General features: G+C 52.0%; 6 protein-coding genes, 7 long non-coding RNA genes and 2 other non-coding genes across 23 annotated transcripts; 9 read left to right on the top strand and 6 right to left on the bottom strand.

Moving 5' to 3' along the window:
- Window positions 1–107: 107 nt before the first annotated feature.
- Window positions 108–47,988, bottom strand: GPD2 (glycerol-3-phosphate dehydrogenase 2). Of its 2 annotated transcripts, none has more exons than XM_064435367.1 (17): window positions 47,761–47,988; window positions 38,653–38,760; window positions 33,820–33,988; window positions 32,245–32,369; window positions 30,416–30,513; window positions 29,359–29,522; window positions 16,499–16,651; window positions 15,519–15,663; window positions 11,325–11,518; window positions 9,408–9,542; window positions 8,990–9,165; window positions 8,409–8,540; window positions 7,943–8,101; window positions 7,086–7,198; window positions 6,938–7,016; window positions 6,742–6,840; window positions 108–3,281 (listed from the first exon to the last, which is right to left on the bottom strand). In XM_064435367.1, exons 2-17 carry the CDS (start codon window positions 38,752–38,754, stop codon window positions 3,156–3,158), a joined length of 2,169 nt encoding a protein of 722 aa, XP_064291437.1. In that variant the 5' UTR covers window positions 38,755–38,760; window positions 47,761–47,988; the 3' UTR covers window positions 108–3,155. The 2 variants fall into 2 exon arrangements, with proteins under 2 accessions (XP_064291437.1, XP_064291438.1); XM_064435368.1 differs by lacking the exon at window positions 47,761–47,988 and adding an exon at window positions 39,249–39,375.
- A 1,078-nt stretch (window positions 47,989–49,066) lies between these two features.
- Window positions 49,067–52,882, bottom strand: LOC135309289 (uncharacterized). Its single transcript, XR_010369600.1, has 4 exons — window positions 52,459–52,882; window positions 51,079–51,510; window positions 49,419–50,349; window positions 49,067–49,221 (listed from the first exon to the last, which is right to left on the bottom strand). It is a non-coding gene; the product is annotated as an uncharacterized LOC135309289 (long non-coding RNA).
- On the top strand, window positions 52,595–59,851 carry LOC135309288 (uncharacterized). Of its 4 annotated transcripts, XR_010369599.1 has the most exons (7): window positions 52,595–52,871; window positions 53,704–53,844; window positions 54,093–54,347; window positions 54,691–54,745; window positions 55,991–56,488; window positions 57,006–57,382; window positions 57,830–59,850. It is a non-coding gene; the product is annotated as an uncharacterized LOC135309288 (long non-coding RNA). The 4 variants fall into 4 exon arrangements; XR_010369597.1 differs by lacking the exon at window positions 54,093–54,347 and having other exon boundaries at window positions 52,601–52,871; window positions 55,995–56,488; window positions 57,830–59,851; XR_010369596.1 differs by lacking the exon at window positions 54,093–54,347 and having other exon boundaries at window positions 52,602–52,871; window positions 57,830–59,851.
- Window positions 54,824–54,894, top strand: TRNAG-GCC (transfer RNA glycine (anticodon GCC)). The gene has a single exon. It is a non-coding gene; the product is annotated as a tRNA-Gly (tRNA).
- TRNAA-CGC (transfer RNA alanine (anticodon CGC)) lies at window positions 55,107–55,178 on the bottom strand. The gene has a single exon. It is a non-coding gene; the product is annotated as a tRNA-Ala (tRNA).
- A 4,271-nt stretch (window positions 59,852–64,122) lies between the features above and the next one.
- LOC135309286 (uncharacterized) lies at window positions 64,123–67,773 on the top strand. Its single transcript, XR_010369595.1, has 3 exons — window positions 64,123–64,353; window positions 64,756–66,070; window positions 66,261–67,773. It is a non-coding gene; the product is annotated as an uncharacterized LOC135309286 (long non-coding RNA).
- Window positions 67,774–69,894: 2,121 nt separating this feature from the next.
- Window positions 69,895–76,031, top strand: NR4A2 (nuclear receptor subfamily 4 group A member 2). 4 transcript variants are annotated; one of them, XM_064435366.1, is made up of 8 exons: window positions 69,895–70,049; window positions 71,072–71,193; window positions 71,306–72,154; window positions 72,930–73,059; window positions 73,141–73,304; window positions 73,636–73,838; window positions 74,230–74,408; window positions 74,487–76,031. In XM_064435366.1, the coding sequence occupies exons 3-8, from the start codon at window positions 71,420–71,422 to the stop codon at window positions 74,741–74,743; spliced, it is 1,668 nt and encodes a 555-aa protein (XP_064291436.1). In that variant the 5' UTR covers window positions 69,895–70,049; window positions 71,072–71,193; window positions 71,306–71,419; the 3' UTR covers window positions 74,744–76,031. The 4 variants fall into 4 exon arrangements, with proteins under 4 accessions (XP_064291436.1, XP_064291434.1, XP_064291435.1 ...); XM_064435365.1 differs by having other exon boundaries at window positions 70,032–70,049; window positions 71,289–72,154; window positions 73,141–73,229; XM_064435363.1 differs by having other exon boundaries at window positions 70,032–70,049; window positions 71,289–72,154.
- A 23,381-nt stretch (window positions 76,032–99,412) lies between these two features.
- GALNT13 (polypeptide N-acetylgalactosaminyltransferase 13) lies at window positions 99,413–407,810 on the bottom strand. Of its 2 annotated transcripts, none has more exons than XM_064435361.1 (13): window positions 406,743–407,810; window positions 399,343–399,442; window positions 398,424–398,642; window positions 397,295–397,463; window positions 393,229–393,395; window positions 391,820–392,027; window positions 390,365–390,535; window positions 385,745–385,862; window positions 379,618–379,798; window positions 376,394–376,533; window positions 374,160–374,258; window positions 372,313–372,515; window positions 99,413–99,533 (listed from the first exon to the last, which is right to left on the bottom strand). In XM_064435361.1, exons 3-12 carry the CDS (start codon window positions 398,563–398,565, stop codon window positions 372,333–372,335), a joined length of 1,578 nt encoding a protein of 525 aa, XP_064291431.1. In that variant the 5' UTR covers window positions 398,566–398,642; window positions 399,343–399,442; window positions 406,743–407,810; the 3' UTR covers window positions 99,413–99,533; window positions 372,313–372,332. The 2 variants fall into 2 exon arrangements, with proteins under 2 accessions (XP_064291431.1, XP_064291430.1); XM_064435360.1 differs by lacking the exon at window positions 99,413–99,533 and adding an exon at window positions 364,110–365,682 and having other exon boundaries at window positions 372,381–372,515; window positions 406,743–407,082.
- LOC135308402 (uncharacterized) lies at window positions 122,659–128,733 on the top strand. The gene is made up of 3 exons (XR_010368837.1): window positions 122,659–122,829; window positions 126,978–127,760; window positions 128,693–128,733. It is a non-coding gene; the product is annotated as an uncharacterized LOC135308402 (long non-coding RNA).
- On the top strand, window positions 207,188–208,918 carry LOC135308401 (uncharacterized). Its single transcript, XR_010368836.1, has 3 exons — window positions 207,188–207,711; window positions 207,923–208,100; window positions 208,680–208,918. It is a non-coding gene; the product is annotated as an uncharacterized LOC135308401 (long non-coding RNA).
- LOC135308400 (uncharacterized) lies at window positions 257,876–261,004 on the bottom strand. The gene is made up of 3 exons (XR_010368835.1): window positions 260,761–261,004; window positions 259,788–259,881; window positions 257,876–258,483 (listed from the first exon to the last, which is right to left on the bottom strand). It is a non-coding gene; the product is annotated as an uncharacterized LOC135308400 (long non-coding RNA).
- On the top strand, window positions 291,341–296,517 carry LOC135309474 (BCL-6 corepressor-like protein 1). The gene is made up of 2 exons (XM_064435574.1): window positions 291,341–293,072; window positions 294,929–296,517. Exon 2 carries the CDS (start codon window positions 295,195–295,197, stop codon window positions 296,515–296,517), a length of 1,323 nt encoding a protein of 440 aa, XP_064291644.1. The 5' UTR covers window positions 291,341–293,072; window positions 294,929–295,194.
- On the bottom strand, window positions 331,215–360,788 carry KCNJ3 (potassium inwardly rectifying channel subfamily J member 3). Its single transcript, XM_064435359.1, has 3 exons — window positions 359,756–360,788; window positions 355,418–355,634; window positions 331,215–333,849 (listed from the first exon to the last, which is right to left on the bottom strand). Exons 1-3 carry the CDS (start codon window positions 360,431–360,433, stop codon window positions 333,263–333,265), a joined length of 1,482 nt encoding a protein of 493 aa, XP_064291429.1. The 5' UTR covers window positions 360,434–360,788; the 3' UTR covers window positions 331,215–333,262.
- LOC135309283 (uncharacterized) lies at window positions 344,026–349,852 on the top strand. The gene is made up of 3 exons (XR_010369594.1): window positions 344,026–344,198; window positions 345,460–345,713; window positions 349,606–349,852. It is a non-coding gene; the product is annotated as an uncharacterized LOC135309283 (long non-coding RNA).
- Window positions 407,811–415,518: 7,708 nt separating the features above from the next.
- RPRM (reprimo, TP53 dependent G2 arrest mediator homolog) lies at window positions 415,519–416,379 on the top strand. The gene has a single exon (XM_064433318.1). It carries the CDS (start codon window positions 415,788–415,790, stop codon window positions 416,196–416,198), a length of 411 nt encoding a protein of 136 aa, XP_064289388.1. The 5' UTR covers window positions 415,519–415,787; the 3' UTR covers window positions 416,199–416,379.
- Window positions 416,380–417,571: the final 1,192 nt, after the last annotated feature.

Here is a 417,571-nt window from a genome sequence, read left to right as displayed (position 1 = left end):
TTCTGCTCCCCCAGCCCACCCATCCCCACCTCCTCCTTCCCACAGAAACTTCCCCAGGGTGACTCCGAGGGACTTTTGCAATTGCCACACAAACTGCAAGAGAAAGGAACTTTTTTAGCCACTTTTATTGGTTCATGCTTTCAGTCCTTACTCAGTTAAAAACAAGGCACATTAAATACATCCTCTTATTGCTCATTAAACGCATGCGGCTCATTCCAGATATCAAAGGTAATAAATAATGGCAGGAAAACACCAAGACAGTTATAAAAATGACAACCCAGCTTCAAACACAGCAGTGAACTGCCCAGGCTGCAACAGGAACCTGACAACAGACCTAAGTGCCACGTGGAGACCTGCAGTGTGTCTGTACACGTATTTATACACACCCAGACACTGCACGGGCCCCCTCCCCACAGGGGCAGTTATTTACAACACCAAACTCCCACAGAAAACCAGAAATCTTCACACACACAATCCCAGCTCAGCAGGGCAAGGCAGTGGCATCACGCAGCTGTGCCCACAGTACGGGCACACAGAAAGCCCACAGAGCACAGCCAGCCCTCTGCAGACACCAGGGGACACGTAACACGTGGGAGCGTGCCATGGGTGCTGGGCAACACGTCAGCTGTCCCTGTCACTGCAGCCTGGCTGTGCCACGCAGGGAGCAGGAGGTGGCACAAAGCAAATCCATGTCCAGGACACATGCAGCCAGGAGAACCCACAGCCACATTCCAGATGCAGGATTAGCAAAACAAGAGAACAAAGAGCATACTTTGGCTACAACACAGAAACCCTGCTTTCCAGGTAAATTCAGGTTATTATTTTAACAATGCCAGCTAGAGAGGAGTGGAGAATTGCTCTTTAAACTGTACAAAAGCTGTTCAATAGTGAAAATATTTTTTCTGTACAAAAAACCTGTTCATCATTGGAAATATTTTTTTTCTTCACATGGCCTGGAGAAGATCTCATGACTTTTACTTTGTTTTATTTCGCCTTACACTTTTGTTAACAGCAGAATCCTGAAGCCCTTCCCTCTCCCACTGAGCCAAAATGACTGTGTGTTATACATTCATTTCCCTCCATTCTGCAGGACCTGTGAGATCTGTTACTGTGCGCTTGGAACACAAACATTCCATCCTTCACCTGAACATTCTGGAACACAGCTCAAAAGGAAAAGCCTTCAGGAGCACAGGGACAAACCCCTTTGTTCACTGGAAGGTCCTTGTGGTGTCAGATGTGCCAACTCCCCCTTCCTCAGCCCCTGCTCGAAGCACAAAGCCAGAACCTGAACAACATCTGCATCAAAAAACAAACTGAACATGCAAAAACCACCCGAACCGTTTTAGGTGAGTCTTACCCTTTTCTTTTGTATCTGCTGTTTTTCAACACCCAAATGTTTAATGTTTTTTTTTAAGGGCTCTGCTTCTGCAGCCAAAGACAGCATGTGCACTCGCTGTGCTACATCCACCACTCCCCAGCAGCTCCATTTGTGTCTGGAGCCATTTTCCCTGTTAAAATAGCCAAGGAATCCTTGCTGCTCACTCCTGCCCTGTTGGGCATCCCTGATGGATGTTATTTTCCATCAGTGGACATGGTGATACCAGTTAAATACATCAGATTTTACTTCAGCAGAAATTCTGACCCCTGGGAAGTGAAGCTTGGTTTGAGGTGGAAATTGCTGTACTCAGGGAACAGAGCAGATGCCAAATCCAGCAGAAAGCCAGGTCTCCCTGCCTTGTTCTACATCAGGCAGCAATCTCCCAGCTGATCTCAGCCCAGCCCAGCAGCAGCAGGACAACAGGCAGGTACAGCAGTGCTGGAAACAGCTCCAGTGAGGGCTCCATGCTTTGGTTGCTCATTTAGCCTGCTGAAAAACAGCCTTGTTTTTCTGGAAAAGTTAGTAGGATGCAAGACACACACTTTGTTTTTTTCACCGTGTTTGAGCATTTTAAAATTAACATTTAAGAATGTTGTGCTACCAAAACCTGCCCCATACTACACAGCATCAGGGTTTGCCCCACACTTGAAGCTCTTTTTAGCATAAAACACCTTTTGCCTTTATTTCACTGCACAAAGCACCACCTGCAGACAATGCCATTTATTAGAGGCAGTTTATTTGTGTTAACAGTGGAGAAGGGAAGCTCTGCCCAGCTTCCAGCTACGTTATTACCTCAGGTGATTAATCCAGGTGTCTTGTTTTCCAGCTGCAATTTCTGAGTGGCCAAGTACTGGCACCGCTGGAATAACAGGACAAACCCACCACCCACAGCAGCCTCGGGACAGGTCTCCAGCACCCCTGCCAGAAGCTGGGTTTGCTCTTTTGGAATGGTATCTCCACTCCAGGACACAGCTTTCCCTCTCCTGCTCCTTGGTGAAGAGGCAGAAGCAGCTTAGAGGTTTTGTGTTTGCAGAACTCAGTGCGTTTAAGGGCAGGACTCGCTCTGAGCACTCTGCTCCAAAGGAGAAGGAGATGCAAACGTTAATGGCTGGGGCAGGACTCACTGTGAGCAAGGTGTGCTCCAAAGGAGAAGGAGATGCAAACGTTAATGGCTGGGGCAGGATTCACTCTGAGCAGGGCTGCGCTTCAAAGGTGATACAAATATTAATGGCAGGGCAGGATTCACTTGGAGCATGGTGTGCTCCAAAGGTGATACAAATATTAATGGCTGGGGCAGGATTCACTCTGAACACTCTGCTCTGAAGGTGATATAAACATTAATGGTTGGGGCAGGACTCAATCTGAGCACCCTGCTTCAAGGTGATACAAACATTAATGGTTGGGGCAGGACTCACTCTGAGCAGGGATGTGCTTCGAAGGTGATGCAAACGTTAATGGCTGGGCCAGGATTCGCTCTGAGCACCCTGCTTCAAGGTGATAGAAACGTTAAGAGCTGGGGCAGGAGTCACTCTGAGCAAGGCGTGCTCCAAAGGTGATGCAAACATTAATGGCAGGGCAGGAGTCACTCCGAGCACCTGCTCCGAAGGAGAAGGCGATGCAAACCGCAGTGGCCGGGGCAGGACGCGCTGTGTGCCCCCGAGCCCTGCAGCCCGCAGTGCCAGCCGCAGCCGCACGCCCGGCCGGCCCCAGCAGCAGGGAATGACGGGGCCAGGCACACGGAGCGCGGCGCTCAGAGAGCTGCCCGGCACGCCGGGGCTCAGAGCCCGCCGCCGCTGCGGTCCACGGGGATGGCCTGGCGCCGCCGCAGGTTCTCCTCGGCGCTCTTCATCAGCACGGCCAGCCTGCTGCCCGACACACGGCCCTTCTGGATGGCACTCATCAGCTGGGGACACGGCACAGCGTCACTGCGCTGCCCACAGCCACCCCGCAGCACAAACCCCAGCTGCGGCCGGGCCCGGCTCCCACCCCGAACACCCCAGGACACTGCTCGGGGGCTGCGGGAGGGCAGCGCCGAGCAGGAGCCACCTGGCAGCAGCGCAGACAGCCATCGCCGCTGCGGGCTCCTCCACGACATTCAGAATGTGGGAGACCCAGCGCTGCACAGGCTGCCTGTGGTTATTTGTGATATTGATGCAGCTCACGGAAAATTCAGGATTTCTTTCCATTTAGGAAGACATTGTTCCCTATGAGGATGTCACAGGGTGCCCAGAGCAGCTGTGGCTGCCCCTGGATCCCTGGCAGTGCCAGGCCAGGCTGGAACAAGCTGATCTAGTGGAAGGTGTCCCTGGCCCTGGCTTGGAGATGAGCTTTAGGGTCCCTCCCAACCCACATCATGCAGGGATTTCATGATTCCTGATCCCAAACCTGCCCTTTCCACCCACATGCCTTTCTCTGGAGAGACACTGTACTTGACTCCCACAATTCTTTCAAATCCAAATTCCTTTATAGACTTTTAAAACTAATTTGCCTTTAAGTCCTGGCAGCTGGACTCTGCTCTCTCTCAGTGCTAGCTCACTACTGCTAAGATTTTAGTTAATTCTTTTTTATCCCATGGATAAAGCCAGCATTAGAGCTGAAATTACCTGCAGCCAGCTCTGCAGAGAGCGCTGGGGAAGCAATTGGCACTTGCCAAATGCAATTTCTTGCTCCCACTGACTGCAGGAATCCCTGAGATTCCTTCCTCCCATAGGAAAAGCTGCTCATTACACCTGCAGCTGGACCTGTGCAAACGTGGCGTGGCCTTCTCCCTGGCCTCCCTCCCAGTTCCAGAGCCACGGGGAGGAGGCCAGGGCTGTGCACAGACAGGGATCTCCCAGCAGCAGAGGCACGGCCTCCTGCCCAGCCACCAGCCTGCCAGGGCCTGGGGCGATGGGCTTTGGAGGAGTGGGATGGGCTGTAAGGCTCCCTCCCACTCAAACCACTCTGGCATTCCATGATCCCTCCTGACTCAACATGGGGCAGTTGCTTTTACGTCCCACCAGCAGTTCCAGGGCTCCCTGTCCCTCCTGGAGCACCCCTGGCTCTGCAGGAACCCTGTGCCCTGGGCTCTGTGCCAGCTGTGCTGCCCGCCTCGGGCAGCCCTGTGTGCCCCACCAGCCCATGGGCACCGAGCACTGGGGCTGCCAGGCCGCTCTCTGCCCGCCCTCTGAGGCCCCTCAGCCCCTGCTCTGCTCCCAGCTGCAGGCCAGCAGCCCCCAGGCACAACCTGCTCTATTTTCCAACACAAACCTCCACAAATATTTGCCCAGGGCTTGCACAAGTTCTGCGCTGAAACGCAATTACTTGAAAGTTTTCAGAAAGCAAACACTCAAGTATTGGGCACTGACTTAACAGATCCATTAAAAAATTAAACAAACATTTAATGCATTTTGCTCCTTCCATGGCAACCCCAGTTCATTTCAGTGGCACCTTCGTGCTTAGCACTGAGTGCTTCCCTGGAGGGGAAGGCACAGGAGAGGGCTCAGCCCTGCAGTGCCATCAGGTTCAGCTTTTCCATGTTTCAGGCTCTGTGCTGCTTTAGTGTGCAGTTCTGAGCTTCACATGAAGGGTTGCTGAGCTCTGTGCACAGAGCAGGGACACAAAACAATTCCTGCTCCAGCTGGGCACCAAGGACAAATGATCCCAATCCCAGCCCAGGAGCACAAAGCCCGTGGGCTGCAGAGAGAAAAACAAGCAGGGTGGGACTGCAGGGGCTGCAGTGGGGTTGGCCACTGAACTGCAATGTGCACATGGAGCAGAGCTGAGCCCAGGGAGAGACCCCGGCAGCGCTCGTGCATTTTGGGGCCATTTGGGTTCATCCTGGGGGCAGCCCTGGCTGGGCTCTGCTGCTGCCCGAGGTGCATCCATGGAGGAGATCCTTGAATCAATCCCTGCTTTATTCTGGAACTCTGCCCAGCCTCTGCTCCCTTCTCAAGGCATCCCCATTGCTGCTGCTCCACAGCCAGGCTGCTCTGGGAGATGTGCAGGAGCCACAGAGTGACACAGGTTTGCACAAACAACCCTGAAACACTCCTAAGCACGGCCTGGCCTTTGCATTCTGTGGAATGATGTAGGGCTGGCCATCCCTGGTGAGCCTGGTCAGCCTAGCAAAAACACCCCAGGAGGCCCCCAAACCCCACACAACAACAATTACTGATTGTTTCAGCTCCCCAGCCAGTGCACCCAACCTAACCAAACTGCAGCTAGCTCAGCCTGCAGAAAGGGCTGGGCTGCCCCACTGAAAGGCTTCCAGCGGGGGGACCAGGGTGTCCCTTTCCAGCAGCCAGAACCCAGCTGGGCTGCTCTCTCCCATTTGAACAGATCAGCATAAACTCCCAAAGCCATTGCTTCTCCTTCCCCCTGGCTTGCTTGGTTTGGTTTTTCCCCTTCCCCCAAATTCAGTACAGCCCCTCAGCTCAATTGCTGCATTTTAGGCAAATAAATACTCCTTTTTGCTAATGCTGGACACAACCTGTGAGAATTTTCTGCATTTAGATTCAACAATGGTGCTCTTATCCCCAGCTCATCTCCAGAGAGACAATTACCATTTCCTTTGCCTTGATCTTGTTTGTTTAACTTGACACAGTGAAGAAAGGGCTGACATTGACCAAAATCCCCAGCATTAATTTCTCTCCTGTTTGGCATTCATCATTGCCACTGGGCAGGGGAGACACGGCAGGCTCTGAAATACCACCCCAAAAAAGACCCCTCCAACACCAACCCAGCTGACAAACTGCATCTGCAAAGGGAGCACCCTTGGGTTTGCTTGAGAGCTCCCCAAAAAGCAGATGCATGTCATTTTTTTCAGAGAGACTGGGGCAATTTAGCCAATCTGGAAATCAAAATGGGTTATAGGTTCTGGGATGGGCCCTAACTACAAGCTCATTCTTTGTAATATTTGGCTTATTATTTAGTGTATTATCATTACAGTTATACCAATATTTAGCATTATAAATATTTGGTTATTTAGCTGTTTATTATTCCGTTTCTTAGTTTACTAATTTTTATAACAACCCTTCACAGCTGTGGATAATGTCAGTGTGCACACCTGTGCCACGCACTTTCCAGTGGACACCTGTATCATTTTAAATATGTTTAAACAGCATTTCTGGGCTTAAAATGCCAAATTCATGTCTGGACCGGGGCATACTTTGTAAATTGGACCCGTTCTTTGAGTCTGACTGGGAAAAAAAGACCCCTGACTTTCCAAGCTGCTTGAGGATGGCTCTGTGTGCCCCCTGTACCACCACCACCACAGGAACACTCCCCTGGTCTCCAACCCAGCCCTACAAGGGTGAAAGTTCCCTAGGTGTGTCTTTGCTGCTCACAAACCAGCCTCTCCTGGGAGCAGACGAGGCACGTACCTGCAGGAACTCGTTGAGCTCCACCTGCCCGTTTTTGTTGAGGTCCACCTCGTTGAGGATCTCGTGGAGGGTGTTCTCGTCCATCTGCACGCTGATGCTCTGCGTGAACGAGCACGGGAGCAGGGGCTCAGCAGCCTGGGCCTCACCTGGGACTCGGGCTGCTGCCAGAGGCAGCCAGGAGCACGGGGCAGCTCACCTGCAGCACGCGCTGCACGTCCAGGATGGTTATGAAGCCCTTCTTGTCCTTGTCAAACATGCGGAACCGCTTCTTGTACCTGCGAGGGAGGGGTTGGCACGTCAGGGCTGCAGGGCACAGCAGCACGGGCAGCCCCTGCCCCACTCACCTCTCAATGTCCGCAGGCACCAGGCTGATCTCAGAGCTGTCTGTTAATTGATCTGTTTTCACCTTGTAGCCCATTTCATAGTACAGGAATGTTTTAGCTGTTTCAAGCTCTTCCTACAATGAAAACACAAAACCTGAGTATCTCAGCAATAGCAAGTTGTCTTACAAGTATTTATTTTTTATATTTTACTATTAGATCTTCCACTTTACCAGTGCTTTTCTAAGGTCCCAAAATAAGGCAGACGGCAGCTGGGAAGTATCAAAAAGTTAAACTTAGGCACTTTTTACTCTTGGAAAAAGGTATCTGTGCTAGTAAAGACTTCTAATTTCTGTAAATGCTTTCAGGAGCGTCCACACCTTCAGTCACACACAGTCTGTCTGCCCCTTTCAGGAAGAAATGGCCTTTTTAGGCTAGGCCTACAACTTGTCATTTCTCTCCCACTTGATATCTTAGTGTGATGATTCACTCATCTGTCTAAAATCAGAAAAAAACCAGGGAGCTCAACACGAGGCAGGTTCTTTATGGTTACAGGACCTTCCTCTGCTGAGGCAGATCTGTTGAAAAGTGTCAGTAAAGCAAAATAACTGACAGGAACAGGACAGCAATGCCAAGCCTGCTTTCATTTCTAAGGCTGGGGAGCAACAGGATACAGATCTTCCCCTTCCCTGCCACCCCCTGGCCAATCCCAACCCATTTCACAGCCATTTGATAAAGCCTTCAGAATGAAATGCACCAAGTGACTCATTCTGCCGGGAATAAAACATCACTTGCAGTTCTCCATTCAACCAACCGGGACCCTTAGCGGGAAACTCCTCAAGCAAAACAAAGCAGCTGGAGCTGAAAGGGGCTCTTTGTACCTTCTTCTTCTGCTCACACCAGTTGAGCTCCTTGGCCATGATGTCCACGATGCGGGGCAGGGCCTCGTCGGCAGCCTGCACGTTGAGGAAGGCCAGGCGGGTGCGGCGCGAGATGATGTCCACGGCGGTGCGGGCGTACTCCTTCACCCCGTACACCACCTGGGGACAGGCACAGCAGGGCTGGCACCAGAGCACGCCGGGACAGCCCCTTCCCTGCGACCCTTCACAGAACCCACCTGGATCCAGCGTTTGTACGTGACGTACAAAACAGGCGCTGTATAAATATTTAATTGTGCATAAATATATGAATATGTATATATATAGATACATAAAGTGTGCGTCAGGTACAGGCACAGAAAACATCTTGGCCTCCCCAAAGGAAAGGGCTCAAGGAGATGTTTCAGAGCCACTGGCCTGCTCGTCCCAAGGACACAATCACAGAAGGTGACACGGTTTCCCCACATACCTCAGCTTCAATGTAAGGAAATTCAGATACCAGACGTTTCCCAACAATAGGCCACCTCTTCCCTGTCACCTGGGCTATTTTGGCCACCTCAAAAGCCTTGTCTCCATAGGTGGAAGCCAGGTGCTGAGCCACCTGTGGAGTGGAAAACAAATCCAGCATACTTTGAAACCACATGGAAGACACATTTTCCTTGCCATTCCCTCATCCCCAATAACAAACAGGCTGCCAAGGCTGTTGGAGTGTGACAGTGTGGGAGGAAGCTCTGTGCTGTGGGAGGCTGGACCAGCACTGCCCCGCCGTGTCTGTGCCACTGGGTCTGACAGCCCAGCTCTCCTGCCACACGGTGATCACGCTGCTGCACAGCTTGGGGGGCTCCAGGAACCACAGACCCCAGCAAGTCAGAGAGTTTTTAGCAGGAAACAGTCAAGATGAGGAGGAAGGAAAGAGGGGAAGATGATCAACAATTACTATATTTCTGTTAGAACTATCTCTGATCGGGCTCACCAGACCCTTGCCCAAGTTATGCTGGTGCCTGATTTAGGGAAAGACAAACCCCTGCAAGGCAGGAAGGCAGGACTCACCTCACTTTCCAGCCCGTAGTCCTGCACCAGTCTGATGTAGAGCGTGGGGCTCCAGTCGTGGGCCCCCTCCAGCTGCAGCCCCATGGTTCTGCAGGAGCCTGCCTGCAGCTTGTGCTCGCGCACGGCCGCGTCGATGGTGTCCCGTGCCATGGCACGGTACGTTGTCCACTTCCCACCTGGGGGAACAGTGCTCACCTCATCATTTGGGGAAAGCAGCAGGAATACAAGCTGTTACCCCCTACAGACAATCTATGTATTCCACAGATCACATGGCTGCTGCCAGGCCTGCTCCAAGCCGGTCCCGCTGCCACTGACAGAGCAGTTTGGTTATAGGAGCAGAAGAATTCCCGTGGAAGATTTTTGCATGAAATACCCCGGGGAAGCCCAGCAGAGCTGCAGTTGAAGGAACCCCCAGTACCTGCAATGGTGACGAGGCCGCTGTCGCTGATGGTCACCACGTGGTTCCGGGACAGGGACTGGGTGTCCTTGGAGTCGGGGTTGGTCACCAGGGGCCGGATGCCACTCCAGGCTGCCAGCACATCTCCTCTTCTCACTGTGCAGAGCCACACTGAGGCACGGCCAGCCCGAGCCCAGGGCTGCCCACTGGGCACTGCCAAGGGCTGCTCCACACCCTGCTCGGCCCTGGGCAACCCCCAGAGCTGGGAGAGCCCACTGAGCCAGGGGAGAAGCTGGGCTATGGAATCCCAGAACCACTGATGTTGGAAAAGCCCTCCCAGGCCACCGAGTCCAGCTGGTACCAATGCCCACCCTGTCACCAGCCCAGAGCACTGAGTGCCACATCCAGGTGTTCCCTGGACAGCTCCAGGGATGGGGACTCCAAACCTGCCTGGGCAGCTCCAGCCTGACCCCCCCTTTCCATGACAATTCTTCCCAATGAATCTGAACAGTCCTTACATTACATTTTATAAACCAAAATAAAGTTTGTTACATGAGTGTAACATCTGCTTTCAGATCTTCCAAGCTTTTCCTCTAGCTTGAAGGCTATTATTCCAAGATTTCCTCTTGACAAGCCATCTTTATCCACAGCCTTCACCCTAAGTGCAGCTACTAATTTGCTTTATACCAAAGTCTTTGGAACATGTTTTTAATACAACTTTCAAATGACCAATAATTGAAAAATCACTAAAAGGGTGTAAAAAACATCCCCCAAAGAACACGGAATAGATTTCCGAAATCAATGTGCTCTGCCAGCATGTTCAACCTGCCAAAATGAAGTGTTAATCACAGACACAAGACCCTGTATTAGGTTTATAAACTAATGAAACTACAGAAAGCAGCACGCGTGACGCTGTAATTAAGCAGCTGGAAGGTGTCCAAGCCTGTGGAAGTTGATAACCCTGGCACTGGCTCTGGCAGCAGAGGCAGGGCTGTCGAGGGGTGATATGGGCAGTGCCGTTGTTATTTCAGCTCCAGCCATCTATAAACAGTAATTGCACGGGAAAACCAGCACAGGCCCAGCTGGGCTGAGCCAGAGGGACTGAACACTTCCGAATGTGCTGCTGGAAAATACGTGGGAAACCAGGGAATGGCTGGGCTTGGGACAGACCTTACAGCCCATCCCATGGCAGGGACATCTTCCCCTGTCCCAGGCTGCTCCAAGCCCCATCCAGCCTGGCCTCGGGCACTGCCAAGGATCCAGGGGCAGCCACAGCTGCTCTAGGCACCCTGTGCCAGGGCCTCACATTCCCCCCAGGGGAGAATTTCTTCCCAATATCCCATCTAATCTCTGTCCTATTCACATTCCCATCTCCCTCTCTGGTCTCCTGCACTTCCAACACAACTGCTGCTCCAGACACTCAACAGGAGCTTCCCTGGACACTTCAGAACTTCATACAACATTAAGACATCAAGTCTCCACTTCAGGAAACAAGGAATTGAGCATTTCCCATCTCCAGACAGCAGGTCTTCCTATACCTAGGTATGTTACAGTGTTCTTGCCTGAGTGCTTTTCAGACTTTTTTTAATGCTGCAGCAGAAACGCAGCAGTACAAATGCTCTAGCAGAATAAATTAAATAAACCAAACCCCCGCTCTGGAGGGAAGACGGCTGCCCAGGGCAGTGGTGGCGTCACCCTCCCCGGAGGTGCCCAAAACCCAAGTGGATGTGGCACCTGGGAGATGTGTTAGTGGTGACAGTGGCAGTGGCTGCTGGGGACTGGCTGGTCTGGAGCACTGCACAGCTCATGCTGACACCTCAGCCCACTGGTTTCACACAGCCAGATCCCAGGAGCCACAGCTTCAGGCAGCAGCACGTTCTCCCCCAGGCTGGAATGCCCCCCCAGCCCAGCCCCTCCAGGAGGGGCTCCCGGGGTTACCTTCCACGTCCGGGCCCAGGTAGTTGCGCACTTCGCTCAGGATGAAGTTGATGTCCTCCTCCGTGGGGATGGGGTGGGAGGTGACATCCGTGGGGCTGTCCGTGGTCCCTGCGATGGTCATCTTCTCCCAGGGCAGGAAGAAGATCACTCTGCCGTCGCTGGTGGCCGGGTCCAGCAGCCCCATGTTGTCAGGGCTGGAAGAGAGGAGGGGCCTGGCTCAGACCAGAACAGGGGGTGGCACCTGGGGGCTGCCCCTGCACCCCCACTGCCCAGGCAAGGACTGGCACACCACACCTGTTCCCAGGTAAAGGGGTTAATAAATCAACAAATAATGGATTTCACGTGTGGCCAAGACATGGCTTTACACATAGATCCCAGAAGTTTGGAGAAAGAAGGCCCGTGGATGTTTTTAAGCCATAAAATCATAGTGATTCCTCCAATCTGCTTCCACAATAAAGGTCGAGCGGGAGGGGTGAAGGGTGGTGACTGAGAAGAAAAGGAGAACAAAGAAAAGAAATGAAGACATTTAAGGAATATCCTTGCAGTGACACTAAGCCTGAGTTTGTCACCACCTGCCACTTCAGCAGGAAGGAACACCCACAGACTCCCGAGGGATTTGGAGAAAGGAACGTGCTCTGAGTGCTTCCAGCTCTGTTCCTGAATGGGGAACTGTGCTTTGAGGAAAAAAAGCAAAAGGGACACTCAGTGGATGCTGCTACTCAGGCATTTTTCATTACTTCTGCCAGTGCCACAACAGAATGATTCAGTGCAAGGATGAAAAACCGTAGTGCTTTGGATAGATTTTAATTCATGTATCAGATTTTTCTGGTGTAATGTAAGAAAGATACCCACAGTATAAATCCACTACCTCCTCATGGCTTATTAAAAAGCTCTGCTTGTATTTCAGAAGACAAAAGGCTTTTATAAACACTTCAAAGTAAACAGCTTTTATGTAGGAAAACATTGAACTGCCCCATTTTTCGATCATTTTTGCTTCAAGGACTGATGCTGACTTTCATTTAAGGTGCTGCAACTCCCTTTACAAACATGTGCAGTGAGGTCAGGGCTCTTCACCCTGCTCCTGAGGTACAGGGGGCACATGGAAGGAGGGCAGGAGGTGCAGATTTAGGTGGCAGTTATGGACTTCAGGGGGGAATTATTCAGTGGACTCAAATCCTAAGGCAGGCAAAGACCTGCTTGGGTGGGATTTACCTATTCAAGCTGAATATTGCATTTTTAGGAAGTCTGAAGTGATTACTGAAGGGAAGTTGGCAATATCTGGCAAGGTTGGGAGAGAGGCTGAGAATTTCATAGCTAGCATGTATATTAGACCCATTTTAGCTGATATTTATAGACAGCTTAGGCACACGGTGGCAGAGGTACAATCTAATAGGGGAAGTCAACACAGGTTTGGGAAAGGTAAATCACCTCAGACAAATGATTACTTTTTAAAATGAAAAAGCTGTTGATTTAGAGACAGAGGAAATCAGAGGTTTAATATACAGTATCAGAATTCAGAAACTTCATAGACATTTTCTTCAAAGTATGAAATTTTTTTGATGTGATTTCATAAAACCTGTTAAAAACAAGCAAGAGAAACAAACAAAGACTTCCAACTAAGTTTCCCCACAGCACCTCTGGACTGAAGTGTTTTAGATTGCACAGCAAGTGCTGAGAAAGGCTGGAACAGTTTTTCATATGCCAATTATTTACTGAACCACTGATACCAGCTATCCTGGGAAGCTCTCTCTCCATGCCCTTTGCCATGCTTGTTCCAGCTTATTTAAATAACTAAAGAACCACCCAAACAAATGCAAAATAAGGTGTTTTGCATCAGAAAGAAGCATCTTAACACCCAAATACTGGCCTTCCTGAGGCCTCAGGAGTCATGCTGCTGCACACCAGGAATACCTCCGAAACAACACGATTTTATGAGGCAAGAATTCCTACAACTCCACCATGGATGGGAGAAGGAGGTAAGAGCCATGTAGCCGTGGTGAGATTTCTCTTTAAAGATGGCTAAAATGGGCAAATTGAGGATTGGAAACTCCTACATGAAGCATAAAGCAATGCCTTTACAGAGAAATGTAGAGGCTAAAGTCTGGGAGATTCATGGAAGGTCTTGGATCCACGGAAGATCTCCAGCTGAAGAAGCATTTGACCAAAGCACCACAAACGCAATTAAAGAATGATAAAAAGTGACTTTCCATAGAGAAGAAGGGAGGTGCAACAGGCAAATTTACCTGGAATGTGGAATGGAGAGCAGAGAGGAAAATTCCAGAAAGACAGAAACATCTGAAATTGGTCAGAAGGGAGAGGAAAAAGCCTTGCCTTCACAGACACATTCCAGGCAGGAAGCCTAATTAATGAGGGGAGGAATTCTGGGACTATTAATGAAGGACATCAATGAGTAAGAAACCCATGGGGAGTGAATGCATTAGGTTAACATTAGTTTTACAAAATCTTGACTATATTTATAACTAAAACCCTCTAGATGTTAAAAAAGAATAATAATTTGTGTGACTGTGGGCCAAAATCCTGTAACACATTCACAGGGCACACGTGGACACGGTGAAATGCCAACCTTCCTGTGCGGAGCAGTGTTCCTTGGCACCACGAGAAGGAAGGCCTGATACCACCAAGATTAAATCCCACGAGTGTTTTCTATTTAGCAGACAGTTCCCTGCTTTCAGCTATCCCACTCCAAGGAAATTCAGTGCAGTGCTATCTTATCAGCTGTGCTCTGGAGGCAGTGTGTGGGCAGATACTATTTTCCAAGGAAAGTAATGCCCACATGCTGACATACACCGGGGAACACGGAGAACAAGACTTCTCCACATTTCCAATTAAAATTATTGGGTTATTACAGAATAAATAAATCAGAGCTCTCAAGCGTATCCAGCCATCTTCTACTTTGAATTTACCAAGTGAGTCCAGGTTCTAAAGCTTTCCATGTTTTTGTGTAGGTCCATAAAGCTAATCACACACATCCTTCTCCTGGCATATGAGGAAACTGGGATTACAGCCCATTTCTCCACATTTTTAGTACTTTAAAGCAGCTATCAGGTCATTTTACCATTTTTCATGGAGAAAGATACAAAAATGAAAAAAAAAAAAACCCAGAAGAGAATGAGAGAATGCAGGGGTGATTTTACACCAGGCCAAAAATGCCTCAATTTTACAGTGTGTGGTGGTGTCCTGTTGGGACAGCTCTGGCAGAAGCACCCCGTGGTGCACGGGAAGGCTGAATTCCCATTCTGAGACGGGCTGTGGAAGGCATTACTGCAAGGGCACTGTATCAACACAACTGGGCTAAGTCCATAAAGGGGAATTTCCATTAGGATGCTAATGACTTCAGGAAGCAAAGGTAATATTTGAGCTCCGACTGACAAGGCTGGCTCGGGAGAAGGGGATTTGGCTTTGCACAGCAAACAGGGAGAGGAGCAGGAGACTGCAGGGAGCAGAGTGCCACGGGAACCTCTCCTGGAACACGGAGGGCACGTCCTGGCCACCAAAACCCCCACGGGTGGGCTTGGGGCCACAGCAAATGTGGTGGTGCTAGTCTGAGCTACTTCTATTGCCTGTGACAGTAATTATTATAACTGATTACCCTGCCCATCCTATCACTTATTCTGTGCTTCTGCACTCCTGTTTTCTCTGAGCAGAGCCACATCCCAGCAGAATCACTGCACAAGGAGTTTCATATGTGAAGTCAGGCAGTGGAACAAGATGATCTCTAAAGTCCCTTCCAACCCAGACCACTCTGTGATTCCATGATTTAACAGGACAAGAGATTCTGTAAGAAGGTGCAACCTCTCTGGAAGGTTTTACATGCTCCCTGTGTCCCTGAGGGGGTGACCAAGCAGCAGCACACTCAGCTCAAAGGCATCACTGAAACAGGTGCTTTCACACCTGGGGATGTGCTGCCTAAACGCCTTCTGCTTCAGCAGGAGCCGTGCCTTGGGGAGCTCTAACTAAAATCTACACGGCTTCAGTCTGTTCTGAATAGATGAAATTGTTCTCCTCACCGGCACAGCGCCAGGATCCTCTTTGAAAAACACAAACAAAAATCAGACTCAAACTGTGCGCTGCGAACTGCCGCAGAGCCAGCGGTGCGCCTCTCCCAGCTGATTTATTCGGCAGCAGCAGAGACTGCAAATGGTGTCACAGGGCAGCAGGCTCCCTGTGCCTCACCTGTAATAACCAGGCATCACGATATGCACGCCTGCGCTGGGCTGACAGATGTTGGGCACCTCCTGATCATCCATTTTGCGGACTGAGTCTGTGAAAGGTCCCGTGGCATTGATAACACACTTGGCTCTGACATCGAACTCCTTCCCTGTGAAAGAAAACAGTATCAATCACAGACACCATTTGCTTCCTGCTCACTGATGCTCTTGGTTATTCATCTCTCTATGAACTCAACCTACTGTAAAGTGTACCCTGCGTGTCTGAACACAACAGCTGGGACGGCTTCTAAAAATTAACTAAGTGTTCACTCAACACGAGATTTGAGAGAATTGTTTTAGAGCGGAATCCCAGCTTATCTGTAAGGGCAGAAGAGAGGCAGGCGGGGTGGGAGTTGCTCAGCTGAAATCTGCCTCTCAAGAAGAGAGATTTCAGTCTCAGCCCGCAGACTCGGTAAATGGCATTACTACTGTACAGCACGGAGCCTTTTACAATGTCATCTTTGCTTGACAGAAGGGCTGGGATGCAAAGCTCAGTCCGGCCTGCCAAAACACTGGGGTTTGAGTGAGAAATGTGACACAAGTGGAAGCTGAGTGACACTAACGGCATGGCCCAGAAAGATGGCTCCTGTGCTGGTTCAGGGCTGTTTGCAATGGCCCTGCTCCTCCCTCCTGTGTCACTGTCCCCTGCAGTGCACCCTGCACATCCTACACACCTGTGAGCACATCCCTGCAGTGCACCCTGCACACCCCACTCACCGGTGAGCACATCCCTGCAGTGGGACCCTGCATACCCCACACACACACCCTAAACCCCATACACACCCCAAACCCCAGACTCACTCGTGAGCACCTCTCTGAAGCGCACACCCCACATACCCCACAGACCCCACAGGCCCCAGACACCCCACTCACCGGTGATCACGTCCCTGCAGAGCACACCCCACACACCCCACAGACCCCACAGGCCCCAGACACGCCACTCACCGGTGAGCACGTCCCTGCAGCGCACGCCGCAGACGCGGCCCGTGTCCGTGCTCTTGAGCAGGTGCCGCACCTCGGTGTAATTGGCGGTGGCAGCGCCGTAGCGCGCGGCGGTCAGGGCGATGGCCAGGTTCATGCGCGCGTCGTTGTGCTGTCCTGCAGGGAAGGACAGCCGTCACCCGCAGCACGGCCGGCGCCACGGCAGCGTGTCAGCACGGATCTGTCACAGCTGTCCCTGTCACATCGCGTACCGCTGACGGCCACTCGCTGCCGGGCTCTGCGCGCAGCGCCGGGCCGGGCCGTGAGGGCAGCGCCGCGTCCAGCGCGCCCCGCGGGCTGGGCCTGACCCACGGGCTGGGACTGACCCACGGGCTGGGCCTGACCCATGGGCTGTGTGTGACCCATGGGCTGTCAGCCCCACACGGGCTGGGCCTGACCCACACGGGCTGTGCGTGACCCACAGGCTGGGCCTGACCCACAGGCTCTGCCTGTCCCACGGGCTGTGTCAGCCACACGTGGGCTGTGCCTGCCCCACGGGTTGTGCCTGCCCCACGGGCTCTGTCAGCCCCACACGGGCTGGGCCTGCCCCACGGGCTTGGCCTGCCCCATGGAGCTCTGCCTGCCCCACAGGCTCTGCCCATCCCACGGGCTGTGTCAGCCACACACAGGCTGTGCCTGCCCCATGGGCTGTGCCTGCCCCACAGACTGTGTGTGACCCACAGGCTATGCCAGCCCCACACGGGCTGTGCCTGCCCCATGGAGCTCTGCCTGCCCCACAGGCTCTGCCCATCCCACGGGCTGTGTCAGTCACACATGGGCTGTGCCTGCCCCATGGGCTGTGCCTGCCCCACGGGCTGTGTGTGACCCACAGGCTATGCCAGCCCCACACGGGCTGTGCCTGCCCCACACACACCGAGCTTCTCGCTGAGGGTCTGCACCGCTGCACTGAGCAGCACACAAACCAGCCTTCCCTTTCCTTTATCATCCTGCTCTAACTCGGTACCCATATCCAGGATTTTGACAATACAACTGGTATTAACCAACAAGTCTGATCACCAAGTGAACGAACACATGACACTCGACATCCAAAACATCCTTTTAGAGACTCTGCTACATTTAACGGGGGTTTTTTTGGTATATTCCTTTTAACTTCCCAACATACAAGATAAAAGCAACCAAAAAAGAGAAATAAGTGGACAAGAATTAATGAAGGATTCTTAACACATATCATTAAAGATTTATTACTGAAATTCCCTCGTTAAAGAAAACCAAGAGAGAGGTGGAAGGACTGTGAGGGGAAGATGATTAATTACTCTGAAATACTGGCTTCACCTGAGACTTCTCCTATTTATTATTGCACTGAAGTTGGAGGTCTGGATGCTGGCTGGAAAGAATTACTATACATTGAAGGGGCCAGGCTCTGTGTGTCCTGAATAATTAATTTCCGAGCAGGCTAAACTTCCTGAGGTTCACTTCCCCACCTGCTTGGACCACTCCTATCGCAGACCATACTGATAAAGTGATAAATTTGTAATAGATACTGTAGGTGATTTATGTTGCCAGCATTCCCAGCATTTAGTATAAATGGTTTATGTAAAGTTTGGTCCTTCGGATTCTGCCTGCGCAAATCTCCAACCCCCGTGCAAATCATCTGTTCCCAGCTAAAAGGGCAAAGTTATAAAGATGGGATCAATGGCCTCGCAAGCACCACCTCCCCTCCCCAAACCCCTCATTCCAACCCAGCCCAGGCTGTGCAGTGCCATCCGTCTTCAGCTATGAGAAAAAAAGTTACACAAAGTGTACAGAAACGGCAGCATGATAAAGCACCGATGAAGAAACAAACAGTAACTCCAATTCCACTCAGCAAACAATGCCCAGAATCAGCCGCAACAACGGAAGAACAGCAAAACAACTGAGCAAGATGTCAGGAAAAGTTGGGGATGCTCCATCACACGAGATGCACGAGAGGGAACAACCATCGGTCAGAGCTGGCAGGCCAAGCTCTCAGTAAATGCACGGGCCCTGCTGCTGCTGCCGTAGCAGGGAGGGATAAATGACCTTATGAGGTTCACCTCCAAGCTGCCCACTTCCAGGCAGGGTTGAGAGAAGGTACAGCTCGTGTACAGAGGGAGCACTGGGTGAAAAAGGGACAAAGGACAGAGACAAGCTGCGGTGCAGCAGCTGCTTAGCTGCTTCCACATAACAACAGGGATTCCAGAAGAGCCCAGGGCTCAGGGAAGGACTGGATGTGGCACTCGGTGCTCTGGGCTGGCTGATGAGGTGAGGTCACAGCTTGGACTCGATGCTCTTGGACGGCTTTTCCAAATAAATGCTTCAGTGATTCTGTAACCAGGAAACGCTCCCCTAGCCTGTGGCCAGGGGCTCTCAGGAGCTCATTGCTCTGGAAATATCCCCTTTACCTGGGGCTGAACTGGGGCCAGCCCGAGCCATGGCACCGCAGGACTTGGCTGTCCCAGGCTACGCAGCAGCACCCCTGAGGCAGGGCCCCCAAAACCCAAACCCTGCCGTGCCATCGGCACAGGGGGATCTGCTCCCCCCTTGCCGCAGGACCCTGGGGCCAGGGGCGTTCAGACCCCCCAGTCTGCTCCTGCCAGCAGTGCCCCAGGTGGCACCGACACAAACCCCACCCTCCTGTGTGCCCTGGTGTGGGGATTCATCACACCCAGCACGACCCCACTTCAGCCAATATTAGCTTTGGTCTATGGAGCCCTGACTGTTTAAATTTGGCGAGTTTGCCTCTTCCCAGATTTGTCACTTATTTGTCCAGAGCAAAAGCAATCCAGAGAAGCCAATCAGCAGAATAAATAATGTGGAAATGGGTAGCTTCTATAAAACCAAACTTCAAAGTAATTGTTTAGCAAGCCCCAAATCCAAAGGCTGCTCGGCGTTTTGTTGAGCCTCCCAATGCTCCTTAAGTCAGAGTGAGCTCAGGACACTCTCAGCACATGCCAGGATTTGGACCACTGTGCTCAAAACAACATTTTCCTCCTTTCTCTGAACCTCTCATCCATTTTCCCCTCATCATTATTCTGACGCAAGAACCCCTGTGCTATTACTCACTCCTCAGCTGTCCAAAAGCAACTGAGTGCCCATGGAATGCATTTGGAGGCAGAGGACTGGGAAATAACCAGTTCCTGATTAACTGCACGGCTAGAAAACCACACTGGCTTCAGATTGATGTGACCTACAGTGTGGAGTCCTTGAGTATTTCACGGCATGAACAGCAGAGATCTGGAGAGGTCTGGGTTTGAAAGGAGTAAAGAGTGACTTCCCACCTTGGGAATTTATCATCTGTGGAGAACAACAGCGCGGTTTAGGGAGATGGGGTCACAGGATAGTGGCTCTGTACTCAGCAACAGCTGCGGTTTGCCTTTTCTTTTAAGGCCTGCCAACTGGCATGTGTGTATTCTCCCCTAGACAATGACAGTAAAATCCTGTACTTGAACAGAGAATCAGAATATCCTGGACTGGGAGGGAGGCACAGGGATCACAACTCCCTGCCCTGCACAGGCACCCCAACAATCCCACCCTGTCCCTGGGAGCAGTGTCCAAACGCTCCTGGAGCTCTGGCAGCCTCGGGGCTGTGCCCATTCCCTGGGGAGCCTGGGCAGTTCCCAGCACCCTTCACCCACAGGGGAAGCACCTTTTCCTGGCCTCCAGCCTAAACCTCTCCTGACACAGCTGCAGCCCTTCCCTCAGGTCCTGTCCCTGGTCCCAGAGAGCAGCGATGGGAGCTGCTCCTTGGGAGGGAGCTCCAGACTGCAATGGTGATCTTTAACACTCTAGAGAGAAAGGGAAGGACACAGCAAAGCCAAGGTTTGGCATCTCAGCCTTTCCGACCTTGCAATCAGCTGCCATTCTCCCCAGACACAGAGATCCCCAACACCAGAGAACAGCACCCCCAAGCTTTAGCTCCTCCAGCCCAGACGTGTAAAGCTCTCTTGACACGAGCATCGTGGCACCTTCCCAGGGTGCTTGTTCCATGATTCCACACCAAGAAACCCGGGGGTGTGATCAAAGCAAGGAACCCCAAATCCCAGGGAGGCCCTGGATTACCCACCACAGCCATCCTTGTCCTGCACAGCAGCCACTGGGGCTCCAAAGACAAACAGGACAGTGATCCCCCTCCTTGCTGCCACAGGTGCCCCTCAGTGATCCTCTGGGGTTTTCCAAATACTTCAGCCAAAATGTTATTTTCTAACAACAGAAGGGCTAAGCCAAATTAATTTGGCATCCTTCTCCACAGGTATGCCCCTGAAGATCCCCTGCATCTCCTAAGTGTAGGCAACACGGTGAAATGGTACCTGTGGCATTGCCCAAGAAGAGATGCTCAGCAGTGCCCCGCCTGGAGAGGACTCTGCTGCTCCAGGGCTGGGTTTGAGCACTTGTTCCTTGCATGGTGGCAGATGTCACCTGCTGCATCCTGACAGAAGGCAGCCACAGCTCAGCACACTGGGAGAAGCCTCCCTGAGCCAACTGATGGAACATGCTCAGCTCTCTGCAGCTCCTGTGTAGTGCCTCTTGGAAATAGCACGGAAAACTGAAACAATCATCCCTCCCTTATTTGTTGTTTTCACCTGCTGTAATATGGTGACAATGAAGAGATACTTTCATTTTTACTAAGGGTAGTCAACCAAGCTTTTCCCAAAACACTGGCCTAAGTGCTTTCACCAAATTAACACTGAACCCTCTAAGAAACCCCCTCAATCCTGGAAGCCACACTGCTGAGGACATTTAGTGTGCAAAGACAGTTTGAGTAAGTCTGTCCCACACCATGTTAAGCCCAACAGTGATGCCATTTGGTTTATAATTTCTTATTTTTGTGTAATTTGGGAGAATTCTATTTTCACTCCTTAGTAGCAAATGCAGTATTTCTTCACATCCGAACAGATAGTGTTTCCGTTGGCACTCACAGGATCCTCCCCCAGAGTGCACACCGTGTACATTCAATTTTATTTTTATCAGAGCTGAGCCCCAGCCAGCAGGGAGTGGTAGCAAAGCCCACAGACCGGACAGATTTGTTTGGGACTGGTTCAGGAGTGTTGTGTGAAAACCAGAGTGTGAATGAGGCACGCTGGCAGTTCTGGCATGTTCTGTCCTGTGTCACTCAGACAACTACCCCATCACACCAATTCACAGAGCCCCAGCCAGGCTGGGATGAGAGGGACCTTAAAGCTCACCTGCCTACAGGTGTATTCCTTACTGCAGCCCTGCACCAGTAACTGCAGGCACACAACAAAGCAACACAGGAAACCAAACCCTTTCCTGTTCAGGGTTTTCTCAGTGTGTTCACACAAACCTTACCCCAACCTCACCACACTGAAGGCTGGTGAGTGATGACACAATTATACATGTGCATTAGATATACACAACTACACTTCACTAAGCCACCAAGACTGTCCCTCTCCTATAATTTTAAGGAAGTGCTTAATTGCATGAGCAGTTTTATTACAAGCATTAAGCAGGAGCCCAGGAGCTGTTGTGCATATGGAAAGGGTTAGATCCCAGTTAGGCACGATGAATCAGCTGGAGTGACTCAAAACCGTTCCAGACTTCTCTGAGCGAGAGCTCAGCGAGTTCTCCTCCCCAGACAAGCAGAGTAAGCTCAGGGGGAATGTCCCCTTTGACTCGTGAGTCACAAGTCAGAACAATGCCCTCAGACCTGAACTCTCACAAGAAACTGAAGTGGAATTTGCTGCAAACTCCCAGACTTGCTAGGCTGTGCAGCACTCATGTCCTTGCTCCTGTCCTGCTCCAGGGGGACGGTTCTGACTGGGCTCCATCAGCTCCATCCCCAGCAGCACAGTGACAGCACTCCTGGCTGTGCCTGCAGCCCTGCTGTGCCCTGGGCCACCCGTGCTGCTGGAGTAAGGCCCAAGCAGGTGGGAAGGATGGTGGGCAACTGAACATGCACTGGAAATAACCACACCCCACATTTCAGCCCTTTAACACCCGCCCCAAGGTGTGAGCTTTCATGGCAGGGAAAGCCTCGAGCCTTCTCACAGGTAAACTGATCCCCACAGATTCAAACTCAGGTTTGACACATCCACTTTAAATAACCCAGTAGGAGTCACTCTAATTTCTGACCTCCTCCATTTAGCACCAGCTCAGATCACAAGAGCTAAACCTCCCTATTCCTGGAATCACAGGATGGTTTGGGTTGGAAGGGACCTTAAAGCTCATCCCATTCCACCCCTCTACCAGGGACCTTTTCCACTATCCCAGCCAGCCTGGCTTGGGCACTTCCAGGGGCAGCCACAGCTTCTCTGGGCACCTGTGCCAGGACCTTACCATCCTTACAGGGAGGATTTTGCCCTGATCTCCCACCTACCCCTGCCTTCTGTCCGTTTAAAACCAATGCCTCTGTTCTACTGCGATTTATTCCAAATTCTGTAGTTATAAACTGAGCAGTATCACAAGCAATAGGCAGAAAACCCATAAAATATTTTTACAGAATAAATCCCAATATCCTTCAAATGTCTGTCTGATCGAGTCTGCTGCCAAGTTACAGCACAGGAGCTGAAACTCCTACTGAAACTAAGATCCCAGAAAGCAAAAATAAGCCACAACATCCACCACATCCAGTGACAGACAAAATTTGGAATTCTGGCTCTGTGTGACTGCTTTATAATTATGTTGTTTCCCACTTCTTTTGTATCAGCCTTCAACTTGTCACTACACTGCGACTGGCGTGTCAGTGGCAGGAAAAGCACCGTGTTAAAATGGAACTAAACATTGTCACTGTCAGTTTACGGAAGCGGCGCTGAAATGTCACCGTGAGCGCCCGTCACGGCGCGGCTGCTGTGGCCGTGCCACCGCGCCAGCCAGCGCCCCGCGATGCCACCGCAGCTCCGCCGCTGCCACCAAGGGCTTCCAGGGGAAACCCATCAGGGTGCGCTCCCATCGGGGCAGCCTGGGCTGGCTTTTAGCTCCCCACAAAGCGGTGATGGCTGTGTCAGTCACCTTGTGCTGAGCTTGGCCAGCTGCTGCTGTGCCATGCAGGAGAGCCCACCCGGGAGCCACGCGTGGCCAGAGGGAGGGAGTGCCTGGAGGGACAGTGCCCTGCCCAGGGAGAGAGCAGCCCTGCTCCACAGATCACAGAACCCACAGCAGCAAGGCTGGAACAGGCCTTCCACACCACCCAGCAGCACCATAATCTCCCCACAACCATGTCCCGAGTGCCACATCCAGATGGCTCCTGCACGCTGCCAGGGATGGAGATTCCACCACCTCCACAGACAACTTACTACAGTGCCTGACCACTCCTCCAGTGAGAAGTTGTTTCTAACATCATCCTGACGCTCCCCTGCGCAGCTCGGGCCAGTTCCTCTGCTCCTGTCCCTTGTTCCCTGGGAGCAGTGAGACGGCAGGGATCCCATCACACACTTCCCCTCCCAAGGATGTGTCCCACAGGGAGCAGTGCACCTGGCACCTGTGACCCACTGCAGCTCCCACAAACAGCCCCTGGCTCACAGGGAGCTCCATCCCTTGCCCTGAAAGCCAGGACACACCGGGGACCACGCAGATGTTTGTGCCACAATGAACAAGTAGTATTGCCTTGTTCAGGAATAATCTTAAATCTTTTTGGTAACACAATCTGAAGAATTATTCCCCGTTCACTTCTTAAGGGACACAAACCCCATCCTCTGCTTATACAAGCATTAAAAAAAGAAAAGAGAGAGGTCCTGAATTCACCGGAATATTCATCATTTCCAACCTTAAACCCAGAGCGTACAAACAGACGAATCCGGCAAGTCAGAAAGCAAAGCCAATTTAATCTGTGGCTCCCCTGAGGTAAATGTAGTTCACAGTCCTGCCCCCACCCCAACCTCAGCCATAATCCTTGCTTCCTGGAGGTAAGAAAGCACTGGAGTGAGGAAAATTCTGCAGCAGGATATAATGATCCAAAATGACAGGGACAATAATGACAATGAATTTCATGTCTCCCAGTCATGAGCTGGGGATGCTTGACTGGGCTGACTCACACGATTAAATTGTTACAGGTACAGCAGGAGATGCAGTTATCATCCGGTGCTTTTGGGAAGGCGCCCGGGGCAGCGGGCAGGCAGCGCGGATGCACGGCCCTTCTGTGGGGAGCAAAGGGCTCCTCCTGCAGCCACGCGGCTGCGCCCGCACCTCCGACAGAGGCAAATCTGGGTTAAACATGCAGCTGGTGCAGGCCACTGATTTTATCCCTTCTGAAAATGATAAAAGCGCCCTGGCGGGGAAAGCGCGGCGGCACCGGAGCGGCGAGGCACGGCGTGTGCCCCAGGGAGCTGGGCAGCCCTGGGAGCTGGGCCTGCCTGTCTGTGCCGGCACCAGCACCAGAACGGTCCAGAGCTCTGTGCTGGGCACCCCAGGGAGCTGGGCAGCCCTGGGAGCTGGGCCTGCCTGTCCATGCCAGCATCAGCACCACAACAGTCCAGAGCTCTGTGCTGGGCAGCCCTGGGAGCTGGGCCTGCCTGTCCATGCCATTCCCAGCTCCAGAACGGTCCAGAGCTCTGTGCTGGGCACCCCAGGGAGCTGGGCAGCCCTGGGAGCTGGGCCTGCCTGTCTGTGCCAGCCCCAGCTCCAGAGTGCTCCAGAGCTCTGTGCTGGGCAGCCCTGGGAGCTGGGCATCCCATGGAGCTGGGCCTGCCTGTCCGTGCCAGCTCCAGAGTGCTCCAGAGCTCTGTGCTGGGCAGCCCTGGGAGCTGGGCATCCCATGGAGCTGGGCCTGCCTGTCCGTGCCAGCTCCAGAGTGCTCCAGAGCTCTGTGCTGGGCAGCCCTGGGAGCTGGTCCTGCCTGTCCATGCCATTCCCAGCTCCAGAGCTCTGTGCTGGGCAGCCCTGGGAGCTGGGCCTGCCTGTCCATGCCATTCCCAGCTCCAGAACGGTCCAGAGCTCTGTGCTGGGCTCTCTGCCCCTGCATCCCCAGGAGCTGGTCCTGCCTGTCCATGCCAGCTCCAGCTCCAGAGCTCTGTGCTGGGCTCTCTGCCCCTGCATCCCCAGGAGCTGGTCCTGCCTGTCCGTGCCAGCCCCAGCTCCAGAGTGCTCCAGAGCTCTGTGCTGGGCTCTCTGCCCCTGCATCCCCAGGAGCTGGTCCTGCCTGTCCGTGCCAGCTCCAGCTCCAGAGCTCTGTGCTGGGCTCTCTGGCCCCTCCAGCCCCACAGCCTGCAGGATTTCACAGGCAGCTCTGCGATGCAGAACGCCCTGGCACACAACAGGACACGGACACACCCCGAGTGTTCCCCAGCTACACCATGGTCAGTGTGCCTGCAAGGCTTCCCTCACCCAGCCAGCCTCAGGCTGGAAACACCAGGACACACGAGCAGCTGCGTGTTTAAATTCACCTATGGAAAGTCTGTTCAGTGACAGACTGTCAGAGTTTTTATATCCAGGGAAGGAAAACAGCCACAGAGTTGTCTGTAATACCCCTATTGCAGCTCAACATCTCCAAATATCCATTTGTCAAACATGAATTATAAAGCTATAACATTTCATAATTCAGGACACACTCAAATCCTAGGAAAAATAGCTACAAGAGCCCAAATGAAAAAAAGCATTTATTCCATTTTTGACAGCTTAATGAATGCCCTACTCTTTTGCATTGATTTTTGTGTGTGTGTCTGTGTGTGCACATGTGCCTGGGAAGGATTTCTCAGGGGGTTTGCTGTAAACAGGGAAAGCGAAATCCTCTGCCAAGGCTTTTTCTACTTTTAAATAACCTCCATATTAAAATATTTCAGCAGAGAATGTATGCAAAACTACTGAGAATACAAAAAAAAAAACCACCCAAAAAAACCAACTACTTACATCCCAGTAAACATACTGGAGATTTGTAGAACAAGACATTAAACAATCCAATACCTCGATGTGGCATGAGAGTCCCCGACACAGCATATGTTAATTTCTTCTTTCAGGAAATAACAGCAAATTCAGAAAGCACGGTCAGCAGAGCCCTAGAATCTTAAATTCAGGATTGATTCCAGAACACAGATTTTCCTTACACACCTAAGGGCTCATCTTGCAAGGCAAAATATGTTAAAGAAGCCTGCAAGCACCTAGAGACAGAAAAATAACGTATCACGAAGAGAACCGTGCCACTTGGAATTGCTAAACACTTTACATTGACACACTCTGGCCAGCTGGATCCCTGCTTTAATGGTTTTCCCAGTTCTTATCATAATGAACTCTATATAATTTAAATGGAGATTAATTCTTCCATTTAAAGTGCTTTGGAACAATCCTGCCCGAGATGCTGAGCTCAGCCCAGCCTCTCCCTGTTCCTTGTGCCTCCTCTGCAGTTCTCCCGCAGCCCCTAAGTGGATCTGACAGATCCCTGCTCAGATAGCAGCCGCCTTCTCCCCCCAAAATGTTGCCTTTTTGCTATTCAGGAGTATCCTAATACCAACAAATGCTAAATGCAGTCTGACATGTCCCCCTAAGAAACAAACTTGTAAGTTGTGGCTTCAAAGCAAACCTTGAATAAATAGGACACGTTGTGTACACCCCGGCTAACATCCAACATATGCTTTGGCTTCCCGATGCTCAGGCAGAGCAAGAATAGCCTCTGGACAAGGCTGTGATTTGCTCTTGCTGGTACTTGCACCGCCGATGATGTACCATTTCTCTGTGCCTGTATAAACAGTTTAAAGGCTGTAATGAAGACGACCCGGCGGGGTGGGGAACGCAGCGTCCCCATGAATTATGGATGGCTGGAGGTGCCAGCGGCCCCACCACGGGCCACACAAACACAGGCACCCCGGGCAGGGCTGCAGCACACAAAAACCAGCCTGGGCACGCCCTGCTTGCACCCCTTCCCCTCGCTGTGGGCATCCACAGGTAACAGCTCTGCTTTCAACAGTTACAGGGACAGGGAATAAAGGAAAGTGAGGAAATGGGATAAAACTGCATTTGACTGCACTTACAGTTAAGACACTCCATCCTTAAAAGGCCAATTTATCGATTCATTCTTTGGGGGAGAGAGAAGGATGGACAGAGAAGAGAAGGCTATCACCTACTTTAAGACTTGTATTTCGTTTTGCTATTATTTAATACTCCATTTTATGACTAATCCTTCCGAAAGGACTAAAACAAGTTTAATTTCATCACCCCCTCCTCTACTTTCAGTTCCATTCCCTCTCCCTTTGTGCTCCATCCCTCTGGATTCAGGGTGTGACAGTACCTCATTAAAATTCAAGTACAATAATTTGCAAGACCTAAGGGGAGCTTGCTGAAATGTTGTGACTTACAGCCCATTTCCCGTGGCCAGAACACAGGTTAATTGATCAGGACAAAGCAGTTCACGTGCCCCAGCCCCACGGGAGCCCAGCTGCCCCACGGGCCAGCCCGCAGCAGCGTGGCACAGACACAGCGAGCTGAAACCCGGCCTGGTCACAACGGAATTAACGCTCCAGCTGGGCAGTCCTCACTCTGCACTAGTGCAGCCTCAACACACCCAGATGTGTATTATCGACTCACAGATTCATCCCTGAGTCCTCCAAACCCATCTTACTCTTCAGGGAAACTGAGGTTTGGTGGAGCTTGGACAGCTTTTGAAATTTCAATTTAAAACAGCATTTCTTTACATTCTGCCTAAAACCGAGGACAACTAAGCTGTACCTTATAGAGAAAGCAAAATAAAGACAGATTTTTTTTTTCCTTTCTTTTTCTATTTTACTCTTCCTTCCCAATACTGAGTGTGGGTTTGTTTCCCTCTGTCGGGATGGCACTAAACCTCCACAGACATCTCTCAGTCACTCGGAGCCCTGCCCTGCCCATGTTTGCCATCAAAGCCCACCTGGCATCTTGATGCTGAATCTTTAGATTTACAGCACTGTTTAAAACAATTATTCATGGAAGAAACATGAAGACCAATTGAAGGCTACCCTGAAAGGTGTATCTTTGGAATGCTGGAGTAGTAAATAGCCACGATACAGCCAAATTATTTATTTAATCAGAAAAAACTTCACTAGATTATAAATAGATTTCAAGCTATAGTGCTCTTATGAGAAGTGTAATTACAGTTAAGAGAACCACTTCGTTCTTCTGGCAGGCTCCTGGGATCCCTTAAAACAAGCTAGGGACTAGCTCAGGATATGGAAAAAATAAATCTGAATTCCCTCTCTATGTGCTGTGTATGGCAGGTCCTGGGTACAAAAACTGCCACATAATGCCACAACAAATTTTGCTACATTTGCAAATTTTGCTCTCATTTCCTTCAGACCTTAAAAATATAAAAATTACATAATATTTATAATATATAATATAATATAAAAAAATAAAAGCTTCTATCAGTAGTAAAATCAAGTAAACACTAAATCCATCCTTTAAATCCAACCCTCCTCCCAAACAAGAATCTGCACATACATATCCCCACACACATATATGAATTTTTAATTGGTTTTCCATGCTGTTGGGCTCTGTCTGAGACACCTGCAATTAACAACACAAGCTTTAGCCAGAAGCCTCATAAACCCCACTGGAGTCCAGTGTGTCTCCAGAGTTCTTCCCAGTCCAGAACCCCTTTGATGAGCTGATGAATGCAGTTCTACAAAGGGAAAAGAATTCCCTTTATAATCCACCTTGTGTGAAGACCTTTCTGCTGCCAGGTCAGAACCACATCTCCACCAGAGCACTTTCACACTGCTCTACACCCACTAGCCAAGAAAAGCCACTGCATTTTCTCCTACATCCAGTGAGTTGCTGTTTGAACATGACTTATCTCCCAAACGAACAATTAGGAGGCAGCTGAATCCTGCCAGCTGCAGAGAGCCAGGGTGCAATCTCCGGGCTCACAGCTGTGTCTGAAGCCCAGACCCAAAGCCCAGGGGCACCGAGCAGGCAGAGAGGCCACGCACCGTCGTAGTAGACAATGGCTCCCACCAGCTTGTCCCTGCGCAGCATGGGGAACAGCTCCAGGGCCCGGGCCTTGGTCAGGACGTAGCTGCTCTTCAGGCACTGGCTGCCCGCCACCAGGTCGTACAGCTTGATCCCGATCCAGTAGTACGGCAGCTGCCACCACCTGAGGGGAAACAGCACCGAGAGGGAAAAATACAGATGAAGCTTTCAGAAGTGCGTGCGCACTCTGTTATTGCAATACAGAACACGCTGAGCAACACACAATGTTCTTACAGCACTTCCACCTTGTTCAGCATTACAAGCTCGTGGTAACAAGACAATGTAAATACTCCAGACTTAGGTGTTGTTTGCCACTGTTTTCAACTGAGCTCCTCCCTGCAGTGAGGCAAGGATTTATTTGCTCTGAAATCAGGATCTAAACGGGGCTGTTGAGCCTCTGTGAGATACTGGAGCTGTGTGTGCAAGCTGAGAGGATTCCCCCAAGGCAGGGTCTAAGGCCTCCTGCACAAACAGGACCACAATAAATGTAGGCAGCCACTGACTTACACAAGCTCCAGCTCTTACAAGCCCCTCACACTAAGACAGAAATAATAAAAACAGGAATACTCCTAATAAAATTAAGTTCCTTTAGCAAAACCTCCCCACTCTAAGAAGCTTGTTCCAGTGAGTAATTGCTCTTACAGACTGAAAACCCAACCCAAAGCACTGAGTGTCTTCCTCAGAGGAGGAAGAATCTGTTCTGTGCATACCCAACTGCCCTGTGCCCACAGGGACTGAGCAGCACCTTGCTGGGAACACTGGGGGGACAAGGGGGCACTGAAAGAATAGCAAATACATGCTGGGAATGAGAGCTCTCTGCAGCTGTCCCTGTTGGGGAGCTGGAAGGGCTGCACCCCAGGATGTGCCTCCCAAAGCAGCGCTCTCTGGCTGGGCACAAGTGAGCTTAGTGCTTCTGCAGCCCAGCAACTTCCCCTGGGACAGCTGCAACAATCCCCTGCCAGGCCAGGTTTTGCTTGTGAAAGGCAAGGTAAAGGAGAGAAGGCAAGCAGAGCTTACTTGTAGATGGGGAGCATGATGGGCAGTGCACCTGAGAGGTGGGGCGCGCTCTGCAGCAGGTGGGCACGCTCCTCCAGGGCCTCCTTCACCATCCTGTACTGCAAAACACCAGCCAGGGTCAGTGACAGAGCACCCACCCTCCCTCACCATCCTGTACTGCAAAACACCAGCCAGGGTCAGTGACAGAGCACCCACCCTCCTGCAGAGCCCCTTCACCATCCTGTACTGCCAAACACCAGCCAGGGTCAGTGACAGAGCACCCACCCTCCCTCACCATCCTGTACTGCAAAACACCAGCCAGGGTCAGTGACAGAGCACCCACCCTCCTGCAGAGCCCCTTCACCATCCTGTACTGCCAAACACCAGCCAGGGTCAGTGACAGAGCACCCACCCTCCCTCACCATCCTGTACTGCAAAACACCAGCCAGGGTCAGTGACACAGCACCCACCCTCCTGCAGAGCCCCTTCACCATCCTGTACTGCCAAACACCAGCCAGGGTCAGTGACACAGCACCCACCCTCCTGCAGAGCCCCTTCACCATCCTGTACTGCCAAACACCAGCCAGGGTCAGTGACAGAGCACCCACCCTCCTGCAGAGCCCCTTCACCATCCTGTACTGCCAAACACCAGCCAGGGTCAGTGACAGAGCACCCACCCTCCCTCACCATCCTGTACTGCCAAACACCAGCCAGGGTCAGTGACAGAGCACCCACCCTCCTGCAGAGCCCCCTCACCATCCTGTACTGCAAAACACCAGCCACAGTCAGAGCCACAGCACCCACCCTCCTCCAGAGCCCCCTCACCATCCTGTTCCCAGCCCTGGCACCAGGGCAAACACTCAAAACCAGACTTTATACAAGTATCAACACCTCCCACCACTGTCACTGGGCTTTCTCGCTGTGATCTGCTGAGAAACCCAAGGGTTAAGGAAAAGGATCCCCAATAAAAAAAAGTTTTGGTAGTTTCATCTTGGTGTCTGGCAGCACAGCTGCATAATTTTTCATTTCAACATAAAGCTCAACAAGCCACATTGCTCTAACAAGGGGAAGGAGGCACTTCAGGAGCTCCATGGCAATTCCCACAGCTCAACCCCATCCCAACTCCAAGCTGCAAATGCAAAAGGGCTCTTCTCCAAACCAATCAATGTCCATCAACATGGAGCTGTTCTTTGGCAGAACAAGTGGGTTTCTCTATGTGGATAACTGCAGGGTTAGATATTTCCCCCTGAGAAGTCACCATTCCTGCAGCAGCATTTCAACCACTAAAACACACTTTGAGAGGCTCCAATGTTAAGACAATGTGATTCCTCAAAACACGAATATCTGGCTTCCACCCACACAAGAATGCACAAAAACGTTTATAAACTATCACTCATTTACTGTATTTTCTTTCCCCATGCCAAAATAAATCACTCATTTACCACCTTTTTTTCCCTTATTCCAAAATAAGTCGCTCATTCACAATATTTTTCCCCCCATTCCAAATTAAATCACTCATTTACCATCTTTTCTCTCCCCATTCCAGAACAGGTCAGCCCCTCACTCCCCCCAGTTCATGACATTACCTGTCTCTTTTAATTTTATTTTATTTCAAGCTCTTTTTGTTCTGAGATCTGCCCTGTCTCTGCCTGCCTTTCCCAAAGCCCACAGCCTGCGAGGCATGGCAGTGACACTGCCATCAAAGCACTGGAAAGCTCCCCCAGAGAAGTCACTTCCCGTGCACAGTGGCTGTGGAACAAAAAAAAAAGCTCAAAAGGACACTCAGCTCTAACTGGGACAGTGAAGTGTCCACCAGCAATTCTTGCTGAACAACCAGCACAAAAAATTACCTGCTCGAAATCCAGCTTCATGATGGCCTTCTGGAGGTACCTCACCCCACCATGGATCAATTTAGTGCTCCTGCTGCTGGTCCCCGATGAGAAATCATCTCTTTCTAGAAGGGCTGTTTTTAGTCCTGTGTTACCAGAAAACCAAATTAACTTCTTAAATTACACAATTTGTATGTAATTCATTAAAGACACTTCTCTAGGGTAGAGACAATCACAAGAAAAATTACTCTGTACATGGATAAATTTGTATTCAAAGTGTAGTGCACTGTCTATATTGTAATGAAAAATTTTAGCCTTCTTCCTGAGGGAAAAGTCAAAGCAGAACTTAAACAGCAGCACATTAAAAGCTGGGTATTTCACAATGGAAGGGCATTACTGCACATTACGGGGCCACGCTCCCCTGGGAAATGGCAGCTTGGATGCATGGCAGGAACAGAGGGGCTCCACGGACACTTTTAACCCTTTGCAGCAGGGACTCTAAACCTCTTCTCCAACCATTTAAGTGGCATTCCAGAGAGGGACACAACTGGCAGCTCTGCTTACTTGGAGTTTGCCTCAGAGGTGCCCAAACGCAGGGGAGAGCCACAGAGCATGGGGCGCGCCTGGAATTCTGACACACACAGGAAACAGCCTGATCAGCCTCAACCACTGAATCCCTGGGGCTGGAAAGACCTCCAGGATCCCTGAGTCCAACCACGCTCCAGCCCCTCAATGTCCTCCTGTCATGAGGGACCCAGAATTGGACACAGCACTCGAGGGGCCTCGGCAGTGCCAACACTGAGATTTTAACATCTACTGGTCTCCCAAAACTTTTATGTCTTTAAAAAAATCTAATTATTACTGGTAACTTGCAAAGATCAGAGCAATTTATTTTTGTTGAATGTGACTGAAGATTAATGGACACAATCAGAAATAATTTGGTGAAGATTTATCAAACACACGAAAAGCAAAATTTGTTGTTAAGCGAAGCAAACACGATAAAAGAGCAAGTTCCATGAATGAACAGCAACGAGACACAACTCATTAACCAAATGCCCGTGAATATTTCACACCTCAGAGACCTACTGATATAACCAGTATACCCAAGAAAAGGATAAACAGAGATTAACTGTAATAATTCCTGTCTGCTTTACAACTGCATTTTCTGCCAAAGCACAGCAGAGGCAGAAGTGAGAAGATCTTTGTCCCGTGTTATTAAATATAACAACCAGGCTGGAGTTTGGACTTATCTGCCTGTGGTCAGTCCCTACTGCTTTATCTATTTTATATAACACCGGCTGGGCAGGTGTTTCCCAGCTCAAAAGGCTCTCCTGGGGCTTTGCCTCTGTTCCTGAGGACATGTCCAGGTTACAGAGCCTGAGAGCTTCAGGGCTCCCTGCTCTGGCCAGTTCCCCAAGGTGGGGCAACAGGAGCACGGATCTGCTGCGTGACCTTCCTCAGGCTCCTTCTGCCTTCTGAGAACAGGTCTCCCAGCCAGGATAACCAGCCCTCTGCCTCTGAGAACTTCAGAAAAGCCCGTCTGAGGAGCTGGCTGCAGGCCAGGCGCCCCAAAGGGAGCGTGCAGGTGAGCCTCACCTCGGGTGGCTGCATCCAGGGCACAGCCACAGCCCGTGGCTCCCCCGCCGATGACGAGCACATCGAACTCCGCGCCGCTCTGCAGGGCCGCCAGCTGCTGCTCTCTGCTGGGGAGGTGCTCCTTCCTCACTGGAACACCTTCTTCAGCCTGAACCTGCACCAAGGCGCCCTGCAAAGGTGGAGCACAGCCCGTGAGGCCCTGGCTTTGTTCTGCGCACACACATGGGGACAGAGCGCCCAAACACAGCCTCTTCTAGAACCACAAAGGTTATTAACCACTTATTCCCAGCCACTTCCCCCACTTTTAACAATCACATCGTGTCAAACACTGAGGAGCAAACAGCACTAAATCCATGAAGGGCTACCACACCTTTCCTTCACCTTGCCCACCTCAATGTAGCACTGCACTCAAGTGTTACCACCTGTATTCATCACTTTAGGAACTCTCCAATGTTACATGATGCTGTTATTATTTTAATAAACACTACAATTAAGCATTTTAATAAACAGACACAGGGCTGGGCTCTGGACTCTCTACCAAAAAATTCACCACAGCAAAGGACGCAGAGCTGAGTGTACATTTCACATCTCATGCAGTGGCATTAATCCAAGCTCAAGTTTATGAGGTTCAGCAGTGATGTGATTGTCAAACGTAGTGCCCTGAAACACCCAAGAAACTCTGATTTCACCTCTTTTTGAGAGATTTCTAAGCAATGCAGTTTATGTCCTACAGCACGTTAAAATACAACGTTTAAGCGACAAAGCTTAACAATGTGGCAGTTTGCAGACACGTTCCATTTTCCTGGAATGGCCCTGGGGATCTCTTTGGGCTGATATTCCCAGAGCCAATGCTGCTGTCTGTGCAGTGACTGTGGAGAGAAGGGCTGATGCTCAGCCACCTACCAGGGACCATGGCTCAAGCAGGGAGGGTTTGAGCAGTCTCTGCAGGCTCTCTGCTGTTAACGTCAACTTAAACTGAATTCTAAATGTTTCCAGACTTTCTTGGAAATTATAAACACTGAACACCAGAAAAACCTGTTTAACCCTAATTTAATACCTAATTTAGGCCAGTCTCCAGGCCAAATGGCAAACTTAACTATGCAGAATAGCTTCTGCCCAGATCTCCCAGACAGGAAAGAGCAGACTAATAAAAATTCAAGTGACAAACCACAGAAACTCCTTTCCAGCCAAGCACAAAAAGCCTCAGTTCAGATTATATGGTGCATGCAGCCTAAATATTTTTGTTCAGAATTATTTGCTCATTCCTCAGCAGTATCATGATTTAAATGCATTAGTTCTGTGTCCCTCTCTCTACTATAGAGCTGAAAATAAAATCGAAAAGCTAGTAGCCATGACTCAAGGAAGTGCATATTCCAAAGATAATGAATGGGCAGGCTCCTCCTGCAATCAGGGGTGATACTGACTATAATGCAAGCAGCTCATGAGAATCCCTTAGGACAGCAGCAGCCACTGTCACTGCTGGTGTGGCACAATGCAACCATGGGGAAAGTGGGGCTGGAGACAGAGTCCTCCACCTCACACTGAGGATCTAATCCTGGAGCTGCTCCAGGGCTGCACCCCTCTGCTCTGGAGCCAGGCTGGCAGAGCTGGGAATGTTCCCCTGGAGAAGGGAAGGCTCCAGGCAGAGCTCAGAGCCCCTGGCAGGGCCTGAAGGGGCTCCAGGAGAGCTGCAGAGGGACTGGGGACGAGAAAGAAAAGAGTTATAAGAAATCCTCCCAAGCATGGTGATCCTGTGGGATCAGCCCTGTCCCCCAGCCCATGGAGCTGCAGTGCCCAGCTGTGCCCAGCTGTGCCCCAGCTGCAAAGGCAGCAGTCTCTGCTCAGTGCCCGGTGCTCACAGGCACAGCAGCCCTCACACAGAGCCCTCAAACACAGCCTCAGCTCCCCGGGCACTCCTGGGGAATCATCAGCACTCATCAGGGTGACCCCTGATGAGCCTGCTGTTGGCACACTAACGTGTGCCTGCTGGCACAGACCACCAGAGCAGGGACGAAGTTTGGGAGCCCCAAGGAAACTCAGCTGCCTCGTTATTCTTCTGGCCACAGAATTGTGCCCATCCCCACGTGCTCCTGCCTCTTGCCCTGCTCTCTCACTGGCTCTGTCAGCTCCAGCACTGCTATAAAACTTTTATATCCCCAAAGTACAATAAAAACATATATAACAGAATCCCAGGAGGGTTTGGGCTGGAAGGGACCTTAAAGGCCACCCTGCCACTGCCAGACAGCAGTGACAAGCAGGAATCTGGGAACACTAAAAACACCCTATCTTGCATGTGTTTGGTTTGGCTGATCAAGCTCAGTGACATGGGATCAACTTCCACCAGCTCTGCAGAAGGAAAATCCCCACCTCCTAATTTAGTCTGCACTACATTTCCTGAGAAATTTCCTAGCATACTGCTTAACTCCAGGAAAATAACAGAACACCAGAAAAGACAGGTTTGGAGTTCAAGAAATACTGGCATCAGGTGGGTTTGACTCCATGTCTAGGTTTGCTTTTAAACCCATTATTTACAACAGATGGCTCCTAGCAGAGCCCAGAGCAGAGTCCCCAGGATCCAGCCCCTGGTATAGCCAGAGTGTGCAGATTAGCCCTGGAATATAAGCAGAGTGATTAGTACCAGGAATTGATATAGATATGATGCATCTTGCTGTCAATTAAATGGGGGAGTGAAGAAAAGCTGCACACAGGGATTCCATCTGCAGTAACGTGATTAGTTTGGCAGTGAACAAGTGTGTTTACTGAAATAAGCAATTGCTGTTTATATCTACAATTTCTCAGGCAAGAGTTCCCTGAATGGTTTTGATTACACTCTTAGTGAGAGGAATTTAGTTTGGCAGTTTGAATTTAATCATCAAGTTATAAAGTGATCTAGTAATCCATAATCCAGTGCTCTCGTTAATTTGCTACTGTAAATCTCCAGGTAGGTTTGCAGAGTCAAATTCATCATCCTTATTCATTTAAACAAAAAAAATACAGTAATTAGAACTCCCCAAAGCAGGCCCTGATGCATTATCATGTTATCACACTATTGGATTCACCTTGCTGAGCAATTCCTACTGACCAACAATGCACTCACACACCAGGAAGAGCAGGACTGGGAAAGGACAGCAGAATCCTACAACTCCAAACCAAAGCACTGCCTTTCCCCTTAGTGATCATGAGGGGAGAGGGGAGGGGAAAGCCCCCAGTGGTCTCCAGTTCCACCTGGCATGTCCAAGAACAACCCATCTCACTCCTGGCACCAGCCTGCTGAGGTGGATTATTATTTATTATTATTTATTATTTATTATTTAATGAGATGCATTAAATAAAGCCCAGAACCAGAATGCACCTATGCAGTCAGGGAGCAGGAGGATCTGGTACTTCCAGCTCTGTGTCCCCATCAGTGCTGGCAGTGCTGGGCCATGCAGGTGTCTGAGTGTTCCAGGCCAAATCACAGAATTCCAGAATGCTTTGGGTGGGAAGGGACCTTAAAGATGCTCTGGTGCCACCCCAGCCACGGCAGGGACACCTTCCACTGTCCCAGGCTGCTCCAAGCCCTGCCCAGCCTGGGGATCCAGGGGCAGGGCTGGAATGACATGAGCTTTAAGGCTCCTTCCAGTCCACACTGCTCTGGGATTCAATGACTCAATTCCAGTTGCATAAATGGGACCCAAAATGCCAGCAGATGTGTGTGCACAGAAAAATTAGTTGGGATAAAAGCACAAGTGGTTCTGTGATTTTGACTCCATGATCATGCTCTGTAAAACCCTGGGGATTAATCTGTCTCTGGAAGTTCATAGAGGCCATCCATCCCCAAAAAAGAGGAATTCCCTGAATTCTGGAGTGCTGCAGACAATATGCAACAAGTGAGCTCTCCAGGTGACTTTTCCCTTCCACCCCCTCTTATTTAGCAGTCCTAAAAGCTGCAGCTGCCATTTCTGTCAGTAATGAAGGCAGGCTGTAAAACCCTGGGATAAAGACTCTGGAGAGAACATTACCAGCTTGGAGCAAGGCAGGCAGCCCGATGGGGAGCTCACTTGAAATGCTGGGGTTTATTTTCTGCAACAGTATCTGAAGCCATAAGAATCTTGCCTTATCCACTTCCCAGCTTGGCTCCCCAGACATGACTCATCTCATTCCCAGCTGCTCCTCCTCCCCACAGAAACAGCCAGAAAAGGGATTGAAACACTGATGTGGATGTGGGGACATGGGTCATGGTGGCTGTGGCAGTGCTGGGGGAATGGCTGCAGTCTTGGAGGAATCTGCCAACCCTAACAAGTCCATGGTGCAATGATGAAGAAGGGAGCTCAAGAGCACAGGCACTCCAGCCCTGCTGGGAGGAGCAGACACCCAGGGAAATCTGTTTTCTCCAGCACACAGACTGACACGGGATGTGCTGCTTTCCTGGGACAGGGCTCCAGCACCAGCCTGCCCTGCTGGGGGAACTGACTGTGTCCATGGCCCCTCACCTGGGGCACAGCCCTGCAGGGACCCGGCCCACGGGGCTGGGCTGTGCCCACCAGAGGCACCAGCAGCCTGCCCTACGCCTGCCTGGCACACGTCCTGTCCCCTGCCCCGGGAACCCAACACTGTGCTGAGGCTGGGATGTTCAGAGGTAATGCTGGTGGTTTCAATTCCAGCTTCTCAGCTTGAAAACGCTGCGCACACAGCGCTTTTACTTCAGTCAGGTCTTTCCACTCCTCCTGCAACTAAGTAAAGCCCCCAGTGGCAGCCAAAGGTCATTTTTTAAAAACTATTTGTACAAGCCTGACATATGCTGTGACAGATTTTAAGTTTCCTATTTTATCAAAAATCGTAATTAATACTTACGTGTTTGTTTCTATGCTGAGAAAATTGAGAGAGGCCAAAAACTGTTGCTATGGCACCTCCTCCAATGAGAGCAGTTCCTTTCACTGCCTTCTGAAATGCCATTTTTTACTGGAAGAAAAGAAGATAAAAATTAATTGGCAGTTTTACCATGTCAGGATCTGGTACACACAGAATAAACCATTTGGAGAAACTAATGACAACGTTGTGACAAGTTGAAATTTAGGGTAGCAATGTCTTAATTAGAGATTTTCACTGCAATATTAGTAACTTCTAAACAAAGTCTAGACAGAGGTGAGCCACAGTGCTCTGGTGTTTGCTGAGAAAGCTGACGGATGAAAGAGTATTTAGATCAGAGTAGGCATGCACACCCCACAGTGACCCTGAGTGTGACAGCTACTGCCAGTCCCACGGACAGGCAGACCAGGAACAGCCTGTCCCCAGCCACAGTGCCACCAAACCCTCATCCCAACACCACAGCAGATCTGATCCTCCTCCCCACCTCCGGCAGCGCCCTGCCCGTCCCACGAGAGCCCTGCTGCAGTGCCTGCAGCCTGGCAGGAGGCAGCAGGAGCTGCCCAGAGCCCAGCCCGTCCTACCCCGGCTGCAGCAGGAGCAGGGCCCGCAGCGAAGCAGCAGCGCGCACAGGGACAGCACTCCGTGGCACTTCACACCCAGCTCCACAGGGCTTGCAACCAGCCCTATGTGGGTCAGGCAAATTCCTAACAGACCCAGTGTTCGGATCCTGAATGCCAAATGTGCACGGGACTGACCTGAATGTTAAGCAGGCCCAGCCTGCTCCGTGCTCCCCAGCGCGGGGCTGGAGCTGTCAGGGACAGCATCCCTCCCACCCGGGACCCCCGGGACACCCCGTCCTGGCCACACTCCCCAGCAGTCCCCAGACAGTGATTTAGCACCAACGAGGCTTAAAGCAGGGGCAGAGTGTGTGTGTGCAGCCCTGTGCCAATATTGCAGCACCAGCTCTTACCAGGCGTGGGGAGCAGCCCCGGGTCAGCAGCAGGGAGCCAGCTCCCCATGCCAGGCTGGGCATGGAAACATGTTCCCAGGCTGGAATGCCTCAAAGGAAGGAATTCCTGGTTGTCAGGGTGGGCAGGCCCTGGCACAGTGTGCCCAGAGCAGCTGTGGCTGCCCCGGGATCCCTGCCACTGTCCCAGGCCAGGTGGGACACGGGGGCTTGGAGCAGCCTGGGACAGTGGGAGGTGTCCCTGCCATGGAACGAGATGAATTTTGAAGTCCCTCCCAATCCAAACCTTGACCTCATTCCCTGAGCACTTTGCCTGCAGAACACCCAGCGTGGGGGAAATCCCCCACGCAATTTCTGGTGCAGGCATTCGATGCAGAGCTGCTGTGTGTACAAACTGTGTAAGGGATCGTGGACAGAAGGCCAAGCTTGCAGCTTGCCTTGGACCTGTCCTGAGACTTCACTTCGGACACCAGGGACACACCTGCCAGTTACAGCATTCCTTTCCATTGAATTCGAGCACAAGGTACACAAACCACTGACCAAGAAGCTCAGTGATTGTCACCTATACCCAGGGGGATACAGCTGTTCCAGCTGAAGGGACATTAGACATGCCACAGGGCACAGCTTTGCCACTTTCCTCCTGCAGGTAGCATCTCTAACACCCAGAAAGGGACTCGGTGGCCCTCCCTCGGTGCCTCAGGGCTCCCCACTCCTTGCCTGGCCCCGGGGCGTGTTGCATTAGCTCTCCTCGGAGCTGAGAGCCGATTACAGGCAATTCTCCCGAGAAAGCAACTCTCCCAGCAGACCAGCTGCTCAAATTGCCACATCAATCTTGCTCACCATCCCTAAGAGAAGCTTATTCAGGACAGAAAGGAAAATAGGGCTTAGCATAAGCCACTCTAGCACAGAGCCAGACAGGCATTCCAAGCAGACTGTGCTTTTACACCTGGAACAGCTCAATTGCATCCCGGGAACGTGAGCCCGCATGTCTGAGGATGTGTTTGGATGAGGCTGGGTGAGCTCAGGACACTGCAGGGGGGCAGAGTCTGGGCACTGCTGGCACCAGGCTGCCCCAGGCTCTGCCAGGGCACGGCACAGCTCTGGTTCTTCCTGAAAGGAATGGCTCTGCAGGCAGCAAGTGGCACACGAGGTCTCCTCTGGAAAGGACGACCTGAACACTGCCTGGTGGCCACAAGCCACAGGGAAAGGAGAAGGAGAAAGGAGAGGCTCTGAGCACACACTGGTGGGTTTTCCCCCAGCTCTGTCCCAGACGGCTGAGGAAGGCTGCTGCCAGCTCTGAGCAGGATACACCCGAGGGCAGGTGACAGGGAAGGAATGCAGTCCATGTGGTTCCACGGAGGCTGTACCAGGGAAGAGCCCACGCTCACAAACCCCTCCTCTTCTGGGAGCAGATACTGAGACCTGCCTCTCTTCCAAGCTGAGATCAATAGCTTGTGACAGAAACGGGATTTTATTTTAATGAAAATTATAATAGCAACCAGCATGAGAAGCACTACAGTCAGAATGACATCTTTCCATCACGCAAATATTCTGAATCACCTTTAAAAGCGGCTCAGAGTGTTTCGGCGCTGTCAGTGCCATCTGACACAGTAAATCTGCATGTTAAGCCTTACCCTTGATTTCAATAGAAGCCATAAATGGCACCTTTGGACCCACGGCCTCACCTGGAGGGTGGGCTGAGGTCCCTGACAGGCTCTAGAACAAGCTGTGGCAGGAGCAGGAGCCCTTGGCTGGCGTGGGAAGAGCCAGGAGCACGTCACAAGCAGTAGCTACTGCATAGAGTGATCTGTCCAAGGAGTTCAATATCCCCAGGGAACAGTTCCCAGGAACAGCTGAGCACTGGTGAAGATTCAGAGGGACATTAGCTCAAGCCGCTATTAAAGGATTCATGATAAGAAGAAATAGGCTTTAAACTTGAAAGGACACAAAGGGGCGGGGAGAGCAGTCTACACAAAATGGAAACTACACAAAAGATTTATCAGCACAAGTTCCTGCTTTCAATTTCCAAAAGTTAATACAAACCCTGGTCACAGTAGGAAGTCCTTGGTGCATTCCTTAACCATCAGTCACACTCACTTGGACTATAGCAACATGGAACAGCCACTTCCAGAGGAATCTCCCACTCCAGACCAGGCTGGTGACCTGCTCCCTACCTCGGCGAGGTCCCCAGGTGACCCTCCCCAGGTGTCAGGCCCTGGACCTGCTGTGTCAAAGGCAAGGGCTCCACTTCAGCAGTTAATGCACTCCTTACACTGCTTTGCTTCCAACCCCAAAACCCTGTAAGGCACCACTTACACCCCGGTTTTTGAAGAAGGGATTTGGACAGCCACCCCCAGCAGATGCCTCCGCACAGCGCATCCCACATGGCACACCTCTGCCACCCGCAGCCCTCACCAGGCTGGCACTGCTCCTGGGAGTGACTTGCCTTCCTTACTTCCTGTAATGCCCGGCCCAGCCAGCTGCCAGACTGCTGTCTGGATGCTCTTGAGATTGTGCAACCCACTCCCACCCGGGCAGCAGCTGGCTGAAAGGGAAACACCGCTATCGCCAGCGCTTCTCTACTCGGGTACCTCCTAATTACAGAGACATGGGGCTGGAGCTGAGCAAGCCATGGCCAAAGCTGGGGAAAGAATGCAAGGAACGAGGGAAGGGGAACGGTGGGGAGCGCAGCCCCAGAGCCATGAGGAGGGCGAGGCAGGATGCTATTGCAGCAGAAGTGGAGGGACAGATGGATGGAGGCTGCAGGGCTGTGCCGCAGCAGCGTGAGCCGCCCCGCGCTGCCATCAGACGCGGCTCCCAGACGCACAACCCGAAAATTGGGAGGAGAAACCCAATCTGTTATGCTGGATACCCGTGTGCCTTACGAGGCCATTGCCATGGAATCCGGGCGCTTCGCATTCCATTGCAAACGAACACGTCTAATAAAGTGAGTCACTCCATGCAAGGCTTAAAAATAGAAAACTTATAATCACCTCCACTACGGTTTGCATAACCTGCCATTGGCGCAGGAGCATTGTCTAATTCCTTCCTTCCCAAAGCTGCTCAGGTAAGTTTGACGATGAGAGGCCCAGACTGGTGTTCCTCCACGCTGAGCTGAGTCCTGCACTGCTCCTGCCTCTCCAAGGAGCTGCAGTCCTACCCTCAGCTCCCTCCAACCCAGCTCTCATCCCTGTCCAGGACCACTCAAGGTGGCCACGGTGACAGCAGCAGCAAGGCCAGCAAGTTAAGCTCTGACTGGGGTACTTTCAGCCTTTGAAGCTGTACTGGTCTGTTACCGGCAGTACCAGGGTGTGTCAATGCAGGAAGTGGCCAACTAACAAGAAAAGGGGATGTAATCAGAAAATAGCCCAATTAGCATACTCTTAAGCAGGTCATCTAGCAAGCTGTCTCGGTGCCTTGGAGTGCTGGGAGTGGTTAATGTTGCACGGGATGACAGGCCCGTGCAACTGAAGCAGCTGGAAAGGAACTGAATAAAGCTAAACCAACCCAAGCTGGAGATGCTTCCCCTCAAGGCAGGTCTCTGGTGAGGATCTCTGGTGAGGATCTCTGCCAAGGAAGGGCTCCAGAGGATCCCACCACAGCACAGACACATCCACCCTCCAGAGCCTCCCCTGCAGCCTCCCTGGTCATCCTGGGCTCTCAAACACAAGGCAGGGTGTTGCCATTGAAGTCATTATCCAAGACCACCTCTCCAGCCAAGCACAGGAACACAGCCTGCGATATCCTTTCAGCTCACAGGGTCACCCCACAGCTATGTAACACCCTGCATGCAGGACTTGAACTCCCAATCCCCCCAGGCCACCCTGTGCCGGGAAGTGGAAGCCAAGCAGCACCTCACCATATGGGGAAAGTCCTTCCCACGCTCCAGCATAGGCAACCAGCTCGGCTCCCATGCCCAAAAGTGGTTGTAGCACTTGTCAGGCACAGAAATAAAGGAGAAACAAAGCAGAAAATAGGTATCTTATCCTCATTCCTCCTCTTGGTCCTACTGCTTCCAACTGCTTCATCTGCCTTCAGTACTCAGACACCAAGATACTCCCACCCTGCTTTAGATGGCAGGACAACTGCTGTGAACTCTGTCCCACAAGGAACAAACTTTTTTAGCTTCTCTTTTGAATGTCTAGTGTTTCAATTTTAGCCTAACCACTTCTTTTTCTTCTGCTTCACCACCCTCCCACTTAGAGATGATGAGGGGAAAAGTCCTCTGTGCAAATCCCTCTTGGAATTTCAATAGCAATAGTCTTGCCACAGACAGTAGCATATCTCTGGGGATGAGGCCACACTGCAGACAGGGATGGCTGTAATCACAAGAACTGTATCTAAGGACTACAAAAAGAACTCCAATGTCAACAGGTACTTTGAGCTTTCCCAGCATACAAACATTACAATATATTTATCAAGTTCTAGATGAAAATATTTCAATTCCCTCCTGTCCTGGTCTCCAGCCTGATCACTGACTAATGCGTGCAGGATGATTTCCATACTTTTGTGTTCTTGTGCCAATGCTGTTTTAACTTAAACTTCTCAAATAGTCACTCTTGCTTTCACTGCTGGTGGGGGTTAATATCAGCCATCAACACACACACAATACAATGACTGTAAGCCAATTACTGCCACTAGAAAGAAATGCTCTTGTCAGACACAGTTAATTTATAGCTGTTTCCCCCTTTTTTTAAAATATATTCTTCATTCCCCTCATTTTTAATGAGGATATTGGAATAGACAGTCTGCCAGTTCAACTTGATCCCAACACTGGCACTTTATCCATGCTCTTGCTTCCACTGCCTAGCCAAAGACACAAGGAGCAGGGGCTAGAAAACAAGGTGTTTGCTTTTTACAAGACTGGACATATACCTGCACACACAAACAGGAACCTGCTCAAAAAATAGCTACAAACTAGGCGGATACTTAGGTGTGGCAAGGAAGTAGCCTAGTTTTATATCCTGGGATACAGATTGAGACCTGATAGCACATGCAAATCTAACCCTGGAGGAGGGGCCTGCGTTCAGAATCACTCTGAAATCAGAATCAACGCTTCGCTTCAGAAGCTTTGCAAAGCAAATAAAAACAATCCAGGCCAAGACTTTGGACTCCATCCACAGGATCTGGCTGTGGTTCGGGGTGAGTTCACCTGGAAACCCCTGGAGACAGAGCTACACGCTCGCTCGGGAGCCTGGCCCAGAGAGAGCCATTTAGGGAGATGGAATGTTTCCAAAATCAATACCGTGATGTTGTGGAAGAGCTCTGATTACAAACTGTCGGTTCCTTACGTAACAAAAGCTATTTCCTAAAGTGAAGCTTTTTGGAAGAAATAGGCTGCATCTCCATTACCAAGAGCTAATTAGTGGAGCCCTAGAGCCCAACAGCTGCTGCTGCAAACAGCTCTGTGGTCTCTGCTCTGCAAGGTTTACCCCAAGTGGCCCCAGTGATCCACAAGCACCCACGGAGCAGTGGAAGTGCAGGAATCCTTCCTTAAAGGGTGATCTACTTCTGCCCCACTTACTTCAGCTTTCTTTTTCCACCCTTTAATTTTCATGTCACAGAATCCCCAGAAATACTGAGGTTGGGAAAGCCCTCCCAGCCCATGGAGTCCCAGCTGTTCCTGATGCCCATCCTGTCCCCAGCCAGAGCCCCGAGTGCCACCTCCAGGAGTTCCTGGGACACCTCCAGGGATGGGCACTCCAACCCTCCCTGGGCAGTTCCAATCCCTGAGCCCCTTTCCATGGGGAAATTCCTGCTGTGCCCACCCTGGCCAGCCTGAGGCCGTTCCCTCTGCTCCTGTCCCTGCTCCCTGGGAGCAGATCCCAGCCTGCTCCCGTTTCCCACCTTGGCTGTGGTGTCCCTCTCCCAGCGGGTCCCAGGAGGGTGGCAGGGGCAGGATCAGCACCCTGCTGCTGACATCCTGTGCTCCCAGTGGCTGCAGGAGCACACCCACCATGACACAGCTAATCCCTGCAAAGCCCAGGTGCCAACTACAGCCACGAGGCCAAGAACAGAGAGTGGCTTAGTTAATCTGTACAGCCAGGCTGGCAGAGCTCTGGTTGGGACTGAGGGTACCCAGCCCAAAGAAAGGCAGAATAACTCCCCAGGTCCCACTTGCCAGCACACAAACAAGCACCAGCACAAGGAAGATATTGCCTAACTGAGCTACTTGCAAATGCCAAGCCCTGTTTTGAAACCATCAGCTACGAGTGGAAGGTGAAAGTCACAACTGCAGACTGACAGCAGAAACCCCACATTTCTTTCAAATGTTTGCTAAAGCTTGCAGAGACTTGTGTGGAGGCAAAGCAGGCAGCAGCAAGGAACCTGCAGGAGCTGTCCTTTGGAAAACTGCTCTGCATGAATGGCCTCTGCACTGACCACATCCTGCCAGCTTCCTAAATTCCTGTCAGGGACAGCCAGCAGGTAGAAATGGATCCCTAGAGAAAATACTACATTATGCAGCAAGGTCTAGTGCACAACATTGTTATTATTACTGTGCTCCTGTGCACACACATAATTAAGCAAAACAAAGTGTAAATCCATATATATACACAACCAAAGTAATGCTACCAATTAGATACAAGGGGTGTGAATCATTTTTTATGCACGCTTGTGCCAACTCAAAACTTCCATCCAACTTCAGACTAAGTAAACTGCTAATGCCTAATGTTAATATGAATAATATTCTGGTTATTGCTGTTGAAGGGGCAATACTGGACTTTGCTTTACATATTAACACAGAAATACTGAACTACCAGACCAAGTCTTTACTGGCTAACCAGCCACTGCTCATCACTGAAAATTCCTGAAGAACTGTAACCAAGAACAAGAAAGAAAAGAAAAGGGTGGAAAGGAGCAGGGAGGAGAAGAAAATGCAGCTCTTTTGGAGGGGAGGAGAGCCCCTGCCTGCCGGCAGCAGGTGAAGGAGCTGCTCTCAGCACACCTGTACTACCTGTTCACAGTAGCACCAGAGGAAGTCAGGGAGGGACTAAATCTGGCTGCTTTTGAACCCAAGCTCTCCACACACACATTTACATCTTTTCCTGTAGAATCAGGCTTACAAGCATTTACTGACTGCTTAACAGAGGCAAGAACTCCGAGGAGCCCAGGACACCAAGCAATGGTCCCACGAGTACGTTCAGCGGAAGTAATAACTTACTTTCATTTTACAAAGTTCAGTGTAACTACAGCTGCGCTATTTTTTACCAGTAATTCTGGGTTTTTTTTTTTTATAATGAGAGATATTATTTATACCAGCTCCATCCAAGAAAAAAAAATATAGTTAATGAGCTCTGCAACCTCCTTATTTATTATATATAGATACCTACAGGCACCCAGCAGCTGTCCTGGACAGGGAGACCCTGAGGCTGTGGGATACTCTCAGGGAGCAGAGGGATGACCCGCACACAGGACAGCTGCCAGGGGCTCTGCACCGCTTCTGTAAAACTGCCACACTCTCCTTTTTTTTGGTATTTTATTCCCCATCCAAAAGCTGGGATGGAGGAATAAATAAAATGGGGAGGAGGCTGAGAGCACTTGGTAGTGAAAGCTGCTGTATAAGATCATAGAATCATGGAATGGTTTAGGTTGGAAGGCAGCTTTAAAGCCCATCCAGTGCCATCCCTGCCATGGCAGGGACATCTCCCACTGTCCCAGGCTGCTCCCACTCCCAGTGCCCAGCCTGGCCCTGGGCACTGCCAGGGATCCAGGGGCAGCCACAGCTGCTCTGGGCACCTGTGCCAGGGCCTGCCCAGCCTCACAGGAAGGATTTATTCCCAATATCCCATCTACCCGTGCTGCTCTTGAGCCTTCCACATGGAATGATAAAATCCCAGAACGGTTCGGCTGGGAGAGACCTTAAAGATGCTCCGGTGCCACCCTGCCATGGCAGGGACGCCTCCCGCTGTGCCAGGCTGCTCCAGCCCCAGTGCCCAGCCCGGCCCGGAGCGCTGCCAGGGATCCAGGGCAGGATGTGCAGGAGCGGCAGGCAGGATGCGTTCGCTATGCTTTTATAATAAAAGGCAGCAGCGTGCTGAACGCGCGGTGCGCCCGCGAGTGCGGGCCGGCCCCGCTCCCTCCGTGCCGCCCCGAACCCGCTCCCACAGCCCGCGAACGGCACTTACTGCGGGAGCGCCGGGAGCCCGCGTCCCTCTGCGGGCTGCTCGCCGGCCGCCGCCAGCAGAAGAGGCGAGGGAGGGCGGCTCTCTCCCCGCCCGCCCTCCGCCTGCAGCAGCCAGCCCGGCTCCCCCGAGCCCCGCCTCGCACACCGCCGGCGCCTCCCCGCCCTGCTGCCCGCCCGGGGCCGCGCTGCCCCGCCGAGCCCGCGGGAGCGCCGCCGCTGCGGCCTGCGCCCGCGGGGAGGGGCCCGCCGCGGCCTGCTCATCCCCGGCCTTGCGTGGTGGGGGCCGCCGCCCATGGCCGCCCCTCCCCGGGGCCGCGCCCGTGCGGTGCCGGAGGCGGTACCGGGGCCTCCGGCCCGCGCGTGGGGCCCGGTCTGCCGCCCGCGGGGCTGATCGTGGTCTTCAGCTGTCTAGGTGTCATTTCAAGCCAGTAAACAAGTGCGAGGATTGGATTTCATGAGTTCTGCAAAGTCAGTGATATTCAGTCATTGGTGATGGGAGCAGTGTTTACCCCAGGAACATCAGTGCTCTTAAAAGGGACTGAGATCTCGAGTGGCAGCTGGAATTAGTAGATACTCCCGGCTTGGAAGCTGTCAATTGAAGAGAAAGAATTGAAAATAAAAGGGAAAGGAACAGACAATGATTCATAGTTTTCTAAGGATATGGTTTTAGGGTGTGTGGATTTTGGAGCACAAAGGAAGAATAATTGGGATACACACACACAAAAAAAAAATTAAATACTTTTTTTTTTGAAAATTATTTCAGCATGATCCAACACACAAGTTCTGGATGTGAATGCCTACCCATATATGTGTTCCAACATGGCACTAGATGTTGTTTCATCCACCTCGAACAAATATTTATTAGAGCTAGGAGAATCCCCTTTCCCCCACCCCTCAAAGTGGTTGTCTACCCACATGTAGCTGCACTGTCAGTGTTCATGCATGACAAATTTTGAATTTTGATACAGGGCAGTTTAGGAGCACAAAATGTACCTATAGCCGGTTTCCAAGTGAACATTTTCTGCACCCCAGCACTGCTGTGTCTCATCAGCTTTTTCCAGCTTACAAAATCTTGAGTGGGGTAGAAATTGAGAGCGTTCTACTACTCTCCTCATAAAGGGAAAGTGAAAACTTCGTACATTTCCCAAGCAATTTCACTTTCCAGGGGATGTTCTCCCCACCTTCACAGTGCAGCTACCAATAAACAGGGATAGGCTGCTCTCTCCCCTACTTCAGGCTTCTGTTCAACTACTACAGTCTTTTTATCTTAGTTACTGATTGTTTAGGGTTGGGCTTCATAAGTTTGAAGAGTGAAAGAGTTTTACAAGGTTAAGTAAAAAAATGAGATGCCTGAAAGTGTTGCAAAATTCATCCCTCTCAAGTCTGTTTTTTATTTAATGCCTGGATGAAAATATTACCTCCAGAGTAAGTGTCCGTGCGTGTGGCTTGGTCCCCGGGACACCTGCCAAGACAGGAATTTCAGATGCCCGAAATCATGTGCTCAGCAGGTGTAAATTGTGTGCAGGGAGAGTTCACCTTTTGTCCTCAACCCCAGAGGCAGTTTCTCTTCATTAGCAAGGGAAGATGGGGAAAAAGATCACCGTCGTTTCCTGACTGCGTGCCAAAGTTATGTATCATAAGAAGAAAATCTGTTCATACCTTCACAAATATGTTTCCTGCCAATCTGTCTTCGGGAAAATGTCTTTGTGAGGAGCAAGGGTGGCGACAGCCGCAGGAGAGCTGCGACAAAGGGCCGGACACAGATGCAGAATTCCTCTGCTGGGGTTTTCCAGCAGGATGCAGGGCAGGCAGGTGCTCGGCGGTGGCTGTGCTGGGGCACTTCCATCGCTGCCAACCTGGGCTGTGGTGTCAGGTATCCCTGCAGGAACAGCCCAGGCTTTCCCCGTGCCCAGCTTACCGAGCAGGAGCTGCTGCTGGTCAGCTATTTCCCCTGCCCTGCAGCAGATAAATCCAGCGCCGTGTGGCCGAGGGAGGGAACGGGGCTGGTTTTTCTGTTACGGTGTGTTATCACTGCAATTATGTCTGATTGTTTGCTGTCCCATCGAGATCCGAGCCGCAGAAACAAATGCAAAAATTGCAGTTTTGAAAGCATAAGGTCATGGGCCGCGTTATTTGTGGCAGAACAAACACCATAATTAATTGGCCTCTCCCTGCAGTGGCAGCACAGGAGGGAATGGAAGGAAGGGATGGGGAGCATCGTGTTTTTCTGGGGCAAATGGCCCAGCTAGGTCTGATGGACAACGTGAATTCCTTTGGCAAGGAAAAGAATAAGAACAGTATCTTTCAGAAAGCAAGACTGCTTGGATGGTCAAGAGTAGTTATTTTCTCTTTAAACGTTTAAAACGCCTTGTTGTGGCAGGAAATATGAAAAAAAACCTATTAAATTTATTTTCTGTACACGTGCTGGAGTGACAAACTGTATTCAGCAAAAGCAAGGCTCTTCAGAATTGTGCTGTATTATTTTTTTCTCTCAGACAATGACAGATGAAAACCAGCCCTGGTGAGTGTACATGTCTGCTGTTTATCCAGGTATTTTCTCCATTGAATTGATTAGGAAAGCTTAGAAAACCTGTTCAAAGACATAAACAACAACTTGAAAACTCCCAGCCAGTATCCCATAATGAATAAATCCAGGATTTGAGTCTCCTGTTTGCTTCCAATGCCCATTTCCCTGGTATTGCCTGCGTGATAGCTTCCTTTCGGGGCACTTTAGGCAGGATCTGGGACGAACAGTTTCAGGGTGTCCATGAATTTATAAGGCACTTACAGATTGCCAGCAGCATCATCAATAATTGTGCCGGGAAGAGTTATTCTAAATAACCACATGTATCATTGTCAATTTGGTTTCAGTGACCTTTTGTGATCCAGAACTATTCCATTGAAAAAGAAGGGATGTTGGAAAATCCCTGGGAGGCTGGTCTCTGGAGCAGTCAGCATTCCTGGGTGGGAGTGGCTGCTCTCCGTGTCCCGTGGCAGGGATACCTCGCCCCGTTTTCCCTCAGCACCATTCTGACCACGCCAGCCATCCTGTACCTCCCCGCAATTCCACATTGTGCCTTTTCATCCACTGAAATATTTCTCCCTGCAGATTTAAATAATTAATTGGGACGTGCCTAGTGGGTCTGGAGCTAAACTTCAGAGAGGCAGCAGATATGTGTGACCAAGTGACCTTTTGCTGTCCTGCTCGTCCCCGCGCGCTCGCTGTGCTCAGAGGGACGCTGTCAAAATTGCTAGGCCTTAAAACTTTAACCCGCACTGACAACTTGTTCTACATTATAAGTCTTCCCTAAAAGATTACCAGGATTGTTTTGTTTGTTTTGTTCCAACCATCTTTGCTGAGGGCTCCACAGTACGGATTCATTTGTCCTTTTGGGTAGGTGGATATTTTTAAATGCCCAGCTTATTCCGTGACCTGTTAAAATCGAGTTGATGTGCGTGTGCTCCACTCAGCAGAGAACTCACTGGGGATGGAGCAATTTCTCTGCACTCTGCAAGAGGAGACAGGAGCACACTTGGGAAACCTTTATGGAGAGGCTTTGAGAAGCCATTTTGCAAGGCCTCTTGTTATCTTCAGTGCTTTGGAAGTCTTGACTGGGCTTGCCTGCTGTGCGAGTTAGTGAAACACCAGCTGGTTCTTACACAGACGTTTGCTGTCTTTCATGGTGCTCTGGTTTGCTCACTGGGCTTTATTTCTAAGATCTCCATTTACAGAATCACAGAATCCCTGAGGCTGGAAAAAGCCTTCAAGACCATGGAGTCCCAGCTGTGCCCATCCCCACCCTGTCCCCAGCCAGAGCCCCGAGTGCCACCTCCAGGAATTCCTGGGACACCTCCAGGGATGGGCACTGCAACCCTCCCTGGGCAGTTCCAGTCCCTGAGCCCCTTTCCATGGGGAAATTCCTGCTGTGCCCACCCTGAGCTGCCCTGGGCCAGCCTGAGGCCGTTCCCTCTGCTCCTGTCCCTGTTCCCTGGGAGCAGAGCCCGACCCCCGGCTGTGCCCTCCTGGCAGGGAATTCCAGAGAGGGAAAAGATCCCTGGGGATCCTCCTGTGCTCCAGGCTGAGCCCCTTCCCAGCTCCCTCAGCTGCTCCTTCAGGATGTACATGGTTTAATGCAGCTCCACGTGAGGAGGTGGACCAGAGCCAGGCACAGGTACAGCTGTGCCATCACACTTCCCATTTTCATGGGCAGGACAAAGATCAATGCAGCACCCATTTTATATGGGGTGACTGCACAGTCCCTCCACAAGACATGGGAGCACGTGTCCAAGCCAGCAGGCAGGAGGAAGCAATGATACCCACTGCCACACCCCAGGTAAGCCACACCTGCACTTTTGAGCTTGATTTGAGTGGATTTACCACTGCCTATCAACCCAACCTTGTTCCTGTCACAGTGCACCAGCTGAACTTGGGGAGAGAGGCTGTGGGTGGCCCTGAGCTGCAGCATCCTCCTCAGAGGGGCACAGCAGAGTCAGCAGAAACACCTGAACCTCCTGGGCTCTGCCCTGTCAGGCCTCAGCCAGAAGCAGGGACACTGCCACTGCCCCAGGGTGCTCCAGCCCCAGTGTCCAGCCTGGCCTTGGGCACTGCCAGGGATCCAGGGGCAGCCACAGCTGCTCTGGGCACCTGTGCCAGGGCCTGCCCACCCTCACAGGGAAGGATTTATTCCACATATCCAACCTAGATTTCCCTTCTGTCAGTTGAAGCCATTCCCTGTTGCCCTCTCCCTGCAGCTCCTGGTGAAGGGTCCCTCTCTGACACTGGAAGGGGCTGTGAGGTGTCCCCAGAGCCTGCTCCCCTCCAGGCTGAACAGGCCCCCTTTCTCAGGCTCACAGGGGAGCTCCAGTCCCCTCACCCCCTCTGTAACCTGCTCTGGGCTTGCTGCAGCAGTGCTGTGTCCATTGGGGCACAGGGAACAGATCCTGTGCACTGCAGCTTGGCAGGGAACGTTCTCCCAGCCATTGTGACGCCTAAGGCAAGGAGCCCCCTAGAACTGCTTGCTTTGTTGGAGTAGGATTCTGGTTCCTACTCAGCTGAACTGATCCTGTGAGATTGTCACCAGTTCTGAGGCCCTGGATCACCATTTCTAAGAGGTATCTTGATTTCTGCCCCGTTCAGCACCCTCCTACTCACAGTCAGTTCTGAGGGAAGCCAAGCGTGAGCCTGGCTCACACAGCTTGGGAACGGGCTCCCAGAGCATGTTCTGGGGTGACACTGGGGCCCTGGGAGGCCTGGGAGTCACCAAACTCCTGCTGGTGACAGAATTCCCTGCAGGACGTCAGCCAACACTCCCAGATGTTCTGAGCATTTGCAAAACAGTCCCAGGGACAAGTGAAACTGTTCCCTGAGCTGTTCACCATGAGTGCAAGGACAGGTCCCATTTCTGCTCTGGGAGCAGGTAGTACAAAGTCTGTCACTGCGGGGACCCTCTGTGCAATAATTCTCCAGGCCGCGGCACAAGCAGAACGTTCTGCTCTGCCTGCCCCACAGAGCAGAGGGGCACCTGGGGACAGGGGTCAGGGGTGGCCCTGCCAGCGCTGAGTGACCCCTTGGACCCGCTGATCTCACAGGGCTTCTCCAGCCTCAGCCAGCCCGCCGTTCTTTGGCTCCATGCCCCTCTCGAGGACACGCTGCTGGTCCCAGGTGGCTGTGCACAGATGCTGCCAGATGTCCCTGCCTGGCAGAGCCTAGCAGCAAGGAGAGGAGGTGCAGAACAAAAATAGGGGGAAGCCTCTGCGTGGCTGGCTCCCAGACAAAACAGGGAGTTAGGGCTTCTCAACAGGAATATCTTTTCCCTGAGTGCTTGTGGGGTTTTGGTCCTGGGCTTGTCTGAGAAAACAGTTCTGCTAGCTGACTAATCCAACTGTAAGCCACAGCCTGATAACAATTATTACTTACAGTTTTTATTGTGTTGCCTTCTGGCAGCGGAAGCTGAGAAGGAAAGGGAGCAGTGCTGGGCTGTTCCATTGTGGTGTTCACGCACATCCCAACACAGAACACTGGATCGTGACCTGCAGTGCCAGAAGGTTGAACCAGAAACCCCTGCTTGTTCTGACCCGTGCCGAGGTGGGTGGTTGTAGCTGTTCCTCCTGCCCGGGCCCTGTTCTCCAGCACTGTCGTACGTAAATCTCGATGTTCCCTGGACGTGAGGCACTCGTTGCAGCTTTTCCTTGGACTCTGGCTCACGTGTGGCTGTTTGTGGGAGCGCGTCCAAGGCAAACTGATCGTCAGGAGTGTGCGCCGCTTATTTTGGGACACAGCATGGCCATGTCACAGCACAAGCCAGGACTCACTGTTGACATCACCCCTCACAGGCACAGTGTGCTGAGATGTCATCACCTGGCAAGTCACAGAGACCATCGTGAGCACACTGATGACTCCTTTGTGGGTCAGCTGAGCCCCTGAGGCCTTAACCATCGGCCTCCCCTGGCAAAGTCCTTCCAGGATGGAAAAGGAACAAAAATAGGCATCTGTGACTTGGTTTGAAAGCTTTTAAATGTAAAGAATGATCATAGAACCGTTTAGGCTGGAGAAGACCTTTAAGATTGACTCCAACCATAGTGCAAGGGGTAAAGACCTTCACCTGTAATCTCCTGAAGTTCTTTCATTAAATCACTCCTTGCTTGTTAGTTTGTCTCTGATATAAACAGAATGCTTAGAAACTAAAGAAGTTTTCAAAGAATGTGCTGAGAATAAAAAAAAAAAAGTTTTTCAAATGATCACTGAAGTAACGATTAGTGATCTGTGAGAGAAGAACAAGACCAAAACCAACAGTCAGGCCAGACTCTGTGGCGTGTGGTGGATGCATTATACACTTTCCCAGGGTTTTTTTTAATCATTTAGAGGAAGAATCTTTAACAGCACCACTTTAAAAGGTAGTGATGACTTTTAAAAACTTTGTTCCGCTGGCAGTGATGTCTGAGAGGAGCTGCGTGAGTGCGTGGGGCAGAGAAACAGAACGGAGCAGGTGGGTGCGGTGCCATCGGTGCCATCGGGGCCGTGGCTGCGCTGGTTCAGCCAGGGGCGGGGGGATGTTGCCAAGGGAGCATTGGTGGTTCAGTGGTAGAATTCTCGCCTGCCACGCGGGAGGCCCGGGTTCGATTCCCGGCCAATGCAACTCCAATTTTTTTTGCCGGCGGAGGAGCCGCCGCGCTTTGATTTTTCTGGCGGGGCTCCCGGGCGGAAGCGGAACCGGGTCAGCCGGGCCGGGCCGGGCCGGGCTATGCTGTGCCGGAGGCGCGGTGCTGACCTGGCCCGGCGGAACCCGCGGCCGCGCGGGGAGATGGAAAGAAAAAAAAAAAGAGATTAAAAATAAAAAAAGAAGCGCCTGGAGATGCCGGGGATTGAACCCGGGACCTCACACATGCGAAGCGCGCGCTCTACCACTGAGCTACATCCCCGGCTGGGAGCGCCTCGCGCCGGGCGCCCCCAAATGGGGGGCGGGCCGCGGCCTGTGCCGGCCCTGTCCCGTCCCGTGCCCGCACAACTCCCTCTGCCGGCACCGCGCTCGGCCCGCAGCGGGACACGGCCACGGAGCCCCGGCAGGGAACCGGGACACGGCCACGGAGCCCCGGGACACGGAGCCCGGGGGCGGCACCGGCCCGTCCGTGTGCGGGGAGCCGCAGGCAGAGCCCCGGGCCTGGGGCAGCCGCGGCGCTGATCCCCCGGGGCCCCCCCGGGACAGCACCCGGCGGCTTTGGAGCCTGGTGCTGACGGAGAGGAGCCCAAACGCGTTCTGCCCGTGCAGAGACCCAGCAAAAGCAGCGCCGAGCATCGGCTGTAGCGGAGCTGTGCGGTGTGAGGGCCCAGGCGCCATGGCCAGGGCAGCGCTGGAGCCCGGTGTGTGGCACAGCCACCCCTCAGCTTTAAACCCTAAATCCCATCCCATCCCAGCCCTGCCAGGGCAGGGACACCTGCCACTGCCCCCCGTGCTCCCAGCCCAGTGTCCAGCCTGCCCTGGGCACTGCCAGGGATCCCGGGCAGCCACAGCTGCGCTGGGCCAGGGCCTGCCCACCCTCACAGGGGAGAATGCTGGATACTAATTTATTTAATTTATTAAATAAATGAATTTAATTTGGTCTCCCACAAGCAGCCATACGGATCCCCCAGAGCCCTTCTGCACTCAGCCATTCCCATTTTGACATGTAATCTTGGCCATTCAGGTTTTTCCATCCTGTCAGGAAACAGCACTTACAGTTTCACTTTCTTCCAGCCAGATTTTAAGAAGCTGCTTTCTGGGAGTTACTGGATCTGTTTTTTCCAATCAACACCCAGACTCCGCTTTGTGTGTAACCTAGGGTGCAGAGTGTCCATGGCTCCCCACCAGGCTGAGCCAAGGGTGCTAATACCAACCTTGCAATAAAAACACAAAGCCATTTAAATCTTTCTCTTCAGTTTCTTCCCCTTTTGTTGACTTTGCTGTAGAGTTCAGAATAGCCAGACAATGAGTAGTACAGACGTCGCTGTGCTGTGGTGGGTTTGTCAGCTGTGATGGACAGTCACCCAGTTGTGACGCTTCCCCCGTGGGGGCGGATGGAGGCAGAGCACATTCTGCCTGCTCAGAAGAGCACTCCACATCCAAAGCCCATGGCAAGCATTAGTCCTGTCCCTGTGGCAGCAATGAACTGCTGCCTGGATTGAAGTGAAAGGCTTCTCTTCCAGCCTGCTCCAAATATCCTCCAGACCTCATCACCCACCAACACGGAATAAGGTCAGTTGTTCAGGCAAGACACAGCATGGGGATGCCACGGGAGAAAATAAGCTGGTTTACAGTGACCGTAAAGGAAAATGAAATGGCCAGGGAGGGATGTGCATGAGAGCTGCGTGTTCCCGAACAGCAGGGAGCAGGATGGCCCTGTCCTGAATCCTGAATCCCTGTCCCTTCCCACCACGGCACATCCCAGCCCCTGCTTCCAGGAAACACTTTGTCATCTTGTTTCAATGCGCCTGGGTGCCGGCACAAGCTCCACATTCAGCTGCCTCCGAGGACTACATTCACCTCTTTGTGTTTGGGTTTCTGTGCTGACATCAGGGAAAAACAATGTCACTCTGTTATCTGGCAGCTCCTCGGCATTCCTTGGTGGGATTAACTCATTGCTGGTGCCTCGGGAGCCTCACGCCTTCCAGGGAACCCTGGGGATGGGCTTTTCTTTGATCTACTCGAGTTTCTGCTGTTTTCGTCAGTCCTCGTCAGATACACGCATAAACTCACTCGCTGTTTTCCACAGCATCTCTGGTGCAGCCTGCAAGAGCTCCGCTCCAAAGTCGCAGGCTGCATGGGAACAGGGGTCACAGCAGGCCCTGAGGACACAGATGGCCAGGCCGTGTTTCCTTCCAGCACACGGCACTTGTTCCCAGGATCCAATGTTTACGCTCAAAGTTCCCTCTGGAAACCAGCGCTGTAGAATGCAGCAGCAAAGCCCAGCGGTGTAAAGCAAACAGGTGAGGAGGATTGATGTGGTGGATCCAGCCCTGGAGCAACACCAGAGCTGCAGGTCTCTGCTCCCAGCTGTGTCTGACACCTCCGTGTAACACCTGCCATTTACACTTAGATACACCAGATTCTTTTTCTTTCATCACATGGCCATATCATCCTTTGTTTGAGGTATCCAAATGAGGGGGTGCAGAATTCCAACCTGAATTCCAGCCTCTTTGCCTGGAGAAAAGGGGGATCGGGGGCACCCTGTGGCTCTGCACAGCTCCTGCCAGGAGGGCACAGCCGGGGGGTCGGGCTGTGCTCCAGGGAACAGGGACAGGAGCAGAGGGAACGGCCTCCGGCTGGCCCAGGGCAGCTCAGGGTGGGCACAGCAGGAATTTCCCCATGGAAAGGGGCTCAGGGACTGGAACTGCCCAGGGAGGGTTGCAGTGCCCATCCCTGGAGGTGTCCCAGGAATTCCTGGAGGTGGCACTCGGGGCTCTGGGCTGGGGATGGGCACAGCTGGGACTCCATGGGCTGGGAGGGCTTTTCCAGCCTCAGGGATCCCGGCATTCTGTGTGATTATGTATATTTTATTGAGCATTCCTGTTCTCCTTCACAAAACATTCCCATTAGACAAGAATTCCCAGGAAAACTGTGAAGTGACAAACATCAGAGTTGGTGTGTTGGAACGACACCTAAGTACTTAACACTACAGGAATGTGCCACTTACTGCAGTATTTTATGTAATAAATGTATTAGAAAACCAAAAAATGAATACAGACTTGTGGTTTGCAAAGTTAAACAAGTGAAAAACCTGCCAATGTTACATTTCAATGACTCAAAGCATCGTTAAGGTTGGAAAAGAGCTTTCAAATAATCGAGTCCAAACATCAACCCTCCAACGGTGTCCTCAGGTGTCATTGCCCCATTTTTTGAAACCTATTTCCCACTGGCACTAATCAGGGAACAGAGTGCTGGGAATGACCTTTGGGAAGTTCTGCACACAGGTTACTCCAGCTGGAATGAACTTACCACCTTAACCCCTCCAAATACAAATGGCTTTTTCTCCTGGATTTTTGCATCTTGGATTTTTATTGACTCGGCTCTCTTGCTCGTTGGAATTGAAGAATAAAGCAAGGAAGGCTTTCAGCAGCTCTCTGCCATGAAGGAGAGCTAAAGAGTCCACATGCTCGGCTGCCTTTTGTTGTGAGAACAAACACAGCCCCAAAATACAGGTGACAGATGAGCCCATAGTAAACAATTAGGAAAGTTGGAGTTAAAAAAGGAGATAAAAAGGCAGAAAACATGATTAAAGTACTGAGCTGGGAGATTCATTAGTGTTGCAGACAGATAAGTAAATTAGAGCCCTGCAGAAATTATTTGACTGGCAAATTAATTACACAATATTACAATGGCTTTGCCAGCCGAATTTAGCCCTCGGGAAGCAGGTAGGAGTCTGCCTGACTTAATAAAAGGAGCCTCGACTGGTCTGCAGCTTAATCAGAGATGAAAATTAACATTTCAGGATTTGAGGCAAAAGGAGGAGGCCAGGCTCTAGCACAATTACAGGTTACACTGGCAAGGAAGCTGTCCAGGCAGCGGGGTGCTCCTGCCTCCTCACAGGCCTTTAATTCACTGTCCTGCCTGGGAGAGCAGGGCAGGAGCTGCTTTGGGAACCCACGCGGAGCCTCGTTAGGCAGGTCACTCAACGGGACACTTTGCACTTGCTTAGAGAATGCCTGATCAAAATATTTGACCCTAACCCTTAAAAAGTACATTAATATTATTATTATTATTATTATTATTATTGCTAATATTGTTACTATTCCTGTTAATGTTATTATCATATTTCCTTCAATATTGACTTATTCTCTGAGCCTCATTCTCCATTTGCAGCTCTCACTCTGTCCCCAGCGAGCAGAAACGCTTTAGGTAAGAAATATTTGTTTTTCAGTTTGTTTGCTTAGTATCACATTTTCCAGGTATGGATATTAGGAACTCTGTCCTGGACCCATTTATTTTTTCTTTTCCTGGAGCAGCTTTGGCAATACATATTTATATCCCTGGACCACGCCTCCTTCCATGACAAGCAGCAGGGAGCCCTCATTATCCAGGCTGACCCACAGCATCACTTCGAGCAGGAAGACCTCAGTATCACTGCAGATATTTAAAAAAGCCTTTCCTGGGCTTTCCTGCCCCCGGACGTGGCAGTGGCTGTGTGGCCACCCCAGCCTGGCAGCACCCAGTGGAGGGGCTGCAGTAAATCCATTTTCCTTTCTCTGCTGTGTGCTGTAGGGGCCAGGCCTGTGGGGTTCCCTGCTGGAAGTGTGGCCTCATTTAATCAGGATCTGACTGATATCAAAATTGACTCGGTTTTCCAATGATATCTTGTAGTGGAATGTTGTGAGCTGGAAACTAATATATTTCTTCTTGCTTGTCACATCAATATGGGCTAATTTTGTTGGCTTTTGTATTGAACAATCTGGTGAATGTACAATCCGCTTTTGATTTCTCTCTTTATGATGCCTCTTGTTATTAAAGCTCCCTCAACCAAAAAATAATGTATTTTTATTTACTGGTAATATTAATGGGATTCAATTTTTGGCCTCAGTTTTAATCTAGTTTTTCCATATTGAAGAACCAGATCCCATTTAATTAAAATTGAATAAAACCCAGTTTTTCCTCCATTCAGTGTGCAGGCTGAGCTTCATTTTGCATAGTTTTATTTAATACCACTTTTCTCAAATCAGTGGTTTTTTACTCACTGTGCTTCAGGTGTTGCAAAAAAGACTAAATTATTTACTGTGCATGATTAATTGCCTGTTTCTCCATGATCATTCCATTGTCAGGAAAGGGTGAGTGTACATTTTGTACCACTGGGTGTGTGCCCATCCTACACTTGTGTGAATTCCAGCCAGCTTGGCTGGGAGCAAAGAAGTGCTGAGAGAAGGAAAGGGGGCCTGGAGCGTGGAGACCCTCGTGCTTGTAGGAGCAGGGAATCCCAAAGTGGGCTGGGCTGGAGGGGACCTTAGAGCCCATCCCATCCCATTATCCTATCCCATTATCCCATCCCATTATCCCATCCCATTATCCTATCCCATTATCCCATCCCATTATCCCATCCCTTTATCCCATCCCATCCCATCCCTTTATCCCATCCCATCCCATCCCTTTATCCCATCCCATCCCATCCCATCCCATCCCATCCCATCCCATCCCATCCCATCCCATCCCAATCCACCCATTCCATGGGCAGGGACACCTTCCCCTGTCCCAGGCTGCTCCCAGCCCCATCCAGCCTGGCCTGGGACACTCCAGGGATCCAGGGCAGCCCCAGCTGCTCTGGCAATCCCAGCCCAGCCAGGAATTCCCAGTTCCCAATCTCCCACCCATCCCTGCCCTCTGGCAGTGGGAGCCATTCCCTGGCTCCTGTCCCTCCATCCTTGTCCCCAGTCCCTCTGCAGCTCTCCTGGAGCCCCTTCAGGCCCTGCCAGGGGCTCTGAGCTCTGCCTGGAGCCTTCCCTTCTCCAGGGGAGCATTCCCAGCTCTGCCAGCCCGGCTCCAGAGGGTTCCAGCCCTGCAGCAGCTCCAGGTCCCTGTGATGTGGGAGCCCGGGGCTGGGGCAGCTCTGCAGGTGGGGTCTCACCTGAGCACGGGGGCAGAGGGGCAGAATTCCCTGGGGAACAGCTCCAGGGCTTCAGCTCGGGGCTGTCGCACTGTGCCCGTGGTCACCGGGACCTTCAGCAGTGAGGGAAGCTCCAGCAGCCTCCCACCCGGAGGGGATTGTGCTTTATAACCCGGGCTCGGGATCACAGAGCCGCAGGATGGTTTGGGATGGGAGGGACCGCGCAGCTCGTTGTGTCCCACCCTGCCGTGGCAGGGACACCTCCCAATGTCCCACCTGGCTGGGACACTGCCGGGGCCGCAGTTCAGAGCCTGAACTCGTGCTGCGTCCCCTCCAGAAACTAATCTCGTGGTTTGCAAAGCAGGCTGTCCCCGGGGCTGCTGAGGGACCAGAGAGACGCAAACCCTCCATCCCTGGAGCAGCCCCTTGCCTGGCACATGTCCTGTGAGGGGGACACGGCCTCCGACAGGCACCGTGTGACCCAGGGTGCCAGGACAGCCCGGGACAGCCCGGGACAGCCCGGGACAGCCGGGGGCTCCGCTTGAGCCGCGATCCCAGCCCAGCTCCGCTGCAGGGAGGAGGAGGAGGAGGCTGGGCTGGCACACTGGGAGATCTGCGTGCATGCATCTCCCACTCACCAGTCATGAGCACAGCAGTGTTCAGAGAGGCTGTGGAAAATACTCAAAATAGCTCTGCTCCGGGAGGCCTCGGTGGAGGATGGCTTTGTTAAACTGTGGGCGAAGGGCAAGGACGGGCCCCTCCAGCCCCGCGGCAGGGCGGGCCGGGCTCTCTGGGGATGCCGCGGTCCCCGCAGGCTCTGTGTGCCTGTTCCCAGCCCTGTGCCCCCGGGCCGGGCTCTCTGGGGGTGCCGCGGTCCCCGCAGGCTCTGTGTGCCTGTTCCGAGCCCTGTGCCCCCGGGCCGGGCTCTGCCTGCCTTCGAGCCAAAATCCCACAGAAAATGGTGTGCGAGGACTTCAGCTGGTTTGGGGCCGGGCTTGCAGCACAGCCTGGGGTGGCAGCAGACACTCCTCAGCTCCTGTGCTTGCTGCAGAGCGGGATGGGCGATAGCGCTGCCCTGGTGTCCCCAGGAACCCCTCTCTGCACGGGTGGCTTTGGCACCGGGGATGGGCTCCTGATACGAGCCCCAGAGACCTCACACAGGCCCGTGTGATGAGAAATGTAAGAGAAACACCTTGGAGGATGAGCACTGGGCTCTGTGTCCAGCGTCTCCCCTGGCTTGTGCTCCCAGCAGACCCAGGGGCACTTTTGGAGCTCGTCACTGACCCCTGGGTGTGGGCAAGGAGCTCTGGGCAGCCCTGTCCCTCTGGAGCTGGGGCCAGCAGCACCTCCCTCTGTGACCGTCCCTGCTACCCTGCCCCTCTTCCCAGACTCTCTGGGTGCTTGTTGTCCTGCCTGGCAGTGTCTTCCAGGGAATGTGCCTCTGATCCCAGAGATGTTGAGCAAATCCTTCCCAAACCGAGGAAGGATTTCACTCAAAACAACAAAACACATTTCACTTAACGAAAGCAGTTAATTATTCCAGATTTCTGTGTCTTGTGTCAGTGATTCCCAAAATACAGGGAAAACAATGGGCAATTATGCTATTTTTGACTGCTTGTGGCACAAATACATCACTCAAGGGCTGTGTTTTGGGAGTTCCCAGAGCTGGCAGAACAGCCTGGGGCTGAGACAGTCCCTGAGACCGTTCCCAAGGCAGCAGGGATGGCCAGGGCAGACCCTGGACACCTCCCCAGGACCGTGGCCAGTGCAGACCCTGGACAGGTCCCCAGCACGGTGGCCAGAGCTGGCCCTGGACAGGTCCCCAGCACCGTGGCCAGAGCTGGCCCTGGACAGGTCCCCAGCACGGTGGCCAGAGCTGGCCCTGGACACCCCTCCGGCTGCTCCTGCGGGGCTCGGTGTCCCCAGGACATGCCCGGGCAGCTCCGTGGCCCTCCACGTGCATTCCGGAGGGGACAGCGCGGCTGTGTCCCTGTCCCTGCCGGAGGAGTGGCACTGGGCAGCTCTGCCGGCTGTCCCTGCGGGGCTGGGCTGTCCGTCCTTCCCAGCCCGCCTGCCGCCGGGGCTCTGCCCGTTCCTGGGACAGTCCTGCGGCTGTTTGTCCCTTCTTGCAGCCCGGCCGGCATCCTGCCAGCGAGCAGGAGCTCCGAGCTGCACAGCGTGAGGAGCTGGAGCACACTCGGCAGCGTAGTTACTACTTTTGGCGTTCCCAGCCTTGCAGGAAGGCGCTGCCGAGTGAAAAGCCCGGCCGACGCCTGTGTTTGAGCGTGTGTGCGTGGGGGGCGAGTCTGGAGAGGCTTTATGTAAGAAATCTTCAGCAGGCACTCCAAATAGTCTGTGTGCTGGGATCGGTTGCACAGAGGACGCGTGTCTGACATCAAACCCAGCCGTGAGCTCCTCGCCACGGGGGAGCAGCTGCACCCGGGGCAGGGCTGGGCCCGTTTGATCCTAAATCACAGAATTGTTTGGGTTGGAAAAGCTCTCTGAGACCATGGAGTGCAGCCGTTCCCCAGGCACCGCTGAGGTCACCGCTGACCCCGTCCCCAGGGGCCACATCCACACAGGTTCTAAATCCATTCAAGGACGGGGATTTTAAATCCAGTCAAGGATGGGGATTTTAAATCCAGTCAAGGATGGGGACTCCACCACTGCCCCGGGCAGCTGTGCCAGGGCTGGACAGCACTTTTAGGGAAGAAATTTTCCACAATATCCGAAAGGAACTTGCCCTGGGCCAGCCTGAGGCCGTTCCCTCTGCTCCTGTCCCTGTTCCCTGGAGCACAGCCCGACCCCCGGCTGTGCCCTCCTGGCAGGAGCTGTGCAGAGCCACAAGGGCCCCTGAGCCTCCTTGGCTCCGGGCTGAGCCCCCAGAGGCAGGGCTGGAGCCGGTCCCACACTTCCAGCAGGAATGCTCCCTGGACCAGCGTGGTGGTGGAACATCAGGGGGTGCGTGGTGGAAAACCAAACTGAGCCCAAATCAACCAACCAAAAAAAAAAAAAAGAAAAAAAGAAAAAAAAACCCCAAAACAATAAACCACCAAACCAATCAGTCCTCGGCTATGCGGGAATGCTGAGTGGCAGTGGGGGCGAGCCCGGGGGGACAGGGGGACAGCCCTGGGGGGATCGGGGCAGCCCGGGGGGGTCGGGAGAGCCCGGGAGGGGTCGGGCAGCCTGGGGGGGGTCGGGCAGCCCGGGGGGATCGGGGCAGCTCGGGAGGGGTCGGGGCAGCCCGGGGCCGGCGCGGGGGGCTGGCGGCGGGCGGGGGCGGCCCCGGGCCGCTCCCCCGGCGCTGCCGTCAGCCGCCGCCGCTGACGGGCCGTGACGGGCGCTGACGCGCGGCGGCAGCTGCGAGGGGGCGCGGCGGCCCCCGGCTCCGGGCTCCGCTCCCGGCTCCGGGCTCCGCTCCCGGCTCCGGGCTCCGCTCCCGGCTCCAGGCTCCGCTCCCGGCTCCGGGCTCCGCTCCCGGCTCCGGGCTCCGCTCCCGGCTCCCGCCGCTCCGCGCCCGCGGCGGAGGAAGGTACAGCGGGCGGGAGGGGACGGGACGGGACAGGACGGAACGGGGACGGGGACCGGGACGGCTCCGGGGACGGGGACGGGGATGGGGATGGGGATGGGGATGGGGATGGGGACGGGGACGGGTATGGGAATAGGAATGGGAATGTGATGGGGATGTGATGGGGATGGGGATGGGGATGGGGATGGGGATGGGGATGGGGATGGGGATGGGGATGGGAGTGGAAATGGGAATGGGGATGGGGACGGGCATGGAGACGATGGGGGTGGGGACGGGGATAGGATAGGACAGAGGGTCCCGGGACTCGGCCCCGCAGGCAGGCGGGCGCGGGGCGGCGCGGCTCCGCCCGCGGTGCCCGCACAGCTGGCTGCGGGCGGGCAGATGTTGAGATGTTGCTGGCGGCAGGAGCAGATGGGCTGCGGCGAGCGCCATATGGGCCGTTTAGCCTTTCACCTCGCCGAGATCAATCACAGCCGGCCCGGCAGCGGCAGCGGCGGCAGCGGGACGAGGGACGCGGCAGCGGAGCCGCACAAAAGCACCGAGAGCATCTCTGCGTGCGGGACCCCGGCCCGGCAGGGACACGGGACAGCGCGGCTCCGTGGGACCACCGCGTGCTGACAGGGGCTCGGTGGAAGTGGGCATTGCTGCAATAAATGCCTCGTGCTGCAATAAATGCCTCGTGTAGCTGGCACTACCTGCACGGCTGAGCTTCAGGAGCAGACCAGGAGCGGGAAGGAAGGGACAATAACACTCCATTTGAAGTTTCTGGGAAATCTGAGGGGAATAAGGGCGTGCTTGTGAGATGGCCCGCTCACATCCAAGCCTGGCACTGAGACCCCCACGCTCTGACTTCACAGCAGGACATCTGGCTTCACTGGGCCTCCAGCCGGCCACGGACACGCAGCCTCGCTGTGCCAGAGCTGCTCGTGTGTGCCAGTGTGCCCTGGCAGCCCTGGTGGTCTGGGGGAACACGCTGTGTGCTCTGGGACTGAGTGCCCAGGCTGGAGCTGCTGCTGCAGCCCCGGGACACCAGTGCTCATCTGGGGCTGGCTCTGCCCAGGGGTGCACACCAGCTCCAGGCTGGTGCCTCCTTCTCCTCTGGGGACTTCACACCTTGTGTGACATTGGACAGAAGGCTCCAGCCCTCCTTCCCTCTGGAGTGACACTGCTCTCTCGGGTCTCGGCGATGGCACCAGTGCCACTGTCCCTGTGCAGCCTGTGTCCCTGTGGGGACAGCTGGTGGCTGTGGGGGGCTGGCACTGCCCCCTGCACCCCTGGGCCCAGGCAGGGGACCCAGCCCCTGACACACAACGTGTCCTGTGTATCAGCACCTCCCTGCTGGTCTGAAACTTCGGTCTGTTGAAGAGGCAACAAATCCCTTCCCTCCCAAAACTGTGTGCTGAAATGAGCAGGTTGGACAGGGGCTGTGAGCAGTGGGAGTGTGTCCGTGCAGGGAAGGGCTGGATGCAGGAGCTGCACGGGTGCTGCAGGAGCCTCTTGAAGATGCCCCACGAGCTCAGCCCTGCCGTGCCCACCGAGCCCTGCCAGGAGGGTGTTTGAGGGAGCTGCTGGCCAGGGCACAGCACTGACCCTGCCTGGCCATGCTGGCTGCTGCCCTCGGCACTGCCCACCACGCTGCCAGGGCCCCCCAGTGCTCCCAGTGCCTGCCAGTACCCCCCACTGCTGCCAGTGCCCCCTGAGTGCTCCCAGTGCCCCCCAAGTGATGCCAGGGCTCCCAGTGCTCCCCAGTTTCCCCCAGTGCCTCCCCCCAGTGCTCCCAGTGACCCCCCCCTCAGTGTTCCCAGTATTGCCAGGGCCCCCAGTGCTCCCACGGCCCTCCAGTGCACGCCAAGTGCTGCCAGGGCCCTCCAGTGCTCCCCAGTGCTCCCAGTGCCCCCAGTGCCCCCCAGTGCCCCCAGTGCTGCAGGGCAGTGCCCCAGTGCTCCCAGTGCCCCCAGGGCTGCAGGGCCCCCGTGGGGTGCTGACCCGTGTCACCCCTCCTGCTGGAGAGGAGCAGCCCCAGCACCGCTCGTGGCTCCTGGGCTTCCCCATCCCAGCCAAGGCCTGGCCTCCCTTCCTGGGGTGTTTGCTGTGCTGACGGCCAGGGCTGGCCTGGGTTTGGGGTTTTTATGGGAAATGGCAGCACCAGCGCACTTCCACTCACGGTGGGCTGCAGAATACGGCCCGTGCCACCAGCTGGGCTGGGGGAACACGCTGGAAACCTCACCATGGCACCCGGGCCTGCCAGGGAGGGGGGCTTGCACTTCAGGGAGCCTGGGCAGGGATGCTGCTCCCTCCTGGGCAGGGATGCTGCTCCCTCCTGGGCAGGGATGCTGCTCCTGCCTGGGCAGGGATGCTGCCCCAGCCTGGGCAGGGATGCTGCTCCCGCCTGGGCAGGGATGCTGCTCCCTCCTGGGCAGGGATGCTGCTCCCTCCTGGGCAGGGATGCTGCTCCCTCCTGGGCAGGGATGCTGCTCCCGCCTGGGCAGGGATGCTGCTCCTGTCTGGGCAGGGATGCTGCTCCAGCCTGGGCAGGGATGCTGCTCCAGCCTGGGCAGGGATGCTGCTCCAGCCTGGGCAGGGATGCTGCTCCCGCCTGGGCAGGGATGCTGCTCCCGCCTGGGCAGGGATGCTGCTCCCTCCTGGGCAGGGATGCTGCTCCCTCCTGGGCAGGGATGCTGCTCCAGCCTGGGCAGGGATGCTGCTCCAGCCTGGGCAGGGATGCTGCTCCCTCCTGGGCAGGGATGCTGCTCCCGCCTGGGCAGGGATGCTGCTCCAGCCTGGGCAGCCCAGAAGGGCTCATGCCCCACTCTGGCCAGTCCTGTGCCCCTCTCCTGGAGTCTGGGGCTGCCCAGAGCTGCGGCTGCAGGTGCTGCTGTCCCCCAGGAGCCCCTCCAGGAGCGAGGGCCATCCCCAGCTGGCAGGGAGCAGACACAGAGCCCCCAACAACGGCACCGGGGGGAGAGCAGAGCGGCGCTGTCTGTAACTGAACGTGTTCTTTGTGCTCCCAAAGCCAGCCTTTCCCCACACGCCTGCAATTGTGTTCGCACTTATTCAATTTGGAGTTCTTCTTAAAAAGCATGGAGTCTGGAATGTTTGTTCTCCGCTTTTTTTCACATCATTACTCTGATACTGCTTGATTAGCTCCCTCCCCAGTCATGATTGGTAATTAAAATAGGCATTAAAATTAGTCACTTAGCAATTTTGCTGTTCAATTGGCAATTAAATTACTTAATTGCAATTAAAGTCCTAATTTTAATTGGCAAAATGATAGATGTAGATTTAAGATAATATGTATAAATACTTTAATAAGTGTCTATATAAGGATTACTTAATTACTCAACTTCAAGTTTATGCTGTTAACTTTAGAACTTTTAAGTGAGTAATGAAATTTATATTACATCTATTCTAAGGATATGGTAATTAGGTGTATCACTCAGCCCTGTAAGGGCCGTGGCTGGAAGTTGGGCTGGAGTGGAGCTGGGGCTGGACGAGCTGCTGGGGTGGGGCAGGGACGGCTCCTGGGGCTGCAGCTGAGGGAAGCTGGCCAGCTCCTGCTGGGAACTGCGTGGGGAGAACCCAGAAATGCCACTCTGGCCAGCCTGGGGTGTCACAGCCCTGGGGTGTCCCTTTAGTGCCCCCAGAAATGCCACTCTGGCCAGCCTAGGGTGTCACAGCCCTGGGGCTCGCTCCCCTCCCACACCCCTGGCCCAGCCCCCAGCAGCTCTGTAGGGTCAGTGTGGGTTTCTGGGGTGGGAGCAGCTTTGGGTTTCTCTGGTGTTTGTGGGGTGACTCCAGTGGGAGGAGCGGGTTGGGAAGGAGCCATTTCCTTGGTTTCCCAGGAAATCTTGGTATCCCGGGCTGGGTTGGGGGATTTATCCTGAGCTGGGCTGGGGGTTTTACCCTGCACTGGGCTAGGGGGATCTACCCTTGGCTGGGCTATGGGGATTTATCCTGCACTGGGCTGGGGGATTTATCCTGGCTGGGCTATGGGGATTTATCCCAGCTGGGCTGGGGAATTTACCCTGCACTGGGCTATGGGGATTTATCCCGGGCTGGGCTGGGCTGGGGGTTTTATCCTGGCTGGGCCAGGGGATTTATCCCGGCTGGGCCAGGGGATTTATCCCAGGGTATGGGGATTTATCCCAGGCTGGGCTATGAGATTTATCCCGGGATGGGCCAGGGGATTTACCCTTGGCTGGACTGGGGGATTTATCCCGGGCCAGGAGCAGGTTCTGGCCCCGGGCTGAGGGGGACTGGGCTCCCTTCACCCCGATGCCATCCTGTCCCTTCTCCAGGGCGGAACACGGGGTGGGAAATGCAGGGCTAGGAGCCACCCTCCTGGGCCAGTGCCGAAGGCGGCTGCAGCCGGGATAAATCCCCACAGCCGGGATGCGGAGCAGCTCCAGAAACACAGCCCCTGCCCTGCCCTGCCCCTGCCCTGCCTGCCACACCCTCCTGTGCTGGGACTGCGGGAGGTGGGAAATGGGGGGCTCTGGGACAGGCGAAATCAAATAAAATAATAATTAAAAAAACCTGTGTGCATTTCAATAAATAAACATCACCCGTTTAAATGAATGAAAATTTAAAAAAAAGTTTAATAAAATAAATAAAACAAAAAAAGCCAAATAAAATAAAAAATAAATAATAACGAATTAATAATGAATTAAATTAAGAAATGAAATAAATTGAAATTTTAAAAATGAAAGAGAAAATAATAATAATACGAGAAATAAAAAGAATAAACAGAAACAATTAAAGTGAAAAATACTACAATAAATAAATCCAAAAGAAAAAGAAAATTAAATCAATACAACATATAAAAGAAAGATAATAATTAAAATTAAAATAAAGTTAATAATAAAATAAAATACTAATAAAATAGACTAAGTTCCAGGTGGGCAGTGGAAGCAGGGGTGCATTGTGCTCTTTTTGTGGCCTCGGCCTGGCTCTGTCCCATTCCCGGCCCTGTCCCATTCCCATTCCCTGTCCCATCCCTGCTCTGTCCCTGTCCCTGCCCTGTCCCATTCCCTGTCCCATCCCATTCCCATTCCCTGCCCTGTCCCATTCCCGTTCCCATTCCCTGTCCCATTCCCTGTCCCGTTCCCGTTCCCATTCCCTGCCCCGTTCCCATTTCTCTGTTGTGTCCCGTTCCCATTCCCATTCCCATTCCCATTCCCATTCCCATTCCCATTCCCTGTCCCGTTCCCATTCCCGTTCCCTGTTGTGTCCCGTTCCCTGTCCCTGTCCCGTTCCCTGTCCCATTCCCATTCCCTGTCCCATTCCCGTTCCCTGTCCCCGTCCCGGGGTCGCGCGCGCTATTCCCGGGTTCGCGTCACGGTGACGCGCGCGGGGGGCGGGGGCGGCGCCGCCCTCTATGCAAACGAGGCCACGCCCCCGCCCCGCGCGTGGCTGGGGCGCGCCCCTCCGCGTGACGTCACCGCTCGGAAACTTACCAAAAGGGCGCGCCGGCGCGCGGGGGGGGGCGTGTCCGGGGCGGGCCCGCGGCGGCGCCCATTGGCGGGCGGCGCTGACGCGCGGTGACGCGCGGGGGCTCGCGGCGCACGTTGGTCGGCGGCGGCCGCGGCCACATAAACAAAGGCACATTGCGGGCGGGCACAGTCCGGCCGCCCGCGCCGCCGCCGCCGCTCCGCCCGCCGCCGCCGCTCTTGGATGCGCGCCCCGCGCTCCGCTCCCCGGTGAGTGCCCGGCCCGGCCCGGCCCGCGCGCGAGCCGCGGGCTGCCCCCGTCCCGCCCCGCTCGGGTCCCGCACCCGCGCGTGTCACCCGCGCAGCTGTCACCCGCGCCGCGCCCCAGCCCGCCCGCTCTCCCGAGGGACGCGCCGCGCCTTCCCGGCGGCGAGGAGAGCGGAGCCGGGAGCCGGTGCCAGCCCGCCCGCGGGAGCCTGCCGCCCGCGCACCGAGCGAGCAGCCCCAGCCCGAAGCCTGCGGGGAGCCCTGCCCCGCCGCGGCTCCCGCAGCCCGCGGGCTCCGAGCGGCGCTCCCCCGAGCCGGCGGCTCCGCGCGTCCGTCCCCGCTCACGGGCTCCGTGTGTCCGTCCCCGCTCACGGGCTCCGTGTGTCCGTCCCCGCTCAGGCGGCTCCGTGTGTCCGTCCCCGCTCAGGGGGCTCCGTCTGTCTGTCCCCGCTCGTGGGCTCTGTCTGTCTGTCCCCGCTCGTGGGGCTCCGTGTGTCTGTCCCTCCACCGGCGCGTCCGTGTGTCAGTTCCCCGCCGGGGCTGCCTGACCGGCGGGTCCGTGCGCCTGTTCCCCGCCCCGGGTCCGTGTGTCTGTCCCCGCTCAGGCGGCTCCGTGTGTCTGTCCCTCCACCGGCGCGTCCGTGTGTCAGGTCCCCGCCGGGGCTGCGTGACCGGCGGGTCCTGTTGCCGCCCCGGGTCCGTCTGTCTGTCCCTGCACCTGCGGGTTTGTGTGTCAGTCCCACGCCCCTGCTGCCCGATCGGCGGGTCCGTGTGTCCGTCCGCTCGCCGGCGGCTCCGCAGGTCGGTCCGTGTGTGGGTCCGCGTGTCCGTGCGCTCACCGGCAGGTCCGTGTGTCCGTGCGCTCACCGGCCGTTGCGTGTGTCGGTCCGTGTGTCGGTCCGTGTGTCCGTGCGCTCACCGGCCGCTCCGTGTGTCGGTCCGTGTGTCCGTGTGCTCACCGGCCGTTCCGTGTGTCGGTCCGTGTGTCGGTCCGTGCGCTCACGGCCGCCCCGTGTCTCCCGCAGCCGTCGCTCCGGGCAGGCTGGAGCCGCCGCCGCGCTCTGAACCCGCGGACTGCTCGCTGCCCGCCGCGCTCCGACGCTGTCCGCCCTCGGCTGCCCCGAGCGCGCCGCTCCCCCGGCTGCAGGTTGGTGCTCTGTGCCGCGGCCCCGGCGGGCGGGGGGCTCCCGGCGCTCGGCGGCGGGCGCGGGCCGAGTCTACCTGCCGCTGTTTCGTTTGCAGCCATGCCCTGTGTTCAGGCTCAGTATGGGTCCTCGCCGCAAGGAGCCAGCCCGGCCTCGCAGAGCTACAGCTACCACTCCTCGGGAGAGTACAGCTCCGACTTCCTAACTCCGGAGTTTGTCAAGTTTAGCATGGACCTCACCAACACCGAGATCACCGCCACCACCTCTCTGCCCAGCTTCAGCACCTTTATGGACAACTACAACACGAGCTACGACGTGAAGCCCCCCTGCTTGTACCAAATGCCCCTGTCCGGACAGCAGTCCTCCATTAAGGTGGAAGACATTCAGATGCACGGCTACCAGCAGCACGGCCACCTGCCCCCGCAGTCCGAGGAGATGATGTCCCACTCGGGCTCCGTCTACTACAAGCCCTCGTCGCCCCCGACGCCCTCCACGCCCGGCTTCCAGGTGCAGCACGGCCCCGTGTGGGACGAGCCCGGCTCCCTGCACAACTTCCACCCCAACTACGTGGCCACCACGCACATGCTGGAGCAGCGCAAAACGCCCGTGTCCCGCCTGTCCCTGTTCTCCTTCAAGCAGTCGCCGCCGGGCACGCCCGTGTCCAGCTGCCAGATGCGCTTCGAGGGCCCGCTGCACGTCCCCATGGGCGCCGAGCCCGCGGGGCCGCACCACGGCGGGGACGGGCAGCCCTTCGCCGTGCCGGGCTCGCTGCGCAAGCAGCCCCCCATGGCCTTCCCCGGGCTGCCGCTGGGCCACCCGCCGCAGCTGCTGGACAGCCAGGTGCCCTCGCCGCCCTCCCGGGGCTCGCCGTCCAACGAGGGGCTGTGCGCCGTGTGCGGCGACAACGCGGCCTGCCAGCACTACGGCGTGCGCACCTGCGAGGGCTGCAAGGGCTTCTTCAAGGTGAGCGGGGCCGCGCCGCGCCGGGCGGGGGGCGGCCGGGCAGCCCGCGGATGGAAATGGGGTAGGACAGAGAGCCGCGCCTGGGCTAACCGTGTGGAACGGAATTCCCCGCGGTAAAATTAAGTGATCTCTTTATTTCGCCATCCTGATTGAATAATCTTATCATTTTAAATAGAGGAGGTCTCCAAGGGATGTAAATAATATGAATGCCCACGGATTTGTATTTACCGAGCGTCTCTTTCCCTCCTCTTGGCATATAAAACACGGCCAGGAGCTGCGGGGTTAGCTTGGATGTTAACGCTGTCAATTTTCTCCTGTTAAATGCCCTGGGAAAAAAAAAAAAAAAAGGAAGGGGTGGGGGGAAGGAAAAGGAAATAAAAGGGAAACTAAATAAAGAGGGAAATGAAATAAAAATAAAGAGGGAAAAGGAAATAAATATATAGAGGGAAAGGAAATAAAGGAAAAGGAAAATAAATGTTAAAAGGAAGAAGAAGAAAAGGAAATAATAGGAAAAATTTAAAAGGGAGAAGATAATAAAAGGGGAAAAGGGGAAGGGATATAAAGAAAAAAAGAGAAGTAGAGATAAAAAAAGGAAAAGAAAATAAAGGGGAATAAAATGAAAGCGGGAACAGAAAACGAAGGGGAAAGGGAAGGAAACAAAGCGGAAAAACGGAAAGGAAAATAAAGCGGGGGGGAAGGCAAAGCAAAGCGGGGGGAGGCGGCGGAGGGAGCTGGCGGGGCGGGCGCTGAGCCGCTGCCCCCGGCCGGCCCGCAGCGCACGGTGCAGAAGAACGCCAAGTACGTGTGCCTGGCCAACAAGAACTGCCCGGTGGACAAGCGCCGCCGCAACCGCTGCCAGTACTGCCGCTTCCAGAAGTGCCTGGCCGTCGGCATGGTCAAGGAGGGTGAGTGTCCGTGTGTCCCCGTGTGTCGGTGTGTCCCCTGTCCATGTGTCCCCGTGCCGGGCTGACCCCCGTCTCTTGCAGTGGTGCGCACAGACAGCCTAAAAGGCCGGCGGGGCCGCTTGCCGTCCAAACCGAAGAGCCCCCAGGAGCCTTCTCCCCCCTCTCCCCCGGTGAGTCTGATCAGTGCGCTGGTGAGAGCCCATGTCGACTCCAACCCGGCTATGACCAGCCTGGACTATTCCCGGGTAAGCGGCACCGAGCTCGCGGAGGGGCCCCGCCGCCGCCGCCGGGGAGGGGGGACGGGCGAGGCCGCCCGGGGCCCGGCCCGGCCCGGCCCGGCTCGGCTCGGCCCGGCCCGGCCCCGCCGGGATCGCGCCCCCCGCGCACGGAGAGCGGCGGCCTCGGAGCGCCGTTCCTAATCGAATTAATTGCCCCGGAACATCTAATTTCCTCGCCGGTCAGAGAGAGCTTTAATTGTTATCCCAGCCCGCTCCCCGGCCAGGGACGGGGTGAGCAATTTCACGGGTTATAGACTTTAGAGAACCTCATTAAGTGCTTTTTAAAATGAATTTCCAGTTCCAGGCTAACCCCGACTACCAGCTGAGCGGCGACGACACCCAGCACATCCAGCAGTTCTACGATCTCCTCACGGGCTCCATGGAGATCATCCGAGGGTGGGCGGAGAAGATCCCCGGCTTCACCGACCTCCCCAAAACGGACCAGGACCTGCTCTTCGAGTCCGCCTTCCTGGAGCTGTTCGTGCTGCGGCTGGCGTACAGGTGAGCGGGGCGGGCAGGGAACCAGAGCCTTTCAAGGTCCACTGCTCTGCATTTTATTAACTCCTCGGTAATTAGGTGCCTCTTAAATCCTTCATTTATTGCTCCTCAAGTAATTAGTTGTTTAGATTTTCTCCCCCCTCATCTCCTTTCTTATTTTTTTTATTTCTTTCCTGTTCTCTGTTGGTCTTTTTTCTCTTTCATTCCAATCTCTTCTCTATTTTATCTTTCTGTCCCTGTCTTTCTTCCTTTGGCTCATTCTCTCTTTCTTTACTTTTATGTTTTGTCCTTCTCTTATCTTTTGTCTTTTCCTTCCCTCTGCTCTTTCTGTCTAATTTTCCTCCCTGTCTCATCCATCCATCAGTTCATTCTGGGGTTGTCCCCTTCCTTCCAGGTCCAACCCCGTGGAGGGGAAGCTGATCTTCTGCAACGGCGTGGTCCTGCACCGGTTGCAGTGCATCCGCGGCTTCGGCGAGTGGATCGATTCCATCGTGGAGTTTTCCTCCAACCTGCAGAACATGAACATCGACATCTCCGCCTTCTCCTGCATCGCTGCCCTGGCCATGGTGACAGGTCAGTGTCCCCCCTCGTGCTCCCCGCCCGCCCTCCTCGGCGCCAGGCCCGTAACGTCCCGCGCCCTTCTCTTTGCAGAGAGGCACGGCCTCAAGGAACCCAAGAGGGTGGAAGAGCTTCAGAACAAGATTGTAAATTGTCTCAAGGACCACGTGACTTTCAACAACGGGGGGCTGAATCGCCCCAACTATTTGTCCAAACTCTTGGGGAAGCTCCCCGAACTCCGCACGCTTTGCACGCAGGGGCTGCAGCGCATTTTCTACCTGAAACTGGAGGATTTGGTGCCACCGCCAGCAATAATTGACAAACTCTTTCTGGACACTTTACCTTTCTAAGACTCTTCCCGCACGCTTCCGCTGACCCGAGGAGAAGCTCCAGCTGCCTGAAGGGGAGCGGGGCTGGGCCCAGAGCAGCACCCCTGGGTGCCAGCTCCCACCCAGCCAGAGCTGCCACTCCTGCAGGCAGAACGCGATGGGCATTTTGGCTCTGGGGCACCGTGGACGCAGCTCACGGACCACACAAATACCATGGTATAAACTTTTTATTATCGGCTTCTAAATGAGTTTATTATTCAGGACTTTGGTGCGAAAGGCAAGCGGTGACAGACCGAGCGTTGAGGCGGCCCACGAGCCTCACCCTCCTAAAGACTAAAGTTTTCTGCAGCAAAAGAAAGCTGTAACATACCCAAACCCCAAACGTGGCGTGGGTGGCGTGGCATTAATGAAGGCGAAGGCTTGTAAATTTATCAGATGTTTGGCTTTTTAAAAAAAAAAAAAAAATTCTTCTGTGCCTATTTATGATGAAACATGGAAAATAATTCTAAAAAAATAAATTATTCAAAAATAAAAGCTAGATGTGTTTGGGAAAAAAAAATAATTTAAAAAGAGGAGAATTTAACAAAGAAAAAGAAAACCCAATCTGTCCATACCAGGGAAGCATGACGATTCCAGGGTGACAATGTTATAGGCACTTGCTATTTCAGTAATGTCTATATTCTATAAATAGTATTTCAGACACTATGTAGTCTGGTAGCTTTTATAAAGACTGGTAGTTATCTAAGCTTCAAACATTTTCTCAATTGTAAAATAGGTGGGCACAAGTGTTACCCCCGGAACCCCCCCAAAGGGACACATAGTGTTTGTAAACACCGCCCGACACCCCTTGTTTGTAAGTGTTGTATGTACTGTTGATGTTGATTAAAGAAGAAGTTTATATCTTGATTATTTTGTTGTCTGAAGCTAAACAGATCTTGCATGCAGCAGCTTTTGACTGTTTCCAGAGTGCTTATACTATACATAACTCCCTGGAAATTACTGAGCACTTTGAATTCTTGGTTTGTTTTGTTCCATTTGTTTTTTTATGTCTAAAAATTGTCGGTTAATATATTATTTTATGTTCGAGTAATATTTTTAATATTGCCATATTCTGTAGTATTTTTCTTTGTATACCCCGGTTTGGCACACGGGAAAGTCGCTGCCTTTTTTTAATATGGTGTACGACAGTTAGAAACGCGGATTATTATTATTATTATAATTATTATTATTATTATTATTTTTTCTCCCGAGAACTCTTTCTTTGAGAAAGACAATTTTAATGTTTACAACAATAAAACATGTAAACGAATCGAATTTCGTCTCCTTTCTGCCGAAGTGCGAAGCTCCTCGGCCAGCCCCCGCCGCACCCAGGGGACAAAAGCCTCTGTCCGTGCGGCGACCCCGCAGCGGCGACGGCCGCGGCCGCTCCCGTTCGCTGCCGCCGGCTCCGGCGAGGAAGAGGAGGAAGAGCCGCGGCTCGGAGGTTGGTCCTGCCCCGGGATTTACCACGCTCGGTCCGCGCCGCGCCAGGACCCGCGTCCTGCGCCACCCATCCCTCTGTCCCGCTCCCGCGCCCGCGTTTGCTCAGGCGCGTCCCTTCCTCGGGGGGGCCGATTCCTCAGGAAAACTCCTTTCAGGGCGGAATTTAATTCCCAAAGCCCCGCCGGGCTCCTGCCCAGCCTTGGGGCGGGGGCGGCTCTCGGAGCCCCGGGGAGCGGCACCGCGCCCGGGGCACCGCGGGTCCGGGACCGGGACGCGCTCACGGGGGTCCCGCGCGTGGGGAGGGAGGAGGAGGAACCCAAACGCCGCTGGTTCGTCCGGGGGCGCGCAACTTCAGCCTCTCGCCTCGGGAGACAGGGCCGGGATCGATTTTGCTCCTCTGTGCCACGCGTCCCGCGGTGCCCAAAACCCCACGGACACGGGCGAGGGGCAGCATCCCGGAGCCGCATCCCCGTCCCGGAGCCGCATCCCTGTCCGGTGCTGTGCCCCCGTCCCTGTACCGCATTCCCCTCCCGGAGCCGCATCCCGGAGCCGCATCCCTGTCCGGTGCTGTGCCCCATCCCGGTGCCGCATCCCCGTGCCGGGCATCTGCGATCCGCGGCTCTGCCGCCCCCGGCGCGGGCGAGCCCCTCATACCCGGTGTGCCGGGAAGGGGCTTCGCGGCTCGGTCAGGCGAGAAATTCCAGAATAAAGAGTTGCAAGGAGGGATAAAAGCCGGTGCCGCGGCCGGCGCGGGCTGGGGCAGGGGCGGGTGCTGCCCCATCCATCCCGAGCGGGGTCTTGGGCTCGGGATCGCCACGGGCACGGGGCTGGAGCAGCTGTGGCTTTAACCTCGACAGTGCACACGGAACATAGATATGCCCTAAATATATAGAGAGAATGCAGACATTCTTTAAATATGTGTAAATAAATATGGAAGTGTAAATGTCTACGCTCTGGAAGGGGTTTAAAATGCAAAAAAAAGGACGACAGCCTGTTTATAGAAAGAATTTAACAACTCGATCCCCCTCTAAACATCCCCCAGCTGCTCCCAATTCCTCCCAGAAACCAGCTGCTTCAATCAGCGCCCTTTGCCGCAACTTTTCTAACAGCTTTAACCTTCTGCACCTGGGCACAGCAGAATTTATCCTTCCCGGGCGGCCATCTCACACCTGCTGGGCTTTTCCCCGGCCCCGGGTGCCCGGTTGCCCTCCCGTCCCGGCGGCAGCGAGCGGAGGAGCCGAGCCCGGAGCGCCCGGCCGGCACGGGCACCCAGGTGGGCACGGGGGCAGCGCTGCCAGGGGCTGGGCTGGGCTGGAGGGGGAGCGCAGCCCCTGCGCCTTCCTGCCCGCCGCAGGCTCCGGCGAGGCAGGAAAGCCAGGAGGAAACGCTGAGCACTGCGTGGAGACGCTGGGAAAAGCGCTCGGAGCGGGAGCTCGAGGCAGAGTGAGGAGCGGAAGGAATGGTTTTTAACCGGTGGTATCAATGGGAGGATTTATGAGAAGGTCTCACTTCTCCGGGCTTGCAATATTCCAGATCAATAGCTATCTTAATTATTTTAGCCGTGTGCTGCTGCTGGAATCTGTTACTGCTCGTTGCGCTGGGCTCCCGCGAGGAGCAGCCAGACCCACCCTGGTTTGCTCCCTCGGAATTCCAGGTTTTGTGGCTCGTTACCGAGCGCTGGGCTGCCTGGAGCCCAACTTTCCGCTTTGCCCCCGCCACTGCAGTGTTTCCTGGGCAGTCACTCCCGCGCTGCCCCGCGGTGTAAGAGGGAGCGTGCTCGCTTTGCCGGGAGGTCACGCTGGGCTCCCCGAGCAGGGAGGGTCCCGGAGGGTCCCTGCTGCTCCCCAGAGCCGGGCACCTGCCGCTCCTGCTGGGGGTGGGCGAGGGGGTGACACCGAGGCACGGCTGTCCCAAAGGAGCCGAGATTCCCAAATCGCCCCAGCGCGGCTCCGGAGGCTCCGCACGAGGCGGTGATGCCCTGGGTGCGTGGAGCTCCCCGAGCCGCCCTGGGCTGACAGGACTGGCAGCTGGTGGCTCGGGAGGTGCCGAGCTGCTCCTGCCGAGGAGCTGCCAGCTCCTGCTTTGGGAATGCAGCCGCAGCAGTTCCCTCGCCTGGTTATCCCCGTCCGTGTGCCCCGCACCCTGAGCAGCCGCAGGAACTCGCGCCTGGGGTGCTCCGAGCTCGGACATTCGGGTTTTATGGGATTTCACCCTCCCGGCTTTTCTTTGGTGGGAGAAATCCCCGGACTGGCTGCGTGCAAAAGCACCTTGGATGCACATGTAGCTGATTTTTCATGTATAAGTAAACCCCTGCACTGCATAATCTGCACTTGCTGAAACGTTAGCCCTGAGTAACCTCTGCAGCTGGGGATGGTGCAGAGGGAGATGTTGGTATTCATGAATGTTTTGACATATTTGACATTTCCTATGTGGTGTGCTTTCTCTGTTTTCCTGATTTCCTCCTGTCTCTGCTCCCCTGCTTGAGCAGGGAAGAGTTTCCCTCTCTGGTGCTGTGGCACACGCAGAGAAGCTCGAGCTTTGTGGGTTTGTTTGTTTTTTTAATTTATCTTATTTCAAAGTACGTGTCTACCAAAGCAGTGCCATTATTGCGTTTTGATGGGATTGTTGCACGTTACCGGGTGCAGGGGTGGCCAGGAGAGCTGGTTTAACACAAGAGGTGATTTGTGCTCTGCTCCCAGCAGCCCGGCCGGCCTGCAGCTCCCGAGGGATGCCTGCACAGCTGCAGCTGCCACAGGAGCAGTTTGCTGGGGTGGGACCGAGCAGGGAGGAGGGCTGGGCTGGCTGCAGCTCCTGCCTGCCCGTCGCTGCACCAGGGAAGGTGCCAGGCTGAGGCACTCGGGAGAATCTGCTTTTGGAGCAGTGTGAGCAGCACCTTTCCTTGAACAGGCCTCTCGTCTAGTCAGAGAATTTCTAATTTTTATTCAGATCTTTGTAATTCTCTGTCAGAAACCAAATCTCACTTGTAATTTTGGGACCACCATTAGGATGAGAATTTCTACAGCAAACCTCAGGTGTTTTGGTCACTTCAGCCTTCCCTCCTCAGCTCTCACTCACAGCTGAGCTCCTCTGGTGAGGTGGAGGAGCTGAATTCAGATGAATGTTCCTCTTGAGGAGAAGTGGTGTTTGACCAGGGTTTGGGTGTGGGCACTCAGCTTTTCTGTGTAGCCCCTCGGGGCTGGAGCCTGGTGCCCTGCCTGGCTCTGGGGGTCACTGGGGTGGCTTTTGGCAGCCCTGGCTGCTGCTGTGTGTGCTGGGCTGGTGCTCCGGCTGAATTCACGGCTTTAATGGGATGGCTCTGCCCTGCAGCACTGGCAAACCCAGCTTTTTGTGCCTGTTGTGTGCTTTACGGAAGGCACAGGGATTTACATGTGTGAATAAACACCAAACAACATTACTTAGCTTACTTTTCTTGACTAATTTGGTTTGCTACAAAGAAAGCTCCAAAGTTTTAATTATTATCTCATTTTGATGTTCCATACGAGTGCCACAGTGAGCTGCAGCAGCCCAGCCAGAGCTGCTGTGCCACAGGGACAGAACACACAGCAGGAATTCTTTCCTGTGTGCTCCCACCTGCAGAGCAGCTCGTGGCGTGGCTGGGCAGGGCCAGGCTGCTGGGCAGGGATGCTGCACCCCAGAAACCTCCTGAGCCCCCCCGGTGCCCAGAGTGACCCCCTGAGCTGCCCAGGGCACCTCCTCTGCTCAGGTGTTTGTGCTGCAGGGCACAGCCCTGCCCTCCTGAACGCGGGCACGGCGCTCCTGCAGGACTGCTCCGAGCCCCCAGAGCTCCCAAATGTCCATTTTGCCTCTGCTCCCTCCCTGCCAGCCCGCAGAGGAGCTGCCCCGTCCCTGGCAGGGCTCAGGCCAGGCTGGGCACGGCTTGGGGCAATCCGGGAAGGTGGAATGGGGCAAGGTCCCCTCCAGCCCCAGCCACTCCGGGATTTTGTGATTCCGTGATGCCCAAAGCTCCTCCTGCAGGAGCTGTGGCCCGTTCCATAGCTGGGGGATTCCTCCAGAGCCATCTCAGAAGTTTGGGATCCCCACTGTGGTGTTCCCCCTTGCTGTGTTGGAGATGGCAAAGCCAGGGTGGAGAGCAGGGACCTGCAGGGTCAGGGCTGGCTGCTGCTGCCTCGGGGCCTCTTGGGCTTTGTCTCTGCCCTTGGGGAAGGCTCAGGACTCTGTTTTCAGAACACAGCCTTTCCCTAAGGCTGCCATTAAGTGACTCTCATTGTACGTTTATTTCCATTTTTCTGTGAAATTGGGTATTTCCCTGGAAGTGATTTTTGAGTGATGTGACTTCCAGAATCTGGTTGTGAATTTTGCAGCCATAGGCATGTGAGGATATGGCATCAAAAAACTGCTGAAACCCAGGGCTGGTCAGCACAGCATCACAACATTTTATAGAAATATTCGTAAAATATAAATGATGGAGGGCCCCAAAGAACAGCACCCCAAATTCATGATATTTATGTCATGAATAGTCTCCTGTGTAACAGAGAGCACAAAGAAGGGCAATAAAACACTCTTGGACCTATTACAAATTAATTTCAAGTCACATGCTGAGGTCTTTTCTCCTGAAAACCTCGGTAAGTGATCCTTTGTGCTAATTCCTGAAGATGAAACTTATAAAAATGTAACAATTCTTTCCGTTCTTCATTGCATTTCCTGAAACAAACAAATACAGTTCATGTGGTCACAATGCTTTCCTCATCTGTAACTGAGCAGCAGGGCCACGATGAGAAATGCATATTCCACAAAATACATTTGGGTTAGTGTTGTATTTTTAACAGATTTGCAAACAAAATATGATTTTGTTTGCAAAAAACACCAGGAGGAAATCCCTGCTATTGGTGAGGTGGTGCTAAAATGAATTCCAAACCTCTGCTGTCTGCCTCTGGAGACATCTTGGGGAGAAAGCTGCAGGTTCAGTGAAGCAGGGGCTGGAGAGAAACCCTTGGCTCTGTAATGCCAGCAGTGCCTGTGCCATGGAGAGCTGGAGCAGCTTCATTTTCTGCAGGGATCAGAGGCTCTGCAAGCCCTGGGAGCACTCCCACGTGTTGTGCTGGACTCTGTGCTTCCAGCAAGGAATCCTGGCTTTATGCAGCTGGCCCCAGCTCCTTCCCAAGTTTATTAATAACGTTTAATTGGGATTAATACTGTGGAGATCTTCCTTTAGGGAAAGGTAAACCAGGAGCTGCTTCTCTTGGTGCAGAAGGTGCCATGTCATGTGTGCTCCAGGCTGAATTACAGCCCAGAGCTGGGAATGCAGATGGGAACGTGCTGCAATTCCAAGGCAGTGTCCCACCAATCCTCTTGGAAAGAGGAACCAAACAGGGGCAGGCTGGGGGCACTTCTCCAGCTCTGAGAGTCCTTTGCAGCCCCGCTGACTGCACGCAGTGAGAGGTGGGGATGTGCTCTGGTGAGGGGGTGGCTGCAGAGCCAGGGCTGGGACAGAGGCCATGCTGGCTCTCCTGGTGAGCCCCACTGGCTCTCCTGGCCGTGCAGGGCCATTCCTGCCTGCCTGCCCACGCCAGGGGCTCTGGAGTGCAGCGAGGGTGGCCCTGCCCTGCTGAACTCCAGTGGACTTTGCCACGTGCTTTTCCATGGATTCTGCTTGGCCAGCAGCTCTTTGTGTGGATACTCCTCAGGATCTGGTTGTAGCGGGCAGTGCAGCTCAGGTGTGGGCCCTCCCAGCTCACGGGGAGCACCTGCTGCCAGCTCCTGAGCCCTTGTGGAGCTGGTTTTCCAGCGGGAGCCTTGACGCGGCTCCGAGTGCGCCGTGGCAGAAATGTACAATTTTACTCACTGCCGTTTGCAAAGACCCATTTCCAAACCAAGCTGCAAACAGAAGTGATCTTGAGAGCCCTCCTAATCCCTCCCGGACAGCCCTGTGCTCCATAAACCCCAGTCAGCCCTGTGTGCTGCCCGGCTCGGCAGCTGTGCTGCAAGGCTGCTGCGAGGTGCAGGCACAGCTGGGAGAGCTGCTGCAGCAGTGCAGCCACGGCTGCGCTCAGCCCGGCTCCTGGGCAGCAGCAGGGCGGGCACGGCTAAGGGATGAGTGCCTCTCTTTGTGCGCGAGGAGAGGAGCCTGCAGAGCTGCCTCTAACGAGAGTGTTCTGCATAAACAGCCGTGTTGGGAGTAAGGGGGACAAGGAGCAGTTGGTGGTGTGAAAGCTCCCTGCTTCCCCAGGTGAGCTCCTCGCAAGATGTGACTTTGCTTGGCAGGAGTGGCCCCGGGCTGCGGGACAGGCTGGGCTGGGCAGAGGCAGCAGATGAGGAAAATATCCCAAATGAGCCCCAGTCCCGTCCCTCCTGCAGGGACAAACCAGCACCTGCTGTGCTGCCCAAAGTCCTTCCTCTAGAGACACGGGGAGAGGAAAAAAAGCCTTTCCTGTGACTTACTGAGTTCTGCTTCCCGATTTAAACTGAGTGACTCAACACCTGGGTAAAGGGAATGCTCTCCCTTCAATTGTCTGTGTTTTAATTTTAGTTTTCCTTGCCATGGCAGGAGTTAGGCTCACATGTCAGAGGCTGTTTCCACAATTATGGTTTGCCTAATGGTCCTTTTGTTATAATTCATAGGCTAATAGAAGTCAGAGATGGAAAAGACCTGTTAGATTATGGAGTCAATGCCCTGCAAATGCAGGATATAATCTCCAGGATAGAGGACGTATCGGGTATTATTAAACAGATTTTACACTTGATCTTAGCTAAATTATGGTTAGGAGTCATTGGATTCCTGAATGGTGGAATAACAATGGCTTAATTTCGGGTGTTGGGAGAGCACATCTGTATTTAAGTTTACCATGTGGCATTTCTCTGCCTCGCCTCTAGACGTGCCTGATTTCCAAAGGGGAAAGCAGAGATTCCCACCAGAGAGTGGTGTGGGGGAAAAATAAAATCTGCCAAATAGTTCCAGAAAAACCCTTAAATTTTCCTGAGTTAGAGCAGTCCACAATACCAACTTTTTAGGGGAAATAAAGCTGTAGAGGGAGAAAATCCTCATCAACATAAGTGTTGGCAGTGAGTGTTTATGAAACCCAGCTGCTTTGGCTTTGGGGCTGAGCTGAGCTCACAATGCCTCTGGATTTGGGCACAAGTGAACTCAAATTGTTAAAGGAGACTAAATTTAAAAACAAACAAAATCCCCAAAATACAGCTGCTCTGGCAATCCCAGCCCAGCCAGGAATTCCCAGTTCCCAATGTCCCACCCATCCCTGCCCTCTGGCAGTGGGAGCCATTCCCTGGCTCCTGTCCCTCCATCCTTGTCCCCAGTCCCTCTGCAGCTCTCCTGGAGCCCCTGCAGGCCCTGCCAGGGGCTCTGAGCTCTGCCTGGAGCCTTCCCTTCTCCAGGGGAGCATTCCCAGCTCTCCCAGCCTGGCTCCAGAGGGCTCCAGCCCTGCAGCAGCTCGTGGCTCCTCTGGGCTCTCTCCAGCAGGTGATTTTCCTGTTTTTAGTTCCATGTCCGTGTGTCTGGAGGGGTCAGCAGGGCTCCTGAGCAGGTGGCCCTGCCCTGCCTGCAGCTCCTGCCGTGTCCCTCCCGAGCAGCACTGGGGCTCTCCAGCAGCATCTCCCAGCTCTGGGCTGGCAGGGGCTTCACCCCAAAGCTCACCCCACAGTCTGGGAGCTGTCTGGGGAGAGCAGAGCTGGGGCAGGAAGGGCTCCTTGAGCTGACAGGCTGCAGTTCAGGGGTGGGCTGTGCTGTGGTTACAAGGTGGGCAAGGTTTCCTCCAGGGCAAATGCAGCTCCTCAGCTCTGAAACACTCTGCTCCTTGAGGAGCAAGGCCACTGGAGGCTCCTGCCCTGCCAGTGGGCACGGGAGCAGTGCCTGGGGCTGGGCTCCCCTTGGAAGGGGATCCAGGTTTTGGGGTGTCCAGCCTGATTACGTAAAGTGAATACACGGCATAAGTCTGACCCCGAGTTATTTTCAGTGCTGCTCTCATCTGCTTTTCCTATAATTAATTCCTTGTGTAATTGCTCTGTAAGGGAGTCTGGCCGCTCTGCTGGCGAAAACAGTCGTCATCAAATATGTGGGAAAAATTGGAACACAAACACGAGCCTTGCAAAGGCCGAGCAGCAACTTCTGGGATTTTCAGATGGAACTGGAGAAGCAGAAATCATTGCAGCGATAGTTTTTTTGCACTTTCCAACCCCGTGCATCCTGAAATAGATGCCTGTAACGTACTATTTACAGCATTTTTCTTCCTGGGAGTGTGCCTGCAGGAGCCCTGCTGAGCCCGTGGCATTGTCTGCTGGGGAATGGCCTCGTGGCGTTGTCTGAGGGTTCTGTTAAGTACAAAGCCCATTAGACAGATCAAAATGCAACTTTTAAAGCCAGCTGATGCAACCTTTCCTTTCAGAAGTGGGCAGAGGCTGTCGGTGCCTGGGCTCTGGGAAGATGCACCTGCTCAGGGCAGGCTCTGGGACAGAAGAGCTCTGTGGTCCCTCCAGCCCAAACCTCTCTGGCACACCGAGCCCTCTGCCTGAAGGCACTCTGCAGTTTCATGCAGAATTATGCTTGTGGTCTGTTAAAAAGTAAACTTTTCCCCCCGACTGGGTCAATGCAGAACCAGAAGGAGCGTTGCCACATTTCTCTTCACAGAGGAAGGCAGGGCACAATTCTTCCCAAGAATATTTCTGGGATTCACATTCTCTGAACCCCAGAGAAAGGGAAAACACAATCCTTATCACTTGCTGTGCCAAAGTAGAATGCAATGTGGAGGTTGTTTACCCAGAGTGAGGATGTTTTGTTCCCTTGGCCTTCAGGACCAAGGGTGTGTTGGACTGCCAGGACAGTCACGGGAGAATCAGAGGGGAGAGCAGTTCTGAGCAGAGAGAGTGCAAGGCAGATTCACTTTAGATATAATATAGTATATAATATAGTATAATAGAGTAATTAATTAGCCTTCTGATGGTGGAGTCAGACCCATCATTCTCTCCCCTCGTCGGAGTCACCCCTGCTTGGATGAAGGCGTTTTTAAGATGTCCCCATGACCTGGGCTGTGCTGTAGCTGCTGCGAGGTGCTTGGGTTGGATGCAGAGGGGTTTTCAGGAGCTCACTGTCCCCACTGCAGGCAGTGTGAGGTTGGATGCAGAGGGGTTTTCAGGAGCTCACTGTCCCCACTGCAGGCAGTGTGAGGTTGGATGCAGAGGGGTTTTCAGGAGCTCACTGTCCCCACTGCAGGCAGTGTGAGGTTGGATGCAGAGGGGTTTTCAGGAGCTCACTGTCCCCGCTGCAGGCAGTGTGAGGTTGGATGCAGAGGGGTTTTCAGGAGCTCACTGTCCCTGCTGCAGGCAGTGTGAGGTTGGATGCAGAGGGGTTTTAAAGCACTCCATGTCCCCACTGCAGGCAGTGTGAGGTTGGATGCAGAGGGGTTTTAAAGCACTCGCTGTCCCCACTGCAGGCAGTGTGAGGTTGGATGCAGAGGGGTTTTCAGGCACTCCATGTCCCCACTGCAGGCAGTGTGAGGTTGGATGCAGAGGGGTTTTAAAGCACTCCATGTCCCTGCTGCAGGCAGTGTGAGGTTGGATGCAGAGGGGTTTTAAAGCACTCCATGTCCCCGCTGCAGGCAGTGTGAGGTTGGATGCAGAGGGGTTTTAAAGCACTCCGTGTCCCCGCTGCAGGCAGTGTGAGGTTGGATGCAGAGGGGTTTTAAAGCACTCCGTGTCCCCACTGCAGGCAGTGTGAGGTTGGATGCAGAGGGGTTTTAAAGCACTCCATGTCCCTGCTGCAGGCAGTGTGAGGTTGGATGCAGAGGGGTTTTAAAGCACTCCATGTCCCCGCTGCAGGCAGTGTGAGGTTGGATGCAGAGGGGTTTTCAGGCGCTCCATGTCCCCACTGCAGGCAGTGTGAGGTTGGATGCAGAGGGGTTTTCAGGCGCTCCATGTCCCCGCTGCAGGCAGTGTGAGGTTGGATGCAGAGGGGTTTTCAGGCGCTCACTGTCCCCACTGCAGGCAGTGTGAGGTTGGATGCAGAGGGGTTTTAAAGCACTCCATGTCCCCGCTGCAGGCAGTGTGAGGTTGGATGCAGAGGGGTTTTCAGGCGCTCACTGTCCCCACTGCAGGCAGTGTGAGGTTGGATGCAGAGGGGTTTTCAGGCGCTCCATGTCCCCGCTGCAGGCAGTGTGAGGTTGGATGCAGAGGGGTTTTAAAGCACTCCATGTCCCTGCTGCAGGCAGTGTGAGGTTGGATGCAGAGGGGTTTTAAAGCACTCCATGTCCCTGCTGCAGGCAGTGTGAGGTTGGATGCAGAGGGGTTTTCAGGAGCTCCATGTCCCCACTGCAGGCAGTGTGAGGTGCCCGGAGAGGGCAGGGCAGCTTGGCCCCGCCGTCCCCGGGAGCGTGTCCGCTCGGAGCCGGCACGGAAAGGGTGGGTGAGCGCATCCCTCTCTCTGCCCTGCAGCGGGGCTCGGGAGCCGCTCGGTGCCCTTTACCTGTCAGAGCAGATCGGATCCCAGCTGCCTCCCGCCTCCCCGGGCTCCGGGCAGCTCTGCGAGCCCCGAGCATTCCCGGGGAGCGGCTGGGCGCGGGGCTGGGGCACGCCGAGCACAGCCCCGGCTCTGCCTCCCCCTCCGGCCGGAGACACCCCAGCTCACAGCCCAAGGGCAGCCAGAGTCTCTGCTCGTGGCCTGTTTGGTGCTCGGAGTGGCACCCCCAGGGATGTGTGTGGGGCAAAGCACACGGGGGGTGGGATCTGTGGGGTCTCAGACACCTCCAGGAGGATGGAGCCTCGTCCTGGAGCTGTTTTTGGAGGGGAAAAAACCAGATCAGGAAGAACTAAGAGCCAGAATGAACATTCTAGCTTGCAGTTTTATTGCGTTTCTTAATAGGAATAGGGGCTCATTTTTTAATTTTTTTTTTTTTTAATGTAAACTTGAGGCCAAAAATCTGAGGAAAAAATGTCTAAAAAAGTTAGTTTTTTAGTTAGTGTTTTCCTCGCACACGTACAAGTTTTGGGAGTAAAAGGCAGGATGAGTGCTCAGCGTGGGATATTTCCAATTTCTCTGCTCCTTGCACATGGAGAGCAGTCAGGGCTGATCACAAAAGTCCCCAGGACACTCTTGCTGCAGGTGCAGCACTGCTCTCCAGCCCTGTGTGCTGTGCTCGTGATAAAAACCCTCCTTTTTTGATGCCATACGTGAAATCCATGTCCTTTTCCCACTGTTCATAAACAATTTTACAGCAGCAGTTGCTGCTCCCTGCAGAAGGCAGAAAAATCTGACTAATGAGAGATTCCAGTTCCAGGTTTCCAAAGGGCAGCTGCTGGAAACATCCATGAGTCAAAGGCAGCAAAATGCAAATCACAAAAGCCACTTGTGAGGAGCTGGGTTTTGGGGCTGGGGAGGCAGGAGAGGCTCCCTGCACAGGGTTTGGAGGGCAGAGCCTGGTGGAACATTCCCGTGGTGGAACGGAGGGAGCAGGGAGGTGAAATATTCCTGCACTGCTTGGACTAGCACAGGGATGGCCTGGCCACCTCCTTCCCCTCAGTAGAAAAGGACACATTTAAAAATGAGGTTATTTATTGTTTTTGTGGGTTTTTTTGTTGGTTTGTTTGTTGGTTTTTGTGGCAGGGATACCTTCCAGTGTCCCAGGGTGCTCCAAGCCCTGTCCAGCCCAGCCTGGGCACCTGCAGGGCTCCAGGGCAGCCCGCTGGGACCCTGTCTGTGTGTCTGTCCCGCAGGGTTTGGAGCCCAGGCGGGTGGCAGAGAGCTGCCGCTCCCAAAAGGTCCCTGGCCACTGCTCCCAGCATGTGCTGATTTATTCCCAGTGCCTAACTGGAGCAGGAGTAGGAGTGCTCTGGCTCCTTGGCCTCTTGGAACAGATTCTCTGCAGTGCCCAGGGGAACTGAACACTAGTGCCTGGCTTGGCAAGGCAGGTCTGAGCTTCATTATACACCAGGTGCTCTCCCAGCCCAGCCCAGCCCGTGGCAGACCCGCTCACCCCTCTGGGTGCCCACAGGGCAGCCCCTGCTGCTCTGGGGGTTTGGGAGGGGGCTCAGGGAGCTGGCCGTGCCCCCGTGGGTCCCCCTGGGATGCCCAGGCTGCCTGGGAGCACAGAGCTGCTGTTCTGGCTCTGGGATGGGTGCAGGCACCCCAGGAGCGGCTCCATCTCCGCTCTGGGGCAGAGCACCTCACTGCCAGAACACATTTAATGCTTGTGCTCCATAAAAGATCATTTCTTTCCAGGCAGCGTTAACGCGCGCGGGATGGGAGCGGTCCATATGTATCACCCATGCACGGTTATTCCTACAACTGCAAGGAGGGGAGCGATAATTACCATGGCAATTTGCTTCTTTATGGATGAGATTTCTTCAAATAGATGCAGGAATATCTCCTCTCTGTCTCTGTGTCCTTATGTTTAGCTGTTCTCCGGGATAAAGGTTCCGCGGCAAACGTTTTAAGGAAATTGGAGGTGCTTACTGGAAAGCCTCCTCTTCAAAAATGTTATAGCATTTCTCACTAGTCATGGAACCAGCCAAATAAAAAATTGTCCTTAAGAGCCCTCACACCCTGTTTCATGGCCAAGGGGCTCTAGGGGGGTAACCAGACCAGGGGAAAGCTCCAAATGCATCGTTGTCCCCTGGGCTGCTTGGAGGGGCTCTTCCAGGGGTCATGCCCTGTTCCCTGGGCTTGCTGGGCTCCCAGGGGTCATTCCCTGGGGCTGCCCATCTCCTGGGCTCGGCTGGAACCTCCTCCTGGCTCCCTTCCCCCGGGAACAGCTGGGTCCATCAGTGCCAGGGGCTCTCCAGTGGCTCCTCTGGGCTTGCCTCCTGACCCAGCCACCTTCTCTCCTGGCCCCAAAGAACATCGATGCCAGGAGGAGAAATCAGTTCTGCCCACACAGAGGTCAATGGGATGTAGAAGTGCTTATTTACCAGAAGAATTGATTCATCAAGTGAATTATTCAGCAAAGATGGCGAAATTAATTGAATCACATGTTTTAACAAATGGAATCTGACTGGTTTTATTGTGTGTGCTCAGAGACCAGCAGTGGCTCTGCCTTCTGATCCAGCTTCCTCTGCTCAGTTCCTTGGCAAGAGAAATTTGGGTTTTTAGGATTTTACTCCTTGTCTTAACTTTGTAGAGATCAGCATTACATTCTTCACTTAACAGCAATCCTGAAATTGAGATATTTCAGCTGCAGGTAAATTTGACTTAGGGTGTGATTCAACCATTTTGGGGTGAGGCTCATTTGGGGTTTTTATATTGAGGGATTTAATCAAATCAGTTTAATGTTGTGCCAATTCAGAGCCATTTCTTCAGGGCAATGTGGGAAAATGCTTTTTGAAATGCATTTTTGAGGCCAGCCTGAAGTTCTTTGCTTTTGTTCCTGTGGATGAGGAAGGAGTCCTCTCCTCAAGCCGAATCAATGCAATTTTTGTGTTTTGAGCTGGATTTCTCAGCCTCCCCTGCAGCGTTCAGGCCAGTGCTGCTGTTTTCCAGGAGTGCTGCTGGCTGCCTTTGGGTGTCCCATCCCAAGGGATCGTTGGAGGCTCCCGAGCAACGCATTCCAATCTGAACCATTCCCTGCCTGCAGCGTTCCTGATTGGTAGGAGTTGCTTTCTCTAGGCCTGCTTTATATTTAAAAAGTGATTTTTCCTCTTTGTTGTTTGAATCCAGCTCTGATTTCCTTAAAGATTTTCAGTGGATTGTATCACCAGAAAGACAAATCTGTTAGGTCAACTTTGATTACATTGGGGAGACATATTCCATTATATAATTCACTGGGGCCTGCACTACTCTTAAAGGAAAATATAAAGCTCCCTCAAATGTCAGGGTTTGATAGATTCAGAATGCAGCCCCTCCAAACTCCATTAGGGCTCCCAATCTCTGCATCTCCTCGTGTTCCTCCCACCCAGAGCTCTGCTCCTCCTTGGGGCCCTTCTCCCAGCAAACACGGGGCAATTCCACCCTGCTTCCATGGGAGGGATGCTGCCCTGTGCTCCAGGGAGGGGAACTCACAGGGACATGGGAGTGGCTCCTTGCTTTTCTCTCGTGTAAAGATAACCCAATGTTTTATATATAAAAATATATAAATATTTATTTTATATATGTATTTATATATGTATAACGCAAAGCGCAAAGCACAAACCACAAAGTGGTGAGTGCAGAGCAGTGAGGACCGAGGGCAGATGTGACTGAGAAGGTGTCAGCACAGAGGAGTTTTCCAGCACGAGGCTCCTGGCAAACGGATCAGACGGAATTGCAGGAACACTGGGAATGCTTACAAAGTTGTAAACGACTCCTGTGGGGACATTAACGGCCTGGATAGCAAAACAAGGGGAAAGCGTGCACAAAAGGAGCATTTGAAGCTGGGAGGAGGGAGATTCTGTGAATTTAATTTGTAGTTTTGACAAGATGTGACTTCTGCCAAAACAGCGAAGCAGCGGCTGCTGCCTGCACGCAGAGCAGAGCTCCCTGTGGCTCCCGGGGGGTTTGGGTCTGGCACAGGAGCTGCTGTGCCCCCCTTGCTGGAAGTGCCCCGTGCCCTTCAGGTGCAGCGGGAGCCCCAGGGCTGCTGTGCCCAGCTGTGGGAATTGTCCTGGCAGTGCCCGGACAGGGCTGGAGCAGCCTGGAATAGTGGAAGTGTCCCTGCCAAGGCAGGGTGGCACTGGAGGGGCCCTGAGGCCCTTCCCAGTCTGGGGTTCTGCGGGTGTGTGGGGTCAGAAGTGGGGCCTCCCAAACCCAGAGTGAGCCAGTTAATAAATATTAAATAATTAGAGGGAACTGTGTAGCCAGCATCAAAAGGGATCTTGAGGTGAAGCTGTGAGTAAGTTTGGGCAGAACAGGGAAAATGTTTGTCGGAGAGCTGAGCTCTAGCTCTGATTTAGGGGCAGACTGATGAAAGGTGAGCTGAGCCTGGGCTGCAGTGTGGGTGTGCTCTGTTTATTCCACTGAGGGTTGGAATCCGTGTTCACAGTTGTGTTTGACAGAGAGGGAAAGTTTCCTGTAGTTTGTCGTGGCTGTGCTTTGCTTTTCCTGCCCTGAGGAGCAGAATCCCAGCGTGTTTGGGGGTGGGATGGAGCTCAGAGCCCCTCCATGCCATTGCTGTGTGTGTTTGGGGGTGCACAGGAGCTCAGAGCCCCTCCATGCCATTGCTGTGTGTGTTTGGGGGTGCACAGGAGCTCAGAGCCCCTCCATGCCATCGCTGTGTGTGTTTGGGGGTGCAGGGGGCTCAGAGCCCCTCCATGCCATCGCTGTGTGTGTTTGGGGGTGCAGGGGGCTCAGAGCCCCTCCATGCCATTGCTGTGTGTGTTTGGGGGTGCACAGGAGCTCAGAGCCCCTCCATGCCATTGCTGTGTGTGTTTGGGGGTGCACAGGAGCTCAGAGCCCCTCCATGCCATCGCTGTGTGTGTTTGGGGGTGCAGGGGGCTCAGAGCCCCTCCATGCCATCGCTGTGTGTGTTTGGGGGTGCAGGGGGCTCAGAGCCCCTCCATGCCATCGCTGTGTGTGTTTGGGGGTGCAGGGGGCTCAGAGCCCCTCCATGCCATCGCTGTGTGTGTTTGGGGGTGCACAGGAGCTCAGAGCCCCTCCGTGCCATTGCTGTGTGTGTCTGGGGGTGCAGGGGGCTCAGAGCCCCTCCATGCCATCGCTGTGTGTGTTTGGGGGTGCACAGGAGCTCAGAGCCCCTCCGTGCCATTGCTGTGTGTGTTTGGGGGTGCACAGGAGCTCAGAGCCCCTCCATGCCATCGCTGTGTGTGTTTGGGGGTGCAGGGGGCTCAGAGCCCCTCCATGCCATCGCTGTGTGTGTTTGGGGGTGCACAGGAGCTCAGAGCCCCTCCATGCCATTGCTGTGTGTGTTTGGGGGTGCACAGGAGCTCAGAGCCCCTCCATGCCATCGCTGTGTGTGTTTGGGGGTGCAGGGGGCTCAGAGCCCCTCCATGCCATTGCTGTGTGTGTTTGGGGGTGCACAGGAGCTCAGAGCCCCTCCATGCCATTGCTGTGTGTGTTTGGGGGTGCACAGGAGCTCAGAGCCCCTCCATGCCATTGCTGTGTGTGTTTGGGGGTGCAGGGGGCTCAGAGCCCCTCCATGCCATTGCTGTGTGTGTTTGGGGGTGCACAGGAGCTCAGAGCCCCTCCATGCCATTGCTGTGTGTGTTTGGGGGTGCACAGGAGCTCAGAGCCCCTCCGTGCCATTGCTGTGTGTGTTTGGGGGTGCACAGGAGCTCAGAGCCCCTCCATGCCATCGCTGTGTGTGTTTGGGGGTGCAGGGGGCTCAGAGCCCCTCCATGCCATCGCTGTGTGTGTTTGGGGGTGCACAGGAGCTCAGAGCCCCTCCATGCCATTGCTGTGTGTGTTTGGGGGTGCACAGGAGCTCAGAGCCCCTCCATGCCATCGCTGTGTGTGTTTGGGGGTGCAGGGGGCTCAGAGCCCCTCCATGCCATTGCTGTGTGTGTTTGGGGGTGCACAGGAGCTCAGAGCCCCTCCATGCCATTGCTGTGTGTGTTTGGGGGTGCAGGGGGCTCAGAGCCCCTCCATGCCATTGCTGTGTGTGTTTGGGGGTGCACAGGAGCTCAGAGCCCCTCCATGCCATTGCTGTGTGTGTTTGGGGGTGCAGGGGGCTCAGAGCCCGTCCGTGCCATTGCTGTGTGTGTTTGGGGGTGCAGGGGGCTCAGAGCCCCTCCGTGCCATTGCTGTGTGTGTTTGGGGGTGCACAGGAGCTCAGAGCCCCTCCATGCCATTGCTGTGTGTGTTTGGGGGTGCAGGGGGCTCAGAGCCCCTCCATGCCATCGCTGTGTGTGTTTGGGGGTGCACAGGAGCTCAGAGCCCCTCCGTGCCATTGCTGTGTGTGTTTGGGGGTGGGATGGAGCTCAGAGCCCCTCCATGCCATTGCTGTGTGTGTCTGGGGGTGCAGGGGGCTCAGAGCCCCTCCATGCCATTGCTGTGTGTGTTTGGGGGTGCACAGGAGCTCAGAGCCCCTCCATGCCATTGCTGTGTGTGTTTGGGGGTGCACAGGGGGCTCAGAGCCCCTCCGTGCCATTCCAGGGCCGTGGCAGGGACACTTTCCCTCTGTGCCTGCAGCCCTGGCGGGTGGCGCGGCTCTGCTGCTGAACTTTGGGAACAGGAGCGTTTTGTCAGCAGCTAAATCTGTTCTGCGTGTGCAGTGCCAGCTCCTCGTGCTGTGTAATTACCGGGTGCAGAATGAACTGGGGAGCTGAGAGCTCAGAACAGCTTGAGCCCCTCTTCTGGTGCACGCAACTTGTGCTCGGCTCCGCGGCGCTCGCCGCAATTCCTCCTCTGCTCCCACTGAGACCTTTCCCCGCTGCTCCCGGCCTCCCTGGGCACTGCCGGGGCTCCCTGGCACCCCCAGGCACTGGGGCTCTCCCTGTGCCCGTGCCCCAGCAGAGGCTGTCCCCTGCCAGTGTTTTTTGGATGCCAGGAAAGGGCTCGTGGAGCCGCTGCCCCTGGCGCTGTGAGCACACAGCCTGGTGCTGGGGGTCTTTTCTGGTGGAAGCTGACTTTAAATTGCAGGAAAAAGACAATTTTTCTCTTTAAAGGAGCTTGAGGCAGGCTCTTGTGCTGGGTAATGATGAAGGAAAGGTTTGGTTTAGCTGCCCTGGTTTCAAGCCCTGTCTAAATGTCACAGAAGCAGAATCCCAGGCTGGCCGGGGTTGAAGGACCTTAAACCTCCTTCAGTTCCAGCCCCTGCCACGGGCAAGGGCACTTTGCAGCAGAGCAGGAGCCTTGTGCTGCGTGAGGAGTATCTGCTGAGATTCGTGTGGAGAGTGATGCTAAAGCTGTCCTTTGTTCTCTTTCACCCTCCTGGTATTTCATTAGTGGCATTTTCCTTTCCGTGACAAACTGTGACAGGCCGTGCTGCACAGTTCTGGGGACGTCCTGGACACTTTTGGTTTGAGCTGCAGGTGAACCTCTCTGCCCAGGGAGGGTTGGAGTGCCCATCCCTGGAGGTATCCCAGGAATTCCTGGAGGTGGCACTCAGGGCTCTGGGCTGGGGATGGGCACAGCTGGGGCTCCATGGGCTGGGAGGGCTTTTCCAGCCTCAGGGATCCTGGGAAAAGAGCTGTGTGCCGACAGAGAACAGCCTCTTCTTTTTCCTTCTGATCACCAGCCTCCTGCTCCTTCTTTACCCCTTTCTGCCTCCCCTTCAGAGCCTCCCCCCACCTGGAAAAGGAGCCGGAAGGAGGAGGAGGCACTTCCAGGAGGCGAGTGCTCCAAAGGCTTTTTGCTCTGGGCTCTGAAGTCTGTCAGATCGTGGAGAGGTTGTGAAAAGGTGCCTGGCTGTGTAAACTCCATCCTGGAGGCTTCAGGTGGACCTGAGCCTTGTTTGAGCTCTGTGCCCAGGAGTGAATTCCATCCTGGAAGTTATTAAAAGTTTCCGTCCTTAACTGTGGCGTGGCTCGCGGCAAACGATCGCCTAAATCTCCAAAGTAATAAAGAGAGAGGAGTTACAGTAATGGGGAAATCTCTGCTCCTGCAGAAAAGCCCACGCCAGCCCCCATTATATTTGCATTGCATCTGACCCACAAACACTCCCTCAAAACGGAGATGGAATTTAGTGTTAATTAAACCATTCCGGGGAATTGGAGCCAGGAACGATGGTGCTTGAGTAAAACCACAAAAATATCACAAAGGGTAGGAGCACGTGGCATTTGTTCCGTCTGAAATCCTGGTGGTTTCTGAGCTGGGAGCTGGAAATGGCTGTTATCACCCTTTCCAGGAGTTCTGTACCACTGGGGTACGTGGCTGAGAGGCAGCTGCTGATAGGCAGGGCATAAAAGGTTGATAAATCACAAAAAAGACATACTTTTATGTGGAAAAAAATGCATTCAGCATTTTTTCCCGGGTAAAGTATGCAGAAAACCTGCTTAAATGGAGCATATAATTTTTAATGAATCAGACCCTTTCTCCTAGGAAATGAAGCAAGTATGATAAATATGATGGAAAGTGATGAATATCAAGGGTCTGGTAATCAGATCAGATTGGAAACCCACCTGAGGTTTGTGTGAAAGGTAGTAGCTCAGAAGGATTAGTCTTTAGGCCAGCAGACTTTGAGGGATGTGGGATCAATTGAAGGAATTTGATTGTAATCAATTAAGGAAAAATACTGCTGGAAGTGGGGGGGCATGGGGGGCACAGTCGCAGGGCTGTGAGTGATTCACGGAATCAACAGCCCCCTGCCCCCGGGATTTACTGTGCACAACCCAGGCGTTGCTTTCCTGGGAATGCCCACCCTGCAGTGGCACTCCCTGGCTGGACTGCCTTTCCTGGATTGCCAGAGTTCTGCTGTTGGCCCAGCACGACGAGTGCTGAAGGCCCTGGGGAGAGGGGATTCCCAGTCTGGGGGCCCTGGGGAGAGGGAATTCCCAATTTGGGGGCCCTGGGGAGAGGGAATTCCCAGTTTGGGGGCCCTGGGGAGAGGGAATTCCCAATTTGGGGGCCCTGGGGAGAGGGAATTCCCAGTTTGGGGGCCCTGGGGAGAGGGAATTCCCAGTTTGGGGGCCCTGGGGAGAGGGAATTCCCAGTTTGGGGGCCCTGGGGAGAAGGAATTCCCAGTTTGGGGGCCCTGGGGAGAGAGAATTCCCAGTTTGGGGGCCCTGGGGAGAAGGAATTCCCAGTTTGGGGGCCCCGGGGGGCTCTGCAGGTGGCTGTCCCAGCCCGGGGGCCGTGGGCAGGGAGGGTTTGGGGCGGCAGGTGTCAGCTCTGAGCTCCAGGACGCGGATGTTTGATGTGCCCGTGTTCCCAAACGCCCTGCCCAGGAGCTGTGCCCCAGACCCTGCAGGGGCAGCAGCCAAGGGTGCCAGGGCTGAGCTTACCCTGGAGCACAGTTCCTCCAGTTCCAGCACCCAAGTGCTCCAGAGCTCCCAAACAATGGCACTGCTGTCCTGGAGCAGGGGGGATGCATCCACACACCCTCCCTGCTTACTTAAGGGGAATATTTCCCTCAAACTTTAATAATTTGCCACTCACCATTTTCCCTCGGTGTGTATTTATTGCGTTTCTCTTTGGCATTTTTATAAATCCTGCGCTCTGTGGAAGCCCTTTGGGTTGTGTGGCTCTCACTGGATGATTATTTCCCTTTCCAAGGCGAAGTGCTCGGATGGGAGCAGGGAAGGGTGAGGCACCCCCCTGTCCTGGTGAGCCCCTGGTGGCAGGGCAGGGCTGGCAGTGCTCGTTTCAGCCTCTCCCTCATGCAGTTTAATGAGCTGCTCTCCTGGCAAAGGGCTCTTTCCTGGGAGGGTTTGGCTGTGGAAAGGTTATTAAAGAATGAAGATGGTTTTAAAAGCCTGTTCCTGAGGCCTGGCCATATCTGATCCAGATGTGGCACAGGGTGGGGGATTTATGTCAGATCTAAGGTGGGTGGACGTGGCAGATGTTTAATTTTTGCTATCTCTCTCTCTCTCACAACCTGCATCTCTTCCAAACTTTGCTCTGCAGTCTTTGTGATGTCATTGAGTGTTCTTGAAGTGGCAAACAGTGTGCTTGTCTGTTATGAGACAATCAGGCTGTCTTGGGACCAACCACTGGTGTTGCTTCAGGAGAATTTACAGGTGTTCAGCCATAAATCCTGAGCCTGAGGTGTCTGAATTCCATGGGTTTGCATGGCCTTGGGCTCGGTTTCCTTATTTAAAGGCCAAGGTGTGCACTGGTGCAGGATGGAGGGGGCATTGGGGTGCTCTGCCCAGGCAGGTGAGCTCTGCCAGGGACCAAGGGACACCAGCAGGTGCCAGGGGCTCCTGCCAGGCTGTCCCTCCCTGGTACATTTGCAGAGATTTGTCTGTGGTGGTTCTTGTTTGCAAGGTCATGGAATCAGAGAGGCACAGAATGGTTTGGGGGGAAGGAACTTAAAACCCCATCCAGTGCCACTCTAGTGGAAGGGACCCCTCCCACTGTCCCAGGGGGGTCCAGCCTGGCCTTGGACACTCCAGGGATCCAGGGCAGCCCCAGCTGCTCTGGCAATCCCAGCCCAGCCAGGAATTCCCAGTTCCCAATGTCCCACCCATCCCTGCCCTCTGGCAGTGGGAGCCATTCCCTGGCTCCTGTCCCTCCATCCTTGTCCCCAGTCCCCCTGCAGCTCTCCTGGAGCCCCGGTCCCGTCCCGGTCCCGTCCCGGTCCTCTGTCCCGGTCCTCTGTCCCGGTCCTCTGTCCCGGTCCTCTGTCCCGGTCCTCTGTCCCGGTCTGTCCCGGTCCTCTGTCCCGGTCCTCTGTCCCGGTCCTCTGTCCCGGTCCTCTGTCCCGGTCCTCTGTCCCGGTCCTCTGTCCCGGTCCTCTGTCCCGGTCCCGTCCCGGTCCCGTCCCGGTCTGTCCCGGTCTGTCCCGGTCTGTCCCGGTCCTGTCCCGGTCCCGTCCCGGTCCCGTCCCGGTCTGTCCCGGTCCTGTCCCGGTCTGTCCCGGTCCCGTCCCGGTCCCGTCCCGGTCTGTCCCGGTCCTGTCCCGGTCCTGTCCCGGTCTGTCCCGGTCCCGTCCCGGTCCCGTCCCGGTCCTGTCCCGGTCCTGTCCCGGTCTGTCCCGGTCTGTCCCGGTCTGTCCCGGTCCGTCCCGGTCCGTCCCGGTCCCGTCCCGGTCCCGTCCCGGTCTGTCCCGGTCCTGTCCCGGTCTGTCCCGGTCTGTCCCGGTCTGTCCCGGTCCTGTCCCGGTCTGTCCCGGTCCTGTCCCGGACTGTCCCGGTCTGTCCCGGTCCTGTCCCCGCTGCGGGCGGGCGCCGCCTCTGCCGCCCTCTGCCGGGCACGGCCGGGACCGACCCGCGCCTTTATCCGCTCATTTATCCACTTATTTATCCGTTTATTTATTAATTAATTTATCCATTTATTTATCCATTTGTTTATCCGTTTATTTATCCGTTTGTTTATTCCTTTATCTGCGCCCTCCGGCAGCCTCCCTGCTCCGTCTCCTTGAGCAGCTCCCCTAGAGGCCGGGGCAGCTCGACTGCCCTGGGGAAATGTTTTTTGTTTTTTTTTTTTCCCTCAAGTATAAAGGCGGTGCAAATGGAAGCCCCAGAGGGCAGCGGCTGCGGGGCTCGGCCTGGCTGCTGCTCGGGGGCAGCTGGGGTGGGCCGTGCCCTGCAGCCGGGCAGTCTGTGCCCCAGCGGGGTCTGGGGCTCCCCTGGGTGCTGCCCGGGCTGGGGCAGGGTCCCTGTGCCCCCCGTGCCCACCAGGTCCCGGTGGGGATGAGGATGAGGATGGTCCTCAACAGAGGGGAGGGGGTGACCTGACCCCAGCATGGGGGGACGTGGGAGCACTGGAGAGAGCCAGGAGCTGCTGCAGGGCTGGAGCCCTCTGGAGCCAGGCTGGGAGAGCTGGGAATGCTCCCCTGGAGAAGGGAAGGCTCCAGGCAGAGCTCAGAGCCCCTGGCAGGGCCTGAAGGGGCTCCAGGAGAGCTGCAGAGGGACTGGGGACAAGGATGGAGGGACAGGAGCCAGGGAATGGCTCCCACTGCCGGAGGGCAGGGATGGGTGGGACATTGGGAATGACATCCTGCTGTCAGTGAACACTTCTAACCTCAGGTGTGACCGGTGCTGGGGCAGCTGGGGTGTGCTGCTGGCCCTGGCTGTGAGCTGGGCTGCAGGGTGCTCAGGGAGCGCCCCGAGCTTCCCGCAGTGCTGGGCTGCACCCGGGCTGCAGCACCCGCCCGTCTGGAGCGGAATTGATCCCAGATTTAACTCGCAGATCGATCACAACAGCTGAGGTTATGCTGCCAATCCTCCTTTAGTGGATTGCTATCAATGGGCACCTGAAATGTTCGTGCAGGGTGCTCTTAGTGCCTGCCTGCCACAGCTCCCCGTGCCTCCAGGTACTGTGTGGGTGCCAGGGCAGCTCAGGGTGGGCACAGCAGGAATTTCCCCATGGAAAGGGGCTCAGGGACTGGAACTGCCCAGGGAGGGTTGCAGTGCCCATCCCTGGAGGTGTCCCAGGAATTCCTGGAGGTGGCACTCGGGGCTCTGGCTGGGGACAGGGTGGGGATGGGCACAGCTGGGATTTTGGAACCTTGGAGCTCTTTTCCAGCCTCATTTCTGGGATCCTGAGCACCAGAATCCCCAGGCTTTTCCCAGAAGGGAATATCCACCAATCCAACCCAGCAGCAGAGGTGTCCCTGCCCAGCCCCTCTGGCAGGGAACACTTTGTGTTCCCACAGCCCCAAACTCTTCACACCAACAACAGAAAAGGAGCCCTGGAAGTCCTTAAAGCCCCATTTTTGTATATTGGGGGAAAATCCTTCCTGGCAAGGGGGCTCAGGGATTGGAACTGCCCAGGGAGGGTTGCAGTGCCCATCCCTGGAGGTGTCCCAGGAATTCCTGGAGGTGGCACTCGGGGCTCTGGCTGGGGACAGGGTGGGCACAGCTGGGACTCCATGACCTTGGAGTGCTTCTCCAACCTAATTTCTGGGATTCTGGTGTTTTTTGTTTTTGTTTTTTTTTGTGTTTAATTGCAGTCACATTCTTTGCACTACCCTGCTCTCCACTCTCTGATCAGTTGTACCAAGGTTTCAGGCTGTCAGTGTTCCAGGGATAAAATCTGTACTTACAAAGGCAAAATTAAGGGATTTGACTCTCTTTTTTCCCTTCCATTCATTTTTTTTTTCTCATTTACCCATTGGTAGCACAGGTGGGGGGGTTAAAGGCTTTGCCTGAGATGATTTTTTATGGAGCCTAAGGAGCATGGGAAGAGGATATTTGGTGGAAATGAGGTCTGTAAATTCCTCCAGGAGAAGTTTCCTTCCCCATCTCCTTGGCTGTAGCTGTGTGTGAGCTCCTGGCCCAGGGCTGTGTGCACAGGGGTGAGGCTGCTGGGGTGATGATGATGATGATGATGATGAGCACAGCTGATAAATGAGGGTAATTACAAATACAATAGCAGGTGTGAGCAGGCGTTACCGAGTGTGCCTGGCCCTGTGCACTGCCTGGGCTCCCAGAGGGGTGAGGGGGCATTCCCTGGGACCTGCAGTGGGCAGAGCCTGCCCAGACCCCCCTGGTCCCTGAGATCTCACTGAGCTCAGCAGCGTGGGTGCCCTGCCCCTGGCACACGATTTTTACAGATTTTTGCCATGCTTAGCTTGCCTTTTTTCCTCCCTAAAGGCAAATACCCAGCCAGGTAGAGTCTGCCTTGCTGGCACCACCAGCCTTGCGCCTCAAGACTGAGACAGGGAATTAAAAAAAAATAAAAATCAGACATCTCTTTTAAAATGAAAATTAAAAACTGAGCCACAAAACACTCCACCCCCAGCTTTCTGGTGTGTTTTAGCTTATGGTTATTCATCATTGCTGCAGCGGGGTGGTTTGGAAAGCCCGTTTTTATAGCTCAAGGTAGTCAGCATCACACAGTTTAGGATGCCTGCAGTTATGGGATGCATTCGGGCACCAGTGAGGACTGGAGAGCATTTTCCTGTCGGGATACGAGCTCCTCACACCAACTGCCACATGAAAAGCAGAGCTGTGGAGGAGACATCAAAGCAGAGCTGCTCCAAAGGCAGGGGATGATTCTGCAGCAGCCACAAAGGAAATATTGAACCAGATCAGAGCCCAGCTGGGCACTGGCACCTGGGGAGGCTCAGCCAGGGCAGCCCAGGTGGGAGCTGGGCCATCCCCAGGGGAGGGACACGCTGGCCTTGGGAGCACTCCAATAACTGGTGCCTTCCCTCCAGCTCTGTGCATCCCTGTGCAATTAGGAATTGCTCTTCCTGATAAAACACTGAGTTTTGGGGCTTCACAAAACCTGCTGTGCTGCTGTACGTGCAGTGACGAGCAGTTTGTGGTGGGTGTGCTCTCCTTTCCAGTGTCCATGCAGCTGCTGGTGAGTTTTAGCTTCCAGTTTCTGCAGTTATTGGGTGACTTCTGTCCTTCACTCTGCCTTCACAGGCTGTGCTGCAGCCGGGTGAGGTGGGGCTGGGCCCTCTCCTGGGGCACAGGGGAGCTGGGTCCCCTCCAGGAGAGCTGGGTCCTCCCCTGCAGGCAGGCGAGATGGGCACAGGGCACTGTGTCCTCCCCTGCAGGCAGGTGAGATGGGCACAGGGCACTGTGTCCTCCCCTGCAGGCAGGGGAGATGGGCACAGGGCACTGTGTCCTCCCCTGCAGGCAGGGGAGATGGGCACAGGGCACTGTGTCCTCCCCTGCAGGCAGGGGAGATGGGCACAGGGCACTGTGTCCTCCCCTGCAGCCAGGTGAGATGGGCACAGGGCACTGTGTCCTCCCCTGCAGGCAGGGGAGATGGGCACAGGGCACTGTGTCCTCCCCTGCAGGCAGGTGAGATGGGCACAGGGCACTGTGTCCTCCCCTCCAGGCAGGTGCCCGTGGTGAAGGAGCTGGCCCAGGAGCGTGTTTGGTGCCTGCCTGTGCTGCTCCGAGCAGGCTGTGCTTCCTGGGGCCAGTCCCCCTGCCATGGGCACGCAGCCTGGGGTGTTTGTCTGTCCTGCTGCAGTGCAGGGAAGGTGCCACCTGTGTTGGCACAGAAACCAGCGGGCCAGCGTGGTTTTGGTCGGAAGAAACTTGAATTCCACCATGAATCCAGCTGCCAGTGGTGGAATCCTGAAGCTGATCAGGTGCTTTGGGTTTTTCTTTGCTGTTGAGAACTTTGGTTGTGCTATTCAGAAGTGATGAAGGAATTCTTCAGGAAGGAATTCCTGTCTGTGAGGGAGGTGAGGCCCTGGCACAGGTGCCCAGAGCAGCTGGGGCTGCCCCTGGATCCCTGGCAGTGCCCAAGGCCAGGCTGGACAGGGCTGGGAGCACCTGGGACAGTGGAAATGTCCCTGCCGTGGCACTGAAGTTCTTTTCCGTGTGTTTTGGGGTAGCAGCAGCTGCACTGCCACGTTCTGCAGGTGCTGCTGACACAGGGAGCCTCCAATCCTGCTTCCCTCCAACTTCCCGTGCCAAAGAAGGCACTTGGAAGAGCACTTCAAGATCTCAGCTGAGAATCAAATCAGAAAAGGTTCTTCTTGTGAGCGGCTGATCAGCCTTGGCTGCAATGTGATTTAAGAGTACTTAGCACCTTGCATTAATTGGCTCTAAATGGGCAAAAGGCATTAAAATGAAATTCTTTTAATTAAGTGACAATAAGCATTCCGTGCTCCAGCACTCAGCTCAGTGAATTGTTTGGGAAGCCCAGGGGTGGATCCTGGTGCCAGGGCAGAGCTGCTGCCCCAGGAGAGGCTTTCCTTGGGGAGCCCTGGCTCTGCTGGTGGTCCCCTGGGTTTGCTGGTGTCCCCTGGCTCTGCTGGTGTCCCCTGGCTCTGCTGGTGTCCCCTGGCTCTGCTGGTGTCCCCTGGCTCTGCTGGTGTCCCCTGGGTTTGCTGGTGTCCCCTGGCTCTGCTGGAGGTTCCTGGTGCTTTTATTCGTGGACAGGGGCAGCAATGCTGGGACCCTTCAGCAGGTGCCCAGGGCGGTGCATTTCAGCCAGTGTGGGCTGTTTGGGGTGCCCAGGGCCGGGGCTGTCGCTGCCATTTGGGGGTGCCAGGGACAGCTTTGGGCAGGGACATGAGAACCCTGCGGGCAGCCCTGCTGAGGAGCTGCTGTGGGAAAGGGTCCCTCCCTCAGGGTGAGACACCGGGCTGCTGTCCTGCTGTCCAGCTGTGCTTCCCAAACACGGCGTGGCACCGGGCTCCTGGCCCTGTTCCCATTTCCCATCCCCATTCCTGTCCTGTTCCCATTTCCCATTCCCGTCCCTGTTCCCAATCCCTGTTCCCATTCCCATTCCTGTCCCCATTCCCGTTCCCAGTCCCATCCTTGTTCCCATCCCCATTCCCGTCCCTGTCCCCGTTCCCATCCCCATTCCCGTCCCGGTCCCTGTTCCCATTTCCCATTCCCATCCTCATGCCCATTTCCCATTCCCATCCCTGTCCCTGTTCCCATTCCCCATTCCCATTCCCCATTCCCATTCCCCATTCCTGTCCCATTTCCCATTCCCCTTCCCCATCCCCATTCCCCATCCCCATTCCCCGTTCCCATTCCCATTTCCCATTCCCATCCCCATTCCTGTCTCTGTTCCTGGTCCCATTTCCCATCCCCATCCCTATTGCTGTTCCCATTTCCCATTCCCTGTCCCGTCCCTGTTCCTGGTCCCATTTCCCATTCCCTGTCCCATTCCTGTCCCCATTCCCATTCCATTTCCCATTCCCTGTCCCCATTCCCGTCCCTGTTCCTGTCCCATTTCCCATTCCCTGTCCCATTCCCGTCCCTGTTCCTGGTCTCTGTTCCCATTCCCTGTCCCCATTCCTGTCCCCATTCCCATCCCATTTCCCATTCCCTGTCCCATTCCCGTCCCCATTCCCATCCCATTTCCCATTCCCTGTCCCATTCCCGTCCCTGTTCCTGGTCCCATTTCCCATTCCCTGTCCCATTCCCGTCCCTGTTCCTGTCCCATTTCCCATTCCCTGTCCCATTCCCGTCCCTGTTCCTGGTCCCATTTCCCATTCCCTGTCCCATTCCCGTTCCTGTCCCATTTCCCATTCCCTGTCCCATTCCCGTCCCTGTCCCATTTCCCATTCCCTGTCCCATTCCCGTCCCTGTTCCTGGTCCCTGTTCCCATTCCCTGTCCCCATTCCTGTCCCCATTCCCATCCCATTTCCCATTCCCTGTCCCCATTCCCATCCCATTTCCCATTCCCTGTCCCACTCCCGTCCCTGTCCTGCTGTCCCCTCTCCCGCCGCGCTGCCCCTCTCCGTTGAGCCGGGTTTGTCCGTGTTGGAGCAGTGCGGGGGCAGGAAGGAGCCATCCTGCAGCGCAGCCTGGGCTGTGCCTGCCCTGCCCGTCCCGTCTGGATGCGATGGCTCCTCGGGCCGCGCTCCCCTCCCTGACTGTAAATCTCATTAGAGCCCTCTTGGTTCCCTGCCCGCCGCTCCGCCGTGAATCCGATCGCTGTCATTATTTCTGCCTGTGTCACTTTTATTTTCTCTTACCTTTTCCCCCTCGGTTTTATGTAAATAATGTTTGGATAATGGAGTGAAATGGTTTCCATGGTGCTGAACAAATACAGGTCATGGTGTGTGGGACTCCTCTGCACCTGAACATAAAGGTGAACATGTATATAATTTTTAATTATTCTCTTTCTTACAACTAAGAAATAAGTTTTGTGTCTCTCTTAGCATAATTTTTGCTGACGAGAAAAATTAGTTCATTATGAATTCTGCCAAAAATAGTTCTGCCTTTCAAATGGTAATTTTTTCACTGTATTCACCCATTTTTTTCCCTTTTAAATGACACTATCATGCATTACACCATCTGATTAAGAAATCTGCTGGAATAATATTTACACTGAACATCTGTCATTGGCAGCTGTAAGTATGTTCTGTATTTATCTACAAGAAGTCGAGCTCGGAGCCCCTTGCAGGCAGCAGAACTCGCAGAGGAGGGAAGGACTCTGGGTGCCAGGCTCCGGGGGCTGTGCCCCCTCCTGGGCTGCCCTGAGCAGCAGGGTTGTTTCTTGGGAAACCCAGCTGGGGTCACCAGGGCTGGGCAGTGCCAGGGCACAGGCAGGGTGGGTGCTGCACTGGGGATGTGCTGGGAGCCCAGGGCAGTGCCAGGGCACAGGGCTGGGCAGTGCCAGGGCACAGGGAGGGTGGGTGCTGCACTGGGGATGTGCTGGGAGCCCAGGGCAGTGCCAGGGCACAGGCAGGGTGGGTGCTGTGTTTGGGATGTGCTGGGAGCCCAGGGCAGTGCCAGGGCACAGGGAGGTGGCAGTGCCAGGGCACAGGGAGGGTGGGTGCTGCACTGGGGATGTGCTGGGAGCCCAGGGCAGTGCCAGGGCACAGGGAGGTGAGGGTGCTGCATTTGGGATGTGCTGGGAGCCCAGGGCAGTGCCAGGGCACAGGGAGGTGAGGGTGCTGCATTTGGGATGTGCTGGGAGCCCAGGGCAGTGCCAGGGCACAGGGAGGTGAGGGTGCTGCATTTGGGATGTGCTGGGAGCCCAGGGCAGTGCCAGGGCACAGGGAGGTGGCAGTGCCAGGGCACAGGGAGGTGGCAGTGCCAGGGCACAGGCAGGGTGGGTGCTGTGTTTGGGGCTGTGCTGGGAGCCCAGGGCAGTGCCAGGGCACAGGGAGGTGGCAGTGCCAGGGCACAGGCAGGGTGGGTGCTGTGTTTGGGATGTGCTGGGAGCCCAGGGCAGTGGCAGGGCACAGGCAGGGTGGGTGCTGCATTTGGGATGTGCTGGGAGCCCAGGGCAGTGCCAGGGCACAGGCAGGGTGGGTGCTGCTGCCCCTCAGAGCCCAGTGCCGTGCTGGCCCTGGCAGCCCCGGGCTCTGCAGGAGCTGAGAACAGCTGGATGAAGTCGGCAGGGCAGGGCAGTGCCCTCCCATCCCAGCCTCTGAGCACTCTGCCTCGCTCTCTGAGGCTTTCTCACGCTCTGCAAACAAGGAAAGAGGATTTCGCTCATCCTCAAAGAGAGGATGATAAAACGGAGTTTATGAGCTTTATCTCATTGTCTGAGGTGCCATCTAAATAGAATTTACGTTGTCTGGCCCCGCTCAGGTCCTGCCTTTCCCGTGAGCTCTGCCGAGGGGCTGAGCTGGGGTTTGGAGCTGCCCCTCCCGCTCAGGGCTCTGCCGGTGTGACCCCAGAGTGCCAGGGGTGCAGGGCCCTGCTCGGGGCTGCTGCTGTGACACGGGCACCCACCCACAGGGAGCAGGGTGACACTGCATCCCAGAGGGCGTGCTAAAGAACTTGTCTTTGGACATTTAGTTTATATTAAGATTTAATGTCAGTTTAACAAGTAGCAGTTGTTTTGCTGTTCACAACCTTGCCCTTCTTAGCAAAACTTGGGGTGAGCCATGGAGTGAAGGGAGGAGTGACCTGAAATAATGAAATCCTCACCAAGTGAGAACCTTAATGGGCAGCTGAAAGCACATTCTCAGCTCTGCACTGTGGGAAAACTTGCAGACATGAAGCTGTGCCTCGCTCTGAAACTCAGCCTGGGCTGGATAGTCAAGGCAAAAAAAAAAAAAATCCAGACATAAAGTTCTTTAATTGAGAATTCCCTGCCACAGTTTTAAAGCATTTGCATCTGGGCTGAGTTCTCAGCTGGGGACAGGAGCCTTGGAGTTGCAGGGGGCTGCGAGGACCAGAGACAGCAGCGTGTGGCTGAAGTGACTAATCAGACAGAAAAAGAAGTGCTGGAGCCAACAGACTCGAGAACAGTCCGTGGGCAATCTGTGGTTATCCCTGATATTGAAAACGAGCTGCTGAATGGATCAGAGCAACTCATAAATGAAAGTGCTAAATTAGCATCAACAGAAGTTTGTGTAGGAAAAGGAACTCGGTGTTTATCACAAAAACTTCCACTGCAAAGGGTTCATCTGTTACTCTGAGCACCGCCCTGGGCTGGCCCTGCTGCCAGGGGAGGGATTGTTCTGCTCTCAGGATGTGCTGTCCCCAGCTGGTGGCATTAAACACCATGGCACACGGTGGCCTGGCCAGTGCCACCCCCTGCCCCTGCCTGGAGGTGACACAGCCCCGGTGAGCCCTGCAGGGACCTGAGCTGGCCTCAAGGTCTGGCAGCTGTGCTCTTCCCCAGCTTTGGGCAGCAGCAGGGGACACGGGGGCTCTGCACGTGCCCTGGGTGATGTGCTGGGGTGCTGGGTGGGGACAGGCTGCCTTCACCCTCACACCCCGTTAGGAGATCTGAGCTAGGAGGAAAGTGTTTACTGGAGGGGATGTGAAATGCGAGGTTGCACGGTTAATTGAGACCATACCGGTTCTGTTTCTGATTCAGGTCCCACAGATTCTGTTCCTAGAGCAGGCTCTCCGTAACAAAGCACTCTGTGCCAATGAGGAGTCCTTTGGCTGCACCCCCGGGGAATCTCTTGCCCATGTACAGGGTGCCCTGTCCCTCTGGGGTGGTTTAGAGGGTTCTGTGTGCAGGGTTTGGTTAATGCTGTGTTTAGACAACGCTTCAGCTCACCAGTTTCAAAACACACAAACAAACGTGGGATTTGTATCGGTTGGACAGTCAGACCTACCCTCCTAATCTGGATGATTCGAAGGAGCAATTGTGTCTGTTCTTAGAGAATCCAGGATCCCTGAGGCTGGAAAAGCCCTCCCAGCCCATGGGGTCCCAGCTGTGCCCATCCCCACCCTGTCCCCAGAGCCCCGAGTGCCACCTCCAGGAGTTCCTGGGACACCTCCAGGGATGGGCACTCCACCATTCCCTGGGCAATTCCCATCCCTGAGCCCCTTTCCATGGGGAAATTCCCGCTGCTGTGGTTCTCCCTCCCCTGTGGCCTGGCACCAGAGGTTTCCAGCAGTCCCATGTGAGCCCTGCAATGAAGCCAGCTGCCTCCATTCCTGCTGCGTCACGTTACGGGGCAGGGAGACCAGGCTGGTAACAACAGTCCTTAGGAGATATTCATAAACATGATTTTCCCTGAAGTTTTGACATGGAAAAGTTTGCGAGGAGAATTATGGCTCTTATTATCAGCAATATGTTAAGGGCTAAATTTAGTTACTGATGTGGCAGGAAACTATGGGAGCAGTTTTGGTTTAGGCTGAGGCTGAACCAAAGCAGCCCACCCTCCTCAGGAATTAATGGAGGCTTTCATTCTTCCTGGCAGAGCTACTTTATCATTCATATGACTAAACAGACAATCAATTTAACAGCAACGTATGGGAATGGAGGGAATGAACAAATAAGCTATGAATGATGAGAATAGAAAAATCAAGCCCCCCTCCCTTATTCCCTTTTAATGGCTAATACCAACAGGGACAAGACCAGTAAAAAGAGGTTAATGAATTGCAAAGATCCTTTAGAAAGTGATTGACTGGTATTGAAGCTCAGTCAAATCAGTCATAAATATTTACTTTTATTAGCAACAGTGGGTTGCCTGTTATTTTCAATTGATTTTTAAAGCTGTCAGAAATCTACCACTGTGACTATTATCAAGTGTTTTATTTCATCGATATTTTCGAGCTGCAAGGAGCTGGAGCTGCCCCTGTCCTGAGCCCCTGTCCTGGGCTGCCTGGGGAGTGCTGCTCCCAAAGGGTTAGCAGAGGGAAGTCGAGGTTCTCCCACCGGGAATCTCCCTGTGACATTTAACCCCTGGGACGTCACCCTGTGTCCTCTCAGGGTTTCTGTGGCACCCTCAGCAGGTGCCCAGGCCTGGGGCTGTGCTGGGGTTTGGGCAGGAGCTGGTGGTCCCTGGCAGCCCTGGGAGGGAGCTGGTGGTCTCTGTAAAAGAGCCGGTGGTCCCTGGGAGGGAGCCTGGTGTTCCCTGGCAGTCCTGGGCAGGAGCTGGTGGTCCCTGGGCAGGAGCTGGTTGTCCCTGGCAGCTCTGGGATGGAGCTGGTGGTCCCTGGGATGGAGCTGGTGGTCTCTGTGAAGGAGCCTGGTGGTCCCTGGGCAGGAGCTGGTGGTCCCTGGGAGGGAGCTGGTGGTCCCTGGGCAGGAGCTGGTTTTCCCTGGCAGCTCTGGGATGGAGCTGGTGGTCCCTGGGAGGGAGCTGGTGGTCCCTGGGCAGGAGCTGGTTGTCCCTGGCAGCTCTGGGATGGAGCTGGTGGTCCCTGGGATGGAGCTGGTGGTCCCTGGGATGGAGGTGGTGGTCTCTGTGAAGGAGCCTGGTGGTCCCTGGCAGTCCTGGGATGGAGCTGGTGGTCCCTGGCAGCTCTGGGCAGGAGCTGGTGGTCCCTGGGCAGGAGCTGGTGGTCCCTGGCAGTCCTGGGCAGGAGCTGGTGGTCCCTGGGATGGAGGTGGTGGTCTCTGTGAAGGAGCCTGGTGGTCCCTGGGCAGGAGCTGGTGGTCCCTGGCAGCCCCTCTGGCTGGGCAGGGGGAGCCTCAGGCACCCCCCGAGATGTCCCCAGGGTCCCCCAGGGGACAGAGCCCCCCCAAAGGTGCTGCCCGGCCAGGCAGGAGGGAGAGCCTTGCCGAGGTGCTGTTTGCTGTTCGTTGCAGCCCAAGCACATGATTCAGAGGGAAATAACAAAAGGAATTTCCCGGAGATAGCAACAAAGAGTTAACATTTCCCAGGGCAGACAAGTTTCCAATTCAATTAGTTTTAATGAACCTTCTGCTCACTGGTTACTGAACTAGAAAGAACAGCAATAAATGCCCAGAGGAAAGAGAGAGAGGATATTAAAGGAGGGTTAGTGTATAGTATATAAATTTCCAAGTTGACTAAAACAGTAGCCTTGATATAGTTTTAGGAACCAAACCTGCGATATCATCTCTGCTTTCCTTTCCCAGCTGTCACCCACACTGTTTAAACCTTCCCCTGTTCTGATCCTGCCAAATTATTGACCCTCTATTGTCTCTGGAAACACTGGGAAAAATGACAAATTGGTTTTTTGGTCATTTTTTAATCAACTGTACAGCTTTTTTTTTTTTTTCTTTAAGGAAAAAAAATAGTTGCAGTATTAGTATTTCATAAGTCAAGTGCAGAGAAAACAGGAATTAATAAGAAAACAAAAAAGCAAATATAAATTCTGTAGTGAGAGCCCTATATTTAATGTATTTTAATATGAAATGCTCAGTAATCTTTTAAAAAAGGAAGCTTCGAGGCTGATGTTCAGCCCATTATTAGCAGCATTCCCATGCATGTTTGCCTTAAGTTTAAATATGAATTTTGGCCACTGGAATTGTGCTGCGTGGAATTTTCCTCTGGTGCTTGCAGAGGCCAGCAGAACGTGTCAGGGCCCAGTTAACACGCAGCCACCCCGGTGCCTGTGTTTGCACACCCCTGCTGGCCCAGTGTTTGACAGAAATAACAGATTTTAATAAGTGCTGCATGTTGCATTATTGTTTCAAAGAGCATTTTGCTGTTGTATGAGGCTTCCTCCCCCCCCCCCACTCTCTGAATTTCCTTGGAATTAGCGACATGCTCTTAAAATAGTTCACTGCCTGCCTTCTTCTGTCAGCAGTGGAACGCGCTGGGAAAATCCTGCCGTTCCAAGCATGGCACTTATCATTCATCTCCAGTCCAATGTGGATTTGGAGCAGAAATCTGAGTTTGCCTTCTCGTACTGGGAGAAGTTAAAGGCAGAATTCTGCACCGAGCGCAGTGCTGGGGCAGCAGCAGCTTTTCAGCCCTGTCCAGTCCTGCTCAGCAAAGCCAGGCTCACTAAAGCCCCACGGCCTCCCTGGGTCCCCGTGCAGCACAGCCACACCTTGGGGAAGGAAACAATCCTACAGCCACCTCTGAACACCCAAAATGCACCTCCTGAAGTGGGGCTTTGCCATTGTCAGAGTCTGAAGTAACAGATCCCACCTCCTTTCCTTGCTGCTTGCTTTGCAAGATCAGCACCAAAAGAAGCAGGGCTCTTAGGCTGGGTTTCTGTTTTAATTTCATTTTGTATACAGTAGCTGGAACAAGTTTTTTTCTTCTTATTTTTTTTTCTCTAATCCAGTAAGTAACCACAAATAGAGAGGTGTTTTGTTGTTTTCTTTTCTTGAAGTACTACCATAGGCTGGCTGTATTTCCCATTTAGACCAGTTTTATTTTCCCAGCAAAGCACAGCCAAGAACACCCTTCCCCACTGCAGTCAAACTGGATTTTTGCTCTACAAGGCACTAAACTCTTCCTTTGATTTTAAATTTTTTTTTTTTATTCTCCCATGTTTGTAACATGATAGCAAAATTATGACAGTAATTTTACAGGCTGTTTGCAAAGGAACAAATGGAGCAGCTGAGGGGAAGTTCTTCCGGAAGGGAAATATCTGTGTTTGTGGAAAGAGTTTTGGGGCAGGGCTGGGTGCTGAGGGGCAGGGATGGGGTTGGGATGGGTGCTGGGGGTCCAGAAGTGATGCTGAGGGTTCAGAGTTGGTGCTGAGGGACAGGAATGGGTTTGGGATGGGTGCTGGGGGTTCAGAGTTGATGCTGAGGGTTCAGAGTTAATGATAAGGGACAGGAATGGGTGCTCAGGGTTCAGAGTTGATGCTCACAGGCAGGGATGGGTGCTGAGGGTTCAGAGCTGATGCTGAGGGTTCAGAGCTGATGCTCACAGGCAGGGATGGGTGCTGAGGGTTCAGAGCTGATGCTCACAGGCAGGGATGGGTGCTGAGGGTTCAGAGCTGATGCTCACAGGCAGGGATGGGTGCTGAGGGTTCAGAGCTGATGCTGAGGGTTCAGAGCTGATGCTCACAGGCAGGGATGGGTGCTGAGCAGTGGCACAGCTCCAGTCCTGCATGATTGAACCACACCACCTCCTGCCCTGGGGTCCAGCCCCCGTCCTGGTGCAGGGGACCTGGGGATGAGGAGATGCCTGCAATCAGCACTGGGTCTCTCATTGCTGCCCTCTGGATTTGTTGTGTCCTTGGCTGAATCCTGCCCCTGTTGGCACTGGGAATATTCGTTCCTCACAGCGCCAGGGTCAGAGGTGAGCCCCACACCCATTTTTAGGGGCAGGGCCCACCCCAGCAGCTGGTCCTGAGCAGATGCTGAGGCTGGAGCAGGCTGGCAGCTCCTCCCCAGCCCACTGAACCCCAGCAAAGGCGCTGCAGAATGCTGGGAAGGCGAACAAGAACAATGGGGGAGATAAAATAACCCTGCCTTCCAGTCCCTGAAATAGCAGCTCCAAGTCTAGAACTTGCCTCTAAGATATTACAAGAACTTTGCCAAGTAGCACATGAGAAAATAGAGCCCACAGCCATATAGTAAGCAAAAAAATTCTGTTTGAGTATTGACATGACAGTTTTTGAAAGTTCAAGCAGAAAACCAATTATAATGAGCACTGAAAAGCCCGAAGCCCTGCTGTTCAATAAATAAAAAAGTACAACAAACTATTTTCCAAAAAGGTTCTAGAGAGTTTCTTCTTGTCCCACTACTTACAATATGATTACATAAATAGTCTCTATTTGCTGTTGAATTGCCAGGCAGCTGTATTAAAGTACAAATCAAATCAAGTCAGGATTAGAAAGTAAAAGAGCATGGTTTAAAGTAATCTATCCCCCAGGAACTGTGCTCAGATTCATCAAACAGAGCTTAAAGTACAGTATATCTTATACCCTTGTGTTTCCATGCTGCACTGCTGCACAACCAGTTATTATTTTTGATATCCAGAGAATGTTGCTCGTAGCTTTGGAAGGCTCACTTGCTTATTTAAAGTACCAGAAACCTTCTCTGTCACTTATTATTATTTCTCTTGGTTAAGATTCATGAGGAGGCCGTGAGTGTGGAAGGCACGGAGCTGCTTTATTGATCGCATCGTATTTGCCTCCCCTGAATTACTCGAAATCTGCGCCGTGGATAAAGGAATGATGTGTTTTCCCCCGCTCCTGCTGATCTGCAGGTGCAATATTTTTAAAAGCTTAAGCCCTGTGCGTGGTTCTGCCTCATCAGCAGAGCTCCCCTCCCGGGCTGGAGGGGCCCTGGGCCCCGGAGCCAGGTCAGTGATCTTTAGGTGAGCAGAGCTCTGACACCAGGGTCCCTGATCACACGGATTCCTGCTGCTTCAGGGGCATAACTGGCTCCCAGAACGACTTCAGTCACACAGCGAGCATGGCTTGATAAAGCTTTCCTGTGTCCTGCTTTGAGCCTCGGGAGTGTGAGATCCCCCTTGTGCAGAGCCTGTGCAGGGAAGAGGATCCCGGAGGGGCAGAGCCTGGGCTGGTCCTGTGCCATTGTCCCACGAGCCTGGGACTCGGGCAGAGCATCCTGGCGTGGCAGAGAAAGGGCAGAAGCCTGTCCTGTGCCATTGTCCCACGAGCCTGGGACTCGGGCAGAGCATCCCAGAGTGGCAGAGAAAGGGCAGAAGCCTGTCCTGTGCCATTGTCCCACGAGCCTGGGACCTGGGCAGAGCATCCTGGAGTGGCAGAGCCATGGCCTGTCCTGTGCCATTGTCCCACGAGCCTGGGACCTGGGCAGAGCAGCCCCAGCCTGGGTCACTCCTGATGGCCCAAAGGCAAGGTGCAGCAATGACAATTCCTGGGGATGGATCGGAGTTAAAGAATAGCCTGGCTGGATGCTCAGCAGCTCATGGGTAACAGTAGTTCCATAATTCTTCCTGAGGACACCACGGGGTCTGGGTGCACCAGGGGTCCCTGGTGACAGCTCTTGGGGCTCAGAAGGGGGCCTGGGGCAGGGCTGGCTCTGGGCTGGGCTGGCTGCAGGCTCCTCCTGGCTCGTCCTGTGGCTCAGCACTGCTGGATCAGCTGGAGGAGGAGCTGGGGCACTCCAGACCTGACTCCTGACAGGGAATTCCTGCCTGACCCGGTGGATCAGGGAGGCTCTTCCTGCCTGCCCTCCTCAGCACAGAGCAGGAGCACTGCCAGCGCTGTGAGGAAAAGGCTCTGAGCAGAGCCAGGGCAGCTGGAGGTTGGATATTAGGAGGTATTTCCTCATGGAAAGGGCTGTCAAGCATTGGGCAGGATGCCCGGGGCAGTGGTGGAGTCACCATCTCTGGGAGTGCCCAAAACCTGTGACTGTGGCACTCGAGGACAGGCTGCTGGTGGACACACACCAGTGCTGGTGCTGGCTGGTGCTTGGACTTGGTGATCTTAAAGGACTTTTCCAACCTTCCCAATTCCCTGGTTCCATGGTTTTTGCCACTCTGCTGGGGAAGGTGATCTTCATTCAGCACAGGGCAGTGCTGTGACTGCACAGGGAGCCCCCATCCAAGGGGCTCAAACAGAGCCATCAAAATTAAATGTATTGCTCGTTTCTGGCTGCTGTGCCCTGGGCTGGGGACGAAGGGGAAGGGGTGACAGTGAGCACTTGTTGCAGCACTTCCCTTGAAGTTCTGTCCTGGGAGCGCCTCCCTTTCTTCTGTCATTTGTGGGTTTTGCTTTGGCTCCCCAGGGAGCAGGGAGAGAACGGGGCCCTTCCCCTCCTTTTGCCCTTCCCCTCCTTTTGCCCTTCCCCTCCTTTTGCCCTTCCCCTCCTTTTGCCCTCCTCACAATCCCACAAATTGCACGTCTTTATCCCTGCTCCTGCAGAAGCTGGCCCTGGACAGCACAGCCCTGCGTGGTTATATAAATGTTAGTGGGTTACAGATGAGCCTCTCCCTCATTCCCTCTCCTCTGCTGAAATTGCTCTGAACAATTTTGGGGGAATCTTTTAATGAAGTATTGATTTTTATCAAGCACATCAAACTAAAGGTAAATGTACCACCGTGTCATGTTTAAGATAAACAATACAAAAAACCCTGAGCCCCAGTATATTACAGATAAACTAAGATAAATGACTTAAGTGCTCAGTTTGTGGAGTAAATTGAAACCATACATCACAGGCTTTCATTATTTTATATTATAAATACTGTAAAGAGTAGGAAAGATGATTGAACAGTAATACAAAATTAGTACTAATTGTCATGACTCCCTTGATGAGGAAATGTGCTTTTAATACAAATAATGCGGAGTAATCATTATAACAAAAGTTAATTTTTTATCGCCCGTGATTGCGGGGTGATAATCAGAGGACTCTGACATCCATTAAATTGCCCTTCCCCGATCCCGCATGAAGAAATGAAGGGATCTGTGTTAATTTTCAGGCTCCCTTTGATTGGGTGAACCTGTCTCCGTGTTGTGTGACACTCCTGCCACAGGTCATTGCCTGGTGCAGTGTACCATGAAACAAACAAATAGAAAAAGGCACCTTCTGGCACTTTAAGTTTCGCTGCCATCTGACTGCAGCCCCGGTGGGTTGAAATGATGAAAAGCACAGCCTTGGAAAAATCTTCCTATGGTTAGATTGGGAAAAATGAGTATGATTATCACATGTGCTGGGAAGGGCAGGATAGACAGCTGAAGTCATCTCAAAACTCCAGAGAGAGGAGGAAGACAAGAGGTCACAATTATATTCTGGTATCACACTCCCTTTCACGGAGATCTGATCTATTCGGTTTGTTCTTGGAGGGTGCTTAGGGAAGTTCTAATTAAGGGAAGAAAGAATTTTGACACATGTGAAGCAGAGATCAATATTTAGCACCATAATCAGCAATTCCTGATGGTTTGACAATGTCACCATCCGCACTGTAACTATCCATTATTCCCGGCGAAGGGAGCCAGGCGGAGGCTAACAGGCTTACTGCGGGCTCTCATGAATCACGGCCAGCAGCGCCTCATTCACTTCTATTTGTCTTCCTTTTCATCTTCATTCATCCTTATAAAGCAGCCTGTGCTGCCACCAGCCTGGAGAGCCACCGCGGCTCCGCGCCGGGCGCGGGATCGGGGCCATTCCTGTGGGATCGGGGTGTTTCCCATGGGATCGGGGTGATTCCTGTGGGATTGAGGTGATTCCTGTGGGATCGGGGTGATTTCCATGGGATTGGGGTGATTCCTGTGGGATTGGGGTGATTCCTGTGGGATCGGGGTGATTCCTGTGGGATCGGGGTGATTCCTGTGGGATCGGGGTGATTCATGTGGGATTGAGGTGATTCCTGTGGGATCAGGGTGATTTCCATGGGATTGGGGTGATTCCCGTGGGATCGGGGTGATTCCCGTGGGATCGGGGTGATTCCCATGGGATTGGGGCGATTCCTGTGGGATTGGGGCGATTCCTCTGGGATCGGGGTGATTCCTGTGAGATTGGGGCAATTTCTGTGGGATTGGGGCGATTCCTGTGGGATCGAGGTTGTTTCCATGGGATCGGAGTGATTCCCGTGGGATTGGGGCGATTCCCGTGGGATCGGGGTGATTCCTGTGGGATTGGGGTGATTCCTGTGGGATTGGGGTGATTCCCGTGGGATTGGGGTGATTCCTCTGGGATCGGGGTGATTCCCGTGGGATTGGGGCGATTCCTGTGGGATCGAGGTGATTCCCGTGGGATCGGTGTGATTCCTGTGGGATCGGGGTGATTCCTGTGGGATGAGGAGCAAATCCTGGGGGATCAGGGGAGCTTTGTGCCCGCTCCACCTGTGTCCTGCCCTGTGACATTGGTGGCTGGTGCACAGGAGTTTCCACAGCTGGTGGGCAGAGATGGGGATGGGTGAGGAGCACCTCACACAGGAGCCCGGTTCCCCGGCTCCTCCAACAAGAAATGGAGAGATCAGGAGAGTTATTTTTAGGGTATGATCCTGTACCTGCTTAAATTGATGGCATCCAGCTCTAATGGTGCAGCAGCAAAAGAAAAATGGAGCAGGAGAAGGAGCTGAATCTCCAGTTTTTCCTACTTGAGCATGGAAGACCATCAATCATGCTGTTTACTGGCTGAACTCTGAGCAGAGCTGCTGGAGCATTAGAGAGAAGGATGACACACACACCAAGCCCCCATTTGTTTTCGTTTGTTCTCTCGGGATCGTGGCTTTAATTGTTCAAGGGAGGAGATCTGAGAGGTGCTCATGGATCTCATCGCTTCACCCAATTTCCCCCCCAAAATATGAATTCTGCACCTCCCCAGGCATTTGTAGCTGCTTCCCTTTAAAAACTGGATCCCTCCAATTTGGGAGCAGAACTGACTCAGGTGACTGCTGCTCATGTCTGAGCACACCATGAGCACTGACCCTTCAAAGCAAAATAATTTGGAAGAAATTCTGAGCTGAAAATGCTCTGCCTTGCCCAGGTTTCCTCACTGATTATGGAGACATTACCTGATGTCACTCTCAGTTTATGAATCTTTCATAAACAATGACAAGTTTGCACTGGAAAATGCTGTCACCCCCACTTTGTGTCTAGCGTTGATCACAACCAAATGAAAGCACAGTTTGTTGGGGTAGGAACGTGGGAGTGATGCTTAGGGTATGACATGATGTGAATAACCAGCTGACATCCCCACCTGATTTAAAGCGAAAGGCAAGTTGTTCAAATGGTGAAAATCCAGCTGTGAAATTTGGGATGCCTTCACATGGTTCCTTGGGCACATCTCCAGGCGCAAGGCAATGTAAAGGAGGTACAATTCTGCTGCTTTTCCCTAGAATGGGTTATAGCCTGTGGAACAGTCTGTTAATCCCCATGAAAATGCTAAGTTTTAATATCACTCCTGGTTCTTTTTGAATAAGAAACCAGGATTTTATATTCAAATATCTGAATAACAGCATTTGGAATTCCATGCTGAGTTTTTAAGGAACTGAAGAGTGACTTTGATATTTGCCTGTTTGTTCTTACCTCTCTGGCACCGTTTAGGCAGAGCCGATGACCCTGCATGGTTCAAGCTTAAAGAAATAAATACTTTGTGTAATGGGATAGAATAATTTGAGGCCACTTCACACCAAGTACATAATTTCCTGTTTCTCCTCGCAGCGCCAGTCCCCCAGCTCCGTGTTCCTGGGGGTGGCAATGAGAGACCCAGCGCTGCTTTTGCCGTTTCCCGCTGGCTCTGGGCGCTCCCTGCCCGCTGCCAGGGCTGGGACTGGGGCTGGGCTGAGCCCCTCCTGCCCAGCCCGCCCTGCCCGGGGCTCGGGCAGCACCCAGGGCACCCCCGGCTGGCATCTGAGTGAGATGCTGACACAGCTCTCGTCCTGACTATCCCGAGCAGCACTAATTAAGGGCTGTCCAACTGTGCTTGCTGTTGAGCCGCTTGCTCCGGTGGGTGACAGGGAACAGCCTGGGATCTGTCTGCAGAATGACATAACAAAGAAGGGGGGGAAAAAACCGGCCCTCAGAGGGGGTGGGCTGGGATAGAAAGCCCTGAACCAGGCTCGAATTGCATATTTTGTTGTTATAAATATGTAATCTCAGATTAAGCACCACAGCGTGCTATGTTTTTGCTTTCATTATATATTTATTAGTGCTCCAGTGGTTGCTCTAAGTGATAATTATAGAGGAGCATAAATTAATAAGGAACTTGGGGAATGATCTTCCCTTTGTTAGAAAGGTTATCAATAAATCTTCCTTTTTTTTTTTTTAAAGAGCATGATGGTCAGCACTGCTGATCTGCAAGTTTTGGATGGGGCTGGGGAGGGGAAGGACCCTCCAGGTGTCGGGGCTGCTCCACGAGAGGCTTGGAAAAAGAGACTGGGCAGCTCAGCTTGGAGACCAAGCAGCCCAAAGCTGACTTTTCTATGCAGGGAATTTCCCCAGGACGATCCCAGGCAGGGCCAGTCCAGGACCCCCTTTGGGTGCCCCCCAGGCAGCGCTGCCCCCAGAAGAGCAGGAAGCGTTCCCGGGGTGCCTCCTGTCCCCGTTGTCACCCCGAGGTGACGGCAGGGCAGGGGCAGGGCCAGGCCGGGCTGAGGGGGACCCCTGAGTGGCAGTGACAGTGACACCTGCCGTGGGCAGCTGCCCCCAGCCGTGGCCGTGCCCCCACGCCGCTGTCCTTTCCCGGCGCTCGCCTGCGCTGCAAACCAAAGAGCAAAGGTCTTTAACTCTTTAACCAAATTCCAATGTCTGCCAAATTCAATCGCTGTCATTCCCTCAGAAAAAGACACTGTAATATGTGCGTCCTGATCCAATTTTATAGAAAAAGACAGAATTTACATACTGTTTATTTAGTTAAGTCTCTAAAATCAATACCTTTGTCTGTAGCTCTTTTATTTAAAATACATCATGACATTGCAAACTGCTGTATAAATGAATTTTTCCAAACCACACATGTTGTTAATGTTTTTCTATTGCACATTTTTTTTAAAGTTTGAATCGTAGCATTTAATAGATCAACTTAAATGTATTTTAATATTGGATTACTAAAGAATGTTAAGTTTTACATTTCTAAAATTATAAATATTATTTCAAAAGGTCAGTCATTTGCCCAAGACTTATCTGTCCAATGGAGAACATATTTCAAACCATCCAGACACAGAAACTGATCATGTTAAATACTAAGAAAAAATGAAATCTCTTAATAATATATCTTTTTTTCAGTAGTGGAGAGAGAGGAAAGAGCAGCCTTGGACTGATGAATACTTGTGTAGGCTGCCAGCAATGCTTCAGGAAAAGAGAACTGTCTGGTTTTGGGGAAGACCTGGAATTTATTCATATAGGTTAAAGTGTGTTTAGGAGCCTGTAAGCAGGTGTAGAAAAAAGTTAGTTTAAAGAAAATGTGGGCAGAGCTGATTCTCTGAATCACTTCAGCACTAACTGAGGTATTCCAATTTCACTGGATTTCCTTTTGCAAGATATGGATCTTTGCACAGGAAAGAGGTTTTAAACCCTGGCAAACATCACTGGAACTGTGTGCTGCAAGCTCCCAGTTTGTGCTGTAGTTTCCTCATGAGCAAAGGGCCTTGGCTCCAGCATGGGAGCTTGGGAAGGATCAAAACCTCCATTCCGTGATGCTCAGCTCTGTGTGCGATGGGATGTCAGCCCTCAGGTGGTGACCTGGGCAGGGAAAGATGCTGGAAGCGTTCCAGGAAAGGCTGCAAGGTCTTGGAGCAACCTGGGATAGTGGGAGGTGTCCCTGTCCACGGCAGGGGTGGAATGAAATGGGTTTTGAGGTCCCTTCCAACCCAAACCAATCTGCTGTTCCATGACTCTGCAGTTATCCTCCTGTGAAACTTGTCTTGTGGGAGATGGGAGAAAAGATCCATGAATTTAAAGATCCAGTGTGGTTGCTGTGGAATTCTGTCACTTATCACTGCCAGGATGACCTGGAAGAAAGTGCAAAATCGTTCCTGGAGACCTCTGCAGGTGATACCAGGATGATTGTGTCATCTTTGGGTTTGGAAGTTTTTAGTGTTCATAGTAGTGGAAATAAGAACCAGGCCTCAAATGTCACTTCTTTAGTTTCAGGATTTGAGTCCTTGCCCTGCATTTCTTAGAAAGTGGATTTATTCTTTTGTGATTGCTCATTTAAAAATGCAAACAAAACCTTTTTATTGATTTGTGTGTATTGGCAGAATTACTGTAATTGCATCAAATGACATAATTGGTGTAAATAGGTATAATGATGTCATTAGCATGTATGATTGTGACATTTAACAGTGTAATTAAAATGTATAATGACATGGTAAAAGTCCTTATTAAAGAATGCCAGAAAAGCTCTGCAGGTGGACAGAGCAGGATTTTAAAAATTCAATATTGCTGTCACTCTTTCATGTTCTTTTCAAAGCAGCAAAAGCCATTAGGTCACATCAAAACTGATTTTTAAATCCACAGGTCTGTTCCTGGGAAGGCTTTTTCCCCTGGGAAGGTTCCAGCAGCACCTTGGTGGCTTCAGAGTTCCTGTTCAGGGTGGGAAAATCTGCTCACCCAGCTGTGCTCCCTGGGTTCAGCCTTTCTGCGGGACATTGCTCCCACAGCACCACATTCCCTGTTTTCATGGGCACGGGGAGTCCAGAAGGACAGCTTGGCTGGGAAGGAATCCCACAGACACCACCATGCTCAGAGCAGCACTGGCTGTGAGGTTGCAGCTCCAAAGGGCTGGAAGCAGTTTGAAATCCCCAGGGATGAAGGGATGCACCAGGCACAGAGGGATTTCATTACGTTCACCTGAACCCCCCTGCCAGGGGAAGGTGGCTCCATTCCCAGGGGATGATCCTGCTGTTGTTCACTTCTTTGTCTTGGGTTTGCCGTGACGTTTGTGGGCTGTGCCCAAATGGCAGAGGATGTGCCAAAGTGTTATAAAATCATGGAATACCAGACTGGTCGGTGTTGGGAGGGACCTTAAATCCCATCCCATTCCACCCCTGCCATGGGCAGGGACACCTCCCACTACCCAGGGTGCTCCAGGCTTGTTCAACCTAAAGTAAATTGAGGAGAAGTTAAAAGGAGTCCCAGAATCCCAGAATATCTTGGGTTGGATTGGACCTTGATAGAACCAATGATCAGTGTGGGATCCTTGGAATATCATAATGTAGCACTGTATTTATTTGTGCTGAATCTAAACTTTGCTTGGAAATCTGTCCCTTGTCCAAAATCTGGCCACTCTGGTGATGAGGAGCTGAACAGGGGGCTCTTGTGCCCCTCATGCTAAGGAATGCTGAGTTAATTCAGCTCTGGGAGTATTGGAGTATTTACTGTTCATAAATGATGAGACAAAGTCCAACCAAATGTGAATTATGTTCTCACTAATTTAATAACACAAAACGTTTTTTCTCACCTAATGTGTTAATAACAGCCTGTGTTGACATCACAGGGATAATCTCATTCCCAGAGCAGTTTCTGCAAGGAGCTCCTGTGAAACTCTCGTGGGGTTCCCTGGGAGCAGGGATTGCCACCCCTCATGGGCACAACTGAACACAAGTTCTGACCAGAAATAAATATTTTTCAGGTGAAACTTACTATTTCTTTTTTCAGCAGGTTGTACTTGGTCTATGACAGCACTGGTAAAAGCAACAGAATGAGTAAATATTCCTCCCCAGCAGGGAAGGTTTGAGTAGGCACTGAGTTACTGTGGATTATCAAAGGGCAAGGCCAAGAAACCATGTTTGAGCGTTTGCTCTCACACTCGACAGGTTGCCTTATTCCATTACAGTCGTGCTGAGGGTGGATTGCCCACATCTGCAGGTGTGAGATGTGCAGATGTGGCAGGGTGGGAGCTGCTTTGCCACCTCCAGATAAACAGAAGGCACCAGCTGCTGGATGGAAAGGATGGCTCTTCATGGAATTATAGAATGATCTGGTTTGGAAGGGACCTTAAACTTCATCCATCCCCATCCCTGCCATGGCAGGGACACCTTTTGCTATCCCAGGCTGCTCCAAGCCCCAGTGTCCAACCTGGCCTGGGACACTCCCTGGGCTGGGGAATTCCCAGTTTCTTTGGCCAGCCTGTTCTCTCGGTTGTGCACAACACGTGTGGAATGGTTTCTGCTGAGCTGTGTTCCCTGTCTCTGAGTTTTTCCCAAGCAAAGCCCTTGTAGGCAGCTGCACCAGCTGCAGACTGCTGGGGCAGAGAGCCCAGCACTGGCCCAGCCCTGCAAGCGCTGATGCCTTGCTGTGCCGCTGGGCCTCACTTCGCCGCTGGGCCTCACTTCGCTGCTGGGCCTCACCGCACTGCTGGGCCTCACTGCGCCACTGGGCCTCACCGCACTGCTGGGCCTCACTGCACCGCTAGGCCTCACTGCGCTGCTGGGCCTCACTGCGCTGCTGGGCCTCGCTGCGCTGCTGGGCCTCGCTGCGCTGCTGGGCCTCGCCGCGCTGCTGGGCCTCGCCGCGCTGCTGGGCCTCGCCGCGCTGCTGGGCCTCGCCGCACTGCTGGGCCTCACTGCGCCGCTGGGCCTCACTGCACTGCTGGGCCTCACTGTGCCGCTGGGCCTCACTGCACTGCTGGGCATCACTGCGCCGCTGGGCCTCACTGCATGCTGGGCCTCACGGCGCTGCTGGGCCTCACGGCGCTGCTGGGCCTCACTGCACTGCTGGGCCTCACGGCGCTGCTGGGCCTCACTGCACTGCTGGGCCTTGCCGCGCCACTGGGCCTCACTGCACTTCTGGGCCTTGCCGCACCGCTGGGCCTCACTGCGCTGCTGGGCCTCGCTGCGCTGCTGGGCCTCGCTGCGCTGCTGGGCCTCACTGCGCCGCTGGGCCTCGCTGCGCCGCTGGGCCTCGCTGCGCTGCTGGGCCTCGCTGCGCTGCTGCTTCACGTGGGGCCGCAGACACTTGGAACTCATTCCCTGCCAAACAAATGGAGGCTGCCAGCAGGGACGGCTCTCGCCAGGCCCCTCTGACCGAACTGTGTGTGGGGACACCTTTCACCCCGCGCCTCCCTCGCCCTGACACCGCCCGCTCTGCCCAGATGCTTTTCTGATGCTGCCCCTTCCATCAGCACCTGCCACAACCTCGGGGGTCTCGTCACACAGGGCAATCAGTCACACTTTGACAGAGTGTCTGTCACCGTGTTAACACAGGCACATGGCGACACACTTCATGGGCACGTGTTCAGAGACGGACAGAAAGGATTGGCCTTTAGGCCCTAGCAAGAGCAGCATTTCAGCGCTGTGAGTAGACGTGTAATTTGAAATAATAGTGTGCCAATAGCGCTTATAGGGAATGGGTGTAGAATGGGAGCTTCAAAATCAGCCTTCAGCCAGGCAGGAGGGCTGAGGAGCTTCCTGCAACGGGGCCCTCATCCGAGTGTGGCTCCAAAAACATTTGTGGTGGTTCTGTTTGTGCAGATGGGAGCACTGCTCAGCAGCGGGCTGAGTCCTGACTGCATTCCCTGGAAATGCCCTGTAGCGACTGTGACTGAGGGAAGGGCTGTTCCAGGTCAGCTGGGACAGCTCACGCTTGTGATTTTGTCCACACACCCAGGACTGAACTGGCATGGCGCTTTTATCAGGAGCTGTGTCTGCATATGGATTATGGATGTAGCTTTAAGTGACTCTGCTTCTTAATTCACAGATTACCCACTGCTACCACAAACTGTTCATCTGTCCAGACTAGAGGAGGTCACTGTTAACAAAGCAAATAATTTAAAGTGCTGAATGCTGGAAAGGGGTTTGGGGCCACTGGACATCACGCTGTAATTGCTCATTTAACTAATTTAGCAAATCCCAAAGCAGCTGGACAGTTTTATTTATTTATGGATTCTATATTATTTAAAGATCTTTTATGCATGTGATTTTGAACTGATTCACTTAAACCTCTACACATAGGAGAACCAGGTCTCATTGTGATTTACTCTTTTTCTTCTCCTGGTACCATTTGCTGTTTGTGGGAAGTTCATATTTCAGCTCAAAGAGGAGAATTTTATTACTCTAATTATTATCTATAAACTATAATTATGTTTGCTAAATTATAGAGTTTAAATGGTGACTAAATAGTTCTTGTATCATCTCCAAGTTAGAATGGCCGGTAATGCTGTGAGTGAAAGGGATAATTTCAGATGGATATAAGGGTGTATCAAGCAAGGCAGTTAATTTAGGAGTTTGCCTAATTTCCTAACAGCTTCTATTTCCCTAATACATTTATACTATAATGTGCTCTAAACATATTAAAATGCGTTATCAGTCGCTTAGCAAACCTCCCTAAAGATGTTTGTATTCATGAGGCAAGTGTAAGCAGAAGAAACACAGCTTTATTTCACTTACTCCGCTGCTTTGTTCATTAAGCTAATTACTGTATTCTACATCCTTCTTTTTCATCTCACTTGTTTCTGGAGCTTGATCCTTTCCCAACCCTGAATCGACTGTTACTGAACAGTTGAAGCTGAACAGGAAGGAATTGCAGGTGTCAACTCACAGTTTACAAATATGACATCTCCTCTGGCATAGCTGGAAATATGAAATATTGATTTATGTGCAGTAAAAGGTCTTATAAAAATGATCACATACACATGAGAGATTAATGCGCTGGAGATCAATAGAAATTTCATTCTTGACGCTAGACTGTCACCTATGGTGAAATGCTAAAATACAGAAATCAATATTATCTATGAAATGTCAAATTTATTATAATTATGAGGATGAAAGCTGGCCAAGTGGCTCCCAGGAGAGAAGGAAGGATAGGTTACTGTGCTGAAGCATCCTTCATGTCCCTTGTTCACTTGCTGCCAATTTGAGAGCAATATTGGTGCAGGGGGTTTTCAGGCATTATGTATCACCGTGCAGGAACAAATTCCTCCTGGAATATTTAACTCTTGAATCTGACAATAACACAGGCGTCTCCGCAGCCAAACGGCTCAGGGGGCTTGGGGAATACAGAGCCTGGGGGCTGTGGGAAATGTGCCAAATGCAGAGACATTTCTGTGTGGGTGGAGGGCTGAGCCCAGCCTGCTGAGGGAGCTGAGCAGGGACGGGGGGGTGAAATCCCTGGAACTGGGGGTGCTCCTGTTTGTCTGTGTGCTGGGAGATTTATCTGATTGCAGGATTTACATTTTGTGTAGTCTCAGCTATCAGCTTGGTTCTTAAAATACGGCCCTTGCTCTGTTACTTCTTGTCAGTGTTCAGAGAAATAACACTGCTCCACATCCAGTGCAGGAGAAGGTTGTGTATTGTCCCACCACCTGTGAGGGGTACAGATCCTGAAGGGATTTGACAGTGTGTGCCAGGGATTCCTGCAGGGATTTGTACAAGTGTGTGCCAGGGATTCCTGCAGGGATTTGTACAAGTGTGTGCCAGGGATTCCTGCAGGGACATGTACAAGTGTGTGCCAGGGATGCCTGCAGGGATTTGTACAAGTGTGTGCCAGGGATTCCTGCAGGGACATGTACAAGTGTGTGCCAGGGATGCCTGCAGGGATTTGTACAAGTGTGTGCCAGGGATTCCTGCAGGGATTTGTACAAGTGTGTGCCAGGGATGCCTGCAGGGATTTGTACAAGTGTGTGTCAGTGATTCCAGCAGGGATTTGTACAAGTGTGTGCCAGGGATTCCTGCAGGGATTTGTACAAGTGTGTGCCAGGGATGCCTGCAGGGATTTGTACAAGTGTGTGCCAGGGATGCCTGCAGGGATTTGTACAAGTGTGTGTCAGGGATTCCTGAAGGGATTTGTACAAGTGTGTGCCAGGGATTCCTGAAGGGATTTGTACAAGTGTGTGCCAGGGATTCCTGCAGGGATTTGTACAAGTGTGTGCCAGGGATGCCTGCAGGGATTTGTATAAGTGTGTGCCAGGGATTCCTGAAGGGATTTGTACAAGTGTGTCACTGATTCCTGCAGGGATTTGTACAAGTGTGTGCCAGGGATTCCTGCAGGGATTTGTACAAATGTGTGCCAGGGATTCCTGCAGGGATTTGTACAAGTGTGTGCCAGTGATTCACTCACTGAAGGGATTTGTACAAGTGTGTGCCAGGGATTCCTGCAGGGATTTGTACAAGTGTGTGCCAGTGATTCCTGAAGGGATATGTACAAGTGTGTGCCAGTGATTCCTGAAGGGATTTGTACAAGTGTGTGCCAGGGATTCACTCACTGAGGGGATTTGTACCAGTTTGTGGCAGCCAACTCACTTCATATATTGAGTTTACATTCTCCCCAAAACTAATCCAAGAAGGTTGTGAGCTGGCAAGACAAGAGTAACAGATCATGGGTTCTTCATAGTTTTTTCTTTGTGGTAGACCTTGGTTATAAGTGGGAATTTGTAATTAGTAAAAGCCTTCTGATATCTGGGGATGCTGTTAAATATCTGATGCCATGGCAAAGGGTTTGACTTCTTGCAGGTGAATTGTATCTTCTCTGGTGCCTTATATTTCTGTTGCATAGGAAATTTCATTTCAGTTATACAGTGTTAGCCATGTAAAAAAATTCCCTTTATGGTTCCCTTGAATTCCCTTTTGTACCCTGTACCTCTTTGGTGCTTTGATTCTGTTCTGCTTTTACTGCTGACCAGCAAAAATATCCTCCTGTCTTTATTTCCCACTCTGTGAGTGGCCCTTCTGCCCCTGAGGAACCACAGGTGCCTTCATCTAACCCCTTTGAAGTGCTGTTATGTGTCATTTTACCTTCATTTTCAAGGCCTTTGCTTTACTTTTCTGATTTCAGTAACGTCCCCCAGAGAGGAAGGTGAGGAATACTCTCCCTCACTATGGGATTATTGCTGCTGCCCTTGTCTTTGAATGGAAAAATGCCTTTTGGCTTATCAATATTTCCTTTTCCTAAGCTGCCCAACACAGTCCTGGGCTTGTCTGCCTTGCCTGTGGCTTTTTTGGGGCAGCAAACTGGAATCTTTATAAACCAGTGGCAGAACACACCTGCAGCTGCAGGAGTGGGGATGCATTTGGGTCACGGCGAGACCTGGACTCACCTGAGCTCTGTGAATGGGCAAAAAGCCTTTGAAAAGTCAATTTACTATTATTTATTTCTTGTTCATGTTCAGGGAAATAACACTACTCCACATCCAGTGCAGGTGTATTGTCCCACCACCTGCGAGTGACACCTGCAGTCCAGGAGGCAGAAGGGCAAGTCCTGCTTTTCCTCTGCTTTTCCATGCTGCCAAGTCATTGGCACAAAGATATTGCCTGGTCCTCCTGAGAAACTGGCTTTGGGCTAGAAGAAGCAGTTCATGCCTTGTTTAGTTTTGCTTTAAAAAGGAAGTGAAGGAATTAATGAGGAATTTGTGGATCCCAGGTTTTTGTCAGGGCACCACAGTTTGGGACTAGTGCTGGTCCAGAGGTTTTAAGCTGACATTGGAATTTTTTTTTGCCTCATTTTACAGAGGATAAAATTGCTGTACCGGGAGATTTGTGCCAACATCTTCAAATATATCCTGAGCTTAGATGTTCAGTTTGGAGAATCACAGAATCACTGAGGCTGCAAGAGACCTGCAGGGCCATCAAGCCCAACCTTCAGCTGAATCCCCCCGAACCACACTGGGAAACAACCTGTCCACTCATTTTCCCAGCAGTTCCAGGGATGGTGACTCCAGCAGTGCCCTGGGCAGCTGTGCCAGTGCTTAACCACTCCTCCAGGGATGGAATCTTCCCTGCTGTCCAACCTGGGCCTCCCTCAGCATGGCCTGAGCCGTTTCCTCTCGTCCTGCCCCTTGTTCCTGGGGAGAAGAGACTGACCCTCGCCTGGCTGCCCCCTCCTGCCAGGGACACGAGGAGAGCTCCTTCAGGCAGTTTGAGAGCAGTTTTCCAGGGAGGTTGCTTGCCAGCAAAATGGGGAAAAACACAAACCCAAATCAGGTTTTGGGTTTCAGACACCAACAGGGAGTGGAACACTTCTGCTCTTGGGGCTGTTGCTGAATGCAGAGCACGTCTGTGGGGAAGGAGTAAGTGCAGAGTGGAGCAGCAAGAGAGAACCTGCATCTTCCACGCTGTCTTGGCTCTGCCAGACTCCACACTCTTCGCTCAGAGTCGTTCTGGGAGGGATGCTTAAAAAAAACACAGATATTCCCCATCAAAGTGTGTCTGTGGCAATCCACACCCGCCCAGCTCCTCCATGAGGAGATTCAGCTGCTGCTCTTGACAACTGAATGGACTGAACAGATCATTCGGTGAGAAAAGAATTCTTTACCACCTTTAATTGTGAAATAATTTCTTATTCATACACATTCATTTCCTAGCGCTTTCCTTTTCCAGGCCCTTTGCATTTTAATGCATTTCCAGTTAAGCAAACAAGTAGATGGAGTTGATTTCTGTCTGCAATACACACTTTCCTTTTCTATTTTTCCTTTTATTTGTAAGGAAGAGGCAGAGAAGGAAGAACAAGATTTATTTTTTTATTACACTGTAGCATTTACACAGTTTTTCTAAATAGAGATTTGGGGAGATTTTTTTTTTTCACCCTTTTCCCTGCTTCTTAAGGTTTTTCTGTACCTCAAGTAGCCAAAGCAGTTCAAGTTAATACTTAATGCACCACACTTTAAGAGATAGGCATTTCTTGCAGTCAGGTCTCAATTAAGAGATAAAAGACAAAAAGTGCAAAGCACTTGATAAAGCTGAGAATACAAGGAGCAGCATGGAAGTGCTTGAAGCTGTCCATAGCGATAACTGGATAGCCAGCTGGAATCTTCTTGAAATGAAGTGGGTGCTCTAACTTATCAAATTCCACATATGGGGAAATTATTGGTGCCCACAGGGGTGATTAACACGAACTCAGTGGGTCAGAAACAAGCTGGGATAAAGGTGAGGGCTGTATCTGACTATCAACACGGAATGGAGCCATTTAGAGGGAGATAGCGGCGGGTTTTTCGCCTCCCCTGTATCTGCAGCAGTGCAGGTTGTCAGGGGAGAGGCACAGGGGAAGCTGCATACCCAGAGTGTGCTGGATGATGTGCAAATTGCAGTGCACATTAAAATGTAATCTATTTTAATAAGTCATATTAAGATTACATTTTAGATAATTGTGTGTTTATCTTATACAACAAATATTTGCCCTGCTGCATATAGTCCCTGTCACTCTCTCGCTCTCTCTTTAAATTCCAAGTGCCAGCACCAAAAGAGAGAGCAGCATTTAACTGAGAGAAGGAAAGCATCAGCTGGAGCTCAGGTGAGCCAGGCTGGGAGGTGAGGAGGGGCTGGGGAGTGCCAGTGACTCTGCCAAGGGCAGTGTGGGCACGGAGCCCTGGCTCCCTCCTGCCCTGGGACAGCTCCAGGGCCCCTGGGGCTGTGCTGGGCTCACTGGGCTCAGCCAAGGGTTTGGGGTCCGAGCCAGCTGGGACTGACACTGACAACCACTGAGAGGGTTCCCTGCCCTGGGATGGGCTCCTGGGGCCCATCCAGGTGTTCCCACGGTGAGGAGGCAATGCTGGGCTGCAGCTCCCTCAGCAGCAGCCCCTGGCACCGTCCTGCTCCTGCCCGTGCTGCCCCTGGCACCCCTGCAAAGTCCAGGGAGTGGCTGCAGCCTGTGCCCTCGCTGCCCTGCTGCCAGCTCCCTCTGCCCCAGCTCTGCAGGACAGCTCCTGCAGGGGAGCCAGCTCCTGGCTGGGAGTGCCACTGCTCCAGGGCTCAGCAGCCTCGCCCTGCCCCATGCCCGGGGTCAGGCTGATGGCTCTGGGGGTCCCTGCTCTCTGCTGTAGAGTTTGTGCAGCCCTGCCACTGCTGGGAGGAGAGTACAGCAGGCAGGAGTCTTCTTACCAGGCTTCAGAGGCCTGGGTTGGGATGGTGTCTGAGGCTTCAGTGTGAAATTATTGGAGTACAGGCCTGGAACAGAATTATTTTGTGCCCATTTAAGGGTTTTGTCATTGACTCATCCCTCCTAATTTTGTGTGGTTGCTGCTGCTCTCTGTGTTGTTTCCTGAGCGCTGTGAAGCTGTTTGAGGTGTTCCTGAGCTGTACTGGAGAGCCAGAAGCTGCTTTGGAGCTGACCTCTCAGTGTTTCAAGGGTGATGGGGACGATGGAGGTGCCACAGCTGAGCCATGGCCGGGCAGTATCACAAAACAGCCAAACTCCCACGGTTTAGGTCATTAATATACATTAAAATAACAGCATTTGCTTTTTAGTTGTGGGCAGCAGAAGCTGAGTATTCAGGTAAAAAGATTCCTGGGGATCCTGGAGCGTTCAGCTGCTTGTTTGTCCTTACTAGAGCCCCCCAGATCCTGGGCTCCCCCGGCGCTGGGCTGGGCAGGCACCTCTGATTTGTGCACACACCACACAGGCTGTTTATTCAGCCCAGAGCCCATCTCCCTTATTTGCTTATTCCACGAGCAATTTTGGTTCATTTCTGATGGGTTTTTCCCTTACTTTCTCAAATACACTGCAATTTCCAGCCCAGTATTTGCTCAGCTGACAGCACTGTAATCGATGGCTGAAAATAAGGCTAAATCTCGGCATTTCTGTTAAAAGAAAGTGTTTGGGAACAATCAGATGAACAATGGTGTCGGCAATAAAACTTTGAGCGAAATTGGGCTGGCACGGGCTGACCCTGCCTCTAATCTTTGTTCTTGCCATGGGACTGAATGTCAAGAGGTGAGTCCCGGTGACATCCCTCAGCCTGCAGGATTGAGGGCACCGAGCACCTCCCTCCCTGGCCACAAACAAACTAACAACTTCAAATGCCTCTTAACCTTCATCTCCATGAGCTTCAAAGGATCAGCATGAGATGCATCTTCATCCCTCATCGCAGCAGAAATCCAGGGACAATGTGATCAGTGGGCTCGGGGGCTGTGCCTCCTCTCCTGCAAATGTCTTCTTTTATTCTGCTTCCCTTGAAGGGGAAGCAGAAGGGAAAGCAGGGAGTATTTTGGTGCAGACCCTTATTTCCTTCAGGTATTTATACCTCTGATAGAGAGAATCCAAATTAGGGAGTGAGAAGTGTCTGGGGAGACTACGATCTCACCTGGAGCATTTTTTAATTTATTGCTTATAATCATTAAGGGAGAATTTTGATACCCAGTAAATTTTTCCTCTTTTTTTTGAGTTTTTCTTCATCTTCCCTCGGTGTTTTCTCTTTTTGCTGCCTGTAAATGCCCAGCGTTAAAGCAGAGGCAGGTCTGAATAATTCAGTTTCTGAGTCAGGAGTTGGGAGGGTGAGGTGACCACCTGACACTCCTGTGGTTGATTTCTCTCCATTAACGCTGCATCATTAACTCTGCTCCCCTATTAAAGGGAGAGGCTGCCCTGCGCCAGGGGTGCTGAGAGCAGCTCTGAGTTAACCTGGAGCAGGGCAGGGGCCTGGTGCTGGCTGCTGGGAAGTGCAGCTCCACCAGGGCTGTGTTCTGCTGCTTGCTTGGTATTCCATGGAGGTGTTTCTGCTGCTTGGGCTGGTGCCTGGGGAAATACCATCCACTCCCTGGAAAAAAAATAAAGGCAGCGTCTCCAGCAGCGTGTTCTACCCTAAGCAAAGTAAACTGTGAGTAAAGGAAAGGTTAATCAAAGTGGTGTCTTGCTGAAGGGAGCTGGAAAGCTGAATTGTGCTCCTTGCCCCCGTGGCTGCAGAGATGCAGGAGCTGCCAGGGATGCTGCAGGTGTTGAAGGCACTGTGCTCCTGGCTGCTTGCTTTAGCCAGTGAGTTCAGCTTCCAGCTGCTCAGTGGGGCTTGGAGTCAGGAGATTCTGCAGTGGTTTGGGTCAGAAGGGAGCTCAGAGCTCATCCAGTGCCACCCTGCCAGGGCAGGGACACCTCCCACTGTCCCAGGTGCTCCCAGCCCTGTCCAACCTGGCCTTGGGCACTGCCAGGGATGCAGGGGCAGCCCCAGCTGCTCTGGGAATCTCTGTCAGGGCCTGCCCACCCTCACTGTGCAAGAACATCTCCCTTGAGTCTCTCTGGCATCAGCACTGCCCTGTTTCTGACCCCACCAGTGGGACAAAGGAAGGACAAAAGGGTAGGAAGCAGCTCCTGGAATGTGGGAGCTTTGGCATTCGTTGCCCTTGTGATGCAGATTTGAGATCTGGGCTGTGTTCAGAGGTCATCCCAGGCTGGGCATGCCTTTATTTCAGCTTCTGTTTCTCAGGCCAGCAGTGATTGCTGAAATCACTGAAAACAGGCACAAGGAATATTCCTGGAAAGGTGGAATATCCCTGGAAAGTGGGAAAATTTGGTGTTAATTAAACACCACCTTTTTCCAAGCAAAGGAAAGCTGTACTTTATTGCACTGCCTTAATTACCTTTATTATTTGAGGCAGTGTGGACTGGCTCTTCCCCACCACAGCTGATCTGACAGCCTGCACGGGTTTGCCTTCTCCTTTTGGAGGCACAGGGCAGGGAGGCTCCTGCTTCCAGCCCTGTTTGATAGCCTGCCACAACCTGAGCTAAGCAGGTGGCAGGGTGAAGTATAAAGGCTTCACTAAACAAAGAATTTTTATTTCCTGGACTGTGCCCGCAGGGGAGGAATTCTGAAAGCAAAGCAGGGACCTGACAGCCAGAAAGCATCCCAAATTTTTAAACAAACAGTTTGATTGTTCTTTTATAAAGCTATGCAGATGAATGACAATTAACAAATAAAAGAGGGGTTTATGATGATTTGCCACAGAAAAAAATAGCAAATTACAAAGTGAGTTATTATTCCTGGAGAAATTGGTTCCTAAGCTGTCTTTGTCCACCTGACTCCAGGCAGGGAGCTGTGAGCAGCCCCAGTGGCCACAGCCTGCTTTTCCTGGGATTTCCCTGGGACAGGTGACAGCGGGGGTGGCTTTGGGGGCACCCCCCGCTGGTGGCTCTGGTGCCACGGTCCCTGGGCTCTGCTCCCTCTCCTCTCCAACACCAAACCCCAGCCCAGCAGCCCCGTGGCCTCTGCTGCGAGCCCAGAGCGCCTGAGCAATAAACACCCCTGGCCCTGCTGGAATTAATAAAGTTAGTTTGAGCCTCAAATGGCTCTGATTTGCTTCCCTGTTTTCATAGGTGATTTCACTAAGCAGCAGCACTTGCTAATCCCACATTCACATAGATAGAAGGTCAAAGTTGGTCAGTGAGCCAAGAAATACCATATCAGGGTTTCTTTCCTCTCCAATTGAAAGAGGTATAAATTGTGGAATTAGTGTATTGATTGAAGGCTACAACTTCAAGCAATCAGTTTTTCTGGCTTGACAAGATTATTTTATCCTACTTTTCTTTTATTATTATGTGTTGTATTTGAGTCATCCTTCAGGCAGATGAAGTGACAGCTTGATTTAACTCAATAAAATCCAGCAGTTAGGAAACCTACTGAGCCGAACAAAAGCGGAGGGCGGCTGCGAGGGAAGGTGCTCGGCGGCGTGAGCAAGCAGAGTGTGCTGCAGGGACACAACATTAACGGGAATTAGGCTCCAATCAATGCATTTCTATGGAAACTCGGCACCAAGCCCTTCGTGCTGGGCCAGTGGACGAGTAATTCTGCCCTTCCTACCAACAAGTAAAATTGAAATTTCTGCCGCCCAGTCCTGAGAGCGGCGATTTCATTGGAGCTGTGCTCTGGTGGAACTGCAAAAAGTCGGATTTTGTTGCTTTCCTGATAAGTTTGAAGGGAAATGCTTAAGCAGGGGGTTGTAACTATGTGGTATTAAAATAGTAATAAAGTAAGTAAAAATAATAATAACATAAGTCTTTGGACAGGAGGTCTTTGCTTGGCTGTAGATCAGCGAACACAAATACTAAAACATATATTTTTGTCTTCACAAGGGTTTTTTCTCTTGTGTTTTCTCTTTTCTGCCTGTGTTATGTGTGGAGTAAAGAGCCCAGAAAAAGGATGGTGTTAAGGCAGCCCCTCTTCCTCCTGGATTTGCCAGAGGTCCTGATGCAACCAGCTCTGAGGATGTGCCTGAACTGGGGCCCAATAAATGAGCCCATGTCCCCTCTGTCTGTGAGGGCAGTAGGTTCAGGGCCATGCAGCGGGATTGGGATTTGTTGCAGGAAAGTGGGAACTCGCTGGAGTGGGGTGACCCCTGTTGGCTCTCGGGGTGAAGAAGGAGGTGGCCAAGGTGACAGCAACAGGCCTTGCCTCTGCACCTCAGAGGTGTCTGCTCACTGCTACTGGTTCCTCGGCAGAGGGGAATGGGAAAAACTCATTACTGATGCATGAAAAATGGTCTCAGTGTGTTCTTTACATCCCTGGAAGTGCTCCAGGCCAGGCTGGACAGGGCCTGGAGCACCCTGGGATGGTGGGATGTGCAGGGCTGGAATGGGACGGGCTCTGAGGTCACACCCAACCCAAACCGTTCTGGGATTCTGAGAGTCACTGTACTTTAATCATTATTTGATTTGGGTGATGAGCTCAAGATCCCAATTATCTATGTTAATTAGGAAATGATCTCTTGCTGAGTTATCTTGAAGAGCCACTGATTTGGCTGGTAGGTTTGGGTTGGTTTCTTTCCCACTTGGACTGTTTTTGCAGACATGCATCTGAAATGCTCATGGGTGTCAGAATCACTTTTAAAGTTGCATTTCATAATATATGAATACATTTAAAATCCACTGCTTTAAATTACCTCCTCTAGATTAAAGGAAAGAAAGAAAAAAAGGATTCCTGATGTAGAACTGGAAAAGAAGGGAGAACACCAGGTGTACTCCTGTGGTAAACAACAACATCTGTCCAACCCTGAGGCAGTCTGAGGGACTCTCTTGCAGTGAGGTCTGGATCCACACTTTTCCTGCCTGTTCCATCTCCGTTCCTGTCATCAATGGCATGTAAAAGCAGGAAAAGGACAACTCCCACTTAAGGTCTCAGGTGAAAGCCCAGGCTGCTGCCCCATTATTTTAAAAACCATGGTTTGCAACTTTCAGACCATGCATTAACATTCACTAACTTGTGTGTAATTTCTCCCACCCAACATTTCTTTACCATTTAAAGTTGTTTTCATCTTCCTGTGGAACAGCATACATTGTCATGATCTCCTTAAACTGCAGTTTGGTAAATGACTTGTTTAAATTTAAGGAAAAGAGGTTGTTGATAAGTATAGTTTTCTAATACTCTTCCTCAGCTGTCATTTACTTTGACTAAATTTATTTAAACCACCTTAACCTTTCAGAGAAAGGCCAGGAGATGTTTAAAAGAATAATATGTGTCTGACATTTTGGTTTACCAAAAGGACACCATCATAATTCTGTAGTGCCTCTGTTAAAAATAAGCTAAGAAAAGAAAACTAAAATCTCTTTTTCTTTCTGCTTAATTTTGAAAGAATGGAAGGAAATTTGATTGATCGTTGCATTAGGGAGTGACCTGCAGAGGTGATCACCAATGCATTGATCTGTCCCTGCAGCAGGGCGTGCTCATCAGCTGACATGTGCAGGTGGCCTGTCCCTGGCTGAGGAGCACCTGAGAGTTTGCCTCCCAAACCCAGGAGGTTTGCCTCCTGAATCCACAAGGTTTCCCTCCCAAAGCCACGTGGTTCACCTCCCAAACCTGCGAGGTTTTCCCCTAAACCCGAGAGGTTTCCCTCCCAAATCTCCCCCCAAACCTGTGAGGTTTCCCCCCAATCCTGAGAGGTTTCCCTCCAAATCTGGGAGGTTTCCCTCCCAAACCTCCACCCAAACCTGCGAGGTTTCCACCCCAAACCCGCGAGGTTTCCCTCTAAATCTGAGAGATTTCCCTCTAAACCAAAGAGGTTTCCATCCCAAACCTCCACCCAAACCCGAGAGGTTTCCACCCCAAACCCGAGAGGTTTCTACCCCAAACCCACGAGGTTTCCCTCCCAAACTCACGAGGTTTCCCTCCCAAACCCAGGAGGTTTGCCTCCCAAACCCGCAAGGTTTTCCCCTAAACCCGCGAGGTTTCCCTCTAAATCTGAGAGATTTCCTTCTAAACCTGAGAGGTTTCCATCCCAAACCTCAACCCAAACCCACGATGTTTCCTCCCCAAACCCACGATGTTTCCACCCCAAACCCGCGAGGTTTCCCTCCCAAACCTGTGAGGTTTTCCCCTAAACCCGAGAGGTTTCCATCCCAAACCTCCACCCAAACCCGAGAGGTTTCCACCCCAAACCCAAGAGGTTTCCCTCCCAAACTAGGGACGTTTCCACCCAAACCTGGGCTTTGGGTGCTCCTCCTGGCCCTGCCCATCCTCTGCCCTGGTGTGGCACTGTCCCAGGCTGCTCCCAGCCCCTCCAGCGTGGCCTTGGACACTCCAGGGATCCAGGGCAGCCCCAGCTGCTCTGGCAATCCCAGCCCAGCCAGGAATTCCCAGTTCCCAATGTCCCACCCATCCCTGCCCTCTGGCAGTGGGAGCCATTCCCTGGCTCCTGTCCCTCCATCCTTGTCCCCAGCCCCTCTGCAGCTCTCCTAGTCCATCCACCATGTTATCTTAAATAAGGGGATTCAAATGATCTTTAAAATGTATTAAGACGTAAATTCAAAATTAAAGAAATCAAAGTCTCCAAACTTGATAGCCAGACAGGAGTTACACTTTTGCCCTCCTGACCTTGCCCAAAGTTGTGTGAATTAAGGGCAGTGTCAGCTGTGACTCTGCATTTCCCTGCTTTTGTCAGCTTGTGTCACAACCTCAGCATTATTTAAATGAAATTTTCTTTTATCTTTTTTTTTTTAATATTTAATATTCACATTCAGGTATTCAAGCCATAATTTCTGTTAGTAAAAGTGACATTTTGTAAAGTTCATTATTTTTTTACAGAGAAAATCTCATCCACATTTAAAAATAGACATTAAATAAGGGAATGGCATCTCCAGGCTGGGAGTCATTCCTACAATTTCCCATTTTAATGCCTGTGAACCACAGCTTTGATAATACCTGGGTTATTTCACCTGACCTGGCTGCCCGACCTGTCCAGGCACACACACCCCTGGTTTTCAAATAAATTTAAAGTAATCATTTCTGTGTTTAGGAGACAGATTTGAAGGACAATTAAATATGAGGAAATGTGAAACATTCCTGATATTATCAAAACACAGAGTATATTTAGCTTATAAGTAAATGAATTAAACTTTGTTGGTGTTACTGGAGCTGATCATATTTTGATAATCTCAAACTGAATTTGGGTGGAAATGCTACATTAATACCAAATTGCCTTTCTTAAGCCATTCTGTGTTTTAAATGCTTTTAGATTTAGGCTCTATCTTAAGAACCATTTGTGGATTTTAAGAACTACAAACTTCTTTGGCTGAGATCTTTCCCCATCCCTCAGAGAGGTGTTTAGGATGCCACGAGGGTGGATTTAGGGTCAGTGAATAAAGGTGGGAAATGCCTGAACAAACAGGGATTTCTGACAGACACCACAGGAGTACACCTGGTGTTCTCCCTCTCTTTTCCAGTTCTACATCAGAAATCCTTTTTTTTTTTTTTTTTTTTTTTTTTTAAATCTAGAGGGCACAATTTAATCTATTGTCTCTATTTTTTTAAATGGGCCCCAACGACTCCTGGAAACCATTGTAATTTCTCCTGATACAACTGTTTTTATGCAAGAACATCATATTCATGTGCTGCTTGGCATTCAGAAATGTTGGTGAAAATCAAGCAAATTCTTGCTTAAAGCCATATTTCTGGGAGTAACAGCTTCAGTTCAGTCTCTCTGTGGCTCTTGGTGGCTCCTGAGGAAGCTGCAAGTTAATGAATATACATTCTGTGAGTTGTTCCCCTACCAAGGAGTGCCCAGGGCAGGATTTCACACTCTGCTGGTACTTTCTGTTCCAGTCCCCAAGCACCAATTCTAAAAGTACCACATTAATTAATGCCCTGTAACGTTGTTGTGACAATAAATATCCCACTTTTGAGAGAGAAGTCCCACAAAACCACGTGGAGGATGAATATGAATTAATTTTAAAATCTACATACTCCAAAGAAAGGTCAGATGCTGCAGAGGTGAAATGCCTGACAGAGGCAGGATTTTCCAGGAGAGCTGAGTGAAATGTCTGAGATTCAGATCAAATCTTAGACTGGTTTTCTTCAGCATTGAAAACTTTTTTTTTTTGGTGGGTTTTTTTGATTTTTTTTTTTTTGTTTTGTTTTCTTGGGTTTTTTTCCTTGGGTTTTTTTCCCGTTTTTTTTTTTTTTTTTCTTTTATGTCTTTATGAATGATTTGTTGAAATTTGTGTGTGTATCATATTTTAGATTCCATACAGAAGCACAGAGAGATGTTTTTATGTATCTTAGCAGATAAATCTTACTGAATTTTGGATTCAGTGCCCTTGGGGAGGCCCCATTTCCCAATAACACTCTTCCTGTAATTTTTGATCATCCAAACTGGATTTTTTAAAAGAAACACAAAGGCAATGGAAGGAATTTAAGTGTGGCTCTATCCCAGTGTCTCATCCTCCAAAGGGACCTCGAGGGACAGAATTCCCCCAGTTCCATGGACAGTTAATGGAGATTTTGAAGGTGTTTGGAGATCAGAAATGGCCAGGCTGCTCCTCAGAGAGGGATCCAGGACACCTGATCCTGCCAAGACAGGTTCTGCAATTTTGCTTCACCTTCAAAGAGAATCCCAGGCTCCCTGAGGCTGGAAAAGCCCTCCCAGCCCATGGAGTCCCAGCTGTGCCCATGCCCACCCTGTGTGCCCTGAGCCCCGAGTGCCACGTCCTGGTGTTCCTGGACACCTCCAGGGATGGGCACTCCAGCACAGGTCCCACACTCTGCTTCTGTGGTAAAGAAAATGAGGAAATTTGTGCACTCTGTGGGAGATTTTGCAGCCCAGGTGTGGGAGGTGTTGGGGCAGCTCTGCAGGTGAAGGACTGGAGCACCTGTGGAACGTGGCAGGCTGGTTGGGAGAGCAGCAGCGCTCCTAAATCACTCCTACACCAGGAGAGCTCACCTCAGGCTGTCCTACACCAGCCCCAGCCCCTCCAGGAGGTGCCCCCAAATGCTGAGGAGAGCAGCAGAGTGCTAGGGCTGTCGGGTGAAGGCCAGCTCAGGTGTTTGGGGTTCACCTGCAGGAGCAGCAGCTTCTCCCTGTGCCTGCCTGGGGCACGGCGGGTGCTGGTGCCTCGCCAGCCCTGCCCCAGCCCCCCAGGGCTTTGCAGAGCTGCCCACAGCTCCCACTGTGACCCATCCCACAGCTGCCCCGAGCTCTGGCCCTGTGCTCAGCCTGTCAGGGTGGCACTGGGCCATCTTTGGTGGCATTGAAGGGGAGTCCTGGGCCAGCACGGCAATGACACACGCCTTTAATGAAACGGCTGGAAATGGCAACCGAGGATATTGGACTGGGAGCGAGGAAGAGAGGGGAGCTGTTTGTCACAGGCTGCCTGGCCGCTGCCACCAGCTGGGTTTTGCAGTGTCTGGGAGGAATATTAGGAGCCTTTTAAAGGGGCAGATCCCCCTGAGCTGCGGCGAGGCTCCGTCAGGTGCCCGGTGTCACATCCCGTGTATGACAAACATTTGATGTGACACTTATGCACGCAGGTTGCTCCAGAGATATTTTTATAGGTCAGACTAAATATCACACATCCGAGCCTTCAGTCAGGTGCTGGAGCCGGCTGTGACTGCAGCTAATGGCCTTGGGAGTTGCTATGGTTCCTGTAAACAGCATCCCGGGAAGGGCAGGGACACGGCAGGGACACGGCAGGGACACGGCCAGCCCGGACACGCTGCTGGCCTGGGCTCTGGCCCGTGCTCCCTGTGCCAGCTCACCTGTGCCAGCTGTGCCCGGCTGCTCTGGGATTGCACAGCCCTCCTCCTCAAAGCTCCCAGTGTTCCCAGTGCTCCTGGTGCCCAGCCAGGGGTAGGGAATGATGGAACGGGGATGCAGGGGGCAGGAGCAGCCCTGGAGCTGCCTGCACTCTCCGTGAGGATGATGTTGGGGCAACAACAGCCTCAGCCCTTGCTGGTGTTAGGTCCAGCTTCACATGGGGCTGTAAAAACACAAAAATAACCTTCAGAACGTGGAGCATCATCTCTCACCCACAGCTGGCAGGGAGAACCCAGTTTGGGAGAGGCTGGTAACTCCAGGACTGCTCCTGTGTCTGGTTTAAGATCACATTGGCCACTTCTGGATTTGGGGGCTGGATCAGAGCAGTCCTTGGAGCTCCAGCCCAACCCAGGAACTGAGAGTCAGCTCAGGAGACTTTTCTGGAGTTGCCCATGATTGTCTAGACATGGCTGACACCAGGTTTGTTTTTTTCCTGAGGAATACCCAGGAGAATGTTTAAAATGCCGTGGTCCCCGTGCCCCTGTCCCTGGAGCCACCAGCCCTGCTGTCCCCAGTGTCCCCAGACAGCCCCTGCCACCTCCTCAGCACCGACTGCGCTCTTCATATTGACTGTATCAAGCTGCTCTTATTGACATTTTTAAGCTCAGGTGATTGATAGATTTTTCCTTAATTTCTTTAATTTCTGAATAATCCCCTGGTTTTATGTTTTATTGGGTGTGCTATGACTATTTATGGGTACCCAGGAGTGCTGCTGGGTTTCCCCTGGAGCTCAGCTCCTGCCTTGACAGGCGCTGCTCCTCACCAGTACTCCCAGTTTGCAGCGACCCCCGCTCCCTCAGGCCTTGCTGGGGCGGCAGGCAGGGGCTGGGGGCTGCTCCCCGCGGCTGGGGAGCCCTTCCCTGGCAGCAGCCGTGCCAAGGCAGCCGTGCCCAGCCGGGCTGTCAGCGGCACTGACGGCAGATTTACCCCGGCTTGTTTGAACACGGCTCGGGAGAGGAGGCGGCTGTCTCCAGACTCGCCGTCTATGCCTTTTATCCACTCCTGACATAATTTATTGGAAATGAGAGGAATTGTTTCAGAACAAGCGTCTCTGACAGCTTGGCAGATTGATAGAGAGGTTTTCTGATTTCATCTCTTTTTCCCCTCTCGTTCCCAGCCATGCCTCCCTGCCCTTGCCAGTCTCTCCCAGCAGCGCTGTGGTGGCTGAGGTGCTGAGACAGCCGGTCCTGCACGGCCACTGCAGGGCTCATTCCCTTTGCTGGGGCTGCCCCCTGCCTCCCATCCTCCCAGCACATCCCCAAGTTCTCTCAGGACACTCCCGGCATGAATTGTACTTAGCCTAGGAGAGTGTGAGCTGAGACCTGGGGCATGTGGGAGCCAGTGCTGCAAAGGGAATGGGGCAGAATTCCCACTGCATTTCCTGGGTGAATGCTGTGCTCCTGCTCCCCAGCTGCCAGGCTGGCCTTTGGCTTTCAGGAAATCCCACACTTTGCCCCGGTGAAGCTGCAAAAACAAAACTAAGGATTGTTTTGATTTCTTAGTGGTGGAATCACTGAAATAGTGTTGGGACTGTGGGCTCAGGGTGGAATATTCCCCCAGCAGAGCAGTGCAGGGTATGGCTGTCACCTTAACAACATCCCAGGAGCACAGCTGTTGATAAAGGCATCTTGAAGAATTTTACCCAATTAGTCATTTTAAAAACATTTTTTTTCTCTTCATTTAGAGGGAAAAAAATATGAATTAGGTTTCTCAAAGAATTCCCTGTAAACAGGAGAATTTCTGTTTAGCAAAGAAGCATCTTGCAGACTCTTCCTCCTGTCCCTGCCTTATCTCCAGCCTTATCTCACTTGTAGGAACAGCTGCCTGCCCTTCACCAAGCACAGATTTTGGGTACTCTGGTGAAATGCAGTGGATGCAGTCTGTGCTGTCCTTACACCCACCCACCTGCTGAGGTGGCTGATGGCAGAGTGACTCATGGTCAGTGCTCAGGAGCAGAGGGGTTAAACGGGGTTATTGACACTGCTCTTCCCAGCCCCACAGGAAACGCTTCCATTGCACATCTTGATTTTTCTGCAGAATGTCTGAATTCCATCCCGTGGTCCTGGGTGGGAATGGGGGTGGAGATGGGGATGTCCCGAGCAGCACAGGGATGGGATTTAAGGCCCCTTTCAACCCAAACCACTCTGGCATCCCACGACTGTGACAAGTCACTGCAGCAGGGTCTTTCCAGGACAGGAGCAGAGCAGAGGAGGTCGTGGTGAGGAATGTCACAACTGTAGGAATATTTGCCAAAGGAAAGGTGGTCGGAAAGAACTGAAAAGTGCCGATGTGCAGCGTGTGCAGTTGTGACCACACTGCTCCAGCCGAGCTCATGGAGCTCTCTGTTCCTCTTTTAGCTGGCAGTTTGCAAGGGAGAAGCAGTAAAAACCGTAAGTGTAAGATCTGAATTGCTGCCCTGACCAGGGTGGTTCAGAGGCAGGGCTGGCTGATATCCCTGTGGGATCCAGTGAATTCCTCCCCTGAGGGGTGCCTGAGGTTGGGCTCCTTGTTCCCCCCCAGCCCCTTTCCCCTCCCCTGAAGTGACTTTCAGGGCCGTGCCTGGTGGAATTGGGAGGTGTTTGTTGTTCTGCTGCCCGGGTTTCTCCAGGTGTTTAGCTACAGGGTAGCTCTGCTGCACAGCGCGGCGCAGCTGCCGGGGAGAAGGAAATCAGCATCTGTGCCTTGCCTGGGGAGCCGGATTTCAGTCCCTGGAATGTGCCCCCAACTCGCAAGGAGCTTTTGCATTTCAGTGAAACCGACTTCAGAGCACACCTAAGATTTATTCCTGCCTTTCAAATGAACTTCCAGATCCCGTGCTGATGGAAATTGCTGAGCCTCTCCTGAGCAGAGCTGTGTTTGCATGGGGAGGGACGCGGATCAGGGCAGAGAAAGGGGATTTGTATCAGCTCAGGTGTGGCCTGGCCCCGGGGTGCTTCACTGGCAGTAAAACATTTATTTACTTCACACAACCAAGTGTTTTATTATTGATATTTTGTAGGCTTTCCCCCCCTAGAATTATCACAAAACGCATCTTGGTGAACTTAAGAGATTACCATGCTTTTAGCATTTTAATTGAAAAAAAATGTTATTCAGAATTTTAGAGGTCTTTTAAAGTATTCTCGTTTTTTTTAAAGATGTCAGTTTTAGTTAATACATTTATTTTTAGTCTAGCAGAGTGACAGAGGAAGTCAGTAATTTTTCCCTGATGAAATGGCATTGGCACAATCACCACAGTCCCAGCTGCTCTCTGCACCCTCACGGTTACACCTGTGATGTTTAGAGGAATTCCTGCCTCCCTACGCCCTCCAAAGCTCTGCTATCATTATTCAAATATTTGGAAGATGGGTTCTGATGAGTGCTGAACGCTCTCCAAACCTTTCCCAGAATATCTCCAATAAATGAAAGAGCCTGCTCCCTAAATATTTGGTATGAAAGCAGGTGATTTGGGAGTGCAGAGCTCGGGGAATGATTTCTCCTGCCCCTGGATGCCTTGGATACCTCCCCTGAGAGCCTGGGAACACACACGGCTCTGCCCAGGAACATGGGCCCGATAGAGCCTGGGAACTGATTTAAAATCTCTTCCCTGCCCATGCCTGGGATAATCCTCTCCTCCACAGCTGTGCTGGGCTCTGGGCGGCTCCCCTGGCACCCCAAAGCCATCCCCAAGCTGTCAAGGGTCCTTAAATCCTGGGAGAAACTGGATTCCTAAAATTGTGCCCCATTTCTCAACCTGTCTGCACAATCATCACCTTTTCTTTGCTCTTTTCTCTGGCATCAGCAGCCCCTGAGCTGACCCATCCAGGAATACAAAGCTCTTTTTCCTGCCCTGCCCCACAGCCAGGAAATGGGAGCCCCTTCTCCCCTCCAAAGGCAAGGAGCCCTTTCCAGCCTCTCCTAAATAGGTATCAATACCTGGCTTTTGCAAACAGGAGGAATTAGACTTGGTAGCATTTTGCTATTTGAATGACCTACTCAGTGGAATTACAGCAGCAAACTAATCCTTTAGGAGAGATGGCTCTATCAATCTTGGGATTTTTCTAATGTGGAAGCTACTCAATTGCATCTCAGAAATCAGGGAGGTAATTACTCATGCAGACAGCACAAAATGAAAAAAAAAAAAGGCAAGTTCTGCTGAGTATCCCTTTTAGAAGAAGCAGTGGAACAAGGAAAACAGCCTCTATAATCAGTCAAATTCTTCCACTAATTTTTCAGGTGTTGAAGGCTATAGTGAGGATACATGCCATGAAAGTTAACAAAGCAAAGTGGCTTTAATAGAGAGTTTTACAAGAGAAAAATGCCTCTTATTAGGCAAACCTACTATTTTAGATGTAGTTCCCCGTGTTACAACTTCATTGTTTAAAACAGACGTGGTGGGAGATCAATGCATCCCCAGATGCCTTGGGAGGCGCTGGGCTGCGGTGACAGTCCCAGCTGTCCCCTGGTCAGCCCTGGTGGCAGTGCCACCACCCTGCAGTGAGGCTGGCAGGGACAGCTGGGCTCGTTTTCAGTGCAAGGGACACTGCAGACACAGAGGGAGCCCAGGAGAAACAGCAAGCTGGAAAGAAAGAGTGCTCTGCATCTTTGCAGATATCCTGCTCCAGGATTGCTATCCATCTTTGGGGCTGCTATGAATCCTGCCTACATTACTAGCTTTGAAATATTATTTATTATATTATTATTATTGCCAGGCTGGACAGCTCCTCCTGCAGCAGGGGCTGGGGTAAGGGAGGGGTGGCTCTGTTCAGTGAGAAGCTTCTCATCCAGGGAAACTTTGCAATGCACTATCTGATGGGAACCCCAGAAAGCTGGGGGGGTCAGGTAGGAATGGACTAAGTCCTCTAATGGGACTCCAAAACCCAGAAAAAAATATTGAGATTTATTTGAGAATCTCTCTCTCTCTTTCTTTTGCTCTGATGTGACTTTGGGCTCCTCCACCCAGGGTGAGTCCTGTGTTGAACTTCCCCATGGCGTCAGGGACTTTGGGATGCAGAAGGGAAATCACAAATTCATGGAATGGTTTGGGTTGGGAAAACTCTGTAAGACCTTGAGTGCAACCCAGAGCTGCCAAGGCCACCACTAACCCAGGTGCCAAGGTCACACAGGGCTTTCCAGTCCCTGCAGGGATTCTAAACCCCTCCAGCCCTGCCCTTGCAGCACTGAAGGTTCGAGTGCCTCAGCCTTCTCCACGTCCTTGCTCCCCTGCCCCGGTGAGCTGCAGGCTTTCCTTGGCAGTGACACAACCACAGCAGGACCAGCAGCACGGAGCTGTTCCCACTCAGCCAGTGCTGAGCCTTCCTGGCAAAGTGCTTTTCCTGCCAGCCCATCCCTCAGACCCCACTAAAGGAGCGAGCAAATCCTGGGAGAGCACTGCTGTGTCAGAGCAGGTGATGGCCACGCTCCTGGTGCTGTCAGCCTGCCGACATGGCAGAGACTCCTTCCAGAGCTCCTGGGGGAGAGGTGTTAGCTCCTGTTCCCGTTCTGAGGCTGCAGAGGGCAGGGGGAGGCAGCAGGGCTGCTCTCACCAGCGCTGTCAGCCAGCTTAAAAATCCAGGGGATGGTTTGGAACGGAGGTGAGAGCCCAGGGGGTCTCAGATGCTCCACAGCAGATGCCAGAGCAGGGCTGGAGGGATGCTCTGTGCCAGGCTGGGAATTCCTGCTGGGCTGGGCTGGGCTCAGGCAGCCCAGCCTGCTCCCCTCACGTGGGCCTCCTTTGGAGGGATGATATTTGGAGATTACTGATTAAGCAGAAATAAAGAACAGTGAGTCCCTCAGTTCTCAAAGGCTGCTTGGCTTCAGCAGAGTTGTGGTGACTCACCCTGCTCCAAAGGCAGTGGCACAGGCAGCAGCAGTGCCACAAGTTCTGGAACTGCTCTGTGTCCAGGTCACTCCATCCATGGAAACTCAGCTCTGTACAGCAGGGATTTGGGATTGTCCTGTCCCATACCCACTCCCTTTTCTTCCATAAACCAAACCCAGAACTGACCTGGAGGTTCTCCCCCAGTGCTCTGTGTGTTCCTGGGACACGTGGGCTGACCTGGGCATTCTGCTGTCAGGGAATTACTCAGTGTCCATAAAGCACCTGGAGCTCTGCAGGAAGACCCCACAGAAGTGCAAAGGCCCGGTTTTATTCCAGGTTTTGGGACAGAAGTGGCAACGCTGGACCCATGATGGGAACAGCCTGGTGGGCTGCTCTGGCTCTAGTGGGATCTGTGAACCCCAGAGTTTGTGGGGTGTCCAGGATTTCTATCCATTTGTAGCATCCTTCCAAATGCTCAGACTGAGCGGATGTTTGCCAACACTTTGATAGAAGCAAAAGGTTTTTATTTTTAAATACGTTAAGCAAATTACTCTTTTTCCAGGCTTTGTCAAACATTTGCCAAATTAGATGGGAATATTCCCCCTCCAGCATTTACAGATATTAATGAATAACTGTCACCACTCCTGTCTGCAAGTTGGCAAAATAATGGTATTGTTTGATCTAATTGTATATTTATCTGATAAAGACAATTAACAGAGAAGACAGATCACCCCTTTCAAGGTGTGCATTTATTTCTATGCAGACACAGTATTTTATGTGTTTATAGGAGTCCGTGTGTGTGCTGTAATGTATCTGTTTGGGGGTTTTATTAATTAGAGTTCACCATTTTTACAGGTTTAACTTGCATAGCATCACAGATCCTCCTCCAAAGCCAGTGCATTAATTGCTAGAAAAGAACAGGAAAACATAAACAGCCTTTCAAGGGAATAATTTTCTAAAAGTCAGAATCTGCAAAGCTTATTTCTGATATCACAAGTGCCATGGAAATATTCACCAAGGTAGGAAACTCCCGTTTCAGGGCTGAAATCCTCGCTGCTCCTTTTGGAGCAGGGAGAGATTCATGTCTTCATTATAATGATCTACAGTGTATTGAAGGGACTGCTTAGAGCCAAATTAATCTGTAATCCTGTGTTTAGTCACAATTGCAGTGTGATATCCCAGGGAAGGGGCACAATGGATGAGGCACTTGCAGGGAGGCTCAGCCTGCTGGAGCTTCCTTGCAGGAGTTTTCCCATTCCCAGCACTACCTTCACTCTGGAATTAATTTTATTTGGTGTTTTTCAAGCCCCCAAAGCTGTGAATATTTCCTTTAGCCATGCTGAGGGGTGTGCCCCTGCAGACCCTTCCATCACCCCTTTGCCCAGGCGGGCCACGGGCACCCAGGTGTTTGAGCTGGCCAGCACCTCCTGCCTTTCCTGGCCCTGCAGCTGCTCCGAGGGCTGGGCTCAGAAACCATCCCCAGGGCCAGGAGCAGGCATGTCCCCGTGCTGGGGAGGGCAGGAGAGGGCACAGGTGGGGAGCTCCAGGAGCCCCAGGTGTGCTTGGGGGTGAGGATGCCCAGGAGGGCCGAGCTGCTGCTCCTCCACCTTCCTCAGGCACCTTCCTGGGGCTGCCCCAGCCCCAGCCCGTCCCTGGGCACCGAACCAGCTCTGGGGTGGCACCTGGGCACACTGGTGGCCCTGGCAGGGCTGGGCTCCAGGCCTGGGAGGCCGTTCTGAGGTGAGCCAGGGCCCTGCTGTGTAAACACAGAACGTGTTCCCCTGCTCCCTCTGGGGCTGATCTCACCTGCCCCTGCTGCCCTCCCGGGAGCCTCGTGAGCCAGCCATCAACCCCCTGTCCCCAAAATGGGACCAGCTGTAGCCCAGCACAGCCCAGGCCATGTGCCTACCCTGCTGTAAAGGCAGGTGCCATCCTCCAGGGCCTGCCAGGGGGCTCAGGCACAGCTCTGGGGCTGAGGGACCAGAGCAGCCCACCACAGCCCCCTGCCCTGCCCTGCCTCCTGCCCCAGCCTGCACTTTTGGTGAGCCCCATGTTTTACACAGCTCACACAGCTGCCTGTGCCCTCCTGGAGCAGGAATGGCTCACCTCCTCTCTTGGGTCAGAATCCAAAGCATCCCAACACATCCTCCTCTCTGAGCAGCTCAGCATCTCTTTTTGGGGCGCTGCACTGATGAACATTTCCCACTTTGTAATTTGCAGAGAGGAATTCCAGCTGGCCTGGCCTGGCCTGGCAGTGATTTAGCAGCCGTGGCTCTCAGCAGTTACCATCACTTTGCATTTACCTTTCCTATCTTTCCCCGTGTCCGTGGCACACGGTGAGGCTCCTCGTGCCCATCCAATAACGTCTGCCCAGTTACTTCTGCCCTGAAGAAAAGTTTTTATTTATGACTGTGCCTGCCTGTCCCGGCTGCCCTTTAGCCCATGTCAATCCATTTCACGTTGCATTTCTGTCCATTCCACTTCCTTTGCTTCCCCAGACCTCAATCTGTGCACAGAGACCTTAATCTCTGATGTGGAACTCTGTCAGGAGCTGGCTGCAGCAGCAATCCCATCTCCTCCCCACACTTTTTGATTTCCAGAAGCCCCAAGGACAACTGGAGCCCTGGGCTCCTCCTGCAGCCCCTCCAAAGAGCCCATCTCTGCAGGGAGGTTCCAGCTCACGCAGCTCCCCGTGGCCTGCTGCTCTGGGGCTGCCTGGGAATATGACATTTACTCACAGAACAGCCCAGCTGACATTGATTTTCGGGAGGAACACGTTGGTCCCGTATTTGACCAAGTGTGGAAGGGGTGGCTGTGCTCCTGCCTTAAATATGCAACAGCATAATGACAGCAAAGGCTGGTGCCAGGCCAGGAGCTGCTCCAGACATGCCACCAGGCACCAAATCTGCTGAAAATATCGATTTTCAGCACTGCCATTGGGTAGCTATTTCATTTCCTAGTTCCCCTTTCCCTTGGCCCACCTTGTTCCTCCGTCTCTGCAGTCTCCCGAGGAAACACAAAGATTCACATTTCATGCAGGGTGGGTGGGGGGTCTTTGAGTGGGGAAGGCGTGCGGGGGGATTTGCTCCGTGCTTTCCAGCGCTATTAAGTGCACACCAAGTGTCATTTTCTTGAAGCCTGTTTGTAGGGAAAAGTTAAATTGAGGGCAGGAGAAGTTGTGGATTGGCTGTATGTATTTTTCTAAAATATCAGATTTAATTTGTTTAGGAAGTAAATGTTATCACATTTGTGAGGAGGAGCACTTGATGTTTGTGGCACACTGTTAGTTCTGTCCCCGCTGAAGGCTTGGGAAGTCTCCTAATCGTCCTGTGAATCAGTATTTATAAAATAGGTGATGTTTATCACTTGGGGTGAGGGGGGGTTTGCAGCCTTTGAGGGGGAGGGGTCTAGGAAGGACAGAGGATTTTGGTGCCTGCATTTTCTTGCCAGCAATTCCTGCTCCCTGACTCATCTGGGATTTAAAACAAGCCACCCCAAAACAACATCTCAAAAAATGCAATAACGGACCCCTTTTACTGGCACTGACTTCATCACACCCTGCTCCTTCCCACGTGCCAGGCTGAACAAAGGGAGAAACTGAGGAGCTGCAATTCCCAGAGCCAGCCGAGGAGCTCTGGGCTGGGAGTGGGGCTGGGTGGTGCCTTCCCCATGGATCACCAGCTCTTCCACCATGGAGCCATCTCCAGCTCCTTTCTCCCATTATTCCCCAGCTGTTCCCATTCCAGCCATCCCCAGCTCCTTTCTCCCCATCATTCCCCAGCTGTTCCCATTCCAGCCATCTCCAGCTCCTTTCTCCCCATCATTCCCCAGCTGTTCCCACTCCAGCCATCTCCAGCTCCTTTCTCCCCATCATTCCCCAGCTGTTCCCATTCCAGCCATCTCCAGCTCCTTTCTCCCCATCATTCCCCAGCTGTGCCCCACTCCAGCCATCCCCAGCTCCTTTCTCCCCATCATTCCCCAGCTGTTCCCATTCCAGCCATCTCAGCTCCTTTCTCCCCATTATTCCCCAGCTGTTCCCATTCCAGCCATCCCCAGCTCCTTTCTCCCCATGATTCCCCAGCTGTTCCCATTCCAGCCATCTCCAGCTCCTTTCTCCCCATCATTCCCCAGTTGTTCCCCACTCCAGCCATCTCCAGCTCCTTTCTCCCCATCATTCCCCAGCTCCTTTCTCCCCATCATTCCCCAGCTGTGCCCCATTCCAGCCATCTCCAGCTCCTTTCTCCCATTATTCCCCAGCTGTTCCCATTCCAGCCATCTCAGCTCCTTTCTCCCCATCATTCCCCAGCTGTGCCCCACTCCAGCCATCTCCAGCTCCTTTCTCCCATCATTCCCCAGCTGTTCCCATTCCAGCCATCTCCAGCTCCTTTCTCCCATCATTCCCCAGCTGTTCCCATTCCAGCCATCTCCAGCTCCTTTCTCCCCATCATTCCCCAGCTGTGCCCCACTCCAGCCATCTCCAGCTCCTTTCTCCCATCATTCCCCAGCTGTTCCCATTCCAGCCATCTCCAGCTCCTTTCTCCCATCATTCCCCAGCTGTTCCCATTCCAGCCATCCCCAGCTCCTTTCTCCCCATCATTCCCCAGCTGTGCCCCACTCCAGCCATCCCCAGCTCCCTTCTCTCCCACAGCTCCAGGAGCTCTCCCAGTCCCTCCCTCCCGCCGAGGTCCTGCTCATCCACAGGGAATGGATGCCTTCCCTGAAATGTGGTGCCTGCTGCCACTGGAATGTCCCCTCTGGCCCTGCTGTGAGCACAGGGATTGTTTTGTCCCTGTCCTGGGCTGCCCAGAGCTGCCAGGGCTGTGCCAGGCTCTGGTTCCCTTCTTGTCTACTCCTCTGGGACAGCAAGGAAAAGGCAGAATGGATTTGGGATGGAAAAAGAATGGATTTTGTCCCTCTCTCTGCCCTCTGTGCTTGGGAATGCCTCTTCCTTCCAAATGCTCCCTAAACCCATCTCCAGACACTGTGGAGGGCTGAGGGCTGGAGAAGGGAAGGCTCCAGGCAGAGCTCAGAGCCCCTGGCAGGGCCTGAAGGGGCTCCAGGAGAGCTGCAGGGGGACTGGGGACAAGGATGGAGGGACAGGAGCCAGGGAATGGCTGCCACTGCCAGAGGGCAGGGATGGGTGGGACATTGGGAACTGGGAATTCCTGGCTGGCAGGGTGGGGAAGTCTTTTTTCTTGTCATTATTAGCAGCCATCAGTCCTTTTTAAAGGATCTTTCCCTATTTCATGAATTTAGCCAAGTTAGCCCCAGATTTTGTGCATTGCCTTCAGTAAACTGCTAATTCCACTGATCATACACTTGGTCATTTCCCCTGGTGGAACTTTAATGCTGTGTCATCAGCAATAATACAATAGAGAAGTTAAGGAATAGTTGATTAATATTCCGCAGATTAATAAGAATTCTCCTGCCTCTCTGAGGCTGCTGCCACCACTGCTGATCCAAGCAGCCCAGTGCTCCTCTTTTGAACACACCTGTTCATTTACAGACACCTGTTTATCTCTTTAGCTTACAAACACACGGAGACACTCTGGCTCTATTGAATCAAAACGAGCTGAATCTCGGAAAACTTTAAAAATTATTTTTAATGGGTTTTGATTTAACTTGTGTCCACGGTGCATTTAAAAATAGAATTTATAAAAGGATGAAAAAAAAGCCATTTTCCTGCAGTATTTGCCTGTGCCACTACTGCTCAGTTTGGATTTAATTCAAACAGAGCCCCAGCCTGTCTCTTCCCCCGTCCTCCTGTTTTATTAGAGAAGATGCTCGCCTGCATTAGCCACTTATTAGATAAATACAGGAAAACTGCTTGTCATTTATGGGTTTATCCATTATCATCTCGCCCATCGGATAGAGTAGCCTGATTTCAAAGTGACAGCTGGTGGAACCTCTTCTTGATACATGCTAATCCAGTTTTTATTATGGAAAAATTGCCTGTGCTTTCAGGGAGTGAAAGGCAGTTACCAGACGCCGCTGCCGAGGGCGGGACCTTGTGATCTGTGCTCTAACAGCCTAAAAATGAACCATTATCTCCCAGGGAAACGGCCGGGGCGGGATGCTCAGCAAACGCAGGAGAAGGAGCCCCAGCCCCTCTGCAGCCGCTCTGGGGCTCAGGCTGCCCCTCCCTGCCTGGGGAGACGGTGGCACCTTTGGGAGGTGCCCCCGCTCTGCCCTGGGGGTGCTGGGGAGCACTGGGGCTGTGTGCCCCACCCCTGGGGCCTGGGGACCGTGTGGGTCAGGGTCCTGCAGGTTCCCGAGCCTCCCCGGGCTCTGCTGGGAGATGGACAGGGCTGGGGTGGAGCGGTGAAATTCCAGTGAATGCAGAACCTCAGAACCCGCTGGGCAAGGACCAGCTCTAAAGCAGGAGGCAATATTCCATGAGAGCAATATCTGTTATCCCAAACCCCCAAAGACCAAACCCCTTCTCCCCAAATCCCACCCAGGGCAGGTGCAGAGCCAAGGAGCAGCTCCCTGGAGCTGCCACTCCTGGGTGGCAGCTGGCAAGAGCAGCTGGCTGCTCCCCTGCCACCCAATTATTAATTTATCACTAAAGTTATTAAAAGTGGCTAGATAACAGAATCTTGGTTAATTGAGAGAATAATAGATGTTCCAAGCCTTGATTTTCCTTGCCTTTGCCTTTATCAGATCTCACTCACTCCAACAAGCGTGTTCAACCCCTGATTTAAGTCAAACACCCTGGTTTAAATTTTGAATTAGAAAAGAATTAGCACTGTGTCATCTAAGCTTGACTTGCCTTCTGAAGCTTAAATAAAAACTTTCATCAAAGCAGGGAGTCTCTGGAGGTTAAGTGCCCCTGCATGTACAGACCCTTAAAGATACTTTTCTTAGAGACACTGAAAGGAAAGAAATGGAAAAAACATCTCAAGTGGAGCCACATTTAATAATAAAAAAAAAAAAAAGGAAGAAACAAAAAAAATTTCTCTATTCTTTTGCCTTTGTACAAAATATTTGTTTTGCTGTCCACGTGCTCTGCCTGAACTCTGATTTTACTGAACTCAGCTGGGTTGAGGCAAAGCTTCAGGAATCTGTGTGCACGGATGCCTGGCTGCAAGGAGCATGTTGAGACTTTCAGCAGTAAAATTTGATACTGGTTGTGGAAGTAATGGTGAAGGACACAGGGAAATAGGGCAGCAGGGAGGAGCCTTGGCTTTGTCAGAGCTGGGCTGGTCAGTCCCCAAAAGTCAGGTATTCGTGTCCAAGGTGAGGCTGTGTTCTGCTCTCAGTACAGCTCGTCCTGGAGCTTCAACAGTTCCTCTGGTGAGGACTCCTGACCTTCCCACCACACCTGGGACAGAGATTCCCAGGATGCTGCATTTCCCTGTGGCATTTCTGAGGAAATCAGCTTTAAAATGTGTCCAGCAGGGAGGGAAGATGCAAACAAAGACACCAGGAGTCAAACAGAGCCCCAGAGTGCCTTGGGGTGCAAGGACTCTAAAGCCCATCCCCTTGCACCCCTTCCCACTGCCCCAGGCTGCCCCAAGCCCTGTCCAGCCTGGCCTGGGACACTGCCAGGGACAGCCACAGCTTTTTAGGCACAGGAAAATAAACCTGGAACATTGGTGCCTACAAAATGGATGCTTTTTCAGTACTCCAGGAGACGGCTGCTCTGCTGTGCAGGGGTGAAATGGGGCTTCCCCCTCTTCCCCTCCCTTCTGGCCCCATTTCCAACCCATCCCAACACTGCCAGGCCTTGCACTCGTTTAATTGGAACAGGTACCAGCCAGTTGGTGCAGCTTGGAAAGTTCAAACCACGAGCAGGAGAATCAATCTGACTCTGAGAAGGCAGAGTTGTGTTTTGGTGAGCTGGTGTTAATTATCTGATAAGGAAACCAAGTGGCAGCACAGACCTGGCTTTGGGTGCTGGGGAAGGAGCTGGTTTTATTTCTCTTTTTTCAAAGAGAAATGGGGGCTGTACATGGGCTGTTTGTGGGACCCAAACTCCCTGCTCTGGCTTTGGGTATGAAGCAGCCCCTGCGCAGTAATTTTGGGTGGAAAACTCCCCCTGCTCCTCTCCACGCTGCTACAGCTGCCAGGCTGACCATCAGCTGCGAGGGAAAAGCAGGGTCTGGACTGATGGAGTACATTTGGGGGTCCCTGTGCTGGGAAGGTGCCCAGAAATGGATGTGCTGGTGCTGAAACTGCTCCGTGCTCCTGCAGAGCTGACCGTGGAGAACGTGCTGAGGGCTCGGTCCTGGCTCTGCGAGTGAGAATGTTCTGTTCCCCCAGCCTGTTTCTCAGGCATGTGACATATGTTCTTCCATGCTGTGAAACACAAAATCCTGAACCTTTAGGAAAGGGATGGGGAGGATTCTGTGGGCCCAAGCACGGCCCACGGCAGCTGGGAGATGGGAACATTCCCACCACTGCTCCCAGTTGTGACTGATCTCCTACACCACGGGCTCCAAATGGTATAGGAATAGAGATAAATATAGATAAATAGGCTCATGGCTGGGCTGTGGATGGCATTTCATCCCCCATGCTGAATTTCCGGGGTTTCGTGGATTTAACTTATTTGAACACAGTTTTCTGTGATTTAATATAGAATCATTTTAGATCAGAAACTGGTAGGAAAAGAGCTGACACTCTTTTTGCTGCTGCCTCCCCCTCCCCGCCCCCCTTTTTAAGGGAAAGAGCTTTATCTTAATTAAAGTTTAATTAAGGATCACGTTTGGCAGTACTTTTCACACCGATCTACACCAGCAGATTTTCTAAGGCTTAACTTTATCGTGCAGAAAATCCTCTTTTATTACTCCCAACCTGTTGTAAAAGCTGTTGGCACAGAGCGATGGCTGCTTCATTCAGTGGCCTTGTTTGCCGCTGGAAAATTCCCAAGTCTCTGGAGATAGCACCACTGTGGTTCAATTTAATATCTGTCCTATCACTACAAGACTCAGGCTCATTATTAATGATACTATTCATTAATTTCTTGTTGGGCTGATGTTGTTATTTATTAAAATATTAAAGCAAGCTCCTGAGACACATACATAATGAGGGACACCTCCATCTCGCTGGGGCACGGGGAATGGGTTTGGTGGAGCTGTGCCCCCGCCGCAGCCTCTCCTCCCTCATTAGTCCTGCCGGCTCTGAGTGACACCGTAAATCCATTTTGTGCTCGGCCCAATCGGCGCCTCGTACAAATGGGGGGCTCTCTTTTTTTAATGAGCCATTCCTATGCAAAATGAATTGACTGCTGTCTAACTCATCTAATCTGCCCCTATTTGGGGAAAGGACTAAATTGCCTGTATTTATATAGGGAATAAATAAAAGCCGACAGATTTTTTCCCTTTCCGGTCTTACATTTGGAAAATTTCGACCCCATAAATTCTGGGCTTTAAGGACCTGCCACCTCAGCTAACTAAAGCCCAGCGTGACATTTCGAGGCTGTATTTAAAAAAGCCTCCCCCAGCAGTTTGTGCCCGCCTGGGCCGCGGGACGCCCTCGCTGCCGTGCCCAGGTACGGCCTGCACAAATTCCGAGGGCCATTGATGTATGGCTCACCCTTTTCAGCAGAGGCATCTCCCACTCGCAGCGCTCGCGCCTGCCCGCGGCCCTGCGCTCCAAATCCATCAAATCAAGCGGTAATTAATTTAGCGGTGATGTCACGCTGCCTGTTGGACCCGTGCTCGGGCTCCCTTTTTGGCTGCCTGGGACCCAGGAAATCTGCATAACAATCGGGGTGCCATCTGAAGGTGAAGTTTTAATTTGTCCTGGACGGTTGTTATTCTCACCCCGTGCAAATAATGAAGAAATACCTCCCTGTTTTCCGAGGATTAGCTGGGCATAATTGCAGCTTGGTTTGATCCCTCTTTTAATAACGGCCCCTCTCAGCCCCAGCCCCTGCAGCAGCTTTGTGTGGATCGAAGTGCTTCCATCTGCACACACCTCCGAGGCTTTGTGCTGGCCACTTGGAGCTCTTGGTGCCTGGGAGAAACATCCCTTTCCTGGGAGCAAAAAAGCCCTTTCCTGGGAGCAGGAAAACCCCTTTCCTGGGAGCAAAAAAGCCCTTTCCTGGGAGCAGAAACATCCCTTTCCTCAGAGCAAAAACACCCCTTTCCTGGGAGCAGAAATACCCCTCTCCTGGGAGCAGGAACATCCCTTTCCTGGGAGCAAAAAAGCCCTCTCCTGGGAGCAGGAAAACCCCTTTTCTGGGAGCAGGAACATCCCTTTTCTGGGAGCAGAAACATCCCTTTCCTGGGAGCAGAGACACCCCTTTCCTGGGAGCAGAAACACCCCTTTCCTGGGAGCAGAAATCCCTTTCCTGGGAGCAGAAAAAGCCCTTTCCCATGGCTGCCCCTGGATCCCTGGCAGTGCCCAAGGCCAGGTTGGACAGGGCTTGGAGCACCTGGGACAGTGGGAGTGTCCCTGCCATGGCAGGGGTGGCACTGGATGATGCTTCAGCTCCCTTCCAACCCAAAGCACTCTGGGATCCCATGAAAATGGGCATTTTTCACACCTCTAACCAGTGGCAAACACACTGGAGGTGTCTCAGCCTCAGGTGCCAAGTTCAATGAATTTTGGTTTTCCCTGCAATTTTAAACAGTATTTTACCAGACAATCTTGAATTTGATTTTTGAAAAAAACATCATAAGGAGGTTTTCCTGAAGATCTCCCCAGGGAGTGTTCTCAGGAACCTTGTTTGGGTTTTTGGGTGGGAATGGCTCCCTGCAGGAGGGTTCCCCCTGCCTGGAGAGCTCCTTGGAGCACAATCCTCCTTCTGACGATTGTTTAATTCTCTGCTCACACCTCCACAGTCTCTCTAATGTGTGAGAGACACTCTGGGTGATGTGAGGTCACCAGATGAGGCAGTTCTGCACCAGGAGAAAGCCTCTTCTGGACCTCAAAATGAGCAGGTGCCGCTGGGCAGCACGAGGGTGTCTGCAGGAGCTGTGACCTCGTGCTCGGGGCTCCGAGTCCAAGCTCAGCGTCAGGAATGAGAGTTAAAGGGACGGGGAGCTCTGGGGTTCCTGGCAGCGAGGGTGGAGCAGGTGGAGAATGAAACTGCAGGAGGAAACAGCTTCCAAATGAGTGTGCCTGGGCTCTGGGAAAACCCGGGCAAAGGGAGATCCCTGTCCCTCACACTGAGCAGGGACATCTCCGCCTCACTGGCACCTTCAGTGTTCTTCCTCTGTTAAAACTGTCAGCCTCTGGGCATGAAATCGTGAGGGGCTTTTGGGCCAAACTCAGCGGCACAATCACAGGTTTAGTTCTGTTTTCTGGGATTTTATTTTCAAGGTCATTCCCTTGTAAGGTATTTTTTGGGAGGTGGGGCTGTATTTGCACAGGCACAGAGCAGCAGCATTGCCAAGGCAGGTGTAAAACCCACCGTGGGATCACACCCACAAGTGTGCAGGACAAAATAATAATAATAATAATAATAATAATAATAATAATAATAATAATAATAATAATAGTAATAATAATAATGTTTCGTGCTCTTCTTTGAATACTCAGTTTTCACTTGAATAACACGTTTTCACATGACTAAAGCATATCATTTTGTTGTATGCTGTTAGGGGGCATTGTGGTGTTTGGTCACAGGTTGGGTTGGATGCTCCTGGAGGATTTGCCAACCTAAATATTCTGAGGTTCTCTTTTTTTCTTTGCTTCCCCAAACACCATGGATCACTTGAAGCTCCTCTGCCAAAGCTGAGCCTGGAGTTGCCCTTTCCCCATTTCTGCCCCCGAGGAGCGGGGTATTTAGGGAGAGAGGTAATTAAACAGCCCCAGCTGTTGATTGGGAGCAGCCAGGTGTGACAGCTCCTGGCGCAGCCACCTCAGCCACACCACAGCTTTATTTGAAAGGCTGGGATTTTTTTCTTCCTTTGCCTTCTTTCAAGGAACTGTGAAGGTTTTCATCTGAGTCTGGGTGTAGCTTTTACTGCAAATGTTGGAGCCCCTGGCACAGCTATTCCCTGTGATTTGTGGGAAGGGACAATTTGCTGGAGGTCTCCGAGGCTCTGCGGGGAGGGTTAATAACTCCTGGAGAGGTGGGAGAAAAGAAAGAATTTTATGTCTCCTGCAACCTGCAAGACTATGAAATGTTTCCAAGTGTAATTTTCTTGAAGTTAAAGTTGAGGTTATTAAGGTTCACTTAGCAGATAAAGTTTGCCACAATTTTCTTGGTCTCTGTGATCAGATGACAAGATTTCTAATTCATAAAAGCAGGGCAGGATGTTGGGGGCTCTGAACCATGCTCAGGGGATACAGCCAGGGCCTCCCAGCTCCTCTCCTTCCCATGCATTTTTATTTACAGGGAGATTTGAAAGCAGTGCATTGAAGTTCCCCCAGCCACCCTCGGAGCCGGTTTCAATTTGCTCGTCTTTGTAAAGCTCGGCATTAGCAGCAGCGGGGTCGGGAGCCGGGGGTCCTGCTGGCCCGGGGTGCTGCCATCCCAAACCTGTGGGATTGCTGTGCTCCTGAGCCTTTTCTGCACGGGTGTTCTGCTGCAGCTGCTGCGAACACGGGTCACCTTTGAAAGAAGGACAGGTTAACGCCAGCGCCGAGAAAACCAAAGCGGCTTTATGAGGAATTCAGAGGGAAAGAAGTGTTCTCATAAGGAATGGGGGCTGTTATTGCATTCCTGACTCTGTGACTTGCTGCAGTCATTGCCTGGCGCTTTAAAGAACACACAGGGGTGCCCTGTATGGATGTGAATTGATTTGTTCCAGGCAAAGCACAGCCAGGATTTCTGGGCTGTGGTGCAGCTGATGGACATCTCTCGAGTTTGTGATGGTATCATGATGAAAAGAACCAGGCACACGGAAATGTGAGGCTCATCCAAATCTGCCTCACCTCATTCCGTGCTCTCCCTCATGGGTTGCAGCAGAGTTCTACCAGCAAAGCTTCTGCTCCCTTATGGAAAGCAGGAGAGCCCTGGCAGTGCCCAAGGCCAGGCTGGGAGCAGCCAGGGACAGTGGAAGTGTCCCTGCCATGACAGGGGTGGCACTGGGTGGGCTCTGACCCAAGTGCCAGTCTGGGATTTTAAATTATGACCAAGCCAATTCTTCACCTTCTTTTGAATAAACTGAGCAGTCGATTCTGGGTTACTCACTGAGTTAAACCCGTGTCTCTCCCTCCGCTGCTCTGTCCGCTCCAGTCACTCCTCAGGGGCTTCCCAGGACCTTCCTGAAATTTCCAGCCTCTTGTTTTGGAATGTGGGCACCAAAGGAGGCCAGGCTGGACCACTACAGTGGTCTCAGTAACACAACATTTGTTGATAAATCCACCTTCCCGTTGCTGCTTGCTCTCCACTTCCCTGTCACTGACATATTGGATAAAGAACTAGAGAGCATGAGAAGTTATTTCTGACCTCTTGCAGTTGTATTAGTGTAGGAGAACAGCACCTTTCATATCAGTGATGTTTGTTGTATTAATGAGGCAAAAATAGCCATTAACGAGCCCTGAGCATGTACTTGAATTTCAATAAGTGCTTTCTGTGCAGAGCCAAGCAGAGATTACACATCAGACTTAGCAGCTACTGGCTATGGCCAATTTTTAAAACACAGACACTTCATTTGGAAGGTTTTCTAATGCTAAGATGGAGATCTTAAATTAAATACCCGATCATCTAAACTCATCCAGTGTTTGATTTTTAGGTCTTACTGCTTCATCCAAGCTCAAGATAAAAAGACAGGCGTTAAAATGTATAAATATGCTCAGTTCCTCAGCCAGCTCTAATTGCCTAATGCCCCTCCACACGTTACTTAAAATGGATCACGACTTAAGAAGACTTATGTACATTCCATGGATAAAATGTATTGATTTCCTGCTCGGCTCTCAGGGCAGAGGAGAGCACAAAGACACTGGTGTGTCTCACAGAGCAACTCCAGCCTGCCCCAGCGCCGTGCTTCGAGGCACAGCACAGCTCCTGGAGCTCAGCACACATCAAATGCAGAAAAACACACCCTGCCTGTGCCCTGGGAATGCACACAGGAGCTCCGGGGGCTGCTGCAGGGTGCTTCTGAGTGCTGTGGGTGCCAGTGCTGTGCTGGCACTGCCCGGCTCTGCGGGAGCCACCCAGCACCCTGTGCCTGCCGCGGGGCCAGCGCAGCCCCAGGCAGGGCCCTGGCGTGTTTGTGTCCCTGCAGAGCTGCTGGGGCTGGGCTGGGGACACCAGGGACCGTCCACAGCCAAGGCTGCTCGGGGTGGTTCAATCATCACCCACAAAAACCCTGGCCTCGTTCCTGCTGATGGCTGAGCTGCAGGCAGGGCATGAGGTCTGCTCTGGGAGAATGGTCAGCACAGGAGAATGGTCAGCACAGGAGAATGGTCAGCACAGGGAGCATGGTCAGCACAGGGAGAATGGTCAGCACAGGGAATGTGGTCAGCACAGGGAGAGTGGTCAGCACAGGGAGCATGGTCAGCACAGGGAGAGTGGTCAGCACAGGGAGTGTGGTCAGCACAGGGAGCATGGTCAGCACAGGGAGAGTGGTCAGCACAGGGAGAATGGTCAGCACAGGGAATGTGGTCAGCACAGGGAGAGTGGTCAGCACAGAGAGCGTGGTCAGCACAGGGAGAGTCGTCAGCACAGGGAGCATGGTCAGCACAGGGAACATGGTCAGCACAGGAGAATGGTCAGCACAGGGAGAGTGGTCAGCACAGGGAGAGTGGTCAGCACAGGGAGAGTGGTCAGCCCAGGGAGCATGGTCAGCACAGGGAGAGTGGTCAGGACACAGGGAGCATGGTCAGCACAGGGAGAGTGGTCAGGACACAGGGAGAATGGTCAGCACAGGGAGAATGGTCAGCACAGGGAGAATGGTCAGGACACAGGGAGAATGGTCAGCACAGGGAGAGTGGTCAGCACAGGGAGCATGGTCAGCACAGGGAATGTGGTCAGCACAGGGAATGTGGTCAGCACAGGAGAATGGTCAGCACAGGGAATGTGGTCAGCACAGGGAGAGTGGTCAGCACAGGGAGCATGGTCAGCACAGGGAATGTGGTCAGCACAGGGAGAGTGGTCAGCACAGGGAGCATGGTCAGCACAGGGAATGTGGTCAGCACAGGGAGAGTGGTCAGCACAGGGAGCATGGTCAGCACAGGGAATGTGGTCAGCACAGGGAGAGTGGTCAGCACAGGGAGCGTGGTCAGCACAGGGAGAGTGGTCAGCACAGGGAGAGTGGTCAGCACAGGGAGCATGGTCAGCACAGGGAGCATGGTCAGCACAGGGAGCATGGTCAGCACAGGGAGAATGGTCAGCACAGGGAGAGTGGTCAGGACACAGGGAGCATGGTCAGCACAGGGAGAGTGGTCAGGACACAGGGAGAATGGTCAGCCCAGGGAGAATGGTCAGCACAGGGAGAATGGTCAGGACACAGGGAGAATGGTCAGCACAGGGAGAGTGGTCAGGACACAGGGAGAATGGTCAGCCCAGGGAGAATGGTCAGCACAGGGAGAATGGTCAGGACACAGGGAGAATGGTCAGCACAGGGAGAGTGGTCAGGACACAGGGAGAATGGTCAGCACAGGGAGAGTGGTCAGGACACAGGGAGAATGGTCAGGACACAGGGAGAATGGTCAGCACAGGGAGAATGGTCAGGACACAGGGAGAATGGTCAGCACAGGGAGAGTGGTCAGCACAGGGAGAATGGTCAGCCCAGGGAGCATGGTCAGCACAGGGAGCATGGTCAGGACACAGGGAACGTGTCAGCACAGGGAACATGGTCAGCATGGGACAGGGACGTGCCCGCGTGTCCCGGCTGGGGTGTTTCCCCCACACACTCAGGGTGTTCTCCACCCACCCATCCGTCCCTGGAGTGGGATAAGTGGAGCCCCTGGGGAGCTCTGCCCTCGCTGCAGCCAGGCCAGCCCTGCCTGTGAGCCAGCAGTCACAGCCCAGCCTCAGCCCCAGCTCTGCCACCTCCCCTCAGCTCACACCAAGGTCCCAGGACTCTGGCTGTGCCAGGGCTTTGGAAATATTGCATGTCTTCTTCAGGGTTTTCTCAGCACTCCAGAACATCTGTTTAGTGGTGAGTTTTTCCTTCTTGCCATGCTCTCAACCTCTTATCTTCCTAAACCTGAAAATTATAAATCTGTGTTTCTCAAATTATACATTTGGTCAATAGGAGTTTCAGGGTATGGGTTTATGTGTCTATACCAGTCCTTCCAGGCACATTTGCCTTTGAAATACACAGAGAAAATATATAAGGAGGTACTTTTCCATCTTCGGAAAAATACATAGAGAGGTAATTTTAATTTAACAATTTATTTATTTACTTTTATTAATTACATTATTAAGAAATTCTTTATTAAACTGGAATTATTCAAAAATACATAGGAGGCCAATCTGCTATGTGTAGACTCAGAATAATAAAATCTCAGAATCCCAGAATGGTTTGGGTTGCAAGGGACCTCAAATCCCATCCAGTGCCACCCTGCCCTGGCAGGGACACCTCCCACTGTGCCAGGCTGCTCCAGCCCCAGTGTCCAGCCTGGCCTGGGACACTTTCAGGGAGGAATTTTTTCCCAGTCTCCCATCTGACCCCACGCTGTTTCAATGTGAAGCTGTTCTCCTTTTCCTGTCCCTCCAGTCCCTGTACATTTTCTCTCTCCCTCTTTCTTGTCATCCCCTTCATGTACTGGAAGGCCACAATTAGAATTGATGCCACCAGAATTTTACGCCAGCTTGAATGCAAAATTTTAAATTGAGCAACAACAATTAAAACAAATAAATGCACGAAACTTCCAGAAAGTTTCAGGAGGGAAAAAAAAACCAACCCCAAGAGCTGCCTTGCCTGTGCCAGGACATGTGTGTGTGGAATCTCTGGAATCTCTGCTTCCCCGTGAGTGGGATCTGTGCTCTCTCCGCTCGTGGGTGTCCCTGAGCTGCTGGGTGTGGGGTGGCAGGCAGGTGAGCACAGCCAGGGGAGATTGATGGAGCGAGCTGGGCTAATGCAGAGCAGGAGATGCTAAGGGCTTGTGACGCTCACATTTGCCTGTTCCATTACTGTGCTCTAAATGTTGTTTCCCCGGCGCCTCCTGGGCTGATATTTCGCTCATCTCGCCCGGCTTTATTAAAAAAAATGATTAAAGCCCCCCCAAGAAAAATGAAAACAGAAGGAGGAAATCATCTCGGCCTCATTTTGCATGGAGGCATTTTGGAGGCTCCCAGGCCGCTGTTTTTCATCTCAGATGAGAGGGGGGTGCTCACTGAGCACATCCCTGCGGGCGTGGGGCTGGCACTGCCAGGCTGGGGACAGGGAGGGGACAGGGACTCTGAGGGGCCTTGCACTGGGCAGGAAAGGGTTACTGCCCTCAGCTTAGGGTTAGAAACCCCAGCAGCTGAAAATCCACTGTCAGTGGGAGGAGTGGTTTGGGCTGGGAGGAAAATACAGGGTTTGGTCAGGAGTGAACTGGAACATGGTCAGGGTGATTGGATCAGAGATTGGGGCAGGTGTGGGACCTTAAATCCCATTTATTCCACCCCTGCCATGGCAGGGACACCTTCCCCATCCCAGGGTGTTCCAGCCTGGCCTTGGGCACTGCCAGGGATCCAGGGCACCCCCAGCTGCTCTGGCAATCCCAGCCCAGCCAGGAATTCCCAGTTCCCAATGTCCCACCCATCCCTGCCCTCTGGCAGTGGGAGCCATTCCCTGGCTCCTGTCCCTCCATCCTTGTCCCCAGTCCCTCTGCAGCTCTCCTGGAGCCCCTGCAGGCCCTGCCAGGGCTCTGAGCTCTGCCTGGAGCCTTCCCTTCTCCAGGGGAGCATTCCCAGCTCTCCCAGCCCGGCTCCAGAGGGGCTCCAGCAGTGCTGTGGAACATTCCATTCCTATTTCCTGTTAACTTTTCCCTCTCCCTGTTCCAGGGGAATGCCCTGCCCTGTCCCGTGGCACCAACCAGCACACAGCTTTCCATGTAGGAGTGGTTGGGATTCCTGCTCCTGGGAACTGCAGCCACTGCAGGAACTGGCAGAGATGCTGAGCAGCCCAGCCCAGGTGTGTGCTTTTACTGCACATCCCTAAAAACCCAACCCAAGGAGCCCACCAGTGTCACCTGCAGAGCTCAGAAATCAGCAGGGAAGTACAAAACACCTCCCAAGGAAACTGTGCCCCTTAGGACAATGTGACTTCTAGTTTAGACAGAAATAATTTGGAATTTCTTCCTAGGTTGAAGTTGAGAATTTGGCTGATTTTCTCTTGGAAAAATTGGTATTTCTGTGCACCTGGGCACAAATAGTCTCTGTATTTGGGGTGTATTTATTTGGTTTGAGATTTTTATTCGTTGTTGGGGTGTTTTTTTTTTTTTTTTGTTTGGTTGGGTTTTTTTGTTTGTTTGGTTTGTTTTTTTGTTGTTGTTTTGTTTTTTTTTTTTTAATTTACCTCTTTATTTTTAATTTTTTTTTTAAGGAGTCATCCTTTTAATGTCCTTTACACCAAACACATTTTTATTTCAAAATATTCCGTGGCCCACCATGTCTCATTTCACAGCACAGCCACCTTCTTCTCACCTTCCGGCTGCAGGGGCATGCCCAGACAAATAGTCTCAGTATTTGGGGTGGATTTCTTTGGTTTGAGATTTTTATTTGTTGCTGGGGTGGTTTTTTGGGTTGGATTTTTTTTGTGTGTGTGTGTGTTTGTTTTTTTTTTTTTAATTTACCTCTTTATTTTTATTTTTTTAAGGAGTCATACTTTTAATTTCCTTTACACTGAACACATTTATATTTCAAAATATTCCCTGCACCTTCCAGCTGCAGGGGCATGCCCAGGGCAGGGCTGTGGCAGAGCTGCCCTGTTCCCCAGCAGCCCCAGCCCTGCTCCAGGCTGGCATTCCCCGTTCCTGGTGCTGCTCAGGGAGCACTTCCAGCGCTCCTCAGGGGCTCTGCCCTGGCAGTCCCCGTGCCCTGCTCCAGGCTGGGTCTGCTGAGGCGCTTTATCCCAGAATAAAACCCCCCCCAGGCCGGGCATGGCCCTTCCCTGCCGCAGCCCTTCCCTCCGGGCTCTCTGCCACCTGCCTGGCACTCCTCATGCTCCCCTGCGCTGCTGCCATTAGAGGGAAATGATTTTTCCTCAGTTTGCTCAAAGCCAGATTTAAAGGCAGGTCCCCGAGGCAGCAGGAAAGTCGATCCCCTAAGCTACTCCCTCATTGTTTGCTTTTTTACATGTAATATCCCACTTCTGAGCCGGGCTGTAATTTAAAATACAGCACGCGCTACGTAAATACATCCCTCAGAAATGGGCTAATATGACATTTAATGGAAATTAACTGCTTTTATTGTGGTGTTTTGTTGCACCGCCACCTGAAAAATGGATAAATCCACTTCATATACATAGAAATATTGCCCAGGCTTTCCTTTTTTTGCCATTTCTTGACTTTGAATGAATGTAGCTGTGTTTATGCTGCTGAGCTCATTTAAAATATATCCAAATATATGTAATTTTAACTACAGCAGTCCACCTAAGAATTCCACCTGCATCTCTCCCCCATTACTTATGTACTTAGAGCGCTGAAAAATGCAGAGATCCGTGGGGAAATTCCAGATAAACCCTGGTATTTATTGCAGGGCTGGAGCAGCAAAGGGTTACTTGAGCCCAGGCATTGTAAGTACAAGCAACAGGACTCCATTGGCTTTAATTTGTCCATGTCTTTCATTTGATACTCCCAGTATTAATAGCTTTGCAAGGAAATTCTGCAGTCATTAATCATAATAATTAATCAGATCCAATTATATTGCATATAAATGCGAACAAATTGCTGAAAAAATAATGATCTATCACCAACATGTCACGAGGAAAAAGAGACTAAAATAGTAATTAGAAGCAGGGATTTAGTTGTGTGCAAGTACTCTGTGCCTGATTTTAGCGGTGTGATGATCTGATGATGTAATTAGTGGGAAGAAAGTCAAGCAGGCTTTTGCAGCAGACCCCTTAATGACTGTGCAACGCAGGAAAAAATATCCTTGCATTGCTGACTGCTTTTATATTTACCCTGAAACCCTCGCTGCTTTGTAGAGGTGCTTGCAAAAAGATGGCTTCTGGCATTTTCCACCCAGATTGCCTGGAGATGCTTCAAAAATATTCAGAATTCCCCCCAAAATTTGTGTGGGGCAGCAGCGCTTCCTCCCTGCACAAAGGGTGGGATCTGGGTGTAAATCTCCTGGTGATGGTAAATCTAGGAAATCTACTGGTGCTGGTAAATCTGGGAACTCTGATTCTGGTAATTCTAGGAAATCTATTTGTTTTGGTAAATCTGAGCAATCTCATTCTGGTAATTCTAGGAAATCCACTCATTCTTGTAAATCTAGGAAATCTGCTGGTTCTGGTAAATCTAGGAAATCTGATTCTGGAAAATCTAGGAAATCTACTCATTCTTGTAAATCTAAGAAATCTGATTCTGGTAAACCTAGGAAATCTACTGGTTCTGGTAAATCTAGGAAATCTACTGGTTCTGGTAAATCTAGGAAATCTGATTCTGGTAAATCTTGAAAATCCACTCATTCTGGTAAATCTAGGAAATCTGCTGGTTGTGGTAAATCTAGGAAATCTGATTCTGGAAAATCTAGGAAATTACTCATTCTTGTAAATCTAGGAAATCTGATTCTGGTAAACCTAGGAAATCTCCTGGTTCCGGTAAATCTAGCAAATCTACTGGTGCTGGTAAATCTAGGAAATCTGATTCTGGTAAATCTAGAAAATCTACTCATTCTTGTAAATCTAGGAAATCTACTGGTTCTGGTAAACCTAGGAACTCTGATTCTGGTAGATTTAAATCTGCCACACACACATTTGAATCCGTGCCTAGATTTACCCCCATTATTAGTAGATTTAACTCCAGGAGCAAATCTCCCAATGGTAATTTCCTGACTCTGGCTCTGTGGCAGGACTCTGCCCAAGGGCCCCCATTTTCCTGTCGCTGCCAATGCTGGGTGCCCAATTCCTGCTCAGAGCAGCCAGGATTTTATGTTTTATTTCCTCAGAGCACCCTGGGTGTGGCACAGGGCGCCCCAGGGCAGTGCCAGCCCCCCACACCACCCCTGTCCCTCAGAGGCAGATTTTGGGTGCCCCTGCCAGGCACACCCTGCTCAGCAGACACTAAACCAGTTTTCAGGAGCAGCAGCCCCAAGCCTTTAAACTCCCGTGCCCTGCTCCAGTGGATTACACTTGAAACAGTGACTGAAGATTGATGAGCAGGTTTATGACAGATTTTCTACTTGAAAATAAATGTGAAGTTCATCATAGTTTTCAATACTAAGCACTGCACTTTCCTGCCTTTGATCTGGGTGTTGTGACTACTACAAAGAAATAAAACCTTATCTTACCTTTTCCAGCATCTACTGCAGAAGACCTCAATAATGCATAAGAACATCTGGAAGTGCGGTAATTTCGGCTATCAGAGATAAGAATTGACACAAAACAGGTAAACCCTACAAAGTCATCATGTTGAAATGAGCTGATTAAGGTCTGGGAACATAAAACATCATGTAGAATGTTTTCATGCTTGCTCCATCTTCCCATTTTCTATATATTTATATAGAAAAGAAGGAATGCCAATTATTTCATCTCCTTTTTTTCCGGCGTGTTTAATAGGTTGATTAGCTGGAAGCCATAATATATTTTTATATAAAGAGACAGGAGTGACTGCAAATCTATTGCCATCTATTTCTGTTTGGAGTTAACTGTGAGTTCATAGAAAATACATGGGCATAGTAAACAGGGGTTTGAAATGACAATTTTTTACTGGTTGCAAGTGCTAATTGCTAGTTTCTCAAGGGTATAGAATTAATCACCTGCTAGATTTACAGTCTCTAGGTTGAGACCTGAGGATGGAGGCAATAAGAAAAGCTCTTGAGGGACATATCATATGGTGAGTCTAAATATCAGTCTCTATGCATATGTAAATTGGCAACAAAGTTTTTTCAAAGCTCAAGTATGCTAATTTCAAACAGGCAAGACTAAAGCTCGCTTTTAGCAGCTGTTTAACGTCTGCCTGTGGGTGGTAGAGAGAGCTTAAAATACAAGCAAACAGTGGTGCATAAGTAATTAAGCAACATTTTGCCGGGCATAAATAATTCTGTTTATATTGCTCTTTGAAGAGTATGGAATACAAAATAACAGCTCGAGTGCACCTTTGGTCACCAGAGGTTGGCTGTGCCTCCTCCTTACCTTTGCTGCTTCCACCTTTTCCAGGCAGGAATTAAATGGGGTCGGGGCTGCTCCTGCCATTTGTGTGCTGGAGAACTTCACTCTGCATTGCAGCAAAACAAAACAGACGCTGGAAAGTTTTTAACCTGGTGTATTTGCAGCTCGGATAATTCCCTTTTTCTTTTCCCCTCAAATAATTCCCCCTTCTCCTCAGTTCCCCAGCCTGAGGCTCCCCAGTGCTGCAGAGTGGCTCTGGGAAGGAAATTCATCTGTTTGGAGATCTCTGCACTTTCACCACATCAAAGTTGATAAAATTATGCTGCATGTGCTATTTTGCTAAATTGTAAAAATTAGTGAGTCAACTCGACTATTTTCAAGGTCATAAGGCTGTTGATAATCCATAAAACAAAACAGCCTGACTTTTGCAGTTGTTATCACTTAAATTATTGCATGCATTAAAATAATAAGATGGTTGCCTTTATGGGATTCTCCTAAACCCAGGAGTCACTGAAGTGGCTGAGCACAAAACGCTCGTGTAATTTTGATGGCTCCTCTGAACTGCCAGAATTGACTAAAAGCTGCAAAAACTAAAACAAGAGAGATTTAAAAAATATCTCATTTGACTCAGTAAAGACCTTGAAATTAATCACAGGAAAGATGAAAGATGTAACATGATTTGGGAACATCTAGTCTGGAAAAAAGGATTATAAGTACCGGCTGTGATAAGAGTCAGGATTTTAGAACTGGGGTTTGATTAAATGCTGATGGTTTAAAGAATTAGGAGTTGAAAGAAGAGGTGGTTTGTGGAGGACCCCTGTGTGCTGTGTGCTGCAGCCAGGGCTGGCACCAGTGTCCCACTGGTTTGGTGGCACTGCTGCTCCAGTTCCTGGTGCTGGAGAAGGACAAGCAGGAAGGGAGAGGAGCAGGAATGGGGGTGGCTTTGGGAATGGGGCTGGGGGTGCCCGGGGTCTCTCAGGGAATCTGACAGGAGGCTGGAGCAGCTCCTCTGTTCGTGCCATTTTCCTGTTTCCTTGGAGCCTGGGATTCGTCCTGGCTGCTGCCAGCCCTCCCCTCACCTTCCTTTGGAGCACCTCGAGGTGCTGCCTGCCAGGCTCTCTGACTGAGCCTTTTCTTTCCCTTCCCTCCCGAGCTGCTCACCTTTCTCTCCGAGTTTAATTATTCATCCCCTAATTTGCTGCCTCTCCCCGCACACTCCCCTGGCAATTTGTCACTGCGGCTGAGCAGCGCCAGCGCTCACACTGATGGGGACACGTTCCCCCAGCCACCAGCACGGCCCAGGCAAGCCCAGCCTGGCCAGGCCGGGCTTAGCCATGTCCCCTCACTGCCTCCAAGTCCCAGACAAGGAGGGCAGGTGGAATTTGGGGATTCTGCATCGGTCTCTGCTCCTCCCTGGCTCAGCACAGAGCCCAGAGCAGCTGGGGCTCCCCATCCCTGGAAATGTCCCAGGCCAGGCTGGATGGGGCTGGAGCAGCCTGGGACACTGGGAGGTGTCCCTGCCATGGCAGGGTGGCACTGCGTGGGCTTTAGGGTCCCTTCCCAGCCAGAGCAGTCTGGGATGCAGTGATCCCACCACATGAGAGCAAAGACTGGACATGCCTCGGTGGCTCCAGGTCACATCCAGGTGACGCCACGGGGAGGTGGCAGCTGCACTCTGTGGCTGAGGGCAGAAGAGAGCCCCAAGAACGGGCAGCAATGGAATGGGGCAGCCCAGGGAAATGCAGGGGAAGGTCCTGCAGGCCTCCCCCAGCCCATCTGGGTCACTCCAGATTCGTGGTGCTCCGTGGGGAGCACGGAATTGTGCAGGGAAAGCTCTGGGAGCTGAAAATGCAGGCTCTGCTGAACGGCTCTCACGGTGCCAGGACAAAGTTATTCACAGCTGCTCACCTCCTAAAAGAATATTATGTTGAAGGTCCTTGCAGCTGAAAACCTGCCTTCTTCCTGGTCTCCTCCCATTTTAAATGCCCAATTTAATTCCTGAACGAGCCCCTCTGTTTGCTGTTGTGATTACAGTTACCATTTTCTCTCCCTCTTGCTGAACTCTCTTCTTGCCTATAAAATGTGGCTCCTTCAGGCTGGTTTTGTTCTCTGAACCCCCTCCCCTTCTCCTCTTTGGGGGTGCTGGCCCTGCAGCTGCAGGAGCATTTTGGAGCCAGAGCAGGAGAGCAGAGGGTTGCACCGAGGACAAGCTAAGAAAATTAAGGAATTGAGACATTTTTGGGGTTTGTAGTGATTTGCTCGCAGGGAGAGGTGATAAATATGTTAACATTAGTTTTTTCTCATAATACAGAGCTGGTGATGGCTTTCAGCCTCCCTGCAATAAGTGAGGAGCTGGCTTCTCCCCTGGCTTAGGGGGAGGCCGTGCTCACCTGGGAAAGAGGTGTTTCTCCATCTCCTGAAGGCTCTGCCTGCTCAACCCATGGAATTTATACCCGTGGCATTTGTGCTTGCAGTTAGCAGTAAGAACCAAACTAAGACAAAAATAAAGGACAGAAAAAGAGAATTTCTAGCCGAGCAGCTGGTTACTGGAACAGGAGGATCCTTGCAGAAATAAGGAACACAACCCCATTTCTTGCCAGCTTTGTGCTCTGGGTTCCACTTCTGCAGCAGCTGGGGGAACTTTGGGGTGTTTTCCATGGATGCTGTGAAATCCAGTGGTACGGGGGGGTTTTACTGGGAAATTTTAGCTTTGTTCCCCCATTTGGGAACCCTTCCCTGCAAAGCCCATCACCATCCCCAGCCTGGGCTTCCCCACGTGGATCACTTCGGGCTCTGTGGGATTTTTACCCATGGAATAAAGGGAGAATCTCAGCTTTCCTCCCAGTGAGAGGCTCATCCGTTATTTAGGACAACAGTGCAGCTGTGGAATACTATATTTTAATAGTATATCTGGAGAACAACATCCTGTATTGATTTTTCATTTTGGTTTGTTTTTCCTCAGGGCTTTTTTATTGGTATGATTATGTGAGTTTGCTCCCACCTGCTACCAAGCACTGGCTTTCATCTTATGGGCACTCATTTGCATAAAACCTAAAAGCAAGGGATAATAATAAATATTTGGCAATTTCATGAATTTTAAAATTGTTTTCGTTATCAGGGAGAAATACTTTTGCAGGGCCTTTATTTCCTACTGAATTTTTGACTGCTGGCCTTAAAGGAAAATAAGAAAAAGGGAATTTCCTCTCTCTTTTCTTTCAGTACTACTGTGCATTTGCTTGAACATAAACGTTTCACAGTAAAAACAATCCGAGTAAAAGAAAATTACCTGCTCCCAGTGCTGTCAGCTCCCCAGTAATATTATGGGATTAAAAAAAATCATTCAGGAAGCCACGGGTCCAGGTAGTTTGTGCCAATGCACGGCAGATTCCTTCCAGCTCCGAGACACTTGCACATTTTATTAAAAAAATAGAACCCAACCCTCTTCAGCTGTCAGGTTGCTGTGGCAGAATTTAGTTCTGTTCTCAAGAGCTTCCCTGTCCCATGAGTGCAAAGACAATAGTGCACTATATGGAGAGCCAATAAATCAATTAGCTGTAACAGCCAGCGTTCAGGAAATGCATTTATTCTCTTCAATGAAAACACAGTTTTTACTTGTAGCCATACTTCATACTGTTAAGGTCAATTTTTCATGTGGAAATTAAATCCAGTGGATGAAAAACTGCTTGTATATTCCATAAAGCAGGGAAGAAGTGTTCTCACTGATGTGGGATCACAAGTTTGTTTTATTTGTAATTATCCTTCCGCAGAGTAATTGAGATTCCAAACAGTGGCTTAATGGCTCGGCGCCCTCGAATTGCCACTGCCTGTAACTTTACCTTTCCAAAAACAAGTGAGCTTTTCAATTGCAACGCGACCGCTACAGCCCGGCTCCTTTTAGAACAATTAATTGAGAGAGGTGATTAATAGCTTAATAATGGGCTGCTCTGCGAGCGCCGCGAAGGCGTGGACAGGGAATATGCAATTTTGTGTCCCTAAAACCGCTCCTAATTGGAATCCCCGCGGCTCCCCTGCCCTGCTCAGCTCCTGAGCCCGGCTCAGCCCTAAACCTGGCTCTGCCCTGAGCCTGGCCTGCCCTGAGCTCAGCTCTGCCTCCGCTTCGCTGCTGGCTGGGGGTGATATTAGCCCCCCGAGCAGCCAGCCCACTGCCTTCCTGCTGCTCTGCCCCCCCGAGATCCCCAAATCCCGGCCCCGGCTGCTCCCGAGGGAGCAGGGGGATGGACTGCCAAGGGAAAGGAGGCAGGGCTGGCTCAGCACTGCTCTTGGGTTCCTCATGTGGGAACCACCAGCTCTGGGCTGAAAACAGAAAAACAAAAACAGAAAAACAGAAAAACAAAAACCAAACTGAAAACCAAACCAAACAAACCAACCAACCAAGCAACCAAACCCAAAACCAAACCAAACTAACCACCCAAGCAACCAAACAAAATCAAAACCAAACCCAAACCAGCCTAACAAACCCAAAACAAAAACCCAAACCAAAACCAAAAACGAAACCAAACCAACCAACCAAACCCAAAAACCAAACCAAACCAACCACCCAACCAACAAAACAAACCAAAACCAAATCCAAACCAACCAACCTAACAAACAAACCCAAAACAAAAACCAAACCAACCAACCAAAACCAAAACAAGAAACCAAACCAAAACCCCACCCAAACCAACCAATCAAAAAACCCAAAACAAAAACCAAAACCAGAAACCAAACCAAAGCCACCAACCAACCGTTCCAAAAGAAACAAACAAAACCCTCCCCCAAAAAAACCCTAAAAAAACCAAACAAACAAAACAAAAACCAAACAAACAAACAAAAACACACACAAAAAACCCCCAAAAACCCAAAAACTCCCAAAACAAAACAAAACAAAAAACCACACCAGAACCAAACCACAAACCCCCAAACCCATCCCAAACCTTCGTGAACGGGATTTGCCGAGCCCTGCTGAGGAGCAGGGAGCAATGCTGAAGCTGCTGTCACCTCCTGTTTGCCTTGGGGCCTTCCTGGAGCAGAATTTCTGAGTCCTTCAGGTGGGGAAGGACCTCCAGGACCACCCAGGCCAGCCGGGCAGCCCCGGTGCTGCTGAGGGTGCTGGGTTTGGGATTTCCCCCCGGGACAGGAGGGGAGCAGAGCTGCAGCTGGAGCGGGGTCATCTCCTGAGCACTGCAGAAACAGAAATTGTGTTCAGATTTTTTTCAGCACTCCCGCCCTGGCTGGCATCTGCTGCTGTGCTTGATCTTTGTGGGGCTGAGGGCTCTGGGTTTGGGCCGTGAAAAACTCTCCTGTCCCTAAGGAGAGTGTCCATGGCAAAGAGCTTTCCCAGCCCTTGTGCCCGGCTCCTGCTGACCCCCTGCGTGTCTCACAGGTTCTGTTTCTCACCCAAATCCCTCCTGCCCTGCTGCTGCAGAGCCCCCAGCCCCTCCCAGGGGTCCCTCCCGGCGCTGGGCCCTGCTGGGTGCTGGTGGAAGCCCAGAGGCAGGGAGAGGAGCAGCAGGGAGGACAAAGGAGTCCCTTGTGTGCAGGGAGGGAGGGAGGTCAGGCCCCGCTCCTGCAGAGGCTGGGTCCCTGTGCTCACCTCAGAACCATCAGCTCCAGCAAAACATTCCTTAGGCTGGCCATAAGTTTAACCAAACTGCGGTTTAAAAGCAGCTAATGCATTCATTTACATTAATGAATGCATCCATAGCTGCGGTAATTAGTGTAATTATCATTTGGGAGTACAGGTGGAGCTGGCTGGCGGTGGGGCTGCTCCAGGGCTGCTCCTGCCTTCTCCACAGCCCAGCCACACCTGAAGGCTCTGCTGGTCTCCCGGGGAGACCTGCACACTGCAGATCCATGGGAAGAGCCTCAAAACTGCCATGGAAAGGGATTTCTGCTGCCTGGCAGAGCCTGGGGACAGCATTCCTCAGCTGGGGAGCTGCTCCGGGCAGGAGCTCCGGCTTAAAAAAGGACAGAGCCTGGCTCTGGCACAGGGTTAGTTTGGGCCAGGCCCAGGAGAGCTCGGGGACAGTGGCAGTCGCAGTGGGAATGGCAGAACTTGCTCAGGAGGAAAAGTGAGCCCGGAATTCTGGAGCTTTGGGAGTCCAGCAGCCCCACGCTGGGAGGCTGGGTGGAAGGGATTTGTAAATTGTTTTGCAGTTGGTGACCTCCCGCTGAGTTTCCTCAGACTTGGGTCAATAATGGACACATTTATTCTCTCCTTTTTGTCGAGAACTCCATCAGGGAGAGAGAATGGAGGTAAACAGAGCAGGGCTCTGAAAAGGGAGCAGAAAATAAGATTTTTATTGTAGCATTTGCATAATAGTCATCTTACAAAATTGCCTGGGAATAATGGGAGGAGGAGATGGGGATGAATAGGTTAAGGAGAAGGAAAGTCAATTTTTAGTGGTGTTGGAAGTGATAATGTTCTCTCCTCCCTTGGATACAAGAGGGGAGTGTGGCAGGGCTCTGGGGGAGGGACCTGCCTGGACAGACAGTGCCAAAATCACAGCTCGGGGCTGCTCACCCCCCTGGGGCTGCCTGGAGGTGTCTGGGAGCTCCAGGGATGGAGCTGGAGCTGCTCTCCTGCTGTCCACCCCAAACTCCCCTGGCTGGGGCTGTTCCCTCTCCTCCTGTCCCTGTTCCCTGTTCCTGTTCTCCATTCCCTATTCCAGTTCCTGTTCCCTCTCCTGTCCCTGTTCCTGTCCCTGTTCCTTTCCCTGTTCCCTGTCCCTGTCCCTGTTCCCTGTTCCCAACCCCTGGCTGTCCCCTCCTGTCAGGGATTGTTCAGATTGCTCAGGTCCCCCTGAGCCTCCTCTGCTCCATTTTTTAAAACTGTAATTCCATTTTTTAAAGAATTTCATAATTGTGATGACTGTTGCTGACTAACTGCCTGCTGACCTCCAGGTAGGTCAGTTCCAAACTGTTCAGTTCCAACCTCAGCTGATTTCCCTGGTTTTGGCCTTTGGTCAGTGCTTGCCCATGGTCAGAGTACTTCATTTAGGGAAAAATGTTAGGATTAAATAAACAATAATGAGTACCCACAGTTAAACTGATAGAAACACCCCTGCTTATTTGGTGCTAATTTTTGGAGGACATTTGTAGGGTTTGGAAAGAATTTGAATTCATGCTTGAAATGTATTGATTAGTGTGAGTTAATTTTTCTTGAGCTCTCTCTGATAGTGCTGTAAATATTTTCATTTGTTACGCATAACAAAATATACATTAATCTGTCAGAATATAAATGGCTTTCTGCTGGCCACTATGGCTTGAGGGATTTATTCCAAGTTCCTCGTGCTGCTGTTTGCCCCCAGGATATATAATGTATATTTTAAGGGAATGTGGATTACTGTAAGACACTTATATTATTTGTGTGATTAATATTAGTGTTACAATGAATGAGGTCCCGTGCTCTTACTTTGCTCTTAGAGTGACTTAATCATTTCTCACCACGCCGAAGTCATCTTAATAAAACATTCCACCCAGCCGTTTGTTTTTGCCTCAGATGTGACAAATGCGGCTGCGGCAGGACGTGGATTTTCTGATATTAGGGACACAGCACCATGAATTTCATTTCTGTAGCACAGGTCCGTGGTGTCCTCCCGGAGCAGGGCAGAGCTGCCGAGCCCCCGCAGCCCGGAGTGTCTGTAAAGTTCATTCCTCAGCACCACTGACTCACTCCCCAACTTCGGGAAGTGGAATTTCGCACGCTGGAAAAGGTCAGGCCTGTGGAGGAGTAGTTAAAGTTTCATGGGTGTCATTTGCCAGGGACGTGCGGCAGCGCGAGCTCGGCACCCTCCTGGAACCTGCCCTGTGTCCCAGCATGGTGGCACTGCCTTCCCTGCTCCCAGGGCGAGGTCCTGTGTGCCAGGGTCCCTGTGCCAGGGTCCCTGTGCCAGGGTCCCTCTATTCTGGGTCCCTCTGTTCTGGGTCCCTCTGTTCTGGGGTCTCTCCAGTTCTGGGGTCCCTCTGTTCTGGGGTCTGTGCCAGGGTCCCTTTGTGCCAGGGTCCCTCTGTGTCAGGGTCTCTCTGTTCTGAGGTCCCTCTGTTTTGGGATCCCTCTGTTCTGGGGTCCCTTTGTGCCAGGGTCTCTCTGTTCTGGGGTCCCTCTGTCTTGGTCTCTCTGTTCTGGAGTCCCTTTGTTTCAGGGTCCCTTTGTTGGGAGTTACCTCTGTTTTGGGGTCCCTCTGTTTTGAGGTCCCTCTGTTTTGGGGTCCCTCTGTTCTGGGGTCCCTCTGTGCCAGGGTCTCTCTGTTCTGGGGTCTTTTTGTGCCAGGATCCCTCTGTTTTGGGGTCCCTCTGTGCGAGGGTCCCTCTGTTCTGGGGTCCCTCTATGCCAGGGTCCCTCTGTGCCAGGGGTCTCCCTGTGCCAGGGTCATTCCATGCTGGGGACCTGTCCCCTGCTGCCAGAGCCCAAATGAGCCCGTGAGCCCTCGTGGGCAGGGGATGGAGGCTGACCCTTCCCCGGAGCCCTGCTGTCCCTGCCCCAGTGACATTCCGGGTGTGTGCAGCCCCGGCCCAGCGTGGAGGCTCCTGCGGCTGAAGCGTTCCCAAGTGGAATTGGGACCTTACAAAGGTGGCCAAGGGGGTGCTTCTCCCATCCCCTTTCCCCAGATAATTGGTGGATCCCTGTCGTGGTCCTAGCATGTCCCCAGGTGCGTGAGGCTGTTCCCTGTTTCAATCATGTAATCACAGCCCTCTTTAATTGCTGTCCAAGCCTTCGTGGCCAAACCCTGAGGGAGCTGCTCCTGGGGCTCCCTTCTGCACGGGGCTGCAGAGATGCCCCAAACTGGAGCTGGGTGCCCAAAGGGCTGAGCTGCTGTGCTCTGCCCTGGGCAGGGGGAGTTCAGGGAGTGACAGTGCTTGTGAAAACAGAATTAGAGAATTCTGGAACCTCGGGGGGCTTTGGGGTGGAAAGGACCTTAAAGCTCCTCGTTCCACCCTGCCATAAATACCCGGGCTGTCCCAGCTTGGGAGGTGTCCCTGCCCAGGGCAGGGCTGGGACAAGCTTTAATGTCCTCTCCAGCCCAGGCCAGCCCCTAATTCTGTGACACTGTCCCTAAAGTGTCCCCCTGGTCCCCGCGGTGCCACCAGCCCCGTCCTGTGGGTGCCACTCTCCAGCACAGCGATCAGCGGGTGTTGGGACAGCAGAGTCCCCTCCCCAGAGCTCGGGAAGCAGCTCTGGGGTGGAGCAGGGCCTTTGTGGGAGCAGGAGGAGCTCTGGAGCACGGCTCTGACACCCAAACGTGGGGAGAACGCTTTACGCTTTAAAGGACTAAAAATCATCCAGGGAGAGCCGTCTGCAGCGCCCAAGAGTGGCGCTGGTAATTACAATAAATTCATCCAGGATACGGTGGACAAGGGCTTTAAAAACTTCAGAAACATCAATTAAAGCCCAAGTTCTGTGCAATAAGCATCAAAAATTGATAAAAACTCAAATTTAGGTTTTTAGATTTAGTGTTTAAATCAATCAACTGCAAACAAGATTTAATTAAAGAATATTATTTCAAAGTGTAATTACCTACTGGGATTAGAATGAACCTCTATTGCCCATAATGTTCTCCTACTGTGATCCCACACTGAAAAATGTTGAGTTTTAGATTAATATGCATCTTGTAAGTACAAGTCCTAATCTCAATCTTAAAGGACATTTAAAACACACTTGGAACCTTCTATGCAATCAAGCACAGTGTGACTACAATGTCCACCATGCTAAATTTGTGATTACATTTTTTATGTGCATGATTTAAATCGCTTTAGCAGCCGTCCAGGGAGCATTTTTCCCTGCATATTAATTACACAAAGGCTTTGTCATGTGAGGGCTCGCTGGTCATGGTCTGTAATCCAGCTCAGTGGAGCTGGCAGCGGGCTCTGCCCACGCTGAGCACACCCAGCCCTGGGCAGAGCCCCACGGCCGCCCTGGGGAGCAGCAGGGCCTGCCCGGGGATGGCACTGGGCACCTCTGCAGAGGAACTGCCCCAAAATCTGCAGCGCCAGGAGCCTGTCCACAGAGAGAGTGCCTGGGAACAGCCCAGTGCTCCAGCACCCTGCAGATCCTGCAAAACCCCAGGAAAAATGACCAGAAACCAACCCAGTCCTCATTCCCAGAGAGACTCACACTGTCCTCCTGGTTCCAGCTACTGCTAGTCAAAACTACTTATTAATTATAGTTATTTTTTCCTTTCCCTCTAAATACCCCCATTTCCCCACACTACAAAATTAACTCACCAGTCTAATTCATTTTTATTTCTAATTTGTTCCTCTTATTGGGATCATCAGCTCTCAGTTTGCAAGGGATTTACTGCACAGTGCTGCAGACCAACCAAGTGTCCCTGCAATAAATGAGACACGCTTTTTTAGAACTTCCTCTGGCAGGTTTAAACCCTGTTTTTACATTACCTATGGAAAATTATTTCTGAGGGCTAATTTTAGGAATTTGGGGTCCTGGAGTATCCTTGCTCACCTCACCAGAGAGCCCAGGATTTGCTGGGTTAGTTTGGGCAGAGACCAGATTCTGCAACCCTTAATTACTTCTCACTGAGGAAGCCTTTAATTGAAGCCATTTTTTTGTTATTTTTGTTATTCTAATGATATTCCTGGGAGTTATCAGGTCCCGCAGACAGCCTTGGAACCTCTGCTGCCTCTCCTCTTGCTCAGGAACAACGGGAGGACAATGAGACCCAGAAATGCGCTCAGGGCTGTGGAAAAAGCACTCTTGGCAAATCCCAGATTCCTCTGGGCTGGGAAAGCCCTCGGAGAAGATGGAGCCCAACCATGCCCAGCACTGCCCCGTGTCCCCAAGTGCCACATCCAGAGGGCTGCGAGTCCCCCCGGGATGGAGCTGCACCTCTGCCCAGTCTCTGTCATTAAAAGGCTTTAGGGCTCATCCTCCCCTCAGTTTCCCCTCTTTCTACACTGGTTTTTATTCATTCTCCAAAAACACCGGTGAGAAGGTGGAATGAAAGCAAACCCAGGTGGAAAATGGATTTGTGGGAATGTTCTGGTGGTCTCAGCCTGGGAGGAAGGACAGACCCAAACCCTTTTCCACAAAACCTGGAGCAGGATTTGTTGTGGTTCTTCCTGAAAGCTGAGGAGCATTTGCACCTCAAATGTGGGGGAATTCTGGGCCGGGTCCAGAAGAACTCAGGGAGTGATGTCTGCGCTGGATTTCTCAATCCACTGAGCAAACTCAAAAAGAGAAACAACTTCAATTATATCACTTTAGTAGAAATTCTTCTTAGCGGAAATTCTTCTTCTTCCCTACTTGTAAGATTTTTGAGACTGCACCAGTAGGCAAATTGGGAAGGAAAACATCATTTTCACATAGTGAAAATCCTGCTTTGCCTGGCTTTGAAATACCCGGATTTCATATTTGATTTTTTCTCCCGTATTACACCTTATTCTTCAGTTTGCCAAAACTGTGAGTTCAGCTGTTATTTTGTTTTTTCTCCATAACATGATCAGACCAGCCATCACACACAGATGTTTAGCATTTATCCTTGGTAATTCCTGCATTTCTTGATGTGAACTTCAGAGGAACTGGCTGTGTCCCTGTCTGCCAGGGATGGCTGGGATGCCTAAATCCCAAAATCCTAAAATCCTCCAGGTTGGAAAAGACCCCCAGGATCACCGAGTCAAATCTCCCACTGCAACAGGCCCAGCCCAGCCAGTGCTGCTCTCCTGGAATTCCAGCACAACTTTCTTCCCCTTGAAACTTATGCTAAAAAAGCCAGAGAGATTTTTGAAGTGAAAATGCCATTTTCATGCCTCTAATGTCTTTTATGGTGCCTTCTAATAGAGGTGCACATTAATGAAATCTCTCCTCGCAGGTTGGGAAGCGATTTTTCTTGCCAACCCACCCCAAAACGTTGGCCTTTTCCATTAAATTTTAATCAGTCTCGAATTTTGAAATCTCAGCATAAAGCTCTTGATATCCGGCTCCTTTGATAAATTATAAAGGTAAACTTTAATGAACAGTGAATGGGATCACCTTTGCTACTTGGGGGTAATAGAATAAAAAAGCAAACAAACACATTTTTCTTACTGCCACATGCCTCTCCTTAATAATAAGTTTTGTGTCTTCTGCAGAAATGGATGCTGGATAAAGTCTCATTAAATTAGCTGAGTGATGGAATAAATGCACAGCCCGTGGCTCTCCAGTCCAGAGCAGAGCGAGCACGGGGCTGATATCTCCGAGTTCTGCTTATTTACACATGCCTCGGACTCTTCTCACAGATATGTAAATTATCCTGGTTAAAACTAAATGCTAAAGTCTACACCATTAGTCTTCCACTTCATGATCTCCACATGGGGCTGTTAGAGGGATAATGTACCATACAATACACGGTTTACTTTTAATTAATAGGGAAAAAAAGTGAAATGAATATTAAATGTAGCTTAATGTGAAAGAAACCTCAAAGCAGTACGGTTGTTTTTTGTCGGTTTTTTGTTGGTTTTTTCAAAAAAATATTCAGCTCTGTTTCTGCAGCAGGAAATAAGAAATGTGGCAGGAGCCTGGAAACATCCTGAAAGCCTGGGAAAAGGAGCAAAAGCAGGAAAAGGTGCTGGAAAAAGGAGGTCAGACCCTCCTTGTTTGCCCTGGAGGGGTGCCTGTCCAGGGGTCTCTGCCAGAGCTCCCAAATTCCCAGGGATGGGAATGCTCCCGCTCCTGTGGGAATCCCACCCCAGCACCTAAGGCAGGAACAGCAGAATCTGGTATTAAATCTTAATATAAAACCACCTCATCAAACAGAAGCATTTAATTAAAACACAAGATCTGTTTGTCTGCGTTATAATTCAACGTGTCAGAATTAATGCCCCTGTTTTTAATAAATAGAATTACCAATTCACAAACAGTTTATCACACTGCTCCCAACGCCGGGGTGGAATTTTAATTATATCCCATTATTTATCGCGCCCAAACGAGCGCGCTGCGGTGTTTGCCGAGGGCACCAGCCGGGATTTGGGGAGAAAAGCCCCGTTAAGTCCCGGTTCCCTGGGTGAGCCCCCTTGGTCTGGCAGGGCTCACCTGGGACCAGGTGGGAATGCGGGGATGAGACAAGGGCTGCAGGGGAAAACGGCGCTGATTTGGGAGATTAAAAGGTTTCAGCTAAAGCCTGAAATTAGCAACTTCTCATCGCTCTCCCGAGCCTAAGCACTGCACTGAAATAAAAACCGAGCTTTAAATCCTCTTCAGCAGGGAGAGGGGGAAACCCAAACACGGCTGCTCAGTGCTGAGGGACTCACAAATGGCGCCAGCTAAACCCTAGACCAGGCTTTTCTCTGGCAATGGCACCAGTTAAACCCTAAACCCAGCCTGCCCATGGCAATGGCACCAGTTAAACCCTAAACCAGGCTTTTCTATGGCAATGGCACCAGTTAAACCCTAAACCCAGCCTGCCCATGGCAATGGCACCAGTTAAACCCTAAACCAGGCTTTTCTATGGCAGTGGCACCAGTTAAACCCTAAACCTGGCTTTTCCATGGGAGTAGCACCCTTTAAACCCTAATCCCAGCTTTTCTCTGGCAATGGCACCAGTTAAACCCTAAACCACCAAGGGAAACGGGTTTTTCAAACCCTACACTTCTTAGGGATTGGCCATTGTGAAAACAAACAAACAAACCAAAACCACCAAAGATCAGGATTTCAAACATTTATTTAAATTGTACAGAATCGTGTTTGCTCAAGAACTTTAGGAGGTGGAAAACTGGATTTTTTTTTTTTTTTTTTTTTTGGGCGAAATCCAATGATCAGCAAGGAAGCATTAAGCTGTATTGATTTCCCTGGGGCTCCTGAAGTGGGTCACAGTTTGGGAGGCTTTTAAGGGCTTTTACGTGCCCGTGTTTGCTTGCAGGCAGCCCCATCGGGCTGCAGGCAGCTGCCCCAGCTGAGCCCACAGGTGCTGGCAGTGCCACCCCCTCCCGACCTGAGTGGGACCACCTGCAGGAGCTCCTGCGGGGAGGAGGGACCCCACAATTCCCTTCAGCAGCAGCAGAGCAGCTCCAGGAGGGCAGGGCGCAGTGGTTTAGGAGCAGTCCTGGGTATAGGAGGAGTCAGGTAAGCTCGTTATTGTGCTGTGGAATGTTTGTCATTATTTGTGGGCTGTTTTTTGGAAAGAACCAGTCAAGAAGTCTGTTTAAAAGCTGGTTTTTTGTGTAGATATGTGTTTTTGGGAGCTCGTATTCCTCTTGACTCTGGTGGAAAGCAAGTCAGAGTCACTTTTTGTTGGCTCCAAAGGCCCCAGGGGAGCTGGGTCAGGGCTGTGCTGCCCGGGCACCCCTGGGCTGGGTTCAGGTCCTGCCTTGGAGGAGCTGCTGGGTGCTGAACCACGGCACTGGGCTGGGGGACTCTGGCTCTGCTCTGCTGCAGGCTGGGAGGGTTAGAAGCCCTTGTTGTGGCAAAATGAGATTTATAACGCTTCACCCGTTCTGTTTTCCCCGCTCTGTGCAAGCTCCAGACTGAGCTGGTGCTCCCTTGTACATGGCAGTGTGTGGGTTCTTCCCGTGGCTGGGTTATTGCTGCTCCTCTGGGCCCTGAGGTTGTGTTAAGGGTGAGTCCCTGAGCCTGTGGTGCCTGGGAACCTCAGAATCTCAGGTGCTGTGAAGCTAAGGAGCAGCTCAGACTGTGTGTTGTGTCCCAGGTGCTGGTTTTTCAGGGTGCAGTAAGATTTTGAGCTGCTGGCCTGCTCTGGGCTGGCCTTCTCTCATGAGGTTTGGACTGCAGGGGGAAGGTTATCTAATTAATCTGTAATTTATCTGTACTCTGTGCCCCTGTAAAACATCTCCACAGGTCTGATGGTCAGAGTTGGTGTTTGGGCCTCACCTGCCTGGGAGCTGGCAGCCTTGGAGGCTGGTTTCACTGTTAAAGAAGATTTTGAGCAGTGCAGTCTAAGAGGAGGGGACAGAAATACAGAGCTGATTTCTCTCTGGCTTGTGCAGTGCTTTTCACTCTGTGCCTTGCATTTCTGAAGGCTGTAGAGCAGGGAGTGAGGTGGGGTTCCCCAGTGGGTGAGCTCTCATTCCCTTCTCCCAGGGGACAGGACACAGCCTCCAGCTGTGCTGGGGAGGTTTAGCTTGCAAACCTGGGACAATTCCCTCCCAGGGAGGGCTGGAGTGCCATCCCTGCAGGGATTGCAGAGCCCTGTGGCCGTGGCACAGGGGACACAGGCAGGGCTGGGCATGGTTGGACTCCGTGGTCCTGGAGGAATTTTCCAGGGGATCCTGCTCTGCCCAGTTCAGCATCCCCTGGTCCAAGCACACCCAGCCAGGGCTGGCAACCACTGCGTGCTTGGGGAGACCCCCAGGGAAGTTATCCCTGGGAATTCAGTGTTTTCCTCGCAGTTACAGGCAAACGAATGGAAAAGTGTGCAGATTCCTGGTGCAGCCCAGGCTGTGTCCTCAGACAATAACAAAAGTGCTCTCCTGTGTCACACGAACTGCAGGGAGGTGAGTCAGAGCTCACCCCAGCCCTGCCCCACAGGAGCACAGTTTTGTTACAAACAGCCCGTTTCAGATGCCTGGAGCTCCCCAAAGCCCCAGTAAATGTATTTACAGCTGAGCCTGTCCCAGGGCTGTAACAAACACAGCAGATCCCCGTGGGGCTCCCTTTCCACGCTGCCTTCAAAGCGTGAGGCACAGGCACTTCTGTGTCGGGTTGTGCCTCGGGCACTGTTGCTGGGGGGAGGAAAAGTGGATTAATTCACCTCACCAGGCTTCCAGAGCTTCCCTTCTGAGCCTGCTCCAGGTAGAGTTTTCATTTCCTAAATAACAGGACCCAAAGCTCTGGCTTGGAGCCTCCCCAGTGCTGCAGAGTTTTTACTTTTGCACAGGATAAAATCCCTTTCTGTTGGCCTGCAGTGCTTCGGCTGCTTGGGCCTTTTTCAGCCTCAGCAGGAGGAGAAGCAGAGCCCAGAGGGGAGGAAATCTGAGTGAGAGCTGCCCTCTGACACCTGTGGTCAGCCTGTTGATGAGAGCATGGACACCCCGAGCAGGGAGGGACACGGGCTCTGCCCCACAGCCCTTCCCCAGCCCTGCTGCTGGGTTTGGGGATGGAGATGCTCCTTTCCCTGGGCAGGATGGGCTCTCCAGGAGCTCATCCCATTCTCCAGCCTTGAGCCAGTCCTGGGAGGTGTTTGGTCTAAGCCAGCCTCATCCAGGATGGTTGGGTTTGCTTCCAGCGAGGAAAATAAATCTGTTTAAACGTGCCTTTTGTGGAAGCTGAGCACAGAGGTTTCGCAGACAGCAGGGCGGTCTGAGCTCTGGAGATGGGAGCGTTATTTGTGAATAAATGCCCTTCGTAGTCTGGCAAAATTATTATTCAGGATGTCTTCCCTTCTCACAGGTGAACTATGAACTAATGGTTCCTTTTTGCATAGTTCACTTGACAAAGAATTGGTAGATTTTCTGTGTAATTTGCTATTATCCTAAAACTCTCAGCAAACCAAAATGCCAACCTGGGTTTTAAAATGTGATGTGTTTGAAAATGGAAATTTGACCACTCCAAATAGCAAAATCTTCATTTCCATTAGGATTTTTATGAACTGTCTGATTATAGATCAGAAAAACTCACACTGTTCTCCAGCCTCCTGCGATGCACAGACAAAATGATGAAAACAAAGGCAATTATTTGTCCTGGGAGTGGCGTGTTTCATTTGCAGCTTTAGTGGAGAATTTGGTCGCATTGAGGATGTTACAGTGGCAAGGATTTATTTACTCTGAAAGGCCGGAGGTGCCCCTCAGCCCTGGGATGTGAGTGGGACCTCTCCCCAGGGCAAGGAGCACCGAGGTGGGATGTTGTTAACAGTGGGATGTGTCCACAGACGTGGTGACAATCCCTTTGGGACTGGGACACTGGGATGTCCTCGTGGGCAGGGGCAGGGGCTGGGCAGTGCCACGGCCTGCCCTTGAGCTGGGGTTTGTGGCACTGGGGCAGGGATGGGACTGAGCCCAGGGACAGCATCAGGGATGTCTGGGCTCTGCAGGGACACCAGCAGCTGGGGAGGGACTGGGGACAAGGATGGAGGGACAGGAGCCAGGGAATGGCTCCCACTGCCAGAGGGCAGGGATGGGTGGGACATTGGGAATTCCCAGAGCAGCTGGGGCTGCCCCTGGATCCCTGCAGTGGCCAAGGCCAGGCTGGACACTGGGAACTGGAGCAGCCTGGGATGGTGGAGGTGTCCCTGGGATGGCAGGGGTGGGGATGGGTGAGCTGCAAGGTCCCTTCCCACCCAAAGCGTTCCAGGATTCCGTGGCACTGCGGAGGTGTGCGTTCCTTCACTAAGCGTTTTTTCTCTTTATCCCGTGGGTTTTCTCCCAGAGTGCTGGCTACAGGTGCACTGTTCAGTACCTGTTGTTCCGTGTCCCCTGGGGCTCCTGCCCGGGTGAGCCGGCTGTCCGTGCCCGCTGGGCTTTGTGGCAGTGCCCGTGTCCCCGGGGCTGGCGCTGTCCGTGCCCGCGGGCAGCGGGGCACAGAGGCGGCTGCACCGTGCCCCGCCGCTGCTGCGTGCCTCCCGTGCTCTGCAGCACTGCCCGGCCTGCTGCTGCTGCTGCTGCTCCCGGGGCCATGCCCGGCCCCATCCCAGAGCGGTCCCGGCTCCATCCCGGACTCATCCCCGGCTCCATCCCGGCCCCATCCCAGAGCGGTCCCGGCTCCATCCCGGACTCATCCCCGGCTCCATCCCGGCCCCATCCCAGAGCGGTCCCGGCTCCATCCCGGACTCATCCCCGGCTCCATCCCGGACTCATCCCCGGCTCCATCCCGGCCCCATCCCCGAGCGGTCCCGGATCCATCCCTGACTCCATCCCCGGCTCCATCCCGGCTCCATCCTGGCTCCATCCCCGAGCGCTCCCGGCTCCATCCCGGACTCATTCCCGGCTCCATCCCGGACTCATTCCCGGCTCCATCCCGGACTCATCCCCGGCTCCATCCCGGACTCATCCCCGGCTCCATCCCGGACTCATCCCCGGCTCCATCCCGGACTCATCCCCGGCTCCATCCCGGACTCATCCCCGGCTCCATCCCGGCCCCATCCCCGAGCGGTCCCGGATCCATCCCTGACTCCATCCCCGGCTCCATCCCGGCTCCATCCTGGCTCCATCCCCGAGCGCTCCCGGCTCCATCCCGGACTCATCCCCGGCTCCATCCCGGACTCATCCCCGGCTCCATCCCGGACTCATCCCCGGCTCCATCCCGGACTCATCCCCGGCTCCATCCCGGACTCATCCCCGGCTCCATCCCGGACTCATCCCCGGCTCCATCCCGGACTCATCCCCGGCTCCATCCCGGACTCATCCCCGGCTCCATCCCGGACTCATCCCCGGCTCCATCCCGGACTCATCCCCGGCTCCATCCCGGACTCATCCCCGGCTCCATCCCGGACTCATCCCCGGCTCCATCCCGGCCCCATCCCCGAGCGGTCCCGGATCCATCCCTGACTCCATCCCCGGCTCCATCCCGGCTCCATCCTGGCTCCATCCCCGAGCGCTCCCGGCTCCATCCCGGACTCATCCCCGGCTCCATCCCGGACTCATCCCCGGCTCCATCCCGGACTCATCCCCGGCTCCATCCCGGACTCATCCCCGGCTCCATCCCGGACTCATCCCCGGCTCCATCCCGGACTCATCCCCGGCTCCATCCCGGACTCATCCCCGGCTCCATCCCGGACTCATCCCCGGCTCCATCCCGGACTCATCCCCGGCTCCATCCCCGCACCCCGGGCGGGCTGAGCCCTGCGGGGCTCGCAGAGCCCGGAGGAGAGGAGAGGGCAGGGCGGCTGTGCGGGCTCGGGGGCTCCCTGCCCGCCGGGTGCCCCGGCCCGGGAAGGGAGGTGGGCTCGGCTGGGGAAGGCTTTGGCTGCTGCTCCTCCTCGGCACCGCTCTGGACCCGTGCCCTGAGAAAGCTGTCTGCGTTTGTTAGGGTGTTGGGGTTGCTGTCAATTATTTAACTCTGTCAGTAGCCAGGCAAGTTAGCTCTAGAGGAGTTTTCATTTCTTATGAACCCTTGAGGGTCTGGACTTTATGGTGGCTGGGCATTGCCCAAGGCACGGGCACAGCCCCAAGGCTGCCGGAGCTCCAGGAGGGTTTGGACGCTGCTCCCAGGGATGCCCAGGGTGGGAATTTGGGGTGTCTGTGCAGGTAGAGGGGTTGGATCAGTGATCCCGTGGTCCCTGTCCAGCTCAGGGTGGTTTCTGATGCTCCAGAAGAGGATTTCTGCTTGTGCCTCGAGCAGGGCTGGTTCTAGGCTGAGGTCAGGCCCAGCTCAACTGGAGTGTTTGAAGCTGTGTGTGTGACCCAGGCTGGAACAAACTGTGTCCGTGCTGCCTTCCAGCCCGGGGGTTTCACTGGGAGCCCCTGCCAGAGCCGGAGCTGGTTCAGCTGGCACAGCTCCGGGCTCCCCTCCCCAGCAGGACTTTGGGAAATCCCTGCCATGGTGGCTGGGGGTTCCATAGACACAGCCCCTCTCCAGTGCCCCGCTGGCTCTGTCACCTGCAGCCCCGCTGGAGCCCACCTGGCGAGAGGGAGCTCTGTGAGCAGCTGTCCCTCTGTCCCCAGAAACGGGGCTGCTCTCGTGCTTCTGGAACTCCCCCTGCTCGGACCCTTGGAAGGCACCCCAGAGCTTCATCAGTGAATCCCTGGCAATTCCCGAGCCATCTGAGTGCTCTCCCTTCCCTGCCCAGCTGTGGCTCCACACAAACCCCAGCGGTGGAGGTGGGTGGGGGTGGCTGAGCAGCCCTTGGAGGGACTGAGCCCTGGTTTCAAACAGAAATTATCCCTCATGAAGTCGGGATTTCCCTCCTGGCAGACTGGGGTAGTTCCCTATTTCCTATTTCACTGCTGGTCTGGGATGCAGACGCATTTTGCAAATAATTGTTGCATTTTTTTTTTAAATAGATGTGATAACTTGCAGGTGACAATGAGCTCTTAAGTCCCACATTTATTCTGTCAAATTTTTCTGATAAAAAAATCTTAAAAGATTTCGCTTTGAGTGCTGTACTTTTTTAAAAGTGTATTTAATGGCTTACACAATGAATTTCTGTTTAAGCAGTCAATAGAAAAGATAAGTGCTGCAGCTCATCCTCAGAGAATGAAAGTGATTTTTGCCTTTTAGGGAAATCCCAGAAATATAAAACCTGAGTATTCGTGCTACTTATTATTTTTGTATCACTACTGTTTTGGTTTTTTTTCCCATGTAGTTTTATATAAAGAGTCCTGGTAATCTAAACATTGTGATGCTCTTTGAGTGAAGAGAGACACTGCAGAGTACTGGAGATCACCATTTCCAGCACTGAGTACCACTGCCAGGAGCAGGACATGGCAATAATCAGTATCAAATACTTCAGTGGTGTCAGGAAGGGTCTTCCCCTGTGCGTGCCACAACTTGTGTCTCCTCTTGCCTGGCACAGCTGATGGCTGGGCAGCAGGGAGTCCCTTTGGGCTGTGGGTTGCAGCTCTGCAGTTTGCTCTGTGCTCAGAGGTGAGATGGGCGCAGCCTGGGCCAGGTCCAGCTGGTCACTCCATGGAATGTGGCTCCTTCTCTGTCTCCCGTGTGTTTTTAGCACGTTTTCCTGCTCTGAGCAGACTTTCTGCCGGGGGGGCCGGGCTGTGCTGCTTTGGGAGGCGCAGCCCCTGCTCGGGCCCAGCAGACACTGTCCCTTTGTCCCAGGGCCGCGGCGTTGGCGTTCCCGTCCCGCTGCGGCGGTGGCAGCCCCACAATGTGTCACTTGTGTGCCCTATGACTCAGTGTCACCCGCCGGGCCAGCCTGGGCCCGCCCTGGCGTGTGCCCGTGCCACCCCCGGGTGCCCCGGCGGGGAGGGACCCAGCCCCGCTGCCAGGGGAGCTGCTTGGGGACAGTCCCGTGGCACAGCTGGTCCCAAAGGCCCTGCAGCAGAGCTGGGCCCCTCTGGGCGTCCTTGTCCTGATGAAATGGGATTGGGGATGTGCTTGTCTCCCACAGAGCTCCTGGAGGGGAGCAGGAGGTGTCAGTGGGGACCCTTGGCCTGGGGTGTTGGCTGCTGTCCCCATGGCCCCATCCCAGTGTCCCCATGGCCCCATGCTCCTATCCCAGTGTCCCCATGAACCTGTGCTCCTATCCCTGTGTCCCCATGGCCCCATCCCCATCCTGGTGGCCTCATTCCTGTGTCCCCATGAACTTGTGTCCCCATGGCCCCATTCCTGTGTCCCTATGGCCCCATCCAGTGTCCCCATGATCCCGTGCTCCCACCCCAGTGTCCCCACAGCCCCATCCCCACCCCGCTGCTCCCTCCCAGGCTCTGCCATCGCCGCTGCCATGGAGAGATCCCCGTCACCGAGGGACTGCAGGATAGAAATCCCAAAGGTTAATCTATCCATTATTATAAATATTTATAAATGGGTTGGATAAATCATACTGTGTAATTATCTACCTAACTAGTCAAGCCATTAGGACATTAAATAGCACAAATCAGAACTCATTTGGTTCATCATGAGCCTGATATTGTTATGAAACAGCTGAGCAGTGCTGTGAACCTTCCAGGGCTTTCAGGGCAGGCAACTTCAGCTGGGAGGGGTGGTGGGCCTGGAAAACCAGGGGGGCTTGGTTAAAAACTGAGTCTGCAACAGGCACTGAAAGGTTTTGTCAGCATTAAAATGTGAACTGACCAACAAAACTGAAATATGGTGTTGGAACTTCTGCATCCTCTGTTGGCAGCATTTTATTTCTGCTGCTCACACAAAGTGCAGCCGACTTTTCTTGATGCTGTTGGTGGGGATGGGTTGATTTTGGGACAGCAGCACCTTGCTTTGCCCCAAAGGCTTTCGGGGCTGTCCCAGCCAATTGCAGACACTGTCCCTAGGGAGAGTTTCCCCATGGAATTTCTTCCCATGTGGCCAGTTCCTGAACTCTCATGGGATTCTCCCGCTGCTCCTGTAATGCTCCTAAGAACACGTGGGTAACACCAGCTGTGTGCCTTGTGCTGCTGTGGTGGCTTTTGGCCCATCATTCCAGCATTCCTGGCTGTGAGGAGCCTTCATTCCAGCCTCATCCAGCCTTCTTGTCAATGGTCCTTGTGGGTGCCTTCCCGTTCAGGATGTTCTCTGATCTCCCTGCCCTTTCCATTGCAAGGAGGGAGAGGAATTGCTGGGATTTGGTGGCATTTGCTGAAGGAGAGGCCCAGGGCCTGCCCTTCAAACCGAGCTGGGTTTGGGCTTTTGCATTTCACACAACTCCTGGCAAGAAAAACAAAACCAAAAACCCCAAAGAAAGCAGGAGGATGGTTGCGGGTTTTGGAATTATCCAAAGCAACACAGCTCAGGTCTTGTGGATATAAAAGTCAAGGGGATGAGGTAGAAGTTGGATTTTTGGGGTGGATTCATGCATGTGGCAGAGAAAAGCCTGTGACAGGAAGGTGTGGAAGTGATGCTGGAGAGGATGAGCAGGATTCCTCAGTGGCAGTCATCGGACACTATTTATCTTGTCTGTTAAAAGAGAAAACTCTTGGTGGTGTTTCCACTCAAAGCTGATTTTTGCAAACAAACAAATTTTGGGTTTTTTCAGACCGAGCTGCAATTTCCTCTCTCCTGGCTCGGCTGAGCGGTGGGAGCCCCTGGATTTGGAGTGTCCCTGGCAGGACGTGTGCTGTCCCTGAGCTCTGTGTGCTGTGTGGCTGCTCCCGTGCAGGGCAGGGATGTGAGGTGACCATGGCCCTGAGCCTGCCCAGCCCCGGGGGGCTCAGACAGCCCCGGGGTGACAGGGAGCTGCAGCAGGAGGATGCTGCTGCTGTGTTTGCAGCTTCCCTCCCCGAGAGTGCCCTTTAAGCTCCAGCCTGGCGCAGTCTGGGGCCAGGGCTGGGATTGGCAGGGCAGCACCCAGCGCAGGAGCAGCCTGGGGGTACCAGCAGCTGACACCCCCCAGGCAATGCAGCTCCGGGCCCAGATCTGAGCCAGCTCGCTCGTGGGGCTCGGGCTGCTGCTTTCTGTGTACAAATTGGAGCGACGGCTCTGCTCTGACATTTAAATAACAGCGATGAAAAGTAGGCAGGAACTGCTCAGGAGCGTGCTCTTCTCCTGGTGGCTGCATGCAGCTCCCACCGGCACTGCCGCCGGTTCTGCAGATGTAGCTGAGGAAGAAAAAACCTTTTGCATTGCATAACCAGCCTGAATTTCTCTGGAGACCGGCGGCTCCTGAAGCAGTTGGCAGAAATTGCTGCATTTCAGAAGTTGTTTGTTTTACCTGCACATCAAGCTCCAACTTATATTTTTATTCCCCCAGTATATTGCACATCCTGTTTCTGGGAAAAAGCTGCCTCCGCATCCCAGTTAAATTGGGTTTCACACTGTGCCTAAATACATTTAGGGAGATGAGATTCAAACAATTAAATATGTCTTCCATGATTTTCCCTCTGTTCGTCCAGTAGCCTAATAATTATCCCAACTGTTTTAATATGACTTGCACGGTGTTGTCAATTTATTTAGTTGGAATTAGTTTTCTATTTCTTCTTGTAAGTGTTGCCTGTTTACTTAACAATATTTGGCTTTGCCTAATGATATGTACAGAAGACAGGGCTAAGTGGAACATCAGCTGTTTACATCAGCTCCAACAATTAATGCATGTTAATTTTTAATTACAGTGATTGTACTGGAGGCAGAATGTATGTTTTCTCACAGAACAGATGTAGCAGTCAGCTTGGCTGGGGAGCAGCAGATCGATGGGCTGTGCTGCTGGACCCTGCAGAGCTCAGGTCCTCACCCACAGGTGGGACAGCTCGGGGCTCTGGGGGGTCATTCCCCCAGCAGGCCCACCCAGACCCCCACCCAGACCCCCACCCACCCCGCTGGGGTCTGTCTCTGCCCCAGAGGGGCTGCAGGGCAGCAGAGGGCTCAGTCTGGGTGGGATTTACTGGAAACACTCAGTGGGCAGCAGCGGGAGGTGGTGGCATTCCTGTCTGGGGACTCTGCCCATCAACACAACCAGGGCTGTGTTTCTTGGGCACAAATGTGTTGGAGGATTTTTTTTTGTGGCTGTGAAGGGCAGAATCTGTGGGCTAAGGGGAGCCAGGGGGTGGCAGGTCCTGGGGAACAATGGGGACCAGACCCCAGAGCAGCTGAGGCTCACAGAATCCCACATCCCTGAGCTTGACCCAGCTGGCTTCACATCAGCTGTTTCATTCCCTTGTGTCAGGTTGCTTTTGCCTCCAGCACTTTTGAAGTTCTCACCAGGCAAATCCTTATCAAAAAAATAAACTTAACCATATTTATTTTTTTTAAGCAGAAAGCTGGTGTAATTCCAGGGTGGTGTAGGGAAATAAGAGACAGAATTAAAACATGCCTCCCCTAATTGATGTTGAAGTAATTTCCATCAGCAGAGCAGAGTTGCCAGACTGAACTTAATGTTGATCCTTTCGCACAACATCGTCACCCCCGTGTGCACTCTGGCATCTGTTGGGGATCTCAGCAGGTATTAAAGAATTTAAAGAGTACAAATACTGCAGGTAACAGACTTCTCATGTACAAACCACAATATTCGTCACAAAGCCACCTCGTGAGCCATCCAAATGAGTCATGGTCCTCTCAGCAGACATTACGAGCAAGTTCATCCTGGCTGTGAGGAGAACCTGCTGGGTCTGGTGTCCCTCACAGGCCCCACACACCAGCAGTTATCAGGGAAAAGGGAAAAACCCCGGGAATGGCTCCAGGGGCAGGGCCGGGTGGGTGCTCTGGAGCTCTTGCTGTGAGGGAGGTGAGGGCCTGGCCCAGGCTCCCAGAGGAGCTGGGGGTTTGTGCCCCTGTACAGGTGAATAATCCTGGAGCTGGGGGGTTTGTGCCCCTGTACAGGTGGAATAATCCTGGTGCTGTGGGGTTTGTGCCCCCGTACAGGTGGGACAATCCTGGTGCTGTGGGGTTTGTACCTGTGTACAGGTGAATAATCCTGGAGCTGTGGGGTTTGTGCCTGTGTACAGGTGGGATAATCCTGGAGCTGTGGGGTTTGTGCCCCTGTACAGGTGAATAATCCTGGTGCATAATCCTGGAGCTGTGGGGTTTGTGCCCCTGTACAGGTGAATAATCCTGGTGCATAATCCTGGAGCTGGGGGGTTTGTGCCCCTGTACAGGTGAATAATCCCAGAGCCCCTGGCAGCTGCAGGACACAGTTCCCTGGAGAAATCCCCCATTCCTGGCAATCAGCTCCTGCAGAGCCTGGCTCCCTGTCCCAGCAGCGAGAGGTTAATGGGAGCGAGGTGCTCTGGTGTTATCTCTGCTAGGGAAAGGAGCTGCGGAGTGAATTCCCTTATTTCCCCGGGAGCCAGGGGTGCTCAGTGCCTGTCGGGGTCTGCGGTTCCCGGCTCCCTGTTCTCCCTTTTCCCGGCTCTGGAGGGCTCAGAGGTGCTGCCGGGCTCACAGGAAAGTGCTGAAGTGCAGAGCTGCTGGGCAGCATCACCCACGGGAGGCGATCCCTCCTTCCCTCCCATCCCTGCCTGCCGGAGGCACAGTGCTCGGGGCGCTAATTGCGCTAATTGGTGTCCCTGCCGCGCTGGGGGTGCAGTGGGGTGTTTCCATGTCCCTGCCCGCTGTGCCCCTCTGGGTTTGGGGGTCCCATCCCCTCCGGACCAGCAGCACCCCCGGGGCTCCCCTCTGGGCATACCTTCCAGCTGGGAAATAACCTTTAACATAAAATCATACATCTTAGGGGGTTTTATAACCCCTGAAATATTTGGGGGTTTCATAACCCCAGCTCCCCGTGCCTGCAGCTCCTTTATGTGCTGCAGAAGCTTGGTGCACAGCTGTGGGTTAATAGTTACTAAAAATAATTCTTTCCCGGTGTGCATTCTTTTCCCAGATTTTATCTCAGCCTTTCTAAACTTCTCTTCCCAGATGTTTCACCTGCTCCATCCTGAGGTGGAGCAGCTCCAAAGAGCTGTGCAGGGCTGGGTCCCCCAGGGTTGGTGATGCTTCCCGGAGGGGATCTGCTGCTCCCCTTCCCTGCCCTTGGAGCTGGGTCAGCAGAGCTCCCATCTCCGAGGGCTGGGCAGAGAGCTCAGGTTTGAGAACAGCTTTTCATTGCAAGAGCAGCATCCCTCCACCCGGGGCAGGCTGCTGGCCCAGCCCGCTCCCACCTTCTCCACCACTCCCCTTTCCCCCGTGCTCCCTGTCAGGGATGCATTCCCTGTGTGAGGTGATGAAATGGCCCCTGAAGCCATGACTGGGAGCATGGGGATCATTCCTCGTGCTCGGGGAAATCCTCCCCACGCCCCTGTGCTCCAGGATGGAGCAGCCACCCGGACTTCTGGTACCTTTGGATTCCCCATCACGAGAGGAGCATTACTCATTGTGCTTCTAAATAAAACCCAAATGTGTGAACATTTACAAGAGAGATGATGCCTTTCTGCTCTTTATGGCAAAACATTGCTCTAAACCTCTTTTTTTTTTTTCTTCTTTTTTGTGGCCTTCCTTCAAAGTTATCATTTCTAAGCGCCTGTTTTCATTCTTGACTTATATGAGCTCAGGCACAGAGATGAGACTGGAATGATTAAGGTTTTCTCTCCAGCACAGGAGTAGTTTGCATGTCTGGTGTCTGGGCTTTTTAAATGGTTCTGGGGGATGAGGGACACACAAAATCACTTTGGGGTGGGTTGTTTTTGTGGGTTTTTTTGTTTGGTTTTTTTTTTTTTAGCAAAGCAACAGTATCTAAAATTAGTGTCCTATAATCTATATTTCAGAAAGACAGCAAATATATTAGTCCAGGGGGAATGCATCATTTTAAATGAAAAATCGATAAATAACAGCATTTGGTGGGTTTTTAATGTTAAAATATGTTCCTTTTTAATTAGTCATTATATGTATTGATTGATGCTTACTGTACTTGTGATGCCTTTCCTTCAGGGCTTTGTGTATTTCATAGATTGGGAGATGTAAAAATACTTTAAATCAAAGCAGTAAAATAAGCGTAGTTAGAGGGAGAACACGGGGGTTTTTTCTTCATTTACATTCATTACATATTATGAGTTTAATTACCTCCCTCAAATAATCCCAGGCTGAGGGGATGATGCTGGAGAAGGCGTACTTCCATGATGATTTTATTGATTGTGACTGATGGATGGCATCAACATTTCATAGTGAAGAATCATGGTTTTGTTACATCAGGAAAATTAAATTGGGAGAGTTATTTTCTTTCCCAGTGATAGTGGCAGTTAGAATATTTCACCTGTAATGAGATGTGTGCGTTATGTGCCATAGTGAACCACTGCTGAGCCATTAAATATATGTAAATGAAGAGAAACACAAGAGAGCCTGGGCATAATAACGTGCAGAACAGAGAAATGGATCCTGGAAAGTGATTAATTTATTTGATGATGCCTCAAGTGAGGAATTTTAGGTCACAAATGAAGTGACAGAATGACAAATTACCATTTTAAAGAATTTACTGGGCATCATTACTGAACAATTGTCAGGTAGTTTATGGTGGCTGAGAAGATGGTATAAATATAGATCTTTTCCTTATCTGAGATGAATTATTAATCACCTTTTTAAAAATCTTTGTGAGTGATGGTTGGCTGTCTGATTGGAAATAATGCGTTCTACAATTTTAACTAAATTCTAATATGATGTGTAACAGGAATCTTTACAATTAAAGTCTCAGCGGAGAGTGGTAGGAGGTTTACAGTCAATTGCAGTTTTAATGTGATGAAAGAGGAGGAATTCTCCAGCATATTTCAATAGGTTTCCTTAGGTATATTATCCCTGCTGTGATGTTATTCAAATGTTTACAGTTTATTTTCCTTTGAAAAATGACATTCAGATACTCAAATTGTTTTCCTGGGTTTATTAGTTAATGAAAATGAAATTCTGGTAATTACTCCGTTTGTGCTGCCTGCCATGTTATCGGGGGCAGCGAGGGGCTTTGGCTTTGGCAGGGGGCCGGGAGCGCGGCTGCCCGCCTCTTGTGGGGCTTTGTGGGCACCCTGTCCCTTTCCTGGCGGTGGGCATGTCCCTTTCCGTGGGCACCATGTCCCTTTCCATGGCCACTGTCTCCCTTTCGTAGTGATGGCAGTGTCCCTTTCCATGAGAGCCGTGTCCCTTTCCTGGCAATGGCAGTGTCCCTTTCCATGAGAGCCGTGTCCCTTTCCTGGCAATGGCCATGTCCCTTTCCATGAGAGCCGTGTCCCTTTCCTGGCAATGGCAGTGTCCCTTTCCATGAGCACCGTGTCTCTTTCTGGCGATGGCATGTCCTTTTCCTAGCAATGGCCATGTCCCTTTCTGTGGGCACAGTGTTCCTTTCCTGGCAATGGCATGTCCTTTTCCATGAGAGCCGTGTCCCTTTCTTGGCGATGGCCGCTGTGTCCCTTTCCATGGCCACTGTGTCCCTTTCCATGGGTACCATGTCCCTTTCCATGAGCGCCGTGTCTCTTTCTGGCGATGCATTGTCCCTTTCCTAGCAATGGCCATGTCCCTTTCTGTGGGCACAGTGTCCCTTTCCTGGTGGTGGCAGTGTCCCTTTCCATGAGAGCCGTGTCCCTTTCTTGGCAATGGCCACTGTGTCCCTTTCCATGGGCACTGTGTCCCTTTCCTGGTGATGGCATGTCCCTTTCCATGAGAGCCATGTCCCTTTCCATGAGAGCCATGTCCCTTTCCTGGCAATGGCAGTGTCCCTTTCCATGGGTACCATGTCCCGTGTCTCTTTTTGGCAATGGCATGTCCCTTTCCATGAGAGCTGTGTCCCTTTCCTGGTGATGGCAGTGTCCCTTTCCATGGCCATGGCTGCTGTGTCCCTTTCCTGGTAATGCCTGTGTCCCTTTCCATGGGCACTGTGTCCCTTTCCTGGTGATGGCAGTGTCCCTTTCCATGGCCATGGCCGCTGTGTCCCTTTCCTGGCAATGGCAGTGTCCCTTTCCATGAGTCTCTTCTTTCCTGCCGGTGGTCCTGTCCCTTTCCATGGGCACCGTGTCCCTCTCCTGGCAGTGGCCATGTCCCTTTCCCTTTCTGTGAGCACTGTGTCCCTTTCCTGGAGACGGCCGTGTCCCTTTCTGTGGTCATGGTGTCCCTTTCCTGGCCGTGTCCCTTTCCTGGCCGTGTCCCTTTCCTGGCCGGCTCCACGTGGAGCACACACAGGACCCATGCAGGGCTGGAGTTTCTCCAGGACCTGGAGTGCTGTTCCTGCCCATCCGTGTGCTGGAGGAGGACTCCTCTTCCCCGTGCCTTGGAGCAGCCTGGGGTCCCTGCTGGGGAATTTCTTGAGGCTGGAAATGTTACTGAGGGTTTGGGAATGCTGTGTGTGTGCTCCTTATTGCTTCCTGGGGATTTGGGGGGGTTTCTCCTTCAGTAGTGCACAGCTATAAATAGTTGGATATTCCCACACACGCTTTGAGGGGACAGCAGGCACTCACCAAAGTGCCCAAAAAGGGGATTTCCTCTCCATTTCTCAATAGAATTTATTAATCCGTCTGCTTCTCACACTGCTAAAATTCCATGTTTTTCTGACCACCTTTTGCATTCAAAAGTACCAAATGAATCAGGATAAATAGAGCTACACCATAATCAAGAATAAGATTTTTTTCATTAAAATTAATTAAAACTGATTAAAATTTTTAAAATTCTTTTTTCCCCCAATATTATTAGTTCATTTACTGGCTGATTTGTAAAAATCCTCTCCTTTGGTGGGGTTCCAGTAGTTGTGGAGCTCTGGGTCTTAACTCCTGTTTTGGGGGCTGTGTTCAGCCTTGGGAGGGGAGCAGGTGCCCAGAAGGTGGATGCAGGGCACGCCTGGAAAATCTCTGGTTAAGCCCTGTCCTTTTGGAGGCAAGTTCCTCTTCATTTTATAATTTTATACTAAACTTTTTAAATTTTAGATTTCCTTCTCTGCGCATTGAAAAAGCAGCTCTAGAATGAAAAAAATGATCGTTTCCCAGGGCCCTGCTCCGAGCCTCGCAGCTGGAGCTGCTCATGACCTGTCTGGGGGGAGAGAGGCACCCCAGAGCCCCCAGGGACACCCACACGGAGTCACAGCGAGGAATTCTTTCCCTCCTGTGCCTTTCTGGATTGCTCCCTCCTGCGCGGGTTGGTGAGGAACAGAGAGACCTCTCCGTGTGCCTCCCTCATCGTGGCAGAAAATAAAGGAGCAGCCCAGCTGCGCTGGGTTCCAGGCTGGCTGGGGCAGAAAACGGGTGGAACCAAGCTGGGTCTCTCACTTGCAGCAGCAATTCCTGAGGAATTGGCATTTTAAGGACGAGGTTTCACTTCTGAGGAGATGAAAATCTATTTTCCCCCTTCATTCTTGCTTTGCAGACCTGGAACATCCCCAGGCTGTTCCCGAGCCTCCTCCAGAGCAGGATTTATTGAGGGGTGAGCTGCAGCCCCGCTCAGCAGAGGGCTGGCCTTGTCCTGCTGGGGCTGCTTTTGTCTCTGGAGCTTTGGCTGCCATCAGGGTGAATCCAGTTCCTAAATCCTGGGATAACAGCACCGGACTGGCACCTCTGCTCACACACCTGTGGCTGTGGGGGGCAGCTCTGTGGGCAGCAAAGTGTTTTTAACTTCTCTGTGTGCCCCTCGTGGGGATCGTTGTCAACTCCCCTTCATTGTTCTCTGGGGCAGAAGGTCTGTGATGGATGCAGAGCTGGTGGAGATCCAATAAAACACAGAACCATCCTAGTCCACAAATTCTGAGCTCCTAACTCAGCGAGACTCAAATCTGACAAACTCTCAATCACACATGCCATAGAAAATGTAATATTGAATAAACCCCACTCTGCCCTATAATCCTGACTGGACAGAGTCCTTTAGGAGGAGGTAAAAATGAGGAAGTGCAGAAACACTTGTGGCACAAAACAGGAGACTCCAATTTCTTCTCTGCCACTGCAGAATGAGGAGAGTTTTCCCTCAAACTCAGAAAGGAACAAATTTGGAGCCCCCTAGGCAGGAGCAGCTTTTCCCAGGGTTTTTTCCATGGAAAAACTGGCAGCCTGTGAATGGAGGAGGTTTATTCTGCTCCAGCAAAATTCCAGGAGTGCCTGGAGCTGCTGCAGAATTGTGGCTCCATTTCACTCTCCTCTTTCCGTCAGATGATCTGCTTTGTTTTCCACAATTTCTTTTATTCCCCAAAATGTTCTGTAGCAGTGTTGGATTTCTGATACGTGACACTGTGTTAATTTGTGGTTTTTTCTCTGTAGGGAAGCCTTGATGAGAAATTATTACAATTTGTGAAAGCTTTATTTGTGCTGCTGATGACTCAAAAGTTAGAAATGCTGCTCTGCTGTGATTACTGGCCTTAAAAAAATGACACAAATGAAAGTGGGACTTTTTGATTCCAGCAGAAGGACTTTGTTTGAGGCAGAGAACAGAAGTATTTTTTATCATTAGCTTTCACTCATTTCAGAGGAGCTGGGCTTGTTAATAACTTTAAATGACACAATGAATCTGAAATATTAATCCACTTAGTGCTCTTCTAAGGACATGGATAAGCAAATGCCAAGCAAGAAGCCCTGGGAGCTTTGGGAAAGGAGGAAGTTAAAATACAGAACTGGGGACAGAGGAAATAGACAAACACAGTGTATTTTCTTTACCTGAGTATCCTGGGAAGCTGGGACCAAAAGGATTCCACATGCTGCCCGCAGGAAATGCTCAGGTGGGAAGGGAAGGGGCTGGCTGGGACACAAGGAGGATTCCAAAGCAGGATCCCCACTCCAGATCCCCAAATGGGGCACTTTGGGAAGGCCATGGAAAAGTAGAGACCGAGGAGGAAAGTGCTGGAAGTTTCTCTCTGCAGTTTACTTTTTGGGCTTTTTTTAAGGAGTCTCAAAATGAATCAGGGAAAATTAGAAGGGGAATTTACATGGTATTTGAGGGATTTCCTTGGTTTTACAAATATTTTATCTTTTCTATTAAAAAAACCATTAGGAGGTGTGAAAGGAAGGCGAGAAAAGGTCAGGCTGTGCTCTCGTTTGCTCTGGTCTAAGTCCAGACCAACACCTTTAATATCAGTGCAGCCGCTCTGGATTTGTGGGTGCGGGACCCACGCAGCAGCCTGGCACTGCCTGGGCAAGGGGAGGGCCTGGAACACCCCAGAGCTGGGCAGGTTGGGGGCACAGGGAGGGCAAACAGCCAGGATTTCAGCTGGGGCACGGCTGAGGCTCGTGGGGCTGGATGGAGCCAGGAAAAAACTTGGGTTGGGGCGTCTGTGGGAGTCATGGAAACACAGAGTGGCCTGGGGTGGAAGGGCCCTCAAAGGACACTCATTCCCACCCCATCCGTGGGCAGAGCCACCTGGCACAGTGTCCTCACCAGACATGAAATGAAGGATAGGCAACCCTGGGAAAACAGGACCAGGAAAAAACTCCACATTTTAATTTATTTTTCATGAATTGCCAGCTTTTCACTTGGTCAGGTTTTCACTTGGCCAGGCAGACCCGCGGAGCCCCTGGGCACGGTGGTGTGAATGTCTGGGGTGTTCTGGGTGCAGGCAGGCAGCACAGCCCCAGGCTCAGCTGGCTCCAGCAGCAGCTCCCCACTGCTGGCAGGAATCCCAGGGCCACAGTGTCCCAGGAGGGGAGAAGGGGGAAAGCAGCAGGAACTGGTGCAGACTGGGAGAGGAGAAGGGTCTGGGAGCCCACGCTGGGCTGGGCACAGCAGCCTCTGTTTGCTGCTCTCCCCTCCCTCTGCCTGCTTTTCCCTGCCCTGTGCTTACATTTTTAAGGAGTATTGCTTCTCTGGAGCAGCAGGAATTCAGTTGGGGCATCAGTGGTGTGCTGTGATGTGCAGTTGGTGTTATCTCTGTGCATACCAGAGAGAGGAACTGGCAGACCCCTGCCTTGGCTGCTTTGGATTTGGGGGCATGGAAGTTACCCTTGGGCTGGGCCTTTCTGTGGCCTTGATTTGTGGGGAGGTTTTGTTCATTGGGGTTTTTTCAGTTTGATTTGGTTTTTGGTGTTGTGGGGGGTTTTTTTTGGTTTTTGGTTTTTTGGTTTTTTTTTTGTTTTTTTGGGTTTTTTTTGTTGTTTGGGGTTTTGGTTTGGTTTCTCCTTTTTTGGGTTTTTTTTTTGGGGGTTATTAGGTTTTTTTGTGGGTTTTTTGGGGTTTTTTGGGGTTTTGGGGTTTTTGTTTTTGTTGTGGGTTTGGGGTTTTTTTGTTTGTTGGGTTTTTTTGTGGGTTTTTTTTGTTTGGTTTTTTTTGTTGGTTTTGTTTGTTTGTTTGGTTTGTTTGTTTGTTTTTTTTGTTTTGTTTTGTTTTCAGGCTTTTTTAATCTTGGGTTGTATTTAGCAATATCTGGTCCAAGACACAGAAGCAGAAAGCCTGTGAGTGACCATGTGTGGCCTCACACTTAAAGTATAAAATATTTGGTTTCTAAGTAGATTTTCCAAGTGCAGTTGAGTTTTTTCTTTGCCAGCTGTTCAGGGTTGAGTGAGTGGCACTGGTGCCATTCTCAGCCCCCAGCTGCAGAGCTGGGAATGTCTCTGGATGGTTCCCTGTTCCCCTTTCCCCATTCTCCATTTCCTCCCCTCCTCCCGTGCCCTTGCAATGTTTGTCTGTGTTTCCCAGCTGAATGAGTGTCCCTGGTGTTTTCAGTGGCACCAGGTGACAGCAATTGCACCCTGGTGCAGGATTTTACCCTGTGACCCATTTTTAGGTCGTGATGGGGGCCTGAGGAAGAGCGTGGTGGAAATGGAGTAACTCTTGGATGAGTTTTTTTGGCACCCCCAGACTGGCTTGTGTTGGAAGGGACCTTAAATCCCTCCCAGTGCCACCCTGCCATGGCAGGGACATGTCCCACTGTCCCAGGGCTGGAGCAGCCCCAGTAACCAACCTGAGCCAGCCCTGGAGCTGCTGAGTGCAGGTGTTGGGAGAGAGAGAGCTGCCTTTACCAGGGCACTTATGCAAATGACAGCAAAGAACAGGACAATAAATAAAAGCTTTTATTTTTCCTCCTGCCCAGGCCATGCTGGGGAAAGGTGTGAGCCCAGAGCTCTGGAAATAGAATTTGCAAAGGTCAAAGATTGCTGACAGAATTCATAAATGCCCCTGCTTAACACAACTGCCCAATTACTCTTCATGAGTAACTCACCAAACACTTCTCCTCTCGTGTCAGACAAACTGGTTCCTATTAGAAAATCCTATTAGAAAAGCCTTTTCTCAGGTTTCCAGTTCACCCTCCTCCTCAGGTTTCTGCCTTGGGAGAGCAGGTTTTGGGGTTATAAACACCTTTTTTTACAGAATGAGTTAAAAATCATCCTGGTGGCCTGGGCAGTGCTTGCATCCAATGCTTTTAGGGGTACTTTCCAACCCAAATGAGTCTGATTGCAAGCTGTCCCTCCTTGGCACCCATGGCTCCAAGGCAGCTGAGCAAGTGTGCTGATGAGATGAGGGCTGGTACCAAGGCCAGGGGTTCAGGAATTCCCTGCACCCACTTTTGGAGGAGAATTGCTGCAGGTGAGCTTTGCTCAAGGCTTCTGTACCTGCTCCTGGTCGCTGATCTCAGTGGGAATGAAGCTGATGGTGTGGGGTCCACAAGGAATTCCTCATTTTTCTCAATGAGGTAGAGTAATTTGACCGCAAGTTTCTTGTCTTTTTGCATTGCTGGAGTAAGGCCAGCTTTTCTGAGCTCACTCAAAGCATGAGCTGTGGCACCTGGACGAGGGGGAGAGTTGGAATGGGTCTGGAGAGGATGAAATGCAAGAAATAGTGACAAAATTATATTTATTGGTGTTTTTTTTTTTTTTATTTCTGTTTATGCATGTTGGTTAAAATACGAGTGGCTGTGAAACATGAACAACTGAAGGCAGGTTTGAGCCCCCGGGTTCAGGGCTGTGGGGATCATCTGAGGGCTGGACCTGGAACTCCTTGAGTGTGTCTGGAAGGCAAAGCTGTAAGGAGCGTGGGGAGTGTTCTGTGTGCAGCTTTGTGGGAGGGAAGGGAGCTGCAGGTACAGGTGGCTGTGATCATGGCAATGCCTTGAAAATCGCCCATTAGTTCTGTCTAATAGGCTTATTCTGAGAATAATGGTTCTGCATATCTTTGGAAGATTCACTCCAAAGTCTCAGCGTTTTCCGTGTCTTGCCTGGAGAAAAATCGCTGCGCTTGAAAATCAGGAATTGTCAGTGAGCGTTGTCAAAACAACTTTATTTTATCAAGTCAAGATAATGTTGAGAGAAGTCTATACCCACTTTAATTGCTTTGACATTCAATTAGCAAGACATTCTACTCCTCTCCAATAGAGTGAGCTTCTGTGTGGCTCACAGGAAAACCCGGCTGGAAAAGCACCAGGGGCTGTGGTGGGGGCCACGTTCCAGCCCAGCTCCTGCTGATGGGCTGGGCATGCCCCACTCCTACAAATTCCCAAGGAACTTCATCCACTGCTTAACTCTCCCATGTTGGTTTTTTTTTTTCCTTCTGCATCTCCCTCGTGGCAATTTAAATCCCGGTTTTTTCCCCCCCCAATCCACCATAAACATAAAAAAACTGATTTTCCTTCAGTCTTTGCTACAGCTGTCGCCACACTTGAAAATTGTTATCGTGTCCTCCCCTAAGTGCTCTTTTTTTAGGATAAACAACCCCAATTCTTTTAATCTCTGCTCAGGTGTCAGGCTTTGCAGGGCTCTGATTAATTCCGCGGCGTTGCTCGAGGTGCATTATGCCGGGTGAATAATGGCCCTTGTCCCCCAGGATAGGTCATTCCTACCCGTGGCCGGATATTTATCCATTTAATCACTGCCCTGGCGGCACCGGCGGCCAGGAGTCCGGGGAGATGGGGAGGGTGAAACCTGATCAATGGCTCTGGGGCTTTGCAGGGACCCTGGCACCCGCTGTGGCCTGGGGTGTCCACTGAGTGACCCCAGCAGTGGCAAACCCCGATGCTCTGCTCCCCAAACCTGGCCTGCAGGGAGCTTTGCTCGCCCTGGGAAGCCTGGAAGGGTTCTAAAGCTCTAAATAAACGGGTTTGTGCCAGCATTGTGGTGGGTGCTGGGGGAGGTTCAGGTGAGAGCCTCTGCAGGTTTGCAGGTGCCCAGGAGCTCGAGGTGTGCTGGAATTAATGCAAATGTCACAGACCCCTCCTCTGCCTGCCCTTCCTCTCCCATCCTCCCCTCCTCTTTCTGTAGGGCTGGCAGCTGAAGGCCACCAAGTTGCAAATATTGCAAATTTTGTACCTTCAAACCCCTGTAACAGTGAACTTAGAGTGGTGGAGCTGCTGCCCTGCTCCCCGTGCCCACAGACCTGCTTTGTGCTAGCTCTGGCACGCTGGAAGCAGCTCCAGTGCTCTTGGATTGCAGGTTTCCCTCTCTCTCAAAGGAAAAAAGGGGGTAACTGCATTTTCCTGCTGGGATGTCTTAGAGATTAACTCACCCAATTAAATATTTGAGCTTTCCAACAGGAGGTGGGGCAGAACAGGAGATGGAGGCTTGGATGCAGTTTCTGCACTCTGTTCCTTGATACCCTTCATATACTGTTCTCACAAAAGCTGAATTCTAGGATTTTAATTTTAAGTTACATTTAAATTTTAGCTTTAACTTGAGGAGACTTAATGATTTGCTTGGATTCATTAGAAATCTGATATTTAAAAAAGCTGCCACAGTTATGCCAAGGAGCAAAGTCAGTGGGTGAATGTTTATGTTGTGATTGGTTTTTCCCCCCCAAATCAGTGAAAACCTGAGAGAAGTGAGATGGAGTAGGAGCTAAAATAAAATGCTTGGGTGTGATTTCTCTGTTTCTTGGAACTGAAATATTTGCTAGGACTAAAGTAAAGTACTACATTTTTTCTTGTTGTTGTTGCATAACTTCAAAACTTTTCTGCCTCCCTGCACATGCAGGGGTGGTTTGCCATGTGGGACCATGGAATGGTTTGGGTTGGAAGGGACCTCAAAGCCCATGGCAGGGACACCTCCCACTGTCCCAGGTGCTCCAGCCCCCGTGTCCAACTGGACACTGCCAGGGATCCAGGGCAGCCCCAGCTGCTCTGGGAATCCCATCCCAGCCCTCCCCACCCTCCCAGGCAGGGATTTCACCCAAATCTCCCACCAGGCTGGGATTTCTCCTCTCTGGTGAGGAATTCTCCTGCTGGGTTGGGATTCCATGAGCTGCAGCTCTCCAGCCAGGGCTGCCAAGGGAGACCCCCAGCTGGAGACCTTCAGTTCCATTCTCCCAGCTCAGGCGTTTTGGGCCTGGTTCTGAAAGGTGCCAAGGGCCTGCGTTGTGCAAAAAGCAGGAAGGAGCGAATGAAATGCCAGACTTGCAGGAAATAAAGAGCAAAACTCTTTCTGGAAAACAATATTTTCTGTTCTAGCTGTGCATGTGTTAAATATTTGATATTCTGAGCTGGAGAAGCCGAATTTGCAAGTGGCAGTTGATACATGTACATATAAAGCATTTGTCTGTCTCCAAAACAAGCCCAGAGAGAAGGATGGGGTGAGGCAGCACGAGAGAAGCATCGGGAGAGATCTTCAGGTTCCAAAGTCTCTCCTTTTAACCCATAAATATTTACACTCCACTTCTCTCGCAACATCTGTTCCCACCGCGCCAAGGAGTAGCCCTGGAACCGTACATCTGACACTAACAGTGAAACTGATAAAGAGTAATAATTAATGGGACATTTGCAAGAAATTAACTGGCTCATTTGCATGTTGAGGCTGTGCCATTTCGGAGCAGGGCTGTTGTTTGTGTGGCGGGTGGGAAGGTGATCCCAGAGAGCTCCTCCTGCAGCGTGGGGGCACTCCCAGACATTTCCCAGGGTTCCAACCCTGGCGTCTTGAAAAGCCATTTGGAGACAGAGCTGTGCTTTTTCTTTTCCTCTTTTGAAATGTGTAAAGCGATGGAATTTCTGGGGTGTAAATGAAGTTGTGTTGAGGGAAGATCTGTGGGGCCGGGTGGTGCTGCAGGGAGGGAGAGGCTGCACTGCAATGTCCCTGTCCTCAGTGAGCCCCAAATGGAAAGGCCACGTCACAGCCCAGCCACTGTGGCCCTGAGGTGATCCAAACTTACTTTTAATTCGTTTTTTGTTTGAGATTATTTTGATTTATGTGCACACTTGGAATGTTGGGACGCATGAGCTCTTCCTCTGGCTGGATTCTCTTTAGTGCCAAGTGTGAGGGGCAGTGGGAAGAGGGAGAAGCCCCAATGGCCTCAGGGGTTTAATGCAGCCTCATCTCGTTGTCTCCACGGGCTCCAGTGCCCTTGGAAGTGACAGACCCCTGTGCTGGCACTGCTGGGGCACCTCCAGGGCTGGGGACAGCTCAGGGTCATCGTGGTGGGAGAGACCCTGAGGGGCTGGAGCAGGGCCAGGGAAGGGAATGGAGCTGGGAAGGGGCTGGGGAATCCCTGAGGGAGCTGGGAAGGGGCTGGGGAATCCCTGAGGGGGCCGGGAAGGGGCTGGGGAATCCCTGAGGGAGCCGGGAAGGGGCTGGGGAATCCCTGAGGGGGCCGGGAAGGGGCTGGGGAATCCCTGAGGGAGCCGGGAAGGGGCTGGGAAATCCCTGAGGGAGCCGGGAAGGGGCTGCAGAATCCCTGAGGGAGCCGGGAAGGGGCTGGGGAATCCCTGAGGGAGCTGGGAAGGGGCTCAGCCTGGAGCACAGGAGGATCCCCAGGGATCTTTTCCCTCTCTGGAATTCCCTGCCAGGAGGGCACAGCCGTGGGTCGGGCTCTGCTCCAGGGAACAGGGACAGGAGCAGAGGGAACGGCCTCAGGCTGGCCCAGGGCAGCTCAGGGTGGGCACAGCAGGAATTTCCCCATGGAAAGGGGCTCAGGGACAGGAACTGCCCAGGGAGGGTTGCAGTGCCCATCCCTGGAGGTGTCCCAGGAACTCCTGGAGGTGGCACTCGGGGCTCTGGGTGGGGATGGGCACAGCTGGGACTGGCTCATCCTGGATGGATTTTCCATCATAAAGGGTTATGGGATTCTGGGATTTGGGTTCAGGCTGCTGGAGCCCAGCTGTGGGCCTGGCTTGGGCAGCAGCTCCTCACAGAGGTATCTCCTGGGGCTCTCCAAAGGGCAGCACCTGGGCTGGCACCATCCCGAGAGCTCCTGGGGGAATGAGGCTGTTGCTTTGCTTGCTTAGAATACTAAAAACCCAACCAGAAGAAAAGGATACTGAAATGCCTGATGCTCTTGTCTTCTCCATAACCCACATTCCTGTGTGACTGATGCTCTGGGCAGCAGATTTCCCAGCTGCAGTTGTGTGTGGTACTCTCCAGGTAAAGGTACCCCTGGGCTGAAACAGGCACTTCCAGGCTTTATCCTATTTATTTTTAATATTTCCCGTCGTGGCTCAGCTTTGCAGTTGTTTTAATGATAAATTGTGGCCACTGTAAACAGAAGTGCTCCAATCATGGTCTCACTGCACGTGTCTTTCATGGCTGTGCTGCCACAATAATGAGGGATGGGAGATAATGACTTAAGGAAAAAGCTCTGGATTAAGTGGGACAGTAAATTAGGCATTTATCTCTCTCCATTGGAAGCCTGTTTCCAGTTCCCTTTGAGGTCTCAGCTGAGCTCTATTTAAAAGTAAACCACGTCGTATTTCACCAAGCCAGCCCACTCCATAGAAATCAGCATATAAGCACTCACATTAAATTACCATATTACCCAGGAGGTCCTGGTTTTCAGGAAGGTCAGAGTTGAGGTGTATTAGCAAGAAAAAATAAGGTTCTACCATTCCATCATTTCACTGTGCATCCAGAGGGTGGAAAATTCCCACTTCCTCTGTGGCTGTGTTTTGTTTTTTCCCTCCTGTGTGTTTTAGATTCGGGTCATTTTTGGCCACAGGAGAAGTGGTGTGTGCAGAAACCACACACCTGCAGCTCTCCCTGAGGGGAAGGGGCTGTCCTGGTCTGAGATCACGGATGTGCCTTTGGCCCTGCATTCCCTCAGCATTCCCTGGGAAACTCGACTGGGGCTGCACTCCTGGCACCCTGGCCCTGCTTAATGTAGAGGGGAGTGGAGATTGCAGGGTGGAGGAAACTGTTCCCCACAGGAGCAAACCCACCACGCTGGAGAGACAAGGAGGCTCCTGAGCCATGGAAGGGCTGGGGTGGGATTTGTTACCCACCAAACGGGGCCAGGATTTGTTATCCACCATTCTGCTGAGCTGGACTAAAGTTGGGCGATGTTTTTGGGGTTTCAGTCCATTTTCCAGTCCTGATTTCAGCCTAATTTGGGGGTTGGACCAGAGGTCCCTTCCAGCCTGAGCTGTCCTGGGGTTCTGTGGTGGCTGCAGTTATTTGGGGGAAACAGGGGGGAATTGGCTCCTGTGTGTGTGGATCCCTGAGGTGATGCTCTGCCCACCCTGTTCCCTGTGTTCCTGGGATCTCTGAGAGCTCTCGTGTTCAGGGCCTGTGGGTCTGCAGAGGGATGCCACGTTGCTCAGTAGTCAGTAAGGATATATTTTTTCTGTGCTGGCAGAAATATCAAAGGATGTCTTTAACCAAGGAATTCTTGGATTTTCCCCTCTGACCACCTTAACTCCCTGCCTGAAGGGATCTCAGGGAATGTTCCTTCTTTCCAGGCCTCCCACTGCCAGCTCAGCCCTCTGGCCTTGCTTTCAATGAGAGCTCAATACTGGCAAGCTCATTCCCAGAAGTTTGTGCTGGAAGTTGATCTCCCAGTTAGTTCCTCCACAGGTCAGAACACCATTAATAAATTGAATTAAGTGTTGAGGCAAAGGTTGGAGGAGGCAGAATCCCAATCAGTATTTTACTTGGCTACAATATTCAATTAAAATATGTAAAAATATATATTTCTGCATATATATTTTCTCTTCGTGGTGTTTTCTCGAACAAATTTTCTCTGACTTGCAAAAAGTAATGCAGAAACATATTCTCAACATTACAGAACCACAGCTGAACCCAAGCAGGGTCAGAGGGGCCAACTTTTGAGGTGTCAGCACCATGGAAATTGATAATCAGGAACAGGAGGCTGATACCATGAAAATATCAATGATTCTAATTGCTGCCAATTCAAGTCCTGACCTTCATTTCTAACAAACTTTGCAGATTAATTCAGACCCGAGGTATTTATACAGCGTGATCTGAACTGGTTTATAACTTCCAATTTTTCAAGTCCAGGATAATGTTGTGGGTGGAACTTCAACTGAGCAGCTCCTGAATGCTGCAGCCACAGCTGGGCCTGCCCAGGGAGCTGTCTTGGCTTTCCCACACTGCTGTGGGACAGCCCAGCCCCGAATCCCAGCATCCCTGGGGCTGGGAAAGCTTCTGAGGCCAAATCCCAACTGTGCCCATCCCCACCTTGTCCCCAGCCCAGAGCCCCGAGTGCCACCTCCAGGAATTCCTGGGACACCTCCAGGGATGGGCACTGCAACCCTCCCTGGGCAGTTCCAGCCCCTGAGCCCCTTTCCATGGGGAAATTCCTGCTGTGCCCACCCTGAGCTGCCCTGGGCCAGGTTAGGGGTGTTCTGTTGGAGCTGGGCTCCTCCCGAGGTGCTCAGAGCCCTGGGCTGAGAATGGAATGGAATGGAATGGAATGGAATGGAATGGAATGGAATGGAATGGAATGGAATGGAATGGAATGGAATTCCAGCGGGACCCAGGTGCTGCCAGCAGCACCTCTGTGCCAGCCTCTTCCCTTCCAGGAGAGGACTCCTCTTCCTCTCTGCATTTCCCGTGTGCCCCAGACCTGAGCTGCCCGCGTGCCCTGGAGTTCCCGAGCTGCCTCTTTGGCAAGATTTACACCCCTAACCTTTCTGCTGGCACCTGGGACTGAACTCTGCTGCTGGAGAGAGGTGATTAAAGCCACCGTGCCCGCTCTGCTTCGCTTTTGAGAGGGGAAGGAACGGCTGTGCCGGAGCCAGGCTCGGGCTCGCTGCTCAGCTCAGCAGATTTTTTAATGTCAACAATTAAGAATTGCCATTAAAGAGTATCACAATCAAAGAGTATCTGCAATCCAGACCGAATTAATGAGGTACACTGAAACCTCCACTGTGTTCCCACGTTCCTGGAGATGCTTCTCCCCCCTCTTCCTTGTGAGCCCACCTGTAACCGGTGCTGCTCTTAGAGGTTTTAAATTATTATTCAGCTTTTGCTCTAAAGATGACGGGTAGCAGAGGCAGTGTGCTGGCAGACAGGGTGTGGGTTGTGGATCTGCAGCACAGCACCCAGACGTGATGCTGAGGGGCTTCCCTGGCACTTCCCTGCCTAAGAGACCTCCAGCAATCAGAAAATTCAAATCAAAGGTGGCATTCCAGGCAAAATGTTCAGTGCAGTGGTTTTATTGATTTCTACAGAGTCGGGGTTTGGTCTCTGTGCTCTCCCTAATTTCTGCACAGGTTGGGATCTCTCTGTTCTCAGCCCCAGCACCGAATGTGTGGCACTTCTGCCTTAGGTGGCACTTCAGTAACTCAGGTGTAAAGCTTAATTCCTGTTTTTATTTAAGAAAATACCAAAGGAAACTCTAGAGGTTTGTTGGGTTTTTTTTTCCATCGTGTGTGATATTCCAGCAGCTCTGCTTGGCACTGGTGACGAGCAGAACTCAGATCCCACTCCTTCTGGGAGGCTGCTAAAGCAGCAATTTCTACCTTGAAATAGTTTTGTTTTGAGTCAAACTGTGTCAGAAAAAATAAAAACCACCCACCAAAACCCAAACAACAACAAGAAGCCCCGACTGCTTCTCCTCGAGGTGTGAACTGCATTTCCAAACGCATTTGAAGCCATTTGCTTTTTAAATTCCTGCCTGTGCATTTTGCCATCCTTGCCGATGAACACAGAGCAGAGTTCTGTGTCCTCTCCGTTTGTGCATTTCTCAGGTGTTTGTCCTGGCAGTGAGTGTCGCTGTCAGGAGTAAATGAGCTCTGCCTGGGAGGTTTTGTTCTCAGAAAAACTTTGTTTGGTGAATTTGTGGGTGGCTTTGTGGTTGTGCTGCTGAGTTCCTGAGGGACGGTGGCATTTGTGGGGAGGGGAGGGGGTGATGCTGGGCAGGACAGCCAGGGGAAGGTGAGCTCAGACTGGGCTCATCTTGGGCATCTTCACTCCGAGGGAGCCGTGGCTTTCATTCCTGGGACACCTCCAAGGTTGGGCACTCCAAACCTGGGCAGTTCCAATCCCTGTGCCCCTTTCCATGGGGAAATTCCTGCTGTGCCCCCCTGAGCTGCCCTGGGCCAGCCTGAGGCCGTTCCCTCTGCTCCTGTCCCTGTTCCCTGGGAGCAGAGCCCGACCTCCCCCAGCTCCAACCTCACAAAATTCCATGGAACGACCTGGCTGGGGCGTGGACCCAAAAACCTTCATGAAGCAAGGTTGGCATTTGGGTAACCGTAATCAAATTTGCATTTGAGTAACTGTAACCAAATGTCTGGATTGGCAGCAGTGACCAAAGTGTGTGAATGCACACCTTGCTTTCCAGGGATCCCTGAACTTAATGAAATAGAGCTGATAATTTATTTTTTTTTTAAGTGAAACATGGGCCACAGCCCATGGGTGAATTTGGACCCAGTGTGGTAGGAGAAGGTTGCAGTCTCATCCCAAAGCTGGCAGACTGGAATGCTTTTTTGAAAGATAGGAAATACTTATTTTATTATCAAAGGATTTTGGAAGAGGGGGGAAAAAAATTTAAAATTGTCTTTCAGCCTTAAAAATTGTGTTTTGTTTCATGTGTGGGCAAATGGAACATGTAGCCAGGCTGGGGATTTTTTTATTATTATTATTTTTTACTCTCCAGAAAGCACTGGCAGCTGGATTGCTCTGATCAATAAAATTACAGCACGGGAGCAAGTCACAGTTTGTCTGCAGGTTCCAATCCAGCTGGAGGGAGGTAATCAATAACTTTGTTTATAATGACATCTAGCTGGCAGCGTGGGGCTGCTGCTGAGCAGCCTGGCCAGGCAGAAGTTGGAGGGAGCGGTGGCGATGCTGAACTCACCCTGTGAGGCTGGCACGGCCAGAACAGCAGGGCAGGGAGGGTGTGGGGGGCTTCTTGGAAGAGAAGGGCTTCATTTTGTCATTTTCTGGTGTTTCTGAAGAATTGCAGCCCGTCCTGTCGTGGTGGTGTTTGTGCCTCCCTCTCCCTGGCAGTGCAGCCCCAGGGGCAGGGAGGGTCCCTGGTTGCTCACAGGGAGCTCTTCTGCTCTTGCCTGGTGTTGTCAAATGCTTTGAAGGGTCCACGAGCTCCTGGGTCTCCTCTGCTCGGCCCTTCTCAGCCTGTTCCTGGGAGCAGATTGAAATCCCCATCTCTGCTTGGTCTGGAGTGTGTGGGGGTGCTGGAACCGATGTTTGAGAGCGTTCTGTGGAGAAAGCAGTGGCATGACAGGGCTCTTTAAAAGGAATTCTGCTTTGAACTATTGCAGATCTTAGGGAAACTCGCAAACAACGTGACAAGCCCCAAAACTCGGTAGTTTTTATCGACGGTGTGGAATAAACTCTCAGCCAAATGCAGGATGTGCGGGGCTGCTGGCCCCTGTGCCTGGGGGCGGGTTTGCTCCTGGTGCCTCTGATCGCGTTTCAGGAAGAGTTTGGGCTGGGCTGTGGCATGATGAGGATGAGGAGGAGGATGAGGATGATGAGGATGAGCCTCGCGTTGGCAGTGCTGGAGGGAGGAGCAGGGCAGAGCATCCCGTGGGTCACGGTGTGCTTTGGGGCTCTGGCGTTCCTGGCAGCCTGCACCGCCCGCTCCGGGCTGCCCTCACGGCCCGGCTGATTGCAGGGGCCTTTTCCCGTGCCAGGGCCGGGCGGCCCCGTGCCAGGGCCGGGCGGCAGGGCGGGCCGGCCCCTCCGGCCGCAGCTGCGGGCGGGCCGGCCCCCGGCGGCTGCCGGGGATGCTGCGGCTCGGGCAGCGGAGCGCGGGGCTCTGACAAGAGATCAATAGTGTCCTCCCGGGCGGGAGCGGCTGCCGGCCCTGTCAGAGGGATGTGTGCCGTAATTGGATCAGGGATGCGGGAGCCATCCCAGCCTCCCGTCAGCACTGTCACAGCTGTCAGATGTCATCCCTCCGTACAGCTGTCACCGCGGGAGGGCCGGGGCTCCTTCTCCCTGCTAACCCAATGCAAATGTCCACTTAGCGGATGAATATTGAAGATATTAGACACTTCTCTATGCCTTTATGCAAAATAAAGATCTGTGTCATCTGTGAATTTCATGGAAATAAGTTGCAATTTATTCACTGTGAGAAAAGTGAAGTGAAGCCTGTAAAAATGAGAAATTATTTGGTTCAGGCTATTAAAAAAAAAAAAAAGAATATTTTCCCAGAATAAACAAAATATGCAGATTTTCTTCTGAAGAGTAAAAACTACCAGCTAAATATATTTCCATGAGAATAGCAGCTTTATCTTAGAATATTTTTCTATGCATATAAAAATTTATCATCTCTAGATATCCTTCCTGCCAGAGAGTGATTGGAGTAAACTTTGATTTCTTGGCGGCGGGGGTGGGCGGGAATCACTATTACAAATTACTGAGAGCTATATTCTTAATATTTGTTTCCCAGTGGCTCAGAGCCGGGCGAGGCTCGCTGATCGGCAGCGCGGGGCTGCTCTGCCGCTGCCACGGGCGGGCACGGAGCCGCATCCCTCGCATCCCTCCGCTCCACAAAGGCGGCGGCTCCGGCGGCAGCGAGCCGGGAGCGCCCGCTTCTGCCCGCTTCTGCCTGGTTGTGCCCGGTTCTGCCCGCTTCTGCCTGGTTGTGCCCGGTTCTGCCCGCTTCTGCCTGGTTGTGCCCGGTTTGTACCCGGCTCTACCCCGGTTCTGCCGGGTTGTGCCCGGCTCTGTCCCGGTTGTGCCCGGCTCTGCCAGGTTCTGCCTGATTGTGCCCGGTTCTGCCCCGGTTGTGCTCGGTTCTGCCCCAGTTCTGTCCCGGTTGTGCCCCAGTTGTGCCCGGTTCTGTCCCGGTTCTGCCACTTCCCGGCCCCTCCGCGCCGGGAAACTTTCGGGAGCGAGTGTCCGAGCGGAGTGACGGCGGCGGGGCTCTCTGTTCGGCTCTGTGCCCGCTCCTGTGGCCCGGAGCGCAGGGCGGTGCCTCGGGCACGGCCGGCATTGCGGGCAGCGGCGGGGCCGGCGGTGTGCGCTGGGGCTGGGCTGGGCTGGGGTCGTTCCCCGGGGCTGGGGTCGTTCCCCGGGCTCAGCCGCTCACCCGCGGCACAGCGGGCTCGGATCTCGCCGGTGGCCCTGGGCAGGGATGAGCTGCTGCCTTATCGCCCCGGGAATTAAAGCCCGACAGCAGCCCGGGCTTTGCGCCGCCGCCGGCACATCCCTGCCCTCGGTCGTTCCCCACCTGGCTGCTCGGCTGTGCCGCATTTATTTCATGGTCCCGGGGCTGCCCCTGTCCGGTGACGGAGCAGCCTCCCCCCGATCTCGGCCGGGTCACCCCAGCGCTGGGGGAGCCCCCTGGGAGCCTTCAGCCCCTTCGCCAGCCCACCCCGGCAGCTGTGCCAGCTCGGAGCCGCTGCCAGCCCCGTCCTTATGGCCGGGTGTTATTTGCAGCACAGGAATAATAATAATAATAATTGCAATAATAACGGTGCCAAGTGGAAGCAGCAGCCGTGGTGGTCCAGCAGGGCAAAAGCGACTCTAAGGGGAACTTAGAGAAGGTGGCCTGAATATTAATTTAAAATGCAAAGTTGTCATTGGTTTCACCGGTGACGGGATCAGGAATTAATTGTTTCCTGACTTGTGCTGTTTGGGAAGTTAAAAACTAAGCAGGCTGTGCTTGACTTTTGGTTGTGGTTTTTTTTTTTTTTTTTCCTGGTGGAATACTGATAGAGCCAGAGGCATGATCCGGGCTCAGGGAAAGCAGGAGGCCGGGTGTTGGCTGCAGCTCTCTTTGGAGCATCCCTGGCTTGGACTGGGTGTCCTTAAAGGTCTTTTGCAGCCTGGAAGACTCTTTGATTCTGTGATCTCCATCTCCACGTGCACCTCTGTGCTCAGCCGTGGTGACAAAGGAAGTGCTTTTTTCCCCCCTTTCCTTTTAAACGTGGTTTATGGCTAATTACATCAGAGATCCCAAACAATCCTTCTTACATTTGCATTAATAAGGTGTCTCACGTGATGCCTACTGAAGGAGGAGTATACATCAAAGGTAGATTAAAGGTTGGTTAGGCATCAAACTATGTTCTGTATGTAAATTTATAGCCATGATGTGCTGTGCAAAGATAGCTCCCCCTCTATTCCTGTGCTCCTAAATAAAATTAAAAATTCACAACTCTGGTTTATGGGATTTTAAATGAATTTGATCTCTCTTTTGGGCAGGGCAAATAAGTGTTTTGTGATGTATTATTTTACAAAAAAAAAAAAAAAAAAGGAAAAAAAAAGACGACCATCGTTCTGGCTCATTTAATTTTGCAAGTGAATGATCTAAGATTAACTACAGACTAGTCAGTGCAGTTTAAAAGCTGAAAGCAATTTTCAGCCATAGATGGTAATGCCACATTTAGTCCACAACCGAATGACTCTAAATGACTGAGCTGCAAGGTCTTTGTATATGACCACAGGGCCTGATAAAGCCGTAGGAACACAGTAAAAGCACAAAAATAGTTCCAATGTATTTGGTGCCATCACCTTAATGAGATTAATACAGACGTGTTCATGTGCCTAATTGGTGATTTTGTTTTAACTGGTAATGAAGGATTAAATCTTCAGGCAACAGGCTCCTCGCAGGAAAGGGGATTGGAGAGAAAAGTTTTTAATTATAGAAGGCAGCTAGTGAAATACACCACTGCAGAGTTAATAATGCATCTTCAATAAAATATAGATTTAATATATAACATATATGTGTGTTTGTTGTGCCTGCCTGGCGAGTTCAGGCAGCGTTGGTTTGGCAGAGAGCGATGGTGCCCAACTCGCCGAGCGGCGTTGGCATCCTTGGGTGCAGAGGAGGGAGAGCCTGGGCAGGCTGCTCCCTTCCCACGCTCAGGAAAACCCAAAAACCCAGCGGGTCCATGGGTTGGGAATGTTCCCTCAGCCCTGCTGCTTCATCTGGAGCAGGGTTTGGGGGCTGCCCCTCCCAGACCCTGTCCCGGCTCAGGGAGCTCCACAGGGGGAAGTTCAGGCGGCAGCTCTGCCCTGCCGGGGCCAGTTGTGAGCAGGGAAATGTTAACACCATTAACCCGCTGCCAAAACACAAACACCCAGCCTGACTCATTAAAATCTAATTACGAGGGGGCAGCTGAGCCTGGGCTCGCCTGTGACTCAGAGGAATCTTGCAAAAGGCACCAACGCAGAAACCCAGCCCCAGCCCAGTGTGGGCCTGGCACATTCCTCGCAGGGAATAATCCTGTCTGTCTCCTGAAATGGCCCTTGTGGTCGTTTGAGTAAATTTAGGGGGTTTTTGGTTTGTTTTATTGGATTTTTCCCTTTCTTACACGTCATGCATGGATGTAGAGCGTGGGCCTTACGGCACTCTTGAGTTGGACTTTCAGTAGAGACAATGGCTAAGTCTTTAACACCTTTGATGGAAGACACCCGTGCATTTTTTAATTGTTTTTTACCTTAAATTGCATTTGAAGATGGTGGGTTTTATCAAGCAAATGGCTTTTTTTTTTTTTTATAAAAGAAAAGTAGCTTCTGAATTTGTCTTGGCAAAAGAGCAGCTCCATCATCGTGTTTTATCACCACTCCCCTGTTATTTGTAAAATCAAGATCCTCTCAATTTTCTTTTGCTTTTGCCACTGAGAGGGGAAAAAAAACCAAAACCCAAACCAAACCCTGAAACATCAACAGCAAAAAAAATAGAGAAAAGATGAACCATCAGAGCATCCTGTAGCAAACCAAAGTCCGCGTGCTCGTCCCATCTTTCAGCCTCTGATGATATATTGGGAAGCGCTTTAAGAGGACTCTGGGAAGCTGCAGGATTCTCCCTTCCCGTCGAACGGAGACAGGAATATATTTTACATTCCCTGTCAGGTTGAACTTTAAGCCATCTCGCCCGCTTTCTGTGTAATTTCAGCATCCAGCCCAAATGGCACCACGCTCCGCTCGGTTCCGGCTGCCTGGAGCCGCGGTGCTCCGGCGGCTCCGGCGGCGGCTCCGGCCCCGCGCCGCATCCCGCTGTCCCCGCGGCGTGTCAAGCCATTACAGCGGGGCCCACAATGTCACCCTGGTCTCAATGGTTCGTCAGCTGAAGGATATGGTTAACAAATGTAAACCCAAACTTCAGAGGAGCTGCTTTTCTGTGCTAAGTGATCTGTATTCCCTGTGAATTTACTTTCCCCTAACCCCGTGAAATTAACAGTACTTTCTGACATTCGACCTCCTGACCTCCCATATAATAAGAATTTAAAAAGCACCATGCATGAGTGTGTCTGTGTAATGCAAAACTGGGAAAAATGACCATGTCACCATTTTATTATACAAAACCTTCTCCATCTCCATTGCATGCTTCATATGTGAGTGCTCGGTTCGGAGTTATTATAAAGAAAAACACAGTTTTAGCCGTAATAACTCACCGCTCCTGACTTTTATAGACAATAAATTGTAGCAAACACACATTGCTGCGGCAGGGCCCCGCACTCCATTAATGCAGATATTTACTGGGATAAGTGTTAAAAATAGGCTGGGGGGAGAGGCCGGAGCAGCGGCGGCTCTGGGGGGCCGGGTGCCGGGGGTGCGGGTGCGTGCACAATGTGTAGGTCTCGAGGTTTAAGAGGCAGAAGCAGAAAAGTGTTATGTGGAAATGATTTTGCAGTTATCAGGCTCAGGGGATGACAGCCTACAAGAGTAAGAACAAGGTGCTATGTGGCTTTTTCTTCACTGTGAAGTAAAGATTGGCAGCTGGAAGTAAGGCTTACAGGCAGACCTGCACACAGGACCTCTTCACCCAGGACTCATAATCACTACTCAAAGGAAAACGCATTTACCAGTAAAAGGCGGCTGTAGCCATCAGAAGTGTGCTTAAAACACCACTTAAATATCACTTTATACGCTATTACTTGCAAACTGTGGCTTGGTATTAAATTATACTTGCATAGGCTTTTGCTTAGGTGCTGATAATGCTTTTGAGGTTGCATTGGTGAAGAAGAATTTAGGCTGCTTTACAAGAGACGTGACTGGAATATCCCCCGGTGCTGACAGTGACAGGGTGAAAAATTGCAGAACTGTACTTTCTTTCCCCATATAGATTGTAATTTTAATTGTCATTGTGGCCCTTCTGTTTTAATTATGGGACTTCTTTGATATATACCAGGACATCGTATTGAATGAAAATATGGTGCTATAATAGTCTCTTTATAATTAATGACCACATGTAGATCTTGGTGCATAAAAGGAAAGGAATAAATGAACAATTTATTTAACTAGGTTTTGGATTTCTTTCTGTCTTCCAGTGAATATAAAATGATCCTGGGGCTTCTGAGGCTGTTTGATGTAAGAACTGCACTGAATAGCTAATAAAATTACATTGGTGTAGATTACTAAACATATTAGGTGGTTTTATTTAAAAATGTTCCCATTACGGATGGTAAATTTCCCCTATTTACCGCGTTAGCCTCCCTGGGCTCCCGATTCCGAAACAAACGAGCGTTTTCTTTTGTTTATTTGCGAAAGCCCTTAAAAAAATTAATGCAGCTCTGGCTGGCGGGGGCAGCAGGGTGGCAGGTGAGCTCTGACGTGGGCTGCAGGTACCAGGCAATTTGTGCATCCTCCACAGGCTGCGAAGGGCCCTTCCTCCCCCCAACTTCTGCCTTCAGAACAGGGTGGATTCCTGTTCTATTAATTTCTGGCTCAGTAACTCGTCCTGCGTGTCCAGCCTTACGCAGGGGTGGATGTAGGAAAACAATAAAAATAAAACCGACTGGTGATTTTGGGGTTTTTTTCCCCTGATCCAGGCAGGGAAGTGGGGCGGCCTTTGTGGGGTGCCAGGCGTGGGCCCCGGCTCCATCCCGCCGCTGTCCATTCCCGCAGAGCGGGCGCCTCTGAAACGCAGACATGTTTGTCCAGTGTCTGTCAGCGGAAAAGTAGAAAATATCCCCTGACAAGCTTCTGCTAATTTTATTGCGGCGCGGCGCAGCGTGCACGCAGCCGGGGCGGGCGGCGGGGTTCAATCGCCGAGCAGCAGCGAGCGCGATCGGCAGAGACAGCCACTACCCTGGGGTCAGCCGCGACCATGCCACTTCCATGTGATGTCTACTTGGGGTGATGGTGTGTAAATAAACGTGGGGAATTGCAAATCTTGTCATGGCCACGCAGAGCAGCTCAAGCATTTAAAGATGGTTGCCCGCAAACCTGACTGGGAGGTGGTTGCTCTGTGTGGTGGCTGAGGAAAAACTCCCCTCTGCGCCCGAGTCTTCTCCTGGCTGACATCTCGGGGAGCACTGACCCAGCACGGCATCGCTGAAGGGATTAATCACCAAATTGTTTCTCATTTTAGCGGAAAGTAAAGAAACTGAGCGCGCTCCAATATTGGTCTTTTAAAGCCGGGCTCTGCCGGTGCCGGCTTTGTATTTATGTTATCTGACTTGATTTATTTGTTTTTTAAAATGAGGTGAGGAATCTTAATGTCCTACTGTTTAATGAATTTGGGCGCATTAAAGTTCCATGAGGTCTTTTCATTATTATGAACTTTGCTAATGTTAGAAAATAAAATATTATAGAATTCACATTTTCTGCTTATGAAGCTAATTTTATTTAAATACTCCTTACAGTGGTCATTAAAACACACTTAGATTTTGCTGCCTTCGACCAGTCAGATGTATTTTTTGCCAGTTTTACATTTACACATATCTGTTTTTCTGTTACTTTTCCCACATGACAATTACCTTTCATTACAAATTTATAAAATCATTTACATTTGAGCAGTTTAAATGTTTCTGCTGACATTTTGTAACTATTACCCTCTCCTAGAATGGCATATGTTCAGGCAGTTAATAAAAAATTAAATGGAATAGCACTAGACAAGGTGAAGCTTTGTATCAGAGTGTTCTGCACATTTCTGGAAATACCATCTTTGTGTTGCAAACTGTGAAGTGAGGTTAGGGCTGTGCCAATATGTGTATTTGTCAGAACTGTCACAGAGTCCATGAACCAGCCAATCACTCCGCTCTTAATTAGACAGTTACACTGGGCTTTTTAGAAAGCATCCTCATGTAAAATGGTGTCTGAGCTTCCAGAGAGGTGCGGGGAGCACCGGGGGCACGGAGCAGCAGCATCACAACACCTCCTCCCCGGGTGAGGCAGAGTTTGCAGCTGCTGGCTCCTTGTCGAGGGATGGAGACTGTGGATTGCAGGAATCCTCCCGGATTTTAAGCAGGGAATGTTGTCTGAGACCTGTCTGAGACTGCAGGGTGTGGGGGATTTAGGTGCTGGGGTGTGCGTGGCACAAAAAAATGAGAGTGGCCACTTAGGAGAAATAAAATTAGAGGAAGGTGTGCCTGGGCTTGCCTGGGGGCTGCTGGGCAGCGTGTGCCCGTGGGAGGCTGGGGAAGCTTCTCTGAGCCATGTTGTGGCTCTCAGGAGCATCTCCTCCTAAACCTGACCTGGCTCTGCAAAGGTACCCACAGAATATTCCACCAAATGCAGAATCTGTAACCAGGCTCAGACTAAAGAAAGCAAAAAATAGGGGTGAGAATAATCCTGCCTGCCTGCCGTGTTTCAGTTTCCTTTTTAGTTCTGGATCAAAAAGCATTTGGGATTTTTTTTTTCAAACAAACCCCAAAATTGCATTTCTCCATTTCTGACCGAATGTGCAGTTTACAGCTATATCATAATCCTGTGTTTAAACATGAAGTTCACAAAGATCCTTTTAAAAAACACACGTAGATTTGCACTGCTAGGAGGCAGGGTTTGCCTAATAAGTGTGGAGTGGCCAGGAGGGATTATTAGTGTTTGCCACGAAATTCACCTTGGGATACGCCTGGGATAAGTTCCTTGGCTCCTTATTTAAGCAAAGCAGGGCAATATTGAACTCAGAACACAGGAGAAATTCCATTTCCTCTCTGGCTATGCCCACACTGCTTTGTTTCCCAGCACGAGTGCTTCGGCGAGGCAGGAAATATTCCTGAAAATCCACGATTCCCCCTCTGCTCAGAGCAGGATATTCGCTGTGGGGCAGCTTGGAATGAGCTGTTGATGGCCATCAAAACCCGGGCAGTTGAGCAGGAACAAGGAGCTCTTGTGGGGTCCCCGACGTGCAGCCCAAGAGGGGGGTTCAGCTCCAGCTCTGCTAGCAGAGACATCAGGGGCCGGGCCAGACTTGGAGGAACAGGATGAGGAACTAGTTTGGGGTGACTGGCACGGCTGATCCCGGTGTAAATCGTTATTCCAAAGGCGTCTCCGAGAAGTTTTAACAGTCATAGCAGATTAACCTTGCCTGGGCATTGGGAGGCGAGTCAGCTGATGAATTTACATGCAGCCGGATGAAAATGCTATTTGGAGAGAGATTGAGAGTTTATTTGATTAAATCCCTTTCTCCAATACCTTGACCTCTTTCTTGTGAAATAATCAGAACTGTTTAGCAAGAATATTCTGGCATTAATAATAAATTGCTTTGGAGCAGGTTTTTCCTGCTCTGGACCCAGCCCGTCAGTGCCCATGCTTTTGGGGGGACGCGGGGATGCCGCCGTGCGGAGCGAGCGCTGCGCGGAAAGGGCTGAAGAAACACATTTTAATTTTTCTTCTGGAATTTACAGTTGGATGGACAATTTACAAGCCAATGTATTATTTAGGAAGTGCATTCTCCTGGCACATCTACCGGCAACTCTTGTTTTTCGTGCCTCGTGGATGGAAATGAGGAGGGAAAGCTGTGCCTGTTGGGTGGGTCACAGGGTCACCGGCACGAAGGGTGGTTGCATCCAGGGGAGGGAAGGCTGAGAGGGGATCTCATCAATCCACACAAATAACTCCAAGGGCTGGCACAGGAGGGTGCCAGAGCCTTTCCAGTGCTGCCCAGTGACAGGACAAGGAGTGATGCCCGTAAAATAAAGCACAAGAAGTTCTGCCTCATCGAGGGAGGCAGAGCCCCAGAGCAGTTGCCCAGGGTGGCCATGGAGAGTCTCTGGGGACATGCCAGACCCACCTGGATGTGTTTCTGTGTCACCTGCTCTGGGTGACCCTGCCTTGGCGGGGGGTTGGACTGGGTGATCCAGAAGCTCCTTCCAGCCCGAACAATTCTAGGACTCCATGGCTGATTCTGGAGGGTGTGGAGACTCATTTTGTTGTTTTTTAACTCTTAACTCAACCAGCTCTGGGTGGTTTATTTTGGAAAGGGTGTTTGGCAGTCGGGATCTGGGGCCACAGCAGTGATTTTAAGGCATTCCTTGACTTCCAGTCAACGAGACCAGCATGAGCACTCGTGGGCAGGGAGCTCTTACCTGAGCAGGGGTGTGTGGAGCTGCTTGAGGTGCCCCAACGCTGGTGCCAGAGCTCCCTGAGACACCTCCTGGCACTGGCAGCGCCATGCAGTGACAGGATCTTGGCTCCCAACTAAATATAGCTTCGTTATAATTTGTTTCTTAATAACCCGCACTTCACCGTAATGTGTAAAATGCTCGGCTCCAGAACAGCCCCATGCCAAAGCTGTACAGTAGCTCATTTGCATTGAGCAATTATATTATATTACAATATATTAAGCTGCAGAAAACCTAATCTAACATGATAATTTCAAATCATAATTTACAGTGCTTTACACGGAGCATACAAGGCAGGTTACAATAACACGTTGCCGTTCCACAGCAGCCAGGGAAATTATTTACTCATCTATTATTTCATTTTCCAAAATGTTCTGGGTGCATTTCATTTCATTTATTTATTTATTTATTTCAGTCCTATTTACTGAATTTTACACTGGATAAATAATAGTTTTTGCTTATTTATTTCAGTACTATTTACTGAAATTTAGTGACTGGCGTTTTCTCTAATAAGGATTTAGGTGGAGTATTTGCATTAAATGGGGAGTGGTTTCTGGAAAGGAAGGCTGTTCCAGCTAGTGTAGGTTTATCCAGATATTCTTTGCTGCTAAAAACAAAAGGAACAGAGGAGGGCCCCGTGCTTTAAGGACTTTATCCAGGTTGTGACACAGCATTTGATGAATCATTTAATATGCAGCTCGTGACGCAGAGTGTCAACAGCTGGCTCCTGTTGCAGCCTTTGTTTGGATCTGGCTCCCAGATAAACTTCAGGGAGCAGCAGCCTGGGGCTCTCAGTGCTCCCAGTCGCTCCAGTATGGTGATAAGCTTTGTCAAATGTCTGCTCTTTCAATCTAGCATGAAGAATCCAGAATTAAAAGGAATATGGGTTCCTTAGCTGCTGATTTAGCAGTTAATGGTTTAATTCTGGTGAAATTTATTCCTCCAGGTAGCAATATTTAATCTGAGTGGGTATTAAATACTGGGACTGAGTTTGCAGCATGGAGGGGAGCAAGGGGCCTGTTTCAAGTAGAGAATCCAAATCTTTTACATTCAGCACAGAAAGGAGGAGACTGAGGGGAGGTCTCATAGTGGTCTTCAACATCCTTATGGGGGGAAGTGCAGGGACAGCTCCAGTCCCTGCTCTGACAGGGACAGCCCCAAGGGAACAGCTGGAGCTGAGCCAGGGCAGATTTAGGTTGGATTTTGGGAAAGCTCTTCCCTCAGAGGGTGCAGGGTACTGCCAGGCTCCCTAGGGAATGGACACATTCCCAAGGCTGCCAGAGCTTCAGGAGAGTTTGGACAGCACTGCCAGGGATGCCCAGGGTGGGATTTTGGGGTGTCTCTGCAGGACCAGGAGCTGGATCCATGATCCCTTCCAACTCAAGATATTCCATGATTCTGTGGCATTATAAAGACCAGAGGGAGAATCTTTTTACCTTCTATAACATAAAGCTCCTTGTTGCTCTCATCCCTCCCTCCCTACTCAGAATTGTGGAATGGTTTGGGTTGGAGCTCTCATTGCACACCCCCACAATTGCAGTCCCAGCAAATCAGTGCTTGGGTGTAGATGTGTCCCATCCATGTCTCAGCAACAGAGCCCAGGAAATGCCTGAAAATAAGAGAGCTTTAAGTTTGGGGTTGTTTGGGGTTGTTTTAGCTTTCAGTTTAAAAGCACACTGGTACAGCCACAGTTTGCATTGGCATGGGGTCCACCTCTCTGGAGGGGATTTTCTCTGGGAATTAGTCCCTGATAGAAATGTCAGGAAAAGAGACAGGCCTGTTGTGTAGCAGGAGTGGCTCTGTTCTCTCGAGTTCCTGGTCTGGCCTCGAGGCAAGGCCTGCACTGGTGAGTGAAGCCTGGGCCTCTGTCCTGCTTTACATAAACAAAACCCTTTACATATTTTAATTAAACTGTGCTGGATCACTCTGCACAGGGATATCAACTCTCCAGCCCTGACATTGCTGTGCTTCCCTCGTTGGGAATATTAATGATGGCAATGCGGATTTGCAAGGGATGTTGTCAGCTCCTGTGGCAATTGTGGCATTCCCAAAACTAGAACTTCCCCTGATAGTGTGGGATGCAAAGGCTGCAGGGTTTATTTGGTGCTTTTGTGAGGAGCATTTTATTTGGCATGACTGTGTCCATAACCATGGGCTCACCAAGGCATCACTCTGGGAATCTGGGTGACTGGGAGAGGTCGCTGCTCTTCCTGGTGAAAGTGGTGGCTGCTGTCTTTGGCAGAGCTGGATTTTGGAGGACCCAGCTCAATGCTAGAGGGTTAATACAGATCATCTCATTGTGAGGCTTTCCAATTCCCATCTGCTTCATTTTCCCACTCCCACTCTAGCTGTGCAGTCAGACCATTAATCACCACTGGTCTTCTCTGCAGCCCCTCTCCCTGACATGACTGTCCCAGGACATTCTGGCCCTTCTCTCTTCCAAGGTGCCTGTGATGGACAGTGTGAGAGAAGGTCCAGCACTGGAAGAGAGTTGGCCTTGATGAACTTATAGGTCTTTTACAACCTCAGTGATTCTGTGATTGCTCTCTCCTCATCAGCCTCAGATCTTCACTCATGCACAGCCTCTTCAGAACCTTTGAGTTTTCCCTCTTTTCTTTCAAACATGACTTTTTCCCCCAGCTTTCCTCCCCAGACTTTTCTTTCCCGCCTTTCTTTCCCCAGGGAGCGGGTTGGTTGTGCTTTTCTTTATCCAGATTTGGCTCTGTTGTGTCATCACGTGCAGCTCTTGGCCCTTGCCATGGCCTAAGCTCATCCTCTGGGCATCCCATGAACCTGCATCCCCATCCCTGTGAACTCTTGGAGCTCGACCAAAGCTCGCTTTTCAGTTCCAATGGCTGAAATGGGGACAAAGTCTCCGACTTTGCTGGATCCCAAGGCAGTCTCTTAGCACCTGGCAGGAAGAAACGCGATGCAGTTTTTCCACCTCGCGCTTCCAAGGCTCATCTTGCGCTGAATCCCAATTGCAATCTGCAGCTCGCTCCACGCCCGGAGCAAAGGCAGCAAACAACAGCATTTCCATGGAAAGCCTCTGCTCCTGGTGTCCCAGGGAAGGTGTCACTCTGAGCAGGGCGGGGGTGAAAACTGTCACCTGTTTTTAAACACTTAATGGATTTCACAGCCGCGGGTTGTAAACCAGCCCCGCCATTAAACCGTGTCTCCTCCACTGCTCCTTTCCTGGGTTCTGTGGAAGAACAAACAGTAGTTAGGGAAATAAATGTGGAAGAAAGGAATAAATCCTGGAATGAGATGCATAGCTAATGAGCTGCATTAACCTCCCAGTACCAGTGGAAGCACAGAGCAAAGTCAAGGCAAATATTCCGTCCTGCTCATGATGTTGGTCTGTGATAAAGCTCACTGATGAAGCCAGGGGATGAAAAGATGAGTTATGGCTGAAAAAAACATGAAAATTTGTCCTTGCCTCCAAAAATGTTCCCATTCCCACTGCTTTTCCAGGGCTTTTAGAGCATTGTTCCCTGAAATGAAAGGTGTCTTTTTTTTCATGATCCTGATGCCTGGAGCTGATTCCCAGGGTCTGTAGTGTCCCCCAGACTCCAGCAGGTTGACTTCCAGCCATAGCAAAGCCCTGGGTGAAAAGTCCTTGAACTTTCTATTCATTGTCTGTCGTCATCTTTATTAGGTTTAAATTGATTGACTCTGCAATGCCATTACAAGTAGAATATTTCCCAAGTTATTTAGCTGGGCTCTATTTTTCCTGGAGACTCGTGATATATTGGATCTTCAGCCCTGACAGAGCTCCTGTTAGATCAGGGCTTCTCATGACTGAGAGATTCTGGTCACAGCTGCAAAGCTCTCCCTGGCAGGACCTTTGGGTTTGGGAGCCTGTTCCATGTGTGCACTTAGGACATGTGAAAAGTCAGTGGGACAAAAGAGTGATACATTCTCTTGAGCTGAGACTCACCAGTCGAGGCTGGAAAATACCTCCGAGATAATTATCAGTGTAATTTTCAGATTGTTAGAGAGACAATGCGAGTGCACCCAGCAGATCCCTGCAGTCAGCATGGAAATGCCATTGCACAAATAAAGACCTCGGAATACTTTTATTTGCTCCCAGGGCTCAGACAGCCCCACTTTGGAAATTACTGCTGGCTGTGGGTTGGAGTTACATAAATGACAAGGAGACATTGTCCCCTCTGTTCCCACCAGGCACAGGGGGCTGCTGACACCCCAGGCAGGGCTGGGGGCTGACCCAGCTTAAATATCCTGGAGTTTTAAATATCCTGGGCTGTCCCCTCCTTTGCCTTCATTCCTCATGTCCTACCTGCCCTTCCTCACATCTGGGCAACACTTGGACATTGACAACTCTAAAACAGGCTCTCAGAAGTGATCAAAAGGCATTTCTTTGGGGTTTTAAAACAAGGCAAAGGTTTCAGTTGTTCTCTGCACTCTCAGATCTCCAGACTCACAGCACCCTCGTAGGCTTTGTGCCATTGGCAGGGAGAGCCCTGCAGGTTCCTGGCTCAGCCAGGAGCTGCAGGTGGGGACGGGAGGTGCCGAGTGCCTCGGTGTGGGCACACAGATCACTCAAGTCTTGAGGAGCTCAAGTGCTGCTCTTTCCACTCAGAGAAGAAAAAAAGAAATGTTGTTCTTTTTCTCACGCAATTTTTTCTGCATTTTCACATGTTTGAGTGCGAGTCCCCAGGATGTAAATATTCCTCTTTTGGCTCCCAGACAAAGCTGATGTGGGGATCATTAAGGATCTCCTGGCATTTTTGTAGCAGGGCAGGTGTTGACATTTATGTCTGAACTGGGGGCACAGTGGGTAATTCCAGCATGAGCCATCCTGCGATGTGCCAGGGGCTTCCTGATGGTGCCCAGTGCTCCGTCCCATGCCAGCACCGGGATCTTCTGGACGTGCTGGACAGTGAAGAGCATCACTGGGGGATTCAGCCCAAATGGCGTGGTCACCTCCAACAGGATGGTGAATGTGTGCTTAGTCTAAATGCTTCCTCTGCCCAGAGGGATTGTGGGCTCCCTGGCAGTGCCCAGGGCCGGGCTGGACAGGGCTTGGAGCACCCTGGGACTGTGGAAGGTGCCCATGGCAGGGGTGGGATGAGATGGGCTTTGGGGTCCTTCCAACCCAACCCATTCCAAACCCCAGGGGACAAGAGTCTCCTGTGGAAAGGCCCCAGTGCTGAGGAAATGCCACCAGCAGCCTGGCAGCGCTGCTGAGGAGCAGAGTCAGCCCATGTTATCAGCAGGGTGGGTGAGATAATGCCGATAATCTCGAGTTCCCATCACGGCGACGTGTTGCTAACACCTCACGGAGTTTGGAGGCGGAAGGGCCCACGAGGCAGGGAAAGATATGTACATATATCTGTGTGCAGAGGAGCTCTTACCCTTTATTATGCAGGTATTTTCGGGAGCTTGAAATGCCACCTTTGGAACAGAAGATTCCGATCGCACGCGGAGGGAAGGGGGAGAAGCTGGGGGCCCCCCCTGCTCTCCCAGCTCACTTGAAAGAGCACACTGGAGGTAAATTAATTGCCACAACTCTGCTGAGATGAGATCTGTCTGGCTGAGGGGCTGGGAGCCTCTCCGGGTCCGTGTGTGATTGAGGGGATCCAGAAAGGCTTTTTCCCATCGGAGGGAGAGGATTCACAAGTGCCATCCCTCCCTCGTGCCTTTGGCTCCAGCAGCTCGGTGTTAATTGCACCCCAATTCACAGAGTTCCGAGGTGCCCTTTGAGCCGGGCCCTTGGCCCCACTCAGGGCTCTCCCGGGTGAAAGCACACTTGACTGCTGGCTTCTTGGGATAAATTAGGAGCGATTTTAGTCAGGTTTGAGCAGCGACTGAGCCTGGTCTGGGCATGGCTGTGGCTGGGAGCACCTGGCAAAGCCATCGGAGGGGAAGCACTCGGGAGTTAACAGCCTTTCACCACAGCCTTAAATTGAGATGTTTTTACCCTCTGTTTTCTTTCCCATATTTTATTTTATTCTTCTCTCATAGTTTCCCCATCCCCACAGTGATCAGCCCTGATATACGAGAGGGATTTTCACTTGAAGGACTGTGCATCTTTAAAATGTCTTCCCTTTATTCTTCCTAGTTCTTACACATGTAATTTCCCCTTTAATTTGACATCATTTAACGGCACATTACACGTCAATGATGTGATCTGTGAATATTTACAATGTTCGTGTCATTTTTATTTTCTAATCCAATTTAAGTAGCTCTGCTTTTTATGACATCATGAATTCTTCAGTCTTTTTAGTCTTTTTGGAACTAATTATTCCATTAGTTCCTTTGAACGGGCTCCGTGTTGTCAGTCATTTTCTCCCCGTTTGATCATCAGACCTTTGCTGCCCTCCTTTGCATCTGCAGCCGGAGCTGGAGGAGGCTGTGCCCAGTGCTCGAGCTGTGCCTGTGCCTCACCCTGCCCCCAGCTGCTCAGAATAATCCTACAGAAAGTCCTCCACATCCATCCCCCGAGCCCGTCCTTGTGTCCTTGCAGGGAATGTTGTGCTGTGCCTTGGTCTCCAGGACTCCCTTCCCAGCTCTTGGCTTTCTGCTGGTCCATGTCCCAGGAGCTGAGCAGGGGTCTGGGTGTGAGGGCACGAATGGGCCATAGAACACCGAGTGGATCCAGCTCGTGGCCCAAAAATTCCCAAAACCATATTGTGACTCATGGTTTAGGGGAATTTTTTGTATCTGGCTGAATCGACAGGATCCAGGCTTCCCGAAGGCTTTCCCAACCTGCCTGTTCCCATCCCAGGGAGGCTGGAATGTGGGACAGGCAGGTCCCAGCTCGGCCTCTCCTGCTCCCTTGTTTACTGGGAATGTTAAACATTCCCTCTGTCATGCTAAAGAGCTCTGTTGTCTGTTGCTGCCCTCTGTAGTGATAGAGTAGAGACCACACGGTTCTCCTGTGCAGCAATAATTCTGTTTATTGGCAATTGGGAATGCATTAAGGAAATCAGCCTGGCTGCAAACCCAGGGCTTTCCCACTTTTTCCTTCTTGTGCTTCCTTTCATTTAGGATTATCTGATCTTCCCCAGATCATCAGATTGAGGGGGTCTTCATGAACTTTTTTTTTTTAATTTCTTCCCAATTAATGTTTAGAATGTTCCAGGATAACCTTTTGTAGCTGACCTGCTTGAAGTGCAGCACCTTAAAAGCCACAAATCTCAGAGCTTTTACCCCCAGGAAAGAAAGAGGCTGTTCCTCTGGATTCCACAGCACAACTGTTTTTCTGAAAGGGCAAATTAACAGAAAATCCCAAATCCCAAGTGTTGCTCATTGTCTCCTTTCCTTGAAACTTGAGATAAAGCAACTTTTTTCTTTTATATACAGTCAGTTGTGAAATGCAGATTACTCGGGGAATAAAAAGCCAGCATTGGCCTGTGTCTGTTGTCCAGCCTCTTCCATTGTTATGCAGATTTCTCCTCAGTGTTTTATGGCAATGAGTGCAATATAAACTGAGATTGCTGAGCAAATAATGCTAGAAATAATGCTGGAATTACCCTGCCTCCCCATGTTGATGTATTTTATTTTATTTTCCTCTTGGTATAAAAATTCAAGTAATGAACCTTTAAATATTGAAGACTTCATAAAACTTCAAGTAAAATCAGACATCAGTGTGTTGTAGACAGTACCCACATGCTTTAGGTGATGGAGCAGAAGTCCCTCACACTGGAGGGAGTTCTGGAGAGGTTTTCACTTAGTGGTGATTGTGGGCTTTGCTTTCATTTTGATATAAAGAAAAACAATTAATTTGCAAAAGGCCATCTCTAAAGTTGGCCCTGGCCATCGTCCAGGTCACACAAAGTGTTGAACATGAAGGAATGGTCCAGTTTGGGAGTGTGGAGTGTGTGGGTTGTGACATTTGGGGTGCAGGTGCTTCATTTGAGGTGGTGTTCGATGGAATGGGGAATTTCTGCCTGGAGATCAGCAGGTCTGCATTGTTCTGAGGGGATCATGTGCTAGTGCTGGCTGGAAGAGATTTCCATGGGATATTGGGAAGGAATTCTTCCCTGGGAGGGTGGGGAGGGGTGGAAATGGAATTCCCAAAGAAGCTGTGGCTGTCCCTGAATCCCTCGGAATGTCCAAGGCCAGGTTGGACAGGGCTTGGAGCAGCCTGGGATAGTGGAAGGTGTCCCTGCCCATGGCAGGGGTGGCACTGGATGGGATTTAAGGTCCCTTCCCACCCAAACTAGTCTAGAAGTCTGGGACCCATTAAAGATGTTGAGGTGTCCATGGTGTCCATGTGCAGCTTGGGGCTGTCCCTCAGTGCCTGGTACAGTTCAGGTGGGGCGTTCATCCATGGAGGTTCTCCATCCATCCATCCATCCATCCATCCATCCATCCATCCATCCATCATCCATCCATCCATCATCCATCCATCCATCCATCCATCCATCCATCCATCCATCCATCCATCCATCCAAACTAAGGCAGAACAGGGCCTTTTGAATTGAACCAGAAGAGAGGGAATTAACCTGGGGACTCCAGAGCAGCTGGGCTTTCCTTGTTCCCACAGCCCCAGTTTTTTGCCAGGTTCATTTTGGACACCCAGGGTAGGAGTGGCCCCAGCAGGGAGCTTACTCACTGCCTCTTACACCACTCATTAAATTAAGTTTTCTTGTAACATCTCCGTGGAGTTCTCCTTGGCAGGGAAGGATGGGCATGGAGCAGTAGCCAGAGTTCTCTTCCCACTTCCAAGTGGGAAGTGAGCTCACTTCCAAGTGAGCTTCCTCTTATTTCTGTTTGTACTGCACCTGCAACTTCCATATCTAAGCATGGCCAGGATGTCCCTGTAGTCAGCAAATGGAGTTTCATGGAATCATCACAGAATCCCAGACTGGTGTGGGTTGGAAGGGATCTTAAATCCCATACCTTCCACTATCCCAGGCTGCTCCAAGCCCTGTCCAGCCTGGCCTTGGGCACTGCCAGGGATCCAGGAGCAGCCACAGCTTCTCTGGGCACTCTGTGCCAGGGCCTCCCCACCTTCCCAGGGAAAGATTTGTTCCCAGTTTCTACTCTAAACCTACACTCAGTTAAATCCATTTGTGTTGCTAAGAGTTAACAATTAAGCAGAACACAAATACTCTACTAAAATACAGTAAGATATTAAAAAAATCACTTGGACAATTATCCTCAGTATTTGAACATTATTATAAAGAGATCCAAAATATAGCATTGGCAGGTGTGTGAAAGATAATGATAATTTGAGGAATAAATAACACTCTACAGTAAAAACCCCAGAAAACAATAATTCCAGAGAAATAACTTTCCATATGAAGTAAGTAAAGGAAATAAAAGCAGGAATTGTGGTTATAGCATGGCTAGGTGTTAAATTTATATGCTAATAATTACATATTTGTTGGAAAGGATAGTGGAGTCAGATCACGTAGGAGCAGAAGCAGGAAAATGCATTGTGGAAGGATTTCCTTTAATCCTGCTTGCCCAGCCTGTGTGGATGTGTGTGGTTTGCTCTCCTGGAACGATCTCCAGGGAAGGAGGGATGCCCCCCACCAGGCAGAGTGGCTCCTTTCCCTTTCAGGAGGAGCTTTTTGAAATATTCCCTGTGCTCAGAAGTTTAAAAGGGAGCCACCAGATCCTATTGAATTTGTTAATAAATATGGAGTCCACGGCAGATTATTTTATTTCTCCACCAAATTGCAGCAGGAGGAGGGAAATCAAACCCCTCAACAAAATGTAATTTTTGTAACTGAGTTGCAAAGTCAAAATCTTTATTGGTGACATTGCAGGAATAGCCCTGTGCATTACTTCTTCATGTGAAAATGGGAAAACCCCACACATTCTTGTCCTGAAGTGAGGCTCTGTAGATTGTGACAAGGATCTGTAATTTGTGACAAGGATCTTTAGTTTGTGATGAGGATCTGTAGTTTGTGATGAGGATCTGTAGTTTGTGACCCAGATTTTAGTTTGTGATGAGGATTTTTAGTTTCTCATCATTTGGGAGCACTGGAGTGGAACTCCATTAGGTCTGTGGCCACTCCACTGCTGCTCAGTGCAGGTTAAGTGGGAGAAGTGATTGCAACAATCTGGTGGAAAAAAAAGTCAGTTTTTTGACATGAACCCAGCTCTGATTCATGCCTCTCTCTGTGATGGCCAGAGCTGCTTCTCTCCATAACATTCCAGGTGTTTGCACAGGGAGTTATGTCCAAAAAATTGTCAAACTAGCTGGTGGTGCTCCTTGTTTCCAGTGGGACAGGGAGAACTGTCAAAAGTTGGTTTGGAATACTTAAAGGAAAGTTGAAAGTCACGAAGTTTGTCCATTCATTTTCTGTGTTATTTTGATGGAAACAGGATACCAGGAGAGCTTGAGGCCAGGTGATTTCCAGTAAATTCAAGGACAGCTTGCACACACACAGTCATAGCTGCAGAGATCCACTCAGGGTACCCCAATCCTTTAACCTCAAACAGATAATTTCTGCTGTCACCAACCCAGCCCTCAGCATGGGCTGCAAGGTGTTTGTATTACCTGAGATCCATCATTTTCCCCCGGGAGCTGCATCCAGGTTTTCCCTGGCACACCTCCACCCGTGCCCAGGCTTTGCTGTGCATTGGGAATGAGTATTGGGATTTCCCTGGTGTGCTGTTAGTTAGCCAGGTAAAGTGAAGTGAACCAGGAGGTGAAGCATCCCTGGGCGCTCTGGCAGGATCCTGGACGGCTTTGGGATGCGGGGTGGGACACTCGGGACCGTCCAGGTGCCAGCTCAGGGACACGAACAAGCCCTGGAGCGCCCGAGCTTCTTGTGCAGAGAGGGCTCATTGTGGAATCGCAGAGCCCTGCAGGCTGTGCCCGCGGGCTCGGGGTGAGAGCACGGCCGGGGAAGCTGCCAGGACGGCCGGGTGCAGTTTTCCCGGGCTGGAAATGCAGCACATGCGGCAGATCCAGAGTTGCCGACGCTGCTGGGTGCGGGGCAGGATAATTGAGTGTACCTGTGGCACGGGGCTGTGTCTAATCAGCCGCTGCGGAGGTGGGCAGTGTCAAGTGCCATCCATCTGCTTCCCCTGAGCTCGGCGCACGCAGGAGGAGGGGGAGTGATCAGACAAAGATATATAACCGTGTTGACCACTGAAGTACCTGGTTAACAACTTAATTATCTGAGTTCAGCTATCAGTCAGCAACAAACCCGGACAATTTAGACATCCTTTATAATTTGCTATAAAAATGGCATAATGATAAGGACAGTGTTGCTCGAATTAGAATCTGCATTAAGTGTGTTTAATTTAATTTTTCTAATTATATTTCTAATAGCTTAAATATGTGCACTGATAAAATGGTTAGCCACCTGCATTTAAATGCCACCTGATGCGTTTATTTTGGAACAGTAGCAGATTGATATAATTTGAGCACGAGCTCCTCTGAAAATTCCTTTATTAATGGGTGTTAAATTATTCTTTGTGCTGCACGTGAAGTTCTGGAGCTGCCACTGGGGTGGCAATGGCTGGGAAATGCCTGAAACCTGCAAATATTTATTGTGTTTTCTGAGCTGGGGACAGGGAGGGGTCTGTTTAATTAAAAATTAAAATTTGTAGTGGTATTCCATAGTTTTTCTGTGCTCATTAAGCCTCTTTTTTTCTTATCTCAGGTGAGTTAATTTTTTTACATGGAACGTGTCGATTGAGGGTATTCCTATAGAATTCCATTTTAAGCATCCCCATATGATACCAATTTACCAAATTGATTAATAGCCACAAATGTGACTAATTCTATGTTGCAGCTTCAGTGAGAGCTGCCTGTTCACAAATGTTGGATGTTTCCTAAATAATTCCTCTTTTGAGCTGAAATTGGGCCTTTTTGCCTAAATCTCCATGTAAGATCGAGGCAAATATTAAAAAAATTGTTAGAGAAAAACACACACACACACAAAAAATCTTGTTCCTTTCCTGGCAGTAAATGAAAATTGACTTTTAAAACAACTCGTGTGCAGCTGATGCTGAGCTGATGTCTCCAGGCCAATTCAAATGTATAATAAATTACAAATAAAAGAATAATTTAGAAAACACTACTTAGAAACATAACTAAAACAGCTTCACTTCCTGAATTGCATGTGGCAGATATTGTTCACAGGGCTAGGACAGGAACAGAAATCCATAAAATCAATGTTTATTAATTGTTTATTTGCGCTCGGAGCTCTGTTTATTTTCTGTGCTTTACCACCAAGCGAGGAGGTTGTGCTGTGAGAGGAGCAGGAGCCTCTCTGCTGGGACAGACTCACCACGGAGTTGGTGGGAGCAGAGAATTCCATTTAGAATTTTAATTCCTTGCTTGGAACAAGGTCAGATTAAAAAATACTTTTAACGAGCACCATAAAGGGCACCAGGAAAATGAAGCTGAGAGTGTCCATCAGCCTCTGCCGCTGTGCCCATGAAAGCTGGGCAGCTGGGAATCTGGGAATGCTGGATGTGAGCTGTGGGTGGAGCTCGGGGCTGGGCTGTCTGCTCGGGATGGGGCTGGAGATGTGGGGATGGGGCAGGGACAGGACTGGAGCAGGGACAGGGATGGGGATGGAGAAGTGTTGGGGATGGTCCTGGAGGTGCTGCAGGGCTGGAGCAGGGACAGGGATGGAACAGGGATGGGGATGGAGCAGTGCTGGGGATGTTCCTGGAGGTGCTGCAGGACTGCAGAGCTGAAGGGCTGCTCCCCACATCCCCAGCCTTTCCCTACATTTGAATTTTGATTTGGCACTTTCCCCAAAGAACTTCTCCCTCTGTCACAGCCTCGGGGACAATTCCCCTGTGTCCTGCGTCTCACTGGATGATCCTGTGTCTCACTGGATCCTCCTGCTCCTCTGGCTCTGCCCACATTCCCCATACCCCTGTGCCTATTTCTGGGTGGATTTTAGAACCATCACCCCCAAAACAACTGGTTCTGATCCGAGGGCTGATGTTGAAAAACCCAAAGTGTGCAAATCTCTCTTTAAACGTGAGGAGCACTCTCTTCCCAAAGCCCCCATGCCAGAGCCGTGGGCTCCCTCTGAGCCCCTGGAAGTCCATGGGATTCTTTTTATTGACTTGGCTGAGCTTGGATCAGCCAGTGCCACACACACAGGGACCCCAGCCCCTGGCATGTGGATGATTTCCACTTCAGGGCCCTTGATCTCCTGTGGATTCCCTTAACATTTACCTAAAGAGGAGTAGTGTTTCCGGTGTCTTGCACCAGAGGCGTGTTCATATTTAAATATTTCTGCTCTGGGGGCTGGTGCAGGCAGTACCGGTACTGGAGATGTTGGAGGATGGACCCTAATCTCTGATCTGAGCCCACACTTCCAGTCTGAAGCTGCCTGTGCTGTCACTACCAGCTGTGGTAAATGGGCTCTGCTCTGGCAGGGAAGGTCAATGCAAAGTAACAAAACTTGTGGTTTTTGGTGAATTATGCTGAAATGAATGTGTCTGCACAGAAAGGCAGGAGGTTTTGTAGCTGTACATCTGTAAATGAACTGCAAATTCAGTGAGGCTGGTGGAGCAGGTGCTTCTCCCTCTGAGGGCTCTGCCTGCAGCCCTGTTACTGTTTGGTGATGTCGCTGCTGCTTTTGCCAGTACCAGGCTTTGTTGGAAAGGCTTTATTTTCCGATGTTTATGTGGATGTCATATGGCCAACAACATCTGTCCTGAGCCCTTCCTAGCAGGGAGATTTTGACCCATTGCCAAAAAGATGGGTTCCATCTCTCGGAGTTGTTACCAGGCTGTTACAAGGGTTAGAATTGACTAATCCAGCTCAGGATTGGAAGGGGAGCTGTGGTGAGGCGCAGGCTGCTGCAGGCAGCTGCTTCCCTGCACATGAGGGATGCTTTAGTGCAGAGACCCCTGAGGGAGCTGCTCCTGCCCTTCTGAGGCATCTCTGGGGTGATCCTGCCCTGGAGGCACCTCTGGGGTGATCCTACCCCTCCAAGGCACCTCTGGGTGCTGTGTCCGGCTGTGGCTCCTCAGCCCAGCAGGGACAGGAGCTCCTGGAGCTGAGCAAGGGCCTGGAGCATCCCGGTGCCCAGGAGAGGCTGAGGGAGCTCAGCCTGGAGAGGAGCCCTGGGGAGAGGGGCTCAGCCCTGGCTATCCCTGTGTGTCCGTCTGTCCCCGTGTGTCCGTCTGTCCCTGTCTGTCCCTCTGTGCAGGGAGGTCGGGGCAGGCCCAGGCTCTGCTCGGGCCCAGCCATGGCCCCGGAGCCGCGGGCAGGGCTGAGCCCGGAGCTCCCGGCACAGGGGGCAGAGCCCGGGGAGGGCCGGAGTCTCCTGCCGGGGCCACCCCGGAGCCACCCGGACACAGCAGGGACACTGCTGTGCCCCGAGCTCTGGAGTGGCACCAGTGACCCCATGGGCTCTGCCGGTACTGGAACCGCACCGGGCCCTGAGGGAGGCTCTGACGGAGCTCTGAGGGAGGCTCTGAGGAAAGCTCTGAAGGAGACATGAGGGAGGCCATGAAGGAGCTCTGAGGGAGGCTCTGAGGAAGCTCTGAAGGAGGCTCTGAGGGAGCTCTGGGGGAGCTTGGACGGAGGCTCTAAGGAAAGCTCTGAGGGAGGCTCTAAGGAAAGCTCTGAGGAAGCCATGAGAGACACTGTGAGGGAGGCTGTGAGGGAGCTCTGAGGGAAGCTCTGAGGGAGCTCTGATGCAGCTCTGAGGGAGGCTCTGAGGAAAGCTCTGAGGGAACCATGAGAGACACTGTGAGGGAGCCATGAGGGAGCTTGGAGGGAAGCTCTGAGGGAGGCTGTGAGGGACCCGTGAAGGAGCTCTGAGGGAGGCTATGCTGCAGCTTCTCCTCAGGCCTGCCACACTTCCCAGGGAGGACACAGAGCTGTGGGAGCACCCTCAGTGCCTTGGGTCATGCTCCATTCCTCCCGAATTCCAGGATTGTGCCTGGCTCAGAGCCTTCCCTGGCCAGTCCCTCCCTGTCCCCATTGCCTGGGTGACAAACACTTGGATAATGCTCCATTGTGTACGGCTGAGAGACAAGCGCCATGTGCCAGCACGAGAAAATGAAATCAGTATTTAATTACTAAATATTCTACATCTAAAATTAAAAAAAAAAGCTTAAATAATTCAGTTTGATTTGGTCTAATTAGCCTGATTTCCTAGTATTTAGCCCTAATTATGTGATACATAAGCCCTAATTATGTAGTACGTATACAGTGTGCTCTCTAAAGTTAAAGATCAGAACGGATACTGACTTAAATGATAAAATATGTTAAATTATTAATTATAATTAATCTTACAAAATAGGCATAATTAGTTTAAGTACTTTAGATATTCTACTTAATAGCATTACGCATTATATGCAAGGTTTGAGCATTTTACAAATACTCTTATCCAAGGAAAATACTGGGGAGGGTTGGGATTCACTGGAGCCGGCACAGGGGCCTGGGCACCCTCAGCATCCTGCGCTGTCCCACGGGAGATCAGAGCCTGGGAATCTCTGGAAATCTCCTTTAATCCCTCTCAGGTTCACCAGCTGCTGCTGCCGAGCTGGGGAGGGCTCCTGAGCTGGTCAGTCCCGAGCAAAGAAGGGTTTTAGGGGTTCCAAACCCAGCCCTTTCTGCTCCTACAACCCACTGTGAGTCACACCAGCACCCTGGGCCGGGGCAAAACGTCCTGCCCATGGAATGGGGTGAGCTTGAAGGTCCCTCCTGCCCCAGCCCATTCTGGGGATCTGTGGGATCAATCAGCGCAGTAAAAAATGTGTGAGGTGTTTACAGTTCTTCCACTTCAAAGGTGCTTTCCAGCCCGTTTCCCCAGTGTGATGTGGGCACAGTTGGGCTGGAATTGCTGGGAAAACCGGGGCTCACCGGGTTTTTTATAGTTCTGCCTCTGATGAGGGCAGGAGTTGGTGGGGTCAGCTTGGCTCAGCAGGGTCGGTGTGGGGAAAATGCAGGAATGGGTGAGGGAAGGAGGGGATTCCAAAATCTCCTGAGAAAGGAAAGGAAAGAGAAAAAATACAAGGGTTATTCTCTTTTCCATTTCAACATTTGCAGGAACAGGGGGCAGGGAGACACTCAAGAATATTTTTATAAACAGATTCAGCCACTCCTGGTGAATTGTTATTGCACACCCAACTCATTGCAGACTGATGGTTCTGCAAGGAAATAAACTCCAATAAATGCAGAAATCACAGTGAACCAAACGAGGCCTTGAAACCATCCCAAGAGAAAAGACATTTTCAAACCCACTGCCCCACAGCATCACCTGTCCCTATGACATCATTTATCCTGGTGACATCACCTGTGCCAGTGACATCACCTGTCCTTGTGACATCACCTGTCCCTGTGCCATCCCCTGTGCCCGTGACAGGAACTCCTGGGCAGTTCCTCAGCCCCAGAGCAGCTGTAACAAATGAGGAAGTTGAAATGTTCAACTTTGTTCACAGTTTTTGAGCTTTCCAAGCTCTGCTTCTCATCTGTTTGAGGGAAAATTCTCTTTCTCCCCGACAACTGAACAGGATTATTCCCAGATTGGGAAAATCAATATTCTTGGCTGGGTTATTCCACAAACCAGATGTAAATCCAGCAACCTCCTCCAGTGACATGTTTGCAAATACCTGAAGGAAAAAAAACAATACAAACCAAACAACAGAATTAAATCTGCTGACCAAGGCTTTCACCTTTATGGAGGGCGTTTTCCCATCAATTCCAACAGGATGGATTTATTCCCAGAAATATTTCTCCCATCACTTGGATAGCAGTGGGCAGCAGCACATGAGGGGATTTTTCCCTCTTTTCCATCTGTTTATGCACTCTTTAATCCACTATTTGTTTTAGAAAATGGGTGAATATAACAATTTTTTTGTTTTATTGAAGCCACCTAAGAAAAATTATTTAATACACAAAGGAATTTCTAAATCTTGGTTTAATTTTTTTGTGTTCTGCATTACAATACGGAAAAGATCTGTCCTTCTGTCTGACTAATGTTAGTTTGATGATTATACCAATATTAACTGCTTTACTTGAGCAAGCAAAGAAAAAGTAAAATACCAGTCAGAGCAGCTGCTAATTCACCGAGTGTTGTACTCTGGTTATTAAAAATACCCAAAAGATGTACCTTGGTGGTTCAGGCTTTTGAATTAGAAGCAGAATATTAATTTAGGCCTGAAGCATGATTAAACATTGTAAGGCCCCTTAAGAATTTTCACCAAATTTTCTTGGATTTCTCTTTATTGGGTCTTCCTCAACTGTGTTTAGCCGTGTAATTGCTTTGCTCCTTTGTTGATAGGTTAAAGCACAATGTGATTTTCTCCATGTCATAATATTTAAGAGGACGGTTCAATGTTCCGCATGTCTGATGTGCAGCTGAGGCAGCTCAGGGGGAGCAGGCTCGGCCCTTTGGGGGCATTTTTCCCTTCTTCCCTGCTCTTTTCCCTTCTATTTATGACACTCTGCAGAAGCTGCTGGGCTGCAAAGCTACCTGTGCTGCCTGGGAATTTGGGAGGGGTTTTCTGGAGCAGAGGAACGCCCAATCACAGATAAATGGAAGAAAAAAAAAACAGCTCCTTCCCTGCTCTACTGTTTTTAGAAGGAATTCAGAACATGACATTTCTCAGGTTTCTCAGGGAGAGCCAAGAGTTAAAATGCAATACTTGAAATTCATTACTCATATGCACCAAAATAATGGTGATTTGGGCATAAAGAGGATTAAAATGTGGAGCTGGATGTCAGGGGTGGAATAAATCAAAATAATCTGGGGTCTGACAGTAGGCTTGGGATCTCCAGTGGGGCTGAAGCCTGGCCAGATTTAGGCAAGACTAAAGGATGACCCAGATTTGCTGCTGTGGAGCTGGGTTTGGTAACCAGGTGGGAATTGTCCACGTGGGCGTGTCTGATTGCAGCTCTGGGCAGGAGCTGCAGGATCCCAGCTCAGGGAGACCTCGGTGTTGGGCTTGGGGAAGGAGCAATCCACGGGTGGGGACCTTCCCTTCTCTCCAGGAAGGCTCCCAAGGGACAGCACCATCAGCAGAGCCCATGGGGTGACAGGCAGGGCTCTGGGAGGGTCCATTTCAGCTCCTGGCAGTGGCTGGAGGGTGCAGAAGGAGCAGGTTTGGGTGGTCCTCACCAGTGCCTCTGCCAGCCTGGCAGAGCAGCAGCTCTGGGCGTTGTTTGTGGGATTTCAGGAGAGCTGGGGTGAATTATCCAAGCCGAGGATGGAGCTGACAGGGAAGGGAAGGGCTGAGGGATAAGTTTAGGCTGGAGGTGTTGTGCCAGAGCCTACAAGGAGGGGCAGGAGGAGGTTGGGCTGGGATTTCAGGGGCAGCTCAGGCAGGAATCCAGAGTATCATGTGGTGTTCTTGGAGAAAAAGCCCTTGCTAGAAAGGTGTGGGGAGAGTTTTCATTTCCATGAGATTTCAACATGCAGATTCTCAGCACTGCAGAGGAGGCCTCATTATCAATAACGAGGAGTGTGTGTGGATCACTCTGGGAGCCAGGATGGGGTTGAAAGGCCCAAATATTTGGCTGAGGTTTGATAATTCATGTATACTTTATATAAAGGACTACCAAAGCTCTAATCCAGCAGCAAAAATGTTGACAGGGCTTGGAGTGCATTGGATAGAGACATTCAGACAGGTTGATATCATTGCTGCAGCAGGCAATAATTATCTTTTACATGCATTGATAAAAACCTTCCTCTCCTCAGCTTTTGGAGAGCAACTGTTGGCTGAAAATCCTGGGATTTCCATTTCCCACAGAACAAAAAAAAAGAGAAGTGTAGTAAAAGGGACTGAACTGCATGCCAGATGTGTCCAAGGCTGCAACACCTGGTAACAAACTAAAATACATTTTAGTGGAGCATGTCCCAGGCAGGTTGATGAGGACAGTGATGCTCAGCTGAAAGAAATGCTGAATATTGAAATAAAGGTTCAGAGAGAAAATGACCCGGCAATTCATTAATAAAGGATGAATTGTGGCAATGACCAAATAAAAAACAGCTGGAGGGACAGCTTAAGGAAAAGCCTGTGTTTAAATCCTGTATTGGGGAGGGAGGGAGGGAGGGAGGGAGGAAGGAAGGAAGGAAGGAAGGAAGGAAGGAAGGAAGGAAGGAAGGAAGGAAGGAAGGAAGGAAGGAAGGAAGGAAGGAAGGAAGGAAGGAAGGAAGGAAGGAAGGAAGGAAGGCTCAAAGCACAAATTGTGCAAACCCTCAGTGAGAGGTTCCACAACTTCTCTTAGAAGAGCAGTGGCCAGGTGTGACTAGCCCTGTGGCCAGGTGTGACCAGTGATGTGCCAGGTGTGACCAGCAGGCCCAGAGCCCAGCAGAAGAAGGAACTGGGTGTCCCCCGTGGTTGGTAGCCTGGACTGGAATAACCCTGGTTCCCCACAATCCCCAAATTAGGGTTTCAGGAAGCAGAGGAGTTGGGCTCCGATAATTGCAGACAGTCAGTGAGGAAAATTGCTGCAGTGCAGACAACCCAGGCAACCCAAAAAATATGTCCTGGTCTAGTTAGCGCAGCTTTATGGGTGCATTAATTAGTGGTGAAACGAGTGCAGGCGTCTGGGGCTCTGATTCAGCAGGGAAATTAAAATCCTTCAGCTCCCAAAGGCAGCAGCTGCTGGAGTTGGAGATCAGTGTCCTCTCCAACTTGAGCTGCTCATGATTCAAGCGTGGTTCGGTTGCAGTTAAATCATGAAATACCAGCAATTCTCCTTGAAGGGATCAGATTATCTCAGTATGTTCAAATCGAACAAGCAATTGAATTTTTAACTTTACAAGGCACAACAGGTTATTTGTTTAAAACCTAATTAGTTGCATTTTTCTATTTAATGTGATATATAATTATGTGATTCCAACCCGAACCAGATTAGCTCATTTCCCTGCACTTCCCTGTTTTCCTGCGGGCTCTGGAAGTGTGTTCCTGCAAGTGTGGCTCTTCATGTTCAGGGAATGACAGAGCTCAGGAATACACGCACAGCATCTTTTTCCACAAAGAATCCACAGGCAGGAAACCTAATCTGTAAAACTTCCAGAAGTTTTCCTTTTCCTTCCCAAAGTGTGTGTGAAAGTTTGGAGTTATTGAGGTTTATCTGTTATTTGAACATTTTTAAAAATCAACATTAATTGTGTCCTGGGTTAGAGGATGCCTCCCATGGCACACAGGCTTCACCTTCACCAGGGGCTTTTCCAGTTTCATAAATTTTATCTGGATTTTCGTTACAGGAAAGAAACACTTTCTTCCTGTTGCAAATAAATCCATTTTAGAACAAGGATGTTTTCAAAAAACAGATAAATTTAGTGAGCAAATCAGAGAAATTGATGCCTTGGAGTTCTGGGTGTTTTTTGAATGCACTATTTTAGCAGAAATTTAAAACCAAAGCATCCTTGCACTGCAATAAATGCACATCCAGCTCTGCCCACAGCCCCTTTGTTGACTTTTCCTTTTGGGAGGTGATTCCTGCCCTGCTGGATGGAATCACCGTTAACCAGATCATCTCCGCAGCAATTCCTGCTGGCTTTGGGCAGGATTCCTGCCTTCTCCAGGTTATGGGCAGGATGGATTCCTGCCTTCTCCAGGTTATGGGCAGGAAGGATTCCTGTCTTCTCCAGGTTATGGGCAGGATTCCTGCCTTCTCCAGGTTATGGGCAGGAAGGATTCCTGTCTTCTCCCGGGTTATAGACAGGATGGATTCTTTCCCCAGCTTTGGGCAGGATGGATTCCTGTCTTCTCCAAGTTATGGGCAGGATTCCTGCCTTCTCCCAGGTTATGGGCAGGATTCCTGCCTTTTCCAGCTTTGGGCAGGATGGATTCCTGCCTTCTCCCAGGCTTTGGGCAGGATGGATTCCTGCCTTCTCCAGCTTTGGGCAGGATGGATTCCTGCCTTCTCCAGGTTATGGGCAGGATTCCTGCCTTCTCCCAGTTTATGGGCAGGATGGATTCCTGCCTTCTCTGGGTTATGGGTAGGATGGATTCCTTTTCCAGCTTTGGGCAGGATGGATCCCTGCCTTCTCCCAGGTTATGGGCAGGATGGATTCCTGCCTTCTCCCGGGTTATAGACAGGATGGATCCCTGCCTTCTCCCGGGTTATAGACAGGATGGATCCCTGCCTTCTCCCGGGTTATAGACAGGATGGATCCCTGCCTTCTCCCGGGTTATAGACAGGATGGATCCCTGCCTTCTCCCGGGTTATAGACAGGATGGATCCCTGCCTTCTCCCGGGTTATAGACAGGATGGATCCCTGCCTTCTCCCGGGTTATAGACAGGATGGATCCCTGCCTTCTCCCGGGTTATAGACAGGATGGATCCCTGCCTTCTCCCGGGTTATAGACAGGATGGATCCCTGCCTTCTCCCGGGCTATAGACAGGATGGATCCCTGCCTTCTCCCGGGTTATAGACAGGATGGATCCCTGCCTTCTCCCGGGTTATAGACAGGATGGATCCCTGCCTTCTCCCGGGTTATAGACAGGATGGATCCCTGCCTTCTCCCGGGTTATAGACAGGATGGATCCCTGCCTTCTCCCGGGCTGCAGGCAGGGTCGCTGCCTTCGGAGCCGGCGCTTGATTTGCTTCCCACTCCTGGAATGCGGGCGTTAATGAGGAATGTGGGAATAACAATGCCGCTCGCACTGAACCTCTCGCTGTCGGTGTCGCCTTTCCCTTTATGGGTTTTCCATGCGGGAACCGGGTGAATCGCGGGGAGCAGAGGAGACCTGTGGGCAGAGCTGTTTGCCAGGGGTTGTTTAGGGGATGCTCGGCCGGAACGGCCAGACGCGACTGAGGGAGCAATGCGCGGCACCGGGATGATGGTCCGGGCAGTTCTCAGCGGTGTCGGGGGATTATCCCGGCACTTCCCGGCGCGGCAGGCGATGGATGGACGGTGACGGCTCTGCCACTTCGATTAGGGCCGCTCCCGGCTCGGCGCATCCCGAGCATCCCGCGAATCCCGTGCCGGGAGACGAGCGGAGCAGGCTCGGCAGGGACACGGCCCTGGGAATGAGCCCTGCCGTGCCCGGTGCCAGGGAAAGGCCGGGATGTGTCCCGGGAATGAGCCCGGCTGTGCCCGGTGCCAGGGAAAGGCCGGGATGTGTCCCGGGAATGAGCCCTGCCGTGCCCGGTGCCAGGGAAAGGCCGGGATGTGTCCCGGGAATGAGCCCTGCCGTGCCCGGTGCCAGGGAAAGGCTGGGATGTGTCCCGGGAATGAGCCCGTCTGTGCCCGGTGCCAGGGAAAGGCCGGGATGTGTCCCGGGAATGAGCCCTGCCGTGCCCGGTGCCAGGGAAAGGCCGGCATGCTCTCCCAGAGCCCGCGGTGTGAACATCCCAACGGGATGGAGCCCCCCAGGATGGGCAGAAATCTGTGGAAATTCAGCATTTCAGGTTATGAAATGTAGGAGGAGAAAACAACCCAAGCGAGATTTAAGCAGCATTTAGTGGTAGTGTTCTGTGTTTCCTGGCTCACACAACACTGGTGACCTGCCTTGGGATACTTTGGGATGATCTGAGTCCATCAATTGAACAAATAGCTGAAGCTGTACAGAACTCTAGGAAATCAGTAACACTGTCCTTGAAACTGGGTTTATTTTAAAATGGGAAAAAAAAGTGGAGAACCATGGCCTGTTGTACTCCCTCCACAGGAAAAGTAGCAACAAAATACTTTATTTTTGCCCACTGGTCTTTTTTATCCTTCTGCGTCACTTTTCAGAGCCATGGGGAGTCTGTGCCTGGGGGTGTGAGGAGCACACACAGGATCTGTGTTTAACGTGGGCTGGTTTAATAATTCCCAGTGCTAGGAACCCTTGCCAGTATGGAAATAGGCTCCTCATGGGCTGCCTCTGCCAGCTAGCGGGAGAAAAAAATCCCATTTCTGGAAAAATAACCAAAAGATTCTCAGCTTTCTCAGCTGCACCCAGGACTTTTGGAGTCTTGTGGGGAGAACTCCTCTGCCCATCTGCAGTTTAACTTCCCCAATGACACAGAAATATGAGGCTCGTATTAAAAATATATCTGGATATATCTGTGGCAAACTCCCATCACTCTGCTCTCTGCCAAGATACTGCACATGATGGAGTGAAAATGATGTTGGAATAATTAGTGTATGCAATCAGAGTAGTGAAAGAGCACAATAAAGTCAGAACAACCCCAAACCCCGTGAGCAGAAACCTGGGCTGGGCTCCCCTGGCCCCAGCACCCACGGAGGGGTCAGTGCCATTCCTGTCAGATAAAATTAACTGTTTAAACACAGTTAGGGGCTCTGGGAAGTCCCGAGGCCGAGACTGGGAGGGGAATGCTGTTCCTGTCGGGATGTGCACGGAGGTGTTTGCTATCCCTAAGGAGAACTGAGAGCATCTTGCTCCCAAAGCCAAACAGAATTCCAGAATTGTCACTCGAATCGCAGCAAAGATAGACAACATGTAAAAAATAATATATGTGTGTGTGTTTGTATTATATATGCTTATATTACACATATATGTGTGGTATATTAGTGTATTTATACATCTATCATGTGTATAATATCTATATATTTGTATATATCCACTAATAGGTATTAAATGCCAATCCCTGCACATCTCATAGGATAAGAAAGGTCTTTTTGAGCACTGAGCAAATATTTAAATATTTTTAAATACTTTCCAAATTCATGTTTAAATACTCCATCATCATATTTGGAAGAAAAAATTAAACCAATTTAAAAGTTCTTCATCCTCCAAATGTAGCCCTTTTGCCCTTTACAGTCCCTTTTTTTAAAAAAAACCCTTATATAAATATAGTTCTAGAGCATCATGAGTGGAATTCCCAGGGGGGATTTTTGTGGCACTCAGAGCAAATGTGGTTGACACTTGTTCTTTGTTACCCTTGGGCTACTGTTTTGATCCTCGACTGAATGGATTTATCCCTGTCAGCACAAGGAATTTCACACTCTCATCCTAAGTAAATTCTACAACCCTTTCTCATGTGGAAATGCAGCACCAGAACGTTCAGGTGCTTCACGTTCCAGGCACCTTTGGGAATTTAAAGCAGGAATTCCATAGGTGAGCCCTGGAGTCCTGATCCCCCTCTCGCCATCAGGGGAAACGCGCTGCCGTTGACGTCCCTGGTTTATTTTTTTCCCCTTCGTGCGGATGGGAGGCACACGAAACTCTAAACAGCCACGGGGAAATAATTGGTATGAAGCTGGAGATGCTTAATTTTGATGAAGCAATTAGTGGCTGTTTCCTGATTGCTCTCAGAGCCGTGAAGAGGAGGTGAAGAAGATCGTGCCGCCTCTTTTAATTCCCAGCCCTTCCCCAGCTCCCCAGACCTTTTGCCCTCCTATTGGACACAGCCAAAGTTGCTTTGAATTTTTTCAGAAAGTGTCTTGTGACCATGGATTCTCCAGAAGGTTAAACATAAATTAGTCATGAAGCCAACAAAAGGGAGAGGAAAAGAGGAGGCTGAGCGATTCTCAGCCAAATTTCTCCCTTTTCAGACTGCTGGGGGATAACTGGAACCAAGAAAAGCTGAATTCTAATTCCCTTTTCGACTAATAATAATAATAATAATAGTAATAATCTCTTTGCTGCCATTTCTAACCTCCAGCATTAATGTGCCACCAGCTCTGTAGTGCTGCAGATCTGAGCAGTGTTTAAGACAACAAAGTGCCGTTTGATAGTGGAGCCTTTCTGTGGAGCAGCTCCTCTTCCTGCCTTTGATGGGCGATGCTTTATTTAATCAATTATTCATCAAAGTTCGGGCATTCTTCTTATATATTTAGGGAAAAACTAAAAGATGCCTTTCCTGGCTTTCTTGTTTGAATAAAAGTTTAAATAGAATGTGGAAACAGTCGCTTTTGAAGGGAAAAATCCCACAGCTTGGAGAGCTCGCGGTGTCGAGCGCCTGAGCAGGATTTGCGTCTTTGGGAAGAGAGAGGAGGGAAAAAATAGACATTCCCAAGTTCTGTCGCTCAGCCAAAGGCACCGGGAGGGTTCTGCCAACCTGCCTGGCTGACACAAAGAGCAGGAGCAGGGCCCTGCCCGGGCTGTGCCTCGGCGGGGGCTGAGCCCGGGGGGCAGCGGGGCCGGGCCGGGCGGGCTCCGGACACTCCGAGTGGGGCTGGGGAGCATCTTGAGCAGTTGGGAACATTTGGCAGCTTCACATGGAAAAAAATGACTGCTGGGGAAGCTGAGCGGCTGCTAATTAGCAGCACTGAACTGTGGGTAAGGACAGTGGATTTTAATGTGAGAGGAATTCTACAATAACCACCCCGGTGAAGGAAATAGCAGGAAATGCTCCCGAGCTGACCCTCGTGGCAATCTGAGCTGCACGTTGCAATAATCCTGTAAATTACTCGGCTTTTTTATCCAGGAACTTGGAGTTAATTAGTAATTTAACATTCCTCCACGCTATTAAATGTCTTTCTTGCATTATATTATGTTGTTTCATGGTCTTACCTTAACACTAATGGGGTTTAGTTCTATTTTCTCCAAACAGTAACAGTAAAATAAAACCAAGCTGGAAAATTAATTAGTTCTCTTTTACCTTTGATTTACCTGTTAGGAACAATTAAGTGGCAGAGTAGAGGTTTGGAGTGGTACGAGGTTCCCTGGAGATGAATGGATTCCCGGGAAGTGCTGCTGGAGCGGGGCTCAGGATCAGGAGTGGGTGAAGGGCTGGGGGCTCTGGGGGGCTCGGGGCTGAGAGGGGCCAGGGCGGGAGGGGAGGCAGCCCCTCATCCCTGGGTCCCTTTATCCTTTTATCCTTCTGTCCCTGTGTCTCCTCATCCCTGTGTCCCTTTATCTTTTTATCCCTGTGTCCCTCTATCCCCGTGTCCTTGTGTCCCTGTGTCCCTGTCTCTTTATCCTTTTATCCCTGTGTGCCCTCTATCCTTGTGTCCCTGTATCCTTGTGTCACCTTGTGCCTGTGTCCATACATCCCTACATCCCTGCATCCCCTCATGCTCAAATCCTTGTATCCCTGTATCCCTACATCCCTGGATCCCCTCATCCCCTCACCCCTGCATCCCTGGATCCTCTTATCCTCTCATCCCTGCATCCCCTCATCCCCTCACCCCTGCATCCCTGGATCCTCTTATCCTCTCATCCCTGGATCCCTGGGCTGCTGGGAGCAGCTCTGTTCTTTGAATCTGGAATTGTGCACAGTTTATTCCTTCTGGTGCTATCCTTGCAGCTGCAGGAGTCCAGGGGCTCCTTAGGAGTATCCAACACCTGAACTGGGATTTGAGGGAAAGTTTGGGATACAGTTCCAGGGGGCATCAGGTGAAGGAGCCTCTCCTGCATTAATCCAGCACAAATTCAAACTTGGAGTGCATTTTTCTCTCCCTGCTTCCTCCACACTCAGTGGCTCAGCTGCGAGGTTCACTTCCTTGGAAAGGCAGCAGAGAGTTTGTGTTGGTTAAACCAGGTTTGGGATTTGGGTGATTAAGCCAGGTTTTGGCTTTGGTTTGATTAAGCCAGGTTTTGGATTTTTATTGATTAAGCTAGATTTGGGATTCAGCTGATTAAGCCAGGTTTGGGATTTGTACTGATTGAGCCAGGTTTGGGATTTGGGTGATTAAGCCAGGTTTTGGATTTGTACTGATTGTGCCAGGTTTTCAGTGGCATTGTCTACCCCTCTGGTGGTTGGCAGCAGTGGCAGCTGAGGGGATTTCCATTCCCTTTGGGATGGGTTTCCATTCCCTGTGAGATGGGTTTCCATGCCCCATGGGATGGGTGTCCATGCCCTGTGGGATGGGTTTCCATGCCCCATGGGATGGGTTTCTATTCCTCATGGGATGGGTGTCCATGCCCCATGAGATGGGCCCCACCCCAGGGCGCTGTGGCAGCCCCAGGAGCAAGGTGGGCCAGGGGAGCTGAAGGACTGAATCCCACACAAAACCCTTCCCAGGGCTGAATCCCACATAAAACCCTTCCCAGGGCTCAATCCCACACAAAACCCTTCCCAGGGCTCAGTCTCCAGGGGCTGTCTCCGCTCACAGCAGCGCCGCTCCCATTTAAAGCCCATCCTTTGCCGCTGGACTGGAGCTGCCATAAAAAATTCATCGGGGCTTGAAGAGATTTGTGCGTCCGTGTCCTGCCCATTGTCAGACAAATTGAAGTGTGCAGGGAAGGCAGAGCCCAGCCCGGGATTTATTTACTCCTGGCGTTCCAATATTGAGAGGAGCCGCTCCGGCCCTTCAAAGGGGACGGTGACAATGCGGTGACACCGGGTCAGCGGCGCCGCGGTACCTGCGAGGGGATTGTTCTGCTGCCAGAGAGGAAGTGACTGAAACCTCTTTTTCTCATCACTGTCTGCTCTGATTGATGGCTCGCTGGTCACACTCAACGTGCCCTTTTTAAATAATTCACGATGTCATCACAGCACCAGTTTATAACTGGCCTGTTATTTTTACCTTTGTTCACTCACTAACAGGAGATTCCATAAATTAACTACTCGGGGCTTTGGGAGCGTTAGGACTGGGTGAAATGTTCTTTTTGCTTTCTCTTTTCTTATTCTGGTTTATTTTTTTCTAAGCTTTCAAAGCCCTCCTGCACACGGCAGCAAAGATTTTTCAAAAGCCACAGGCTCCAGGTGTGATAATTCATTAAAAACCAGCTTAGAAAAATCAATAGATTCTTCTTGATGACATTAATTAAAATATAAGGAAATGCCCAAAATGAAGCAGCCACGTTCACCCAGGTTGGGATGAGTTCATCCCTCATACAGGGAGGGCTGGTTTGGGCATCACAAATTCCCGCTGGAAGTTCAGGATGAGAACAGGGCACTAATTGATGCCGAGTGCTGTTCTCTGACTGTGCTGGAAATAATCCAAATAAAGACAGCTCCAATTGGAGCCTTGAATTATCTTAGCAGCAGTTAATGGCTAAAATATTGAATAATGTACTTTGCAAATCAGATTCTATTTGTTTAACTCTGGAGTTGGGGCTGGGTCACTCAGATTAGGCGCTGGCTGAGCATTTATCCTCTCTCTCTGGGCTGTGGAAATGTGGCTCCTAATTAATGGATGCCAGGAATAATCTCTGGGATTCCTTTGCTAGGCTCTCTCATTAGAAGACTTGGGGCAGTCTTTACATTGTTTCAGTAATTTTTTATGAAACACCTGGGGGTAAATGTCTGACTCATCCAGAAACGGTGCTTCCCTCCTTCCCTGCCCCCTTGGGGTGTGTGTTCCCAGAGCCTGTTCCAGGGGATATCCCCGGACAGGGACAGCAGATTCCTGCGCAGGGAGGGTTTCCAAAGTTCCTGTATCGATGTGGACTTTGAGAGGTCAGCTGTCAGGGAATATGAGATTGGGGTGCCCATTTCACTCATTTTCGGGACAGGCAGGAGCAGCCAGCTGGGAACAGCCAAACCGGGAATTCATCCCTTGGCTTTTTCCCCTGTGCCACTCTGGATGTGGGCTCCGGAGCTGGAGAAACCGCAGCAGCTCCTCAGGGCTCGGAGCTGGGATGTGCTCTGGGAATGGGGGGGATTTGCCAGCACCAGAAATCATGGGGAAGAAATCCCTGGGGTGCCCAGCAGCGACCCCAAAGGATGCCCTGGAACGGGCAGGGATGAACCCAAAACTGCTCTGGAACAAGAACAAGCTGGGGCTGAAATGTCTGGTGATGCCTGGGAGGTCTGTTCACCTTTGGTCTGCTGTTCAAATCCAGTCAGGATAACAGAGCCAAAATATTTGGGATTTTTATTGTTGTTGGTTTGAGTTCTTTTTTTCTGTGTTTGTTTTTGATGTTTTTGTTGGTGTTTTGGGGGTTTTGGGTTTTTTGTTTGTTTGTTTGTTTGTTTGTTTGTTTCGGTTTTTTGTTGTTGTTTTTTGTTTTTGTTTTGATTTGGTTGGGTTGATGGTTTGGGGGGTTTGTTTTGTTTTCATGTTGTTGGTTTGGGTTCTTTTTTCTGTGGCTTTTTTGGTTGCTGGTTGTGGTTTTGTGGGGTTTTTTTGCTTGGTTTGGGTTTTTTTGTTGCTGTTTTGAGTTCTTTCTTTCTGGGTTTGTTTTTGTTTTTGTTTTTGTTTTTTTTAGTTGGTGGTATTTTTGTGGGGTTTATTTTGCATGGTTTGTTTTTATTGTTGTTTTGGCTTCTTTTTTCTGGGGTTTTTCTTTATTTTTCCTTTTTTTGATTTTGATTTTTGGTTGGTTTTGGCTTTGTTTTTGTTTTGTTATTGCTGATATTTTTATGGGGGGGTTTATTAGGTTTTGGCTTGTTCTGCTGGGTTTTTTGTCTCTCTGAGATTTGGTTTCCAAGCCCATCCCTGATACCTGCCGGGGGCAGAGCTGCTGCTCAGCCCCAGGACCCCGTGGGGGTAATTAATAAGGAGTCAAGTTCTGAACTAACTGAGACAAATTGGAAAGCTGCGAGTTGGGAGATAAGAGCCGGGGGTGACACTTTATTTGTGCCGGGGTTATCAAATCAGAATAAGCACTTGGAGCAAACAGCAGCATAAAAGGCACGAGGGAGGTACAAGAACCCCGCGGTAATTGGGTTTCCCCACACAAATGGGATCCATGTAGCAAAAGGGTTTCCCTTTGAAGCCGCTGCGCTGAGTTTGGGGTGCACGGTTTCCATTAGCCCCTGCTCGGCTCCAGCCCCTCGCCAGGCAGATAAATGCAGGAAACATCCCAACATTTGATATCCTAATCCCATTTGCTTCTCTTTCCAGCAGCCCAGAGTGGCCAGAAATAAATCACAAAATTGCAAGAGGGATAATACGACACTCAGTGCCTTTCATGAGAATATAAAAATGAGATTATTTGTTCTCTTTAATATATTTTTTTTATTTTTCAATATTTGGTTATTGGTTTAAAAATACTAAAATCCCAGTTTTATGCACCATAAGCCTAGGCAGTTATCTAGAAAAGAAAAACATTTTTTAGTCGTTAAAATTTTGAAATTTCTCTCTTGTAATCCAGAGAGGAAAGAATGAAGGGATAAAAAAATAGGGAAATAAAGAATCTATAGGAAATATATAAAATACAAATAAAGGAGATAAAGAAAATATAAACTGATTTTCTGGGAGCATGAAAAAGAAAAGGTGAAGTGTTGACTCTGTAGCTCCCAACTGCACAACTGTTACTGGGTTTAAAATATTCCTGGGTTCTTGGACTGTATTTAATTTTATTTTCCAGCAGGATTTAGAAGGTAAACAACAACTAATGTGTGTGTGTGTGTATATATATATATATATATATATATATATATATATATATATATATAAATAAAATGTATTGTGTATATATATATGTGTATATATATATATATATATATATATATATGTATGTATATGATGTATCTATCCTGTAGAACCATTGCTGAGGGGACCTTTAGTCCCCTCCACTCCTGTGTGCCAACACAACTGCTGGTGACAATTGATCAACTGATGCCACCACAGCATTTGGTCCCAACACAGCTGGACCAGGAGGCCTCACCTCCCCTTCTTGTGCTGCCTCAACCCAAAACTTTCTGGAATTTCCACAGAATCCCAGAATCTTTGAGGCTGGGAAATCCCTCCAGGATCATGGAGTCCCAGCTGTGCCCATCCCCACCCTGTCCCCAGCCAGAGCCCCGAGTGCCACCTCCAGGAATTCCTGGGACATCTCCAGGGATGGGCACTGCAACCCTCCCTGGGCAGTTCCTGTCCCTGAGCCCCTTTCCATGGGGAAATTCCTGCTGTGCCCACCCTGAGCTGCCCTGGGCCAGCCTGAGGCCGTTCCCTCTGCTCCTGTCCCTGTTCCCTGGGAGCAGAGCCCGACCCCCCGGCTGTGCCCTCCTGGCAGGGAATTGTGGAGAGTTTGGGGTTGTGGTTTTCTTTAGCCCAGCAGTGAGGGGTTGGTTTTAGTGGGATTTTTGTCAGGTTTTTATGGGTTTTGTGGGTTCTTGTAGGGTTGTTGTAGGGTTTTGTAGGCTCTGCTTACTCTTCCCCCTGCCAAGGGTTCCCTGGTCTCAGGGATCCCAAAGCCATGGGGCAGCTCCCTGCTGGCTCCTGGTGTATCCAAGCTCTTCCACTCCTGCCCTGGGTTTGCAGCCCAGGTAGCCCTGGGTGTGAGGGAGCTCTCCATTTCCTGGGAACACCCATCTGCCCAGGAATCCACTCGGTTTCCTTGGTTTTGTTGCCATCCCCCCATCAGTGTGCCCCAGCCAAAACCATTTCTGGGGCAGGCACAGCCTGGTGGCTTTTCCCAGGGATGGGAGGTGGGAACGGGCTGTAGGTTCTGCTCCATGGGGTCACAGCCCAAGCCTGGCTGCAATCCCAAACTGCAGAGTGGGATTCACTCCTGTTGCAGGGGGCTGGCTCCCACCAGGGCCAGGAGATTATTTTTGTATATACAGACATCATTTCATTGTATTTCATTGTATTTCATTCTTGTGGAAACAGGAAGGTGGAGATGCTGGATCAGGGCACGGGATCAAACAAACAAACAAACACCTTCTCTTTGAAGGGTTTTTCCCTTTCCAGTAGGATCTGTCACTCCTGCCTGGGCCTCCCTGAGCAAACCCAGCTGCCAGAGGAGAAAGGCTCCAGGTGTGAGTGCAGGAGGAGGGGCTGTTCTCTCAAAGCTGGGCTTTGGCTCAGGTGCTTCTGCAAGAGGAGAAGCCCATGGCTATTCCACTCAGGGTATTCCAGGATTCTATAAAAACTCTTTTCCACCTTTTTTAATCCATCCATTTCTTAGCAGAAACCAAGCACCCAAAGATTCCCAGCTAAGGCTGAGCTTTCCCCCCTCAGGAGGGAGATGAAGGTGAGGATGAGGAGCTCACACCTCGCCTCAGGAAGTGACACTGCCAGAGGGCCTGGGGGACATGGCCAGCAGGAATTTGGGCTCTCCTCCCTTTTCCACAAGGTCCTGCTCAGCTTCTGTGGGAGGCAGCGCTGCAGATCCACCATGGATCCACTCTGGGCAGTTTGGGATGTGCCCTCCCCATCCTCAGGGAGAGATCCCTGCTCCACGTGAACTCATCCAGCATGCCCTAAGGAGGGGTTTAGTGAAGAGCTCTGGGCAATGGAGCCTAAACAAACTCCTTCTGAAAGGACTTTCAGTTTGCCCAGCGAAGCAGAAAACCTCCCCTACCCACCAAATGCCTTTGGAGCAGCCAGGGGTGGACAGGGATGGCCTTAACCCTTGGCAGCACCTCCCTGAGCAGCTGGAAAAGGCATTTCCTGCTCCTTCTGGGCCTGTCCCACCTGTGGGAGCTTCTCCCAGCTGGAGTGGGATGGCTCCGGGTGCCCAGGGACATCCTGCCTGTCCCTGGACCTGGTGGCAGCAGGAACAAACTCCCTCGTGCAGGAGAAACGCGCCCAGTGCAGAGGCTTGGTGTGGAAAATCGGGGCTGCAGCACCTGAATCGCCGTCTTTAGTTTATGAAAATTATAATTATTTTGATTTTAGTCCACAGACAGCTTGAAATGTTGCAAAACTCTGCAGGTGCTCTCGGTTATAACAAAACCCCAGAACAGATGGTGCAAGGTACCAGGCCAGCTCAAGGGATTAAACGCAAGGCTTTTGAAATTTAAAATTAAAGCTGGGTGATCTTGGGAAAATGTACCTGCCAAACAAGCTCGCTTAGGAAAAAAAAAGTTCTCCAAGTTCTCCATACAAGCTGATTTAAATTCAAATTAGACAAAAATTGGGCACTTTAAAAGTGCTTAAGAGAGGATTAAAAATCTGCGAGCGGGAAGAAATGGGATGGATACGAAGCGTTTGTTGCGGCAGTGGATGTTTGGTGGCCAAAATCTCGTTCCGTCTTCGTTTCCTCGGGGGTTCTTCGGTGCCTGGTGGGCAAAGGCTCTGCCGACCTTCCCTGGGCACTGCCCGCTGCTCAGGGCGAGGGGAGCACCCCGAGCTGGGCGGCCTCGCACGGGGTTGGTGGCAAAGCCATCCCCGGTGCCACCCCAGCCGGGAGGGACAGCCTCGGTGCCAGCTGGGGACCGGGCTTTGCGCTGCTCTGGGGGGGACAATCCCTCCGTGAGCTCGGCCAGGGAGGGCTCGGGGAGCTCGGGCAGGGATGGAGCAGCGCGTGCCCGTGCTCCAGATGTCCCCTTTGTCCCCGCATGGTCCCCCCGCGCCGAGCCGTTCCCGCTCCCCCTGGCACGGGGCATTGTTTTGCCGGCGGTTTTTGGTTAAATCGCTCTTAATCGCCAGCCCGGTGGGGGCATTGAGGCTCACAATGGGCAGGGGAGCCCCCGGGGTGGAAAAGCCGCAATCTGGCCGCCTTTGATGGCCTTGTTGGCCGGAATTTGGGACTCCAGCGAACACTTCTCCGCAGCTCCTTTGAAAGCAGAAAGGGCTGGCAGAGCCCGCGCTGCCCGGTGTTTGCTGCAGCCTGTGGTAATGTGCGAGATAACCTATTAATCACAACTTTTATATTCATATGCAAAACGTGCCTGGAGGACAATTTAATCATTTATTACAAGCACTTGCTGTATTTACCTTCCCTTTCCCTCTCCCTTCCCTCTCATTAAGGGAGAGGGAGAAGGGATTCGGCCGGGACGGGCACCGGGAGCCTCCTGGAAAAGGCAAAAGTGCACAAAGTTTCAGCCCGCGCCGTGTTTTGATAGCGATTTGAAAGTCAGCGTGATTAAAGTAATTGAAAGATCCTCTCTTATTTTTCCTGCCCGTTCCTGTCTCGTCTTGTCACATTAAAGGTTTTTAAGGACTTTAATTAGGTGTGGTGGTTACGGAGCCGACAGAGAGCAGCCCTGTCCACGCCCAGCCCCTTGATGGGAGATGATCACTCTGGCAGGTACAGGCTGGCAAGCTGAACCGATATAAATTAACTAGGAAAGGTTAAATTAGAGTAAAATGAGGATTGTAGACCAATCTAGGAAGCAAAGTCAGTTCTGAGCCGGCGCCTGTTCTGCCCGCCGTTCTCAGCCGTGACTGCACGGAGAGCTCGGGATTGGGAAGCTTTTCCATGGGCATCAGTGTTAATTGTGTCCTGAAAAATAAATTCGGATGTGGGGAGACGAGTCAGGGCTGGGAACTCTCAGGGAGGACAGTGCGAGGCTTGCCCAAAACTTTATTATCTGAGCGCTGCAGGAAGGTGGATTTTGGGGGGGTGGGGTTGCAGAAAGCAAAGGGAAAAAACCCTGGGTTCTGGGTGGGGCAGAGCAGAGGAAGCAAAGGGACAGAGGGGGATTCTGTACAGCCACCTGGACCTTGAGCCTGTGCCCCCATGTGTCACTGCCCTGCACCTGTGTCCCTCTCTGTCACTGTTCTGTGCCCATGGTCTGGAGTGTCACTGTCCTGTGTTCCCACGTGTCACTGTCCTGTGTCCATGGCCCAGTGTGTCACTGCCCTGTGCCCGGGGTCACAGCCCCAGGGGTTCTCTGGGCCTGTTTCCCCACCCTGCCACCATTCCCCATCACCATTCCCAGGCACAGCACTGGGAATTTGTCCCAGAGCACCCCAGCTCCGAGGGACAGCCTTGGCTGGGGCTCACCTTCAGCACCCTCTGGAGTCAGCACCATGGGCTTGGGATCAACCTTGGGGTGTTTTTCAGTGGTCAGGACCAAAAGAAGGCAGTGTGATAGCAATGCAGGAATGTTAATTTTAAAATGTATTTGTTAGTTTTTATTATATTTAAATTATTCTACAGCGCACGGCAAGACAGGACCACCTCTGCATGGTGCTCGACCACTTTTTTAACTCTCCTGTAGGGCTGCTGAGCAATGCAAACAAACAAAGATGGATCCTATTCTTTATCGGAATTAAAAAAACAACACTCCTTGTTGTGTTTTATCAGGATGTCTATTTGGCTGGGTATTCAATTACAGGGTTCATTAAATCAAGATCGCTGTAGCCATATTTCATCTTTTCATTGCACTGCGACACTGAGGGGGCTTCCATGCTTGGTGCAGGAGGCTGAGTTGTTGCTTGCAGTCCAGAAATGACATTAGCCACCTCAAACTGGTGGGAATTTGCAGAATTCCCAAAATCAGAGCCTCACGTGTTGCCAGCACATCCGTAACCGGGATTGCTGGTTCCACACACCCCTTACCCAGCCATAATAGCCAGGAAAAGTGGCTTTAATTTCTCTGACAGTCTTTAATCTCCCCCTTTGTTGGAGCGTTTGGTGTTGAAGTATTTTTTCAAGGACTTGGTGGTTGCTATAGATATTTTTCTCCGTAACAAGGATTACATTGCATTAATCCTACAAAAAGATACCGTAATTAATTTGAAAATTGCTCCGGAGTCGAGAAGTATTTAAAACCTTAATTAGGCCTAACCTTGTTTTCTCTCCCAGCTCCTCAGATGCGGGCTCTGAGGAAGGGAAGGTCCCCGTGCTGGTGTCCCCTCGCCGCTGTCCCCGCGTGCCGCCGGCAGCCGCGGAGGGAAGCGGTTCTTTAAAGCTCGGGAGAAATGCAGCGCATTTATCAGCTCTGAGTGGATATCATTGTGTTTATAACAGAGTGGAGGCACCATGCAATTTTGCTCTTGAAATTGGTTTATATAGATGACTGGTTGCTGTGAAGTGTGTGTCAGAGTTGCATGCAGCCCTTATGAAGTAGTACAATTGTCATCGCTTCTTACATGGTTGTTGAGGAGAGCTGAGAGCCCGGCTCAGTCAGCTGTTGAATAGATAACCCAACACACTTAACGTGGCATACATTGTAAAGAATTACATGCCTGCTACAATGAGCTCTGGGCCTCTGCTCGAGATAATAATCCTGGTGGGTGTACCACGTGTGGCGGCTGTCTGATCGCTCAGATATGACTGACGAAACATAAAGAAAAATGTCAGGCGGCTGCGAGGAAAATGCTGCTGGAAGTTTGTTTAAGGTTCACGGCCACGGCTGCGCTCCCGCGTTAACCCCGGCTCTGCCGCGGCCCCGGCAGCTCGGGCTGGGCTGGGCTGGGCTTTGTCAGCTGCCACAAAGGCTCTGCCTGTCCCTCCCCGTCGTGGTGGCCTTGTCGAGCAAAGTCCCGGTGTCACTTCACATTTGCCAAACGCCACCGCGCAGGGCGAGCGCTCGCGACTTCTTAAGTGCCGTGGCACAACTCATTGCGGGGAAGGGAAGGGCAGCCGGATAATCGAGCTGGCAATATGGACTGGGCCGCAGCGGCAGTAATTAACGGCGCTGGCACACTAATGAGAGAAAGAGAGGAATAAACAGAGAGCGGCCGCTCCAGAGGGGCTCGGACGCTGCGCAGATGAACGTGGGAGATGCGGACGGGGCCATGAGGCACCCCGGCGTGCGAGGCTGGGTTCCCTGGATCTGCTGCAGCAGAACCTGAGCCTGCACACCTCACCTGGGACACCTTCCAGCCCCTGCTGCTCCTGCAGCTTGGGATGGAGCATCCCGGGGTGTGGGACCGTGGAAGGGACAGGGCTGAGGGGCTGGAAGGGCCCCCTGGGCACCTCCCTTGGAGCTGCACCAGTCTGAGGGAGCCCAGCTGGGCTGAGAGATGGGAGCTTCTTCTGTGGGACAGCACAGGAAGGGTTTGGATGGAAGGAGGGAGGCTGGGGAGACCCTGTAATTTGTAATTTGTAATTTCTGGTATTGTTCAGCCCACAGCTGTGTCCTGCGGGATGGGAGATGTCCTGCACACCCTTCCCATGCTCGTGGAGGGAAATGGCAGGGCCAGCTGTTCCCTGCTGGATTATTTCTCTCAGTTTACGTGGAAGCCTTTTACCTATATTTTTATTTAATTCCCAGTTTATTTCCTTGAGGGAAGGTGAGAAGGGGTGGGATTATCCCTCAGTAACCTCTAGAAATGAAGTGTGGCTCAGGAAAAGAGCAGAGCAGAGCAGGGCTGGGGACAGGAGGCAGATGATGGGGCTCATTTCCCTCACCCTGAATTTATCCGTAACATTTGAGCAACCTGGGCCAGGGAGAGCTGCCCGTTTGTTCCCTTCAGAGGGGACACGGGGCTCTTGTGCCCTGATTTTATATCTTCATGTTTATGACACGTTGCTCAATTGATTGAGATTTTAGAACACAGAGCATTTCCAAAGCTGGCCCAGAGGGTCAGAAAATGGGATCCCACAGCAGGGCAGAGGGTTCTTGGTCACTCACCTGATTTTTCGTCTAATAATGGGTTCATGTTTCAATCTGACAAGTTGTGGGGTTCCAAGTACTTGATTCTGAGCTCCCTTAAATCTTCCTCCCTTTTCTGCCTGCAGTTTCCCTTTCCAGATTTTCTGTGCTGGTTTTCCCCCGTTGCTGATCCCCCAAAGCAGAGCAGAAGTGTCTGGTGTCAGGACTCTGGGTGCAGCCCTGCCCTGCACGGGGACACACACATTCATTCCATCTTTCCCTTTTTCCCTCTCCCATTGACAGTGCCTTGAGGCCTCTGAAAGCTGGGAAAACACAGAGGTTTTATTCTATTTTTTAACTTTTTTTTCCAGCTTAAGTGGTTTGGGAACTATTTTTTTTTTCCCCCGGATAAAGTAGTTTTATTTTAATAACTGCAAGCAGCTCTGTTTGTGTCCTTCAGGCAGAAATCCCCACCGCGACCACGTTGCTGTGCTAATGGAAATAAAAGGTGAGAGAACTAAAAATAAAAATAAAAATACTTCAGGTGTCTACACTTGAATTCAATTAATGCCTCCATCTTAGTCTATCAAACACTTGACAGAGCCACAATAAGAGGAAATATAGATATAAGTGGCCAAACAAAGTGGCCAGCAGACAGAAATCACCCCCTCTTCACGCAAATGCTCAGAGAATCAAGCGATCACTTTTATTTTCTCCACTTACTGGAGCTACTTTCCCCTTCAATAATATCAAATATTCCCCTAATACCAGACCCACCCAGGTGATGTTCCCTCTGCTGCTGAGAGAGGAGGAGCTGGGGCCCATCGTGGTGGGCAGGCAGAGCCCAGCATTCTCCTCCTGGCCCTGCTTTCCACAGAGCTGGGATTTGCTGCAAGCCTCCAAAGGAAACCACTGAATTATGTGATGATTTTTTTTTTTAAGTGTGAATCCCTGGGGATAAGTTAGAAAATGCTTCAGTGCTTTTTAAAATAGCATTTTGCTCGAGTGCTGGCTTGGCTGGCGCTGCAGAGCAGAGATTTTATTTATTTAATTGTTTATTTGTTTTAGGGTCCAATTATTTTATTTTATTTTATTTTATGTTATTTTATTTTATTTTATTTTATTTTATTTTAATTTTATTTTATTTTATTTTATTTTATTTACCTTAGGATCCAGGGATGGATTCCTGCCCCTGCATTGCTTCCTCTGAGTCTTCCCATTGTTGGAAGTACTTTGGTTCCCTCTGTTTTGTTCTCACTGGATATCCTCTGTTAGACAAACCCCTCCCCATCCAGCCCTTGAAGAATGCTAAAATTGGTTCCTTGTTTTCCTCTGGATGTTCCTGGGCTCTAGGGAGCACATGGACTGAAATGAGGGACAGGGATCCCTGGGATGTGCCTGGAGCCGGGAGAAAACCCCACAGGCAGGACCCCTTTGTGCACACCAATCCCAGATTTGGGGGAAAGGGACCCTAAATCCCCTCCCCCCCAGCCCATCCTGGGCAGGGACACCTCCAGGGATCTCCTGCAGGAACCTCATGGACATTTACCTCGAGATTACTCAGAATATCCAGGAATTCCTGTTTACAGATGGAAAACTCAGCCCGAGGAGCTGGAGTTCCTGCTGCCCAGCCTCGGCACATCCTGGAAACAATTCCAAAGTCGTCAAGGCTCTGAGTGCACTTTAAAGGAATTGTCACATTTTGGGGACACCCTGGGCTGGGCAGGCACAAGGGCAGAGGGCTCAGGGTGGGCTCTGCCAGGCTCAGCTCTCCCCACCCAAAATCTCTGCTCCTGCCCAGGGTGAGCACAAAGGTGAGTGGCATTTTAAAGGAATTGTCACATTTTGGGGACATCCTGGGCGGGGCAGGGACAAGGGCAGAGGGCTCAGGGTGGGCTCTGCCAGGCTCAGCTCTCCCCACCCAAAATCTCTGCTGCTGCCCAGGGTGAGCACAAAGGGCTGATCTTCAACTCTGCACTGATGTCCAAGTCTGGATCTCTTCCCCTGGGCCCAGAACAGCCAAAATCCTTATTTTAATTTTGAAATCTCAAGATTCACATGAATTATTCTAACAAAAGCCCCTGACTTATTTACTGGGATAATTCCAAAAATATTTTTTGCTACAAAAACTTCATTTTGGTGGGAAATTGTGCTTTCCTTGCACAGAAAAAGGCATCATAGGGGGTGATAAAAATACCTCTGACAATATTGTGTGCAGTGAAAAAAAGGCATCAGTTTTCCTTTCTTGAAAGGCCAAGTTTGAGCACAAAAGGACTGAGGGTCCCTGGGCAGCCCTGCCGGGGGTGGCTCCGTTCAGGGACGGGGTCAGGGTCACCCCCTGGATGTCTTTGGAGCATCAGTCCATGGTGGCTCAGATGCTTTCCCTCTCCACTGCATTTAGAGACAAAATATTTGTGTGGATTTACCCTCAGAAGCCTCAATCCCAGTCTGAATTTCCAGGAAATGAATCAGTGCTTGCAGTTGGCAGGAAAATGCCCGAATGCCAGCAGGACATTTCTTACCTGCTACTCACAATTCTGATTTTTAGGCGTCATTTTGCAGCAGGATCCTTTTTCCTGGAAAGACCAGGTAGGCTGAAATAGCTCTTTCCTATGGAAAACCCACAATTAAATCCTTTTCAGCTTGGGATATTTTTCCATCCTATTTCTCACTCCTGCATCATTAATTTAAATATCTCCCGTAACCTAAGACTGCAAAAAAGAAATTGTACAAACATTTGGAAAGCCCAAATCTTGATGCACCTGTGCCCACTGGTGAGGGGTTAAAATAATTGATGCCATTATCCTAACGAGCTCCTGATGCACCCAGGGAGAATTTGCCAGGTGATTTGGTTAAACCCAGAACCGTGGGGCATTTTCCCAGTGATACATCAATACCTGGAGAGTGGGAAAAACACCTTCAGGCTCTTGTGAGGATGTAAAAAGTTTAATAAGGACAATAGGAGACAAGGGTCATGGAGCAAAGGTTGTTACAGCCGGCTGCACCTTGGCACTCAGCTCAGACCACACCTGCTGTTTTGGAAACACTTCTTAGATACTGTTTTTATTATATTATCTTTTTATATATTTATAAATAATTGTGGATAGTAAACTTTTTTCCTAAACTAGTTTTTATATTCTAAGAACTGTTTAGTATGGTTCTTCTTCAGTTCTACTTTTTAGAGTATATGTAGTCTTTGGTTGTGGCTTTAGTTTACTTTTATTACTTCTAGTTTTTGGGGTTTGGTCTACACTGTCTTTAGACAGGGAGTGTTGATAGTTGGTGTATTTGTAGTAGCTGGTTTTGTGATGTGTTTATAGGCTGTTATCTAAGTAGGTATTGTAACACGAGTATGCTTATACCAGTTATTTTACTGCTATGTCATAGCTTAATCAACAACACAAATAAAAACGATATATTTTAACAAATATTTAACATTACACATATACCATAATATACTATTCTGTAATATACTAGATATAATATAATATAATATAATATAATATAATATAATATAATATAATATAATATAATATAATATAATATAATCAATTTTATTATATTATATATAATATATAATATATTATATTTTTATCTATTTTATAAATATTTATTTATTTTATGACATTATTTTATTTTATTACAATATATTTTATTATATATGATAATGTATTATTATAACATATAATATATAATAATATATAGTATACATATATTATAGTCTATATATAATATGTTACATTAATATATTATATTATTACAATATATATATTATTATATTATATTACATTATATTATATTATATTATATCATATCATATTATATTATATTTTAGTATATTTTAGTATATTATATTATATATTAGTATATTATATATTAGTATATTATATATTCGTATAATATATGTATTTTTAGATTTTATTATAATATATATAATATATATTATATTATATATATACTGTATATAAATGATATTACACAATAATGTAATATATAATATATATTTCAATTTAATATAATATTTTAATTTAATTTACTATTTTAATATAATATAATATTTTAATATAGTATGATATAATATATTTAAAATATGTTGATTTTGCCAGAGTCCAGTATTCCGTTGTGTCTCTATAAGAGGAGCGGCTGGCACGGGGAGCACTCCAAGGGGCAGTGGCACTCCCAGGGCAGGGATGCTGTGCCCGCTGTCCCAGAGCGCTCTCCCCGGGAGCGGCCATCCCTGCCCAGCCCCGAGCGTTCCGCAGGGCCGGGCCCGGAGCCGCCGTGCGGGCTTTAATTTAAACCGTGCTTCTCACTAGGCTGCTCACAACACTTAATTAAACGCTGCTGCCGTGGCAGTGACAAATGCGGCGGTGCTGCGGAGCCCAGCCGAGCAGCCCCGGCTCCCTTCGGAGCAGGGCCGGGGACAGGGGACCGTGACGCGGGGCTGCTTCGGGGGTCCTGGGCAGCTGCCACCTCCCGAGGGAGTCCCGCGGAAAGGCTCCTCGGGGCTGGAATTCCTCATCTGTGCATTTGGGTACTGCAGCACGTGGGCACGGGAAAATACTCCTGCTGTTCCTCAGCCTCTTCATCCCAGGTCACTCTTCATCCCAAGGTTCCCTTTTCATCCCGGGTCCCTCCCTTCATCCCGGGTCCCTCTCTTCCTCCTGTTGGATGAAGGGCACTGACTTCCCCTGAGCTGGCACTGCTGGGCTCACACCTCCAGGGCTGGGGACAGTTCTGGGACCCTCAGGACAGGAGGGACACTGAGGGGCTGGAGCGTGTCCAGGGAAGGGAACGGTGCTGGGAAGGGCTGGAGAATCCCTGAGGGAGCCGGGAAGGGGCTGGGGAATCCCTGAGGGAGCCGGGAAGGGGCTGGGGAATCCCTGAGGGAGCCGGGAAGGGGCTGGGGAATCCCTGAGGGAGCTGGGAAGGGGCTGGGGAATCCCTGAGGGAGCCGGGAAGGGGCTGGGGAATCCCTGAGGGAGCTGGGAAGGGGCTGGGGAATCCCTGAGGGAGCCGGGAAGGGGCTGGGGAATCCCTGAGGGAGCCGGGAAGGGGCTCAGCCTGGAGCACAGGAGGATCCCCAGGGATCTTTTCCCTCTCTGGAATTCCCTGCCAGGAGGGCACAGCCGGGGGTCGGGCTCTGCTCCCAGGGAACAGGGACAGGAGCAGAGGGAACGGCCTCAGGGTGGGCACAGCAGGAATTTCCCCATGGAAAGGGGGCTCAGGGACTGGAACTGCCCAGGGAGGGTTGCAGTGCCCATCCCTGGAGGTGTCCCAGGAACTCCGGAGGCAGCACTCGGGGCTCTGGGCTGAGATCTGGGGGTCAGGCACAGCTGGGACTCCATGGGCTGGGAGGGCTTTTCCAGCCTCGGGGATCCTGGCATTCTGCTGTGGGACATCTCTTCCCAGAAATGCAGCCAGGTGCTCCCCAAACCCAGAGGCTCTCACTGGAGGAAGGCGATCACAGCTTTGGACAGATTGTGCCATCCCCTAACAGACAGATTTTTCAATAAACAACTTTCTTCCAAGTCAATTAAAAAAAAAAGAAATCTATTTCCTCACATTTCTTTCATGAAATACCAGCCTGGGATGTGAGGAAACACTCTTGCCTGGGTATTTTTAGCTGCCAGACCTGTATTTTAGGCATACATGGACACAAACGCCGATGTGTGTTCAACCACGGTGTCCTCTGGTTTAATTCCCTGTTCCCTGTCCACCTGTCCATGCAGCTCAGGCAGGGGAATGTAAATTGTCAGGAATGTGTGGTCTCGTTTAACACCTGCATTAATGAAAAAGGCAGTGAAAAGCTCTCTCTGGTGGGAGCAGTGGGGCTTCTCCTCTCTCTCCAATCCCCAACCACAGTGGGCAAGCACACCGTTGGAACAAGAGGATCTTCAAGGTTCCTCCCAACCCAAATCCTGGGATTCCATAAGGACACACATTTTGGGAAGTTGCCCCTCAATTTAAGCCTGTCCTGAAGCAGAAAATTTATGAGGCACAAAAAAAAAAAACCAAGTTTTTTTGCCATGAAAACCTCTATTGGCAATAATAAATTAGAATTTTACAAAATGAGGCTTCAGTTTCCTCTGGGGTGGTTAAAAAAAAGGGGATATGGGTGCAGGACAGGTGCCCCCAAACCTCGGGGCGATTACAGGGCTGGGCCCATTCCCTGTGGATTCTCAGACACTGCAGGGAGCGTTCCCTGGGATGGCTCAACCCCTGCCCCCCGTGCTGGGGCACAGCTGGGAGGGCATCGGGCACGGCAGCCAGGGTTACACAAACAGCACCCCTCTCAAAGCTTGGTTTGTTCTTTGCAGGGTATTTTTGATGAATTCTAATGCAAACCATTTTGTTAATTTAATTGATTTTTTTTTCTTTTTAGTAGGGACTTGAATAAAACCTCACGCGAGTCCCCAGGGACCGGTGCTTCTCTTTGATGTGGCCCAGCTCTTCCCTGCTCTCTCCCATCCTTTTTCATCCCTTTCTCCTCTCTTTTTCCTCTGCCAGGAGCTCTCCCTGAACCCTTTGCACCCACCAGATTGCAATTCCTGTAATTTGCCCTTCTCCCCTCTCCAGCTGGGGTGATCCCAGAGCATCTCTCAGTCACAGGTTGGGGAGATTCCTGTGTCTCCACCCTCCCAGGGATCACCTGCCCCTGGATCCCCTCTGACGAGCTCTGATATCTTCCCTCTCATCCCTCCCCACCCTTTGGGCTGTTTGATGCTGCCCTTCCCGGGGCCTTTCCAGCAGCAGGAGCTGCTCCATCTCTGCCTCCTGGATCTGCCAGGCGAGCCCAGCCCCGGCTCCTGCGCTGCTTCCCGAGCCTGCTCCAAGGGAGAAGGTAAAAGTTCCTCTGCTGCATAGGAAAATGGGTCGATGTGTTTGTAACTGCACTGGGTTTTAGGCCGTTAGGATGGTTATCCCTGTGCTGGGAAGGGTTTCTGCTCTGTTTAGGAGAGGATTGTGCCCCAGTTCCCCTTTCCAAAGCCTCCCAGTGCAACCAGTCTGTTGGGAATGGGAAATACTGGTGAAAAAATGGGGAAAAAAGGGAAATATCCCTGCTGTAATGGATGGATGCTGGAGCTCTGGGGTTCCTGTGGGGTTTGTGCATTCCCAGCCCTGTCAGTGACTCCCAGGATTGTGCCTGCAGCTGGGAATGGCTCTTGCAGCCCTTCTGAAGCTGCCAGGGTGAAGTGCCCCTGCAGGAACTGCTCTGCTTTGGAACAGGGCAGGTCACAGCTTCCAGCCCTGGCTCCTGGGAGGGAAGGGCTCTGCCCCGCCAGGCTCTGGCCTTGGGGTGACCCCCAGGGCTTTTGTAGCCTCCTGCAGTTCCAGGGAGCACAGCAGGGCAGCATTCCTGTGGCAAACCCCTCCAGGAGAGGAGCCCTGTCCCGTCCTGTCCCTGCCCTGGGCTGGGCATGCTGTGCTCCCCTCAGCAGCTCCAGCTGCCACTGCCTGGCACTGGGGTTAAAGCCACTTTTCCTCTCAACTGCAGTGACAAAGGAGCCATTTCACCCCTCGTGCTGTGACTTTCACCCCACGTGTCACAGTGAGGTGGCACTGCCATGGGCTGACCCCGGTGACGTGGGTGTGCACAGCCCTGGCTGCTGCTGTGGGATGATGGTTTTCAGATGATGGCTTTCAGGTTTTAAGTCTCCTCGGCTGTGGGGCCCTGCTTTTCTCTCCACTGCTACCAGCAAACATTTCTGTCAATGTGTTTGTAACTGCAGTGGGTTTTGCCCTTTAGGATGGCTATCCCTGTGCTGGGAAGGGTTTTTGTTGTGTTTAGGAGGGGATTGTGCCCCAGGCCTGCCCACACCCACCTGTGGTTCACAGCTGTGCTGAGAAACCAAAAAGAAATCTGGGTATTTACCTGCAGACAGCAGCTCTGGTGACACAGAGGCCGTGGTGGCTCCTGTCTCAGAGGCAGGAAAAATTCCCTGCCAGGAAATCTCTTTTCCTGCTGCTAATGCTCTTGGTTCTTTATTCAGCATCCTTTAAATTGTCTCCTTCAGCATCCTTTGGATTGTCTTCTTGTGCGCCAGTGCCACGTGCCAGATGGTGCATTGTTGTTGTTGTGGGGTGTTTGTTTTGGTTTGGGGCTTGCGTTGAGATGTTTTGGTTGGTTTGGGGAGGTTCACAGAAACACAGAATGGTTTGGATTGGGAAGGACCTTCGAGAGCATCTTGTTCCAAACCCCTGCCGAGGGCAGGGACACCCTGGAGCGGGTTTGGAGTTTGGGTTGGGTTTTGATCACCCCAACATGAAAGGGAGTTTCTGGGGTGCTGTGGGCCCTGTGTAGGGCTGGGTGAGGCTGTAACAAGCATTTGATGGTCTGGTAACCTCAACTCTTTGTCCCACCTCTATTTCCTGGTGGATTTCTGTGGAGTTTTGTGGCACAGGGATCTCTGTGCCCACTGCTGGATTTCCACCACGTCCCACCCTTGCCATGGTCCTGCAGCTCCCGGTCCCTGCAGTGCCTCTGGTGCTGGTTTGGTGCCCAGGCCAGGCACACCATGGACATGAGCCATGGAAAATCTTCTCCTGCCTGGAAAATTCCACCCCCTCAGTCAAACTGGGGATTTAACAGCCACCCTAGCTCTGTATTCATAGAGACTTTGCCTCCAAATCTCAGTGTTTGCTCTGACTCTTTGGCCACTTTTCTCCCCTTCTTTCATTTTCCCTCCTGCCTGTGCCTGGCTACAGTCTTGAGATGTTTGCCAAATATCCCCCAGTACAGCGAGAAATCCATGTTGAGAGATACCAAATTCCTGTTAGCTCTTAAGGTTGGGAGAGGTGTGTTAGGTAGCCCATCACATAAAGCTTGATCAAAATCCCTGAGTAAATGCCACGGGAACCCTCCAGGAATAGAGCCTTTAATCTTCAGATCGTCTGAGAGGAGCCTGGTGACATGGCTGGGCTTATTGCACAAAGCTCATTTCAGGCACTCTCTGATATTGGGAAGAGCCTCAGGTCCTTCTCCCCGTCCTCTTCCAACAGGCAGGAACCAGTTCTTCCTCATTTATTTTTCCTTTCCCAATGCTAAAATATGAACAATGACAAAGAAATGGAAACTGTTGGGGTGTCTAAGCACTTTTACTTCTCAGGGTGCTGGGTGTGGCTGTTGCTCTCCTCACCAGTTCAGAGCATCCTTGGGACCACTTGGCTCAGGGTCTGTCCTAGGGAAGGAAACTGCAGCAGGCAAGAGCAGAGGTTTCAATCTGTTATTTTTATTATCCAAATACGTGATTCTCTTATTTTAAATTACATTATGAAGGGAATAATAAAAGGAAATACTTGGGAAAAGTAGCATTGCTTTATTTAAAAAAAATGGGACCTGCATAGCTAATTCCCATTAACTTGGGACTTTTTTTTTCCCCCCTCAGTACTTTTTCCCAATAAGGAATAAATCTTGGCAAATATTTTTTAATTATTATTATTATTATTTCCTGTTTCCTGCAATAAAGTTTCATCAGTGAGGAATGTGTAGAAAAATTGGTTTATGGCCTGCTGTAGCCAGGGACAGGAGGAGAGGGAACAGCCTCAGGCTGGACCAGGCTCAGCTTGGACAGCAGCAGGAATTTCCCCATGGAAAAGGTTGTTGTAAATGGGAAGGGGCTTCCCAGGGGGGTTTGGAGTGCCCATCCCTGGAGGTGTCCCAGGAATTCCTGGAGGTGGCACTCAGGGCTCTGGCTGGGGACAGGCTGGACTGGATGTGCTGGGAGGGTTTCCCAGGAATCCTGGGATTCTTTGTGGGACATCTCTTCCCAGAAATGGCTCTGGGTGCTGCCCAAGGGCAGAGGCTCAGGCTGGGCTGCAGGGACAGTGCCAGGAGTGCCCTGTGCCACCCAGCTGAGCCCTCCAGGGCACCCATCCACCCCCGGCACTCCCGCTCCCATTCTGCACTCCCGGATGCTGGGAAAGGCAGGGTTGTGTTGAGGCAAGGCTCAGCCTGGGTTAATTAGTTCCTCTGCAGGGCTAATTAGGAGCTGAGCTCTGTGCTAACTCACCTGCATCGCTCGGGGAGGGGGGAACTGCAATCCCTCCTCATATTCCAGCTCCAATCCAAGCTCCACGAGGGCCTGGCTGTACAATTCCGGGGGTTCTCATTTTGTGTCAATTGCTGCTTATCTCCTTAATCTGAAACGCCAATGTTTGCCCGGCTCCCGCGGAGATGCTGGGATTCTGCTCCCGGTTTGGGAGGGCTGGGCAGCACTGATCTGGCACCAGGGCACAGAGGAGCACCCAGGGGATGGTCTGTGCAGGGGCTGGTCACCAGCTGAGGGACAGGAGTGCCCCTGGGCTCGGTGACACCAGGGCACAGAGGAGCACCCAGGGGATGGTCTGATCACCAGCTGAGGGACAGGAGTGCCCCTGGGCTCGGTGACACCAGGGCACAGAGGAGCACCCAGGGGATGGTCTGATCACCAGCTGAGGGACAGGAGTGCCCCTGGGCTCGGTGACTGCCCTCCTCCCTCCCCTCCTCTGGAACGCTCCCTGCAGGGTGGGTCCAGGCAATGCCCAGGTGGGGCCATGGGCTTGGTTTAGCTTTAATTTTATTTGGAGATTTGGATGCAGGAACAGCTGATAGTCACTGCCAAAGCATTGTCTGTGCATCAAAAACACCCCAGGAGCCACGGGGACATTCCTGGGGTCTGGGGGGGCTCAGGGACCCCCACTCTGGGGAATTCCCCCTGTTCAGTTTTCCAAGCTGCATTATTTAATTGATCATCTGACCAAGCATGAAAACTGGGCTCGCTTTGTCACAATAAAACAATAATTCTTGTGCAATCACCTCTTTAAAAGATTATCTTCACTATTTCACAACAAAATTACTTAAGTGTAAACTTTTTGAGGGTTATCATCCACTTTAAGAGCAAAAATACCTTAAATATTGCCTGTAATGCTCCAAGCAAAGATGGACCCCTGTCCTTCAGCTGGTGCTATGTTCAAAATAAAAGGAAATATGGAAATATCTCCATTTCACCCAACTTAAAACCATTTGATCCATAGTAATATAGCAGTGCTGGGGAAAATTTAAATAATAATAAACATGGCATGCTGAACAGCACTTTGGAAGGTGCTGCCAGTGCTCTCAGAACAGTTAATAAAGTAGTCACAAATGATTCTGCCCACTTTTGTCCCAAAGAGGATCATATTTAATGCTCCATTTAATTTGCTCAAATGTCAGGGAACATCAAAAGGGGAAATTTATTGTATTAGTCACTGAAAGAGATATAGTAGGAGCATCCTGCTATCTAAAGATGATTAATAAAAATAGCTATTGATTCTGCAAAGTCAATAAATCCAGCTGTTCCGAGGGTGGCATTAGTCAGTCCCAGGCACTGCTGGAGTTTGTTTGGCTCCTGCAGATGGATCTGCAGCCCCTGCTGCTCTGCCAGCCAGGCAGAGGAGGAGGAGCTGCCCTGGGCGTGCCCCCTGCACCAGGATTCCACCAGCCCGGATGGAGTCCTGGATCCCAGGGCTGGGCACGCCTGGAGCTGCTGCTGAGGCTCAGCTGGGACAGGCTGGAGAAGAGCCCAGGAGGGGAGTTCAGAGTTCAGTGCCAGGGAGCTGAACCTGAGTGATGGCTCAGGTTGGAAAAGTCTGCTCAGAACATCGAGTTCCAGGAGTTCCTTCAGCCAGCACTGCCCCTGTCCCCAGTGCCACTTCCACAGGGCCCTGAAATCCCTCCAGCAATGGGGATGCCAACCCTTTCAGGGGAAGAATTTCCCCAAAATCCCCCCTGAGCTGCCCTGGGCCAGCCTGAGGCCGTTCCCTCTGCTCCTGTCCCTGTTCCCTGGGAGCAGAGCCCGACCCCCCGGCTGTGCCCTCCTGGCAGGGAATTCCAGAGAGGGAAAAGATCCCTGGGGATCCTCCTGTGCTCCAGGCTGAGCCCCTTCCCGGCTCCCTCAGGGATCCTGCAGCCCCTTCCCAGCTCCCTCAGGGATTCCCCAGCCCCTTCCCGGCTCCCTCAGGGATTCCCCAGCCCCTTCCCGGCTCCCTCAGGGATTCCCCAGCCCCTTCCCGGCTCCCTCAGGGATTCTGCAGCCCCTTCCCAGCTCCCTCAGGGATTCCCCAGCCCCTTCCCGGCTCCCTCAGGGATTCCCCAGCCCCTTCCCAGCTCCCTCAGGGATTCTGCAGCCCCTTCCCGGCTCCCTCAGGGATTCCCCAGCCCCTTCCCAGCTCCCTCAGGGATTCTGCAGCCCCTTCCCAGCTCCCTCAGGGATTCCCCAGCCCCTTCCCGGCTCCCTCAGGGATTCCCCAGCCCCTTCCCGGCTCCCTCAGGGATTCCCCAGCCCCTTCCCAGCTCCCTCAGGGATTCCCCAGCCCCTTCCCAGCTCTCTTCCCTTCCCTGGCCCCGCTCCAGCCCCTCAGGGTCTCTCTTATCCCAGGTTTCAGGTGCAGCCTGAAGGTTTGTTCAGCATCTTAATGCTCCTCTGTGCTGTAATTCCCATTTCTGGAGCAGCCCTTGCTGGTATTTAGAGAGAGCAGGATCTCATTCTCTCCCTCCTCATGTGCTGGCGTTTTGGGATAACATTTTCAGCCATTGGGTTTTGTGGAGTTTTCCCCTCTCTGCATAACTTTTGAAGGCACTTCAAAGTAAAACCCTGTCCATGTTTGGAATTCCACCAAGGGCCCAGCCAGGTTCCCTGTCCCCATCTCCCACTGGCCTAAGCCTCAAACTCTGCTTGAGACTTCTGGAGAGCCCCGAAATAAATCAGTGTTTGGCTCAGGACATGGAAAGCACCGGCTGATTTCAACACTTCCTTCTCTGTTTATTTTCTCAGCAGGGCCAGACGTCACCAGGCTAATTTTTCTTGGGCTGATGATGGGGAAAAAATTAGGGATGCTAACTTTAGCTGACAAATCTTCCTGCAGCAATATCATCTCCACGTTTCCCTCCTGAACCCTGGAGCAGCTCAGTTCCATCTGCAGAAATGTCCATGGCAAACTTGCAGGGAGTGCAGGGATTGGTGCTGACAATGATGACGAGCACAGAGATCTTTCCAGAGACAGCAAAGCCCCTCTAATTTAAATATTAAAATCACTTGCTAATGAAATGCAGGGGAGGTTATAAAACAGGGTAGATTGTGGCAGCTTCGAACATTCCAGGATGCTGCTGCTGCTTCATTTCTGATCTTTTGTGATGCTGATCCTTGCTTTAATTAGCAGCAGGGATGCAGGAGCCGCTGGTGCCTCTTACAAATGGGCTGCATTCCCTGTTCCCTGAACGGGCAAAGGGAGAGATTCCTTAAAAACCGCCTTGTGCTGCATGGGGAATGGGGGAGATGCCCTGAGCAGCCTGTGTGCCATCCAGGACAGGGCTGAGCAGTCACTGAGCACTTCTGATGGGATCCCCTGGTGCTCATGGCACTGTCCCCTCCCTGGAACCCTTCCTGGTGTCCCCGTGCTCCTGCTGGCTCTGCAGGCAGCACCTCTGGGGTTTGGGAGCTGCCCCACACGCCCTCACTGCTCCTCTGGTGTCCAGAGCTGCTCTGCTTGGCATCCCCTGAGCTCTTCCAGGCTGGGCTGGCCCTGGATGCATCTGCAGCTTTGTGCTCAGTGAAACCTCCTCAATGTCGTTTGGAAATTTAACTTTAGTTTAGCATCTACTGAATTCCCCTTCTCTGCTGTGGCAGTAGCACCTTCAAAGAACACCAGGGATCAGTGAAGCAGGGCCCAGCCACACTGCTGCCCCAGTCACAGCCTCCTCCTCCTCCCCCTGCCTCCCCGGGATTTTCCTTCCACAGATAAGGAACTCCCTGCTCTGAGGTTCCCAGTGTGTCTTTGTAAAACAGCTGAGGGGTGTTTGACAGCTCCAGAGCCTCTGGAATCTCGCCCCAAAGTTTATGAGCTCTTTAAAATGTCCATTAAAGATTCACAAGTTGCCATGCTCATCATTTGACGTTATAATTTAAGCACCTCTGTTCTCCTCCATTTTAGGTGGGGTTTTCTTTAAGATTTTTTTTTTTTTCTTCAGGGAAATGTGCTGATAAAATCTTGTGGTGGTCACTGGTTTCTCAGTGCTGGTGTGAAGTTGTGCCAGGGCAGGGTCAGGCTGGATTTAGGGAAAGGTTCTTCCCCAGAGGGTGCTGGCACTGCCCAGGCTCCCCAGGGAATGGGCACAGCCCCAGAGCTCCAGGAGGGTTTGGAGAGCTCTCCCAGGGATGCCCAGGGTGGGATTTTGGGGTGTCTGTGCAGGGATCCATGATCCTGTGGGTCCCTTCCAGCTCTGGATGTTGTGATTCCAATCCTGATTCCCCTTTGAAGCCCCCCTGGGGCCCCGGTGTCCTGAGCTGCAGCCGAGGATGGAGCTGAAGGAGCCTGTGTGTGCCAGGGAGGGGGAGAGGGGAAGTGAGGTGCAGGGCAGGGGGTCCCCCAGGCAGGGAGGATGGTGGAAAAGCTGGCCCATTATGGCAGAGAGCAGATAATGTCCCTGCAGGGGCATTTGTCACGGTGGGTGCTGAGCCGTGGCAGCGCTGAAGAGGCACCCAAGGAGCCCTAATCTGGGGGGAATGGGGACATTAGGGAACATGGCCTCTGGAAAATGGTCTCATCTCACCCCTTGCATATGTACCGGGCCTTCTGAGGGCCCACGATAAGTAGGACTCCTTCTTTCATTGAAAGGAGCAGTAAATAGTCACATAAAACCCACATAATTTGCTGGCTTGTAAATTAAAGCCCCAGGCAGTCTTATCACTTCTTTTGTCATGTCCCTTACACTTCCAGGGCAATTCCGTGTCAATTTGCTGCACATTTTTGCACCCTGACCCAGCAAAAGTGGAAGCCTGCAAAAAACTTGCCACTCTTTTTTTTTTTTTTTTTTTCCCTTTCCTTTCTACATTTCATACTTGGTGATCTGAGCTGTTTTTGCTCGCCGCGAGCCGAGTGTGTCTGTGTGGATCTGTGTGTGAGTGTGTCTGGAGCTGCACCCAGAGCACGTCCTCTCGCCGGGGCTTGTCTCTGTTAGCCACGTAGGAAGGGAAAACAGCGCTGCGTGCCCAACTTCAGAAGTGAGGATATTAATTATTGAGCAGGCAGATCTCCCTGACGCCGATGTCCAGGCCGAGCCCGTGTTTCTGTGCCAGCCCCCCGAACAAAGGGGCCGGGGGACACTGTCACCTTTGCATCCCGGTTGGTGCAGTGGACAGGCAGGGCTGCTGGCAGCTCCATGCCCAGCCCGGCCGTGCCGCAGCCCCTCGGTAAATGCCAGGGCGCCGCAGCCCCGCTGGAGTTAACGGCGCGGCACTTTTGTGTTCGGTAGCATGAATCATTAATCATGAGGCAGGCCATATTCTTGTACTGCTGCTGCTTTCATTACTTGGCCTAATTAAACAGTTCTCTGAACTGGAATCTCAGATTCCTCTGTTACAGATTATCATTAATTATGGTGAAAGTGCTCAGAGATGTTGGACTCAATTATATTCTGCTCAACTCTGGCACGGCGTGATTCATTGCACAGCCTGCGCTGCAGATGTACTCTGTTCTTATCTCGCACTCCCACTTTTGTAAATTGGGCTCTGCCAGCCAACAAACCGAGAGTTATGTGCCGCCTTTTCATTAAAAACATGTTGGAGAAGCACACACCAATTAAGGAGCCTGTATTTTATGCCCAACGAGGAGCGGGTTTGGGAGGCAGAGCCGAGCGAGCGACGGCTCCGCTCCTTGCTCAGCCCTCGTGGCTGCTCAGCTCCTCTCTCGGGTTTGGGTTCCTCTCCTCCACATTCCCAAGGTGTGGCTCCTCCCAGGAGGAGCAGGCACGGTGCTGGCATCACCCACGGTGCCCACCCATGGCTGGGGCTGTTTGCAGAGCCCGAGGGCCTTCCTGGGCAGTGTTGTCCATTGAAATGCTGGGAATGGCCCGAGCAGCCTGGATTTCTTCTTATGATTAATGCAAAGAGTGGCCGTGGCATTGAGCAGTGGTGTAACACTGTTAATATTAATTATTATTTTAATACCCGACCAGCCTCAGCTCCTTGCAGCAGGCAGTTTCATAAATTAAGGTACAAAGTAAACGCACGGCTTTGCGGGTTGGTGTTTCAAAAGGTTTTATGTTCTAAATTGAGACTAAATGTGAAATGAGAACCAACCAGAATTAAAAAATATTAGGATCTGAAATGCAGTGATCTTGCAGAAAAAAGAGAAAGGGTGTTTTTTCCTTTTATATTTTTGTCATATTTAGAGCTCAGTGTTTCTACCTGTTAGTGGGACTCATGAACAGCTGTGAGGTGACACTGTGGTCAATTAGACCCCCTTGAGTGGAGTGAAAATAGATATTGGGGTAAAATCAATGAGAAATGTCACAGCCTATGTAGCCCCTGATGGAAAACCTCCATCCTGGCACAGCTCGGGCACCGATGCCAGCTCTGCCAACACCCAGGAGCGGGGCTGAGCGTCCCTTCCCTGCCCTGCACCCCTGCTCTCTCCGGAGCGCTCCGCCTCGGAGCTCAGCTGTTCCAAAGTAAAATAGATTGCCAACAAAATTGCTTCTCCTGCTCCTCCATTGTCAACAGGAGAGGATTTCCCTAGTGCGGGTTAACATGGCTCACATGAGAGAGCCGGGGCAGGGCCAGGCTGCGATCCGGCGCGGGCAGAATTGATATTCAGCAGCATCCCCGCGCCGAGCGTGAGCCGTGCTGGTGCTGAGATGATGATTAGCTAATTCACCTGCCCTAAGTGGATTTGTTTCTCCGTGTCAAAATACACCCTGGGTTTTATCTACAGGTAGATTGGAGCAGAGAGTCCTTGATTAAGTTATCAGGAGAGCGGCGTGGTTTGTACTCGGGCTTTGATTGCAGGGACAAAAGGCACCTCATACACAAATAATTGGTGTGGGACTGGGAATCCCGCTGTGTCACCCACAAATGGGAGCTTGGAGCCTGCCATGAGGGAAAACGGGTTGGAAAAAGGGTTGGAAGAGGGGTCTGTGTCATCCTTCTCTCTGCTGGCTCACACCCCGAAGCGGCGTCACCACCTGGCTGTGCTGAGCGTGCGCCACGTCCCCTTTCCATCCCTCCCTCCACGTGGGCACTTTCCAGCCCAGGTGCTGCATTTCGGGTGTTCCTGGAGCTGCACACCCAGGCCCACGCGGGGCTGGATCTCCAGACCCTGCAGGACATCCCCCTCTGTCCCTGCGGTGGCACAATCCCAGCAAAGCCCCAAAGTTGGCCGCGGGAGCTTTCGGGCGCCGCCGCGTGCGGAGCCTCATTTTTCCGCAGGAGTTGCAGGGTTTAATATATATGAAAATCAGGCGTGGTGTATCTTTGCATATGTGCCTTTTGTAATCTAATTTTGACAGATGGCGAGCTCCATAAATCTCGCTCCTCGCTAGAGAAACCCTTGGCTTGACTCGCGCTCTCTGCAAACTCGCTGCCGACTGCGTTTGCATTTCAGTTTTTAATATAGATGCGGATTTTTTTCCCCCCTGCTCTGCTTTTGTTTTGATTTTCAATGTATCTGCCAAGTATTTCCACCCCTGATTTCCACATACAAATTGCAACCGAGCTCCGGTTTCTCCTTTCTTTCTATTTTTTCAGCCCTATTCGGTGCATAATGCCAGGGACTTTGCTATTCTGCATGTTGCCTTATTAAAAATAAATATGCTGCCCTGTCCCTGTTTGCTCCGTCTCCCATTACTGACAACAATCCCGACAAATTCTTACTATTTAAGGGTGGTGAAAAAACTCCACCAGGAAGCAGTTTCCTCTCCTGCCAGCTCCAGACAGGCTGCTCATTGAAAATGTAATACACTGCTGCCATGTCACAGGTCAGCTGGCAAATGGCAATCTGAATTTTAAAAGGAATATGAATAAAATTCTGTTTTATTTTGAAAATGAACTTTGTGCCCTCCATCATGAATCCAATATATGTCTTAATCTTCTATGCTCTTGAAGCCTGCGGCTCCTGGCTGAGTCCTTTGACTCCTGAACCTAATAAGGAAAATAGGTTGTTTTCCCATCCTCGCCTCATTTTGAGAGGGGCTGAAACAAACAGTCCCTATTCCAGCTGTAATTGGCAAAGCATAAAAACATGTGTGTTATATAATTTTGGGGGTTTACGGCCGAGCTCGGCGCGGCGGTGCTGGAGTTTGAGGTTTGATTGAGCCGTGCTGCCTGTGGAAATAACGCTGTCAGCGCCGGGGCGCGGAACGCGCGCCGTGTTTACCCTGCGGCCGCCCGCCTGGGGCTGCCCGGGAGGAAAGGCCCCTCCGGGTGGGATGTTCTGCCCTGAGCCTTGATTTCCAGCCCAGTCCCAAGGGCTGGGTGTTCCCAGCGAATCTGGGGCTGGAAAATTCCCAGTGGGAGGCGCGGATCACTGGCTGGTGACACCGGATTTGTCCAAGTGCTTTGTCCTGCAGGGTGTGGACACGTGTCTGTATTTCTGTTCAGGTGTTTTCCTTGCTGAATCACCCTGGGCATGACCCAGCCGTGCCATGAGCACCCCTCGTGTCCCTGTCCATGTCCAGAGGTACAGCCACGGGGTCAGCACAGGCCAGGGCTCTCAGGTGCCTCCACTCCCCATCCATCCGTGTCCCAGCACAGGCCAGGGCTCTCAGGTGCCCCCACTCCTGATCCATCCGTGTCCCAGCACAGACCAGGGCTCTCTGTGTGTCCCCATTCCCGATCCATCCGTGTCCCAGCACAGGCCAGGGCTCTGTGTGCCCCCATTCCTGATCCATCCGTGTCCCAGCACAGGCCAGGGCTCTCAGGTGCCCCCGTTCCCCATCCATCCGTGTCCCAGCACAGGCCAGGGCTCTCTGTGTGCCCCCATTCCCGATCCATCCGTGTCCCAGCACAGGCCAGGGCTCTCAGGTGCCCCCACTCCCGATCCATCCGTGTCCCAGCACAGGCCAGGGGCTCTCCAGTGCCTCCATTCCCGATCCATCCGTGTCCCAGCACAGGCCAGGGCTCTCAGGTGCCTCCATTCCTGATCCATCCGTGTCCCAGCACAGGCCAGGGCTCTCAGGTGCCCCCACTCCCAATCCATCCGTGTCCCAGCACAGACCAGGGCTCTCAGGTGCCCCCACTCCCGATCCATCCGTGTCCCAGCACAGACCAGGGCTCTCAGGTGCCCCCATTCCTGATCCATCCGTGTCCCAGCACAGGCCAGGGCTCTCAGGTGCCCCCATTCCTGATCCATCCGTGTTCCAGCACAGGCCAGGGGCTCTCCAGTGCCTCCACTCCCGATCCATCCGTGTCCCAGCACAGGCCAGGGCTCTCAGGTGCCCCCATTCCCCATCCATCCGTGTCCCAGCACAGGCCAGGGCTCTCAGGTGCCCCCATTCCTGATCCATCCGTGTCCCAGCACAGACCAGGGCTCTCAGGTACCTCCATTCCTGATCCATCCGTGTCCCAGCACAGACCAGGGCTCTCAGGTGCCCCCATTCCCGATCCATCCGTGTCCCAGCACAGGCCAGGGCTCTCAGGTGCCCCCATTCCCCATCCATCCGTGTCCCAGCACAGACCAGGACTCTCTGTGTGCCCCCACTCCTGATCCATCCGTGTCCCAGCACAGGCCAGGGCTCTCAGGTGCCCCCATTCCTGATCCATCCGTGTCCCAGCACAGACCAGGGCTCTCAGGTACCTCCATTCCTGATCCATCCGTGTCCCAGCACAGACCAGGGCTCTCAGGTGCCCCCATTCCCGATCCATCCGTGTCCCAGCACAGGCCAGGGCTCTCAGGTGCCCCCATTCCCCATCCATCCGTGTCCCAGCACAGACCAGGGCTCTCAGGTGCCCCCATTCCCCATCCATCCGTGTCCCAGCACAGGCCAGGGCTCTCAGGTGCCCCCATTCCTGATCCATCCGTGTCCCAGCACAGGCCAGGGCTCAGCTCCGGGAATTCATGCTGACCTTTGCCTGGGTGGGTCAGAGGAACACCAGGGTGGCTTTGCTCCCAAACCACCTCACTGAGGTGCTGTGCTGGGGGGCAGGATCCCACCTGGCAGCAAAACAGGAATTCTGGAAATAGGGATTTCTCTCCTATTAAACTGGGATATGAGTTTGACAGCTCACTCTGAATTTGGGGAATTTCTTCTCAAAGGTTGGAGAAAAATCACACCGTGTGGGGGAAGATTATCCATCTATCGATCGTGGATCAGTTGTCTATCTATCAACTGATGCACAACTGATAGACAGCTGATGGCCTACCAGTATTCTATCACCAATCTATCAATTATCTCTCATTGATCTGTCAATTATCTCTCATCAGCCTCTCAATTACCTCTCATCTCTAGGAATTATCTATCCCTACACACACAGAACCACTTGGTGCTTCCCAGCACCCCAAAAAGCCAAAACCCCAACGTTTCCTGACTTTCCTGCAGCTGGATCCCCACTTTGGGAAGGGAATCGTTTTCCTCAAGTGCTTTGTTGCTCAGAGCCTGAAATCCACCTTAGTTCCTCATCCTGGGAGCCTCAGGGGGCTCTGGGGTGTTTGAGGTAGGGATGGGGATGGAAATGTTGGGATGCACCAGGATAAACACCACTAGGGTGATCCCAGTGGATCCCACTTTGGTCAAAGACATTTAATTTATAAAAAAAGTTTATGTGGACACTGAACACGCCAGAATATTGGGAGAAACGAACTCCTTGAGAAGAACAGGGAATGAACACAGGGGACCACTGAAAAAATAAATAAATAAATATATATATATATATATATATATATATATATATATGAAAAGATATCAAAATAAAAATCAGGTGCAATGCTGAATCCTGTATTGCCTGAAAGCTCCAGAAATACGAACAATTCTTCTCCACATTTATCCCCTTCCAAGACATTTGGGTGTGAGCATTGTCAAGGAGGGATGCTCCCTCGAGGGGAAGGGAGATCCCTGCTCGGGTGAGGCAGAGAATAACAGTAATAATAATAACAATAGAAATAATAACAATAACAATAACAATAACAACAATAATAATAATAATAATAATAATAATAATAATAATAATAATAATAATAGGTTTTGGCTGGTATGCATTTCCAAACTGAAGGCTCCAAAGGAAATTCCCTGCGAGATGAGCTGGGATCTCCCCAGTGCCGTGGGCAGGGCAGCACTGATGGCTGCAGGGTGCCCAGGCTGGTGTCAGACACGGGAGCTCCGTGCCCCTGGCACGCCGGGAGCAGGGCGGGATCTGGGGGCTGGCAGTGTCCCTGGGCTGCCGAGCACAGCAATTATTTCATTACCCAGCCCTGTCTCATTTAGCCCCAGCTCCTGTTTGTGTTTGATTGCCGTACTGATAATGATGATGGGGAGAATTGCTGTGATGAGGAATTGCAATCAGCTAAATAGCAGCAGAGCTTCCCCCAGGGACGGGGACTCGTGGAATCCCACTCCGGATTGTTTGGGGCTTCTCCTTCTTTGTCTGGGCGAGCCTGGTGGGAAAGAGGAGCCGGAGGCTTTCAGGATGGCTGAAGGAGCTGAATGAGGGAAGCCAACAGGCAGAGCAAGTGGTTCTGAGTTATTTGGATTTTCTGTCCTTGTCCTGCCTGTCACAGTGTCCCTGTGTGGGCACAGATTGTGGCAGCTCATCCAAGCACTCACAGTCATGGAATTCTGAATAGATTGGGCTGGATGGGACCTTAAATCCCATCCCTGTGCTGGGCAGGAACACCTTCCCCTGTCCCAGGTGCTCCCAGCCCTGTCCAGCCTGGCCTTGGCACTGCTAGGGATCCAGGGGCAGCCCCAGCTGCTCTGGGCACTGTGCCAGCCCTGCCCACCCTCACAGGGAACAATTCCTCATTCCCAATATCCCATCCAGCCCTGCCCTCTGGCAGTGGAAAGACAGGAATTTAGGCTGGGGAGCTTCCTGGGAGCAGGTTTGAAGGAGCAATCCCACCAAAGCAGAGCCAGGGGTGAATCTTGGGTGTCTCCCGTTTTTCATGGCTTCTCACACAGTGGGCAGAGGGAATTCAGAGCAGGGATTAAACCCTCCCAGCAACTTCAGCCAACTGAGGCACTTCATTACAGCAGGAGCAGCTGAAATCCCAGGGGAAGCAGCTGCCAGGACTGGCACATTGTGGTCCAAGGCCTTGGGAATGGTGGTGGTGGTTCTGAAAGGGGCATTTGTGGGAAGTGTAAGGACAGCAGCTCACTGGGTGTGGGGAACTGCAGCAGCTTTGGGAACTTCAGTGCTGGGTGCTGGCAGCCAGGTGGGAACAACCCCACTCCATCCCTGGCACTGGGAGGCGACTGGGAATGGACTGGGATGGGACTGGGATGGGACTGGGAGCTGCCCTGCTGCTTGTCCCAGGTGGGACCATCCCCATAGCCATCCCTGTCACTGGGATGGCACTGGGCTGGCACTGGCTGGCACTGGGCTGGCACTGGCTGGCACTGGGATGTCACTGGGCTGGCACTGGGATGTCACTGGGATGGCACTGGGCTGGCACTGGGCAGGCACTGGGATGTCACTGGGCTGGCACTGGCTGGCACTGGGATGTCACTGGGCTGTCACTGGGCTGTCACTGGGCAGGCACTGGGCAGGCACTGGGCTGGCACTGGGCTGGCACTGGGCAGGCACTGGCTGGCACTGGGCTGGCACTGGGCTGTCACTGGCTGGCACTGGGCTGGCACTGGGATGTCACTGGGCAGGCACTGGGCTGGCACTGGGCTGTCACTGGGCTGGCACTGGGCTGGCACTGGGCTGTCACTGGCTGTCACTGGGCTGGCACTGGGCTGGCACTGGGCTGGCACTGGCATGTCACTGGGCTGGCACTGGGCTGGCACTGGGCTGGCACTGGCATGTCACTGGGCTGGCACTGGGCTGGCACTGGGCTGTCACTGGCTGTCACTGGGCAGGCACTGGGCTGTCACTGGCTGGCACTGGGCTGGCACTGGGCTGGCACTGGGCTGTCACTGGGATGTCACTGGGCAGGCACTGGGCTGTCACTGGGCTGTCACTGGCTGTCACTGGGCTGGCACTGGGCTGGCACTGGCTGGCACTGGGCAGGCACTGGGCAGGCACTGGGCTGTCACTGGGCTGGCACTGGCATGTCACTGGGCTGACACTGGGCTGTCACTGGGATGTCACTGGGCAGGCACTGGGCAGGCACTGGGCTGTCACTGGCTGTCACTGGGCTGGCACTGGGCTGTCACTGGCTGGCACTGGGCTGTCACTGGCTGTCACTGGGCTGTCACTGGGCTGGCACTGGGCAGGCACTGGGATGTCACTGGGCTGGCACTGGGCAGGCACTGGGCAGGCACTGGGATGTCACTGGGCAGGCACTGGGCAGGCACTGGGCTGTCACTGGGCAGGCACTGGGCAGGCACTGGCTGGCACTGGGCTGGCACTGGGCTGTCACTGGCTGGCACTGGGCTGGCACTGGGATGTCACTGGGCAGGCACTGGGCTGGCACTGGGCTGTCACTGGGCTGGCACTGGCATGTCACTGGGCTGGCACTGGGCTGTCACTGGCTGTCACTGGCTGTCACTGGGCTGGCACTGGGCTGTCACTGGCTGTCACTGGGCTGGCACTGGGATGTCACTGGGCTGGCACTGGGCTGTCACTGGCTGTCACTGGGCTGGCACTGGGATGTCACTGGGCTGGCACTGGGCTGTCACTGGCTGTCACTGGAGCTGCCCTGCTGCTGTGCCATGCCGAGGGGCCCGGGCAGGACCCCCCAGCAGCAGCTCCAGTGTGCTGTGGTCCAGGGGGATGGATGCATGGATGGATGGGCTGCCAGGATCCTCCCCCACCTCCAGCAGCAGGATTAGCAAATTGGAGCTTAATCCAAACCCCTGGGACCCCCTGGGATTCATTAGCTGCAGGTTTCGAATTATCTCCCAGGTTAAACAAAAGAATTGGGCCTTTTGCATATCTCGGGAAGGTAGGGATCCTCTGGAGACTGTAGATTATCTTGGTAATATTTTTTTCCTCCCCTGTACATTCCTGTAGCTAAGAAATCTCTGAAAATAATTTCTGGAACACTTACCAGGCTTCCAGAGACTGCCTGCCTTAAATAAGGATATTACACTTAATTAAGCATTGTGCCTGTGGGGCCGAGCGTGCAGGGTTCAGCTGAGAAGTCTCAGGTTAGAGGAATTTATAGTTGAATGCGACGGCTTCAGCAACTTTTTGGATTCAGGCTGTTGGCTGGTGAGGAAATCTAAGATGTTTTGAGAGGAAAAATTACTGATCTGATGTAAAAAATTATTGTATTGCTGTGTTGAAAGTGCCGTGAGCCACGGGGCTGTTTAGTCATGCTCAGATGAAGGCTGAAGCATTGCCTTTATCCTCGCCACAAAAAGAGGATTATTATTTTTAAAACGGTGATTTTTTTTTTTTTTTTCCCCCCCTCCACAATTTCAAATTAGGCTTTGATTGTGCAGCAGCACAAACAGAGCCCCTCTACCGGAGCTATTTATCTTCTGAAAGAAAAAATAGCGGGAAAGAAAAGAGAGAGGGGAAAAAAAAAAAAAAATCCCCCAAAGTTTGACTGACACTAATTTCCCGAACACGATCCCCTGGAAACTGCAGTTTATGTGGTGAAATGATAACAGACAGGGTTTGTGATGTCCCCTCGGTGAGCTCCTGTCTGCTGTCAGCTGGCAGCATTTGAGCTGACGGAGGGAGATGCGCGGCGCTCAGATGCCAGCGCGGGGAACAGGAGCTGTCACCAGCAGTGTAATGTGCTGTGTATTATCACTCACACTGATCCGGGGGCCCGCACACTGTCAGCTCCTGAGACTGTACAAGTCAACACAAATAAAACTGAGGAGGCAAATGATAATGTCTGAGATAGATCCAGGCTCATTCTCGCCATTACTTTTTATTCAAACCTTAGAGATGACATGATGTGAAAAATGAGCCTGTGTCTAGTTCAGTGCCCATTAGTGTGTGAGCACATTATCTTCCACTTTTCACATTGAATCTCCCTGTACATCCCGTGGCAGCTGCAGCTCTGCAGCCCGGCAGCTTTGGGGGCTGCCAGCACCTCGGTGTGGGGCAAACGCTGCCCCTCGGGGGATGCCCAGGCTTGGAGCTCCCATCCTTCCTGCCCGGGGGAGCAGGGCTGGGCTGGCTCCTCTGCGCCCAGGCAGGACCCCCGTGTGCCTCTGGAATGTCCTAGGACTCCCCACCCGTGCTGGGAACACCCTTTTGTGCTGTGGGACAGCCCGGGCTGATTTCCTGCCCTCTCCCATCCCCATCACCCCAGCCCTGCTGTCCCTTCCTGCCCAGGGGAGCAGGGCTGGGCTGGCTCCTCTGTGCCCAGGAGCTCTCCGGGTGGCTCTGGAATCCCCCAGGGCTTGGGGGACCCATCCTGCTCTGGGATAACCGAGGGCTGCCTTCCTCCCCTCCTGCTCCTCCATCCTCATCCCCCCAGCCCCGACGTCTGTGCCCCAGCACAGGGCCCTGAGCCAGGACAGGGCCACCCCTGACCTGCCCCGGGCACAAATCCATCCCTTCCCCTGCTCCCCCTGCTCCTGGGGCCAGGGGAGGTGCCCATGCAGGAGAGGAGCCCCTCAGCACCTGCCCGGGCTCCAGGAGCTGCCAGGGCCCCCCCGAGCCCCCAAAACCACGGGGGACCCTCAGCTGGGCACAGGAATCGCCTTCCCGAGGAGCTTTTAGCACAGCTGCTGACACCATCAGCACCCGAGTAAAATTCCTATTACTCTCCTGTATAACCTTTAATTACCCCCACCACCCCAAAAATATCCCTCAATTACCTCGCAGGCAGAATTATGCATATTTTTAAAGTTCTCCCAGGGATATAACACTAAACGTTGGGTTGTTATGGTTCAGTGGTTTAAATTACAGTGTACTTAATTAAAACAGCATAAAAAGCTGTCAGTATTCCATATAATTTGAGAGACTTTGATTAGTGATTTCTTTCTTTTACTGTTAGAGCACACTCAGCTTGGCCATTAGGTTGTCATTTACCAGCACCTTGGTGCTGGAGCCATCATTTCACAGCACTGGGGGGAAAAAAAAGGTAAACAAATGACACTTCCCAGCAAAAGAAGTGACAAGCAGAGAGCAGGCACCCTGAAGGAGGAGGGGAAGGGGGTTGGAAGGCGGGATTTGGGCTCGGGAGGTCGGGGAATGAGCCCTGGTGGGCTCTCACGAGGGGAGAGCTGGCCGAGGCAGCTGCGGGAGATGAGGAGGGAGTGCAGGGAAGAGCTGGGATTCCTCCCCCAGGAGCGATGGGGACGCTGTGCTGTGCTCCCTGGGCTCTGCCACAAAACCCTGGGCACAGGGGCTGCAGGGTGGGCTGGGCTGGGAGGGACCAGAAATCCCACCAGTGCCACCCTGCCCTGGCAGGGACACCTCCCGCTGTCCCAGGCAGTGCCAGTGTCCAGGCTGGCCTTGGGCACTGCCAGGGATCCAGGGCAGCCCCAGCTGTGCTGGCAATTCCAGCCCAGCCAGGCATTCCCAATCTCCATCCAGCCCTGCCCTCTTCCAGCTTAAAGCCATTCCCCCTGTCCCATCACTCTCTGCCCATATAAAGTCACTCCCCCTGTTCTATCAGCCCCATTTTTTATTTCTGTGGGAGCACACTAAAGGCTGCAGAGGCTGGGACAGCTCCACCACCCCTGGTGTTCTGTGCTTCCCAAACCCTCCCAACCCCCCGAGTTTTATTTCCAGAACTTCCTCCTGAGCTTTGGGAAGAACAGCCGTTCCCCTCCCCGGCAGAACCCCAGAAGGGTTTGGGGTCGAAGGGACCATAAAGATCCCGCAGTTGCAAGCCCCTGCTGTGGGCAGGGAAGCTTGGAATTCCCTGGAGCAGCTGCAGCATCCCTCGGGAGCTCAGGGCTGGCTGGGGGAGGCGTTGCACTGCCAGGTCACCGTGCTTAGGGAGGCTTTTGAACATAATCCATGTTTATTTATAAACCAGTGATGTGACAGTGCTCACGCTGGGAACATCTATATTTTTCATCAAGGCTTTTTATTATGGCCAAACACGAAATCATAACTGTGAACAGGAAAATCCTGTTTAGCCACGGGCTAAACATCTCAGCCACACTCAGAGCCGTGGTTCCCTCTTTACATTATCGGCCTAAACAAATATTTTTTAAAATACACTTAGAGCAGAGCAGATGCTGGGGATTCACAATGGTTTTTTCCAGCTCAGAGGGTTCTCAAAGCTATTTGCTGGCTGGGAATGTGCAGACTCATTCAGGCTTGCTTGAAAAATTATCCTGTTTGTAAGTAATGACTTGCTGGTAATTGTTATCTCCTCGGAACTCGGGCACTCCAACCTGTGCTCATCCAGGGGCTGAGCCTGCCACTAATGGGGGTTTATTTATCTCCTCTTTGGGGTTTTGCAAAAATGTGGCACGTGAGGAAAATACAGCTCAGCTCTCCTGGGGTGCCACAGTCAGGGCTGGGGCTGGACCTGCCCTGATTTAGGAGCAGGTGCCACCAGCTCCAGGGGACATGAGGGCTTTGGGATTTGTTCCCTGTGTCTCAAGATTTGTGATCAGGGGGTTTGGCCAGGCTGGGGAGCTGATCCAGGACACTGCCAGCAATCCCTGAGAGGGTCAGTGGGGATTAAAGCGTAGGAGGAGTGGCTGAGGGAGCTGGGAAGGGGCTGCAGAATCCCTGAGGGAGCTGGGAAGGGGCTGCAGAATCCCTGAGGGAGCCGGGAAGGGGCTGGGGAATCCCTGAGGGAGCTGGGAAGGGGCTGGGGAATCCCTGAGGGAGCCGGGAAGGGGCTGGGGAATCCCTGAGGGAGCCGGGAAGGGGCTGGGGAATCCCTGAGGGAGCCGGGAAGGGGCTGGGGAATCCCTGAGGGAGCCGGGAAGGGGCTGGGGAATCCCTGAGGGAGCTGGGAAGGGGCTCAGCCTGGAGCACAGGAGGATCCCCAGGGATCTTTTCCCTCTCTGGAATTCCCTGCCAGGAGGGCACAGCCGGGGGGTCGGGCTGTGCTCCAGGGAACAGGGACAGGAGCAGAGGGAACGGCCTCAGGCTGGCCCAGGGCAGCTCAGGGTGGGCACAGCAGGAATTTCCCCATGGAAAGGGGCTCAGGGATTGGAACTGCCCAGGGAGGGCTGCAGTGCCCATCCCTGGAGGTGTCCCAGGAATTCCTGGAGGTGGCACTCGGGGCTCTGGGCTGGGGATGGGCACAGCTGGGACTCCATGGGCTGGGAGGGCTTTTCCAGCCTCAGGGATCCTGGGATTTGTGTTCATCCCCTCCGTGGGGCCACTTCCCTCTCACCACCCCTGTGGCCACTGGGTGCAGTCCTGGGCTCCCCTCCATGTGCTTCTCCCACTCTTTCCCAGTTACTTTTGCTGATGAATTTTTCCAAATCCCCTCATTTCCCATTTATTTCCTGCCTCCCATCTCTTATTTTCCCTTTCTCCATTCCCAAATCAAGGTGAACCAGTTCATTGAGGCTGAAGAAAATTCAATACCCCATTTCCTGCCTTAACCCCATTCCCTTGGCTCTCCGAGGGATCACACAGCCACGGGACCCCCTGGAAAAGTGAGGTGGGAGAAGTGGGAATGCCAAAGGGGCTGGATCCTCGTGCCCAGCATGGTTTGCCAGAACTCCACTGCCAAAATCCTCAGGAGCAGATCAGCTCTGTGAGGTTAAACCCTGCTGAAAACCCTGTCAGGGGCAGAGGGCAGCACAGCCCCGATCCCAAATCCACCAGTGCTGCTGGGTGTGGGGCGGATCCCGGGAAATGAGGAGCTCGGTGCGATGGCTGTGTGTGTTCAGTGAGCACCCTGCGTGCCTCAGGCTGTGTGCCTGCGGGATTTCATCTGGAGGAGCGCTCACTGCTCTGAAAGCTTTAATTGCAGGGCTGAGTCCCCCTTGGAGCCATTTGTGCTGCTGGAAGGATGACTCCCTGCTGGAATGCCCTCGGGAATTGTTGGTACCATGGAAAGGCCCCTCCCTGAGGGTGAGAAATGCTGCGGATTTTCGGATTTGCGGTGAGCCGCTCTCCTGGAGCCCCTGCTCCCGGGAAGGGGAAAGGGCTGGGAGCAGGGACTCAGGCTCTGCCCTGAATCCTGACCAGGGATGCAGAGAGCTCCAAAGCTGCTGGGCATGGCTTGGCTGAGGGAACCCCACTGAAGTATCCCTTTATTATCCCTGCTGAGCCTGGCAGGGATGGGATTGGAGGCTGGAGCTTGGCCTGCCTTGGGCCGGGGTGGGGCCCAGAGTGGCACCAGGGGGCATGGGATGGACATGGACTGGGAAAGGGGATGGATGGATGGATGGATGGAGGGATGGATGATGGATGGATGGATGGATGGATGGATGGATGGATGGATGATGGATGGATGGATGGATGGATGGATGGAGGGATGGATGGATGGATGGATGATGGATGGATGGATGGATGGATGGATGGATGGATGGATGGATGATGGATGGATGGATGGATGGATGGATGGATGGATGGATGGGGGATGATGGATGGATGGATGGATGGATGGATGGATGGATGGATGGATGGATGAGGGATGGATGGATGGATGGATGGATGGATGGATGGATGGATGGATGATGGATGGATGGATGGATGAGGGATGGATGGATGGATGGATGGATGGATGGATGGATGGATGGATGAGGGATAGATGGATGGATGGATGGGTGGATGATGGATGGATGATGGATGATGGATGATGGATGATGGATGGATGGATGATGGATGGATGGATGGATGGATGATGGATGGATGGATGGATGGATGGATGGATGGATGGATGATGGATGGATGATGGATGGATGATGGATGGATGGATGGATGGATGATGGATGGATGGATGGATGGATGGATGGATGGATGGATGGATGGATGGATGGATGATGGATGGATGATGGATGGATGATGGATAGATGATGGATGGGTGGATGATGGATGGATGGATGATGGATGGATGGATGATGGATGGATGGATGATGGATGGATGGATGGATGGATGGATGGATGGATGGATGGATGATGGATGGATGATGGATGGATGATGGATAGATGATGGATGGGTGGATGATGGATGGATGGATGATGGATGGATGGATGGATGAGCCCCCACTGTTCCTGCTGGCAGCTCCTGGTGCTCTACTCCCAGGCAGATCCCTGGAACCTCCTCTGTGGGTTTGGCTCCAGCCCTCAGCTTTTCCCTGCTGTCCTGCGGCAGCTGGAATTGCTGGAGCAGGAGCTCCATCTGCACAGGCTGTGGTTGCTTGGCAGAGGTTTGGACCTGGGAGTGATGGAAATGAAGCAGTTGTGAGGCATTTCCTTCAACTCTCCCTGCTCCTCTCCCCATTTCATCCTGAATTCCCAAGTTCTTAATTGTTCTTCCCAAGTTCCTCTATCCAGAGAAAATGAGGAATGCAAATTTTCACCTCCTCACCACAGTTACCCTGAAAGGGCCCAACTACTCCTTCCCCGTGGGTTTCCTCTCTGTCCTGGCCCATGGGCCAGGCCTTTCCCAGTGCCCATGGCATTCCCAGTGCCCCTGGAATTCCCAGTGCCCTTTGGAGCCCTGGCTGTGCCCTGGCTGTCCCGGCTGGGCACCACCTCTGGAATTCTCCTCCCCCCAGCATCCAGCAGCGCCGAGCAGGGCGAATTCCTTCACAGACTCCTTCTCCAGATTGCCAATTCCCTGCACAGATGGCTCTGCAGGAGCCTGTGTGGGAGAAGAGTGGCTTTTTAAGCCAATTAAACAGAAACCTTGTCCAAGAAGGCTTCTGGAAGTGCTGGTGCCTGTGAATTCCTGACGTCCTGGGCTCCGTGCTGCCAGGGCTGCTCCTCCGTAGCAGGGGAGGGAGGGATGGGCACAATTTCCTTGGTTTAAGGTCACCGCTGATTTTGAACATTTTTTAATTTTTTTTATTTTATTATTTCAAGCAAAACTCCGGAAAGAACTTCCAGCTCAGGAATATTGTGGAGTATTTGAGATATCCAGAGAGAAGCTTTTTGTCATCTCTGTCCATGAATTCTCCCTGCCACCTTCCAGCCTGGTCCTCAGCATGAAAGGCAAGCCATGATTTGTAGTAAGAGAGATGAGAGGACGGGAAAGAGGGAGTGAAAGGTGTTAAATTACACCCAGAGGGGGAAATCCTGGGTTTTCTGCCCTTCTTTTCCCCCTATCCTCCTCCTTTCCCCCCCTTCTTTTCATCTTCTTTCCCCCATCTTTTCCCTGCCTTTCCCCCTCTTTCCCCCCTCCTTTCCCTTCTTTTTCTCCCTTCTCTCTCCTCTTCTTTCCCCTCCTGCATCCTCCTCTCCCTTTCCCTTCTCCCTGCTCTTTTTCCCCTTCCCCTCCTTCCCTTTTCCTCCTTCCCCCTTCATTCCTTGCCCCCAGAGGAGACCCCAGAGGTCCCTCCTGCCCCGATCCCGTGTTTGGGTGGCTGTTTGTCCTCTCCTCAGTGGAATTGCCCAGGATCAGGATGGAGAGGACAACCCGGGGCCAGCTGAGCCAGTCCTGGCGTTGGGAACGGGGTTGAAACACTTCCCAAAGCCCTGCAGCCCTTTCCCCCTGGATTCGGGCAGGGAATTGTTGGGCTGCGGGCGGCAGGGCTGGGGCTCGGCCGCTGGCAATTCCCTGGCCCGGCCCTTCCCGGGATTTTCCGTGCCGCACACTCCGGGTGAGAGGCGTTTCCAGCTCCGAGGGAAGGAGCCTGGCAAACACAGGACGGAGCCGCTCGGGAATAAGGCAAACACTGCCGGGGATGAGCGGGATGAGTCAAATATTGGATCAGGACAAACACTGCCGCGGCTCCGGCGGCGCTGCCGGGCTGGGGCGTGCTGGCCATGGGGATGAGGCAGGAGGGGACATCCCCCAGCCGGGAGGGGACATCCCCCAGCCGGGAGGGGACGTCCTCCAGCCGGGAGGGGACATCCCCCAGCCGGGAGGGGACGTCCCCCAGCCGGGAGGGGACATCCCCCAGCCGGGAGGGGACGTCCCCCAGCCGGGAGGGGACATCCCCCAGCCCCGGGCTGCTGTCTCTGTGCCGCTGGGCTCGGGGACCGCAGTTATTGGGATGTGGCACCTGAGGAAACGGGAGCGCTGCTCCTAAATCCCTGGATCTGGCAGAGGAACTCCCGTTTTCATCAGCGCAGCCCAGGGGTGCTGGGATCTCTGGGACTGTTGGGATTGGGAATTCATTGGAGAGGAGCTTATCCCAAACAGGGTCCCAAAGCTCTTCCCTGTCTGCCAGTGGTATGGGATGGGTTGGGATTCTTGGGATGGGATGGGATCCATGGGATGGAATGGGATAATGGGATGGGATGGGATGGGATGGGATGGGATCATTGGGGTGGGATAGGATCCATGGCATGGGATCCATGGCATGGGATTCATGGGATGAGATGGGATGGGATCATTGGGGTGGGATGGGATCATTGGGGTGGGATCCATGGGACAGGATCCATGGGGTATGATGGGATCCATGGGATGGGCTGGGATTACAGCCACAGATCCACTACTCCATGGTAAATGGATAATGAGAAAAACAGGAAAATCCGTTTGGGGGAAGTGTCGAAGAAGTGCCACCGTTTGAAGGTTGTGTCACTGTGCAGGTGACAGCTGAGGGGACAAAGCCTGGCCCTCCCCAGAGGTGGCCTGGGGCGTTCCCAAGGCAGCCTGGTCCATCCAGAGGGTCTGACCTTTCCCAGCACTCCCGGGGCAGCAGAGCTTGGCCCAGGTCAGGCCCTGTGGTCCCTAAAGCCCCTTCCAGCCCAAACCATCCCACAGCTTGCAGGGCTTCCTGCCAGACCCAGCCGTGGAACGGCCCATGGAGGTGAGGACGGGAGAGCCTTGGGATGCTGGGGGGGAGGCTGGAGAAGGTTTGCCAGTGCTCTGGGGTCTCCTTCTCCAGAGCTGTCCAAGCCCTGGATGGGATCCTGGGGTGAGATGCTCTCCAGAGGTGCCTTCAATCCCAGCCACTCTGTTTTCCTGGGATTCTGCAATGCCTGTCATCTTTGGGGAGGTTTAAATTTCTTCATTGCTTTGGGGGCTTTTGTGGGGGGATTTGTTGGTTTGTTTGGGGGGATTTTTGTTTGTTAGTTTAGATTTGGGTTGGGGATTTTTATTGTTTGGTGGGGTTTTTGTTTTTTGTTTTAGGAGGGGTTTTTTTGTTTGTTTGTTTTGTTTTAATATTCTTATTTTTAATTTTGATGTTTTATTTTATTATTTTTAATATTTTATATCTTTTATTGTATAATTTTTGTTTAATTATTTTTATATTTTATTTGGTTTTTTATTTTTATTTGGTTTTTTATTTTATTTTGTATTTTTTAAAATTTTTATTTTATTTTATTTTATTTTATTTTATTTTATTTTATTTTATTTTATTTTATTTTATTTTATTTTATTTTATTTTATTTATTTTATTTTATTTTATTCCTGCCCGGGCAGGTGCTCGGTGCCTCCCAGCAGCTTTAAGCAGTCGGTTCCCCCATCACGCAGTGCTCCCCTTTGGATGGCAATGAGGTTTTCCCTCATTCCCGACTCGGAGTTTCCCGAGTCATCCCATTGTACCCCGGGGCTCAGCAGCTCCTCCCAACCCCTCCCGCTCCTGCTCTGGATGGGATTAACGGGATGAATTTCATGGAGGGATGGGATTACACCGGGACAGGGCGGGCCCGAGGCTGCGCCAGGCTTAGGAAGGATTCCCAGGGGCAAAGCCAGGACTAAACAAGCCTGGTATTTGTAGCACATGTTTGGGAAAAGAAAGGGAGACTCGGGAGAGGGGGAGAGGAGGCTGGGAAACCTTCCCCAAGAGCTGGGGAATGGAAAAGAAGTGGGATGTCAGAGGAGCTCCGTTCTGCCCATCAGACATCTCTCCCCTTTTGAAAAGAGCTGTTTTCTCCTAAGAATTTCCAAAGAAAAGAGGAGTTCAGTGGGAGCATTGCTGTGCAGGAAGGATGCAGGAACAGAAATGGGTAAATGTTAAAATCTCCCTTATTTTCCACAGAGAATTGGACTTTTTTAATACCCAGACTCCAGTGGGTGTGAATCCCTCCTTATGCTCTTCCAGTGGGTTTGAAGGGTGGGGAATATTTCTTTGTACCAGGGGAGCAGCTCCCGTTTGTGTTGGAGTTAGGGCAGAGGGAAGGTTTTGCTCCTGTGCTCACTGCAAGGAGAAAAAGGATTTTCATCCTCCTGGTGCCTCTGGTTGCCTTTGTCACACTTGGGATGCAGATTTTGGGTCTCAGCCACAGAAATAAATGATCTGTCAGGGTTAAAAAATCCAAAATAATGGCTGAGATACCCTAAAAATGTGCTGAAAGTTCAGGAGGGCTGCAGATAACTGAGCAGAGACTTTGAAACTCAGAATGAATCCCTGAGGTTTGCAGGGCACACAGAGAGTTCTCCATGACCCCACACTTCAAACAGCAAATTCACCTGTCCCAAACAAAAATGTAACAGGAAAATGGGCTGAAAAAAGAGGATTTTGGGGCACATTTTGACAAATTCTGCCACTCTGAGAAGGATTCGGAGCCAGCCGTGAGTCCCCAGAGCCGTTTTTCACCGTGAGGAAAATGCCAGTGCTCTTTGTGCAGGTGGGGGTGTCCTGGAAGGGAAATCTACGGATCCGTGGATATCCTCTGACCTTCCTCGGGCTGTGCACGAGCACCTGGCACAAGCCATAGGAATGCCACTAAAAGTAGTGAAGTGAAAGTCAAATTCCCAGCCGGTGCCATCGGCTCCCGGGATTTAAACGAGCCCAACACGTGGGCTGCCTCTCAGCTGCCCAAATTAGCCTAATAAGCTGCATCTCCCCATAAATCTCACTGCTCTTTAATTAGGACATCACTGGAAAGCTGAAGGCACGAAACTTCCAGCCCTGGGTTCTGTGGGAAGCAGAGCCCGGCTGGAAAACCTCCCTGGGAAGGTTTGGAATGCGTTTGGAATCGCTCTGGTAAAGGTTTGAGCAGCTCCAAAGTGGGAAACATCCTCAGGAGGGGCTGGGAGTGAGGCAGAAATTGCTGCTGGATTTATCAGACTGCAATCATCCCCCAGTATTCCTGAGGATAAACGGGCAGGAATCCTTTCCAACCCCAAAAAAAAAAAGAAAAAGCAGGATGGCAGAGCTGCCTTTGCCACGGGGGTTATTGATAGCTGTGATAAATTCCCCACATCCAGCAGGGAGAAATCCCAGCAGCAGGGCTGCGAGTGGGAAGTGGGAGGTGCTGGAAGTGCTGGGGACGTTTCCTCCCAGCCCGGCCTCATTATGCCACGGGCAGAATGTAAAGCAGAGGCTGGGGAAATGTCTCATTAAGGATTTCCTTCAGGGCTGGAATAATGAAAAATGCAGGAGAACCTCTGGCACACGGGGTGGGGGCGGCAGGAGCAGCACTTTGGCACAGGGGTGAATTCCTGGGACTGGGAGGGGGACAGGGCACAGCTGCAGGAAAACAGGGCTGGAAATGTTGGGGTTCATGGGGGGATTTACACCACGAGGGTTGGATCTGGCTCAGGCACAGAATCCCAGGATCCCTGAGGCTGGAAAAGCCCTCTGGGATCATCAAATCCCAGCTGTGCCCACCCTGTCCCCAGCCAGAGCCCCGAGTGCCACCTCCAGGAGTTCCTGGGACACCTCCAGGGATGGGCACTGCAACCCTCCCTGGGCAGTTCCAATCCCTGAGCCCCCTTGCCAGGAAGGATTTTCCCCCAATATACAAAAATGGGGCTTTAAGGACTTCCAGGGCTCCTTTTCTGTTGTTGGTGTGAAGAGTTTGGGGCTGTGGGAACACAAAATGTTCCCTGCCAGAGGGGCTGGGCAGGGACACCTCTGCTGCTGGGTTGGATTGGTGGATATTCCCTTCTGGGAAAAGCCTGGGGATTCTGGTGCTCAGGATCCCAGAAATGAGGCTGGAAAAGAGCTCCAAGGTCCCAGAATCCCAGCTGTGCCCATCCCCACCCTGTCCCCAGCCCAGAGCCCCGAGTGCCACCTCCAGGAATTCCTGGGACACCTCCAGGGATGGGCACTGCAACCCTCCCTGGGCAGCCCCTGCCAGTGCTCACCAACCTTGGCCTTGGAGCTCTTGGCCTCGTTTGGTCTCTGTGGCTCTGAGGGCAGGAGCAGGAGCAAGGTCTGGGGCTGCTGCAGGAAGGCAGAGAGGACTCAGGTTCTCCTGAGTGAAAAATGCAGAAAAACCAATTCTTTATTCACAAAGCTCGTATTTACAGGAAGTGCAGAAGGCTGTGTTAGACCTGACACTCATTTTACTGCTCTGTAATGGCCAGGGTGTGTGCCAGTCAAAGCTCTCAGTTTTTGGTTAGTTCACACGTTTTGTTCACTGATTCCCATGGACAGATTTCCTGTTCATTAGAGGTGCAAACGCTTCTCGTACCAGAGCAGTTTGTTGTGCTCACTGCTTTCCCTCTTGTGATTTTTCACGTGGGAAGTTCCAAGCTTTCTGCTGCCTTGGCTAGAGCAGCAGGGCCTAAAGCATATTTTATAAGGCCTTTATTTTATGATATATCTACTTGTGTGCAACATGGGATAACCACAAACCTCCCCTATCTGTTTATATTCCTTCTGGATCCATCCAAACACAAATTCCCCTGGAAGCTGGCAGTGTTCCACCTTCCAGAATAGCTGAATTATTTTGAAATATTTTGATATTTTAATTATTTTGAATGCTCAGGATATTTTGATTTGAAATATTTTTGATGCTTGAAATGTTTTCTTATTTGAAATATTCTGAAGTTCTAAATATTTTGATGTTGAACCAAAAAAATTTCATTGAAAATTTCCTTTCTTTCTTTCAGGGGGTTGAGTTCCGACAGTGATAATCCAGGTTGGAAATTGCATCCAGTATTTTATCCATCCACCAAGAGAAAAAAGTGAAATTTGGAGATTTAGGAATGTCCTGGAGTGACAGGAATTGTCCCTGGGTTTTTTCAGCCCTGGATGTGGAAATACCTGACCCAAACCCCTCTGAGGCCGCAGGGAATCTGATTTTTCCTGGAGGGACAGAGGGATGAGTGATCTCCAGGGATGTTTGGACATGGATGTTCGGATGTGGGGGTGAAGGATGCTCGGGCACCACCTCCTCCAGTGGAGAGGGCGGCTGGAAAACAGATCCCAAACATCCCTGTGGCCGGAGGCACCGCAGCACCTTTGGGACGAAGGTCTGGAGCCTTGGAAGGGGCAACAGCAGAGAATTCCTGCCTTTTCCCCAATTTCCCCCAGAACTACCCTGCAACACCACCTAGTGCTGCCGGGCCGCGCGGCGGGGCAGTCCCCCGTCCCAAAAGCTCGGGAATTCCCTGGGGAATGGCTGTGGGGCAGCCCGGGCAGGGGCAGGGGCAGGGCCGGGGGTCCCGAGCTGCCTGCGCCTCTGGGACTCGCGGAGAGCGGGACTGTGTCCGGGACAGCTGGGGAGGGACGGCTGCTCCCGCAGGGCTGGGAACAGGGAGTGCCCGGGGAATGCTGCAGGAGCACAGGCAGCGCCCTGGAGAGCTGGGCAGCGCGCCCTACAGCGTTCCCATTCCCTACAGCGTTCCCATTCCCTACAGCGTTCCCTACAGTGTTCCATTCCCTACAGCGTTCCCATTCCCTACAGCGTTCCATCCCCTACAGCATTCCCATCCCCTACAGCGTTCCATCCCCTACAGCGTTCCCATCCCCTACAGCGTTCCCATCCCCTACAGCGTTCCCATCCCCTACAGCGTTCCCATCCCCTACAGCGTTCCATCCCCTACAGCGTTCCATCCCCTACAGCGTTCCATCCCCTACAGCGTTCCCATTCCCTACAGCGTTCCCTACAGTGTTCCATCCCCTACAGCGTTCCCATTCCCTACAGCATTCCATCCCCTACAGCGCTCCCTACAGCATTCCCATTCCCTACAGCATTCCTTACAGCGTTCCGTCCCCTACAGCGTTCCCATCCCCTACAGCATTCCATCCCCTACAGCGTTCTCTACAGCATTCCTATTCCTACAACATTCCCTACAGCATTCCCTGCAGCATTCCTATTCCTACAGCATTCCCTATAGCGTTCTCTTCCTTACAGCATTCCTATTCCTACAGCATTCCCTTCCCTACAGTATTCCCTACAGGGTTCCCTGCAGCATTTCCATTCCCTGCAGCATTTCCATTCCCTACAGCGTTCCCTACAGCATTCCCTACAGTGTTCCCTACAGCATTCCCATTCCCTACAGCATTCCCATTCCCTACAGCATTCCCTTCCCTACAGCATTCCCTACATCACTCCCTTCCCTACAGCATTCCCATTCCCTACAGCATTCCCATTCCCTACAGCATTCCCATTCCCTACAGCATTCCATTCCCTACAGCATTCCCTTCCCTACAGCATTCCCTACAGCATTCCCATTCCCTACAGCATTCCTACTGACAGGCTCCACTGGAGGCACTCTGGGAGGGGAGAGCTGCAGGCAGGGATTCCTCCTGGGCACAGGAGCAGGAGGAAACAGGAGCTGCAATGAGGAGAAAGCACCTTTGGTTAATTAATATTGTTCTAATTGTGGTGCAGTGATTATTATTATTGGTATTAATAAGATTGAGATATAGCATTGTATTTAATGTCTATAATGTCTATATTATATATAGATATATTATGTATAAATTATTATTGGATGATTTTTTTGTGTTAATAATAATAACAGAATCATCATAATTATTCTATACCGTTATATAGAATTACATAACATTATATGTATATATATATATGCATTTTTTAGGCTATTCTTAGGGCAAGTTTCATTTTTAAGCTAAGTTTACCTTTTAGGGGTTTTTTTAGGATAGGTATAATTTTTTAGGATAAGTTTTGTTTTTTAGGATAACTTCAGGTTTTTAGGATAACTTCAGTTTTTAGGGCAAGTTACTTTTTAGGTATGTTACATTTTTAAGATGAGTGTAATGTTTTAGGTGAGGTGTATTTTTTAAGACAAGTTTAATTTTTAGGATAAGTTTGGGGGTTTTTTTGTGTGAGTGAATTTCTTTAGTTTTGTTTTTAGACTAAGTTCATTTCCTTAAGCTAAGTTCAGTTTTTTTCAGGTAAATACATTTTTAAGGACAAATTGGTTTACTAAGGAAGGTGCATTTGTTCAGGGTCAGACTAAATTTGCAGGAAAGTTTTGCAAGCACCTCCTGCTTCCAATTCCAATCCACAAAGGGAAAAGAGGAGGAGGAAAAGGAATAAAATGTTGGCCCCACAGAGGGGCTGAACACAGAATCCCAGGATCCCTGAGGCTGGAAAAGCCTCCAAGGTCATTGAGTCCCAGCTGTGCCCACCCTGTCCCCAGCCAGAGCCCCGACTGCCACCTCCAGGAGTTCCTGGGACACCTCCAGGGATGGGCACTCCAACCCTCCCGGGCAGTTCCAGTCCCTGAGCCCCTTTCCATGGGGAAATTCCTGCTGTGCCCACCCTGAGCTGCCCTGGGCCAGCCTGAGGCCGTTCCCTCTGCTCCTGTCCCTGTTCCCTGGGATGATCCCAACCCCCCGGCTGTGCCCTCCTGCAGGAGCTGTGCAGAGCCACAGGGTGCCCCCGATCCCCTTTTCTCCAGGAGCTCTCCCCTGTCCCTGTCCCTGCCGCTCCCGGGGCTCTGGCTGCTGCAGCCAGGTTTGCTGCCCGCGCCCGGCGCTGCCAGCTCTGTCACAGGGAACAGACAGCAGCTGTGATCCGAGCTGAAGGCTCCTCTCTGATGGCGGGAGGCTCTAAAGCAGATGCTGATAATCAAGATAATCAAATCAAGCTGCTGAGATGTGAGGCTCTGGGACGGGCAGGCACGTTGGGCTGTGTGAGCAGCCCTGGCATTTATTGCACTCACTCCAGGCTGCCTGGGCTCCACAACCTTTTCCACACAGATTATTTTGGGGCTGGGGAAAATCGCTGTGAAGAGCGAGGCTGCTGCTCAGGAAGGGCCTGAGCCAGCCCTGAGCTGGTTTAATCTGCTCTGACGTGGCTCAGTGCAGACACAGATTCCACTCAGCAGCTGCCTCACAACTGCTGGCTTCCAATGATGCTCCCACAGCGGCCAGAGACAGCCCAGGATGCTGGGATGTCCCTGGGGTGTCCCTGGGGTGTCCCTGGGGTGTCCTGGCCAGGGTGCTGCCACCAGAGAGACTCTGTGCAATGAACTGGCATCTTGTGGGAACAACTTCCACATTCCCCAGAGCTCAGGAATGTCCATCATTCCCAACCAAAAATGCTGCTGCTACCCCTGGAAGTGTCCCAGGCCAGGCTGGACAGGGCTTGGAGCAGCCTGGGACACTGGGAGATGCCCCAGCCCGTGGCAGGGGTGGGATGGGATGGACTTTTAGCCTTCCAACTGTTGTAGGATTCTGTGGTTCTTATCCCTAATTTTAAAAAAATATTTTAAGGTGGGTTTAGGAGAGTCTGAATCATTAATCATTACCAGATGAACTCTGTGGCTGGACCTTAAAACTTCCTGTACCTGTCAGGGATCTCCAGGAATGAGAGATCAAACCACAGCACTGAGGGTCTGCAGCTCCTGCTACAAACCAAACATTCCTGGACCTGCCAGGGATGCTGGGAATGGCAGAAAGAATCCCAAATCCCAGCCCTGAGGATCTGTCAGGGATCCTGGGAATGGGAAAGGAAATCCCAAACCCCAGCACTGAGGATCTGTCAGAGATTCTGGGAATGGGAAAGGAAATCCCAGCCCTGAGGATCTGTCAGGGATCTGGGAATGGCAGAGGGAATCCCAAACCCCAGCCCTGAGGATCTGTCAGGGGTTCTGGGAATGGCAGAGGGAATCCCAAATCCCAGCACTGAGGATCTGTCAGGGATCCTGGGAATGGGAAAGGAAATCCCAGCCCTGAGGATCTGTCAGGGATCTGGGAATGGCAGAGGGAATCCCAAACCCCAGCCCTGAGGATCTGTCAGGGGTTCTGGGAATGGCAGAGGGAATCCCAAATCCCAGCACTGAGGATCTGTCAGGGATCCTGGGAATGGGAAAGGAAATCCCAGCCCTGAGGATCTGTCAGGGGTTCTGGGAATGGCAGAGGGAATCCCAAATCCCAGCCCTGAGGATCTGTCAGGGGTTCTGGGAATGGCAGAGGGAATCCCAAATCCCAGCCCTGAGGATCTGTCAGGGATCCTGGGAATGGGAAAGGAAATCCCAAATCCCAGCACTGAGGATCTGTCAGAGATTCTGGGAATGGGAAAGGAAATCCCAAACCCCAGCACTGAGGATCTGTCAGGGATTCTGGGAATGGCAGAGGGAATCCCAAATCCCAACCTGAGGATCTGCAGCTGCCCAGGTGCTGCTGGTTCGTTCCCAGCCCAGCCCAGCCCGGGCGGGGCTGACCTGTGCCCAGGTGGGTCTGACCCGTGCCCAGTGGGGCTGACCCGTGCCCGGGCGGGGCTGACCCGTGCCCAGGTGGGTCTGACCCGTGCCCAGTGGGGCTGACCCGGCCCAGGTGCCCAGCCGGGCGGTGCCGTGCCCTGGGGCTGCCCGGAGCTCCGGGAATGCCCCGCAGGCGGATCCCCTCTCCCGTCCCGGCGCTGCCCTGGCTGTCCCCGTGTGCTCAGGGCTGACCCCACCTTCCCCAGGTGAGCTCGGGACATTCCCGGGCAGGGAATTGGCTGGGAGTTGTGCCCTTGGAGCCCGGTAACCCCTTCCTGAGCCGGGTCTAGAGCTGGGAACGGGAATGGCTCCGGAGCTGGTGGTTTGGAACTCTGCTCTGGCTTTGGAAATGCTCCCGGGTTTGGTGGCACTTGGGTCTGGCTGTTGTTTACTCTCTGAAGGGAAACTGTTTGGATTGTGTTTTTAGTGAAGTTTAGGGTAATTTGTCCCAAAAGCCTGAAGTGAGTGCACACAGGAGGTCTGGAATGAGCAGGGGCAGTGCTGAGTCCCTGGAGCCCTGCTTGGGCCACGGTGTGGAAGGAGCTGGATGATTTTTAGTATTTATTGCTGCTTAAAATAAATTACAGAGTAACCAAATAATGAAAAATCCCAGATTTTTATTAAGACAAAGACATAGGAGTTGCATGGTGGGGGGGGTGCTGGGTTTTCTTATTTTTTTTTTTTTGTGAGTGTTTTTTGTTTGCTTTGTTTTTTGTTTGTTTGATTGTTTTGGGTTTTGAGGGATTTTTCCCCCCTTTCTAATCTTGCCTTGGATCGTGGTTGAACTGGAAATGACAGCTCCAAACCTGCAGCTGGCTCCTCCTGCAGCCCTTCAGCTGAGATGCTGAAGTCAAAGCACGGCTGCTCTCTTGTCCTTGGCACTTCTGCAGTCACGGGCTCAGATAAAACTGAGAACAGCCTCAGCCACTTCAGCTGAGTTGGCAGGAAAGGTTTATTTTTAAATTAAATAAATAAAGCATCCCCTGGCTGTGGGCAGTGAGCTTGGACGTGGAGCTTGCTGGGAGGCACGGAAAGGGAGCTGGGGTTACACTGCTGGATTTTCCTCTCCCTTTTTTTGGGGCTGGTTCCTCTGTGGTTCATGACTTGTGTCACCTGAGGCAGCTGTGGGCATTCGTTGTGATTCCGTGGCCGTGCTGAGCCCCTGCAGGGCTGTCATTAATTTCTAAATTAGCTTAAAACAATTTCGTTGTGAATATTTTGTTTGGGTTTTTTTTTTTTTCCGCTAAAAGGGAAACTTTAAATTATTGCAACTCTTTGTTGGGACCGTCCTCCCACACCTGTGGGGTTTGAAGGAGGGATTCCCCCTGCAGTGCCCAACTCCAGATGTGCTGATGCACACCTGGAGCCCTGGCCTGACCCAGGAGCAGCGCTGGGAATGAGGAACCAAGGACAGGGATGCTGGGGCCGAGGACCAGAGAGGCTGTGTGGGAAATGGCTTTGTAGGAAAGTCAGAGCCTGGCAGAGGGCTCACACAGTGTGCACCTGTGTGCAAACCCTGAGATGAGAAATGCTGACTGGGAAATGCCCTGGAGCAGGACGGACATTGCTGGGAGAGAAATGGAGCTGGAAACAAGTTTCAAAGGATGGCCTTGCAAAATAAAGGAAACTATTTATTAGGAAAATATTTATTTAGCGCTCCAGTTCGTGGCACAGTTTTGTATTCCCATCCAGGATGCTTAAAGGATATTTTTATTGGGATTCACCCAGGCGGTCACTGCGTTTTCTGGTTTATCCCCATTTCTAATTCATTTCTGGGGACTGAAAATGGGCGCAAACGCTGAGCCTCAATGTCTTGATACCAGCACCAAATATTCCAGGGGAAAAAAAAATAAAAACAGAAAAAAAAACCAAAAAAAAAACCAAACAAAAAAAAAACCCCACCCAAATAAAAACCCAAACAACAACAACACAAAAAAAAAAAAAAACCAAAAAAACCCACAACCAAACCAGCTGAAAATCATTGTTATAATTTCTTATTCTGTGATTTTGTGAATGATGCAGCTGCGCTGCCTGGTGCCGTCTGGAAGGGCTGGAATTTGGGAAGGGATCCTGTGCCCTTTTGGGACCATCCCCACGTCCATTTGGGGCCATCCCGGGCCCGTTTGGGCCATCCCGGGCTCGGTGCCGGCTGCAGCTCCGGAGCAGCTCGGAGCGATAAACGAGGAGAGAAAGGAGCGCGGCTGCCGCTGATGAGGCCAGCTCCGCGGGAATGTTAATTGCTGTAATTGGCTCGCGGTTGCCATGGCGATGGCAGGGCGCTCCGCCGGGGCTGCCACGGGCGAGGGGGGATTGTTCCCTGCATCCTCCCTGCAGCCTCCTTCCTGGAGGGCGGCGGCCCTGGGAAAAATCCCCATTGCCCTGGAACTCGTGCCTGGGTCTGGGGATGCGCTGCCTGTGGCAAGACACGGATATTCCGTGGATATTGCATGGATATTCCGTGGATATTGCATGGATATTCCGTGGATATTCCGTGGATATTGCATGGATATTCCATGGATATTCCGGGTGTATTCATCGCTGTGGGTGAACCTCTGCTGTGGCTCTGTTCGTCCTCTCTCCGAGGGGTCCCAAAAATGGCACTGGTGAAGGGTGGTGGGATTTAATTGGCATCTGTGGGAATAATTTCCAGCTGATCCAGAGGGGGATTTGGGATTTTTAGGAGCTGCCAGTAATCGCATTCCCGGAGTAAGGAATTGCAAGCTGCACAGAGAGCCCATCCCTGCCTTCCTCAGGGTTTATTTCTGAAGGATCCCAGCTCAGCTATTCCTGTTGTGGAGGAGTTTTCAGGAATTTCAAGCTTTTACACTAGAAGGACAATTTTGGGAAGTTCTCGAGGATCTGTCCCTTTCCCTAAGTGAGGATTCCTGTGTCCAGTCCCCCGTTTCCTCCCTCCCTCCCTCCCTGAGCCCCCCCCTGTTATTTTGGAGCAGAGCAAAGTTTCCGATGGAGAGCAGAGAGCAGCCAGAGGCCCTTCCATGCTTCCAGTGCCAAAAATTCCCAGCCCAGCTCAGCCGGGATCAACCCATCCGCGGCTGCTCCCTCCCTGCAGCCCAGAGCAAGTGCGGGAGGAAAGATGAATAATTTGGGAGGGTCTGAGCAAAGCGGGGATTGTGCAGAGCAAGCTGCGGTGGGTGAGCTGCCCCTGCCTGCCGTGCTCCCCGAAGGCAGCAGCAGAACTGGGATGTGCAGCATTCCCGGAGCTCAGGGATCCGTTTGTGCTGTGTCCGGGAGAAGCCATGGACAGGATCCTTCCTGCCGCCCTTCTCCCGGATTTCCAGGATGATGTGCTGGGTCCCGCTCCCTTTTCCCTCCCTCGCTCCCAGGAAAGCTCTGGCCGGCCGGGAGAGCCACGTGCCCGGCGGATAATCCTCCCAGCCGCGGCAATTCCTTGGAAAAGCAGGCGATTGGGAAGGGATACTGGAGCAGGAGCAGCTCTGTGCCCCTGGGAGCTGTGCCGGGCTGGGATTGGGATCAGGAGCAGCCTGGCCTGGCACAGCCCCTCCCTGAAAAGCTGTTTTATTTTCCATTTCCCTCCAGCTTCAGGCCGATTTTAAAGAGCTGGGGTGATTTGAAAGGCACTGGATGGGTTGGGTTTTTTTTATTTATTTATTTATTTTGGTTGGGGTTTTTTTTGTTTGTTTTTGTTTTTCCTGCAGGGAGAGCGACAGCCGTGCTGGGGAAAGGGGAAAATTCTGTCCGGGCTCAGCCAGGGGTTAAATCCCGGCGGATCCTTCCCAACAGAAAGCGAAACCCCGAGCTGGTGATGGATCCCAGCTTTTCATGGGGATGCAGCCCGCAGCAGGTCCGGGCAGCTGCCGAGGATTCCCGGGCTGTAATTCCCGGGGTGTTATTCCCAGGGTGTTATTCCGAGGGTGTTATTCCCGAGGTATAATTCCCGGGGTGTTTGTTATTCCCGGGCTGTAATTCCCGGACTGTAATTCCCGAGCTGTTATTCCCGGGCTGTAATTCCCGGGCCGTTATTCCCGGGCTGTTTGTTATTCCCGGGCTGTAATTCCCGGGCCGTTATTCCCGGGCTGTTTGTTATTCCCGGGCTGTAATTCCCGGGCCGTTATTCCCGGGCTGTTTGTTATTCCCGGGCTGTAATTCCCGGGCCGTTATTCCCGGGCTGTTTGTGATTCCCGGGCTGTAATTCCCGCAGGAATCCCGCGGCAGCAGCGCCCTGCCGGGCTGGGAGCAGCGCTCCTGCCGCCCTCCCCAGCCCCGGCCTGCGACCCCGCTCTGAGTATCCAAATTAAACACTAAAAGAAGGAATCTCGGCAGAATTCAGGCACAGGTTTGGGTGTGAAACCTCCCTCACCGAGCTGCGCTCTGCGGGGACATTCCCAGCAGGGCAGCATCCCTGGAGCAGGGACCTGTATTGGCGCTGGCCAAGTGACGATCTCCTTCTGCTCTCAGTGACAATAAATCTGAGCTCCCGGGGCTTCTCCTGCAGTAATTCCTCCCGAATCCGGGCTGGATCCGCTCCCTGTGCCAGGAGCTCGGCTCTAGCCCGGGTTTTCCTTCACGGGAAGAGCCTTGGGCAGGAATTTCTCTCTCCGCGCTCCAGCTCCATCATTCCTAAGTTTATTCCAAAGGTTTAACTGCGCGTTGTCCCCCGTCCCGTTTACCAGCTCCGAGCGTCAGTGCCGCGGGATCAAACCCCAAACTCCAGCCCCAAACACACAAAGGGGCCCGCGGGCAGGAAACCAAAGCCATCCCAAGGGAATCCCCGGCCCGGGGAAAGCCGGGAGCGCGGCCGAGCGGCTCCGGGATGGGGGAAGGGGCAGAGCCTTGGCTTTAAAATCCCTGGAAACCCGGGGGCTGGGGCGGCCAGAGGATTTGGGAGCCCCGCGGCCGCCGAGCGCTGCGTGCTCACGGGTATTTATTTGTGTGCTCGGGCGGGGAGGGATCGCTGCTGCTGCCGGATTGCCGCTGGAAGCAGCCGGGAGCGGCGCCGAGCCCCGCCGGGAAGTCCCCCCTGCCTAATCGGGACTTTTGGTTTTGTTCCCTCCAGGGGAATAATTGCCCGTCCTCCCTGGCTGTTCCGGGAGGGCAGGACGGGGCAGCGGTGGGAACAAAGCTGGAATGGGATCCACGGATCCATCCTCCCGGGAAGAGGGGCTCAGCCCGCTGGCCTGGGCGCTCTCCTCAAAGGATTCCTTTTTTTCTTTTTCTTTCTTTTTTTTTTTTTTTTTAATAGAAATGCCAGTTAATTTGATTTATAATCCCGAGTGTTAATGGAAGAGGATCGTAAAGCAGCCGGCTCGGGGAGCTCGCCGAGCAGCTCCTCTTTAATTAGCCCCGAGCTGCCGGACATCTCCAAGCCCCCCGAAAACCCAGCCCCGCTCTGCCCAGCACCCAAATCAAAGTTTTCCCTCCCGACGATCAGACCAGAACCCTCTGTCGTGGCGGCTTTGGTTTGTTTTGATGTTTATTTTTTTCTTTTCCCGGTGATTTTATTTTCTCCCCAGCACGGCGGCTGCCAGAAGCCAGCAATGAGCAATGTTTGAAGGGGCAAAAGCGGCGGCTGTAAATGTGCACAATATTCCACATTATATACATGTCATTCCTGAGCACTGTTGGAACGAGGCAGTGTCAAATCTGGATGACAGATTGAGGTGAAAGCTGGGAAGGGAGAGCCTGGGAAGGAGCAGCCCTGACTGAGGCAGGCACCCTATAGAATTTATCCTGCGGGCTATGAGGAACCGCTTCCACGGCAGAGAGCAGCGCAGGGGGGATAATTGTCACTAATTTGGGGCTGGGCAGCCGCCGGTCTCACAATGCCACCTAGTGCTGCTGCCCGGCTCCCCGGAGCCCGGCCCGACCCCAGAATGGGACCTGGCCCCGGGTCCCCAAAGCCCGACCCCAAAATCGGGACCTGGCCCCAAATCCCAAAATCGGGACCTGGCCCGGGGTCCCCAGATCCCGGCTCGACCCCAGAATCGGCACCTGGCCCCAAATCCCTGCCCCGACCCCAGAATCAGGACCTGACCCCGGGTCCCCACATCCCAGCTCCGACCCCAAAATCGGCACCTGGCCCCGGGTCCCCAGAGCCCGGCCCGACCCCAAAATCAGGACCTGCCCCCAAATCCCAGCCCCGACCCCAAAATCGGGACCTGTCCCCGAATCCCAGCCCCGACCCCAAAATCGGGACCTGACCCCAGAGTCCAAATTCGACCCCAAAATTGGGACCCGCCCCCAAATCCCAGCCCGGCCCCAGAATCAGGACCTGACCCCGGGTCCCCAAATCCCAGTCCCGACCCCAAAATGGGACCTGACCCCGCCTGCGCTTCCTGGGCTGGAAAACAAAATTCCCCGGGCAGAAGTTGTTGAGAAGCCGGCCCTGGGGAGCTCCCGGGGCAGGCGGTGCCCCAGGGCCGGCCGGGACCGGGGATTCCCGGGGAGGGATGGGGAGGCTCGGTGTGTTTGGGGTGCCTGCGCTCCCCCGGGGGGCACACGCCGGCTCTGGCAGCCAGGAATTACCTCAGGAGTGAGGAAAGGCAGGCTGCAGCCCGAGAGCTGCACAGGGCTGAGCATCTTCGCTTTGCAGTCCTAATTATTTATTTTAATTATCTGATTTCACCCCTTTTTTTTTTTTTTTTATATTTATTTGCTCCGCCTCAGTGCTGGAAACTTTCTGGTAAACCATCCAGGCCCCACAGAGCTGGAAACCAGGAATGAGCTCCCATGGGAGATGGAGAAGATTAACACCCATCCCTGGGTCAGTAAATTCCAGGGGAATATTCCCAAAGTGAACCCGGGCGCAGGTGGGAGTCAGGATCTGCCATCCACGGCCAACCATCTCCTTCATCCAGCGTGGATTTTGGGATCAGAGCTCCCAGTCCGGCGTTGAAACTCCAAGCTTTCAGTCATTGTTTAATTTTCAGTTTTTAACACAAGTTGTGATACCCAAATGCCTTGAAAATCTGGAAAACAACTTTGGATTTGTTTTGCTTTTTTAGTGGGAGTTTTTTGGGTTGGTTTGTGGGGGTTTTTTTGTTCTTTCTTTTTTTTTTTTTTTTTGGTTTGGTTTGGTTTTGGGGTTTGGTGGTTTTTTTGTTTGTTTGGGGTTTTTTGTTTTTGTTTTTGGTTCTTTTTTTTTGTTTTTTTTTGTTTTTGTTTTTTTTTTTTTCCCTAAATCTGTAGCATCTGAAGCAAATATGCAATCAGAAATACATCACGGATCTCAGGAAGGGTTTTACACCCCATCACTTTTCCATATGGAGGAAAGAGGGAAATTTATTTGGCATTATTTTGGTGCTGTTTCCCTCTCCCTGCGCATTTTGGGCCTGGGACACAAATCCACGGACGCTCCAGGATTTGTGGGCAGAGCTGGGCAGCTTGGAAGGTTTTCCTGGGAAATCTGCCTGGCTTTTGTCAGAAAGAGCAACAAAAAAAAAAAAAACCAGCAGGTCCTTACAGCGCGGTTTTATCCCGCCCAGCTGGCATTTTCTGTTGGGAAAAAAGGATCCATTTAAAAAATAATAATTAAAACCGGGACGAGCCCCGTGAGCAGCAGCGGCTCCCGAGCTCCCGGAGCCCTGCCGCTGTGTGTCCGTGCGCTGCTGCCGAGCTCCGGCAGGGGAATCGGGGAATGATCCCCGCGGAGGGGATGCTGCGGAGCGGGCACTGCCCTTCCAAGGGTATTCCCGGCAGGAACCAATCCATCCCAGCGGGGCTGGGCGGCTCCGCGGAAATTTTAGCTTGGAGGAGCTGGGAACAGACAGAAATCAGAGTCTGTGCTGTTATTTTTTGTTAATTCGTGGAGAAGTCCAGAGGTGCTGCTTCCTTGGAGAGGGGGACAGAGGAAGGATCATCAAACCCTGGGATGGTTTGGGGTGGAAGGGACACGAAGGATGATCCCAGCCCACCCTGCCAGGGCAGGGACACCTCCCACTGCCCCGGCTGCTCCAGCCTGGCCTGGGCACTGCCAGGGATCCAGGGGCAGCCCCAGCTGCTCTGGGAATGTGTGCCAGGCCTGCCCACCCTGCCAGGGCAGGATTCCTTCCCAGTATCCTGATATCCCACCCATCCCTGCAGGTCTGTGAATTCACTGATCCCTGGGGATTTGTGAATTTATTGATTCTGGGGATTTTTTTTTTTTTTGTGTGTGTGTGTGTGAATTCACTGATTCCTGGGGATCCATGAATTCACTGATTCCTGGGGATTTCTAAATTCACTGATCCTTGGGGATTTGTGAATTTATTGATCCTGGGGATCTGTGAATTCACTGATTCCTGGGGATCTGTGAATTCACTGATTCCTGGGGATTTGTGAATTCACTGATTGCTGGGGATCTATTAATTTATTGACTCCTGGGGATTTGTAAATTCAGTGATCCCTGGGGATTTGTGAATTCCCTGGTTCTGGGGATCCATGAATTCACTGATTGTGGGATTTGTGAATTCACTGATTGCTGGGGATCCATGACCTCACTGATCCTTGCAGATCCATGAATTCCCTGGCTCCTGGGATCCCCAGAGCTGAGTGTTCCCCCTCACACTCCCTTTGTGTTGAACTCCAGCTGTGTTTGCCCTGTCTGCAGTCCCAGGGAATTCCGTGGGATTATTATTGCACAGGATATGGGATGTGGAATCGCTCAGTGCTGGGAGAGCCAGACCTGCAATTCCTTCCTTTGGGATGGGAGCGATGCCCAGCACTGGGATCACAGGGCCTGCTGGGGAGGCTGCTGTGGGACTGGGGTGGGCACTTCCCAGGGAATGCTGCCCCCAGCCCGGGATATCTGCCCCCATTCCCGGGATATCTGCCCTTAAGCGTTATGGAACTTCGGGGAGCAGCCCCCCTCTCCCCTACAGGGCTGTCTCTTCCCGGCCTCCATGAATTCCCATAAAAGCGACCCTGAAGGAGCGGGGCTGAGCCCGAGCCCGCATTCCTGGGGCTGCAGCTCCATCTACCAGCGGCTCCGGGAACGGCCTGGGAGCTGGGATATGGGATATGGGGTGTGGGGTGTGGGATGAGGGATGCGGATATGGGATATGAGATATGGAATGCGGGATATGAGATGCGGGATGTGGGATGTGGAATGCGGGATATGGTATGCAGCACAGGGGATATGGGATGTGGGATGTGAGATGTGGGATATAGGACATGGCACGCAGGACATGGGATGCGGGATATGGGATGCAGGATGTGGGATATGGGATGTGGAATATGGGATCTGGGATATGAGATGTGGAATGCGGGGTGTGGGATATGAAATGTGGGATGCAGGATATGGGATGTGGCATGCAGCATGTGGGACATAGGATGTGGGATATGGGATGTGGGATATGGGATGTGGGATATGGATATAGCATATGGAATGTGGGATGCAGGATGTGGGGTACGGGATGTGGCATGTAGGATATGGGATGCAGGATACGGGGTATGGGATATAGGAGATGCAGGACATGGGATATGGCATGCAGGATGCGGGATATGGATATGGGATGTGGCATGTAGAACGTGGGACATGGGATTCAGGATATGGGATATGGGATGTCACAAGCGGGATGTGGCATGCAGCATGTGGGATATGGATATGGGATATGGGATACAGCCACGCCATCCCAGCGCACCTGCACCTCCCTTCCCTCCCTGCAGAGCTCATCACCCGCTTCTCTGTGACCTCAAACCCCTCGAATCAACCGAGATCTCCTTTCTTTAGTTCTTCCCCAGCTCCATCCCAGTTTTCTGGCGCCCCAGGCTGTGCCGGGCAGGACCAAGCCGCTGGACATTCCCCTCCCAGCGCTAAGGAATTTTGGCAGGATTTTCATCCCGCCTTTGGGAAGGGGCGTTCAAGGCCTTTTCCCTCCCCACCAGGAGCGTCAAGTGTTGGCAGCGCCCAAATCGTTACCAGCGGTGGCTCTCTCGTAATTAGCGCCCGTAATTAACGCCTCGAGCGGCTCCTCAGCTGAGATAACAAAAACCTGCATTTCTGGGGGCTGCAGCCGGGGGTGAGAGGGAAGGAAAAGGAAAAGGAAAAGGAAAAGGAAAAGGAAAAGGAAAAGGAAAAGGAAAAGGAAAAGGAAAAGGAAAAGGAAGGAAAGTGGCCGAGCTCGGAGCCCCTTGTCCCCCTGGAACGAGGCTGGCTGGGGAGGAGCTGTCACCCTCTGTACACTGAATTTCAGCCCAAGATCCGCTCGGAGCCTTTCTCGGGGGCAGCTGATTGCACTGGCTCGCTAATTGCCGCTGATGAGCAGGGCTGGGTGGCACCGGAGCAGGGCTGGGTGGCACCGCTGCTGCCGGGGTTTGCGGGCTCCGAGCCCCAGCAAGGCGGGGAAATGCTTCCCCCTAGTGCTGCTGGCCGGGTTTGGGCTGGAGTGCCGCACTCCGCCTCTGGCACGGCGCAGGGCTCGGCTGGGGCTGGTCTGGGGGTGCCGGGTGGGGTTGGTGCTCCCTGCCAGGGCTGGGGCTCCTGCAGGGATGGGCACTGAGGGATGCACAGGGATGAGCTGCCCGGCAGGGCGGGGGAAATCTGGGGTGTGAAATCGCTGTTCTGCTTCAGATGAGCTCGGTTGCTGCTGAACTTCTCGGGATCCGGCTGGGAGGGGACACAGGGCTGGCCCAGGGGCTCCTGCTGTCCTGGGAGCGGAGCCCGCCCCGGGCTCCCCAGCCCCCCTCGCTGGGCTCTCCCGAAATTCCACCCTGGATTGGAAATTCTGGATGGAAGCAACCCCTGAAAACCCAGCCCAGCCCCTGCCCACCGCCCAGGGCTGGGTTTGGCCCCTGAGGTGGTGCTGAGCACCCACACCCGGGATGCTCCCAAACCTCCCGGGTATTCCCACGTGTGGGAATTGGGAAAACGGGGCAGGAGGTGCTCATGGACGGCTGCAGAGCGAAGGTTTCCTGCCATTAATTCCCAAAGTTATTCCTCATACAGCATGAGAAGCTCTGCTCTGGCAGCACTCTACTGAAGTGTCTCAAATGTGCATTTAATTTGGATTTAATAACACCATTTTTCCCTCGGAAAACTCCGTCAATTATTGAAAGCATTTCTTGAGGTTTAGCAATTATTTAAGAGGTACATTTACAGTAAAGTAATTAACTCAAATGGCATCGTTGTGGAAATGGTGTATTTCAAACAAATTTCAATATTTGTTCAACAGAGAAAATATTTTCTCCTGCTCTAATTTGATCATCTCACAGGCATTGTCTGGAAAAGTTTTTGGTCTCATTCAGCAGCTTGCTGGGGAGTTTTGAGAGACTTGGGGATGTGATAGCAGGAAATTATTTTAATTATTTATTATCATTTCATTATTTTAATTATTTTAAAGGTGGGAATGGCTCCAGCTGTGTCCAGCCACTCATGGATTCTTCCTAAGCTGCTTGTTGGGTTTTCCTTAGAGAAAAAAAAAAATCAATTACAGGAGAAAGTCATGGGTTCTCAGATTGGTTTGGGTTTGGAAGGACCTTAAAGCCCATCCCATCCCACCCTGGGCAGGGACAGCTCCCACTGTCCCAGTTGCTCCAAGCCCCTCCAGCCTGGCCTGGGACACTCCAGAGATCCAGGGGCCGCCCCAGCTGCTCTGGCAATCCCAGCCCAGCCAGGAATTCCCAATGTCCCACCCATCCCTGCCCTCTGGCAGTGGGAGCCATTCCCTGGCTCCTGTCCCTCCATCCTTGTCCCCAGTCCCTCTGCAGCTCTCCTGGAGCCCCTTCAGGCCCTGCCAGGGGCTCTGAGCTCTGCCTGGAGCCTTCCCTTCTCCAGGGGAGCATTCCCAGCTCTCCCAGCCCGGCTCCAGAGGGTTCCAGCCCTGCAGCAGCTCCTGGCTCTGGGCTCTGTCCTTGTCCTGCTCTTGGCTCCCAGGGCTGGGGCAGCTCTGCAGGTGGGGTCTCACAGACCCCCCTCCATCCTTGGGCCCCTCTGGGCAGGGACTTTGCCCTCCCGGCTCTGTTCCCTTTCCCCATGCTCCATCCCCATTCCATCACCCCAATTTCCCCACACTCTGTCCCCGTTCCTTCACCCCAGTTTCCCTGCACTCTCCCATCTCCTCTCCCTGGCACAGCCCTGGAAAGGAAACAAAGCCTTGGATTTGTTTAAGCCCGGTAAGAACCTCGGAGGCCCCAGGGAGGGGGCAGGAGGGAGAGCAGGGCCCCTGTAAAGCAGCCATGCAGTGACCTCTGAGGAACACTGAAGGGATCCCACTGCAGCACGTGGGGCATCCTCACATTCGTGATTATTCCTCCTTACTGCCCTGAGTTAACTCTTCGTTTCTCCTCCTGCTGTGCTCACTCTCAGGCATCTCCTGCTCGTTTAGAAGAACTCTCCAGCCAGAATTAAATGTGTGTCCAAGAAAGTGTCCCCAAGCCTGTCTGGGGCGTGCTGAGCTCCTGCTGGAATTTGAAGGCAAGCCCTGAGCTGCAGCTGCAGTGACCCAGAGCTCAGGTGAGGGCTGGGACAGGCAGGTGAGGAAACTCAGCATTCCCTCTGGGATGGGCTGGGGTGGCCCAGCTGGCAGAGCTGCCTGGGAAGCACGAGGAATGTGTGCCCAGGGATGAGGCCCCCAGGAGCCACCTGCCAGAGGGCACAGAGTTCCTGACCCATGGAAGGTGTTGGAGTTCTGGCTGCTGGGAATTCAGATTTCTGTGCTGCCAGGCACTGACCCCAGGAGAACACTGCACTGACCTGAGGCCGTGGAGAAGCTTCCAAAATGGAATGCCAGAACTGGGATTGTGGCTGTGGAGTTTGGACAGAAGTGTGTGACACCACAGGCTGGGAAACTCAGAGTTTAAGGTTTTAGAATATAGTGATGTATATAGAGCAAGGTGGAGGTTTTGGGGTGGAGGCTGCTCCTCCTTCTCCTCCTTCTCCTCCTTCTCCTCCTTCTCCTCCTTCTCCTCCTCCTCCTCCTCCTCCTCCTCCTCCTCCTCCTCCTCCTCCTCCTCCTCCTCCTCCTTCTCCTCCTTCTCCTCCTTCTCCTCCTTCTCCTCCTCCTCCTCCTCCTCCTCCTCCTTCTCCTCCTCCTCCTCCTCCTCCTCCTCCTCCTCCTCCTCCTCCTCCTCCTCCTCCCCCATGGCTTTGGGTGTTATTGTGTAATTAATAACCAAGAACCAACAGTGATGGAGGCAGGGCAGGGGAACAGCATGGAGGGGCCCTGGGGGCTGAGCCCACCCAGCACCCAGCCTGGGAATCGCCTGCCCTTGGCCAAAAACGTGGCAAAGCCCTGGCACTGGCTCTGTCCAGCCCTGGCACTGGCTCTGTCCAGCCCTGGCACTGGCTCTGTCCTGCTGGCAGCAGCCCAGGAATGTTCCCGAGGGCAATGTGGCAGCAGGACACATGGACTGAGCCCTGCTGGCAGCCCTGGGCTCGGGTCTGCTCCCGTGCCACCTGCCTGCACCTGGTTTATGGAAAAGCTCCTGCCTGGGGATGTTCCTGCCTGGGAAGGGGTGGATCTGCTCGGAAGAGAGGAGGAAACATGAGCACAGCTGGGACAAATTCCTTGTGTGAGGCTTCTTTGGAAAATGCTGCATTATAAAATCAGGGAATTGCTCAGGTTGGAAAAGACCTCTGAGGTCATCAAGAGCAACCATCACCCGCAGCACTGACCACTGCCCGTGTCCCCAGTGCCACACCCACACATTCCCTGGCTATTCCCAGGCACGGGGGCTCTCCCAGTGCTTTCCACCCCTTCCCATGAAAACTTCTCTCCTCATACCCCCCAGCCCCCAGGCACAGCTGGAGGGCTGCACCCGGCTCCCCGAGGCTTGCCCTGCTTTTCCTGGCTGCTGTTGTGTTTTTGTGTGGCTCTGAGCTGCTCCCGCACGGGTTCCAGGCTCATTCCTGGGGTTCCAGCCCAGCTCCTGGCACTGCTGCTGCCTCCCCCTTCGGTTCTTTGCAATGTCAGACCTTTTCCCCCCGAATCTTGTGTCTCGCAGCAGGAATCCGCAGGTGCGTGCTGGGGATGGATTCCCCAGGAGATTCCCAGCAGGAATTTTCATGGAATACGCACTGGAGGGAGCCGTGCCACCCCGGGAGGGGTCCGAGGCCAGGCTGGCCGCTGACTCGGGGCTGTCCCCTCCCTGCATCCCACTGAGGGGAGCTCTAATCCCAGCAATGAGCCCTGAGCTGCCAAGGCTCGCGATTTATCACTTTTATCGTTATTTATATTTTTTATCATTATCTCCTGTGGCAACAGGAGCGGGGTGGATGGGCTGAAAGTGCCAGAGGGCAGGGATGGGTGGGACATTGGGAATTGGGAATTCCTGGCTGGGCTGGCATTCCCAGAGCAGCTGGGGCTGCCCTGGATCCCTGGAGTGTCCCAGACCAGGCTGGACATTGAGGCTTGGAGCAGCCGGGGACAGTGGGAGGTGTCCCCAGGGTGGCACTGGATAATTCTCAATGTCCCTTCCAACCCAAGCCATCCTGTGCCCTACAACCATTCCTGTAGATCTCTGGTGCTTGGGTTTGTTCTGCCAGTCCTTGGAGGCCTCTTGGGTTACCCGAGAGCAGAAGTGGAGTTGTTTGTGGGTTATTTCCATCCAGGATAAATATAAATATAAATATAAATATAAATATAAATATAAATATAAATATAAATATAAATATAAATATAAATATATAAAAATGTAAATAGAAATATATATAAATATAGATGTATATAGATATATAGATAAAACTATACATATAAATATGATACATAAATATTATATATACATGGTATATTATTCTATGTCATTTTATAAATTATTAAAATATATTTATAAATATAATAAAATATTATATATAATAAAATAATAAAATATAAACAATAATTTATAAAATCTTATATTTATAAATTATTAAAATATATAAATATGTAAATATATATAATACAGAAGATGTATAGTATATATAAAATACATAAAAAGATATATTTCTATAAATAATTCCCAGAACAATCCACTCTGCCTTCACAGGGACATGTCCCCTTGGTGTCCCCTCAATGCCACGAGTGCCTGGTGACGATGATCACGGAATTCCTGGCACACAGTGCTGGATGTCCTCAGCTCCAGCAGGCACAGAACAAACTGCAGCAGCCCTCGGCGTGGAGCTGGATAAATCCCACCCAGGATAAATCAGCCTGGCTGTGGGGCTGGGACTCTCCTGGTCCCAGAGCTGGGAACTCTGTGCCAGCCCCTTGGAAAGCTGGTCCTGGCGGGGAACTCCTTGGCACAATAAATAGTTTTGGTGGTTGCGACTGAAAGTTGGGTTTGTTCTGCTGGAACAACTCAAAAACGGCACATTCCTCCCTCTAGGTGTTCACATGTCCTGAAAATGGGATATTTGTTCCACAGGGCCTCTCCAGGGAGAGCTTCCAGCACATTCCAGGGCCTGAAGGGGCTCCAGGAGAGCTGCAGAGGGACTGGGGACAAGGATGGAGGGACAGGAGCCAGGGAATGGCTCCCACTGCCAGAGGGCAGGGATGGGTGGGACATTGGGAACTGGGAATTCCTGGCTGGGCTGGGATTGCCAGAGCAGCTGGGGCTGCCCTGGATCCCTGGCAGTGCCCAAGGCCAGGCTGGAATAACCTGGGATGGTGGGAGGGGTCCCTGCCATGGCAGGGGGGCACTGGGGTGATTTTGAAGATCACTTCAAACCAACCCAACCCAACCTGTGATTCCAGGCTCTGTAAAAAGCAAGAACAGCTCTTGTTCCCTGCAAACCACACCGCTTCTGCTGACTCCACGTGGATTTGGCCTCACCAGGACCTGTCTGAGGGGTGGGAGCCACGTTTAACCCCAGGTAACTCCTTTCTTCTCGGGCTGCCTTCGAGTTCTGCATTTTCAGCTTTTATTTGAAATTTGAAAACAGCTGTGCTCCTCCAGAGCAGAAAAACAAACGCAGGGAATGTCACCCCATTCCCAGAGCCCCTGCTGACAGCCCAAGGTGGCAAAAATATCACCCAGGACAAATCTTGCCCTGGAAGCACCTACGGCATGGTTTGGCTGGGGAGTGTTGGACGTGTCCCACGTTAAAGGTTAATTTCCCTTTGTTGTGGGATGGAATCGCAGCGGGCTCTGCGTGTCCCGCCTTCCCTGGCAGCTCCCTTATCTGAGATGCTCAAGAGCAGCTCTGCAGCGATTTGTGGCCATCACATGCTCGGTGCTGGGCTATTTCTGGATCCTTATCCGTGGCCAGCAGCTCCAGCTCCCAGGGCACTGCTGGAGGGGCAGGGACGGGCACAGCAGCGGTGCCAGGGCAGGCATGCCCATCCCCAGGGCCTGGCAGGGGCTCCAGCAGGGCAGTTCATGGCCATTTCTTCCCTGCATCTGTGTCCAGGTGTGGGAACATCCACGGGATGGGCCTCATCCATCAGCTGATGGACCTCAACCCCTGCTCTGCTTCTCCAGCTCCTGCAGGACCTTCCAGCGACTCTCCAAAGGAATTTTATGGGGATTGGAGGCTCTGCCTCCTCTGTCCTCAAGGCCAGCCTCCATGGAAGGTTGCTCCAGCTCCCAGCCCCTTCCCTGGGCACTCCAGCCCCTTCCCTGGGCACTCCAGACTCTTCCCTGGGCACTCCAGGCCCTTCCCTGAATCCAGCCCCTTCCCTGGGCACTCCAGCCCCTTCCCTGAGGAATCCAAACCTTTCCCTGGGCTATCCAGCCCCTTCCCTGGGCACTCCAGCCCCTTCCCTGGGCACTCCAGCCCCCTCCCTGGGCACTGCAGAGGTGCTGGGGGTGGCACAGAGCCCTCCCTCTCCACGGGGCACCCCAGCCCCTTTGTCCCAGGATCAGGAGTTCCCCCTGGAAGCTGCTCTGGCCCCAGAGGGCATTTTCAGGTGGATCCTCTGCTGGAAACCCCTTTAATGTGTTTATTTGCAACGGGAGAACAGAAATCTTGGAGGGCAGTGCCCAGTTCGCGGCACGATCCCGTCCCAGCTCCCTTGTCCCAGGGCACGGCCCCATCCTGCTGGAATTCAGAGCAATCCGTGATGGGAAATGGAAAAGACAATGCCAAAGGCACCCAGCGGGGCTGTGGGAGCAGGGACAGGCCCAGGGATGGGGCTGCTCCGTCCTGCCCCACTTGGAACAAGGATTCACTGCCCTCCCTCTGCCTGGCATGGGAGGGAAGCAGAGCCAGCACCAAAACCCCCTAAAAAACCCCAAAACGCTGGGATTTGAGTGCCTTCTGCAGTGCTGTAGTTGGCCCAATATAGTTTTCCTGTAGTGAGGAGCATCGATGGATTTCATCTGACTGTGCCCAAAATAACCTCTGCAACGTGCTGAGCCTGGATCTTCTGCCAGCAGCTGGAGCAGGGATGTCACTGAGCCCTCTCTGGTGTGGGGACCCCAAAGCTCACCCCAATCCCGTGGGCAGGGACCTCCCTGGACCCCAGCTGGCTCCAGGCCACCCGACCCAGGCAGGAAGGAAATGGGGAATTTGACTTCATGTTCTCAGAAGGCTCATTTATTATTTTATTATTTATGTTCTATTAAATAATACTAAATTAACTATACTAAAGAATACAGAAATGATACAGACAGAAGGTTAGAAAGATACTAATGAAAAACTTGTGATTTTTTTTAAAGAGTCTGACACAGCTTGGCCATTATTGGCCAACAAGTAAAAACAATTCACATGGAACTAACAAAACAATTACCAAAACAATTGTTGGATAAACAATCTCTAAAGCACACTTTAAAGCAGTAAAGCACAAGATAAATAAATGAGATCATATTGTTTTCCTTTTTCTCTGAAGTTTCTCAGCTCCCCAAAAGAAGGAATCTTAGTGAAAAGATTTTTCCAAAAAATAAAACAGCAACACAGGAGTGCTCCAGCTGCCCTTTGGATCCCCTCCGGGTGCTGTGGGAAGGACAAAAGGGGCGGCAGCTCCAGCTCTATTTCTGTGCCACCAGGGTGGCAGATGGTGCTGCTTTTGTGCCTCCCACTCTCCCAATGTTTAATTACAGCCCAGAAATAGCTGCCTCCATGACTGACGGTCAGCTGCTCCTCCAGCACGGGGGGACAGGACAAAACCAGCTTTTTTCCCTTCAGGAAAAGCCCCGTGAGTGGTGGCAGGGGCCTTTCAGAGAAGGGGTTCTGCCAGGTTTGTGTTTCACCCCGGTTCTCTCCAGCCACCCGAGGAGTTCAGTGTGCTGCAAGGGCTGCTCCCTGTCAGCAGTGTTTATTACACTGGAAAACTCCAGATTTTCTGCCCCGTCCCTGGAGGGGGTGCCTGGCAGTGCCCAAGGCCAGGCTGGCCCTGGTTTGGAGCAGCTGGGACGGGGGGAAGTGTCCCTGTCCATGGGATGGGATTTGGGTCCCTTCCACCCCAGCCTCTCCAGGACTCTGGTTTGCTGAGACAATCCCTGGGCCGTCCCTGAAAACAATCCCTGTGGAAAAGGAGAGCTGCTGGATGCAAACCCGGCCATCAAACACCTCCTGCTCTGCCTCCACCCCACAGAAATGGGATCTCATTCTTCCCTGAGCCTCATTCCAATGGATCCAGCACCCAAAGCTTGGCTTTGGGAGTGAAAGCTGCAGCCTGGAGCCTGACTTGGGAGGGAAATGCCAGCTGAGGGCTTCCCCACGCCCCCAGCCACGGGGAAATGTGGGTTTCCTCAGGGAAAAGAAGTTCCAAACCTGGGCGCAGGGCAGAGCAGGAGGGTGGGAGCAGATCCCAGGAGCACCCCAGGCTTGGATCTGCTCCTCCTGCCTGTGTCATTCCCTGGGTCCTGTCCCTCCAGCCCTTGTCCCCAGCTCTCCTGGAGCCCCTCTGGGCCCTGGAAGGGCTCTGAGGTTTCCCTGGATCCTTCCCTCTCCAGGGGAACATTCCCAGCTCTCCCAGCAAGTTTTTCCATCTGGAGCTGAAACTTTGCTGTCATTCAGCAGAGCACTCTCTCTTTGATTGGGCTTTGATTGATTATTGCTTTTCCTTGGAGAAACCCCACTGATTGCCTCATTAGCGTGTTTGGGGCGCTAATTGGTGTGCTCTGCAGATTGGAAGCACAGCCCCACCCTGTGCCTGGCTGTCCCTGCCTGGCAGCGCTCCAGGACGGGGTGTTTTGGGTAAGGGGAAGCAGAAAAACCTGGATCTGCTTTGTTCCTAGAAAAACAGGGCTCTGGCTGCTCTCCCAGCGACGCCTGAGCTGGGTTTAGCACACCAGCCGATGGTTAGGCCTGGCCTTGGCGCCCTGGCTCTGATGTTAACGACACCCGTGCAAGGTAAGGGGTCTTCAGGGGTGGTCCTGCTCCTAAAACACATCCCACCGACTGCAGGGAAAACACGGATCCTCCCAGCCAAGGAAAACGTGTTTCCTGTGCTGTCCATCCCCTGCTGCTCAGCCAAGGCCAGAGCTGCTGGGGTTTTACTGACGCAGCTGAGGAGGACACTTTGTGGTAGTTTCGGGGTGCCAGAGGAGGAGGGAAGAAATGAATCTGACTCCATGTTGTTAGAAGGCTAATTTATGATTTTATGATATTATATGATATTAAAAAATACTATACTAAACTATAATAAAGAATAGAGAAAGGATAGAGACAGAAGATAATAATGAAAACTCGTGACTCCTTCCAGAGTCCTGACACAGCCTGGCCCTGATTGGCCAATAAGCAAAACCAATTCACATAAACCAATGGAACAATCTCCTACCACATTCCAAGCAGCACACACAGGAGAAGCAAATCAGATAATTATTGTTTACATTTTTCTCTGAGGCTTCTCAGCTTCCCAGGAGAAGAAATCCTGGTGAAGGGATTTTTCAGGAAATATGAGTGACAGACACTTTAGTATTTAAATTAAGGATAATCACTTTTGATAGGATTTGGGAGAGCTTTGGGAGGGTTCCCCATCCCTGGCAGTGCCCAAGGCCAGGCTGGACAGGGCTGGGAGCAGCCTGGGACAGTGGGAGGTGTCCCTGCCATGGCAGGGTGGCACTGGATGGGCTTTAAGGTCCTTTCCAACCCAAACATCTGAGGTTTTAGGATTCTATGGAATGTGTATGGATACATTTTCCTCTGCTTATTTAAGATTTTGATGGGACTGACCTCCAAGTCCAGCTGGGATTGAGAGAAACACCTGGAACAATCTTGCTTCCATTTTTAATCATGTTGCCTCCTAAATATCTGGGAACCTCAGGAAACCTTTTCAGAGGAGGAGGAGCAAACCATCAGCAGTTGTTCTCCTGCACCTGGAAAAGGAGGGTGAGGCTGGAGAAAAGGGAGTGAAGGCAATCCCAAGATCCATTCCCTTGGGAAAACCAGTGTTCCCTGGGCTCTGAAAGTGGGGAATCATTCCCTGCTGGGATGGATCCATGGCCAGGCTGGAAGGGGTCACCTCGTGCTGCACACAGGATGCTCCTCTTCCTCAGCCCTTGGAATCAGGCATTCCTGACAAGCCTTGGAGAGGTCCAAGGCTAACAGAGAGGTGAAATATGGGATCTGTCAGGAGTTTAATTAAAGAGAGAAGCATTCCAGTCCCTCAGCTCATTTGAAGCACAGCTCGGGAGGCTCTGCTCTTCTCACAGGTAATTATCCAAGCGTTCCCAAGGAAAAGCAGAGTGTGCTCATCCATCACCTGGTTAATGCCAGGGCTGGTGATAAACAGCAACAAGGAGTTATCGGGGTGAAATGGGATTGGGATCTTCTCAGCTCCCTCAGCACAAGAGCAGCTTCTCCCAAACCAGCCCCAGGAGGTGTTTCAAAGCAGGAAGATTTTAACGTATTAAATAATTAATAATAAAATGTAATTAGTTGGATAATTAATTTAATTTCATTTAAATACTTAAATATTTAAATAATGAAACAATCTCTTCCCAGTGCAGAGAGGAAGAACAAACCCTTCCATGGCACAGGTGAGAATCCAGCATTTCACTGAGGTTTCCTTGGGCTGAAGCATCTCCAGCACCTGGGCCCTGACTCCCGGGGGAAGCTGCAGGAGAGGGAAATCGGGCACAGCACGGCTGCTGCTCCTGGCAAAGAGCACCTGGGAGCTCTGCCAGAGCCCCTGGGCTCGGCCAGAGCAGAGCCCAGGCTGCTCCAGGGGGGCACAGCTCCCTGTGCTGGCAGCTTTCACCAGACACGCTTTGCTTTGTGTCCTCGTCTCCCGTTTTGGTGCAGAAAAAGCCCAATTAAAGGGGCACAAAAAGCCCAATTAAAGGGGCACAAAAAGCCCAATTAAAGGGGCACAAAAAGCCCAATTAAAGGTGCCTTCAAGCTTGGCTGGAAGGTTCCCTTCCCCATGGAGGGGGTGGAAGGAGATGGGCTTTGAAGTCCCTTCCAACCCGATCCAGTCTGGGATAGAGGGCAAAAAGGATCCTCAGACCCTGCAGCTGCACCCCTGGCGTGGCAGGGTGGGATGGGCTGGGACCCCCAGGCTGTCCCTCAGCTCCTTCCCACCCTGTGCCTCGAGTGAAGGGCGTCCAGAGGGACCCTCAGTGCCCCAGCCCCTGCAGCTCTGGGATCCCCACTCCAGGCAGGGCTGCAGCTCCAGGAGAACCCCCCTGGATCCCAATCCTCTGCAGCTCCTGCCCGACCCCGCGGGCTCCGGGGCTGAGCTGGGCAGCTGCCGAGGAGCAGGGATGTATTTAGGGTGGGATAATCTGCATTATGGATGAAGGCACAGGGCACGGCAGCGCTACACGGAAAGGCACTCACGGTGCTGCTCCCTGCCTCTCCTCAGGGAACAGGGCTTGGCTCCTTCTCGGTGCTTCATCCATATGCAAAGCCCTCTCTGGAGGTAAAACCTTTTATGCTCATCCATAGGTAATGCGTGGCAGGGTTATAAATCCCTGGTGGTGTTCAGGTCTTTCACCAGTCCGTGCTTTAGCTCTTCCCAGGGTTTGAATGTTCTCCTGGCAGCCCTGTCCCGTTCTCCCTGGAGAACGGGAGCTGCACTGGGACACAAGAATGTGTTTCATTAATCACTTGCCAGCTCTAGAATGCTGTTTGTGTAATTGGTGTGCCCACACGGCGGGGCTGGGGGCAGCTGAGTCACCCCTGAGGGTTTCAGGGAGCAGAGGGAAGCTATGGCCTGGCAGCAGGACTGCAAACCTGAGCTGCAAGGTGCAGCTCATAAACCAGCCTCCCACGGCAGGGGATGGAGAGGGAAAGCAGGGATGGCAGGGGATGGAGAGGGAAAGCAGGGATGGCAGGGGATGGAGAGGGAAAGCAGGGATGGTAGGGGATGGAGAGGGAAAGCAGGGGTGGCAGGGGATGGAGAGGGATGGCAGGGGATGGAGAGGGAAAGCAGGGATGGTAGGGGATGGAGAGGGAAAGCAGGGATGGCAGGGGATGGAGAGGGAAAGCAGGGGTGGCAGGGGATGGAGAGGGAAAGCAGGGATGGCAGGGTTCAGGTGGCTGCCATCCCCGCCACGCCATGGTTCCCAGGCTGAGCAGCAGCCATGGATTGTTCCAGAACACTCTGGGAGCAGAGATGTGCCCAGCTCTCCATGAATCCTGGCTCTCCATGTCCCCACATGCCACACGTGTGGCTCGGGAGGCCCTGCAGGGTGGGGACAGTCCCTGTCACCAGCGAGGGGTCAGGCCCTGTCCCCTCAGCCAGAAAACACCCAGCGTCTCCTTCCAGCTCCTGCCCGAGCTGTTCCCAGCTCCCGGGTGCAATGTGTGTGTGCCAGGCCCTGGCACCATTCCCCTCGGGCTGGGATGGCACAGCCAGCTGCTCGGGGGGCAGGAGGGGAACAGGGCCGGGGAAAATCATTTGGGGTTTTAGCAGCAGCCCCAGAGCTTGTCTGCAAAGACAGACCCCTCACTCCTCTCACCCTCATGACAAACGTTGCTTTGTGGGGTGAGTTTAAGGTCCCTCCCCACCCGGACCCCGCTGGGATTTGGGAATGATCGGGGTGCAGAGCTGGGGTCTCACCCTGCTCTTTTGGGTTCTTCCAAGCCTTCTGATGTTCACATTCTTGTATCGAACTTTCTCACGCACTTTATGCGATAATTAATTGTTTTGCATTCTTTTCTGGACAAAGCCGGGGGGCTGAGGCTCCCAGCAGCCTGCAGGGGCTGCACAGAGCTCAGCTCAAACCCTGAGCTGGTGTTTACCCCGGGCACAGCCACTTTGCCATGGAAAAATGCAGGTAATGGGTGCTGGAGAGGAAATTGGGATTTTATTTTTTTTTCTGGGTGTACAGGGCTATTATCCTTTAAATGAAACCAGCCAGTTCCAGCTAATGAGCTCCAGCCCACCCCATGTGCGAGATGAACTCTTGCTAGATGGAGAGCTTTGGTTAATCTTGTAATTATCAGATGAATGAAATGATTCCTAACAGCCTGCAATTTCGTGGTCAAGCAGATAATTGCCATCTCCGCACAGAGCAGGGAAAATCTGCCTTGGTGGGAATCAGCTCTGGCCCCCAGCTCTGAGGGCAGCACCTCTCCCCATCCCTGCTGAGCCTGCCTGCCCTGCAGCGCTCTGGGGAAACTCTGAGGGTGACCCTCGGTGCTGGGCTGAGCCCCTGCCCCAGGCTGAGCCCTTCCCAGACCCCTTCCCAGCCCCTTCCCGGCTCCCTCAGGGATTCCCCAGCCCCTTCCCGGCTCCCTCAGGGATTCCCCAGCCCCTTCCCGGCTCCCTCAGGGATTCCCCAGCCCCTTCCCGGCTCCCTCAGGGATTCCCCAGCCCCTTCCCGGCTCCCTCAGGGATTCCCCAGCCCCTTCCCAGCTCCCTCAGCTGATCCAGGTATTTTGATTTTTGGGGGGAGAAAAATATCCTCAGGTTTGGTAATTCCTAAAACCACATTTCCCTAAAAGTTTTGACAGCTGGAAATAGAAAACCAGAAAAAAATCTGAGAGTGGAGTCAGTGCTCTGGGCTGTGGAGGGGGCACAGGGTGGGTTTGAGATCCTGGAGGGGCATGGGGTGGGTTTGAGATCCTGGAGGAAACACAGGAGGATTTGATGATCCTGGAGGGGGCACAGGATGTGTTTGATGGCCCTGGAGGGGGCACAGGGTGGGTTTGGAGACCCTGGAGGTGGCACAGGATGGGTTTGGAGACCCTGGAGGGGACACAGGGTGGGTTTGGAGATCCTGGAGGGGGCACAGGGTGGGTTTGGAGATCCTGGAGATGGCACAGGGTGGATTTGGTGACCCTGGAGAGCTTTTCCAGCCTCAGGGACTCTGGAATTGAGCGGTCAGGCTGCGGACAGCTCACCCTTCTGAGCTCTGCAGCTCTTCCTCCTCCTTCCAAGGCACATTTGGAATCCCTGCTGTTCAGGAGCTGCTGGAGGTTTATTTTTCCTTGCGCTCTGTGCTTTGACCCAGCTGCCTGGGGTTTCATTAAGCAACTGCTGACTTTCCCCTTATTAACATTTGCTGCCGCTTATAAATAAGAAACGAGGTTCTAATAATAATCCCTTTCTTTGCTTAATTAAGGCACTTTCATTTCAGGACTGCTGAGTGTTTTTCTGCTTCCTGGCTTGTTTTTTAACACCTTGCCTTAATGATCCCGGGGTTTGAGGGAGGAGGAACTTTCCAGGACAAATTAGGGGCTCTCTGGGGACAGGAGTGGTGCCAGCCACCTGTGACCCAGGGCATGAATGACTTGCAGATGAGGCTCTCAGGGAATGTCCTGTAATCCAGGCAGGGGATCACAGTGAATCCCAGTTCCCAGGGCAGCTCCCTGTGCCTCACCAACAGCCTGGGAAGGACAGGTAGAAACACACCGGCCTCAAATAGAGAGAGCTTTGAGGTGACATTTTTATACATCTCTGCATAAACACCCAGGGAACAATGGCATGAGTTATAGATATATATATATAAAGTTATAAATTAGTTATAAATATATAAATATATATAGAACATATAAATATATAAGTATATACACATATATAAAAATATAAAAATATATAAAATATATAAATATAAAGATATATAATATATAAATATATAAATATATATAAAAATAAAAATAAATAAATATATATATATATATATGTAAGTGGGGCTGTTTGGGTTGCAACCTGCCAGGGAGCAGTTGTTTCTGTGGTTGGAAGGTGATTCCTGGTGATTCCTTCTTGGGGTATTGGGCATTCTCTCTCCAAAGTGACTCAGTTCAGGAAGAGTTTTTGGATGGTTTTCTATTTCCAGTTGTCAAAACCTTTAGGGAAATGTGTTTTGGGGAATTACCAAATCTAAGGATTTTCTGCCCTCCTGAAAGAGAAATACCTGGAGCAGCTGAGGGAGCCGGGAAGGGGCTGGGGAATCCCTGAGGGAGCCGGGAAGGGGCTGGGGAATCCCTGAGGGAGCTGGGAAGGGGCTGCAGAATCCCTGAGGGAGCCGGGAAGGGGCTGCAGAATCCCTGAGGGAGCTGGGAAGGGGCTCAGCCTGGGGCACAGGAGGATCCCCAGGGATCTTTTCCCTCTCTGGAATTCCCTGCCAGGAGGGCACAGCCGGGGGGTCGGGCTCTGCTCCCAGGGAACAGGGACAGGAGCAGAGGGAACGGCCTCAGGCTGGCCCAGGGCAGCTCAGGGGGGATTTTGGGGTATTGAAGATTGGATTTTTGCGAACATTTTTTGCCCATCTCAGCAAATTCCCACTTTGCTGCTGCTGGGATTTTTGTGTGGACCCCGAGGAGCCTGGGAATGCTGAGTGCCAACCCTTCCTGCCCTTTTCCAGAAGGTATCCATGGAATCCAGCCGGAGCCCCGGGCCAGGTGCCCATCCCTCCCGTGCCCACCTGCTCCAAGGTGCGTGGAGCAGCTAAAAAAAGCTCCTTAATTAAACATTCCCACCTGTGCCAGATGGAGCTGGGCTTCCAGGGGCTGGGAGGGATTTGGGAAGGGACAGAGGCACTGCCAGCCCTGCTCTGGGGGAATTTGGGAGCCTGGAAGGCACAGAGGCACTGCCAGCCCTGCTCTGGGGGGATTTGGGAGCCTGGAAGGGACAGAGGCACGAGGGGTGCTGTCGGGGCAGATTTTGGGGCAGGGGTGGGAATGCTGCCTTGCCCGGCGGGGCGGTGGCAGGAGGGCTCTCCCATCTCTCTGCAGCGGGCTCGGGAGCCGCAGCCGCTCCGGGAATGCGGAGATGCCCTTTCCCGGCAAGGTTGTTTCCATGGCAACCGCAGGGATCTCCGGGACCAGGGATGGCTCCGCTGCCGGCGCCGGGAATGCTGCCCCGCTCCTCTCCCCGGGAACGGGCAGAGCCAGGTCTGGGGGTGACCCTGCGGCTCCAGAACTTTCCTCTGACATTCCCTGGCCCTGGCCCGTGAGAGAATTGCGGGAATTTGGGACGGAAAAGCTGCGGCCCCATCCCGGCTGATGGCCGGCAGGGTTGGAGCTGTCTGCTGCAGCTTGCCGTGGGATTGCTCTGGAATAGCCTGGCAGAGCTGGGAATGCTCCCCTGGAGAAGGGAAGGCTCCAGGCAGAGCTCAGAGCCCCTGGCAGGGCCTGAAGGGGCTCCAGGAGAGCTGCAGAGGGACTGGGGACAAGGATGGAGGGACAGGAGCCAGGGAATGGCTCCCACTGCCAGAGGGCAGGGATGGGTGGGACATTGGGAACTGGGAATTCCTGGCTGGGCTGGGATTGCCAGAGCAGCTGGGGCTGCCCTGGATCCCTGGAGTGCCCAAGGCCAGGCTGGAGCAGCCTGGGATAGTGGGAGATGCTGGGGGTGGGATGGGTTGAGGTTTAAGGCCCTTTTCAACCCAGACCAGCCTGGGATTCCACACCCAAGGGTTTTTTTTGTGATATTTTAGGATTTTTTGGGTAAATGCATTTTCGATGGTGGTCACAGCCAGTGCCAGTCTCCATCCCCGGGCTCTGATTCCAGCGGGTCCCAGGGGAGTCTCCTGTTCCAGCTGGATCCCACATTCCCTTTCCTTAGGCTGTGCTGCTGACCCATCCCTGGGAATGCCTTTGTCCTGGAGTGTACATGAAACTGTGGAAACCTATGGAAACTATGGGATGTAAGAGCCAGCCTGGACTCAGGATCCTGCTGAGCCCAACCCCAGCAATCCCTGCCCTGTGGGACAGAGGGAGGGAAAACCTGGGATAGGGGATGGGGGGAACAGCAGGACAGAAAACCTGGGATACAGGATAGAGGGGACAGCAGGAGGGAAAACCTGGGATGCAGGGTAGAGGGAACAGCAAAAGGGAACAGCTGGGATACAGGATAGAGGGAACAGAAAAGCTGGGATAGGGGATGGAGGAAACAGAAAACCTGGGATAGGGGATGGAGGGAGCAGCAGGAGGGAAAACCTGGGATACAGGATAGAGGGAACAAAAAATCTGGGATATAGGATAGAGGGAAGAGCAGGAGGGAAAATCTGGGATACAGGATAGAGGGGACAGAAAACCTGGGATATGGGAAGCAGGAGGAGGGGAAAGCTGTGACCCGGTGCCTCTGTGCTGGGAGAAGTGTGAGTCCAGCAGCAAATTCCCTTCCCAAACCCTCATTCCCTAATTGCAGCCGGCTCTGAGCCCTAGATCGCTGTGGATTCGAGTTCTCCAGGGAATTTGATCACGGAACAGACCCGTGGGCTGGAGGGCCCCCAGCACCTTTCGGTGGCGCTGCCGCTGTCCTGCTGCCCGCTCCTTCCCTGTTTTCCGAGGCTTTCCGGGATGCAGGCAGCTCCGTCTCTATGGAAACGGGACCGGGCTCTGCTGCAGTCGCTTCTCCAGGGCTTCATTGCAGAAACGCTGGGAAAATTAACGGCAGGAGGAGCGGAAAATGAGGGATAGGGAAGGAGCAGTTGGGAAGATCTCAAGTGTACAAATTAGGGGTTGTTTTGCCCTGAGAGGGAGGGGAAAGGAGGAGGAATATTATGGGTTCTGTAGGTTGAATTGACATTTAATGTATTTGGAAGAATGGGAGTATTTAAATTGCTTTCGACCCAAAAATGGGTCAAAGAGCCAGAGCTGGATGGAAAAGAAACACACATTTATTTATTTATTTATTTATTTATTTAGTTAGTTAGTTAGTTAGTTAGTTAGTTAGTTAGTTAGTTAGTTATTGATTGATTTATTTAGGAGTGTCAGTCCCAGACAGATTGACCTCCCTGCTGTCGGTGCTTTCCCCTCTCCAAAGAAAAAACCCAAAGGTTTCTTTGGTGAAATCCTCGATTTCTGATGTATTTGTTCTTATTTAAGGTTTATTATCCCATGAGTTGCTTGGAGAACCATCCGTGGCAGAACTCCTGCCCCATTCCCACAAGGGCTGCATTCCACAGGGAATTGGATCACAATTCCAGGGGGAGTTGGAGCTTGCAGGGTAACACAGGACTGTCCCCTCATTCCTTCCTCCTTGGGAGCAGATTCCATATGAAGGTACATTCCTCTGGTTGAAATTCCAAGGATCTCATTCCAAAGGGTGCCTTGCCTACCCTTTGGGCTGGATTCATCCCCTTTTAGTGCGTGATTTAGCAAGTGCTGGAAATTCTCCTCCGTGCTCGTGCAGCCTCTACTTCCAAAATATCCTGGAAAAAGGCTGGAATGCAGCATTCCAGCTCTGCCAGGAGCAGGGCTGCGTGGGAAGGGCTGTACAGAAACAGAGCCACTCCTGAATGGAGTGGGAAAGAGGAATAAAACCCAGGAGCTTTGTACTGCTGGAAATTACCAATTAAAAAAAAACCAAAAAACAAACAAACAAACAAAATTTTTAAAAAATTAAAAAAAAAAACAACAAACAAACAAAAAAACACCAAAACCACAACACCTTTCCCAAGCATTGTCTCCTGCTGGAAGCAGGATTTTCCATTAGATTTTCAGGATTTGGCAAGAATGTCTCAAGTGAAGCAGGGTAAATATTTGAGATGTTCAGCTGAAGTTCACTCCGGGAAGGAATCCCAACTTAGAGCCATTCCTTGTGGCCTGTTTTATCTGGAATGATGCTCTGGAACCCTCAGGATAGGGCAGGTCCCATCCAGAATATCCCATGGGAGCAGGAACACTTCAGAATTCTGGGATAGAGCAGTTTGTCCTCAGCTTTGGCTCTCCCAAATCCATGGGGATCTGAGGCTGTCATTTGAAGACTTCTAAAAGCCAGTGGAGCTGGGAGGAAGCATGGGCAACCCCGGGGTGAGATCCCCTCATCCCTCACAATTCCCAGCCCCGGGAAGTGACTGATCCCAAAATCCCGGTGGGAGAAGAGGGATGCAAACAGGAGTTTGGGATGTTGAAGGTTTAGGAGAGGAGTGATGGGGCCCTGACAGCTGGGATGTTTATCACAGCAGGATAAAGGGTGATAATTTGGATTTTATTCCACAAAAATTTCTATTCCAAGATTTTGGATGCCGGGAATGACTTCAGCTCCCAGCAGTGTTTCCAGGTGGAAGGGTTTGATAATATTCCCATTGCACCATCTCCTGACACCAGAGCTCTCCTGGTGGGTGCAGAACTCCCACTGGGCTCTCCCATGGGTGTGGGAGCCAAAACAGAACTGGGAGATTCCGGAGCTAAGGACAAAAGGGGAATATTTTGAAAATACATCCTTTATAAAATTAAATTCCCTCCCAACTAATATTCCAGCTTTGGAGCCTCCTGCCTCCCTGGCCTCCTTCCCTGGCTGTGGAAGCACCTCTGGATTTTCCAGCCCCCAGTTTGTCCATGGCAATGGGGTCATTCTGGTTCCACAGCACTAACATTGGAAAACACCTTGGATTTCCTTTGTTCCCTTTTCCTCACAGGAATTCCTGCCACCAGGACTGAGGAATTGTTCCCTGTGCTGGCACAGCCTGGAACTTCCCCATGAGGTGCTGCCAGAGGGATTTTTCATGGATGCACACCCTGGTTTCCAACATGGATCACCCCAGGTGATCCGTGGGGAATTGGGGCTGGATTTTAGGTGTGGGTGAGGGAAAGCGGCCGCTGAAGGCACCAGGACCCGAGCAGCTCCATCACCATGGAAACCAGATCCACCCGCAGGCCGTGGATACCGGGATTGCAGCTGGAACTCTGGAACAGCTCCTGGAACAGCACCCAGGACACAGCTGGGAAAAGGCGGGGAAAAGTGGGAAAAGGTGTTTCCATGGGCAGCCCATCCCAGCATTCCTGCAGCGTGATGCAGGTGAGCTGTGGGATGGAGCAGGAGGATTTTTATTGTCCATTGGGGAGGGCAAGGACAAGGAAAATCCCTGAGGTGATCCCACGGAGAGAGTCCCACAGGGTTTAGGCTGGAAAAGCTTCCAAGAACGCAGAGTGCAACATTCCCAGCACTGCCCCTGTCCCCAGTGCCACATCCACAGGGACCGAAATCCCTGCAGGGATGGGCACTCCACCTGAGCACCTTTTCCTGGAGGAATTTCCCCAAAATCCCCCCTGAGCTGCCCTGGGCCAGCCTGAGGCCGTTCCCTCTGCTCCTGTCCCTGTTCCCTGGGAGCAGAGCCCGACCCCCCGGCTGTGCCCTCCTGGCAGGGAATTCCAGAGAGGGAAAAGATCCCTGGGGATCCTCCTGTGCTCCAGGCTGAGCCCCTTCCCGGCTCCCTCAGGGATTCCCCAGCCCCTTCCCGGCTCCCTCAGGGATTCCCCAGCCCCTTCCCGGCTCCCTCAGGGATTCCCCAGCCCCTTCCCGGCTCCCTCAGGGATTCCCCAGCCCCTTCCCGGCTCCCTCAGGGATTCCCCAGCCCCTTCCCGGCTCCCTCAGGGATTCTGCAGCCCCTTCCCGGCTCCCTCAGGGATTCCCCAGCCCCTTCCCGGCTCCCTCAGGGATTCCCCAGCCCCTTCCCAGGCCCAGGTGATCCCTAGAATCCCCCAGGGATCCATGGGAAGGGCAACAAGGTAATTTTATTAAAGTGACAAAAGAGGGGGGGGGACAAGTGACAAACGCCTTAAAGCCAGCCCAGTTTGGGCCAGTTTAACAAAGCTGGAGATAAAGCCGAGTTTTGCAGCCTTAATCCAAGATTTGGGATTACTGTAGAACTCAAGCCAGACTTGAACATTTATCCAGGAAGACACTGCATGCCCAAAAACGCTTTTATTTCTTTTATTTCTTTAATTTTAATTGAAATATTTACAAATTCCAGGAGAATCCAAGCGGGAATTCAGCAGGAGAGAACACAGACCGGCTGTGCAATCAATCAATCAATCAATCAATCAATCATTGTTAATTACAGTTCTTTTAAATGAGCAGAAGCAAGGGCTGGGTTCAGATGCTTGTTAGTTAATTAAAATAAAGTGAGCACACCATAAAAATGAAATATGAACACGAGGAAGTCCCTAAAATAAATAAATATGGACAGGTGGCTGTGCTTGTACCTCAGTCTGGCCACAAACCTCGGGAATTCAGCATCCAGCAGGGATGGATTGAAAATCCAACAACCTCAGCCCCCCCCGCACACAGACTGGTTTATATCATTGCAATAATTCACTTAATATTTGCTTTTTTTGGCACATTTTCATTTAAAAATCAGAATTTTACAGTTAATCACAATTTGACTTTTTTATTGCATTAAGTGAGGCTCCTTTTCCAGTTTTTGCCCCATTTTCAGGGGGTTTTTGGAGGGTTTTTCCCACCTCCAGCTCTTCTCTCTGGAAGGTTTTCCATTTGATTTCCATTTCCATTTGGTCTCCCTGGGGGACCCCAAATGGCACCTGGGCTGCTGTGCTAGAGTCAGGAAATACAATGGAATAAAATGGGATAGGATATGGAAAAGAGATAAAACAGAAAAGCGGAATAGAATAGAATAGAATAGAATAGAATAGAATAGAATAGAATAGAATAGAATAGAATAGAATAGAATAGGAATAAAATTAGAATAGAATAGAATAGAATAGAATAGAATAGAATAGAATAGAATAGAATAGAATAGGAATAAAATTAGAATAGAATAGAATAGAATAGAATAGGAATAAAATTAGAATAGAATAGAAATAAAATTAGAATAGAATTAGAAAATAAAATCAAAATAGAATTAAAGTTAGAATAGAGTTAATATAGACTAGAACAAGACTAGCTCAGGAATAAGAATAGGAAACAGAATATATTAAGAAGAGAATAAGAATAAAAATAGATCAAGAATAAGAACGGGAAATAGAGTAAGAGATTAGAATAAATTAAAGTAGGATAGGAAATAGAATAAAATAGAACAGAATTAGAATGGAATAGGAATAAAAATAGAGCAAAGAACAAAAGACAGAATAGTAATGGGTTAAGAGTAATAACAGAATAAAGAAAATTAGAATAGAATAGAAAATAATAAGAATTAGAATAGAATAAGAGGAAGAGAATAAGAATAAGAATAAGAAACAAACTAGAATAAGGAAAACAACAGAATTGGGATAGACGAAGAGAAGAATAAGAGTGAGATCAGGATGAACCATGGGAAGGAACTCTGGGAATTGCCCAGCATCCTCGGGAATACAGTGACAGTCACACACTGACACTTCAGGGACACTGGTGGCTGAGCCAGCTCCAGCAGCGCTGGGCTTCCAAGGCCTCGTTCCATGCCAGCATCTATAAAATCCCAATTTTCTCCTCAAAACCCCTCAGCCCTGTCATTAATTATCCAGCAAGGCTGGCACGGCTGCAGGGAGCGCCCGGAGCCAGCGTGCCCATCCTGGGATGTTCTCTGCCCACAGCCAGGAGCAGCTGGGTGTGATCCCAAGGGTTTCACCCACGGGATGGCACAGGGAGCCCCGCTCCTGGTGGGCTGGGTGCCTTTCCCACCCAACCCCTGACGGTGCCATCCATCCCTCCCTCCATCCCAAACCTCCTCCAAGGCCCCAGACACAGCCCAGGGGTCCAGGGGCACCTCAGCCCTCTGGATTTTGGGGAGTGCTCCACACCCCCAGGCCTCACCACAGAGCCCCCCTGCCTTGATGCAGGTGGGCAAAGGAGACCCAAGCACAGCCACAGAGCAACCAGCCCCACACTTCAGCATTCCTCCGAGGCCTGGCTTGCTCTGGAGCCCCAGGGTGACCTGCAGCTCAGAACAAGGTCAAACAGGGCGTTCACCAAAAAAAACCCACCCAGGAACGAGGCTTGGAGCACCCTGCCCTGCCTGGCAGGGAAATCCAGGGAGACTGGGGGAACTGGGGCTCTGCTTCTGGGGTGCAGTTCTCCCAAGAGAAGAGCCTGCCGGGCACCGCGGGCACATTCAGCTTTTTCCATGGTTGGCTGTTTCAGCAACCAGAGAAATCAAGGACATCCTGCTGATTTTCTTCCACATATAAACCACAAAGATTTTTTTATAAAAATGTTACTAATTGTACCTAAAGTGTGAACTTGAGTCATTTATTTATCACTTTGCTCCAGGCTTAAGAACACAAGTTTCTTTTCTAAACAAAGCCTGATGAAACACAGATATTTATTTTTTCCCCCCGGTATTTTTCCTGGTGGCTTTGACACAGGGAACAACTCCCCCCACAAAAAAAAAACCAAACCTGAAAGCAAACTAGAAACCAGCAGTGGATTTAAGGCGAGCAGATTCAATGTGAGGGGTGAACTAAAACACCTCCTTGGAGTTAAAAAAAAACCACATGCAGCAAACAACTTGGGTGAGCAAATCATGACCCACGGCAGGAAAAAAAAACCGAACCCAAAGGCTTTCAACTCGAGTTCCGCTTACCCTGCAAGTTCCCCACTCCGCGTTGTCCCTATTCCCTCGGGAATGCAGGGGCAGGACGGCCCCTCTGCGTGTTCAGGGGTACAGAGTATAAATACAGGAGGAGTCATGCCACGGACGAGACGCAGAGATTGCACACAGTTATTGCATGCGCTGGGCTCCCACGGGCCGGGGACGCGGCCCTCGCTCCGAATCCCGCGGGACGCTCCCGCCTCCTGGAGCGCCGAGCCCACCCCGGCTCCCCCGAGCCCACCCCGGCTCCTGGGCGGCCCCGAGCCCCCGGCAGCCCCCGCTGCCCTCCTCGCCGTGCCAGCCGTGTTATGTGAAGCGGTCGGAATTCATTTTGCGCAGTTTGGGCGGCAGGTTCCCCTCCATCCTGCCCCCGCCCCCCGAGAGCTTCTGCAGCTTGGGGGGCAGCTCTGCCACCGACTGGCTCATGGGATCCGACATCATCTTCGTGGTCTTGGAGCCCAGTTTCTCCTCGGAGTTGCCGGGCACCGAGCTGATGCGCTGGAGTTTCATGGGCAGATCGCCCATGCTGTAGGCCTTCTCCGAGGTGGTGGAGCTCATCCTGAGCAGTTTTTTTGGGAAGTCGTCCCTCCCGGTGATTTTCTGCAGTTTTGAGGGCAGCTTTGTGCCCACCTCGTCGAGCCCATCCAGGCACTCCACGGAGTTGTTCCTCTCCTTGCTGTTGCTGACGGCGGGCGGGATCAGGGGCGAGGACATGAGCAGCATCTCCTCCTGCTCCTTCACGCTGTAGGGCGGGGTGGGCACCTCGAAGGTGGCGTGGAACTGGGAATAATCCACTTTGAAGAACCCTTCCTCCAAGGAGATCACCGGGAAGAAGCGATGGCCCCAGAGCACCTCGTCCTCCGTGTAGGATGTCCTGGCCTGGCACGTCATCCCTGCAAGGAGAAGGGAGGAAGAGCTTCCAGCAGTCCCAGGAAATTTGGGATGCACAGAAATCCTTCAGCAATTCCATTAAATGGATTTTAGGGTTTTAAATGTATTAAAAAAAAAAAAGCATCATTGGCCTGCCCTTGTTTGGAGGAAATGAGGCACCAGGGGAGGTTTAGTTGGATATTAGGGAAAATTCCTTCATGGAAAGGGTTGTCCAAGGCAGTGGTGGAGCCCCCATCCCTGGAGGGATTTCAAAGCCCTGTGGATGTGACACCTGGGGGCACGGGCCAGTGGCCTGATGGTTGGACTTTAAAGGTCTTTTCCAACCGTAAGGATTCCGTGATTTTAGGATTCCACAGCTGTTAAATCATCATTCCCAAGGGGAAAGGAGCCAACACCAGCGGGGGGTAGAACTGAGGAATTCCCACCTACATTTACAGACCCTTTGTGAAGGTGCTGCTGCCAGAGGGACATCGGGGCTACCTGAGAAACCTGGGACTAAAGCAGCAGGAGGGCAAACAGGACTTGTCAGATCCCAAAGCATTCCTAAGTTATTCCACATTTCCCTCCTATCCATGGAGGTACACAAAACCAGCCCCTCATCAGCACATTCCAACCCATCAGCAAGTCCTACAAAACACATTTATTCCTCCTCAAAGGCCTCACCAGCAATCTGCTCCCACATCATCGCTGCCAGGCTGGGATCCAGCTCCAAAAGATTAACAGGGAATGAAATCCATGACTAAGAGGCACAACACTGCCCTTCCTCTTCCTCCCACTGTGGAGAAAAGTCCCTCAAGCACCAGACCTGGCCACCCTGGTGACCCCTGGGAATCAGAGGGTGGTGATGTTCATGGATTGCTGGAGGCTTCCAGAAGAAATCCTGCTTCTTTTCCATCATTATTATTATTATTATTTTTAACCGCTCTCTGTAGAAATCTGCAAATAGAATTACGTTGCCATTTGCTCCTCACGCAGCCAAGTGGAAATGTGACATTTGGATTTCAGGAAGCTCCAGCCACCTCTGCAAACACATCCCCTGCCTGGCGCACCAGGAGCCAGGAGAAAAGGAAGGGAACTTGGGAAGGCACAGGAAAAACAACAGCAGGGCTGCAGTGGCAGGAAGCAGGACAAAATGTGACACACAGCCAGGAAAATTCCAGTTTATCCCACTTCATGCTACTGCTGATGGAATCAGTGCTGGTTTTGCTGCTGATCACAAGACAAAACTCTGTTCCCCACTTTATCTCTTGGGAGGAAAACACGAATCCAGGGTTTTTAGCACTGCTCCCACTGCCAGGGAGGCCTCACATCTGCAGGAGCCCACCCGGAGCCATCCCACAGCCTCACCCGGGATGTATTTTGTACTTCCCAGCGAATTTTCACCCAGACCCCAGGTGCTCCTGTTCATGAAGTGGAGTGGAAGCAATCCGGTTCCTAAAGGGTTTAGGAAAAACCTGCAATTCTGAGAGAAATGGCAATTTGAGTGAGTTCCTCATCCAGCTGTGCCCCTCGCTCTGCAGCTGCTCAGCAGCAGCTCCATCAGCAGATGCCAGAGCTTCCCCTTCTGAGCCTGGGACCTCCTTGGGGACTGAACGTGGGATTGCACATCTGTATCCACATCTGCATCCCCATCCCCTTCTGCCTCTGCCTCTCCAGACCCATCTGCATCCCCATCCCAATTCCCATTCACACCTATTTCCATATCCACATCTGCATTCCCATCCCTGTCAGCATTCCCATCCCATCCACATCCTCATCCCCTACTGGATCCACATCTCCAGACCCAGATCCACCTGCGTTCCCATCCCCATCCAAATTCCCATCCAAATTCAATCCCAGTCCCCATCCTCATCTGCACTGGCATTCCCGTGCCCAGTCCCTTGTGCATCCCCATTCCCAGCCCAGGCAATCCCATGGCAATGTCCCAAGGGCTATTTCCACCCTGCCCCATGGTCCTGCCTCTCCCAGCAGGCTTTCCAAGGAGGAATTCTGTACCACTATTACCATGGATAAAGGCATCAGCAGAATCTTGGGAAAATCAGCCACAGATTCTGTCTCATTCCCACATCAGCTCACTGGAGGGGAAAATATTTGCAGGAACATCATTTGTCTTTCAGGTCCATCTATCTCCTTCCCAAGAAAGCCAAGGGCACAAATTATTTAAGAGCCTCTCAGGGTGAAGAGCAGCAGCCAATATTCCCAACCTTCTTGGGAACACGTGACAGCCAACAGACAGTGCTGAGAGGTGCCACCATGGCCAGGAGGAGAAATCAATTCCCAGCTTTGCTTCCAGCTCTGCTGCGTTTTCCAGCTTTTCCTTTGTGTTCCGTTCTCCCAGCAACGCCTCAGCCCCAGCTCTGAGCTCTCAGTGTTGTTCTGCTGTTCCACGCTTGTATTCCAGCAACAACAGAGCCCCACAATGGATTGGGTGGGAAGGGATCTTAAAAACCACCCCATCCCATCCCAGACAGGGACAGCTCCCACTGTCCCAGGCTGCTCCATTCCCCATCCAGCCTGGCCTTGGACACTCCAGGGATCCAGGGCAGCCCCAGCTGCTCTGGCAATCCCAGCCCAGCCAGGAATTCCCAGTTCCCAATGTCCCACCCATCCCTGCCCTCTGGCAGTGGGAGCCATTCCCTGGCTCCTGTCCCTCCATCCTTGTCCCCAGTCCCTCTGCAGCTCTCCTGGAGCCCCTTCAGGCCCTGCCAGGGGCTCTGAGCTCTGCCTGGAGCCTTCCCTTCTCCAGGGGAGCATTCCCAGCTCTCCCAGCTCCAGAGCAGAGGGGCTCCATCCTACACCAGGACCCGTGTGCCCACCACACCTCCTAGAAAGCACCAAACCCCAAACCCATGAGCATTTCCACGTTTTCCCACAGAAAGAGCAGGATCAGTTGCGTGCTCCCCACCTCGGCCAGCCCTTCTGATAACCAGCCCAGGATTATTTTCCATGAATTTTGCTCATGGATGTCCCTTCTCCTGGCTCCCAGTTTTCCACTCCTGCTGTTGGCACGGGAGGGTTTTCATTTTTTGAGTTTTTCCCCCTCAGCAGGACCCGCAGCCCGCGCTGCTCTGAGGCCTCCACCCCGATCATGGCCTGCTCCCATCTTCCCAAGTTCTCCCCACAATTAGTATCCATTTGCAGGATAAACTCCCAGCCCCAGCTTGGGAGCACACAGGCTGCCTGCAGTGGAATTATTTATTATGGAATCAAGCAGCCGTTTGTCAAAGGAAAAGGCTTTGGAGTGTTTTGTTCCCTGCTCCCAGCTCAGCCCCCCTCACCAAGGGCTTCGGGAGCTGGGAACCAGCACAGCTCTGCCTGCACACAAATCCCAGCTAAGCAGGTACAATTCCAGGAGAAATACCCCAAAAGATCCAGCAACACCCCTCTCCATCGCTTCAGAACCAGGGAAAGCTTTGTGTGCATATGGGGAGCCCAGAGGAGCTGGGGCTGCCCCATCCCTGAAAGTGCCCAAGGCCACCTGGAGCAACCTGGGCTGGGGGAAGGTGTCCCAGCCATCCAATTAAGGATGCTCCTTAATTTCCCTTCCAATCCAAGCCATTCCATGATTCTGTGACTCGCTGTCAGCCCAGCTCTGCATTCCCAGATTAATGAGGGGGCAGATGGAGGCCAAAAGAAAAAAAAGCCGTAAATAAACGCTTTGACTAATTCCACCCTCTAATAATCCTCCAATTACTCCAAATTTCCAAAGGGCCCAGATGGAGCTGGCTGTTTTCTAGGGCTCATCATAAATTGCCTTGAAAAGAATCCCAGCCCTGTTATTTATCCCATTGGATTCCCGAGGCTGGCCGCTGCCTGGGAAATCACGGATCATTAATCAGCTTTTAACAGCCCCCCTGCCCTGGGAGAGGCTTCAGAGACAATTCTGGCACCCAAAGGTTCCCTGGCTCTTTCCCTCTCCAAAGGAATGCCAGAAATGTCACCTTCAGCCGTTTGTTGGACACAGGGACGATTCCCAGTGGGGAAAAGTTCACCTTCATCAGTGGGGAAGAGGGAATTAATTGGGAATTGCAGCAACTCAGCAGCACGGGGTCCTAACAGCCACAAAAAGTGTCCTAGCACTGGGAGGAAGAGGCATTTCCAGCAGGAATTCCTGGCCAAAAGGCACAAATATCCTTCTTTTTGTCAGGTTTTTACCTTTTCCCTTAGGAAGAGTTCCTGCCCTGCAGGAAAAATCCCCGGAGCTGAGCCAGGGGCTCCTCCCTGTGCATTCTGGGGGGAAGATCTGCCTTAAACCTGCAGCTTACCTGTAAAACCTCCAAAACACCAGAGAAAATTAATCACACAGCAAACTTTGACGAGTTTCTGATAACTGAGCTAATTCAGAACTGTAATTTAAGGCCCGTGAAGGGAAGAGCAAAGCCTGACTGGGATTTGATAGAAAGACCCACAACTCTTACCCTCTGCTGTTGTAGGGCTGAGGGAGGACTTGCTGCTGCAGGGAAAGGATTCCCACAGCAACCTCTCCCTTCCAGGAGTGCAGGGAAATGATGGAATCTCGGGGGGCAGAGGGGAAATCAGGGATCAGCCCATGCCAGCCCTGCCATGGGCAGGGACACCATCCCAGGCTGCTCCAAGCCCCATCCTGGGAGGATTCCAGGGATCCAGGGGCAGCCAGCTTTGCTCCAAACACAGGGACAGCAGCTGGTTCATGAATGGTAAATGGACAAATGGTTCATCCCATTTATCTGAGGAAAAACTGATAAAGGGGATAACTGATAAAGGGAATAGATGGGATAACTGATAAATGGGATAAATGGGATAACTGATAAAGGGGATAAATGGGATAACTGATAAATGGGATAAATGGGATAACTGATAAAGGGGATAAATGGGATAACTGATAAAGGGAATAATTGATAAAGGGGATAAATGGAATAACTGATAAATGGGATAAATGGGATAACTGATAAAGGGGATATCCTGATGTTCACACCTGGAATGGTGACAGACAGCTGAGATCTGCAGTCAGCCAGAAAATGGGGGCACATTGGGAATTGGCAATTCCTGGCTGGGAGGATGCTGAGGCATTTTTTTAAATAAAACCAATTTTGGTTAAAGATAAAAAAGCACAGCATTTCCTGCAATGGAAGACACAAAATGTGTCCTAAAGGTACCAACCACAAAACCTCTTTATGAATCCATAAAATTCCCAGAATTGTTTGGGTTGGAAGATGATTAAAGACCCATCTAACTCCAACCCCCGGGCAGGGACACCTTCCATTATCCCAAGCCCTGTCCAGCCTGGCCTTGGGCACTTCCAGGGATCCAGGGGCAGCCCCAGCTGCTCTGGGAATTTGAATCCCTGGGAATTCCAGCACACAGAGATTTAACACGTGAAGTCTGTGTGCAAAAGGGAGCCAAGATGATCTCCAAGATCCCTTCCAACCCAAACCATTCCACCACCCCATGTCAGACATGGTTTTATCCCAAACTCTTCATTTCTCCTCACCCTGGGGAGCGATCCAGGCTCCTGCCCTGCTCCCCAGCTCAGCCACGTTGTTTATCTCCATTCCATAAATACCTCCTGTGTTATCCCACTGTCCTCCTGGAGCATTCCTGACATTTAAACAGAGCCATGACACCAAAGGCATTTTCCTTATCAGCCAGGCCTCTTCCAGGGGCACATTTTAATCCTCACAGCCCCAGATTTCCCTGGCACCCTCAGCAGCTCATCCTGCTCTTTGCCAGACCATCCTTAGCCCAAATCAGGGCAGGTTTCCAAAATCCCACGGAAGCAGCACAGGAAAGCACGTCCTGCTCCTGCTCCTGCTCCCACATGCAGGGATGCAATGGGCTGCTGGTAGGTCGGGAATCTCCTTTTGTTGGTACCAAAAAAAAAGAGGGGAAAAACAAAAGTTTGGCAGCCTCCAGGGCTGGAGCAGGGCTGTCCATCCTTTTGGAAAAGCAGAGGCAGGAGCAGTTATCTGGATCAAACATCCAATAACACACACTCCACGCAATAATTAATCCTGGCTGAGAATCTGCCCTGCTATTTTTATCCTCTCCTGATGATTATTTTTTTTTAATCCCAAGCCCGGGCTCCGCTCCTCTTCCCTGCGGCCGGAATGCGTCAGGGCCCGTCGCAGCCCCTGCAGCTCCTTCCCCGGAGCAGGTTCCTTCCCCAGAGCCATCTGCCGCCCTCCCAGGCTTGCATCACTCCCTCCCACCCGCCCGGACTGAGTCAGCAGCACCAGAAGGGCAGCACTCCACTCCCTGCTCCACGCAGCTCCCGCTGGGAGCACGGGGAGGGCAGGGGAAAGGGATGGGAATGGGAATGCAAATGGATCCCCCTCTCCTTGGGTGGGGTACTCCCAGGGACGTGGGTAAAGTGGGGTTTGAAGACTGGAACTGCCCATCCATGCCCTGGAAAAGCGCAGTGATGCTCTCCAGAGCTCCCCTCAGCCCCAAGCATGCCAGATTTATCCTGACAGCACAGCCCTGTGGAAACATTCCTTATGCTGAACAGAGAATCCCTGGCTGGTTTGGGTTGGAAGAGAAATTAAGGATTATCCCAATCCACCCCTGCCATGTCAGGGACACCTTCCACTGTCCCAGGCTGCTCCCAGCCCCATCCAACCTGGCCTGGGGCACTGCCAGGGATCCAGGGCAGCCCCAGCTGCTCTGGGCACCTGTGCCAGGAAAAAACTCCTTCCTGGAAAGGGACTGTCCAGCCTGGCAGTCCCCATCCCTGGAGGAATTCCAAAGCCCTGTGGATGTGGGGACATGGGGCAGTGGTGGCCTGGGCAGGGCCGGGGAATGATGGACTCCATTGTCTCACAAGGATTTTCCTTAAAAAAAAACCAAAAAACAAACAACAACAACAAAAAAAACCACCCAACAAAAAAACCCCAAACAAACAAACAAAACCAAAACAAAACAAAAGAGCTGGTTCTGCTTTTCATGGAGTTAGGGCTCAAAGTGCAGCTGGAAACGAGGGGTTTCATTTGTAGCTTGGTGGGAAGAGCCACGGGGAGAAAGGAATGTTCTGTTAAATCCCAGGAGACTGGTGGAGGTCACAGCACCTGAGGGAAGTCTGGGGACCAGTGAGAAAAGAGGGTAAAAAAAAGGTATTTACAATAATTCCTGCTCTCCAGACGAGGACCATTTTGATGGTGAGGCTGAGCCAGCCCTCCCTCCCCTGTCACAGCCACTCCTCCAAACACCCACCCGGCCATATGGCTGAGCACCAAAATAGAGCTTCCCTCTGCAGCCCCAAAAACACCCCGAGGGATCCAGAGACGCCTTCCTGGGTGGAAAATCCAGCTCTCCTCACGTGCAAAGGGACAGTTTCCTGGGGTGGGACACAGAGCATTGCTGGGCTCCAGGATCTGGGGACATTCCCTGGGTGCTGCCAGAGGGACCTGCTCCACGCCAGCATCCCTGCCTGCAGCCACCCATGGAAAAAGGATGGCTGGGAGACTGATTTAAATAGAACAGAAAGTCAGCAGCCACCTTCTGAGCTGAAAATAATCTGTGTCAGCGTCAGGGCTGGTACAGGGAGGGATCATCTGCCTCTGATTGTCCAGAGAAGCTCTGGAATCCCCTCTGGAGGTACCCTGGGACAGGGGAAGGTGTCTGTCCCTGCTGGGTGAGCTTTAGGGCCCCTTTCCACCCAAACCACTCTGGGATTCCATGATTGACTGAAGTGTTTGGGAATGACCCCTCGGGATTTAGTGCTGCTGGTTTAGCACAGGGATTGATTTGCTGAGTGCCTTAAAACATTGAACATTTTGGGGACATCAGTGCATGCCCAGAGCTGCTTCCAACACAGCTGCTCTGCAATTCCTGCTCCTCCCTGCAACCTCAGCTTGGCAAGGAATTCAAGGGGAGACCCCCAAATCCATCATGGGAGAGGGGAAACAGCCAGAGCTGTGCCAGAGAGGGCTGGGATGGAGATCAGGGCAAGGCTCTTCCCCAGAGGGTGCTGGCACTGCCCAGGCTCCCCAGGGAATGGGCACATTCCCAAGAGCTCCAGAGGGTTTGGACAGCGCTCCCAGGGGTGCTCAGGGTGGGATTTTGGGGTGTCTGGGCAGGGACAGGAGCTGGATCTGTGATCCTCCCAGCTCTGACACTCCACAATTCTCTGCAAACCTCACTCAGCATCTCCTCAGGGGACCCCATTGCTCAAAACTCCTGGAGAACACGGGCTGCACCCCTGTGCTCCCAGGGCTGGATCCAGAGCCTGCAAAAGGGGATCAGCAGCCCTGGCAATCCCAAACCTTCTGTTCTGAGGGATCCTTCTGCTCCTCTGTGCCCACACAGCTGCTGAGGCTGTGTTGAGCAGCTTTCCCAGCTCCTCACCTGCATCCATCTGTCTGGCACTGGGAACATCCCAGTTGCCATTCCCAGGCTGGAACAGCTCCTGTCCTGTGCCCCAGGGCCGTGCACAGCTGGAACACCCAAACTAAACACGGATTGTGGCACGGAGGGAGGGGCTGGCAAACATCCCTGCCTCACACCAGGGGCACACAGACTCCCAGGAAAGGGAGGATCAGCCCTGTGGGAATGGAGCTGGGGCTGCAAGAGGCTCTTCAGGAACCCACACGCTCCTTGCTGGGCCACAGATATACAGATATATGCAAATGTCATGGAATGACAGACTCCCAGGGTGGCTGGGGTTGGGAAGGACAGTAAATCCCATCCCATCCCACGGGCAGGGACACCTCCCAGTATCCCAGCTTGCTCCAGCCTGGCCTGGAACACTCCCAGGGATGGGGCAGTTCCCCCTTCCCCTGCAGTGAGCAGAGATCTCACTGGGACCTCCCCAACTTGGAAAACCTTCTCCCCTAGGAAAAAACTCCCAGACAGCATCTCCACATCCTCAGCAATTCCACGCTGGATTGTCCCCCTTGGTGACACATTTCCTGACCCCCCTGGTGCTCAACACCTCCCAGCTGCTCCTGCATCCGCAGCAGCATCCTCAGACCCTTCCCAGAGGAGAGCCAGCATCCCAGAACACCTGGGAGAACAATCCCTGAACCCCACAGGCTGCAGAGGCAGAGGAGGCTCTGAGCTCGGGGGTGCTGCTCCCTCCCTGTGTGCCTTAGATCCGAGGGAGGCACAGGGAATGCTTCCTGCAGCGTGGGCAGCAGGGAGGGAGGGAGGGGATGCCGGGCCCACCCGCAGCCAGGGGAGGTTAATTAGGGCCCCATCCCTGGGATGTGATGTCATCCAGCAGGCTTGTTATTCCCAGGAGGATCAATCTGCCACATCCAGCCCGAGCTGCACAAATACCCACGTGCCTGCCAGGGGTTTCTAATTTTACATCCAAGCCCTGCCTGCCGTGCCCATCGTGCTGATTTAGCTCTCCCCAGGCTGGCTTAAAAGCCTCCGAGTCTGGAGCATTTTTGCCATTTTAGGGAAAACGATGCCTTTTATTTCCTGCAGGTTTCAGCAGCGTTTGGAGTTTATGGCATTGGCAGTTCTGGCCAGGGCTCTTTGCCTTTTCCCATCCCACACGTCAGGGCACTGCTTGGCTTCCAGGGAAAGTCCTGGTGGGCTGCAGGGGTGCTGCTACACCTTCATGGGATCCCAGCCTGGTTTGAGTGGGAAGGGACCTGAAACCCCATCCCATCCCACCCTGCCATGGCAGTGACACCTCCCAGCTGTCCCAGGCTGCTCCAGCCTGGCACTGGGCACTGCCAGGGATCCAGGGCCATCCATGGAATGACCTGTGCCAGGGCTTGCCCACCCTCCCAGCCAGGAATTCCCAATTCCCCATGTCCCACCCATCCCTGCCCTCTGGCTGTGGGAGCCATTCCTGGTCCCAGGTCCCTCTCCAGCTCTCCTGGAGCTCCTTCTCATCTCTGGACGTGTCCAAGGCCAGGCTGCACAGGACTTGGAGCACCCTGGGATGGTGCAAAGGCTCAGGGGTGGTCTGGGATGGGCTCCAAGTTCCCTTCCCACCCACCCAGCCTGAAATTCTGTCATTTACACTCCTAAAGCTCTCTGAGGAGGAGCCACTGCTGCTCGTTCTCCCCACCCTTTCCCACCCCCATCGTTCCCAGGTGCCCAGTTTGGGATGAGCAGGGAGGAGGCCCCAGAGCAGGAAGCCACAGCCCCCCCACCATCCCAAAGGGCATTCCAAAGGGAATTCGCTTTGCAGCAGCACCCCGGAGCCCCCCAAACCCGGCTGCCCCACAGCACAGCTGGCCCAGACCCACCTTCAGCAGCGCTGGAATGGTGGATCCCACTCCCTGGAAACCATTAATTGTTTTGTTTGTGTTGTCGGGGCTCTCGGGCTGATCTGCTCAGCGCTAATGAGCCATTAACTCCCAATTAGGAGCAGAGCTCTAATTCCAGGCAGTTCTGCTGATGAATTAATTACCAGGTGAGCTCAGCCTCAGAGCCCCAGCACCCAGGGAATGGCATTCCCTAAACACAGCTCCTGGAGACACCAACATGAAACCCCAGGCTGGGCTGGGTGGGAAGGGATCTCAAATCCCATCCCATCCACCCCTGCCATGGCAGGGACACCTGCCACCATCCCAGGCTGCTCCAGCCTGGCCTTGGACATGTCCAGGGATCCAGGGCAGCCCCAGCTGCTCTGGCAATCCCAGCCCAGCCAGGAATTCCCAGTTCCCAATGTCCCACCCATCCCTGCCCCCTGGCAGTGGGAGCCATTCCCTGGCTCCTGTCCCTCCATCCTTGTCCCCAGTCCCTCTGCAGCTCTCCTGGAGCCCCTGCAGGCCCTGCCAGGGGCTCTGAGCTCTGCCTGGAGCCTTCCCTTCTCCAGGGGAGCATTCCCAGCTCGGTTCCAGAGGGTTCCAGCCCTGCAGCAGCTCCAGGTCCCTCTGATGTGGGAGCCCAGGGCTGGGGCAGCTCTGCAGGTGGGCTCTCACCTGAGCACAGGGGCAGAATCCCCCCTTTCCCGCAGGTCCCAGACTCCAGAGGCACCTGGACCCCCTGATCCAGTGCCCTGCTCCTGGAGCCCCATCCCAGGTTTGGTGTGAAATCCTGAAATCCCAGCACAGGGGCTGAGCCCGCTCTGCTGGGAGCGCTGGGATTTGCTCATCTCCTGCTCCGTGTGTCCAGGAGCTCCAGAGAGTCCCTGAGGCTGGAGAACAAGGACATGGAGCCTGTAATAAATACTGCAATTAGAGGAGGGAGCTGTTCCCAGCATCCCCAGGGCCTCTCCCGGGGCTGGAACGGCACAGGCAGTTCCAAACCTTTGGAGCCCCGTGGCGCTCACTAACGGGCTTGGTTTGGGCTCCAGATGGACTCAGAGCAGCACGATGACCGTCCCTGGGTGCCTCCAGGGGCAGCTCAGTGAGCAATAAAAGGGGACAGCCTCTGTCTCTGTTCCCCAGGAAGGCTGCTGGGACCAGCCAGGAGCGGGCAGGGCTGCAGCCCCTCAGCCCTTCCTCCTGCCCTGCTCCCCAAACCCCCCCAAAACCCCACAAAACCCCCCCAAACCCAGCCTGGAGCACAGGGAAGGGAGGCAGGAGCAGCCCCCAGCCCTCCAGGCTCTCTCCAGCCCCAGCACAGCTTTTCCCTCCATGAATTCCCAATTCCTGCTGACATTTTTGATGACTCTCCTGGAATGTCCCAGCATTTTACCCACGCCAGGCCTCTCCCCCTTCTCCTGCCAGGCACTTTTATCATCACGGAGCTCACAGCAGCCTCGCTGCAGCTTGGATTGTGTAACACGCCGGGAGCTTCTCTCCTAAACCTGACCTTCAATCCAGCCCAGAACCCGCAGCAGGCACAAAGCAGGGCCTAAACCTGCTGGTTTGTGTCACCCTAAACTGGGAGCACCCAGCTGGGACAAACCCACTGCAAAGGGTCAGACAGGGAAAACAGCCAGGCCAGGCCAGGGTTATTCCCTTAGGGCGAGAACCAGGAGGTGTGGATCTTTGGGAAGGGCTGGGGTGGGATGGGAGAGAGGGGCTGGGAGGGAAATGGGGCTAGGAAGGGGCTGGGGAATCCCTGAGGGAGCCGGGAAGGGGCTGGGGAATCCCTGAGGGAGCCGGGAAGGGGCTGGGGAATCCCTGAGGGAGCCGGGAAGGGGCTGGGGAATCCCTGAGGGAGCTGGGAAGGGGCTGGGGAATCCCTGAGGGAGCCGGGAAGGGGCTGCAGAATCCCTGAGGGAGCCGGGAAGGGGCTGGGGAATCCCTGAGGGAGCCGGGAAGGGGCTGGGGAATCCCTGAGGGAGCCGGGAAGGGGCTGGGGAATCCCTGAGGGAGCCGGGAAGGGGCTGGGGAATCCCTGAGGGAGCCGGGAAGGGGCTGGGGAATCCCTGAGGGAGCCGGGAAGGGGCTGGGGAATCCCTGAGGGAGCCGGGAAGGGGCTGGGGAATCCCTGAGGGAGCCGGGAAGGGGCTGGGGAATCCCTGAGGGAGCCGGGAAGGGGCTGGGGAATCCCTGAGGGAGCCGGGAAGGGGCTGCAGAATCCCTGAGGGAGCCGGGAAGGGGCTGGGGAATCCCTGAGGGAGCCGGGAAGGGGCTGGGGAATCCCTGAGGGAGCCGGGAAGGGGCTGCAGAATCCCTGAGGGAGCTGGGAAGGGGCTGGGGAATCCCTGAGGGAGCCGGGAAGGGGCTGCAGAATCCCTGAGGGAGCTGGGAAGGGGCTGGGGAATCCCTGAGGGAGCCGGGAAGGGGCTCAGCCTGGAGCACAGGAGGATCCCCAGGGATCTTTTCCCTCTCTGGAATTCCCTGCCAGGAGGGCACAGCCGGGGGTCGGGCTCTGCTCCCAGGGAACAGGGACAGGAGCAGAGGGAACGGCCTCAGGCTGGCCCAGGGCAGCTCAGGGGGGATTTTGGGGAAATTCCTTCAGGAAAAGGTGCTCAGGTGCAGTCCCCATCCCCGCAGGGTTTTTTGTGCCACTCACCCCACAGCACATCCCACTTCCCAGAGAATTCCAGGGGTTCAAAACCCCCAAAAGGCAGAAGAAACCCAGAGTTAATCACGAGGAGAGCTCAGGGGTTTGTGCCTTCCCAAAAGGAGACATCGAGTGTGGCTGCTCAGGGATTGCAACCACTACCCTTGGAAGGCCAGTTCAGCTGGAATCACGGAATTCCAGAAGGGTTTAGGCTGGAAAAGCCCCTCAGAGCATTGAGTCCAGCCATCCCCAGCACTGCCCAGGCCACCCTGCCCCGTGTCCCCAGTGCCACATGCACAGGGCTGTGAACCCCCCCAGGGATGGGGACTTGTGCTAGGCCTGCACAGCCCTACCCAGAATAAATGTTCCCAAATATCCATCCTAAACCTCCCCTGGTGCCATTTAAGGCCATTCCCAAGCCACAGTCCCTCAGGAGAGCGAGCCTGTGAGGAAGCAGCTGGGAGGGAGCTGGAATATTTCACACGTTGTGCAGAGCTGGAAATAAAGAATAATAAACACCAAAATATCCAGGTAGAGGAACAGGTATCCATGGAAAAGCCAGCTGGGCGTTCCTGGCAGGGCTGGAGCAGCACATCTGCCCGAGGCACGGGCCCTGCTGCAGATTATTGAAACAATAAATAAATAACACCGAGGAGGGATCAGTGGGCTGCTGACAAAAACCTCTGACAGCAGCATCCATAACCCACTGAGGGCAAATATCCAGGGAAAGCTGCACTGCCAGAGGATCCAGGAGGTAAACAAGGAGTGGGAAGCAGTTGCTACAGAGAAAAAATGGCTCGGATTTCAACACAGTGAAGGATTCAAGGAGCCATGCCTGACAAGGACAGGAGGGAATAGCTTAAAATGGAAGGATTTAGGTTGATTTAGGTGGGATATTGGGAAGGAATTCCTGGCTGGGAAGGTGGGCAGGCCCTGGCACACATTCCCAGGGCAGCTGTGGCTGCCCCTGGATCCCTGGCAGTGCCCAAGGCCAGGCTGGGTGACCTGGGATGGTGGGATGAGTGGAATGGGATGGGATTTGAAGTCCTTCCATCCCAAACCATTCCAGGATCCTGTGAACCAGCAGCACTTGAGCAGCGAGGGTTTTACCTGTCCATGAATTTCTCCAGGAGGAGCAGTCTGGGGCTATATTTAGCCAGCATCCCACACCCCAGCGCTCCAGGAACAACTCCAGCCCTCTGCCTTCCCCTTTCCCACCATTCCCAAACCTCCCTCCAGCTGCAGCAGGACAGCGCCCTGGATCAGGAGCTGGATCTTCCCCCAGCTCAGACAGCAGAGCCACAGCAGAGCCACAGCAGAGATGGAGTTTTGGTGCTCCCAAACGATCCAGCCCAGCCTCCCACAGCAATCCCAGAACAACGTGGCTCCACGGGAGCCTGCTGCTCCAGAGGCTGTGGGAGCAGCAGCTCAGCACACGCAGGCTGCTCGAGCAGAAGGAATCCTGGCTGATCAAGCGTGAGCAGGGAGTTTTGGCAGAGCTTGTTGGGGGAGAGGGAACAGGAAAACCATACAAATATGATTGCCTGGCAAAAGATTCTGAGAATATGGAAACCATAAATGAGATTGAAATGGAAGCAAGCTTTGAGATGCCTTAGCTACTGAACAACTGGGAAACACTGGCATGGCTGGCTGAAGGTAATGCCCTTTTGATGGAACAATCCCCTCTGCTGCAGACAGGCCCAGGGGTCACAGCAGACCCTGCTGGCTGGGCAGAGGGGCCCAAAGAGCAGTTTTTAGGGTTTAAAATGTAACACGGTATGGTAATGTAATGATTCTTATAGAATATATATATATATTATAGAATAGATATAGAATACATATTCTATATATTCTATATATAGAATATATGTATTATAGAATATATATAGAATATATCAAATATATATAGAATATAGAACATATAGAGAATATATAGAATATATATAACTATATATATAATATATATTCTATATATAGAATTTTTTTAAAAATTTGTATGCAGATGCTATAGGATTTGTATCTTGTATTAGATTGGTTAGTGAGAATTAGAATATTCAGCACAGAAGAAGATTTATGTTACTGTAATGGGAACTTCACTTTTTTTTTTTTTTTACTCTTCCTCTCTCTCTCTCTTCCTTTTTTCCATGCTGTTTCCTCCTTTCTCTTTACCTCTCTCCCTCTCTGGGGCCTGCTCCGAGCTGGCTGGCAGCTCCCTGCACCCAATAAACCCCAAGTTCCAAAACTTGGCTTCAGAGATCTCTGGGTCTCATCCATCCTGACTGTCCTACCCCCCTCATTCCTACACTGGGATCATCCATGGGGAAGGGAAAGGGGAAAAAGGGGAAAAAGGGGAAAAAGGGGAAAAAGGGGAAAAAGGGGAAAAAGGGGAAAAAGGGGAAAAAGGGGAAAAAGGGGAAAAAGGGGAAAAAGGGGAAAAAGGGGAAAAAGGGGAAAAAGGGGAAAAAGGGGAAAAAGGGGAAAAAGGGGAAAAAGGGGAAAAAGGGGAAAAAGGGGAAAAAGGGGAAAAAGGGGAAAGGGAAGCTCCTGCCCGGCTCTGGGTCAGAATCACCCCCAGTTCCCTCTCCTGGGGCTCCAAAGGGATCTCAGGGAGAAGAGGAGGGAGCAGGAAGGCCTGCTGCAGGGAGATGGGGGATTTGGCTGCCTCAGGCAGGAGGAGGGAGTGTTATCCAAGATAAAAGTTATGTAAGGGATGGATCCCAGGATCCCCGACTGCTCTGGCTTGGCAGAGACCCTAAATCCCACCCCATTCCAGCCTGCCATGGCAGGGACACCCCCACTGTCCCGGGACACCTCCAGGGATTTGTTGTTCCCAAACTCCCCTCTCCCACCAGACACTTCCCTGCATTTTCCCAGCACATTCCCCCCTTTCCTCAGCTTTAAAAATCCCCTTTTCCCAGCCCAGCAGCTCCAGGGGGGCAGAAGGAAGCTGGAGCTGAAGGTCCCAATCCCAGGAAATCCCGGCTCTGCCAGGCCAAACGTGTTTGTCCACGTGACCAAAAAATATTGGATTTTCCACTGACGGATTTCCTATAACGGCAGCACTGGGAAAAGATCTGCGGGATGTTCGGCCCCGAGAGTTTTAAAGAAATATTTTACCATGCTCGGGCTGTGCTTAAAAGTATTTAAAATAAAATAAATGCAATTTCAAAGCTACTGCCAATATGTGAAGTGCTGAATCCTCTTTTCCTATCACCCTCCCATCCAACACACAAAAAATCCCAAAATCTGAATGCAAAGATAAAATACCCCACAGATAAATTGACCTTTAAATGTCCCTTCCAACCCAAACCATTCCAGAATTCCCATATTTTATGTTCCACCTTTAAAGTTGCTGAATTTGTGTTGAGGTTTCTCACTGACCCCGAGAACAGACATCCAAAAGAATCCCATTTCAAATGGCATTATCAGAATCCCGGTAACTTTCAGATCTGTCCCAGCTCTTTGTTCCCTCAAGTTGCTGCATTCCGAGCTCATCCCCATGGATCTCAGAGAACCCTTCCCGTGCTTCCAGAATTCCAGTTTTTTCATGGTTTTAAAAGCAAAACCAGAGGAAAAGGCCTTTGATGCCATCCCTATTTCTTTAATTAAAAAGCCTGGCAGGCTCTGGTGCTCTTCAATCAGCAAATCACGGGAAGAGGTTTCCAAAATAAATTTAATGAGTTTGGAATACGAATGCACAAACCATTCCTGCAGGGTTTTGTCTGCTTCAGATTCCTATTAATGGCTCATTTTTTCAGGAATTTCAGCAGCTTATCAATAAATTGCAGGATAACACACCATTATAAAGGGTTACATAATCCCAAACACATCCAGAGGCAAATCCCAGCAGGAAAATCCAGGATGGAAGTCAAACTCTCCACAGGAACGGCACCAGGAAGCTCTGCTGACAACAGAGCTTCCAATTCTGCATCCCAGCAACGGGAAATGAGGACAAAAGGTTTGGAAAATAAACCCTTGGAATGCTCTGCCCAATTCCAGGTTATCCTGGTAATGGGGGGGTGGAAGGGATATCCAAAATAACCCGGAATGATCAGCACTGACCCTCAGGAATCGTCTCCAGCTCCGTGTCCATGGGAGCATCTCCACTGGGAAAGGCTCCAAAGTGGGGACAACCTGGGACAGCTCCAGGGATTTGCTGTTCCCAAACTCTCCTCTCCCACCAGACACTTCCCTGCATTTTCCCAGCACATTCCCCCTTTTCCCCAGCTTTAAAAATCCCCTTTTCCCGCAAAAAAAATGGGAACAAAAAATTTAGAGTCTCTGTCACAAAAAATGGGAACAATCCCAGTGCCAGAGAGGGGCTCCTCCAGCTCCTGGGGGCTGGGACAGGGAGGAACTCCCCATGCAGGAGTTTTAGGTCATGGAATCATGGAATGGTTTGGGTTGAAGGGACCTTAAATCCCATCCCATCCCTGACACCTCCCACCATCCCAGTGTCCAGCCTGGCCTCGGGCACTGCCAGGGATCCAGGGGCAGCCCCAGCAAATCTGGGAATTCCATGCCAGCCCTCCCCACCCTCCCAGCCAGGAATTCCTTCCCAATATCCATCCGAATATTCTCTTTTTTACTTAAAACCGACCCAAGGAATCACCTCCAGCATCCCGGGCCGGGACCCCTCCTGTGGCTCCTAAAAAATCCCTCAGAGGAGACACATCCCTAAACACATTCCTGGCTGGAATCTGGGGAGGGAAGGAGAGCTCAGCTCAGCCCTGCTGCTCTCCCCACAGAATTCCAGCAAGGATCAGGAGGTCTAAGGGAATTCCAGGAAGGATCAGGAGCTCCAAGGGAATTCCGGGAAGGATCAGGAGCTCCCAGCTTCCCTCCTCCCTGCAGGAATTGGCTGGATCCACTTCCCACGCCTTTTCCCCAGAGAGCCCAAAGCCTGGGACCAGGGAGGGTGAGGACAGCAGGGAGGGATGTGGATGTTTCCCAGAATCCCAGCTGCACTGAGGAGCAGCACACGAGCTCCATCCAGGCAGGATGGGCCCTCTGGGAGCTGTTCCGGGAGGGAAGGCGCTGGGAAGGGGGATTTCCACCGGCCAGGTGGGACGGAGCAGCAGGAACATCCCACTGCACTCATCTCCCAGACCCCTCAGTGCCTCTGCAGGCAGGCACAGCCAGGTGTGCTGGGAACATTCCCTGTTAGCCAAACCCCCCTGGGCTGGAGCTGATCAAAGGCAGGGATTAGAGCAGGGAAGGAAGTTCAAGGGAAAAATTCCTCCCGGGCTGCAGCCAACCAGGAGGCTGCAAATCCACGGGAAAAGAGAGAGGTGCCTGAAACCACGGATATTCACACTCCTAAATCCCTGTTTATTATAATATCAGAGGGAGAAACACCCAGCACTTGTGATCCTGGTTGTAATCTGGGAGGGATTTGCAGCACAGGGAGATGGGGGAGGAATGGAATGGGAATCACCTGGGGAATGGGAAGGAAACTGGATCCTTCAGTGATTAAAGGAAGGAAAGTTAACAGGGAAAAGTTCCTCACAAGCACCTGCTGGAGCCAACCTGGAGGCTCCAGATGCACAGCAAAGCCAACTCAAACCATGGATACTTGGATTCCTAAATCCTTGATTATCATAAATAATGTAAAATAGAGAGGGAGAAACACACCCCTGAATCCTGATCCCGTCAGTGCCTTCAGTTCCCTCTCACCTCGTATCCCATCCCTGCAGGTGGCCGAGGCCAGGCTGACCTCCTGGATCATCTGCTCCAACCTTTCCTGGCCTCAGCAGGGTCTGGACAAGGTGATCCAGCTGAATTCCCTCCAAATTATACCACAAAGGAAAAAAAAAACCAAAAAAAAACCAAACCCTGGGATTTGTAAATTGTTAAACTTTCTACAGGTTCTGTCAAAGCTGAGGCTGATCCTCCCAGGCCTTCATCCCAACTCCAGGGTCACATTCCCAGTACCACACTCAACCTCTCCAAAACCCCTGACTGAATCCCATTTTTCCCTTGCCAGAAGCATCCAGGGATGTGACCCACAGGAAATGCATCCCATTATTCCCAATATTTAATGTCCATTTATATCCAGGGATGCCAGGGTTTGCTCAGGGATCACTGCACGTTCCCACAGGGAAACCTCTGCTTTTCCAGAGCTTTGGGCTTCCAGGATGGGAGGGGAAATGCAGCATCTGCTGGGGAAAGCCTGGAACCCAGAGGAGAACCTGGAATTCCTGCAGGATTTAAACCCCCAGAGGTGCCCCCCTTCCCTGAAAACCACAGCATCCCTGGATGAGCTCTCCCACCCCTCACACCCAGCCCTGCCCTCTCCTCCTCCTGCCTTTGCTCCCACTGGAAGCTTTTCCCAACCCTTTCATTCCCTCCTGTGTTATCCACAGCCAGCACATTTTGCTCTATTTTCTGTCCAATTTTCAGCTCAGCTCCCAAAAATAGGTCACAACATTTGGAACCTTATTCCAGTTAGGCTTTAAAGAACCAGAAATTCCTTTTTTTTTTTTTTCCCATTCCCTGTATAATTTCCAGGTTAATAATATTTCCCAAAACAAAGCCAGGGTTTAAAATTCCAAGAGTTATTTACAAAAGAACTTTTCTTCCCCCATTTTGTTTGGAATTAATTATTTGAGGAATAAAAACATGAAACCTGCAAGGCCTGGTCTGCAGGTCAGGCCTGGAAGTTTTCCATGACCTCTTCCAGGGAATTTTAATGGCAATATCACAAAATTTTTAGGGAAATATCAGGGAGTTTATAGGGAAATATCAAGGAGATTTTAGGGAAGTGCCAGGGGGATTTAGGGAAATGTCAGGGAGTTTATAGGGAAATGTCAGGGAGTTTTTAGGGAAGGATCCAGGAATTTGGAAGAAATATCAGGAAGTCTTTATGAAAACATCAGGGTTTTTTAAGGGAAGTATCAAGGAGTTTTTAGGGAAACACCAGGAGGTTTTTAATGAAGTATCACGAAATTTTTAGTGAAATATCAGGGAGTTTTTAGGGAAGTATCAGGGGGGTTTTACAGAAATAACAGGAGTTTTTTAGAGAAATATCAGGAATTTTTCAAGTAAATATCAGGGAGTTTTTATGGAGACATCAGGGATTCTTTATGACAACACCAAAGAGTTTTTAGAGGAATATCAAGGAAATTTTAGGGAACTATTAGGGGGTTGGTAAGTAAAGATCAGGGATTTTTTAGGGAAGTATCTGGGGGGTTTTAGGGATTTTTTAGTGGAATATCAAGGATTTTTGAGAGGAATATCAAGGATTTGTCAGGAAAGTATCAGAGGGGTTTTAGGGAAGCCTCAGGGAGTTTTCAGGGAAGCACTCAGAGGGTTCACCTCCCTCTCTCTGGGCCGTGCTCTGCTGCCCTGGGGAGGCAGGCTGGGAACACTGGGACTCCACAGCATGGCCCCAAAACAGACCAAAGGTGCCCTGAGCATTCCCTGTGCCCGGGAGCAGCTGGGAAATGCAGGAGCTCCACATCCCAGCTGGGAGCTCCACATTCCAAACCCACATCCTGGGAGTGCCGAAATCCATTCCCTTGGAGAGACCCCAGCACCAAAATCCATCCCTTGGAGAGAGCCTCAGCACCAAAATCCATCCCCCTGGAGAGAGCACCAAAACCAAAATCCATCCCACTGGCGAGAGCCCAAAATCCATCTCCTTGGAGAGAGCACCAACACCAAAATCCATCCCACTGGAGAGAGCCTCAACACCAAAATCCATCCCCTTGGAGCACCAAAACCCATCCTCCTGGAGAGAGCATCAACTCCAAAATCCATCCTCTTGGAGAGAGCACCAACTCCAAAATCCATCCTCTTGGAGAGACCCCAGCATCAAAATCATCCCCTGGAGAGAGCACCAAAATCCATCCCCTGGAGAGAGCCCCAGTGCCAAAACCCTTCTGCAGAAAACCCCAACTCCAGCTGCCTCCAAGCACTCCAAACATGCCAAGAACCCCTTGGAGCTCCAGGCTCTCCAGGGCCAGCAGGAGCTCCAGGCTCTCCAGGGCCAGCAGGAGCTCCAGGCTCTCCAGGGCTCCAGGCTCTCCAGGCCAGCAGGAGCTCCAGGCTCTCTGGCCAGCAGGAGCTCCAGGCTCTCCAGGCCAGCAGGAGCTCCAGGCTCTCTGGCCAGCAGGAGCTCCAGGCTCTCCAGGCCAGCAGGAGTTCCAGGCTCTCCGGCCAGCAGGAGCTCCAGGCTCTCCAGGCTCTCCAGGCCAGCAGGAGCTCCAGGCTCTCAGGCCAGCAGGAGCTCCAGGCTCTCCGGCCAGCGGGAGCTCCAGGCTCTCCAGGGCTCCAGGCTCTCCAGGCTCTCCGGCCAGCGGGAGCTCCAGGCTCTCCAGGGCTCCAGGCTCTCCAGGCCAGCAGGAGCTCCAGGCTCTCCAGGCCAGCAGGAGCTCCAGGCTCTCAGGGCCAGCAGGAGTTCCAGGCTCTCCGGCCAGCAGGAGCTCCAGGCTCTCCGGCCAGCGGGAGCTCCAGGCTCTCCAGGCCAGCAGGAGCTCCAGGCTCTCCAGGCCAGCAGGAGCTCCAGGCTCTCAGGGCCAGCAGGAGTTCCAGGCTCTCCGGCCAGCAGGAGCTCCAGGCTCTCCGGCCAGCAGGAGCTCCAGGCTCTCCGGCCAGCGGGAGCTCCAGGCTCTCCGGCCAGCAGGAGCTCCAGGCTCTCCGGCCAGCGGGAGCTCCAGGCTCTCCAGGGCTCCAGGCTCTCCAGGCTCTCAGGCCAGCAGGAATTGCAGGCAGGCCAGCCCCACTCACCCGTGGTCTCGACGATGCCCTCGAGGATGACGACGATCTCGAACTGCTCGGTGTGCATGCTGCGCTGGGACAGGTCGTAGAAGGGGCTCTTGGAGTCGATGACGTGGCAGATGGTCAGGGGGGACACCAGGAAGAGCTGGTCAGCCCCCGTGCTGAAGCCCACGTCCAGCTCCAGCTGATCCAGGGGCAGGAATTCTCCCTCCGGAGTCTGGCGGGACTGCGAGGACAAGGAGGGGAAGGGATGTTGGAGCTCCTCTTCCCTTGGACAGGGCTTGGAGCCACCTGGCACAGCAGAATCCCTGCCTGTGGGGTGGGATTGACAGCCCTTCCTGCCCGAACATTCCAGGATTCTGGGATTTCACCAGGTGGAAGCGCGAGTTAAGGACAACGCGGTGCTGGCCAGCCCAGGGAAACAGGGTGAGCCTCAGGGGGGAAGGAAATCATGGAATCCCAGAACGTTTGGGTTGGAAAAGCTCTCCAAGATCGGTTCCCAACCATTCCCAGCACTGCCCCAGGTCCCCAAGTGCCACATCCATGGCTCTGCAATCCCTCCAGGAATGTGGCTCCAGCCCTGCCAGGGCAGCTGTGCCGGTGCCTGACCTCCCTTTCCCTTCCCATGGAAAAATCTTTCCCAATGTCCAGTCTAGCTCCAGCTTAAATTCCCACAGCGCCATCCCTGCCCTCCCTCCCCCTGGAATTCCCAGGGGATGCAGCACATCCCTCGCAGCCCTGCTGTGGGACAGCTCCAGGGTTCCTGGATCCAGCTGGGATGTCACACGCTCCCAGCTGCTCCCGGGGACTTCAGGTGGAATTCCAGAGCTCAAATCCAGAGAAGCCAAATTTAATTTTACACCTCCCCAAGTCCCGGGAAGAATCCAACCCCAGGCAATTCCAGAGGGAACATTTTGCAAAGGAATGAACCCTGAGTGACTCCTTCTGTCAAGTGATGGGGGAGGAAAACTCAGGAATTCTGAGCGACATCCGAGCTCCTCCCAGTCCCAAAAATCCATCCCAAAATTCCCATTACAGCAAAAGAGGCTTTGCGCAGATTTCCCACTTTAAGGCTTTGGGGTTGGTTTTGCTCCTGGCCTGAGCTCTGCAGGAAAAGTAAAGGAATATTTCCCCCATGGACTGGGATTTCCAGTTGTGCCCAGCTCTGCAGGAATAGAACCTTTTCCACAACAAAAACCCTTCCCAAGGAAATCGGAGCCCCCGGGGCTGAGCGCACCTGGCACAGGAGCTCTGGGGAGGAATTCCCAGTTCCTGCTCCACATCCCTGTGCCCCAAAGCTGGCACGCCCTGGGAACAGGGACAGCTCTCCCTGCTGCAACCCCTGCTTGCCCTTGGTTCCTCTTTTTCCCCCATTTATTGGTTTCCTTCTCCCCCTTTTTTCTTTTTCTCCCTTCCCCCTCTTTTTTGTTTTCCTTTTCCCTTATTTTTTTCCTTTTATTTCCTTTTTATTCCTTCCTTTTATTTTCCCTTTTCCTCATTTTCTTTTAGTTTTCTCTTATTCTCTCTGCTGTGGGTCCCTTTTATTTTCCCTCCTTCCTTTTATCTTTTTTCCTTCTTTCATTTTCCATTTCTCCTCTTCTTCCCTTTTTCTTTCATTCCTTTTTTGTCCTTTTTTACCCTTTTCCCCTTCCATTTCCCATTTCCTTTTATTTTCCTTTTTTCTTTGATTTTTCCTTTTATTTTCCTTTTCCCCCTTTTAAATTTTATTTTTCCTCTTATTTTCCCATCAATTTTCCTTTCCCCTGCTTTTTTCATTTTACTTTCCCCTTTTATTTTCCCTTTTATTTTGCTCTTCCCCATTTTTTCCTTTTTTCCCCCCTTTTTTCCTTGTAATTATCCTTTTTTTTCCCCAGGAGGCCTGACCTGGCATTGCTTTTCTTCCAAGCACAAACCTTTCTTTCCCTATCATTCAAATCCAGGGAATTATTTTGGAGCCACACTGAGTTTGAAGCTCCAACTTTTAAAATTCCCCCACTGGCACTTCCAGAGCCAAAAAAAAAAAAAGAAAAAAAGGCAAAAGCAATTTTCAAATGCTGGACTGGAAATTACTAATTTTTGATTGTTTATGGCTCAAAATATACTACATTATTTAAATATATTTATATAGTGTGGAGACATATATTTACACATTATTAAATATTTTAAAACAAACTGTATAAATTATATATTGTTAAATATGAATATTTATGACCGTATATTACATAAATCTATGGTATTATGCTGTAATGCTATTTTATATTTTTATCTTTATAAATAATAGTTTAAAATAATAGCTATAATATTTATAAATTATATTCCATCATTTTAAAGCTATTCAAGGGTTATTTTGGGATATTTTTAGGAATTCTTTCCCTCTTTCAGGCACCGACTCCCGAAGGTTTAGGGGACCCTGGGCCAGTCCTGATCCTGCAATCCCACGGGAAACAGGGATTTGGGAGAGCAGGACAAGCCCAGGAGCCTCCCATGGGCTGAGCTCCATCCCTGGGGCTGCAGAGGCAAAACCGGGAGATTCCCAAGGGGATTGTCCTGGGAATGGGACAAGGAGACAAGGGGACCCTGCCCTGCTCTGCACGGCACCCACACCCCGAGGGAAGGGCATGCAGGGTATCCCAAATCCCTGAAGGACACCCCCAATCCCTGCAGGATATCCAAAATCTCTGAAGGACACCCTTCCAATGGGAACAGCACCCACATTCCCTGGCGGACACCCCACCCCAAGGACAGGACACCCATCCCGAGGGCACTGCAATCCCAAGGACAGGACACCCCATTCCCTGCAGGACACCCATCCCAAGGACAGGACACCCCATCCCAAGGACAGGGCGCCTCATTCCCTGCAGGACGCCCCATTCCCTGCAGGATACTCACCCCCAAGGACAGGACACCCCATTCCCTGCAGGACACTCCCCCCAAGGACAGGACACCCCATACCCTGCGGGTATCCCGATTCCCGGGGTCCCTGCGGGATGCTCCGCACGCAGCAAACGCCCCCCGAGCCGGCTCCTTCCTCCCACCTGCTCCTTCCCCATCCCTATCCCCATTCCCCATCCCCATTCCCGATTCCCTCTCCCCTCGGGATCCGCGGCCGCCGGGCGAGCCCCGGAGCAGCGCCGGCTCTTCCCGGCCCTCGGGGGCAGGGATGCTCCGGGTCTGAGCCTGGCACTCCGCTTTCCTCGGAGCTCACGTCAGTAAAGTTGAGCCTGGCCGGGCTCAGGGCTGCCCGAAAAGCTCTGGATTATGCCCGGAGCTTTTCTCCTTCCCGGCTCGCGGAAGGCTCGGAGCTACAAAGGATTTCCTTGTCAGGGAAATGGAGCGTTTTATAGGAATCTATAAATATCCATCCCAATCCTGCGCTGAATGTAGGAATTATCTCCAAGGAGGCTGGGAATGCTGATGGCTGAGCCCGCAGCCCGAGGCTCCCGGAGATGATCCCCGCGCCAGGAAAACAGGACAGGGATGCTGGGACAGCAGCAGGACCCCAAACACGATCTGGGATCACCCAGCCCGACCCCTGGCCATGGCCGGGGCCACCCTGGGCTGCTCCAAGCCCCAGGGACGTGGGACAGCCACGGGCAGGAGCGAGGGATGCCCAAGGGACACGGACAGGGGGTGGGATGTCCCCTGGGGAGCGGCAGTGGGGCCACGGTTCTGTCACAGAACCATGGAATTGTCTAGGTTGGAAAAGCCCCCAAGACCAAGGAATCCAACCATCCCAACCACGCCAGCACTGCCAAGACTCTCACAGAATTACTGAGGTTGGAAAAGTCCCCCCAAGACCACGGAATTCAACCATTCCCAGCACCGCCAGGTGAATAAGGTTGGAAAAGCTGCCCAGGACCACGGAATCCAACCATTCCCAGCACTGCCAGGGCCCCCATGGAATCACTGAGGTTGGAAAAGCCACCCAGGGCCATGGAATCCAACCATTCCCAGCACTGCCAGGTTACTGAGGTTGGAAAAGCCACCCAGGGCCATGGAATCCAACCATTCCCAGCACTGCCAGGTTACTGAGGTTGGAAAAGCCACCCAGGGCCATGGAATCCAACCATTCCCAGCACTGCCGGGGCCCCCATGGAATCACTGAGGTTGGAAAAGCCACCCAGGACCATGAAATCCCACCATTCCCAGCACTGCCGGGGCCCCCATGGAATCACTGAGGTTGGAACAGCCCTCCAAGGCCATCGAGTCCAACCATCCCCACCATGCCCAGCACTGCCAAGACCCCCACGTCCCCACGCGCCACCTCCAGTGGGACGGGGACTCCACCACTGCCCTGGGCGGCTTTCCAGGCAGGAGCCTGCCCGCGATCCCCGGCGGAGCACCCACCTTGAGCAGCTTGCAGCGGATCTGGGCGGACACCATGTGGCTGTTGCGGAGGTTGCCCACGCGGAACATGAGCGTGAGCTTGCCGTCGCGCATGGAGATGGCGGCGTGCTCGCTGAACATCAGCGTCTCGGCCCGCTTCTTGGGCTGCGACATCTTGATGAACATGCAGCCGATCAGGAAGGCGTCCACGATGGAGCCCAGGATGGACTGGAAGAGGAAGAGGATGATGCCCTCGGGGCACTTGTCGGTGATGTAGCGGTAGCCGTAGCCGATGGTGGCCTCGGTCTCGATGAAGAAGAGGAAGGCGGAGGGGAAGTTGTAGACGTTGGCCACGCACGGCGTGTAGCTGTCGTCGTGCGCCTTGTTGAGGTCCCCGCGCATGTAGGCGATCACCCACCACATGGAGGCCATGAAGAGCCAGGCCACGGTGTAGGTGAGGATGAAGATGAACAGGTTCCAGCGCCACTTGAGGTCCACCAGCGTGGTGAAGAGGTCGGACAGGTAGCGGCTGGTCTCTCCGCCCAGGTTGCCGTGCTGCACGTTGCAGCGCCCGTTCTTGTCCACGAAGCGCTGGCGCTTCCCGCGCGGGGCGCTGCGCGGGGGCGGCAGGCCTCCGCCGCTGGCCGAGGTGCTCACCACCTGGTACTCATCGCCCAGCTTGCGCCGCAGCGCCGACATGCTCCGCGCAGCCCCGCGCAGCCCGCGCGGTGCGCGCAGCCACCGATACCCCGCTCAGCCCGCAAAATCCGCGCGGCCACCGACAGCCCGCAAAATCTGCGGAGCCACCGACAGCCGGGAAAATCCGCGCAGCCACCGACAGCCCGCACGGTCCGCGCAGCCACTGATACCCTGCTCAGTCCGCAAAATCCGCGCAGCCACTGATACCCCGCAAAATCCGCGGAACCACCAACACCCCGCTCAGCCCCGCGCAGCCCCGCGCAGCCCGCCCGGCCCCGCGGCCGCGGAGCCTCCGCCCGGCGCCGCCGCCTCCCACGCGGAGCCGCCGGCAGCGGCCCCGGGCAGGCGGCACCGCCCCGCGCAACGCCCCGCGCAACGCCCCGCGCAGCGACACTCCTCCCGCACCGCCCCTGGACCCGCCCCGCACCGCGCACCCCCCCCGACATCGCCCCCTCCCACCCTGCGCGGCTCTGCGCGCCGCGACCCCGCGCACACCCCGCCCTCCGCATCCTCGCTGCGCTCCGCATCTTCATCCTCCCCTTCATCCTCCCCCCAGCATCCCTCGCTCGTCTTCCTCCCCCCGGCATCATCCTCCTCCTCCTCATCTTCCTCTCCCCTGCATCCTCCCCCGGGGCTCCATCCCTCCTCCCTTGGAGGGGCTCCAGCTCCTCAAAACCAGCCAGGAGGGGAGGTTTGGGTACCCCCACTTTCTTTTCTATTCTATTCTATTCTATTCTATTCTATTCTATTCTATTCTATTCTATTCTATTCTATTCTATTCTATTCTATTCATCCCATTCTATTTGACGTTTTTAAGATGTTGAGATCCCCACAGCAGGGACACTGCCAGGACACGGAGGGGACACAGCCCCTTCCACCCGGGAAGACATTCCCTAAGAGAAGCCACAAAGCTCAGCCCCGATCCAGAACGGGTGGGAAGCAGGGAACCAGCCCCAAATGTGGATAAATCCCCCGGGAATCATGGAGCAGGTGGGGTGGGAAGGGGCTGGTGATGCTCCGAAGGGCCAGGCTGTATCCTCGGGTCCTCCTCGCCCACTCCTGCTCCTGCTGCCATCAGCTCCAGAAAAAACTTGGGTTGGCAGCTTGAACCATGGGATAAAGCCCAGCCACACCTCATTTTGTAACCATCACCTTCCTCAGAACTGATTCCCAAGGATTTTTTTTGCCACTGCATTTCTATTCTACCTTTTTTTTTTCCTGCCAGAAAATTAATTTAGTTTCTCTCTTTTTCTGTTTTCTATTCCAAATCTCTCTGTTCTCCCCCTTTTTCCCTGCAATTCACACAATGCCTGTTAATTTTCCCACCCAATTAAAGGAAATTTTGTATGGAATTCATCCCAAACTCTGGCCCTGCTGCCAGAACCCTCCTGGCTCACAGACCCAGCAGCCTTGCCAGCTTCCCCTCTCCTGTTTCTCCTTCCTCATCCCTCCTGTTTTCCCAGAGGCCTCTCCCTGGGCTGGAACTGGGCAAAGATTCCCTGTGATCCATCCCAGCGTGACAGTGACAATCCAAGGGGAGCCATTCCCTGTAATGACTGCAATTAAAATCATCATTGCTTTTAGGGGGATGAGCACATTCCCAGCACATTCTGTCAGCCGGGGTGGGATGAGGGAATAGTGGGAGTGGGAAAGGAATGGTGGGCATGGAGCAGTGTCACCCAAAGGGCCCTGGTGGCAGGAAGCTGCTCCAGAAAGCCCTGGCACAGCTCTTCCCCCGGAATGATGGAATTCCCAGATCATCCTGCTGTGCAGGGACACCTCCCCCTGTCCCAGCCTGGCCTTGGGCATTCCAGGGATCCAGGGCAGCCCCAGCTGCTCTGGCAATCCCAGCCCAGCCAGGAATTCCCAGTTCCCAATGTCCCACCCACCCCTGCCCTCTGGCAGTGGGAGCCATTCCCTGGCTCCTGTCCCTCCATCCTTGTCCCCAGTCCCTCTGCAGCTCTCCTGGAGCCCCTGCAGGCCCTGCCAGGGGCTCTGAGCTCTGCCTGGAGCCTTCCCTTCTCCAGGGGAACATTCCCAGCTCTCCCAGCCTGGCTCCATGGCTCCTCTGGACTCTCCAGCAGCTCCACACCCTCCTGTGCTGATTATCCCACAAACCCAACCTCCCCCTGCCTGCTGCCATCCCCGCTGAACGTTCCAGCTGAGGTTTCCCATCCCAGGTTTGTGTTTAGATCCATTTAAAGTCACCTGGGCAGGGGCTCCCCTGGAGCTCCTTTCCCTGCAATTCCATTTCTTACCTGCAATTCCCTGATGTCAGCACCTGGAGGCTTTCCCAGGCTTTAGCTGATGTGGGGACGATGACAAATAACATGATGAAATTATTTCTTTATTCCCTGAATTAACAGAGACATTCCCAAACCTGTCTCTTCCAATCCCACTGCCTGGATATGGATTTGAGGGCAGATCCTGCTCTTTTCCCTTGGAAAAATCATTTCCAGTTTGAAATGGGAGTTGGAGCAGGCAGTCATGGCACCAGGATCAGGATATTCCTGACCTCAAAAATACCCCAAGACTCATCCCCTCTGGATGAATCCCTAAATCCCTTAAATAAATTTTTAAAAAAAAGGGATAAATCAGATTTCCAGGGAAATGAGATGGAGGTTGGTTCCCTCTCTGTAATTTTCTGTCAATCCTAATTATTAACATTTCAGAGAAATTCCAAAAAAAAGGGGAAATACCTCCGTGCCTGCATTCATCCCTCCCAAAGGGATTATTGGGTGATTCATTCCCAGGCTCCGCAGCCCATCATTAACAGGAGCAGTTAATTACCTCTGCAGGCTTTAATTACCAGCAGGGGAGGCTGGGCCTCACCAGGGTTTGGAGTCACCTGCAGCTCCAACCCCCCAGACACCTGCAGGGACAACCTGAACGGGGAATTACTGAGAAGAGGGATTTTAGTTGGGGTTTTTCCATGGTTTTTGGACAAGGGAGCAACTCGGGATGTGGGACATCTCATTAAACAAGTTATTAATTAGTCCTTGTGTGATTTGTTTGAAGGGTACCGCAGCAGTGCAGGATGAATTACAGAATTATATATTGACACAGAAATTCCATTTATAAAATCCTAATTTTGTAAATAGCTCCGGCTGTGATGTCAAGGAACCTTGGGATGGGACAGGGCAGCGCTGGGAATGTGGAGCTGTCCCCCTCTGGAGGCAGGGCTGTCCCACAGGGAAGTGACACCGCCCTCTCCCACTGTCCCAGGACATTCCCACCTCCCCTTCCCAACCCAACCCCAATTCCCGGCCACGGGACCCACCCAGGGCTGTGCTGTGAACACACCTGGGGAAGGAGATGAAAGAAATAACTGATTCCTCTTTTCCTGCTTGGAAATTCCTGTTTAAATTTCATCCTGATGTTTTCCTGCTCTTATGAAGCAGAACAAAACCTCCCCCTTTTAGGGGGGAAATGTTTCACAACATTTTGTATTTTCGGGGTGACTGGAGGATGAGGAGCAGGAATGTTTGGGCAGGAGGCTGGAGATGAGCCCCAATCCGAGTTAATCCAGGATATTCCAGCTCCATGCATGCCCAGCAATCCCCTTCCCAGCTGAGCTCCCTCCTCCTTCCCATGTAATGCTCAGTATCCAGCAGATCTCCTCTGTCATTTGTACCATCCATAAACCCCGGGATGAATCCAGAGCCACCAGAGCAGATACAGAAAATACCAGCATTTTTAATGACCCAGTGCATTGTACAGAGATTTCTGGGAATTGTGAGGGAAATCCTGGGAAATATTTCCCCACCTACCCATGCTGGGATCCCGCTGCCCTGGGATTTCAGTCTCCCGAACCCTCTGGGCAGTGAGAATTCCCAAAATCCCAGCCCAGAGGGCCACAGCTGCACTTGGGGTGGCTCCCAAAGGAATGTCCCTGTCCCCACATGCCAGGGGAGCAGCTCCCGAGGGCCAGCAGCGCTTTGGGAACAGCCACACCCACAGAAGGACTGAGCCCCGAATTCCTGAAAGCAGAAAGGAGCCTCTGTGATTCCAGGGAACCCCTGGAGGCAGAGCTGGGAGGGGATGCAGGGATTCCTGGATGTGCTGGGATGGAGGGATGCAGACCCTCCAAGCTCCAGAGGTCTCAGTTTTGGTCCTTCCAGGTCCAGCCCCAGCTCCATTCCCATGGAAGGAGGGGACAGCTCCCTCCGTGCCACTCCAAGTGTCACTCCTTCCCCTCGGCATTCCCGTGTCTCCTGTGGCCTCCTCTGTTGGAATTCCTGGTGAAGTTCAGTCTTGGCTTGGTTTTCCCAACACCGGATCCCGTTTTTTCCCAGCACGACCCAGGAAGCTTTGGTGCTGTCAAATCCCACTGGGCACAGAGACCACCCAAGATTCCCCAGGATATTCTCCAGGATCTCGGAGCCCAGCACATCCCATCGGCTCGGGCCACACCCCCCAGGATGGCTCCCAGTGCCAGCTGGTGCCACAGGGCCTTTGGACTGGGCCACCTCTCCGTGGGGACATGTGACAGCGACACCTCCAAATCCCAACTCCTCCAAGGCCAGCTATCTCTGGAATATGGAGTGGCAGCAACGCCTCCATATCCCAACTCCTCCAAGGTCAGCTGGTATCTCTGGGGTGACAGCAATGCCTCCATATCCCAACTTCTCCAAGGTCAGCTATCTCTGGAATCTGGAGTGACAGCGACACCTCCATATCCCACCTTCTCCAAGGTCATCTGATACTTCTGGAGTAGCAGCAACGCCTCCATATCCCAACTCCTCCAAGGTCATCTGATACCTCTGGAATCGGGACTGGCAGCAATGCCTCCATATCCCAACTCCTCCAAGGTCATCTGATACTTCTGGAGTAGCAGCAACGCCTCCATATCCCAACTCCTCCAAGGTCATCTGATACCTCTGGAATCAGGACTGGCAGCAATGCCTCCATATCCCACCTCCTCCCAGGCCAGCTGCCGCCTCTGGAATCCGGAGCGCGCTGCTGTCGCTACCAGCAGGTCCTGGATCAGCTGGAGGCCCGGAGCAGTCCAAGGGCCCAGCAGGAGCCCCGCGGTGACCGCGCTGGGCTCGGGAGAGGGCCGGGCACAGCTGGGCACAGCGGGATGAGGAGCGGGATGAGCGGAGGGATCAGGCCGCCAGGGTCATGTTGCGCAGCAGCCACTGCTGGGCGCGGCCGCCGCCGCAGTCGCGCATGGTGGGCACCAGCCGGTCCTCCTCCGACGGCTCCGCCAGGCACTGGTTGCTGTTCAGGTGCCTCAGGGTGAGCTTCTGCAAGGGGGGGAACACAGAATTCCTGCATTCCAGATGGAATTCCAGCCGGGGGATGCGATTTGCGGGCCTGGTTTGGTGGAGCGGTCTCCCGGAGCTCCGGGATGTCCCCACCGGAGCCGCCCTGCTCCTCCCTCTGCCGAGCCAGCAAACCCTCAGCAAAGGGAGAACAACGCCAAGGAAATCTTGTGTTTCCAAGGCTGGACCAAGCTGCTGGATGGAGGAGCTTGGTCTCCACGGCCATGGACACGTGGAATGTTTGGGAGCAGAGCGGGAATTGATGCTGATGGGGATGTATTTGCTCGGTATTCCATGGAAACCCTCCTGTTCCCAGGTCATCTTTCCTTTTTGGGACACCCACCTTTCTGTGGGATGGGAGAATCAGGAGGACACAAAACAAACTGGAAGGAATAAAACACCACCTGCTCCACGGGGAGAACAAATTCCCAGAGAAACGCCAGGAAGTTACACAGGAAATTCTGTCCTTATATAAAACCAGAGAGGTTCAGTCCCAGCTGAGCCAGGAGCATTCCCACCACCATTCCCTGGGATTGTGCCAGGGCCTGCCCACCCTGCCAGCCCAGCCAGGAATTCCCAGTTCCCAATGTCCCACCCATCCCTGCCCTCTGGCAGTGGGAGCCATTCCCTGGCTCCTGTCCCTCCATCCTTGTCCCCAGTCCCTCTGCAGCTCTCCTGGAGCCCCTGCAGGCCCTGGAATGTGCTGGAAGCTCTCCTTGGATCCTTCCCTTCTCCAGGGGAACACTCCCAGCTCTCCCAACAACCCTGGGAACGGGGAATTTCAGGGTGCAAATCCTGTCTGCTGATCATCCACTGGAGCAGAGCCCGTTTTATGGCAAGGGAACAATCAGGGAAAACCAGGATGGGCAGGAAAATCCTGGAGCCCTCGGGAGAGGGGAGAAAGGAGGAATGAATCCCAAAATTCATCCCAAACAGCCCAGGCTGATGTCAAACCTTGGGATCTCCTCAGGGATAGAGGGGCTGGAATGGTGGGAGCTGCTTGAGGTCTTGGGTTCACCCAGGAGGACAAATATTGATAAAATATTAAAAAAATAAATTATATAAAACAATATAAAAAACCAAAATATTAGATTAGATAATAAAATAGATATTATAATATATTGTCATTAAAATAGACAATATAAAATTAATATATTAAAGAATATAGATTATATGTAAAATATAAACAAATATAAAAAATAATATAGAATACAAAATTTAAGGGACTAAAAATAGATTAAATAATATAACCTATAATAATATAAAGTATGGGATATAAAAAATAATAAAAAATTATATAGCAAAAAATAATATAAAATATAAATGACAATAAAAACTATAATAATATCCTTAACTGAAGGAAAATCAGAAATCATTTTCGCAAGAGTCTGATGCTCTCATGGCTCATAAACACCATTGATCTTCATTATTTATAATATTTCTGTGTAATATTATATTTACTGAAAAATATAGCTATGTTTATATATTACTTAATAAACACATAGGTGTTTATTAGTGTAAATTTATATCTATTATATTCCTATATATTTTATTTTTATATAGAAATAAAAAATATAAAACATATACATATATCTATATAAATTTAAATATATGTGTATATATATATAAAGACTTTTTTTTGGTGTTCCAACTAAACTGGTGGGAAATTCCAACAAGGAATTTGGTTTTCTTACCACCCATCTCCTTGTGCTACTCCAATGAATGGGAAAAATTCCATGAAAATTATAGGAAAAAATCTATTTAAAAAAATCAAATTCTAGGAAAATTCTAGGGAAAAATCCTAGGAAAAATGGAAGCTTTTTGAGAAAATGTTTTGCAACTGGAATTATTTTTATGTCTTGGAGTAGGAACCCAATCTTCAGCTCCTGCAGCTTGGAATAATCATGGTGATAGCAAGAGATCAAGGGAGTTTAATTCATCCAAAATTGATTAAAACTAGCAATAATTAACACTAATAATTACTAGTAACTAACAATTACTAAGAACTAAGAACTAACATTAAACATCTGTTCTATCCTACAGCTATAAAATAATCTTCTGTCTTGTTTTATAGAAAAAATTGATATGAAAGGTTCTATTAAATTATATGAAAATTCTATGAAAAAATATTAGATTTGATGAAAATTCTATCAAAATTCTCTTAAAATTCTACCAAAAAATTATATGAACATTCTATGAAAACTCCATGAAAGATTATATAAAATAATTGTTTGAAAATTATATGAAAAATTATAACAAAATTCTATGAAAATTCTACAAAAGATCCATGAAAATTTGGTGAATTTTTTATGAATTTTTATGAACAATTTTATGCAAATTGTATGAAAAATGACATGAAACAATGAAAACTGTGTGAAAAAGTGTTTCATTCTGGTAAATTTCCCTGAAGCATTCCATGGATGGAGATCTACGAATTCCATGAAATACGAACATTTTCGAAACCGCCAAAAAATATTTTAAAAATACAAAAATTCCACCCAAAACTAAAACAAGACAGAACCTCCACTGAGCTCCTCCAGCAGAGCCCAGAGCAGGAAGATCTCCTGGCAATTCCTTACCACATCCTAGATTTCCTCCCAGTCCCGGCGCCCCTACAGGAAATAATCAGTGGGGCTGGAGTAAACCTTCCTAAAGACTTCCAGGCGGGAGTAATTCCTGAGGATCCAGCTCTGCAGGGGGCTCCCGTCGCAGGCCTCCACCGTGGGGCCCTGCGAGCCGTCCTCCACCCTGCCCAGCGTCAGGCACGACTGCGTGATGATGTGCAGGAACGTGCGCCTCTGGAAAAGCGGGAAAACTGGGAATTGCTCACGGAGAACGGGCTGGGAATGAGCCGGGGATCAACGGAGGTGCGGAGGGGAATTCATGGCATGGGACTGAATGGCTCACAAAATCTCCTCCCTGCTCTTGAGGGCATTCCCATGATCCAGACTGTGGCTCCAAACTCCCTTCTCCCTGCCCTTGGATTGCTGCAATTCCCTACTGGGAAGATCCACAGATATTTCCTAGAAATATCCCAAAACTTCCACCTTGCCCTTGAGAGCATTCCCATGACCCAGACTGTGGCTCCAAATTCCATTCTCCCTACCCTTGGATTGCTGCAATTCCCTACTGGGAAGATCCAAGCAGAGATGGGGTTTTCCTAGAAATATCCTAAAACTTCCACTTTGCTCTTGAGAGCATTCCCACAATCCCAACTGTGGCTCCCAATCCCATTCTCCCTGCCCTTGGATTGCTGCAATTCCCTGCTGGGAAGATCCAGGCAGAGCTGGGGTTTTCCTAGCAGAAATATCCCAAAACTTCCACCTTGCTCTTGAGGGCATTCCCATGATCCACAGTGGACTGTGGCTCCCAGTCCCTGCTCCTCCAACACCTTGGATTGCCGCAATTCCCAGGGAATTCCCAATTCCCTGGGAAGACCCAGGCAGAGATGGAGTTTTGTTCTGCACAAGTATCCCAAAATTTCCTCCCTGCTCCTGAGCCCATTCCCATGATCCATCATGGAGCACGGCTCCCCATCCTGCCTCTCCAAGCCCTTGGATGGCTGTGATTCCCCACTGGAAAGTTCTGGGAATAGCTGGGGTTTTTCCTGCACAAACCACCCTGAACCCCATTTGGGAATTATCCAGTTAAAAATAGAAAAATAGAATTCACTAAACATTTATGAGGGTTTCTCTTTTGTTTGTTTGTGGGTTTTTTGGGGGTTTTTTGTTTGTTTTTGGTTTTGTGGGGTTTTTGTTTTGTTTTGGGTTTTTTTTGTTTTTGTTTTTGTTTTTTTGTTGTTTTTGTTTTTTGTTTGTTGTTTTTGTTGCTTTGGTTTGGGGTTTTTTTTCCCCCCACAATTCCAGCTTTTCCATTCCAGTGCCAATTCCAGGTGGGGTGAGATGAAGGGGAGCTTCCACTTCCCTAAATTCTTCCCAGTCACCCCATCACGGAGTACCCAGGGCTGGAGCAGCCGGAATGCTTTTCCCACACCCTTCACCTGCTCCTTTTCCATGTTTTTGGCTTGGGAATGGAAAAAGTGACATGAGGATAAAGGAGGCACTAAAAATACCAGAGTCAAGTGTCCCCAAAATGTCACTTGGAGTCACGGGCAGGGACAGCAGTGCTGGATCCCTCTGGATCAGCACTCCCTGTTCCCTCCTGTCCATCAATCCTTCCAGGAGAGCAGAGCTCCATCAGACAGGAACTGGAGTTCTCTCTCTGGTTGACAGGATATGAAATATCCAAAGGCAGGGGATTCCTCACATGGGGATAAACACGAATGTAGCAATCTGATCAGGCTTTTCCTGGTACATGGATTCATGGAATGGTTTGGGCTGGAAATCCCATCCAATCCACCCCTGCCATGGCAGGGACACCTCCCAGGCTGCTCCAAGCCTCATCCAGCCTGGCCTGGGACACTCCAGGGATCCAGGGCAGCCCCAGCTGCTCTGGCAATCCCAGCCCAGCCAGGAATTCCCAGTTCCCAATGTCCCACCCATCCCTGCCCTCTGGCAGTGGGAGCCATTCCCTGGCTCCTGTCCCTCCATCCTTGTCCCCAGTCCCTCTGCAGCTCCCCTGGAGCCCCTGCAGGCCCTGCCAGGGGCTCTGAGCTCTGCCTGGAGCCTTCTCCTCTCCAGGGGAGCATTCCCAGCTCTGCCAGGCTGGCTCAGGGAGCAGGAAGCTCTGGAATGCTGGAGCAGCAGCTATGGAGGAGCACTGAGTGAGGGCACTGCTACAGGAGCTACTCCAGGGATTGGGATTTGGCACAGGGATTGCACCAGACTTACCTCAAAGCTATACTCCCATTTCCCAAAATACTGAGGGAAGGGAAGACAGAAGGAAAGCGCAGTCAGTGATCCAAGGAACATTTTTTGTGCAGCCCCTCAGCTCTCCCTGGATGGAAATTCCACAGCTTTGCAGGGACACCGCGATTGGGGATAAACAGTGGCAATTATCCAGGAAAAAATCATGGAATTCTGAGCAGGAAGGGATCCACAGGGATCACTGATCCAAGCCCTGGCCCTGCCAGGATATCCCAACAATCCCATCCTGTCCCTGAGAGCGTGTCCAAACACTCCTGGAGCTCTGGCAGCCTTGGAATAAACCCTGAGGGATGTGTCAGGAATAAACCCTGAGGGAAGTGTCAGGAATAAACCCTGAGGGATCTGTCAGGAATAAACCTGAGGAGCTTTTCAGGAATAAACACTGCCGTCACCATGCAGCCACAAGGAATTAAACTCCTTCCTATCAGCTGTGACACATTTATTTTCCAACTTCATTTTTCCCCTGGGTCCCTTGGTGCGTGTCACGGCCCAGGATCTCATCCCTCTCCACATCCAGAGGTTTCCCCAGATGTCACAATGGGAATCACCAGGAGTGGGAGCCTGGAATCTATTCAGTATTCAAATACCACAAATTAAATTAGGAAACTATAAAAAATTAATAGTAGCAGGAAATCATAGAAAATTCCATGAAAATCCCTCGAAGAAATCCCTTTTTAGGATAATTTCATGTCCAGATGTGGCCCTCCTGTCCATTGCCAAGCCAGAATTCCTAAAAATTCCTAAAAACCACCCCAAATCCTTCTATGCAATGCCTGAATAAGCAAGGAAAGGAAAAATCAGTGTAATTCCACTGGAAAATCAAATTAATGAATACAAAGAATCCAGGAAATACCCTGTAATTGTTTCTCTGGGGGAAAAAAAAAATTGGAATATCACAACTGGTTGTTATCTTGGGAAAAAAAATCCTGGATATTGAGAATACTTGGACGTTAATAACAAATAAATACATTAATAACTAACAAATATGTAATAATTGCAGTAATGAAATGAAAGGGAAGTGGGCAGCTGAAATCTGAATATTCCAAGGAAAATTTGCAATAAAATCTTAACTCAAGAAATCCAGGGACAGGGAATGCAGTGGGATGTTTTCCAGGAGAACAAGCAGCCAGTCCTTGGAGATGCCATAAAAACAAGGAGTACTCCTGTTTCAGGAGCTCCATCTCATGGCTGAGCTGGGATTTACACAATTCCTGGGAAATTCTGGTCAATTTAAGGGAAAAACCAGCACATTCCCTGTGTGTATTTTATTGGAAGAATTCCAGCCTTCCAGGCAGGAAGGGTGGAGGTGCCCAAGGAATTCCTGGATGTGGCTGAGCTGGGGACAAGGTGGGAATGGGGAACAGCACGGACTTGATGACCTGGGAGGGTTTTTCCAGCCTCAGGGTGGGCACAGCAGGAATTTCCCCATGGAAAGGGGCTCAGGGACTGGAACTGCCCAGGGAGGGCTGCAGTGCCCATCCCTGAAGGTGTCCCAGGAACTCCTGGAGGTGGCACTCAGTGTGAATAGAAATCCGTGTGGGAATAGTTTAAAGTGAGATGGAAACACGGAATTGGGCAAATCCCAGGAGGATTTCCCCAGGAGCTGGCTTGGAACTGGAACCTCTGTGTGTGTGGGCACAGCAGGAATTTCCCCATGGAAAGGGGCTCAGGGACTGGAACTGCCCAGGGAGGGTTGCAGTGCCCATCCCTGGAGGTGTCCCAGGAATTCCTGGAGGTGGCACTCGGGGCTCTGGGCTGGGGATGGGCACAGCTGGCACTCCATGACCTTGGGGTGCCTCTCCAGCCTCAGGGATCCTGGGACAGTGCCAGCACCACCCCCCGGGCCCGGGGTACCTCGGCATCGTACTCCCAGAGCTGGTTGCCCCTCAGGTGGTGGCACTTGAGCATGAGCACGGGGCCGTTGAGCCGCGACACGTCCAGGCACAGGTCGTCCGTGCGGATCTCCTTGTCCGCCGTGTAGGAGAACACCTGGAACACACAGGGGCTGGAAAAGGGCTGCAACCCCCACCCCAGCCCCGGCACGGACCCCGGGCTGGAGAGCTGGAGCCCGTCCTCAGGGAAATCCACGGGAATTCAGGGAAGGGAAAGGTTTTCCCATGGAGGAATCCGTGGGAAGGGAAAGGTTCTCCATTGGAGAAATCCATGGAAATTCAGGGAAGGGAAAGGTTTTCCCCTGGAGGAATCCATGGGAATTCAGGGGAAGGGAAAGGTTTTCCACTGGAGGAATCCATGGGAAGGGAAAGGTTCTCCATTGGAGAAATCCATGGGAATTCAGGGAAAGGGAAAGATTCTCCACTGGAGAAATCCATGGGAATTCAGGGAAGGGAAAGATTTTCCCCTGGAGGAATCCATGGGAATTCAGGGGAAGGGAAAGGTTTTCCACTGGAGAAATCCATGGGAATTCAGGGAAGGGAAAAGTTTTCCCCTGGAGAAATCCATGGGAATTCAGGGAAGGGAAAAATTTTCCACTGGAGAAATCCATGGGAAGGGAAAGATTTTCCACTGGAGAAATCCACAGGAATTCCAGGGAAGGGAAAGGTTTTCCACTGGAGGAATTCACAGGAAGGGAAAGATTTTCCCCTGGAGAAATCCATGGGAATTCAGGGGAAGGGAAAGGTTCTTCATTGGAGAAATCCATGGGAATTCAGGGAAGGGAAAGGTTTTCCCCTGGAGGAATTCAGGGGAAGGGAAAGGTTCTCCAAGCCAAGAAGCAGAGAAATGAGGCCAAGCTCCAGCGAGGATGGAGGAAGTGACAGGAGGAGATGGCAGGAGCTGGGATGAACCTCCAGGACAAACCAGGGATGGGAACACGGAGCATCCCAGCCTTTCCCACCAGGAATGTGGCCAGGAGCAGGTGTCTGGAACACCAGAGCTACCGGGGAATTGACCGTGCCAGGCTGGCACCACCCCTGGAAAATTCTACACATAAATAATAAATTCTAATTAATTAAAATAGAGTTAATTTCAAACATGCTTAAAAGGCCCCTAATTATAATTTACATCCCAAACCCCATCTGGAGCAGCCATGCTAATTTGAATATCCACTGGAATATGCAAATTTTGTTCTAATTAACCCAGAGTCGTTGGTCACAAGACCAAGAATTCCATCCACTTTTCATCCCTTTCCAGCTCCTCCAAATGAAACTCCCCAGGCCCCCACTACTGGAATTGCACTAAAGAACTTCCATGAATATCCTGGATATTTTTTTTTCCCTCCACACATTCAGAACAGATGGATCCAGCTACGTTTATGGATTATGCCCATTTCATTTTTGTGAAAATAAACTCAAATTCCTGATCACATTTCCTAAAGTTTGTATCTGGAATGTCAAATTTATTACTAAATGACAGCAGGATTCTATTCAATATATTCACTGGGATACTTCCCATGGATTTGCACCAATATTCCCCCAAAATCTGGAGCTGAAATTGAAAAAAAATGGTCTAGTCCTCTTAAAATCCTTCAGCTCGAAATTGAAAGTATTTTGGAATTTTCATTGATTTTTTTGCTGTTACTTTCACACAAAATCTAAAATGGAATTGAAATAGATATTTTAAATATTCCAAAGGAATTCTTGGACAAATAAGCCACTTTTCCCTGCCTTTATTTACCTGGTTCCCTCCCATGCCATGGCAGTTGAAAAATCCCACTTTTTCGTTCTCCTTGCGGCCCATGTTGTCCAAGCACTGGTTGGTTTCAACATTCCTGATCTGGAGAAAGGAAAGAGGTGAAATATTCCTTAAAATACTTCCCGGACCTGCCAGATTTGTGCAGAAAAGTGCAATTTGCAAATAGATCACATTCCCAAATGATCAGGGAATGGGTGGGCTGGAGTGGCCCCAGAGCTCCTCCATGGCCAGGGACACCTCTCACTATTCCATGTCAGGCCATGAGGGAATTCAGGATGATTTTCCCAAATCTGTTGAAATCTCCATTTTTTTTTTCTCCCTGTCTGTTCCAGAAAACAACAAAACCTCCACCTGGGAAATGCACTTTGAGGCCTGGTGCTGCTCACCTTTGATTTACACCATTTCTCCTTGGATGGGAGCCCAGGAGGAGCCATCCAGGGCAGGGCATGGATCATTTATGGCCTAATGATGCTGCTCCAGCTTGGATGGATCAAATCCTGCCCTAATCTCTTCTGAAAGGCAGGAAGATGTCCAAAAAAATGCACTTCCAATGCCTTAAAAATTGCCCATTTCTCTGCTGCTCCCTGGGCTTTCAGGCTGCAATTCCCTTTTCCTGCTCCACTGGAACAGCCAAGCAGGGCTTTAATTCCCAGCTCCTGCCTGAGCTGCTGTTTCCATGGGAACTGAGGCCACACTGCACAGATCAGGTGTTTTAATCACTTTTTTCTGCCTTTCTCATCCCATTTTCCACCCTGACAACATGGCACAATCCCACTTTATTTGACATTCCCATGACAAGTCCTTTGCTTGCTGGAAACCCCCATTTCCCTTTATTTTGGCAGGATTAAACCTGGAATCCTCCAGTGCCTTTTATTCCTGCCTACAATGGCAAATTTCAGTGGGAAATCACTTCCCTGGATGTCAAAAAAAGCCATTTGTTCCTCAGAGTGTTATTTCAGGATTGTTATTCCATCATCAAATCCTTTGATTGTTGTTCCATCATCATCAAATCAACCCATCCCAGAGCTTTTAAAAGGCAGCACAGGAATGACTCAATATAATATTTTTAACCGTGAATTTGTTGAATTCCAAAGGAATTCCAGCTCCTGGTGTTCCCAGAACCTTGTGATTACCAGGAATGTCCTTGACCCTCAGCCCCAGGCTGGGAAACACTCAGCGAACAAACATTTCTTTAAAAAAATCCCAAAAAAGCCATTTCTAAGCAATTAATGATGATGGAAGGTTCCCCTCAAGAGCTGCATATTCATTGTGTCAAAATATTAATCCCAAACTTCACTTTTCCAATCTCCTGCTCCACTTGGGAGACAGATTTGCCTGGTGAACATTTGGAACAGACACTTGATTTAAAGGGAGATTTTTAAGGAGAGGGAATATGTTTGGAACAGCAACTTCTCCTTAAAAATGACTGCAAAAAATGGAAATAAAGAGAAATAAGAAATCAAGAGGAATAAGAGACAAGAAACCAGCACCTGAGTCTTGGCTCCAAAGGCTCCTCATCCCCTTGGGAGTGGATCCATTGGCTCTGGACACCTCCTGGTTCCCTGTACTTACTGGTTTCTTTCCTTACTGGTTTGTTGTACTTACTGGTTTCCTGCACTTGCTGCTTTTTGGTACTGGTTTTCCTTACTAACAGGTTTCCGGTTCTTACTGGTTTCCACTACTACTGGTTTGCTGTAGCTACTGGTTTCCTTTCCTTGCTGCTTTCCTGTACAACTGGCTCCCTTTATTTACTGGTTTCCAGCATTGCTGATTTCTTTCACTTACTGGTTTCCAGCAGTTACTGGTTTCCAGTAGTTACTGGCTTGCTGCACTTCTTGGTGTCCTGGATTTATTTGTTTTCTTGTTGGTTTGTTGTAGTTACTGTTTACCTTCAAGGTTGCTTTCCTTTCCTTACTGGTTTCCACTTCTTACTGGTTTCCTTCATTTCTTGGTTTTCCTGCTTTCCTGGACTTCCTGCTTCATTGCAGTTACTGGTTTCCTTCCCTTACTGGTTTCCAGTTCTTGCTTTACTTACTGGTTTGTACTACTGGTTTCCTGCATGGACTGATTTACTTTAATTCCTGGTTTCCTCTACTCCTGGTTTCCTGCCATTCCTGGCTTTTCTTTACTGTTTTCCTTCCATTCCTGCTCTCCCGGATCGCTGCCCTTCCCGTTGTCCCGCCATTCCCGCTCATCCCTGCAGGGCCAGCCCCTACCTCTCCCAGGGAGTAGTAGCGCCGCGGGATCTGCGAGTCGGGGTAGACGTTCTCCAGGTACCAGGAGAAGGGTTTGCACCCCAGCCTCTCCCGCAGGGCTTTCCTTACGGAAACGTCTCCGTAATCCACCTTCACCACCCCTGGAATGACAGGAGAAGAGCCCATCAAACATCTGGGGAAAATCCCAGAGCTGCCCCAGCTCCACTGCAGGGTTTTCCCAATGGAAACATCTCCATAATAGACCTTCAGCACCCCTGGAATGGTGACACAAGAGGCCACCAAACATTTGGGGAGAATCCCACAGTCATCCCCAGCTCCCCTGCAGGGCTTTCCTGATGGAAACATCTCCATAATCCACCTTCACCACCCCTGGAATGGCAACACAAGAGCCCATCAAACATTTGGGAAAAATCCCAGAGCTGCCCCAGCTCCATTGCAGGGTTTTCCTGAGGCAAACATCTCCATAATCCACCTTCACCGCCCCTGGAATGACAGGAGAAGAGCCCATCAAACATTTGGGGAAAATCCCAGAGCTGCCCCCAGCTCCTGTTGATTCCAGTCCATGTGCTGGGATTGGGAGCAGCAGGATGTGAGGGCTGAGTGGCTCCATGGAGGGGTGCAAGGGGTAATTATAATTAATTCACTCATTAATGGAGTCAAGTGAAATGCTTGGGAAGTGATCCTTTTTCTTTCCTTTGTCAGTCTGGAAAGGCAGGACTGCAGAATTCCCTGATTTCTTCATATTCCAAAACAATAAAAGAATCTGGTCACATTTTCACAAACCACGTTTCCCTGCATTCCCCTGACAGGAATAACTCAGACAAGGCGGGGAGGGCCTGGCAAGGATTCCCAGAGAAGCTGTGGCTGCCCCTGGATCCTTGGACGTGTCCAAGGCCAGCACCTGAGCTGGATTTCCTTGGAGCATCCCATGGCTCTTCCCACTCTTTGTGTCCATCTCCGGCCACCACAAAAGGTCCTGAAGGAGCAGACACGGAGCCAGACCTGGCTGGGCACCAGCAGGACCTGGACACAAGTTTTTATGGAATCATGGAGGCTGGAAAAGCATTCCAAGGTCATGGAGTCCCAGCTGTGCCCAATGCCCACCCTGTCCCCAGCCCAGAGTGCCACCTCCAGAATTCCTGGGACACCTCCAGGGATGGGCACTGCAAACCTCCCTGGGCAGCCCCTGCCAAGGCCTGAGCCCCCTTTCCATGGGGAAATTCCTGCTGTGCCCACATACATGGAGGTGCCAGCTCCAAACCAGCTCAGAACCACGAGGGAGGGAAGGAAAGGAGGAAGGAAAGGAGGAAGGAAAGGAGGAAGGAAAGGAGGAAGGAAAGGAGGAAGGAAAGGAGGAAGGAAAGGAGGAAGGAAAGGAGGAAGGAAAGGAGGAAGGAAAGGAGGAAGGAAAGGAGGAAGGAAAGGAGGAAGGAAAGGAGGAAGGAAAGGAGGAAGGAAAGGAGGAAGGAAAGGAGGAAGGAAAGGAGGAAGGAAAGGAGGAAGGAAAGGAGGAAGGAAAGGAGGAAGGAAAGGAAGGAAAGGAAAGAAAGGAAAGGAAAGAAAGGAAAGAAAGGCTGTTGGAAACCAGTGGCTGTGGAGGGAATATTTTGGGCACAGTTTGTGTTTCAGGAGAGGATCCCAATCCCACTTTTTGCCCTCCCACACAGACAGGGAAGAACCTTCTTTGCAGCCAGACAATTGTAAATATTTGCTTTGATTTAGGAGGAAAATCCCTCCCATTTCCTCTCCCAGGATCATCTGAACCTCATCTGACCCAGGCTGGGACAGCCCCACACGTGGCAGCTCCTGGATTCCAGATTCATCCATTCCCTTTCCTTCCTAAGAAATCCCATTTGAATCATATCCAGGATTTCTGAAGCTCTCCTGAATTATTTGGCTCATGAGCTGCAGGCCTTTAGCCAGGCTCCTCCCAAGGAAAACTCCCAATTCCTTGGCAATGCAGGGTTACACTAAACCCAAAAGGAGAGTTTTCCTCACTGCTTTGGGATTTTTTTTCCTGGTTTTCTTAAATCCAGCTTGGATTTATTAAAAACTCTGGCTCCTGACTCATCTCAGCACAAATAAAGGTTTTCCTGTTATCCACACAAAAACAGGAGAAGGCACCAATTAAAAATATGCTCAAGATCCCAAAAATTAGAGCTGAGCTCTCCTCCAGCAGAATTCTGTTTTCCCAGGGAAGCTGCTCTCTCCAGACTTTTAATTTGGGATGTAATTATGAGGTGTGCCCCTAATTATGCTGAGAAGTCTACTTCCCACCGGGAGCAGCCCCTGGCTCCTCTCTCCTGGGATCCTGACTCAGGAATGGGATGAATCAGCTCCCAGAGGAGCTGGGGGATGAGGCTGTGCCAGACAACAGAGCCCTCATTACCAACAGGCAAATTCCTTTGTTCTCCCACAGAATTATCCAGAGATCTCCATTTTCCTCATTAATAGGAAGGGGAAATGATCAAAAAGCAATTAAAAATACTTAGGAATGCTTTTTATATTTAGGAACGCCCTATTTTAAAAAAAAATCTATTATTTCCTACTTCTTTTTATGGAGAATTTCCATGAAAATCTTCAGTTTATTTATCTTTCTCCTCCATTTGCTTCTCAATGCTGAGGAGCAACCTCATTATATTTTATCTATTAATTAATACAGGTATTGATAAATAACATGGGAAGAGATCAGGGAATACAAAGACCACCTATTCCCAAATTCTTCCACATGGCTGAAACTTTGGATTACAAACCCTTGTCACTGGCAGTGACCTAATTCCACCCTTTCCCAGCAATCCAATTTTCACCAAGGGCTCTCTGTTGGCATTTTGTATCAAACCCTGGGAAGAGGAGAGGGCACTTCTGGGAGCACTAAATTCCAGCTGGTCTGGGCTCGTTCCAGAAGGGAAAAACAATAAATATAAAAAGCAGGTTGGCTCCCAGGGAACAGGGACAGGAGCAGAGGGAACGGCCTCAGGCTGGCCCAGGGCAGCTCAGGGGGGATTTTGGGGAAATTCCTCCAGGAAAAGGTGCTCAGGTGGAGTGCCCATCCCCGCAGGGATTTCAGAGTGGATGTGGCACTGGGGACGTGGCAGTGCTGGGAATGTTGGACTCAAAGATCTCCGAGAGCTTCTCCAACCCAAACAACTCCACGCCACCTCCCACTCCCAGCTCCCCTTTCCAGGGAGCTCCGGAGCACGTGTGGATCCCAGAGGCGGCCGTACCCGGGGAGATGATGTAGAAGAAATCCTTGAACTCGTCCATCCAGACCTCGGCCAGCCGGCGGTTGTTCTTGTTGATGACGTGGCCCGTGCCCCCCGGGAAGGTGTAGGGGGTGGCCTTGCGGAAGACGTGTCCCACGTGGGAGCAGGTGACGATCTCCAGGGAGCCTCCACACTGCCAGACCTGCAACGGGAGCGCGGGCAGCGTGCAGGAGCCAGCCCCAAACACGGCAGGGCCGTGCGGGGAGCCGTGTCCCCGTCCGTGTCCCCAGCGCCCATCCCAGCAGGGGCGTCAAGGGAAAATTCACGGATTTGGCCCCGCCTGGCAACAAATGTCAGGGAAAGCTGGGTGGGATTTGGGCCTCCTGAGGGAGCCGCAGCTCAAATCCAGCTGGGAATGCTTGGGAATAAAAAACAACAGCTTTTTAAAGGACGCAGTGGAATTTACAGCACATTTCACCACATGGGAATTCTGTGGGAAACAAACAGGAGCTATGAAAAGAGAGTTTTGATTGGATTTTCCTGTTCTTCCCCAAAATGCCCAGGGCTCGGGTCCAGCCACACTCCAGGGATCAATAATGACAATTTTAACTGGATTTCCCTGCTCTTCCCCAAAATCCATGGAGCTCAGACCCAGCCACACTCCAGGGATCAATAAAGACGATTTTAACTGGATTTCCCTGCTCTTCCCCAAAATCCATGGGCTTTGGACCCAGCCACACTCCAGGGAGCAATAAAGCCAATTCTGACTGAATTTTCCTGCTCTTCCCCAAAATCCATGGAGCTCAGGCTCCAGGGTTGCTCCCATTCCCGTGGATTATTTCAGGGGAATTGTCAGGGTAAATTGGGTGGGATTTGGGTTTCCTGAGTGAGCAGCAGCTCAAATCCAGCTGGGAATGCTTGGGAGGAGTTGAATGGGGAAAAAAAAAAGGCTTTTTAAAGGTCACTGTGGAATTTACAGCACATTTCACCACATGGGAATTCTGTGGGAAACAAACAGGAGCTATGAAAGGAGAATTTTGATTGGATTTTCCTGCTCTTCCCCAAAATCCATGGAGCTCAGGCCCAGCCACACTCCAGGGAGCAATAAAGACAATTCTGACTGAATTTTCCTGCTCTTCCCCAGAGCTCCCAGAGTGGAAGTGCTGGGAATGGCTCACTTGGATTCGTGTCCCTGGAGCACAAACAGCCCCATCCTGCTGGGAAAGGTGTCATTCCCTAATGGATTCATGGAGGGCATGGATCTTCCAGGATTCCATAATATTCAAAGGAACAGAGCACAACTTCTACCCACACACTCAAATATACACATATAATTTTTTCCTATCTTTTGATATACACTTATTTAAACATATTATATATGTAAATATAAACATAGAATATATATATTTCTAATTTTATATATTTACATTATATATCTCTATATCTATATATATCTCTATATATATATCTATAGGTATATTTGCAGAATTTTTTCCAAGCAGAATCCCATCCATGGCCACCCCGAGGAAAGCCCCAGCATTCCCAGGATATTGCCACACTCAGGGACACAAGGCAGCACATCCCAGACCCTCCGAGGTGAAACCCAGGAATTCAAGGTGTGTTCTCCATGTGCTGGTGAAATCCCAAAAATTCCATACCAAATGAAGAAGCCAATGTGGGGAACTTTTCCCAGATGGAAATTGTCCCTTTCCAGTGCTGGAGCCAAAATCTGTGCTCGGGATAATCTAAAACATGCTGGAATGCTGGAATTTAGAACTTTGGGGTTAAATAAAATAACAAATTTTGCTGCTGGATCACTATGGAGTGAGAAAGGCTGGGAATCCTGGAATTATTTAGTTTGGAAAAAAATTCCAAGATCATTGAGTCCAGTGTTAACCTCGTCCACCACCGATCCATGTCCTCATTCCACAGCTTTTAAATCCTTGGGGATGGGACTCCACCTCTGGCCTGGGCTTTAGTCCCCTACTAAGGAGCCAGAAGGATCCAAATGATTTAATTCTTCAAATTAAATATTTTATTTATCTTAATTACTTAAATTACCTATTGCAATTATTTTAGTTCCATTTTTTATTTCAAATATTTCTTTCAAATATTTCTTTCCACTTTTAAATTTCAGTTATTTATTTCAAATATTTTAATTCTTTCAACCTTTCATTTCAATTATTTTATTACAATTCTTTTACCTCCAGGCTCCTCCTGGTGTTAAATCCCTGAGTTTTTTGGGATTTTTAAACAGGAGCTCTGGTGGAATCTTGGAATTAAAGCTCCTTGACACAGACCTGAGTTCCCATGGCAACCAAGGCAGATTTAGTTAATTAGGGCTCCCTCCATTTCCAGCATTCCATGAGAATGAGGAGGGATGGGCTCTGTGGGATCAGCAGTGAAACATCCCTGTGTTATCTGCTCAGGGACTTGGGGGAACTTCGGGATCAGGGGTGCCAAGGAATTCCAGAGGGAACATGGAAAAATCCCAAATACAGACCAGGGGTGTGCCCATGGAGCAGCCTGGGAGCATGGAATAACCCCAAATAACTGCATGGAATAACCCCAAATAACTCCGTGGAATAATCCCAAATAACTGCACGGAATAACCCCAAATAACTGCATGGAATAATCCCAAATAACTCAGTGGAATAATCCCAAATAACTCCGTGGAATAATCCCAAATAACTGCATGGAATAACCCCAAATAATTCCAGGGAATAACCCCAAGTAACTCCATGGACTAACCCCAAATATTCACCAGGGATATGCCCATGGAGCAACCTGGGAGCATGGAATAACCCCAAATAACTCCATGGAATAACCCCAAATATCCACTAGGGAATAACCCCAAATAATTCCATGGAATAACCCCAAATATCCACCAGGGAATAAATCCCAAATATTCATCTAGGATATGCTCATGGAGCAACCTGGGAGCATGGAATAACCCCAAATAAACTCCAGGGATGTGCTCATGGAATAACCCCAAATAATTCCATGGAAAAACCCCAAATAAACTCCAGGGATGTATTCCCAGAGCAACCTGGGAGTGTGGAATAAATCCCAAACATACACCAGGGAGTAAATCCCCATTATTCCCCACGGATGTGCTCCTGGAGCAATCTGGAATACCTGGACACGCCAGGAAGGAGGACACACAGTTTGAGGCACCCTCCATCCCAAACCCCAGCATTCCCCTGCTGGTTTCCCATTCCAGCTGGCAGGGAATTCCTCCCACACCACCATTTTTTAAAACCTCTGCTCCTGGACACTTTTCCAGCCCCTTTTTGGCTCTCCTTGGAGCAATCTGCTCCCTGTGCCAGCTGGGATGGGATGTGGGGGAACTTGCACCCTTTTCTTAGCAAAAGGAAGTTTTCAATGTTGTTTTAAAATCCCAACAAATCAACCTTCTGGCACACCCCCTGGGAATGTGACTGCTTCCCAAAAGTTCCCATCCTGGCTGAGAATTGTGGGGTCTCAGGGATCTGCTCCCCTCACAGACTATGGAATGCATTCATCCCTCGCCGTTGGGACCCCAGGGACTCAGGGAATTCTGGAATGCTTTGGGTTGGAAGGGCATTAAATCCCATCCCAATCCATATGGGGACACCTCCCACTGTCCCAGGGGGTTCCAGCCTGGCCTGGGACACTCCAGGGATCCAGGGCAGCCCCAGCTGCTCTGGCAATCCCAGCCCAGCCAGGAATTCCCAATTCCCAATGTCCCATCCATGCCTGCCCTCTGGCAGTGGGAGCCATTCCCTGGCTCCTGTCCCTCCATCCTTGTCCCCAGTCCCTCTGCAGCTCTCCTGGAGCCCCTTCAGGCCCTGCCAGGGGCTCTGAGCTCTGCCTGGAGCCTTCCCTTCTCCAGGGGAGCATTCCCAGCTCTGCCAGGCTGGCTCCAGAGCCAGGATTCTGACTGGAATTAACCCTTCCTGCTCCTTACCCTTTCCTGTCGCAATTCCCACAACAGCCAAGCAGGGAATCCGGAGATCAGAACAACTCCACTGTCACACCCCTGAAGAAATCCCCTTCTCCCTGTCCTTTCTGCACTTCCAGCAGTGCCAGAAATCCCAAATAAACCCCACCCTACCCTGCTCAGAGCTCACATTCCCTGTCCCACCCTGCCTGGATTATACTAAGGAATAATCTCATAGGATTTTTTTTTTTGATGGACAGATAATTTTAAATTCCCTTTCCAAAGCTATAGGAAATCCTTTCAGAGCATCAGGTTTTCAGGGCATTCTCCAAAAGGGATAAAACCACTTGGAGAATTTAACACCAAACTAAAAGTTTCAGTAATTTCATAAATAAAAATAAAGTTTATGAATAAATCAGGTTTTCCTTGACTAAAGCAAACCCTTGGAGCTGTAAGAGATTCCTGCCAGGAATTACCATTATTTTTCCCTTATTAAAAGAAATTCCTAAAAGGAGTCATTAAAGACCTATGAGCAACAAGAAGCAGCTAAAAGAAAAAACATGGATTTTCCCAGAAAAAAATCGAATTATACCCCATGGATGCTCCTCCTGGAAATGCCCCTGAGAGCAAAAAAAATGGAAATCCTTCTAATTATTCCTTGGGATAATGTTGGAGCTGGATGCAGATGAGACAGACATGATCCAGGGAAAGCAAAGGCACTGGGCCACATTTCTGAGGATTCAGGAATTCACAATATAAGGAGGGAAAGGGCTGGGTTTATTTTATTTTTTGGGATTTATTTTTTGGGATTGCTTTTTATTATTCTGAACCAATCCCAAATCTCCTCCCTCCCTTTGCCGATCCAATCCTGGGTGTAAGAACAGCTCCAGGAACACCCTGTGCCTCACTCCAATCCCACAGCAGGAACTGCTCCCAGAGTTTCCCTGATATTCCAGGAGATATTCCCAAATCCCACTGGACAGGGCAGCTTTGGAGCTGGAGGAACCTCCCTGATCCTTCAGCTCCCCTGGCCCTCATTTTCCCATGGATTTGTTCCCTCAGCTGGGGTTTGAACCCTTTGATGTCCCTGATAAAGTCACACAAAATATCCCTGGATTTTCAGTCGGTTTTCCTTCCAGAGGCTCTAACTAATCCCAATAACCAGCACCAGGTGACTCCCCGGCCTTCCCATGGCAATATCTCCAGTTATTCCTACCCCTGACCCCATTAACTCACTGGTTTAGGGTGGGAAAGGCACATTTGGAATGCTTTAACAGTGCCTGGCGCTCCCTGCTCCAGGGATCTCCTGTCGAACATGGAAAAACATGGAAAATAATTCCTGCACGGGGGCTTGGCACACCCCAGGAGGAATTTTAGGGGTTAAAGCAGCAAAAAAAGTGGGAATCTCCCCATTGGAAGCATCCAGGCTCAGGAGGGGAACCAAACCTTTTGTTTTTCCTGCAAAGGGAACAATTACAGTTCAGAGGAATGGCCTGGGAAAGCTTTCAAATTCCCAGCTGGTCTTCCCTGGAAAGTCTGTTCCCTAAAAAACTTCAGAGGGGTCCCTGGCAAGGAAAAGGGTCCTGGCTGAATGGAAAAGAGAGGAAAAGGGGGAATGGGCATTGCCAGGATGAGCTGTGGGCACCAGAGGGATCCTGGGGGATATTCCCATCACTAAATCCAGAAACTCAGGGGAGTCCAAAGGCATTCCCAACTTCCCTTCCAGCCATTCCTCACCAAGCCTCCACTTCCCCGTTTCCTACCCGAAGGGCAGTCCTGGATGCACTTCCCTGAGGTGTGGTTTGCCCCTACCCCAGCAGGAACACCAGCATTTTCTGCAGGACAGGAATTTCCCTGGCACACACCCAGAATTCCAGCCGGAACGTGCAAGTCCATGATGTCACCATTCCCAAAATGTCTTAAAACGTATTTATAATTTTTTTTTTTAACATAAATTCATATCAAATTTCCACTGGGCACCTCGTTTTTTTCCATGAAGGAATGCCTAAAATATATGGAATTTTGGAGGGATAAAACCCTCAATACTAAAATATTCCATGCAGCAAAAAATCCCAAAACACCCCACGAGGTTGCCCCAAATTTTAAAAATTCCATTTAACTCATGACTTGCAGGCCAGCTAAAGCAGGAGCTCCCTGAAGGAATGACAGCACAAACGGGGGATATTTTTGGGGGGGGGAAAGAAAAGGAAGGAAAACAGGAATTACCCTAAAGGACATTTCAAGATTCTCGCCACCCCAGATATCCATTCCTGCATCGTAAGTTCCTATCTCTTCAAAGTAGTTCCTGTCAATAGAAAACAGGCCACCAGCCATAGTTGGGGTCCTGGGTGGGAAACAAACAGGGAAAAAACAAAGGAAAACAGAAAAGAAAAAAAAAAAAAGGGAGAAAGGAAAGAGAAAAGAAAAAAGACCTTTTAAAGGACACTCTGGAATTTGCAGCACATTTCACTACACAGGAATTCTATGGAAAACAACTAGAAAAGGAGAATTTGAACTGGATTTTCCCTGCTCTTCCCCAAAATCCATGGATCTCAGACCCAGCCACACCCCAAGGAGCAATAAAGACAATTTTAACTGGATTTCCCTGCTCTTCCCCAAAATCCATGGATTTGGGCCCAGCCACAGGGACCCCAGGGCTGCTCCCATTCCCATGGATTATTTCAGGGGAATTGTCAGGGTAAATTGGGTGGGATTTGGGCCTCCTGAGTGAGCAGCAGCTCAGATCCAATCGGGAATGGATTTGGGAGGAGTTTCATGGCTGGGCTTTGCCTCCAAGGGAGCCCAAAAGGGCATCACAGGAGCAGGACAATCCCAGCTCAGAGGATTAGAGCTCCTCCCCACAGGCAGTCCCAGGGCTCTGCGTGGGGATGGCCGATTTCCCTGGAAATGGAAATGCCACAGGAAAGCCCAGCCCAGCTGCTGGGAGCACAGGGATCCATTTGGGAGGGAACAACTCAATCCCAAATCCCAGCTTTCCTCTGAGATGTTCCAGCACAGCCAAAGGGGTCTGGGGGCTCAGCTGATCCCAGCCCCTCTGCTGAGGTCCCAGCAGCCCTAAAACTGTGGGATTTGGGGGAGTGAGCCTTGGGAGGAGGCTCGGGAGCTGCTGCAGGGTTGGAACCCTCTGGAGCCAGGCTGGGAGAGCTGGGAATGCTCCCCTGGAGAAGGGAAGGCTCCAGACAGAGCTCAGAGCCCCTGGCAGGGCCTGAAGGGGCTCCAGGAGAGCTGCAGAGGGACTGGGGACAAGGATGGAGGGACAGGAGCCAGGGAATGGCTCCCACTGCCAGAGGGCAGGGCTGGGTGGGACATTGGGAATTGGGAATTCCTGCCTGGGCTGGGATTGCCAGAGCAGCTGGGGCTGCCCTGGATCCCTGGAATGTCCCAGGCCAGGCTGAAGGGGCTTGGAGCACCTGGGACAGTGGGAGTGTCCCTGGGTGAAATGGGATGGGATTTAAGGTCCTTCCCAATCCAAACATTCTCTTTCCTCCTTCTTCCTCCCCCTGGGTGGAGACACTCTTTGCTTGATACAAAATTCCCCATTTTTTCCAAGACAGAGCCTTAAGCAAAATTTGAAGGATGAAACTGAACTGGAGACACAGACCTGGATTCTTGCTAAGGACCCCAAATGTCCTTTGCTTTCTGAAACCAAACACTTCCCAAACCCCTGCCTAACAACCCTGGGAGTGCTGAGTTTCACCCTGCAAAATTCAGTAACTCGTGCCCTGATCCCCAGCCCAGCCCCTGGGATAAGGGGAGTGCAGCAGGCAGGACTGCTCCCTGGGATGTGAATGTAATGGGACACAACCAGAGCTGCAGGGCTTTCCTCGGAAAACCCAAAAATATCGGGAAGATCAAAGGCCTTAAAGTGATTTTTTAACTGTAAAAACTAATTTTTTCCTCAGTTCTGCATCTTTTTCCTTGTGGAATCACCTGACAGCTCCTGGGGATTGCTGGGATTGACTCTCATCATCACCTGATCCTGTTTTCTTTGGGAAGCAGCACCTGCTGCCCAGTCCCGCAGCTCTCAGCAGCAGCAGGACTCCCATTCCTGCACAGCAAACACGGAGCAATCCCAGGATTGCTGCATCCCAGCAAAGCCACAGCCCAGCCCGGGATCCCATGATGGGGGAGGAAGAGGGCTGGCAAAGGATTCCAGACTGGAGCTCCCCCATGGCACCACCTCCTCCTGCTTTTCCCAAGGAATCCCATCGGGGCAGGGCTCCAGCAGCACAAAATCCCACTAAACCAGACCACAGTGGGTGTGCCTGGGAATAAAGGACTGGAACTAGGATCAACACCAATCCCAGAGCACAAAATCCCACTAAACCAGACCACTGGGGGTGTGCCTGGGAATAAAGGACTGGCACCAGGATCAACATCAATCCCTGCTGCTCATCACCCAGGCAGGGTTAATTAACTGCAATCAACTCTAAGAGTAATTATTCATAATCAAGATATTAATATAATATCAAGATAATAAGTAATGTATTAATAATATCCAGAGTTCCAGGAGCATTTGGAAAGTGTTCCCAGGCATAGGGGGGGATTTTTGGGATGTCTTGCAGGGCCAGGGGTTGGATTGATGGTTCTTGTGGGTCCCTTCCAGCTCAGGAAATCCATGATCCTAACACACTCCTGATATTTAATCTTGCCTTTTCTTTATTTTTTGATCTTGCCTTTTTCCTAGGATTTGATCCTGTATTTTCCCTCTCAATCCCTAATTTACACAAAACATTTCCTGGACCACAATCCATATTTTTAGTATTTCTAATCCCAGCCTGGAGTGCCTTCAGCTCTGAAAACTGAGGGGAAAGCATGGAAATATCCACAAAAATGGGCTTTGCCGGGCCTGGAAATGCCCATGATTTTGGGATTCTCTGACACCAAAGACTGAAATTCCTGGACTGAAACCTGAGATTTTGGACTTGATCCAGCCTAAAGCACAACCCTTCACTCTCAGCCCTTTGTGACAACCGTGGCACAGGTGACATCTGTCCCTCTGCCCCCCTTGCTTCCCAACTCCCATTTTATCCAGAGAATCCCCCAAAATTCCAGCCAAAAACTGCTGGAGAAAATAAAGGAATTCAACAAATCCCATTTTTTTTGCTTTATCAATTTTAAGGGTCCATTCAGTGTGTGAGCTGGGATTAATTTTGAGCCCTGCTCCATTTCAAGGTAAGGAAATAAGGATGGATGGATGGCTGGAGCTCAGCAAGGCCCTGCAGCTCGTTAGGATAATTAATTTTCCCAATTTCCATGCACACCTGAGTTTTAATCAAGAGCTGCTGGCCCGGAGAGGAGATTTTGGATCAGGAGGAAAACAATTCCCTTGGCTCTGACAGCCAGGGCCTGCTTGCTTTTCCTGGGAATAAACCCCAAATCCTGGGAATAAACCCCAAATCCGCCCTTCCCCGATTCCAGCCTTGCCGGGACAATCAGGGACAGACATGGGAATTTTGAAAGCAATTTTGGAAGGTCTTTCCTGCCCTTCCATCCCTTCCTTGCCTGGACTGATGCCTGAGCTGCCCCTCCCTCCACCTGCAGCTGGAGTTCTTCCCCCTTCCCAGATTTAAACCAATTCCATCCACTCGGGAACCATTTTTTGGTCTCTTTTGGAATTTTGCAGGAAGCCCCAGCAGCCACTGCAGCTGAGCAAACATCCCACGGCCAGGAATTTATTCCATTTGTTCCCTTTTCAGCTCCATTTGCAATTTTGGAAGAGGTTTTGTTCCACTCTGTGATTCCAGCAATTAAATGGAAGAGGTCAGGACACGCTCTTGGATCATTTTTCCCTCAGGGTGCTCCGTTCTCAATCCCATTTTCCAAGCAATAAACCAGGAATTTAAGTGCAAATCACTCGGGTTCAAAGCTCAAAAATGCTCAGAAATCCTTTGCAATATCTGCCTTAAATTCAGAAAAAATGGGACTAAAAATCTGTTTGCAGCAAATTAACAAAGGGAGCTGAACAGGCAGGAATTTCTGAGTATTGGGAAGAGGATGGGATGGGGTTAAGCACAAATCACTGGGGTTCAAAGCTCAAAAATGCTCAGAAATCCTTTGGAATATCTGCCTTAAATTAAAAAAAATGGGATTAAAAATCTGTTTGCAGCAAATGAACAGAGGGAGCTAAACAGGCAGAAATCTTTGGAATTCCTGAACATTTGGGAGAGGATGGGATAGGGTTAAGTGCGAATCGAAGCTCAAAAGTGCTCAGAAATCCTTTGGAATATCTGCCTTAAATTGCAAAAAAAATGGGATTAAAAATCTGTTTGCAGCAAATGAACAGAGGGAGCTGAACAGGCAGAAATATTTGGAATTCCTGAACATTTGGAAGAGGACGGGATGGGGTTAAGCACAAATCACTGGATTTCAAATCTCAAAAATGCTCAGAAATCCTTTGCAATATCTGCCTTAAATCCCAAAAAACCAGGAATAAAAATCCATTAAGAGCAAATGAACAGAGGGAGATCAACAGGCAGAAATCTTTGGAATTTCTGGATGTTGGGAAGTGCATGGGATGTGGTTAAGTGCGAATCGAAGCTCAAAAATGCTCAGAAATCCTTTGGAATATCTGCCTTAAATTCCAGAAAAATGGGATTAAAAATCTGCTTGCAGCAAATGAACAGAGGGAGCTGAACAGGCAGGAATCTTTGGAATTCCCAAATCTTTGGAACCCTTTGGAATTCATTGGGAAGAGGATGGGGTTGGCCCAAGGCAGCAGCAGCGAGGCCGTGCCAGGGTTTGGGCTCTCCCCGCGATTCCGCCTCCGTTCCCGCAGCGGAATGTTGGGATCTGGGGGGGTTTTGGGAGAAGAGGGGCACTGACCTGACGGGCAGGGTCCTGTCCCCCTTCCTGCGCTCCATCTCCCGCTGGGGCACGGGGTACCAGCGGAAATTCAGCTTCCAGTTGAAGCCCCCGTAGGTCATGTCCGAGCCCGCCATGTACTCGAAGGTGTCGTCGCTGATCACGTCGATGATGGGACACACCACGGTTTTCCTGGGGGGAAAAATGGGAATTTGGGGGTTACGGGGGGGTTTGGGCACGGTGGGAGGTGCAGGGGAGGGAGGGAAGGGGGATAAAATGAGGGAGAAGGGGAAAAGCAGGAGGGAAGGGGGGAAGAAAGGAGGAAAAAGAAGGAAAAAGGTGGGAAAGGGCGAGGAATGGGAGGAAAAGAGGGGAAAAGGGGAAGAAAAGGAGGAAAAGAGGGGAGAAAGGAGGAGAAAAGGGGGAATAAAATGAGGGAGAAAGGGAAAAGAGGGAGGGAAGAGGGAAAAATAGGAGGGGAAAGATAAAAGGAAAAAGATGGGAAAGGGAAGAAAATTGGATGGAAAAGGGGGGAGAAAAAGTGGGGAATAAAATGAAGGAGAAAGGGAAAAGAGGGAGGGAAGAGGGGGAAGAAAGGAGGAAAAAGAGAAGGAAAAAGGTGGGAAAGGGTGAGGAATGGGAGGAAAAGAGGAGGGGAAAGGGAGGAGAAAAAGGGGGAATAAAATGAGGGAGAAAAGGGGAAAAACAGGAGGGGAAAAAGAGAAGGAAAAAGGCGAGGAATGGGAGTAAAAGAGTGGGAAAGGGAAAGAAAAGGAAAAGTGGGACAAAGGGGCAATAAACTGAGGGAGAAGGGGAAAAGGGGGGAAGGGTGAAAAGGAAGAGAAGGAGGGAGAAGAAAGAGGGAAAAAAGGGAAAGAAAAGGGAGGAAAGGGAAAACAGAGTAAAGGAGGGAAAAAAGGGGGGAAAGGGAAAAAAAGGAAGAAGAAGGGAGAAGGGGGAAAGGGAGCGGAGGGAAGGAAGAAGGAAAGAAGGGAAAGGGAGGAAGGGGAAAAAGGAAAAGGAGAATAATGCGGAAAATCGGGGAAGAAGGAAATGGAGGGAAAGAAGGAAGGGGGAAAAGGGGGGAAGCAAGGAAGAAGGTAAAAAGGAGGGAAAAGGGGAGGGAAAGAGGGGAAAAGGAAAAAAAAAGATGGGAAAAAAGGTGAAAAAAGGGAAAACAAGACAAGAGAAGGAATAAAAAGGGTTCAAATTTCCATGAGTTCAGGGGGTCAGGGAGAGAAGTTGTTCCTGGTAAAAAACAGGGAGAAATCTTCCTCTGAATGGGAGAGATCCAGACCTTGGGAAAGCTGCTCCCACATTTATTCAGGAACGAGATTTTGACACAAACAGCAGCGAATTCAAAAAATATTCCATGTTCTCTTCATTCCAGCTCAGTGAATCCTTTTCACTCCCATTTCCAGCAGCCAGGGAAGGGCCTGGAGCAGATCCCTGCCTCTGGGGGCAGGAATTGCTCACCTGTCCTCCTTGATCCTGGCCAGCAGCGGCTCCAGCCAGCCCAGGGTGCACTCGCAGTGGGCATCCAGGAATGTGATCACCTGGCCCCTGGCAGCTGCTGCCCCTCGGAGCCGTGCCCGGATCAGCCCCGACCTCTGCTCCATGCGCAGGATCCGCACGGGCACCTCCAGCTTCCTCACGTAGTTCTCCAGGGAGGCCTTCAGGAACTCTGCCAGGATTGGGGGGAACAGAAGGAAAACGGGATTTTTAGGGAGGTTTTATTCACAGGACCTCCCTGCTTGGAGCATCTCATGGGGGTGGGCTTTAAGGTCCCTTCCAAGCCAAGCCATTCCCTGATTCCAGGATAATATCCCGGGAATTTTAAATACAGCACAAGCAGCTCCTTGGAATGAACCAGCAACCACCAAACAAAGACACTTTGGGCAATTTGCTGCTGTTCAATTAAAAAAAAAAAAAAAGGGATTTTTTTGGATGGATTTTCCCATTGGAGCTTTTTGCACTCTCTTAGGAAAAATGGGAATTACTTGGCTCAAATCCTCCTCCACCTTCTGGCACAGGGAACCATTAAGCCACTTAATGAACAGGGAAATCCAGGGAGTAATTAGTGTTCAATTAATGCTCCGTGGGGCAGAACTGAAGGATGGAGCGGCTGCAGGGCTGAGTTTGCCACTGGGCTGCTCCAGAATTCTTTCTCATTCCATTGATTCCATTAAAGGAACTTGATGGGATTCCTTTTCCAGGGAGCCCCAGTTCCAAAGCCAGAGTTTGCTTTTTAAAGTCTGGGGTCAAAACAGAAAATAAAAGAGTGAAGAATGCAGGAAACGAAGCACAAAGAGGAACAATAAAGGCAGAGCTGGAATGAAATGGTCCCTTCCAACCCAAAGCACTCTGGGATTCCATGGAATTGACTTAGTGGGGATATTCAGGAAGATCTGAAACGTGGAATGAGGAGGGTGGAGAGACAGGAAGGAAAGGATTTAGGAATATCAAATGAACTGAGCTGGACCTGATCCAGGGCCTGCAGGGGCTCCAGGAGAGCTGCAGAGGGACTGGGGACAAGGATGGAGGGACAGGAGCCAGGGAATGGCTCCCACTGCCAGAGGGCAGGGATGGGTGGGACATTGGGAACTGGGAATTCCTGGCTGGGCTGGGATTGCCAGAGCAGCTGGGGCTGCCCTGGATCCCTGGCAGTGCCCAAGGGCAGGCTGGACAACTGGGATGGTGGCAGGTGTCCCTGCCATGGAGAGGGGCTGGATTAGGTGCCCTTTAAAGCTCTCCTCCAAGCCAAACCATCCTGGCACTCCATGAATTTTTTCCCACCCCTCTCCCCACTCCCTCTGGACCCCTCCAGCCCTCCCAGAGCTGCAGGAGTCCCTGGGGGACGGAGGCTGGGACGGGAGCTGTGGCACCTCTCTCGCTGGCGTCATCCACCAGGACGATCTCGGCCAGCAGGCGCGGCGGGGAGCGCTCCAGCACGCTGTGGATGGTCCTGAGCAGCGTGCTCCACGCCTCGTTGTGGAACACGATCACCACGCTGGTGTTGGGCAGCTCCTCCGGGTACACCTTGCTCTTGCACCTGCCCAAAAACACCAGGAAACAGGGAAAGGGGGCTCAGGACGAGGGAGGGACGGCCCCGAGGGGATCCGCGTCCTCCTGGCGTGGGAAAGGGGCTTGGAAGGCACCACGGCACTGCTGCCACTTCAGGGGTGGGGATGAATTCAGGGGAAAAGTGGAGACCCACAGACTGCAATTCCAGTGGCTCTGAATGGAAAAGGTGAATGGAAAAGGGGCCTGGAAGCAGCCGTGGCTCTGCTCCAAGGGGGAGGTTCCACATCCAGATAATTCATCCCCACCATCCTGAGCTAAGGGGGCAAAGTAGACATCCAGAGACTGGAATTCCAGTGGTTCTGAGGCAGGATGGAAAAGGGGCCTGGAAGCGGCCATGGCACCTCTTCAAGAGGCAGCTTCCACATCCAGGTGGTTCAAAATTATAGGAATAAATTAAGAAGGCAAAGTGGAGATCCAGAGACTGGAATTCCAGTGGCTCTGGGGCTGAGGGAGGATGGAAAAGGGGCCTGGAAGCAGCCATGGCACTGCTCCAAGGGGGAGGTTCCACATTCAGGTGGTTCAAAATGATAGGAATTAATTAAAGGGGCAAAGTGGAGACCCACAGACTGCAATTCCAGTGGCTCTGGGGCTGAGGCAGGATGGAAAAGGGGCCTGGAAGCTGCTGTGGCACTGCTCTAAGGGGCAGCTTCCACATCCAGGTGGTTCAAAATTATAGGAATTAATTAAAGGGGCAAAGTGGAGACCCAGAGACTGGAATTCCAGTGCCCTGAGGCAGGGTGGAAAAGGGGCCTGGAAGCAGCCATGGCACTGCTCCAAGGGGAACTTGCCACATTTCAAGCTGATGGGATGAACTAAGGAATGAACTGGAGACCAGAGACTGGAATTCCAGCTGCCCTGGGCATGACACAGGCTGGAGAAGGGGCTCATCTCACTCTCCCATTCCTGACATTCCCAGCAAGGACCCAGCTCAACCCCAGGGTTGACTCCAGCCCTGAGCTGTTTAATCAGGAATTCCAGGTGCAGCCATTCCCAGGTGGATTTGGCTCCAGGGAGGTCTGGAGCACACTGGGAACGTCCTGGGATGAGCTGCCAAGGAAAGGCAGAGCTCACCCAGCACTGATCCACCAGGAATGTTTAAATCCTGCCTGCTTTCCCAAAGCTCCCACTCAAGGACAGACCCTGCCAGCTGAACCAAGCACCATTCCAATACTGAGGGTATTCCTGGGAAAGCCAGCAATGTGGGGCACCTGCACATCCTTTAAAAATGGGAAACAGCCATGGATTTTTCAAAGTTAATCCATGCACACCAAAGCCTTCAAATCCCCCCCCAAATCCCATTTCCAGAGGTCTGTGGGAAAGGGGGATCCCAGATTTCCTGCACGTTCTCTGGGAGGAGATACCATGGGAAGGAGGTGAGGGCCCTTCCCAGGCAGCCTGAAAATTCACCCTTGGAAAAAAAAATCCCTGCAAAATAACCCTGAGTTTATCTGGGCTTTTGTCCAAACTGCTCCTGCACTTCCTGCAATTCCAAGCCCCTTGAAACCAGGAATAAAGGAAATAAAAAATCCCCTTTGGAACAGTTTTCCTTAAATAAAACCTGTTTTCTCCTCCATCCGGGGATGTCTTGGGGGCCCCTCTGAGGCTGCCAGGGAGGAAAATCTGTTTTCCATGATTTCCACACTAATTAAGGAGCTGACAGCTCCTCTTTTCCAATTATATCTCCCATGCAAACGGCTGCTCCAAAGGCAGCTGCAGCCCACGTGGAAAACGTGGAAGGGAGGACAAGGACTGTGCTTCTGGAAGGGAAATGTTCACATGTCCTCGGAATAAAGGAGACCTGCAACAATCCCAGGGTGCCCATGCCCACGACAAACATCCCAGCACTCATGGACACTCCAGGGAGTGACAGAACTGCCGTCACTCACCCAGGGGATCGGAGAATCCCAGGATGGGATGGATGGAGAGGACCTGAAATCCCATCCCAGGGACACTCCCACTGTCCCAGCTGGCCTTGGGCACTGCCAGGGATCCAGGGCAGCCTCAGCTCTCCTGGAAAGCTGGGCCAGCACCTCCCCACCCTCCAAGGAGGGAATTTTTAATCCACTACGACTTAACACTGGAAAAAACCCCAAATCCAACAGGTCCTGGTGCAAAACAAATGCGTCAGGTGTGGCTATCCCAGAATGAACCAGTTTTCCCTCCCCTGAGGGCTGAATTTCAGGAATAGCAAATTTTGGTCTCGCCTCAAAATGCAATCAAGAATTCCTGCCCTGAAACACGGATCTGAGGGATGGATTTTCCCAATTAAAGGGAGTTTTCCCACACATCCATTGCCACTGCTCCTTCCCAAGCCCTTTCCCCCACCCGGGATCACATCCCAGTGTTTTGTTCTTTGGAGAATCCCCACAGAACTCCAGCTCCATGTTTAACCCTGGCTGCTGTTCCAGAAATCCCAGTGTTTCTGCTCAGCCCTGGATGTTCCCAAGCACTGGAACACACCCAGGAGCCAATTCCAGCTGCAATCTCCAGGAGAAAATCCAATTAGGATGCTCCAGCAATCCATGGAATGGCACTTGCAGCCTCACTCATCCAGAAAAGATTGAGGATGGATTTCTTCCCTTGCTGGAGAAAATCCTTGGGAGTGAAATGAGGCATTTCCCTGGTGAGTTAAGCTGGGTTTAAGGTCTATCAATAGCTCCTAATTAGAGCTGGCTCTGATTAAAATCTCCAGCTCGGCCATTTCCAACAGGACCCTGGAAATCCAGGGATATTCCCTGACAGAAAACCCAGGATGGAACGGGAAGGAAATGAAACTCTGTGTGAGATCCCACGGGTCAGCTGGAATGAAACCATCAGTCCCAGGGCAGGGCCTGCAGGAGAGCTGAGAGGGACTGGGGACAAGGATGGAGGGACAGGAGCCAGGGAATGGCTCCCACTGCCAGAGGGCAGGGATGGGTGGGACATTGGGAATTCCTGGCTGGGCTGGGATTGCCAGAGCAGCTGGGATCTCTGGAGCAGCCTGGGATGGTGGGAGGTATCCCTGCCACAGCAGGGCCGGGATGGATGGGATTTCAGCCCCCAGCCCCCACCAGCCCCCATTCCCAGGACGGGATTCAGCCCCCAGCCCACCCCAGGATGGATCCAGCCCCATTCCCGGCCCATGCCAGGATGGGATCCAGCCCCACTCCCGGCCCATGCCAGGATGGGATCCAGCCCCATTCCCAGCCCAGAATGGGATTCCAGCCCCATTCCCAGGGCAGGACGGGCTCCAGCCCCATTCCCAGGGCAGGACGGGCTCCAGCCCCATTCCCAGCCCCATTCCCAGCCCAGGACGGGATTCCAGCCCCATTCCCAGCCCCATTCCCAGGGCAGGACGGGCTCCAGCCCCATTCCCAGCCCCATTCCCAGCCCAGGACGGGATTCCAGCCCCATTCCCAGCCCCATTCCCAGGGCAGGACGGGCTCCAGCCCCATTCCCAGCCCAGGACGGGATTCCAGCCCCATTCCCAGCCCCATTCCCAGGGCTGAACGGGCTCCAGCCCCATTCCCAGCCCCATTCCCAGCCCCATTCCCAGGGCAGAACGGGCTCCAGCCCCATTCCCAGCCCATTCCCAGGGCAGGAGGGCTCCAGCCCCATTCCCAGGGCAGGGCGGGCTCCAGCCCCATTCCCAGCCCCATTCCCAGCCCCATTCCCAGGGCAGGACAGGCTCCAGCCCCATTCCCAGCCCCATTCCCAGCCCCATTCCCAGGGCAGGACGGGCTCCAGCCCCATTCCCAGCCCCATTCCCAGCCCCATTCCCAGGGCAGGACGGGCTCCAGCCCCATTCCCAGCCCCATTCCCAGGGCAGGGCGGGCTCCAGCCCCATTCCCAGCCCCATTCCCAGCCCATTCCCAGGGCAGCCCTCACCCGTCCAGCCGCACGTCGGGCAGGCTGCGGTTCAGCGCGATGCGGTCGCTGGCCAGCAGGTTGAACTGGTTGATCTTGAACAGCTCCTTCATCTTCTCCTGCTCCTCCCTGGGGATGAGCACGGCCCTGCCCATCTCCCCCGGGCCCTCCTGGTTCCGGGAAATAACGGCTGCAAAACCCAACAGCAAAAGGTGCTTTGAGCACCTGGGAATGGGATTTGTCCTTAGGGAAGCTGCTGGTTTTCCACAAGGAATGCTGGAAATCCAACCCCCGTTCTCCCTGCTCCAGTAGGAGCCTTCATCCCTCTCTGGAGCCAAGAACATCCAGTTTAATTCCAAGATTATGGGACACCCTGGATTGGTTCCTTTCCACTGTCCCAGACTGCTCCAAGCCCCATCCAAGCTGGCCTTGGACACTTCCATAGATCCAGGGGCATGCACAGCCTCTCTGGGCACCCTCACAGAGCAGCTGGGGCTGTCCCTGGATCCCTGCAATGTCCCAGGCCAGGTTGGACAGGGCTTGGAGCAGCCTGGGACAGTGGGAGGTTTCCCTCCCCCTGGAATGGGATTTAAGGTCCATTTTAACCCCAACCATCCCATAAAACACAAACACAAACTCAGACGACACCAAAGCAGTGCTAAATCCTGCAGATCCTGGGACTTCCTCTGCTGGAAAAAGCCATTTTGAGACAGCAACACGAGGGCAAACACAGCAAACCATGAGAGGATCAGCCAGGAGGGGCTGGAGCAGCGTTGGGAACTCCCCATGTGTGGAGACGTGAGGCTTGACTCCATTTCCACAATGCTGGTTTATTATCTTATGATATATGTTATATTAAAATACTACATAAAAACTACACTAAAAGAACAGAGAGAAAAGATCATCAGAAGGCTTGGAAGAACAAGGATGGAATGGAATACGTAACAAAATCCTGTGACTGCTCACAGCCTCGGCACAGGTGAGAATGACGTCAAGTGAAAACAATCCACACGGAGCAATGGGAGCTGCATCCCACAGCAGCAGACAGTTATTGTTTACATTCCCTTCCCGAGGCCCCCGGCTCCTGGGGAGGGAACAAGCCCAGCAGAGGATTTCTCGTGAACCAGCAGGGCCGCAGGGCGGCACTCACCGCGCAGGGCGGGCAGCAGCGAGCGCTCCTTGCTCTCGTCGCACTTGTTGCACTCGCTGAAGTAGAGCAGCAGGAACACGTCCAGCAGCACCCAGAGCAGGGAGGTGGCCAGCACCACCCGGCAGTAGCCAAACCTCCTCATGGCTCCTGGCACCCGCTCCGGAGCGCGGCGGGGTCACAGTCCCGCGGCGCGCAGCCAGCGGGGCAGGCAGCAGCACACTGCAGGCACAGGAAAAGCAGAGTGCCGTGGAGTCATGGATAGTCATCCTTGTACTGAACATGGCTTGACACTGAAATATTCATTTTCATCAAATAATGATTTCGGATTTATCAATACTGAATTTTTATCCTGACAAAATATTTCAGACTGCACCTCGTGAGCACCAAAGATTCCTTGGAAAAGGCACCAGAGTCACTGATCCAGGGTTTGGGCTCCTGCCTGAATTCAGGAGTTTGGAAAACAAAGCTAAAGGTGAGGCTTTCACACCCAGTTCTCCAAAGGGTGGAGGCAGGCTGGGGGAGCTGGGAATGCTCCCCTGGAGAAGGGAAGGCTCCAGGCAGAGCTCAGAGCCCCTGGCAGGGCCTGCAGGGGCTCCAGGAGAGCTGCAGAGGGACTGGGGACAAGGATGGAGGGACAGGAGCCAGGGAATGGCTCCCACTGCCAGAGGGCAGGGATGGGTGGGACATTGGGAACTGGGAATTCCTGGCTGGGCTGGGATTGCCAGAGCAGCTGGGGCTGCCCCTGGATCCCTGGAGTGTCCCAGGCCAGGCTGGAACACCCTGGGACAATGGGAGTGTCCCTGGGTGGATTGGGATGGGATTTAAGGTCCCTTCCCACTCAACCTATTCCAGAATCCCTTGCTCATCCCTGTGGCTGCCATCACTAATTAGAGCTCTGTAATTAATGACCCCCACTCACCATCCCTGCCTGCATTCTGTGCCCAGACTCCGTGTCCTGCTCCAGCCATGCTCCTGCAGAATTCCCTCAGCACTGAACCACTGGATAGCTCTCCAAGTGCCTGGAATAGAAAAGAGAAGAAAATCCCATCAACTTTTCCATATTTCCTAAAGCACAAAGAAATTTCTTATAATTAAAAATCCCTCCTCAGTTTTATGCACATTTTAACTTCTTTATCCTCCCCACCTCAGCTCCTCATTCCCAAGTGGGATCTTTCAATTTTCCATCCCATTTTAATTCATCTTCATCTGAGCCAAAGGGATGGAAGAGCTGGAATGATTTAAATTAATTAAATAAATGATTTATTTAATTATTCTTGCAGCATTTCTGCATGGACTCCTCATTAATAACAATTTCCATCTGTCCTAAATATCAACCAATGGCTCTGCCTGCTGAGGGATTCCCAGGACGCTGATTTAAAATTCCAGGAATTGCTGTTCCAGGGTAACACAATCCATTTCCACAGCGGTCACGGGGAACAGTTTCATTACAGGGAAATAATGAGGATGAAAAAACCAAATTTCCCAACAAAACTGTGGATGCTCCATCCCAGGAATGTCCAAGGCTGGAAGGGCCTGGAGCTATCTGGGATAAGGGAAGGATTTCCTGCCCATGGAATGGGATGAGCTTTAAGGCCACTCCTACCCCCAAACATCCCAGGATTCTGTGATTCCATAAAATCCCCTCCTCCAAACCTCCAAAAGGAATAATGTTCCACAAAAAATAAGATTTATTTTAACTGAAATTCAGCCTAAGATGGTTTGGAGGAAGAGGAGGAAGGGAAAACTCCTGAGGTTCTGAGCTGCCACTGCTGGAATAAACCAAATTTTCCCCCATTATCCTGCAGCAAGGCAGAGGGAAATTCCTGCCCCAAAGCCTGCAGGGCTGGGAGAAGGAAAAGCAGGATTTGGGGTAGGAAAGAGGAGGCAAACTGAGGAACCTGCCAGCATTTCCTGGGACACCCAGGCTGCTCCAGCCTGGCCTGGGACATTCCAGGGATCCAGGGCAGCCCCAGCTGCTCTGGCAATCCCAGCCCAGCCGGGAATTCCCAGTTCCCAATGTCCCACCCATCCCTGCCCTCTGGCAGTGGGAGCCATTCCCTGGCTCCTGTCCCTCCATCCTTGTCCCCAGTCCCTCTGCAGCTCTCCTGGAGCCCCTTCAGGCCCTGCCAGGGGCTCTGAGCTCTGCCTGGAGCCTTCCCTTCTCCAGGGGAGCATTCCCAGCTCTGCCAGCCCTTCTGGCCTCGTTCCAGGAGGTCAAAGCCCTTCATTCCCAAATGGGCACTTGCTGTAAATCCGGCTCAGCAGAGTCCTGAGCTGCTCCTTAATCCCCTGGCACTCCTCAGGCTCATCACGGATGAAGTGTCCTAATCCTCAGCAGGACAGGAATAACCTGGGCATGGAAATTCCCAAAGAAAAGCAGAGGAGCTGTCCAGTTTCTCACCCAGCTCTTTGACTGATTCAGCAGAGTTGGAATTCCAGAGTCCAGTGGCACGTGATTAAATCTTCCTAATTAACATCAGAACTCCTCTGACCCCAGTGTGACCTCACAGACCTGCAAGACTCCATCTTTCCTTGGCCACCTGCATTCCCAGGAATACCAAACCCAACTGCCCACATCCCTGTGCTTGGCTAAGGAAGGACACAAAATCCAAATTATTACCAGGGAAGCAATATTCCCAACCCAAACCTTCCCATTTCCATAGAATGAAGCCTCAGCCAGAGCTGAACATTTTACCAGCCAAAACTGCTTTTACTGCCACCCTAACCCCTAAGGAGGGATTCCATGGGCTGGGCCTGGCAAAGCTCAGCTTAACCCGAGCTGTGGGGCAGGAGCAGGCTCGGGGTGGGACAGGGATTGCCCCTGCCAGATGTGGCCACATCTGCAGCAACCCCAGCCAGCTGCACATCCAGCAGCTGCCTGGCAACACAGGGAATGCTGCCCTGGGTACCGGGGTCTGCCCAAGCCCCCAGTGCCCCCCAGTTTGTCCAGCAGATCCAGCATGGGCAGCTGGGGAGCCCAGCCCGGCTTCCCGGGCTGCAGGAGCTCTGGGATCACTCCCAGAGATTTGCTTTCCCTGCTCCAAGGGGCTCCCAGCTCCACCAGGAACCCATTACCACAGGAGAAGGACAAGGACATCTCTGCAACAGCTAAAGGACGGAGGAAGAGAAGTAAAATCATCCCAAAACCCAGCCTGGCTTTCCCAGGGGATGAGAGCTCAGCAGGGCTCTCTGCAGCTCAGCCATGGAAACGGAATCCAACACACCCCTGGGAATCTGTGCCTGTGTGTGCTGCTGCCCTGGTCAAACAGAGACTCAGACCTCCCCTGCAGGCACACGGATTATCCCCAATTCCCTGGAGGGCAGAGCTCCTGCTCCCCTCTCCCTGACATCCCCCTGCAAGTGTGGAGGGGCAAGTTACCCAAGGAGGGGGTGGGAAAGCACCTTGGCTGAGTTTTGTTTTCCTGCTGAGCCCTCAGAGCACAGGCACATCCCAGAGACGGGGAGTGGATGGAACCACCTCCTGAGGTGAATTCCTGCCCTTCCACTGCCACTTTTCCAGGGAATCTCCTGTTTGCCGTGAGGGTTAGGAGCACTTCACCCAGGTTTCAATCCCTGCTGCCACGGATCCCAGAGGGCAGAATTCCAGAGGTTTAGGAGCACTGCATCCAGGTTTCAATCCCTGCTGCCACGGATCCCAGAGGGCAGAATTCCAAAGGTTTAGGAGCACTGCATCCAGGTTTCAATCCCTGCTGGCAAATCTAAAGCAGCACCTGACACTCAGGGATGCTCCTGCTCATGAGCACCCAGCCCATGGCTGCAGAATTGGAAATTTTCAGGAAATTTTTAGGAAATTTGGGGGAGAAACATCCCCAAAACCCCACAGCAAGAAGGGTTTGAGGCTTCCAGGATTCCCCTGGTCAGGCAGGGCCACTCAGGGCTCAGGAAGTTCACCGGGAGAAATTTCCAAGTGGGAATTAAATCACTCACAAATACATTTTTCCACCTAAGAAAGGCAGAATCCTGATGCAGAATTCCCAGCTTCCCCCTCTGATAAATTAAAGGATTATTTCTCACAGCTGTTCTGGGATTCACCACAAAAAAATTTTGGCCAGGAAGATGTGAAACTCCCCCCCTCCAATTTAAAATTGGATTTTAGGGCTACACTGATCTAAGCAAATCTGAATACAAAACACACCCTCCAAAAATCATCATTTAATTCCACGAGCAGCTCATTAATTCATGGATAAGGAAGAACTTTCAATGCCAGAACTGTCAAACTCCAAGATCAACCCAGGAAAGCTCTTGCACATTTAGCAAGGAATAAAAAGGTAGGGGGAGGAGGGAAAAAAAATCAATCAGGTACCTTTAGTCAGAGCCACGCAGTGTTTTGTGTTTTAAGAATTCCGTTTTTTCTGCCTCTCTCCTCTCCTGAAATTTATTAATAGCCCCATTCTTCCCTTGGGAATTCATTCCCATGACTCAGGAATTGAAGTGGAAAAGCCTCATTAATTCCTCTCATCCCAGACCTCGGGAGGAAAAGCTGCTCTGGCTTTGGGGGGGCTTTGTTCAGGCACAGCCACACAATTCCAGGCTCCCCCAGTTCCACCCTCCCAGCAGCTCCAGAGCCACTCGGCCTGGAAAAGGTGGGAAATTTGGGAAGAGCTGACCTGGGTTGATTCCCTCCTTTACAGTCCTGGGGCTGTGCTGGTGCAAAGCACTGCAAAGCTGCAGATAATTCAAATAAAGATTTTTAAAAACCCTAAATCTTAATGGAATAGCACAGAACCATGGAATGGTTTGGATGGGAAGGGATATTAATCCATGGGCAGGGACAGCTTCCTCTATCCCAGGGTGCTCCAAGCCCCATCCAGGGATGGAGCAACCACAGATCCTCTGGAACAACCAAAATTTTGGGAATTACCTCCCAACTGCTGGAGGACAACTCCTTTTCCTATATGTTAAAAGCTCACAGTCCTGCTCCCACTGCTTTTTCCAGATTTTTCCCTCAAACACAGCCCACCTAGAAAAGCAAACTGCAGCACTTTGCCCACCAACTTCCCCGATTCCTCATTTCCAGGCAGCCCTGGCATCTCCCACTCCCAAACCTCCACCTTTCCCAGGATTTCTCCCCTTGCAGGAGCCTCCTCAAGGCTGATCAGCTGCCTCTGTTTGCTCCCACTGCGGAGCTGGGAGATCTCCCACATCCCAGGGGAATGCAGAGCACTGAGTGCCACTGACAGCTCGGCACAGCCACCCTGGAGGAGTTTTCCAGCTCCTCCAACACGAGGAAACGCTGCAGAAAGCCCCAGTGGCCCAAGGAGCAGGGAAATCAGGGAATGGCAGCCTGGCAGCTGCAGGGATGGGACTGTGGGGGTGGATCAGGGATCCTGGGGGTCCCTTCCCTGACATTCCAGCACTCTGGGATCTGAGGGAGCCATGGAGCACAGCGTGGCCCCACGGAGCTGTGCCCGAGCAGAATTCCCTCCCTTTTTCCCACCCAATGGATCAGGAGAGAACCCGAATCTCTGAGCACCAAAAGCCCCCGTGTGACAACCAAGAAATTGTTTACATCCCGCTGGCTCCCATTCCAAACTCATCCCCACAAAAGGACTGGAATCTGCTCTGTCCATCCCTGGTTTATTCCTGCCTCATCTCCTGCTCTTCAGGGAAGCAGATTTGTTGGGATTCACCAGCTCCCACTCTGTGGGATTTCCAAATAAAGCATAAAAAACCCCAAACCTATTTTCCGTGTCCATAAAGGCACAGCCATGTGGAGCTCAATGCTCCCACATTCCCAAGCAAAGTTTTCCTTGGATTCACCTGACAGACAAAACCCTCTGGAATTTTCTAACATAAAAGAAATAAAGGAGAAATTCCCAATTCCTTCTCTCCAGGCAATTCCACATTTCCTCCGTGAGCCATGATCTTCCTGTCAGCCACCAGTGGGGTTTGATTCCTGCATCCCCAAAATCCCATGAAACACGAGGAGGAAGTAACTCCATCCCATTCCCCACATTCCCACATTTAAAGCAGCCCAAATTTTCCTGTGGAATGGGACTCTGGGGGTGCAGGTGGCAGGGAGAGTTCTGGCACCTCTCACTCCCAAAAAGCAGGAGCTGTTTCTGGAGCAGGTGGGAAGAAGGTGGGAACAGCCAGAAAACCCCAGAACCGTGTGGGATCGTGCCCCTCCCCTCCCGGCTTGAATTGGGGGAAAAAAAAAAAAAAAAGAAAAAAGAAAAAAAAAAGAAAAATATTTTTCCTTAAAAAAAGCAGCTTTTTACATAAGAAAAGCAGATTTTGACCCAAAAAACCCAAGATTTTTAAACAATATCACTTTTTTTTGCACAAATAAAGCAGATTATTAGACAAGAAAACTATTTTTTTTTTGCACAAGAAAATCAGATTTTTAGACAAGAAAACCACTTTTTTTTTCCTTTTCACAAGAGAAGTAGTTTTTTACACAATTAAAGGAGGGTTTTACTCAAAGAAAAAAAGGTTTTTACACAAGAAAAACAGATTTTTACCCAAAAAGGAGGGTTTTTCTTAAGAAAATGAGGTTTTTACGCAAGAAAAACAGTTTTTTACCCAAAAAGGAGGGTTTTTCTTAAGAAAATGAGGTTTTTACACAAGAAAAACAGATTTTTAGAGAAAGACAGATTTTTATAGTGGCATTTTCCTAAAGTCTGGTTTCACTGATAATACAAAACACCAAATGTACAGCACAAGAGGAAAAATTTAAAAATAAAAAAAAAAACATAAAAACCACATAAATATAACCTTAAATTCCTAAAAATACCTAAAAAAACCCTTAAAAACTCAAGTTTTAAGGCCTCATCTCCCCTTCAAAGCCCAGCAGCCACCAAGAGTTAAAATAATCTTTGCCTCCATCATTCCCAGCCTGCCTTAATCTCCCATTAACCTTTCCTCCCCCATTCCCAGCGCCCAAGTAAATTCCAGCCCTTATTTTCCGATAAAAAACAGCTTTTAGCAGTTATTTTCTCTCTATCCATTCAGACTGATTCAATTTCCAACGAAAAAATGGAAAATAAACTTGATTTTCTGTCAGCTCGGAAGGGGCTTTCCCCGGTTCCTGGGAAAGCAGCTGCCATCCCAACTTTAGGATTTTCTGGGAAAATCCCAGCTTTTAACAGCCCAGCCAAATCCCATTCCCAGCAGTGTGGTCTGTTCCTATCCTTATTTCCAGTGGAATTTAAATGGAATTTAAGTGGAATTTAAGCGGAATCATCCCTCTGCATCTCGCTCCGTGCGAGCACTGGGAGAAACCACCGGGAAAACCGGGAAGCAGCCAGGCTGAGGCGCTTCCAGGGAGAGCTGCGGCTGCAAGAGCCCCAGCCGCGATTCCAGGGAATCCTGGCAGCCCAAAGCAGAATTCCAGGGAAACCTGACAGCCCCAAACGCGATTTCAGGGAATCCTGGCATCTCAAAGCACTTTTCCAGGGAAACCTACTGTTGAAATCCAGAACCCAAAACATTATTCCAGGGAATCCTGACAGCCCAAAGAGCTATTCCAGGGAAACCTGACAGCCCAAAACATCATTCCAGGGAAACTTACAGCTGAAATCCACAGCCCTAAGTGCTATTCCAGGGAATCCTGGGAGCCCCAAACGCAATTCCAGGGAAATTTACAGCTGAAATCCACAGCCCTAAGTGCTATTCCAGGGAAACCTGACAACCCAAAACATTATTCCAGGGAAACTTACAGCTGAAATCCACAGCCCTAAGTGCTATTCCAGGGAAACCTGACAATCCAAAACATCATTCCAGAGAAATTTACAGCTGAAATCCACAGCCCTAAGTGCTATTCCCGGGAATCCTGGCAGCCCCAAACGCGATTCCCGGGAATCCCGGCAGCCCCAAGCAGAATTCCAGGGAAACCTAGGGGTGAAATCCAGAAGCCAAAGCGTTATTCCAGGGAATGCTGACATCCCTAACGCTGTTCCAGGAGAACCCACGGGTGCTACGGACAACCCGGCGCTCCATACCAGCAGCAGCCTCCGCGGTTTTCCAGGGATATCTGGATCCTCCCCCGCGGCCCGGCGGCGCTTCCCGGGGGAGCGGCCGAGCAGAGCCCGGGGCCGGTCACACACGGCCGGCCCAGCCCGGCTGAGCCCGGATTAACCAGGGCGCCCTGGGAAGGCGGGATCGGGGACAGCGGGGAGCGGAGCCGGGAGCCAGGGCACCCTCGGGATAAGGGAACCGGGAGCCAGGGCACCCTCGGGATAAGGGAACCGGGAGCCCCTCGGGATAAGGGAACCGGGAGCCAGGGGAATCCCTCGGGATAACGGAGCCGGGGCTGAGGGAGCGAGGGGAGCCCGGCACGGACCCCGCCGGCCTCACCTGCGGCGGAGCCCCGAGCTCAGAACCGGCCCGGGGGCTCAGCAGGATCCTGAGGGGCTCAGCCCCGTCAGTCCGAGGGGTCAGCAGGAGTGTCCAGGGGGATCCAGCACCTCCAGTCCCGGGGTTCAGCCGCGTCCGTGAGGGGCTCAGCCCCACCCGGGGATTCAGCCCCGTCAGTCCGGGCGTTCAGCTGCGTCCGGGGGCTCAGCAGTGTCCGGGGGGGCTCAGAGCTGTCAGTCCGGGAGCTCAGCAGTGTCCGGGGGGGCTCAGAGCCGTCACTCCGGGGGCTCAGCACTGTCCGGGGGGGCTCAGAGCTGTCAGTCCGGGGGTCTCAGCAGTGTCCGGGGGGGCTCAGAGCTGTCAGTCCGGGGGCTCAGCAGTGTCCGGGGGTCTCAGAGCCGTCACTCCGGGGGCTCAGCAGTGTCCGGGGGGGCTCAGAGCCGTCACTCCGGGGGCTCAGCACTGTCCGGGGGGGCTCAGAGCTGTCAGTCCGGGGGTCTCAGCAGTGTCCGGGGGGGCTCAGAGCTGTCAGTCCGGGGGCTCAGCAGTGTCCGGGGGTCTCAGAGCCGTCACTCCGGGGGCTCAGCAGTGTCCAGGAGGGCTCAGAGCTGTCAGTCCGGGGGCTCAGCAGTGTCCGGGGGCGTTCAGCAGCTCCAGCGCGGGGGCTCAGCACGGTCCTGGAGGGCTCAGCACCACCCGGGGCTCGGAGCCCTCAGTCCGGGGGCTCAGCCCCGCCAGTCCTGGGGGGGCTCAGCAGCATGCAGGGGCTCAGCTCGGCCCGCGGGGGCTCAGCTCGGCCCGCGGGGGCTCAGCGCGGAGCCGCCGCCCTCCTCCTCCTCCTCATGGCCGGGGCAGAGCGGCAGCGGCCCCGCCTGGGCCGCAATGGCCGCGGCTCCCGCGATGCTGCGGCTGGGCCCGGGGGCAGCGGGGAGCGCCGGGAGCGGCGGGGAGGGAGCGATGGCGGGGGAAGGAGGGACGGGCAGGTGCCGGGGGCGGCTCCGGCCTCACGAACAGCGCGGGGAGGGAAGGGGCGGAGGCGGCGCGGGAGGGGAGGCGGGCATGGGGATGGGGAGGGAGCGGGGGCGGCGGGGATGGAGAGGGGATCGGGGCGCTGAGGGGAGAGGGGGAAGGCTGGGATGGAGAGGGGAGTGGGAGAATGTGGGAAGCGGTGAGGAGGAGAGCAGAGGGATGCGGGAGGGAGAGGTGAGAGCAGGGGACGGGAGGGTGTGGGATGGGGAGCTGAGGGAGCAGGAGAGGGCTGGAATGGGAAATGTGGGATGGGGTGCTGAGGGAGCAGGGCAAGGCTGGGATGGGGGAATGTGGGATGGGGTGCTGAGGGAGCAGAGGAAAGCTGGGATGGTGAGGGGATTGGGAATGTGGGATGGGGAGCTGAGGGAGCAGGAGAGGGCTGGGATAATGAGGGGATTGGGAATGTGGGATGGGTGCTGAGGGAGCAGGGCAAGGCTGGGATTGGGAATGTGGGATGGGGTGCTGAGGGAAGCTGGGGGGGCCGAGGGGAGCCCAGGGAATGCCGAGGGGAGCCGGGGAAGCAGGCAGGGCACTGGAGCACGCCTGTTGATTCCAGGCCCGCTCCAGAGCAGGTTTCCCATCCCAAATCCATTCCTGGCCCTCCGGGGCCATTCCGGATCCACACCCCTCAGTCCCAGGGCTCCAGCTCTCCTGCCAGTATTTGCATGGAATTTCCTGACTTTTTGCAGGGAAATTCGCTCCCAGGGGAAGAAAACCAGACAGTAAAAGCTGCTCATCCCTCTGTGCAGGAGGAGCAGGGCAAAGGCTGCCCAGACAGGAGTGTTTCTGTCAGGGATTCATGGATAAATCCCAGAATCCCGGCATGGGTTGGGTTGGAAGGGACCTTGGAGCCCATCCCATCCCAGGGATACTTTCCATGGCTCCAAGCCCTGCCCAGCCTGGCCTGGGACACTCCAGGGATCCAGGGGCAGCCCCAGCTGCTCTGGCAATCCCAGCCCAGCCAGGAATTCCCAGTTCCCAATGTCCCACCCATCCCTGCCCTCTGGCAGTGGGAGCCATTCCCTGGCTCCTGTCCCTCCATCCTTGTCCCCAGTCCCTCTGCAGCTCTCCTGGAGCCCCTTCAGGCCCTGCCAGGGGCTCTGAGCTCTGCCTGGAGCCTTCCCTTCTCCATTAATAATATTAATAATAATACTAATAATAATAATTAAAATGTATTATGACACTGATTTATTTTTAATGAACACCAAATGCACAAGCGGAAATGCTCTGACACAAGAAACCTCCTGGCACTTTGGATTTTGTTCCTCATCCAAAACCAGAAGCAATAAAAAAAATTTTCTCCGTAAAAAAATAAAATTAATTAAAATATTTCCACCATAAAAAATAAGCAATAAAAACATTTTCCCCTTAAAGATTAAGTAATAAAAACATTTTCTTCCTTATAAAATAAGCAATAAAAGCATTTTTCCTTAAAAAATAAGTAATAAAAGGATTTTTCTCCTTATAAAACAAGTCATAAAACGATTTTTCCCTTATAAAATAAGTGATAAAAGGATTTTTTTCCTTTATAAAGTCAGCAATAAAAGCATTTTTCCCGTTATAAAATAGGGAATAAATGCATTTTTTCCTTAATAAAATAAAGAATAAATCCCTTTTTTTTCTTCATAAAGTAACTCATAAAAATATTTTTTCCCTTTATAAAATAAGCAATAAAAGCATTTTTCCCTTTATAAAATAAGCAATAAAAGCTTTTTTTCCCCTTATAAAATAAGCAACAAAGGATTTTTTTCACTAACTAAAATATTTAATAAATTACTTCTGAGCCTCTTTCTCTTCCCAACACATCCTGAAAAATTCCTCCACGTTTTTGCCCTGCCTTTGGGGTGGAGGGAAGGGTGAAAGATTCCCGGGATTCCTCTGCCTTGCGGCCCTTTGGAAGGGCAGCAGGAAAACCCTTCTGTTTTACTCCTGGGAAAATCCTGGAATGGCTCAGCCCCTTCCAAAGCATTCCGGGATTTTGGGATGCGAGAACCAGGACACCACTTCTGGGCCTGGAAGCAAAGGGGTCTTTAAATTCCTGGGGTTTCCAGCAAGGAAAAAGAAAAGTTTTAGTTGGGAAAAGAAATTCCCTCCTAAAAAAGCCTGGGATGAGCGGAGAGGGGGAATGGATTTTGTACAGAAAGCAAAAACCCAAGTTCTGCTGGGATTAAAAACTTCCAGGAAGCAGCAAAAAAATTTAAATATTCCCAAAAAACTCTCTTTTAATTGTGTGCAAAATTCCGTGGAGCCTTTGGAAGCAGCAAGGAGAGAACAATAAACTCTAAAATCAGTTGGAAAATGCTAATTGAAAATGCTAATTAAAAATGCTAAATTTTAAGCCTGGCAGTCCCGGAACTTTTTCTCTAATTCCAGATGCCAGGCTCCAGCATAATCCCAGGATTCAGGATTCATTCATTTGTCAGATCTCAGTGAATCCATGGCCAATCCACAACAAAGGAAACCTGGAGAAAATCAGGAGAGGGGAGGAAATATCCAAGCCCTGGAAAGGTTCCTCCCCTTCCCCTCATTTTTCCTTGGAATATTTTCCTCCTCTCTCCCAAAGAAAACTTCCCATCCCAGCTGGAGAGTTGAAAAAGTTTAAAAAATGAAAATACAGAAAAAGAAAAATTAAAATTAAAAAAAAAAAAAGAAAAAATAGGGAAAATAAAAAATACAGGAAAAAGTCCTTTGCACATTTTGACTTCCCTTTAAATGCTCCAAATGAGTGGAAAACAGATGGAAAAGAGCCAGGTTTGCACCCAAGGAGGATCCTGCATTCCCTGATTTCCCTCTGCAGTCATCACTATCCCATTTTTCCAGGTTTCCAAGAAATGGAAGAAACTCTGGGAATAAAGGAAATGGGGGAAATCCCCAGCTGGGCCAGAGCTCCAGAGGATTTGTGGAATTCCCTGCTCAAAGAGCTGACAGTCCAGCTGCTCCCAAATCCCAGGAGGTTTTGCTGGATTTGGGAAGCTCCTTGGGCTCATCCCGGTTCCCTCCAGGAGAAGAGCCTGGATCAGGCCCTGGGACCCCTCCCGAGAGCCCAAGGAGTCTCACCCACCCCATTCCACCATTAAATTCCTTTAAAATCCATGGCTCCCACCTTTCCTTTCCCGCTGCACTTCCAGGAGGAGGAATTCAGCCCCAGCAAAGCCAGGCCTGGCTCAGAGCTCTGTTTTATCTAGGCCAGGCTCAACCCCTCAGCCTCGTTTCCCCCTTTTTCCAAGGCTCTTCCCAACCCAGGACACCTGGATCTGATATCCAGGGGATGGGATGGGCTGATGCCTGCACCTGGATTTGGGATTTCATTTCCCAATTTCATCATTTCCCACTCCATCCTCTTCAAATATTCCAGTAAAGCCACTCCCCTATTCCTTATCCCTGGCAAATGAGGATGAGCAACATTCCCTGGGAAAACTGTTCCATTCCCTGGGAAAAGGATGGGATGGCATCATCAGATTCATTTCATTGTTGTTTAATTGGAATTGTAGCTGTTCTTTATATAAAACTCTGTCACTGCTGCTCTGGAATGTGACTGGAGATTCCTACATTATCCCATGATCCCAAACTTATGGGAAGTTTAAAAAATCCATATTGACTGGATGTGTGACAGTAATGGGAATTTGTTGGTATCAAACTGATAACAGTGGCTTCAGACCAGGATTGCACTCCCAAGGATCCTTCCTGGAGCTGCAAAGGGCATGGAGCTGCTCTGGGAATCCCAGCCCAGCCAGGAATTCCCAATTCCCAGTGTCCCACCCATCCCTGCCCTCTGGCAGTGGGAGCCATTCCCTGGCTCCTGTCCCTCCATCCTTGTCCCCAGTCCCTCTGCAGCTCTCCTGGAGCCCCTTCAGGCCCTGCCAGGGGCTCTGAGCTCTGCCTGGAGCCTTCCCTTCTCCAGGGGAGCATTCCCAGCTCTCCCAGCCTTGGAACATCTCCACGGCCGCTGGGGTCACTCAGCAGCCCCACATCCCCCCCATCCCTGGCAATGTTTTCCACCCTTTCATTGTATAACTGGAGCAGAAGCAAGCAGGGAATTTTTATATCCCGAAAAGGAGGGTCCTGGAGTGGGATGTTGGCCCTGCTGGCAGTGTGGATTCCCAGCTGGATCCCGGGATGAAAGGGATCCTGGCACAATCCTTTCCCTAATTCAGATTTCCCAAATTTAGTGTGCATTGCCCTGCTCAGAACAGAACAAATCCCAGTCACAACCAAAGTGAAAATGTATAGGAAAAAATATAGGGAAAAGTCAAAGCTGCCAGGGTTCTAAAATTTCCCTGTGGAGATTCCCAGGTTTTCATCTGGCACTGGGATTCCTGGGATTATTCCCACAGGGAGGTGTGGTGGCTGCAGGAGGTCCCTGCCAGCCTGGGATGGTGGCAGGCATCCCTGTCCATGGAAAGGGTGGAATAGGATGGGATTTAAGGTCCCTCCCAATCCCAAACCCTTCCATGGTCTGTGATTCCAGCCGTGGGATTCCCGGGAATCTGAAGCCCGGGGAAGGCAGCGGAGCTGTGCAGTGCCAGCGAGCCAGGCCGGTGCTGCTGGCATTTCAGGAATGGGATTTGTGTCCTTGGGGAAGGGGCTGCCCGGAGCCCACGGCTGTGCCCGGGCTCCTTCCCGTGTCCCGGTGCCTGGATCCCGGTATCCCGATATCCCGGTGTCCCGGTGCCTGGATCCCGGTGTCCCCATATCCCGATATCCCGGTGTCCCGGTGTCCCCATATCCCGGTATCCCGGTGTCCCGGTGCCTGGATCCCGGTATCCCGATATCCCGGTATCCCGGTGTCCCGAGTGTCACTAGGTGTCACTGCTCTCCCGGCAATCCCGGCCCCGCTCCGCATTCCGGGATACGGGGCTGAGTGGGGCACCGGGGCTCAGGAAACAGGGCCGGGATGTGTGGGACGGGGATGGGGGAATGGGACAGGAATGTGTGGGACAGGGAGCAGGGAATGGGACGGGAATGTGGGGGACAGGGATGGGGGAATGGGACAGGAATGTGTGGGATAGGGAGCAGGGAATGGGACTGGGACGTGTGGGATAGGTAGGGAACAGGAGCTTCCTGCCTCCAATTATTCCTCTCATAATTTAGGGATAGGATTTTCCTGCCATAATTTAGTGATGGGATTGTTCCTGTCATAATTTAGGGATGGGATTGTTCCTGCCATAGCTTCGGGATGGGAAGCATTTTCCCGTGGAGTTGCCAAGAGCTGGAGGTGAAGAGCTCAAGGACAGAGCTTGAGCCACGTGCCTGCTGAGAAGGGAGAGAGCCACACTCCAAGTGGGAATGGTGTGGAGCTCCAAGAGCTCTTCCAGCTTTTCCCCTGGCTGCAGGAGCTGCCAGCCCTCCCTTGGCTCCTTAGAATCAATCCCATCTTCTTCTCCCAGCAGGAAAACAGGATGTTCCCACGGGATGAGGCCCCGCTGCTGGGAGGCTCTCGGCAGTGAGGGGACCCCACGGGGACTGTCACCCCTGAAGGGGCCCCTAAAGGTGCAGGGGACAGGACAGGGGCACAGGTGACAGCCACCAGCCAGTGCATGGAGGAATCATGGAATGGCTTCCTTGGAAAAGCCCCCCAGGTCAGTGAGGCCAGAACTCCCCCAGCACTGAGCCCCAAGTGCCACCCCAGCCACCAGAGCAGGACAGATCAGCTGGAAGGGGTTTGGAAAACATCCTTTCCCCAGGCCTTGGCCTCTCCTCCGGGCCATTCCCATGAGGAGCATCCCAGGAAATCCCCAGCTGCTCCAGGGCCACCACACCCCCATGGGCAGGGATTGTCCCAGCCCCACTGATCCCACACGGATCCCAAACTGATCCCTGGCGCTGTTTGGGATGATCCCACACGGATCCCTGGGGCAGTTTGGGATGATCCCAATTCCACACATGGATCCCTGGGGCAGTTTGGGATGATCCCAGGGGCAGTTTGGGATGGTCCCACACGGATCCCTGGGGCTGTTTGGGATGGTCCCACACGGATTCCCGGGGCAGTTTGGGATGGTCCCACACGGATCCCTGGGGCAGTTTAGGATGGTCCCACATGGATCCCTGGGGCAGTTTAGGATGGTCCCACATGGATCCCTGGGGCAGTTTGGGATGGTCCCACACGGATCCCTGGGGCACTTTGGGATGGTCCCACACGGATTCCCGGGGCACTTTGGGATGGTCCCAATTCCACACACGGATCCCTGGGGCAGTTTGGGATGGTCCCACACGGATTCCCGGGGCAGTTTGGGATGGTCCCAGCCCCGCTCGGGAAGGACAGCGCAGGGTTAAACTCGGCCGCCGCTCCCAGCTCCGCATCCACGCTCCGCTCCAGGAAATCTCCAAGTCATGGCTGGGCCGGAGCTCGGAGCTGGGCCCGGCCGTGCTGCCCGTCCCCGGGAATGCCAGGGAGCTGCAGTGCCGGGATACACACTCTGCCTGCCGGGAGCTGCTGCCTCCTCCAGCTATTCCCAAACCTCCAAAACCACCGTGGGAAACCGGCCTGGAGCAGCCCCAGGCTGCTGGACGAGAATTCCCGAGAATTCCCAACAATTCCCAGGCGCTTGAGAGGGGTTTGGGTCCCCGGGGTGCTCGGGCGGCCCGGCAGGGATGGGCAGGGGGACGCAGGGGTCCCGGGGTCACACCCGGCTGGCACCGCTCCTGGGGCACACGGCAAGGCTCCAAAACGCTCCGAGCTGGATCTTCCCGGAAAACAGAGCCGGGGGAGCTTTGGGAATGGGGGTTCCACCACCCCAGCCCCAAAGGGCTGCTCAGGCTCTTCCCGCAGCTCCCGGGGCTGGCCCGGCATCCTCAGCACAGAAACCTCCTCCGAAATGTGTTTTCCCAAAAAAAACCCCCCACTTCCCGGGGAGTGCACAGCCCGGAGCTCGCTCCCACTAAAACCCACGTGGGAAATCCCACTCGCACTAAACCTGATCTCTGCGCGTTCTCCCAAAACCCCGTTCCCTCAGAGCCACTCCCCAAAGGCCCCTCCCTCGGGAAAGTCCATCCCTGAAATCCGTTTGTCGAAACCCAGCACAAATCCCACCGGCAAAAAACCTGCTCCGCCCACTGCCCCAAATCCCCCCATTGCCCCAAATCCCCCTCCTCATCCCGCTCCGAACTTCTCCCACCAAAACCCCTTCCCTAAACGCCCCTCACATCCCTCCCTTGCCCCATTCCAGCCCTGCAAGCCCCCAGCCCCATTCTCCTGATGCCCAAATCCCCCCCTCGCCACACCCAGAGCCCCCTCCCAGCCCCTCTGTGCCCCCAACCCCTTCCCCACGCCCCCTCCCCCCTCCCCACACCCGCTCCCCTTCCCTTTGCCATGCCGGACCCTATTCCCAAAAGCGCCGCCCTCCCCCTTTTCCTGACCCCCCCCATCCCGATTCCCAAAGACCCCCCTCAAAGCCGCTCCCCTTCCCGACCCCTCCTCTGTTCCCCCAAAACCCCTCCCTCCTTCCCGTTCCTCTTCCTGACCTTTTCCCCTCCCTCCAACCTCTCTCCCCTCCTTTTTTTCCCCTCCCGCCCCAAACCTTTTCCCCTCCCTCCGGCTCCCCAAACCCTTCTCCTCCCTTCTCCCTCTCCCTCCCCATCCAAACCCTTTCCCCTCCCTCCATCCCCAAACCTTCTCCACTCCCTTCTGCTTTTCCCTCCCCATCCAAACCCTCCTTTCCTCCCTCTCTCCATCCCTCCAATCCCTCTCCCCACCCTTCTGCCCCTCCCTCCCCATCCCCACCCTCTCTATCTCCACCTCATCCCCTCTCCCCTCCCTTCTGCCCCTCCCTCCCTATCCGCACTCTCTCTCTCTCCATCCCAATCCCAATCCCAATCCCAATCCCGGTCCCTCCCCGGCTGCCCCCGGGGCGGAGCGCAGCGCAGCGGGCGGCGCCGGGCGGGCAGCGCGGAGCGGCCAGGCTGGGCTCGCCTGGGCTCGGCACGGCTCCGCCCGGCCCGCCTGGGCTCGCCTGGGCTCGGCACGGCTCCGCCCGGCCCGGCTCGGGCCGCCTGCATGCGGCGGCGGCGGCGGCGGGGATGAACGGCTCGCTGGGAATGCCGGCGGGGATGAACGGCTCGCTGGGAATGCCGGCGGGGATGAACGGCTCGCTGGGAATGCCGGCAGCCCCGAACGGCTCCTCGGCGGCGGCGGCGGGGCTGCTGGCGGGGGCCGGGGCCGCGGCGCTGGAGCTGGAGCGGGCGCTGCGCTGCTGCACCGCCGCCTCCGTGGTGACCGACGGCAGCGGCGCGGCGGCGGACGAGCGCAGCCTGTACATCATGCGCGTGGTGCAGATCGCCGTCATGTGCGTGCTGGCCCTCACCGTGGTGTTCGGCATCTTCTTCCTCGGCTGCAACCTGCTCATCAAGTCCGAGGGCATGATCAACTTTCTGGTCAAGGAGCGCCGCCCGTCCAAGGAGGTGGAGGCGGTGGTGGTGGGGCCGTACTGACCGCAGCGCCGAGCGCCCGCATTCCCCCGGGACGCGCGGGGCCGGCCCGGGGCTTTTCCTCCTGGAAAACGTCCGGCGGATGGATCCCGGGATGCCGGAGGTCGGGAGATGCTCGGGCGGACGGAGCCGCCCGTCCCGGCCCGCTCTGGGACTGCCGAAGTAAAGCGTGCTCTGATGGCAACAGGTCTGGGCTCCTTATTCCGTCCGCCTCCATCCCTTCCCTTCCCTTCCCCTTCCCTTTCCCTTCCCTCCCCTCCCGCCCGCGAGTCCCGGGATGCGGCGGAGCTTTCCCTGTCCCCCGCGGCCGTCCGGGCGGGATTTCCCGTCCAGCCGAGCTCAATCTCCCCTTTTCCAGCCCTTTCCCAGCGCTTTCCCAGCCCTTTCCCAGCGCTTTCCCAGCTCTTTTGCGGCCCCCGCGGCTGGCGGAGCGCGGGACCCGCATCCCTGCGCGCCCGGGATGCGGGAATCGCCTTCCTGCCCCTGGACCGCGGCTGTGGCCGGGGGAGCCGGGAATGCAGCGGGAATCCTGGCCAGCCCAGCCCGCCGGGATCCCGTGCCCCGGAACACCGCGGGAATCCTGCCTCTGGGAAAGCACAAACCCAGGTTTTGTTATCCCAGCTACAAGCCGGACCAACAGGTGACCTGGGGCGCGTTCCCGGGAGGGAGAAGCCGCTGCTCCCACGGGGTTTGGATTTCTCCGTCCATTCCCTCCGTAGGGATCTTCCCGTGCGAGCTCCCCGGGCTGCTTCTCCCGTTCCCGGGGGCTCCGCTGGCTCCTGGAGAAATCCGTGCGTCCACAGCGGCTCCGGGAGCAGCGGGAGCTTCCCGGGAATCCCGGCGGCGGGATGGGGACGCAGAGGCTCCAACAACCTGCGGGAAAATCGCTCTCCAACACCCAAATTCCCGCCGGGAAATATCGACTGTCCGTGTTTTTAGTGCTGGAAGCTTTCGGAGCTTCCTGGTTTATCCCGGGGGTGGGAGATGGCCGAGCTGCCGAAATTTAATGGACGCCCCTAGGAGAGGTTATCGGGAGTTTAAACTGGGATGGAGAAGGTGAAATCCATTTACAGCCGGGCTGGAAAAAGCTGGAGCTGCCAGAGGCACTTGTGGGAGAGGCTGAGGCAGAGCAGAGCATCCCCACGGAATCAATTCCCTGCGCCCGGCAGGAATCTCGGCAGCGATCCCTCATTTCCAGCCGCATTCAGGGAAGGACAAAGAACAGATCTGCCTGTTCTCCCGGGAACAAACACGCCCTGGGTCGGGAATCACGGAACAGAAATGTTCCCGAGGCATCCCGCCTGGAGAAATGCTTCCAAAATTCCCCCTTTTTACCATTCAGTGCCAGAGGAACGTCAGGAAATGAGGAATTTTAG

The sequence above is a fragment of the Passer domesticus genome, chromosome 10 (assembly GCF_036417665.1).
Source record: "Passer domesticus isolate bPasDom1 chromosome 10, bPasDom1.hap1, whole genome shotgun sequence".
NCBI classification, from domain to species: Eukaryota; Metazoa; Chordata; class Aves; order Passeriformes; family Passeridae; genus Passer; species Passer domesticus.
This window is presented reverse-complemented; position numbering and strand designations above follow the sequence as displayed.

Coding starts and splice junctions, on each gene's coding strand:
- GPD2 (XM_064435367.1), bottom strand. CDS start 38,754: ATGGCATTTCAGAAGGCAGTGAAAGGAACTGCTCTCATTGGAGGAGGT. Junction 16,652..29,358: donor AGCCATTGTCTACTACGACG/GTGCGTGGCCTC, acceptor CCTTCCCTGCAG/GACAGCACAACGACGCGCGC. Junction 8,102..8,408: donor TTCCTTACATTGAAGCTGAG/GTATGTGGGGAA, acceptor GCCTGTCCCCAG/GTGGTGTACGGGGTGAAGGA.
- NR4A2 (XM_064435364.1), top strand. CDS start 71,291: ATGCCCTGTGTTCAGGCTCAGTATGGGTCCTCGCCGCAAGGAGCCAGC. Junction 72,155..72,929: donor GCTGCAAGGGCTTCTTCAAG/GTGAGCGGGGCC, acceptor GCCGGCCCGCAG/CGCACGGTGCAGAAGAACGC. Junction 73,060..73,140: donor CGTCGGCATGGTCAAGGAGG/GTGAGTGTCCGT, acceptor CGTCTCTTGCAG/TGGTGCGCACAGACAGCCTA.
- LOC135309474 (XM_064435574.1), top strand. CDS start 295,195: ATGCTCGGGCACCACCTCCTCCAGTGGAGAGGGCGGCTGGAAAACAGA.
- KCNJ3 (XM_064435359.1), bottom strand. CDS start 360,433: ATGTCGGCGCTGCGGCGCAAGCTGGGCGATGAGTACCAGGTGGTGAGC. Junction 355,635..359,755: donor TCCGCTGCAAGCTGCTCAAG/GTGGGTGCTCCG, acceptor TTGTCCTCGCAG/TCCCGCCAGACTCCGGAGGG. Junction 333,850..355,417: donor GGGCATCGTCGAGACCACGG/GTGAGTGGGGCT, acceptor TTCTCCTTGCAG/GGATGACGTGCCAGGCCAGG.
- GALNT13 (XM_064435360.1), bottom strand. CDS start 398,565: ATGAGGAGGTTTGGCTACTGCCGGGTGGTGCTGGCCACCTCCCTGCTC. Junction 397,464..398,423: donor GCTGCTGCCCGCCCTGCGCG/GTGAGTGCCGCC, acceptor TGGGTTTTGCAG/CCGTTATTTCCCGGAACCAG. Junction 365,683..372,380: donor TCTGGGAGTACGATGCCGAG/GTACCCCGGGCC, acceptor CCCCCCTTGCAG/AAGCTCACCCTGAGGCACCT.
- RPRM (XM_064433318.1), top strand. CDS start 415,788: ATGAACGGCTCGCTGGGAATGCCGGCGGGGATGAACGGCTCGCTGGGA.